Source organism: Mesocricetus auratus, unplaced genomic scaffold, assembly GCF_017639785.1.
Source record: "Mesocricetus auratus isolate SY011 unplaced genomic scaffold, BCM_Maur_2.0 Super-Scaffold_6731, whole genome shotgun sequence".
Classification (NCBI taxonomy): Eukaryota; Metazoa; Chordata; class Mammalia; order Rodentia; family Cricetidae; genus Mesocricetus; species Mesocricetus auratus.
Genome location: NW_024429185.1, coordinates 5418577 through 5995292, shown reverse-complemented (window position 1 = coordinate 5995292; position 576716 = coordinate 5418577). Strand labels below are relative to the sequence as shown.

General features: G+C 42.3%; 2 protein-coding genes, 2 long non-coding RNA genes and 2 pseudogenes across 11 annotated transcripts; 4 read left to right on the top strand and 2 right to left on the bottom strand.

Annotated features, from left to right (window-relative positions):
• Nucleotides 1-22470: 22470 nt before the first annotated feature.
• LOC121139141 lies at nt 22471-70136 on the bottom strand. The gene is made up of 4 exons (XR_005875994.1): nt 69637-70136; nt 69357-69526; nt 29760-29800; nt 22471-26469 (listed from the first exon to the last, which is right to left on the bottom strand). It is a non-coding gene; the product is annotated as an uncharacterized LOC121139141 (long non-coding RNA).
• Nucleotides 70137-126856: 56720 nt separating this feature from the next.
• On the top strand, nt 126857-186863 carry Sh2d4a (SH2 domain containing 4A). Its single transcript, XM_040742208.1, is given in 10 exon segments — nt 126857-126992; nt 131580-131958; nt 143465-143621; nt 145310-145481; nt 165543-165654; nt 168050-168198; nt 168200-168240; nt 171923-172053; nt 184465-184685; nt 185077-186863. Coding segments are annotated over 9 exon segments (1257 nt in total). The 5' UTR covers nt 126857-126992; nt 131580-131777; the 3' UTR covers nt 185170-186863.
• Nucleotides 186864-193913: 7050 nt separating this feature from the next.
• Nucleotides 193914-534217, bottom strand: Csgalnact1 (chondroitin sulfate N-acetylgalactosaminyltransferase 1). Of its 8 annotated transcripts, XM_021230186.2 has the most exons (13): nt 533733-534217; nt 454381-454515; nt 376281-376428; nt 375904-375981; nt 352293-352381; nt 318346-318419; nt 296559-297480; nt 240110-240326; nt 227193-227294; nt 209855-210033; nt 208951-209045; nt 198540-198621; nt 193914-195758 (listed from the first exon to the last, which is right to left on the bottom strand). In XM_021230186.2, the coding sequence occupies exons 7-13, from the start codon at nt 297190-297192 to the stop codon at nt 195469-195471; spliced, it is 1599 nt and encodes a 532-aa protein (XP_021085845.1). In that variant the 5' UTR covers nt 297193-297480; nt 318346-318419; nt 352293-352381; nt 375904-375981; nt 376281-376428; nt 454381-454515; nt 533733-534217; the 3' UTR covers nt 193914-195468. The 8 variants fall into 8 exon arrangements, with proteins under 8 accessions (XP_021085845.1, XP_012972649.1, XP_012972650.1 ...); XM_013117195.3 differs by lacking the exon at nt 318346-318419; XM_013117196.3 differs by lacking the exon at nt 352293-352381.
• On the top strand, nt 305048-309180 carry LOC121139140. The gene is made up of 2 exons (XR_005875993.1): nt 305048-305094; nt 308024-309180. It is a non-coding gene; the product is annotated as an uncharacterized LOC121139140 (long non-coding RNA).
• LOC101829261 lies at nt 418924-419873 on the top strand (annotated as a pseudogene).
• Nucleotides 478609-479127, top strand: LOC101841087 (annotated as a pseudogene).
• Nucleotides 534218-576716: the final 42499 nt, after the last annotated feature.

The following is a 576716-nucleotide window of genomic DNA, read 5'->3' as shown; positions in this document are numbered from 1 at the left end:
GGATTTCTCTGGGTTTTGTTTACTGACACGGTCCTGCTATAGATCTCAAGTTGGCCTTGCACTCATGAACCTCTTCTGTGCTCCCGCCTACTGGATTCAGCCACTTACCACCATGCTCAGTTTTCAGAACCTACAATATGCTACTACACTGCATGAATTTCCAAGAAGGGGATGCAGTCTGCCTTGTTTGATTACGGTCTTTGACCACAGGTGTTTTTCCTGAACCCTTCCTTCTCTCTTGCACTGCTCAGGGGGTTTTCGTTTCCTCCCTGACAGTGGGAAACGCTGCAGCCCCGAGGAGCCATTGTTCAGCTCACTATCTGTCCTTGCTTGTAAATTTCACTGTGGCTTTGTCAGCATTTCCTCATCCCTCCTAGGCGTGGCAAAGACTTTTCTCCGTGGGAGAAACTGCTTCTTCCCCTCTGCGGATGAACTTGACATCAACAACGCAGTCCAGGCTGGAGGCAGGCCCTCTCTTCCACTCTAGCATGCCTGGCCTTGCTAGTCTCAGGGATGCAGTCCCTCCGTGAACCAAATGTCATGGTGTTAGTTTAAGATGTTTAAAAGATGAAGTGAGTCTACCAGGCCAAGAGTGGAAAGTTTGTTAGGGCAGAGTACCAACCGTCCCAGGGCTCACCTAGGGGCCTCATTCCCAGGCCACACTGGTATGCAGTGCCTCCCAATCTACAGTCTCATTCCAGAAGCTGCCAAGGGGGGTTCGAGACAGGGTTTCTCTGTGGCTTTGGAGGCTGTCCAGGCTGGTCTCGAAGTCACAGAGATCCGCCTGCCTCTGCCTCCCGAGTGCTGCTATTAAAGGCGTGCGCCACCACCGCCCGGCTTCCTTAATGCATTTTTATAAGTGGCATATTATCCCACTGGGAAGTCTGTTGGCATCCATCTGTGAAGTTCCTTTACTAAAATTTACTTCCTCTCTTAATGTTAGATGTCAGCCTACCCAGGAATTAATAAAATGCTGTGTCCTAATAAATGAAATGGAAACAAACTTATTCAGCTGCCTTTCACAGTAGCTTGGTTTGTGCCTCTTCTATGGCCTCTGTATTTCTCTGTGTTCTTCTGTGCCCAAGCTGATCCGATAGGTGTAATTGAGGAGGCGGAACCCACAGAGTGTAGGAAGTGGGTTGCTGAGGTGGATGTTTTTAGCAGACAAGGGACCCAGCTTTCATCACAGGAACTCCTCGGGTGGGCATTACGCCCGGTCGTCCAGTGCTCACTTTGCTGAAAACTTTTGCGTTGTAAAACAGCTTCTGAACAAAGTGTCCATTTTAGAGTCTTCTAGACATGGACCTCCTGGCGTGAACTCGGTTCAAGCCTTTGAAGCCTTCCCTGCCCCCTCTATTGCCCATCTCTCCGGGTGTTCTGAGCAGAGCTGTTCCTGGGTTTTTTTTTTCCAGGTACCTTGGGTAGAATTAGTTTTTGTTTGTTATGAAGCAAGTCTTTAAAAGAATTTGGCTATTTTTGAAAATTTCAAGAGCCATAGTGACTTTAATCACTTTTTCCAGGCACGATTTCAGTCGGGATAGTTGGAAGGACTGGACCTCAGAAGCGCGGGGCTGGCACACACATGCCCGAGTAAGAGGACTTCTCTCCCAGTTTAGAGCAATCTGATTGGAAGGAGTGGGAGGACGTGAGTGTCTAAAATTAGCCGAGTGGATATGGGAATCTTTTTCCAATTAGTGTAGAAAGATTATTTCGGGCTGATTAGCCCCCAAATCACCAACTAGAAATGTGATGCAGCTTGTTGCTACAAATACATTCTGAAATAACCTAGGACATTCATTCATTCAAACATGGTAATCTGAACATGGCAAACCACAAGACTGAACTGTCGTTTCAAGTCAAATATTAAGTCTTAGTAAAGAAAGCAATCATTGTATATGGAATGGTCATTTAAATTGTTTTATATCGCCATCATTTTTGCTTACAATTTCTTTCTAATTCCACCCATTCTGAGTCCTGTAGTTAGGAATATTTGCCTATAAAATGGATTCAAATAATTTTGAGATTATTTCGGCTCAAATATTCTACATTTTCTATAAAGTCTGACAATAGCAGTAGGTGCTCCCTGTGTTCTGTTCTCAGTGTTCATGTATGGACTTCTAGTAACACCTGGCAAGGACCACTCACCTGCCTCCCTGCCTTGCAATTACAAACTCTTGGCAAATATTTGCTGAACATTCTGAATTGTGCTAACTGCAGAATCAATGTTGGTAGGCATCTTAGTTACTTTTCAGCTCCTGAGACAGAGCACCATTAGCAAGGCAACAGGTAGAAGAAAGCATTTATTTGGGGTTTACTGTTTCAGAGCATTAGTCCGTGACCAGGTCAGGGAGCATGGCAGCATACAGGCAGCCACGGCATCGGAGTCCTACTGAGTGCTCACATCTTACAGGTGGCAGAGAGAGAAAGAGGGTTAACTAGAAATGGCATGGGATTCTAAAGCCTCAAAGCTCACCTCCAGTTACACGTCTCCTCCAACAAGGCCGTACATACTCATCCTTCACAAATAATACCACCTACTAGGGACCAAGCATTCAAATATGTGAACCTATGGGGGCCATTCCCATTCAAACCACCAACGTAAGTGAGAGTTATATTCTCAGGTCTTGTAGAAACTCTAGTCCAGTGAATAAGGGAAACAATGGCATGATTAAAAAATAAACTGGCTCAAAGTTGTGAAATCTCACAAAAAGCAACAGGAACAGTGACCGAGAATAAAAGGCACCAGAAGTTTCCTCTCTAATGATAGTGATGTATAGCATCTCCAGGACCTCAAGGCAGAGGAACCAGCACCTCGAGGCAGAGAAACCAGCACATGTGAAGTGCCTAAAATGGACCTGTTTGTAAGTGGCCACAGAAGGTAACATGTTCTGTGGTTCAAAGAATATCGTGTAATGCCTGTGTGGGATTGTTACCTAGTGTGCCCTATTGTGCACCAGAATTGGAATTTGACTCCTTAGAGTACATGATGAAGAGCAACACATATTTGTCAAGAAAGACAAGTTTCAAGTTGGATGAGGAGTGAAACAGGTAACCTGTACAGACAAAGTTTTGGAGGAGGTCTGGATTGGTGTGGAGGGGCAGATCCTAGAGTAAAAGTGTGTGTCACAACTGGTCTGACAGAGAGATTGCGACTGGTCTTCCAGGAGAACTGAACATTGAAAAATAGAAGAGCAGGGATGAGCTGTTTAGAGCTTGCTTGAAGCCTGAAGTCAAGACTTTGGAATAAAAAAAAAAAAAGGCAACTCCTTGAAGATGTGCTCAGGTGTAGAAAGAAGAAGACGGTTGAAGACGGTTGAATCATTCATAGAGAAAGGTCGATAAAAGGAGTCATCGTATCTACAAAAAGTGATCAGAATGGTGGAAAATAGAAAAATGTGAGTAAGACATGATGCTCTCATGAGAATATTATGAATGGTGAGCTATTGGGAAGATCACTGAAGTGGAGTCCAGGGCGAGGCTGAAGGACCTTTTTTATAGCAGGGATCGTTGAACTCAGAAACCAGAATGACACAGGTTGGCTAAAAAGTTTGACATTGTCAGCTGAGATCTTAGAACTACTGTGTTGATCTAGGACAATGCAAATATTGAACTGAATAACCAGAGTAGATGAAAATAAAAAAATCATTTGAGGTAAGTGTTACTACAAGTGTGTGTGTGTGTGTGTGTGTGTGTGTGTGTGTGTGTGATGGTTCAGGTGGTCAGACTTGCCAGCAAGTGCCTTTATCAGCTGATCTGTCTTATTAACCTGATATACTGTCTCCCCTAGGATTACTGCAGTTACAGAGGGTTAACTAAAATTGGGATGAGATGAAGACTAAGAACAAGGAACTGAGGCCCTTTTTCTGTTTTGTTTAGTTGGTTTTTTAGAACAGGGTTTCTCTGTGGCTTTAATGGCTGTCCCGGAACTAACTCTTGTAGACCAGGCTGGTCTCGAACTCACAGAGATCCACCTGCCTCTGAGTGCTGGGATTTAAAGGTGTGTGCCACCACTGCCTGGCAGAACTCAGGTTCTTACTAAACGAAAAAGAATGATGGAGAGATAGCGGTCATGATGATGCCTACATGCCTGTGTACTCCAAGGGACAGTGCTTCTGAAGTAAAGGAGGAACAGCTGACTGAAGGCGAGAGAAGGACACAAAGGCACCTTCTCTCTGCGTCTCTGACTTTCAGAACTGTGGAGACAAAAAAATGTTCTGATGGTCTAAACTTTAGACTCTAAAGAGAAACATCTTCAGAAAGACACCATGTTGCAGAATGGATGCAAGGAGAATGTTACAAAGGAGCACTAGGACGTTCGGAAGTTTTGTAAGTCAGGTCAGGTATACACAGAACTATGACAATGAGTACTTGGGTGACAGTAGATAATGCAGATACTGGGGACAAAGGCAGGTGCATATGCTTGGTGAGGCCTGTTGGTGACTTGGAGAAGCATGGATTATGGCATTCAGAGCCGGTTCTTTCTCCCATCATCAGTGGTGGCAACTCTCTCTTGAAGTCTCTGATGTCTTTCAGCTTCTGTTACTTCTGATTTTGGTCTTCCCATGAAACGCTTTGACATCTTCAATTTAGTCTAATTTCATCTGTCTTCATCACCATTTGTCCTAAAGGATTTTCTGCAAGATCCCATCTGGTCCTTCTAATCAGAAATGACTATTTCTGCTTCTGAAATCACGTTTGGAGAATGCTATATGGCATTTGAGAATATTTTAAAACCTTCTCAGAAGAAAAGCTTCTTCTTGCGTTCTTGAGGAAAGGCAAGAAAGGCCGAATGGAGCCTCTTGTATTTGTCAGGTCCCCTCACTTACTGAGACTCCAAGTGGGTGATCAGTGGAAGAAGCAGATGAGGAGGTGTTGGTGAAGAGGAGTTTAAGATAGAAACAGTGGAACCAGGGAAGGAACTGAGATGGACAAGGAGGACCTGAGCTCAGAGAGTTCAGAGGCCTGATATCATCTGGGAACCACAGAACTCAGCTTCCCCAGAAGCCTGGTTTCAGTCCCTTTCTTAGACAGAGTATCAGTCCACCTGTACCAGAGTTTTCCTCTGTCTCTGGATGCTGTGTGAGATGTGCCTTCAGTAACCCGAAATGCTAGTTCTTCTGCTTCCCACTGTCCCCAGCAACACACACTTCATGTATAAAGTACGTTCTCAGAAGAGGTCACTGAGTTGCTAAAACACCCTATGGGATAATGTAGGACAGATGTTGTCCTCCATAATTTAATCCTAGAGATTCTCCAGGTGACCCCTGTACTCTCACCACCCTTCCTGGAGGTGGAACCCGAAGTCCAGCTTATACTACGTAACTAAGTACTCTACCCCTGAGCTACATCTCCAGTAAGGTGATTTCTTTGTTTACATAAATATTAATAGATGGAGGGGGCAACGACATCATTTATTTTAACTCAGCTATGTGTCTCCCTTGAATGAACAGTTAGAGCTTGTTCTAACTGTTCTAACATTCTTCATGTTAGAAGAATGCACGGTGAGATGTTCTGCTTCTGCAGCAGAAGCATCCATCTGCAGAGATTAGATGGATGACAAACCAAAGGTGCACAAAATACTTTCCTGATACGATCACTATAGCGACGTTGCAAAGGCTGGATCCATTGTGTAGACACCACCTGATGACTAGTATGTAAAACCTAAAGTACAGAATTTCTCTGGTGGGGTTGGGGCTATGAGTAATCCACCCTGATTTTCCAACTGTAATTAATTTACTATTTTTGAATTACCTTTACAATATGAGAGCTAAGTTCCAACTTTTTAATAACACAGAAAGTACTAGCACACGTATAATCTTTGTTAAAAGAGAAACATATGTCTTAAAAAACAGTTCCTAATCTCTCTCACTGGCAAGAAGGAAGGGCACTCTTTAGGACAGATGGCACAAGTGACCATCCTTCACTGTGCCCATTTTATTTGGAGGGCAAAATGTCCTGGGTAGAAGCTGGGGACTCCACAAGTTGAATGTCATAGATGAAGGCACATTTTTTGAGTTCTTTGTTAAATGTCATTGAGTAGGAAGCTGGGAGATGACTAAGGAGTTGAACTGGGAAAACTAGGATGGAGGTTACCTTCACATTATCCTAGTCCCATTGCCAGCCTCCTCCTGCTCAGCTCTCATCAGTTGCTGTTCTGATGCTCAACCTGTCATTCTTGAGTAAACTGTGATTACGGCAATGATACATAAGTGTACTTGGATAGATCCACTGTATGGACTTGAATGAGATTTGCTGTCATAGGCTGTCAAGTGTGGAGGATCTGAGGCACCCTCATGTCCTCCAAGTCAGAGCCTTCTCCCAAGCTCTGCATGTTGAGGAATCTTAATATATGTTAATATTGACTTAATTAATTTCTTCCCTGGAAAGTCAGGTTAGGATTTCCATTAGGATGGTGGGTTTTACCTTGAAGGTAGTAAGCATTTCTCTTAAGTTGAGTGTTACCTGGTTGTTTTGTTAGTGAACAGTCATAATCTTTACATTCAAGGAGCTTATATTTTTTCTGTATTATATGTGATAATTCAATAAAACAATCCAAAGGTAGGAAGAGCGGTGGCCGAGAAAGAGAAGAGAAGAAGGCCTGTCTATAAAGCTAGATTGAGAAGCTAGAGCTTGCTCCTGTAGGCAATTGCAGGCCACTCTGTGTTATGTACAGGGTGTGGCACTACCCTAAGCATGCTTAAAGGGGATCAGTTTGGCATTGGAGAACAGTTCTGATAGCTTAAGAAAAAACGGAAAAATTAGCTAAATGTTGGATGACAAGGGCTCAGATTATATTGGGCTGATGGTGGTGACATTTAAAAAGGTAACAGGAGCCATCCACTACATGAGATACCAGCTTTGGGATAAACATAGAATATTCAGCACACATTACAGATGGTTTGCATGTGCTAATGTTTAATATCTTGTTACACCATTGTTTGGCTTTTATTATAATGAATTTTCTCACTGTTGTCAGTTGGGAAAGAGGCAAGACAATCTACTTAGACTGGCGCAGCTTTTGGAGTGAGCACCAGCTTTGGTCTAATTCCTATTCTCAGAGATGTGCCAGTGTCTATTAGTGCATAATGTCTACTAATGTGTACACATATCAGAGAAACTAGCAGTGTAAGCCTTGCCCACTACTTTTGGTTTGGTTTTCAGCACGTGCTGTCAAAACTGATTATCTTGCCAGGTCAACACTACTAATTGTTTTAGGATCATTTTGAAGCATCAATTTGATGGCTGAGTATTTGATATTGAAGAAACTATTGCTTTTCCCTGACATATAATACAGAAGGATTAGATCGAACAGATTGATGCTTATACTTCTGACAAACAATATGAAAAATAGCTTGGCCTGGGGCCCTTAGTATAATTTAGATTCATGTATAACTTCCACAACCCAAATTAAACAAACTCAGAATGACATAAAATTGCTGAAATGTAATGCAAACTAAGCATGTCCGTACTTCCTTTTCTTGTTCAACAGAATGTTGATCTTTCAATTCTCATTAGGCACCTCATGTAATTTCTGCTTTATGATCCAATAAAGAGAAATAGATACTGACACACTGACTCTTTCCAGCCCCCAGGTGGAAAACAAAGGTTTGTGCTCTGAGATGAGGAAGGAGTTAATCCCATCCCATAGCTTGCATTAATCTACAATAATGTGCACAAGTAATTTGTGTGAACTTGGCTAATTGCAGCATCATTATGTAGCCTTGCTGTCATGTCAGCCACTGATGCGCTATCTAATTTTATTAAGATCCTCGAAGACCAGAAGAATCTTACCGAGAAGCCAGTTCTCTGCCCATTAGTAGTGACCTTATAGTTTGTTTACTTGGACTTTGCTTTGGCTTCTTGTGCTCAAGTTAACTTGCTTTTGTTTCATAATCTATACTGTCTCTTGACCTAGAAGAGAGTCAGATGAATGGAAGTATTGATGCCAACTTTATAGCATCTGCAATAGGCAGCATGCCTTAATTCCTAGCTCTTGGTTCTGGTTTCTTTGGGAATAAGGAAGAGAAGGCCAAGAGTAAAACAGTTATTACAGGGCTTCAAGGGGTCACCATGAAGCATTGTCATATATAATATAATCAAGTTTTTCATAACATAGAGTGAGTCCCATGTAGATAGTCATTATCTCCTGACGTATTTGAGGACCACCTCTGCAATCTTGTCCTGTTTCTAAAGGATTTGACTGAAACTCAATTCTAATTCCCTACCTCTATTTTCTACCCTATTCAAGAAGAACAGAATGAGAGAAGAGATACAGAGACAGAGAGAGACACACAGAGAAAGAAAATGACTAGCTAGGTGGGTATGAAATAGGATGAAAAAAGAGGAGGCTTCAGCCTGCAGAGAAACAGCACTTATGATCTATCAACTCCAAGATGAACAAGGGGACCAGCTATACTTAGACAGTCTGATTGGAAATAGACTCTGAAGTTCAATAACTAACAGGTCAAGAAATACATTTTCATTTTACACAGTAATAACACCATCAAACTCGCACCTGCACAATTTGTACAAGAATTGAAATATACACAGTTGAATTGTATTCATATGTAAAGGACAATGAAATAATTATATCTGCAGGAAAATGGATGACTCTACAAGTCATTTTGTTATGTGAAATATACTGGACTCAGGAAATGATATTATGTTCTGTGGATTCTCTCTCTCTATATATATGTCTATATTGATTATAAATAAACCTGTAGAATATAATATATATAATATACATATAATATTATGTATAAATATATACTATATATAAAGCAAATGACAGTAACTTTCTGATTAATTTAAGGAACATGTGTATGAATTCTGATGCATTGTCTCCTAACTTTGTGATCTTGGGCAAACTGCTCTGCTTTTTTTCTTCTCAATTTATTAAACTTGGAATAAAATAGAGTGATAGCACATGACCAGTTTTGAATAGTAAACAAATCAGTGGTGTCAGTGTATTCCCAAAATACATCCTATTATTAGCATGTACATCCTGCTATTATTCTCATTTTCTATTAATGAAAAGTCTACATGAAGTTGGTTTCTTAAACACTAGTATAAAAAATCTAAAGACTCTAGTTACAATGGAGAAGAAATATAGATTTCTAAATAAGCTTGAACTTCATTTTAGAGCCATTTCAATATTCGTTCACTGTCACCTATATTAATACACTGCACTTTTCTCAGATGAGTTTGAATCTCTACAGCAGAAATTCAGGGTTAATATTAACAGAATATTTTGAGCTACACAAATGTCTTTAGAGAAACATGGGGTTTATCTTTCTGACTGTGTTGTTTCCTCAATTTTCGAATCAAATAGTAACTTCCAGTAGCCAAGATACAGTGCCATCCTCTATGTGGACTGAGTAAGTATCTGTGACTGTATGTAGTAGAAGGAACTTACGTTCATCAGCTGATGGTCTTTGTTTTCTTAATTATAGGTATAATAGATAGCAGAGTCAATACAAAAGTGAAGCAGCAATAGGGACCACACTTTTCCCAGAAAAATAAACTCCTGAGAAATTGAGTCCCACCATACTTTCTATGTGTCTACATTTCCTATGCTGTTCAATCCAACAGTCAATACCTATGTATTCCACATAATCCTTAAAAATGCACCTACACATAGGATTCTGAAGACTTTGTATGAAAATATAGATGAAGGTAAGGTAAAAATATACATTTATTCATTTTCTTTATTATTTGTATATTAATTAAGGTGTTAATGTTTTGGATATACTGGTTTAAATAAAACACATCATTAGAATATCATCTTTCTTTTATGTTTCAAAATTGAAATGATAAATGTGGCTTACATATTTCTATTGAATACACTGGTATGACACAATCCTCAATCCTTCAGCTGAAAACCAGCCCTTTCGTTCCTTCATTGTGTGGAAATGGGAACCAAGAAATATAGTTCAAAGTAAACGCTGGTACAGAGCCAAGATACAGACCTTACTTCACTTTGACAACATTTGCTGTGTGTGCTAACAGGTGAGTTGTCTTCTTACTCTTCATATTTTTAATATTATTTAACTTGGAGTTGGGTGAGGGTGCTGGGGGTGTGGGAAGCAGAATGACAGAGAGTAGACATAGCCCACCCATTTTGGTTCTCTAGGGATCATCAGTATTGTTTACATCAGATTACCTAAGGTGTTGAGACAGGTGGTACATATAATTTAGGCAAAGGAAAATTACAAGGGGAATAATTATTTAAACATAATCACTTGGACACTCACATGTTCTCCATGAGTCACCAAAACCCGCCAGTAATTATAAAACACTCTTGGCAGTATTCCTAACAAAGATCTGTCTATTTGGATTTCAAGGCCACATCTTATAAGCCCGACTGTTGAGTGGTGGCCTCCTGTTTGGTTCTGATGTCTTTTGTTCAATTTCTATTGTGAAAGGCAAAAAGGAAGCATAGTGGAGGATCCACTGCAGAGGGGTTGCTACCAATAGCCCAGGATGGGATTTTCTTTTGTGCAAAAGTAAAAGAAGTAATGTTTTAAACTGTACAACTGAATTGCAAGCTGTAATCTCACTATCTATATATCCATCTATCATCCATCCTCCATCCATCCATCCATCCATCCCTCCATCTGTCTATCTAATCATCTTCATATATATACATATTCTAAAAGCTTCCAGAATCTAACTTGAGGGCAATGACTTGATATGTCCTGATAAGAGCCCATTTTTAGTCTTGTTCTCATTTAGTGTGATGTTCATAGAGTAAAACCACAGGCGAGTTTATGTGCTTATCTCGGAGCTGCTAGTTCTAATCCTAAAGATATCACACAGTATGCCAGTGTATAGGACACCGCTGAAATGGGTTACTTTCCTCAAACCCAAAACACTCAGTGTTTTGAAATACGTCTGACCCTGACCCTGTGATGTCAGACAAGGGATTGTGAGCCAGCCTGTGGGATACCACAGCTCAGAAACTAGGCAAGTAGCAACCAAGCTCTCTACCTCCTCAATCAATCCCCTGACTCAGCCACTTTCCCCAGACTATTCTTGTCTTGTTTTGGTACCCAACCACACAATTCCATGCTAACTTGAAGGTAACTGTGCAGGCTGGAATAGTTACTGTGTTTGAGACACAAACAGTACACACTGGAGGCAACACATGCTGTCTCTCTATGATGTTCCCAGGCTTCACAAGGCTGTACAAGCAGTAGCAGTCACCAGTGTCTGCTCTCAACTCATGAGAACAGATCAAGAGCACGCAGAATCGTTCTACAGAGAGAGGAAAAAAAAGTCTCCTGAGCTATGAGACAACGGTAATGGGATCTTCTCTTACTATAATTATAAATTATTTTGAGAAACTATGCTCTAGTCTCATGTTTCAAGACAACTTGAAGGCTCGTAAATTTCTTCTAAGAAAATTTCAATTCATTTCTATGAAAATGAGGATTTTTATAGAAATCGACAACAAAAAGTAAAATTGTATCTGAATTGCCTTACCCAAGAAATTTTTTAAAAAGTTTGACTCTGTCCCTTTAAAACTTACACTTAGCTAGCTTTGGTGAGAGAATTTCTCTTTTCTCCTGGAAGCTTCTCCTCAGTACTATTCCTACCTCTGTTCCAGATGGAGAACTCATATCCACTGCTGTTTCCTGCCCTTCAGACTGGGACTTAAATTTCCTTGGTGACAGAATAGGTAACAGCTAATCAAAGAGGTGTATGGTTTTCTTGCCCCTTCCATTTCTCCCTGCGGGCATGAGGTAAAATATGTAACTCTTTAGATCATATAGATTTATATAGATCACAAGATACTTTGACTTTGTTCAAATATCTGAGTACTACTCGTTTGCTCTTGAGTCTTCTGGCTGTAGTACTCATCTGGAACTCCAGCACAGGCACATGGCATCAAGTGTCTTTCAGACCTTGTATATCAACATAGCATTTCATTTACACTTATTGAGCTGACTGGAACTTTCTTTTTTCTTTTTCTCTTTTCTGTATAGAATTGTCAGAGCCATGAGTTGGAATTCCAGAAAAGTTTATGCTGCAACCAGTTCCATCTCAAATGCTTCCATTGAAGTGGACGCCTACCTATAACTACCAGTCCAGATACAGCCAGTGGGTATGCAGGGTCACCTTAATAGTCTTTGCTGAAAGTTCACTTGTGTCATGACAAGAGTTTTCTCATTTGCTTCTGGGCTACCACTGAGGCCTGACTTTCTCATTGCTGGGCTGTCTCTTTGGATTCCCTTCAGCAATGGATCTGTGAGTGACTCCAGGCAAAACTTCAACCAGACACTTCCTCCCAAGACTTAGGCCATTGCAGTGTGCTTCTCAGTAATGAGCTTACCATAGGGCCATTAAAAACAACAGCATAGCCTGTTTTACCATGAAACCACATTCCCTTTCTTGGTGCTTTTCTAGGGGTGAATGCAGATGAGTTCACTCCTAATTGGGTTGCCTACCTTAATTTACAGATTACCAAGGAAATGGCATTCTGTGCATTCATCCATGGTGTGTGCGTTTCATGAGCTTTTTGAATGAGGTGGTAGTTTTGGTTGAAATTTTGTTTGATTTTTTTTCTATCAGTTTCACTCTACCTAAATCTTTAAAAGGATAAACAAAAATCTCTTCCTTAACCCATGTGTGTCTCCAGCTGGCCCATATGCATGTGCCATGGGTTTTCAGATGCTCCAGAAGAATTCTGTTCACTCATCTTGAATGATTGTGTTTTCAAACTCGGAGCCACGCTGCACAGCAAGAGCAGTGACCCAAGAAAGCCCAGCTTTGCTTCTCTGGGAGGATGACTCAGAGTGGAAATAGGAATTCACCACACATTCCTTCTCGACAAAAATCTACAGTAAGATTTCTTTTACTCATTTGTTTGTTTTATGCACAACACAGCCTGTTGCTCTAAGTGATTATTTCTGGAGGATGAATTTCCCTTTTTGTTTTTGTAATGTTTCAGTGGAATTTAATTCATAGCACATAACATTGACCATTTTAAAGCACTTTAATATACTCACAGTGTTGTTACTATCACCATACTATGGAATTCCAGAACTTTTGCTCCTTATCACGCGTGGCATTCACCTTTCTCCTCTCTTGCTTCCTCTGGAAACCAAGGCCCTAATTTCTGTCTTTATGGATTTGCCTGGTCCAGGCATTTCACATGAATAAACCCATATAACACGTAGCCAATTGTGCTTACTTTTCTGTTTTCCCTCACCCCTCCCTCCCTCCCTCCCTCCCTCCCTCCCTCCCTCCCTCCCTCCCTCCCTCCTTGGGCTTGTTATTATCGTTTTCTAAAATTATGTATTCTCTAAAACTACCATAGATACCCTAATGAGTACATCATGACTAACAATCATGCAGAGGTTTTTATATAAAGTTCCTTAGTGACTAATGACATTATGCATCATGTTATGCCATTGTCATTTGCATCTCTTTTGAGAACTACCTAGTAAAATCTTTTCTATTTTTCAGCTGTGCTGTTCAGCCTTTTTAAGACTGAGTCTAACAGTTCTTTCTATATTTGGAGTATTAGACCTCTGTGGGTTATACGGCTTGAAGATAAGTTCTCTCCATTCTGAGCACTGTTATTTTTTTTTAAATTAGGTCCAAGTGCTTGGGGGACTGTTTTGTAAAATGAAACCTATTGTGAAATACAACTGTATGAAGTGGATGAATGATGAGATTCTGTACTGGAAATACCGTGGGATCTCATACTCGAGGTCATTGCAGCACGTCCTCTGCACACTAGGCCTACAGACACCTTCTGAATCTAAGGAGCTTTCAGGACTAATTTGTAATGGAAACATGACCTGCCAAAAATGTGAGTCAGTGAACGTGTAAAAGAGTCTGTAAGCTTAAATGGTTGGACGTTGGAGTCTGAGGTCGCAGAGAATCAGAGTTAGGACACTAAAGATTATCATCAGTGCCTGTGAACGGAGATAGAAAAGAACAGTTTCAAAGTGCTGTTTCCTGGCAATTACTATCAGTCCTTGAGACTCAGGGAAGTCTTTGAAGCCCAGACTGTCAGAATAATCTAGGATTTTGTATACTTTCTCACTCTCTACACCTTCCATGGTGTCACCATTTTAACAAATAAGGGTGTATGTGCTTTTATATGCTTATGTATTCATCAAATACCTCATCCTCCTTTAATAAACAAAAGTGGATATCTCCTAGTGACACTTGATTTTTGAGAATATAAAGATGTCCAGAGACCAAAATGTTTGAGTGTTCATTTCTAGAGATTAAATAACATAATTATCTCTATTTTCTAAAGCATGCTTTCTTTCCAGTACTTTGTAAAGAAAACAAAGCTTTCAAAAAATATGTAGTCCATAGCATATACATGTTTAAAACCTACTGACCTGCACAAGTAACAATTGGGCAAATTGATACTTTATTCATGTGATACTCAGTTTAAAAATAATTTTAAAATTTGGCTTAAAAACTGTACTGGGGCACGGAATAGAGCAGAAGTACCTCTTCAGAAATCCCAGATAATTTCCCAGGCCAATATTTTCATAAACTAATGAGTGCTTTTACAAAATCAGATTTTGTCTCTCTACTGAGTATTTCATTCCTAGAGAAATTTTACCTTAGAGATTTCTTCTTTCTCAAGAAATGAAAAGGAGAATATGTTTCAAGAATGATGAGAGCATTCCCAAAATATGAAATTCTCCATCAGTGCAGAGTCAAAATTAAACTAATTTCTATTTAAACAGATGGATGCAGGCACATGTGTAGAATGGAAAAGAGATCCCCACCGGGACTCAGATGCTTGTGGCAAAATATAGTTTTCGAATTTGCCAGTTTGTTCTATCCTTCCAAAACCCAGTCCTACATGGACTATGTGACACAGATGGAGAGACTTTGAAGCTTCATATGACTGTGGGTCTGGTACAAAGACGTGTGGACCATGAACTACAGGCCCTTTCTAAGCCTTTTGACTTGTTTAAAAGGTCTAAGATTCTCTCTCTCCCTGTGTGTGTGTGTGTGTGTGTGTGTGTGTGTGTGTGTATGGCGTGTATGAGAGAGACACAGACATAGAGACAGAGACAGAGATAGACAGAGACAGAGACAGAGAGCGAGAGCAAGTCAGAGACAGAGAAATTGAGAGGAATAAAAATGCTGGAAGCAATGTCAGGTCTCTTCATTCTGCTTCCATCTCTAGCTACCACATGACTTTGGGTGGAGTTCACTGGAAGCATTTACAGAAGACAAGACCTGAGTAACAGGCTAGGCAGGGTCAGAAAGAGTCAGCATGGAGAGCGTGCTTATTCCTCTTTCTGACTTCCTGGCACTGAAGGAAAAGTGGGGGCATAGCATCTGAGATCCAAGAAGCAATGTCTTTCATTCTCATAGCTTCAACTGCAGGTGACATAATACAGATTTTCACATGCTACATTCTATCTTCATACATGGCTTTCTCTTGTTAGTTTCAGACTGAGATCTCTACCTTGCATACTCAACAACTTCTTTCGGCTCTCTTAAACACTTCAAATTCAACATATTGAAAACCCAGTTTATAATTTTCCCCCATTTGAGATTGGTAAGACTGACGTTTCCAGCTGGAAGTTTAATAGGCATCTCAGACTTACACAAGGGCAATAGGAACTCACATTTTCATGGTTAGAAGCAGCCTTATACAACCAATGTCTACCATAATGCACCCAGCAAAGTGGAAATAAGCTAATAATGTCTCTTTGCAGTATGGGTTGCTTTCCTGAATGCTACTGAAATCTAAAACTCTTGATTTCTGAAAGTATCCCTTATTCCTTTCACATACAAATTATCATGCTGTTCAATAAATAAAGAGAAAAGTCCTTTGTGGAGGACAGACCCAGGAATATATGCAACTCACAGAAATCAGGCACTCACACACACACACACACACACACACACTCTCTCTCTCTCTCTCTCTCTCTCTCTCTCACACACAGATTACAGATAAACTAGTAACTGTTAAACTACAGACAGACAGAAGACAAAGGGAGAGAAATAGAGAATTCAACTTGAGCTCCCTTTTGGTTAAAATAATCTAAGGGGAAGCGACTATGTTTTCAATCTTTAATGCAACATGCATGCATTTTGGTGCCTTTGAGGTTAATGCATTAACTGATACAACTAATGACCTTGTAAACATCCTGTGTCTTCTGCTACAGGAATGATCTACTTGCAATGGTAAGCTGAAGAGAATTTTGAATTCAGATTGTCCCAGAAGCATCCCATGATACCCAGAATGAAATCAAAACTTCATCCTCTGGCTCACAGAACTCTCCATAATTTGGTCCTCTCTATGCCTGGAAGTATATCATATGACACTTCATTCTCCTACTTTGTACGGCCACAGGGACTTTGGGGCTGAATGGGATTACACTGTATATAGACACCAAATTTTCTTTACCTGTGGAGCTGTCTCAATAGCTGCTATGCTGCACATTTTCTGTATTTATTCAGCATTGATTGGTACCTAAGCTGATTCTATATCTTTACTATTACAAATAGTGTAATAAAACGGCATGCAGGTATCTCTATGATAATTTTATTTCCTTTGGTTGGATATATAATATAAAATAATAAAACTGCAAGTGGGATTTCTGGGTCAAGTATCTCTTTATAGTTTTACTGAAGAACTTTCATTCTGTTTTTCTTAAGAACCATGATTGAGGGCTGGAGAGATGGCTCAGCCGTTAAAGGCTAGGCTCACAACCAAAAATATAAGAACCATGATTGAGAGTACTCTTTCCTTCATTTCTTTGCTAACATTCGAGAAATTCTGTTATTTTTAGCAAATGGATAAGATAGGAGAATAACATGTTAAGTAAAATAAGCAAGGCACAGAAAGACATGAACCATATGTTCTTCTTCATATTTAGAAGATAAATAAGGCTGACCCAGATTTAGAATACTGATTCCTTGAGATTGTGGAGTATGGTGATGGAAAGTATGTAGAAGGTTAGATTTCATGATAGGTATGCTGTATACATTTGTTGAACTCTCACAGCAAAAGTTATTAATAACATAATTAATACATGTTAATGAAGTTAGAAAAATTACCCCAACTTTAATAGACTTATGATTAGAACATTTTTATAGAAAAATCTAGCAGAAAGTTTCAATATCCTGCCCACAATTTTTTCTATCATACATGTTCATATCATACATGTTAGGTTGATGAACCAATATTGCTATGTTGTTAACTAAAATCCAGAATTCACACTAGGTTCACTGTGCATGTTCATTCCTGAGTGTAGACAAGTGTATTATAGCATACTTATTGCTTGTTTGTTCTCTTTCTGTGGAGATAACAACACCATACAGAATAGTTCACCACCCTAAAAATCTCTTCTAGTCCCTTGATTCAATTTCATAACCCACAAACCTCTGAAAGCCACTGTTCATTTTATCATGCCTGTAATTTTGCCTTTTCAAGAATTTTATTCAGTTGAAATCAAAGTACGTATCTTTTCTGATTTTTTTCATTTGCCAAAAAGAAATATTAAGGCTCTCTAATTTCATTTGGTGGCCTGACTGACAGCTTATTTATTCTTGTCACTAAATATTATTCCACTGTATCCGTTCACCCATTGAAGGTCATCATTTTGCTTACACAGTTTGGTTGGTACAAATAAAGCTATTATGGATATAAATGTCAACTCATTTCAAAAAGTAACAAGGAACTTGTATCATATGCTGATTATTTTAGTTTTACAAGAGACTTTCAAAATGTCTTTCAAAGTGACGGTACTATTTTGCATTTTCACCAGCAATGAAAAAGTGCTTTTGTTGGCCTATGTCCTTAACAGCACTTGGAGTTTTCAGTGTTTTTGGGTTTTTAACTACCCTAATAGCTGTATAGTCTCTCTTACATTTGCAATTATCTGATTAAATCAATCGAGTATTTTCCCATATCTTATTTGTAACTTGTGCATTGCCTCTTATGATTATCTGTTCAGATCTTTTACCTGCTGTTTAATTTTTTTATTGAAGTTAGTTGTAAGAATTCTTTCTATAATTTGTTTATCAGTTTCATATTTTGCATGTGTGTGGCATGTCTTTTATTTATCTTAATGCTTTGACAGAACAGAAGTTTTTAATTTTTGTCAACTCATGCAAGGCCACTTGGTTTTTCTCATGTGCTAGACTTTTATACTTTTGTAGTTTATATTTGGGTTTGAATCCAACTGAAGTTAATTTTATGACATGTGTAAATCTATGTCAACATTTTTGCATGTGAATGTCTGATAATTTCAGCACCATCCACTGAAAAATTGTATTCTTCATTTTTTCACCTTTGTTGATGATCAGTTTACTCTATTTTTGTAAACTGATTTCTGTATCCTCTATTCCATTCTACTGATTCTTTTCCTAGTATTTTGTCAAAACTCCACAGCTATGAGGTTGACTACCATCAGTCCACAAACTTCATCCTCTTTTAGTATTGTAGGGTTATCCAGAGTCTATTGCCTCTCCATGTAAACTTTAAAGTTATTTTATTAATATTTACAAAATATTTTCCGGGATTTTGATCAAGGTGCATAGAACACCTTGGGAAGAAACGACATGATAACAATATTGAATCATCCTACCCAGGAGCCTGGTGTGTCTCTATTTTGAGCCTCTTTGATTCCCTTCATTAGAAAGACATTCCTCACTTGTTTTTGAGTGTAAGGGTAAGCATTTAGAATGCAGTTGGTAATTACACAGGGGGCTGGCAGTGGGAACTCCTCCTTTCTCCTTGTAAGGTATACCTTCCACCCCTAGTCACAGAAGTTACCTCCAGCAGCAGATTACACAACTGGTCAGAATGCAGAGAACAAGAAATGGCAGGGTTATCAAGCCCCACGTGATACATCTACAATGTGACCCTTACACCTAAGGTTCAGGGAATATTGCAGAAGATGGGGGGGGGAAGACCGTAAGAGGCAGAGACACAGACATCTATGGTGAGATGGTGTCATCTATCTGTGTCAGGAAAGCTTCACCCATGACATCTTAATGGAGACCCAGATATCTGTGGCGAGATGGTGTCGTCTATCTGTGACAGTAAAGCTGTACCATGAAATCTTAACAGAATGTCACTACAGAAAAACGGCATAATTACAACATCAGCTAACATGTCAATAAAAATGGGGACATTTCAGAAGACCTTACCTCTACATGAACTACAGCCAATTAATAATGACCACTGAGAGACAGATACTCCACAAGCATGCATTGAATACATGCACTATTCTGAGTGCTTTCATAGATTCGGGGGACACACAGAGCAGAAACCAAACAAACCCATTCTGGATCTCATGTTATGAGGATGGGTTATAGATATCAGATAACAGACCAAATTATATAGTAAAGATGTCATGTGTTTGACAGTGATGCACGAAATGAGAACAAGATGAGTAGGGTTAGGGTAGAAGAGGGGAGATCACTATTTGATGGCATAGGGTAAGGGAAAGGACAGGTGAATCGAAACTGAAGACTTGTGGGTGTGGGGGGTGGTGTTCCAGCATATATGACAGAGGCTGGAGGAGAAGCAAGCCAGACTGGGCAAAGAAGTAGTAGTGGGAAGTGGAAGGGAGTGGGCAGGGCCAGGATGAGGCAGCAGAAGTGCCAGGACATGTAAACATGTCGTCAGAGTGAAGTGGGGGCCCTTGGCAATTTCAGACTGGAGAACTACGCGATCTGCCTTGTAGTATAAATGGCCACGATCCGCTAAGTGGAGAACAGACTGAGAAGTGAAAGTGTACGAGGTCATGATGGGTTGGGCTAGGTGGAAGCCTAGATGCGACTGAGATGTGGAGCGTGTGCAGAGCTCTATTTAGCAGAGCCAGGAGTATTGGTGGATACTTTCAATATGGTATACAGACAAGTCTTAGTTCTAATCCCTGTTACAAGCTTAGTGAAAAACAAACTATTTAAATTAATACTTGTTGGCCCTTGTAGAATAATACGATACTCTTGTTTTCCAGACCAAAGATGGAGAAATGCTCTCCCTGGGACAACACAAAGAAACGTTTGTTCTATCATAAATATTAGTCCTAGGGGTTAGAGAGATGGTTCAGGGGTAAGTGCCTGCTCTGCAATCATGAAGATGCTGAGTTCAGATCACTGCAATCATGTAAAAAGTCAGCTGTGACCATGTGTGCCTGTGACCGAGCACTGGAGACAGATCATGGAAGGTAGGAGCAGAGTGGGCTGCTGTGCAACCAGTCTAGCCACCACACAGTTCCAGCTTTGGGAGAGGCCCTGGCTTAAAAGATTCAGTTAGAGAATGCTCTTCTCTAGACTCCTTACGTGTGCACAACGTGGAGTTTGAACTCACGCATACACATGTCCATACGTGATTATTACAGACACACACACACACCTTCTAGGCATTTGGCCTAAGGAAAGAAGGAAGACATAGTTACCTAGAATTAAAGAAGAAAATCAAGGAGCCCAGAGCCCATAGGGAAAAAAGTGGAGGAATAAGACACCCAGCCTGAAACATGGAGTGTAGTAAGCATTGATGTGTATTAGATTCCAAGATGAAGCTGTGCAATGGAACTGGCAATTTAAGCCTGCATCCTTCCAAACAAGACAGCAGCACGCGCGCCTATCCCTAACCTGACACCTTCCACAGGCACATGCTTTTTTGCACGTGCTTATTCCGAGGCCTCTTCCCTTCTTCTCCTCTTGGATAGAGTACAGTAATATACTACCACTTTGGGCACTGCTTTGCAATTATGATCCATTTACTCTTTTACCGTATTGTACTCTTGCTAATTCTCAACACGCCACCTAATACAAAATAAAAAGTAATCAAGAAGACTTTGCTGAGTTATTGAAACTCACAGGGACCCAACATCACCTACACACAGTTTTTGAGTTTCTGGATACTTATTGCCACTTCTCATCTTCCATAAAAGTGCTGCCTGGCACACGCTGTTTTAATCAATGTGAATTACATTCTATTTTTATGGATGTGCTTTTTCACATTCCCCTGGGTGTGCAATTTATCAAGCATGAGTAATATCTGGCACAGGGTGTCTCTAATGGCTTCCTTTATGATTAGATCAATGAGTGTCTGAATTAAGAAAGGAAGTATCTGTGAAGAGAATGCTTCCAAACCCCTTGAAAATGATGCTGAGGAGAAAACATGGACGTCTGAAAACATTAACAATGAAATTGCTTCAGGGCACTCGAATCCTTATTCATGGAAACTTGGAAGCATTTTAGAAGTTTTTCAGCAACCGATGATGTGGTGACTGACTTGCTCTCTGAATACTGAATGTATTTATGCATTTTCTTTAGTGTTTAACATATTTTTAAGGACACATTAACCAAAAAAAAGAGGTTAACTTTAAGAAACCAATTCTTTCTTTTGCCACTCCGTCTCCATGAGCCCATGAGTCCCTCTGCAATATCCAACATAACTACAGCTGTTTCCCCCAACTTTCCAAATTCTGTCTGGGTGTGGAGGTCAGAGGAAATCTTGTAGAAGTCTGCTCTATGTTTTTACCATGTTGTTCCTGTGTATTAAACTGTGATCATCATGCTTGGTGGCAGGTACCTTTACTCACTGAGTCACCCTTCAGCCCAAGTGTTCTTTTTCACGCAAAGTGTTTGCCTTAGTTTCTATTGCTGTGATAAAATACTATGACCAAGGCAATTTACAAAAGGAAGCACTTAATTTAGTTTAGTATTATAGAGGGTTAGAGTTCATTATGGTAGAGCAAAGAAATACAGGAGTGCTCATACCTTGATCCACAGCCATGAGAGAGACAGACAGAGAGACAAACAGAGAGAGAGACAGACAGAGAGAGAGAGAGAGGGAGGGAGGGAGAGAGAGAGAGAGAGAGAGAGAGAGAGAGAGAGAGAGAGAGAGAGAGAGAGAGAGAGAGAGAGAGGAGAGTGCTCTGGGATTGGCTTGAGCTTCTTGAAATCTCAAAGTGACACATCTTCACCAACAAGGCCACACCTTCCTATCCTTCCCAACTATTTTCACCAACATGGGAGTTAATTACAAATATATTAACCTATGAGGCCATTTTCCTTTAAAGCATCAAATCATCCAACTATATAGTTATTTGTAACACACTGCTTTCTTTCATTAATTGTATTCATTGTTTTTCACTCATTTTATACCTGTATAATATTCATTCTTATATATATATATATATTCATTTATATATTTATACCTTTTTACCTATTCGAAGTTCCATAACATCTCATTATGTAGTGTATAATCTAATTAAATAATACCCAACAACTGGTCACTACTGGTGGATGTTTACTATTTAAAAATACACCCTACTGGACAGTTTTGTATATTTAAACATATGTGGTGTATATGTATGTGTAGATATATTGTGACTAACTATAAGATGCTTTCTAAAAGGATATTTGCTGCTATAATTTTTAAATGGAATTGCTACCTTGGAGAATCCTCATAAGATATGCTGGTATCCACAAATACATGCTACACAAAATTTAATCCAACCGCCTTTCTATTATCAAAGCCTTATTACCAAAACCTCTCACACTCATTTTCAAGATTTCTGGCTGTCTAAAATGCAAGTAGCAGATATTAGCCTTGCTATGATTAATATAATAGAACTCAATTGAATGCAGATGTAACCACTACTTTTGCAGTCACTTGGTGGCCCCATAACAGGCTGTAGCGGTGACATCACAGTATGGGTCAATGCCCCAGCATGACTCACACCTGTGTTCTGAAAGATTCCTTTGTGGCTTCATTCCTGGGTGGAGTGGGGTGTGAGTCACTCTCTGAGTCAAGCCATCAACACCCTGGATCTGCTTATGAAACTACCACATGGGGACAATTTCCTTCCCCTAGTTAGCGAGCACATAAGGCACAGAGAACTCCAACCTATGAAGGTCTTTGTTCTCTAAGCCCCACCACAGAGTGCAGCTAGTTCTTGGGGTTTATCCATCCTCTCTCCATCTTCCCCTGCCAGCCTTAATATCATCATGGTAGCCATGCTTGTTGCTCTGGGCTCCTCAGTAGCACCTTAGACAGAAGACCACTGAGGAATAATTCAGCAGGCATGGTGGTGGGTGTAATATAGTGAGCGAATACTTCAGTTAAATTCCTGGGCTTAGTGATGGATATCTAGTTTATCAGTAAATAATATAAAAGTGAGCATTGAGACCCTCCCTCTTCAGTAAGAATGTGTTAGCTTCACAGCCCATTTTGGTTGGGCTCTTTTTATTTTATTTTTCCCAAGATGGGATATTGCTATATTGTTCATATTAGCCAGAAATCCCGAGTTTAGTTGACCCTCCCCTCTGCCTTAGTCTCTCTGGTGGCTGCGACACTGGTGTGTGGCAGCCAGCTCTGGGTCTGTTAATTATTCCTTTGCTTCTTCCTCTCAGAAGACACTACTGCTTCACCAAACCTTGCATATTTCCTTGTTCCCAGGGCAGTTCCAACACCTACTTTGAATCAATGCCTCTTTTATGTTTCGTCAGGTTTTTTAGTCTCACCAGAGATTTTTCTGTGGCTGGCTCCAATCATGATAGAAGAGATTGCTTCTATTCAATCCAAGAAATTTTATCAGTGGGTCAGGAAAGACCAGATCTCTGGTTCAGCCATTATTATGATCACCCTTCCTGTCAACACACACACACACACACACACACACACACACACACACACACACACACACACATTCTCTCTCTCTCAGGTGAGCTATCATGCTCATTACTATTTCCACATTAAAGTAAAACCCACCTCAGAAAGTCAAGGAAGGTCATCCTAGCATCTTCTTCAAAGCTCCATCCTGCCTGCTGCTGGTGTCCTGAGCTGAGGGTCAGGATGTGAGTAGATGGGGGGGATGAAGGAGACATACTTGAGCAGAAGTGGGAAGCAGAGAGTGGTATACGAATTCCTAAGCTGGGGCGAATGCTGCCACAGGCGAGGCTGCCTGAGAAGGGAGGCTCTGTTTCCTCCAGGTGGTGTTTATTCGTTCTGAAGCCACAGTGTTTTTGTTTCGACGATCTTTCCACAGTTCCTCGCACCCTGGCCATTTAAAAACACTATGCACCATTTACAGGAGTCATTTCTTACTCCATCCCATTCATTGACTGTTTGGAAATGTGCTGGCCAAGGAGAACCGACATGGAGTTGTCCTAACCCTGAACACACACTGGCTCTTGCTCTCACGCAAAGCTCTGTCTTGGAGAAAGTGAGGGTGATAGAAGATGGGTCAGGGTCTGGCTTCACTATGTATAACAGACAGCAGTTGTGTGGCCTAGAGCAGCCCCCTGAATCTCTCTTTCCATTAGGGTGTGATTGTCTGAATATCTGTGGATCACGCGGTTAGTTTAGGTAATTTGTTGTTGCCTTGGTTCTTCAGGAAAAGCAACGGATTCAAATGAGTTCCTGCATGATATGGCAGTGGGAAAGCTGGGCAAGCCAGATGACACAGAGCAGAGCACATGGCCCCTGACGCCCTTCAACTCCTCGGGGACATTACCAAACACACAAATAGGGCCAGAGCCGAGGGGAATGAGAACATGTAAAATGTGTTCTGCACTATGCCCAGAGCACAGAAAGGCACCAAAAAGTGAGTACTTCTAATAAAACAACCATGGTGTTAGCTTGTTATAGGAAATACTACATATGCTGGCCAGTCATGATCTACCTATAGTCAGCAACTATGTACATTGCTATGGAATTTTTCTTGCATCTCCTTGAAATATGCTTCATTTTAGCTCATAATTATGGATCAATTTTACTGCAATGAGTAAAATTGCACCCTTTACTTAGCAGACAGTGTGATCTGCGATGAAGCATATGGACTTTGGGACTACATAGAGGTGCTTTACTTGTAATCAAAATTAAAGACCATGCAATTAGACATGGCACTGCTGTTGGAGCATGGACACTTGATGCTGTTCTGGGGTGGCGTTGGCACAGAAACTTCAGTTCATCTTTTCTTAACCCAGGGCACACCAGCCTGTAGAATGCCCAATCGAGTTCTAGCTGCAGTGAACGTCCCTCTTTGTTCCTAGTCAGCACTCTGTTTACATTAACACTAAAGACTCAGTTTAAGCAGTACCCAGATCCAAAGGCACAGGGCACTGATTTGATCCTCAACCATCAAAGGCACGATTCTGTCCACCCAGGTTGCTACTCCTAATGTGTCCCAGCACAGTGTAGCTACCCCGTCCTCCAGAACGCTTGCCGACTTGGTCTCACACTGGTGAGGATTTGCCCATGGAACTAAGACTTGTATAAGGTTTGTATATGTGCGTTCTGGAGCTGGCTTGCTGTTCCAAGTCTGCACCATGGGATGCTGGGGGCATAACTGAGTACCGGGTACTCGGGTTTGTATTGAGCCACAGTAACCCTACTCAGTCTCCATCAGCAAGATCTGTCTGTTTCACTGTGCTGGAGAGTCTTCCTCCGGTCAACTGAGACCTTCACGGAATCAGTCACGCCTGCTTCTCTCTTCTCCCCGTTGGTCACTGTTTCTGTAATGGTTCCTTTCTCTTCATTTCTGCTACTCTCAAACAGTTGGTTCATGAACCAACCCACACAGACTTCTCAAATCTTATAGTTTCCTGATTCCAACAGCCATGGCTTTTCCGATGTCCCAAAAGCTCCTCAAATGGGCTCATTTCTGGACTAAGACCTTCCTCTAGTAATCTAGGCTCCTTGCCCTGCCTGCTGGAGGTGTGTGTGATCTGGCTCTAGCTACCTTGTATACTTCCCAGCTCTCTGTTCTTATTTATCACACTCCAGGTAACCTGCCCCTTTCCCGTGTCCACTGGGACCTGGTTTTGAGTCATTTTTGAGCCTTTGACTCGATTTTCTCTTGCTGCTTAGCTCATGCAGCTCGTTTCTCACTAAGATCTCAGCTTATGTCTGAGCTCATTTGGACTGCCGTGAGATAATGCCATATAAACCGGTAAACTGTAGGAACTTAGTCTTCACAGTTCTGAAGCTTGGAAACTCACAATCAGGGTATCTGACATCAGGTGAGGATCCAATTTGTCCTGGATGGTTTTGTATCACTGAACCAACACTCAGTGTGAGAGGCTAGACTGCTCTCTGCTGCTTCTCATAACTGGCGCCAATTCCATCCCTGAGGACTCTGCCCTCATGATCTAATGACCCCTCAAATATCTATCCACTAGTAGTCTCACATTGGGGATTGATATTTCAACATGGGAATTGGGAAAGAGACAGCTGATTGCTGTTACATGCTGTGTTGTCCAAAAGGACTTTAATGACTAACAATGGTTTACACGCCACTATCTTTAAAATATTTTCATGGCATTTACTACCACTGGGCACATTCCTATTTACTTACAATTATTGCGTGTCTCTTTGTTACTTGATCTGCACATCTTTTCAATCTTCCAGCATCTTAATTTAGACTCCATGAGAGCAGGACCTCACCTGTCTCAGACTCTGCCACAGTGCAGCAACTCGAGTATCCTGGCATGCACCAGCTGCATCTGCTCACGACAGAAATTAAAGTTAACTTCACCCTGCGTAGGATCAAGGAAGGATTCTGGAATCCATCTAATTCTTCCACCTTTCTCCCCTCAGCTCATTTCCTTTTTCCGCAGCTCCATTCCAATCAGCTACAGCTTTGGGTTGCAGAGTGAAAATTAACCACCAGGAAGCTGTTTTTAAAGTTAAACTTCACTTGTTCAAAGAAAATAATGAGTTCTGTAATCTTGCTAGAAGCATCCTTTCTTCAGGGTGTTATCAAAACTCTAATAAAGCTAAAGTCAAACCCTAGACCATCCTGAGACTTTCCTCCTCACACCCCTGTCTTATTCTTCTTGGCCAAGCCTGAGGATGGCCCCATGGCATGTGCAAAGCTGCTCTGGTGAAGTACCGATAGGCTGGGCTTGCAGGGGTCTCAGCCATGCAATCTTGCCCAAGTAATCGCATCAGCCTGAGGGTCAGACAGGATGCAGAGTTGGAGGAGATAAAGTTCCAGTGCTGACAGGGATGAACACAACCTGCGCTGTTCTGAACACTGACAGAAAGAAACTCTGAAGCACAACTTGAACTGATTCCTTCTCCCAAAACCCTTGGCCCTGGGCTGGAAAGCCAGCCTCCTGGTGTTGCCATGAGGAAGAGAACAACTCGAAATAGACACAAGTCTCAGAAAAGCCCTGACTCACATAACTGTGGTTGGGCACATGCTTGCTATTCTAACCACACCCACTCACATGTCTGTGTGTATGAGCACGCACACACACACACACACACACACACACACACACACACACACACACAGATGATAGTGATTGTGAAAGACCAGAGCTTGAAACAGAGGTAGGCTGACTATGTAAAAGGAACTGGAAACAATATTAAGTTAATTCTAGTCATATCTATATGTGCTTTTGAAATACTATTAGCATTTCTAATTCCTAGCAATGACATAAGCTTTGCATTTTCTAAAGGTACTTTGCTTAATCTTTAGAACAATCTCCACGTAGGCATCACAAATAATATCACACAGACAGCAGAGAACATTGAAACTCATTGATCAAGAGAATTCCCACAAGGTCATATCAATTCTGACTCTCCTGTAGCCACAATTGGGTCTAAGACGCAGATTCTTCTAAGTTTTAATTTTAAGGAATTTACATTTGCCTAAAGAACTTCCCATAGCCCCAGGAATTTTAGGAAGTCAATATAATATATATATCTATCTAATTTTTAATAAAATCAATGGGTGGGATTTCATATTTCAGTAAGAAATGACACAGAATAGGTGTTAATTATTTATAAAGGAAAACTGGATTTACAAAAATGTGATATTTAAATAAAACTCCCTTAGAATACTTTAAAGTAGCTTTATTTAGGCATCTACAATAACACACGTTAAGTTATCAAATTCATTGTATAAATATAAAATTCCAGAATATATATTTTGTTTCAGACAGCCAAGACTCTCACTAACCATTAATTCATCTTTATCAATCAACAGAAAAAAAAGCCAAACTGAAGAAAAGAAAATTATATGATCAGGTGTCAGGAGACGAAACCCCTACTTGTGAAAGAATGCTAGTGTCTGTCCTTTGTCCACCCTGCTCCCGGGACACAGAGTGCCCAGCCAATGGTGGTAAGTCCCAACTTAACCTCAGTGTTATGCCAACACATCCATGGGGAATGCTCTTGCCAATGGAATGCAAATGAAAGAGAGAGATGCAGTTTCTCCCTCATTTTTCTACAAGAAAATCACTTTCCCTGGCTTCTCCTTATTTTAATATAAAATATATCTAAAAAGTTAAATTCACATTTAAGAAAATAAAAATTGCAACTGTTACATAATGTTTAGTAACATGTATACATTGCATAGTATGTTATCAGAACACATATTTCTGTCTCCTCAAACTTCTAGCATTTCTTTCTGATGGACCATTTCAAAATTCTGTCTTCTCCTCTTTGGAACATATTCTATGCTATTATTGTTTGCAGTCACTCTCAGATGAGATAACACACTGGAGGTTTTGTAGACTAGTAGGCGTTCATTAGATTTCCACTGATCCCAAACCATTAATCCCAGCCTGCAATGGCCACTATCCAACTGTCAACTTTTACAAGACAAACTTTTTTAGGTTTTGCAAGCACATGGTTTCACACAGCACTTGTCTGTGTTTGACTCATTTCACGCCGTAGAGTGATTTCCATTTCCATATGTCTTTCTGAAAACGACAGGATTTCATTCCTTTTATGGCTGGTTAGTATTCTATTGTGTATATGCCCTGCATTTTCTACATCCATTCATCAGCTGACACACACGGGTTGTTTCCATTTCTTGGCCATTATGAATTGAGCAGACACAGGCATGGGAGTGCAGCTGTCTCTTTGACATATTGATTTCATTTCCTTTGTCTATCTATACATTGCTGTGGGACTGCTAAATCATGTGCTACTTCTCGTTTTTTACTGTGATGAGGAATCTCCATACTGTCTTCTATGACGGCTGAGCTAATTCACATGCTAGCCAATAGTGTTCCAGGGTTCCCTTTTGGCCACAAGCTGAAGAGTACTTTTGTTATCTTTTGGACAATAGTCATTATTATCTTAAATAAGATGGCATGTGATTGTAATTTTGATTTGTATCTCACCAATACTTTTTCATGTACCTCTCCACCCTTTGTACACTTTCTTTCAGGAATTATCTATTTGGACTGCTACTCATTTTCAAATTAAGCAGTTTGAATTTGTGCTATTGAATTTTTTAATATAAGATTTAAATTTTCCAGGAACTGGAGAGATGGTTCAGCAGTGAAAATTACTTTTTGCTCTTTCAGAGGAACTGAGTTTGGCTCTCAGTACCCACAGGGTCCCTCATAATCACCTATAACTTCAGTTCCAGAAGACTCAACGACCTCTTCAGGCCTCTGTGGGAAATGCATGTACATAGTACACACACACACACACACACACACACACACACACACACACACACACACATGAGCGCGCGCAGGCAAAGTACTCATACACATAAAAATAAATTTAAAAATTGAAAGAGTAATTACACATTGTATTAAACATATGTGCATGTGGGCAGTGGACGTGCTTGTCTTTAATCCCATCACTCAGGAGGCAGATGCAGGTGAATCTCTGTGAGTCTGAGACCTGCCTGGTCTACAATGTAAGTTTGAGGAGAGTCAGAGTTACACAGAGGGATCCTCTTTGGAAAAACAAAACAGTAACAGCACAACAAAACAATTACATGTGTGTAATGTTCAAAAACATAATTTGGAAGAATACATACCTGATTAGTAGTTTCTTAAGAAGCAAGATCAGGAAACATTGCTGTGGAGAAAAATAAAGAGCTCCAATGCAATCCATAAGGTTAAGTTTCCATAAATAAATGCACAATATCTGAAATTGCTAGTATACACACACACACACACACACACACACACATATGGGCACTAGGTACAAACAGAAGTATCCTAGACATGGTCATTCAGGGGAAAGTGATTGTATATCTCTTTTTCCAAACTCATCTTTAGTGATTTCAAGGTAGTAGTTTACAACCAGGCATAGTAGGAATCAGGACGATTGGTACAAATTCTCATTTTTCCTCTGGAGAGCTGTTTGTCAATGTGGACCAGCACATCACCAGACATATAGCAGCTATTAAGTTCATCCTGGCTTTTTAAAAATAACTTTCAAGATTCTAAAAACTTGAAAATGTAGTTGATAATTTGTATAATTTTTCAAGGATTGAATTTTTGTAGGAATCATCCTTTTAGCATGTCTTGCAGGAAGTAAAAACAAGTTGGGCATTTCTCTCTCTCTCTCTCTCTCTCTCTCTCTCTCTCTCTCTCTCTCTCTCTCTCTCTCTCTCTCTCTCTCTCTCTCTCGGGCTGGAAAGATGTCCCAGCTGCTAACACTATTGCTTTTGTGGAGGATCCTAGTTCAGTGGCTCACAGGCTTCAGTAACTCTAGTTCCAGGGGTCCAATGTCTTCTTCTGCATCCCAAGAACGCTGCATGCACACGATGCCTACACTAACACGCATTGGTCTTGACGGGTTTAAGGAAAAAAGGGACATCAGTTTGGGTGAGGAGGGAGAGGGGGTGTATCTGGGAATAGTTGGGGTGGGTGAATACGGTCAAAACACATTGTATAAACATCTTAAAGATCTAATACAATTTTTAAAAAGTTTCTGGGCTTTGGTTTGATTTATTTATTAAGCACAAGAGTGCTTTGCTAAATGAAATTATTGGTTTGATTGTTTTAAAGCAATTTTCTACTTTTGCTCTTAGGATATGATACACAGGCAGGGCGTGGCAACTTGTGTTTGAAGTCCCAGCATTTGGAAGTTCAAACCAACCGGGTCTATGATGTGAACTCCAAGCTATTCACAGCCACAAAAAAAGACCCTGTCCTTCATAATTAGAGCAACAACAAAAAAAGATAGTAAAATTTATTACATAATAATTGAAAAATACTCATTAGAAAAAGAAAAACAATTATTCATGACTTCATAGTCTACAGATAATTAACGTGTTAAAATATTTCAGCTCTTTTGTATCTATATTTTTCAAAAATAATATTTGTTTACCTAGTTCTTTCCATTTAATAATGTCCTTCCGTTTTTTCTAGAATCATTTTCTATGTGTGTGAATTTGTTTTATATCAAGCAACTGTAACTGAGTTTATTTCCTTATCCTCACCCTGTTATGTAGATTGTCTATAAGTCACTCATGTAGATAGGTAATATGATTACCATCCCAGCAAGTCTTTGCAAATATCACTTTCTTACTTTGGAATAAATTTCAATAAATGTAATTCCTGAGTCAAAATTTATGGAAACTCTTCAAGCATATTTTTCTGATTATCTTTATGGAAACTGGGTATTCATATGGAAAACTTGATGCTGTACATAAATACATTTCAATGATATTAAATGTTTCCATAGGAATAACAAAACTTTGGAACTTTATAATAAAGTTCATAAAAATATCTTTTTAAAACTTGGGGGGATTTGATTTATATGTGCATTTGGCTGAGTAGATGTCTGAGCAACATGTGCACATGCAGTGCCCACAGAGGCCAGAAGAGGGCGTCAGATCCCCTAGCAGTCATTAGTTTCCATGTGCGTGCTGGAATTGAATCCCCGTCCTAAGGAAGAAGAGCCAGTGCTTTTAACCTCTGAGTCTTGTCTCTAGCCCCCCAAATATCTTCATACCATCGTTGGGAAAGAAAGACACAGTCAAAAAGATAGCAATAGATGATCTGAATGTATTAAAATGTAAATAGACTATAGAATACAAATGCCACAAAGGAAGACAACACCTGACATGGTGGTGTGTACCTGTAATCCCACCACTCGGATTCTGAGGCAGGATGATCATGAGTGAGGCCAGTGGCCAGCATAGGCTACACAACAATACCCTGTCCTGTCAAACAAACAAGCAAGCCAGCAAACAAACAAAAAGATCAAAGCAGAAAATATCTACTACTATATAACACAGGAGAGGTGAACTAATAGATGCACTTCATAAATCAGTGATAAGACAGTAGAACAGAAAAATAGGTACAGTTTATGAAAACAAACCAACAAAAATGAAGCCTGACAGTTATTAAACGTACAATATGCCCAAATTTATTAGTAAGAAACGTGGTATAAGTCAATATACTGGTTCACATCCATCAGACTCACAAAAACTAAAGTCTGATGTCAAATTGAAGAAGATGACAGAATTGATACTCTCGGATGTTGATGATGAGAATGAAAATTGGTTCAAACACGTTGAGAAGCACTTTGGCAAGCAACTGCTTAAGTTAGCAATGTCCCCTCTTGAAGTCAGGACCCAGGTGAGTCAAGCAAGTGTCTAGAGGCGTGTCACTTAAAGGAGACCTTCACTCACAGGATCATAGAGGCATAGGCTTATTGCTGGAGAGTAGGTACCTCTTTAAATATTGTGCTTCAGATATTTCCTTTGCTTTTTAGTTCTGAATAACAGAGACTAAAGAGCAGCAATTCTGTGTGTGTGTGTGTGTGTGTGTGTGTGTGTGTACTCAAAAGTATTTCACCAAGGAGACAGCTTTCCAGGATGCTAACCTCCAGTCTCACACCTATTTCCTAGAGAAGCTGGATAATTTTAGCAGTGTGTGAGTAGTCACATGGAATCTTAGAGTTGATAGTTACAGGCGGGGCGCAAGTAAACTCATCAGTAGACTACCTCCAAAATTTTAACTGCTTCAAACTTCAGAATATTATCTTATTGGAAACAGGGTTGTTTCTGTCAGTGCTTGAGATAAAGCAGTCTGCATTTAAGTTGGGCTTGAAGTTTGATGACTGATGGCAGACAGGAAACAAACATAGGGAATAAGGCCCAGTGAAGATGGAGGGAGAGGACAGGGCTTTGTAGTCACAAAATAAGGGATGCATGGAGTCACCAAGTAGTCTCTTCTGCAGCCTGCAGGCAGAGCATAGCCTCCACCACAGCCCAATTTCAGATGCTTTTCTGGACTCAGAGCATAGACTTCTCATTGTCTAAGCCATTGCTGGGGTCATCTGTTGGGCATAGGCCAAGAAATTAATACATACCTAGTTGTTAAAACTTTCACCAATGGTGATACAACTGAGAACGGTATCCTAGCAGGAGGAAGGGTAGTTAGCTGGTATCCTAGCAGGAGGAAGGGTAGTTAGCTGGTATCTTAGCAGGAGGAAGGCTAGTTAGCTGGTACCTGGTGCTTTCAAAGTTTGTAGAAATTGATCCTCTAATGACAGTGGAACTGGATGGCGACTGCCTCAAGGGAGGTTGACATTTTGGAGAAGAAAATCAAGAGAGCAAGTCAGAATAAAATGTGGAAGTCAGAGGGTCTGCTCCCACCTTCGGGAAAAAGATAGGGAAAGCTGGTCAGGAGCCTCCAGGACTGGTTGTCAAAGGACAGGGCTCTAAAACAGTTAGGTAGGTCTGCTCTGCAAAACCCAGGACTCCACTTGAAAGACATGAGTTTGATCTCAGCACTCCCTAACACCAGTCTTGAACCACATAATTCCACAATAGCAGCTGCTAGAGGGGGTAGTTTAGACTCTTGGGGAAGTCTGCAGGCTGGAGGGGACACACTCTGCCTGTTGACTGCAGCAGAGTGACAGGAGGCAAAGGTGAGCTGTGGTGGGTGGAGTGGACAATGCAATTCTGAAGTTCCATTCTACAACCAAGGTACCCACTCCCTCAGCTTCCAGAGTGCTAGCTCCAAGCTAACACAACAGGCAGGCTTACTCTAGGAATTGCTTAGCTATTTGATGGGGGAGGTCCTTCTGTACACTATGAATATATGTTTCTCTTATTGGTTGATGAATAAAGATGTTTCAGTCAATGGAGAAGCAGGATTTAGCCAGGCAGGAAATTCAAACAGGGATAGAGAAAGGTAGTAGACACCATGTAGCTGCTGAAGAAGCAAGAGGCTTGGGCATCACCTGTAAGCCAAGACCCTGTGGAGATACACAGATTAATGGAAATGGGTTAATAATTAAGAGAGGGCTAGCCAACAAGAAGCCTGAATCACAGGCCAAACAGTTTATAATTAATATAAGCCTTTGTGTGTTTATATGGGACTAAATAGCTGTGGGACTAGGTGGGACAGAAAATTCCATCTACAGCTATTGGCTTGTGCCAGGCCAAGCCCCAACCCTAGGAATAGCCCATATGTTTGGTTGATCCATGTTGGGTACAAGCTAGTTTTCCTTATCTCTTTCAGGATAATGGTGAAAGGCCTTTCCAGCTCCATGTCCCCCCCCCCACCCCCGCCATGCGTGGCAAAAACTCAGTTTAATCTTCCATTATGCCTGTCCCTCTTATCCTAACAGGCATGGCTCCTGACGCACTAACAACCAACTTGCCTCAGCAGCTGTTCCCAGATACCTGCCTAAGAGTGAGCATTGCTACAAGCCCTTGGGGTCTGGCTATTGTGTGCACTCTCAAGAGCAGCTAAACAAGAGTTTGTAGTTCCCTCGTGCACAATGCACATCTGAGTGCCATTAACTGCCCCCGATTTCTCTGTTCTCTGAGTCAGTTTTAGTAACGAATTTAGGAACATTTGACCGTAACAGCTCCAGGAATACTTGCATTTGATACAGAGTCCTGAAACTAAACTCGGGCTTTTTACACCAAAGTCCCCTTAAATGTTGGGAACAAAGGGCTCTTAAAAGGATTTTAGGTTTACAAAGACACAATTATGCTTGGCGATTGGTAGCTTTAGCGTTTTCAGTCAGTTCACGTTTTATCTTTAGGTTTTAGATCCCAGGACTGAGAGCAGGCAGGTCATGGAACACTAGTTGGAAATAATGAGGCATTCTTGATTATCTCTGAAGCTGCTCCAAGGCAGACACAGACACTGATTTAAAGACCATGTAACATGCACGGTGCCTGCCAACCTCTTCTAATTAGATTATCTGGGAGTAAATGTACGAGTTAAATAATTCCTTCATAGTACACAAAGGAACTTGTCACAGTGGGTGACATGACCCAGAGGAGAACCAGCAGCCATGCTTCATCTTTTATCTGAAAGGCTTTGGCAAGGGAGAGTAGACACTGACCCACAGGCTGCCTCTCGGTCACAGTTGAATTGGCTCATGTTATGTGACTTGTCCTGTGTGAGTGGAGGTAGAGTCACAGCCAGGGTTCATTTAACTCATTTCATACTGACTGATAAGGCAAGATTTAGTGACAAATCTTGGGATGGGAGGTTAGCTTCTGATACTTCCGTGTTCCAGCACCTAAGTCCAGCTGAAGTCATAGATATAAGTAAGCTTAAGGGCCTACACAAAACAACTTCTATGACATCATCAAGAAAAAAATGTTAACCCACAGAAATAAAGTACTTACAAATAGCTTGTCTGATCACAGACTGGTGTCTATACAGAATAAGCAAGCCATTAGATAGAAACTTCTGCAAAGAAGCTATTCAAGTGGCAGTGAGTCTACAAAAGATGTCAACAGGGGCCTTTAGGGAACTTCAAATTAAGCCACCATGAGTTACCACCAGGAGGTCTGGATTCAAGCAGGCAGGGGATCATACATTCATGCCTTGGGTACAACACGTGTTGCTCATGAGGTTTTACAATGGAGCCACTGCTTTGGAAAATGATTTGGCTGTCCTTTAAAAGGGTTAAACATATGCCTAGCATGTAACCCAACAATCTACTACTACATGGAACTTAGAAGAAATGAAGATGTGTGTCCATATAAAATCTTAAGCACAATTTCTCATAATAGCATTATTTGGGAAAACACCCAAGGAGAAAACAACTCAAATATCTGTCAACTGATAAACAAATAAGATACACCATATGATACAATATTACTTAACTATAAAAATTTAAAGTGTTGATACATGCTAAAATATGTATGAGCCTTTTCAGTTGATGATGATGATGATGATGATGATGATTACTACTACTATTTGAGTTTTTGAGACAGGTTTCTCTGTGTAATATTGTGGACTATTAGTGAAGATGTGTAACATTTGTTTATGCTGTGGAACATTTGCTTTTATGATGCAAAGATGTATTTCATTCTTTTATGTTGTATTTGTTTGATTCTGTGAAGCTGTGTTACTTTGCCTGCCTCAAAACACCTGATTGATCTAATAAAGAGCTGAACAGCCAATAGAAGAGAGGCTAGGAGCTGTAGGCAGAAAAAATAAATTGGAGGGGAAATCTGGGAAGACAGGATAGGGGAGCAAAAGGAGTAAGAAAGGAGAATGCCAGGGACCAGGCACTCAGCCACACAGAAAGTCATGGAGTGAGAATTATAGAAAGGTAAAAGCCCAGAGGCAAAGATAGACAGGATACTTTAAGTTAAGTAAAAGTGGCTAGAAACAAGACAAGCTATGGCTGAGTGTTCATAAGAAATAATAAGCCACTATGTATTTACTTGGGAGCTGGGTGGTGGGCCCCTCAAAGAGCAACGAGTTAAAAAAAACAACAACAGTGTAAGAAAGAATTCTGGCTGTCCTGGAACTTGCTTTACAGACCAGGCTGCCCTTGAGCTCACAGAGATCTGTCTGCTTCTGCCTCCTGAGTGCTGGAATTAAAGATGTGTGCCATTATCACCCAGTTATTTTTATTAATTAAGATAACAGACAAAGTAATGATTTTGTGGCTGTGTGGGGATCGTTACACTTTGTTCTAACTTGTTCTTCTCCAATTATTCTCTTTTATTTTCACTGAGTCTTCAATGTATATACTAGATAAAAGGAAGAAGTGGTAAAAGGTCATAAGCTATATGTTTTTATTTCTATGCAGTGTCCAAAGTAGACTAATCTGCAGAGGTATAAAATCAGTCCAGAACTGGGGTACGATAAATGTTAGATGCAAAGAATGAGTATAACACTGATTTTTCAAGTTATGAAAATGTTCTAAAATTAGATCCACTGATGGTTGCACAATTCTGTGAAGAAGATATTCCATTCTCCAAATCACACCTTTAATGAGTAAATTTGACATGTAATTTACACTTTAATAATAGCGTTAATGTCTTTAAGAATTAACTTCCTTATGCTCCCTCTGCTTTTCTGATATGGAGAGGGGCTGTCCATTTTAAACCATCTGGAGGACAGCCTACACCTATACACATCCATATCTCACTCCACTGGCATGTTTTTCATGCAGCCTAGGGCTACATGTCTGACAACTCCTCAAGTAGAAAAATTCAAGGATGAAAAACAGCACAAACGTTCTTTGGTGGTGATGACTTAGCTCTACTGGGGCTTTTGTGTGGTTGCTATAGCACCAAAACTCCCCATATGTCTGCTTCTACCCATCCACAATTCTCAGCTTTCTTTCGCCATGCATTGTATTGTGTTTCACCAAGCACCCCCTATGATCCTGTCCTACCTCAGCCCATGAAGAATATAGTTCCCCTTGAAGTTGGGTGTGGCTGAATAACTGGTCTTGGTTCAAGAAAGGAAGGAAGAAGTAATAGGGTAACTGGAAACCTACAGAAGACCCACACTTTCCCGTCAACCTTCATATATGCATCCATGATGGAAGGGTGAGCTCTACACAGTAGTGTCTCCTTTAACTAAGTCCCAACAGCAGACTATGGGACACGGCCACCACAGGGTGTCCAGGGCCCCAGAAGGAATGCCAGCTTTGTGATATAGCCAATGAATTACTCTTTTAAGCAAAGCTAAATATAGCATAGTGAAACCTTTCTTACCAAGACATCATTATCTCAACCACTCAGAAACTAGATCCCAAGCATCCTTAGATGCTGTGGCTAATGTTGTAACTAAAACAAGGTTTAATGTCTTTTGTTTTCAGAATCCTCACTACCTATAAGGAAATAAAGAAAAGGACAGGAATGACCGAAGTATGAATTATGTGTTCTGTGATGTGAACTACAAGGCATCATAGGAGACTGAGAGCAGAAAGGTTATTTCTGCTTCAGATCTTACCAAACTTCTTAGAACGGTGTGTGTGTGTGTATGAATGTGACAGTTTTTTCCTGTTGGATAGTTATTGTAGGGGCTAAAAACTGAATTGCATGTACTTGGAAAGCAAAATAAACAAATCTCTACCTTTTAACAGAAAATAACCAATTATAAGTAGGTATGTGCAATAAAGTATAGGAAAAGATGATGATAATTTAACAAATTGATTTTTCACAAGTGCAACACTAAAGTAATTTAACACCACAGGTTTTCAGTTGTTTACAAGCCTATATTCTTTTTAATTTAATATTTGTTTGTATTATTGCACACACAAGTGTGTGTGTGTATGTGTGTGTGTGTGTGTGTGAGCACATGCTTGATAGCAGGGTCCAGAAGACAACATCAGGTCCCTGGAACTGAACCATCAAATGTGGGTGCTAGGACCCAAACTCAGATCCTCTGGAATATTGGCAAGCATTCTTCACAGTTGAGCCTTCTGCTCAGTCCTAACTTTTCTTCTTTGTTAAAAAGATGGGTAGGGTGGGGGTGTGGGCACTTCACCCAGAACACAGAGGTGCTTCATGACACGTGGACACATCAGATTCAGTTGCAAGGAGTTCTGAGGAGAGAAAACTGCCTCACCTGACTTCAGAATTGGAAGAGTTCTTCACATACCCCATTCCCATTCCACAATTGTATGAGTGAAGAAGAGACTGCAGATAAACTATAGAGCTTATTCCAAGTCACATAGCCTCTTAGTGTTCATCTGGGACTTGGAGACAGGCATTTTGATTTTCATAATGTTCTTAGTTTTATTTAGAATAACTAGAACCTTAACTACATTTCATCTTCCTTCTGACATTGATGAGTTCAGTTGAAAAACCTAAATGATTAACTCGGTAATTTGGGACCCCATTCTAAGTATCCACAGAGTTTAGTTGTTTAATAGGTCATGACTAGACAGCAGCTGGGCTATAGTTGGGTAGAATGCAGAAACACAGGCATTTGGAACACCGGCATGGGACACACAGTGGGTGGGTCTTGAATAGTTTTAGGATTAGATAGTGTTGAGGCAAGATTACTGGGATGGGTAAGACTTTTGCAAACAGATGGAAAGGAACATGTAGGTAAACAGAAACATAGAATGTGCACTTAAAGAAAAACCAGTAGTCTAGTTTTGGGACATAGAATGTTAAGTGTGGACCTCATGACAGTCCAACAGAGGATAAGGAAGAATTTTCCTAGTTGATGACAAATTGGCCCAAGCCTAAGACCCTCATGGGTCATTACTGGCTGTCTTATCAGCACAGAGGACAACTAGAGATCTCACACTTTTGCCAGGCAGGAGCCCCACCCTGACTTGAATGATAAACAGCTTCTGGAATTTATATCATCTTTCTGAAAGAGGATGATGAAGGGCAGAGACAATTATAAATGACTGGAAAACCTTTAAAGTAATAGGCAAACTTGAAAATGAATAGATTTTCCATCTTCAGGAAGGATGGAGATTTTGGGTAGGTTTGGGGCTTACTTATAGGAAAATGTGGGTAGTCGTATTTCTGTCTACCTAAGACCATGGCATTAACAGTCATACTACACACACAGGAGGCTATTCTCATGAAGCCTCATGTGTTAGAAATCCAGGACTATGGCTTTGGATATAGGACCATGGTTTTGCTTTCTTAGATAATTGCTATATTTAATTCCATTTGCTAAAATACAGTCCAGTGACTTTTCTGTCAATGATGGTTCAATAACTAAGAGCTAAGCAGAAAGATTCAGAGTCCAATGAAAAATTAGCACACTTGTTGTATTGTACATTGAAGATATGCCTGGGGAGTGTGAACTTCCTTACCAAATGCTTTTATGAACACATCTCTACCTACAAACTTCTCATTTTACAAGTACACAAATAATATTATTAATTATGGAAGCCTTACTTTTCATTAGAGTTGGGCTGATGTTACTCCTAAACTCTCAGTGAAGCTTGGTCAAATCCTCTTTAGCTGTTAGACCTCAACTCTTCATCACTAATATGCTAGAACTCCTTCATAATCTCCAAGCCTACAACTAATGCATTATTTGACTTTATCTTTCTTCCATTAATTAAAATTAGCATCCTCATAATGTGATAGTTAATATTGCCAACTTATCAGGACCTAGAATCATCAAGGAACTGTGCCTTTGAGAATGTCTGTGAGGGATTTTTGAGATTAGTTAATCAAAATGGAAGAACCAATCCTAATTGTGTCTAGTATGATAGGGTGTGCTGGGAGCTTGGATTGCATGAAAAGCAGAAGTGATGTTAGATACTTTATGCTCTGTGATGGTGAATACTCTGTTCTGTGGTGGTGGATACTCTATGTTCTGTGATGGTGGATACTCTATGTCCTGTGATGGTGGATACTCTGTGTTCTGTGATGGTGGATACTCTATGTTATCTGATGGTGGATACTCTATGTTCCGTGATGGTGGATACTTTTTGTTCTGTAATGGTGGGTACTCTGTGTTTTGTGATGGTGGATACTCTGTGTTCTGTGATGGTGGATACTCTATGTTCTGTGATGGTGGATACTCTATGTTATCTGATGGTGGATACTCTATGTTATCTGATGGTGGATACTTTTTGTTATCTGATGGTGGGTACTCTGTGTTTTGTGATGGTGGATAGAATGTAATTAGCTGTCTTGAGCTCCTGTCCCCATTACTTCCCTACCATGTTGCACCTCACCCTTAAACTGTGATCTAAAATAAACACTTGAGTAGATTTTGTCAGGGATTTTGTCAAAGCTTGAGAAAACAAACTAATATGATGATGAACTCTTTTCTCATTTTAGTTTTCCCTCTCATATTAGCATATACTCTGACAAAAATCTACCAGAGATGATTTACTTATCTTCCTGAAGGTCCAGTCATAATTTTGTCTTTATAAGAACAAAAGACAGGGACAATAATGATGCAGGACCTGCACCAGCTATTAGTTCAAATCCAGAAACTCAGCTTTGTTGACTGCAAGGAACTGTGGCTCACTCCATGAGCGAAAGAATTGTCCCAGGTAATGTGACTTTATCTTTCTTCCACATGAAAGAGGCTCTGGCATCCTCTAGCAGACACATCTCATTATAAAGCAATTCCTGGTCTCCTTATTCCAGCTTGACTGGCAGCGTCATGAAGGGAGCGAGGCATTGCTCTTCAGTTTGCAGTATTTGTAACTTGCTTTTGAGCATAAGTTTGCTAAATATAGAATTTAGTAAATAATGCAGCAAGTGATACTGTGTAAAAGGTGTAACATTCCAGGAAGGTGTGTAGAAGTACTATAGAGAAAGAGGATTGCTAAAAGAAAAACAAGACACTTTAAAATGATACCAGAAATGAAACCCAACTAACAATTGAATATGGCATTAAAAATAAATAGAGAATAACAAGGTGTGAATTTGGAAGATTGGAAGTAAATCACAGAAAATTCAAATTGCTGAGTTAAGAATTTATGTCTAGGTCCAGGGAAATGGCTCAAGAGATAAAGGTGCCTGCATGCAGGCTAGATGACCTAAGTCTGACCCTCAGGTCCCACAGAGGGCAGGAGAGAGTCAACTCTTAATAATTGTCCTCATAACTACATACATACATACATACTGCATACATACATACATCATACATACATGAATAGAATACATAATTTAAAATCATGCCCCCCAAAATAAGTCAGAAATTCATAAATGTTAATATCCTTACTATTAGCATAGTTTACTTTCATCTTAATTCTCAAGCTGGTGGTTTGTTTAATTTAGGGCTAAGTTGTTTCAAAAGTTAGATAATGAACTACATTTTTTCCTTTTTTATTTACATTAGAAACAAACTTGTTTTACATTTCAATTCCTGTTCCCTCTCACTCCTCTTCTCCCCTGCCCACTACCAACCCCCTATCCCATCTCTGCTCCCCAGGGAGGGTGAGGCCTTCCATGTGGGATCTTCAAAGTCTGTTATATCATTTGGAACAAGGCCTAGGCCCTCCCCCGTGTGTCCAGGCTGAGTATCCCTCTATGTGGAGTGGGCTCCTAAAGTCCATTCGTGTATTAGAGATAAATACTGATCCACTACCAGAGACCCCATAGATTAACCAGACCTCCAAACTGACATCCACGTTCAGGGGGTCCTATGCTGGTTTTCTAGCTACCACTCTGGGATTCATGAGCTTCCCCTTGTATATGTCAGCAGTTTCTGTGGGTTTCTCCAGCCTGGTCTTGACCTCTTTGCTCATCACTCTTCCATCTCTGCAACTGGATTCCAGACAAACTATATATTTGTTTTGTTTTCCAAGACAGGTTTTCTCTGTTTCAGCTCTGGTTGTCCTGGAGTTCACTTTGTAGACCAGACTGGCCTCGAGCTCACAGAGATCTGCCTGCCTCTGCATCCCATGTGCTGGGATTAAAGGTGAGCATCATCACCTGGTAATAATGGACTATTTTCTTAAGTAGCAGACAGTCATTATGAAACACATGCATATTATCTCAGTCTGTTTTCTGCTGCTATAATGTAATACTACAGGCTGGGTAATTTATCCTAAACAGAAGTATATTCACTTCAAGATTCTGGAAGCTGAAAGACCCAAGTGGGATATTCTTGCTGATGGAGACTGAGCAGAGCTTTAAGGCAATTCAGGGCATCATACAAGGGGCAGAGTGAGCTAGTGAGGGAGCCCTCACTATTGTAACAAGGTTCTTCTTAATAAATCCCAGGAGTCCACTAATTCATTGATCCAAAAATGAATTAATCCATTCATGAGAGCATAGTCCTCCAGACTAGACTATGTCACTTCTTAGTGATTCTACTTAGTGATGCCTTGCAGAGGGGGCTACATTTCAGCAAGCGTTTCAGTGGCGAAGTATCCTGTCTCCATTGTCATCATGGTGAGTAAATAAAAAAATGAGAAGTGAATTTAACATTTAGAGATTTGGTGTGGACTGGAGTCACATGGCTCTGAAGACAGAGGCAGGAGGGTTGCCACAAGTTCAGGACTAGCTTGGCCTACATGGTGAGACCTTGTCCAAAAAAATTGAGATGAAATAAAATGAGAAAAGAAAATGATTTGGTGGATACTAAGGGATGCTTAACCTTTTGATGCTACTGATTTATTTATACAGAATTTTATATTTAAATCTATCAGTGTCGTCCAATAAAACAGTGTATCACAAGAAGTTCTCCAACGTGGATGCACTGAGGTCTTTTTTCAGTACAGGCAGCCCATTACAAGCAAGACGCCTGGAGTCCTAGGTTCTAGGGTGGAAGCAACGCAGTGTTTCCATTCACAAGAGGGCTGTGGTGGGATGCTGACCCAAACTGAAGAGCCAGATCATCACGCAGCAGTGAAAATCTAGGTTGTAACGCTGCGCACTCTTTCTTTGTTATAAGGAATACGATTGCTTACGAGCTATGAGAGAATTACAGAGTGGCATGGCTCACACTGACCTAAGAAGCACATGAGGCAGATCTGCCTGCATGCCCATGTATTTCAATCCTTGACCCTTCACATTCCCATGGTGTTACTATTGCGATTTCTCTTTCTATATGAAAGTAGGTCTGAGATGTACCAAATATCGTAAGTGCGTAATATTAGGTAAAAGGAAGGCTCAACTTAATTCGCACACACACAAGGGTTTACAGATTGCTCTATCCCTCTTTTTAAGGATACGGTGAAATCAACACCACATTTCTTCACTGATAATCAGATATGCTGACCCACATCTTAAGTTTTATGGCTACCTCACTTTAATCCTTTATGTATTTATTTAGATTTTCAGGACAGGGTTTCTCTGTAGTTTGGGAACCTGCCTTGGAACTCACTCTAAAGACCAGGCTGGCCTTAATCTATAATTTCTTGAGCAAAGCAGTTTGGCTGATGTTGAGCTATCAGTCTTGGTTTCCATCTGCTAAACTCTAGGTACTATAGGAAGAACTTTCTGTGTATTAAGTAATTTAGTCCTTTAAATCCCACCCACCAACTAATAATTTTAAACATAAACAAACTGAACAGTGTAAGTGACCTGTCCAAGGTCACTGGGTAAGTGGGAGAGATAGGATTCAAAATGCAGGCAGAAGCCTACTACAAGGAATAGGACAGTCCTGCCACCACGAGCTCAAGGATTAATGAAAGGTAAATAACTGGGCACCTAATGTGTGTCTTCTGTGTGTGGGTGCTTAGGGGAGTTTTCTGTGTGAAACTTTCTTCCTTCAACTGCCTTGAGGGGTTGACATTGGTGTAGTCTGAGTGTGAAGACAAAGAAAACATTTGCGCTCAGAGTCTGCCATTCAAAATGGAATTTTTCAGTTACAAAATAGGCTTGCTTGGAAGACGGCCACAACAATGTTGTGAGGCGATGTGAAAGGAAGAAAGGCCTGGTAAGATTGAGATCGTGAGTAAGGAAGGCAGAGTGGCACGTGTTACATCCCATCACTCCAGAGGTCGAGGCAGGGGGACACCTACAAGTCTGAGGTCAGCCTGAAGTACTTCAGTAAAACCATGTTAAACAAACAAACAATCCAAAACACCAATACAAAACTTAAAGTCTGTCGCACCCGATCCGACCAGCAAGGAAGACGCAACGCCTAGACTCTTCTTTAAGCAATCTTGAAAAATCTTCTTCTCCCCGGGGGGCGCCAAGGAAGGCCAACCCACAGCTTAAAAGCCCTTGGGCAGCCGACCCCAGTATGCCATGTGGAACATGCAGATAGGTCCACGTACGTGGAAGCAAGCCTGATATCCAGCCTTAACCAAATACAGGTGTTGTTTATCATAGAGAGCACCTGCTCTCGGGCTAGCAGAAGGCGGAAGCCAGCACCATCTTAAGGGTGCGGCACTTCGCAGTTCTCTACAAAAGTCAAAATTCAGACCACAAAGTTAAGGAAAGTGACATAGCAACCAGGAAGAATTAAGAGTCTCCTTTCTACCCCAAGGGATTATGGGAACAAAATGGCCAATAGAAGTAGTATTTTTTCTGCTGGATATTGGAATATTGGGTACTGGAGAATTTAGGAGCCTGCCAGTCCTGTGCTGACTTGAGAACCCCAACATGAATCAAAGCAGGCTCAAGCAAAGGTTCAGAGTCTTTGCTATTGAGCCCCTCACATATCTGCCTGGTTGGAGGCTCTAAGTTGAAGACTAGCATCAAGGAAGAAGAGCTGGGGACTGACCGCCTGCACTAGGAGTCGAGACAGAGCTGTACAGCCATTCCAAGGAGCTCACTCATTGAAGCCAAATCTCCAGGATGCTTCAACTGGGAAAGCTGAGTGTGAGTTCAGATTGGGGCTTCCAGTGCAACGAAGAGGCAGTGCCTCCCAGCCAGAGGGCCAGAGGGTCAGAGAGCATGTGGCTCTGAGGACCTACCCTCTGGACAAACCATTTGCTCTCCCTCTGTAAGTCCTAGGTGGGACGTGGCAGTGACAGCAGGCACACTAACGCTACCCTAAATGCTTTCCAGTAGACATTTTTAAAAATTTTTTTAATTTTCATTTTAAATAGCCTGTTTTACATGTCAATCCCAGTTCCCTCTCCCTCCCCTCCTCCCGCAGCCCCCATGCCCCCCCAACCTCCCACCCTATTGCCAATTCCTTCCACATAGGGGATATCTAGAGTCTGTCATTTCACTCAGGGTAGGGTCCAGGCACTCCCCTAAGAGTCCAGGCTGAGAGAGCAACCCTCTTTGTGCTATGGACACACGATGTCTATTTGTATTCCAGGGATAAACACTGATCCACTGCTCAGGGCCCCATAGGTTGCCCAGGCCTCCTCATTGACACTCACATTCGGGGGGTCCAGATCAGTCCCATGCTAGCCTCCCCGCTGTCGGTCTGGGGTCCAAGAGCTCTCCCCCTGTTCAGATCAGCTGTCTCTGCTGGTTTTGCCAGCCCATTCTTTGCCAATTTGCTCATCTCTCCTCTCTCTCTGTCACTGGGTTCCATGGGTTCAGTTCAGTGTTTAACTGTGGGTGTTTGCCTCTGCTTCCATCAGTCACTGGATGAAGGCTCCTGAGTAGTTATAGACATCAAGTTCATTATCAGGAATGGGCATTTGAGGTGGTCTCTCCACTATCGCTTAGCTTGCCAATTGGTGTCATCCCTTTAGATCACTAGAGGTCACTTTATATTATTTGGTCACACCTGGCTTATGAAGCTAGAGTAAAACTACACAGCTGTATTTTTCCAGAGCGAGAGGGGTGGAGGTAGCAGTGGTCAGTTCACAAGGACAACCAGAGGAGGTTCAATCAAGTTGAAGAACAGATGCCACTTTTCCTGTTGTACCAAGTAATGCAATGACTCAATTTTTAATCCTGCTTTGCATCTAAACTCTTAACTACCAAGAAGTGTAGGGAATTTTACTCTGACCAAGATGCTGCAGCCGGTACTTTTCCATCATGGTCACACCCACTTTAAACTGTGATTCACTGAAGGCTCACTTAGCCCCATCTCCCGCAACGTTTAGATTTCTGCTATCCCCGAGGATGCAGATTCGGAGAGGTCAATGGACCAACTCAGAATCACATGGCAAGGTGACAGACAGCGCTAGGCTTGAGCACAGGACATCTCGTCATTTCAGTGCATCTCTCAGTCTTTGCACATCGGAAGTGATGGGGCCACCCTGCCCACCTGAGTAGGTGTCTCAGGAGAGCACTGTGGGGCTTGGCCCTGGAAGTGTAGAACAGAGTCAGAAAAGATGGGAGACAGAGGCAAAGGCACCGCAGCCGGAAGGAACATGCCAGCAAGGTGAGAGATACAGTGCCCTCTCTAGCATACAAGATGACTGCTTCACATGTAGTCTGAGGCCTGCTAGAATATTCTGTTTGAGGTACCACTGCTGTGCTGCAGAATGACACACATCGAAGGCTCCTGTTTTCTCACCAAGAGCCTAAACGTCCTAAGCATCTTCGTTTTGACGTACTATTCACCACCATGTCATTTTATTTACTTTGAGGTGACTTTCTCACTGCCATTCAGAGGTGGGGTGATGTGTGCAGAGACACCCTGGTTGGGGGAGTCAGAAGGGGACCCTGGTTTTCCTATTTTTAGAGCCTTTACACCAACGAACTCCTCTCCTAACCCTCACGAGCACAGTTGTTTTATTCTTTTCCTATATTTTAGAGTAAGTTTTCCTCACATTTCACTTTGGATGTTTGTATCTGAAGTCAACTCTGACAAAGCTGCCAGACTTGCCTTGTAGAAATGTTTTCTAACTTGATGTTTGAATCACCCCTTGGCTCTGGTGAGTGTCAGAGCCTCTAATGTTACTGAGGTCTTGGTTATCATATTAAGCCAGGTACAACACCAGACTTCACCGAATGCTGGGGTTTGGCACAGCATTCCTCTAGGGAGACAAAACTGATAGGGGCTGAGAAAACAGAGAGCATCTTAACAAGATTAAGGACACTTAGCTTGCTGGTCATCAGAAATGGAACGTGGACACTATTGAGGTAAGCGGATTCTAACACCACCACAACCCTGGGCAAGAACAGTGACTGCTGAATTCTGTTCAGAGCGAGATTTTAGTTTTCATTTAACTTGATTAGAAACAGCTGGACAGTCAGAAGGCTCAAGTAACTTTTCCAGTGACGCAGAAGGAAAGAATGTTTGGCCTGATCTAACCATCAGTCACTATCCAGACTGGTTTCATGGGGGAAATAATTTTGTAAGAAAGCCCCAAGCCGCTGATGTGCATGGTGATACCATCATTATGTATATTCAGATAGTGTTGCCCCTACCATTAACTATGACAACCTTGCTAGTTTAATTTCATCAGCATCCATTTTACATTTCCACCTCCATTTTACATTTCCATAGGTTTTTTAAATAACTACATACATTTTTGAATCTGGAAACTCAAAATACACCAAGATGTAAAGCTTGTTGAGCCACAAGTGGAAAATTCCATTTCTGATATCTGGTGACAGGTCACAGTTAAAATAAAGACATTCTAAAAATATTGTATAATGCTGCCTTGAGGTTACATGTATAAGGTTTGTATGAAACATCAGTGAATTTCATATTCGTACTTGGGTCCCATCAATAAGATATCTCACTAATTTACATGCAAATCTTCAAATTCCCTAAAACTGTGTAATTTGGAACACTGTGGTGAGTTCCAAGCATGTCAGAAAAGAGATGTTCAATCTATGGTCATGTTAGTATCAGATTTTTAACAGTCAAAAATGGTTCTTTCATTATATTATGGACATATGAAAAATTCTCTTTAAAGAGATGGAAAAGTTAGAGGTTGACTCAACTCTGCAATTACAAGAGATGTGTTTTCTTAGATAGGGACCACAGAGAGATTCTGTCTGTTCCTTCCCAGCCTTCAACGTGGCATTGGCAGTATCTATGCTTCTTCCCCACAGGGCCAGGTGTCACCCTAGCCAGGACGTCCTTCTCCATTCCTTGCCTGAGTGATTGTTTCCAGTCTGCCTTGGGACCTTGAATGTGTCTGATTTAACTTTACAGATAAATAAATAGAAATTGGATTCATTGGGAAAAGCCATGGAGTTCTCTTAGAGTGTGCAAGCAATAAATTAAACATGAACATCCATTGTTACATTCAGTCCTCTTAAAAAACCATATGTAGTGTATATTATTAAAGTCTTTAGATAAAACCCAAAGAGAACAGAGCCAAGCATGGTTAACGATGCTCAGGTTGACATGACTGCCTTGGAGTCAGGACTTTAAAGGCAATGTAAGTCCGCAGAGCAGGTACTTTTCCATAGCAGACACATGTGCCATCCTCAGCAGTTGACCAATGTGGTGACAGTATGTGGCATTTTCAGACTAAATCTCTTACTGATGTGTCACAGTATTTGAGTGGAATGTCACCTATGTCTGCTATTCCCTAGTATGTTATTTTGCCTCTCCTGTTTCCACAAGACAAATGTGGGGGAAGCACTAGACCTACCCACAGAGTACATGAGAGAATTACATGGGGCAATGTGAATTACACACAAGGCAGGGGCAACGACTATAACTTAGTAGCACTGTAGCAGGAAAGTTCTTCATCAGTGTCCTCTGTGGCTTCCATGCTGCCTGTGAACCTAATGTCTCTGCAGCTCAGGAGGAACTGGGCAGTGCTGTGTGGAGGTGAGGTGCCTCAGGGTCGAGACCCAAGTCAGTCTCTGCTTGTGCTATTAACTCATGAGAGGTCAGAGAAGCTCTCAGCAGCTCAGATAGTGATGTACCAGTCAACACTAGCTTAATGGCCACACTAATGCTTTCTGACTTTATTATTTAAATCAGATTAATGACATTAAATCTAGGGACGAGAGGGTTTGTTCATGAGTAATTTAAGAGTGTAGAATAAACAAGGGTAAAATGCATGTACTCTTTGTGGTCTACTGAGGAGAATCAACTGTGTTAGGATAATGAAGGCTGTGTGGGGAGTGGATAAGTATGTGAGTAATAAATAATTAATAGATAAAATGTTTAAAACATTCAAAATCTGGAAGTCAGGAGGAGACAGTCAACTTTTAGTTACGTGAAAGTTGCTCATTCCAATGTGTGGTGATGTTTTGTTTATGATCTAACAAGTAAAGCTTTCCTGATGATCAAGAGTGCAGAGTTAACCACACTAGTTAACCATAGAAGCCAGGCAGTGATGGTACACACCTTTAATCCCAGCACTTAGGAGACAGAGGCAGATAGATGTCTGTTAGTTCAAGGCCACCCCGAGCTACACAAAACTGATCCAGTCTAAAAGAGAAGCAGAGCTCACACAAAGGTGATCTCAGCACTGGGTATCCCACACCTGTAATCTCAGCCCTAGAGAGGAACATAAGGTGGAAGGAGACAGAACTCAGTGCAGTCTGAGGTAGTGGAGACAGATGCAGTCTGAGGACAAGATCACCCCTTCCATCTGAGCACTTGTAGAGGTGCCAACTCTCTAGTGGCTGACTGTATTGCTTCTATGATCTTCAGCTTTAACCAATATCTGTTCCTGGGTTTTTATTACTCGTGCTACACCAATGTGCTTCATTCCCCGTGGTTTTAATCTCCATTCCCTTAGGACGATACCTAAAGTCTAAATTCTACCCATTTAAACTCACACTTTTTATCCCTGGATCATAGAGTCAATGACTGTTTTTTAAGTTTCTTCCTCTGGAGCCAGCAGACTATACGTAGTATACTTACAGAATAAGCTACATCAAGATAGCCTGAGACCCATGAGAATGCTAAAATGCAACAAGTGTATACATTTGCACATAGGCAGAACCCTCTAGCATTGGAGTAGGCTTGTGTCTAGCGTCACACATGAGGTCTGACCATTCACCCCACCCATTCCTATCAACAAAGATGCTGTGAGGTGTTCCTATTACTTTAAACATGAGATTTGTGTTTTGTTTTAGTCTATTCTCTTTCCTGTGTCTTAGTGTATATGTATTTTGTGTCAGTGTGATAAATGTTTGTGTGGTGTATATGTACATATGTGTGTGTTCCTATATGCTTGCCTGCATGTGCGCGCTCAGACCCCAGAGCAGTCTCTGTATCCTCCTCTGTCACTCTCTTTTTTTGAGACCAGGTACCCCCTGAACCTCAAGTTTGTGTTTTGCAGCTAGGCTGACAACCAGCAAGTCTCCTAGCTATGCTCCCCTCAGTGCTGCATTGCAGGCATGTATGGGATGCTGGCTACGAGGGAGCTCTGGTCTTTATGCTTGTGCAGCAAGTTGGTCCATTTCTCTAGCCCCTCTTCAATCTATTCTCAGCAAAACTCTTCTCTTCACTCCTTTCTTGGGTGGGAATGTGTTGGTAGAGTGGTGGTGGTGCCAGTAATTAAACCCAGGGGCTGGTGTGCACTAGGCAAATGTTTTTCCACTGAATTACCTCCCTACCTCAACACTTCCATATTGGCCAGGTGAATTCATGTGGAGTTATCCATCAGTTTGTATGTTGGATAACAGCAAGGACTTCTCTCCAGGAGTTTCTGTCTCTACATGTTAAATCCTAGTTTATTCTGCGCCATCCAGCCATACAAGTACTGTGCTGTTAGGACCTGTCCTTATCATAGTGTGGCACTTTGGACTCTATACCTACGCATCACAGAAAGAAGAGCAGGTGACAGAAAAAGAAGAAGCTGGAATTTTGTCCCTATTGAGAGAACAATTACTTAGACCTACACACAAATATTGAATGTCTTCAATAACCCACTAAATCCAGTTATACTTGTAGGCATCCCGGCCAATACTCCAAATGTAGGCATTTTGGGTTGGATCAGGATGGGACAGGAATGGGTCAGGTGTTCTGGCACTTGGGAGTCACAGAATACTGAGTGTTACACAGCTCAGGTGAAAAGGTATCCTGGAGCTCGGGAGCCAAGGGCCATCACAGGTTGCAGTAAGCATAGCAGCTTACAGCCCAGCCTCAGGGAAAGGCTTCCCCAGTGTATGACTCTGCTCCGGCAGGACAGAGAGCAGAGAGCAGAGAGCAGAGAGTAGCGCATAGAGTGTAACAACTCCGCTCTGCCAAGGGAAGGTTTCCTGGGCAAGTGTTACAGCCCTGCAACTCTGTTCTGCTCTGCCCAGCGTCGCCTCTGCTCCATCGCTGCCACAAAAGAATATCTTCACCCAAAGCTCATTGAAGGTGTTTATTGGAAGGGAGGATCTAGGAGAGTGGCAGAGGACAGCCGGGTAGTGCGAACAGACACAAGCTGAACAGACACAGGGTTTATATAGGGCTTCCGGGATGGGTATTGGTCAGATTTAAGTGCTGAGCTCAGATTGGCTAGAGCTCTGCTCAGGGATTGGTTAATTTTCTGCACAGGATTAGGGTCAGATTTGGCTCTGGCTTCAGAGCCAAACTGTGTTTCTTTCTCTGGTCCTTTTTAGCCTTTTGGCTCTAATTTTAGGGCCAGGGTGCATTTCTTTCGCTGACTCTGATTCTAGGGACAAAGTGTGTTCCTTTGGCACTAGTTTTAGGGTCACAGTACATTTCTTTAGTTCTGGTTGCAGGGCCAATGTGTGTTTCTTTGGCTCTGCTCTAGGTGTGTTTCTTTGGCTGGCCCCTTTTCCCTACAATACTACCCCTAACTCTGCTTACTGAAGTAACAGAGCTTTCATTACAGTCTGAGCATGCTTGCACATGAGAGAAGAGGGATGGGGAAGGGAGGGACTAGAGACAGAGGCCTCAACCAAAAGTACTTAGAATTTTGTAAATATTTTTACAACATGTTTTACAAGAACATTTGACCATGTAAACACATTGCCAAGACTGTCCCCAGGGTCATGGAAGATCCCATCAGTGTTAAGCGCCAGTTTTATGAGCTCCACAGCCAGCCTTCTCCCTATGTTAACCCTTAAATGACATTCCAGGCTATGTCCCACATATCAGTTCCTCTTCTATGCCAAGGTGTTTCATGTATGGCGCTGGGTGTACCACGTGTGGGCATGTTTTGATTCCCCATATTCAGGAATGTCTTTATGTCTTTCAGAGTGGAGGAGGCATGTTGCCAAAACCTTCTAGTTTTGCTTTCTACCATGGGGGACTGCTGTATTATAATGGAAACTTGGATATTCCTGTCTTATTGTAATATCTCATATCTCAGTTGAATGCCTTTTCTGTGTATTGTTTGAACGTGAAATGTCTGTGACAGGCTCGCACATGTGGTTGAACATTTGGCCCCCAGTTGTTGGTGCTGGTGTTTTGGGGAGACCAACACCGTGGTGTGAACCTAGTGGAAGTGAGTTCAGGGGACAGACATTAAAGGTGGTATTTTCTTCTGGGTGCCACCTTGGTTATCTGCTTCCTGATCTGCTAAGAAAAAAAAAAGCCCACCATAGGTTACCACCACCATAAGTTACGTCAATCACAATGCCTTTCCTGCCATGTTGGACTAACTCACCTGACACTGAGAGCCAACGTAAATCTCTCCTTCCTCAATTTGCTTGTTCTGGCTATTTGACCACAGCAGTGAGAAAAGCAACTAATATTTCTCCAGATGCTTCACCTTCTCTGTTCCTCACTATCATTGATAAAGAGAACCATCTTTCAGTGAGAAGATGTGAAATATGAACTTTCCAAGTGTCAAAGAAAGGGAATCAAGAACCAACCCACATTCTGTATGATCATATCCACAGAAGAAAGCCAACCAGAACATACTGCTGTTGTGGATAGGCAGCACATTTGTCTCAGTGTAGATGACTTGGAAATGATTCCAGGAAGAGTATTAAAAATGAATGGGAGATGATGCAATGCAGTCCCAGAAGAATTTGTAACCCAGTTGGGATGTACACATTCAGAAGAATTCTTAGTCCCTGTCAGGAAGGGGTGTTACAGCTGTCTTTCCATATTTGTGGTGAGTATTTTCTAGGAAAAGGGTGAATACCTCAGATTGTTGCAAAGCAATGTAAATGAAAGACCATGAAGCAGACGAAGTCAAAGTTAATTAGTGCCAACTGATGGGGAACTTTGCTAGCCTGTGGAAATCTCGCCAAGCAGCATTACTCAGAACTGAGACAACAGTATTATCAAAGAGTCACCAGGAACTGCTTTCTGTGTGTTCCATGAACCAAAAAGAGGCCCAGTCACGTGCTGACTGTCTTCTCCAAGTAATGTGTTCATGTGGTAAACACAATACTATCTACCCGGTGCTAAATCAGGAGGACATATTTCTTCACTAATATAATAGTACAAACACCATCATCCAAATATTTCAATTATTTAAAGTCCTAATTGAAATATGGTTATCTCCTATAAGAGCTGAATTTCCCATTGAAAACCAGTTAATTTTCATGTTGAGTTGCAAAGAAAGATGAGGGCAGGGGTGACAGATTAAATCTAGCAAGCCTACTCTTATTCTTTAATTGGGTTTTCAAAACAGGGTTTCTCTGTGTAACTAGAGTAGGCTGGTCTCCAACTCACATCTGTTTCTCCAGCTTACAACTCTGCGTCTTGAGCGAGTGCTAGATTAAAGGCGTGTGCCACCAATGTTTGACTAAGTCTACTCTAATGCATTAGTTGTGTTGTGTCTCCTAGGAGCTCTAAGTTGAAAGGGGTTTTCAGAAAAAGAATATCCTGCTTTATGAGTGGTGCGTGCCATGGTATGAGGTAAGCCAGTAACTTCCTGCCTATCATGGGCTTGTCAGAGTCCCAGGTGCCCAGCCATGTGGACAATGCTCTGATGTCCTGGATGATGCTCCCTGCTCTATACTTGAAGGACACCAGCAGCATTCAAGACTTGGAACCCATAGTGGCACAGCATTAGGCTCTGGGAATGAAGGCTGTACTGTTGAGCCATACCCTCTGGTTTCAGGGAATGTTTAAGGAGGCCATTTTCACAAGTATATCATTTTAACAGTGAGAAAGCTGAAGCTATTTCATCTACAATGGCCATAAGGCAGTTTTAAGGCAGTCTGACCTAGGACACAGCCCCCTCCCTGAACCCAGGTCTCCCAGATGTGTAAACTGAAGTTCTTTGGGGATTAAAGATTCCTTACTTACTGCTAGTCCGCTGTACTGCTCCCTGGCAGCCATGGGAGATCAGTAACAAAGCTGGGCAGAGGTCTGCCCATTGCTGACCTGTTGGCCATTTACAATGTTAGGTTCTGTTTTCTGTCTCCTTTGGATGGTGGGAGATCCATCTCTAGTTCCTTGGGGTTCAATGCTTCATTGGGCACTTTAATTTGAGAGACACAAGAATGGTGGACCCTGAAGGACCTCATCAAAACTAAGATCGGAATATAGTACCCTTCATCACATAAATCATGAAAGTGCAAACTCTTCACTTTTGCCTAGAGACCCATAAACCAGCCCAGATATTCATTTCTGGCTAGCCAATGGCAAGAGCCAACCCAGGAGACGTTATAGAGCCAGATTCTTCTACAGTCCACTCCTCATGTTGACCTTAACTTATTTCCACTTAACACAGGCTCAGGGTGGGAGCTGCTTCCTGGCTTGCTGGGATCATTATCAGTTTTTCATTTTGTATCACTTGTGTTTTTGTCTCCTCCTCCCATGGCACCCCTGGATCTTTGACAACATGAAGACAGGCACCTTAACCCCCCCAAAATGCTCAGCAAGATACAGAGAGTAGAATTTCCTACCAGCAGAAAGCTGAGTGTCGCTGACTCCTTCCCGGGGCAGATTCATGTTTACTCTATGACCTTCCGAGTTTACCTCTGTGTTTAACTTCCTTCCTTGGTCTGGCCCGGGGTAAAGGGCAGTGGAAAATTAAAAGTAGGCTGTTGGGAGAACCTGATGGAACTGCGATTCTCTCTTTCTAAGAAGATGGAAGCAGCACTTACTGTGGGAGTTGGGAAGCTGTTTTCTTTGTACATGAGTGACTTTGGCTTGACCACAAGGCCAGTATAGCTCTAATAACAACTGGGATTGTGTGGAATGTGTGGAATTCATTGTTGCAGGCCAGGGTACTTAATCCATAGAGCTCCATTTGAGCAGCTGGTAGTCATTCTGACATCCACTGGATATGCATTTGGACTCCCTTATATGAAACAGTGCATATTACTGCATCCTTATCTAATGTTTATGAAGGAAATGTTCAGCGTAACATGCTTATCATAGTACCTAGCATGCAACTATTTCATAAGTTAACTATAATACAATTATTACAATTTTAGTGTGTAAGTAGGAAGTAGGATCATCATGCTGTGTGCCGTAAAATAGATCTTAATATAAATATAAGTTGATGCCATTATGAAAACTTGGTAGACATTAAATGACTTCCAGGCATATTTTCATTTGAACCTAAGAAAAATCAGTTGAAATCTGCCTTCTACACAGAAGCGTCTCCATCAGCCCTATTCTTTCCATACACTTAGCCTGCTTCTGTTTCCCCTTTCCTTGGCAGCCACAGCACTGAACTAATCCTCATCAGCACCACTCTGCACTGAGGATTTGGGTATCATCAGTAGCCTCTCAGCTGGTATTGGTGGAAGGCATCCGAGATCGGAGTGGGTGGAGTCAGGGTTCTCCAGAAAAACAGAACCAATAAAAAATACATATTGCAATTAGTTCAAGTCAGTACGAAGCTCAACAGGGTAAACTTGCCAGCTGGGAGACCTAGAACATCTGATGATGAGACAAGTGACAGACAGTTTCAAAGGAGGTGGATGGTGTTCCTGAGGATGACATCTCAGACTGTCCTGTGTCCTCTGCGTGTGTGTGTGTGTGTGTGTGTGTGTGCATGCACACACACACACACACACACACACACATACACAGTTCTGTTGATTAGGATGTGGCATATCTCTGGGGAGCCATCATTTAAACTACTACTCATACTAACTAAAGACAAGTTTCTATGTCCTAGTGGCGTTTTTGAAAGTATAGCATTTCTCTTACCTTTCCAAAGATTCCGTGAGCTGTTTATTCTTGACATAATTAAACTTTACATGTCTCCAGTACAAATTAAAAACCAGTGCTGTCTGGCTTCCCTGGCTTCTGCTCTGAGAGCTGGGCTTTCTATCACTCCTCAGAGATCACTTCTCTTTCCCCTATTAGTCTAACTCACTGAGAGAGTGCATTCGTGGAACCACAAAGCTAGCACACAAAGCTTAAAGGAGTCCTCCAAACTGTAGTTACTAAGATAAAAAGCAGTGATTTCAGAGGGTTTTCACCACCTTAAGTAAATATTACATTCATCAAAACAAGACCTTCCTTGCTTGGTGAAATTTTGCATTCCCTGAAGTTCACAGGCAAGAGCAAAGCCTCTCTTGTCTACATATTGTGACTTTGTGGTGAACACCTGGCCTCTCAGCTTCCACTCATGCATTCTCTAATAACAATACACTGAAACAAAATCTGCACATGCTCATGCGTTCTCTAATAACAATACACTGAAACAAAATCTGCACATGCGTTCTCTAAGAACAGTACACTGAAACAAAATCTGCACATGCGTTCTCTAAGAACAGTACACTGAAACAAAATCTGCACATGCGTTCTCTAAGAACAGTACATTGCAACAAAATCTGCACATGCGTTCTCTAAGAACAGTACACTGAAACAAAATCTGCACATGCGTTCTCTAAGAACAGTACATTGAAACAAAATCTGCGCTTTCCCTTCCCATCCTCTGTATTTCTACCACAATCTGCACCGTTGATAAGTTAAAGCAGTGTGCAAGTCTAAAGACTCCACATTCCTCAGAAAACCTAGCTCCCTTCTCTGAGCCCTCTCCACCAGGTGGTCTCCCTGTTTTTGCCTACCTCAAGCTCTGAAGGGAAAACAAAGGGTTATCTATGTCTATTCTTCTGAAGGAACCATCAAACCAATGATGAGCTTGTGGGTAAGAAGGTACATTTAAACCAATCAATATGTAGTTCAATGACTTTATGTGGTCTTCCTCCCAAACAGAAAAACAGGCTCAATTTGTCACACTCCTCTCATTTTTCTTTCTATTGGAAATCGTGGCTTGATGTATCACCGCCATTCTCTCTCATTCTGACACACTATACTTAAAGTCAGGAAGAGTGCAGTCATTATTGAAATAGGCTGGCACAACAGGTAGACCCCAAGCTAGGTCAGAAGGATGCCAGGGGCTGAACCCCAAAGACCCCAGTGCCTGGGTCCTCATCTGGCACGGCTTCTCTATAACAGCTCCTGTAAAGCCAGTGATGAGTTCTTCTAGGTCTCCTGTCACCATCCAGAATGCCCGGGTCTGTGGGATCTTTGCCACAGAACTCTGAAACTCTATGTGTAAATTAAAGTCCCTTTCCTGCAAGGGTGTGAGGGATGTCATATTCCATGAATCTAAGCTGCCCCAGGAGTGCATCATGGAGCATGCACCATGCAGGGTCTCTGCAGAAGTGGTTCATCCCGCAGTGCTCACTCAGATCATTTCCAGAACAGGACAGAACTGCATGCCTGTTCAGTCTCCTGAGACATCACATCTCAGAGTCACTGTTAGACATGATGTCAATCCAGGACAAGGCTATATAGTGTGTCAAGGCCAGCTGGATTCTTTAGGGGATATTTACAGGTCTCCAAATATGCAGTCTGAGGAAAGAAATATAGTTCTTTACCTTGCATTTTATACATCAAGCTTGTAATGTTACCTACTCACTAACAGCTTGTTAGTAATTTATATCTATCTTGTTTTCTATTTGTTTTGCTTCCCAGTATTCAGTCTACATACTTTCAAAGCATGTTGATATATCTATATCTAACTTTAAAAACCTTACCAGCTTATACAAAAAAATAATATACCCTTTTGTCAGGCACAAGAAACTCTGTTTTTATTAAATATATATGATAAGCCATTGGATTGAGGATGTGTGAAAATACATTGTCAGTTTTTACAATATCAAATTGGTAGGACAAGGGACCATTAATAATTATCTACTAAAAATATGAGATAAAATTCTATATCCTCTATTATTGTGGAGAGTCTTTATTCATAGTCCAAAAAATTAAAATAATGTTTAAAACCACATTTTCTTATTGACTTTTGCATGTAGCATTGATAGAACATTTATCTTTTGTGGTATTTCAGAGAGGGCAGTAGAAAAAGTTATATTATTTGAGCAGTCACAGTTGAGTAAACACTTCCCCCTTAAAAACAAACGGTAAAGAGATGGGGAAAGTTTTGTGTTTGTTGCGATGATAAAATACCCAGACAAAAGATCGACTTTTGGGAGGAAGGGGTTTATTTTACCCACAATTCCCAGGGATAGTCATCATTCTGGGAAAGTGAAGGCAGTAACTTCAAACAGCTGGCACATCAGGTCCATGAATACATGCTCTCAAGCGTGTGCTCAGCTTGACATGTTCATGCATACAGTTGAAGGTTATCTGCCTTGGGAATGACTGCCCACAATGGGCTGGGTCCTCTCACATAGATTCAATTAGTTAAGAAGACCCTGCCAACCAATGCAGACAATAACTCAATGAGACTCTCTAGGTGAGTCTAGGTTGAGTCAAGTGGGCATTTAAAGCTAACTGCCAGAGACAGGAAGAGGGATGGATGGAAGTGTAGAGGAAGGGAGGGAGAAAAGAAAGAATGGAGGAGAGGGTGGGAGGAAGGGAGGGGAGGGAGAGAGGAAGGGAGGAAGAGAGTGACAGAGTGAGAGAGGGAGAGAGGAAGGGAGGGAGGAAGGGAGGGTGGGAGGGAGGGAGGAAGGGAGGGAGGGAGGAAGGAGAGAAAGCAGAGAGACTGGATAACCTGGGAAACCTAATTGAGAACAGATCTATTCTAGTCAAGTTATGGAGGCAGCAAGGTTCCTCAGATGAAGTTTTATAGTCACTTTATATAGAAAAAGATGGTTTAAAAAATCAGATGAAAATGAAGAACGAAGCCAATGTAAACAACACTCCTCAGTGCTCCCTCCTTCCTTCCCAATGACAATATCTACCTTGTGCCCCATTTCCACTTGGAAATGCAAGAGAAAGAACCCAGACAATGCAGCCAAGAAAGAAAGCAATAGACAAACAGAACCATACAGAACATGGTTCATTTCTTTCACCAAGTTTTCATTTCCTGGCTTGTTTGCTGGGTTGTTTGTTCACCTAAAACCTGGGCTAAGCAACGGTGATTCTGCAACCTTTGGGTGTGTGCGTGTTGTGTACGTCATGCTGCATGACACTGGAGGTTTGGAAAGACAAAGATACTCTTTGGGCACTTCTGCTGCCGTGTGCTTAATACTCACTGATCCTCATCAGCTCTGCACGCAAGTGTCACAGACACAGCTTCTCAAGTTCCCCTTCCCTATACCCTATACTCCAAGTCTCCCTTGGACTGTCTCCCATAGCCACGCCCACTTGTCCAAGCACAGTGACTCTGCAGCCGTCTGTCTCCCTGTCTCGGTCTATCCTCGATGTGCACATGATGAGTGTATGTTTATATATGTACATACTTGCATGGGGTGTGAATGTGGGTGTGGTCATTGTCCTAGCCTTCTTCCTTGTTTGAGACAGGGTCTCCTGTTTGCCACTAGATACCTCAGTCTTGTTGGCCTTTGAGCTCCTGCGAGTCTCCTTCCTTCTCCTTCATTGTAGTAGAAATACTATGATTACAGATACAATGCTGTGTCTTGGCTTGTATGGGTTCTAGGGATCCAAACCCAGGTACTCACACTTGTATACCAATGCTGTACTCACGGAACCATCTCAGCCCTTCCTTGTTATTTATTTTTGTAGGGTTTGAACTTGTGCTTGTGACAGCTCGTTGATCATTTGTCTCTTTGTGTTCTTTACAGAAAAGTTAAAAGAAAAGGCAAACATCTTAAGGATGCTTCAAACCCGTAAATACCAAACAGATAAAGGGGAGAAAAGTAAAGCTAAGTTGTAAAAACATGTTCTAAACTATTTCAAAGAAAACATTCAGGAAATCCTGGTTGATTTTCAGCTCTAGAGGTAAAATTTTCAAAGAAAGATGCCCCCTGTTTTGTGCTTTAGCTGTGTGGATGACAGCTAATTAAATGCAGCTTGTTATGCAAGACCATTCCAATGGACCTTACAGCAGGCCTGCTGACTCAACAGGTTTTATATATAACATATCCAGCCTGAAGAACAGCCTAACTCACAACTGAATCTTGGTCCATCAGCTAAAGCAAAGCTAACCATGACCCCGAGCAGCCCAAGCTTGGCTGCTTTGCATTGTGTTACCCTTTGAAACTTAAGAACATAGGTATTAGGTTTCTTAAAAACAATATCTTCCTCAATATGTGTTCTTCATCAAAATTGCAAATTCCCAGAGTAATCTTTCTGCTTCTCACGTACGATGTGCAGTAAAATTAGAAGCTGATTTTGCATCGCAGTGTCGGGCTGTAATTAGAACAGTAGTTCCTCAAAGCACTGTCTGCACTCTCAGCAGCAGCACCTGGGTAAATGCAAATCCTGGGCTTTCCTAGATCAGGCTGTATGAGAAACTGGAAGGAAGGCCCGGCAATATGTATTTCAACACACCTTCCAGGCAATTCTGACAAAGGCAAACTTCCAGGAACATACTTGTTATTTACAACTAATTACAGTAAGAGCAAGATAAATTAAGTAAGAAGAAACCACTGTGGGTCATAGTCTTGGGTGTGTGCTCTCAGGTCTGCTATCCAACCACTTGAAATATATTGAGGCTACTATAGCCATCAGGACTGAAAACAATATATCTTTAGCTCAGTTCATTACTGTTTGCCTTTCAACTCCTGAAAAAAACAACCAGTAGATCCTGAGAAAAAGACACCACATCTACACCTTTGACATTATAGACTATTCCTAAGACTGCATGTGCCATTGTTGCAGATGCCAGAGTCGTCTGGTCAGCTGGGGCAATGTGGTTTTCACATTAACCAGTGAGTGCTTTAACTTAAAACAAATGAGAAACAAAACCAAACACAGAGGAACAAACAAGGGATTTTTGTTTGCATATAAGTGATAGAAATATTTGGGAGACTGAAAGAAAGAACAAACAATACACAGTATCCTGAACCCAGTCAACCCTTCCCAACCAAGGTACTTCCATTTTAAACCAGTTCAGGCCAGTGGTAACAACATTCTAGAAACACAGAGGTACAAAAGAAGTTGGAGTCCAGGAATAATACCCTTCTGGCAGTGCAGATGAAACAGCTACTAGGTTTGTCCCTGTTTCTTCACAAGTTGAATCTACTAAATAGAAAAGCAAGGGCCATTTGAGGCTGATGTAACCAGTATGTTTACTTCCTCTAAAAAAATGCATGGTTTGCTGGGCTTTTAAATGAGAAGTGGGAGTAAACTTTGTTTACCAAGGAATGTAATCAGTAAAAAATGAAAGAAGATTTAAAACATTAAACCCCTTAGTTGGGGTTTGAGATTTCTTTTCTTCTAGGCCTCAGAAGCTGTGGTGGTTTCTGGGGTCTCTGGAACTTTCTGGACTCCCCTTCAGGCCCTTGCCTTGTCTCTTATTTTATTTCATAAGTTTCCCCTTTTCCTGCTCAGTATTTGCATGAGTGTCTTTTTTAATTCGGAAGAAAGCAGAAAGTGCATTTTAAGGGGTTATGAACAGTTTCTAGGAAACCAGTTCCACGAACAGGAAGGAAAGGGAAGACAAGAGGAAGAAAGACTGCTGATATGAGAAGTGACTAGGACTGCAGTCTGCACACAGAAATCTGAGAATGAGTTGTCTAGCTTCAGGGACATTTGTGAGGGAAGACTCAGAAAAGCAGAAGTTTTCCCACAGTGACACCCTGGGCTTTTTCACCAAGATGTTTATAGGGTATCTTGTAATGAATATAAAATTTATACCTCAAAGAGTCTTCCTCCATGACTTCATTGGAGCAGAAAGTGCCACCCCTTCTCTGGGGAGAAACTGAGTCACAGAGGCTCACAGGCATTGTATAGTTCAGTGTGATCTAATGTTCAATATGAGTTCACTTAAAGGGCCAAGACATGGGAATTGCTCAAGATTTCACAGGCTTTCCTAAGAAGTCCTCTTGTGTCCTGACCCACTTAAAAAGAGTGATTAAGGACTTCATCACAAAAAGCCACTTTCTTCTTCTACTAAGATAACGCATGTGTGATTACAAGGAGGCTGGAAGGAGTACAGGAGAGTATAAAATTAATGAAACAAATATCAGACAAGGCAGGGCATCGGAAATATCAAAAAAATCAGAAAGCCAATGGAAAACAATTGGCGTTAGAAAGAAAAATATACCTAAGACAAGAAGCAGCAAAGAATGAATAAGCATATGGCAGAAAAGAAGGAAACTGAGGCAGAAAGAAAACATATAGTTTCCATACTAGTCACCTGTTATGACAGAATGTCTAGCAAGGAACAACTTACAGGAAGGAAGGTTTATTTGGGTTTAAAGTCCAAGCAGATACAGTCTGCATGGTGGGGAAGGAGTAGCTCCTTGGTGAGGACCATGTGAGGCACCTTGTCACATTGATTCCAAAGTCAGGAAGCCAATAGTGCCTAGGAAGTAGGATCAGCTTATACCTTACAGCCTGTCTGCTGAGATCCTCTACCTCCACTGAGACTCCACTTCCTAAAGGTTCCAACTTCCAAAACAGTACTGGCAGCTACAGACAAAGTGTTCAAACACAGGAGCCGAAAGGGGACATTTCACATGGAGACCACAACTGCTTCCTTCTGAGTACCCTGGGAAGCCACACTTCCTGAGGAGCTAGGAGAGAAGGGAATGGAAGACAATGGGTTTCCATGGGGTGCACAGGGATCAAAGCTTAGAGGAGAAATGCAAACCTCCATTGATTTAGTCAACTTCCCCTAATCACTACACCTCCAACCAAACGGAACTTTAAAATGAGAAGACACGAGATGCTCAGGCACGAGTTACATTTATTGGCATTATCAGTTATGTCTGAAAGAGAAACCACGGTGGATCAGGACCTTAGTTCTGAACATAAAATGTGGTTGTGTTAATTGCTCTCTTGGGGGACAAAAGTAGCCTCAGCCTGAGGGAAGGTAATGATTATCTTCAGTGTGGGACTCTTCTTGTCAGAGCTGTTGAGAAACCCTGTCATAACCCTACCTCAGGTGCCTCTGACCTGCCTGACTGCCACAAAGGTTGCAGAGACAACTCTGCTTTCTGCCAAGGCAAGAGGAGAACTACCCCAAACTCAATGGAGCGCTCAAGGAAACCAAGAAGTCTCTGGGGGACACCAGTTCATATATAGGCTGCTTTCTGTCTGCTGCCAGCACAGTCCAGCAACACACACAGCAGGTGCTAAGAAACTGGTTTCACTGGGAGTGAGGAAATAGCTTACAGGTCAACACTTGACCTAAGGCAACAATCCCTAAAAATGCATTTACTCTTTTAAAGGATTGGTTGTCAGAATAGTTGCAATCTACAAATGTGTAAGATTTTGACTTGGTTTCCAATAGCAAAGCTGCCACCAGGTCAAGGGCAATGCCTCAAGCTTGGATACACATTTAGTCACAGTTCAGCTTGTCATTAATTTCTAAATATGTGTGACAGGCATAGTACACATTAGCTCTTGTGTACAAAGAAAGACATGATAGAACTCAACTGCCCAGGTATATTTACTACTGGGTGAACTAGAGTTCACATGTATTGTTTTAATGCTTCTGAGATATTTAATATTATATACTGTGTAAGAGATATGTATTTTGTGTACAGAAGAGTTGAGCTTTGTCAGAAAGTTTATTGCTTTATCTATCGGGCCTTTTCTACCCTCTTACTCTGACGATTAGTCATTTATTGGTTAATTTAATACATTTTATTTGTGCTTTAATCTGGGTTTCTTATAGTCTGCTTTGATACAGTGAGATGTGAAGACTGAGTTGCCTAGCTAACATTTATTTAACTGGTGAGATTAAGTTTAAGGAACAATCAAGAGAGTATAAATGAAAGCATTTAGTAAGAATACAATGGCACAGCTATGATTTTAATGTGTTCTACCAAAGCTCAGGTGTTCTCAGACTCACTTACCAGTGTAGGGGATGCGGGCCTGTGGGAGGTCCATGTGGCTGGGTACTATGTTAGGGTCTTTGCTATAACGGCAAGCTCTCTCTGCCTTCTAGCTCACAGCTCTCCAATATTTCTTGACACCAGAAGCAGCCCTAAGAAGGCCCTTACTGGATGCCAACAACATGCTATTGAAAGTACAAGAAATAAATTAGCACTATTCATTAATTTCCAAATCAAAGGCATTATGTTACAGCAATGGAAAAAGAGCCAGGTATGGTGGCTTAAGAGTGTCTACAAATCTCACACTTGGAAAGCTGATTTCCAGGCTAGTCTGGACTACATATTGAGACCCTGTTTCCAAAAACTAACAAACAAACAATCAAATACAAGCATTCAAACAAGAAGGACAATGAAAGACAGTCAGGGAAAGATTAAGACAGTTGTCAAAAGTGAACAAGGTTTAAGTAGAAGATTGGAAACAGTGTCTCAGACCTTCATCAAGTTTTTAAGCCTTGTCTTGAAATGAAATGTCAGATAAATCAATGGATAGAAATTCCACACATCAAAATTAAATCTAATTCATTTAAAAAATGTTTTTCATTTTCCAAAATGTTTTAATTAAAATGAGGATATTATCTTATTTCTACTAACTACGTATGCAAAGGATTGGCAGGAACTCATTAACAGTTCATTTCTAAGTATTTAACAATTTTCCAATTTCATCTCTTTCTATGAAGTTCCCTCTAAGCTCAGTAAGCCAATCAAATTTATCTAAAGAAAACTGGGCTTCGAAGAAGTTTTAGAGACCTTGATTCTATTTGATCCTTGAAGGGTTAGAAACCATCACTGGATAAATTGTTCTTGAGCTTAGCCTATGATCTTAGCTTTGGGAAGACAGAGCCTGGAAGACCCTTGGACCTGTCTGGTCAGGGCAGTCTAGTCAAATCAGTGAGTTCCAGGCTCAGTGAGAAACCCTGTCTCAATAAACAAGGTGGAGTGTGATTAGGGAAAATACCTATTTTCAATGTCAGGCCCCAGTGCACACCCACACAGATCCATATTCCAGTAGGAATATGAATGCATGCTCACATACACTCAATATTGGATTCACCATTGAGATGATGGAGTTTTCCTGCGAAATCTTGTGGTATCTCAGCACATTTTATCGTATTTCATGGGCACGTCTTCTTTCTCTTTAGTAGGGTTTTGTTTTGTTTGTTTTTGTTTGTCTCTCTTTCTACTGGCTATTAGGATGTGGCTGCCTGGTTTCATTTTAAAAATAATAGATTCCAGATATTTACAAAGCTGAGGTTCCCTACTTCTCTCACCCTGCGGGGAAAGGAGATGCTTCACACCACCACAAGGCAAGTACGTATGAGAGGAGCTCTAGTAGGCCCAAGGAAGCACTCACCACATGGCAGTCTGTACTACCATGGGAGAAAGGGAAGGATGGTATCTGGAGCACATCACTTCTGTCAACAGCTGGGTACAGACGCAAACTCCTTGCTGGGTCAGTGAATAAGAGCAGAAAGGCTCATTTGCAAAACCTTTATAAATGTTTCCCTAAGTCTGATTCCGGTGGCCCTACTTCGTTTGGGCAGAAAGAATTCAGAACAGGTCTTAGTCAAAGGAGTGGAGGGGAAAGGAGACATTGAAGACGACCACAAGGAAAATCAGCACCTACCAGAAAGGAGGCCGCTGAGGTCCCTCAAAGGAATATGTTTGAGATCATAGTAAAGTCTTCTTGTTCCCACAGCAGAATCAGCTCAGGGAAACCCTGAAATAGACTGTAACCAGCCTGCCTGGAGGGAATGAGGACATTCTAAAGAGACTAGCTATGTGGACTATTGAAACAAGGTACCATAGTTGATTGGAATTTCTCCCCTGAATTTCACTCTGGGAGAAGGAAAAGACTCACACTTGGGTCAGCCTGAAACTTGTCTCCAAGAAAGGAATTTCACAGGATGGCAATGATTTATCAAACCACCCCACAGGAGAGTCAGGAGCCCAGGCAATGGTGGTCAGTGATGGGTGGCTTACTTATGCATGGATTGCCTTCTACTTTAACTTTGTCCCAATTTAGGGACCTGAAAGGTGGATGGCCAGGAGGACAGGGTGTGGGAAGGTGGAGGCTGTGCCGGTCTCTGAATGTTTTTGCCCCCTTTCCCTACACTTAATTAACCTCCTTCATTTGCTTTTCACTATTAATTTGGCTCTTTCAACTAACATATCAGGGATGGGCATGTGGCCAAGCCCAGCTTATTATAGCTGTTGGGGACACAGGTTCTGACCCTGACTCCGGTAACATGACAAACTTGGGGGTGAACATCTGGCAGCTTTGCTGTGACTCCCTTCCTCTTCTGGTGTGGGGTGTGGTTATTTGGCTTACATTTCCACATTATGGTGAATCATTGCAGAGAAATCATGGCAGGAATTCTAGCAACTACCACATCCATAGCCAAGACCACAGAGATCATCTATATAGCCTTACTTCTCTAAGGTACTTTTCTTCTCTCTTGCAGTTTGGGATTCCTTGCCTTGGGGAATGGGCTGGATCTCCATGTATCAATTAACAATCAAGACAATTCCACAGAGGACAAGCTGGTTTACATAACTCTACCTTAAGATTCTTACTAAGTGATTTTGGGCTGTGCTCAGTTGACATTTAAACCTATCAGTACAACAATGAATGGGTATCTATGTGTTCAGGTGGAAGCTTCACCCTAGTCCCTGGCATCCAGATAACCAAAGTGTCTGGAATGTTCTGGTGTAAGTTCCACCCCAATTCTGTCCCCCCGCCCCATTCCCCGGCTCTCTTTCCAAACCCTGCCTCATCTCAGAAAGCCCTCCATATGATGCTCAAGACCACTCCCACAGGGTGTTTAAACTGCCCCGCCCCCAGAAAATAGACATGTGGTTTTCCTATCTCTCTTTTCTGTGTCCTCTCTGGCGTGCTGGAAAAATCATCCAGGAGCGTTTTATCCCTTAATCCTGGCCTGTTTCTAACTCAGTTTGATTTGATCTGATTTGGATTGCTACATCAGCAGAGAGGCTTATTGGGGTGCAGATCAAGGCAAAGGACCCAACAGTTGGGAGATACGTATTAGAAGTTAGGTGGCACGCAGGGTAAATCCATTATTTCCAACCGTGTGTCTAATTGCTTGGCCATTCTGTTGTATTACCACTGGGGCACTGTAACCATGGCTTGTCCACCCAGAATACAGACAACACACAGTCTATCAGCAGAAGCAGTTGAGATCATCACAAGTCTTTCCTGTCAACCTGTTTCTGGCTCTCTTGGTGTTTCTTCACTTCCGCAGCCAACCTCCCCTTTTCTCTCATCTTCAGTTCTACATCACACACCTCTCTCTTCTTTCCGATAATCCATGGCACCTAGATGCTGGTTCCACATTTGTGTTTCCATTTTGCCAACTCACAGTCATCCCAATAAACCTTCATTCCTCTCATGGTCAAGATGCCTAGTCACCAAGACTAACCTGACTGTAGTCTTTTTGAGTTCCCTGGCTGACCCACATCTGTTTACAAAGAGGAGGAAGCCTCTGTCCGTTTCCATCTCCACACAGATACCTTCTGGAAAGCCACCGTAAACATCAGAGCTATGGGGTGCATGCTGGATAGAAGCCCTGGCTTTGGGGGCAGCTTTTGTGTGAAGGCGTCTCCCTTCCTCTTACACAAGTCCCTTTCCACTGATACTCAAAAGAAATTTAACACAAAATTGTGTGGAATCTCATGTTTCATTAGGCCCATTCAAGGATGGACCCTCTAGAATCCCAAAGACCTCCCCTTGGGTTGCTCTGGCTTCCTTAGGATCCCATACTGAGAGTTTTAGTTCCTTCTTTTGGGGGACAACGGGTTCCCTAAAGAGGCCAAGGAAGTTCCCTCCCTTCCCTATCTTAGGAAAATGAAAACTTCCAGATGGAGAATGGCAGAAATAATAGTCCTTGATGCTACCAGAATCTAGGACTATCACAGCTACAGAAGTATACCACTCAAGCCCGACCCTGCTAGCCTACACGTGACCCACTTTCCTGTCCTCTCCACTCACCTCTCTGTGGCTAAGGTATTAGGCTGGCATTGTGTCCACATTCCAAACAATTGCTAGCCTTTGCTATTCATTTTATGAATCACAGTATTTATTCTCCTTAGGAACAAACATGACATAATACAAGGTTTCACGGTTTCAAATTTTTTTCCTAATTATTTATAAACCTAGGTTATTTTGTGTGGTTGCCCATCTTTCACGAGAATAGTGACATTTAGTGTTGTTAGCAACTGATCCATGTGTAGACTGGATTCTTGATATGTCTAGTTAGCAAGTTTCTTTTTTGTATCTAGTTAAATTGCAGCAATTTCACATTTAGATATTTTTCAATTGATAGTATGAGGGCAAAGGGCAATTTAAAAAATGGTGGGTTTGACTATAAAACTTGAGAGAATTAAAGATAAGTAAAAGGAAAACATTTTTGTGGTTTGTTGTCATTTTATTTTGTTTTTGTTTACAATTCTACTTTTTTGAAGTTTAAATACCTACCCAGTTTAAAATATATATGGCCTAATATTTCTATTGTTTATAATTTTCTTCATAATTGATGTGTCATCAACTCAATATTTTTCAGATGATTTTTATCACTTTAACACTAACACTATTATTAAACAAAGGGTAAGAAAGCAAATTTTCTATTCTATCTAACTTATTAGTGTATCTAAATTTCTTAACAAAAAGATATAGTTAAATTTCTAATAAAAATATCATCCTTCAAGGCTGGAGAGATATCTCAACCAGTGAAGTGCTTGCTTTACAGGCTTGTGGACCTGAGTTTCATCCCTGGAACCCACACGCAACAGTCAAGTGTGGAGGCATACAGTAGTAGTTCCAGCCCTAGGGGTGTACGGACAGGTGGATCCCTGGGGTTTGCTGGCCAACCTACCTAGCCTACCGTGCAAGTTTCTGTCTCAAAAAAAAAATAAGATGGACATCTCCTGAGGAATGACACAAACACACATGAACACAATACAATGCCCTCAGCATATGTCCATGACAAGCCTAGGTACCAACAATCAACATTTAGGAATATACAGGAAGAAAGGCATAATTTGCATATCACCAACCTTCTTAACCTTGCCATGCCACTAACGATTTGATTTTTATGCCAGGGCAGGATGAGGTTGGCAAAATCAGTATTTTCCCGATTCTTTGAAGGAAAACATACACCAAGCGTCTTGTTAAGAATCCCCAAGCTCCTGTCCCAGTGTGTGAAGAGTCTTAGTTCTGCAGAACCCTAGACATGACAAAGACAGAAATTCTCAGGACTTGAACACTCCTGCTCCCCTAAATTACATCCTTGCCAGTGGTTTGCCACAGAGAGTGCCATTCTGAAGCAGGACTTACCAGACTGGAGTTCACTAGGTCTTCTGGGAAGATCCTCTTTGGATTTCAGGTTGTGCCTGGAATTTAAAATGTAAAATTCATGAATGGCCGTTTATCCCAGCAGACTCCAAAACACAGTGAAGCCCTGGTCCCTTCTCTCCTCAAAATCTTCAGGCTCTTTGCTTTGTCATCTTCCTCCTCTCCTGCACACCAAGTCATGGATGAAAAACACCGTCTTGGCTCACTTGTCACGCAAATTGTATGAAATGTGCATGTAATGAAGCAGAAACTGTCATCCACTAAAGGCTCCAGGAACTCCTTTGCTTTCTTTTTTTTCCAGATAGATGGAGCTGACTCTGCTTGCTGTCTAGCTTGTATAGATTTATCAACAGAGTAAGCTTTTCAATCCAGAAGTAACGAGTGCAGAAAGAGACATCTCTGCAGACAGAGAAAGAAGATTCCAAAGCTTGCCAGAGGGTAATTGGACCCTTTGGCTCCGACAGCCAGAGCACACTACAGGAAGTGCACGGGTTAGCTAAAGTTAGACAAACAGTGTCCTCTTATGGAGGTCCCGATGTCACTCTGATTACACACGGTGTGGTAAGCTGCAGTCGGTTTTGTCCGTCATTCTAGTTAAATTGCACTGTATGAGAGCTGGGATAGCAAACTTCGTTTTAAGTTTATTTCATTTCTATAAATAAGGCCAAATGTCCCCCCACCCCGCCCCAGCGTTGCTTCCCCTCCTCCTCTGATACTTTGAAGATGCAAACACAGCCTAAAGTTCATTTATTAAAACTTTACAACCAGCATATAAGTGAGGTTTTGTTTTCCAATGCTGCTCTCTTCCTGTGTGGAGAGATAAGCGGGCAAAAAGCAAAACAAAACAAAACAAAAAAAAAGCATAACAAAACAACAAAACCTGTGCTTGTTTTGACAGCCCCTCTGGGGAAAAGCAATCTCGTAACTGGGGGAAATCCTCTGCCTCTACACAGAGCAGTTCTGCTTACTCAGAGCCTGAGAGAGCGGGCAGGAATCATGGACACCGGCTAGCAAGGAGTTTGGACGCTTCCCCTGTGCTGGTTGTTTCCTTTCAAATGTGAAGGTGGCCAAGGTGACAGGCACGGATAGGCCCACGGAAAGTCTGCTAACAAGCAGTCCCCGAAAGAAACGCAGAGTCACACCTTGACTCCGCCTAGATTTGGCTGTTTTTTTTGGGGGGGCGTTCTTGAAGTTGTGCTACACCGAGAAGGAAGGCATCAAAAACAGAGAGTAAGGCTAATTTGTGTGTGTGGGGGCGTTCTTGAAGTTGTGCTACACCGAGAAGGAAGGCATCAAAAACAGAGAGTAAGGCTAATTTGTGTGTGTGTGGGGGCGTTCTTGAAGTTGTGCTACACCGAGAAGGAAGGCATCAAAAACAGAGAGTAAGGCTAATTTGTGTGCGGGGGGAGAGTGAAGAATAACTCGAGGAAAATTTCCTGAACTTAGAGCAGCACGAAAATGAGTGAAATCACATCTGCGCGGAAAGCAAGGCTTCACTAGCCGGAAACTCATCTGCCAGAGATAGTTGCCATGGTTTTCGCTTCAAGTGGCAGAGCGCAAGGCCGTGAGAGGTAACACACCTAGCAGGAATCCTGGAGTCTGGTGGTAGCTTTACAGCTCCACGTTCCCTCAAATGAGTGGTGGCTTTGTGCTCTCCTAGCGGCTCACCAGCCGGGAAAACAGGCGTTGTCCTAACTGAATATCAGTATTCTAAGACATTCATAATTTTGAATTTCAATCATTATTTTTCCCAAAGGCACCCATGTGAATTTATTTCTTAGGAATATTTTATTTCATTAAATATACATTCACCAATTTAATTCCACAGAGACATTTTTGTAGTGGGCCTGGATGGATGGTTTTGGTTTTGTTTAGGATGGCACATGCATTGGTGTTTCGCAGTCCCGATGGCAATGAGAGGAATTCTAGCAGGGCCCTCCCCAAAGGTTAGCAAAGCCCCTGAAGTATTTTTTTGTGAGGTATTGTTTGCAAGTGGGGCATAACTGTCTTTTTATCTGCTTCCGGAGTTGGTTCTGTGTTTATGTGAGATGTAAACAGCTCCCAAGGGTCAGCCCGCCTCTGATGAGGACGCTGGTCCCCGTCAGTTAAGGCTATATGTCTACTCTGTTATTGCTGCATTTGTCTTCTGTAGATGTGTTCTCTGTTTCCTACGGAGGTCAGCTCTCCTGCTTGCCATTTCTCGGAAGCTGTTCCATTCGACTCTGACTGTCTCAGACCAGTGTAGGAGGAATACACCCTCATGTTCATTATGTGATATTTCCTTTGAAAGAAGGCACATGTAAAGGCTTCGAATACTAACAGTTGTTCCTAAACATTTTATCATTATAACAGCTAAATAAAGGATCAATTGTGAAAAGTTCGGAAGTTTTAGAAATGTACAAAATAATATAAACTAGTCATGTAAGCACCAGGGTAAATAGTATAAACCAGTCATGTAAGCACCAGGGTAAATAATATAAACTAGTCATGTAAGCATCAGGATAACTCCTTGTAACCAGCCTTTTGCTTCATTCACATAGTTATTGTGAATACTTATTTATTTTATTAGTTGTTTAAGAATTTCATATGTTGTATTTTGATCAGATTCACCCCTTTCCTCGACTCCTCCCAGATTCATTCCATTTTCCTGCCAACCCAACTTTATGTCATTAGAAATAAACAAACAAACAAACAAATAAAAAGTCATGGAGTTCAGTTTGTGCTGCTCATACACTCTTGGATGTTTGGCTTACTTCTGGAGCATGGTAGACTTCCCAGAGGCCACACCCTTGAAGAAAACTGATCCTCCCTTTTCCTGTAGCTATCAGGTGCCAATAGTGCCTTAGCTGGGGTTGGGAGGGACTTCATGCCAGCCTTCCCTCTCCATGATATTTAGGTAGTGTTATACGAGTTGTTTCTTCCCATCCACCATTCTACTGTGAGCATTTACATCCTCACACTCTTCAGTCTTAATTTCAACATAATACTCCCTATTTAACACTTCCCCCATTGTACAGATATTCAGATATTTCCCAATTTTGGCAATTGTAAATAATTGTAAATAATGGTATTGAAAACATCATCTTTCTAGTCATTTAACATTGCTTTCACTCATTAAGAGTGATGCATTCATGTCATAGTGTCATGTCTGCACCAGGTGTCTATATCTTCTGCACAAGGGTGATGTCACCTTCACATTCTCCTTCCTGAGACACCCAGAGAGAGCACGCAATCTGCCTGCATCATCTAGTTATTAAAAACGTGGAATTCTGTCATTTTCCACTTCCTTCACCCCTCTTACTCGAACACTGTCCTACCAGCTTAACCATTGTTCTGTAAGCCCGTTTATTTCCATTCTGTACTAAGTTCTACCGCCACATTCCAGACTCCTCCTTGATATCACGCCCGACAGGCACCCAGTAGGCCTCCAGGACTTGCTTCCTAGTCTTCCCTGCTCACCACTATAGATCCACCTTTCACTAATCAGTTCATTCTCTGTTTCACAACACTGCTGATGCTCCTGTGAGGCTTCACATGGCATGTCATCACCTGTGCTGGCACTCAAAGTGCCACATCTTTGCTGGTTTTAATTTGTGTCCGTGATGTCCATCTGTCTGCAATCCCATCCCCAGATTCCTGCCTTCCTCTTACTCCCTTCATGTTCCAAACTGATCTTACCTCTTAAGTTTTGCTCAATCCTCTAGGGAAAAGGATTATATATTTTGTAAAACAGAATGAGGTTCTGTATCATTCAAAATTGCGCAACTTGAGTTCAAATCTCTACCATTCTTGCTAGGGGGTTAGGGGGTGAATAAGAAATTCCATCAAGCTTACTTCTGCATATGCAAATAATGTTCTCTATACACCCTCATAAGAGCCTGGGGAGAAATAAATATATCTTATGAAGTTTTGGTAAGTTTCTAAGTAGACAAAATATTGTCTACTGCATTCATTAATATCTGTAATTTTGAGTCATTTCAATATCTAGGTCTAATTCACATACTGTAGACTTAACAGCATTTGTGTTCTCATGATCTTCTAATTATGAATTTGAATTTTGTCTATTTCATCACATTCTTTCTTGTCTTTTTCTTGCTCAGCTTGGCTATGAGTTTCTAAGTGTAGTACCATGTATAACCTTATTTTATGCCTATAAACCCCAGAGACCAAGGGCACCCACCACCTTAATGATCACAAGTCTAATCTAGACACATTCTAGCTGACAAGATCTAGGTGGGGTCACATTTGGATTTAAATATAAATAGAAAAGCTTGTGACCCCAGCTTTCTGGAAGGCTCTAGGAATAGAAAGCCCTTGCTCTTTGGGGAGTTTAATTTTAAAGACAGAAATTAAGATTAGCCTGAACTCTGTGAAAGCAATATATGAAAGTATTTTCTCCACTTAAATCTTGCCTCTTAGAAATATTCCCTAAAATTTTATAGCAATTCTTCCTTGAATATGCCTACTGAATAATCGAATGTGTCCTGTAGACACTTAAGAATGAAACTATACCTTCAGTTGTCTCCACCGGAAACACCAGGGTAGCCAGTGATACCTTGTTAAAGACTGTGTGATGGAAACCTGTTTTGAAATTACTTATTGAATCTAAAAGTAAAATTTTAGTTTTATTTAGTTAGTGGATTCCATAATAACATTCCCACCTATTAGGTTAATAGCTAAAATGTCAGTTATAGGGTTAGAGTTAGAGTTCATGCTGCATTTAGGTTTAAAACTACAGCTATGGTTAGATTTGCCATTAATGTTGGGGGTCAGAATTCATTTTAACTGAGTTGTAATATTAAGTTTAAGGTTAGGATTCATGCCAGAGTTGGTGTTGATGTTATGGCTAGGTTTAGATGAAGCTGAGTTAGGTAGGCTATGTCTATATTCCCTAATACAAAGGATACTTTCACTAAGAGATAGTCTGGAAATTTTCATCTTATATGGTAAAAGACATACCTTACATTTTTGCCCATTTTCTTGGGCTTGTGTAAGTATTACTGAGGGAAAAGCTCCAATGCGTATTATTCTTCAGATTAGCTGTAGCTACCAGTTTCCCATAGATGACTAGTGTATTTTTAAGGCTCTCTCATAGAGAGACAAGTGATGCTTTCATGTAGGCATTAGCAGTCTAAAGGTCAACTGAAGGATCGTATTCAGTTTGTACTTCTCTCCAGCACCCAACATAGAAGCTGACACCGTCAAAGTGCTGTGGTCTGGAGTATACCAACATTGTAAAACACTTCCAAAATATGAAGTGTGTATATCTCCGACATTAATTACTCATGAGGTTCCATGGAGGGAAAGATGTTTCCAAGTTGGTCGATGTCGCTCTTTTGTGTATTTCTGGTCCACATTTCTTTCTGAAACTGCAAACCTCAATGCCCAGTGGCTGAATGATGTCACTACATGATCTAGCTGGCCCCAAGTAATGTACTCACAGTTCAGGTGACACATAAACATCAACAGTCCCCAAGGTGAGTCTATTGTCCCCACAGACATCACCTAACATACTTCAGTTCCTCCTTCACCTCCTCCTATAATGCCTTTTAGTGAAAATTCCTCAATTTTCTCATCCACTTATTTCCTTGTGCTCTCAAGTTGCCCTTTAGGGCCTCTTGCCCAAACCATTTGCAAGGAACTCTTAGAACAATTGTCAAGCTATTGACCTACCTTCTAGTTTTTTCCTTGTTTACTCTGTCCCCTCTACAGTCATGAAATGAGATGTGCTGTTATGCTACCCACTGGCTGAAAGTTTTCCTTCTAGAATCTTCTGTGGTACTCACCCTTCCATTTCTCTAGAATTTTATGGTTCTCTTGATTCCCAATGGACCTTTAATGTCAAGACTGTACTTACCACTTGGTAGGACCTTCATTTCTCTGGTGCAGATGGTTACTTTCTCGAAGCTGAAGAGAGTTCATTCATTCATCCACTACCACTTCACTGAGCAGTGGTTGGGTGTGCCAGTGAGTGCTCACAAAACTTTTTTGCTGCAAGAAAACCTCTTGCAGGACTCTGAAACTCTCACAGATCCTCTTTGTATATTAATGTGTCCGGTCCCAAAATAAAACTTGTGCTGTGTAAGGTTTCTTTAAAAAGCACACCCTGTATCTCAGCAGGAAGCTACAGATTAATAAACAGCTGACAGAACCAACTAAATAGCACTCAGTGAATCACCATGGTGCCATCACTTACTGTTCACCAGACTGGGGGAGATGGACGATGAGTAGAGAAGGCTTATTTCTCATTGGCCAATTTGAAAATGATGTTCAAAAGTTTGGGGTATCAGGATTTCACTTACTTCCCACATCATGGTGTGACAGAACCACAAAAAGGAAACAACCTTTAAAAAAGTGAACCTGGGAGGGTGTATGAATACAGAAATAGAATTTCTACCTATCTGTAGTTACAGAATGTCCACCTCATCCTTTGTCGCCCCCACGTATAGTGCAGAAACGTACATGTGGTACAAACTATGTTTCTAAATTACTCATGAGAATAAATAATGGCACGTAGACCCATATACAGTCACCTTCTTCCATTCCTTCCTAACTTCCTTTCCCCTTTCTCTCTTTTCCCCCCTGACCCATTTCTTTTAACAAGATCTCATGTATTTCAGGTTGTTTTAGAACTCCTAACATAGCTGAAGAATGCCTTGAACTTCTGAGCCTCTTGTCTCTCTCTACCTCTGGAGTGCTGAGATTATAGGCACAAATCCTCACATCAGTTTATGTGGTGTTGAGGATCAAAATTAGGGTTTTGTGTATGGAAGACAACACTCTACTAAATGAGCTACCTCCCCACCCTACCTGCTATGTAGTTTTTTTTATAGCCACATGTGGTAGAACTCAGGCTAAGGACAAGGAAGGCTTACAGGGGGGCTGTGGACTCACCATGTGAGAAACAAAGAGCTCAGCTATCCTCATTACAAACTGAAAGCCTTGGGCTCATGTTACCTGTAGCAAATGCCAGCTCCTTGGAGTGTTTCTCTCAAAATCACCTTCAATCCCAGCATCTGGAAGGTCAGAGCCACCATCAAGTTTTCTCCTGGAAAAAAATGATATAGCCTAGGGATATAGATGGGATGGATGATTGGGAAGATATGGTTTTCAAAGGGACAATTACTAGTCCATTCATAGAACGTAAGATTAAGTCTGAGACTTCTTCATCAATAGGACCAAAAAAAAAAGGGTCAAATTTGTGTATTTATGATAAGCTCCCCTCATGCTTGTCTTCCCCGTACTTCTTACTTGGGGTCGAAGGTGAGAAAGTAAATACAGGTTCATAGCCCTGGGTGACTCAGTTCAGGACTGGGATCCCTGGAGAAATAGGGAAGGAAACAAGGGATATGTGGTGACACAATGGTGTTGAATTTAGAGAACAAGAGACTATTATGCACCAACTGTTTGTTTCTGCCTGTTTAGCCTTGCCTCTCTATGGTGACTCCCTTATACTGCTGCAGTGACAGTAATATTGGTGGTGACCATGGGAGAAGCTGGTTACTTGGCAAGGAGTTCCACTTTTGACAGTAGCAGACCTAGAGCATCCCTGGAGACCTGCCCAATCCAGGGCTTCAGGGAGCCCTGCAGAAACCTGAGTACAGGGGCATACGGCAAGGACATAGCAGGACTTTCATGGTCCATGTATGCATGGGGACACACTGGTCCTCATGTCTTTGATGTGGCTGCCTCATGGCCCAGTTCTTTCTCCCATAACCCTGAGGATGCTAGTGAGCCTGATCTTCCAGCTGGCAGAAGAAGAACTGCTGCCCTAGTTGGAGATGTCATCCTTGTTGGGACCATGACACATGGGGTGTAGTAGGCAGCATCGAAGCCTGGAGCTCCGCGGTGCATCCGCAGGGAGGATAGGAGACAGAGCAGCAGGGCTGGCAGAGGAGAGCTGCTCCAGGCACCTCATGGCTGGCGGTCATTTGGAACAGATCAGTTTAATAATTTGCTGTCCGTGGAGAAGCTGATGATCCTTGGGTACCGTCTGCGAATGGACTGAGCATCCTCACTTGACAGTGGTGAAGCTTTAGGTTGTCAGTTTCTTGGCATCCAGGTAGCAGAGGAAGGAAAGCCCAGGGAGATGCTGATGACTTCTTTTAGCCTTAGCTCCTACGCAACCTCATTGTGCTGTTGCTCGTTGCTGGAACAGAGAGCAAAGAGAGTTTAGAGGAAACAGATTTTCAAAGGAATAACAGGGATAAAACAACCCATGCGGAGTATGCATAATGCCAAAAGCTGCCAGTACAAACAGCACCAACACCAGAGAGTCAGTTCATAAGAAAGCTTACTGTTATCTTGTTGGTTGGCAAGGCAAGTGCAGTTGGCTTGTGGCTATCCTCATTTTGTCTCTTTAATGTCAAACTCTGTAGTACGGATTTCCAGGAATAGGACCACAAATGAGCCATCGATTGCACTGCATTTTATGCAGGACATGTTCAGTTTCTCGCTACTGGCCTGAGTGTTGGTGTAGCTGTGCCAGAAAGCCTGAGGCTTGCAGTCAGTTTTCTCCCTCTGCTGATTGTAAGGAAAGAGCTGGAAGAAAACAATTCAGTGAGTGAAATTTGTGGAACCTGATGAAGTTTTGCTCAGTTAAAATAAGAACACTGGCTATTCCGATAGACCAGAACTGTTCTGATGAGATGTAATAGAACCACTCCTACATGTGAGTCTGTTCTCAACTCATTTTGAAATACCTTCCTGATAGGTGGTTTTGACCATCATTCTTATGATTCTGATGTGCTGAAGATCCACCACACAGACTGACAAAGAGCATGGTGTATCTGTTCTACTTAGCAATATCAGCTTGATAGAGCTCAGCATGCTCTGAGAGGAAGGCGTATTTTAAGGATTGGATTGGCCAGCGGGCATGTCTTTGGGGGGTTCTCTTCATTAGCAATTGATGCAGAGGAACCAACATACTGTGGGTAACAACATACCTGGGCAGGTGCTGCCGGGGTGTTTAAGAAAGTTGGCTAAGGTCTGGAGAAATGGCTCAGCGGCTAAGAGCTCTGACTGCTCTTCCAGAGGACCAGGGTCAATTCCCAGCACCCACATGGTAGCTCACAACTGTCTGTAACTCCAAGATCTGACACCCTCACACAGACATATATGCAGGCAAAACACTAACGCAAATAAAATAAAAAGAAGAAAACTAAGATAACGGTGCCTCAATGAGATTTCTTCTGCCATTACAAATACATTAGTGGGAGCTGCATCAGGAGTTTAGAGTACTTGCTTGCTCTTGTAGAGAACCTGGTTTGGGTTTCTAGCAACCATATGGTGGCCCACTGCCTGCAGCTTCAGTTTCAGGGGATCCAACACCTTTGTCTCCTCAGTCACTACACGTGTCATGCTCATACAGATGACCTGGCACACAAGGATACATAAAAGTAAAAAAAATATTATGGTTGGACATATTGTTTTATATCTGTAATTCCAGCACTTTGGGGGCAGAGGTAAGAGGACTGCTACAACTTGAGTCCAGTCTGATCTATATAGCAAGATCCAGGCCAGACACTCAAGAATTTAAGAATTTATATATATATATATATATATATATATATATATATATATTTGTGTGTTTGTGTGTGTATACATATATATATATAGTATTATGTACTTCTTGAGTGATATATATTTATTTAAGGAGATATATGTAGGTAAGATAGGTAGGTAAGTAGATAGATAGATAGATAGATAGAAAAAAGAAAGATAGGTAGATACATAGATAGATACTTAAAAAGAAAACAGGTAATCCTGGGCCTTGTCAAAGGAACATCTCAGGGCAACAGGCTTACAAGTGTGGTAATCTCAAGTAATCACACACACACTGAGTCTAACATGTTAGCATATGTAAATTGCATGCTCAGGTGTGTGTGTGTGTGTGTGTGTGTGTGTGTGTGTGTGTGTTGGAGACCTTGTCTGGACAATGAAGAGGCTATTATTGTAGACACTGACATTCAACTCACTGACAATCCCATGAGACATGATACACTAGATTCTTGGTACTTCTACAACAAAATACAGTTTCACATGCATCCTAAACTAATGGAAATTTATTCTCTCATCATTCTAGAGCCTAGAGGCCCAAGATGAAGGCATCAGCAGGCATGGTGATTCTGAAGGCTCCAGGTAATAGACTTGACTTGCTTCTTGTGAGTTTCTTGGTTTCTGTAGGTTGCTGACCTGGCATGTCTGGGTGTCCTTTGGCCTTAAGTCCCATAATTCTACTCTCTATCTCAACTATCTTCTGTATAATTGTTCAAAGTTGTCTCTTTTTTAAGGGGCAACAGCTCCTTGGATAAGGGCTATTTTAGTAAAACCTCATTTTGATGATATCCACCAAGATCTTATTCCCAAATAAGGTGACACTCAGATATTCTAAAAGTTAAGACTTAAATAGAACCATTATTTTGGAGACATAGCTCAGCCCACAAAATCCGAGGCACCAAATGTAATTTACGTATGCTAATATGTTAGATTCATCGTGTGTGATTACTTCAGATCACCTCAATGTTAAGTCTGTTGTCCTGAGACATTGCTTTGACCAGACCCAGGGAGATTATGTATGTCTCCTAAGTTCATAATTCTAGAAGCAACTACAAAATAATTAAAAATAAACCTAAAAATGACTCCTAAATGGAATTTGATCAGAACTGAAATGAGATGAGAGGTGACACAGTTTCTTTTTTTCTTTTTTTAGACAAGCTTATGAAACTCTGGCTGAACTCGTACTCACTCAAAAACTTCAAAAATTTTCATGTTTTTTTCCTCAGTCTTGGAATTTGTTTGTACTATGAATACTTTATTTGAATTATCTTTATGTCTACCTTTAAAGGGCGTTCTTAATCTAGGAGGAAGGCAGGCAGAGTTTTATTTTATACTGAAAGGTACTGTGATAATTATTTATAACTAAGTTATGGGCAAGATAGAGATTCTGTCAATAGCATTCTTTAGTATTTTTAAAGTAAAAGTCTGCAAATAAGATTATTAATTTAATGTTACTATATTAAATCATGCTATTATCAAAAGTCAATTATTCTGTTATATAAGTCAAAGCTGTGTTTCAAAGGCTATGTGCCTCTCTTTGAAGCTGCATCAATTTCTTGTTACATTCTGCAGCAAAATAATAATGCATGCTATTATAAAAATGCAGGCACAAAGAGTGTGTACTAAAAATATAGGCAGCTATGTTTCATGTTATGGCCTTGGAATCAATTTGTTCTTTAAGTGCAGTTACTCTGTGGTTCTTAAAAAGAAGAGGGAAGTTCAATGCCAACAGCGTCATTTCTGTTTGACATCTGGCTCACATTCTAGCTACTGTTGGATCTGCCCAGTACATTAAGAAAATGAAATAATGAGCCTGAAATGATGACTAGGAAAACGAAAGGTGAAAATGGGCTTTTGTCTTGTGTGGTGAGTGTAATTATTGAAATGAGTTTCACTTCTTATTCTAGATGTCTTTGCCAGAGATGGCTTCAAAATTAAGTTTCCAAATGTGGTTCTGCTTCATCACCACACCTCCTATACTCTTCTCAGTCTACTACTGAAAAGCAACGGAATCTCCCACTTCCTTTTGTGTGCTTTGGGAAACAAGGTCCTACGTAGCTTAAGCTGTCCTCAAACACACTATGTGGAATGGCCTTGAATTCCTGATCCTCCTGCCTCCACCTACCTCCAAAGTGCTGGGATGACAGTACATGTGCTACCTCTGGGCTCTATCTCATTTCTACTTGGTTTTCCAGCATGACAAGTTTGTGTTGATATCAACAGGTAGAACAGGCAGTAAGTATACAGGGAACCAAAGGCTTGGGATCAGTAGGACATAATAATAATCTTCATGATTATTCCAATTAATTAAGCACTTGCTGAAACATCAGTGTATACATACATCAGTGTTTTGGTTATCTTGGGGAGTTATCCTTATCCTTGAGACACTTTTTTAAAAGAAACTCACAAAGCAAGATTGTACTTACATGAGAGCTTAGTGTTCATGTAGAACATACTAATTTCTTCATCTGTGGTTGATTTCTTGGGTATCAAAGGACCTTGTCAGAGTCCATGTGGACTATGGGGAAGCAGCTTTGTATTTCCTTTTTAAATTGGTTTTATTTTGCGAGTTACAGTCATACTCTGAATTTTATTAACAGATATTCTGCAAAGTGGAGAATATTTTCTCATTGCAGTGGTTATAACTTATATATACAAGGGTAATGATGTCAAGAAGTCATCTAAGCAAATTTCATAATATGACAAGCTAAGACCATGTGTACCTCAGGAAATGTAAACCTTTGGAAGAATGGAAACACTTTCTTTGCAAATTTAAATGCCTCCAGATAGAGTAGTAGATTTTAAAAAATCATTTCCTGCTTTTCATGATAATTAATTATCTTAAATAGCCAGTTATTTTAAAATACCAAAAGTTGTATTAGAGCCTAAATGCTAGCACTTGGAGTTGTTAACCTCCCAGACACCATGGAATGGAATATATTTTATTATGCGGTGAAATGTGAAATGATTTCTGACACTGTTTACTAATTTTTAAAAGATTTTTTGGATGAAATAATTGACATGACAACTTTAGCGAGCTTTGAATGACTGAGTCTGCTGCTCTGGGTAGAAAATTGACATGTCACCTGGTAGCACAGTAGGGCTGCCCCTGTTGTCAGGGGTGTAAGTAAGCAAGCCCTGAGAGCGTGAGAGTGGGAGAGCTGGCCCTGCCTGTCACGGCTGCAGCACTGGGGGGAGCAGGTCCTGCACCCCACCTGGGCAATGCAGTGGAGCTGACCCTGTGATTTGGTTGGGGATGAGTGGGCGGAGGGCATGAGAGCAGGAGTAATAGCCCCACCCCATGCTGCCTGCAACACTGGGTGAGCTAGCCAAGGCAATGTGTGAGAGCTCACCCTGGGGGGTGAGGATGAGGGAAAGCTCTTGGGCTAACCATCCCACCTACCCAGGACCAGAACCAGGGCTATGAATTGACCCACAACAACACTCACTTCACCTATGAACTGCTGGGGCACCTGAAGGGGCCTGTCTTGCAGATTCAAAGCTGTAGGATCCCCACAGCACAGGGCAACGACAGAAGACCCAAGAGGAGACCCAGTGAGGTGGTATAGCAGAAGCCAGAGGCCTTGAGCCGGACCATTGACTCATTCAATGGAACCTTGCAAGTAAAGATGTATGGACCATCGGGTATACTGTGTGACTCACTGGGTCACACGACAGCTTCCCATGATGAGAGTTTTCTTCTTTTGAACTTTATTTTATTTTATTTGGGTGACTGTGGGAGTTACAAGGGCAGAGGGCAGACATGAAGGGACAATGAGATGAATGGGATCAGGAGGCATGATGTGAAATCCACAAAGACTCAATAAACAGTTTTTAAAAATAAAAGAAAATTGACACTGCTAATAATACTGCATTTTAATTTTCTTCCTTCTGTCCCTCACGTGGCTAACAGGACCTCTTGCCCTCCTCTTTGACGGTCAGACCATCTCTTCTTTCTCTGGAGAGTTGGAGATCTGTGGGGAGAACACTGTGGAGCTGAGATGTTGGCCTTTTGAGCCCATGGACCACTGGCTCATCTGTCTGCCATTTCATGATCTCTGATTAGCAAGATTCCTGCCCCCAGGCCTGGCAATAATGCACAAGGCAGAGCAGCTTGTGATGAAGGTAGATCAATTCACATCCATAGGACAGCAAACCCACAGTCACAATGAGCCAGGGTCTGTCTTCTTCTCTCAAAGGGTGGTTCGGTTCACATCCACACGACAACAAACTCGTGGATCTGCCTTCTCCCTACCTTCCAGGACTTCCTTTCTCTTTCGAGGTTTCACTAGATGAGAATCTTGACTCTAGTTTTTAGAAATACTTTTAGAAGTTAGTGTGGTGGTTTGAATGGGAATGACCCCCATAGGTTCACATGCTTGAGTGCTTGGTCCCTAGTTGGTGGAACTATTTGGGAAGGATTAAGTGTGTCCCTGTTGGAGGAGATGCATGCATTACTGGGACTGGGCTTTGAGGTTTCAAAGGTCCCTACCATTCCAATTCTTGTCTTCATTTCTGTCTCCATCTCTATCTTCATCTTTGCCTTGTGCTTGAGGATCAGATATAAGCTCTCAGCTATTGCTTAAGTACCATGCCTGCCTGCCTGTTTCCATGTTCCCTGCCATGATGGTCATGGACTCGAACCATCTGGACCTGTGACCTACCAAATTAAATATTTTTTTCTTACAAACTGACTTGGTCATGGTGTTTTATAAGAGAAATAGAATAACAACTAGGGCAGATAGGAAATTTATTTTAAGCCATTTGAATCCACAAGTAAAACAAGTTGTGTATTTTACTTTTCTGCATGTACATGTGTATGTGTGTATTTCCACGCAACAAATGACTCCAGTACTGAGTGGCCTAAAACAACATATGCTTATAATGATCTCATAGAGCAGGTGCCTGAGACTTATGGTCTCTTATGAGACATTATCAAAGTATTGAGAGCTATCTCTAGTCAGGTTCTCTTGGCTTTTGGAGGGACTCAAAAATCCTCTTCCATTCTCAATCACGAGTTTTGGGTTCTCAGTGACTGTTGGCCAGAGATATCTGTTCCTCGCCTCCAGGCCTCTTCCAATGGAGGCACAATGCTTCTGCCAGAAACAGGGCTGTGAAGGCATTAAGGGATGGATGAGAAACACCCAGACGGAAGCCATGGTCTCCCTGTAGTCTAATTCCAGAAGTGACATTCAATCCCTTCACCGTGCTTTATTTGAAAGAAATGAATTAAAAGATACAGCACACACCCAAGGGCAAGAAATTACATAAGGTGTGAACAACAGAGACAGAGAAGTGTGTGTGTGAAAGGAAGATGTAGAGGATTAGGCAGATGTTGGAAGCCAGCTTGTCTCCTGGGACCATAGCGATAGTTGGATCAGGTGGGCACTAAGGGTCATATGTAGGTCTCTGGTCCTACAGTAACCAGGATCTGTGTTGATATCCATGGCTCCTTTTGCCATTGAATGCCATGCTGACTCCCATGGGCAGGGCTGGTGCTATATTGATCTCGTTGGCTTTTGTTGTCACCTGGAGCCATGGTAACATCCAGGCCTAGACTGCTGCTGAGGACCATGACTGTGCTTGTGGTCTTACCCAACTCAAATGAAGTCTATATTGATTCCCACATCCCCATGGTGCCACCAAGTGCCAATGAAGCCTGAGGTCTGGGTGGAATCCTGTGACCTTGTTGGTGTCCAGTGGCCATGCTGCCCTCAGAGGCCTGATCTGAGTGCCCAGAGCTACCACTTGGAACAAGGATGTCAACCTGGCTAAGCTGCTGCCTGAAGTCAAATTGGGGTCCATGGCCCAACTGCAGCTGTTGTCTGCATTGAACTCAGGATACCATTAGGGACCATACAGAGGCCAGGGATATGGGCCAGAGACTGCAGCTTTGGTGGAGTCAGGGGACCATACCACAGCAGGGGCCATACAGATATGGGTGGCCTGTGCTACCACCCGGGGCTTTGTCTGAGTCTGTGGCCCTGTAGTGGCCAGCATCCAAATTGCCATACATGGCTCCATTGGCACAGAGTGCCATGAAGAAGCTTGGGGTCAAACCAGCTACCTGAGTCTGGGTTGGTGTCTGAAGACCAGGATGCATTCATATCTGAGTGGCCTGCACTGCTACTCAATCACATGGCGACATCTGAGCCCAAGCTACAGCTGAGGGCCATGCCAGGGTCTGTGGTCCCACTGCAGCCAGGGTCTGTGTTGATGTCTGATGCCCCTGCTACCATTGAAGGTTATATAGACACCCAAGAGCAAGGGCCAAGTTAGTATCTCAGGGCCATACTGCTGCGGGGACAGTGGTGACATCCAGACCCAGGTGCTGCTAAGAATCATGTTGGCATCTATGGTCCCACTGTGGCTAGGGGTCTGACCTGAAGTCTGGGTCTTGCACGGCCACTAATGATCACATAGAGGCCCAGGGTTCAGAGTTGGGGCTGCAACCTGAGGCGTTGGTGGTGTCAGGTAACCACACAGCTGCTGGAACCATTCCTATCTTCACCCAGATTCAGAATGTTGTCCAGACCCAAGCTGCTGCTGAGGACCATGTATGGGTCCATGGTCCAGCCGCAAATGGGGTCCATGTTGATGTCTGTGGCCAGTGGCACCTCAGGAAGCCTTAGAAATCATGTGAGATGAAATCAGAGGGCTATACTGAGCCTGTCCCGCCCTTCACTGTCATGGGAAAGCTGGCCTTGCCTCTCTCTAATTACTACAACAAGAGAGCTGGCCCCATCGTTCATTCAGGAGAGAGGGCCCCCACCCATCACCACAGGCGAGGATGAACCTAACCTGTGGGCATGCATGTAGGGGAGCTGATTCCACCACTGAAACTGAGATGGGTGGTCCCAGTGGATTGATCTGACCTAACTGGCTAACACCCAGGCCTTGGGTTGATCCACCCTAGCATCTAGCCCATTTAGATCCTGCTGGAGCACTGAAGGTACTAGTCCTGCAGAAGGACACCCACAAGATCTCCAAGACACAGGATACCCCAGAAGAGCTTGGGTGAAGACCCAGTGAGCATGGTGGGCCAAAAACCAGAGGCCTTGGACCAGACCAATGACTCATTGCAAGGGACAGTGACCAGTCACGCTGACAGGACGAAGGGGTATACTATATGACACACGGAAGCCTCCAACGCCATCAGGATGGATAAAGAGTTGGTGGAGAGGCAGGAGAGAAGAAGGAGAGATTTTTGTTTTGGGGTATGGCTCTCTGTTTTGATTTAATGTTTTTCTTCTTTTTTGTTGTTGTTGCTTTTGCTCGCTTGTTCACTTTGTTTTGTCTTATTTCACGAGGGGATGCAACAGGGATGAGGGGGGAATAGGAGAGTTCTGGGAGGTGAACAGAAATGGGGTGCATGATGTGAAACCCCCAAATGAAGAAGTTAGAAAAAATATACAGTTATTCAACAACTTAAAATCTACAATGTCATGTCTGTAGTTATTTTCCCTTCCAGTATAATCTAGTATAATCCAGTACACTGGCATCTCTTCTCTATTCTGGCTGTCTCTCCCTAACATTTACCTGAGCTAGTTGGTGACTGTATATCTTCCTTGGTGTTTTCCTCTCCTCTGCCTCATGGATTCTGTTTTTATTTCTTTCATGGGGTCTCTTTATATTTCTGCAGTTGCTATCTTGAACTGATGAGTTGAAAGGTAAAATTACATACATACAAACACACATACACACACACAGAGGGGGAGAGAGAGAGAGAGAGAGAGAGAGAGAGAGAGAGAGAGAGAGAGAGAGAGAGAGAGAGAGAGAGAGAGAGAGGAGGGAGAGTTTTGTGCTTTTTGTGCTCTTATCTTATTTGGCTTCATTTATAATTCCAAAATCAGGTAGCCGTTGAGCTTAAAAAGGAGGACATTCAGAATGTCCCCCACTTTCCCACATCCAGCCCGCCCATATGAGCAGATGATGACTCTATGCAGAGAAAAGGAAGAGATGTGTGCGAAGGAAGAGAGGCACAGGAAGCCAAGTGGCTACGGCACACATCTGTGTTAAACATGGCTGACTGCCGAGACTTAGCCTCTCACTCTGAGGGTCAGCCACGGTTTGTCCCCTCCCACAGTTAGCTATACTTGGTTCTCTATAGACTAGTCTTTAGGTGAAAATGAACAGCATACAACCTATACTATTTTAAGCTTTCTTGTTAGACACATTTAAGGGTGTTATATTTCCCATCATTTCTTCTTTAGCTATTCTACGTGTTTTGACAGGCAGTGCCTTCATTATTCCTTAATTATAAGCATTGATTGATTTACTCTGGTTCTTCCTAAAACCAAGACTACAGCAAGATTGTAAGTTCTAGAAATGACAGGGAAGGTGCAACTCATGAAATCTCAAAAATATGGCTGCCTGAGCAAGACCTGAACAATGACAACACCAAATAACAAGCCCATGTAGATGGGGGAATCACAGGAGGCCCCGGAATTGCATGAAGAGCTACAGGCAATTAAAAACTGCTGGGAGGGGCAGAACCAGTCTTCTCTAGAGAGGAGCATCCTAAATGGTTAGCAGTATAAGTCGTCATCCTAAAACAATATAACACACAAGCAACACTCATTCTCATTGGACTCAGCAGGCTGTATTCATAATTTATTTACTATGTGCATGTATGCAACAATTATAATTAAGAAAAGAGGGCCTTGAATTTGAAAGCAAGTGGGGGGACACGTGGAAAAGGTTAGAGGGAGAAGAGGGAGAGAGGAAATGATGTAATTATGTTTTAATCAAATAAAAAAGATGAGGAAAACATTTGACGTAGGGAACATTTCAGGTAATCTAGGGCTGCATGCTGATAGACAGAACATCCCAGCAATAAAGACATCCATAAAAAGAAACAATGTCTTCTCCATGGCAGCTCACTCGGTCCCTAGTGCCACTAGGTAGGTGGTAATCACCCTGAGTAGTCTGGGTTTTCCCCAGCCAGTGGTTTTCCCAAGTCCACACAGGCTGCATGCCAAGGGTTGACATGACAGATCTCTCAGCCTTATTACATACTTCATGCATAGCACTGATGAGTGCCATAGGTTCCTGTAAATCTTGTCTCTTCATCAAGCAATGAAGGAATCAAGGTGACACCGAGATATAGTACTAGTATGATTAGTTTTGTTATGACTTTTAAAATAGTTTCTGTGTTTGTTTGAGAAAATAGACACTGGTTACTTATGTACTGATGGGGGATGAATATACGTTTCTTTTGTTGGTTGAATAATAAAATTGTTTCAGTCAATAGACAGGCATGATGTAGCCAGGAAGGAAGTATAGGCAGGGCTACCATACTAAGAGAATTCTGGGAAGAGGAACACAGAAAGGAGCCTCCAGAGAGACTCCATATAGCTTCTGGAAAGGTAGGATGCCTGAACAGGTAAGATAAAGCCATGTAGAGATACATAGATTAATAGTTATGAGCTAATAATTAAGAGAGAGCTAGACAATAAGAAGCCTGAGCCATTGGCCAAACAGTTTATAATTAATATAAGCCTCTGTGTGTTTATTTTGTACTGAATGGCCACAGGACTGACTGAACAGAAACTTCTGTCCATAATGTACAACTTAACTGTAATTAAAAAGGATACATATAAAAGGATTATGATGAGCCTGATGTGTTTTCATGTGCGTCTGTATAAACAGTTCTAAGAACCCAGACAAGTAGCCTTAACCCATCTCTATACCAGTGTCGCCTACAAGCACTTATTAAATACACCTTTGGGGGAGCCAGGAAAATGGCTCAGCTGGTAAATGCCTCTGGTACAGCATGAGGACCTGAGTTGGGATTCTCACATAAAAAGTAGGCCTAGGGTGGGCACTTACCACCCCATGTTGTTGAGGCAGACACAGGAGAATCTATGGAGCTTGCTAGCCAGCCAGTCCAGCCAATTAGTGACCTCCAGGCTCAGTGAGAGATAGTCTAAAAAAATAAGGTGGAGAATGATCGAAAATAATAATGAATACCAATCCCTGGCTCCATAGGCATGTGGACTTAAATGTATACACAACCAAACATGTACACACATGTACATGCATGCACACACACAGAGGGCAGGTTCATGTAAAAACTACAGCGCATTGATTTTATGTAAAGAGTCATTGAGAATTTAGATAGTAGCCAGCTGGGTACTAGGCTAAACTCTGATACCAGAAAATGTGGCATCCAGGATGTGCATTATGTCATTGTCAACTACTTTCCATGGAGATCATGGGAGTTTTTTCTCTCTCTTAAAGGGTATGCCATGGAGTGGCAGCAGAGGGCAGAGGGGAAGAAGGACATCCCAAGAGCTAGAAGTTTTACAGTGTCATAGAGGACGGGCCACTGCGTTTTAATGCATGTCAACTAGGTGGTGTCTTGACAATGCTGTCACGTGCTGTTCAGAGAGTCCATGTCTTTCCAGGAAGTTGTTATTCTGGTCTCTTCCCTTAATATAAACAGGCTCAGTCACTAATACTCATATGCTACTTTCCTTCCACAGCAAACAGATTTAATTAATTATTCCTTTTTAGGGTCTTTGATACCCTAATGATTAAACAATGAATGACCTACGTAAGCACTATTTTTAGTACTTACTGTCTTAGTTAGGAGTTCTGTTGCTGTGAAGAGACACCATGGACACGCTTATAAAGAAAAACATTTAATTGGGACTGGCTTACAGTTTCAGAGGTTTAGTCCATCATCTTCATGGTGGCATGCAGGCAGACACGGTGCTGAAGAAGTTGCTGAGAGTTGTGCATCTTAATCCACAGACAGCAAAAGCAACTGTGTGCCACACAGGGTGTAGCTTGAGGGTGTAAGACCTCAAAGGCCGCCTCCACAGAGACGTATTTCCTCCAACAAGGCCACGCCTCCTAATAGTGCCACTCTTTATGGGCCAAGCATTCAAACACGTTGGTCTGTGGGTGCATACCTATTTAAAATACCACAAACTCAGTTACTACTTCTTAAAATATAAAATGAAAGAGGATCGATTTCCAAATGTAGACAGACTTTAAAGAAAGGACCAGGTCAGTCATGTTAAGGGCATCACTCTGTTATAACTGGTTAGTGAGGAAGGCGAGGTTCTCAATGATGGTGGTATCTTTCCATGTAACATAGCTACACTGCTTTTGTGGTGGGGAGATGCATGAATGTAGGAGCTATGGACAGCTAATAAGCAGAAATGTGGACTCTCCAGCTGGACCCATTGAACAGATGAGCAGAATGCTTCAGAAACATGAAAGGTCATATCAATAGAACCCATTCCTTCCATCAAATCTCAGAAACAAGAAGACAACTAGAAATTAGAAGACCCCAACAGCAAGGTGTCAGTTACTAGGAGCAGCCAATAGAATCCTGCATGGTAATTAAGAAGCCGACTGTCAGAGCCTACCCAGATTTACCCAATTGGAATGTTCCAGAATGGAATCAAGAGCTCATTCTCCTAATACAAGCCCTTAGGGCAATTATGAGCAATGCATTATACAGCAGAAGCAACTCGCCATGAGCCACTATGTTATCCTAAATTCTATTTGTATTTCAATTGTGTGGTTTACTCTCCAGCCCTAAACTAGCCCACGCTATTAACACAGCATGTCTCCACCAAGAGTGTGATTCTTGCACATACTTAGCTATTTCTCCCTACTCAACCAATATCCTGAATGACATGATTATCAGTTGATAATCTTGTCTGTAGAAAGGTTCATAGGGCCACTGTTGGATTCTGGGATAAAGTCTAGGTATCCAGCTCTGCCTGTGTGTGGTCAGACACAGCAGGGAAGTTACTTTCAGATCTGAGCAGTACAGTTAAGCAAGAACTTGGTCTTAAAGCCAGCGGCTGCAGAAGTCTACAGCGCCACCTGCTGGAAGAACATTTTGTTTCAGTCATCTTAGCAAATTGAATGTATTGAATGGGAATTCTGAATACTTGTAAACCCTCCATCAGCTTCTTGATTTACATACTGTAGATGAACCATTATAAAATGTGTTATTCAAAAATGGCATATGGGATACAAAGATGGAAATAAGGAAATAGAAATAAAGGGAAAAGATATCGGTTTCTGGTAATAACAGTTGTGTCCTGGATGGACTGTCTCTAAAGCCAGGCAGCTGTAAGAACTCCATGAAATAGGAAAATCAATAGTATATATAAAAGCGTATGCTGTTAAACAAAAACAGCAAAGGTAAAATTGCACAGCCTATGAGCTTGGTCCACAAGGAATAAATTCTGTATTATATATCAACACCTGGGCTGGAAACCAATTGAAACAGCTCTCAACTTAGTAATCCTTGCTTACAACAGTTATGAGAAAATCATTTATTCCTACAGACAACTCCATCTGCAGGCAAAATGGAAAGGCTATGGCAGTTTTGAGTGGGGCAAAGGCATGGTTTCAAGGGTACCCTAGACTGGGGGAAAAGCAACTGTTTTCCACCTGGGAAAATCTGGGAATCACACAACAATCTAGAAATCTTACATAAACCATAAATAGAGATCCTAAGAGTTTAGTCTTCAAACTTTAAGTTCCATGAAGGCAGAAAAATGCTAGTCTGAGACCTCAGGCCACTAGACACTATCATCAGCATTATCACCCGCAGCAATGAGGATTTTACTTGATGAACATACGTGTAGGTGTAGGCGTGGCAATGTGCAACCCGAACCACTCCAATCTTCCCAGTCCCTATCCCCTCCTTTTCACTTTTAAATGAAAAATAATTCAGCAAACAAACAAAATAACACAAAAAAGTGGTTACTTGGAGAACTATGAAATTGAAGGACTCACTATATTTTTATGTTTGCCATCTCTATGCAAGTTCTATTTCAAGTTACTTATTAACTTAATTTATAGATATTCTCACTAGGTGGTCCATGCTGACCTAAAATCCACTCATGAAACTCAAATCTTTGGTCCATGTAGAATTCCTTATGTAACAGACTGGCAAGGAATCATTCATTCTCCTGCCTCAGGCTACTTACTTAGGGTGACAGGTGTGTGCCATCTTGTCCAGGTCAAATCCATTGCTTAAGTCCAAATTCAAATGTTTATTACCACCAGTGTTGGGAACATTAAAAACCTCCAATATATGGAAAGCCACACTAAGTCATCATCACACATTTACTCCCTGAGCAGGGACTTAGAGCTGTGCCCTCAAACTTAAGTGTCAGGATTGTCAGTTGAAACCCAGACACTAGTTAACTTTGTTTAAACATGCTTTGAATAAGTGTGAGACATATTACACTAAAAAGGTATTCACATTTAACTGGGCATCCTGTACCCTCCCCTGTATTCTTATTTGGTAAACTTGACAATGGTAATTTGGAGGTATCTGAATTAACTTTTATGCAGAATTCAAGATTTACCAAAGAAAAATTTAAGTTATATATAGCTATATGCAAATAAATATCAATATGATAAAAACAAAAATATAAAAAGTTATATGAAAATATTTAAGTAAAATGTTGCGAAATTGAAACTTTCATATGGATTTTAAAGATTTGGCTATGTATTTATTTGGAATTCAGAGGTTAAAAAAAAGAACCTTTGGGGAAGAGTATTTTGTTACTTATATTACCTCGGATCTACTAAACGCCATGATAACTCAAACCAATCAGCCATTTAATGGCTTTTATTACTGTGTTTTAATTCTTTAGCGAGTGATGCACTCTTTTACTATCTGAGAGTGGAGGCGGCCCCACCCTCCAGCCTGTGATGGGCCTTAACAGAATTTTTTTATTATTAATTTTTTTATTTTTAAGTTTAAATTTAGATTAGAAACATGGTTGGTTCACAAGTCAGTTCCAGGTCCCTCTCCCTGTCCCTCCCCTCCTCCCGTGCCCTCCCCCCAACTCCTCCATTATCCCCTCATTTCCCCAGCGAGGGTGAGGCCCTCCATGGGGGTGTCCATAGGCTGTCATTTCATCCAGGGCAGGGCCTAGACCCTCCCCCCAAGAGTTCAGGGTGAGAGTGCATCTCACATTGTTGGATGGGAGTCCAAAGTCCATGTGTATACTCGGGATAAATACTGATCTACTGTCCAAGGCTCAATAGATTATCTAGGCCTTCTCACTGACACCCCCATTTAGGGGGTCTTGATCAGTCCCATGTTGGATTCCCAGGCATCAGCCTGGGATTCAAGAGTTAACCCTTGTCAAGTCAGCTGTTTCTGGGGTTAAACCAGCCCAGTCTTAACTCCTTTGGTCATCAATCCTCCCTCTCTGTTACTGGCTTTCTTGAGTTCAGCTCAGTACTTAGCCATGGGAGTCTGCCTCTTCTTCCATCAGCCACTGAATGAAGTTTCTGTTTCCCAGATTCTCTGGCCATGGGATTGTAGGCTGGCACTCCCCAGATCTACGTCTAAAATCCATATATGAGACAGTGCATGCCATGTTTCTCTTTTTGTGACTGTGTTACCTCACTCAGGATGGTTTCTTCTAGTGCCATCCATTTGCCTGCAAATCTCAGGATTCCATTGTTTTTTTCTGCTGAATAGTACTCCATTGTGTAAATGTACCACATTTTCTCTATCCACTCTTCGGTTGAGGGGCATCTGGGTTGCTTCCAAGTTCTGGCTATTACAAATAATGCTGCTATGAACATAGTGGAACAGACATCCTTGTTGTATGAATGGGCATCTTTTGGATATATGCCCAAGAGTGGAGTAGCTGGGTCTTGTGATAGGTTTATTCCCATTTTTCTGAGGAATCTCCATACTGATTTCCAAAGTGGCTGAACCAGTTGGCACTCCCACCAGCAATGGAGGAGTGTTCCCCTTTCACCACATCCTCTCCAGCATAAATTGTCCTTGGTGTTTTTGATTTTAGCCATTCTGACAGGAGTGAGATGGTATCTCAGAGTTGTTTTGATTTGCATTTCCTGGATGGCTAAGGATGTTGAGCACTTTCTCAAGTGCCTCTCAGCTATTTTAGACTCCTCTATTGAAAATTCTCTATTTAATTCTGCAGCCCACTTTTTAATTGGATCCTTTGGTGTTTTGGAGACTTGCTTCTTGAGTTCTTTGTAAATTTTGGAGATCAACCCCTCTGTCAGATGTGGGGTTAGTGAATAATTTTTCCCATTCTGTGGGCTGCCTTTTTATCTTGCTGACTGTGTCCTTTGCCTTACAGAAGCTTCTCAGTTTCAGGAGGTCCCATTTATTAATTGTTGATCTCACTGTCTGTGCTACTGGTGTTATGTTCAGGAAGCTGTCTTCTGTACCAATTCTTTCAAGGGTACCACCCACTTTCTCTTTTAAGAGGTTCAGTGTGGCTGGATTTATGTTGAAGTCTTTGATCCATTTGGATTTAAGTTTTGTGCATGGCGATAACCGAATTTTTATGTTAAAGTTGGTGTATTAACAGAACACACTGCAATTTCTAAAACACTCTCTCAGATCTGTCATTTAATGTGATCCTTGTGGCAGTTCTCTGAATAGATCAATGTAAATAAGTATCTGTAGTGGCATCTTGCTTTGCCAGTGAACTTGTGGTGGTGGTCACATCCCAAGGGTGTAGCTTCAGGTGTGCAGACATAAGCCCTTAATAAGAAGAGGAGGGGCTGGCTTACTCTCTTGGGTTATGGTGAGAGCATCAGAAGGGCAGAGACTGTGTCTTCAGGAGCAGGAAAGACCAAGGAGGTTATTTACTATTATTTATGTAAGTGCTTCTCTAATAAATACCTGTTTATCATTTATTTTGGGTATTGTGAACTCATTTAAACCCCGCCTTCACGTGTCCTTTGTGACTGGCTTACCCCCAGTCAAGTGTATCCAAAGGGCAGACCTAGGCCCAGCCACCTGTTTCTGAACCCCAGGCTCTTTTCCCCTGGATACCTTTGTTCCCATGATGGTTCTGCAGCAGTGTAACCTAGATCTCGTTACCGTGCTTTTCTTAACTATGGTGTCAAATCTATACAAAAGAATCGAATCATATGAATTTACCATGTTTAAGTCCTAGGTCCAGGTGTAGTCATTCATTCATTTATTCATTGATGCTGTGGCGCACACCTTTAACTCCTGATGCTTGGCTTGCTGAACCAGGAAGACTGAGGGTTTGAAATTGGCTTGAGCTACATAATGAGATTCTGTTTAAACATGTTTAAAAGATGCTCTGAGTGCGGGGGAGATGGTTCAGTGGGTAAGAACACTTACTGCTCTTTTAGAGGACTTGGGTTCAATTCTTAATGCCCACATGGCAGCTCACACTTGTCTGTAACAACAGTTCCTGGAGCTCCAACACCCTCTCTGACTTCTGTGGGCACCAGGCATGTACAGGGTACACAGAGATATATGCAGACAAAACACTTGTAAAAATAACACACAGATGAATAAAAGATGCCCTAAGTCTTCATCATGAACTATGGGACTAGGAATCTACAACATTGTCCATGTACTTCTAGAGTAGTGGTCTGGGAGAAAGTGAGTCAGGATTGGATGCAGAGAAATGGAAGGCAGGACAGGCACTGAAGCATCAGAAGTTCCTTCCTCATTTTGCCCTGAAGTAGCATAGTGTCATTCTCTAAACTTTCCACAGCTTACTTGCTCTTAGGAGCAGAGAATGTAGCTGAAGACCATGCCCTTGCAGATACCACATTTTTAGGCCATCAGTAACACCCTCAATCAAAAATGTTCCTCAAGTCAAGTGCAATGATACATTCCTGGGACTCCTGTTTCTTGGGATGCTGAGGCAGGAGGACTGAGTATTTGAGGCCAGCTTGAGCTACACAATGAGGTCCTAGTTTAAAAAGTTTAAAAGCAGGGTCACTATTGAAATAAGAGTCTGCTATATTCTTCTTCTTCTTCTTCTTCTTCTTCTTCTTCTTCTTCTTCTTCTTCTTCTTCTTCTTCTTCTGCTTTTTGTTTTTCGAGACAGGGTTTCTCTGTATAGCTTTGGAGTCCATCCTAGCACTCACTCTGTAGCTCAGGTTGGCTTCAAACTCACAGAGATTTGCCTGCCTCTGCCTCCCGAGTGCTGGGATTAAAGGTGTGCACCACCAATGCCCGGCTGTCCATCTACTTCTAGGGTGGCATGAGCCAATCGGCACACAGGTGACTCAAGTTACTAGCCTCTACCATAGAGCATTAACCTTGTTTCATGCACCTGTAAACCTCTGCCACTCAGTAAATGTGTTTGGGCTTATTGCCACTGTGAAGTGCCAAGAAGGGTGGGCTTGTGTGGGGTGTATAGGGTTTGGGGAGGACAGGAGGACAGATACAAGAGAACAGAAACACCCTCTTGCTGTCTACATCTGATGCATTATTTTTGTGTGTATTTCAGTGTCTGATACATATAACTCAAAATAGCTGCAACAATGATAAACAGAACAATGATATATTTCTTAACTGCAACTCTAAGTAAAAAATATATTTCTTGAAGGTGCGAGCCCTAAATACCAGCACATGGGAGTCAGAGAGAGGCACATTTCTGAGTTTAAGACCAGCCTGGTCCACAGGGCAATTTTCAGCACAGCCAGGGCTACATAGAGAAAATTTGTCTTTAAAAGCTTGTGTGTGTGTGTGTGTGTGTGTGTGTGTGTTATGTGTGTTTATCCATTTCCCATTGTTATTTTGCAGACTTTATACATCTAAGAGCTGCCAAGAATGCGAGGCAGCATGCTTGTTATTCAGTATGACTTTCTGGCAAGCAAGTTGTGAAATGCACAAAGAATCATAAAAATATTAAAGTCATTTGACCTGTAATTCTAGCTCTGGGAATTCATCCCAAAGAAATAATTGAAAATATAAGAAAAACTCTGTGCATATAGTTGCTCCCTGCAGTACACACTAAGATGAAAAACTGGATGGAAGCAATTTAAATGCTAACTAATAGAGAATGGTTATGGAAAATCATAGAAGAAATATTATACAGATATTAAAACTATCACACAGGAAATGATGTTAGAATAATGTTAGGGAATAAAGCACAAGGGCTCTATTGTTACAACTATTAAAATGCTTAGAAACAAATGTTTAAAAAATTCTGCTTCATGAACCAGGATAATGGTGACCCCCCCTGCCCGCTTCTTAATAGTCTGCAATTTGCATGTTATAAAACAAAAAAAGGAAAAGGCCATAATTGAGTTGGCAAAGTTTACTCTGCTTTTTATCTCAGTGAAATGGAAGCCATGTAGCCTGTTGGATTTCACTGGTGATCTGGTAGCTCTTTTTCATGGGAGAAAGAAAGGTTTTCTAGATTCGTTTTAAAAATCAAACTGGTTATATGACAGCAAGCACTGCGTCTCAAAGCAGTCACTGTGTTGATCAGGGCAGATCCCACTGCCCCATGTGTGAAGTCAAGCCACAGGTCTGCACTCCATCCCTTGGGTGGTGTCCGTGGAGAACAGGACTCTGAGTATCCATGACGTCACAGGACTGCGCTGCATGGGAAGGACCAGTGAAGAGGAATGAATGAGATGAACACTGGATCTTCAGTCATTCACTACAGCATCACCGATAGGATGTTGGGATGTGATGTGTCTTTCTAGAAGCTCTCTCAGCTCTCTTTTGGGATAAGAATTTGTCTACATAAAGAAAATACCCAGATTAAATCAACAGTAGGAAGCTACCCTATGTCCTGCACTGTCAAAGGCATTCTTGGACAGGGGCAGTTGGTTTGAACTCAAATATGGTGCCTTCTTGGAAACCAAACAAATATCAAGGGAGATTTGGAGGAGAATGGGGATAAGGGAGCAGTAATATGAAGGGCATCGGTGCTAAACTCACCGATAGAAAAAAATAGAGTTTATTCTGAGTCAAATTCCATTGACTATAATCTGGACATGAGTTCAAGTTGTCCCTAATGTACAAGTGACTACGTAAGGTTTTATTAGCTACAGAGCAAATAAAGTCATAAATCAAAGCATTTTCTGAGTACCCTATTGTGATCCCAGGTCAGAGGGTCACAGCAAACCCCAGAAATCAATGCTGTAGTTTTCAAATAAGAGCTGATACCATTCTATCTAGTAAGCATGCTGAAAATAGCCCAAGATAACTTATCAATATATGTGCAACAATCTGCCTCACTATAACCACTGAGTTTTAATCAGTCATCCAGCTTGTTTTCCTGGGAAATAAGAGATTTCAATCGAGAAATGAAGCAGACAAAGGAGGAAAAGTGACAAGGGGATAAAAAACCGCAGGACTGGGAAGGATACCAAACTACAAAATAGCAACTGGAAGAAGTCAGGCTGCCCCGACAACAGAAGAGCAACCTGAAGACCTTGGGCCGCCTCTACAACACAACAGGCAAGTCTGAATGGCAGCACTATAAAATGGAATTTTGGCTGGGAAGTGGTGGCGCACGCCTTTCATCCCAGCACTGGGGAGGCAGAGGCAGAGGCAGGTGGATCTCTGTGAGTTCAAGACCACCTGGTCTACAAGAGCGAGTTCCAGGACAGCCTCCAAAGCCACAGAGAAACCCTGTATTGAAAAACAAAACAAAACAAAAAGATGGAATTTTGATTTCCATACACAGTCCTGCTTTCGGGTACAGGAAACTCCATTTCAATGTGGGTATGCACCTGTGCTCTGCATTCTGATTTGTATGCGAAATTTCAATAAAGTCTCTTTGCATAGCCCGGTCCTAGGATTGTCACTTCTTTTGAAGAATGTGTGAGTGTGGCTGACTCAGTCAGGGTCTTCTGATGTTGAACTCTGCAGCTGCCCTACCTGCTATGAAACATAACTCTCTGCTCAGGCTGATGTGCTCAGCTCTGTTAGGAGGTCCCAATGGTGCAGGAGTCGCTAGACAGGGAAGTCACTGGATTGTTTGTGTGGAACTTATTAAAGAACAATAGGGAATTTCTGCATCAATGTATAGCCCACTATTCAGGGTCAAATGCCTGTAAGCCATTTGCTAGATAACACAAATTAAAGTGATGCATGATGGGATTCCTGCTGTCGAGATGCTGAAAGTGAGCGTCTCCAGGGCCAACCAGAACACTTTCATAAGAACCAGCCTCGAATAAGCAGCAGATGCTGTGAACTTCAGGCTGTGTAACCAAAGTCATCCATGGGGAACTATTCACAAGCCCTACCTGAGCCCACCCTGCTCCCTCAGTCTGCTCTCTGATCTTTGCTCCACCCACTCTGGTCTCCTCTATGGCCCTACTACACTGTAAGGCATATTTCCATCTATAGAGCTCTACAGTCTGAATTCCCCTTGGCTTACTCACTCATTTCCTTTAGGCAGCCCCCACTCCAAGTCGTGTCCTGGTGCATTGTGGGAGAGGAGAGACCTCCCCTACTCACCCTCTCTATTGTTTTGCCACTGTTGCATCCCTAAAGCCTAGGGCAGATATAATAGTCTGCTTTTCTCTTGCCATGACAAAACATTGAGCCAAATCAACTTCGAGGGGGAAGAATTGACTTACTGGCCACTGCTCATCACCCATGTTCCTGTAGCTGATCGGGTGAACTCAGGTTCACCAAGCTAGACTTGGGTGGAATGGTTTCTCTGGCCTGTCATTGATGACTTATCTCTAGTGAATTAATATTTGTTCACACCTCTTTAGGAACAGTCACACAACAAACAGTCACAAGCCCATGAGGCAGATGGGAATGAAAATGTTTGTTCCCAAGTCCATGACTAAGATTCAGAACCCTCATTAGGGTGAGACCAATTAGATGCATCCTAAGTCTTTCTTACAGTTGTGCTCCTGAATCTGGCAAATTGGCTTACATCAATGGGTATGGGTTCTAGTCTTGCAAGCTCAGAAATTCCTTCCGAAGTTGCCAATTTATCCATTTACAGTGAGAGAGCATACTGTTACATGAAGAAATAAGCACAGGGTAGACCTAGTGTGTTCTTTTTTGTGTAGGATGACACATCTGGGAAGTCAAACTCTGGATATGAGCCTTAGGCACCTATATTTACATTGTTTGTCCTACTCATGACATATGTAGTCAACATTCCCATGGCATATATACTCAACACTCACATAACATATATACTCAATGATCACATGATGTATATACCAAATGCTCACATGACATATATACTCAGTGCTCACAAGACACTTAGCCAGTCAGATCTTCCTCTGCGTGGGACACTGCTTGTAGAGACAAAGCTGTGGTCTTTCTTTGTTCGGCTTTCCCTTCTCCACTTTGGTCTTGCCTGCTCTATGCCCCAGAGCATGACTTTATAGCCAACATGCCAGTCCACCTCCAGCTGACAGATGTTCCAGAAGGAGATCTAGTGGATAGTGTGGTGTTTGAATGAGAATGACCCCATAGGTGCATATATTTGAATATTTAGTTCCCATTTTGTGGAACTGTTTAGGAAGGATTAGGAAATGTGGCCTTTTGGAGGAGGCATGTCACTGGGGAGGGTTTAGAAGTTTCAAAATACTCCTCTCTGGGTTGTGGCTGTGGATCAGGATGTGAGCTCTCTGGTTCTCCACTCCCCCATCATGAATTCTAGCACGTTGGGTTGGTCATGGTGTTTTATCCCAGCAAAGAAAAAGTAACTAAAACAGATAGGATGAGAAAGTCTGGTTGTTTTCCAGACTTCCTCCCTCAGGGCCATCAATTAAGTGGCTAGTTTCCTCTGTAGCCAAGCTCTTGCCAGGTCCCATGTGATTCCTTGCTCTATGGCTAGGCTTCCCAAGCATAAGATCCCCAGAAGCTTCATTATATCCTACCTGTTTCCTTAGCCCTGTAGCACCTTTGGAAACAGTCTCCCATCTGTTTTCTACTAGGACCCAAACTCATATAAACATCACAGTCCAAGCAAGACTCGAGGGCTCTCTACTCTGTGTATAAAGACTAGTCACACAGCCAGATCATCTACACATTGAGTATTAAACAGTGCCACCCAGTAGGTCTTCTGCAGTCATAGAAATGTTTTGTGTTTCCAATCCAGTAGTCACCAGCTCCATGGTTCTATTAAGCTGGTAAAATGTGATTAGAAAGAGTGTGAGGCTGCAAATGAAATTTTAGTTTCTTTCAGTTAACTTAAGTTTAAATAGTTACATGTAACCATCACATTGGATGGCACACAACTAACCACCTAATTATTTGGGTTTGGTAGTTATGTTTTTTTCAGGTCACATTTCTGGGTCTCACCTCTTATAAACAAAATTTTTGGTGGAAAATTTACTGTAGCTACTAGAGTGGTGAGGAAGGAAACTGTGGACTTCCCGGAGCTGTAGAAAAGCTTAAGAGGTTTTCCTGGTGTCCCCGTTCTGTTGGGATAGGGGAATAAAAATTCCCTCTTTATCCCTCTTCTTTCTGGCTGCCTCATAACTCTGTACACTTGTGACAAATATCTCACCTCTTGTCCAACTTACCTTACTTCTCTTTAATCTCCAAAATTCATTTACTGGACTAGACATGCAAAATAGTCATTCTTTCTTAGATAGGACTTTCTCATTTTGAGCTTTTTAACTATTTTTCTTTTTGCAAACAGTATATTTTGATCATGTAAATGGAGTTCTTAATTGGGCTAAATAATAAAAACCCAGAGTCAGATACAGAATAAAATGCTAAGAGATCTGAGAGAAGGAGAAGCCAAAGCCCAGTGGAAAAGAGAGCGAGTTCCTGTTTCTTCCCCCTTATATCCTCTCTCCATCCAGCTATCTCACTCCGTGTTATGCCTAGTCATCTCACTTTCTGTCTCTGCCTAGTCATCTCACTTCCTGTCTCTGCCTAGTCATCTCACTTCCTGTCTCTGCCTAGCCATCTCACTTCATGTTTCTGCCCAACTTCCTGTCTGTCTGTACAGACCTCCAGACCTCTATGGTTAGCTAGCAGCAAGCTCCATCCTCTGATCTTCAGACAGATTTATTTGTACAAGCAAGACATCACCACATTTCCCCCTCTCTCAATGCCTCCCAGGCCCTCCCATCTCCCTACCCATTTACCTTTGAACACATTCTTCCTACCATCTGGAACCAGTCATACTTTGTCACTCAAAGCCCTTTAACCCTCCATTCTTGCCTGCAGGAACCCATTCCTAGTCTAATTCATTCAGCTTTAATTGTAGCCTTAAACACACAGATTTCACCTACTTACATAAATAGTTTTATGAGTGGTACTATTTTAAGTAAAATCGAATTGAAATTTTCTGGCATGGCAGCCAGCTCTCTGCTGTTTGCCTTTCTTTGGAGCCCATCACATTTTAGTTCCACTTACACTCATAGCACAGGGTGAGTACAACTGTCTTATGCTTATACTCTAAGACGCAAGTTTTGTGGTCATGGTGACTGATGCAGGTGTGAGCCTTTGACATAACTTGGGTTAGTCAGAGTGCCTGTCCCCAATATTGGAGGGAAGAAAGGACCTTGGCAATTTGAGTCTTATAAATAGCCTCATCCTATAATGAAAACCTACACATTTAGCTGCCGGGCTCCCTGGTCTTTGGGACTTAACAAGTTCTGTTTTTTGTTTTGTTTTACTTTATTTTTGGAAGCTACAGCACTCTAGATTCCTTCTAGTGCATTCCTCCCTTTTTAATCACCAGCTAATGTTAGTCTCAGTGGCTGGCTTTCAAATGAAGACATACTCCAAGCTGTTCATTTGAAGCTAAGAGGTCTGCAGATGGTGTGCCCAGAGTAGTTTTCTTTAGGCAGTTGGCAGCATGTCTGTCTCCCCTCCCCCTCATCATCTGTTTCTTTTCTGTTTCTCTCCTTGCTTGTGTCCACATGTTCTCATGTTTACATGTTGTTTAGAATGCTATCCTTGTCAAGGGACCTGTGCTTGTGTACATATGTTCTCGTGTTTACATGTTGTTTAGAATGCGATCCTTGTCAAGAGACCTGGGTTCCTCTTAAGCTCTGTATGGCTCATCTCACTCTTTGTCTTCATTACTTTTGCATCACCGTGACCCAATTGCTTGACATGAAAAATTGAAGGTGAAAGAAATTATCTCGGCTCTGTGTTTCAGAAGGGTTGAGCCCACAGTTGCTTGGCTAGGTGCACTTGGGCAGAACACTGTGAAAGTGGGAGTGTGTGGTCGTCTCCCACTGTTTGGGAAACGGGAAAAGATGAATGTTTGTCCACAACCAGCTTTCTCTGTAACCCACTTTTACTCTATCTGGGCCCCAGCCCATAGGATGCTGTCACCAACATTTAGGATGAGTGTTCCTCCCATAATTAACCCTCTCTGGAAATGCCTGATCCTTGATCTGCTCTGCTTCAACAATGGAAGGTGATCCGTGGATCTTTCAACTATAGGATTTAGATTTTATTTATAGCTCCCTCCCTCCTTCACTCCCTCCCTCCCTTCCTTCATTCCTTCCTCCCTCACTACCTTCCTCCTTCTCTCGCTCTCTTTCTTAAGTTTTGAGACATTACTTTTTTATTGAACAGATATAAGGTCCAGGTTTACATTATTACAAACATTTTACAAACAAAGTTTTATTTTGTTAAAAAATCACCTGGATCTATCACTGTAGAGTTGAATGAAAGGATTACACTGTAAACTAAAAAGACCATTCTCTGAGTATTTGAACAGAATCCTGACAGAATTGCTTCATTTGCTTTTTTCAAAGCTGAGGACCAATCCCAGGGTCTTGCACATGCCAGAAAGTGCTCTACCACTGAGCTTTCCTCGGCTACCAGTAACATTTTCATTAATACTGAACTAACTTCTAAATGATTTAGTAATGCAGAGTAAGGTAATCCCTAAGACATAGTTCTGTGCCAAAATTAACCAAATTCTTATTATAGTCTGTCTTTCTTTGCAACAAATTTGGTCGTGAATATCAGCAAAAGAGTTATAAGTAAAATAAGCACATATATATACTTGAAAATACAGAACACATTGTAAATCAAAATTTTTATCAGCTTTGTTATGGGAAGACCACCCATATTGCCATTTAAAATATTTTGTGTTACATTTTATTATGAAAATAACTTGTAGAGGGAAGTAAGCCCTTATATCCAGAATAGTCTTAAATTGGGTTTAATATATGAGTGTTTCACCCTTACAGCTCAACTGTTAACATTATGCACAGAACCTAACACGTGCATAGTGGTCTAACAGTCTCAGCTACCCTACTGGATGATAGTCATATGATGTACCATCTAAGAGAACTGAATGTCTGAGATGCTCACATGAAAACTTTTGAAGAAAACAATGCAATCCCATCGTATGAGCTCACTGTGTCTCTTGTGTCTCTTGTGAATTTGTTGTAAATATGGAAGACTAACTGTTCAGAAATGCTTCAGCAAAATAGGAAACATTTAATAGTATTGTCGGCTTATGCTTCAGTGGTGGATTATTTAGTATGGAAATCTGAGAGTTTAAAATTTCTTCTGGACCTGCTGATTTATGCAAACTCAGTGCTGCTTGGTTTTTAAAAGATTTGTATTCTTGAGTCAGGGTCTTATACTGCTGGGCTGGAGCCTTGAAATCCAGTAGATCACGTAGCCCAGGTTATCCTTAAATCTACATAGATCCTCTGACTTCAGCTTCTCAAGTGCCAGGCTTAAGGGTGAGTGTAGTTACATTTCTTTACAAAACTGTGGACAGGAACCAGGCTGTATTTAAATCCCCAACTCAACCCTGAAGGGCAGTCTCAGAACCCCCAGCTCCATTAAGGTTAGGGAGCAAGAGTACAAGATAGAGGGGTAGAAACTGCCTTCTCTGTGGGAATAATAAAATGCATTTTTAAAAAGTACTGTGAGAGCTGGGTGGTGGTGGTGCACACCTTTATTCCCAGCACTTGGGAGGCAGAGGCAGGCGGATCTCTGTGAGTTCGAGGCCAGGCTGGACTGACAGCCTCCAAAACAATACAGAGAATCCCTGTCTCGTAAAACAAAACAAAACAAAACAAAAAAACAAAAAAAGTTATGTGAGGATTAGCTTTAATTGTTGACTTTAAACAACCTAGAGTCAGCTGGAGTGAAAATATCAATGAAAAATTGTCTTCATTGGGTTGGCCTATGAGCACATCTGTGGGGAATTGTCTTGACAATTGATGTAAGAAAACCCAGCCTACTATGGGTGGCACCGTTTCATGGACTGAGTCTTGAACCATATAAATGCAGAAAAAGCTGGCTGAATAACAAGGCAAAGAAGAAGAAGAAGAAGAAGAAGAAGAAGAAGAAGAAGAAGAAGAAGAAGAAGAAGAAGATCATGCATCTCATGCATTGACTGTGCTTATGAGACTAAGTTCCTGCCTCAATTTCCCCATAATGATGTGTTATAATCTGGAATTTTCCCCCCCTAAGTTGCTTTTGATAGCGTATTTTATCACAGCAATATAAATGAAACTAGGAAAAATATAATTCTTGAGTTTTTGTTTTAATTCCTACTGTGATAAAAGTTAAAACATTGGTTTACAGGTGTTGTACCTTTTGGAAACCATTCTACTTATGGTTTGATGCAGTTTTCAGACAACTCTGAAAAGTAAGAACTCCATTGTAATCACAAAGATTTAATTTTATATAAATTTAACTTGCAAACAGACGTTTTCCTTTCCTTGGAGAATAGGATTTTTTTCACTCAAAATAAAGTTAAAATGGTTTAGCGCCCAGGAAGAATTTACTATCTGTATAGTTTTAATTCACTTTAGCAAGGATATTTATTAGGCTTTAGAGATATTGTGCATATATCTTTAACTTAAAATATTGACGTCAACACAAGATTTATGCATGCAAAGTATATGATTTACCTGTCTGTTGCTGTGATAAGACACGATGACCAAGGCAACCATAGAAGGAACAGTCTATTTTGGTTGTGGTTGGTATACAGAATCCATGCATGAGATTTTACCATGGAAGGGAGGTATGACAGCAAGTGACAAGCAGAAGCTGGATCACATCTTCAGCTAACACCATGAAGCAGAGCAAACTGGTAAAGGGGCAAGGCTGTGAACTCTCAAAGCCAGCTCCCAGCAAGCCTATATCATCTCTCTGAACAGCACCACCAACTGGGAAACAAATGTTCGAATAGCTGAGCCTATGAGGGACATTCTCATTCAAATTAACCCTTGAAGCAAGCAAACAGCAGATCAAAGCACAATAGACTTCCATCAGCAATATCAAGAAGTGGGAGATGATCATAGAAGTATGTTTATGATTTTCTGAGAATGATTTTCCTCTTGTAAGCTCTACGCTAATTACAAAGTACATTTAATGTAAGTAATACTGCATCCAATGCTTTTAAAAATCAATATGCTTCATCAATTAGATACCTAAGTATTTAAAAGGATATTTGTCAGGAAGCATTTCATAAGCTCTTGAATAGCATCATTGGTAAAGCAGGTACAAAAACATAAGGGCGCCTTAAGAACTTTATTCCTGCTTGATGTAAGTTGAAAAGCTGGTTTGGCAACTTGGCTTCCAGACCTGTACTCTGGCTGAGAAGGAGTCAGCTCCAGCCAGATTCTCAAGCCAGGAGTGATTCGTGGGCAGGCTCATTGCTCAGTGACAGACGAGCCAGAAGTGCAGATGGAAGATTCTGTGGATGCCAAGCATAGCTCAGCCCTGCTACTAGCTCGATACAAATTCCAGACGGACATGGCCTCCAATCAATTTTCACTCCAACAAGGCAGACTGTGAAAGGTACAAACTTGTGGATCCAACAACCTGTGTCGGTGGTGTCCAAGACTCAAATCTGTGTGATCTTAGGCCCTCCCAGGTCTCTTTTCTCCTCCAAAAGGTAAAGATGACAAAAGGTTTATCTGACGGCTAAGTCAGTGTAAGTTCCTAAGACCCTAGGTTCTGGTACATAGAAAAGAATCACAGTAAGTTGATTCTGCAAGCAACTCTTAGAAGTATTTACCTTTTTTTTCTTTTTTGTTAGAGCTGAGAACCAAACTTAGGGCTTATGTTTGCTAGACATGTGCTCTACCACTGAGCTACCACAAGTCTACCACAAACCCTAAAGCCCTTGGATTATTTCTTAAAGGACATATTGGTCCACCCAAAGCAGTGACCTTCATATGAACATACCCAGTTTTATAAAGCAGCCAGAGAAAAGAACGAACAAGGAACGATACAGTGCCTGATGCCCACTCTGCGCATTATTTCTGTCCCCAGGTAAACCTGCATTCTTCTGCCCATCTGTGCTCGGCTATCCAGAGTCATGCAAGTGTCAAAGTAAACAACCTCAAGAGAAGTAATCAGCTGTGGTCAACAGTCCTAGTTTGCCATTTTAAAGTTTATAGTAGCCAGAGAGAAAGAAATAGAGACAAGCTTCCCAGAGATAAGGCCTTGAATCAGTCTCGTGGCTCATGGATCCTATGACCTGTGAATTCCCGAGCAGTGATAGAACTTTTGAACTTTGACTTTTTCCTAAGTCACCCTGTCTTCTGTGCTAGAACCCAATGCAAAACTACTAAAAATCGATGTGAGGTCACATAGGGAAGCTACTTCCTGGGTAAAAACCAAAGAGTACAAACATTACAAATCTTAGCTTTTCCTACCACTGTCCTACTGAGCACTGAGTTTACAACATAATAGCATCTAGCATTTGTTTTAAACTGCCGAATAGGTTCTGAGAACTTGTCACTAGAATATTACCCATAGCTCAGCTCCACACGGGTACCCATGCATGTCTACCACCTACTTTGGATGTGGTGGAGGACAAGTTGCAAATGTTCAGGAATTTGGGAAGGCTACCCAGATGTTGGAATCCCATCTGCATAGCCTCCTATATCCCTGAACCCTCACTAGTCATCACTGTGTAATGGGAAGTGTGGCTGACCTCACTTGATTTGGCCTTCAGCAGATGGCAGGGTAGTTCCACATTTCACCAAGAGAAATATCAAGGGGTTTGCACATTCCTACTGGCCCCTTAGGCTTCAGTGAGGTGTAAAGCATGTCACCATTGGGTCTTAGTCTGTTTCATGTTACTTTACCAAAACAACTTGAGAGCAGAGGAGATGGTGCAATTGGTAAACTGCTTACCACACAAGCGTGCGGAACTGGGTCCAATTCCCAGAACCCAGGGAAACAAGCCAGATGTCGTGGTACGCACTTGTAATCCCAGCACTTGGGAGTGAAGAAGGCAGATCCCTGGAGCTCGCTGGTCAGCCAGCCTAACCTAATCAGGGAGCACCAGGTCAATGCAAAAAAAACAAGGTCATGGAACCCAAAGAGCAAAATCTGAGGCCAGGCTGGCGCAATGGTTCTGTGGGTGCAGGCACTTGCTGCCAAGGCTGAGGGCCTGAATTTGATTCCAGGAACCACATGGTGGAAAGAAAGAATGGATTCCACAAAGTTGTCCTCTGACTTCAACACATGCCTCATAGTGTGTACACATAAACACACATACACAGCACACATGCAGAATAAATAGATAAATAAATAACACCAGAGGATGACCTCTTGCCTCCGTGAACACATGCACGTATGTGCACACAACACACACTCACACATGTGCTCTGACAGGCTGGGTACCCTTATAAAGTTAAAAATGTTTATTTGGCTCACTCCTCTTGTAGCTGGAAGATCCTTGAAGTTTGGCATTGGTACCCGGTGAAATGATGGCTGTTATCCTTGGCTGTGTGTCAACATAGTAGAGAAACAGAAAGGGAAGCGGGCACATTCAGACAGGGCTAAGTGTATAGAGTGGCTTCACTTGGGAACAAGGGCTTTGAAGAGAGCTCCTCCAGAGAGGCCTGATCCACCCCTCTGAGGCTTGCGTTCGTCATGGGGGCGGGGCGCTTGTGACCTAGTTCACCTTTTGTTATGCTCTTCTCAAAACTGCATGTAAACACTAATCGCACTGGGGACCAAGCTTCCATCACACAAACTTTTAGGGCAACAAAGCACATCGAAATCATAACAAAGACCGGCCTGATTTCGGATTTCAGGTTGACTTTAAGGAAGGAAAGGCAAAAAGTCAAATGCTTATGGAAACACGCCTCTAGACCTACTGATAAAACCAGAATTTCAAGTCTTAGCTCTTTCTGTACTGAAATATTAAGCTGCAAGGTGCCTGATTGTGAAAGGGGAAAATCTTGTTGCAGACTAGGAAAACTAGGTTGTTGACATTTCAAGATCTTTTCTGTTTCTTATAAGTATAAATAGGTTGTTGGAATTTGGGAAATTATTTGCATAATTTTCAAGCTTCAGGGAACTGTAGAATTTTTGAATCTTTCCTCATAAGTCTTTCACTGTATAAATAAGCAAACTGGACTAGAAATGGGTTGCTGTGCTATTTTGAAATCTAGGAGTTTGTGTAGCAAGATGACCTGATGTCTCTCAGTACAGCCGTGGCCACATCCATCAGCTTTATAACGGAGGGGATCCCTGGTTCTCTTTCTAGTGTACCGACATGGTCTGCATGTGGATTGTATCCCATAAGGCTCCCATCTTTGAAACACTTGGTTCCCAGCAGGGGTTGCTGTTCTGGAAGGCTGTGAAGACTTTGGGAGGTGTGGCCTCACAGGAGGAAATGGGTTCCTGTCTGTAATGATCTGAAAAGTCTCTAGGTAGCCTCACTCTTCTGTCTAAATGGGTATATAATGTAGCCTGGCAGTAAATTCATTTTGGCTTACTACTGCATATTATTTTCCCTAATGATATATGACTCAAATGATCAGTTCTGGGGGAAATCTCTAATCTACTCGAAGAGGTTTTGAAGTGGAGCCAACATTAACTCTTCCCATTAACTCCACCAAACATGGATCCTCTTCCCAGATGGAGGAGTCGTTTCTCATGCCCCACTCCCTCAAGAATCTAAAACAATATAGAAAAGGACAAGATGCTCAAAATACATTATGTGTGAAAATTTAATGATTATAAAAATTGACTAACAAAATGTGCTCTTTTTAAAAAATATCCAGAGTCCACTCACTGTGCCTGTATGTGCCTGGGCATGGGACCAGCGCCACACACCTAAAGAAATTCATTCTCTCTCCCCTGGGCAGTTGCCAATCGACTCAGCGGGTAGTGGGACCTCTTACTTCCTCTGCTCCTATCACTGCTGAGGTTTTTGCAACTGAGTTGATTTTGTGTAGGTCTTGTGCCTGCAGTCCCAGCCTCTGTCTTCATTTGACCTTTATTCTGCCCCCAGCTCTTATCATATCCTTCAGTCTTTCAACTGTGAGTCAGCTCTCAAAAACTCTGCTTACAGGGTCCCGTTTCTGAAACCACAGGTGTGCGGTAGCTAATGATTTGCTTGCTTCTCCCGAAAGTGGAACTGGGAAATTTTTCATGTGCCCTGGTGAGAAAGAAATACCAGTCCAGATGCCGGAAGTCTGTCTCGGGGATGCCTATCATCACACAGAGACTCACTTGGGCTCCCCAGCTGAAATGGGCACCACTTTGCAGAACCTGGCAATAGAAAAGCACATGCGGGCCCGCAGTGTAGGCAGGAGAGAGAGCCTAGTGCTCAAACAGCAGCAGGCTTGTGTCAGGCCAGGAAGGAGCAAAGTTCCCCAAGGTTCTAATCAGCTTAACAAAAGAGTGGGGACTGGAGTCACCTTGCGACGTGGGGTGTTTGCATTTGTTACTTTTCTTATTGCTAAGATATGAAATGTGACAGAGACACATTAAGTGGGAAGGATTTGCTTTGGCACACACTTTAAGGAAATACAATCCGTCACTGCAGGAAAGGCATGGCAGTAAGAACAGCTCGTGGCAGAACAAGAGATAGCAGGTTACACCTCAGCAACATTCGGGAAGCAGAGAGTGAACCCGGGCCATTACCAGTGTCCACAAAACCTATCTCGCCCCCCACCCAGTGAGCCACTTCCTCCAATGAGGCTCCACCTCCTAAAGGTCCCACCCCCTCCGCAATACAGCAGCACCTACTGGGAACTAAGTGTTTTAAACACATGAGCCCATGGGGGACATTTCACATCCAAAGCATGGCAATGCAATAGGGGAGAAGCAGCGATTCAGTTACAGGACCGACAGATAGAGTCGTGGCTCTGGCGAGTGGTCCATTATTAGCCGCACAACTTGCAGACTGAAAAAGAACCCGACATCCCTTCCTGTCTCAATAAAGTCCACTTTCATCCTTGCAATACATAGTTAGCATCTGCATCCAAAAGCTTTCTATGTCTACACTGCATCACATTCTTTTACCTTTATTATACAGCCGCTTGTTAAAGGGGGCAGTACATTCACAAGATCAGTGTTTAGACTATTTAAAAAGTCACCCGGACGGTATTAACTAGCTCTTCCTAGCCAGGAAGCCATTTTTGTGTCTGTAGAACATCCTTGACGTATTGTGATATTTTCTTTTGATTTCACCGTTAAAAAAAACAACCATTTTTGCTACACAAAGAAACCCTATCTTGAAAAACAAACAAACAAAACCATTTAAAACAACACAAACAAAGCAAACAAGAAATTCTTTGCACCTGGTGACATTTGCTCTGAGACTTCAGAACCCGTGAATGAAAGGGTCTGCCACTGGGACCCACATGAGGACAAACAAAGAGTTAAACATTCAATATTAATTCGTCAAACAAATAGCGTTTTGTAACTTTTGGCCTGGTTGTTCAGGAATCCTGCTGGCATTTTGTTTAGGGGCAGAGAGAGAGAGGGATGGAGCACGGTTGTCCTTGTAACTTGTACTTTGTCAACTGGCTTCTGGTGACTTAGTTGGTAGCCGTTAGCTCTGCTTGGTGATTGTTTAGAAGAATATTACCAAATAGTCCCTTAACTAAGCATTAGACCATGCAAAGACGGAACATTCAGGACTCTGCTTCCGGTTTCTTTAAGTTGCCCGTCATTGGTTGCAGCAGTGGAGACTCTTTTATCGCCTTTTACACCTAAGGAAAATACCTTTTCCACAGTACACTGTCAATCCCATCCCCCCTTCCCAATGATTCGTAGATCCTTCAGTTGAACAACCGACGCTTTCACCACCCAGCAGCTCTAATTTCAAAGATTGCAACACATTAGATGTTTGTCTTCCCCTTGGCAGCCCTTCCTTCCTTTGCTTTCCAACCTTGGACATGCTCCGGTTACCCAGTGAGGACCCTGGCCGTTGTTACAGTTTCTTTCTAATTGTAGTTAAAGGGTAGTCTTTCTTTTTGCTGCTCGATTCCCATACTGACAGGAAAACTCCACAAACAGCATTGAGCCCCAGAAGAAATGGATTCGGGTGGCCTTACATGTCTTGGCGTCGGGGCAGTGAGAGAGGACAATGAGGTCCGATCTGACCTGATTCCAGGCTGCTGCTTCATTGGCCAGTCAGATATTACAATGTGTCTTCTGTCAGATATGTCACCAGATCGCAACCTTCAAGGAGTGTACAAGAACTAAACTGCTTTATAGGGAGGAGAAAATGGCAGGGAATTGTTTTCTTTTTAACCCAAGCCTGAGTTAAATGTCAAAGGAGGTATTAGCTAGTGTTATTTTATTTTTATTTTGTTAAGTGGGGGGGCAAGGAAATACAAAACTAAAGAGGGAGAAGGCAAACAGTCACAGATGTGCAAAATGCAAATTATTCAGTGCTTTTGAGCCAAAAATGTGAAGTTGTGTAAGAGATGGGGCAAGAAAGGAGGCCAGAAGCATCTCTTAGGAATAGGGACTTTATTCACCTTGTTAGTGATGGGCTTGGGATATATACATACATACATACATACATACATACATCTGCTCAGACAGAATCTCATTACTTACCCCAGGCTGGTCTCCAACTTAGAATCTTCTTGCCTTAATTTCCTGAATGCTGGGATTACGGGTGTGTGCCTGGCTATGACTGGTTTTGGGATGCCATGGCACTGTTGGCTTGACATTGCTTACGCACCTTTTTGTGTGAACGAAGGAGGTGAAATTGAAGAAGCGAAGACGAAGGTAGGGAGACTGCTGAGTAGACTAAGCAGCAAGAATTCAAAATGAGGTGCTGAGATCCTGAAACAAAGCATCAAAAGCCGAAGGAAGAATTCAAAAAATACTGAAGCTAACAGCTCAAAGGGCACAGGCTGAGCGGACAAAGACTCCTAAGCGTGGCATGGCTGAGAGGCGTTACAGGAGAGGGAGAAGGGAAAATAACAACTGCTATAAACAACCACAGGGCTAGAAGAAACCAAGAGCGCAGACAGTGTTGCACTGATTCTCAGGTGGAATGTTCACCTGGAAGGTCCTTCAGACATTTCTATATGCAAGCCTCAAAATTGCAACGAGTGGGTTTCCTGTGAGTGAATTAGTAAGAAACACAAGAGGGTTGGAGTCTTTCTTCAGAAGCTATGGTGTTGAACTATTAGACTACAAAGGTAGAGAATATCCAGGCTCCAGAGACATCTTAGCTCCTACGGAACAGCTCTAGAGTGAAAGAGACCTGGGAGTCTGTAAGGCATGCTGTTTGGTATGTTCTTTGCCTGCATGGGTGGTAGAATTTCCTAGGAAAGGAGTAAAAAGTGCAACTTTTTATTAGATCTTGAGGTTTGTGGATGAGGAGCAGAGGTTGGAAGAGAGTAGATGACAGCGGTGAGGGACATGAATGGTTGATCCCCATCCTCTCCAATACATGTGGAATGAACCTGAAGATGTTAAGGGTGACAAAGCAGAAGCAATGGCCATAGCGGGAGCCTGTGCTAAGATGATGAGACACAGAGAGAATCCTTGCTGGTCTTTTTTTGGTGAACTGTAATTGCAACAACAGACTTCATCTTGCATCTCTGATGCCCTTACTTTGTTTGTCTAGGGCATTTCTAGAACTAAACGTATGCCTGTGTGAGACTCCTTCAGATTGCAAACCTTCATTTGTTCAACTCACTTCACTTATTAAGCTTCTTCAGTAAAGGACTACACCTGGCTGTGCCCAATCTCCTCTTAAATCATGTCCTCACTATCAAATGCAAGCGCTAATGGCCAACATAGCTGAGGAAAATAAGGCTGAATACCTATCTTGTCTTATTATATTTTGAATTGCTTCCACTGAGATCTTGAACTTTCTCTCTTTATAGCTCTCCTCCCTCCTCTGCATTCCCTTCCTATGTACTTATGCACAAATAAAAATGTGGGTTTTAATGACAAGGAGGATGGTATAGACAATGATGATGACAGCGATTGCGTTGGTTTGAATGAAAATGCCCCCCATAGACCCAAGGTGAGTAGCACTATTAATAGATGTGGTCTTGTAGGAGGAAATATGTCACTGGGGATGGGCTTTGAGGTTTCAGATGCTCAAGCAAGGCCCAGTGTCACCTCTCTTCCTGCTGCCTGATGATGCAAATGTCAAACTCTCAGCTACCTCACCAGCACCATGTCTGCTTGTACTCACCATGCTTCCTGCCATGATGATAAGGGACCAAACCTCTGAAAGTGTACTCTAGCTCCAATGAAATATTTTCCTTTATAGGAGTTGTCGTGGTCATGGTGTCTCTTCACAGTAATAGAAACCCTAACTAAGACTCTAGCATTCAAGAGCTACAAAATGAATAGGTAAGGAATTTACTTGAGTTTTATTTCAATGGTTAACCTAACCTGAACCTTATAAACAGGACAGAGAATAAATGATTGACTTAGTGACCTATTATCCTAATGCCCAAACTATTTCCTGGTTTAGGTCAGATGGCCCAAGCTAAGAATGTTAATGTGGATTTCAGAGATGCCTAAGTTATTTGCAAATAAGGCTTAGCATGCCAGGAGATTCTGAATAGTTGAAAATAGAAACATTCAGTATCCTGAAATTCTGCATTCTCTTATTTATTAAATTATGCCATTAGGTATAATGAGAATTAAAAATCTGTTTAAAATAAACATGTTTTACGGAGGCTGGGGGGATGGATCAGTTTGTAAAATGCTTGCCATGAAAACACAAGGAACTAAGTATATCCACGTATAGCCAGACATGGTTGTGTGTGTCTATAACCCCAATCACCATGAAGATCCATGGAGCTTATTGGTCAGATTCTAGCCAATTAGTGAGTTCCAGGTTCAATGAGAGATCTTGTGTCAAAAATAAGGTGGAGAGTGATAGAGGAAGATGTTCAGCATCAACCTCTGGTTTCAACACATATGAAAACAATGACATGATTGCACAAGCACAAACACGCACGCGCACACACACGTACACTACAGCATACATACACAAGCACAATAATAGCACATTTGATTTTTAATGTAGATGTTGGTGATCCAAACTCAGGTCTCCATGATTGCATGGCAAAGCTCTTTACCCATTGAGCCATCCCCTGAGCCCTGGAAAATAGAAATTTGTAACAAAGAGAGTGCTTCTAAAAACCCTAGAGGCTTAAATGTAATGTCTTCAGCATCACAGACAACACTAGACACCTCTGTGACTCTACCTCATAAGTTTTAACCATTCTCTTATGTTGAGGCCCCGCATAATATTTTGGAAATATATTTTACCCAGCCACAAGTTTTGAAAGTTGAGAACAGTCTATTGTCTTTCAGATGAAGGCTGATTACAGCAAATTGCCTGGCCTTGGGTGGGGAATGACTCCTACTCTAAATAACAAAAGACTTGGATCAGGGCAAGTCTACACCCACCCTAAGATATGGTGGTGTGGGGTATCTGAGGGCTTTGAGTACTACAAAGAAGTATCTTTAGGATTAAGGGAAATATTTGTTATTAGTCCTTTATACAGGATAATAGATGTCTTCTGCCATTACCCCCACTTTTGGATGGTTACTTAAGATGATGCTTCAATAAACCATGGCCTTCAGCATTAACTGATAGCCCTCCTGTTAGGGCCAGATGGCTCTGTCTCATCTTTAATGGCGTTGGGTTAGCTATCCCTGGGTGGTTAGCTTTCCCATGTCCACACCCCCCAAACAGGGTTGAACCCGGGGTTGTTCAGCTGGTTCTGATTACAGCCCCGAAGACATCTGTCAGGAATAAATGGCCCCTCAAACGTGGGGCTAATACAGACTGGAACCGACATAAATGGCACCCAATGTGGGACTAATATAGACTGGACTCAGCACTCTTGCCAATAAGATGTAGGACAAAGGAAATTTAAATAAATTAAAATTTGTGAAGTAATTGTATTAACCACTGAGATTTACCAATTATGTGACAAATATTTATTGGTGTTCAAGGTAGATTTCCTTCCAGAACATACTCCATTGGGAGGTTAGTGTGGAGGGTTATTCACAGACTCTAAGGTAAATTCAGACAGGCATATCACATAGCCAGACTGAAAGTCAAGAATTACTGAGTAAGGAACATTCTCCATTGGTCTCCCAGCATAACAGCCCCTGAGAGGTTGAGTAATTTGAATCATTTGAGCCTGGGATTTTCTGGGTTTCTCCATGCTTGGGTTATTGGGGTGACTGAGCTAGATGACACAGAGTCAATATTGCTTCACAAACTCAGCAGTAGATTTGAGCCAGATCATCTAGTTTGGTGCGAAGCTGTCGAAGGAAATGATCTTACAAACCAACATAGAAGTTAGAACTTCATGCAGAGGAAAGGAGAAATAATTACAGATGGCCACTGGCCACTTCCTGCATTGCACCTTCAAAGGCTCCCTTGAAACCATATGATAGGAAAATAAGGTGGCTGTAGAATGCTATTTAAGAGTTCTCTACTGTGTTAACTTAAGTACATGAGCTAAAACCACGTCTGCTTTCTTTATCCTGCCCGCCCTCCTTTCCCACTCCTAACTATTATTGAAGCACACATTTTTACCCATCCGCGTCTTCCATATATGCTCTTGCCCCTCCATTGCTACTGACTTTGCAAGCTTACCCTGCTGTTGCTGGAGGTTTCTTGTCCTACCAGGTCCCACCGCCCTTGAGCCCCCAAAGAAATACACAAATGCTATATTAATTATAAAACTGTTGGCCAATGTCTAGGGCTTCTTATTGGCTAGCTCTGTCTTAATTATCAACTCATTTCTATCAATCTAAGTATTTCCACATGGTCTTGGCTTACCAGAGAATGTCTGGACCTGTTACTTCTTTGTGATCTACATGGCATCCTCTTCTGCCTACCCTTCCCAGAATTCTTCTTGTCTCCTATTCCCACCTATCTTCCTGCTTCTATTGGCCAAACAGTGTTTTATTCATCAACCAATAATAGAAACATACATACAGAAGGATATCCCCCATCACCCTGCCTTCTGTTTCACTCCATGTCCTTACACTGCCATATTAACCATGTCAAAACTCAGCACTCTCTACTAAAACATCATCAATAGCTGATGAAAAAAACCTTACCTTGGATCTTATACTCCTGGCTCATCTCAGTCTAGTCCCACAGTTCCTACATCTGCCCTAATGCCATTGCATTTGGACATCAGTTCTCTATAGAGAGCTGTCTTTCTTACTTCAAGCCTTTGAATTTAGAATCTTTTTGCCTTCCTTCTTATTTCTGGGCCAATCAGTCACATTCCTCCTTGAGAGCAATCTGAAAGATTTCGTGCCACACCCATAGCTTTGACTCTGTAGCCTATAGAGCCTTCACATGTCCCACTCCTTATTAAAAATCATTGTGATGACTTTTATTCCTGACACTTCCTCCTTTTGAGTCCTCTAGGCATGGCCATCATGGACTGACTCATTATTCTCACCCAGAGATAACAGGCAGGCACTACACTCACTTCCCTTTTACTTTATCAATGGAAGCTACACACCCATAGGTTGTATATTAAGTAGGAGGAGACAACTGGAAATACTGATCTTAATTTTGTCTACTTTTTTTGGTCCTACTAGGAAATATATGTAAGTTAAAAAGAAAGAAATGTGTCTCTTAAGAAATAGCAGGAGGCATTAAGTAAAACAGACTTGCAATCAATACTGCTAAGTTGGATTACAAGAGAGTAAGGGCAAGTTCTCTCTCAGCATTTAGAATCACACCAAGAGCAACACGAAGGACAGCTACCTTCTTTGCCTAGTCTCCTAAAAATGAGAACTCATCTCTGTTCCATATGTCCTTCAATTGTCATAAGACAGATATAAGACAAATACAATTCACAAAGGATGTAATTTACAATTGACTTGGGATTCAAGAACAATGAAACTGTTGAATAACAACTTATGATGATATATAATTAAAACCACAACACTAATCAAAGGAATGATAATTGTTCTGTGTTAGTGTTCTAAAAAGGCTGTATTTCAAAACAGTGTTTTTACTTAAAATTGTGTCACTCGCATCATGAAGATAAAAGATTTTTAGTGTACATGGAATTAATGGCAATTTTAAAAGCTGTGAAACATTAAACACACTACCCCAAAATTAACCAGGCTCAGAGACTACACAGCTCAAAGAATTTAGATGTAGTTAGAATTGATATTTAATAAACAAATTAATTTTACCTATTCATAATTTTAAAATAAAGTATATTTAAAAAACCAGTAGAAAGTAAAATTGGATGTATAAAACTGTGATGGCTGCTGTTTATTCTCCAGGAGATCCCCCACTATTCATACACAATGCATATGGTTTCAGAGTATTCAAGCTGCAGAAACATTCCTTGGTTTAAGATAATTCCACAAAGAATATCAATAATCTTTACAGGTACAAGGGTTTAATTTTTAAATATTGAGCCTGTCTAGACCATTCCAAGAGGCAATGTTTCTCTAGGGCCAGGCCAAGTTTAGATTAATTAACTAATTCAACAAACACGACTAAGAGCTTTCCATATCACTTGCTCTAAGTTAGACTCTGGCAATACAAACCTAATGCAGGGCCTTGAATACACTAGGCAAGCCCTCCACTACTGAGCTACTTCCCTAGCCCTCATTATTTTGAGACAGGCACTTACTATGTAGCCCAGACTAGTCTCCAACTTGCTGTCATCTTGCTCCACCACCACAGCACTTAAGTTACAGGTGCATATATCATGTCTCATATCTACCCTTCTTGATAGAGTTTAACAGAAAGGAATGAAGGCGTTCTACAGACAGTGTTGAGCATTGGAATGAGCCTGAACCGGGTGTTACAAGTCTTGAGACCTAATCTTGGTCCTTCCATGGTTCAAACTATTGTGTTAACACAGACAAATTCTTGAATCCCTTTGTACCCACATGTTCTCTTATCGAGTAAAAGCAAAAGTCCAAACTTCAAAGTACTGTACCAAGTTCATATGTGTACCAGCTTATGGTGTCGGCTATACAGATCACTCCAATAGCTACAAAACACATGTGATCTTTACATGTGTTGGGTTTTAGTGGCAAGTTTGTTTTCCTTACAGTTCAACTAAGAAGCACTACTTTTAAAAAATGAGTTCCTAGGCTTTTTACTTGGTTGATCTAGATGCGCTGCTCATGAAACAGCCATGCCATTGTTTTCCATCTAGTATCAGACACAACCTCTGTTCTCCTGCTGAGAACTCTCAAGATAATCTCTGGACATAAGATGGACTTTCCCTTTGTGTGTGAACCTCTCCCCTGAAAGAAAGAATTCTGTCTCTGAGACACTCCAGGAGTACCTTGAGAATAAAGTAAAGCTTGCTTACAAAAACTTCCCTGAACATTTGTTTTTTAATCTCCCCCACTGTTGTGGAATATTAATTTAAGGCCTGTTACATTTGTTTAATTAAATAAAACCAACCAGGGATCAGGAGGCTGAGTCGACAACTAACTGACAGAACGTGATAGGGAGGAACCATGCATAGCTAGGGTTCCTAAATTGGGGTAGGGCAGAAGGATGCCTCTGCTTTGGGAAGACATGAGCTAGGAGAGGAGGTTAGCTACTTGCTATTCAGCCTCTGAGGGAGGGGACCTTCACCTCAACCTTTGAATCCTGAGTTCTATAGAAAGATAGAGATCTAGGTAAAGTTCCTTTAGTGAGGTGATAGAGCCATTGCCTGAGGAAACAGAACAGCACACTACTGTTAGCTGCAGAGTTGCAATTGCTGATTCGGACATCAGTTGCTTAAGGGACAGTTACTGAATTTAAGGAAAAACAACACTCCACCTTCTTTAACCTTCTGATGTCAACTCTTCTGACCCTCACTGTTTTCTCCTCCCTTCTTTTTTTTTTTGTTTGTTTGTTTTTATAGTTCTTCTCTTGTTTAGAGTTGACCCAGGGAAACACTTGGAATTGATCTGGTGGTTAATCTCTCTCTGTTTATCAGACTGGGAATTTATGGCCTGAGCTTTGCCTCTTCCATAAAGAGCTCCAAAGCTTGCTGTCTGACCTGCAGGTCTGCAACTGGGGGCCTCGACAAGAGTTCAGCCTATACACCTTCAGCCAACCTTGAAGCCTTGCATATGGTCCCAAATGGCCTCATCAAGAGATGGAGATAGGTGGTCCATGGTAGAGCACTTTGAGAATGAGGCAAGATGATGGTGAGTTTGAGTCTAGCCTGGGCTACACTGTGGTGGAAGAAGGAGAAGGGGAGACAGCATGTTCAGGGGAACTCTGTGTGGAAGTGAGATGAGATGGTAGTCATCTTCAGTCTGCCGCCTGATGTTAATGAGGGAATGAACAGCATAAAGAGTGACAATTTTGTCAAAGCTGTGTGATAGGAACTCCCAATTTGTCCACTTATATATAAGCCACCAACTAACTTTATGACATTTAATCTTTTTTCCTTTGTATTTCTTCCCATCTGTAAAAGAAGTCTAGTTAATGTTTAGGTTCTTCCTAGCCCCAAAGTTTGTAAATGTCTCCTCTTTAAATGATAACTTGGAAAGGTATGGGCAGGTGCTTTTCCTTATTTAGGGTTCGGAAGTGTGCGCATAAATTCTATATGGAGGTAGATTCCTTTCTCCAAAGGGATCGAGGGTCTAAATTTCTCCATTTCTACAGTATAATCTGTCATTTATTGTCTGGGCCCTCTTACCAGAAGCCTATGTATAAAGTGTGATCATCCCCTTGCCTTCTAAATACCGACATGGCAGTAAAACTCAACTCTGTCTCAGACTGAATTAAACAATGGCTCTTATCACAGAGGCCATAAGATGGCTCTCTCTACTCAAGCACACATTTGAAGTCAGGGACAACTTGTCTTTGCTCCCAGGCAGAATTTGCAGCTAGAAATAAGTGCTCAGGCAAATGAGTGTCTCTGAGAGAAACCGTTTGTTGGGAATCACTGATGTCCCAGAAGACAGAATTTCAGATACCTTCAGGAAGGACAGGAAGTAAATGAGGACATGGGTCTGTGGCCTCAGGAAATGCTTTCCTCAGTTAACAGAGTCAGAGGGAACATTGGAGTCTTATCACCAGATAGCAGTAAAAGAAGATCACTGTATATATAGGTGGGTGTCTGTGAAGAGCCAGACACTGAATTCAGGTAGCATGCTATTCCCACCTTAGTGTATGGAAGATCGGGTGGAGGGGCATCTATCTCAGATGGCCTGGGGAAATGTGCCTGAAGACCAGAACCAAGAAGATGACCATGGTAGTGAAGGTTGTTATGACCTCTTCAAAATTCTGTTTCTATAGCTTTCATTTAGAATATTTAAAAATCTTTATTGTCACTGTGTTTGTGTGCACATGTGCACATGTGATTGGGGGTGCACTTGAGCCGTAGTGTGCCTGTGGAGCTCAGAAGACAATATTGTAGAGTCATTTTTCTCCATGCATTTTTTACATGGGTTTGAGGGACCAGTCTCAGGCCTCTATGCATGTGTGGCAGTGCCTTTACCCACTGAGCCGTCTTGCTGGTTCTGAATTTTACTGGTTCTCAGCCTTGGCCAGACTGGGGTTTTCATGGACAATAGGAGAAAATGTTGATGTCTGTGCTCCTCTCAACCAAGTAAGTGGGGTGCAGGGAGAAGGCATGCAAAGAGAGAAGGTTTAAGAAAGATGTCCCTGAGTTGTTTTAAGCATCGTTTTTCCGTATCGTTCCCATTTTAGTATATGTGCTGTCGAAGCGAGCACTTTAAGCATCACTTTTAAGTATTCCCTTGCATTAATCCTAGCATAAAACTAATAGAAATTTGTGTGCTTTTTTTTTGCCAAGATTACATGTTAGTTATATTATTGCAAATCAGTTCTGAATCTGGCAGAAGACTGATTTCCAACTCAGCTGAATCTGGGAAGACCCAGGGGTGTGCCACCAGACTTAGGACAACTTTCTTATGCTTGTCCACCACAGCGTTGGGTTGTAACAAAGCAGTGGTTACCAGAGGCTATTGGAATATGTTTCTTACCATTTGGATTGTTGTTTAATTCCAAGAGTAAGCCTCAGCTCAGCCGACTGGGTCCATGGCATTATGGAAGCATAAGACACCATATGTGGGCCCTGACGTATGAGACTGGATGTTTGAGAAGATGCATGTGAAGGTAGCTCCTGGAAAAGAAATAGACAACAGACTTCGTGAGTGAGTGAGTGAAAGGCCAACACTTTATCTTGCCCTTTATGATGATGAGGCAAAGCCCTATCCCCAATCATGAAGGAACTAAACTAAATCAGCATGACATCTAACTGCAGACAGAAAGCTAGGAACAGTCAGTTCTTGATATTGTTATTCAGACTGATGAACTAATTGAGATTTATTTTAAGATTTGATCAGTTTTCAGCAAACTTTAAATGTTTAGCATTTCTCTTTCCTGTCTACATCACATTCACTGTGGGACAAATATAACTCACTTCTTAAAGAGGTCCCAGAAGTCCTCTAGGTTTCTAATGCTGATAATATGCTATGACAGGAAAATATTATTGGTATTTATTATATCGTGTTTTATAAAGAAAGAGTAACTTCCATTTTCTGGAGAACTTAAGCATAAGTTGTTTAATTTAGAAAAATGACAAAGTGACTTTTCTTATCTTCCTGGAGACAAGAGGGCTTCTACTTGGCACAACTCCAGGGGTCGCCTTTCTTACATATCATAATCTCTGACCTCCATACAATTTCACCCTGGCTGTGCTGTGTGCTGTTCTTGGCAGTACTGAGCAGCAGTGGGGTTCCTCGACCAAATGCAAATGCCAGAGAGAAGAGATTATAGCAAGTCCAGGAAAGAACTCATGGCATAAAGAGGGTCAGCGAGAGTCTTGGTTCCATAGTGAGTAAATTGTTACTATCACGGGTTCACACAGGAGGCTTGCAGCACTCAGGTTGGGGTTGGCTAAAAAGTTCTCATCTGAGGGCCAATGAATCAGTTCACACATATGTCATTCTTCTTTTCACTCTTTATTCTTCAATGAAGGCATTCTACCCAAAAGTTCTCTCTCAAAAACCTCTCTTTAAGATTTCTCAGTAAGTTCGAGACCAGCCTGAACTACCAAGCGAGTTCCAGGACAGCCTCCAAAGCCACAGAGAAACCCTGTCTCGAAAAAACCAAAAAATAAAAAATAAAAATAAAAAAAAGATTTCTCCGTAAAAGTTCTCTCTAATAATTCTCCCTCTATAAGTTCTTTCTTAGAGTTCTCTTTCAAAAATACTTTAAAAACTCTAAAAAAATTTTAGAAAATTTTCTAAAAATTCTCTAAGAAGTTCCTTCTAAAAATTATCTTGGGGTTCCTCTTCTTCCCACAAGGCTTCTGGTTTTTATATCCACAGGTACATTTAACAGTCCTCTGACAATAAGGCATGCATATCTCTCAGAGCCAGGAAAGCAGATAAAGTTTTGAGAAAAGCAGGTGCCTCACGTCCCAGGGGGAAGACATGACTTGCAAAAAAAGTGCTGTTTACTGATTAAAGGGAACTTCTCAGTGCTATATCAAAGGGAATAAGCTAAGGCCATGTAGTGTGTGATCTGGAGCCTTCTGCTTCCAGCCTCAGTAAGCAGTAGGGCGCTCTTACCACTGACATTCCGGTGAGGAGGAGTTCCATTCTCTGGGGCCTATCTGAGAATACAAAGCACCCGGTATATATTCTATATACAGTCAAATTCACAGTAACAAATACTCTGCAGTTGATATATAGAATATTAACTGCTACTTCTGTAATAAATGATAAAGGCTCGAAGCATGTTACCATGCCTTTGTTCAGTGCGTATTCATTTAGACTGGCATTCTTTCAACTGCCAATTTATGGATGCTAACACTTACCCTAGGTGTTGGTCCTTGCCATCAAGGCATTGATGACATTCATGATTTCAAAGGAGATCTGAAGTCTGCATGTAGACACTGTATGTGGCAGTGCCATGGTATCAGGGACCCAAACCATGAATTCTGCTGTCCCTCAGTTGTCAACATGGCGCAGCCCCTGCCAGGTGTCCAGGAAATCTTTCCCAGGTGTGTTAGTCACTAATTTGATATTAGTGGGTGCAATCAGGACTGTTTCTGAGTGGGCGCAAGAGAGGCAAGCAAAGAAATGTCCTCAAGGCTGACACTTCAGGTGAGGTGAAATTTTCCTAAGGTAAGCTAGACAGTAAGGCGTTTAAGACAGTGGACCCCGTGTGAAGCTGTAGAGGCTGTGGGTTAAGGCTGTAACAAACCAGATTACATGAAGGTGGGGTATCTGGTAGCAAGAACTCGGGGTTGGCTCGCAGTTAGGTTTTCACTCTTTGGGCAGGAGGGAGGGTAGGCATTGACAATGTTTCAGCAACTGAATGAGGGATCCATTACTTATTGACAGCTTCACTCTTAGCCTGCCCAGGCTGGGGCACAGACTCTGAGGCCTTTCCTTTGCCCAGATCACCTGAAGTACTTGTTTGACATGCTGGTGCCAGGGCCCTGCAATCTTCTATTTCTGAGCTCTGGGCTGAGGTATGGGCTCAGCATTTAAACAAGCTGTCCAGGCCATTTTATGTACACGAATGGTAATTAAATTTGGGTTACACACAAGACCAGTGAGAGGGTGCATCAGTTATTCACTTCTGTGTAACAAACTACCTCCAAATTACATATAGATCACGAGTTTTGGAGTGGCTTAACTGATCAGTAGCATGAATTATCAGTGAAGCTACAGGCCAGTAATGTAGTTACACTACCTCCAAATTACATATAGATCATGAGTTTTGAAGTGGCTTAACTGATCAGTAGAATGAATTATCAGTGAAGCTACAGGCCAGTGATGTAGTTACAGAAAAGCTTGAGGGCAGTTGAGGATCCTCCGAGCTAATTTGTGTGCCTTTGGCCTTAGTGTCCCTCTGGGTGGATTCCTCCAATGGATCACTTGATATGGAAATTCTTATCTCTCAGCATGAATGTTTTAAGGGTAAGGGAGACACACGGGGAAGGAGAAGGGAGGGTGGAGAAACAGACAGACATACAGACGAAGATGAGCTGCAGACTTCTTTTTCATCGTTATTTTAGATGTGCTTTCACAATGAATCCAGGCTGCCTTGCAACTAAGTAGCTCACATTGGCCTTAAGCTGCTATCTTTCTGTTTCAGCATCCGGAGTGATGGGATAGCAAATCTTTGCTATTACCACAAATTAACCTAGGAATTGGGAGGCCATCACTTCTACTATGTTCTACTGGGCACACAAACCAGTGCTGGTACATCAACGGCTTGTATGCTTCGACTAAAATGACTGGGGATAGCCTAGAGTCGAGATGAGGTGGAAGACGAAATTCATAGCCTTGGCACGAGATGGTAGGAACTTGAAATTATAGTATGTGGTGTGGAATAATATGGATCAATGTGCTTGAATACTTACTGCATGCCAGAAATTCATCTGAATACTTTGCACAAAAGCCTCTATCCGTTCAACAAGTACTCTGGCATGCAGCGAGTACTTGAACATGTTAGTACTTTGCATGCATTATCTCACTTAACTCTCATGACATCTGCCTGGGCCAGGCACTGCTGCTGTCCTGAGTTGGAAGCCACAAGGCTGACAGTACAGGGGGAGAGCAGCTGTTAAGATGGCCTTGTGAGGACATGGAGACAGAATGTGTGTGGGGGAGGAGAGCTGACGGATGGGTCACTCGTGCAGTTCCTTAACTTCCATCCAGGGAGTGCCAGGCACTGGCTGAGCAGATGCAGCCGTAAGCAGAGAGGGACAGGCCAGCCCAAAGCACCTCACCAACCATGCAATTCAAAGCAGTGGAGACTAAGCCCTGGGCCAGGAGCCCTTGCCTGAATGGATCCCAAACACCACTCCTAAAGGCCTGAGGCTGTCTGTTGAGGATGTCCGGTATAACCACCACTTTAAGGTTTTCCAACTCACGAGGTTTGTGCGGTGGGTAAAGCCTCAGATAAACAGCATCTTCTCGATCGACTGAACAGGCTGTATAGAGTCACACCAAGCTTCTTGTATAGCATTTCTCTCCACACTCACAGTCTGGGGTCCTGTGCCGTCCCCTCCACACCCCGAGCGAGCCAGCACTGTTTCCCTGCACACATCCCTGACATTCCTCTCCTAAGGAAAGGCCTGTCCACCTTTCCACGCTGCTAAGCTTTGGGAGATGTGCTCAGGCTGTGCCCTGCACTATCCTGGTTCTCTTCTGTTAGTCACAGGGCTCTTCCATCTTTTTTTCCTTTCAGGCTTCCCTCCCTGGCTGTCCCTGTCTCTAGTGCCTTGAGTCTCCCACATTCCTGCCATTCTATTCCCTGGTCATGCCTTAACCCCACACCTGGAGCAACAAATGCTTCAGAGTTTGATAATTTACTTAATGTCAACAAAAGAGAAAGGGGGAAAGTAAGCTGTGGAAATGCAGGCGCAGAACTGGAGAGAGCGCCAAGTTGGCCTGCAGGACCCAGGTTCCCAGAAGGGCCTACCCGCCTCCACAGGCTCCACCTCGCAAGTTGAGTGTGGAAAGGGCCAGGCTGTTGTAATAAGTTCCTGGGACAAACCATCCCAGACTGCAGACAGCGCTCTAGGTTAACCAAGGATTGCCTTACTGTTGCTGGACCAAGGCAGCCAAGCCTAGCCTAGTGGCTCTGGAGTGTCTCCAGAACCCGGGTGGAGCCCGAGGGAGCGCCCAGTCAGTCAACCCGGCATGTGGGCGCGGCGGGGCGGGCCAGGGCTCAGAGCTGGACGCCGAGAGTATCTTGGGCCGAGTGTTTGTCCAGCCTGCCCGCCTGGCTGGGTCTCAGCCCGTCCTCCCTTCTCTTTCTGGAGAGCTGCTGGAGGCAATCGGAAGGTGGCAGGTGCTTGGGACACTTGCTTGGGGTCCTGAGCAGGTAGGTGACCCGGGTGAGAGAGAGGGCAGTGGACCCGGGAAGTGGGTCTCCAGCATAAGGGGACCAGCACAGGGGCCAGGGCTAGGAGGGTGGTGAGACCCTGGTTCCCGAGCATCTGTCCCTCCGGTCCCTCCTCCCCCGCGCTCAGGGCGGGCTCAGGTGCCCAGCGGAACCGGCGATCACGGCGGCGGCCGGTGTCCGGTGTCCAGTATAGGGTGTCCAGTGTCTGCAGCTGCAGCCGGTTGAGTGACGGCCGAAGGACAGGGTGCTTGTGATCTTTGTGATCCATATACCGAGTGCTTCCAGTGCGAGGAGGATCGGGGGTGACTTGGCGTCTGTCTGGGAAGTTGTGGGGTCCGGACAGTGTGTGTGCTCACGCGGGGTTTACACCGGTCTGGGGCAGGGGCAGCCGGCAGAAGCCACGTGTGAGGGGCTTCGCCAAGCTGCAATTGCGGGGTGCCGGCGGTAGTACCGGCAAATCAGCCAGGGTTCTCTCCTGGCCCGGAGACCTTCCAGAGAGCCCCACAAACCGGTTTCAGCCCACGCAGAGCTCCCCGACAGGGACATCCTTGCGCGGGCGCCCCCACGTGGTACAGGGAAGGGCGGTGTCGCCTCCCTGTGGTTCTGGGTCAAGGCTGAACTCAGAACCAGGCTCCAGGCACCCGGACCAGGACTTTCCTCAACAAAAGAGACCCAATCCTGGCCGCTCCTATCCTAGGGGTTCATGCGTCTTTAGTGGAGCATTGCTGTTTGAAGGCTTTCTCAATGGTGTCTCCCTCCGATATGGTCCCAGAGAAACTGACTGCCTCCTCCTCAGCCCTTTGCTTCTGTAACAAAAACAACGTATTTATAACTTTTTAATTTAGTAGATAAGTGGAAGGAATACTAGAACAAAGATTTGGCAAAACAGACTTTTCTAGGTACTTGAGAGCATTTATAAATCATCCAACTGCTCTCACCACTTGCAATTTTTTTATTCTCAAAATCGTCATATAAATGAAAAAGAAAAAATGGAATAAAACAACCCAGAGCCTGAAGACAGAGGTAATGTTTAAAAGATAGATAAAACTTAAACTAGGTTTTTAACCTTAGGGATATACTTCCTATATGTACCACATTATTTTTATGATTCATTTGCTGTGGCTAGGGTGCTATTATTTACTGGGTTCCATATTAATTAAAACCACAACTATGTGGTAGAAAAATGGAAAGTGTGAAAGTCAGGCCAGATCTTCAGACATCCTGGGAACTTAACCAAATTTAGGACTTCTGACATTTTTAGAGTGAGCAACAGGTGTGGGCTTGTTGCTTCTTATTTGTCCTTTGCAAGAAAAGTCCCACAGGAGAAGAAAAACAAGTTAGTTGAGCTGCACTTTATGCTGGATCTCAAACAACTGCACTCAGTATGACACCCAAACATGACTGGGTGAATCAGTGACAGCAATGTGTGTCTCGTCGCAGTGAAAGTAGGAAAATCCCTGGCTGGTTCATTTCCTCATGTTTGTTTCCTGTACTTGACTCAAGAACTTCAAGCCAGATTTTATCTCACAATCCATGAGTTACAGAGATCCCAAGTTTAATGTTACAGATTGGGAAGCTGAGTCCAAAGATGTGAAGTGACCTTCCAAAGTCACAGCTCACTGGAGACAAAACTGGGACTCTGGGTTGGGGTGGTGGAGGTATCAGATGAACAGTCTGCTATGGGGAAACCTTGAAGAGGGTGGCAGGAGAGTCATCCAGAGTGAATCTGCAGCCCAGTTTGGTGCCTACAGCCAACAGCCACAGACACTTGTATTCTCTGAGGACCCCAGGAGACACTTGTCTCCCCCCCCCCAAGAATGATGAAGCTGGCTCTGGTGGTCAGGGTCTATAATCCCTGTTAGGTGAGAGACAGAGGCAGTCAATATAGAAAGTCGAAAGCCTGCCTAGCCTAGAGTATATTCAAAAGTGGCCTGGGCAATTTAGATTCTGTTCCAAAGTATAAAGTAAAAAGAGGCCCGAGGGTGTAGCTCAGCAACAGAGAAATTGCCTAGCATTGCAAGGGACAGGGGTTAAGCCTCAGGAGTACAAAACCAAACAGCCTGACTAATTAACCTTAATGCTTGAAATCCATGTTGCCTCACAAGGAAAAACAAAAAGGGTTTTCACACTTCCTTACAGATGTGCCACGGAAGGGAATATTGGGGAGACAAAGTATCTGGCAAGTAGAGACCAAGAGGAAGACAAACTCAACACTGGGCCAGGGTGGCGGCCGGCTCTGTGCTCCTTCCTGGGTGGGGAGTTTTCTTCTCTGGCCTCCTCCAAGCTTATCTACAGCTGATTGGGGTTGGGCTTCTTTCTGCACTTGCGGAACCTCCAGGTCTGCAGGTCTCTTCCTAGGGAGGTCTTCCTGGTCTTTGTTCTGAAAATTTAAAATTGGTGTCACACAGTGATAGGGCTCCTGAGTAAACTGGTAGCCGCCAGTCACTGCAGAGGACATGGTCACTGCCATGCTTTAGCCTCACAGTACTCGGAATGGGACTGGCCTCTTGGAGTTAGAGAGTGGCGGAAGTGACTTGACTTATGCCAAGTATTTACTTTAGTGCCTGCAATAGTTAAGTGTTGGTTCTGTTATCAGAATATTTATGGTCAGGCAGGGGGGAGAATAGGCCCTTGGCTCTTTGAGGGAGTTAATTTTCAGCTCTCTCTGACCCTCTTAAGCTTGATTAAAGACTGGGTATAGAGTAGAAGCTGTAGCCCTGATCCGTTGCTAGTTTTCTATCCTGTTCTCTGGGCATCAACCACCGAGGCCAGGGAATGTAGCCATTTATTGGAAGCGTCCTGGAATTTCAAGGAGTCATTTGCTTTATTTACTTACTACTTTACCTCAGCACCTTGGAGTCACATGTGCCAAAGAACCAGATTCTTTCCATTGGAGAAGAATATCTTCCATAAACCTCCCTTTAGTAGGGACTTGGCTTGCTCTATTCGGGGAGGATGTGCTAGAACCAAAATATCACAAGACATTGACTCTGCACTGTATAATACTTTGAAGACAATCTCAAAGCATATTGATATGCAAGCTTAACTAGGATCCCTGACAGGTTATGCCTGGCCAAGTTACAGTCATGGCATTCATTTTAATGCTGTTTAACCTTCCTCTAAATATAGTGTTCCATTTGAATTCCAGTAGTTTGGTGCCATGGGAAAAAACAGGCTGCGGGTAGAAACAGGGCATGTAGCTTCAAGGCCCCACTGTACCGTCAATAATTAGAGAGCCTAATGCTGCCGATGTCCTGTGACACCTGACTGCTGAGTGAGCTTGTCTCAAAGGACTGTGTCCAAGAAGCAACTTTAGAAGGAAGCAGACAATACAAAGGGAAAGAAAAAGGATTAAAACTCACAAGGATGGGGGTATCCAGACTTCTGTGGTCACAAGGCGGCCCGCTCCTAGCTATTCTCAATTTAAGTGTGTTTTGCTTTCTCTGGAGAAACAAGATGTTTAAACAGGCATGGAAAAAGCAAGATAACTGAAGCACTGTAGGCATGGAAGTTGTAGTTGATCTTTGGCAACATAGATGGTTCTGGAAAGTCATAGTGAGACTTTTGTCCTTCCCATGACATTTGGAACAAATTAAATGTCTTTTCTCCAATATATATAGAGTCTGAGATTGTTCCCTGTGGCACACGTGTGTACACACATGCATTCATAATACATGCCGTACGTCATATACACAGAGTGTGAAGGTTTGATATCTAAAAGCATCAATCCACACTAAACTGTAAAATAAACAGGCATAGAAGAGGAAGTGCCTCCCTTAGTGCTACCTTGGTGACACCATGCTTGCCCATGCCCACAGCCTCTTTCTGAGGAGCCTCCTGATAAACTTATAAATCAAAGACAGAAGCTGGTGACCTGTTTTCCCCCAGGCATCTGGCCTAAAACTTCTGTTTTACTAAATCGGGTTCCTGGAAAGGAGACGGCTAAGGGTTGGTAACCTTCCAGAATGTTCCAGCATGCTCTCTTCTGTACTCACACCGCTCTCATGGCTCTGCTGGGTTGTCCGGAAATGCCCTTTGTGAAGGAGAAAGCACACAGTTGTGTTCATGCAGTGCTTAGTGACGGGAACACAAAGACACCATGCTCTCAATTTTATCCCTTCTTTTTACCTCTTTGAGAATGGTTTTGTTCCTCTAAAAATATCCAAATGTGGTATTTTTCCTTTTGGAATTTGGGGAGGGTATTTTAATTTCCTCTTGTGACCTTTTGCTATTGTTATTGTTGTTGGTTCTTCTCGACCATGCTGTTGTCAGTTGGGAGGCTCTGAGGTAATAATGTGTTTATTTAGTCGGGAGGAGGCCAGACAAGCTTCTGTTAAATTTGTTTCCCTGAGATCAGCCTGTACAAAGTTAGGGTTTTCTTGATAAAGTATCTATTATGGAATAGAGGTTATACAAACTCTTAGCACATCATCCTTTGGCTTTTTCTCCTCTTTCTCTTTGAAACAGGAAACTGCATTGGATTTTCCCCCTGGCTTTCTTTACTAGCCTGCTCCTGTCCAGAATCTATACATTTTATTGCCTGATTTGGGCTGTCGCTCTTTGCAGGTTTGTCTACTGAAGGGCCTGTACAGAAGAAACCACTCTGCTGAGTTTCTGTCCCAGCGGGTCACTGTTGCTGGGACATTCCAGCCTCTGGGACGGTCTGGGGAGGTGTCCCAGCACCACGCGGCTGCTGGGAGCGTACTTGCAAGACGTTTTCTGAAGCTTTTGCTACAGGTGGAGAAGTTCTTGTGATCAGCAAACATGCTGAGACAGATACTGTCAGATATGTTCATAGACCCCGACCTGCTGGCAGAGCTCAGCGAAGAGCAGAAACAGATCTTGTTCTACAAGATGAGGGAGGAACAGATCCGACGGTGGAAAGAAAGAGAAGCAGCCATGGAAAGAAAGGAGTCCTTGCCAGTGAAACCCAGACCAAAGAAAGGTAAATCTAGCTGCCTCCGTGCTGCGCTTGTGGTAGCAGAAGCCTGCTACCTTGTAGTAAGGGACATACAGTAGCTGGCCAGGTGTGAGCTGCGACTTTGTGGCTAGGTCCTATGTGGCTCAGCTTCTTAAGTCAGGTTTTCAACTGGAAGCCTGTATCTGCTCACACATGAACACACAGAATACTCACCATGCAGTATATATGTTTAAGTCTTTTGTCTAAAATCAGATTATCTTTAGGGTATGGGGAAGTCAGTGCTAAGGAATGGGATGTAACTCAGTGGCAGATCACTTGCCTAAAGTACAGGAGGCTCTCATTTCTAACCCACTACCTCCAAAAAACCAAAAAGCCATCCTAGACTTTGACTTGCAGGGCATTAAAGAATGTCTTTATCCCCCTTAGCATTTGGCTTGGCATTTTACCCTCACAATACATAGTACTTGGACAGCAGCTATAAAGCAGGTGTGATTATGAGTCATCAACTTCGGGTACTTCTTAAAGTCACTGCCTTAAAGGAATGACTTAAAACATAAGGACTTGCTTAAAGAAAGCGATTGGCTATAGCCCATATGTTTTATGTGGAATGATTCTCCAATGTACTTCTTCATGGCTGAATGAATCCCTAGGAGTTTGAAAGAGTTCTTTTGAGACTATCAGGGAAGGAATTCTTTGTTCATTATGACCTAAATGTATACATGCACAAATATGGAAAGTTCATGTTAACCCCCCAACACACACATAAGCTCTGTTATGAATCAGTACTTAATTAAACACATACACGTGTACACACACACACACACACACACACACACACACACACAGAGCACACAGTTTTCAAGGTCACTTGCTGAAGGATTCATACTCAATTTCCCTTCATTTTATTTAAATCAATAGCCAGGAAAAGCAAAATTTTGTAGAACCATTCAGGATTTCAATAGTTGAGAAAATCCCACTGGTATGCTTGCCAGATACCCAGATGCAAAGTGGAAATCAGTTTAGTGGCCTTTGCCTCACACATAACTAAAATTCTTTTTATGAGGTCTATATACTGATAAGAAAAACAAATATGAGTGGTTTGGTTATTATTATCTTTTGCACAATTTCAGGGCTAGGAGGAAGACCAGGGTGAGGATACCTGCATGGTTGTGCAGGAAGCACTAGGGTCAATCTCAAATACCACTACCACAACAGCACCAAACCAATAACCAAAAAGTCCTGGATATAATATTTTTTTAAAAGGTATTTTAGATGTTCTGTGAAATACATAGTGTCTTATCCTCCCAAAATTTGTGCAATGCTGGTATTAACTGTCCAATATTATAGTCTAAAACAAACAAAACCAACCCTTAGAAAGTTACACCCTGTACAGATTATCAGATCTGTAGGAGTTCATGTTGCACTATCCAGATTACAACTTTTCCTTCAAATAAGCAATCGTGAATTGAAGCATTGGGAGCTGATTTACCTGTTCACACCCTTGCATCCCCAGGCACAGTTTATCAAACAGCTGGGCTCCCCCAGGGCACCCTACTCATTGAAAACCAGATATGTTGCTATAGTGGGATGGCTTTGGGGACTGTTGAGACCAGAAGTGTGCTTGACCCTGGTCCTTTCCTAAGGTGTGGCTTCTCAAATTTGCTAAATTGCTTTCCTTGTGATGATTACTTAAGGCAATTGCTTCAATTACTTTGCTTAGCTGTTTCCTTGTAGAGTTTTCAATATACCTTTTTAAAAATCTACATTACCTTTTTGTTTAACTGATTGTAGAAGTCTGCTAATATGCTGATATGAAACAGTGAAAATTCTATCAATCTTGCTTATCAGACGTTTATTACCCCCTTAAATCCTTTAGCACTTGGAGAAAGACTGCTGACCTTAAACCAGTTCCTCTCATGATCAGAGAGCTGGGAAAACTTTTCCATTTCCTCTAGAAAACAAATACTTCTCATATTTAACCTTGCCCAGCCTCTGGAGCGGCAACCACAGGTTGTCCAAGGCAGCATCGTGCTGCCTACTGGCAGCTCAAGGGCACGGCCAGTGCTACCGACCTACTAAGCTCCCCAGGGAGGGCAAGGGCTTCCATGAGGGATTTTCAGAGTCTGTCACATCATCCCAGGAGGGAGCCTCAGTCCTCCCCCATGTGTCCAGGCTAAGAGAGCATCCCTCCACATGGTATGGTTTCCCAGAGTCCCTCTGTATGCCAGGAATAAATACTGCTCTACTCTCCAAGGACCCACAGATTGCCAAGGCCTCCTCTCTGTCACCCAGGTTTGGTGGGAGGGATGTCTGGATCAGTCCCATGCTGGCCCCTCAGTCATCAGTCTGGGGTCCATGTGTTCCCCCTTGTTTAGGTCAGCTGCCTCTGTGGGTTTAGCAGCCTGATCTTGATTCCTTTGGTCATCACTCCTCTTTGCAACTGGGTTCCAGGAGTTCAATTCAGTTCACAGCTGTGGGTGTCTGCCTCTGCCTCCATCAGCCACTGGATGAGAGTTCTAGGATGGCATATAAGGTAGTCATCATTCTTATTATCATGGGAGGGCATTTAAGGTAGCCATAATGCCAGTTGGTGTCATTCTTGTAAATCTATAAAGATCTCACTAGTGCCAGATCTCTCCTCCAACTTATACTGGCTCCCTCTTTTATGGTATCTCCCATCTGTTTCTCCTCCATTCTTACCCTGGCTCAACCTTCCTGCTCTCCCACATCCTCCTCTCCCCTCTTCTTTTCTCCCTCTCCTTCTCCCATCTCCTTCTGCCCTCCCCTTCTCACCCCCCCAATCCAATTAGGAGATCTCATCCCATAACCCTTCTCCAGGTTACCATGCATATCTATCTTAGGGTCCTCCCTGTACCCCAAACTCTCTGGAGGTGGGATTGTGGGCTGGCAATGCCCTGCTCCATGTCTGAAATCCATATATGAATGAGTAGACACCATGCTTGTCTTTTTGTGAATGGGTTACCTCACTCAGGATGGTTCTTCTAGTGCCATCCATTTACCTGCAGATTTCAAGATTCCATTTTTTTTCTGCTGGGGAGTACTCCATTGTGTAAATGTACCACATATTCTCTACCCACTCTTCAGTTGAGGGGCATCTAGGTTCTTTCCAGTTTCTGGCTATTACAAATAATGTTGCTATGAACATAGTGGAACAGACATCCTTGTTGTATGAATGTGCATCTTTTGGGTATATGCCTAAGAGTAGAATTGCTGGATCTTGTGGTAGACTGATTTCCATTTTCCTGAGGAATCTCCATGCCAATCTCCAAAGTGGCTGCACAAATTGGCATTCCCATCAGCAGTGGAGGAGTGCACCCCTTTCTCCACATCCTCTCCAGCATAAACTGTCATTAGTGTTTTTGATTTTAGCCATTCTGATGGGAGTGAGATGGTATCTCAGAGTTGTTTTGATTTGCATTTCCCTAATGGCTAAGGAGTACTTTCTCAAGTGTCTCTTGGCCATTTTGGACTCCTCTATTAAGAATTCTCTATTTAGTTCTGTACCCCACTTTTTTATTTTTTATTATTTTTGTATTCCACTTTTTAATTGGATCCTTTGGTGTTCTGAAGACTTGCTTCTTGAGTTCTTTGTAAATTTTGGAGATCAGCCCTCTGTCAGATGTGGGGTTTGTGAATATCTTTTCCCATTCTGTGGACTGTTGTTTTGTATTGTTGACTGCGTCCTTTGCCCTGCAGAAGCTCCTCAATTTCAGGAGGTCCCATTTTTTATTAATTGTCGATCTCAGTGTCTGTACTACTGGTGTTATGTTCAGGAAGCTGTCTCCTGTACCAATTCATCCAAGGGTACTTCCCACTTTCTCCTCTAAGAGAATCAGTGTGGCTGGGTTGATGTTGAGGTCTTTGATCCATTTGGACTTAAGTTTTGTGCATGGTGACAGATGTGGATCTATCGGTTGTCTTTTACATGCCGGCGTCCAGTTACTCCAGCACATTTGTTGAAAATGCTTTCTTTTTCCATTGTATAGTTTTAGCTTCTTTGTCAAAGGTCAGGTGTTCCAAGGTGTGTGGGTTGACATCAGGGTCTACCTGTCTGTTTATAAAATTAACTCAAAAAAACTGTAGCCCTACTATATATACACAAAAAAGGGGATGAGAAAGAAATCAGAGAAACATCACCCTTTACAATAGCCACAAACACCATAAAATATCTTGGAGTAACTCTAACCAAACAGTTGAAAGACCTGGATAACAACAACTTTGAGTCTTTAAAGAAAGAAATTAAAGAAGATACCAGAAAATGGAAAGATCTCCCATGCTCTTGGATAGGTAGGATCAACGTAGTAAAAATGGCAATCTTACCAAAAGCAATCTACAGATTCAATGCAATCCCTATCAAAATACCAACACAATTTTTCACCGACCTCGAAAGGACAATCCTCAACTTTATATGGAAAAACAAAAGACCCAGGATAGCAAGGCAACCCTGTATAATAAAGGAACTTCTGGAGGCATCACCATCCCTGACTTCAAGCTCTATTGTAGAGCTATAGTCCTGAAAACAGCCTTTCTAGAATCTTAAGGTTGATGCAGGAATGGCCGAGAAAATAATTTAGCCAGCAATAGACCAGATACTTTCTGAATTCTCATGAGACATTGTCTTTCATAAAGCAGGAGATAATTACGGACTGACAGCATTTGCTAAGTGATAGCTAAGAAGTCTGAGGACTGTAGCAAGGTACCACATATGGATTCACCACTGCTCTGAATTGAGATTTGATGAATGTGTAATGAAGATCCTGGTGGCATAAATGTGTAATTGAAGCTTCTTGGGAACCTGAGAATGTAGACTGCCTAGGCTACAGTGTGAGTTCAAGTCCAGCCTAGAGACCTTTGTAAGACTCTGCCACAAATAAAAGTAAAATGTGGGCTGGGAGATGGGTTAGTGACTAGAGTGTTTACTGTATTCATGTGAGGACTTGAGTGCTGATCTCCAGAATCTGTAAATTCTGAGTGGTCTCGTCAACCTATCTGTAGTTTTAGCCTTAAAAGGCAAAGGCAGAGACCAACCTCCCCCCCTCCACCAGAGTAAGTTTGTTAGCTAGACAAACCACATTGGTTATCTCTGGATTTCATTGAGTCCCTGTCTTACTGAATAAGAAAGAAGAGTCATTCAAGATGATTCCAGACCTCAACCTTGAATCATGGACATGCATATATGTTTAAGAAAACCTGCATGTATGTATACATACACGCAAATATTCATACATGTACACCACACACACACACACACACACACACTTGGAAATGGAAAATGCTTTAAAATGTAAGGGACTGGGGATGGAGACACAGCTCAGAGCAGTCAGCAGTCACCTAACAAAAAAAAACTGGGTTTAATTTCCAGTGCTTAGGGGGGAAAGGCTATAAACTACCAGATTTCACAGATGGGTAGTAGGAAAATATAAAAAAAAGTAGATGTGGAAATTCATTATTGGTGTCTTGGATTGGATGTATTATTTGAGTTAATTTCATCAGTTTTTAGGTGTACAGAATATTTGAAAAGTTGTCCTTATGGATGTGGTCTCCATTTGGACAGGACTGCTCTCTGCCCTAGAAGCCCCTTAGGAAGCCCAGCCAGTGTGTTTCATGCTGGCTATCTTATTCAGACTCTAAGGTGAGTGCTTCTGGAGGTCATCACTAAATAACAGCAACCAAGCCTGCAGCATGAAGTAGTTTATATTTCATGGAGGAGGAAAGTGAAGCTTGGTCATTAGCTAACTTGCCTTGGGCAAATAGCTGGTCATTGACAGTTGGAACAGACTGATTTTGATCCTCCCTAAACTGGTACTAAGAACAAATGTGGTCCATGTCGAGTTTAACTGGGGTTTAGGAGCAGTCCTAAAGATGCCTTGCCCATATCTAAGACAGAAGTTGACACTCTTCCTGTATGCTTTGTCACATTAACACAAACGGAAGACATGGTTCTCCTCTGCCTTTTTGTATTGGCTCTTAATGAATCCGAGGATAGGAGCACAAAGTCCAGGCAAGGATCTGGTGGTTGGGGTGGTGTGTCCTCATCTGCCTTTGAGATACGTGTGCTTGAGCTGCACGTGGTGGTTGGAATGAGATGGATGCTATAGGCTCATATATTTGGAGGTTCAGTCACCAGGGAATGTAACTGAAAGGATTACTGTGCTGAGTACAGAGCCTGACTTCTGAGGTTATATAGTAAAAGACCTGTGGTCCCTCCTCACTCTTTCAAACCTCTCCCCATTTCCTTCACCCTCTCCTTCTCTCCCCTGTCCTCTCCCCGCATTCCTTGCCGGAGGAGATGTATAACTTATCATGGGCTTTGAGGCTTCAAGGGCCCAAGCCAGTCCCAGCATCGGCCCCACCCTGCCCTACCTTATGTCTGTGGGTCCACAATGCAGCTCTCAGCTACTGCTGCAGCACCATGCGGGCTGTCATTCTGCCCACCATGCTGAAAATAGACTACCCTCGGAAACTGAAAGCAAGGGCCAACTACATAGCTTCTCATGTAAGAGTTGCCTTGGTCATGGTGTCTCTTCACAGCAAGAGAACAATGACTAAGGCTTGGATTCATCTCTGTTTGCTGGACTTTTACTGTTACCATAGGCACGTTCCTCTAGCTAGTCTCCTGTTTCCAGGAAGCATGGTTCCACAGAGTAGAGCAGGAATGCAGCGGCGACTCTGGAAGTGTTAGCTAGTCAAACAGTTGAATCCCTTTTTCTCTATTCAGAAGTGACTCAAACCCATGTCGCCAGGAGACTTTTCACCAAGCTTGGGTCTGGTTGTCATTACCCCATGAGAACTTCTGTTCAGATGGCTCATGAGCCCTGCAAGTTTGTCAGAAAGAAAATTTTTCCAAGGTTTTCCTCTGGTTCCTCATCGACCCCTGGTCCTGCTTGTCACTATGTCATGATGGTGGCTCTGCTCTCTTCCTAGTCACTAAAGCCAAATAGCCGGGAGACTTTGTGACTCCTCTCTGACCCTTACCTTTTTACTTTGCCTTTTCTGTCCTATGGAGATTCCCCTACCAGGGTATTGGTCTGTTATAATGTGTCAGGCTTAAGTTTTACGTTGAAACTGTTGCATTTAATTCTTATGATGTCAATGTTGTCCCCTTTACTTTGCAAAGAAAGGAATAAATGGAAAGATGCAATTTGTGTAAATCAGAGCTGGAACCAGTGTTTGAATTGGAGTCCAGTTAAGTACCTGGTCTTGTCTGACCGGTTGACCAGACCTCTCGCCTTAACATCTTGTCTGTCTAACTCTGAGCTGGCACTGCGTGTCTGCAGGCAATGACTGCATTCCCACCCCACTTGCTGCCCTCAAATCCCGCACTCTCCCTTCTTCATTTCTTGCCTCTGTCTACTCCTTTGATTGGAAGTCTTACTCATCTGTCCACCAGTCACTGCCTGGGACTGTGGTGTCAGGCATGTCACCCAACTTTCTCTCTGTTCTTGGTCCTCTAAAATATGTATATGATTTTATTAAATTGAAATGACATTGGTGTTAGTAACTCCAGCTTATCTAGCAAAATTGGAAATTATAGGGGGAAAATACAAGTAATTTGAGGAAGACTTGATAGAAATGGGCCTTGGCCTTCATTAAAATGAACATGAAGACAGATCTGACCTGTTCATACCCCCATCTCACCCTACGAGACGAGAAAGAATACTGTGTTCATTTGATGTGGGTGAGCCCAGCTTATCCAGTATCCTATTGGTGCTCTTTTCACTCCCGATGTTTCTATTTGGATCACATCAGAATTATTCTTTAAATCCAGGCTTTGCTGTCACAGATCAGTTTTGGATCCCCCTGTCAGAGTGCAGTGGGTCCTTTTCTAGGCTGTGATGGCCTTACAATAAAGTATGCTTAGGAATGGCCTAGCATAGTGTATAAAGATGAGGATGGTGCAGGCATCCACCAGTCAGAAGGGACAGTGGCCATAGATGAGGACTCAGAGGTCTCTGGCAGATGATGCTCATCATTTTGTTTTACTTGAGGAGCGGGTTCTTAGAGGAGAGGGCAGAGTGGTGAAAGATAGTGCAGGGGCCTCTGGGGTGATAGTGTGTACAATCTCAGGATTGTTGGCTATCTTAGTACTGTCATAGGAGCCTGACTTCAGGCAGGCACACAGACTAGTACTGAATTCTACCAATGTGCCGTAGTATTTATCTTGGGGAAATGCTTTTGTTAGAGCTCAATGGAACTCAATGGAGCTCAATGGACTCACAATAAAGTAGGGTTAGGAATAGCCTATTTAATGATTAATATGAGCATCCACCAATGTCCCAGGAAGGAGTTACTGCAAGCATCCCTGACATATCATGGGAAGCTTTTAATCCTGCTGGACCCATCGTATAGCAAACACAACAGTGTTACATAGTAACATGTAAGAATGTAAGACTGGAGTAAGAATGTAAGAGTGGAGATATGCCACTCAATTTTTCTGGGATCTTTTACGGCTCTGCCCCATTAGAGGGTCTGCCTGTAGGGGAAAATCTCTTGGTTCACAGAAAACACTTCTCTGAAGAACCGGGTATGACTGTAGGTCTCTGCCTGGCAGTTCTTTATGAAGTTGTCCCCGAGCAAGATGGACCCACTTATCTAGAAAAGCTGGTTTTACAATAATTTGGTAGGAGCCCCCGAGATACCAATCACAAAGAGACCTGTGGTTGTTCAGCCACACTTAAAAGACTAGAGAAGCAAAAGACCTTGTAATTATGGGGAAGTACTAATCAAATTCCCTGCCTCCCCGTGTTCACCTTTAGGAGTGCATACAATTTCAAGGTGAGGTAGACGGGAAATCCAGAGGGACCAGGTTGTGTTAGACTGTAAAAGAGATATTCTGCGTGTCACATGCAGAATTTCTAAGCACGCCTTTCCTTTATGGAGGTGTGTTAGGGGCTGGCTACACGGCTCCGTGGGTGCCTGTTCTCTGCTTTTCTTTTTTCTTCCCCCTTCCCCTCTCCCTCCTCCCCTCCTCCCCCTCCTCCTCCTCCTCCTCTTTTAGTTACCAGGCCCCACATATCCCAGGCTGAGCTTCAACTCCCTAAATAGCCAAGGGTGTCATTGAATTGATCTTCCTTCCATGCCTGATTTTATGGTTGAACCCAGCCCAGGTATAAGCCCTGTCCTGTTTCCTCAATTTGAGGATTTCTCTCTGTCTCTGTCTCTCTCATGCAGCTGTGCTCTGACATTGTTCTCTCTGTTCCCGACGCCCTTAGAGCAGTGTTAGAATGTGCAGACCTTGTGGAAATGTGCCCTGGACAAACAGCTGAGCCCTCTTTTCTCTTCGCTGGTGGGCTCTAGGACGCATATCTGCTGCCTAAGCCGGCTCTCACCATTCTGTATCCCAACATTTGCTGTCCCCTGGGCATCATCTAATGCCATCCTTCCCTTCCTTCTTCTCTGCATGGCTGTGCACGTTCCCACTCATCTTCTACCCCCCTTAGCTCTCTGGGGACTCGGAATTCTCCACTTGCCTACTACTTATGAATAATTTGGATTCTTTTCGTCTGCCTTCAATGAAGCCCATGTTTCTCCAAGGTTCTCTTCTTGGCTTCCTTCTCCCTGGGAGCCCAGCTATCCCGGTGATTTCAGTGATGTGTGTAAGGTAATTTCCAAGGCCACCTGGCCAGTTTCGATCTCATTTGCTTTCTGTACTCAAGGGGTTCTGGAGCTGTGGAGGCAGAACAGAGGCTCCTCACTGGAGAGGACTCTGAGCACCTGCTTCGTGTGACAGCTTGAGTCGAATCCTTTTATTACTTGCCGGTGTTTGTGGCCACAGCGCTCCCAACCCTCTTCAGCTTTCTCCTCTCTTTTGGTTTCTCTTCTACTTCCAGTTCCTGCGTGCTCTCCACTGCTCACCTGCACTCCTAGGCTCTGTCTGTCCCCCCCAAGGCAAGACCTTCTCCAGAGTCATCCCTGCCACTGCAGCCTGCAGACTCTACGAAAATTGTTTTGGGATATTCATATGGTGTCACAGCTGAACAATAACTCTCTGGGCTCCGAGTCTGCCTCTCTTGGCCTCCAACTATCATCTGTTCTATGTTTCAGTCTCCTGTTGTAAAAAATATTAGCAGAGAGTTACTTAAGTGAGGGTTAAGAGATGAGATGAAAATATTATAGTTGGTCTCAGGGGTATGTAATAGAGGCCGTTTTATGTGGTATGACAGAGAGTTAATGAAACATTTCACATGTCCTGAAACTGCAAGACCAGTAAAGGCTGACCCCAGGGTCGACCCCCAGAAGAGCGCTCCGGATGTCTTCTCTCCTTCTACCTGGGTTCCACCTTCACTCTGTCTCTCGCCGTGATGACAGGGTCAGAGCAGTTCCTTCTGACTTTGAGGTCCGTGGTGAAGATTGCACAAATCTGTCCCACTCTGCTCAGAGATTTTTAGGACTCTCTAAAAATGTGGGGTGAGATCATTTATCTAGAAAAGAGAAGAAAATGGAGCTCAAGTTTGGCAGCCTATTTTGTAATGCAACCTGAGACAGCACTCTGAAATGGGCCAATAGTGCACGAACGCTTGCATTGCTTAGCCTAAGACCAGAGGCAGCCCCAGTGTGGATTTCTAAGGAACACAACCTGGATCCACATAGTCTGCATTCCATTCACACACTCTGCACCCTTGGCTGGTTTGAGGGTATTGGCTATCTTAACTTTGAGCTACAATGACCTGAGCAGACCCCAGATCTGTCCCTTTACTTCAGGGACTGTATGTCTTGGTCTCTCCTAATCACACATTACAGTTTCCTGGTCTCAGGGACCAAGCTCTCATCTGGTTTCATTTCTGGAGCTTAGAAACTAGATGTAATACAAACCCCAGGACCAACTGTAAACAGGGTTATTTAAGTAGCTTCACCAAGTGTCATACTACCCAGGCAGTAGTATCTTCTCACATGCTGGTGTGAATCTCCAAGCAGCCCCATAAGTAAATAATAGGCTGGCTGGTGACAGCAGTTAACCTCTGTTGAACTCCTATTATGTGGCAGATACAAGGGCATCCTTAACATGCCTGTTCTTCACAGCCGTCATTGTAATGGATGTTAGTATTCCCATCTGGCAGATGAGGATACTGAGTTTTAAAGATATGAGTTTTTCTACGTCACATAGCTGGTAGGTGGCAAGGCTAATATTTGAATGAAACCAGTCTTACTCTAAAATACATCCTTTTAAGACCCTTTAGTGGTAGTGGAAACAACAAATGTTTGAACAGCTATTCAATTCTGGGTAATGGGAAAATCCTTAGTCTTAAGAGGTTGTACCTGAATGGTAGCTCACTCTCTTACCCTAAAAGATAAGAAACACTGTGAACATCCTCTCTCAGCATCCGGCAGGTGCAAGCACCAGGCCCATTATATTTGTAAAGAAACCTTCACAGCCCCGAGCATTACTGTTTGCAGGTTGGAAGTGTTTTGTTTGACCAAACCCCCTCCCCAGACTGAAAATACTAAAGTTATTGGGACGCATAATATCCTGTAGATAATTTGTTCAACCGAAATTTTGTTTCATTTTCAGAGAATGGCAAATCTGTGCATTGGAAGCTGGGTGCTGATAAGCAGGTGTGGGTTTGGGTGATGGGCGAACACCATCTAGACAAACCCTACGACGTGCTGTGTGATGAGATCCTTGCTGAGAGGGCGCATCTGAGAGCACTGCAGGACTCAGAGCTCAGGTAGGGAAGCCACACCCCAGCCAGAGACCGGCTGCATTTCAAAAAGGCTGTGTGCACTAATTCCTTCTTTTCATCGCTGTGACAGAATACTTGACAAAAGCAACTCAAGGAAGTTGAGTCTTGAGACAAGGTTTCTTTGTGTCAAATTCAAAAAGGAATAGAGCCCATCATGGCCAGGAGGGCATGGTGTCAGGAATCTGGTCACCTTAAACCTCTAGTCAGACATCAGGGTGAGCAGAAAGTGGGGCTGGAGTATAAAACATCAAGGCCAGCCCCCAATGACTCCCTGCCTCCAGTGAAACTGAAGGTTCTACAACATTCCCAGATAGCACCATCAGCTGGTGATTGAGTATGCAGACACATGAGTTTGTGTGTGTGTTGGGGGGGGTATTTCAATTCAACAGCATACTGCAGAGACACCTCTTGCTCATGGCTTCTGGTAGGAGAGCAAGCAGACATTTGAGGGTCGGAAGACTCATGTTAGATCTTCCTAAGAAGGTCACTAGAGCTCTCAGTGGTTCCCTTCTTGCCTGCCTGCAAGGCTGCCAAACAACTGCTTCATGGCTCTGACAGCCATCCCAGTCCCATTGCTGATTTGCATGAGCACACTGACTCCCCCTCTGCCACCACTGCTCTAATAGCGTCTTCCTGGAGCAGCACCACAGGATGCAGCCAGGTGTCCCATGCATTTGTGAGAACTGAACCAGCTGTGGGCAGTGGCATGGCAGGTTCTGCAGGTGCCAGCCCTATGCCAGGCACCAGGAATGCAATGGGAATCAGAAGAACTCATTCCAGCCTAGGATAGAAACAAGCAGCTGCTGTAACACAGGCTGTGCTCAGAGGGAGACTTGGTTAAGGTGTAAACAGAATCCCCCCATTCTGATGCATAGATCAGCGGAAATCTGAGTTGAGTCTTGAAGGAAGAGTTGGGTACCCAGCTATGGAAGGTTAGGAGAGAGATTCAAATAGAGGGCACGATCGTGATTCCTCAGCTTGGTTTTGAACAGCTCTGTGAGGAGTGGTGAAACCTTCTGAGTGCTTGGGGTACACCAGGTGAACCCCAGGAGATGGGGATGATGGTCTAAGGTGCTTTGTAGGCTAGGCTTAGGAGTCTGAACTTTCTAGGGGCACTGAGATTTTCATGGGAAATTTACATAATCAACTGCACACCTAAGTGACTTGGAACAGAGGCAGGTATGATCACCTCTTCTAGTTCTGGGCAGCCCCGCTGTGAGCTGGTGAGCTGAAGTTGGAACAGATGTGTGGACTTAAAACTTGAGTGCCCAAAAGCTAAGAGTGTCTCACTCCAATTCTCCTGATGTTAAAACCATAAATGAGTACACTGTGATGCAGGGGATATTCTTTGAATGGCCACATGAAGGCAGCATGAACTCCTGGCAGCCTAGCTGAGTCAGGAGCTGGGTAACCCTGGGTTCAAGTCCTGACAAAACCATTATGTGATCTTGGGTAAATTATAGTATTTCTTTGAGCCTTTTGTTGTGATGCAAGGATAGGATGGTTATTTTTATGATTTAGTTAATGTTTTTAAAGTTCCAAAGACCTACCAGATGATAAGCACAATAGCACGCAAGCTGCTGCTTTCACATGGTTTGGTTGTAGACATCGGCTTTGGAAGGCCTGTTCCTGCTAAAGAGTGTTTTGATCATTTCCCTGTTGTTTCTCTGCAGGAAAGCTCAGGCTGCAGAATCCGCCAATAGCTTGGGAACTAAGTCACAGAGCTGTGGTCAGCAAGCACTAACAAAGCTGGGGCCTCAGAATGTCACCCGGAAGGCAGCTGCAGAGGAGGGGCCAGGGCAAGGACCCAGAGCAACACCAACCAAGAATGAAGACAGAGCCCATGTGAGTCATACCTACACATCAATGTGTAGAACCCCATAGCCCGGGAGGGGAAGGGAGGCGGCCATTGACACAAATGGACCACACACTGGAAGCTCAAACACCTCCAACCTTTTTTTCTTTTTGGTTTTTCGAGACAGGGTTTCTCTGTATTGTTTTGGACCCTGTCCTGGAACTTGCTCGGTAGACCAGGCTGGTCTTGAACTCACAGAGATCCGCCTGCCTCTGCCTCCCGAGTGCTGGGATTAAAGGCGTGCGTCACCAAGGCCCACCTCACTTCCAACCTTGAAGGTCCTATCATTCACCTTATATTGGTGGGTAGGGGCTTTTTTAAACCTTATATTTCATGAGTATGGTTAAAGGTAGGCTTTGAGGGCCAAACCGTCCTTGTCATGATTGCACACAAATGATCGAGTATGGATGTGGTCTAGTAAAACTTTATTGACAGATTAATGAAGGACCATTCCCAAGTTAGATTAGATTATGTTGAGTCTTCCTTTGTTTAATACAAGGACTCTAAACAAAAGTGTCCTTTTGGCTTCATGGATTCTGCATATGATGTAGGGACAGTTGCTTTCTCCATGGAATAGAATTTTTTGCTAAGAACTGGTATGGATTCTTTTATGGACCAGGTACTTTAGGACGTTCTAATAGAATTTGCTTCTTGGATTATAGTTTGGAAGAACAATAAACTGTATTACAAATTACGGTATTCTGCCAGAAATTTAATTAACGCTGCGAATTAACAGAGGATTTGCTGTTGTTTGACTTGCATTCAAGTCCATGTGTTTTATAGGTGACTAGTGCGTCTGTCTGAAGCTACCTTTGAGGTTGGCCCTTGAGGATATGGTTATCTCTGTCCCGCCTACATTCTGAGTCTGATAATATTCTAATCATTAACATGGCTCAAGGGTTGCTATGTGGCAAGGCAGATCAGGCTGCAGAATGCCTCCTTCAGTGCCCACAATACTGTGGATTAGCTGCTGCTTTTCTTTGTCCAGTTTATTGATTTTTTTGTACCTCTGTGCACATATGAGTACAGGTATGTGTTCATGTATGTGGAGGCTAGAAGACAGTATTTAGTGTCATTGTGAAGAAATCCATCTACATCATTTAAATGGGGTCTCTCATTAGCCTGAAGCTCGCTAGTCAGACCAGACTGGGGGCCAGTAGACAAGATATTCTCTTGTTTCTGCTTCTGTGGTGCTGGCATTGCAAGCATGCATCACCCAATATCTCTACATGGGCTCTGAGGATTGAACTTCAGTCCTCAAACTTGTAGAGCAAGCGCTTGACTGACTGAGGCTTCCTGAAATCTCTGTCTTCGTTTGTCTTATAAATGAGGAACCTGAGGGTAGGGTTGGTTAAGCAACATGCTGAAGGTCTTGTTCATACCTAGGTCTTTATGATTCCTAAGTTACCCCTCAACTGTTAGTTCTTTTTTAGAGATTTACTTGTTTGTTTTTCTTTTATGTGTATGAGTGTCTGTGTGTAGGTATGTGCATCATGTATATGCATTGACTAAAGAGTCCGGAAGAGGGTGTCAGAATCCCTGGAGTTACAGACAGTTGTGAGCAGCCATGAGGGTAATGGAGCCAAGCCTAGTTCCTCTGAAGAACAGCCAGTGCTCTTCACTGCTGAGCTGTCTCTCTGGCCCACTGAACTGTTGACTTTTACTAGTCAGTGTCTATGTCCTTACTGTGAAGACTATGAAGAAGCGCCACACATGTTAGCCTTGTAGTCTTTAGTCTAAATTTCTAAATTTTGGGTTGGATCCTCGCATCATCTTCTCAATGAGGCTCCCAAGCTTTCTCATACTTAGTGTGGACTCAGCATATTTTACACTAAACTCTCTCCAAGCCACTCTCTTTGCAACACCTCTAAACTGAAGAGCGTTAGCAACAACAACCTCAAGGAACACCAGGTGTGCGTGCTTATCCGTGTGCTTGAATTACATTGTCAGAGTAATTACGTTCTTTTCAAAACTAAGATAAAAGATGAAAATAGAAACTAAACATCTCCATAAGCAAACATATCATAAGCATGGAGTGACATTGCCTGCTAAAGTTTCAAATGGAAAGTGATGGTATGGGGGGGGCAGTAAACATTTAGGTTCAAGAAATACAGATGCCAGTGAAAATTTTATTTTTTTTCTATTTCTGCTTTCCCCATGTTGGGGGTGGGGGCCCTGTCAAATTCTGCTATGATGCTGGCAATGGGATGCTCAGGGAGTCTGTGATATTTGCATTTGAATGGCAGACTCCTGTAGAATCTACTTAATGGCATATTTATATTTTGCTTGTAAACCCTGCCTATGTTATTACAGTGTAAACTAGTGACTCCATCATGGTTTGGCATATCAGGCAAGGGAAACCAATACTATCTAGTAGAATTTGTGGATGAGTAAAAGAGATAATAAATGCAAATGCAACAAGTTGATCCCTGGCACCTGCCAGGGGTTTGGCTGATTCCCTCTCCTCCTCTTTCAATAATAGTTTTAACTTATAGAAAGCAAGACCAGTATTCCAAGCCTGAGTTAATTACTAATTTCTTTAAAAACCAAAGCCTCAAGATAACAAGTTGGAGTCAAAATAATCATGGCCGTCAGGAACTTTACTGATGGGGAGGTGCAGAGGGATTTAACTAATGCTTAATTTTGCACAATTATAAGTGTTCTGAAGGCAAGTATGGGTTTCCCTGCCACAGGACTTGGGCCAGCGCTTCCTGAGTGACCATTATAAGGACTTGAACAAGGGACTTTTGGGGCTACAGTTTCAGGCGATGGCAGCATGGGAAAAGACTTTGAGGGAATCAGGCAGAAAGGGACACGTGAATGTCTTGTTACAATGGGAATGAGCAAGGGCAGATAGGAAGGGGAGTGTCAGTGTTTTACTCTATTTTCAGAAATAATTGGAAATCATCCATGAGTTTTGCACAGCTTTACATTCTGGAAAGAACTGGTCAGTCTTACATTACTGGGAGTGCAGGGACAGATAGAGGAGCCAAGCCTCTACACTTCCTGTCTAGGGAATGGGAAGCCACCGGGGTCACCAGGGGCTCCTGGAAGAGGAGCTGTGGTTTGGACACAGGGAGGGTTTCCCATGCTGCCCACAGCAGTAGATGGTGTAGAAGGCCATCTTACCTGTGAGCACGTGCGGTTTGCCTTAGAGATTTTTCTAATGCTGTCATGTCATTTCCCACTCATTTCATAATTTCTTCTGACATATAAACCAAGCAACTACAAGGATTTCTTTTTATAAAATAAATTGATGGTCAAGAGATGGCAAGATGTGCCTCCAAATCAAAGATTGGAATAGCCTTGTTTCGTGAATCTTCCTCAGTCCCCATTCTCATAATTCTGGTATGTTTTTTGACATGACAGAAATATGTGTCACCATATCCTAGACCTTTTCATTCAGATGAGAACTCCTGTAGGAAGAGACTAGAATCAGGGGAGTCATCTTTTTATTTTTAATGATTTTTATTTATATTAAAAACAATCTTATTTTACATACCAATCCTAGTTCCCTCTCCCTCCTGTTCTCCCATTTCCCCCACCATTTTCCCATCCCACCCCCATCCGCACCTCAGAGAGGGATCCTCGAAGCCTGTCACATCATTGGGACAGTACCTAGGCCCTCCCCCGTGTATCTAGGCTGAGAGAGTATCACTCCATAGGGAGTGGGCTCCAAAAGTCCATTTGTGCACTAGAGATAAATAATGGTTCCACTGCCAGAGGTCCCATGGGCTGCCCAGGACTCCCAACTGAAAATTACATCTTGGGGGAGACGGGGACAACTGTTTCTGTCTTATGCTTGCTCCCTAGTTGTGAGACTAGGGTCCATGAGTTCCCACTTGCTCAGGTCAGCTGCTTCTATGGGTTTCCCCAGCATGGTCTTGACCCCTTTGCTCATCACTCCTCCCTCTCTACAACTGGATTCCAGGAGTTCAGATCAGCATTTAGCTGTGAATCTCTGCTTCGTTTCCATCAGCTACTGGATGAAGGCTCTAGGATGGCATTTAAGGTAGTCATCAATCTCATTATAGGGGAAGGGCATTTAAGGTACCTCTCCACTATTGCCTAGATTCTTAGTTGGTGTCATGTTTGTGTTTTCTTGGAGATTTCCACAGTGCCAGATTTCTCTTTAAACCTATAATGGCTCCCTCTATTAAGGTATCTCTTTCCTTGCTCTTCTTCTCAGTTCTTCCCGCAACTTGACCTTCCTGATCCCCCGTACTCAAGGAGAGTCATCTTATATGTTTCTAAAATGAAATCCAATTCCCAGCAAAGGTTTTCAAGTTTTAGCTGCAGTTTATTCTAACTCTGGGACGATTGGATATTGTCTTTAAAATTCCATTGTCTTACCAGGCCTAAACTCTAGTATGAAGAAAAAATATCTCTAGATACACTGTGTGTGTGTGTGTGTGTGTATGTGTGTGTGAGAGAGAGAGAGAGAGAGAGAGAGAGAGAGAACGCATGTGTGCGTGTGTGCATGTGTATGTGTGTGTGTGGGGGGGTTGTCATGGTATATGCACATGTGTGTGTGCAGATGTGTGTGTCCATGCTCCACTGAAGGCAGAGGAGGATTCAGTCGTTCTCTACCCTATTTCTTTGAGACTCACACAGGTGTTGTTTGTCCATGCCCTGGCTCTAGCCTTTGGCTTCTCACTCTCTGTGTGCTATGATGGATCATCAGAGCTGTCTGGTTGTTCCACATGATGGGGAGAAGCTGAGGATGTGTGGTAGAGTTTGTTTCTGGGACTGTCTTGGAAAATCCCATAAATGTGGGGACCTCTGGTTTTTCATCTATAAAAGTGGGGAAGTAATGGGATATGTGTGTCATGAAAACAGAAAGAGAAAGGGGATAGCAAGAGGGGACAGAAGACAGTAGTAAAGTGGAGAATAAGTAAAAGGTGCCATATGAAAGTGTCAAGGTCAACCCCATGTCTTTATATGAGAATTCAGACACTTGATTCAAATACCTGCTCCGTTTACCTAATGGGTTTTGGGTACAAATCATAAGAGGTAATGTATTTAGAAGAGCTTTGAGAACTGCAAGTCCCAGTGACTAGGAGGGGTTATTTTCAGTAGAAACACTGGAAGCCTGGCCTGTGCTGGCTGCTCTGTCCTCCCTGACTCCACGCTTCACTGCCTTGCACTCTTGGGCTGGTTTGAGTGACTCACTCCTTCCCCAAGCGACTAGTCTTCCATGGTTCAGCACGAGTAATGGCCTTAGAGAGCCTATGGGGTGACATAAAACAAGATCTTACCCCTTTTGGAGTTTTAATTCTCCTGGGGAGAAGGGAAGCAGCTTGAAGCCAAGGTTTAATCAGGTCTCAGGAGGGAAGTGGTCACTGGTTTGGGTCAGGGTAGGAAGGCAGGGTTTAATCAGGTTTCAGGAGGGGAGTGGTCACTGGTTTGGGTCGGGGTAGGGGAGGATGGCATGCTGGGGGTAGCAGAGTATCAATGACACGAAAGCACAGAACATGTGTAGAGGAGCCAGGGAAGAGAACAGCCTGACTGGGATCAGGCACACAGGCTAGGACCCAGGAGGGGAGTGATGCCAAGAGGCTACATTCTGCAAGTGGAAACAGCCTTGTCTTGGGGGTTGGTTTTGTTACTGTAAAAATAAATAGCAATAAACGCAGTGCACTAAAATAGTACCAATTAAAATAGACTGGAAGCCTAGTGTGTCATGTTTAAGGTCTTACAAGGCTGAAATCATGCCACATGGGCAGCTGTCTGGTGGTTCTCAAGAAGAATCTACACTTGTTAGGGCTCATAGCCAAATGAGCCACCTAAAGCTATGTTCTCTCTGCCAACCAGGGCACAGTCAGCTGATGCTATCAATTAGGGGACAGTTGGCTCCTGGAGGAGGCTTGCAGGCCTTCTCTTTCTATGTGGCCTTTCCAGGGTGATGAAGGCTGTTTCCTGCTTAGAATCTCCTGCTTCCCTTCTGCTGTGTCTTTCTGACCCCCCACTGGAGAATGTCCTCTGCTTTTAACAGCTCATGCGTCCTAAGGGACAATCCAGGATAATCTCTCCACTTAGACCCATCATTTGTAATTAATGCCTATGAAGTTCCTTTTGCCATCTAGCCCAGGTTCTGTGGAATACAGTGTGGCTGCCTTTAGAGGCCATTCTGTCCACCATGCCTGAAAAGACTGGGCCCGACAGTGTATGCCTTCTACTCATCAAAACATCTAGGCCATGATATGTTTCCGAATTCAGACTATCTCAGACTCTAGACAAGAAATGTGAATACATGACCCCATGTTGGGTCACACAAATTTTGGCAATAGATTTCTGAACTTACAGTGAACAAAGATTAATTCAAACTCCAATGTCTAATGAATCCAAGAAGCTTCTGGTAGACTGTAGTGGGCACTGCTTTGATGCTGCTTGGAATACCTTAGCTCAGGTTTGAGAGGGGTGTGTTGTGAATTTCAGTTTTTACTGTACATACAAGGTTTTTTCTTCTTATAGAAACATAGTTATGTAACTGTGGCAAACAAAGGCTTTCAGTGTTTTCCTACAGTCATTCTTCAATATCTATAAATTAGCATGTCTTTTCGATTCCATTATTAGAATGTTTGATTTTAAAAATTGCTATTTGAGTTGCTGGCTTCCATTTTATATAAAAAAATTGGCTTGGGATTTGAACAGAATTTTGTGTAATTTCTGAAATAGCCCTAAAAGTGCCCCTGCTTCTCCTACTGTATACTTATGTGAAGTAGTGCTCTCATTATTGATGATCATAAAATAAAAATAGTGCTTAACCCAGAAAAACATTGAAGATGCTCTCGAACCTGAAGAAGCAGATATTCAGCCTATATTGAATTACTTATGCACAAAATAAATCTCATTAGTGTGAATTTTTACTTTCATCTTTAATCATTGGTAAAATCATATGTGTACCAGAGAATTGTTTTAAAATAAGTCCTTCATGACTTATCATCTGCAAATGTTTGATTTGTATTCCTACTTTACATATTTATAAATATGGGGTCACAGAGCAGTTTTTCAGTTGAGATGGGTCACAAGTGGAAAAGCTTATAAACTCCTATACTATACAATGGGCAATGCCCCCAGAAAGCTTTGGGGCCGCACCCTATAGTCAAACATTATACATGTTAGTCCAAGTCAGGTTTTCCTTTGCATAGCAGTTGTATATTTTCAGAGCCTTTTAGATTTCAGAATTGTCAAGAAAGGATTGTTTTTGAGTTGCGGTAACATAACTAAGATCAAGTGTGGTAAAGCAGAATGAGAAGCACTGGGTTTTCTGTCTGACTCTGTGGCAGCAGACATCACTTTCTCTGTATGAAATGAATGATATTTAAGCAATGCTCTAAGTAAGTACAGAGCATGCCTGCACACCTAACATCTGCACCTAGGACAGATGTGACTGATGGATTGCACCACCTTTCATAGTGAGTAAGTCAACAGAGTACTCCAGGCAGCCACATGATGTCCCCTGGTTTGACTGTAGTGAGGGAATTTGATGACTGAGATTTCTACTCATGGTCCTTTCCAGCGATAAACACTTGTACTTCAAACCAACACCCCAGCTGCATGGCCTGAAGAGTGTTTTCTCAAATCACTTCTGGCTGTTGAGTAGGGTTTCCATGCAGTTTCAATGGCTGTAGTCCTTGACGTTATGAGTTTGATTCTTCCACACTGAAGCAAAAGGTAGAACTGTGATGTACAAGGTCAAAGCTAACTCAGTTTTCACGAACAGAGAGTACGTTATTCTTCAGGCAAGAGGCAAACCTGTTCAGATCTCCTTTTTAACACACCCCTTTATCCCTGACTCAAAAACTCACCTCTTGGTCACCTGAGACACAGATTTCTATCCATGGAAGATTTTGTGCAGTTTTAACCAGAACAGTAAACAGCCAGCCCAGTAGATTTGATTTTGGATTATTTTATACCAAAGTGACTTTGGGCTATGATGCCTTCATTAGCAAATGACTTCATCCAAAGGCATCCTTGACAGAACAGGGGAAGATCTGTTCTCCAGTTCTAGGAATGGAGCATTTCTGCCTCACCCTTCTAACCACGAGAAATAAACCGGAGGTCTCCCAGTTGAGTATTTTGAGCCCTGTTGTGAGGGTAAGAAAATATGAGGTCCAGTCTTGGGGCATCATCTTTCTATATATACAATATGATGTTTACAAAAGATTCCTTTAAATAATGTATCTACTTTGGTTTAAATTTTTCATTTTATCGAGCAATGTCCCAAGTTGGCTGCCCAATAGTACTAGATACCCATAAGACTTGTTGCAAGTGCAGCAGGAATGGTATATTCTGGAAAAAGACATTTTCAGTGCTTACAGGCTGTGACTTGGGGAAAGAGCTTGCAAAGGATCTGTTTCCCTCCATAACACAGAGATGAAATGGAGTGATGCCATTCCTTTACACCAGGAATGACGTGAATGTTTGTGAATATGAAGCTTGCCTCATAAACGTGGATGGGAAAAGTGAAATTCATTCACTGAAGTCCCTCAGATGTGAGATCCTCTCAGCAGCACAGATGTGGTCCTTCTCACTCCCCTGGTAACCAGTCACAGGCAAGGGAGTCTCACTGGTTTGTTCATGTTGAGGGGAGGCTGTGCTCTAAAATTTCTTCCTAGGGGAACATAGATGTAAGCAATGTCTACCCCTTCTCCTAAGGTCTCAATGACAAACTGAGGCACAATTCCACCCAAATTTATTCTGGGGGAAACCAATGAGTCTATTGGGCTTCCTTACAGAGCATAGATAAAGGTTACTTACCAGGGTGTGGGTGTGTTTTCCCAATAGGCCACACCTGAAAATTCTTTACCTGGAAAAGGTAAGGGCTTCCATAGTTGGACTTTCTTTGGATCAGCTTGGGAACCAGATGCCATTTACAGGCAAATATAAGTATGATGAGGCATTACTAGACAGAGAGGATGGTAGATGTGGCACTGTGTGAAGCCAAGGAGTTGGGTGTGAAATATTTGGATCCTGCAGTTGCATAGAGCTCTTTGGGGACACTCAGTGAGGACAGCTGTCTGAAGTTTCTCCATGTTTCTTCCCATTTCCTGCAAGAGAACAGCAGACTATGCTAATTTTTAAGATAAGACCTTTGTCTTTGCTTCCATACAAAGTGTAGTTTGGGGGCTTGTTAATATCAGGAAACTGACTGCCCTTGTCCCTTAAGGGAGCCTTGAATAAGACTATATTTTCTCACTTTTAGATTTTTATCTCTAGGGAATTACCCCACTAGTTCTGCACAAATGACCTTCAGAGCCAACCACACAGCAAATCAGCTAGGGCTATCTGTATAAGATCTACACAAGATTAGTCCTCTCAACACTCCATCGTGTGACTTTAGACAGTCAATGGTGGCTGGGGGAATGGGTGTCATTCTCTTCCTTGGTGTACCCACTGATCCGCTGGCTGCTCCTGCTCTAGTTAACCTCCCACCAACATTTATGCAAGCAACTAGATAAACTCGGTGAGCCTCTCCCTCTCTCTCCCTCTCTCTCTCTCTCTCTCTCTCTCTCTCTCTCTCTCTCTGTCTCTGTCTCTCTCTGTCTCTCTCTCTCCCTCTCTGTCTCTGTCTCTGTCTCTCTCTCTTTCTCTCTCTCTCTGTCTCTCTCTCTCAGAAACATCTGGGCTCAAAGAAGCACAACAAAGTAAAAGTAAAATATAAGACCTCTTAGACAGCAGTTTACAAAGCCAACGAGAGTCTTCTGTGTCTTATTTTCTTTAACCAAAAAGAGTTAAAGCTGAAAGCTCTTGGCTCTCAACAGCACGTGGCCCCACAAGATACTATGCACTTTGCATACACACAATATGAGTACTACCTGCAGGTACAGAGCAGTTACCTGTAAAGGTATAATGAAAACCTTTCAGCCAGCAGGTACAGAGCAGTTACCTGTAAAGGTATAATGAAAACCTTCCAGCCAGCTCTTCCTTCTGTACTGTCTGTCCAAACTGAAGTTAAGCCTGCTGTCTACTCTGTAACCAGCAATTAGCCAAGCTGGATTTTAACCATTTGCTTCAGGAGTGAAAGGCTAAGGGCTAGGGAGATAGCTCCCCTGCTAAGTGCATGGCTTGCTAGCACGGGAACCTGAATTTGATTTCTATAACCACTCTTTTATTATTGTTAAATCTGGGTGTGGTGGTGCTCATTTGAATCCTAACTCCAGGGTGGAAGACATGTAAGTATCCCTGGGGCTTGCAGGCTATCACTTATAGCCTACTTCCTGAGTTTTGGACCAGTGAGAGACCCTGTCTTAAAAAGGCAAGGTACAGACTGTCAATCCCCCTGGGAAAGAGTAAGAACACAATTTTGAACCAAATTTGAAGCAGGTGTTATTAAATACTGTCCAGGATGATGGACTCTGGCCAGGTCCATTCATGGGGTTCCCAGAGAATGGTGACAAGTCACATTTTGCAGAGGCTTACATAGGGAAACATATAGGCCTACATGTTCCCTAATTAGGGGCAAGCACATATCCAGATATACCTCCTGTCTATGTATCTCTCTTCTACATGTGTTCAAGCACGTCCAGTGCCATTGGGTGAAACCAACTTGTTAAGGGGAATTGAAATGTGTGACTTGTTATCTTTTTCGACAACGGCCTCCAGTATTTCAGAAAGTATCTGTCTTTGGGAAGTGGCTTACAGGTCACAGACATTTTTTATTGATCTCTCAGTCACAGCAATTAAAACATAAAACATAGCTTTGGCTCTCACGAGAAATGAGGCGCAGCAGTGAGGTTGTCCTCTGACTTCTACATGTGTGTGCCTGCAGGTGCAGGTGCACACACACACACACACACACACACACACACACACTCGTACAAAGTGAGAGTCTCATATGGACTACTTCTTTGAAGGAGCATAAAAAGTATGTGCTGAACTGTTTTTTGTTTGTTTGTATGCTTGTTTGTTGTTTTCTTTTAAAAACATAGATGACTTAAAATGTTGTAGGTGAGCAACCAAAGTTTTAGATTTTCTGTAACTTTGGGCCTTCTGAAAAAGTGTGGAGAAGGTAGTGAGTAAATAAATATGCACTGATGTGTGTGTGTGTGTGTGTGTGTGTGTGTGTGTGTGTGTGTGTGTAAGGCTGAGACACATGCACCTATCCTAAAATAGTCATCTGAGTCTGGGGTCTCTGGAAACATGGTGTTGACCAGCTTCCGAGTGCAGTTGGCATTATCCTGAGTCATTTCACAAGTCTTGGGAGACCAGGGAGTTGAGGACACACTTCCAGTGAGGAGCCAGTGTAAACAGCACATGGATATCTATTTGAAGGACAGAAATATGAATAGAGAAGAGAGATAATTCTACCCCCAAACTAGTGTAACTCTTTCTTTTGATGCATAGTCCTTCCTAGAATATATGAAGGATGCATTTCAGTGTTGCTTTTTATGAAAGATAAAATACTGGGTGTGTCAGATAAAGACAAAGAAAGAACAAGTGTGTTTATCTTTCTAATTTTAGAACCAAGAGAGGCGCTATAATCGGAGCCTAATGCAGTTACCCCAATACTTTTGATGTAGCTAATGGAATTTGGGATGCTTTACAGAATATGATTTTGTATAAGACACACACACAATGCCAGCACTTTATAAATCATTGAAACTGTTCTTAAAAAGAGAAAAATACAAACAGAAAGCACCTGGCACAAGACACTCATATAAAATAAATTAGAAAATAGGAAAGATATGCTTCCGGCACAACAGAAGAATTTAGTCTTGAGGTTTGGATGTTATGAAGTTTGTGACAAACCCTTACACAGCTTTGCTTTGCACTCAGTTTCATGTTACAAGTGGCATTTGCCATGACTCACCCACCCGACTCATTGGTATAATTGGGGTGGGGGGGAAGAAAGAAGAAATTTTGAATCAGTGAACCAAAGTTCAAGTTGAGCACTTGGAGTCAGTCATTAACTCTCTGGGACTGGGTTTCCAGATCTCTGAGATGGGGGTTACAGTAGCTGTGTGTCACTAGACTAATGTGTGAATCAAATATAACTGAAAAGCATCATGCATGATATGAATAGCCATATTCTACCATTGTTTGTAGTTTCCTCCGCCCCATTGACCAAGACTTCTTGAATCAGTTATGTTTATGAGCCTGATTATCCTCTCAACCACAGTTCATTGTGTTATAATTGTATTTGAGCAACATTTTTTGTCTTTCTTTCCTTCTTTTGAAGCTGACTCATAGATATGAATGCAAGAGCAGCCTTTGAACCTTTGCATCTGAAATGCTTTGCCTTGACAGCCCTGTCTGGCTGATTGCATTTTCTGTGGTGTCCACACTGTGCACGTTGCTATGTGTGTAGTGGTCAGTGACTGAAGCTCTCCTGACATAATCATTCAGGACTCCAATGTGCAGAATAAACAACTAGAGACTAGCCATGATATTTTATTTAAAGGTGTGTCCTTAAATACAATGGCGTGTTAGAGCAGTGATTCTCAGCCTGTGGGTCATGACCTCTCTGGGGATCGAATTGCCCTTTCACTTGGGTCCCCTAAGACCATCAGAAAACACAGATAATTACATAACAATGCATAAAGGTAACAAAAATACAGTTATGAAGTAGCAGTGAAAATAACTTTATGGTTGGGGTCACCACACGTGAGGAACTGCATTAAAGGGTACAGCATTAGGAAGGTTGAGAACCTCCTTGTTAGAGCCTGTTGTACTTTTCATTTAGAGCATTCAGGAGTCCAAAGTGATTTGCTAGAAAACAAACTAGAAAAGTGGGGAAATATTCCTTGGTTTCCACTGTCCTGAAGAATATTTTGGTGACGGTCTCTTTTTAAAGAACACGTAGCTATTTTGAGCGATAAGATTGATCACCCACTTTTCACCTTGCTAGTCTGCTCGCCCTGGGAAATCCCTCTCTCTCCTGGTAGTTCATAAGCAAAAGGCAGAATCCCAGTGTACTCGCAAGCAAATATTATAGGTATCTATTTAAAGTGACAGGGATGAGGGTTGTCTGGTTACTTCACTGACTGGTTAGGGAAACGAAAGACTACAGGTATTCACTACACTTGATGTCACTCTGTGTTGAGTAATAGCAAAACTGGATTGTATAACTTTTAGTGATTGAGCAATCACTCTGTGAATTCCTTGTGTATTTGTTCATTCACCCAATATTTATGATATTTTATTAAGTGTGGGTCAATGTTCTATTTTCTGTAGAAGACTCTTGGATGATGCTGAACCAAGCTGGCATTGTATTTGCCCTTATAGAAGCTATTACTCTAAATATCCTTCTATTATAGGATATCAAAGTTAAGATGTAGAGGAGAATAGGATAGTTAAAAGTGCAGCCATTTGCTTTCAAAAATAATATCTCAATTTTATATTAACTCATTTTTACCTTTGTTCCCAAAATATGAATGCAAAAACATTTCGTTTATTGGAGTCTTCTGATTTAGTTGAAATGAAGGATCCCTGGCATTTGTCTGATCATATAACCCTATTTTTAAATAAAGTGAATGTTAAATGAATGGTTTTGCAAATCAATTTTACAAGTGAATATAATTAGAATAATCCTTCTTCTGTGACACCTATTATCCTGGGGGATTGCAGTTTGCTGGCTTATAATAACTATGGCATCAGCAGCATCAATCTATAACCCAGTTGTTTATGTAGATGAAATCGCCATACTCCCAGGTCTAATAGCATTTAAAGTATACTATCATCTGTCCAACGGGATGAGCTACACTCCCAGGTTTAATTGAGACTTTCATTCTGACTTGGTCTGCAGGAAGCTTTGTTGCTTCTGTCCTTATTAGGTTTCTTTGGGGGAATTTTTGTGTAGCTACTATTGGAAGAATTTATTTATTTATTTTACAGGGCAAACACAAAGCCTATGTGATTGCTTTAACTCTGGGCATAAATTTTCAATATCTTCCACATTTCTTTAGAGTAACAGGTAGAAGATGGCTATGGGGCTGATGAGTGTGGTAAAAAAGACCCTCTTGTGCCCTCTGGGAGAATGAATTGAACAAGCCTTAGATACAGAAAGGACATGGGCTTTAGTCTCTGCCCTCATACCTGCTAACAGGTTACCTCACCTCTTTGGCAAAGGAACACACCTACTCTGACATTTGATATAAAGGTCAAATGATACATTGACCTGTAAAGCATCTTATAATCTGAAGTTATACTGGTAGAGGGCACTTTCCCTCCATTTCTTTTGTATAGGAATAAGTGAAGACCATACCAATCATCTTCAGAGAGGGCTAGAACCATCTCTAAGCAGCTCATTCTTCCTTCAAGTGCTTAAGTGGCAGGCACATTTCTGAGATCATCTCCCTCTTGTATGGGCATCATTAGACATACTGTTGGAGCCTGTTAAGCTGGGTGGTTTTTAATAAAGACATCTCTTGGATGCATTGCTTTCTCCCTATTACATCACACATGGAGGATTTCCTTGGTTAGTAAAATACATGTCAGTGTATTTGAGTGGACATGCTTTATACGAGTCTTAAGTTTTTCATTTTACTTTCTCTGACTCTGAGAACTGTCAAATGTTGGATCGCTTTGAAAAACAGAACAATTATAAATATGGCTGTTAGTATGTATGAAGAGTTTTAGAATTTATGACATGGTCTCAACATAGAAAAGTATTTAAGTAGAATTATTCACCTCTGGGGTGGTTAATAAAATTCAGTTCCATATCAAAATAAGTCTACTTAAGAACCAATGTGTTCATCTTTGTTTTGAAAACAGAACCTAGAATTTCAAAGACAAAGAATCTATGGCACTCTGAGCACATCCTTCGGGGTATTCATGGCCATAGGGCTGGCTCTCTTTAGTCTCTGACATACTTGCCTCAGTTGACCCTGGCATATTGTATGTGCTTAGCCCTCAGCTATTTCAAGAATGTTAACAAGCCTGTCATATCTGACAAATTCAAAACCAGTGAGCTGGTTAAAAATGCTAGTGAATGAAGAAACAGAGGATGTTGAAGGTAAAGTGTTATACCCATGCAGGTAACATCATTGTGCAAGAGAGAAAATGAGGGTTGGTAGTTTTGATACGATACACAACACTTCCGAATGAGTGGTCACTCTTAGATATCTGCTAGCTTCATGCTAGTTCAGGAAACACTTAAGGGACTGGAAGTCAATCGCTTGGAGGAGTGGTCGTGTCTCTGAAAAAATGTTGGTTCAAAAATCTCTTGTTTCATAGATATATCAGTCACCTTAAAAGCCAAGCCTTCATGGCATGTGTCTTTGGAGAGTATAAATGGGTCAAGTCCTGATTCTAAGATAACAGCTAAGCACATCTGAAGTATCATCTATATCCCTCGAGGAGGGATGAAGGTGGGATGTCTATCTGCCTCCTCGCTTTCAACACCAGAAACTGACCTTGTTTGGAATGTAGTGCTCCATGGATCTTAGATCATCGAGGAAACGGAGCATGAGCCTGTCCTCAAAGTCCACATCTCTGAGGACGGAAAAAAAAGTCAGTGATTTTCAGAGTCATCTGAGGGAGCTGATGAAACAGTTCTAACTTGTTTGTGATCAGGGAGCTGGTCTCTCGACTTTGTTTTTAATGCTGAGCACCTGAGTGCTCCTTGATAACACTAAAATGAGAAAGAACAGGATAAGTGGAGATTGGAAATCCTATAGAATTCATTTGTTTTCAAGTCATAAGCATAAATGATCTTGTGGCCTGTATCTGGTTTTCCTATGGCTACAATGTCAGTTGCATAGAAAGCATATACATTACCAAAGTCATTGTGTGTTCCCACACAACTCTGAGACAGTTTTTTCACCTGAAAATGAGTTCTGCCATTAAAGATCTCGCCTAGAGCTGAAACAATACTAAATCACTAATACAACTCTGTACCATTATAGGTCTTCAAGTGGCTAGCATGAACTGGTAAAGTTAGCATAAATTAAACTACACACCATGACTTAAACGATTCTCAGTAGAAAGCCTGAAATGTGCTGTCAGTACATAATGGCCCATTTGATCAACTAAGGCAGTGAAACCTCTGAAAAACTAGACCCATAATGTAATAAACACACACTAACTAACAGGATTACCTGTCTCTTTTAATATTGTAGGATGGTTGTTTGTTCTCAGTAGGGCTGGGCTCCACAGGGTCACTCCTTAAATTAAGGAATTCTGTTGAGGTCTAGAAGACATCCAAGTTCCCCCCAGGGCATCACTGGAATAAGACATACCAAACCATCAGCTTCTGGCTTTTAGTCATTCATTCATCTTTTGATCTACTGAATGGAAATATAGTGCTTTCCTGTGCCGGAGGCAGCTTGGCTCAGGAACTTGGGTGCCAGTGGGAAGGGAGACTTGGTGGTTCCAGATCTGTGGGAAACATTGATAGATCAGCTTCTGAAATTACTTCATAGTTCTAAACACTATAAGAATGTATGTGTTTTATAAGTTTTGATCATAATATAGTTTTTTTCCAAGATATATTCAACAAAAGTTGGCAGATTCCATCAATCATATGTAGGCATATGGATTCCACCAGGTAAAATAGATTTGCATTCTGTCTTCAGGGGGCTAGATGCATAGGCATTTCCACTAATGTTCCACAAATTAGTTAATTAGGATCATGCAGACATGAAATTAGGCAGCAGAATGTGAAATCTGTCCTGAGAGCCACAAGCACAGCTATTCATCGTTCCCCATTTATCTTGACTTGGGAACGACTTGGATATCATGCAATTTAACAGATGCCAGGAGGTTTCTGCTGAACTTCTCGCTGAAGAGCAAAAACAGAGACGACATCCCCAGCGGCTGTGAACATCCAGGGAAGACTAATTTTAGAGAGTGACAAATGGCCTATCAAGTTCTGCATCAACTGTGATTCCTGCTCAAGTGGCTCCTGTGGTTGCTGCCTCTGTGAGCCTCTCTGCTACGATGAGCAACTGCTTCTGCTGCCAATGTGCATTGAGCTGAGAGCATCTTTGGGTCTGGGATTGCTTTTCCATTCATCCAGACATGACCTTGTCCCTAAAGAACATGCCCTACGGTTGTTTTTCCATCACCACAGAGGCTGTGCTTTGATCTACTGCGGTTTCAGCCAACAATTGTGGCTCCCCGGTTACTGGCCTGCTTCTCTGGCAGCAGCCAGACTGCTCAAGCCCTAGCCTGGCGGGAATTCTGTTTCCACAGGCACCAGCTATATCGCTACCACCAAATACAGCTTTTTAATTAAATCTTTATCATTCTATTTATCAATAAGACTTGGAAATCAAAGGCTGGGGTGAAAACCTGCTAGCTCAGAGAGGTTGAGTAGCGACTAGCTGACCCTTTCTCTTATCTGCAATCTCTGAAAGAGAGCATCCTTCTGCTATGCCAAAACAACAGCAACATAACACATACCACAAAGTCCATCCCTAATACTTCCTGTGTGTCTGCCTATTGTCTTACAGACACCCTTTGACTCTCTATGATTCCTTTCTGTCAACTGGTTGCTATGTTCGTTTCCTGACCCAAGGTTGACTTTGTTTAATGAATGCAAATGCAAACCTGGGGTTCACAGTGTAGTCGAATATCCCACAACACTCTACTTTTGCCACTATATTAGATAGCTATCAGATCACAGGCTGTTCACAATAAACTAGGGATAGATTGTGGTAGGATTTGATGCACAATAAGTCTGAAACTTTGTGGCAAAACATAAGTCCAAGAAAGCAAGTGTTCAAATGGATCCAGGCCCAAGAACAGACTTTCAAAGAGGCTACCTACAAGTTCCTGTGGGCCTCGGGGTCTATTCCCCAACTCTTCTTCGTGACACCTTAAAGTACTGGAACATCAAGAAATCGTGCTGAATTCAGGGCTGGAAGGATGGCGCAATAATTAAGAGGGCTTGTCTGCTGTGCAATCATGAGGCCCAGAGTTTGGATCTCAATATCCACATAAGGAGTCACAGATACACACACACACACACACACACACACACACACACACACACACACACACACACACACACCTGTAGCCCTCTCCAAGAGAGGTGGAAGCAGAAGAACCATTTGGATGCTTCTGGCTTCTAGCTCAGCCAACAAAACAAACCAAAACAAAACAAAAAATCCCACAAGCCCCAGGTTCACAGAAGATCCCATCAAAGGAACAGGCGGAGAGTAATAGAGGTGTTTTCTTCTGGTCTCTACATGTGTACCTGAACACTCACATACACACACACACACACACACACACACACACACACACACACACGAATGAATGAATCAAGTCTTTAAAAGAAATAATGTATTTTTGGAACATGAGTTCTCATGTGCATATTGACAATGGAAGGCATTCTCTACCTCATGTCTATGGATTTAACCAACCATGCACCACAGGTATTTGGAAAACACTGCATTTGTATTGGCCATGTATAATAAGTATTTAGAAAGTATTTACCTTGCATTATGAATTAGAAGATTTGATGTAAACACAAGGAAGCATATAGGTTAACTGCAAACATTGTAACTTTCAGTGCTATCCTAGACACTGGGGAATGACTACATGCAGGAAATTGGTAGAAAAATTTTCCATACCTCTGTCCCTAATTACATCATATCAGCTTAAATGATGAAAGCTGAGAAAGTCAAGCCATATATTCATTCAATAAATATTGCTGAATGCCTGATATGCACCAGGTATGGATGTGGAAATTGAATACATATTTTGTGATAAAATTTTATAAAATTTCTTCCCTTCAGGAAGCTTATACTCTGGATGTGGGGGTGGTGGTGAGAAAAGATAAATTTATCTGTTAAGTCTTGTGATCATAAGAAATCTGGAGAAAATAGAGCAGAATGTAGAGGCTGGGGGGATACTGGAAGGCGGGTGGTGTTTGGAGAAGGTCGTTTTGAGGAGATGGTGTTGGAGCAGAGCCCTGGAGAGGCAATGCGGATGGATGAGAGGAAGTGTGGTTCAGGCAGGAACCCCAGGCACACAGACACGGAGGAGAAGGCTTGTTAGATGTGGTCAAAGCCTGATGACAGGTAGTGGGAGAGAGTGGATGAGAAGGTGATCCCCAGGTTCCATAGAACAAAGGTGATGAAGCAAGACTTGCCCTTTTAGACATTAGCTCAGAAAGAGTTCTTTACATTTCCAGCTTCTTTGAATAAACAGAAAGGTCAGGACCAGATCTCACCTGCTATTAACTTGTGAGGCTCATTCATTTTATCTCCATCCCCACTGTGCCCATATAATTACACTGTGGAGAAGAAAGGGTTGGGTTTACTAAATATAGCACTGCCAGACATCAGATTATCACCTATCAACTAAGCACTCTGTGGTATTTTCTTAATAGGTTCCCTTTAGTGGATTAGCTTTTGAAACTTCTTTATAAAAAACAACCTAGGCAGGTGGCACTAGGTGGGGGTGGGGTGGGGTGGGGTGAACCCTATGCTCTAGAGGAGGACCTCAGTTTGATTTCCACTAACTACCAACATCATGCAGCTCACAGATTCCCCAGACTCCAAGGAATTCAATACCCTCTTCTGCTCAACAGGGGAACCTGCACACATGTGTGCACCTACATGCACATAAACAAAGGAAAATACTTTTGTCCGGCTTCTTGCTCATTCCTTGTTTGAGCACCGCAAATCACTTATCATGTTCTCCTATTTGGATGCAAGGTGGAGAACATTTAAGCCACACCCAGTTAAGAATGCTCTTGGGAGCCTGTTAGCTACCTCAGGTCAGTATCTATGATGGCCCCATGACTCCGCATGTTTACGCTAGAGAAGCATATTCGGAATAGCTAAGTACCCTGTCTGGGGAAGGACTGCTTAGAAAGGTCTTACGTGCTGTGCATTGCGCCAGGCACTCCTCAAAGCATGGATGCTCACAGTAACTCCATGTGACGCTCTTTCTCACTTCCGGGGGAGCAGCCTGCGGGGGCAGCAGGAACAGAGTCTAGAGTCCCACACTGAGGTATCCAGAGCTCTTGCTTCAGGCATTGCTGACACCAAGTACCTCCCTAGCGGGCCAGAGACTTCCAAACGGAACCCAGGGTGCCTTGTGCCCTCTTACAGAAACTGTCGCATCCGTTCACTATTTCTCTTTTCAAACAGACTAAAGAACCCGTGAAGAAAAAAGAAGACGAAGAGGTGAAACAAACAGAGGATGAGAAAACCAAGCAGATATACAAGAACTGGAAGGAGGATTCCGAATGGCAGGCGTCCCGTGAGTACCCAGGGGCCTCGGCGGCGCCACCCAGGCTCTTGACTGGACCTTCCGCTTCAGCGGTCCATCCGGAGGCGCACAGAGTGCTTCCTTGAGAAGCACCTTCCACTGAGTTGTCACTCAGTTGGCACCAGGAAGTGATAACTACTCAGGTGCCTGAGTGGCAGAATGGTTTTGCATTCATGTTTCTACCATTAAATTAAAATGGGATTGTATATAGCTATGGAAAAAATCCCGTGGAAGAATGTTCAATGACATTAAAATATGTCCCTTTGTTGGAGAAGAAAACATTGTAAACAGCATAAAATATCACTATTTTAAAATTCTAAATTATGAAGGAAAGATCAGGGAGATTTTCTTGGAGAAGCTGCACTTTAAATTATTCATTTGAATTTTGCTTCTTGTTATTCTGTTTTGGGTTTCTCCCCAAGTTCTCAATAGGGCTTATACTTTTAAACAGTTTTTTTAACTGATATATCTCAGTCGCCCTTAATGGATGCACCATAAAATGCTCGCCATGTAACTTTGTTGTTGGTTGTTTTGCTCTTTACTTCTGGGGTCCCGCCACCCAGCTCCCAAATAAATACACATGGAGACTTATCTGCCTTACAAATGCTGGCCTTAGCTTGGCTTGTTTCTAGCCAGCTTTTCTTAAGTTATCCATGTACCTTCTGCCTCTGGGCTTTTACCTTTCTCTATTCTACATACCTTTCTTTCCTTCTTACTCTTTGGCTTGCTAGGTGGCTGGCTCTTGGTGTCTTCTCCTTCTTCTCTTGCTCTTTTGCTCCCCCTCTTATGTTCTCCTCCTTCTATCCATTCTCTCTGCCTGCCAGCCCTGCCTATCCCTTCTCCTGCCTGCCTTGCTATTGTCTGTTCAGCTCTTTATTAGACCAATCAGGTGTTTTAGGCAGGCAAAGTAACACAGCCTCACAGAGGGAAACAAATACAATATAAAAGAACACAACACATCTCAGCATCATTAAACAGATATTCCACAGCATAAACGAATGTTAACATATCTGAAAATAATATTCCACAATGTAACTTTGCAATACAAAGCACTCGGAATTGACAGGTGGGATATATTTGCAACACTCTCACGACTCCGTGCCTCTGACCCAACACTGGCCTGTACTGCCAGGGCCAAACCAGAAAGGCAGGACAGGCAGGGAATTGGAAACCCAGGCTGAAGAATGGATTAGAGTCTTTGCTTGGTACCAACAGAGAAGACTTGATTGCCTGATAGTCACTTGAGGGACACAGAAAGAACCTAAATAGCAAGATTTTCAGGATGCTAAGGTCCTGAATTGGTCTGCAGTTCCATTACAATCCATTATGCTAAAAGTTTTGTGAAACAAAAAATATTTGCAAGATCCAGTCTGTGGCCTTCTTGTGCTAAGCACTGAAACTCTCGTATGATGAAAGATTTTTAGTGAGTCTTCAGTGACAAACATGACGCTATCTAACCCACAATGCCTGAGTTATTGAAAAAAAACCTTAATGAAAATGGTTATTGCAAAAAAGCAAAGCAAATGAAACAACCCCCCCCCTGAAACTTTGAAATCAGGGTTAGTGATGAATTCCTTTAGCCCCAGGCAGAAGTAAGCAGATCTCTGTGAGTTCAAGGTCAGCCTGGTCTACAGAGCAGGGATAAACAAGGCTATACAGAGAAACCATGTCTCCAAACTCCCTGCCCCCAAAGTAAATAGTTACTACATCCTGTGTTAATCTTTAACACAATACGGCTAAAAGATGATAACCCCTCTACTTTAGAAAGTAATTAATGTTACAGGGCTTCCTGTGAAGTGTTTGTACATTTACTAAGGTGTTATGAAATTCTCCACAGCATGTTTATGGATTGAAAAAAATCCTTTATTTCCTGTCTCTTTGGCCAATTCATATTCAATTAAGCCTGTGGTGGTCCCCAGATGTGTCAAGCCTTGCTGTTCTTTTCCTGGCTCACCTGCTACAGAGAAATCCTTCCTTCCTAGTCTTTGATCATGGCTTGGGATGCCCTGCACCCTGACCTTTCGTGTATCAGGGACGTAGTTCTGGCCTCTAGTCTAGTCTCTCCAACTAGGCCTCACAGCTTAGTCCTGCTAGTGCAGAAACAACCTTGTTATGCAGTTCCCACTTCCCTCCTTCTCCTTTGTCTTTCTTTCCTCAGAAAGTCCTCAGCTCCTAAATGCAGACAGGAATGCTGCACAGTCACCGAAGTGCCCTTAAAGTGTGGTAGTAGTTACAGGGAGTGATTACTAACGTGAGCACAAGGCCAGCTCTGCCAGGAGCCTTCCCAGGGCCCCATTGTGCAGCCTTGAGTCTCCCGCGACTGTGGGCTCTGAATGTGACCTGTGGCAAGCCAGATGGGCTTCCTCAGACTCTGTTGTCTTTCTAGTGCGAAAATCCAAGGCAGCTGATGAGAAGCGACGCTCCTTAGCTAAGCAAGCACGGGAAGACTACAAGAGGCTATCCCAAAGAGGCAGGAGCGGAGACGGGCTGCTGAACCCTCTGGCTGGTCCACAGAAGCCCAGAAGACCTCCTCTTCCCCCCGAAGCCCCAGTTCCTGCACCCTCCGAAGTCCTTAGGGTAAGAAACCACACGGACGGACGGCTTCATGGCACTGGGATGGGCTGATTAAAGTTGTGTGTCTTGGGACATGGGGGGCTGGCTTGCTGTTTAGATCAACACAGGCTCTCCTCTGACCCTGCTTTCTCTCCTGTAAGATATCCAAAGTGGCTATAATTAGAACCCAACCACAGGTTGAAGATGTCTAGTTTGAGGACTTCCTGTCCCCCATCCCCGTCCCCGCCCTCCCCTGCCCTCTAGTGCAGCAAGCTAACACTAAAAGGAAACGTGGATGGTGGGATGATGTAAGATGCTCAACACTGCCTCTAGTGTCAAAAAAGTAACAAAGGAGGATCCTGAAGGCAGGAGGACTCCAGCCACATCCCTGGGACTGCTTTTCTATTGCTGAAGAGTCAGGGGTCGATGGCAGTTCTCTTTCTTAGACGCAGAGCCAATTCATATTTTTAGAATTTAGAAATGCTCCACCTTGGAACCAAGTCTCTATTTGGTGATGAAGGAACCTTTGCCTTCTAGGCACAGCACATGCTGGCAGGCAAGAAAAGAATATAGTGATACCTAGAGTAAAACCCCGTCACTCATGCTTGCTACCAAATTCATTTTTCAGTGACTACTGGCTTATAGAATTGTTAATATTCTAGTATTTATTTGTTTGCTTGTAGGAACGATCAAACCCAGAGCCTCTTGCATGTTAGGCAAGCACTATACCGCTGAGCTACATATTCAATCTTAATGTTCTAATATTTAGAAAGAAATGTTTAAGATAAACTACCAATTGCATGATACAGTCTGCATCTAGAATTGCCTTCTGAAAGAAAAACTAAAAATACTTCTCTATTAAAAGAGTTTGGAAAATGCAGCAATCTCTGATTTTTTAAAGTTTTTTTAAATTATTTTTTTCTAAATGGGGATTATGACCTCAGAGGAAACACAAGGGTGTATCATTTCTCCTACTATAATTCTCCTTATTCCACTGAAAGTTCCACATGGAGATGTAGTGACCAACACTAAATGACCCTGTACACAGTTTGGGAAATGAGGTTTTATTTTTTTCCCTTATAGCTAAAAATAAAAAAGTCAGGAAATAAGTACCTCCTTAGGTTTGTAAGAGGTCACAAGTAAACTCCTGCTCAGGGCTCTGCCTAGTGTAACTGGACACAGAGTTTTATGAACAGCTTTTTCTTGTTTGAGCACCGTCACGGGATATGGTTCACACAATGTCCCTTTCCTATAGTTTTAATGTATCTGATAATTGATAATGAAGGTGGCCCTTTAAAGGGTAGGAGACAGTTCTCGTCAGTTGTGTCCAGCTCATTTTTTTCCAACTTAAGACACTCTATGATGAACTTGTGTCAGAGTGGATGGGGGGGCGAGGCTTGGGACTCTGGGCAGCTATGACACAGGTCAGCCAGGAGCCAGCCCAGAGACAGACAGACACTAGCCTGTCGCATGTGTGGGAAATTCTACTCCACCTCTGAGGACTAAAGGAAACTAATGTGGAAACTGGTATGATAACTGGTCATATAATCTCATATGTATGCCAGGTGTGCTTCCTGGGAAAAGTTAAATATTATAGGACATTTTCTCTCAAATCCTCTGGATGTCATAAGTGACAATACACACCCATATTTGCATATATGCACGAATGTTTGCAGGGCTGACATGCCACGTGGAACTCATGGCATGGTACATTGCCAGCAGAATCACAAAGGTGGTGTGTGTGTGTGTGTGTGTGTGTGTGTGTGTGTGTGTGTGTGTGTGTGTGATCAGGAACCGAGAAAGCAGAGGACAAGCAAGTAATGAGCAAGTTAGGGAGGCAGCCACCTCATTACAGGTGCTTGCCTTTGTGTGTGCGTCCTTTCTGTCCAGGAAAATAGCTTTGACTTCTGAATGCTGCTTTTCTCAAATGTTAATTGGAAGTTAGAGGATCTTCTAACCCATAGTAAAGTGAGTTTGAATTTAACACAGTAGTGGTTATTGCTATGACTGGTCCTTTAGGTCCCTCTCCCTGGTCCTACAGCACCATACAATGCTGGCATGTAGGGGCCCAACCTACCATTAACTCTGCCTTGTGATTACAGGTTGGAAATGGAAATGCTTATCATTCTCTTCTCCCACCTCTTCATCCCTTCTCTCCTTCCCCTCGCTCTCCCATTCCTGCCCCCTCCTCCTTCTCCCCTCTACCTCTCTGTATAAAGGTGTATGGGGACAATTCTCAAGACTCCTTAAAGAGACCACATGTGAAGGATGCTAAAGCCCCTTGCATAAAATGGTCCAGCATTTGCATGTAATTGCATAGTCTCCCTATATTTTAAACAATCCATAAATCACTTATAATGACTTATAATGTAAGTGCTGTATAAATAAGTAAACATTTATACAGCGTTGTTTGGGAAGTAATGACAAGCACAAATGTCTGTATATGCTTGATATAGTAGAAATTTTTTCTTGGGATATTTCCAGCCCTCCGTTGTTTGAATTGATGCAAACAAATTTGTGTGTGTGTAGATATGTACACACACACATATGTACACACACACATATACATACACACAAATACGTGTGTGTGAGGCTATACACATATATGCATACATATGATGGATCATTATGTCTTTTTCCCTTAAACCACAGTTAAAACTTTAATTCTTCTTTAGCACAGATAAAAATATCACATCTATAATCAGATTATCATAAATTACCATAAGCTTTTTATTGAAAATGTATACAATATGTTCTGGTCACAGTTTCCTCACATTCATTTCCTTCCGGGTCCCTCCACACCTCCACCCATCCAATTCTATACCTTCTTTCTCTTTAGAAAAAAAAGCCAGCAAAGAGAAAAGCTAACAAACCAGAATAAAAACCTGCATAAACTGGGAAAAAGTATGACAAACTTTAAAAACACAAAATTGGAAATCATAATGTATAACCAAAAGACCAATGAGACAAAAAAAAAGCCCAAACAAAGCATTATAAGACAAAAAAAATTCCTAAAATACCATCAAGTTCATTTTGTGTAGGCGTTTACTGCTAGGCACGGGGCCTGCCTACTTTAAGTGTGGCTTGTATACCTGTGAAAAAACTGAGATTTTTTTTCCCTTTGTACGTGGTTGTCAGTTGGTCTGGGTTAGGAATGGGAGCTCATGTCCATTTCCTCCTCTGAGCACTGGATCCCAAAGACTCAGACCTGTGCCGGCCCTGGCATGCTGCCACAGTCTGTGAGTTCTTGTGTGTGTCAGCCCTATTACGTCTTGGTGTCATCCATACCCCCTACTACACTCTTCCTGTGTCCTTTTGCATATAGCTTCCTGACCCGAGGGGAGGGATGTGATGAAGACATTTCCGGCTGAACAACGTCTGGCTGTGGGTCTCTGAATATGCTCCCATCTGCTATAGGAGGAAGATTCTTCCATGGAGGCTGAGCAACACACTGGTCTATGAGTATACCAGAGTGGAGGACATTATTTCAAATTCATTATTTCTTTCTTTTTTTTTTTTTTTTTTTTTGGTTTTTATGAGACAGGGTTTCTCTGTATTGTTTCGGAGGCTATCGGTCCAGCCCAGCCTCGAACTCACAGAGATACGACTGCCTCTGCCTCCCGAGTGCTGGGATTAAAGGCGTGCGCCACCACCGCCCGGCTCAAATTAGTTATTTCTAACTGGAGACTCATCTTACCCATGGCAGGAATCAGGGAGTGGTAAGCACAGAGTCCAGCTCCACCCAGGAGGACATCATCCAATGGTTCAGAGAGGAGCAGCTGCCATTTCGTGCCGGTTACCAGAAAAACACCGACACCATTGCTCCCTGGTTCCATGGTGAGTACTGAGACCATCTCTGTTGGCAGATCAAACAGTGCTTGCTCAGAGAAAGACAAACAATAAGGGCTTTCTCCCACTTCCTTTATTTGTACTGAACTCACAGTCTTCCGAATTATGTTCACAAAGCATTTTCTCAGTTCTTTTCAGAGAGCTGCCTTCTTGCGTGTACTTGGAAAGCAGTTGGCATTCATGGCCACTGTGCACTGAGGGTGAATTCTTCACCACAAATACAACACACCAGGGTAGATGTGGAAAGCAGGGCTTCCTGGGGACTCAGAAGAGAGAGTGTAGCTTCAGCAAATGCCACAGTCTTCCTCGCCTGGAAGTCAGTGGGGGCCGTTTAATGTAGTGAGACAGGGTTAGCAGGCAGGCCAGCTATAAGCCTCTCTAGATGAGTCACCATGAAGAAACAGTGGTCTCTTTCTATAGCTGTCCAACCCACTTGAGCCCCAGTTTCCTCGTCTTTTAAATGAGAATCTGTCTGGAGCCTTTACATATATATATATATGTATATATATATATATTTAACTTTTTCCTCATGCCACTTTCAGTTCCCTCTCCCTCTCCTCCTCCCCCACCCCTCAATCCTCCCAACCCCTCACTCCCACTCCATCCCCCTCCGCTTCCCAGGGAGGGCAAAGGCTTCCATGAGGGATTTTCAGAGTCTGTCACATCATCCTGGGAAGGGCCCAGGTTCTTCCGCATGTGTCCAGGCTGAGAGAGCATCCCTCCACATGGCATGGGTTCCCAGAGTCCTTCTATATGCCAGGAATAAATACTGCTCTACTCTCCAAGGTCCCACAGATTGCCAAGGCCTCCTCTCTGTCACCCAGGTTTGGTGGGAGGGATGTCTGGATCAGTCCCATGCTGGCCCCTCAGTCATCAGTCTGGGGTCCATGTATTCCCCCTTGTTTAGGTCAGCTGCCTCTGTGGGTTTCGCCAGCCAGATCTTGATTCCTTTGCAACTGGGTTCCAGGAGTTCAATTCAGTTCACAGCTGTGGGTGTCTGCCTCTGCCTCCATCAGCCACTGGATGAGAGTTCTAGGATGGCATATAAGGTAGTCATCATTCTTATTATCATGGGAGGGCATTTAAGGTAGCCATAATGCCAGTTGGTGTCATTCTTGTAAATCTATAAAGATCTCACTAGTGCCAGATCTCTCCTCCAACTTATACTGGCTCCCTCTTTTATGGTATCTCCCATCTGTTTCTCCTCCATTCTTACCCTGGCTCAACCTTCCTGCTCTCCCACATCCTCCTCTCCCCTCTTCTTTTCTCCCTCTCCTTCTCCCATCTCCTTCTGCCCTCCCCTTCTCACCCCCCCAATCCAATTAGGAGATCTCATCCCATAACCCTTCTCCAGGTTACCATGCATATCTATCTTAGGGTCCTCCCTGTACCCCAAACTCTCTGGAGGTGGGATTGTGGGCTGGCAATGCCCTGCTCCATGTCTGAAATCCATATATGAATGAGTAGACACCATGCTTGTCTTTTTGTAAATGGGTTACCTCACTCAGGATGGTTTCTTCCAGTGCCATCCATTTGCCTGCAAATTTCATGATTCCATTTTTTTCTGCTGAGTAGTACTCCATTGTGTAAATGTACCACATATTCTCTACCCACTCTTCAGTTGAGGGGCATATAGGTTCTTTCTAGATTCTGGTTATTATAAATAATGCTACTATGAACATAGTGGAACAGACATCCTTGTTGTACGAATGTGCATCTTTTGGGTATGTGCCTAAGAGTGGAATTGCTGGGTCTTGTGGTAGATTGATTTCCATTTTCCTGAGGAATCTCCATACCGATCTCCAAAGTGGCTGCACAAGTTGGCATTCCCACCAGCAGTGGAGGAATGTACCCCTTTCTCCACATCCTCTCCAGCATAAACTGGCATTAGTGTTTTGATTTTAGCCATTCTGATGGGAGTGAGATGGTGTCTCAGAGTTGTTTTAATTTGCATTTCCCTAATGGCTAAAGATGTTGAGCACTTTCTCAAGTGTCTCTTGGCCATTTTTGGACTCCTCTATTGAGAATTCTCTATTTAGTCCTGTACCTCATTTTTAAAAATTGGATCCTTTGGTCTTCTGGAGACTTGCTTCTTCAGTTCTTTGTAAATTTTGGAGATCAGCCCTCTGTCAGATGTGGGGTTTGTGAATATCTTTTCCCATTCTGTGGATTGTCGTTTGGTCTTGTTGACTGTGTCCTTTGCCCTGCAAAAGCTCCTCAGTTTCAGGAGGTCCCATTTGTTAATTGTTGATATCAGAGTCTGTGCTACTGGTGTTATGTTCAGGGAGCAGTCTCCTGTACCAATTCCTTCAAGGGTACTTCCCACTTTCTCCTCTAAGAGATTCAGTGTGGCTGGATTGATGTTGAGGTCTTTGATCCATTTGGACTTAAGTTTTGTGCATTGTGATAGATATGGATCTATCTGTTGTCTTTTACATGCCAGCATCCAGTTACTCCAGCACCATTTGTCGAAGATGCTTTCTTTTTCCATTGTATAGTTTTAGCTTCTTTGTCAAAGATTAGATGTTCAAAGGTGTATGGGTTGATATCATGGTCCTTGATTCAATTCCATTTATTTACCTGTCTGCTTTTGTACCAATACCAAACTGTTTTCAGTACTACAGCTCTATAGCAGAGCTTGAAGTCAAGGATGGTGATACCTCCGGAAGTTCTGTTTTTGTACAAGGTTGCCTTCGCTATCCTGGGTCTTTTGTTTTTCCACATAAAGTCGAGGATTGTCCTTTCCAGGTTGGTGAAAAATTGTGCTGGTATTTCGATCTGGATTGCATTGAATCTGTAGATTGCTTTTGGTAAGATTGCCATTTTTACTACGTTGATCCTACCTATTCAAGGACATGGGAGATCTTTTCATTTTCTGGTATCTTCTTTAATTTCTTTCTTTAAAGACTCAAAGTTGTTGTTATCCAGGTCTTTCAACTGTTTGGTTAGAGTTACTCCAAGATATTCTATGGTGTTTGTGGCTATTGTAAAGGGTGATGTTTCTCTGATTTCTTTCTCATCCCCTTTATTGTCTATATATAGTAGGGCTACTGATTTTTTTTAGTTTATTTTGCCACTTTGCTGAAAGTGTTTATCAGCTGTATGTGTTTCCTGGTAGAATTCTTTGGGTCACTTACGTACACTATCATATCGTCTGCAAGTAGTAAAAGTTTGACTTCTTCTTTTCCAATTTGTATCCCCTTGATCTCCTTTTGTTGTCGTATGGCTCTAGATAGAACTTCAAGTACAATATTGAAGCGATGTGGAGAGAGTGGACATTCTTGCCTTGTTCCTCATTTTAGAGGAATCGCCTTTAGTTTCTCTCAAGTTAATTTGATGTTGGCTGTTGGTTTGCTGTATATAACTTTTATTATTTTTGTGTATGTTCCTGTTATCCCTGATCTCTCTAAGACCTTTATCATGAAGGGGTGTTGAATTTTGTCAAAGGCTTTTTCAGCATCTAGTGAGATGATCATGTGGTTTTTGTTTTTCAGATTGTTTATATGGTGGATTACATTGATGGATTTTCATATGTTGAATCATCCCTGCATCCCTGGGATGAAGCCTACTTGTTCATGGTGTATGATTTTTCTGATGTGTTCTTGGATTTGATTTGCCAGTATTTTATTGGGTATTTTTGCATCAATGTTCATGAGGGAGATTGGTCTGTAATTCCCTATCTTGGTTGTGTCTTTGTGTGGTTTGGCTACTAATATAATTGTAGCCTCGTAAAAAGAGTTTGGTGGTGATCCTTCTGCTTCTATTGTGTGGAACAATTTGAAGAGTATTGGTATCAGCTCTTCTTGAATTTTTGTTAGAATTCCACACTGAATCCACCTGGCCATGGACTTTTCTTGGTTGGAAGACTTTGTATGGCTGCTTCTGTTTCTTTAGGGGATATAGATCTGTTTAAATTGTTAATCTGTTCTTGATTTAATTTTGGTAAGTGATATCTATCCAGAAAATCATCCATTTCCTTTAGATTTTCCAATTTAGTGGAGTACAGACTTTCTAAGTATAACCTGATGATTCTTTGGATTTCCCTAGTGTCTGTTGTTATGTCCCCTTTTTCATTTCTGATTTTAATTGGCATGTTCTCTCTGTCTTTTAGTTAGGTTTGATAAAGGTTTGTCTATCATGTTGATTTTCTCAAAGAACCAACTCTTTGTTTCATTGATTCTTTGTATTGTTTTCTTTGTTTCTATTTTATGGATTTCAGCTCTCAATTTGATTATTTCCCAGGTGTACTCCTCCTGGGTTTGGAGCCTTTTGATCTTAAAGGATCCTGGGATTTTATCTGTTCTTTCTGATGCTCTGTAAGGTGGAGTGTTTTGAGCTGACCATTTCAACATTTGGCTTAAGAGACTTCACCAACTGAGGCTCCTCTGTCAACCCAGGTCATACTCACTGACTGCTTCACTTCAAGGAGAGTCAGCAGTTTCTTTAAGACCTGTGCTTAGGTGCGTGGGGGATAGTTCTACAGAGCTATTTGCTGATAATGTACAAAGTGCCCAGTTCTAACTCCAACACAGAAAAGAAAAGAAGAAAGGAAGGAATTACCTGTGACTGAACTGGACATCCTACCTAAGTATATATCCAAGGCATCCTCTCCCACTTAGCACACTGAGTGTCTTGGTTTGAACTACGGTTGAGGCAGCTCACTTCCCAGTAGTGTCATTACACACATAAATAGACCACAGAAAATGAGTTCCCAAACACACAGCATGAGCAACCACTTCTGAAGCCCCCAGCTCTTGCGTGACAGCTTTTCAGTAACAGCTACTTTTGTAGACTGTGTCCCAGCAGACCTGCCAGCTGTCCTTGAATGTGTCGGAGGGTCAGACTTTGGTTTCAATCATTCCTGGAGGACTCCTGCCTCCTCCAGGGGCAGGGTTGTACGTGTCCCTCCCCTCTGTGTTGTCCTGGGAGACTACAGAGTATGAGGTTGATTCTGTATGCCTTCACCAGGGCCACCCACACTGTCTGCTGCCCTCAATTTTCCTTTCTAAGATAAGCACAGGAAATCAACCTTTGTAGTTTCTGTGTCCTTGGACAGTTGCTGTATGCTGTCATCCCTGATTATGACAGCAGTCATATTTTCATTTCTGTGTTGTTGTCTTTTTATCAGCAGGGCATGGAAGTGTTATTGGAAGTGTTAGCCAATGTTATTAAGAATGCTGATATATGAACTGGCAGTTCTGTCTGAAGGAGTCCTAGAAAGCTAGAAGACACAGCAGGACTAACAATCCACTTTGCCTGGAAAACACAACTCTGGAGTGCTCATATAATACTTTATAAGGATGACGTTGTTAAATTGTTCCTACACAAGTATTTGTCATAGTTATAAGCAAAACAAATAACACGATAAATAAATAATGTGATAATAAATATACAGTCAATATATATCCTCATCTTCCATTTTAGAAAGACTGAATTTCACATTTCCATGATGGAGAAAGGGTGTTTACTAGTTAATACTACAGAAATTGCCTGACATCACTCTTGAACACATCCTGTCATACCCACATAGCATAATTTCTTCGGGGACTTTACCCAGATATAGAATTTCTAGAAAGGAGAGACATATGTATCTTTAAATATGCATGTTGAACATTCTTAATCCAAATGGCCAAAAACAGAAACGCTCCAGAACTTGCACTAACATGTTGTTCAAATATTTTAGATTTTAGAATGTTTCATGTCCTACATTTTTTGATCCTCAATGCTCAATTTATAGGTCTGCTGAAATACGTTTGAAAGCTCCCAAGCCTGAAACAGTTGTGGATAAGTGTGTTGAATGAGGCACACCCAGTCCATACTGAGGGCTGACTGGTGAATGCCGTGGTGTGAGTACTCCAGTGTATACTCCTGTCTCCGTGCCCGACTTTCTGCTTTTCTCTCTACTTGCCAGTGCTTGATGTCGCCTGATCTCATTTCCTTCTGTCTTGCGGCTCCACCGTGGAATTGTAATGATTGTGTTTCCCCTTATGTGCAGTGATCGCAGCCCCCCGTGTATTTGTTGGGTGAGTGTTTGCTCTAAACAATTCTTCGGAAGTTTCGATCATTTTCCCAGGGCATTTATTGAATTTTTGTTCAGGGCTATGTTTAGCACGTAAACTTATGCTGGTGGCATCAAAGCACTTTTCATAATTATTGTTACATTTCTCCATTGCTATATACCTTGGATTCATTCAGATTTTTAAAAAAAATTGGAGAAGATGAAACAGGAAGGGGCCAAAGCTACACAGGTTCATTCTGGGATGTTTTAGTTCTTCTGCAGAGAATGCCGTGCGCTGCTGTTCTTTTCTGGAATACTCTGATCTTTCTTACCAATGTCTCAGTGCCAGGAACTTTCTGCAAAGGTGTCACTGTGATTTCTATTAATGTTGAGAACAGAGAAGACCCTGGACTTAAAAATTCTCCATTACTAATGTTTTGTAAATGATGTACTTGAGTTAAAAAATGTTCAGGATGCCAGGTGTGTGTGTGTGTGTGCATGCGCACACATGTGCCTGCATAGAGATGGAACCCAGCATGTTAGGCAAGCACTGTATGTATGATACAGGATGTCATTTTAGAGTTTTCCATCATGCTTTTGGAGATGTGAGGTTACCCAGAAGCCAGTAGCCAGTGGAGTGGGTGAGCAAGAGTGAGTGCCACTGCTTTGTGGGCTCTTACTTAGGATCTGTGCAGAAGGGAGAGGCTAAAGCATTGAAGAAATAATGACTTTTGTCCTTACCAATGTCTTCTGTCACAACTATATGACATTGGACACCACTTTTTTATGCCAGGGAAAGAAAACCAAAGAAACAAGTGGTGGTTAAATGTCCACATACGGAGTTGGCTGTGAGGCTTCACACCTGAAGACATGTGTCCTTGGCCAGGTGGCCTGACTTCTGTGCTTCTGTCATTTTTCTGTATGGTGCAGGATAACTAAGGACCAAATCTTTTAACAGATGTAGAGTACTCAGAACTGTGTGAGGTGCACAGACAGTAGGCACCAGGTGATAAGTGCCACTATCAAGAGGGCAAATGAGAATGGGCAATGTTAATAATACTAGTCCTGTAACTATGAGGGGAACATTTGAATACCAGCAGAGGCATGTCCCTTTACAAATATTGTTTTCCAGTAGCCTCTCTTTGTCCATATTTTTTGGGAAGCCCAAATGCAGGACTGTAGCACAGATGGCAAAGAAAGAAAGTAAACATGGGAGGACAGATCAGGAAACTGGTAACCTGCAGTCTGGCTCTGGGAAGCTCTGCAATGGCTTCAATGTCCTGTAGCATTGTGACAGCCCCAAGTGTAGCCTGAAATATGTAGAACACAAGTCCTAAGCTGAAACGGCAACCTAGTAGAGTCTGCACATCTAGCTTGACGAAACTAATGTTTCAAGAGAAATGCATCTTCTGGAGGTTGCTCATGGTAGCTATGAGCACTTCCTTGTGAAATAACACATTTGTAAAATTTCATGAGCATAATTCTTTAAAAGCAAAACACAGAGCTGAGGACCCAGAACAGACTCTGATCTTGCAATCTTGGCATTGACATCCTCCCCTTAGCTTGCTTGTTTACAAAATGGAATGATTATAGTACCAGCTCCCCTTACTTAGAACACTTTGAAGTTTAAACAGAAGATAAGCACATTGTACTATCACGGGAAGAGGTATCCTGGTTGAGTGGGTAGGAGCTTGACAATGGGCTCAATGCCTAGAGCCAGTGTCACACTTATGGTCTTCTTAAGGACCCTAAAGTGCTATGTTAATTCTCTGTGAACACAGTTGGAGACGTTTTAAAAATAATTTGCTCATTTTTATTTTACCTATGTGAATGTTTGCCTGCATGTATGCATTTGTATAATACACATGCCTAGTGCCTATGAAGACCAGGAAAAAGTATTAATTAGATGATCTCAGACTGGAATTATAGGGTACTGTGAATTGTTAAATGGGTGCTTGGAGTTACAGATGGTTGCAAGCCATGCCTGTACTGGGAATGGAACTTTGGGTCCTTTGCAACTGCTCTTAATTACTGAGCTATCTCTCCATCCCCTTAAGGCTTCTTTCAGAGTAGTAATATTGCCCTTTTGGAGTATTGCTTTAAGGGCTCAACGAAGCAATACATTGTATCTGTATTTGGTAATCTTTCATTTAACCCAAACATATATTTTCCAGATAGGGGAAGTAGGTTGTATAGCTGCACAGCTGGTGGCATTTTATACAGAAAGACTCATATCCCTTAACTCTATCTATCAATTCTTAAACTACAGGCTTCACAAAGGGGTTGGGGTTAGATGAAGTTGGTTGGCTAGGTCTTTTCCAGGGGTGGGTGCTGGAGATGATGGGTGATGTCCTTCTGTATGCTGTGAATATATGTTTCAGCTCCATCTGTGTCTTGACTCTTTAGGGACAGTTGCTACCCATGAGACCTCACGCAGTGACATCTCACATTTGCCTGCTACTTTCTAGCTAGATTCCACTCTTAAAATACACGGGTAATTTTTTCTGGTAGAAAGCTATCCCATCAAACTCACTGAATAAAAGAAATCTAGCCAAGCATGGTAGCCTATGCTTTAATGCCTGCAAAGGCAGACAGATCTCGGTGAGTTCCAGGCCAGCCTAGGCTGTGTAGAGAGATGCTGTCTCAATAATCAAACCAACAAATGAGAGAATTAAAAGAAATACACCATTTACTTCTTCTGACGTCACAGAGCCCCCTCCTAGGACCTCAGATTGGTTTGGTTTTTTTTTTACAGTGTGTGAAGATTGCTGATTCCCAGAGGCAGCCCTGAAGTGTCATGCCTCTCAAAATTCTTAGAATCTATGAGGACATTGCTCTCACTGCACTGATCAGTATACCTGACTTTGGAACTTGACTTTATACTCAAAACTCTTATCTTCCATGGCCATGGCTCCTCAAAGGTACCCACAGCCCTTGACTCCTGAGGGCTTCTGTGAAGAAACACCTACATTAACCTATGTAGGTTAAAAGATGTAATGCAAGAGCGTGTGCTAAGGAAAGAGAACTGCGTGAGTAAGCAAGTAGAAAAACACCTTCTTGCGCTTGGTCCTCACCTTTGAGCTTGTCCTCACTCCTGTGATATACATGGAGATTGCGTTATGGTCTGGGATTTACTGCAATATCGTTTTATTGTGTTTGGTGTTTTAGGAGATTACATAGTGCTAAGATAGTGTGTAATGGGTGATGATTGCAGAGGTCAGGAGACTTGTAGATACTTTGATTTATTTTTATTAAATCACCTGATTTTAGAAAAAGAATAGCTCAGGTTTCCATGCAAGTTTCCAGAAGAATTTCTTTTAAGGTGATCCATATATTTCTGGACACCACCCATTTGTTATTGACTGTACATATCTCCCCATTCTGTTGAGGGCACTTAGAACTAAAGACTTGGTCTGTCAGTAGGTTTTGGTATAATAAGAAATTGTTTTCCTTAATGCTGCTTTCCCTCCAGACAGGAGTTTAATAAGTCCTTGGTACTAAAGGGAGATTTGCAGTGTCAGTGAAAAATAGCCCTGCCTCCTTAGGAAATCTAATAGGGCGTCTTCAAACTTCTGTCATGGGGTAGTCCTGATAAAGAGAGGTTGCTCGTGGCCTTCTTGAAACTATGGCTTTTATACAATTTGTCCATGGAACAAGAGATGCATAGGAAGGCAAAAGAGACAGTGTAAGCAAGCAGCCTGTGTCTGCTGGGCCATCATTTGAGCTTCTGAACCAAGAAGCTCACTTAGTAACTGTGGGGCCACTGTCGCCCATGTGCCACAAGACCAAGTGCAGAAAAATGACTGACAGGTTGAATGTTCATACTTTGTGTTGCTGTGACCAAAGACACCTGAATGAACACCTGAGAGGAGGTAATATTTACTTCTCATCTTAGAGGGTTCAAGTCTGTTGCTGTTTGGCACCGTGAACATAGGCAGACCATCCTGGTAACAGCAGCATGTGGGGGAAGATCTAGTCTCATGGTAGACAGGAAAGAGAGGAAGAGAAGAAGCAAATGGGCAGCGTGAGACATAGACCCTAGTGACATCCCTCCAGTTACTTCCTCCAGCTGGGCTCTACCTCCCAAAGTTTTACAATCCCCCCAAAGGGCGCCAGCATCCAGGAATTTGAGACATGAACTGGGGTGTGTGGGTGGGGCGGAAGAGGCTATTTCATATTTCAACTATGGTGGGTGTTTATGGTAGACACGTATCAGCAACCTTTCTGAGAGGCATAGCCATAGATCTGGGGTCTCTGGGAGAGATGCCTTGGGTTGCTCTCCTTTTACATGCCATGTCCTATCAGCACTTTCCAGAGCCAGTGATTGACACATGCGCTCATGCTGGGCTTTGGTATAGGATCAGGGTCTTCATCTTCCTCAACAGTGTTGGTGGGTTGACCTTGTCTTGGGGGAGGGATGGGGCTTTTCAGTTTCCTCCCCTTATTAAAGATCTACTTATAGATTTTTTTTAACCTTGTGCTCTGGGTGACTGAGGCTTACTTAATGAGCTAAAAATTTACTAGCAATAAGAAAGGTGATGAAAACCCATTTGCTTTTAACCAGGAAGGCTTCTGTTTGTTTCCTTAATAATCAGAACGTGAATATCAGCAGCAAAGTAAGGGTGGAACACGAGGAGCCAGGAGCTCTGTCTGGTGCAAAGCAGAGTGAAATGGAAAAGAGCATTGCTCCTTCCTCCCAAATCAGAGCCCACGGGGTGATTCAGCAAGCCGTGTTGTTGATTAGTTTCTGTGTGTTTACAATGCTGTCTATTCATTTCAAGAATTACAATAGAACTAAGCGGGGGACTTTGGAACATTAGTCAAACCCTATGAACTGAGAAATGAGAGTGGGAATTCAGGAGATATCTTAATTATACCTCTCATAAAGCCACACACATACATACATACATACATACATACATACATGCATACATACATGACATAAGTAGGTTAAGCTCCATCCTCTCAATGACCAGTGAATACATACAAAGAAGATTAGTTTTATTAGAATTCAGAAGACCTGGGACTGGTACCCAGCACTCAGTAGACCAGAGTATCTCCTGGTTCCATCACTAACTTGCAGGGCCTCCTAGACCAGGCTGTTTCAACTTTAGCACCCACCATTGGTGCCTTGTGCTGGATACTTTTTACAGTACCTGACTGTTTTGTGCACATTAAATAGCAGCCCTGGCCTCTACCCTGTGAAAAGAAGTACCACCCACACCCACAACAACTGTACCAGTTACTTCTTACATCACTGTGAACACGCCTGACAGTAAGAACATAAGAGGGAGATTTATTTGGCCCCATGGCAGAGAAACACTGGCGGTCGGCTCTTCACATCATTTCGGACCAGGAAACACTGGCATGGGAACTATGTGGGGGAAACCAGTCACATCATATTGGATCAGGAAGTGGAGAAAAGAGAATTCTAGCCCTCACTTAGCTAGAGTTTTTCCTCTTTTCCTTCTCATCTACTAGCCAATGGGATGGCGTTACCCAAGTTCAGGGTGGGTCTCTACCCTTCAGTTCCTCCTCTGTGCAAACCACATTAACTTCACGACAGGTGTGGTTTTTCTCCTGTGTGATTCTGTTTGAGAGATACTGTTTAAGAGCAAGTCAGGTCACTTTCCAGACCAGAGTCCTCACTGATAGACAGTGGTGGCCCTAAAAGAGCATCTGAAGTTCACTTCGGAACTGACCAGTTCCAGCACCACCCTCAAGACAATATCCCAGACTGTCGTAAGGGGTAGACAGCTTGTGTCAATCCAAATGGGTCTCTAAGTGAAGCTAATTGTAAATACAGTTCTTTTACTATCTGTCCTAGTTTGCTTCTTTGTTGCTATGATTAAAACCCTGACCAAAAGCAACTTAGGGAAGAAGGCTTATTCCAGCTTGGCACTCCCAAATTGTAATACATCATTGAGGGAAGGCAAGGCAGGAACTTATGGCAGGAATCTAGAAGCAGAAACTGAAGCAGGGACCAACGAGCAATGCTGCTTACCGGCTTCCTCAGTTTGGCACCAGGGAGCAATGCTGCTTACTGGCTTGCTCAGTTTGCTTTCGTATATAACTGAGGACTACTTGCAAGGGCTGGACCCTCCCACATCAGTCGTTACTCATGAAAATGTCCCCACAGACCAACTTGATGATAGAAATTCTTCAACTGAGGGGTCCTTCTTCCAATGTGACCCTATCTTGTGTTAACTTGACAAGACTCTCTGTTTGTTTTGTGTTTGTTCAGTTACCAGATCCCAAGGGTTTTGTTTGTTTGTTTTACTGATTCCCAAGGACCTCAAAATACACATGGAATAGCTCTGCCTGCCACCAGACTCTTCTCATACAGTGAGGGGCAACACAGGACTTTGCTAAAGTGCCTTTTTTGTTTTCCCTTCCCACAGGGATTCTCACACTAAAGAAAGCAAATGAACTTCTGAGCACAGGTGTGCCGGGAAGTTTTCTGATCCGAGTCAGTGAAAAGATCAAGGGCTATGCCCTGTCCTACCTGTCTGAGGAGGGCTGCAAACACTTCCTCATAGACGCCTCTGCCAACTCTTACAGCTTCCTGGGTGTGGACCAGCTGCAGCACGCCACCCTGGCAGATTTGGTGGAATATCACAAGGTGAAGGCACTCATATGCTTGCGTTTTCTTGGGAATTATTGCCCGATAGATGTAGGCATGGCTAGGGTAATGGGACGGTGGCACATAATCCCCCAATAATGAAGACTTTTAGTTCTATGTCCTTTATCATAGTCCCCTGACATATTCAGAGATATCCCACTGGATCTGAGAATACTGGAGATGCACACATACTGGACACGTCTGTGCTTGGTCCTATGCTAGAACCTGGCCTCTAGCAGGAAAGGGAAGCTGCCGGGAGGAAAATCGCTTTTGAGATTGTCATAAGTCAATATAGGTTTGCACAAGCCTAGAGTAGAGGAATGCTATCCCGAGGAGGTACTAAGGGCATCTACCACACAGCTGCCACATGACCCTGTGCTTTGATTGACAGGAAGAGCCCATAACTTCCCTGGGGAAGGAACTCCTGATGTACCCCTGTGGTCAGCAAGACAAGCTACCTGACTACCTGGAGCTCTTTGAGTGACAGCTCTCGTCAAGATCAGCCTTCAGCCAGGTTTTCCTCTGGACAGACACCTTTGAGGTGGACAGCTGCCCGTGATGCCAAAATCACTCTGTGAGAAGCCAACAGTGAACAATGCCTGTGAGGTCTGAACTGAAACCTCGAGTCTGCATGAACGCTGAAGTTCAAGTCAAGGGGATGTGACCTCTCCCCATCCTCATTCTGAAAGGAAAAGGGAGAAGCGTACCCATTTCAACAACATCCTACTATGAAGCATAGGACCTTGAAGGATATGACCATCATGTTGTATATAAGATAAAATAACAAGGGTAAATTGAAGTGTTTTTAGCAGTTAATATGTTACTCTTTAAAAAAACAAAAGAGTGAACTGTTTATGATCTACATGCTCCCTCTTTTGTATTCCATCAAAGGTCTCAGTTACCTACTTATATGAACTTCCATCCTGGCTTTAGAGTGCTGGAAAAAACATCTTCTCTCTCTGGGCTGAGAGTACACTCAAAAGACAACCATTTCTGTATGTGCTGGAGCCAGGATTTAGGAGACAGAAAAGCAAGTCCCAATTGGGAATTAAAAGAGAAGTTTTAACACCTGGGATGAGAGACTTACCATGTACAAAACAACAACAATGGAAAACAACACACATGGTAACAGTAGGGAACCACATTTTATAGCTTGTTCCTCATTTTTCTTTGCCTCCCTTACCTTTATCTGTGAGTAAAAGATGCTGTGATGGCTATGTAAGGAGTCATGTATTCATGCTGCAAAGAGAAGAACAGGGTGAGTGGTTTGGATACCACCTAATGAGAGTTGCATTGTGTCCCAAGCCAGAGATACATGAAGTACTGACCTCCCTGTACATGGGTGTGATCTGATATAAAAGTCATGTCTTTGTGGTTAAGATAAGTAGGGTAGCCCTGACTCTAAAGACTGGCATCTGTACAAGGAAGAGGGATTTAGAAATAGACACACAGAAAGATGAAGGCTGAGAGACCACAGAAACAGAATGAGTGATGATGTAGCTGTGATCAAGTGATGCCAAGAACTGTGGAAGACAAGAGTACTCAGGGTAGATTCTCCCTGAAACTCTAGAAGAAAAACACGTGGCCTTGCTTCTCTTGCTTGCGCCATTATTTCAGCCTTCTGGCCTTTAGAACTGTGAGATAATACATGTCAAAGTCCCTGACTATCTGGTAACTTTTTACAGCACTCTCAGAAAGCTAGTGTAAGAGTTTGTGTAATCACGGATGCCACACACGTTTCATGGACTTGTTTCTTGTTACAGTCTGCACCCTCACAATGAAATAAAACTTGGAGATGCGAAGAACATTCCAAGTAATGCTGTCTAGGTTGGGGACACAGATTTATTCAGTCAGGAATCTCTGGCCCTGCGTCATCCTTAACTCAAATGTCCAGCCATCCTTAGCTCAGATCAATGAGGTGGGGCCAACCTTGGGATGATGGGTGACCAAGGAGTCTGTGAGTTATGTACTGTCATTTTTCCTGGGAGGGAGGAACTTTACCCACAGCTAAGCCTATCTGTGCTAGCTTTCTTTTAACTTGTCTTTTAACCAAAATAGAATGGTTCTATAGTTGTTGTTGTGTGCATCAGTCAAATGCACAATATGCCAATGTAGAGGCTGATGTGCACTCCAATGAGAAACTTTGAAATTCAGATTATAGTCAACTGTTTCTTGAAACATTCCATGTGGTTTGTACTGTTTAATCTTTATAAGATCCACCTTTTAGCTTTGTGTCTATGACTCAACAGTCATGAGATTACTCAGAATCTTCGCTGTGTTATCATCTCTTCCCACTATTTTCCTGGTCCTCTTGAATGGGCCCTTTACCTATCTGCATTAGTCACGTTTCTTATTTCAGCCACAAAAGTACCTGACAACGGCAACTTAAGGAAAGAAGGGTTTATTTTGGTTCATACTGTGAGAGTGCAGTTCATCTGATGGGAAACCCACGGTGGCAGGAGCCTGCCACAGCTGGTCACACAGAACCCACATTTAGGAAGTAGATAGAGATGAATGGTGTTCTGCACACTCTCTCTTATTTTATTCCGTCTGGGATCCCAGCCCATGGGATGGTGCTGAGATACTTATGGAGGCAGTAAGAATGGCTGAATCTAAATACATCTATTTGTGTTAAGTGATCGGAAGAAGATTAAGAAAGAAGTCAACCCAGTTAACCTAGTATAATTGCAGGAGGAGTCGATTTGAGCTCTGTACTGTTTTATCTGTGTTTAACACACAGAGGAGTAAATGTTCTAGTGTTTGGTGAGACAGTGGCCAGGAGGAATAATGAAATTCTGAGGGCAGGAAAATGATTTGCAGAATTGGGAATTTCAACTAAATGGGCTGAGGGAGCCTGTGCGCTCATCCTCACTGTTATGGACGTGTCTGATACTACGTATGGTCCGAGGTGAAGTCCAACCCTGGCCCTGGCCTCCTCTTCTGTATGTCAAAAAGCCTAGATACCTGACCATTCTGCTCAAGGTTTCTTGGTCTGTTGTAGAGGTTTCTAATCTCAGGGGTTCATGTCCATGGACACTAGTGTCTTGGGCTAGAGCCAAGTGCCAGCCCTTGTCCACTTTGGTTCTTCTTTCCATCATTACGATTCAGGAAACTACCTGCGGCAGTCATCTCTGATTTTCTGGCCTTTATATTACTATGGCAAGCTAGATCAAACATTACGTAGGCTAAGGAAGCACACAGGAACAATTAAGACAAAACAAAACAAAGAGGCACGCCATGAACATGTCCCCCAAAATATCTCAGGGCATCTATACCCAGAATTACCTACTTGAGCCAAGGTTTTGCTTTAGATGTTCTTTGATGGACTAGCATTGTTCTAGTCTGTTTTCATGATATACACCATGGCCGAAAGCAACCTGGGGGAGAAAAGGATTCACTTGGCTTACACATCCCAATCATAGTCAGTTACTGAAGGAAGTCAGTGCAGGAACTGAAGCAGTTGGCAGTGAGCAACGCTACTTACTGGCTTCTTCTCAGGCTTCCATTCATCTACCTTCTTTTTCTTTTTCTTTCTTTCTTTCTTTTTTTTTTTTTTTTTGGTTTTACAAGACAGGGTTTCTCTGTATTATTTTGGAGGCTGTCGGTCCAGCCTAGCCTCGAACTCACAGAGATCCGCCTGCCTCTGCCTCCCGAGTGCTGGGATTAAAGGCGTGCGCCACCACTGCCCGGCTTCAGCTACCTTTTTTATACCTCCCAGGATCCTTTTCCCAGACCTGGCCAGAATCACAGTGATTTGGGCCCCCCCACTTCAATCACCAATCAAGAAAATACCCGATAGACTTTACCTACAGACCTATAAATGGAAGCTTCTTCTTAATTAAGACATATGTGTGACCCTGCCTGTATTGTAATTTGGGGCTTCCACTGTTTTAAGTACAGAATATTGCAGCCACTCCACAGTAACACTGCCATGTTAATTCTATGTTCTACTGTGACTACTCCACAGTAACACTGCCATGTTAATTCTATGTTCTACTGTGACTATTCCAAAGTAACACTGCCATGTTAATTCTATGCTCTACTGCAATTGGCCCCACAGTTAAATTTCGAGTTTGTCTGGGGGGTGGCGAGTAACTTGTCTCTCTATGCAAAGGCTTACTTATGTTTCTCAAGATTGAAAACTATCAAGGGACTTAGGTGATGAAAAATTTCTCCCTTTAATGTATGATAAAATATATTATTGGATAATGAAGCAGCTTGACATAGCAGAAAGAAAAGTCCAGCAGGCTTGGGTTTGTGTCCTGCCTGTATCATCAATTATCTTTGTGGAATCATAGAAAGGAAATAAATTGCTGAATCTGCATGAACTTCAACTTCTAAAATGAGTTAGTGAAGTCACCTGGGTTCTGGAGATTAGAAAAGAGTTATGTTAATTGTCCAGAATTGCAAGAGCTCTTGCAAGTGCAAGCACTCCCCGTGAGTTTTCCTTTATTAACCCAGCTTATATAACCAATGGGTCCTGCATCCCAGTGGCCACTTTCCTGGATTTTGGGGAAATATTTGAAGGGGACAAGGGAAACTTTTAAAATGTTGAGGATATAATGATCCATACAGAGCACTAGGTAGTTGACCTAAAGTGAGATGGAACAGTTAGCTTGGGATTTCAAGTGGCAAGGGAAGGGAGGAATATTTCCTAGTGATTTTGACAACCCAAAGGTGGGCAGTAGCCATCTTTTTTCCCTAAATTGGCAGTTGCCAAATAGACTCAGTGGCCTAGACATTCCTGATCATAACCTCCAAGTTACCACCTCCTTTGTGAAGAGACTTATGAATTTGCAACGGACTCTGCCTATCTCCTTGTTAGGCCAGGTCATGCCAAGACTGCACACTGTGCTACTGGTGCAGATTAGATCCAGTGCACGAGTCTCCCTGAGTCAGTTGTATGGTTTCCTCAGTGCAAAAGTTGTTTCATTTTCAAGTCTTCCCAGGAAGTCAAAATCCTAGTAAGATCCCTGCCCCAACACTGTGCCACAACCAAAGTGGCAACACAATCTTCTCCTTGGGGGTCTTTCTCAATGGTGTGAAAGACTGTTACACAAGTTTCTCACCCAGGCCACTCTGGATATTCCTGACAGCCCGCCCCAAACACACACACAGTGGGTGTCATCTTTATATGGCTCAATGTTATATGAGAGTAGTTACAGGGGATAAAAGAAGAGAAATTGAAAAAAATCCTTCAGGTTTGGTTTAAATATAATTTGGGCAATATTCTATTTTTTGTTCGTTTTCTCTTTGTTTCAAACATTTGAATGCATTTAAAATGGCTTCTTTAAGACCTCGATGGACAAGGATGCTTATTGTAGGTTTTCAGCATGGATAGGCTGAGATTGGTGGTAGATTTGGAAGTTGAAAGGACTAAGATCTGAGGTAGAGGCAGCCACCAGAAGCTTATGAATATCTCATTCCTACCTAATGTGTGGTTGCAGAAGAAGAATGAATTCAGTTCTCCTAACCACCCATGTCAGATTCACAGACATTTGCTTATTTCTGGCAGAGCATCGTCTTTCCTGCCACCCAACACACACAGACACACACAGACACACACACACACACACACACACACACAAACACAAACACAAACACAAACACAAACACACACACACATATATCCTGGCCCTTGATAAATGTGGAGGAAACAGTGGAGGCAGGAGTAGAGCCTGACTTCTCTCTCTAATAGTGTCTTGCCCTCACAGGCTGAGACACCACGGTCTCCCTTCCTATTACCTCTCCCATGGTCTCTTTCCCCTTCTAGCATTGCCAACGGATAAGTCCCAGGGGATGCTGGGATTGACTTCTGCAGAGGGCACCTTCAAAGGCTGAGTAAAGCAGAACCATTTAAAAAGATATTTCTATGGACAGGAAATAACATATTCTGTGTGCTGGGAAAAAATCCCCCAAACAACTGGCAGAGACCCCATCACTTTTTGGCAGCAACAACAAAGCCTGAGTCTTGCCAAGAGAAACAGCTTTGAATGATAACACACAGCCAGTCAGAATGTAACCACAGGGAGCTCAGGCATCAATGCGCAGGGGAGCAAAGCCCAAGGTCATTGTCTCATCAGCAGCTCCCAGGAACACAAGGAGCCCCCATTTGACCTTCCACATGAGCATCTTTAAACCCCAACATTCGGGGTCCTGCTTAAGAGCCTGGTCCTAAGGCTCCACACTCAAACACAGTGCCAGCCCAGCTCATCTGTCAGCAGCCGGAGAGATGCAGGTGGCTCGATTGGGTAGCTCTTCCTGGTCTGCTGTGCCAACAAGGTGCACTCCTCTGGGTCTCTTCTGTGGGAACAGCACCAAAGGGGGCTGAGGTCTAGACTCGTCTGACTCAAATGTCTTCCCCTGGGGCCTCATACCACATGGAGCTTGCCTCAGGGTGGAATGTTGACATGAAGGCTTGGAGTCAGTTTATGAGCCAATCTCTCCACAGTTCTTGGCCTCAACTGTCTGCACCTGGAAAATGGAGTTCCTACACTAATCGCCTTAGAAGTTATTCTGAATGTAAAAGTTTTTGCCCAACTGTCTCATTAGCCCTAGATTACTAAGCACTGAATTGGAATTGAAGTTGGTAGCTATGTATTGTACTTTATATTCCTATTGAAACTTTTCTTTCACAGACTTTTCTGAACAGCAAAACAGGACAAAGGTTCACAGTGGCTTCATAATCTCAAATGGATGGCCCACAGTGGCCCCCTGATTTTATGTCCAAGATGTGTGGGACATACTGGGAAGCTCAACACTGTCCAGAGACAGTGTAAACAAATCCTATGTGCTGCTCAGGTCATAAGTATCTGCATTAACTCATCTAACCACAAAGCAACTGTAGGCTGTAGAAGTGATTGTATTCATCGCCCTAAAGTAAGAAACTGGGGCACACAGAGACATGGAATGACTCATCTTAAACCATGTGTGTTCTGAGTGTAAGGATGAGAACTTAGGTCCCAGTGGTCTCAGTGCAGAAGTTGTAACACTACCACACGGGCCCAAGCCCTGGGATGATTGGATGAAATAATAGAGGGATTTTCCTGAAACAAAGAGTTAAAATTCTGGAAGCTACTTTTAGTGTGGAAGAAGGAAAGATATCCATACTTATAAACCCAGGGTCTCTCTCTCTTTCTCTCTCTTTCTCTCTCTTCTCTCTCTCTCTCTCTCTCTCTCTCTCTCTCTCTGTCTCTGTCTCTGTCTCTGTCTCTCTGTCTCTGTCTCTCTATCTCTCTCTCTGTCTCTCTGTCTGTGTGTGTGTGTGTGTGTGTTTGTTTGTTTGTTTATGTCCCGTGTGCTAGAAAGCACAAGACTGGACAGATCCAGCACAAGGACATTAGTATGTCACTTGGAATCACTATCTGTTGACAAATATTTAACAAAAGGCTAGATTGGTGTGGTGGTTAGAGGTTGAGGGCCTGATCTGTAGCGTTAAGTGCCAGTTCCCTTTCAAGATCAAATCTGTCATCATCAGAGAAAGACTTGGGAAGAGCTGGTCAGAGCTGTTACACAGCAGCTCCAGTCATAGTACTTGGTTGGGACCCCACACATATTAGAAGGTAACTGACTGCTTACTAAGCCACTTAGTAAGGACAAGGAATAGAGTAAGTATCATGAAACTACAAGGGACCTTTGATAAGCCAGGCATCTGGTAGTGCCCTTTCTTTGCAAGAGGTAATGTGCCTGAGTCCTTCCGTGCGGGTTCATTTCTGCTTTCCTTTGCTGTGTAAGGTTGAATTTCAGCCCCTTGTTTAGGTTTAGAGAAGCCTCCCCATCCTTCATTCACATAAGTCTGGGTTTAGAGCTCCCTGTAGGTGGACAGGAAGCAAAGAGAGCTAGGAAGATTCCAGAAGACCAGTCTTCCTCATCTTCCTCCACCAAAGTCCTCACTTCCTGACTTTCTACCACCACCAAATGTCATACAAATGAATGCCTGGAGGAATAAATCCGTTAAGGAAGTCAGAGACCCCGGGATCCAATCACTCCCCAAGACCCCATCCACTGGCAGCCACATCTTCAACAGATGAGCCTTCAGGAGACATTTCAAACAGAAACTGCAGCTAAGCTAAGCTTCAAGAGGAAGAAACTGTTTTCCTGTCCTCTTCAGTTGCTCTCAGTGACTTTTTTTTTTTTTTTTTTTTGGTTTTTACGAGACAGGGTTTCTCTGTATTGTTCTGGAGGCTATCGGTCCAGCCCGGCCTCGAACTCACAGAGATATGTCTGCCTCTGCCTCCTGAGTGCTGGGATTAAAGGCGTGCGCCACCACCGTCCGGCCGCTCTCAGTGAATTTTTAAAGTAGGTTTTTTTTTTCAAGTTATCATACAAAATAATGGGCTTCATTATGAGCCCTCAACATGTGTGCACACACTGGGTAACTTCTTCTATTGCTTTCCACTTTATTTCCACTGAACCTGGAACTTGCTGATTCAGCCCGGCTGGCTTGACACAGACCTCCAGAACACTCCCAGCTCTGTTTCCTTTGACACAGTATTGGGCTAGAGGGGACCTGAGCTCACTTTACCCACTGAAGCTTTTTTCTAGTCCTCTCAGCAACCGTAAAAATAAATTTTTAGCTAGGTATGCTTGTGCGCAACTGTAACCTAGGCACGGGAGAGTCTGAGGGTGAGTTTCAGGCCATTCTGGTTGACAAAATGAGACTTTGTCTCAAGAAACAAAAGTCTTCTTCAGTGTCATGGGCATCTGTAATGGATACATTGTGAACAAGTTCAAATTCTGACCATCCTGGAGTCATCCAGGGGCTGCAACAGCAAGAGACAGGGGAATGTTTGAGAGCTGCCTCCACCCTGTGAGAATATCAGCAACAGTCAGTCCCACATCCATAAGGAACAGTAGCCACGTGCCCTGAAGGCTCTGCGATCACAGAGTATGTGCAAACTGCAAAGGCAGCATGGAGAGGGATTTCAGAAATCATTTTTCAGTTTCATCTAACTAAAAATTAGCATGAAATGTCAAAACCTTCCTTCTATCGCAGTGGTTCTCAGTCAGGGGGGCATGCTCCCATTCCTTGAGTATTTGACTGGAGACATCCTGGTCATCAAAAACGGACTGGGAGATGCCCCAGGCATTCACTGTGTACAGGGACTGTAGGGATGTTCTACAGGACAGTCCTCTACCCCAGGGAGTGACCAAGCCTCAAATGTCATTAGGGCTAACACTGGGAAGCCCTGGTATATGCACAAAAGAATTTTCTCAAACTCAAGTGCATTCTTATTTCAGGAAGAAGTGAAATTCTCAAATTTTATTAGCTGTGCAATGCCACCTTTCATTCTTGTCACATGTTTTAATTAAACTTTATAAACTACCAGTACAAATCAATATGATGCTTTTTTTTAAACACACAGCTTGAGTGTTCTTGAAGCGTTTAGACAATGAATTCACTGTGGGCAAACAAGGCACGGAGACAGAGGAGGTAATTAGCTCATGCATCTGGTGCTGGCTAATAAATAAATAATTTGCACATGGATGTAGAAACCACTCAATGTTACCCATATTTTTTTTAAAGAGTTTGAAGTTGTAAGAAAATGTAAGCTTCAGAAGCCTCTTGGCAACCAGGTAACATTGCTTATTTGAAAAATGAGTTGATTCCACATAGCCAGGAGTAAGTGAAAAATGTAGCAAAATCTTCCATCTCACTGGACTGATGGACTGGTCTTTCACAAAATAGATGTATATTTTTCCTGCATTTTCTTCTTATGGAAGCCAGAGACCAGAAAAAGCACCCTGCTTTGAAAAGCGATTGTTTGGTTCATAACTTTGGTTTATTCAAACAGGTAAGAAAGTGGTCCCCATTTCTCCAGAGGAGAAAGTATATTCTCCAGTAATGATACTAAATCTTAGTGTCCTTTTTTGTGAAGACAAAAGTTTCTTTTCCTTTCTCCAGTGTTTGGTCATTCCTCTTCTAACAGTCCTAATAGTTTCCATATACCTTTTGCTCTGCAGCCCCACACAGCCTTATCTTTATCTGAGTTTGGCAAGTCCTCAGGTTTGCTGTCAGAAGCTTGCAGCTGAAGGTTCTGGTCACATACCTCTATAGGTACCTTCTTGCCAGCAGTGGTGGTGCATTTCTGTAAGTTTAGCACCCAGGCTGTTGAGGCAGAAGGACACGATTTCAAAGTTAGTTTGGACTCCGTGTTTTTTCTTCAAATAAACAAACCAACACAAGATAAAAATAAATCTTAAAAATCATAAAAGTGTATATACTACAATGTGCTCCTACTAAGGCTTGCAAATAGGTAATTAAATAAACATAATACAAGAAAAAGTACATTTTTAGAATATTCTGTAAAAGATAACAGAAAAGAGGGGTTTTTTGGTTAATATTGGGGGATGACAGTACTGACAGTTTGTTTCCAGGTCCTTTTATTTTGCTCACTGTCCCCTGGAGGGTGTTCATGTCTGATCCACATTTCTCACAGTCCTCTGCTCCTTCTGAAGCTTTGATAGTCCTGAATACCAAAGCTCTCTGATGGAACCATTCCCAAGAAGAGAAGTTCTCTTCTAGGGAACTTTTTGCAAAGCTGGTCTGAGGTTGTGAATATTTCAGTGAGCAGGGACAGAGAGATCATTTTCCTGTAAATACAGTCACTGTCACCATCCACAGAGTCAACAGAAACCGGAGACTCTCTGCTTTCATCTCTTTTATTCATCCGTCAGATTCTTTGTTGCCCTTTGTGGAAGTCTATACTTTGCTGCATCTACTTTTTCAGTAAGTGCCTAAGGCAAACAGCTTCAATGTTTCCACTAATCTGCACCTGGGAGATCAGGTCTTTTTACTGACTGCCTTCTGCTTCTGTTTGCGAAGGTGAGCCTCTATTTCATGCCGGAAGACAAGCATCCCCAGCTGCCCATGGGATGCCTCATTCATGGCCTTGGATTGCATGCACATCTTGTACTGCTCAGGGGTCAGTTCATCCATGCAGTGCTTCTCATGCCAGAGGTGGAATAGTCCCCGTACAGGCGTGCGGACCACTATGAGGTTGCTATGTAGATACTTCCGATACAGGTGCACATCTTCACCACCCCAGCCTTTGATGTCTAGGTCGAATCCACCTGTGGGAACAGAACATGCTATTGAATTGTGTGGCACACACTCAGCTCCCATTGACTTTTCATCAAGAGGCATATAGGAGTACTTGCTTTGTAAGAATGAGAAACTGGGTTCATCCCCACTGAACATAGCATGAAAAAATTTAAACCCCGAGAGTAGATACCTGAAATGGTGGCATGCATTTGCAATTGCAGCTCCAGGGTGGCAGAGACAGGTGGATAACTGAGGCTCGCTGGTCAACCAACCTAGCTGGTTTGACAAGTTCCAGGCCAATGGGAAACTCTGTCTCCAAATCAAAAACATGGATGACATCCGAGGAATGATATTTGAGGTTATACTCTGTCTTCCATGTCCCCATACACACAATAAGTGTTCAGGGGAGGTGACATTTGAAGCACCATCCATCAAGTTCCCAGTTGTCCATCTGGGTAAGAGACTTTGATGGGTGTGGCCAACAGGAATAATCTTCATGGCGCACCATGAAAACTTCTTTAGTAACAGGATGCTGAACCGGATTCTAAGATTGGACTGTTTGAAAGAGCCATCAGAAGTACTAATGAGTAGCTTTGGGCCAGGGTTAAGAGCTTCAACAGCATCCCTCCTGTTGGGCTTGACACGTTGCAACAGAAACCCTGTATTTCTGTCTTGGTGTGACTCCTTCTGTCCCTGCACCCTGTCCCAAACATTCTCATGTGACCTCTGTATCCCTGCCCCCAGGCCCCAGATACACTGCTCTGATCAATGCCAACTAACCAATCCTCAGTGGTGTTGGTTTGATCACAGGCCAGGCAGGCAGAGTTTGGATCCATTTTTCCTAGCAAAGTTGTTACTGAACTTGTCAAGTTGTTTTCCTGAGACAGCATCTTGCTGTATTGCCCAGGCTGGCCGTGAATTTTCATTTCTACTGTCATTACCTCTTAAATATAAGGACTACAGGAATGAGCCTACGTGATGGTACCTGCCAAAAGTTTTTTTTTAATCCTTCAATGAAGCAGATGTTATAACCAAACAAGCTAGAATTTACTAAGAGTTTGACTTGATCAACTAAAGTTTATTATTGGCCCCAGCATCTCTTATTAATTACCAAGGCCACAAGAAACTTGCAAATAAGGACACGGTTTCAAAAAAATGGCATCCAAGAGGACTGAGAAGCTCTGAGGTCATGGCAGTGGCCCCTGAGGAGTAACACTCCCCACATCTCATTGTACTCCACTTATTGAAAGTATAGTGACAACTCTACCCCACTTATGGAAAGTATAGTGACATCTCTATCCCACTTATTGAAAGTATAGTGACATCTCTACCTCACTCATTGAAAGTATAGTGACAACTCTACCTCACTCATTGAAAGTATAGTGACATCTCTCTTCAGAGAACCCAATGCAATATGAATCCAAAAGTGAAAAATATGAGAGTCCTCACACCATAATACCATCTCCCTCTGCACACAAAGCAAGAAACGAACAGTTTCTTGGAATGGGGATTATTTTTAAAAATTGAATATTATTTTTGGGAATCTGATATGCAGAGTCCCCTTGAGATATGAAAGAACACCTGTTTGATCTTCAGAGTAGCTGCCACTCAAGACCCAGCACTCTGGCATTCTGATGCCTCCCTAGGGACACAAATCCAAGCTCTGTGACATTAGTTTCATTTTAATCTGGTGATTTCTATGGAACAAAACATACCTGAGCCTGCTTCTGCTACCTGCTTTCAAAATGGGAAGCTTTAGGCTCAGACCTGGGAGAGGGGCATGGAAGAGAGAAGGATGGGAGGGGCATGGAGGAGAGAAGGGCAAGGCACCTGAGAGGCCTGGAGAGGAGAGTCTCTCCATTATTTGCCAGAGATAGGGACTTCTTCAGAGCCCAAGCCAAGGTTAGGTTTGGCCCTGTTCCTTCTTGCCCTAGCCGTGTATAATCTTCCACTTACTGTGAGGCTTCAGGAGGCTCCTTGGCCTCTGAGCGCTTTGGTCTGTTCTGCTGAAACCCATTGACCTTTCAGTTCTGAATTCTGGAACCCTGCAGGCAGACTTGTAGGTATTTGTAAATATATTCATTTAACCTTCTATGTGTATATACATGTCTATACATGCCTGTGTACATTTTCATGTGTGCCTCAGTATATGAATATGTAAATGTATGCATGCCTGTGTTCAAGCATGCCATTCTGTATCTATGTGGCTATGCATCCTTGTAGGTCTGTGTATGTACATGTGTGCCTGTGTTCAAACATGTGCCATTCTGTATCTATGTGGATATGTGTGCATGTGTGTCTCTGTGTGTGCATGTGTGTCTGTGTTCAAACATCTGTCATTGAGCGCTTGTGTATACGCATGTCTGCATCTCCATGTCCACGCATATCTGTGCGTCCAGATGTGTAGAGATGTGTTCATGTTGACACAACTGCTTACTCAGAGATTAAAGTGACATATGGGACTTTAAATAAAGGTCACCAGAATGAAACATGGGTCTTCTTTGCATATGCACTTCCCAGATTCCCCTCTTTCTCCTCATGCCTGGAGGCTCACAACGTCCCTATGAGTGGGCTCCACAGCAAGAACGCACAGAGGAGGAGGCACCACAGATCGTGCTTGAACGCTGCCGTTGCAAATCCCTGAGTGTTACTGGGTACACCTGAGGGGGGATAGTGTGTATGACAGGGTCCCAAGAGCTGCCTCCTGCCACCTGAGGGGCAGCACTGTTTGGTGACATGGCAGGGGAACTTGCTCAAGGCCTGCAGGACAGTGGCCTCCAGGTGGCAGTAGACTCGAAGTTTTATCTTACCTATGTTGATGAAATCCGAACGGTACTGACAAGTCATCCCAAATCCAAAGTCCCGCCAAAATCCAGTTTCCTTCTTTATGACCTGCAAGGAAAAAGCTGTCAGAGGGAGTATACAAAGCTGATGTTCACACACTTAGGTGCTCAATATTGAGCCCCCCCCACCAACAAACAGGCAAGATGCAAGTGTGTGTGTGTGTGTGTGTGTGTGTGTGTGTGTGTGTGTGTGTGTTTACCAAAAAGAATTACAATAAGCTAAGCCCAAATTGGGGCCTTGTGATTTTTGGCACCTCTGGACAGGATGTTTTTAGGGTGTAGGCATGAAAACATGCACACACTCTCTCACACACAACCAAAAACAACCCCAGAGAGCTCTGAGTGGTGCCATGGAAAAGCCTGCTACATGTCTGGCGCCTGCTCCTGTTCGGTGCTAAGGAGAAGTGAGGTGGGTCCCTTACACAGGCCTGGGCACGGAGCCAGCAGAGGGCTCAGGAAGTTGAGACAAGGCCTTGGAACCACTTAGAATTCATAGTCCAACTACAGGGGAAGAGAAGCTCACTGGCCCCACTGCCTCTGGCTGGCTGAGGACAGGGGTAGCTCTAAAGGATGAAGCTGCTCCAGAAAGTTCCTGCTCGGAGTGCTGCAGGGTGGCCAAGAGGCTGTCCAAGCAGTGACTGAAAAAAATCAGAGCAACACATTTCTGTTCGGTTTCTTCCTTGGGAGAAAATGTCCAGCAAATTTGCTGAATCAACAAAACTTAAGAAAAAAATAGAAGATGGGTGGTGGTGGCACACGCCTTTAATCCCAGCACTCTGGAGGCAGAGGCAGGTGGATCTCTGTGAGTTCCAGGCCAGCCTGGTCTACGGAGGGAGTTCCAGGACAGCCTCCAAAGCCACAGAGAAACCCTGTCTCAAAAAAACAACAAAAAAAGAGCTGGCCATGTGCACACACAAGCATGCACACATGCGCACACAGGTGCACACACATGTACTCACAGACACATATACATAGACTCACACAGACACACATGCATACAGGCATGTACACACAGATTTGTCAGAAGCAATTCTGGAAACAGGTTTGAAAGCCTTATAGCTATTTTTCCCCATGAACTTTGTAGTTCCCATAGAACATAGGAATTCCCTTCCCTTGGGAGAGGGAGAGAGAGGGACCAGGAGAGTCCCTGTGACGAAAGCCTGGATCCGTCTGCTGCTCACTTGTAACAGCTCATGAGAAACTAAGGGCGGGCCTGTCACAGCTCCACTACGGGCTGACCACTCTTCACTTTGATTTCAAGCCCCTGTTTTCCTTCCTATGCAATTAAGCCAAATCACAGCTGAAGAGTCTACCAGCTCATTGATTGCATCACTGTTAGTCTATGTTCTAGAGCCTTTTCACAGCCTAAATTATATTTGATAAATGTTTCGCAAAGCAGTGAATGAATCTTAAAGCATTCTTTTATCCCAGAAGGCAATATAGTGTGCAAAGGCTATGTCGTGCTATGGGCACCAGACCTTGTTCGTGGTGAGGCTCCTTAACAACCTGTCAAGGAGTGGGAGAGACTCAGGAAGTCCCACAGACCCTTCTCCAAGGATTTACATGTAGCTCATGGTTGCTGGGAGAGGAAAAGAGATCTTTACCATTGGTGTAGACACTGGTAAGTTGCCCACACTCCTGTAAACAGTGCCCACCTGTGCCCCTCCAAGCAACCCTGGTGAAACTCATCAGGCCACCAAACAATGATGTGTGCGAAAGTAGGAGGCAAACACTTTGGAAAGGACTGCGTAAAGCAGGCAAGTCTGGAGACTCCACTCAATAAGTTTTCAATGGACTCTGCTCCTTCTCCATCAATGAGGTAAACTTTTTCTGTTGCAGCTAATGGCTTAGTATCTATTGTCCAGGGTTCTAGGTATCTCACAGACGTGGAGTTGCAACACGAATAATATAAACCTAGAGACAGATATTGGGACTCAAGCTGAGGGTCAGGCAAGCAAAGCAGTCAGCCACTAGCTCTTACCTCTACCTCGGACTGAAAGGACCAATTGCCTCATGAGACCCTTGACTTCTTCCTTGTATACCTCTCAAATCCTGGAAGTAAAGGTGTGGGATCCCAAGTGCTGAGATCTTTGTGTGAGCTGGTTTTCATTTAGACTGGATCAATTTTGTGTAGCTCAGTGTGGTCTTGAACTAAGAGAGATCCGTCTACCTTTGTCTCCTGAGTCCTGGGATTAAAGCTGTGTACAACCACCACCTAGCTTCTATAGCTAAGTAGTGTGGTTGCTGGGATTAAAGATATCTATCACCGCTAGGTGGTGGTGGCCCATGCCTTTGATCCCAGCACTCAGGAGGCAGAGGTGGGCAATCTCTGTGAATTCGAGACCAGCCTGATCTACAGAGTGAGTTCCAGAAACGCTGTCTCGAAAAACAAGCAAACACAAAAGGTGTGTATCACCATTGCCCACCTCTATGGTTTGTGGCTAGCTTTGCACTCTGAGCAGTTTCCAGACAGGGAGAACAATTGTCTCTGAGGATTTGTGGAGCTAGCCGGATCACCTTTTAGTCTGAAGTAGATGAAAGAGCTAGTGGGAGGCTGCTTTGCTTCTCTCATCTTTCAGATTGAACCCCAATATCTGTTTCTGGGTTTTTAGTATTCGTGTTACATGGAGAGGAAGAGAAGCGCCAGCATCCAAACTTCAAATATTTGACAGTACTCTACACAGGATTTAAAAGAGACAGCTCCCTCCTGAAAGAGCTATCAGGAGACCTGAGGAGGAAGCATGCATGTGCTCCCAAGAAGCCATTGTATCAAGATTCTGGGCTAAAATCAATGTTGTGTTGAAGGACATAAGGAATGGTGATCCTGACCTGGAGAAGTGTGACAGCAACACATGGATTTATGGCCATAGGTTGAGGTATAGAAACAGTTATTAAGTTGGCTTTAAAGCCAGTAAGCCACAGAAAGCCACTCTGGGAAGAAGTCGTTGAAATATAGTCTTTTGTGGAAACTGACATGGTTGTGTCACAGCATGTAATTTCAGGGGAAGATGGATTTCACTTTATTAGAGGTTCCACCACCATAGCTGGGCCAAGTTACTAACTGTTGCTCTCCAGTGTTGCCTTTGGAGAGCAGCCTGGCAGAAATGAATGCTTTTATTCTCTCCTCATGGGATGGCATCAGGTTACTTCTGAAGACCTTACAAGAGCCACAGAGGGGTTTGAATCTACCAGCCAGGCCTGCTTGCCTCCTCTCTTATCCCCTTGGAGCCTCTACAACACTGGTTCTCAATCTTCCTAATGCTGCGACCCTTTAATTCAGTCCCTCATGCTGTGGTGACCCTAACAATAAAATTATTTTCATACCACTGTAATTTGGCTACTGTTATGAATCACAATGTAAATATCTATATTTTCTGATAGCTTTAGGCAACCCTCATGAAAGGGTCACTTGATCCCTAAAGGGGTCATGACCCACAGGCCCATTTCCTGACCTCTAAAGTCCCCAGGCTCACAGGCATCTAAGGTGCTCCTACATTCTCTAGTTGGACACCTTTCCCTTACTCGTCATTGCTCAGAGTGATCACCCTGACTCTCCTGGCCAAGGCCATACAACTGCCAGTCCCTGTTTCCCCTCTACACTGTGAGCCCAGCTTAGCTTCCTTCTAACACCAGCAGTGAGACAATCCCACGGGGGCATTTCTTCCTCAGTTAGCTGTCTTCACTCACCACCCTTGGGGAATATCAGCCAGAGTCAGTCTCTTGTGTCATCAGCACCCAGAACACTGCTAACCACACAGTTGTGCAACTAATAGATACATAAGGAGATACTCTTTAGTGGACGGAGGAGGAACAGTTCTAAGGCAATCGTGGCTCCTAGCCTGGGGAAACAAACATGCTTCAAGTGAGAGACACTTGTTAGCAAGAAAGCAAAAGCAATGGTGACAACTGTCAGGATTGTATGGATCCAGACTGGTGGGCAAAAATGTCCTCATGTTCTTGAGGCATAAGGCACCAAGTCTGACTTATACACACTGAGTCAGGCTCAAGGAATCCCACCATTCTGTCCAGTTTAAAACATAAACTGCTGTGGTTCTACCACAGGATAAAGAGTAAGCCTTCAGAGTTACTCATCTCGTCCTCTTGTTGTAAAGCTCATTGATCTACCCACAGGTGCCACAGTCAATTTAAAGATGTTGTCCGGTGCTAGTCTCTTGTTCACTCTTTCTATGGCACCTTTCTACTCCAATAAAGTTTGCAAAAGACTGTGGGTCCACGTAGGCCACAAAGGCAAGGGTTTCAGGCTTGGTGTCCTACAGGAAGTTTCTAGAATCACAGCTTTGTGAGCAAGTCATGTGACAGGGGCATTTTTTTTTATTAGGACCAAAACAGAAATCAGCAACCCCCTCTAGAGTTGAGGGGAACACGGTCACCACACAGCTACACAGGCATTCTGGAGCATAGCCAGTTGCCTGTCTGATTTAATGGTGTTGGGCTGGGCAGCTGCCTATGAAGCAATCTGAATTTTAAAATTAAGTAAACTTCGGGGAGAGAATTCTCTCTGAAGCAAAGCGTGTCTCCCTAGAACTGAAGCTAGACCTGAGCAGCCTTCTTTGTCCTAGGAATGCCCAGGAGCTGGGTGTGTTTGCAGGCATGTGGCCCAAAACTTGCACAGGGCCCCATGCTTGTTGCAGCTGCCTTTAAGTCTGGACAGTTTTGGAACAGGGTCTGCATTTTGGTTGTGTTCTGTGATATTCTACTGATAGAGCAGGCCCTGCCCACGAGTATTGAACTGCAGCAATTTCTAGGTCTGACTATGCCTCGTGTGCTCTTCTTTATCTGGGAACAGAAGGGTCAGTTCTGAGGGTGAAGGCTCTGGACCCTTTTCTTGAGACCTCTTCAAATGGAGGCAGAATCGTTCTGTTGAAACAGAGCTCGGAGCTAGGATTCCCATGAAGATCCCGGTATAATTTCTTGAGAAATAATGCATCATGGAGCCCCAGAAGCCCCAGAATTTATTTAGTAACAGGCATAAATCTCATCCCCTCTCAAATCTTTACAGAGTCTCATTTTCACACAAGTCTTGCTGGTTTCTGAATAAAGGATGATAGTGTCTTCTAAGGCGTTCGGGCTGGACACAGGCCCACGAGGTGTCTCATTTCTGGGATCTAGACTCTTGGGCCTCCTTGAAGTACACAGAAGCCAAAGGATACAGTTCCTTCATCTCTTCATCCTCAGTCAAGCTTAGCCTCACAACGTGGCACTCACATCTGTCCCTCTCCCATTCAGCAACTGCAGGAATTTGAGCTGGTGTACTTATGTCACTTACCCTTGTTGAGAACTATGGGAAATTATATGGTCATGGTGAGGAATTCTCAAATTACTTTTGCTATTTAGTAAGTGTATGCTTTCTGAATAAAGAAAACTAGTCTGCAAGGGTATACTGCATATACTACACTCAGCAGACAATGCTCAAAACTGAAGCACAGGTCAGTGGTTAAATGGTCACGTATTTCAAGCCCCCAAATAAAAAAGATCAACTAATTGAGAAGCTGAGAAATGGCTTCTTACTAAAGTGACTGCTTCACAAGTCTGAAGTCCAGAGTTCGGATCCCTCGAACTCACACACAAACCTAGGTGTAGTTAAGCATGTCCCTAATCCTCTGTTCACTGTCCAGACAGATTAGATAGATAAACGAGCTACATATTTGGGGCAAGGTGGAAAAGAGGAACAAGGAAGAGAAGGAGAAAATGAGGAGGAAGGAGGGAGAAAGTGAGTGTGTGTGTGTGTGAGAGAGAGAGACAGAGAGAGACAGAGAGAGACAGAGACAGAGAGACAAAGAGACACAGAGAGAGAGGGGGGAGGGAGAGAGAGAGATCCTGTCTCAAAAAACAAAGTAGAAGGAAAAAGAAGGGACTAATAGGAGTATCATAAGAGAGGATAAATAAAGAGAAAATAATTAAGGAGGCCAGGGATTAAGGGAGACTTGATATCAACATCTGGGCTCACACAGAAACTATTTGAGGCAGATAAAGCAATGCAGGTGTAATCAAGAGAGGATGAGGACACGTGAGAAGGGCACTCCACAAACACTCAACAGTGTCCCACAGTGAGCAGGCTTCAGTGGCAGGTGCTACTGCACAGCAGCCGTCACCGTGGATATCAAACACCGAGAGACTAAAGTTGGTAAGGCCGTGGACGTCAAACATCGAGAGCCTAAAGTTGGCAAGGCCGTGGACATCAAACACCGAGAGACTAAAGTTGGTAAGGCCGTGGCCTGGAGAAACAAAGACAGCACTCAGAGACTGTGAGCAGGCCATCCTGCACGATGGCAGGCTGACTTGGATGTCATTGGACTTGGTGTCATCTGCCAGGTGGTGGGATTAGCTTGTATCTTCTTTGCAATCAGGTTGAGTTGGTTTATGGAGGACAATTAGTCCCAGCAAGAAATCAGAGTTTGTAGCCCCATGCTCGAGACAGCGCACACCTGCGCACCAGAGTTATGCTCCTCTCTTCCCTGCTGCTGCATACCCTGTGGTAATACACTGGTAAGCCCAAAATAAGCCACAGCGGGATTATTTACACCATGGAAATTGGCAAAGACCATCAGCAGGCTTTTTTTTTCTTCTTCTTCTTTCCAAGAGTGGGTTGCTAAACATTTGCAAGCATACCACTGGCTTTACGCCATAAACACTTTTTTTTATATAAAAAGTGGAATTAATTTGTTTATTCAAAACCAGTCTCTGGCAGAGGACGAGGAAAGATTGGAGTGTGGGGAGGGTCGGAATCTAAAGATAGGAGAAGTAGGAGGCTTCTGCAGGGATCTAAGCAGGAACTGACAGGCTGAGCCAGCAAGGTGGAATGTTTAAAGTGAACACTGATTTAAATTACAGCCATTCCCTTCTCGGTATGCTGTTTCTGCATTAAGGCACTGGCAAGTTTCATCTCGAGTTTAACTCAAAAGCTAAATATTAGCATGAAATCCCACAGTGTCGCTTGTTACTAATGATTTGTATGCAGAGGTTAAAGAAATAAGAAGTCATCTGGACATACACAAAAATCCTTGCTTTCATCTCCAGGCAAAAGGGAAACTCCAGGACTGATGACCGTGAAAACTCATCCTTGGACCATTGAGCAGGAGGCTGTATTTGCGGGGCTGCTGGGAAATGGCGTCCTTGTTTCATAGGTGACCTTTATTACAGTCCCGTTCTGAACCCGATTCCCCACCCCATTGAGGAACTGGTGTGTCCCAGGCAAGGCTACAAGGGATTTGTTAATATACACACACAGTCTAGACTGAGCCAAACTGCAATCGCAGGAGGAAATCTCTTCTAACTTACCCATCTCCAGCCATTACTTTTTATTTTATGGTGTCTTGACACCTGCACGTTCTGTCCCCATTGTATTAGTTTCTATAGTTTGATGTTTGCCTCTAGAATTCTTGTCGGGCCATTTTCTGCATGCCTCGGCTTCCTTGGCGATGCTAGGCAGATCTAGTCCCACTGCTCAAGAGGAAGGACACCTTGGCATGAGCTAAGCTCTGTCATTCAGACACCCTGTGATCTTAACTTTGGGGTCAGATGTGTGTGCGTGTGTGCGTGCGTGCGTGCGTGCGTGCATACGTGTGTGTGTTTCTCTGTGTGTGTGTGTCTGTCTGTGTGTGTGTCTGGGCTGTTGTGCCCCATGCTTGCACACTTGTGTGTGGATGCTCACCTGTACATGTGTAGAGGCCAGAGGTTAACTTTGGGTGTCTTCCTTTGTCACTCCTCACATTATTTTTTGAGAGAAGGTCTCCAATGAACCCGGAGCTAGCAGTTTGGCTAGACTTTCTGGCTAATGACTGCCCCACCTCTCCTGTGGGCATCTCCCTGTCTCCATCACTCTCCCAGTGCTGCGGTTTCATGTGTGTGCCCCCCATCTGTCTAGGGTGGGGTGGGGACCTGAATTCAGGTTCTCATGCTTTCATAGAAGGCACCTTATCTCTCTAGCTCCAACTCTGCAGCCATGGACCATTAATTCAGCCTTTCTGGAGGGTGGTTGGTAGAGAGGTCTCTGATCAATCACACCTAAGTGTAGGAAACAACTACAGTTCTTTTGACTCTGTCACCAGGATGCAGAACAGACCTGTGTGGGTAGCAAGTGAACAAGATACAAATTGTGTTGGGATTCTACAGATGTCTCCATGGCTAAAAGGACTTGTTGCCCTTGGGGAGGACCTGAGCCTGGTTCCCAGCACCTGCATCAGATGTGGCTCCAGCTCCAAGAGATCTTATACCTTCACCTGACCTTACACACATAAGTAAAAATAAAATAAAATAAAATAAATGACTTTTCTAATGAAGAACACAATCACATATTTCTCTGGGGTCTGGGGAACTTTGAAATTGTTGTATCTCACTGAACTAACTAATTGTAAGGACTGAGCTCTTAACAGCTGCTTTGTGTACCGCAGGAGAGGTCAATGACATCTAAAGAAGTAAATGTCCAACACTGTAGGGTGATTGAGGCTTCTAGCTGTGGCCACGGGGAACTGAACGACCTAAGCCATTTCCACCGGGACTGTTTATTCTGTGGGTCTGCTTCCACACTGTCGGTCTCTCTGCCTCCCATCCTACCTGCTCTCAGCAGAATGAACTAGAAAGGACAAAAACCTTTAGATTATGAAATGAAAAGAAGCCCTTGCAAGCAAATTGGGCTTTTATGGATTTTAACTAGAAACATTAATCATTTCCAATGTCGAATGTAAAACAGAGCTTTATTTAAAACCAAGGGAATTTTTACTCTCACTGGTTGAAAGACAACAAACACTTCCTCCCACTTTCCTTTAGCCCCACCCCCATGAGAAGCTTACAGCTCCTGGGATGGGAAGCCAGAAGCCCCTGTCCTCACAGGAGACTTATCTCTCATGAGTAGAAAAATGGCTTCTTTGCCTGTGAAACTATTGTTTTCATCTTTAAAGCCCAGATAGAGATGTAGACCATACACAGTCTGTTTATGCACTTTCTGGCTTGAGCCCCCAATCACACTAGGGCAAGCATGAGACATGACCCTCCTCCATTCTGAAAACACCAAAGCTTCAGTGTTCTTAGAGGATCACCCTGGGGAGGGGGTAGGGCATGGGTCAGGCTTGGAGGGAACAGATTTTATTACTTCTGAAAACTAATTACAGACTCAGCTACCCAGAAGAACTTTGCAGAACATTGTTCTCCCATGACATGGGGCACAAGGCAGCTTAGTCCCATCACATCTACGTGTCTATGTCTCATTTCCTTCCTGCCCACAAGAGCGCTACTAAGTGGGAAAAAGATGGCATGCCCAGGCTTGTTAACAGGAGGCAGAGGTATCCAAAATAATTGCCCTGTTGGAAAGATTACCCTGAGTGGGGGTGAGAGGAGGGTCTGGTCTGTGCCCAGGTAGCCAACAGTACAGTACCTCCCATACGCTCCATGGTTTTAGTTATATCTGCTGAAGTCTGAAAATATTAAATGGATAATTCTAGAAATGAGCAAGTTACATTTCAAATGATGCTTATTTTAGGATACTGTTATATTATCATTAGTTCTTGTTGTTACTTTCCCACTGCTAATTTATAATTTAAATGTTACCATGGGTATAAGTATAGAGAACGTCACTCTATTGGTATTATTTATGGCTTGGAACTATTCATTATCTCAGGCATCTAGTGAGGGTCTTGGAGCATGCCCCATATGGGCACAGGGTACTATTACAATGGCCTTGGAGAGGCGTGGGAATGCTCTCCTGGTTTGTCTTAGTTCCCATTTCTGCTGTCTGAGATTGAACAGGCCCTGGGGGCTCTGTGGTTCCATGACCCATCACTAGTGCAGCAAAGATCTTGGCAGAGAAGTCCCTCTATCATTTCTTTGAAAGCTACCTCTCTGGTAACACGATTGATGCCATCATCTGCCCCAATACAGGATGTGTAGCCATGGAGACAGAATGGGTTGCAATGGGATGGGTGAAGGGCCAGGGGAGAGGATTGCGTCCTTGTTCCCCACTGGCTCACTGTAACCTTGGGGGAAGCCAATGGTCTTCCACCATTTTAGGTGTTCCCATTGGGAATATCAGCCTCACTTTTCTTGCTAGATTTTGTAATGATAAAGAGAAAGCATGCTGTGGCCATAATCCAATAATAGTCATTCCTAAAACCATAGAAGAAAACTATGAAGGTGTGAAATTACTCTCTTATACGGTATGGTTCCTACTTATTTTCCACTTTTAAATATTGCAAGCATTTTTAATCAATATGGCACTTGCAGCAAAGGCCAGAACATCTGCCATACTTCAAAATCACTAAGGGGATTGGCCTGTGGATTCCACTCACCTTTCCTACGGTCAGGTGCCCCTGTAATAGGAGACGTGAAACAGTCACACACAGACATTTGCAGCTTAATTACTCACCAGCTGCTGATCTAGGGGTGGGACTGCATCATGATGGCCGTAGATTATGCCAGGGTTATACTGGCTGAAAAGAACCGGATAAAACACTTTCTTCCCTGCAAATCAGAAAGCAAACATCTGCTTAGGAGGGACTCACTCGGCTGCTGGATTGTACGCAGGCGGTCAGCCACTGGAAACAGCCCATGCATTTTCACCCACTCTTTCGTCTCCCTTCACTCAGCTCTAGACTGGATCACAGAAACACTGCACCAGCCAGGCCAGTCGGTCTGATTCTCAAACCTTTCTGTCCTCCCAGGGATGAGAACAACGGGCAAGTTGCTGACAGTCAGCGGCTGCCATTGCCTTCCCCAAAGCGATAAGTGCGGACGAGGTTCCTGGTGCCCCTGTCCTGCATACACAAAGCCCTTAAACACGGGTTTCCCGCACAACCTTAAAGACTGGCAGAGGAGGTCAGGAGGACCCTGGGCAGCAGAGGGCTCAGAACAGCTGATATACATGGAAGAATTGCCACATTTAACAGCAAATGAACATGCTTGGACTGTTAGCTGTCTGTCACATCTGCATGTTTTTTTTTTTTGCCATAGCCTTTGATAGGCTTTTACAGGTCCGTGTCTTCTGGCCCACTGTTTCCTGTGAATGTCCCACTCATTTGATCTCCCAGTTTGAGACAGAAAGAGGTTGTGAACAGAGACACAAGACAGTCCCAGAACTGGTGTGCCTGACAGGCCTATTGCACAACCCCTGAGGGTGAATTGAACAAGGTCACCCTCCCTGTCTTTGTGACTGGAAGAAAGTGAGCCTGACCCTCAGCAGGGCGCCAGAGTAGATGGTACACACAGCAGTGCCTGAGGGAAAGAGAGCCAGCCGAACGCCTGAAGGAGGAAAGGACTGACCGCGTGCTAACCTGGCTGTGTGTTCAGCCTACACGTGTTGAGGAACTCGGAGGTGAAGTAGATGTCCACATCACAGAAAAAGAGCAGGACATTGCTTCCCTTCCATGAGCGGGCTCCGACATCCAGTCCCTTTCCACGGGAAAATTCTCCATTCAGCTGGATGAAGGTGAAGTTCCGGAAGTTGGCAGCTCTAGAAGATGCGGGGAAGCAGATGGTCAGCATCGCGACTCACTGCCACACTGCTCGGGAGGACATAATCCCCTGGAAAACGCTCAGCTGGGGACAGCCCCGCTGCTCCATTGCATTCTGTAACCCTGAGGGTGGTGCCCCTCCACCCCACCCCACCTCTGCCCCAGGCAAGGGTAGAATAGCCACACTGAATAGACATCACTGGGGCCCAAGGGACAGAGAACATCTAACAAACTTTTGTTCTTGCTGGTTATGTGATAGGGCCTTGCTGCCTAGCTGACAGGTATATGCTACCATGCTCAGTTTCTACTGAATTTAATTTAAAAAAGTAATTATGTGTATTTGTTGTAGTGACCAGACCCCCATTTCAGCAGCCATGACAGGCTAACATGTGCTTGCATGGCCTTGCCGCTCCTGTCCTGGTCACTAAGGTCAGATGCCCCTTGTGGCAAGGAACCAATCAGAAGTTAGCTGGTGGGGCTGTGCTTTACGGCTCTGGGTGTGCTTTACAGACAAGTACACAACAGTGATGTGCAGAGCATAGCACCTGCCCTGGGAGGGCCTATGGGCCATAACAACCAGTTGACCAATCAACACAGGGCAGGTCACCCAAACCTGGAAGCGCACCAATCCTGAGACTGATTCATACCCCTAGACACTCCCCTTACACTGCCCTTTAAGATCCCTGCCTCGAGGTTGAGGTTGCTCGGGGTTTTTCTCCAGCCATCTGCCATGGTGGCGGGTTGAAGGGACCAAGCTAATGGGGTTAGCTCGTTAAACATCTACAATAAAAGACTCTTTGCTTTGGCATCAAAATGGGCCCCATGGTGATTTTGGGGTTCAGAATTTGGGCACAACATTGTGTGTGTAGTTGCCCATGGAAGCCAGAAGAGGGTATCTGATCCCCTGGAACTGGAGTTATAGGTGGTTGTAAGTCACTCAATATGTGTGCCGGGCAAAAAACAAAACAAAACAGGGTCGTCTACAAGAACAGTGTGTGCTCTTTACCACTGAGCTATCTCTCCTAATGAACTTGCAATATGAATTTATTTCTTCTATTTCTGCTAATTCTTCTATATTGAGATAGCTATTGTTATTGCTAATGCACATTCTTTGTGATGGAATTTGGAATTAGTTAAATAGAAACACAACTCAAAGATATTGCCATGTTTTTTGGGCCACTCAGATAAACCTAGTGCATAAAACTGGGTCATTGTAGAATGCGGCTTCCTAGCATCTTTTCCTTTTCAAGCACAGAAGCCAGGCAACATGTTCTTTGATGTGTGCTGACCCACACAGACTGAATCCTCCCTCTCTTCCTTCCTTCCTTCCTTCCTTCCTTCCTTCCTTCCTTCCTTCCTTCCTTCCTCCCTCCTTCCCTCCTTCCTTTTTCCCTCCCTCCCTCCGTCCCTCCCTCCCTCCCTCTCTCCATCCTTCCCTTCCACTCTTCCCAGTGTAGGGACAGCAGCATTGCATGGTAAGAAAAAGGACTGGCCACCTTGCAGCTGGAAGGCAATGATGCATCAGACCAGGCCGCACTTGCATTTACTAGCTTTGTGAGGAGGACAAGCTCATTCTTTATTTGCTTCATTTGCATAAAGGGAATAGTAACAGCCTTGTTAGCCTTTTAAAGTGACCATGTAAGTGGTGGGAAGGGGATCTGGCACCATCAGCACCAGCTCCGGTCATCACCAGCACAGGTAAGGATTCCCTAGTTGAGGCTGCTAAAGTCAAGAAGATTCTTTAGCTTGCTGAACTTTCCCCAGAAATAGCAGAACCTTCTGAAATGGGACTCGCCTGGGCAAAACATAACTCATTTGGTGCAAATGGGTCTTGGACAGCCTTCCATCAGGTAGAATGAAAGGCCTCATTCAGTCCTGTTTCAGCGTCTGTGTGCCCAGGGGCTGGCATCTGGCAGGTCTCCTTCTTGTTGACTCCATCTGTCTTTGATCATAGCTTGTGATACCCTCACTCCCTGCCCTTCCTGCCTTGGCCCAGCCCCACCACTCCCCAACTTCTCCCTGTGTTGATATAATCAACAGATACAGGGGGACAACTATTTTTATTATTAGTTTATATTCCTTGTACCTCTCTTGGCTGAAGGTCAGCACAAATTGCCCAAGTCCTAAGCTTTTCGCAGGCTAAGTGCTGCTACTATCTGGGGATTTAATCACAGAAACCAGTTTGACTACTCTTCTGTGACTTATTGTCTTCTTCCAGATCTTGGAGGAAGCTTGGTGTGTTATCTCAGGAATCTAAGGGTGCCGCCTAGCCTCAGCCTGACACCAGACAGGATCTACAGCCTGAGATCTGGGGGCGGGGAAAGACATCAGCACATGAAAAGCCCTGCTCTATGAGTCAGTAAACCCGGATCCAGGGCCAACACCGTGCCTGGTTCCTACCAGGTACACACTGGATGTCTCTGAATATGTGTGAGTATAGATTTCTGAATAGAAGTTAGAGTGGTTCTAGGCCTCGGTGTGCTTCTGGTTTATTTGGAGTCAATTCTCTTGCCTCTGTCGTCTCTCTCTAAGACCCTGTTCACTGAGTTCGAGGTCCCTTCAGCTCTGACACCCCCTGGACTGAGATTCTTCATTTACTCCAGGACTGTGACACCTTCACAGCGTTATCTTTGATCCTCTGCGCATGGGCCCTGGCTGCAGCCCTCGGTTTCTTCAATTAGCACTGAGGCTGTGTTTCCGCCCTTTTCAGAGCCACACATGGCCCTGGTCAAGGGCAGCACAACTCTGTCTGCACAGACACACAAGCACTGTGAGGACCTGGAAGGCAGCCTCCAGGTTCTAGAGATTTCTGCAGCCCCAGCTGTTCTAAACTGGCACAGCCCATGCCCTATTGCCCAGGGGAAACCTTAACCTGAGGGGGAGGCCTGGATTTCACCTGTTCATCTAGGGGGCTTTCCAGCCAGTTTTTCCAGATGCTTCCAGGATTCTTGTTCAATTTTTCTAGGTATTACACCTTCTGAGCCCATCTCCTAGACCACAGGTGTGTTTGTTATCTGGTTTGCAGAGTATCTGACTCATAATTTACAAGGTAATTCTCCTATGAGGAGTTCCAAAATCTATCATGAAAGATCTAAAGGCTTTATTTATTTATTTATTTATATTGTCTGTTTATTAGGTTTAATGAGATAGGATCTTGTTATATAGACCAGGCTAGTCTCAAACTGACAATCCACCTGCCTTCTTAGTTTTGGGGTTACAGGAATGCATCACCATATTTGGCTTAAACATAATTTCCATACGCATGACAGCAAGCAGCATTTCCTAAGGCAAGGGGTACACTTTCTTTAATGGTACATTGGGAGAGCGGAGACACCGCTACCTCTGCCTGGGGTAGCCTGCTGTCCACCTGCAGAGGTCCTTAAAAAAGTCAGTTCCCCTTGTGTAGAAGAATAGAAGGCCAGGGGCAGCAGCTCCTAAGCTACTCGTGTGAAAGATAAAGAAACCTACAGGAAATACAATGCAGCAAAGATATAACAAAAGACTGGATGCTGCTGCATATAAAAGGGGACCAAAAGTCTGACACATCTGCCTGCCCAACACTAATAAATCTACCTTGAGAATATCTGGCTCAAGCTGGCTGCTCTAATAAACACCATCATCTGCTCCACAGAAGCAGGAGAAAGGGGAGGGGCCCGGGCTTGCATAGCAGTCTTTGGAAAAAGAGAGGGACATTCATGATAGTGGTGCTTGATATGACCTCAATTTGAAAGACCTTCAGAAAAAGCATTTGAACATCAAACTGTGTGCACAAATGTGCTGCTCCTAAAGAAAGATTATTTGAGGAACTACTCCCGAGAAACCCTTCATCTGCCCTCCCACAGTGGCAATTTGCTTTTCCCTTTCCATCCGGGCTACTGCCAGGGTGCTACCCTCTCCCAGTATGCTTCACAACCAGTGTCCAGTGTGCATTTTCCCCAAAGACTACAGCATTCAAGCTGTGAAAAGTGACAGCTCCAGGAGGGCATCTCCTCTGGGCACGTGTTGGCACAGTAGGGCACTACTGGGGAAGAACACGTGAAGCCCCAGCAGCCTGTGGCCCAGCCTCCCAACACTGTGTCCTGGACAGTCCTTCCTGTCTCCTTCATTTACCTTGGGCATGGCAGCCAGGGGACAAGTTTCCTCTGGCACCCTCAAAAGTCCTAACAACTCACCAGGCTCTGATTAGCGGGACATTTATGCACAAAGAGAGCAGGGTCTGATCAGAGTCATCAGTGGCCTGGGAAGAACCTGTCAACGATCTAGGGCTTCCAGGATAGCAAAGCCTCAAATACAATTGTGGTGTGATAGTGTACTTTCTCCACCTAAGTTCTGGAAAAATCCTATGGCCTTGAATACAGACCACTAGGCAACATGCAGGCGCCTTGTTTGTTCTGCTGTCTACTGGTCCAACTCTGGTGACAAGCCATAGATAGTCATGATAGATGATCCAAAAAGGCGTGCCTATGACTGGGACCTCCTCTCCTCGGTGATCCTTTTCCATTACACACTGTCTTCATTCATTTCTGTGAAAAGGGCTATCATTCTTCAAGCTTCACGCTGTGAATATCACCTTTGGACTGCCACCCGGCAAACTAAGAAACTGAGCATCTTATTGAGTCCTGCCCCGTCCCTCTTGTGTCTTGACACCCTATTGTATCAAATGTACCAGTGCACAAGAGGCTTTCAAAGCAGCCCCACACACCCCACTTCAGAAATTATCCAGTTCTGGGTTGGTAGTAAGAGGCACACGTGGGGACAAAGGGGTGACTAAAAACACTTGACACAGCTAGAGATGAGTAAGTAGAAATGACCGAGGTTCTTCAGGTACTTCCTGAAGGAATTGCTGTCTGAAGAGAGCTTCTCCCACAAGGAGAGTGCAGCCCCCTGCAGTGATAACCAGGAAGTCCTCCTTACCCCTTACTGTTTGTATAAGCCCACTTCCCACATCTGAAAGAGGCTGGGACCAGTGGGTTTGGAAGGACAAATAAAAGCCTTAGTGTTTATAAGGTACATGCAAAATCACTGAAAACAGAGCTTAGAAAAATAGCATGCAAGTTATTTTGAAATGTTTAATTTACTCTTACAGTGAAATGCCATATTTGGTGACATGCCTATCGCTGTGGCATAGCAAGAAACAGGCCCTGATGATGGTAGAATGGGGGATTTCCATCTCACTATTATTCAATTCCTATTATAGACACACAAAAGGATACATGATTTAGTCCTAATTACTTCTTGAATTATATTAGTAATTAACCAAAGTCTTGAATTTCCCACTCAATTCCTTTCTTTGCTATGATAACTCTGCTGTGTAGGGACTTCTCAGTTACAAGTAGTCATTTTGTAGAGGTTATGATGACCTGAGAAAGCTATTGCTTCTGCTGTGTTTAATTCCCCTAATTGCCTTGCGTTCTCCAAATGAGAGGATTAAACATGATAAAAGATCTTGCTTTCTAGTATGGTTGGTTGTAATATAGACATTTTTTTAAGAACTGCAAAAAATTTGTCTTAATGTGACACTTCCCACGATAGCTCTTCATTTAAAAATATACTTTAGCCACAAACACTGACAGAATTCCATTGCTCAGGTACAAGCCACAGCAGTCAGAGGAACAGGTGAGTGACCTGCCTGTCAACTGGACTGACTCACTTCCTGGATTCTCTTTCCCTAAAACCCATTCCACTTCCTAAGCCCTCCCACTTCCTTGTCTTCTCTGTGGCCGGCTCTTACCCCCAACTACTGCAGACTTCATTATCTCAGGTACAGTCCACACCAGGAGTAAGAACAGGTGAGTGGCCTGCCTGCTAGTCAGCCTGGCCACTCCCCAGATTCTGATCCCCAGGAACCAACCCCTCCCACTTCATCACCAGGATCTCTGCTGGGCCCCGCCCCTCAACCCTTCTGCAGGATCCCACTGCTCAGGTACAGACCACACCAGTGAGAAGAACAGGTGCAGATCCCAATGGCCATTCTGGTCAGAAGGACAGAGACCTACTGCTGCACCAAGGACCAAGCTAGCCACCAGAACATCAGCTCAAACTTTGACAGAGGCTTGCTACTAGAAATTCAGGCTACAAAGACTGGAAGACCAAAATGGAAACAGAATCTAAGGAGCAAAACACCCACCCAACAAAGACAAACTCAGAAATCAGTACCTAGACCTATAATTATCCCGAAGGCAGACACCTAAACGCCACTGTAAGAATCCAGTCAACAACATCCAGGGCAATATTGCACCAACAGACCCCAGCAATTCTACAACAGCAAGACCTGAATATTCCAAGGCAGCCGAAACAGAAGAAAACAACCTTAAAAACAGCTTCATGGAGATGATAGAGGTCCCTAAAAAGGAAATGAAAACTTCCCTTAAAGAAATTGAGGAAAAGACAATCAAAAATTGGAGGAAGTCAATAAGTCCCTTAAAGAATGCCAAGAAAACCAAGAAATAAACAAATAGGGAGAGGAAGCTATTCAAGACCTGAAAACTGAAACAGAATCAATAAAGAAAACACATACTGAGGGATTATGAAAATGGAAAATCTGGATAAATGAACAGGAACTAAAGACACAAGCATCACCAACAGAATACAAGAGAGAAGAAAATATAGGGGCTTGAAGATATCATAGAAGAAATATATTAATCAGTCAAAGAAAATGTCAAATCTAAAAAACTCCTAACACAAAATATCCAGGAAATATGGGACACTATGAAAAAGATCAAACCTAAGAATGATAGAAATAAAAGGAGAAGAATCCAAGCTCAAAAAAATCAGAGAATATATTTAACAAAATCATAGAAGAAAATTTTCCAACATAAAACAGACATATCTATAGATGTACAAGAAACTTATAGAATACCAAATAGATTGGATTGGAAAAGAAAATCTCCATGCCACATAATAATCAAAACAGTAAACATATATAATAAAAAAATTTAAAAGCTGCAAGGTAAAAAGGCCATGTAACATATAAAGGCAGACATATTAGAATCACAACCTATTTCTCAATGGAGACTATAAGCCAGGAGGACCTGGATTGATGTCTTGCAGAGTCTAAGAGACCACAGATGCCAGCCCAGACTACTATTGCCAGAAAAACTTTCAATCACCATAGATGGAGAAAACAAGAGTTTTCATGACAGATTCAAATTTAAACAATATCTATTCACAAATACAGCCCTACAGAAGGTACAACCCAAGGAAGTTAACTACACCACATAAACACAGCAATAGTTAATCTCACATCAGAAAAACCCGATGAAGGGAAACAGACTCTCTCTCTCTCTCTCTCTCTCTCTCTCTCTCTCTCTCTCTCTCAATATCAATGGACTCGATTCACCAAGAAAAAGACACAGGCTAACAGAATGGATATGAAACAGGATCCAGCCTTCTGCTGCATATAAGAATCATACCTCAACGTCAAAGATAGACATTACCACAGAGTAAAGTGTTGGAAAAAGATTTTCCAAAAACATCAAACTAGTCTAAGCTATTCTAATGGCTAACAAGACAGACTTTCATTTAAAATTGATCAAAACAGATAGAGAAGGACATTTCATACTCATTAAAGGAAAAATCCACCAAGATGATGTCTCAATCCTGAACATACATGCCCCAGTTGCAAGTGCAACTACATTATTAAGAGAAATATTATTAAAGCTTAAATCACACATAAAAACTTACACATTAGTAGTGGGAAACTTCAACACCCTACTCTCACCATTGAACAGATCATCCAGACAGAAACTAAACAGAGAAGTAACAGGACTTCTCAATAACCTAACAGATTTTACAGAACATTTAACACAAAGACAAAAGAATACACCTTCTTCTCAGCATCTACCAGCACATTCTCCAAAACTGACCACATACTCAGTGACAAAGCAAGTCTGAATAGATACAAGAAAACTGAAATAATCCCCATGTATTAACAAACCACCATGGATTAAAGCTGGATTTCAACAACAGCAAAAACAACAGAAAGTCCATAAACTCCTAGAAACTGAACAACTCTCTACTGAATTTCTAGGGTCAAGGAAGAAATAAAGAAAGAAATTAAAGACTTCCTAAAATTCAATGAAAAAGAATGCAAAACATACTCAGATTTTATAGGACACAATGAAAATAATGCTAAGAAGAAATTTGAAGTGCATAAACAATTTGGAGACTGTTGGGGAAGTCCTGTGTATATGTCAATAAAGCACTGGAGTCACGCTTACGCCCGCCATCTTGGAAAAACAGCAGTTTAAACAGCCATGCTTTTAACAGATTAGACATGTGGCCAGAAAAACATGAATATTTACAGTAAAGTCAGACTTGGATGAAGAAAAACCTCTAAAGGTTTACAGTGTGTTTAAAAATATACGTAAGACTGAGAGAGAAAAAGAAACAGCATAGTGGTAAATAGAGAAGCTGGCTGTGGTGGCACAAGCCGGTAGGATTTGCTGCAGAGGCAAAGGCAGGCAGATTTCCAAAGAGAAACCCTGTCTCAGAGAAAAATTAAAAAAGTAAAAGAAATAGAATAATAATAATAATAAATAAGGCACATAAAGATGAAAAATACACAGGAAGTCTGGATACTGTACGTTATTGTGTTTTTCAGGTTTTTTTTTTTTTGATTGCTAAGGAAGGAACAACTGCTAAAGTACACTTGATTATAAATGTTGCTGAATTAATTCAACTTATATCTTTTGAAAATGCCTTGACTTTAATATTTAAGTATAAGGGTACATTACTTGGGAAAAGAGTTTTTGTTTATGTTTCTACAGAAAATGAAAAGCTGAGGATTCTTTCCAGGCTTCTGTGGTTTGATGAACCAAGACCCCCGGAAACAATGGGCCAGGTGTTCCAACAATTGAAACAGCTAAGATGATGCAGTCTTACAGACCCTGAAACTAAGGACTTATACAGGTTTCTGAGTTTTGTCATCATCCCCATGGTATGAACAGCGCCCCCTTCCAGCACGAAGCAGTTTGGAATGAGCGAGAGCAACGTCCTAATTCCCATCTTGTTTATAAATCTTTGTTTTCATTTAAATGGGGTTGGTTATAATTGGTTAATGATCACAACCAATCTCTTTTTAATGGTAAAAAGGGGAATTATGGTATGGGTATGGGTTTTCATTTATTGACAAATTCAAGGTCAATTTGATATGTATATTTCTCCTCTTGATTAAGTATTGTGCTTATACTGATCTTTTAAAACATAATGCATAATTAAATACAGATTATAGATAATTACTTACAATGGTCAGAACTTATAGTTAGGTAAGTTAGGTTTTCTAGATATACAGAAATATATTTGAGATACATAGACAGTCTTCAAACCTTTCAAAGACCTTCAGAAAATGGCATTTAAAATGGTTTAGGGTTTTTCTTGACAACAAGAAATGTCTGCTCCTGGCAGCACAATTACATCTGAGAGGAAGATGGGCATTGAAGAAACTCATCATGGAGTTTGCTTTCAACATGGCAAGATTAGCCATTTGGGTAAGAAACTGCTTTGCCTGGACTGCTTGACTGTTGCTGTATAAATTAGATATACAGGACCCACAGGAAAGTGACTGTTGAACTCAAATAGTCATTCAGGGTTCCTGCTTCATGGAAGAGTCTACGAGACTTTCTGCAGGACACAGAAAAATGACTGACAGACTTGATGCAGATGGAGAGTTTGAAATTTCCTGCTTTGCTGAAAAGTCTTCCAGACACACTGTGGCTTATGGACTGAAGATGGATGCCCCAACATTACAGAGGAACTTCAGGTGACTGTCCAGGCAGCAAGATGTCTCTGTCAATCCTAGTGTTTATGTATTATCCTTCTGTGATCTTTGATGGAGTTGAAGACAGATAGTTATAATTATAGTTTTCCTTAGTTATGATAAAAGATTAGCTACATATAGACCTTTGGACTCACAAAGATGGGATGGATGATATTTTCTTTAAATCTTGCTAAATGTTGATAGACAAAATATTGTAACTGTGTTCTTACTTGATAACTGTTCTTTTATATATAATTTGACTATGTTAAAGTTAAGACCTTTCTTTTTGTTTAAACAGAAAAGAGGAGATGTTGGGGAAGTCCTGTGCATATGTCAATAAAGCACTGTTGGCCAATAGGGAAGCAAGATAGGTAGGACTAGGAGTCGAGGAGGACTCTGGGTAGGAGAAACACAGGGAGTCGAGATGTAACCGCCATGGGTAGGAAGCCCGGAAACCTCTCCGGTAAGAGAAATACTTAGATTAACAATTATGGGGTAAATACTTAAGTCAGAGCTAGCCAGTAAGAAACAAGCAAGGCCAACGGCTTCATAATTAATATAGCCTCCTGTGTGTTCATTTGGGACTGATGCAGCTCTGGAACAGGCTGGCAGGAAGGCTTTCCCATTACAGGAGACATCTCTTATTAGTAGATTAACAGGACACTTGAAAGCTATAGATTAAAAAGAAGCAAAACTCACCCAGGAGAAGTAGAATGTAGAAGCTAATCAAACTGAGATCTGAAATCAATAAACTAGAGACAAAGAGAACAATACAAAGAATCAATGAAACAAAGAGTTGGTTCTTTGAGAAAATCAACAAGATAGACAAACCCTTATCAAAACTAACTAAAAGGCAGAAAGAAAATATCCAAATTAACAAAATCATAAATGAAAGGGGGGTCAGAGCAACAGACACTGAGGAAATTCAGAGAATCATTAGGTCATACTTTGAAAACATGTATACCACAAAATTGGACAATCTAAAATAAATGAACAATTTTCTTGATAGATACCACTTACCAAAGTTAGGTTCAGATTGGCCAAACAATTGAAATAGACCTATAACTGTTAAGGAAATACAAGCAATCATTAACAGTCCCTCAACAACAACAAGCCCAGGGCTAGATGGTTTTCATGCAGAATTCTACCAGACTTTCAAAGAAAGCTAATACGAATACTCCTCAAAATATTTCACAAAATAGAAAGAGAAGGAACACTGCCTAACTCTTTTTATGAGGCCACAGTCACCCTGATACCCAAAGACTCAACAAAGAAGGAAAATTATAGACCAATTTTCTTCATGAACATTGATGCAAAAATAATAAAATACTTATAAACTGAATCCAAGAACACATCAAAAAGATCATCCACCATGATCAAGTAGGATTCATCCCAGAAACACAGGGATGGTTGTTCAACATATGAAAATCTGTCAATGTAACCTGCAATATAAAGACATTGAAACAAAAAACATATGATCATGCCATTAGATGCTGAAAAAGCTTTTGACAAAATCCAACACCACTTCAAGATAAAAGTGTTGGACAGATCACAGATACAAGAGACATACCTAAATACAGCAAACTGATAGGCAATACTAAATTAAATGGAGAAAAAGTTATGCCACTAAGATCAGGAATAAGACAAGACTGTCCACTTTCTACATATCTATTCAACATAGTACTTGAAGTTCTAATTAGAGAAGTTAGACAACTAAAAGAGGTGAAGGGGATACAAATCGGAAAGGAAGAAGTCAAACTTTTGCTATTTGCAGGTGATACAATAGTATATATAAGTGACCCCCAAAATTCTACCTCTAACCTCTACCTTTAGTGAAGTGGCTGGATAAAAGATTAACTAAAAATGGACATTTGGGTTGTCTTCATTTTGCAAATTGATCATAATATCACTGAATGTTTGTGCACAGTTGTTAAAATGTTAATTTTCAATTATTTTGGAATTTACCTGGGAATGAAATTTCTAGTTTAGATGATAATTCTATTCTAAGCAATTTGAAGAGTCATTGAACTCTTATCTAGTAACACCATTTTCCATTTCTGCCATCAGTGGACAAGAGTTTCAAAATTTTCACATTCCTATTTCTGACTTTGGGATGCTAGCCTCTGTAAGGGCAGAAATTTACTTGTGGTCCTCCTTATCTGACACAATTCTTCCCAGTTATCTGGAAGAAATTGTCATGAAATTACTTCAAAGAGGAATGATATGCTAACACACAGTGTAAAGGTAGGTCCATGACAACACCACTACCCCTACAAGCCTCTCTTTTCCTCACCTGCATGGGGTAGAGCAGTGTGTGTGTGTGTGTGTGTGTGTGTGTGTGTGTGTGTGTGTGTGTGTGTGTCTCCATGAATTATATTATGTATATGCATGCTTGTGTGTATACAGATGCATTCACTTGCATGTACATTTGTCTGAGTGTGTTTATGGAAGCCAGAAATAAACATCAGGTATCTTTCACAATTGGTGTCCATTTTATACTTTGAAACAGAATCTTTCATTAAGGCTCACTGATTGACTAGATAAGCTGTCAGACAAACTGTGAAGATCTTCCTGTCTCCACTCCCACTTCCAGTTCTAGGATTATTGACACATGACCACACCCAGAGTTTACATGAGTGCTGGAGATCCAAACTCAGGTACCTTACCCCAGGAGCTAACTCCCCATCCTCCGTGTCTTGTTGTTAATGCTCAGTGTTCAGAGATGATTCCTCTGAAGGATGCCCCCACGTCCTCATGATCATACATGAACTTGTTAATGCATGACAATCCAACCACAAGTTACGCTTTTTAAAATATCTTCTTCCAGCTCCAAACAAATGGCCCCTTAGACTGGTGCTGCTCAGAGTGAGTCATGACCAGACACAGCAGTGCACAAGAAAACTACGAAACACTGGTTCTCAGGCTGCATCTCAAGCCTGCTGACTCAGCATCTGGGGCTGGGCCAAGCATTCTGCATGTTAAAAAGCATCCAAGGTTACACCAAAGCTTATGTGTATTTGAGCGCTCCAGAGTTAAGCTTTTATTTGAGAACAGACGAATCCTGGGAAAATCTGTAGCTTAAAGGTCAGGTACTGGGAAGTAATTCATGCTGTTTTCTGTTGCGGTGGCTTGTAAACATTTTAACCGCAATCTTTACAAAGGAACATACTGTCTTCATATTGCAGGACAAGTACATGTGCATGCACATAGGATGTGCAATGAAATTAGTGTTTCATGAAACAATATGCATCCTTATTAACTGTGATTCATTCTGCAAATATGCACCCTACTCCATTCCGTTTTCAAAAACATTGGGCTAAGCCAACTGAATTGATTTTGAAATCCTCTAATGAATCACAACCAGACTTTGCAAAACACCAATCTGTAGCAATCAGCTGAAATACAAAGCTCAACTGAAGCATAAACTCAGAGGAAGAGAACATAAAACATTGCAAACTAGTCATTAAACAAGACTGTATTTTTAGATATTCTTAAAATGTTTGCATTTAGCTGGATTTAGAACACTTTAATTACAATACTGATCTTGAAATGAAGTGAATGCCATTTAGTCTGATTACAAATCTCATTACCTTCAACTAACAATTATGGATCTTAGGAGGGCACAAGGGGCACTTGGCTCTTTCATGTGACTGGAGTGAAGGCCTAAGGGACAGTCTCCCTAAGCCCCAGTTTCTTCATCTATGAAACGAGGCTGATAACAAAACCTACCTCAAAAAGCTAGACACAAGGGTCAAAGGGCCTGGAGAGATGACTTAGCAGGTTAAACACTTGCTGTACAAGCATGTGGACCCAAGTGCAGACTCCTAAAAGCTATGTGGTACCCATCTGTAGTCTTTGCAAGTGGGAGGCAGAGACAGGAATCCTAGAAATGAACCGTTAACCTAACTTTTGGAAACTTCAGGGAGCTATCTGCATCTATGTATAAGGTGAAAGCAAAAAAGGTTCCCAGTATCAACCTCAAGTGTCCACATACATGCACATATATGTGTGTATATACCGATACATACACATACGAAAATGCTTACACATACACATATCACACATACATGAATGCAACAAAAGTTGCTATGAATATTCAATGGGATTGTTCACTAAAATAATAGTAATTTAAAATAAAGTGCTGGAGGTGTCTGCCTCTGCTTCAGCTAAACACTGAACTAATTCCTGGAATCCGGTGACAGAGAGGGAGGATTGATAAGCAAAGGGGTTAAGACTGGGCTGGTTTAACCCACAGAAACAGCTGACCTGGACAAGGGGGAGCTCTTGGACCCCAGACTGATGACTGGGAATCCAGCATGGGACTGATCCAGACCCCCTGAATGTGAGTGTCAATGAGGAGGTCTAGGAAATCTATGGGGCCTTGGGTAGTAGATCAGTATTTATCCCTGGCATACAAAGGAACTTTGGGTGCCCATCTCACAATGAGGGATGCTCTTTCAGTCTGGACTCTTGTGGGAGGGCCTGGGCCCTGCCCTGAATGCAATGACAGACTCCAGATATTCCCCATGGAGAACCTCACCGTCCCTGGGGAATAGAGTGGGGATTAGGTGGGGGCCTGGGGACCTGATAGAGGGGCCGGGGGAGGAGGGGAAGGAGAGAACGCTGGGATTGACATGTGGAGCAAGCTTGTTTCTAATTTAAATAAAAAAAAAGACAAGAAAAAACTAGCAAAAAAAAAAATAAAGTGCCACTGAACAAATATTATTACCACCTTAAAAGAACAGTGGAGATATTTAAGTAAAGCCTCTCTCTCTGTGTGTGTGTGTGTGTGTGTGTGTGTGTTATTGTACATCCAAATCTAATACTTACTTGGTTCTATGTTTCCTTCGATGAACATCTTGTGTTCCCAAGTCTTTGTTAGGGCTCTAGCTACTTGACTGCCTATCTACCCACTTCCTTCCCGTCTGCACTTGAATCTGACATTTCTTGCTCAGACCAGTTTCTGCCTTATTGTCTCCACACTGACTACATCTTCACTCCCAAACCCAACTCTCCCACAGCTTGACCCCCACAACATGGGCGTCTTTACAGAACTGTGCTCTTGTGTCTTGTGAACACAGATTCTACTCAACACTTTTCTCAGCCCACTTCTATAACCTCTTAATGTCTGCTTTAGCCTCTAATTCATTCTGTAACCACTATATATTCACATAAACGGATTTACTATGTGCTATGAGCTTTGTGATGGTTCATATTAGAAATTGGGATTAAAATGAGAGAACATGTATTTGCTTCAGTCAGATTATCAGGATAGACAATATTATCTGACTAAATGATACCATGGGGTGGAGAGATGGCTCCGAATGGTCACAAGCACTTTCTGTACCCAGGATCGGCTTCTAGCACCCATGTGGCTCCTTACACCTGTTGCAACTCATGTTCTAGGGATTCTGATACCGTCCTCTGACCTCTGAGAGCACCAGAAGTGCACAAAATGCACATAAATAATGCAGATAAAGCATGCACACATAGATTATAAAAATAAATCTTGTAATCATTATATCTTATGGATTTATTGCTATCAATACATTTGAACATCATGGAGAGCAAAAATGTGTTAGTCAATGTCTGTGGCATCACTTGCTTACAACATTCAGTAACCTCAGAAACCTGACATGGGGAAAACTTATTTGATAAAAATACTTAAGCCTTCTAGTCCTTAGAAATAATACTTCCTGTAGCATGTTTAAACTAGCCTGCCATTTGTGCATAAGGTTTCTATAAATCTGAGTCTGTATAAACATCAGCAAATGTCCCAACATCCTTTGAGATATGAAAAAAAGTGTCAATCCAAATAGGATAGGAATTGCCAATTCTGTTGGCATACTGGATTCAACTGCCTGGACAGATACTTAAAATACGTTGGAATGATGCGGTTGCCTGCAGTTAGGATGTAGTCTGTAGAAGTGGCCATCACTTTTTTTTTACACTTTTCTAACCTGATTGCAGGCTTGAGGCACCTGGAGAACTTTAAAAACAATTTTCTCCAGGAAGGGATATTGGCAAAGATGCTTACACATACCCACTGGGCAGAGAACACGAATGCTAACCACCTGTGTTCTCCACTGCTGAGCAAGAGGGAAGGATACGGCACTGCATTAGACTTGAGAGGTTTCTATTTCAATTACATTTAGGATAAGCACCTATTTTCTCCCATTTGATGGTTCTCACGCACAGGCCTTTACTACTTTCAACTCCTATTCCTCTAGGATAAGGGTGAGCAATTTTCTTTTTCTATAAAGAACCAGATAGTAAGTTGGTCAGGCTTTTGTGAGTCTGACTGCCATAAATAGCACACAAATCATCAGACCTCTCCCATCCAATTAAACTTTATTTACAAAAGCAGATATGGTGGGGTATTTGGCCAGAGAACCACAGCTGATGCCCTCTATTTTCAGGGAGTTTGAAATTTTAATCGTGCCCATTAACACAAATCTGGTAACAGCATGGAGTAACATGGGAAGTGTTCTCATTCTTAGAAGCTTATCCTTCAACTGCCATCCAATTACCACAAACCAGAAACTCAGAACAGACAGTCCTGTTTATATCTAAACCATATGGACCTGTTCAGACTAGATCTGCCACTGCGTACTATTAAAGCCTGAAGCTTCACACAGATCAGAGTGATCCACCTGCCTTCTGAGCTGAGTCTGCACACCTCTGTGGCAAGCTAAAATGGTGCATGGCAGTCCTGTGTGGGCCTCCTCGTCTGCACAGGATGCCATGGGCTATTTATCTTGGAAGAAAAAAGGAAGAGTCTTTCTTTGCTGCTTCTGCATACCCCTTTACACTCTGCAGTTGACCAATGAGTTATAACCATGGAACCCCAGGCCTAAAGTTCTTGATTAAATAGTTTCTGTTCAACTGGGTGGGTTTAATCAAGGATCCTGCCTCAGCCACCCCTTCTGGGTGTCCCCTGATGTCTTGAAATGAATAATGGATGAAAGGCAAAGACGAGAGGGTGAGAGCATTTGCCCCATGGGTATTACTCTTAGACTGTCAAGCAGTGGCTCAGTGTGAGCTCGTTGCACAGTTGTGTCCTCCCTAAATCTGACTCTGCAAACATGAAAGTCCTGAACCTGTGTTGTGCTGAGAGAGATTGCCTTCAGTTATGCATGAGCTCCCGGAAGCCCATTTTCTACACCTTTGCCAAACAGGGCAGTTTATGTCTACTGTCAAACTCCTCACCCTGAGACAACCAGTGGAAGACAGGGTGGTCTCCTGGGGACGGAGGGTTCTGAGTTTTCCTGTGCATAGCCAACAATTAACCTCCCTGGTTATCCCTGTTAAGGAAAGGAAAACTAAGCAGAACTATTGGTCTGGGTTTGCATATCTATCCTGGTTGCCCTGACTCTGGCTATGGTACCAGACAGTACTTACTTGGAAGTGTTTTCAAGTATTCCCTTGACTTCATTCATTTCTTCTTTCCCAAAGTAAACAACGGTGAGATGAACTCTCCCATCCTGTTGGATACACATCTCCCTGAAAAACAAAACACATGTATGTCTGGTCCTGTCTGCACATTTATCGGAAAACAAAAACCAACTCCCTCTCCCTCCTCCTTCTGCTTTTTCCTTATTTTTTATGTGAAGGGTAAAGAGGCTTAAAGTAAAATCAAGACAGAAGAGAAGGCACTTTGATTGGCCATTCAATTTTTGTTTATTTTATCAGGAAAACCAATATATTTGAATATGTAGATGTGGTAAACCAAACATTAGATTTAAGACACCTTAGAGTGAACTTGCCACTGGAACAGCCTCCTTGGAGACCTCAGGTTGTCCTGGAAAGGGTTCTGGGAAGTCTCTGGCGTATAAGACATTAGTTCTGCGTTACAGATGAGCAATCTAATGTCCTGAGAGGGTGAAACATGAAGCGTTGTCTGTGGATGTTTCCCTGATGTGGGACAAATGACCCAGTCTTCATTCCCAAATGACCCACAGTAAACCATCACCGTTTGGTTTAGGACTGTGAGATGCCTTGGAAACATCACTGCTAACAGAACTGTGGCGGAATCCAGGCCTGTGTGTACATCTTAACCTTGTAAGCAGGTGGGATAAACCTCACTCCTCATGAACTAATGGAGTACATATGTACAACCCTAGGCCCCAAAATTTCCATCAAAATATTTGTGTACAGCCGGAAGGAGCAAAGGCCTAGGAAGAGGAGCCTGGGGTGTAACAGTATGACTTAAAACTGAGCATTCTCTCATAGCCATAGTCCCTGCAGAGAGTCTTTACCTTCTGACAGCAAGTCTCCATACACAAAAGCCACCACTGCCCCATTACTCAGCTGCAACCGATTATCCCAGCACCTGGTGACTCAGAGTCCTGACTAAGTAGCCATTTGGCTCAGCTCTCCCAGGGCCAGATCTTTGAGTCTTGACTGATCTAGAATTAATCCTCATCAAGGCATATGTGTTGCTTGCTATGTCCTATTCTTTCAAACATAGTATCTAGCTGAGCTGCTAAGTTCTTCTGAGTGTTTGTTCATCAAATGTATGCATGTATAACTGTATGTGTACATACATGCAAATGTAAATATATATACACATAAATATTTATGTGTACAGGCATGTATTTATACATATGCATATAAGTATGTAGCTAATGTGAACTGGTGTTTCCTGGGAGCCAACAGGAGAGAGATTCTACTGGTGGGATGGTATTTTGAGATACTGGGGTATTTCCTGTGCCCTCCTTCCATTGTTGACATTCGAACAGTAATCCAAGTCATAGATTCCAGAAATACCTTGGCCCTACTTACAGAGGTCAAAGTACTAGATGTTTTTTGTTATAACATCAAAAAGGGGAGAACCACATTCCTGGGGTTATTGGAAAGCATCAGAAACAACAGAAGGCATGGTTCCTGCCCTAGAAAAATGGACTCAGCAGATAAAATGAGCTCAAATGAAGTCATCAGAGAAGTAGAACTCTGAAAGCCTGGCAAGCTCTCAAGGTGGACTGAGACTTGGAGGATTCGAGAGTTCAGGAAGGTGGGAAGAGACTGGAGGGAAGGTCACCCTGACACCGCTGAGTGATGGGCACGTGAGGTTCAGCCTGGCTGCGAGTGTGCTTCTGACAAATCCTCTACACTCACGGGCTCCCTTGCCAAACCTGCTGGAAAAGTGGAAGGAAATAAAGCATGCAGACCAAACACTGGAGAAACTGTGCTTTAAAATTGTGTGAGAGTGTGAGTATGTAAGAGTGTGTGTGTGAGAGTGTGTGTGAGTGTGTGTGAGTGTGTGTGAGTGTGTGTGTGTGTATGCAGGGGATCTATCCTAGAATCAGGAATGAATCACCTGCTAGGTCTGAATTAATGCCTCCTGTGTTTTCCAGTGATACCTTTGCTGCCCCCTCTCTTTGGTGTTTCAATCAAGGGAGATGGGTCAGACCCAACCCTTAAATGGCCAGATTAGGGATCTCAGGCAGGCAAACTCAAGCTTGCTCTGGCGTTTGTCTCTGACTCTCCTCTTTAGGTGTTTGTGAGTTCTTCTATTCATTCTCTCAACAAGCATTTGTTGACAATATACAACATGCTAGACTCTACCAGGGGATCTTAAGCAAGCAGGACTGACATGTCAGCGCTTGAAGGAGTTTCCCACCTCCTAGGCAGGACTCGACCTACTCACAAAGAAACCACTCAGCGCTCCTTGAGAATTGGAATTGTACAGATTCCACTATTGCAGTCTGAATGGTCTTTGTTTTTCCAAACCTTTCCCATTTGACTACCCCACCCTTGAGGGTGTATGGGAATGGGAACGAGTGTGGTTAGATGACCAGATGCAGACATGTCTTTGTTTCAGAGACAGAAGTTGAAAAGAAGTCTTAAATGACTGACTCATGCTACATACAGACTTCTGGCTTTATATTAATTACTTGTATTTGGACAATGCCGTCTATATTACTAAGGTGATATGCCTACTTCCATTAGCATTGTCCCCAGTGACACTGTGATAGGGTGGTAAATGAAACTATAAAATGATTACGGGGAAGTCAGGCCTCATCAGCCCCTCTCAGGGAGCATGCTATGTTCACAAATGCATCCTGTCACTTCAACAGACCCAATTCCTTGACCTCAAACTAGAAACTGAAAATTCTGTTTCTATTTCACAAATACCATATCTTTTAGAGTGATTTTTAGGCAAAAAACGTGGGTTACAGTCTTTCATGCATATCTATATTTTTATTTCCTGTATGGTCAAAGTCACGATGTCATAGTCTTTGAGTTCTGTTATTAGTCTGTAGTACTTAACCATTTATAGAAGTGTGGAGACCATTGCTCAATGTCTTAGCTTAGAGGTGAGAAAACACATTCCAATAACCTCTGAGAGATGTGCAGAGAGAAACACACACATCTGATTCCATAAGGATTGATAGCATCTGTCTCCCAAGCTACCTTAGCAACAGGGGTGTGTCTATCAGATCCGACAGCTTGGGTTTACTGTATAAGATTCACTGCTAAGCACAGTGCTGTGTTTAGGAAAATGTGGGGTAGAGAAAACCTCAACAAAACTCCACATGGAAATCGTTGTGGGGAAAGATAGGTCATCTTAGCTTCCTGATATGGAAGCCTGTCAGACACGGTCCAGACACACAGCCTAGGGAAGCCTTCTCCAGACACTCCTCCATCCTGTGACTTGGAGATGGCTTCCCTAGGCCTGTCTGCAGGAGGTGTTGTATTCCTAGGCAGAGAACTCATGTTGGGCATGGCTTCTCAAATTCACCACAGAACTGAGCTTGGATCTATGAAGGAAGAGCATCCTGTGTGCCGAAGGGTGATCAGCAGCATCCCAGGCCTCCACCAACTGCATGCTAACGGCATCCCCCTTATCCAGTCTTCATAACCAAGAGTATCTCCATACCTTGCCAAATGTACTCAGGGCTGGGAGGAGTGGGATACAAACTGTGCTCAGTTCTGAAGCCCTGTCTGAAGAATCCAGTATGGTAATGATACCTGATCTGTGAGAGTTCAACACTGGCTGCAAGAAGAAAGCACCCCTGGGTGCCTTGGGAATCCCATGGCAAGCCCAGGGAGACAGCTGAAGCATCACCAAAAGCTTTCTTTGCAGAATAGGAAGCCTTGGAGGGGCATTGGCAGTCTATGCCGGGACTTGAAGGGAATTAATGCAGCAGTGCAAACACAGACAGGGTTGGGCACCGATGGTGAGTACAGTGACGGCAGCAGCCTCTCAGGCATCAGTGAGCGGCAGCCACCTTCAGTTATCATCAGAAGCAGGGGGATGTCTTCTTCTGTGACACTTGGGCTGGCAGTGCACGCTAAACGGGTATCCTTGCACATTAAGAACTCCAGGGCAGACTGGAAGAGCCGTGGAGATGAGTGATCTTGTGTTGCATGCGAGAGGAAGCAGGAAACTGTGTCCTGATGTTGGGTCTTCCGGTTCATATGCCCCATGCTGAGTGGCCTGGGGAATCACTCTACTGTGGTTCTCATGAAGAAAGAATTGATGTGGTGGTAGCCTGGCTTTCAGAGTGGCGATATCAGGAGGTAGGGTTTAGCGTAAGGTGATTAAGTCACCCACAGGGGCACTGTCATAGGAAGGAGTTACTTTAGGCTTTGTGAGAGCTTGGTGCTCCTACGTAGTTATCTGGACATGGTCACACATGTCTATTGTTCTAGCATTTGAGAAATAGAATAAGTTCCATGCCAGATCCTGCGAGAGAGAGAGAAGGGGAGAAAACAGATGGCAAGGACAAGGGGAAGGTGGGGAAGGAAGGCAGAGGAGAGGAAGGCAGGAAAAGTGCAGAGAAAGGAAGAAAGACGAGAGATGAGATAAACAGAGAGCAGAGGAGAGGAGGGGAGGGGAGACAAAAGAAGGGGAAGGGAAAGCAGAGCAGGGAAGGGAGAAGGGAAATGAGGGGAGGGGTGAAGGGAAGGAAGGGTGAAGAGAGAAAAGGAGGTGGGGGAGGCCAGAGCTGGGAAAGCAAGGCATTGTCTGGCTCCTGAAGGCTTCTCTCCTTCACGCTGTTGTTTCTCCTTGTCTGATGTGTTCTCGCCCTGTTTCCAGTCCCAATAACACCCTCTCCAGGAACAAGTCCATGTTAGGACTATGCCTTAAATCTCTACTGTGACCTAAGTAAACTACTTTTTTGTTCTTTGGGGTTTTTAAATTTTATTTTATTTTCTGAGTTCGGTCTCTCATTCTATAGCCCAGGCTAGCCTGGAACTTCTTATGTGGCCTAGGCTGGCTTCAAAAGTGCATTAATCCTCCCTTATCAAGGGTGTCTCCCAAGGGCTGAGACTATAATCATAAGCCACCATGCCCGCCTTAATCACCTTTATCATATTATCTGTAACTACCATATTGTAGCAACATAGATAAAATCAACACACAGACTCAAGAATCCACATTCAGTGAGCACCTGGGTTATGCAATGCTCGTCTTGCCTTGGAGAGGGATTAACACAGGGCCATAATGTATGATTCCCTCCAGGACGATAACAGCCCATTTTTCTTCAGACTCTCCATGTTCTCCCAAGGAAATCTCCACATGCAAGGAGATGCTCAAGTTCCAGCAAAACCTGGGATGACTGAAGAGCTACAATGTAGTGTGGTGTTGAATAACCATGGTTACGGAGGCTGGTGAGTCGAAAGGGCAGCAAGTTAACCTCAGGAGGCTGATGGACTCGGCGGAGGAGAGAGCATCTCAGGGCAGCAGCATAGCTGAGTGAGCTCGGACCTTTCACAGCTAAGAAAGGAATCTCACTGCTGCTCTTTGCCAAGGCAGTTTCTACTCAAATATACCAGGGATGGGAAAATGGGTCAGGAATTTGCATGCAACAACAACCCACCAGGTCCCAGTTTACCAATGTCAACAGGAGAAAAATTGCTCTGCATGAAGGAACTATGGATACTGTAAGGGACAGGTTCCATCGTGGAGAGGAAGCACAGGGTGACTGGGGGGACTCTGCATCTGCTTATATAACCGCATTCTGTTTTGGGTTTGGTGCACCCTTTCCCTTTCCCTCTGCCAAAGAGAATTAACACGCAATCCCACTATTCCATTATTTGGGTGTTCTGATCATCGTTAAGAAGTGATGGTGGATTATGACCTCAATCAAGCAACTCTCCTGACTCTCATTGCAATATAGAAAACACTCTTCCAGTGAACCATTTTTCACTCTCATGAATAGGCATCTCTCTATGGCCTGTAGCTCAAACCTAATGCTGTCTTCTATTAGGTCACTAAGGAACATAAGCAACATAACTGATGAAGTTTTATCATTTCCAAGCTCATCAGCTGTGATGGCTACTCATCAGCTGTGCCAGCTTCTCCATGTAGCTCTGGTTTGAGTAGTGCAATGGCCCACAGGACTGGTGTTGGGACATAAATTAGAAAGAGCACTGTACTAGGTAAAACAGCATACTTTCCTTAAGGAATACAGAGGACACAGGAGTCTATATCTATGTCACAATCCTGGTGGCTAGAGGGCTTTGAGTCACCTGTATTAGCTTAGCCAAATGTTTAAGGAGTGTTTCCATTTGAAATATACAATCTGTATGCAGAGGTTTCTGTCTTGCCTAGTCCCACAGCTGCTTTGCCCCAAATAAACACACAGAAACTTTTATTAATTAGAAATTGGCCAATGGCTCAGGCTTCTTATTGGCTAGCTCTCTCTTAATTATTAACCCATAACTACTAATCTACGTATTTCTACATGGTCTTATCTTACTGGAGAACCTCTAGTGTCCTATCTTCCCAACCACTACATGGCATCTCCTAGTGGCCTCTCTCTGTTTCCTCTCCCCAGCATTCTCCTTGACTGGTAGCCCCTCCCATAATAGCTTCCTGCCTGACTACTGGCCAATCAGTGTTTTATTTATCAACCAATAACAGAAACACATATACAGAAGAACATCCCCCATCAATAACCCCTGCTTTAAATTCCCCTCACCCAGAGATTGCCAAAGCCTTCTTAAAGGTTCTAGGCCAAAATGGGATGAAAGAGAGAATTTCTAAAAAGCCAAGTAGAAGATGACCTTGATAGTGCATTGGTGCATCAAAAATGCCTTGAGATGGATGAGAAAACCAGAAGGGAAAAACAAAGAACATTCAAGCAAATATAACCCACCCAGTCTGACACGAAAAAGGGTTTAGTTCAGCTGGAAGCAGTCAAAATAAAAAGCAAGCAAACTTGGAAGAAACAAAAAAAAAGCTTTAAAAAAAATCATGAAGAATACCTCCCATTAACCCCCCTACCCTGCTGGGAGAGGCGGAGATAAGGATCTGAAGACTTATAGCTTTGTTATTTATCGTGAGAGAGCTCCTGATATCCAACAAAGCACATGATGAACTCACAGATGAGCCCAAAATCCCTAACCCAGACGGGAGAAACTGAGCAGTCCCAGCCAAACGTGAGACAGCTTCAAAGGCAAAATGAGGTAGTTATCCAAGGCAAAGTAGAGGAGCAGTTTAGGGTGATAGCACCTGGGCCAAGGGTGCACGTGCAAACATGACCCGCCTTCAGCAGAGTTCCCCTGGGAGCCCCAGACACCCTGGGATCCCAAGGCATGGGAGGCTATTCCTGGGTGATGAAATGGCACATGTGGACTCTGGGTTTCACTCGCGGGCCAACCTGACAGCACCTCCAAGGAAGTCTTCTTAAGTGCCAGCCATATGACCTCCAGGATCCGAGAAGAGCTCACACCTGGAGGCCCTGCACCACCAAGATGAGAGCCGTCTGTGTTGGTTCCTAAGGGCAAAGTGGGGTTTTGATTCTTTGTCAGGAGATGGAAATACCCAATTCTTGCCGTTGTAACTGTTGTGCATGCTGGGAATATCACCACCTGGCATCCATTACCTCTTAAGTGGAGCCCCGAGGGTCTACTGCTGGAAATAAGCTTGCCTCACCCAACAATGGTTTTCTCTCATTAAATGTGAAAGTAATATAAACTGTCCCTTTTCTCCTTGGCTGCCGGGGATATCAGAAAACAAGCTCACAGCTCACAATACAAGAGTTTGTATTGATTCTCAGCCAAAGGCCTGCCGAGGCTTTGCCTTTGCTTCAATCCCTAGAGTTTCTCAGCACTTTCTGTCAAGCCCCCAAGAAAACGCTTAGTTAAAACAACACGGGCTCGGCATTTTTCAAGCTCATCAGCTGTGCGTAGCTCGGGTTTGTGAGCGGTGAGATGGCTCACGGGAGTGATGCTGAGGCTTGAATTGGAAGGTGGCCGGGTGAAGCTCCACGTCATCCTACGGCTGAGAAGGGCCACATCAACCAGGACATCCAACAGAGGCTGCACACAGCTGCCTAAGCTCTTCTCACCCACCTGCTCCTTCCCATCACAGACGTCAATAGAGCAATACTCAGTCTTCAGAGTACAGCTGGAGTGGGCACAGTGGCTTTTAGATGAGGTAGAAGCCCAGGCAGGCCTTTGATTGTAAAACACCACAGCAAGCATACCCCGGGGCAAGAAGAGAAAGAAAGAGGGTGTGGGAAGACAGGCGAAGAGGGGGGCAGAAACAGATCTTTTTTTAATGACATTCAAAGTAAAAAGAAGATACAGTCTCAAAGGAAACAGGTATCAACCGAAAGAAACTTTCTTATGATTGTTCCACTTTCATGAAATATGAATCCAATTTTTAAAAGTTCATTTTAAAACAAAACAAAATAAGAGTGTCAGGCACACTGTATGCTCAGGAAATAAATCAACGTCAAGACAAACATAGATATCTTAGAAAGATACAAGATACATTTGTAAAAGATCAAAAGAGAAGACGCACAGGCATGCAGGTATTAAAAACAGAGAGATGGGCTGGGTTGGTGACCCAGTGAGTGAGGGCTCTTGCTCTGAAAGCATGAGAATCGGAGTTTGAATCCCAGCATCTCCATAAAAACATGGTATGGCTTTACATGGCAATGAGGGCAGCATTGTGGCCAGGCAGGCATATCATGCTAGCTGCCATTCCAGTCAGAAGGGAAGATACTGGTTCTATGACAGACACTGTCTCAAGGAAATAAGGTGGAGTACAATAGAGGAGAACATCTACTCTGGTCTCTGCATGTACACATAAGGGTCTGTGTTCACATGAATGCACCACACACACTACAAATAACCACAGACACACAATATAACCTACACACCATGTACACACACGCCATACAATGCAACACACAAACATACCTCATACACACATATTCATACATACACATACCATATACACAAATGCCACATATACACAACACATACATATGAGAAAAATGGAGATGTTAGAAAATGGAAACAATTCATGAAATAGACAATTGTGCACACGTGTGGCTCAGAACTGAACAAGTCATGCGGACATCATAAAATCCTATAATAATTACTTCTCTAGTGCTGTAAAGAGACACTATGATCAAGGTCTAGAAAGTTACAGTCCTTGATCATCATGGTGAGCAACATGGCACTGGGCATGCAGGCATGGAGGCGTAGTTGAGAGCTTACATCCTGATCCACAGAGATGAGGCAGAGAGGTGGGGAAGGAGAGGAGGGACAGAAAGGAGAGAGGGAGAGAGAGCAGAAAGCAGAGAGGGAGAGGGGGAGGGAGAGGGAGAGGGAGAGGGGGGAGGGGGAGGGAGAGGGAGAGGGAGAGGGAGAGCCAGAACCTATATTAGGTTTCTGAAACCTCAAAATCCACTTCTATCTTACCTCCTCCAACAAGGCCACACCACCCAATCCTTCCCAAACTGTTCTACCAACTAGGGACCAAACATTCAAATATATGAGCATATGGGGGGGCCATCCTCATTCAAACCATCCTCACCCCTTAACACAAAAAGAGTCCATAAAACAACATAGCAACTACATCCTAGGCAAATTAATCAATATCAAGAGAAGACATATCCTGATTAAGTTGCTACATACAATTCAAGACTAAAGAGGAATTCTTCTGGCCTTGAGGCATAAGTTACTTTTTAAACAGATAAATTAACTATTCCTAATACATTTCCATGGCATCATTCAATGTTAAAAGAAAATCTATATAGTTCTGAGTAAGTCCCAAGCTCTTAAGCCCAGCCAACCTGTCCTGTTAACACTACAAAGGTAGCTGTAGACAGTCCATGTTAAAGCATTTGTGGCTGTCCTTGTATCTCTTACTCATTAAACACAACCAGGAACTGAGGGATGGGGATGCTATTTTAAGAAATGCAATAAATCTGAATACAGAATTTGCCTTTTGCAAAACAGAAACTAAGGGTTGCATTCCCCCAACTAGGTAACAACACAAGTGACTAAACTTGGAACGTGGATGAATCAGAGGAAGGAAAGCGAATGGAACGTGTGGATTTTCTCTTTCTACTGCAACTCCTTAGTCGGTTCAGTGGGACACTAAAATACGCTTGAAGGACATTATAATTCCAATCATAGCTTCTTCTGTGAGTAGCTTTTCAACATGAGAAAGATCTTTTATGAATTAATCTTTTCAGAGTGAAGACACATTTGCTAGAAACCCAGCAGTTCCTTCTAGCATACTTAGATTCTTTTTTACTACGAATTTATGGAGGTAAAATTTAATGCATTAAAATGGGATATGTAAGATATCTCATGCAGTATTAAATTATTCATAGCCAGTAAACTGTCCTTTCTCTCACATGCATGTTAAGAAAGGTCATGTGAAAAAATGGTATTGAATTAATGTAAATAGTGTTTAGCTGTGGGTTGCTTTTAAAATAATCTACTCCTTGTTTTGATCTACATTGCACAAACATCTTGTAGCAGCCAACAATAACTTCTATAAGTTAAGTGTCCATCTTAAGTTAGAAACTCCAAGATGATCTTTCATCGAATTTACCAACAATTCTATTCTATGTAGACATAATGTATGTGGTTGTGCTTGCCACAGGACAGTGTATAGGGCAGAGGACTTCTCCGTGAACTTGGTTCACTCCCTCCACCATTATGAGGGCTCCAGGAGTAAACTCAGCCATTAACACAATGTTATGAGACAAGGAACCTCCGAAGCTGTCAGTTGAGTTTATTGTCTATTGGCCATCTACTTCTGGGCATGCAGCCTACCCTTAAGAGTAGTTTGTTTCTACAATGAGACTCCCTTTGTAGAAACCTAAATTTTCATGTACAAGTGGTTTTCAGTTGGAGATTGCTCCTGGGTCAGGGCTGAAAGCATGTGACCACTTCTCCTTTTACCTCTAGGACCCCAACTAGTACAGACCCCTGCAAGCTCTGTATATACTGCCTCAGTCTCCATGGGTTCCTGTTGATTTAGAGGGCCTTGTTTTCCTTCTTTCTTTCTTTTTTATTTTTGCCTTGTTTCATAGTGTCCTCCATATCCTCTGACAGCTCTTACAGTCTTCCTCCCTCTTCTTCCACAGAGATCCCTGAATCCTGAGAGGAGGGATTTACTATCTACTTTAGGGCTGAGTGTTCCAAGATCTCTCACTCTTTGCATAGTTCCTGGCTGTGACTTCTGTATTTGTTTCCATCTGTTGCAGAAGGACGTGTCTCCGATGATGGCTGAGCAAGCCACTGATCTAAGAGTACAGCAGGGTGTCATTAGGAGACATTTTATTGCTACTTTTTTGTTGTTGCTGTTGTTGTTTTGGAAAAATAGTATTTGGTTTTACCTTATGCCTCTGTGTATCTAGTCTCAGATTATGGCTCACCCAAGCAGTATATGGGTTTCATCTCTTAGAGCAGGCATTCAATTATTAGTTGATTACTCCCACAAACTTTGTGACACCATTACACTATCATATCTTGCTGGCAGAACACTGTTGTAGATCCAAGAGTTTATAGCTGGTTGGTGTTTAAGCTTCTCCGTTGGTAGTGTGCAAGTACTATCCCATACCAAAGATGTTGGGGTGAAGGCTCCAGGTAGGAACCAGCTCGACTTCTTCATGTTTAGTGAGTTCTGTAGGCCTTGTCTTCAGCAGTGGGGCCTTGCCATCAGATTGTGGAAAGCAACCTATTGTCTTGGCAGCAGCCTGGATTGTTTGACGGTTCCCATGGAACCCCTTTGGCTTAATGGATATTCGTTAAATTTAGGTGTGGAAAAAAAGAATTAGCTTTTCCAGCTATGTTTGGTCATTTGTTCTAGCGCTATGTTTTACACAATTTGTTTTTGATTGGGATTTGAAAGCAATCATTTTACTATGTTCTACATAGAATTAAATGCCCTAGGTTCTTATGATTTTACAGTCCACTTCTTCAGAGCCCAGCACACACTCAGAAACTCCTTGGCTGCACAGAAGAGACATCACTCAGTCTCTGCCACAGTGTGCATCTGCTCTGGGAATCTGTCTTTGTATGTACTATCCTTTGCAGCCCCTGGCTCTCACCTGTGGCTTCCATCTTACATTCCCAGATGACTTCAATGGTCTCTTCAAAGACAATTTGATTCTGATAAAAATAACTCAATTACAAAAGGATGCCTCTTGTGTCTTGAGCTAGAATGCTGAGAGTTACCAACCAGATTCTTCTACTGAACATCACTGACATCTTAATAATCTGAACCTAATGATAATAGATTTAAAAAATTAGCTAAGTCTTTCAGGATTCATAATTTGATAAAATAAACTGACTTCCTTAAACAAGGTAACTAAATCATTTGACTGGTTCACCTCAGCCTATATGTCGATTACATACTTAAACATAATGAGACCCGCTGTTGCTCAGTGGAGAGTTTCCAGTCACGTACACACAAACTCCACCAATGCACCCTGGAATAAAGGTCTACTTACTGAATGTCTATAAAGATGAGTCCCTAAAGCCTTCCTGCAACAGTTTTAAATTCCATCTCTTGGGGTATGTAGCTTAGAATAAGAAATAAACTGTGATTCAATCTCCTCTAGATGCAGTTAGAACTGGACAGCAAATGAGGCTAGTCTTCTGCTGAGCCAGGGTATCTTTCTTGTCCAGAGTCATCAATGACATGTGTTTTGTCACTACAAGCCAGTTCCTACCTGTTCCTGATGATTTTGAACTTCATTTGCTTGCCTTTGAGAATTTCATTTTTGGCTTTGGAGCCCAGGCTCAAGTCAGAACATGCAGCACTGGTTTACCCAATCAGAACTCAAGGTAACAAATGCAGCACTGGTTTATCAAGTCAGAATGAAGGTGACACCCGCAGCGCTGTTGATAGCCCATCCTTCCTAGACGTTACTTCGAGGGAAAATACATTCAAAACAAGGCTTTTCTAATTGCTTTAGGGAAAGGCAGATACAACTGGCAACCTTCGTATGAAGAAAACTGAGTGGAGTACAAAGGAGCCTTTGTACACGCAGTGGAAATGAAGACATTGCCAACAAATGAGCAGGGCTCCTTGCAAACAAACGCACCTGAAGTTCTGCATGAAGTGCCGGAACTTGTCCACCCTCCTCGCTAGGGGCACGATAACGTTGATAAGCGTGTTGGCCATGTTGAGTTTTTCCTTTTTTACTTTCATGATGGGGCCAAAGGGTCGAAATAGGACAAGCCGTTGGAATTCATGTTTATGGTCCCCTTTGAAGGTGAGCTCATACAAAGTGCCTTTGTCCCTTTCTGTTCGGTAGATCCCTACAAAGCAAAACAGGGAAACACGGTTTCAGAAAAATGAGCTTTGGCTATTCAGTATCCCTCTATAACCAAGATCTACCACAAATGCCTTTAAAGTTAAAATTAGATCTCCACATTCCATGATTAGAAAACTCAAAATATAATTAATATTCAAAGAACCCCATCAGTTTAAAAATCAGTTATGAAACCCTCATAAAGCAACAAGGAATGCTTGCAATATTAGATACAAAATTATTCACATATTTAGAATAATTTAAAAAGTCTATTAGGGATCTGATACAATCTTGATTAGGATTTGTTCTTTGCTGCTATTGTATCCATTTTACAATAACATTAAAATATGAACATTACTGTTTATTTAACTTAAAACTACATTAAAATTATCTCTTTGCAATTACATTCATTTCTGATGAAACAACCATCATGATTTATAGGGACATCTTTGAAGAAAACAGGGCTAAAAACACGTGCTCTTCCCATCCCAAAGCTTCCAGAAGCATTAAGAAAATACTCAACTATCCAGTGTGACGGAAGACACACATCATGCTTAGTTTCACGTCTTCCTGCCTCTAAGGACTGTGATTAGTAACCTCAGACTATATGTGTTTAAGATTAAAAGCCTGTGTTAAAGCTCTGGCCCCATGGTTGTACTGGGAAAAACGATTTCATCTTGGATGAGAAACATATTGTTTGACAAATATAACACCAATCAGCTAGTAACCAGGCAGGAAGTATAGGTGGGGCTACCAGACAAGGAGAATGCTGGGTAGAGGAAAGAGAGAAGTGGCTAGAGGGGACACCATGTAGATACCAGGAAAATAGGACGTGCTGGGTGTTTTCTGGTAAGACAAGGTCAGATGGAAATACATAGATTAGTAGTTATGGGTTAATTAATAAGAGCCATTGACCAACAGGTTATAATTAATAGACACCTCTGTGTCATTTGGGGCTAAATGGCTGCAGGACCAGGTGGGAAAGAAACTCCCTCTACAAAATGGCACCCACATGTTTCCATACCTCATTTATCTCACAGAGCAAACAATATCTTAGTGGCATAATCCACAGACTGATGCAGGAAAATGACAGGCTAAAGGCTTGCCTGGCCTTCAGAGTGAGTTCAAGGCCAGCCTTCTTTACTGAGTGAATCACTCATGGGCTTAGTGATGGAGTGTTTGTTTAGCATTGCCAGGCCCTGTGCTCAACCACAGCACCAGAAAGCTGGAGTGTTTACCGACAGGTCCCCACAGCGCTTGGCGCATGGTAAAGCATGCGTGCACGTCCCCTCGTCTTTAACCTCCCTGCTCCTGTCACTTCTGGTGAAACATGGCACCTTAGGAAGGAAGCGAAACAGAGAGACGTTTATTTATACTGCCTTCAGTCTGTGTTGAGTCCCACGCCACTGAGCGCCACCTGTCAGGTTGAAGGTGCTGCTTTGCCATCTCACTTAGCTCTTAGGAGGATGCTAGTTAAAGTGTACCCAACAGAACAGTCACATCTAAAAACCGAACAACTCCCTAAGTCCACTTTCTTCCCTGGGATCATGGGCAGTGTGGGTGTTTTTTTCTTAGATAAAAGTTAGTAACATCCACCAAATTAGGAGAGAAGCCTTTATCTTTGATTTATGCCATAATTCCCATTCCACATCTTTATCTTATTCTTAAGCCCCACATTAGCTGAAAATGTACCTCCTCGTCTCTGATTAGCTACAGAAATAATTCTCTGAGGGAACGTTCCGGCTGATGGTGAGTTACAGCTCTTGAGGGCATCTCACAAGTCATTTATTTCTCTTTTCTTCCTCGTTCTGCTGCCTGGTTACTTTTGTGGGAAGCATGCATCTTCTCTACACACAACTCTACTGAGTTCTCTTCTCTGTGTTTTGACTTTCAGGAGCTTTTTCATCCTAGAGCTCTGGTCTTGTAGCCTCTTTGATTTCATCCAAAGTTTAGATCTCTCTGAGGTGTAGGAAGGAGTCTGGTACTGTGAACTTTCAATGTGGCCTCATTTCTCACAGTCATCCAATGGGCCCGATTAAAATTCAAAAGGCACATTGCACTGGCAGTGAGCAAGGGTGACTGAAGGAATCAGTTTTCTTCTGAAACCTTGGCTGCTTACTGGGGTATGACAATGGGACATCCTGCTCTGCTACCCGCAATGTCAGGGATGCCAGGAGAATGGCCAACCTGCCATAGGAAAAAAAAAACATAGTATCCTTCTGCAACCAAAGAAGGAAAGAATAGGTTTATTCCTTTCCAGGCACTAAGGACGTCTTTGGAAATATCAAATAGTGCCTTCAAAGTCTGTTAATCCCTTTAGACAATCAGTTCCAACTGAGGAAACAGCCTCCAATGATGTCCACAGCAGTTAGTTAGATACAAGCTCTTCATAGAGACTAAACGAGGCCCAGTTGAATCACACAGGAGTCCAGTTGTCACAGAATGGCCCTTGAGGTTGGTGGCTGAGCCTTGACAAATGCTTTTGTTACTGGTGTCAGCAGTATAGATTCATCGCCCAGTTGTAAACCTGGAGAAAGCTGTTTTCACTTTAACTTGCAGATAAAAACATAACAGGGAGTAGGGGTTGTGGAAGCTCATATATTACTTGAAAGAGAAACTGAATTTGATCACCAAAACTCATACAAAAAGGTTTACATATGATAAACCTGACGTTAGACCCCTTAACTATATTCATCTTAAAAAGAAATTCTTCAATGGAATCGAATTGAACACCCGACATTAACCCATACACGTATGAACCCCTGGCCTTTGACAAAGAAGCTAAAATTATACAATGGAAAAAAGAAAGCATCTTCAACAAATGGTGCTGGCATAACTGGAGGCTGACATGTAGAAGACTGCAGATAGATCCATGTCTATCGCCATGCACAAAACTTAAATCCAAATGGATCAAGACCTCAACATAAATCCAGCCACACTGAACCTGTTAGAAGAGAAAGTGGGAGGCACCCTTGGAGGAATTGGTACAGGAGACCCCTTCCTGAATACAACTCCAGTAACACAGACACTGAGACCGATAATTAATAAATGGGACCTCCTGAAACTAAGTAGCTTCTGTAAGGCAAAGGACACAGTTGGCAAGACAAAAGGGCAGTCCACAGAATGGGAAAAGATATTCACTAACCCTACATCTGACAGAGGGCTGATCTCCAAAATTTACAAAGAACTCAAGGAGCAAGTCTCTAAAACATCAAAGGACCCAATTAAAAAGTGGGGTACAGAACTAAATAGAGAATTCCAGCAGAGGAATTCTAAAATGGCAAGAGACACTTGAGAAAGTGCTCAACAACCCTAGCCATCAGGGAAATGCAAATCAAAACAGCTCTGAGGTACCATCTCACTCCTGTCAGAATGGCTAAAATCAAAAACACCAACCACAGTTTATGCTGGAGAAGTTGTGGAGAAAGGGATACACTCCTTCACTGCTGGTGGGAGTTCTGACTCATACAGCCACTTTGGAAATCAGTATAAAGATTCCTCAATAATGAAAATCAGTCTACCACAAAATCCAGCAATTCCACTCTTAGGCATATACCCCAAATATGCACATTCATATAGCAAGGATGTCTGTTCCACTATGTTCATAGCAGCATTATTTGTAATAGCCAGAACCTGGAAGCAAACTAGATGCCCCTCAACTGAAGAGTGGATAGAGAAAATGTGGTACATTTACATGATGGAGTACTATTCAGCGGGAAAAAAAACCCAATGGGATCTCTATATTTGCAGGCAAATGGATGTCACTAGAGGAAACCATCCTGAGTGAGGTAACCCAGTCACAAAAAGAGAAACATGGCATGTACTCACTCATTTATAGATTTTAGACATGAATCAGGGGAGTGCCAGCATACAATCCCACTGTCAGAGAGTCTGGGAAACAGAACCTTCATCCAGCGACTGATGAAAGCAGAGGCAGATACCCACAGACAAACACTGAACTGAACTCCTGGAATCCAGTGTCAGAAAGGGAGAACTGATGGACAAAGAAATTAAGACTGGGCTGGTTTAACCCACAGAAACAGTTGACCTGAACAAGGGGGGAGCTCTTGGACCCCAGATTGATGGCTGTGTGGAAAGCATGGGACTGACCCAGACCCCCTGAATGTGGGTGTCAGTGAGGAGGCCTAGGTAATCTATGGGGCCTTGGGTAGTATTTATCCCAGGAGTACAAATAGACTTTGCGTGCCCATGCCACAATATGGGAGGCTCTCTCAGCTGGGACTCTTGGGGGAGGGCCTAGGCCCTGCCCTGGATGAATTGACAGTCACTGGAGATCCACCATGGAGGGCCTCACCCTCTCTGTGGATTGGAGTGGAGATTGGGTGGGGGACTGGGGAACCTGCTGGGGAAGGTGGGGGAGGAGGGGAGGGAGCTGGAACATGTGAAACAAGCTTGTTTCTAACCTAAATTTAAAAAATTAAAAAAAAATAAAGAAACAGTAAAAAGAAAAAAAACCTCCTCAAATTGAGATCCACCACAGCTGCTGGAGAAGGTACTTTAGCCTGCCTTGTGTCAACTTGCAGCACAGCAGCTAAGGAGTACTTTCCTCTGTGGAACCTTCAGTAACTTCAGAGACTTGGAGAGAAAGGGAACGGGAACACCCAGAGGCATGGGTGTTTTCGGCATGTCACATGGCCACCACAGAACAAAGGGCCACACAAACACCTTTCTTACACAGGCTGGGTATTCATAATTGGAAAACTCAAAATGTACTAACAGTGCTCATAAGCTTTGCATTTTAAACAATTTTAGATTTCATATTTTCTGATTAATTTGGTAAAATGTCAGCAAATATTCCAAGATCTAAAATTCTCCAAAGGGGGTAGATGGTAGGTGGGGGGAGGGAACAGGAGGAGGGGAGTGAGGAAAAACTGTAGTCCCTATGTAAAATATTTTTAAAATGTTAATTAAATAAAAAATTAACAAGGAAAAAAATCCCCCACCAAATCTGAACCATGTCTGATGCTAATGTTCTTAGACAAAAGATATATCATTTATGGACTGTCATAATATAGTCATGTTATTATTATGCAAAATAAGCATAAAACATAAAACAAGATCTTGTAGCTCTAGCTTGCATCTTGTGTAGACACACCTCTGGTCCCTGCAGTCCATTCCTTACTTTGGGTTTGGTGTTTCAGCTCTCTGTGCAAACACTCTAAGGGACTCTTTTCTTATTTGGGGCCCAGCTCTGCAACCCTCAGCTAATAGAGTGCTCCCATGAAAGAAACAGCTCTATAGCTGCTGTGTGTGCTCTCCCTCTCCTCCATCTGCTGCTTCCTGCATCGTGGGAATGAAACCCATGACCCGCCTGATGCAGAGTAAGCAGCATTCTCTCATCCACCCATACTCCCAGCCCTGCTGCACAGCCATTCCTTACTAGGCCAGGAACCACCCGGCTAACTGGCTTTCTCCCATCTCTATGTGCTATAGCCAGCTTGGAAATCAAAAGGATAAGGGATGCACTTCTTGCTATCACTCCACATGAGTATACTTAAAGTAGCCAATCCTGAATGGCTGGCTGAGCCCACGCAAAATTCCTCCCACCTCTCACCAGGAAAACACCTTCGTTATTCTCAAGAATCCCACTCAGTCTCCCCTCATTCATCCCCACCTTTCCAGCCTTCCTAACTGGAACCCAGGTTTCTTACCTAGAGCCCAGGACTCTCACCTAGAGCCAGATCTCTAGCCTAGACAGCTAGCTGCAGTCAAATGCTGACCAATGTCCTTGTCTCCAGGTCTCAATTCATGTTGAATGCATCATTTGGTTCTTAAGCTGCCTATAACACCATGTAATTTTGTCCTTGCCTCTCAGCTTCCGTAGCCTACAGAAAAAGCACCAGTGCATATCCTGGCTTCAAGACCCTCCATACTCTGTCACTGATCTGCTGCCATAATTGAACATTTTGTCACTGCCTAGGGTACAGTTTGGGCCACAGTCAAGCTGATTTAGGTTGAAGACATGTAGCCACTTGTCCCCATGGAGAATCTAGAAGGAACCCGGGTACATTCTCAGTGGGAATGTAAAGTGGTGCAGCTGCTGTGGGAAAAAGTTTGGAAATCCCTCAAAGGAGTTAAATACATGTTTACGGGTCACACATACAGCAGGTAAGAGAGACAACACAAGCGTCCACTGAGAGATGGATAAACAATATGCATACAATGGAATATCATTCATATGAAAAAGGAACATAATTTGACATGTCTGACACAGGTAGATTTTTGAGAACACTGTGCTAAATGAAGTATGCTAGCCACACAGTAAGAAATACTGGATAAAGTCACTTTTATAAGATACTCAAACAGTCAGAATAAGAAACAGAAAGAAAATGAGCATGGCCAGGAGACAGGAGGGAGAGAAATGAGGGGTTACTGGTTCGCAGATGTGGTTGTGGGTTTTCCTTGTTTTGTCTTTTATACTGCTAGGGATTGAATTCTGGCCCTTGTATACATCAGGAAAGCAATCTAACATTGAGATACACCCATAACCCCACGGTTTTCATTTGGGAAGATAAACTTATTCTGGAGACAGGTGGCGGTGACGGCTGTCAAATTAAGTGAACACTCTACATTACTAAGTGATTAACTTAATGGTAAGTGAGTTTTTCAGCAGACTGCTCTCCTCTGAAAAGGTCTTATGCTTTCTCCCAGGCTTCCCATCTACCTCCTCACCTTTCTAACCTCAACTTCCTCCCTGTGGGAAAGCGGCTGCCACATTCTCAACCCAAAGCAATCTCTCATCCTCCATGCAGCTTTTTCCTCACAGCCCTTGAACTTTCCTTACTAAACCACTTTCTTGATACCCCAGAATGAAAAAGGGTGTGGAAACTGTCTGGCCCAGACATTTGAGCCACCTGAGACCCAAGGAAGCTATTGTTTGTCTCAAGGCCCACTTGTTACTGGCTGCCTGGCTTATAGGCCTGACTCCCCGGAGACACTGCTCACACATACGCTGACAACTGGAGTAGGGAAGCCAGGAGCTGGGAGATTGCTGCCTGGCAGTCAGAAGCAACAGACCGGAGGGGAGGAACCTGCTGTACTGGGCTTCCATACTCATAGGTGGTCCCTATACACTCACAGGGGGCCTTAGCACACACATGGGTGGTCCTTGCACACTCACAGGCGATTGTGCACACTCACAGGTGGTCCCTGTACACTCATGGGTGTTCTTGCACACTCACAGGTGGCCTTAGCACACCCATGGGTGATTCCTGCACACTCACAGGTGGTCCCTGTACACTCACAGGTGGTCCTTACACACTCACAGGTGGTCCCTGTACACTCACGGGTGGTCCTTGTACACTCACGGGTGGTCCTGGTACACTCACAGGTGGATTTAGCACACCCATGGATGATTCCTGCAGACTCACAGGTGGTCCCTGTACACTCACGGGTGGTCCTTGTACACTCGTGGGTGGTCCTTGCACACTCACGGGTGGACTTAGCACACCCATGGGTGATTCCTGCACACTCACAGGTGGTCCCTGTACACTCACGGGTGGTCCTTGTACACTCATGGGTGGTCCTTACACACTCACAGGCGGTTCCTGCACACTCAGTTTTCTCTCCCTTTATAGGTAATTTTGACAGTTACTAAGTAAGGTGAACTCCAGTCCGTGAAACAGTGAAGAAGCGAACGGTGAGAAGCGTGACTTTTGTGGGGAAAAGATTTCCAATAAGAAAAAAAGACTATAGGCATTCTAGGACCCCATTAGGATACCAAAATATGAGGAGAAAGCTCAAATCCCTTATACTAAATAGCATAAAATTTACATATAACTTGCATGCTTTAAATAATTTTGGTTGCTCATAAATAATTTTGGTCACACACACACACACCCAAAGAGCAAAATTTACATAATTGTTTCCCTCTATTGTTAGGGATTAATGACATAAAAAGGTCTGCACATGCTCAGTACTGCTGTGATCATTTTTGAGTAGTTTCAGTCCAAGGTTGGTTCAATGCACAGATGCTACAGAGGGCTCTCGTCAGGAGGAAACAGAGACTGGTGAACTGCCAACAGAGGATGAGACAGAACATTACATTTTAAAGATTATATGAGCATAGCAACTTCCCATTTTACAAAACCCCCTGGTGTAAACTGCCTCTAAAGACTACACACCTGCTTCTCTCCAATTCTAGAGGAACACAGGCTATGCATTCTGCACACAGAGAAGATAAGCAAGTGCAGAGAAAGAATTTACTCTACAATGATAGTATTCCCTGTTGCTACTTGCTACTTCAGCTATCTAAACAATTCCACTTAGATGGCATGTCATCCCTAGACCTCATAAAAATCATCTTTTAAAATTTCTCCATAGTACATCTGGTGAAGTCACAGATTGAAATAGGCAAGTCTGATGCCTAATTTTTACTCTACCCAGACTTTCTGGAAACTTCACTTAGCTAAAGTTGCTTCTTGCTTCCTCAGAAGTACTAGCAACTGTCTTCTATCACAATAAGCCTGATGGGATTAGACAATAAGGAGACAATGAAGATACATGTGAGATTCCAGTGTTTTCCATGTGAGGCATCATGTTTCCCTTCTGATTGGCAGTCTGAGTGAAAGCTGGGGCTCACTGACAGTGCCTCACATTGCAAGAGATGGCAGCTAACCAAAGACAGGGTCAAAATTCAAAGGATGGTCTTCCAAAGATCTGAGTTCAGTTTGCAGTATCCAAATCAGATAGTCACAACTATCTGTAACACCAGCTCCAGTGGCTCAGATACCCTCTTCTGGACTCCAGAGGCACCTGCACACATGTAGCAATACACACACACACACACACACACACACACACACACACACACACACACGCACACACACAGAGAGAGAGAGAGAGAGAGAGAGAGAGAGAGAGAGAGAGAGAATAAACCTTTTCTGATAAAGGAATCATGATTCTGAATTTATATACTAGAGAAGAAAGCACTCAGGTAAGCAAAGTATATAAACTATATGACGGGCACATCACAGAATCAGCCTGAGCAGTCAGAGAGTAGAAAGAAATGCATCTCCACCTGATGAAAGTCATGGGCAGTTTGATAGGCGTTTTAGCAGAACTCAAGGCGGAGTCAGTGTTTCCTGAAACTCCAATCAGAGGGAATGCTGAAGAATGATAGCAGCACACAGGAAGACACTGAAAACAGCAAAGCAAATACATACCAGGTCCTCAGGGTAGGCAGGCTTGCCGGAGCTAGGCAAGGAAGGAGCACAGAAGTATACACGTGTGTGAGAGACGTGAGAAACAAGGACTCACTGAAAGCCGTGCCACACGTACCCCCTTGCTCATCCTCACAGGCAAGGATTTATCTTGGGCCACAGAGAAGCCCGTTTATTGTTTGAACAGGGGAGAGATAACGGTCTTAGGACAATCACCTCCCAACAGTGTAACACACGGGCGGAACACAGGAAATGAGGTCAGGAATCATCAGGAAGGAACTATCGGGAACAACAGGAAGTGGTGAAGGTCCTAGTCAAATTGGTGACCACAGATAAGATAAGAGAAGGAAGAGGCTGGAATGAATTTGGCTGGTGACTGGGGTACTGGGGGAGAGTGGGGGAGACATACAGCATAATTGTAGCTACAGGGGAGAACACAGTTAAGCACTGGACATACCGACTTTAGCAGCAGAGTAAGAAGGGCTGAAGGCACTAGGGTGACTTTTGTAGAGATAGTGATTTCCACATGCCCACCTTATAAATTAAAGCTTTGGGAATGGGTGGGAGAATCTAGAAAGAGCCATTAGACAATGAGTAGGAGTTTAGTATGGGCAGAGAACTGCTCCTAATATAGCCAGGACATGGAAGGGGCCTCAGCATCCTTTGGTCTTAAAAAGAAAGGTACCATGCAATCTGTGACAATGTGGATGGAGTCAGGAAAATTTTGCTGAGGAAAATCAGTTTAACACTGGAAAACAAATACTGAATTCTCACATATATGTGGAATCTAAACCAAAAAAGAAAGCAAAAAGGAAGCAGAGAGAGTGGGGGTTTTCGTGGTGTGGAGGGGCGGGGAGGGATGAGAAAAGGGAAGATGCAGGTTTAAAAGTACCAAGTCTCAGGCTGGAGAAGTTTTTAGTGACCAATTGTTTTGTCTGGTGATCATGATTAACAATACTGTATATTTCAAATTAGTTAACATAGGTTCTATTTTTAATTCTTATAACACACGCTAATGAGGTATTTGGAAGTCAATCATCTTTATATAATGTATACAAAGATCAAATTATTACATTCTATACCATAAATATACACAGTTATTGTTAGTTACTTGTAATAGACACATGAATAGGTAGACTGAGAACCCAGGATGCAGACATGGGGTGTACACACCTTCAGACACAGTGGGCATGGGTCTGCACAAAAGGACTGAGAAGTTTCAGTGACAGAAGACAGTAATGTCAGATAACCAGTGTCAAATACAAACTACTGCTTCAAGGTCTGGTAAAAGGAGGTATCTCGTTAGTGGTCACACCAGTTAGTGGTCAGAGAGGTGGTAGGGATGAGAGCCAGACTGCGGGCCATCTGAAAGCTCATGGGCAATTATGAAGCAGCAGAGAGATGAAGGCTTTTCTTTCATTTTGCAACTGTCAAGTTTATTCTTTCCTCCAGACCTTTGCCCTCTCTCTTCAGTACCTGAGATCTTCCCAGGTTCCAACCTGGCTAGATTCCTCCAGTAACACAGGCCTCGACTCAGTGGTTGCTAACCCAGATGGTCCTCTATCCACCCTCTGCATCCTCCCTCCAGGTCCCCACCCCAGCCACAGCACCACCTCACCCCTCCACTGTTAGCCATCTTAGTGCCCTCTCCACCCGCCTGCTCATCACCACGCCCCTACTAGAAGGCCAGCACTTTAAAAAGCAGAGCCGTGCTTCCAATACAATGAAGATTTATTGCACAGATGGGACAGAGAAGACAGGGAGTGTCCTTGACTAGAAAGGGAATGCATACAATTGGGCAGAAGGTAGCACTTGCAGAAAGACAGATGGAGAAACAATTTCTCACGCTGAAGGGAAGGAATGAAGAGCAGGTAATGAGAACACATGGGTGGAATGAGGAGCTGAGACATGGATGGATCCACAGCCCAGAAAAGGACTTGGTAAAAGCATGGAATGTGTAGATCCTCAGACAGGACAGAAATGGGAGAACAGGGGTTCAGCTTTTGAAGCAACAGAGTAAGGAATTAAAGGTGGATCAATGAGCTTAAGGGGAGTCCTGTGAGTGGGTTGCGATGGTAACAGTGAGGATGGGAGATGAAGCTGAGGAAGCAGGCAGGGAAGGCATTCCAATACATCATATTGGTACACCAGGCTGGAGATCAGGAGACTCCAATGATGTCTCCTCCTCCTCTCCCTCCTCTTCCTTTTTCTTCTTTTAATGCACACATGTGACATTCAGACACATGTACCCATGCAAAGGCCAGATCAGGATGCCAGGTGTGTCTGCCTTGTTTCCTGGAGACCGCATCTCTTACTGCACCACAAACTCCCAATTTTGCATGTTCTGGCTATATGTCAAGCTCCCAAGATCCACCTGCTTCTGCCCCTAAATGCTGGGGGCTACATGCATACGAAGCCTTGCCCAGCTTTTTGTGGGGGAGCTTGGCATTCAAACTCTGGTCTTTTTGCTTGCAGTACATATGCTCTTATCCACTGAGCCATCTCCCCAGCTCCTTCAGGGACGGTTTCCCAGTAGCAGGAAAGCAGCTGGCACAGAAAGCACAAAGACAGTGCCTCCTTGTTTAGGGTTGAGCTCCATAAGGCAGAGATGGAGGGCACAGAGTCATACACGACTCAGCAAGTGGTTGGGGAGCAGGGTGGGGTCCGGGCTGCAGAAGCAGCAGTAAAGCCCAAGAAAGGGCAGGGTTAAAGAACAAGAAAGCTGTAGTGTACGTGCAGCAAGGACAGACAGTAAGAAAGTGACCAAAGCCAGGCATACTAGCAGCAATGGAGGAAAAGCCAGTTTGAGAATGTTAAGATTGCTGAGATTTTAAATTTAACCTGCTCCAGGAGAGACAAGGGCTGCGGATGTAGCCACACTGGGAACTGGACATTTCTACCTCAACGCTTACGTTTTCCAGACCCAGACAACAAAACAAGCTGCTCAAAGCACTAAGAACACTTTTGGTTTTTTGTTTGTTTCTGCCTTCATTTCTCCTTATTTGAGAATTACAGTGTCTTAGGAAGAAATGGCAGTTCTTTCTCTGACATCATTTCAAGAAAGAAGTGACTAGAAATTATGGGTGTGCACCTAGACAACTGAAGTTGGAGAAGTCAGGTGGCGAGGGGCGAGTGATTCCAGTGGAGAGCTCTTCGGAGATTCCAGACCAAACCTTCATGGAGCGGAAGTCAGAGCCGCTGTTAGCAAAGTTTGCTTCCAAACGGCTGCCAAGACTTTCTCCCAAAACAGGGAGCACAACCATCTACTCAGATGGCTCTGGAAAAGCAGAAAGCCTCGGACGGGAGCAGGCAGAAGCAGGAGTTAAAGGATCAGAGGCCAAGGGACATGTGGCCAAGCTGCTGTCTGTGGCCCACCACTGACATTGTCTATACGCTTCTGTCCAGTTTGTTGCCAAATAACAGGTGCATGTTGTCGGTGTTTCCGCATTGTAAGCTACCTTTGGAGTTCTGACAGGATATGCCACTAAGAGCACCACCTGTGCCTATTCAGTATGCTCCCTTCTAAAAGGTCTTGTCCACCTCCCATCCTTCTCCCTCTCACCTCTGTCTGTCTTGTTCCTCTCTCTGTCTCTCTCTGTCTCTCTCTCTCTGCCTCCATTTCCTCTCTCCTGCTGCTCCTGTCCCTAGAGGCTGGTCTCCACCCCCTTTCCCCTTTTTATGATCCTTTCCCCCTAAATAAAAAAAACCCCTCTGCTTGAATTCTGTTGCATGGTGTCTTTCTCCAGCTGCTTTATAAAAATTACAACACATGTCTTAACTGAGATTTACATTCTCTCTGATTTGTGTCTGCCTTTCCAACCATGCTCACAAGTACTTCCTTGAGTCTTAGAGTATTTTTTCAAGTAGAAAAGCTTTTCCTTGTTACAGGTGGCTAAATAGAGGCCTTTGAAGCAAAGTTATCCACGATGTATTCACAGATAGATGGACATACCATTGTGTCATGGCTCAGATCTTCCAAGTAGATCAACTTTCCCATAAGAATGATGATTTTTAATACCTTTCTGCTCTTTCTCATTGAAACAGAAAATTACGATGCTTCAAAAGCTAACCAAATCTCTAAGATGCATCACAAAGCCAGTCCTAAGATTGATTCTTGAGAAGGAAGATAATGTATTATTGACTCCTTGACGTCAGTATTGTCTTTCATTTATGGTTAGTAGTACTGCTTCATTTTTCTAAGAGGTATTGTGAGGATCAAATCAATACATTACAATGTGCGTATCTGATGGGTAAGCGGCACTCGGCAGTGTTAGTAGGGGGAGGATACTTGTCATTGCTATTACTATTGTGTTACTCCACTTTGGGCCACTAGTCATTGAACATTTGATTGCTTTTAGTCACATAGGCCGAAACTTCAGAGTAACATGTCTGCTTGCTGCACTGGCATGAAAAGTTCTTGAAGGCAGAACCCAGTTACTGATATTTTTAAACATTGCCATTGTAGACCTACTTGTCTTTCCTATTATTTGTTGGTCTTTCCTTTTACTTTTATTGATTCCCTGTGGATTTCACATCATGCTTTCTGATCCCACTTATCTCCCCGTCCTCTCAACATCTGCCCTCTGCCCTTGCCGACCATGCCCCCCCACAAACAACCCCAAGTTTAAAAGAAAAACAAAACACCAAGCAAAACCAAGAGACAAAACAAAAACAAAACGAAGACCAAACCAAACAGAATACAACCTCCCAACCCCAAACAAAACAAAACAAAATTGACAACAACAAAAAGGGAAGAATCTTATTGTGGAAGCTGTAGTATGGCCCCATGGAGACTACCAAGTTCACCGTTTAGTCTGTTGTCTTTACTTGCAAGTGCTCACTGCTGGGAGTCACTGGTCTGACTGGAGGGCTCTGGCTTCTGCTACACCACTGATAGTGAGCTCTCACTGGGGCTCCTTTTAGATACCCTGCTGTTGTCCTGTGTCACGGAGGGGTCCCACTGTTTTGGATCCACAGGCTTGTCTCTTTCATATGCTCAAACTTCATAGATTTGGTGAATATTGGGGTGGGCCCACTCACAGCACTGGTTATGGGGCTGGGTGTTAGCTGGGTTGGTCAGCTTCCCAGCTTTCCCAAATCTTCACTACCAAGATGAGCTCTCTATCACTGTTGGCTAGCTCACTCAGTGCAAGGACGAGGGCCAGCTCTACTCTCTGCCCAGGCAAGGTGCAGGCCCCCCTCTCCCGATTGCTGCAGGAGGCATAGGGCAGGGGGCAAGGACAGTTCTCCTGTTCTCAAACGTCCAGGGTTGGCTCCCCTGCATCCCTAACAAACAACAGGGTCAGCTCTATCGTGCTATCCAGGCAGGGTGCAGGGCCTTCTCTCCCGTGTGCTGTAGCTGGTGCAAGACAGGGCTAGTTCTCTCACTGTTGTGGCCCCAGGGCCAGCTCTCTAGCCTGCCCCAGGTATCATGGGGCAAAGTGGGGAGGGCATCTTTCCCTCACCCATGCCACCACATGGCAGGCCAGGGACACTGGGCTAGCCCTGTTGCTCTGACCTGCTTCCCTGACAACAGGGTCAGCTCTAGTGTAATGCCCAGAGGGGAAGTGCTTTAGCCAGTGAGGGTCAGGGTTAGCTCTCCCACCCCTGTGATTCCCTGGACAATTCCCATCTGACACAGGTGGTATTGGATGAGGGTGGGGCATCTCATTTTTCCTGTTACTACAGCTAAGATGTTTTCTGTTATTTTACGGAGTTTTGTAACATATATTCATTGGTGTAATATTTGAGTCAATATAAAATTTCAACATTAGTACAGCAATATTTTAAAGTGTTTATGAATTCCATAACATTAATTGATAATATTAGCTGAAGATGTTGAATCATTGGTTCCAATGCCTTTCTTCTTACCACTGTCTTCTTTAATCATCCATACTGGTTAGTAAAATCCCATATCATATGATGCCTGAATGTTTGCTCACAATCACTAATACAGTTAGAATAGATCACTTCCGAGTCTTCCAGCGCTTCCAAACAGACTTCTGAGATAGGCCAACATTCATGCCAGAGACAATCAGTTCAGTCCTGGCTTTTATACTTTGTACCTTAACCAAACTATTTAATAGGCTAGGACTTCTACTTCCTGGTTTTAAGAACTGAGTTCCTTTGAACCCTCAAGTATCAGTATTTCAAGGAATGTCACAAGTTACACCTCTTGTGTTTGACTGAGTGATTTAATTAGTGAGTGGTAGGAAGCTCTAAGATTGAATCCACTAGTCATCTAAGGGAAACATGACTAAGGCAACTTTTCAAAGAAAGCTTTTAATTGGGGGCTTGTAAAGAGAAGCTTTTTCCTTGAGAGAAGCCTTCCTGCCAGCCTGGTTCCAGAGCTTCATGACTCCCAAATAAACACACAGGAGGCTATATTGATTATGAAGCTATTGGCCTTGCTTGTTTCTTACTGGCTAGCTCTGACTTAAGTAATTACCCCATAATTGTTAATCTAAGTATTTCTCTTACCGGAGAACAGTTCCGGGCTTCCCTACCCCATGGCGGTTACATCTAGACTCTCTTATGTTTCTCCTTCCCAGAATCCTCCTGTACTCCTAGTCCCACTTTAATGGTTGTCAGGAGCAGGATTGAATTTCCACGTAAAATGACAAAAGCTTTAAAGGAATTTTAGAAACAGAAGAAGGGAGAGAAGCACAGATTTTTGGTAGCAGCATTTTTCTCAGGTGGGCTCTGTTTTGTTATCGACAAGCCGAGATTCACGTGGCTCGCTTACCAGAGTCTTCCTGACTCCGCATTAAAAAAAAAAAACAAAAAAACAGCAAGGTTGTTTTAAGAGACTCTGCTAACGATTAAAAGGTGTGTACGTACAGCTGGAAGTGGCAGCTTTTGCTGGATGTCAGCATGGACTGAGACTGTAAGCTGGAGTCACGCTTATGCCTGCCATCTTGAAAACTGCAGTTTAAAACAGCCGCGGTTTTACAGAAAAGACACATGGCCAGAAAACCGTAAAGATTTACAGTAAAGTCAGACTTGGATGAACAAAACCTCTAAAGGTTTACAGTGTGTTTAAAAATATAGGTGAGATTGAGAGAGAAAATGAAATGGCAAAGTGGTAAATAAATACAAAAGCCAGCGTTGTGGTGGCGCACGCCGGTAGGATTTACTCCAGAGGCAGAGGCAGAGGCAGGCGGATTTCCAAAGAGAAACCCTGTCTCAGAGAAAAATGAATAAAAGTAAAATAAATAAAGTAATAATAGATAAATAAATAAGCCACACAAAGATGGAAAATACACAGAGTCTGGATACTGTATGCTATTGTGTTTTTCAGTTTTTTCATTGCTAAGGAAGGAACAACTACTAAAGTACACTTGATTATAAATGCTGCTGAATTAATTCAACTTATATCTTTTAAAAATGCCTTGACTTCAAAATTTAAGTATAAGGATATGTTACTTGGAAAAGGAGTTTTTATTTATGTTTCTACAGAAAATGAAAAGCTGAGGATTCCTTCCAGGCTTCTGTGGTTTGACGAACCAAGACCCCTGGAAGCAGTGGACCAGGTGTACCAACAATTGAAACAGCTAAGATGATGCAGTCTTACAGACCCTGAAAATACGGACTTATACAGGTTTCTGAGTTTTGTCATGATCCCCATGGTATAAATAGCGCCCCCTTCCAGCACGAAGCAGTTTGGAATGAGCGACGTCCTAATTCCCAACTTGTTTATAAATCTTTGTTTTCATTTAAATGGGGTTGTTTATAATTGGCTAATGATCACAGCCGATCTCTTGTTAATGGTAAAAAGGGGAATTATGTTATGGGTATTGTTTTTCATTTATTGATACAAATTCAAGGTCAATTTTGTGATGTGTATATTTCTCCTCTTGATTAAGTATTGTGCTTATACTGATCTTTTAAAATGTAATGCATAATTGAATACAGACTATAGATAGTTACTTATAATAGAATTTATAGTTAGGTAAGTTAGGTTTTCTAGATATACAGAAATATATTTGACATAAACAGTCTTCAAACCTCTCAAAGACCTTCAGAAAATGGCATTTAAAGTGGTTTAGGGTTTTTCTTGACAATGAGAAATGTCTGCTCCTGGCAGCACCAATTACGTCTGAGAGGAAGATGGGCATCGAAGAAACTTGTTATGGAGTTTGCTTTCAACATGGCAAGACTAGCCATTTGGGCAAGAAACTGCTCTTGCCTGTACTGCTTGACTGTTGTTGTATAAACTGGACATGCAGGACCCACAGAAAAGTGACTGCTGAACTCAGTCTTACAGGGTTCCTGCTTCATGGAAGAGTCTACCAGACTTTCTGCAGGACACAGAAAAATGACTGACAGACTGCCAATGCAGATGGACAGTTTGAAATTTCCTGCTTTGCTGAGAAGTGTTCCAGACACATTGTGGCCTATGGGCTGAAGATGGATGCCCCAATGTTACAGAGGAACTTCGGGTGACTGTCCAGGCAGTAAGATAGCTCTGTCAATCCTAGTGTTTATATATTATCCTTCTGTGGTCTTTGATAGAGTTGAAGACAGATAGCTATAGTTATAGATTTCCTTAGTTATGATAAGAGATAAGCTACATATAGGACTTTGGACTCACAAGAATGAGATAGATCATATTTTCTTTAAATCTTGGTAAAATATTGTAACTATGTTCTTATTTGATAACTGTTCTGTTATATACAATTTGACTGTGTTAAAGTTAAGACCTTTCTTTTTATTTAAACAGAAAAGAGGAGATGTTGGGGAAGCCTTATGTCAATAAAGCACTGTTGAGCCAATAGGAATCTAGATAGGTGGGACTAGGAGTCCAGGAGGACTCTGGGAGAGAGAAACATAAGAGAGTCGAGATGTAACTGCCATGGGGTAGGAAGCCCGGAACTGTTCTCAGGTAAGAGAAATACTTCGATTAACAATTATGGGGTAATTACTTAAGTCAGAGCTAGCCAGTAAGAAACAAGCAAAGGCCAATAGCTTCATAATTAATATAGCCTCCTGTGTGTTTATTTGGGACTGATGCGGCTCTAGAACCAAGCTGGCGGGAAGGTTTCTCTCAAAGGGAAAAGCTTCTCTTTACAGAATGGTGTCAGAAGTGGGATTGTAAGGTATACCAGTTACATGTTTTATATTATAATATTTGAAAAATTGTTCCAATTTACTGGAGACATATGCTGGAGCATTGTCAGTTTTTATTCTTTTAGGTATACCCATAACAGCCATCACCTCTAAGAGGTGTGTAATAACAGAATCAGCTTTTTCAGAGCTGAGGGCAGTAGCCCATTGGAAGCCTGAGAACGTGTCTATGGTATGGTGTACATATTTCAAACTGCCAAATTCTGGGAAGTGAAATACATCCATTTGCAAAAGTTCATTTCTGTGAATACCTTTAGGATTACAACCTGCTGGTAATGGAGTTTGATTGTAGAATGAGCAACTGGGACAATTTCTTACTATTTCTTTGTCTTGTTGCCTACCCCATGGTGGTTACTTCTTGACTCTCTTGTGTTTCTCCTTCCCAGAGTCCTCCTGGACTCCTAGTCCCACCTATCTAGATTCCTATTGGCTCAACAGTGCTTTATTGACAAATGTACAGGACTTCCCCCATCAGGGGCTTGCTTACAGTTTCAGAGGGTTAGTTCATGATCATCATGGCAGGAAGCTTGGTGGCAGGTAGACATATTGCTGATGCCATAGCTGAGAATTATATATTATGATCCATAGGAAGCAAGCACGCGCACACACACACACATACACTCTGCCTTGGCTTGGACTTCTGAAACCTTAAAGCCCACTCCTAGAGACACACTTCCTTCTACAAGGCCAAACCACTCCAACAAGGAAACACCTCCTAATCCTTCCCAAACAGTTGCACTGACTGAGGATTGAGCATTCAAACATATGAGCCTATGTGGACCATTTTCATTCAAACCATCATGGGAGTGGGGGCATCTTTTGGGAACCACCATTTTAATTCCAAACTGATAGCATTTGAGTGTTTTGGACTAAGAAATAAAAATGAACAACTAGTCATTATTATATACAACAATAATGGTCCAATGCTGTAGAATTTATGAGCAAGTAGAAGGAGGAGTTGCCTCTATTGGTTTCCGTCTGTCACAAATAAACAGAGAAATTGATATCCACACCAATTTAGAAAACTGCTGGGCAAAACTTACTTGTAGAATCAGTTGCCCCTATCCTTCCCCAAATACCTACTTCCTAACATAGAAAAAATTGTAAGATGGGGCTCAAACACTGGTGACATTTAAATACATTCAGGTTAATGCATCATTTCTTGCAAATATTCTAGGTTCACAAGGCCTCTAAGTGACAATAAGAAGGTGATGAATAAAATTGCTCTGTTAATCCACTAACTCCTTCTCACAGTCCCTCAGTTATGGCGCTGCAGTGGGGGCTGAGGACTCTGAGATAACACCACAACCCCGATGGAAAGTATTCTGCAAGGTCATCCAGACAGGGAAATGTTTGAACTGAATGAAGAAAGTTGAGCTGTACAGCACAAAACCTTGACACAGGATGACCGGAAAACATACGAGTACAGAAGAAGCATATGGAACATTCAGGAGAGCATAGAAGTCCAGTAATAAGCCAAGGAATGGAATGAGGTGTATCTCCTACATAGTCAGATATGCAATTGAAAGACCTGGGAGGTTCCAGATCACAGAAAACCTTGTGAAGATTACAGAGGAGGCTTCATCATTTGCTACCACAGGAGTTTTCGGCTTTATTTGATGTTGCTTTAGGTGTTTTGTTTATTTGTTTTTGATAACTACTATAACCGAAATATAACCAGTAACAATGTAAATGTTAAATTGCTAAAAGTACTGTGGTGTTTGAATAAGCATGGCATCCATGGGCTCATATATCTGGATGTTTAGTCAGCACGGAGTGGCATAAGTTGAAAAGGATTAGGAGGTGTGGCCTCATTGCAGGAAGTGTGTCACTGGGGATGGGCTTTGACGTTTCAGATGCTCAAGCCAGGTCCGGTATCACCCTCTCTTCCTGCTTCCTGCTGATTCAGATGCAAACTCTCAGCTACTTCCCCAGCACCATGTCTGCCTGCATGCTGTCATGGTTCCTACCATGATGATAATAGACTAAACCTCTGAAATTGTAAGGCATCCCCAGTTAAATGCTTTCATTGTAAGAGTTGGCATGGTCATGGTGTCTCTTCACAGCAAAGGAACAATGACTAAGATAAATATGTTCTAATCAACATGAAGGCCTTAAGTAGCTTCCCTGGAGGTTAATGTTCTGTCAGAAGTCTGAGTCCTGAGCCACACTTTCCTCCAGGTCCTTACAGACTCAAAAATGCTTACATTCTCATCCCTTCCCTCATTCTCTATGCCCCACATGCTACACACACACACACACACACACACACACACACACACACACACACACACACATTGGTTCAATGAGAAAATTTCCTTTGGAGTAAAATGCATAGCCAGAAAAAATTTAAAATACTAAATACTGGCAAACGGAAGTTTTGTCACCCAAAAGGGGTTATTCTTATTGAACATAAAAAAGTCCACTCAGGATGCCAAGCTATGCTTTACATGTTAATCTATGTGGTGGCAAGTCAGATGGTGACAAAGCCAGGGAAAGTTCTACAGAACCATGCTGTCATGGGGCAAAGATTTGCCTGACTTTTAAATTTCATTTTATCATTTACTTATTCTATGACTTTGGGCAAAATTTATACCAATAGCCTCAGTTTCCCCATCTGTGCAGCACGGGGATTAAACAACAATTTTTGGTACTCATGACATGGCCAGAATAGTATTGCAAGCTTGGGGAATGACTGTCATTACCTCTACAAAATCTCTATAGCCACTTTACTAGCATGACATGAGTACACAGTGCACTGAAGAATCAAAACAATTTCATAAGATGCCAGTATAACACAGCTTCAGTTTTCAGATGCTAATTTAGTAAAATGATTTTTTTCCTCAAAGTTAAGTGAACCCATAAGCTTAGATGATAGTTGGGCAGTAAGTATATTTCCTAGTTTTTTCCCTTAAATGAGTCATGACCTCCAGATCCTCAGACAGTGTGCTCATTAGAAAAGATTCTGTCTTCTGTCTTCCTGGAGAACTGACCATGCTTTGGTCAGGGAGGAAAGTGAAGTAATGCCGTGTTCACCTTCCTTGCTGGGCAGTTTTGTCTTGGGTCCCAGAATGCTGTGAAGCAGGTTTCAATAGCCCAAAGATAGCTTAAAGCATAAAGGCATAAGACATGGACAAGCTCTATGTGGACACTCCTGACCCTTGTGTCCCCACAGCCCAGGTGCCAGATTTGGGAGTAAACAATGGTTCATGTGATTTTAGCCCCTAAATGTCAAGTCCTATTTCCTGCCTGGTTTCTAAGCTTTCTAGACAGGCTGGGGCAGGGGCATGTCACCTTCAGAATTCCTTGTCCCACAGAATTGTAATACTAAGCTATTAAATTCTGGCACAGTGTGCAATGTAGCCATTATTGCTGGATCATGAGTGCCTGGTGATTGCTGGTGGATAGAGGTTTTGCTTTTTATGACATTCTCTGACAAACTTACGGCAGGTAAACATGGTTTGCTCAGAACTACCCTATCACATTACTCCTGAAAATGGAAGCACTAATGTTATGCCAACATCATAAGGCACCATTGACTGTCACTCCTTTTTATTGACACTCTTATGATACACTACACAGAACATGAGACCACTAGACCTCTACATGGAGCTGGACAGTGGAGTACCCTGGTAGGACATTCCCTTTCCTCAGAATAAAAAGTTCTACATCCACAAACACAGCAAGACTTTTTGAACTGAGACACCAAAATTCCATGCAGTTGTGCATGGTCACAATTAATTTAGCCTAGAAAAGTTTTCAAGTAGATGATGGTAAACTTGTATTTTGGCTACACTGTCAACAACAAAAATAACCCCTTGGTCAATTTCTCATTGATTTGAATCCCTTGGTTTGTGAATGAAATTATGTTACGATGTTGACATAACATTAGAGCTTCTGTCTTCAGGTGTTGTAATATGATAGTTCTGAGCATAACATGCTTACATGCCATACGTTTGTAGGAGAATATAGCTTGTCCATGAAAATGTACATCCATTCTATAGCTAGAAAACTAATTATAATATATTAGTAATCAACTCAAGGTATACTCATGTGTACCAATGAAAAGGAAACGGGCTAGGGAGAGAGCTGAGTCTATTAACTGCTTGCCATGCAACCAGGAGAAGCAGAATCAAATCTCCAGAACCCATATGTAAAAGCTGGTGTCAGAAGAACTCATAATCCCAACACTGGTAAAATAGAGATGGAGACTTTCAGGGTCTGACCAGACAGCCTAGACATACTTGGCAAGCTCCAGGCTAGTAAGAGACCCTGTCTCAAAAAATAAGGTGGACGGTGCTTAAAGCAAGTACAAGCAAGGTTAAGCTGTGGCTTCCAGAGTCACTGTACACATGTCATGTAAATCTGTTCAAACACATGTGCCTACACATGCACAGGCACACACATACACAAAAATGGCATAGTGGATAAAAAATGAAACATTGTGGTAACAGGATGTTTATGAGGAATTTATTTTAAATTTAGTGATATAAGGTATTTTAGTGGGGAAAAGTGATGAAGAAAGAAATACCAGAAAACAATATTTTATAGAGCAAGTTTAGAACAAAGAATATTAATATAGAGATAAAGCCAAAGCAAATGTTATAAAGTGGTGAAAATATCAATTCAGTAAGGCACAATGTTAAGCATGTATGCATTCAACAATCAAGCCTCAAAATACATAAAACTAATAGCTGAAAGAATGTACAGACCTACAGTTATATCTGAGGATTTCAGTCACCCTTTCCGCATCTGACAGACACGCTAAACATGTTAGGAAGAGCACTGAGAATGTGAACACCCCAATCAACAAACAAGATCTAGTCAACAGTTGGAGAACATGTCACCCCAACAGCACAAAACACATCTTCGAGCTCTCTTAGAAACATAACTGGGGCCACAGAACAAACCAGTTTTAAAAGAATAAAAATATGAACAAATGTATTTTGAGACTGTAATAAAATCACAACAGAAACCTGAAATAGAAAGACAAGACAAACGGGAGAGATGGCTCAGTGGTTAAGAACACTTCTGCTCTTGCAAAGGACCTGGGTTCCATTCCCAGCACCTATGTGACCACCCACAACTCTCTGCAACTCCAGCCCCAGTGGAATTTGATGCCCTCTTCTGGCCTCCTCAGGCATCTCATGCATGCCGTGCAGACATACATGCAGCACAATATCCATATGCATAAAATAAAAACAGAACTTTTAAAAAATAAAAGAAATATAAAGAAATTTTTACAAACATGTAAATAAGATATTTTAGTCCCCAGGCCAAAGAATTGCTCTTAAAATGTTAATACACAAAACTAAAAATTAAAGTTGCTACACAACTAACATGAGAGAGTCAGTATCACAGGCCATCTGCCAAGAATTACTATTTTGAAGCAATTGGTTGTAAGTCACTTTTCTGATGGTCCATATGTAGACCTGTTACCTACTGAGGTACCCTTCACTCATGACAGTACTTACATGAGAAGGTATGCCTGAACACCATAGAGCACTGTCCAATTCAATCCAGTGTCCAGAAAATATCTGTCATATGAAAAGGTTTTGACTGTGTCTCTCTACATGGGAAAGTCATGAAACAGGAGTTCTCAGAGAGCACGGGGCTTTGTATTCAAGTTCCAGCTGAGTAATCCTGGGAAAGACTTAGCATTTCTTTGTCTCTGTGATCTTACTCCTAGCACAGACCTTCTCCTACTATAACAGTTTTTCGATAGGGACAGTGTGAGGCCTGAGATACATATGAAGCACTTCCAGGCACACTCGAACTATCTCAAGCGCTCGATAAGTGTCAGAATATCTTATTAGGCCGTGGGAGGAAAGAATCAGTTCTCCCCAAAATGGTCTGAAGCCTTGTGCTTGTTAAACAGAGATGACGACCACATTTCATGAAATCCAACAAAGAACGCCTGAATCCCACACTTGCAGGCTTGGGTACGATTAGCCGCAAGGTCCAGCCAGCTTTCGACATGGTTATTTCTTTTAAGTGTCAGTTCACATCCGTGACTGGCTAGTACGATCACCTGGGAGCTTTAAAAACATCCACACCCTGACCCTTCTCGCTCAGATTCTAATTTAGTTACACTGTAGTATGGCTTATGCTCCCCAGGAGACTGGAATGTGCAGTCAGGTTTGGAAGGCACCACTTGGGGGAATATGATTTCAACACTTCCATAAGCTAGTGACTTCCACATGAAGCCAAAGGCATTCCTAGGCAGTCTCGGGGTACTTATACTTGGCTAATAAACATATTGTTACTTTCCAATTCAAATCTAGGCGTTAACTGATGACAAAAATAATGCCTCCCTTTCTCTACCATTGAGTTGCTCTATTACCATAAATTGCTTTGGTAAAGTAGTGTTAATGTTTCCAGGACCTAATGTGACAGAAGCATTTGTCCTTTGAAAGCTAATATTCAGACCAAACAGGCATGAACAGCAGTAAAATCTAGAAGCACTTCCAGACTTCTGCCTTCATTGTTCTCCTTAAAAGGCTCCCTGGTGCCTTCTGTAGCTACTACTCCTGTGTAGTCACAGATCTGGTTTCCCTTGTACGTGAAGTTCTCTTCATTTTACATTATTAATGCTTGGTGGTGGAAATTTCTATGAGAAAAACATTTATAGGAAATAGTGAGCACTATTAGGTGTCAGGTGAATGAATGATTGGGTGGCAGAATGCAAAGTTAAAAGTTAGATGGTCTTATTAAGGACAGCAATTACAGGACGTGGGTTGTTAAGGCGTGAGGGACGGAAGTGGGAGAATTATAAGCAAGGTGTGGGGTAGGGATTTGTGATTAAAATCCTTACAGCTGTCTACAACACAAAGACATCTCAAAAGTCACAGAAACAAACGAAAAGACAAAATACTTCACTATCTATTCCTTCCTTGCTTAAACTGACAGTCTAGCTGAATTGGTAAAAAATAAGATGAGAACAATTGCACACATAAGATATTGATCTCTGGTCTACACACACACACACACACACACACACACACACAGAGAGAGAGAGAGAGAGAGAGAGAGAGAGAGAGAGCAACAGCAAACAAACAAAAAACAAAGCAAACACACAAAAAACAAACACATATACACAGACCAACAACAACAAACAAACAAAAACAAAACAAACACACACATACACATGTGCACACATGGACATGAATGTTGAGCTGTATCAAATTATTGACACTTTCTTGTTTTTAATTTTATTTTCCTTTTTTTGTTTAAGTTAGAAACAAGCTTGTTTCAAATGTCAATCCCAGCTCCCTCTCCCTCCCCTCCTTCCCCGCCCTCCCCACCAGCTCCCCCCCCCATCCTCCACCCAATCTCCACTCTGATCCCAAGAGAGGGTGAGGCCCTCCATGGTGGATCTCCATATTGACACTTTCAAAGAAAAGGCCAGCATTCAGGAGGTCATGGGATAAGTCTTTCAAGAATAAATATTTAATTAGTGATTAAAGCCATAGTTCTCAATGTGTCACTTTGCAGGGAGGAGTTTATTACCAATCTCAAGATCCTGAACACTGGCCTTTGAAAGTGTCAATACTCTGATATAGCTCAGTGTGTGTGTGTGTGTGTGTGTGTGTGTGTGTGTGTGTGTGTGTGTGTGTGTGGTTCAGAGATCAACATCTGGTGTCTTCCTCAATTGCTCTTATCTTTCTTTTTTGTTTTTAGATAGAATCTCCCACTGACATTGGAGTTCACCAATTCAGCTAGACTGTCAGTCACCAAGTCCCAGGGATCCTCTTCATCTGCCTGCCCAGAGTGGGATTACAGGCTCACATCATAGCGCTGGTTTCTTATGTAGGTACTGTAGACTCAGGTTCTCACACACATGGTAAAGACCTTACTGACAAGCCATCTCCTCAGCTTTCCAAGGTAACCTTTTCCTCTCATTATTATACCGTAAACTAAGGAAAGCACTTCATAGTTCTCATTAATTCTATTAGTCTCTTTCATGGATTTATTATGTCTTGATGATAGTATTGGAGGTTCATAAAAAAAAGTTACAGTGCTACCAAAAAATGTGTAGAAACTATTGTTCTATCTTGGCAACTATCCAGAATTAAGGGATGCCCAGGCAGCTGTCAGTGTCAAAGTCTTGGGCTGTTAGTATTTCTTATTAAGTACCTTCAGAAGATGGGAGACTTAGCAAGGACACACACACACACACACAGAGAGAGAGAGAGAGAGAGAGAGAGAGAGAGAGAGAGAGAGAGAGAGAGACAGAGACAGAGACAGAGAGAGAGACAGAGAGAGACAGAGAGAGACAGAGAGAGAGAGATAGAGAGAGAGAGAGAGAGAGAGAGAGAGAGAGAGAGAGAGAGAGAGAGAGAGAGAGAGAGAGAGATTCTTGTCAGGTAAAGACCTCCCTCTGTGAAGAACATGATTGATTGCCTGTCTTTAGAAAGGAACCTCGCCCCTCACTGTGAAACACCAGGCAATAAAAAGTGTGATAAGGATGCTGAAGTGTAATCTCCACAATTGATGGCTTCTAGAGGGGGAGCAGAAGGGGAAGGACTCAGTTCTATTTAAAGGGCAAGCCACTGAGAACTTGAGCATGCTCCGGTGAGTATATACACGGAACACAATTGGTCTTTTTTGAGAGGGGGGGTCACAGAGGGAGGTCACAAGTGTAGGTGGAGGACCTGGAAGGACTGAGAAGCCAGTGTGACCAGGGTGCATGATATGAAATTCCCAAAGAATTAAGAAAAATATTATGCTGAAAAAAAAAAAAGAACCAGGCAAGTCATAAACAGCGGGAAGACAGAAACTCTTTTGTAGAGCCACAGTTCTGAAAGAACACCTCTAACAACACAGCATGCTTATTTTCTTAGATTCGGATTATAAATGAATACAGTCATATGTATTTCATATGAATCCAGTCATATGAATTTCTATACCTAAATTCAGACTATGAATATGTTAGGGTGCATTACAAAATCAGAGCCCAGTGCCCAGATGCTGGGGCATCTTGGAAAACTCAGATTCCCTAAGGTTTGAAGATCAGGAATGCTTTGCACTGAAGCTGTAAATTGTGTCCTTAAACACAGGAGTGCCTTTCTCTTCCTGTCTGACACCCCCACCAAGCTTACCCCAGGAATGAATTCTTTGCAATTAGGACTGACAGGGGCACTATGGGTGAAAACACAAGGGATCTATCTGTATTCCTAATGAAAGATCACTCTAAAATTTCCACGCAGCGACTTTTCATGCAGCCCACCCTCACACTCTTGTACTTGGTCTCCCACACAAAAGAAGGGTTCTAGACCTTGTCCTTAGGACATTTGTGTCAGGACATTATCTGCACAAATTGCTAAAATGTTCTCACTGCTGCAATGCCACACTAACATTCTTATTCTAGTGGGTCAAGCATTAGCTTCATAAGGACATTGGTTCCTCTGTGTGTCTAATGAGAGCACACTCTTTCCAATCACAGTTTACTCTTGCCTAACTTTACTGGCTAGTGTTTCCAACCCAGTGAGCTTCTTCTGTCTCCTGAATACCTGGAGCCCATTTGGCCCCCTGCCCCGGTATCTGTCATCACCACCAACAATTTGTTCACATCTATCCTGTTTTCATCTTCATGTATCTGATGTTTTGTTTTGTCAACTACAGTAAAGACTGAATCTTATTTTCAAATCTTTTCTACACCTTACATCTTGACAAATGAATAGAAACATAGCAGGATCACAAAAGCATGCTTATGGACAATTTTGATGTTATGACTGGTATGTAATTGTGTACGTGGGGGGGGGTGGTCACTGGGCTGTAGTTAACTATACTTGCCAATGTCTCTATCGAAGACTCAAAAGCGCATCACAGGACACACATGTGGAAGCCTCAGAACAGCAAAGAGGAAAGAGATTCCAAGATGGGAGACAGGCAAGTACTATGGGAGCTAAAATTTCATAGCTAATATTATTATTTCTGTATATTGAATGGCCAGCACAGTAGTTAAGAGTATGGGGGGAAAGTGCTGGTGTAAGTATACAATGTGTTGCATCCCTAAACACTGCCATCCCAAAAGCAATTCAGAAAAGAACAAGTCTGTGTCTTCACCATTTTAGGCAGGAAGCTAAAAATTGTGGAGGTGTTGTAATATAATACACTATAGTAACTTTTGGAAATGCATTTTAAGGCTTCAAAATGATCAAAGATGATGGATCTTTCATCTATATTCCACAGTAGCTTGATAGCTTGATATATAGCCCCAAGCATACATCAATACATGAGCTGCTTGCAGGCTCTAACCATGTGCATCTCCCTATGCAGTGTACACACACACACACACACACACACACACACACACACACACACACATACACACACACACCACGTATCTCTCAATTTCTGTCAATCAGCATCCTCATCTGGACACATCTTGACCCCAAGCTCAGAGCTCCTATGAAAACGTGTGCCCCTTCCCAATCCACTTCTCTCTCTGCTCTGTCAGTTCCCATCCACTCTTTATAGCTCAGCTCGGAATCTCTCTCCCTGGGTATCATTTCATCCTATACCCTGCAAGGGCAGGTCTGATCATCTTCATGAAATGGGTTCAAATCCAGTCCCAGTTAGTGTTCCTGGAAGAAAAGATAGTGAACACAGAAGAGATATCCAAAAGTGCACACGTTCAGCCAAAGAACTCAGCAAGAAGGTGGCCACCCTCATGGCAAAGAGAAACATTTCAAAGCAGAGCAAGCCTCACGGAACCATGATCTTGGACTTGTGCAGTATCCCAAAATGTGAGGAAGTAGATTTCTGTTTATGCCAGTTGGTCCATGATGCTTTCCTACAGTAGCCCAGACAGACTAATACAATCAGAAATGACCACCTCAGTCTCACAGGGTTTACAATTCTAGAACATAGTTTAGGTACATATGCACATATTTTCATATAGACACATGCATGAACCCAATCTTCCTACCTCTGTCAACAGCAACTCACTCATGTCATGATGCAGGTTGGCATAACCATTGTCTTCATCATTTCATCTTTTTCTTCTGTCAACCTATTAGCAATCCACATTATTTCCCAGTGCAGAATGGAACCAGAAACTGATGACTTCTAACCACATCCTCTGCTGTCAGCATGATTGATTTGAGCACTCTCTTGCTGCCCGGCAACTGACCAAGTCCTTACTGCTGCCTCACTCCTGCACAATCTATTCTCAATACAGCAGTCAATAATGTGTTAAAAACTGAAGTCAGGTCATGCTACCTGTGATGGCTATTCCTGCTTGTCAACTGGATTACATCTTGAGTTAACCAAAATTCAAATAGATGGGCACTCCTGTAGGGGTTGTTTCCTTAGTTCAATCACATGAAGTGAGAAGACAAACTTCCAATCTGGATCTTTGAGGTGGGAACATCCACCTTTAATCCGGGCTGTACCTTCTGCTGGCAGTCTATATAAAGGACGTGGAAGAAAGAAGCTTGCCATTGTTGCCTGCTTGCTCTCAGTTTCACTAGCAAGTCCATTCTTTCACTGGCATTAGAGACTACTTCTTTGCAATTCCAGCATACCCTGAAGATCAGCTGAGACAGCCAGCCTCATTGACGGAACAACGACTGGATTCTTGGACCTTGCCTTGGTAGACAGCTGTTGTTGCTGCTGCATTATCTGGACCTTACACAGCCTCTAAGACATTCCAATATCACACACACACACGAATGATATATATATATATGTATGTATATATATGAATGAGTAAGAATACGTATATGTATTTCACTCTGTAAGTTCTGTTTGTAGAGAACCCTTACTAATATACTGTACTTTCCCTAACACCAGCTGGTGCCTTTCTTTTTTTGTTTTGTTTTGTTTTGTTTTGTTTTACGAGACAGGGTTTCTCTGTATTGTTTTGGAGGCTGTCGGTCTAGCCTGGCCTCGAACTCACAGAGATCCGCCTGCCTCTGCCTCCCGAGTGCTGGGATTAAAGGCGTGTGCCACCACCGCCCGGTTAGCTGGTGCCTTTCTATCTCACTGAGGGTAAAAGTTGTAGTTCCTTCTCTGATCTTATGGACCTATGACATGGTTCTGCTTCCCTGATTCATTTTCTCTTTTTCCCTCCATCAGACCCTCCTTGCCCACACCGTAATCTTACACCTTCATCCATTATAGCAGGTATCACCTTGCCTAGGGCTTGTGCAGTCATCATTCCTCCCATCTAGAAATCTCTTCCTGCTGATACATGAATGACTCCCTCCCTCTTCAATTTCATGCTCAGATGTTATCTTCTCAATAACACTAGGCCTCTCAGTCTCATTAAAGACTTAATACCCTTCCCAGTAACCCATGTCCCTCTAAATGACTTTATGTTTCTCCTACAAAAGGAATCACCTCTTCTAGCTATGTGAACAGTCTTCTTCATTTATATTTATTTCCACTATCTACTTTATGATTGGAATCTGGAACATTACCCACAAGGCATTAAGAATTGGCTCCCAGCTGGTGTTAACTGTATCTGAGGTTAACTGTGTCTGTGCCTTTGGCATGGGGGTTCTAACTGATGGATGGAGGCCATTAAAGGTACAACTTCAGAGGCTATACCTGCCTCTGATTCTGGTCCCACTTTTTGCTTCTGTGTTGGGTGACAGGAAATGGAACTGCCAGGGAGCCATTCGGTCCTACAGTTTCTGTGTGACCAGCTGCCTCTTGCCCCTAAGGATATCTAACTACTTCTGCCATTATGCTTTCTCTGGCATAGTGGACTGGAAAATTCCTGAGTCCATGAGGCAAAATCAAGTCTCTCATACCTTTCGGTCTTTCTTCCAAATATTTTGTAATGGTAATGACAGAAGTTAATTAAGACAGGTTTATAGGAGTCCACAAATACCCATATAAGTGATTAACAAGTATTTATTAGGGAAACACTCACACAATGATGGTTAATAACCACCTCCGTCTTCTGTTCCTGAGATATAGCCTCTGCCCTCCCGGATGCTATAACAACCCAAAAGAGCTCAGGCCAGCCCCTCCTCTTCCTTATAAGGGGTAATGTCTGCACACAGTGAAGTCACAGCCTAAAGTGTGGCCATTACCCAAAGTCCATTGGAGGACCAAGATGCCACTACAATACTTCATAAGCCTGGATTTGTGGGGGTTCACTGCGGGATTCCTCAATGCTAGGAGCAGCAGCTGACATGGACCGGATACAACACCTGAAGGAGTGGTAACTAAAATGCTATCCATTACTTAAAGGCCCCATGGAAGGAAAGCAGGATTTAACTACCACTCCTCTTAGGAGGCACAGGTGAAGAGAAATCATTTACCCATTAGTTTTGGGGAAGAGAGTCAAACAGCATTCAGGTGCCAACCTGTACTTTAATATACAGCTTCCTTTTTGAAGAATTACCTCAAGTTTTTTCTCCTACTGACAACTCTAAAGAGCTTAAATCTTATTCCTAAAAGCTTTTGCTTTAACATTTGCTCAGACTCTACAACAGGGACTCATCTATCATGTTAATACTCTGCTATACAGCAGTGCTTTGAAAAGTCAAACTATTTCACTCTAACCAGCATCCCCTACGAGAACATTTCCCTGCCTACCCATAACTGTGGTGTCTGGAAGTCAAAGGACAAATGTCTTCTATTGCTTCTCTTGCTTAGATCTGAAGTTTCTGGACAGCCAGTCCATGACAGACAGGCTCCTAGACATAAGCAGGGGAAAGCCATGGACGAGCCTCCACTTAGAAGGACAAAGCAACAGAGCTCTGGGCCAGAGAAACTGGAATCTAATAGCAATTAGCAGGATGAGTGGAAAGTCAATATGAATAATGAGTCAAGTTCCAGGGAAGAAAAATGATCAGGCTTCGAAAGACCACCTGTTGATAAACTCCAACAGGTAAGATGCTATGGCCTAAATACATCTCCTGTGTCACAACTTAGGGACATTGGGCATCTCTGGCTTTCAAAGTAGTTCTCAGCATAGAAGCATCTTTCACAAGCAGTGGAGTATTCCTTGTAAGTCACCCATCCCCACAGTGTGAATTTTAATTAGAAAATAACACTCTCGCAATCATGGAAACACTGAGCTCTTTATTGGAGGAAACTTTAGACTTCTAGAATGGCATCCACAGCTCAGTTAATGAGAGGAGAAAGCAGAGGATATATTTTGAGAAATGCTCAAATAAATGTTAGTGAATATTGACATGTATCCTAAATTCAAAATGTTCCTTACCATAACCTTCCCAAGAGACAGCCTTCCATGTACACTCATATACTCTATATAAAAAATGTGATTCTTTTCTATTTAATTTAGAAGCCTCACCTGGGACATGAGATGGCCAGTTAGAACTCCACATCCCACATTACTAGGAGTCCTCACTAGGATCACCTTCATACATTCCAGGAAGTTTCCAGTACACTAGGTTCCCATACAACCTCCAAGTGTCCCCAGTTCCAGCCATCTCTCCCCTCATTTTCTCCCTCCACCCCATCTTCCCCCACCTGCTCCTGCTCCCCATACTCACAGTCTATCCATAAATCTATTCTGTTTCCCCCTCCACGGAGATCTTTCCAATCCCCAGCTCCTTTCGCTTTATCTAACCCCTCTGTGTCTGTGGATGATAGCTTGATTATCATTTGCGTAACCACTGGTATCCACTTATAAGTGAATACATATGATATTTTTTAAAGATTTATTTATTTATTTATTATGAATACAACATCCTGCCTCCATGTATGTCTGCACCCCAGAAGAGGGCACCAGATCTCATTATGGATGGTTGTGAGCCACCATGTGGTTGCTGGGAATTGAACTCAGGACTCTGGAAGAGCAGTCGGTGCTCTTAACCTCTGAGCCATCTCTCCAGCCCCGAATACATATGATATTTATCATTATGGGTTCAGGTTACCTCACTCAGGATAATATTTTTCTAGTTCCATTTCATTTGTCTACAACTTTTATGATGTAATTTTTTAAACATCTGAGTAATACTCCATTGTGTAAATGTTATTTCCAGTTTCTGGCTATTATGAATAAAGCCACAATGAACATGGTTTAGAAAAAACTTGTGATTTATATACTATACTTTTCTTTCTTTTTTTTATGAGACAGGGTTTCTCTGTATTGTTTTGGAGGCTGTCGGTCCAGCCCGGCCACAAACTCACAGAGATCTGCCTGCCTCTGCCTCCCGAGTGCTGGGATTAAAGGCATGCGCCACCACCGCCCGGCTATACTATACTTTTCAATACAACTGTTGGTAACCTTAATATTAACATTGGATTAAAGAAGAATTCTAACTTCTTCCCTGAAAATGCTTAGTTTTATTTGTATTAAATGATATTTTTGGATAATAGTCTAGAAAGGAAAATGAACTGACTGCTAATCAATGGTATCTTAGAGAAGATCAACAATAATTCAGTATTAGTGTGTGAATACTATTTCTTCAAAGGGTGAATTTTCCCTAGAGACCCGGGAAAGAGTATCAAGAATTTCTGATACTATAAAAATGATTTCCCCCAAAGTCAATAAGTTACAAAACAGTAACAATAATTGATAAAGTAGTATATAGAATAGATTATATATTTCTTACAATAATCTCATGAGTTTGATATTAATGATTTTAATTTTGCAGGTAAACTGAGAAGGACAGGTTAAACAACTAAGAGATAAAGTAAACCAACTGCCCTGAATATGTGACAGTTAAAGTATTCAACTGGAGTTTAAATCCAAGCAGCTTGACTCTAATCAAAATCAAGGGAGAGGCAGAAGTGGGTGTCATCTAATAAACTTTCCAGTTCACGAGTGACGGCTGGAGATTTTTAGAGATGGCTTCTATGCAGTTATGGCGATGTGAAAAGAAGTCCAAGAAGAAAAAAGAGCCTCCACTGCAAGAGTCGAGGGTGTATTCCCTCCGAGAAGAAAGTAGGGGTAGAGATGGGGAGACCAAGCTACCTCAGAAGGGTTCATAACAAAGAGCTCTGTGAGTGCACAGTGGGAAGTATTGCCAGGCATCCATAGAAGAGAGGAAAATTAGTGAACCAAGTGAGACAATTGGGATGGTCGTAAAAATAGAAACATTAGCCTCCAATCAAATCTATTTCCCTCTAAGTAGTCGAATCAAGACTCATGGAGATACAGAAGAAAAAAGTTGGGCAGAACCAGCATGATTGAACGGTCTTACCAACCTGTGAGTTCATGCATTCACTCAGTATTAACTGATGTGTGTGTGTCACTTTGCTTCACCTTAGACTAAGTAGTGTGAGAAATGGTTCTCTGTCTTGGCCCTGCAAAGGACCCAGAAAACTTAACCCACAAAGACAGGACACAAACACAGTGGACACAGAGTGTGTCAATTTACATCATTGCACTGTTAAGTTTTTTTTTTCTCTTCTTCTGGTCATAATAACATATTTTCAAGTATCATTAATGATAGGCGACTGTTTTCAAATTTCAGTTTCAGTTATCTCTAAGTTAAATTTCAAATTTAAAATTTGCAAAATCTTTTGCAAAGAAATCTTCAGTAAATTGTTATTCAGCTGATCTAGCAACCATCGTGTCATTTTTGCACACATAATCCAGCCCTGTCCATTCTAACCAGAGTGTCTTTGTCAGAGTGGCACAAACAAGAAAATTTCTGCTCCAAGTTCATAAAATGACCAGTTTGCCTGTTTAGAGTAATTACCACATGGGCCTGCTGCCTTCACTGACCGTCTGTTCACTTGATGTCCCCCAAATACCTCTAACTTCTGGGAGCTGCAGCCAGGCACATTCAGCGAGCCGTTCTGACCAATGGTTCTGCCCTCCCATCTGACTTCCTAGCCCCTCTTGACACAGCATGGGAAAGGCTATGAATTGAGGCATTCTAAATACATTGCAGAGTCAGAACAGACCCCAGATGGGAGGCCGCACAGGACAGGCACTACAGCTCACTCTGGTTTTCACACATCGACTGTGGCACATTTTTCTGAGAAGGAAGGAAAAAAGAGACAGTCTACAAAAGTAAAGTTCAGACAAGGCTAAAATGGTGCTGCTGACAGAGGGTCTTTTTACTCATTTAGTTTTTGCTTTTGAAGGGCGGGAAGGAGAGGCGTTTTGGTGGGCCTTTGGTTTGTTTGCTTTCCTCTTACCAGTTAAAGTTCATTCATCTCACAAGAATCTCCGGAAGTCTTGAAACAGTGAGAAAGCACAGTAAAACACAGGAGGAAAAGGAGTCTGCAAGGGAACCAGCGCTGCTACTTCAGTTAACCCACAATACTTGTAGGAACATCTGGTAGACCTGACTGGTCTAACTTGCACTTGGGAGGCTTGCAGGAGTGAAGTTCGGGGCACCAGGACAAAGGAGGTGGTCATCTTCTGGTAAGAGCTTCATTTCTTCAGACTGTATCCCTGTGAAAGCTAGTGAGGATTGAGTAGTGACCTGTAATTTTGTTTTCTGTTCTTCTGGGCTCTGTCCAGATGGAATGGACGATGGGGAACCCCAGCACAGAACCTCTTGTGATATTTTCGGTCCAAACTACACCATTTGGGCCTGTTTAGGAAGTCAGACATTCTTTTTAGCCTAGAGAGAAGGCTCAGCAGTTAAGGTCACTTCCTGGTCTTGTAGAGGTCCTAGGTTTGGTTTCCAGTACCCACATAGTGACTCATAACCACTTGTAACCCTAGTTCCAATATATCTGATGCACTCCTCTGGCCTCCTTTGGCACCACACACACATGGTATCCACACATACGTGCAGACAGTAACATATACACACAAAATTAAAATAATTGAATATGAAATAAGTACTTTACTTTGAGCCAACTATTACAATTTGAACATTTTCATAGCCTATCAGTATCAGAGAGACAGCAGTTGCTCAAAGTGGAATGTCTGGCAAACACAGTATTGGCATTCTAACACACATAAAATTTAAAAAACCTGTTTAAATATAGTATTTTCATCCTCTTAATTTTCTCCTTAATAGTTATGTTTTCTACTTTTAATAATTCAAATGATAGTTTTTCCTCATAATAAGGCTTTCCTCTATGTTACTTAAACCTACACTATGCCTCTGTTCACTACCGCATAACTTCACCAGTCTAATATTGCTAGATATCAGGATTGTTTCTAATTATGATGAACACTCTACATGCATGCACATGCACTTGTGTGCATGTGTAGGTGTGTGCGTGTGTGTATGTGTGTGTATGTGTGTATGTGTGTGTGTGTGTGTGTGTGTAGGTATATATGTGTGTGGGGTGTACAGGTGCAGGTGCCTATGGAGGTCGATGACATCAGATAGCTCTGGAACTAGAGATACAGGGTAGCTGGTAACTGCCCAGCATGAGTACTGGGACCTGAATTCTGCTTCTTTCTAAGAGTGTTTGCTCTTAACCATTGAACAATCTCTCCAGCCTCATGATGAAAAGTCTTGATATAAATATTCATGAATATTCTTCAGAATACATTTTTAGAGAAGAAACACTAGTAAAATGTTTGAACATTTTAAATATTCTTAATTTTAAAAATCACCTCAATGTTTGTGACTGGGTTACCTCACTCAGGATGGTTTCTTCTAGTGCCATCCATTTGCCTGCAAATTTCAAGATTCCATTGTTTTTTTTCTGCTGAGTAGTACTCCATTGTGTAAATATACCACATTTTCTCTATCTACTCTTCAGTTGAGGGGCATTTAGGTTGCTTCCAGGTTCTGGTTATGAAAATAATGCTGCTGTGAACATAGTGGAACAGACATCCTTGTTGTATGAATGTGCATCTTCTGGGTATATGCGTAAGAGTGCAATTGCTGGGTCTTGTGGTAGACTGATTCCCATTTTCCTGAGGAATCTCCATACTGATTTCCAAAGTGGCTGTACAAGTTGGTACTTCCACCATCAGTGAAGGAGTGTTCCCCTTTCTCCACATCCTCTCCAGCATAAACTGTCATTGGAGTTTTTGATTTTAGTCTTTTTGACAGGAGTAAGATAGTATCTCAGAGTTGTTTTGATTTCCATTTCCCTGATGGCTAGGGATGTTGAGCACTTTCTCAAGTGTCTCTCAGCCATTTTAGACTTCTCTACTAAGAATTCTCTATTTAGTTCTGTACCCCATCTTTTAATTGAATCCTTTGGTGTTTTGGAGACTTGCTTCTTGAGTTCTTTGTAAATTTTGGAGATCAGCCCTCTGTCAGATGTGGGGTTAGTGAATATCTTTTCCCAATCTGTGGGTTGCCTTTTTGTCTTGCTGACTGTGTCCTTTGCCTTACAGAAGCTTCTCAGTTTCAGGATGTCCCATTTATTAATTGCTGATCTTAGTGTCTGTGCTTCTGGAGTTATATTCAGGAAGCAGTCTCCTGTACCAATTTGTTCAAGGGTACCTCTCACTTTCTCTTCTAACAGGTTCAGTGTGGCTGGATTTATGCTGAGGTCTTTGATCCATTTGGATTTAAGTTTTGTGCATGGCGATAGACATGGATCTATCTTCAGTATTCTACATGTCAGCCTCCAGTTATGCCAGCGTCATTTGTTGAAGATGCTTTCTTTTTTCCATTGTATACTTTTAGCTTCTTTGTCAAAGACCAGGTGTTCATATGTATATGGGTTAATGTCAGGGTGTTCAATTTGATTCCATTGGTCTATCTGTCTATTTTTGTGTCAGTAAAAAGCTGTTTTCAGGACTATAGCTCTGTAATAGAGCTTGAAGTCAGGGATGGTGATGCCTTTGGATGTTGCTTTGTTGAACAGGGTTGTTTTTATCTATCCTGGGTCTTTTTGCACCCACTCATTTATGGATTTTAGACATGAATCAGGGGAGTGTCAGCATACATCCCACTGCCAGAGTCTGGGAAATAGAACCTTTATCCAGGGACTGATGAAAGCAGAGGCAGATAACCACAGACAAACACTGAACTGAACTCCTGCAATCCAGTGTCAGAAAGGGAGAACTGATGGGCAAGGGAATTAAGACTGGGCTGGTTTAACCCACAGAAACAGCTGACCTGAACAAGGGGGAGCTCTTGGACCCCAGATTGATGGCTGTGTGGAAAGCATGGGAGTGATCCAGACCCTCTGAATATGGGTGTCAGTGAGGAGGTCTAGGTAATCTATGGGGCCTTGGGTAGTATTCATCCCAGGAGTACAAATGGACTTTGAGTGCCCATCCAGCAATGAGGGATGCTCTCTCAGCCTGTACTCTTGAAGGAGGGCCTAGACCCTACCCTGGATGAAGTGACAGACTCTGGATATACACCACGGAGGGCCTTACCCTCCCTGGGGATCAGAGTGGAGATTGGGTGGGGGACTGGGGACCTTGTGGGGAGGGTAGGAGAGGAGGGGAGGGAGAGGTAGCTGGGATTGACATGTGAAACAAGCGTGTTTCTAACTTAAATAAAAAAGGAAGAAAAAACTCACTCCACATAAAGGTTGTACCAATTTATACTATCATTATTAAATATACATTTTCATTCATCCACCCTTACCAACATCATGTATTTATATTTTTTCACTTTGTATATTGTGACTGTTTGTTGCCCAATTTGTATTTGTATATTTTCTCTTCTTATCTGTTAGGAAAAATTAAAGTCTCTCATGCATAAACCAGTGGCGGTGGATCTATCAGTCCCTAGTTTTAACTCATTTATCTTTAATGATGTTTGTCTGAGCTTAAGTAATAACTCATATTTATGCGCATATTTAACAAAATTGAAGTCTTTTTCCATTCTATTCTCAGCCATTCTGTGTTGTCCAACTGTTTGAAAAGGACATGACTGCTTCTAAATATTTTTGGCTCGTGGTTAAAGGGCACTAAAGCTTACTTTTATGTTCCACATATTTTATACTAGGCCAAGTGATCATGAATTCCATACAACATAGTTTGTGGGTGGAGGTTACAGAGATTAATGGTTCCATCACCCATGGAAGGGAAGCCAAAGTACACTCTGCATTGCTCATAAACTCTACTCATTGATCATGAATGTTCATAATTTAAGGAGACTCAAACTTTGAACTTGAATAGAGTCCTTACACTAGTCTTAAAGGACCATTGATAGCTGCTGGGACTCTACATGAGAACCATGAAGACTCCTTATCCAGGGTCAAGGGCATACAGCCCTCATATTGAGGTCTTTGGGCTATTCCAGGTATGTTGCGGGATTCAGTAGATATTTGCTGAATAAATAATCATCCTGGAGTAGTGAATTCCTTTTTTGTCTTTAGGTATCAGCGCACTGTTTTTTTTTTTTTTTTTTTTTTTTTTGTAGATCACATCAGCTATCTGTACTTTCAACTTCCAGCCTCTTTCCCTGTTTCATTATTAAAATCTGTACCATCTACCCTGCTGGGCTACCCTGCCAACTGTCTGCAAGCCTTGCCTACATGAGGCATAGTACTTCCATCTCACACGAATTTTTTTCTAATGGCGTTCATGATGACAGCACTGTTCACTTCAACATCGCTGCATCTTCTAGCAGGCACATCCTGCCAGCCCAGCACTTGAGCCTCAATGCCAGCAGACAGCAGTCAACTAATGGTGGAAGTGATTTTGGTTATTATGCCAAACTAGCCTCCAACTAGTGATAGCATATTGGGAAAATTATTTCCAAGTTGGAAATTTATCTTTATGGTAGTCAGTTAACACAACAATGTAGGCAGTGGTATTTCATAATTTTTCTACTGATTTTTTCCTTATATATAGTAAAAATAATATTTATTTTCCCTTCTTTTAGCCAATGCCCCACATCCCATGATCACATTAATGTCTTATGAAAGGAAATGGGTTAGCAAATCTATAAATGACAAAGAAACCTAGCATCAACAGATAATATAGTTGCCTTAAATTCTCTTTTTAAAAAACCTCTCACATAAGTATGTTTACTAGATTCTACATTAAATCATATTGAAAATGTTCTGTGGAAAAATCCCAGAGCTTCATGTAAGCTAAAGAAAACCATGTCCAGAACATACTTAGCATGCTTCCTAATGTATCCACTCAGGAGCCCTTTAGTCACCTCACTCTTTTAGAAACTTTTAAGTTAATCTTTCAGCTTCAGTCTTTTTGCTTTTTGAGGACTGAGATTATATCTTATTTTAATTTTAATCAGCTCACTGAGATATAATGCCAAGAAATTTAGCATTTTAAGCATATAAGTCAGTCATTTCAGTGCATTCATAGTTCTGTAACCATCACAACCTAAATTTAGAGAACGTCATCTCCTCCAAAGGGAACTCTACCCATTAGCATCATCCCATCCAGTCTACTCTCAGCTCCAATAGAATGGCCAATTCTGGGCATTTCCCATAAGTGGAACTATGTAGCATACGCCATGTTGCTTAGTTTCTTCCACTCAATAAACTTTCAAGTAGCAAGCACCAGCATGTCATTACTTCTTTCTCTCTTCTAGATTTATCTAATCGTGTATGTGTTGAATACTTTGCCTGATTATATACACTATATAGTGACTGGTACCCATGGAGGTCAGAAGAAGGCACTTGATCCCTTGAAACTAGAGTTACAGATGGTTGTGACCCACCATGTAGGTGCTGGGAATCGAACCTGGGTCCTCTACAAGAGAAACATGTTTTCTTAATTGCTGAGATATCTCTCCAGCCTTACTTCATTTCTTTCTAAGGCTCAATTATTTTCTATTGTGTCTATGTCTCATATTTTATTATTCAATCATCCATTGATGGATATTTGAGCTATTTTAATCTTCTGCTTGTAATGAACAGTATTAGCATGTCCATTTGCACACAAATTTGGAATGAATGTGTATTTTGTATTTTCATTTGTAGACACCTAGGAGTATAACAGTAGGATCATATGATTATGATATAATTAACATTTTGAAAAACTTCCAGATTACTTTCTAGTACTGTCTTTGTCGAATTCTAACAAATAGATGTTAGAATCTTGCTATCTGCATGACCCAGCTAGAAAGTAAATCCATCATGGCATGTTGAATGATGTAGCTCCAGAGTCTTGCAGAATAAATAAAATTATTTATATATCTTATCAATATGATGATTTTAATTTATTTTTGTTTTTAAAATTGTTTAACATGATCTTATTGATTGGCCTAAAACTTCAGGGCTGTTACCTTGCCTGTCCCCTCCTCCCACTCTACTTTGTATTCAAGTTTTATCCTATCACTCATAGTTGTCTACATACAGGAAGCTGGCATACATACATGGTTTATATAAATTACTCTGACTGCCTAAATTTTCTGTCTCTTTGTCTGTGTGTGTGTCTCTGTCTTTTCCCTCTCTCTACCCAACACACACACACACATACACACAAACACACACACACACACACACACACACACACACACACACACACACACTTGGCCTGAGTCAATTAATACTTATCTTTAAAAGTCATGTTCCTGGGTACTCTTCCCTGATATGTCCTTCCTGTATATTTCAACCTGGACAGGACAAATTCTCTGTCTCTTCCATGTCATTTGCTCATTGCCTGGCCCTCTGATGTCACTATCCATGTAGTTGGTGTCTGTCTACTAGAGAGGGAATTATATTGTCTAACTTGTCTATCACTAGCACTGACAGTGCCTAAGGCACATTCAATCAATAGGGATGTATGAACAAGTCTTTGAAGCTATCAAAGCATAAATTTCACTATTCTCAACTACACGTCTATTGATACATTTAACTAGCTGGGAAGTTTCAAGTAACATTTAACCTAGTTGCTTCTTCATGCAATTTAATTTCCTCTGGCCCCACTCATCACAGTCAGTGTCCTTCCCCCAAAAGCTGTCAGATGAACTCACCTCATAAAATACTGTCTTTTTCCCATAGGAATTGATAAATCATATGGAACTCTCCATAGTTGGAAAGTCCTATTTATTCCCTTCATCTATGTCCACAATATAAAGCAGAACCTCGGGACGGAAAGAGTTAAACATGAGACTTAGGAAAACCTTTATGATGGGGCCTCTTCCTTCATTGAGCCTTCACAACTCAGCTCCTACTAATAGAAATAAGCTTAGTCAGGTACCGTACCCTTTCACGCTAGAGTAGAACAAGGCCAGAGTCTTCTATTATAGTTGAGATCAGGCCTGTCCCTCAATGAATCACATGTTGAAAACTTAGTCCTCCATCGGTGGTGTCACTATTGAGAGGAGGTGGATACTTTAGGAGACTAGGTCTAGTGGGAAGAACTAGTCCATAAGGTTTGCCCTTCATGAACACGATAGTATCCCAGTTGTCCAGTCTCTCCTGCACGACTTTGCAGCTAAGCAGTTCTGTCCTTTTATGCACCCTCCAACCATGAGTCTCTGCTTCCCAACAGACCCAGCAGCAAAGAGCCAGGGGACATGGTTCAAAACCTCTGAGACCATGGGTCAAATTAAACCTTTTCTCTATGACGATATTTTGTTTATGGTACAACAAATAAAGCTTGCCTGAATATCAGAGTGCAGAGCTAAGTCATTAGTTACCCATAGAGGCCATGTAGTTGTGGCACACACCTTTAAGCCCAGCACTCGGGAGACACAGGCAGATGGACCTCTGTGAGTTCAAGGCCACCCTGGGCTACACTAGAGTGAATCTGTCTAAAAGAGAAACAGAGCTCACACAAAGGTGATCCTGGCATTTGGGATCACAAGTCTTTAATCCCAGCAGTAGGGAGATAGAGACAGGAATGATATGGCTGTGCAGAGAGAGAGGAATATAAGGCAGAAAGCACCAGGAGCTCAGGGTAGTCTGGCCAGTCAGTCTGAAGCAGTCAGTCTGAAGCAGTCAGTCTGAAGATGCAGTCAGAGGCCAGGATCATCCCTTTCACCTGAGCATCGGTAGAGGTAAGAACTCTAGCAGCTGACTGCTCTGCTTCTCTGATCCTTCAGCTTTCACACCCTCATAGCTGACTCCAAGTTTTTATTATTAAGACCAATTAGAATTTGTGCTACATTTCTGTTTTTAATCAGATGTGTCTCAGTGACATGAAGCTGACTACCATGCTTTCTGTGGATGTCTACTCTGATGAACAACCTGGAAACATACAGACAGGGGAATGTGCCACACAGACTCAGTCTCTTGTTAATGGTCAAAATTATCACAATATTACTAGCAATAAGCTCCTCTTCTCTAGGGAAATAATACATGTAACATGAATTAATAAAAGACCCAGAAACTGATATTGGAGTTCAAGCTTCAAGTTAATATCAGAGAAGCAAAGTAGGTGGCCACTAGCACCTCACATCTACCTCAGGCTGAATGGGCTGGTCCTGTCTACAGGAGACCTCACCAAGTCTCAGACTGTAACCTCTCCTCAGTGTGGCTGGAGAACTCAGTGTGCCTGGAGAACTCATACTGACTACTTGCTCTAATCTTTCATACCCCTCTAGTGCTAAGATTTAAGGTGTAAGCTATAGTTCTCTTTTAGACTGATTCAATCTTGTGTAGACCTGAGTGACTCACAGAGATCTGTCAACCTCTTGATACTGTGTCCTAGGATTAAAGATGTGTATCACCTTATCTCTGCTTCTGGCTACTGGGATTAAAGTTGGTATCACCACTGCCTGATCTCTATAGCTTGAGGCTGACTTTGCTTTTTTTGAATCCTCAGGCAAGTTTTAATAAATTGTAAATAATCCATCACTACAAATACACATTCTGACAATGACATGGATAAAGATAGGAAAAACAGGGACATGGGTTCTTGTCACAACTATACTCACAAGTCACTTGAAATATAGAAGAAAGATCATTGGCTATGGTGAGATACCCAGACTATCCCATAGACAAGTCTTATGGTGTGTGTAAGAGAAAAGGTTCATATGTCTGCATGTGTGATCCTAGGTCAACCTTTTTCTCATACACATATATACCTCGTTTTAGAGACTTAGTCTCTCTCTGACTTGGAATTACCGACTTGTCTAGGCTGCTTGGCCAGCAAGCCATAGATATCTCTTTTGCCACCTCCCCAGCACTGAAATTACAAGTGTACACTGCCACACCTTGGCTTTTTATTTGGGTTCTGAGATCAAATTCAGATCCTTACAGTACCAACTTAGCTCTGTCCCTCTGTCCCATCTCTTTAATCCACTATGCATCTGTGACATGGCATTTATAACTCTTCATAAACCCACCCACAAAATGACTGTGAAATCTATTCACAGTTATAACTAGGAAACTCAGAATGACATATCACCAGAGGTACCAAAAGAGGAAGTACCTCTTTTACAATCTGCCAGTGGGATGGGGACTCAGGACTTAGTTATGAGTTGCCGACAATGGCTCTAGGGCCCAATGGCATGGGCACAGGAAAAGGAAAGAAACAGAGGCAATTCCTTGTGACAGGATTCTAGAGGAGGAAACACGAAGGGATTTGGAAAGTTGGCTTTAAAGTCTTGGCTTCCTTTCCCAATGAAGTGTTATATGGGACGATGGACAGCAGAAGTAACACTTTAGTCATTCATGTGTCTTCAGGCCTGTATTACGGAGTTGTGGAAGATGTGCTCAGAAAGGGTACATGGTGGCAGTGGGAACAAGACAGTACCTGTTCCTCTTTTCCCATTATCCTTGGACTCCCTAGTCCAGCTAATAGAAGACTTAAGCATCAGAATGCAGTGAAAGGCTTCTAGGTAGAATTATGTGTAAGGACGGACAGAAAATAATGACCGTAAGTTCCTGAAATGAGGAAGACAGATTGACCTCTCCTCCCCTCTTTCTTTCTTTCCTTCCTTCATTCCTTCCTTCCTTCCTTCCTTCTTTCCTGTCTGTCTGTCTGTCTTTCTTTATTAAATAGTAAAAGGAGATGAAGCTGGGTGAGAAAGGAGAGGGGAAGACACAGGCGGACTTGGAGGATGAGAAAGAATATGATAAAAATACTATATGCAATTTTCAAAGAATGATTGTTTTTAAATAGTGTAGTTGTTCTTATGAGAATACAACATTTGAGGGAAGAAATCCAAGTGCCAGAATTTAAACCATTAAAACTCAAAGATAGGGTTATAAAAAAGGAAAAAAAATGCTAAGAAAAATGTGATGGCTTACATTGATTGATATTTGACTAGATTAAGAAGCATGGGGGAGATTATTAGAAAGCACTTTCCGTGTGTGTGTGGTGGAGGGCTTTCACCAACTCTGGATTTGGGTGGCACTATCCCATTGGATTGGGGGGGTCCAGGTGCTATAAAGGAGAAAATGGAGAAAGCCCTCATTAGCACAGGCACTTCCTTTCTTTGCTTCTCAGCTTCTGCCATGTGATTTTCTTCACTATACCTTCATACCATGATGGACGGAGCCTCTGAAAGGCTGAGTAAAATAAATCCCTCCTCTTCTTAAGTTGTCACTGAAACCCCAAAGTCCAACTACACTGAAAATGGCATTCCTTTGACCCATAGCCGTGGATTATAGGAATTGAGGTTTCCCTCAAAGTAAATCTTCTGTTAATAGTCTTCCAGATTTCTAGTTAATGATCTTTACAACAAAACTCATGAGTGAAATCAATGAGAGGTATTTCTTATAATCTGGTGAACTGTGTATAATGGTGGAGACCAGGGTATGAGGTGTGAGAGCAGATGATTGATTTGTAGCACAATGCAGGCCAATAAAGGAAGTGATAGGCTTTAAATTGTTATTTAAAGAGGGAGTTTCACACTTCTGTTCCCATGCAAACTGTAATAAAATAGAAGTATTTCTTATAGTAAAAAGAGCCAGAATAGCTTTAAACACAAGAATTAAAAAAGAAATATTTGATGGAAAGTTAACCCCAAAGAACAAAGAGCTGGCTCTCAGTTTGCCCTTGGAACATGAGAACTTGTTTTGTGGCGTGATAAACAACCCTGAAGGGAAAGTCAAAATGATGGTGGTCCAGTGCAATGGAGCAGTGACGTCTCTTGTGGGCTTGAATCTAATAAATAGCATTGCCCAGTAGCTCTCCACTGTCCGTAAATTCTAACAGCCCCTAGGAAGACTACAGAACTCTGCACACACTGATTTTGCCCTACATGTATGTTTATTTGTGATAAATATTAATATTTAAATTAGGCATGAAAGAGATACTAAAACAGACAATTATAATAGCATACTGTAATGAAATGAATTTAAAGATGAATTTTGTTTTCCTGGAATTTTCCATCTACTATTTTCAGCTTGTGGTTGGTTGGAAGTCCTTGAAAGTACAGAGATGAAACTCTACGGTAAGTAAGGCTACTTTTCCAGTCTGGGTGGCTATGCCATGGTTGGCATCTTGTACTGTGTTTGCAATTCCCCCACAGTTCTAAAATTATTTCAAACTTAAGTCTTTAAAAAGTGCCTCAATTATTAGATTCTATATCAAGAAAGAACTAGCAAAGCTTAATACAGAAAAATGAATCCAGTTACTAAGAAAGCTACTTTTCCACACCCAAGTATCCTGAGCTCTCAGTATTTGAGTCTGTATTTTCAGATTTGTGGTTCAAGCTGGAAACCTATTCGTAGTGGCCTCTACGGTGGAAAGCATCCTCCCATCCAAATTGCCAACTTACAGTAAAACTGTAAGGGCAGAGCAAATTGCCAAATGTGAGTACTGTGCATAACCTCAGATTTTATGTAAGCACGCCTTCCAAAGCGTTTCAAGCAATTTCTTTTTTAAGGGCTGTGTAGTGTGTTCAATGGAATATGAGAGGTCAAAGCTGACTGAGACATAGATCACACCCTGTAAAGGCTGCTGCATAGAAGGAAGACGAAGAGGACCAGGAGGCAAGGCTCTTCCACTCCCGGCAGCAGGATCTTGGGAAGTTATACTTCTCAAAGCCTCACTTAGCAGAGTTCCAAAAAGGATAATAATGCAGAATAAAAACACTGTTGTGACAGTTTGCAATCTGTGAACAGAGAAATCTAGCTTTTCAATTACTGTTTCTAAAAGCGGTCAGTAAGTGTCAGCAGTTGGCTGAATTGAACAAAGGACTGGTAAACTAGCTGGAGAAATTTGGGGAATGACCTCCTACCTGAGATGCTCCTTTGGAACAAATAAGGGAAGACTTCCAGCTAGACGGCTCGGAAACTATTTCAGAGAGGAGACAGCATCATTTGTTGGATACACACAGAACCCTGGTATGTGGTTCTACTGATGGGGGATGTCCTTCTGTAAATATGTTTCTCTTATTGGTTGATGAATAAAACACTGATTGGTCAATAGAAGCAGGAAGATAGGTGGGACTAGGAGACAGAGACGAGGTAAATTCTGGGGAAGGAGGCAGAGAGAGGCTTTGAGTAGGAAACACAACGTAGAGACTGGGAAGATAGGATGTGCCAGGTGTTCTCTGGTAAGATATGGCCATGTAGAAATACATAGATTAGTAATTATAGGCTAATAATTAAGAGAGAGCTAGCCAGTAAGAAGCCCTAGCTGTTGGCCAATAGTTTAATAATTAATATAGCATCTTTGGGGCTGAAGCGGCTGAGGGACCTGGCGGGACAGTAACCTCCACCGTCAGTTCTACTGTCTGGGCCTGGTTCTGACTGATGGTGAGGTGATCTGCAGGAGGAGGAGGAGGGTCAAGATGTGCTCATCACGATGAGCATCACCAGACAGAGAAAGAAGGAAGGGGCCACAGGATGCAAACTGCAAAGGGGGGGGCGGTGAGAGAGATTCCCCAGAGTTGTCTACATTGGAAATCACCTCAAACGCCAAGTAGGTGTAAAGTAGGCTTTGGAGACTGACAGCAATGTAAACCTCGACTATGTCCTTGAGCAACTGATAGCAAGGTACATAGCTCTTGAGGAGACACCTGTGAGGTGTTCTGACTTGGCGTCTTCTCGGCTTCCTTTCCCCATTGCTCTGCAATCATTCTGAGAGAGAGTCCAAGCAGTTCAAAAAGGTTCTTAATGTTATCGGCTCCTGTGAATCGACTGCGGTTTCATTGTCCCCTCTAAAATGTGCTGAGATCTCCTACTGTAACAGTATTAGGGGGTGGCATCTTCAAGAGACAATCAGGCCGAGAATGGATTCATAGCCCTGCCTTCCAAGTGCACTTCTGATACAATGAGTTTGGCTAGATTTTCTTTTGTTTTGGACTTCCTGGCCTCCAGTCATGTTACAGATTTCTATCATTTTTACTACCATTTTCCTACTGTTTTCACAATTGCCCAGTCTGTGGTATTCTGTTATAGCCATGGAAAATAGACTATGCTGGCACTGCATCTTCCTTTGGTTAAATTAATGAGTGTGGGAAGTAGAGGCTGTAAAATGAGGAGTTTAAGGTCATTCTCATCTGTATAGTGAGTTTGAGGCTAGCCTGGCCACATGAAGGGAACCCAGATCAAGCAAAACAAAACAGCACACAGTTAAAGACTTTGTCTTCTGCATAATTTTTTCTGTGCTTCTTTCTGTTTGTCTTCCCAATATATTTTCCCTCTGATGTTGAACAATACGGGATCCCAAGGATGCTTTTACAAGTTACAGATATGAGGCCGCTCCTCAGTTTGTTTTTAAGTCCTACACCCGTTTTCAAGAAAGATTGCCTGACATCATTCCAAGGCTGTTTAGTGTATTCAGCCAGCCACTTTCCTAGCAGAGGCAGCAGAATTCTCAGGCTGTGTAGTGGCGGTGCTGTTGCTCACCAGCTGGGCAACCTTCGAGTTCTCAACCACTTCCAATTTCAGATTCCACCTGGGCTTAAATGAAGATAATGAGAGCCTCGAATCACAGGGAAAGATGAATTTGCATGAGATTATGCTTACGAAATGTCAGAATGTGCTCAAACGTGCAACCAGCTGGAATAAGCCACAGTCATCACCATCGGAGGTTAGAGGGATCCTTGGGATGCTGCAGTTGGTGGAACACTAGAAAATGGCAGAAACTGTGAGGAGGAGAAGGAGGAGGAGGAGGAGGCTATGCGGGGCTCGAAAGCCTCTTCCAGATCCAAAGCATCCCTGTGCCCATCCTCAGGCTCATGGAACTACCATCCAGTGACTTTGGGCCTACTAGCTGGTGGTGATGTCATCTCTTCTAATCACTGACTTAACCCCATGTTCAAGTCCGTCTGTCTTCCAGAGCTTTGCCATTCCGTTCTCAGTTACCTTCAGGTTCTAATTCATCTTCCCTCCCCAGGTGCCATCCTAGTCCTTGAGGCCCCACCACCTCCAACCTCTCCCTTGACCTCTCAGCTACTCCCTGCTCCTGGTTCTAAAGCTCTTGGCACTAAGGGTTCCCTCCACTCAAGTCTTCCTCCCTCAGCGTTTTGTCTCTCTGCATAAGCAGCTCACCAGGGCTGGGTTTATTCCTTGATTAGTTCTCAAATAGCTGGGACCCTCTGCGCACAGAGGGGGCATTCCACACATGCATGCTGAAGCCTGGGGGTGGGGCCCATCTATTCCCTAACTGAAGAAGCCAGAGCCAGGTTGCAAATGACTCCTTTTCCAGGAGCAACACTTTACCTCCAGCGTGGCTTAGAAGGTTGAGGTGAGTTGTGAGCAGCAGGCCTGGCACATCCCCAGGTACACGTGTGTATAAAGGTGCCCTTGCCCTGTTCCCTAACCCTCATAGCTCACATGGCCTTCCAACCGGTGCCATGCCCCAGGCCCCTTATCCTCCATGGAGTTCTATCAAAGCCTACTTCTTCCATCCTGGTTCTCCCACAGTATCACGAATTCCCTTTATTCAACTATCCATTCTTCCCCTCCCTCCCTCTCTCCCTCCCTCCCTTCTTCTTCCCTTCCTTACCCTTCTCCTGTCTTCCCTTATGTTCCTACCTCTCTTCTCTTTGCCCTTATTCCCTTCCCCCTCTCTTCTCTTTCTCCTCCTTTCCTTTCTTCCCCCTTCCTCCCCCTCCCTCAGTCTCTTCTTCCTTCTTCATGGCCTCTCTCTCTTCTCTTCCTATTCTCTTGTTTTCTCTTTAATGGGGATAGAACCCGATACTAAGAAAGTGCCCCTGCACTGAGCTACACCCCAGAGTCTCTCACAACACATTGTTAAGGTAGAAGGTAAGTCAAGAACAGTGGAAGCTAACTTTTAAAGTCTCAGCAGGAACTAACTTACCTCAAATACGGCTAATAAAACTGCCAATCACAAAATCGCATTCTCAACAGTTTCTCAATCTTATAACAAATTGCACATCTTATACAGGTTCCATACTTTCCACTTCCACGAAGCAGATGGAACTGACCCTCTGCCAAGATGTCAGAACTGTGGAGTTGATTGTCTGATACCAATGCCCTTCCTTCTTTACTATGCCTTCCTGCTTTTACTATCCCTCCCTACTTTCCCACTGGGAGAGGTAGGATCAGCCACATAGTCGCAAATCTCAAAACAAAATAAAGATGGAGGACAGCAAACACTTGTGCAACAGCAGTGTATTCTTCTAGCAGGCACCCTTGCATATGGAGGGTCTGGATGGAGGGCCTAGAAGTTGGATTCCTGCCCACTGGAAAGAAACCAAAGCTACTTTCCTTTTTGACATCAGCACAGGAGGAATTTATCCCACCACATGCAGTTCTGAGCTATTTACCTGCACTTAAGCCTCTTATCTCTAATTCCAGAGTGTGTGTCATTTATCCCTTGTATAGGAAATTAAAAAATCAGCAAACAAATGAGATTGAAGAGCAGTAGAGGTTAGATAAGTGAGAGAGAGAGTCAGAGAGAGACAGACAGAGAGAGAGAGAGAGAGACAGACAGACAGATAGACAGACAGAGAGGAGGTTGATCCCTCACAGGCCGGCTTATGACTTAAGAGCAGACTAGTGCTGTTCTTCCAGCAGAACCAATGTCAGAAGGTCTATGCCTTCAATTTCCTGTAGACACTAGCTTAGGACTCTGAGGTGTACCCGAAGACCCTACACACTTCGCTTTCATGTTCGCCACAGTCCCCCCATGTACCACTACACCGTAAAACACAAGTCAAGGTCACCCGGGGTACAGAAACCCTGCTATTCCCTATTTCTGCAGCTGGATCCCCAGATGCACAGCAATTCATTCCAATGCATCATATCATTTCTGCCTCATCGCCAAGTGGCTAACAGGAGTCATTTCCCTGACACCATTGCTGAGGGAAGAGCTCCTTTCCTGCCCAGTGTCATCCCTGGCATGTAGCTCACCGGTAGGTTGCTAAAATCCACACCTAGAGTTGCATTTGATGTGACAAGGCAAGCTTGAGCAAAGTGTCACAGTGTCCCCTGGAAGTCACATGGTGACAAGCAATGAATGGATCTCCAGAACTCAAAAGCTCCCTGAAGTCTTGGTTGTAATGGACAGGAGGTCAGGACTGACTGAGAAACCTGCTACAAAGTTATATGGTACCCTCCAAATTGCTGGTTTTAATATATATCTCATGGTACCTCTCTCATAGTCAATTTCATTGCTACAAGAAAATCCCTGAAGCAGGATAACTTGTGAAGGATGGAAATGTACTGTTTCACAGTGTTGGACTCCTGGAAGCTCAAGGTGATCCTGCTGCAGGTTCATGGTCTGTGGATCCTGCATCCTCTGGGGAGGGATGCAGGCCCCCCCCTGTGGTGAAAGTGGAAGGCAGCTGCTGAATGTTGCCAGAAGCCTCTCTGTAAAGACAGCAGTCATAGGCGTGAGGCTTTAATCCCTCAGTGCCCAAGCCTTCAAGACTGACACACTGTCAACATCTGAATTTTTGGAGGGGTAAATTCAAACCTTAGCACCTTGAGAATCTTTCTGATAGATCAGAGTTTGAATCCATCGCACCCCCAATTTGAGTCATTTGAACTCTCTTGTCATGCCACTAAGCCTGCAGTAGTGGCAGGAAGGAAAGCTTCACAGGCTAGGGACAGAATAACCCTGCTGGGATAACAGACACTAAAAACTCATGTAGAGGTCACACTGTCATGTACCTGGATTGCGGAAGATTTATTTTAGTTTAGTTTTGGTTTTTCAGAACAGGGTTTCTCGGTGTAATAGCTATGACTGTCCTGGAACTCACTCTGTAGACCAGGTTGGCCTTGAACACACAGAGATCCTCCTGCCTCTACCTTCTGATTGCTAAGTGCTGGATTAAATGCATGTGCCACCACCGCCCAGCTAGGATTGCAGAAGATTTAGCAAGGTAAATTGTTTTGTGAAATGATGCCAACATCCTCTACTCTTTTAACGAAACACAAAATCAAAGACAAATGACAATAGCATGCCACCGTATGTGTCCTCCTCTGAAGGGATAAGTAATAAAATGCAAAGAAACGAGGAGATGAACACTTAGACATTCCAAGGCAGGGGCCTGTTACAGCCTGATGTCCACTTCTCTTCCCTAACAGCTCCCAAAAAATTAATGCTATTGAATGAGAATCCAACACAAAACTCAGTCCCTGTAAGATACCCTGAACACAGATAACCATTGCTCTCCTTGGATTTTAGGGACAAATAGCAAATCCTAAGAAAATAAATTATGCAGGCAGAAGTGTGCTATTCCCCTTCTGCAAGCTCTACAGAAGGACAGAGATGTCACAGCAACACCAGATGCTGTAAGTGTTTGCTCTCAATTTCTCCTTTTGTAGGGTAGGTGACTTGCCGTTGGTCACCCAGCGAGTGGCTGGCAGAGCACTCTTCCACCTGAGTCTAGTAAGAGCCTTGGCAGACATGCACAGCAAGTTTCTCACTGACAGGGGCCAGGACATTTCTCAAGGCATCTAAGGGTCTCGTTGGAAGTCACATAGAACCCCATGCTCATGTCACCTGCCTCGCCTAATTTTTATACCACCGTTACCTGGAAGCTTCCACCCCATAGGGTTTTATTATTTCTTTAAGGAGTGTTTTGATTTGAACATGAAATGTTCCCAGGGCCTCGTATGTCTGAACACTTAGTCCCCACTGAGTGGTGCTGTCTCTGGAAGGTTGTGGAACCTTTAGGAGGTGGAGTCTGGCTGGAAGAAGTGAGTAACTTGAGGAGAGTCTTGAGGCGTTACAGCTCCAGCCCACTTCCTGTATGTTCCTTGCTTCTTGTTCCACTGACATGTTGGTGAGGGGTATCCACCTGCATCTTGGATCTGCCTCCCACCATGCTTTTTCCTCCATGCTTGACTATATTCCCTAAAACTTGTTAGCCCAAATAAACCCCTGAGCTGTAAAGGATCTGGTCATGGTGATAGGAGAAGAAACCAATGCACCCACCCACAAGCAGCCCATCCTTGGCTTGCTAGCCCACCGGCAGGCAGATTTGATGACTTCATTTAGAATCCCCTGAGCACACAGAACACTCCTGTTTAACTTAATTTCCCATGGATTTTCACAAAATGACTCCAACTTGGGACCACCAAAGTCTCATACATCAGACAAAATCGCTTTCTCTCCAGTTATGTTTAGAAATGCAAATAAGTTGTTTAAAATATATTACTCCTAGCAAAGTCCTTATTACTGCTCAAGCGCATTATATAAAACAGATCTCAAGTGGACTTTTTCCATTTGCTTCTTTCACTTTGAGTAGATGAGAGGAAAGTGAGCCAAGACTGAGAAGCATAATCCAGTCCAACCACCTCTCTGCATTAAGAAATCACAATTGACAACCCCAGTGAACAGTCTTCCAGCTAGTTCTGTAGTGACAGGAACCACACTCAGTTCTGAGGCAACACTGTTTCCAGTTTCTTCCTGATGTTGAACTTAAATTCTGCTTCCTGCATCTTCTTCTGACTTTTGGATTCTTCCCAAATGCCTCACTTCCTGTGACCATAAAAGATGGCCCCCATGTTGCTTTGCTATGGACAACAATTTAAAAATTAAATAACTTGAGCTTTTATAACTATTAGTCACACACAAATATATTTAGAGTTTTGTCTTCATTTATTCAGCACATGAGCATAATTATCTAGAGTTATACTAAACTCAGAAGCCCCATGTGACTTGGTCTCCCTAGGAGTGTCAGCTGTGTATTATACATGGACCCAACACCAGGCAGTTTGGGTGAGAGCGTTTCTACCAGATAGCTAGATCTCAGAGCAAACAAAGCCAGGTTGGTGTCCCTGCTGACTAAGAAAGACTGGCCTTACATATCAAGACCAGATAAAGAAAAGCAGACAGAGATTTCAAAAATGAAGGCAGATTGAAAATCAACAGGGTAAACTTTCCAAGCTGCAGGCATTGATTTGTAATCAAGTTCTTTTCAAATTGCTATGTATGTGGGCAGCAATCTGTAGCATTCTCAGGGGAGCGTGGCAGAGCAGTGGTTCCTATAAAATAATGTTTCATGATATCCCCCGAGGGTCAGCTAGTAAGGTAATATATGTAGTAGCACCTCATAAACTCTAAATGTGATGCTGCTGCATCCTAACCTGAACTCTTACTGAATGCTCATCCTGTGCTCATTATTACACTAGTGAGTGGCTAGAGATGCGTTGTCGTTTTATATCTCAAACACATGAATTACAAAAGTCCTCTCACCAAAAGATTGATCATGTAAGTGATTTCTTTACCTGCCTCTAAGTATGTGAAAAAATGATTCCATATTAAAAGTTCATGAATTTATGGCTCAGATATAAACTTTAAAAATTGTAAGATAGCCAAGTGTATGAAGAGAGCAAAAGAAATAACAGAGGACTGTGTGTGTATGTGTGTGTGTGTGTGTATGTGTATGTGCAGGTATGCTCACGTGCACACGGGCACACACATGCATACATGTATGTTTTCATAGGCACACATGCATAGATAGGCTTGTATGTGTAGGTGCCCGTGTGGCTCATATGTGTAGGTGCCCGTGTGGTTCATATGTGTAGATACATGCATGTAGAAACCAGGGTCTCACACTGGCCTGGAACTTGCCAGGTAGACTAGGCTGGCTGGCTAGTGAGCACCAGTGATGTGCCTGTCTCCACCTCCCTAGAACTGGGATTGCCAGTGTACACCACCACACCTGGCTTTGTGTGGGGTGGTGGTGGGGAGTCCTGGGGGATTGAACTCAGGTCCTTACACTTCCAATGCAAACACTTGACCACTTGACTGTCTTAGCTGTCTCCGCTGCTTGGAAGAATTTTTGACTGAAGAAAAACTGTCTCTCCTGGGGGCGATGGCATGGTTTCCTGACAGAAAAGGTAACAGCTAAAAAGACACAGCTATAATTCTGGCCATGTTGAAGAAGATTTTATCCAGATGTTGAGTAATGGAACTAGATGCTCTCAAAGGCTTGTTCCAGATTAGTAGATGTTTCTGAACTAGTAATAACGTGTCAATTAAGAAGATGGCAATGAGTCTTCTAAGAAAGTAGACAGGGAGAGTGTCTCCTAAAGAATCAGACACAAACACACTCAGTCCCAGACTGACTTGCCCCCATGAAAGAAGTCAGCCACTCCTCTCATTTCCATCAGCTGTGACAATCTACATGTGACCCTGTAGTTAAGGATGCACACTCGGGGCTCAGGCTTCTCTGGTTCACATCCTGGCTCTGTCACTTGTGATCTGTAGCTCCAGTTCTTCCCTTAATTAATAAGCACTCCCTTTTCCTTGTCCCCTAAATGGGGTCCTGCTGAACATAAAGGGTGCATGCAGCATGCTTCCAACAGGGTCTGACATGTAAATGCCTCGCTCTCTGCTGGCCTCTGGGTCTCACAGCCCAACCCAGTTCCTAGAAGTGTCTAGAATAAAGGACACAATGAAATGGCTTGCATAGTCTACTTGGGTCTCAGAGTTTTACGTCTATATTTTAACTCTTTCCTTTTGTGGGTGTGGGTGGGTGTGTATGATAATATGCACACATGAACTTGTATGTGGAAATCAGAGTATGACAACAGGTGTCTTCTCAATTGTTCTCCAACTGATTTTGTCCTACAAGGTCTTTTATCAAAACTATGAGCTGCCTATCCTGGTGTGGAGAATCTGAACTTCAAGTTTTCACACCGTCCAGGCAAGTGCTTTACCGTCCAAAGCATGAAGTTGCACCTTCTTCTAAGACAGAGCAACTGAACTGTAATTAGGGTAGTTTCCAAGAGAAAGAGAGAAATTAAGTGTTTTTATAAAAAACTCAACAACACACCTACAATATCTCCCTCATAAAACCCTTCAGAAGTGTCTTCTTAATCCCGGTTCCGACTCCCCAAAATCTGAAAGTATGTCAAACCTTCTATGAAGTCGGCAGCCGTGTAAGGACGCTGGTGTGGGCTGCTCTCCCCAGGGCTGTTCAGACTCTCCAGGGCAGATTCGATGGCTTCCACCAGCTCGTCTCGCTTGTCCTTCCTCACCGGCTTCTCCTCAGGGTGGCGGGTCAGGCCGGTCTCCAGCTGGTACACTTTCTGCAGGGTGAAACTGTCAAAAGGCACGGCAGCGTACTCGGTGGCCAGTTTGACACCTGCATGGACCTCGGCCTTGTCCACCTGCCCGCGCAGGAAGGCCAGCAGATCGGCCTGGGCTTTGGGGGCAGGGTCCCAGCCTGAACGCAGGCCAGTGGCATCGCTGGCCTGGTCCAGCCCGCTGCGGAGCTGCTCACTGCGTGTCTGCAGTTCGTCCTTGAGCTGTGCGATCTGTCGCTTAAGGCTGTTCACATAGTTGCGATGCTGTTCCTCGCGCTCTTGGAGCACTGCTTGGTAGCCGTCTTTGCCTGTGGGGCCATTGGCCCGGGGCAGTCCCAGCTGCTCCTGGTCGCCTTTTGGGGTGCAGGCTAACATGTAGAGGACAGAGATGGCACAGCAGAGAAGTACCAGCAGAATCACTACCCGAGAGATCCACCCCAGCAGCCCACGACGGACCATCCTCATTCAGGCGCAGGCCATACGTCCAGCGTGTGCAGCATCCCAGGGTGCCGGAAAGGCCCCACACAAGGGCTTTCCTGGTTAGAGCCCAGTGCCTCTGAAGCCCCCGGGACCAGTTTCATCCATTTCCTTCTAGAACGTGGCCTGCCTTCGGGAGTCAATCATGACACAAAGACGGCTCTCCTGTTTCCAAAGGAAGATCTTCTAGGCAGAAGCAACCAGTTAAATGGGACCTCCAAGTTCTTTCATTTGTTCCCATCATAGTCTTCCTGATGTGCCGAAGGTGAGGGGGACCTGAGAAGACACAAAGACAGGGCCCCTTAGTGTTTCCATTCAGACTTTAACTGTTTACATTCAGGGTCCCTTTTCACCTGACCCGAAATATATAGATTCATAAAATAAGAACACAAGTCAAATATTTAGTCACCATGAGTCATATGTTTATTTCAATACATATAATGTCAACATTTATCGAAGATTAAGCAGGTGTGTGTGGTGGTAGATTGTCTAGGATCTAATAAAGCCACTGAAGATCAGAGAAGCCCAACAGCCAAGCCACCGGAGCTCTTTCCTCTACCAAGGTTGGAAGGGGGATTCTGTCCTCAATGTGTCTGGAGACTAATTGCCCCGTGAATTCTGAATGTCCTGCTCCTGACTTACATACCTCTTTAGTGCTGGGATTGAAGGTGTGAACTCTGTTTCTCTTCTAGATTGATTCACTCTCATGTAGCCCTGGGTGGCCTTGGACTCATAGAGATCCATCTGCCTCTGTCTCCTGAGTCCTAGGATTAAAGGCATGTGCCATCATTGCCTACTTCTACGCCTATGGCTAGCTTTGCATTCTGATCTTCAGGCAAGCTTTGTTAGATCACACACATAATTATGCACAACATAATCTGCATATTAATTAGGTGGATGTGGTTACTGGACGTAATACGATTTTGGCTGAATATTTGGTACTGCAGGTTGGAAAACTCATGTTCATCATTTTGTAGAACAATTGATCAATATTTTGGTTCTATATTCACTGATGCTAAGTAAAGCACTTTGCTTAAATGTGTAATAAAAACCAGCACAAGTCTGTTTAAAGCTTTTCAGAAATTTGTCGAAAATGTTGTCCTGATCCCAAGGCAACATTTTGTTTAGTCATTATTTATGAAACCCTATTGGAAAACTCATATAGAGATTATTTAAACCAAGCATTTCAACACAATCAAATCCAAGATACACTAATTTGATACTTACATTCTGAGGAACAGCAGAGGGAAAATACTAAAAGTCTTTGTTTACTACAATCAAGCCAACATGTATTGACAAGAGGGGAAGATTTTGCATGTGCAATAAATACACTGAAATTCATAACATAATTCTGAGCTGAGGTGTTTCGGGCATTCACTGTTGTTTTGTGGCGTAACAGTATGTGCAGTGCAATGTACATGTGTTTTATCTTGAGAATCAAGACTTCCATGAAGTCTCCCAGCACAGCTTGGATGAATACAGCTAGAAGCATATAGATTCATTGGGCATCAGATTTCAAAGTAATTTTGCTCAGTGCATGTCTAGAAACCTTACAGTTGCTGAATTTCTCATTAACCCCGCATTCAGTTACATGAAGTTGCAACCCACTGCATAAGATACTGACGCCTCATTCACTATGGCAATCAATAGTCAATTGGCTGCCCCCCACAAGATTTATGGAAATTGTTTATGGCAGATAATTAAGTATAAGTGTATCTGTAAATCAGAGCACAACAAGACCGCTCGACCCCATGAGCACCTGAGAAGATGGGTGGGAACCATTGCTAAATGCAAACCGTACTTCTGTTGAGAATTGAGACTGATGTTTTGACTCGTCTCTTCTTTACAGTATATTGTGATTCTTCATGGTGACACATATTTGAATGCTCCAAAGCAAAACTTCAGTGACACTGAAATCACTAGCAGCAGACTTCTCCATTGGAGCTGTCTAGCAGGGAGAGAGAGGGCTGCAGACACGTGTGGATACCTGTGTGCTGTCTTCTGGGACAGGCCTAATTGCCATCAGAATAGACACTGAGCTTTCTGAACACGTAAGGAAGTACCAGGATTCAAATATGAAGGCACAATGTGTTGATGGTAACACAGTCAGAGGGATCTGTGTCCAGTCATTCCTGTAAGTGGCAAAGAGGACTTCACCACAGAAAGGGATGGGTTTAGGAGAGCAGAGATGAGACGCTGCCCCTTCTAGCCTGTATGAGGATTCTGTGTCTTGCTTAGTCATTAGTAGTTCTTAGAATGACTGCACCCCAACAGCCAATCCTTGTAATAAAGGAGGAGCAAGCCAGACTCAACATCTCCATGTCCTCAAGGCCACCCTCTCTCCCTCCTCTACCACAGACAACATCTCTTGACACGCTAGTTTTGAAGTGTTCTCCCTTTTAGATCATCCTAGTCATCATAGCGATAAACTAATCAATAAACCAATTAAAAGATCAAATAAATGTTTTTGTTTAAGGATATTTTTATAGAACCTTCCTGTGTGTATCTTTACATACAAGGTCTCTTAAAGTCAAGGAAGGCCTGCACTTTGCCATTATATGAAAATGGTATTTTAAATAATCCCTGCATGATGAAATTATTTTTACAGTGTCCTTTCTCAACCTCAGTAGTCCAGATTATGGTCCAATAATTACTTGTTTTCTTAATATTGTGCCCCAGGATTTATGGGAAGAAATTGCAACTCCAGATGCCATCCATGGTGGAGAGAGGTTCTGCAGTCATTCTCTGGCTTGAGATATGGTGATGGTCCAGGCTCGCTGGCCAGTCTTGAATGTATCATGCACCTGCTGCCTTTGATGCTCACACATAGGAGGTTCTCTTGCACTGCCCAGGAGACACGCCTCTGACTAATGTCCCCACACCAACAAAATTATTAATGGCTCCACTTTCTGTAAAAGTTTAATATATATTGTTTTCTCTCTGATAATTCTCTAGAATTTCTCTGGCCCCAAGGAGTCTCTCAACTATAATTTAGAACAATACATAGTTATTAGTACACGGTTTAAAGTGCATGCTTGCCCTCGGAAGCCTTTTAAGTCTGATGAAAATCTCAGGATTTGTATAATTACTATAATTCTGTGATTAAAACCATCTTGGTTTTGATGCTCAGGCACCTTGCTGTTTTTAATGAAATTTCTCAGACAAGCTCATTATAGCCAAGTATTAAATTATCAGTGAGGACATGTTATCACATTATTCTGCCATTTTAAAGACTTTTATTTTAAATACATTGTCATTACAGACAAAATAAGAAAATCAAAAAACAAAGAAATGGAACATTCAACACAATTTATTGTGCTGTGGAAACTTAAGAAATGCAATCTCACTAACAAATTTTAATGGAATAAATGTTACATTTGCATAATGGATTGAAGTCGTGTTGGTTTAACTGGAGCAATGCATTACGACTATGGTTAAGAAAACTAAAACTAGGGCAGTGGTGGCATGTGCCTTTAATTCTAGCACTCTGGAGGCAGAAACAGGCAGACCTCTGACTTTGAGTTCATCCTGGTATACAGTGAGTTCCAGGACAGTCAGAGCTATGGAGAGAGACCCTGTCTCAAGCAATAACAACAACAAAGATGAGAAGAAAATTAAAACTATAGGCTATCAGTTATACCCATGAGTCCTTTGCTTACAAGGATTGGGGGTTGCAGTGTGGTGACTCAGCAGGTAAATGTTCCTTCTGTCAAGCCTGGACCTGGTTTTGATCCCCTGGACCCATGTGGTAGAATGAGCAAACCAACTTTCTTGTATATATACACACACGTGTGCACACAAATTAAATACATTTTGAGGTTTAGTTAGTGTGGTGTTGGAAATTCATTAGGTTACTTGCACTCCACTCATCAGAGAAAAAGAGGAGAAGGAGCCAAGGGCACCGAGATATTGTGTGAGCCAACAGGCCTTTTCCATTTTAATCAGCACGCAAAGTAACAGGTGGCACTGTAGCATTTTCCTGCATACTTTGGGTTCATTTCCCCCAATCACTCAACTCCCCAACTTCCTCCTCCTCTCCCCACTTTTGTTCCAGCATTCCCCTTTCCAGCACATTAATTTTGGCTACACTACCAAAATTAATGTACAGATTCAATTTCTATCAAAATTCAAATGATATTCCTCATATAATTAGTGGGGGGAGGTCCTAAACTTCATACAGGAACACAGAGATCACAGGTGGCCATGCAATCCTATGCAAAAAGAATGGCACCAGAGTTATTGCAGCATGGGACTTCGATCTATTGCGCAGACCCAGAGTGACAAAGACAACGTGATGCTGGCATAAGCATGGGCATGCAGGCCATGGAACATAAAACAAACCCAGAAATAGCCCCACGCAGCTATGAACACCAAATGTTTGACAAAATTGTCACAAGCATCACTGGAAACACCCATCTTACCTAATATATGATTCTGGCAAAACAGATATTGACATGAAGAAGAAAAAAATCATAACAATACCTCTCACCCTGTACAAATCAGTTCAAAGTGGGCGTTAAGTGAAATTAAAGTGAACAAACATTAAATTAAAACCAGAAATGCTGAAATCACTAGAAATAAACACAGAAAACAAAAAGCAGGTATAGGCAAAAACTATCTAGATAGACTCCCAAAAGCACAAAAAAAAATAGCCTCAGGAATTGACAACCATTGTTATATGAAATTAGAAACTTCTTCACAGCAAAGGAAATTCTCAGCAGAGTGAACAGACTACAGAATGGAAGAACAATTAGGCAGAAAAAATAGGATGCCAAAGAGTCGGCAATTTTTTTCTTTATAAAATATTGGGAACAGACAATGCATCAGAAGCAACATTCTGCATCCTTTAATGGACATAATGTTTCTAGGAATCTAACCTGTAACCAAACATGGTAACTGGTGATGGTCAGAGGCTGATAGACAGGCATTTGCTTGCTACTGTCAGGAAACACTAATCCTTTGCGTCTACCTTCTGTGGAAAACTCAGACATTTTACTTAGCCCTGCAGTATGCCATTCTTAGAGCGGGTGTCACTTTCCCAGCTTTGTCGCCTTCAGAAAAGACACTTCAGCAAGACAAGGGTGAGCCAGTGGGTCTGTGAAGACACAACACAATCTCTGGTCTTGGCAGAGGAGTTGGAGAATTCGATTTAATGTGTATAAAGTGTTTACTGTCTTGCAGATGGGAAGTACCATGCAATTACCAAGGACTACTACACATTCGAGATGACAGTAAAAATACAGCTTTATGAAATCACAGTCGCACTGCGCTATTGTTTAAAACACTTAGACAAAGAACTGAGATTTCCAGCTCCACTAAGTTTCTCATGAAATCCAGGAGACAGGGAGGGATGTGGGGGAAGAAGACAAGCCTGCCATTAACTGATTTGGGATGCTTGGCTGAAAATAAGTGGGCCCTTGGGTTTTATAATAGTCAGAAATCCTTGTGTTCACCAGGCTGCTTGCCACTTACATTTTACACACTCATCCTCACTGATGGTTTTACCCGGTCCCGGCTAGCCCCTATGGACGAGTCTGAGATGTGCCACATCTTGCCTCTGTACTTATCAATTGGACTGATGGATACATAAAGCACAATGCCATTCTTATGAGCTCTGAGAGTGGCCCCATTTGGGGGAGGAGCTTCTCCATAGTCTCCTGGGAAGTGTCTGTGCCTGTTGAGTAGGGCCAGGACTCTCACACGCTGAATATTCTCAGTGAGGGTGAGGCTCTATCCCCTCCCATTAGAATAACCCTAAGGGCTTTATAATACATAGGAATTGGCAGCATTTCCTGAGTTTTGAAGACTGGCTTTCTGAAGGACATAATGAGCCTATGAAAAGGAATCTATCGATGGATTCAATCTCTTCAGACTCCAAGTAGAAAGTGGATAACAGCCCTGACAACTCACCGGTACCAAGGAACATCTGGGGACTTCCCCAGACCTCTGGTGAGCACAACAGTGACCCAGCAACATTGGCTTCAGCTAGGATTGTCTTTGTATATGAACAGACAGCCCACCCCCAATAAAACAACAGGTTACAGGATGGTTCAGTTGGGAAAAGCCTCCTGTACAGGCATGAGGACCTGCGTCTGATTCCCAGCCCTCAAGTAAAAAAGTTTGCAGGTAGCACAGGGGAGGCACAGACAGGCAGATCTCTGGAACTTGCTGATCACCAGTCTAAGCTAATTTGTGAGTCTCGGGTCCCAGTGAGGGACCTCGTATCAAAACGGTGGATGGACGGCTCCCCACATTCAAGGTTGCTGGCTTCTCTGACTAAACAGATGCTGACACAGGCGCAGACTCAGATGCAGATGCACTCACACAGGTGTACATGTGTGCACATGAGTGTGTGTGTGCGCGCGCAGGACAGAGAGACAGGAAGGAAGAGAGAACACGATGAGTTCAGTACAAATTCCATCTTCATCCAATTTATAAGCATTTGTAGGAAATGGTGTCTGTTTAAAAATCTGTGATTTGAGCCCCAAATGAATGCCATTAAAACAGATGTAAAATATCAGTGCCCTGTTCCCAGCTACTATGATATCAGGATGAGAACAAGGCCTAAGGAAATAAGTAAAAATGAATAAACCTGGGGTCAATGACAGGAATCAGCAGTATCTCAGTATCTGTTCAGACATGGAGGTGGCCCTGGGTACTGTTCCCATTCAGCTCCCAGGAGATGTAACTGACCAGAGCCTACAAGCTGCCCCGGAGACACAGTGGATACCGGAACTCCTGTACTCAGGACTGGCACTGACATCAGGAAGGGTGCTGACATTTCCCTCTCACTAGGCTTTTTGGTCACAAAAGCTGTGTGTTATGATAGGACACCCGCAAAAGTCTATTTGAGTCTACAAGAAGCTCATACATCATGAAGGACTGCAGAACAAGCCCTGTGGATAAAATGCTGTCAGATTCCACAGCACACAGAAAAAAAACGGTGGCGTCATGGAAAGACCAGGTCAGGCAGTGTGGTGTGGCATTACGACAGGCCTTGTGAGTGATAAAGGGACCTATTCAAGGATGCAGTAAATTCAACATGACCTCTCCACCCCCGTGTGCAGGGAAGCCAAGGGGTGGTGGAAAGAAACGGGCAGTGTCTGCTGAATCAGGAAGCAGTGGGTGGATACCCCAACACCACCATGCCAGTCACCCTACTCTGGAACATACAGGAATCTCCTTGACTGCAAGGAAGCAAATGAGGCTCCAGGCAAAGGACTGACTGTACCACTTAGACCATACACCAAATCACATCTCGGGGATAAACACAACACCGCGGGGAAGCATGGAAAGGATAATATGTAAGGGTTCTTGTCCTTACACGGAGTTGCAAATGCTCTCCAAAATGGATATAATCTAACACCGTCAGCTGTGCTTAGATGCAAGGTCCCCTTCACCTCAGAGCCTCTCTTCCATTCCTGTGTGTGGACGGTGGCAGCCATATTCCAAGATGGCCTTTCTAGAATGCTGCACCCTGGCATTCCTACCGCCATCTGTTTTGTCCCAGTTGTACCTGGAGTTTGATGTGAGTAACCAGCAAAATGGGGCAGAAAAGACGGTGTGGCATTTGTCCCATCATGAGACTGTGGCTTCTACTCTGGGTAATCACTCTCTCATATTCTCTCTCTATGTATATTTCTCTCTCTCTTTCTGTCTCTCTCCTTCTCTCCCTCTTCTTCCCATCTATTTATGACAGAGTATGAAGTAATAAACTGAAACCGCAGGCAATACCCAGTGGGGAACTGAGACAGGCCAGCCAATGGGGATAGAGAAGGGTTCTGAAGTCATAGTCAAATGTGGAAATGACAGCAACTTCATGGCAACCTCATGAAAGACTGAACCAGACCATCAAGCTAAGCAACTACTCCCAAGCTCTTGTGAGATGTGGTAAGTATCTGTATTTTAAACTTCCAGGTTTGGGGATAATTTGTTATGTATAAGTAGAGAGTTAATGCATAGAATTACAGGCTTAAAAACTCACACAAAATGCAAACTCTCAAGTAGCATGATTATTTTTTTCTTTACTTTGCAGTATGTTTTAACACTCTTTGTTTCCTAGGAAATATTAATCTTATGTGGTCAGAAAGATGCTATCATCACAGCTCCATTTGGGCAACAGAGGCTCAAATAAGCTGTCAGCCTTGTTTTCCAACCTAAAAACCAAAGGTCTGGCATCAAAACCCTGTGAATCTCAATGTCCTTCCTGCCTCGGCACCTGTTTCCAAAGCCCAAGATTGCACTTGTGTTTCTGACTAACCAATTCTCTTTTATTTTTAGCATCAAGAACTGTGGGCAACTAATACACTCAGAGTAGAATTGAATAATGTTCTAGAGTAACCCTGTCCAAAACCCTGGAGTCTACTTCTTAGAAGTAGGTGACTATCATAAATGATGCAGGTCACATGACTCAAGGATGGTGGAGCACTCTGTGCCTGGTATGAAGTGACATGAAAGTCCACTGTGGTGCTCACATGAGACATGCAGACACCGTTCCTGGGCCATCTGTTCTGTCTTCTTTCGCTTCTGATGTACTGCTGAGGACACATGGCTCTACTTTATCGTGCATGGTAGAGCAGTTCCCACAGCAGTTTCTCTACTCATCAACATGCTAGTCCACTCCCCACACCTCCTGCTGGACACTGCATTAACTACTCAGACTAAGACACTGCGTTAACTACTCAGACTAAGAGCAGGAAGGGAGAGCCTGAAACACAGGAAAAGAAGCCAGTACAGCTCAGCAAAGGGTGACAAACGTCTCTACAAAAGAAAGCAATGGGAGCTTCAATTAACGTCAGACAAAGCCAAATCATTATTAGGGTTGAAAGACACTAGAGTTTCCAGGTCCTACTCTCATGCACATGTACACACAAAGATGCTAGTTTGCACGCAGGGCGGTGGTGGTGTACACATTTAATCCCAGTACACAGGAGACAGAGGCAGATGGATCTTTGTGAGTGAGTTTGAAGCCAGCCTGATCTCCAGAGCAAGTTCCAGGACATCCAGGGCTACATAGAGAAACCCTGTCTCAAAAAATCTTTAAAAAGCATTAATAAGCCGGGTGTTGGTGGCGCACGCCTTTAATCCCAGCACTTGGGAGGCAGAGGCAGGCGGATCTCTGTGAGTTCGAGGCCAGCCTGGTCTACAAGAGCTAGTTCCAGGACAGCCTTCAAAGCCACAGAGAAACCCTGTCTCGAAAAACCAAAAAAACAAAACAAAACAAAACAAAAAAACAAAACAAAAAACAAAAACAAAAAAAGGAAAAGAAATGCATGTTTGCATCTGTTTTTTCTTGAAATGAGGGTCATCAACCACCTTAGAAACTGTTATATTGTGCTCATAATAATCTGTGTGGTATGCATGCTTTATTAGTTCAAGGTCGAGAGTACTTCCACAGTAGGTAAAACAATCTGAAAACAGACAGATGCCTTATAAGCTCCCCTGTCCACGTCAAACTGAAAGATTCCTCGAGGGCTTCTCAGTTCCCACACCTCCTTCTGGATTACAGGTTTCTGTGCTCCATGGAGTCATTAGTCAGCATATAGATGTGTGCCAAGCCCACTAGTCTCAGTGGGGCCCTTAAAGAGGCTGCAGGAGTGGATGCAGGGAGCGATGCACATCAGCTATCGCTGACTAAATTAAGAGATGCTCAAGCCAAATCTCAGTGAGACATGGGCTTTTCAGAGGGAATCGACAATCAACCACCAAGCATTTCACCCTGGCTGTGAGAGTCTAACACATTTTGACTCTCTGTAGCGAGGACACCAGGCTGCTTAACACAGAGCAACAGCTCAGACCTCACATCGAGAAGGGCCTATGTAGTCTGTTATCTCCTCCTTAGAACCAGCAGGGAACACATGCCACAAAACTTACAAAAAAATAACAGCACATTTCGGGTATCCAGTGTGTGTGTGTGTGTGTGTGTGTATGTGTGTGTTTGTGTGTGTACATACATGCACATGCACACATACACATACACGTGGGTGCATTACATGCATGTGCTCATGTGTGGGAACCAGGGGTTGACATCAGACACCTTCCTCCACTTCTCCCAACCTTGCTTTTGAGCCAGGGTTTGTCCGAACCCAGCACTCACCAGCCAGCTAGCCAGCCACAGGGGCTGCACATCCCCCCCCTGCAGAACTGTGGTTAGAGACACTTAGACCCATGCCTCACTCGTCCTCATGCTTGCATCTCCCTGGCTCAGGAAGTGACTTTCTAACCAGTAATAGATGTGTAAATATATTCACTTGTAAGTTACAATCAAGTTTTACAACATTGCATTGTGTATTTACAAAACAGCATCTCTAAAATATTGATGCATAAAATAGTTTACAATATTTCCTCACGGGTAGATCAACCAAATACAGGAGTACTATTTGAGGTCCCTAGTTACTCACAGGACGGAGTTCTTGCCAGGATTGAGTCTGGAGGTGGAGCAGGCTCTGCTTTGCCCCCTCCCTCTACAGGGGACCTTGGGTTCAGGGGGGATGTTCCTGCCATAGACTCTGCTGTGTCCTTCCAGGAGTCCCCACATCTGTGGCTTGGCCACACACCCAGACCATCACCGGGGGCTCACTCGTCTTCCCTCCTAACTGACAGGATCAGGACTCAGCTTTAAGATGTCTCAGGAATCTGCCCTGTAAGGTTTCCCTGTACCCAGTCCCTGATAGCTGTTCTCAGCACACACAAAACCCAATGGGACTGCCTTACTGCTTACTCCTCAGTCGAGGACTCCCAAGCTCCCTGGTGCCCCCAGCCCCTCTTCTATAAGCCCGTTTGTTTAAATAATCTTCTTATACCACTTCTTCTTATATAGGTGCAGGACAAGAGAAGCGTGGAAAAATAATTGAGGTTGGCTAATCAGAAAATGAAGGCACAGAGATTAATCACGATGATGGCATACAGGGCATCCTTGCAAAGTACTTCCAACCCTTCTCCCTCCCTGCTTTTGGTTTTCATTTACTGGTAGAACTTGGTAGAGAAAACTTGCTAGAAGGGGTCCTCTCTATGCAAGTGTCTTCCATTCCCGCCCCTTACCACCTTCACTCTGGCTTCAGGGAGCTTTGATGAAGTCAGTTGGCACAGGCAGCAGATGTGGAGTCAATGGGGTGCAAAGACAGAATAGTAGGACCCTACTCATGGGACCTGGATAGAATAGAGAACCGTTTCCCAGAGGTACAATGTCTCAGGCAGAGACGCAAGCTGAGTCCACTGTGGACCCGTGCAGAGGGATCTGCCTAGTTTGCTCCTTCCTCCTTGCTGTGAAGAGCCACCCTAGCACTGCAGAGCAAGAAACCTTAAAGCAAGACTTCCTACACCCTCCTGTTTCTCATAATTATGACCACTTAGTGAGCACTTACTTTGGGCCAGACATCAGACTAAGCACTTTGCAAACATTATCTCATTTAATCCCATGAGGTAAGTCTTATTATCCCAATTAAAGATAAGAGAATTGAGGCTTAGAGCGGTGAAGTGACTCGTCCAAGGTGCACAGCCTGGGCCAGTGGCCAAGCACAGCTCCAGCTGACTCTCCGCCTCAGCTTGTACCCACTAGACTATACTGTCCAACAGCCTTGATCATCCAAACTGCTTGCTGGCGCACTTTCTTCATTGTCGACCTAATGCAGCCCATTTCTCTAGTTTCTGAACTTGAGGTGAAACTTTCCATTAACGAGCATTTCCAACATCTCAAACGAAAGAAGAATTGTTTCTCTAGCTTGAACTCTTTGCTTCCCAGTTAGTTGTGACTCACATCCGCATTTTTGTCACTGGCTATCAAAATCACACTCTCCTAATATGGTATATCGAAGTACAACAGTGTGAGTCTTTTTTGTTATTGTTGTCCCACAACTGGACCCAGGACACAATGTCTGCAGCATTCAAGTGTTCCTGAGTAAAAGCCAGAAGATTATACATGCATATCAAGTTCAAGACATCTTAATTAAAAGGCGCCTTGGCAAGTGGGATTTTCAATCGATTGAGAAACATTCTTCTTTTCAAAGTAAAAGAAAACATCTCTAGGTCAATGAGCATGGTGACTGGCTGCAATAGGAGTGCTCATATGCCAAGCACTGTGTTCTATGTTTCTTCTTAAGATTCAAGTCACCGCCATAGCCATGCACCATAATGTCACTTTAGCAGCCAAAGCCTGCTTGCTGCTGGGGGAGACACAGAGACGCGATTGCCTGGAGGGATCCAGTCCTGAGACCATGCAGCACAGCTTCCAGAGAAATTCATGTTGGTAATTACCAAGGAGGGGACTAATTAAAAGTGAACAATGCTTACAAGCTAAGCAATGCTCGAAGCTACACAATAAGTACAATGTCATACACAAATTGTGGGTGGAGCTGTTGAGTGCTAAGTATCAGCTACAAGGTGAGATCAGTGTGAGTCACGCCATGCTGTGCTGCGCGGAGTCTGGAGTTCTGGGCAAATGTTGTCAATTTCATTCAGAGAAAAACCACACAGAAAGAAGCAAAATGGAGCTGTTGTTTTCCACATAAAATGTGCTACAGGTCATGTCAGCAGAGAAAAGGGAAGGCAGAGTGTTGACCAAGGGCCTCAGATATCCCAGAGCAAAGCAAACTATAGAAAACACTGCTCCAAAGGTAAAGAGAAACAAGCTGACTCAGAGACAAAGAAAGTTACACAAAACCCTCTTTGGGAGTCTCAGAAAAGGCTTTGCATAGGTTAGTTGGTAAAAGGTTGAGCCTCCTGCTTTACCTGCAGCTTCACTGATCTCCATTCTCAAGGCCAAGAGACAGGTTTAGGTAGGGGATTTGACTTGCTTCCCAAAGCCCATGTTCTCAGTTTCCTTCCCAAAGCTAGTGTGCTGATATCTCAGTTCTTGGCTTGGCACTATTGGCAGGTATTACAACCTTTAAGATGAAGAGCCTAGTGGAGGACTTCAGAGTGGCGGGAGGTCACATCTGCAAGGGGATAGAGAAACCCTGACCCTTTCTTTGATCTTTCTGCATCTTAGCCATGAGATTAGTGGTTTTATTCTACCGTGTGGTCTTGGCATGCTATGCTGCCTTAGCTCAGCCCCAAAGCAAAGGGACAATCACACGAACAAGATGTGCAAAACTGTTGACTAAAATCAACCTGTCCAAAGAGGTGATGATCTTGGGCATCTATTAAATGACAAAAAACTGGCTGCCACATCCTTCACAAGGATGGAAGGCCTTCTGAGTTTAAAATATTACAAGGACTTTCTGCAGTCAGCTTTACATTGTAGAGAGCAGAGAGGGCAACTTAGCACATACAGAATTTAAAAAAAAAAACGAAAGGATAATGTGGGAACATTTTGTGTGTGTGTGTGTGTGTGTGTGTGTGTGTGTGTGTGTGTGTGTGCATTTCAAAGCAGGGAAAGAAGGAAGAGCATAGAAGCCAGAACATCTAGAGAAAGGACATGGTCTCCCAAGAGAACAGACAACCTGCTGATATCAGACTTGGGTAGGGCTCATGCTTTGACTTAAAGGTGAGTATGGAAAAATTTCCCACCTCCATCTTGAGGGCCCCTAAGAAGGATACTCTGCTTGGTGTAAGCAGTGACACCTAAGAAAGACAGTCTCGTCTCAGGAGTTTCTTCACTAGGAGAAGTGTCTGGCATCCCATTCCCCATTAGCCAACTTGTTTGTCCCTAGTTCCATGTCCCAGAGAAAACGGACAGGAAACATCTCAAGACCCTCATGGGGTCTTGGGAGAATGTCGTTAGCTGAGTGAAATGATAGAGGTCAAAAATGAAACTGTTTTTGCTAGTCAAGACAAAGTAAACAGCCTAATTTCCCCTTTCCCATTTACAGGGCAGGCATCAGCACACAAATGGGGGGGGGGCTTTCTTTTGGAAGGTAGTGATTATGTAAGAGGATTAGAGAAATTATACATCATGCAGAATTATTTTTAGAAACTCTATAAAATGGTTTCAACAAAGCCACCTCTCTTTGTACCATATCTCTAGGAATGGAAACAGAGTCAAAATGTAGAAAACTAATGCTGGGTGGTGGTGGCACATGCTTTTAATCCCAGCACCCAGAAGGAAGAAATTGGTGTATCCCTGAGTTTGAGGTCAGCCTGATTTTCAGAGCAGTTCCAGGACAGCAAGGGCAAAGCAGATTAAACCCTGCTTTGAAAAAAAAAGTAAATAAGAAGTAGAAAAATATAGGAAGCCCACCAACAAATAAATGCATTTTATATTCCTTTCTGACAAAATAAAATTCAATATTGTAGACAATATTTATTAATGTCATGGTTCCATCCCATCCAACCTGAGTGTCTTTCCTGGTTATTGCCTATGCTTCCTTCAGTATTTCACACCCAGCACCTGTTGGCAAACCCTGGGCCAACTATCACTTCTCAGAGAGAGATGATTATGATGTTAGCTAAAAAAAATTCATAGTATTGTGGTTATAAACAGTTTTCCGAAATAGAAGTTATTGTTTGCATGCCCAAAGAGATAGCATAAAGCATGTATTTAATATGTATTTGTTTTCTAATACTACTCAGCATTTCCCAAATGTGTTCTCTTTGCATCAACCTTAGGACACTGCATGCACTTCCTGTCAACTTCACCTTCCTGGCTATGCAGGATGACCTAGAAGGCCAATCAAGGAAGAGATGGATTATAAGCGGTAACAGGGATGCTGTGGGAATGGTTTACAACAGAGGACTCTTACACCTATGGTGGGAATCTAACCTCACAGGAGGTAACTGCTAGCATCTTAATTTTTAACCTCAAAGTCCACATGATTAGAATTGACTTTTAGCACATGGACCGTATGAGAATAAATCAGAGACCGGCATTAGGAATAGCAGATCTGTGATCATTGCACCATTACAGATAAGGAAAGATTTGAATCAAGGCAATAGGACTAAAGAAGAGAGGAGATGGGGGGGTGGGGGTTCAGAATCATTCCTTGAATACTGTACTAGTTACTTTTCTACTTGTGTCATGAATACATAGATAGAAGAAAGAGTTCATATAGGATTATGGTCCCAGAGGGTAAGAGTCGATCATTGCAGGAAGACAGGCAACAAACACAGAGCAGCCATGATGGGCTGACACAGGAGCTGAGGGCCCACATCCTTTGCTGTAAGCACGGAGCAGAGAGAACAAAGTGGGACTAGGGCGGGGTCTTAAACTCCTCAGGCCTGCCCCGGAAGCAGCGTTCTTCCTTCAGTGAGGCTATGCCTCCTGTGTCTCCCCAAACAGCGCCACCAACAGGGGACCAACTGTCAAAATGCTCAAGCTTGTGGGGAACACACTCATTCAAGCCACTGTAGACACCATCCCCAAGACTAGGAGACGTGCTACATGAGGAGACAGAGGGAGTAACCCCAAGAACGGCGTCTGGGGTCTGCTTTGTGCGATTTAGGAGATGGAACTCTATTTAAAACAGCAACACGTACATCCAAAGACTCAGAAGAAAGACTAGGCTTGTTTTAGAAGTGCTGGTCCTGAACTGGACACAGGCTGGGGCTTTCGCAAGAGATTTCTGCTTACATTCTTCAAACTACCTGCCTAGGCAAGCACTTGCTTTTCAAATTCCTGACACTAAATAAAACTTCCTAGGTCAATTTGTGGTTTTCTAAGTACTTGCATATCTCTTATACCCTTTATCTTTGGGATACAGTTCAATGGTTGAGAGCAGGGTTCCTGGGGTCAGGCCATGTAAGACCTACCTTATTTGGTTTCTTTCAGTCTTTGTCTCCCAACATGACAGGGCTTTCCCAGAAGAGGTTTTGTGCTGAAAAGCGAAATAGTTCATGCAAAGCACTTGCCATAGTTATTACAGCAAATTCGATTTTCCATCAATGGCAGCCAAACTCCGTCAAACAGTAGGAGAGAGATCAGAATGGCGGTGTCATCAGAGACAAGAAATGGAAGGAAGATTGTGCACAGTGACAGAGTTGAGCAAAAGCACGATGGCCACCAGAACCCCAAGCCCAAGACCTGACCCATGACCTCTAAATTGCATCTTAGAATTCAAATCAAACATTAGGCCTTCTATACTCACTGGGTTCAAACAACAGACTTAAAATATTCTTTAAAAACTGTGCTTGTATTGAACATGTACAGATGATTTTTACTTATTCTTGTTCCCTAATCCAAGAAAACCATTTAAATAACACATTCAACTAGGTATTATGAATGATCTAGAAATTGTTTAAAATATAAGGGAAGATATTTATTACATGTAAAATACGATGATATTTTATAAAAGAGACATAAGCATCTCCTAAGTTTGTCATCATCTGGGGCCCTGAAGCTAACAGCCTGCAGATACTGATGGAGAACGGTAAGTCATATCCTTAGTGTCCTCAACCTAGTTTATTTTTAAAAAGGAATGGAAGTGAAGGAGAGCAGGAATGGGAGGAGGAAAGGAGAGGGTAGACGGTACATCACACTTGGGTAAGATCTCAAAATCTCCAGCGTGCTTCTGCATTGCAATTTGTCAGCAGGTCAAAATGACATGATTGATACACCAGTGTTCTGATTTCAGCTGCTGCTGCCACACATGTTCCCAGGGTTCAGAACGACCTTAAGCATTCCCAACCAAGCATCTGGATGCGTACAGGAAAGGAGGGGATGCTTTGACCCCTTCTTTTGACACCAGATCACCCCCTCGTAATGGGCCTTACTGAAAAGCTTCTTCTCAGGGTGGGCATAAAATGCTTCCACATGAAAAATAAAATTGGAATACGGTCCTTTGATTAGACACAGGAAACTGCAATGATTGCCGAAATTAGAACTGCACTGGGATAATCTCCAAAGAACAAAATAATGAAACATTCTATCCCATGTTAGAGTGACTAACCACATAGCAGGAAGCTGTGGAAAGCAAGAGATGGACGGACGGGTCTCTGAAGCCACCACAAGTTCACTAATCCCCCGCCACTCCACTTACTAGAAAGACGCTATGCAGGATTGCATGTGTGTGTGAGTGTATGTGCACGCACTCACTCTCGTGTACATGCATGTGTGTTTGTACAGTTGTATATGTGTAGAGACAATCATGATCATCATTCCTCGGGTATTTTTTTGAGTCTCTCGTTGGCCTAGAATCCAACCAAAAGTCCAGCAAGACCTAGAGATCCACCTCTCTCTGACTCCTCCGTGCTTGGATTGCAAGTGCTTGTTGCTTTACATGGCCATTTTTTTTAAAAAACAAAGGTTCTGGGATCAAACTTACATCCTTTTCTTGTGAGGCAAGAGCTATCCAACCCCTCCCCCACCCCGGCTCCCACAGCCCAGCATGTGGGATTCCTACACAGAGCATATGTGAGGTAGCACTGCTGTGTCACTATGAAGCATCTTTTCTCAACTCCAGTTCATGTGGTACGACACGGCTGCATCCAACTGACTACCAAAAACGTGTGAAATGCTTACTGTGTAAAAAGGGCCATGTTGAACTAAAGATCAGAGGAGTTCCCACGGGTTCTATTAAAGTGTGCGTTTTTATTAGATAGAGATGGGGACACCTGATCTAAATGGCCATGGACCTAAGGTGTGCTGTACATCTGACTAGCCTCCATTCCCATCCAATTCTTAGTAAAAAGCAGGGAAATCTAAAAATTCATCACTTTATTGACCATATCACTTTTTCTCTATTTTTTCCTGGCTTGACTAGTCTCTTAGCTATCAAACCTTTTTTATATACCCTCAGGGAAAGATGAAAATACACTGGGCTTGTTGCAGTCCCTTCTACTTTATTATTTTTCAATATGAGCTCTTCCTCTGTAGAAAGGTGAGACATTTTCTCCCTAGAAGCAACTTAATGGGTCTCAAGATGATATGAGTGCAGTTATCCTGTGGAGTAGTGAATCTGAGAGGGGTTCCACTTTTAATGAACATCATTTAATCTCCATTAAGAGCTTTACAGTGAGATGAAGGGTTTTTAGCAGTTTCCTCAGGCAGAGAGGGCTAACCAGGGTGTCACTGAAGTCCCTCGCACGTTTATTTCCTATGTTCTGACTCAGTGACACGACTGACATAAGCAACAACACCAGACAGGAGTGTGGCTTTGTCAGACAGGACCCCACGTCAGGAACCAGATAGAGGGTGCTGTAGAAGCATACAAGGAGACTGCCCCCATGACACACAGCCTGTGCCCTGAGAAGGCCTCGTCCAGCTAGAAACAGCACCAGACACAGAGGATCACATCCCCAGGCCTCCGTGTTGCACACCATTTACAGACTTCTGTATCTTCCCGCTAGTGGTTCAATAAAGCAGGGCTACGCCTTCAGCACGGAAACTGTTCTTTGTCCAACTTATTTGCCAGGCTGAGGTCTCCTCCCGAGCACCTAATCTTAGTGATAAAGCAGATAAAAAGACTTCCAGAGTTAAAGTGCCGCCCCAGCTGCTATCTTCACTGTGACCAACACCAGGAACCTGCAGACATTTCAAAGGACCCAAGCCTGAGAAACCATGAAAGGCGATAATCAGCCAGGCTGCGGGAGTCCTTATTTACATAGGAACCGTGCAAACAATGATCTGTTCTCAGTTCAATACTCTCCCTTCCTCTCCCAGCTGCCTAGTCATGACAATCTCCCTTATATACTCCCTGCCAATGCCTTGTTTCCCCTCTAGACTGGCTGTTCCCCTGCCCAGACATCCACAGTGACTCTACCTGCCTCCTCTTAGGCCTGCTGAGGAACACTATCAGTGCCCATTAAAACAGTTCTGGTGTTTGCACCTAACAGAGCTACCTACAAGGTCAAATTTAGGAAGGTGGCAGGGGGCACTTAGTGTGTGTGTCTTTTGTCATTCTATTTCATTTATTATATTCGTAGAAACAGGAAGTTAAATGAGGCATAAAAAGGACCTTTGCAATGTCCAATTAATGCAGAATTATTTTTAAATAAAGGTCTTTTGAAAGTAAAAAAAAGCTGAGCATGGTGATGCATGCCTTTAAACCCAGCACTTGGGAGGCAGAGGCAGGTGGATCTATTGTGTTAGAGGCCAGCCTGGTCTACACAGTGAGTTCCTGGACAGTCAGAGCTATGCAGAGCAATCCTCTCTTGGAAAACAAAAGCAAAGAAGAGGAGGAGGAAGGGGACAGAAAAATCTGCTGACTCTGCAAGCCAAGCAGGGCCAGATCTCACCTTGTCCTACATGTCACTCAATCTCATCTCCCTCACAGAATCCAGCTGGGTCTAGGGAAATTAACACTCAATTGGAAAGCAAGAATCCTGGTTCCCATCTCAGAGCCTGACATTTCCTTAAGCGCGGGGGTAGAAGAGCCATGATTTGTAGGTGAAAATTATAGGTAAAATGGAAAATGTGTATTTCACTGAGAAAGATATTGCTGAAATTACTAGGAGTCATAGCCAAAATAAAAACCAACTTTCCGAAAATACGTAATTTAAAAGGGAAAGCACGACTCAGGTCACCTAACATCAGTCTCAACACTTTTGAAAAATGTATTTTCTCAGTAAAACAAAATACAAACACATAACTCACTTGGCTTAATATGCTTATTGAAAGATCAAACGCCTGGTTATTTTAGGACTAGAAAAATTCTAACAGAAATCCTTGGATAAGGCCAGCAAGATGACTTGGCAGGTAAAGGTGCTTGCTCGTCATTCATGTCTGACAACCCGGGTTAGATCCTAGGACCCATGTGATAAAAGGAGACAGCCAACTCCCAAAAGTTGTCCTCTGGCTCTGTACACACATGTTATAAAGCATGTGCAAACATACACACACACACACACACACACACACACAGACAGAGAGACAGAGACAGACAGACAGACAGATACTTAGCAGTAAGATGTTTAACAAGCACTGATTAGTGAAATGTGCACATATATATACACATGCGTGTGTGTGTGCACACGCACGTGTTGGATACACAGGTCTCTGTACATAAGGAATTAAGATAGTCTTCCTGAACTGGAAGAGTTTAATGTTTGGTGCTGGAAGTAAGGGGTAAGTGAACAAACGAGGCAGCTGTGGTAACAGAGGAACAAACGGGCTAATGGGGTCAGTCAGGTGGGACAGTCCATGTCCTCCAGAGGGGTCGGAGAAGGCTCTGGGCAAGATTTTAAACAGAAGCAGAAAGGGAAAAGGGACGTCTCTGACAGACAGAATAACTGGATGGTGAATGGTAGTTCCGAGGAGGCAGGAAGCAACACCGTGTCTAAGTGAAGGTGTGGTGTTGATCCAGCACAGTACCATCAAGGTTTTGATACCAGAAACGTTAAATTCGGGATATGGATAAGTTGATGAGTCAAGCCAAAGTACCTAGAGATATCTAGGCAGAGAAGCAGGAGCATGCCAGGAAAATCAAGACAAATCAAGGCTAGAGAGGGACCAAGGGTCAGCGGCATGTTCAAACTAGCAAAGAGATGATGTTAGAAGGATCCGTGGGCTGCTAGAAAGCTATGGGTAAGTGAGATTTTTCACCTGTGGAACTTCAATGCCATGGGCAAGAAAAGGAGATAAGTAGCAAAGGAAATCAAGAGGAATTTCCAGAGTGGTTCTGTGTTGCCTAAACTTGCAGTGCTTTCACTGGAGCACTGGTAGTAATGCTACCCATGACTGAATGGGGAACCCTGACAATTTTGGGTTCAGTACTTGTGTTCTTGTAATATGGTTTGAATACGCCACCCACAGACTCACGGGCTAATTGGGGCTCCTGTGCTATGCTTCTGTGGGGGGGGGGCTTCTATATAAGGTCACAGGGGCACGCCATAGAAAGAAATTAACATCATTCACTCAGAATTGAGTTATTCCCTCAGAGAGAGACGATGGAGCGAGAGATAGAGACACAAAGAAATGCATACATATTGTGTGTGTGTGTGTGTGTGTGTGTGTGTCTTGGGGAAGGGTACCATGAAACATGAGTCTGGACCCTCTTTGGCTTCTTGCTTCTTCTTTCACTGTAGGATCTCTCTTTCCTTTCTCATTTCCCTGTCTTTTGCCTCTTCCCTTTCTGTTTCTTGCATGCAGACCTGCAGTGTGAAGCTGTCTGCTATGTGACCGAGCAACGGGAGCCCTCAAGGCACTATGCTCATTGGATTTTCAAATATGAATAGCAAGCCAAATGAGCCAGCTTTCTTTGTGCAGTGCGTCCTGTCAGGCGTTTTGTTACAGCAACACCAAACAAGCTAGGAAGCCACTTGGCCACTTACCTGAGTCATGTTCTCTGTATTAGCTGGTATTTCAACTCCCTGTGCCTAAATACACCCTCTCAGCTTGTTCAAATCTAAAAGGAAAGAGGAAAAACCCACCATTGTCATTTATAAGCTACCCTGACATTCACAACAGGGACACACTATTCTGCTATTTGATATAAACCATCACCATAAATATAAACCTTAAGCAAAGTTGCTATGAGGACGTGATTAAAAGAGGTAAAATAATGTCATCTTATAATTTTGTTTACATGTAGAAAAAAACCACTATCTATAAATTACCAAATATCTCTCAGCCAAAACTATTTGTCTGCTAGTTTTTAATTTAGCTATGTCACAGGTAAGATTTATTGAAAGAAATAATCCCACATTCAACCTAGAGAAAAATCTCTCCTTCAGGCCTTTCCCCCAACAAAGCCCAAATCCAAGCAATAGGTTTCTTAACCACTCTTAGTGAACATGAACTTTGGGAACCTCCATCATGTGTGTTAGCCTAACCTTTGCTACAGTTAATAATCCCATATTCAGTGTGGTATACTCCTAATGGTGTGTGTCTGGAAGGAACTGATGGAGCATACATGTGGAAGACAAACTGAGTCTGTGTTCACATAGACCTTCCTAGCTCAGGACAGTACTTGTCCTGTGGGAGAGAAGCAGAATGCTGGGGAAGCTAATGGAGTCTTTGGGAACACTTGTTATTATGATTTTATTTCTTAAGCCTCAGGTGAATCTATGGGGATGTCATTCTTCATAAAAATATTAAGGATGAAAATTTTAAGAATACACTTACAGAAAGGATGCGATAGAACTTCCCAATGTGGCTGAGAAGGAATGTGGAAGATGTTGGAGTTAGTTGAAGAGTGTGTGTGTGTGTGTGTGTGTGTGTGTGTGTGTGAAGGAAATGGAGACAATGAATATAAGAAGTACTTTAAAGTAGTTTAGCTCTAAGGAGGGGAGACTGTGTGTAAAGTGGGAGGTGTGGGCAATGGAGAGGCAGAAAACAATGTAACAGTGCGTGTCTGCTCCACTGGTGTAGGTGGGAAGTCTATGGGATGTGGTTCTTACTGGACAACAACATTCCCTACAGCTCCCCAAGTCCTGCTCAAAACTGGTGGCTGGAGCATAGGGGCTAAATCCAGAAAGTGATCTGTCACCTTCTGTTTCTTTTCACTTTAAGACTCCTAGGCAAGGAACAAGACTCTGTAGACAAATACTTGCTGTGCAACTCTTAAAGACCTGAGTTCAGATCCCAGAGTCTACATAAAACAGGATGCAGTAGTGGGTTTCTGTGATCCCAATACTCCTAAGGTAAGAAGAAATGGAAGGAAAGTGGGGAGTCCCCAGAAGCTAGCTATCTAGCTAGGCTGGTATACACAGCGGTATAGAACATGAGACCATACCTCCAATAAAGCAAAAGGCAAGGACCATTCTCAACATTCACGTTCATACAGAAAAATACACATGCGAACACAGACTGCATACACACAGAGAGACAAATTGTAAAAGATTTGCTCTCTTAACATCTAATCAATCATTTCTATGACCCTTTTATCATTTACTGGTATCAAGAATAAGAATAGATAGAAAAAGATCTCAAGGGAAATGATGGCTATTCACTAACCCTCCCCTAACGATAGATTCATATAATTTCACAGTATCTATAAGCCTTTACATTCATTACTGTAGATAAGCCGCAGCATTTGTACTTAGGATTTGCTCTCTGCATTTATAAATTATAAATGAGGATAAATAAATGCTGCTATAACTGAGGTGCTAAATTCTTGCTTCCAAAAAGCAAAGTTGGAAAAAAAATCAATTACCCACAAGGCTGGCAAGACTTCACATCACACTTCAAAGATATTCTAATGAGAAAAGGATTGGTGACAAGAAAGCAGTCACATGCGATGATGAGCGATGGGGACAGTTCTGTTCGACACCATTTCACTGCAGCCTGAAAGGTGTAGAGATACTGCTTGCAGAACAATGCTGGGGGACCTCGGCCATGTTTTCTGCCATCCCCCAGAGGAACAACACATAACACACAACAAATACCAGCCATTTTCTAAGCCCCCAACGGGAGCCTGAATGCCCGCGAACCCAAATCATTGGTAATGATAAAGCTGTCATATCCAATTGCAGGACACTGTAATGACAAATTAAAGGAATAAAGACCTAGATTGTTTTCAGATAGCTGAAGCGCTTACAGACTATTCTCTAGTTCGCTGTGACATTGCAGTGCAGGAGGCAATCCTTATTTTAGAGCTGGAAAAACTTAAACCCCAAAGCACATGCCTTCTAGAGTATTGTAAAACAATTAGCTAATTAATCCATCTGCTAGAATTTTCACTCCTTCTGTACCTAATTTAGAAAGCAAATCTGGGCCAAACGGAAAGGACATGCATTTTTCTATGCTAATCAGCTGTCTCTTGGATAGGTAAAGAAGCTTCCAGGCAGGGGTGGAAAGCTCAGTTCAGCATTAGCTGGAACAGCTTTGAGCAGAGGTACTTATATTCAGTCATTTGGAAAGATAATGTCAAAACCTATAATCCAATCGGCTCTTGTGTCATGTTCCTGCCACTCATCACTTACGAAGTAAGTGACATGGGCCAGTACCACCCTTTTCTCTTAGCTTCTCAATACAAAGGAAATGAAGAGAGGGTCTTATGCACCCTAAGAACGCAGCTTCATCTGCCCCCCCCCACAGTCTAGCCAAGGTGAACTGTATGTCAACTATGACTTCTTTGGAAAAGGAAGAACTTCATTCTACACCTGTGAATTCAGCGTGGTCCTCATGCCCAGAGGGCAGGGAGCAGATCACAGTTCCTGTCCTGTTCTGTGTGTTCAGTGAGATCTACTTCTGCCTTCCCTCCAGTGCGCCCCTCCCACTGATGTACCAGTCAGAGTCCTGTTACAAGCTCCATGACTTTTCAACAGACGACAGATCAAGGTTCCTTCTGCCCACTCTTGCCTTCCTTCTGAATGCACAGCCTCCTGGATAAATGCAGAAGACAGCATCCCTCTGAATCCCCCACCTTCCCAATCCAGCTGGAGTTTTTCTTTTCCATTTTGGGGAAGATGGAGCTGACATTCACACTGTATGGAGACTTTTGTATGCTGGGAATTCTATTCTAGCTCATTGTCTTAGGTTTCATTGCTTCCTTCTTTTTTCCCAACTTTTGGAAGTACAGAATGTTCACAGTCAGAATACTGTTTCACACTCTTGTTGAACCAGCCATGGCTGATGTATGCTGTCTGAATCCACCCTACTTGAGAAGCAATAAAAACAAAGGAAGATTGCTGGGAATGAGAACATATAAGGTTGCTATACACATCTTTCCCACATTACAAAAGCTTGCTATCTGCCTTGCCTTCTCTCTCATCTCCTTAAACACCTCTCTGCCTTATGTTTCAAGGACTGCAAAAGAGCTCCGTGCCTGGCCTTTCACTCCAGATGCTCCTCCACAGCTGCCTTAGTTTTACTATGATACAACTTCAATTATTCACAAAATAAGTCACATGCTGACCTCAATATCCTTCCAACTTGGCTTTTACCTCACCCCCCAATGCTATTTCCTACCATATCCCAGCCATCAGCAGGAACCTGAGGGAATGTGCTCCATCTTAGATCCCAGGAAAGATGGCCTAGGTAGTAAGGCGTCACCTAGTTAAAAGCATGTGCTGCTCTTGCAGAGAGCCTGAGGTTAGTCTCAGCACATGGACTCACCATGTCCAGTGGCTCAGAATCATCTGTATCTCCAGATCCAGGGTGGACACCTCTGGATCTACTCCCATCTGCATACATGTGCTCATAGGCCCCCACCCACTGCATGCTCATAGACTTAATTAAAAATAAAATACATGTTTTAAAGACTAACACTGAGAAGGTATCTTATCCAGTGATTTATGAAAAAATTACTGTGTATTAGAGAGCAGACAGTTGGAAATAATGCTAAGCTGCCTAGGAGTATAATGAAGAAGGAAATTCCTGGGGAATCGAGCACCTGCATTCTCATAGCTGTGGAAGGTGATGTAAAGGCAAGAATGAGCGACACACACGATGACCTCTCAGAAGTCATTAAGCCAAGGTCTGAGGGAGATTAAATGAAATCCACCAAAAACTATTTCTTGGAAGGTCTGAAAGTAGAAGAAATAGAAAATTGAATCTGAGATGAAAAAGCCCCAAGTGACCTAAACTCTTCCGACAATGACAAAAATGCTCAGGGAATGACAATTAAAGGAGGCATAAAAATGCCCAAGAGATTCAGATAATAACCACAGCAGTTTCTGAGAAAGTCTCCTGCACTGGACTCCATGTTCTTATGTGCAGACCCAACAGGGAGATTTCATAATAATAGCAGTCCCAGTAAGGAGGGTGATACGTTTAGTGTGTGTTTGTTGATGTCACACTATTGCCTCCAGAAGTAGGGACCTCTGAAATCCACAGGCAAGCCCTGCTGCTTTGTTTCAAGTCAGTGGGGATATAGAATTAGCAGTTAGGACTAGTGGCACAATCACATGGAACACAGCAAAAGCTCAAACAATCGGTGGCATAGGAAGGAATGGGCAAAAAGATATGTTTCTCATACATTTTAACATACATTTAACATACTTCCAAATTATAGTGCCTAATTATAGCCACTATCTTTCTGATTACACCAAAAATAAGAATTATTGTCTCTTGTGTTTAATTTTATGGGCTATGTTTTCCAGCTCTTTAAGAGCTTTCAAGAGAAGAGGAGGAGGAAGAGGAGAAAAAGGAGGGAGAAGATGAAGAATGTTTTCTGACCACCTTAGGGAAGGATTCACTCATTTACCAAGTCACCAGTTAAACTACATTCGAGCCAATGGTCTGAGATAATGTAATAACCTGCAACTTCTGCCCCAGTAACATCAATAAGCCACAGAATAAGAGTTGATACCTGCTTAGGCTTGACTTCCTTGAATGGATGATTCATCAGCTGTAGCCTCCTGACTAAAAACAATGCTTAATAAAAATGTGCATTATATACTCACTCTTAAAACTACTCACTCAGTTAAATGACCACTAATGCTAACAATACAATATAACACCTTTGAAACATCTTAAGCAATAGTTGATAGATGCATTAACAGTTGAAAAGTAGAACTTTTGGCTGTAATAGGTAAAAACAATGTTCTGCTTAGTTTTTTTTTTTTTGGAAACGAGAGTGGAACAAACAAACTAAACATAAATAGAATTTTAAACAGTGAACTCATACATCTAAGCTTTCAATGCAGCTTACAGTGCTAACGAGCTGCAGATGAGATGTCACATGGTCTCATGGAAAAATAGAGCAAAACTCATAAATCTCCTGAAACTCACTTGTATTTAAAAGCCTCAAATGACAAGAATACAGTTTGAACGAGAACACCTACAAAACCGCTATAAGTAATATTACTTATGTTAATGCCTAAATACTGAATGCCCTTTTTGTGATATTAGGAACAGAGCAAAGGGTTACATTCTTCTAACTCCTATTAGCTGTAGTAGAAGAAGTTTTGGCTGCTTAAAAAATAGAAAAGAAAGGAAATAAAAAGTATATGGAATAGAAGTGAAGAAATTAAAATGTCTACATTCACAGATGGTGTAATTATTTAGACAGATAGTTCAAACTGACCGCCACTACCTCTGAGAACAAGAGCAAACAGATAAGGTCAGTGGAGTCAAAAGATACAAAAACCAATTACATTATAGATTTGAGTGATTATGATGTATCTGTGTAGGTTTATTAATTGTGACAGGTTTTCCACTCTGGCCTGTAGTGTTGCAGTGTGGAGACTATATATTAGGGAGCAGGTGGAAGCATGTGAGATACCTTTCCAACTTCTTATGTTTCTCTGAACCTAGAAGATGAAAATCACCCAATTATATTTCCATGTGCTATTGATTAACATGTGGTATATTAAAATGAGGTAACACGGCTACCTAAAATTAAAATACATAGCTACAAGTCTGTAAAACAGAAGATGTGTCTGCTAAAAACACTGATTAAAAACACTGATGAAATAATTCAAAGACGTAAATAAGTGGACTCATAGAAAATACTTTCATTAATAAAAAGTGTTAATATAGGAAATATAAAAATTCTCCCCAACTGGGTGTAAGATTTAATAGAACTCCTATAAAAGCAAGATTGTTGTACAAATATAAATAAGATTATCATGAATTTTGTATGAGACAGCAAATGAATGAAAACAGTCAAGACAATTTGATAAAGAAGAAGGAAATGGAAGGGGTCAGTCTGTCCACTTCAGGGATTATGGTATAGCAGTGGCAGGCAGTCATTTTATACTGATAGAAAAAATGGCACATGGACCAGTGGTTCAGAACAGAGAATCAAGAAAGAGACCCAACTGGGATGCACCGATGACTTTTCACCAAGGTCATCACACAGGTCCTGTTCCAAACAACTGAGAAAACAAAAGGAAAGCATGCTACATCTCACAGCGTACACAAAGATTAACTCAAAATGGATAGAAGATTTAAATGCACAAGATTAAACCTATAAAATATTTAGAAAACAGGAAATTTAGGGGTGATGAGACTAGACAGAGATTTTTTTTACCCTTGTCACCAAAAGCATGATCAGTGGCAAGAAATGTTGAGAAAATAAACACCACTGAAATTAAAACTTCTCTGTTCATTTAAATAAAACATATGTGTCTATATAAATAGACGTATGCAAATCTAGATTCTGTGTCTCAGAGAAAACTTGGCCTTTATCTTTTTAAGTCTGGCTTATTTCACTTAACATAATGATCTTCAATTCCATCTTCTTTCCTGCCATTGATATTATTTCATTCCTCTTTATAGTCAAATAAAATTTTCATTGAATAAAACTCTACTCCACAATCTTTTATCCACTCAACATGCATTGATGTTCTTCTAGACTGGATCCATCTTGGCTATTATGAATATTGAGGCACTAAATGTAGATGTACAAGCAACTCTGCAATATACCAACTTAGATTCCTTTTAGTAAATACCCAGGCAATACCTACCTGCTACTGTCAGACCACACTGGGAGTCAGTAGTGATGTCCAACCCAGAGGAAGAAGAAGAAAGAACTGACCATAGAGGCATCACCCTGATCCGATCTTTTGATCCCTTGCAGGATGGAAGGGATGTGAGGACGGGCCTGGAATGCTAAGCATACAAGTTCAGACAGATGGCTTAGGAGGAAGAAGAGACTGCAACACCAGCCTGGAGAGAGTTCTAAGAGGAGAGCTGGTGAGCAGCCGGCTCAGTGTACTCTGCCCTGTCAAGTAAACGAGTTTTCTGAGGACTCATCAACCCCCTGAGGAAGGCTGACAGACAGACAGACAGACACACATGCCAGATTAAACAGCACAAGGTCTTAGTGCCAAACCACATTACTAGAATTGTCCATGAAGAATGATGGCTCCCATTTCCCACGAGAGTCCTGCATTCTGCATGTTTCTCACAATATTCCAACTCACCATGCTATGTGGGAATGTATTCTTCCCCACTAAAAGTCTTAAACCTAAATTTGTAAACAGAATTTCATGACTTGTCCAGTTTCTATGCTCCTTTTGTTTGCTGGATTTTATGGAGACATTCATGACATTTTAGCCCCAACATTACCTAGGGGAATTATAACACAAATATTCTGCCTTATTCTCTAGATGCCTGCTACATGGATGGGTTCACTGTGTAGACACAAAAATGACTACCTACAGCTCGTGGCTTCCAGCACCTACTACATGACTAAGAGGAGACCATTAAGCATGGCTGGGAGATTGGAGGGAAAACACCAAGAAGAGAAGAAATTTCAACCTTGTTAACATAGTAGCCAGGTTCTTTGTGATCAGATTTCCTCTTCTGTCTGGTGCCTCAATTCTAGCCCTCGGTTCCTGGACTCTGCTTCAGCTATGCTGACCTGACCTATGCTCAGGCTGCTGGGGGTCTTGGATAAGTCCTTGATTCTGTCTTCCTGTCCAGAATTATTTGTCAAGTCCCCTTTCCTGTCCTCCAAGCTGAAGGATCTTTTTCCCTTTGCCTGGGCTATCCCTGAACATCTTCAGCATCAGCATGTCAGTGTGCCACCTTGCAGGGCAGCTTGCCTGTTCCAGACTCATTGCATACCAGCCCTGTGCACTGATTTCGCCTGCCCACTCATCCTCACTATCTATACTCTTGTCTCTTTCCATAGTGAGGGTTAATTAATAAGAAACCATGCACTGTTCATTATTAACTCCCTGTAAATTATGCCTGGGGCACAAGTGACACAATTATGCTTCTCTCTATATATACGTATATATATGTATACACACACACATATATATATACACACACACATATATATATATATTCTCTGACTGACAGATACCTTATTTAATGATTTTTACCTTCATTAGTTCTGATCTTATACATTCCCATTGTTTATTTCAATAAATGCATCTTGTATAATACAAGATTCCATCTTTGAATGTTTCCATCATCCCTGTCTGTATCTGCCATGGAGAAACAGGAGACCACCTTTAAGCCAGTTCCTCTATGCTCCTGTCAAACACTGCTTCTGGCAGTTTCTTCTTGACTACTACAGCATTTGACAGAAGATGCCTTTAGTTATCAACAAACCCTGGAATGCCAACAAGATGCATTTACGTGACAGAAGAGGGGTGCTGGGGTGTGTAGATCTCATTATGGAAACTTCTCTACCTAAGGAGAGAGCCTAGTTTTGGATGAAAGGGAGCGGGTGACAGGAATGCTTTTCTAAACTCCATCTTCCGTGAGCTGCTCAGTGTTGACAGAAGTTCACTCCAGGAATGAAAAAGAGCAAGAGCAAGAAAAACACAAGGCACACACATGCACGAGCATGCACGTGCCCTCTCACACATGCGCGTGTACACACACGCACACGCACACGCACACACACACACACACACACACTGTGTGTGTGGTACACTGGTGCCTATTAGCTAAGCCCTACAGAAATGCATTTTAAATTCCCTGTGTAGAAAACACTGACAGTCAAACCAGAGCTGTAACACTTGAGCCCCAACAACAAGGGTAGAATGTTCATGTCACATAAGATCAAACCCCTGTTAGTGGCAAAGGAACCATCCAGTACTTCAGATAACGGGCCCAGAGGTGCAGCTCCTTGTGACAGTCTCCCGAGTCGACTCCCAGACTCTTAGCTTCCTTTCCTCTTTCCCTCCATTAGAGAAGCTGCCCTCTCCAGATTTTGTGTGACATTCTCTTAGAATAGAGACAGGAAATGATGGCTACTTTGTACTGAGGCAGCTTCGAACTTTTACACAGAAGGAAACCACACTTAGCCCTCTCAGTGGCTTCTGGTCAATTCTCCACCATCCTACCATCTTTGTTCATTCTCCTACTTGACACCTTTTAATTCATTTGACTTTCTAAAAGAGCAGTTACCATTCAAAACAGGGAGTTGCTGTAATTTCTAAATTATTTTACTTGACTAAATGGTTCTAAAATAGTTGAATTATTTTATAAAAGAAACATTGTAGCCTGTCACTAAGTTCTAATTCCATTTCTGGTTAAATCCAATTTGGTATTCATACCTCCAATAATGTAAGAGAAAGGTCCCAGCTATTCCAGAAATATCCACCCACAGATATAATTGTTCAATAAGCAGATAGCATGGGTTTAATTTATGTTGTTGGCAACAAGATCCAATTTCAACTGTACAGTAACTAAGTCTGCAAATTCTGGAAGCAGTCTTCTTGCATGCACAAAATATAGCACAAATTATGATAAACTATTTTAAAAAATCATACTCAAATTTTTTTACAGAGAATCCTCCTAACTTATCTTTGGTTCTAAATGTCTTCATCAAGTGTAACATCTGACCTCTGACAGTCCCTCATCCCAGTCAGTCAGGGTTCTGTGCATTTTTACAGACTGTTTACAAAAGCGAAAATGCGTGCAACCCTGTAGAGGAAGTGCTAGCAGCACAGCCTGCACCCGGGCTATCTTCTGAAGGGCTTGCTGAGGAGGCTGGCCTGACTGGTTCTGGGAATGCGGTCTGTGAAGTTTCCTAGGCAGATAAGAAGGACTGTCTAACTGATAACACTGGATTGCTATGCCTTGGTTGTTTGCCTAACAATGTGACTCATGGTGGGCACCTGCTTTCTTTCTGAGAGCCTGGTATTAAACAATGGCTTCTAGGCAGAGAATACTTATGTATTCTCCTGCACCCCAAGACTCAAATGGGTCTGCCTGGGAAGGAACCCGGGTTTTTCATGGCAGAGGTGGGTATGTGCCTTTGTCACATAGCAAGTGGTGTGCACATGCTCCACACGCTACTGGTGTCTCTTCTGCCTGCCATCTGGTTGTGTGTCCTTGCTGTCACACCACAACTGATCTCATCTGTTCATCTATGCACTGATCCTGAGACCTTTTAGCAAATCACCGAAGATGTGCAAATGCTCCCACTCCATCCTCTCAACAAGACCCAAAGCACAACAATACCTCTTCTGCAGGATGGTTGGTTTCCCAAAGGGGAAGAAGAGTGTTAGCAGCTACCGAGTCTGCCCAATCAGCTCAGATTCCTTAGGAAAGCAGTAGAAAGGTGTTCATTCTCTCGTCAAGAAACACGGGACAGTCAGGCAGGGCTGATGAGATGGGGTTTCTGTTACAGAGACACAACTGTAACCTTTATAGGCTGCTTTGCTGCCGTTTGATGAATGGAAAAAGAACAGTTTGGTGACTACAAGGACATGGCTGTCAAACTGTGAATTTAGAGACAGTCCCAAATAATAAAACTGCTCTCTGCCAGAGGCAACCAAATAAAGCAGAGAAAACAGCTGCACTGTGTGCTACCACCACGGAGACTAGGATCTCATTTCCCAAATTCAGTTTTAACAAAATATAATTGAATACACCTACCCTCCACTTTATAAATTTATACGGTTTAAAAACTATTGGGAATAAATTATCACCAAATAACATTTATTACTGAAGTGTTGAGCACATTAGATACAAAAACACAGATGTTTAATCAAAATACAAAAATTCAGATTTTGTTTTCCAGCAGAGAAGAAAAACTGATCAGCTTTTGGTTACTCAGAGTGAAGAAAGCCTGTTTTATTTCTTAACTACTTTATAAATATATAAACGGAAACCAAAGCAACCCCAAATAGATATGCATCAGGTTGAACAACTCTCTTGCTTTGGTAACCTCTCAGATGTAAAAAATGCCAGACAGGATCTGAAACAGCCCTACCCAAATATTTTGTTACATTTCTTAGGCAAATATGGGCTATGGCCCCAGAGCTATTCTGGGAAAATGTCAGGAGTAAATTCATAAATCTTCAGCAGAAAATTTCAAATATCTCTTGTGTAGATTTTGTTTTTAACTCAACAGTGGGTCTCATCATCTCTTGCTGTTCCAAGAAAACCGTTCACAGTACAAACAGGAGCCACATGAGCTAGGAAGAGAAAAGATAAAGTGTGTAGAAAGGAAGACAAGGGATACTGCAGGGCTCACAGAAGGAATTCCTGGAGCAGGGGTATGGGATTCGATGACACAAACCCATACTCCCGATACCCAGGAGAGAGAATTCACAACCAGCATGTGCGACCCTGTCAAAGCAAACAAGCAAGATACCCAGGAGAGAGAATTCACAACCAGCATGTCAAGGCAAAAGAGCACACAAAACTGTGGGAATCAGTCTACTCTTTTACACTTTACTCTCAGTAACTCAGCAAGGATGAAGGTCAGCTGTGACTTCACAGGAACTCAAGAGCTCGAGGGAATAGCTCTAGACAGGTAGATCATTCATACATTCTTCTCCAATGGAACTGAAATAGTCATGTTTCTAGACTGTTCCAAATTTCATCAGAACCCAGAGATGGGCTCTCTCACATAGGTTACCAGTTGTCATATTGCTGTCCCCTCTGCTGTAGCTGTGTCTAGAAAGTCTTCTTGGGTTAACAGACACACTAGAAAACCACTTTTCGGCAGGGCAACTAATATTTAAATGAAACTTTACATTACTAGGAATTTTTTGCTGGGAGGAGGGGCAGATCTCCCTATACAAGCCTAGACTCGCCTGGAATTCTCTCTGTAACCCATTCTCGTCTAGAACTCACCCTGCAGTCCAGGTAAGACTCAAAGTGCACAGTAATCCTCTTGCCTCAACTCCTCTCCCAACTCCACGCTCAGTAGTTAGACCAGTGTTTAATAGAAGATAAGACTGTGAGGATTTTCACAAAGACTTAGCCCTGAGTATTGGTTTTATTGTCCAATACAATGCAAGGGCAGATGGAATGAAAGCAGAAGGAGGAGCCAGAAAGCATGCATAAGCACAGTTCCTGGCCAAGTGTCTATTGCTGCTGCCATCCCCCAGGGACACCAGACTCTAGACTCTCCTGCCTTCCGACATCATTGCACACTAATGACCTTCCAGTGAGCTGCTAAGCCTATGGCCTCGGATTCAGGTTGCAGCACGGGTCCTTCTTCTTTTGGGGCTTCTGGATCCTTAGACTGAGCATCTATTGAGTTCTATGTCTCTGCAGTATGTAGACAGTCATTGCTATACTATCAAGTCTCCCACTGTGTAACTCTACTACAATCTCCTTTTAAATTATGTATGTGTGCTTCAGACATAGTCTCTTGGCTCCACTCCCCTAGAGAACTTGGACTGCTACAAACAGTGAATTTTATGTTGCGATATTAAAGCGATTTGGAACATATATTTTATAGCAATATGTTTAAAATGAATAATTCACTATGTTAAAACCATTGAGTTAAACACCTTAAATAGGTGATCTGTATGGTATGTGAATGCACCTTTTTAATAAATTGCTTTTTTGAAAAATAAGTGCAAGCCTTCCAGTGTGCTAAATTCCCAACTTAATTCAATCAACTTGCAATGGAAGTCTCCGCAGAGATAGTGTTATTAACCTTATATCCACGGCATGGGTGGACTATTACCAAATCAGCCTGTTTAAAGGACTGGACAAATTTCCATTGTTCCTTCTGATTTGACTCACCATCTGTCCTTGTTCATGTGATTGTTTAAGGAGTTCCACCAAATTGCTAACAAAATGCCTTAAGTTTCCTTGAATCTCTATCCACATTTGGATGAAAACTAAAAAGCCACACACAAGTAGCTCAGGATGCTGTTGTCTGCAAAGCTCTTGGATTCTCCAGCAAGCGGAGACTTGCTCTTTTAGTTGATGTCCTGAGTTGGTGTTAGCTAAAAGATATTAGGAGTTTCTTTAGTCTTGCTACCAATCAAGACAATACTCTTCTCAGAGAGAGCTGGCAGTATTCCCATCAGCAGAAGTCTTCTCTCTAGAAATACTCACAGGAATTTTCTAGAAATACCAGAGAGCTTGCCAGTGCCCCAGAGTACTGTCTTGAGGTGTTTCTACACCAAGGAGTATTGTGGACAGAAAATGACATCCCCATTCCTACCAGCGGGAAAAGGCAGCCAGGACAGGACGTGTTCTGCCGAGTATGGCAAATGATGATGCAACAAGGAAGTCTGCTTGATGCTTGCAGGTCATTTTTGAGGAGTAACTTAACACATTCTCTAATATGCAAAATCTGTAACTCCTAATGGTCTATGCCATTACCCATTTGGAATCATGAACACATTGAGTACTTAAACAATGTGTTCTATGAATTACTCTTGCATCAAGAACAGTATCCAAAAACATACTGGAAAGAGGAAGAGGGAATCACTAGTTTGTGAAATAGATCTCTTCCTAGTAAGAAATACTGAATAGGAAGGAAGACAGAAACTTACACAAAGGGAGAAGGAGGGTGTCTGGTGAGGAAGAGGAGGGTGGCGGTGGTGAGGAAGGAAGAAGAAAATTGACTGCTACTATTTTGCTGTCTCTAAAATACTCCAAGCTCTTTATCAATAAACTCCATAAACAGTTAATACAGCTGTTTATTCACAATAATCCTGTGCTGATGAGAGTATTCTGGCACACAAAGTCGGGAGCTGATTACTATAATCAAATGCTTCAAATAAACGTTGTTTTAGGTTTCAGCCCAACAGCAGTCAACACTACAATCTAACATAAGAAGGCAGTGCAGGCCCATTTCATCACTGCTGCAGATCCCCACAAGGACAAGAAATTGGTTTCCAACTATTGTAGCACCTTTCCCATATACTTGTTAAATATCAAAGAAAAGCTAGATATTACATGTGGGAATAAAATAATACATTCTCACAAAGTCCTGTGTCAAACATCCAGCTAAACATGCATCTAAACTCACAATTTATAAAACCAAAACATATGTCATTTTTTCAATAACCTTGGAAATGTAATTCTGTCAGGTTCTTTTTTTGCATATAAATATGACCTTAAATAATACTTCTGAAAATGTATTAAAATTTTGTAAGTGAAAAAAGTATTGTTATATAAATGTATTTGTGTTCTTTTCTTTTTTTTGTTTTTTTTTGAGACAGGGTTTCTCTATATTGTTTTGTTGTGTTATTTTCAAAACAGTTATTGCACATAATTTTAAAATCAAAAATCAAATTGTACCTAAAAATCAGCATTTCTCACTCTCCCGACCCCACTTTAAGTCCCAGAGTCCAGTGGTAATAATCCGCAACTCTTTGAGATATTTAGTATTAACATTCACAGTTCAAATAATATTCAATGACTTTTAGCCCTCTCTAATATCTCTGGGAGTCTCTTGTAGAAGATGAGTGCCCAGACCCCAACTTTCTACAGACACTCACACAGTCCAGCTAAAATCCACTCAATTTAATCACACTGTAACTTTTGGTTATGACAAAATTTAGTATTTGTACTATATTATAGTGGTTTAATGTTGTTCATACTTGAATCAAAGAGTATACTATGTCTTGTATAATCTTTTGCATTTATTTCTCATGCTAACAGTCACATTTTTATTTGGTTGGTGTTTTTTAAACGTATTTACTTTATACTCCCCATACTTCAGCATACCTAGAAAACCAATCTCATGATAGATGAATACACAGGGTGAACTTTCCAGTGAATTGCAGTTTTGTTTTGTTTTCTTTTGATTTCCTTGGGCAATCCTCCTAACCTCCTGGTCTGATATAATTGATGCCCACATGTTCCTGAAACTTTTCTTTCTGTCCCAGGATAGTGGATTTTAGCCGTGGAGTTGACTGGATGGAAGGATACTCAGATGACTGACAAAGCACTATTTGAGGTTTGTCCATGATTCTGGTTACAGAAAATTGACATTTGAACGTGTGCATGCTGGATAGAAGAACAGGTCTTACACAGTGTGGGTGAGCAGTGTCAGTCTGGATAGAACAAAGAAGCAAGGCAAACTGATGTCTCCCTTTGTCTTCTGGAGCAGACACCATCTGTATACATGCTTGGACTTCAGAACTCCATCTTCTTAGGGTTCCCAGACTAGGACGGTGAGATATCCCCATCAGCTTTCCAGACTCTCAAACCTCTGCCCGGCTCCCAGCAGAAAGATTTGACCTGTATCCCAAACTTTTTTTTTTTTTTGTATTGTCTTAATTGGAGTGAGCAGATTTTCCCCAGAGTCTCAGGAAAAAGAAGGCAACTTTTGAGACATCCAGTCGCTCTGCAGATACCATGGTTCTACCCCTGAATTTGACTGCATATGATCAGGGACAGGTCTCCAGCTAAGCACCAATTTCCCTCGGATTTATTGTGCATTTATTGCCATTTTTCTCTTATTGAAAATGCATTTTCTCATTTTCAAACTTACACTTACTAAATGATACTCTAAATGAAGTAAAAGGGGCATGTCTTAGTTCATTTTCTGTTACTATAATTAAATACCCGAACCTGCATGATTTGTAAAGGATAAAGGTTAATTTTCACTTATGGTGCCAGACCCTCAAATGCACAGTGCCAGCCTCTGCTCAGCTCCTAGAGAAGGTTTCATGGAACTTCAAAAAAGACTAAAAGCAAAAGGGGGAAAGGAGGACCAAGTTCCTTGGACAGTTATTTCCCCTCAAAGGGCACCTATTCACTCATAAGGACTCCACTTCATGCCCCCCAAACCTCAAACACAGAATTTGGAGGGAGGACATTCTTACCCCTAACAGAATGCAAGGGTGATAAAGGATGTACCCCTTCCCTTAGAAGTCAATCAAAAGTGTATAGAGAATAGAAAGCTCAGAGAAGAACCTCTACACTCTATCAATGAGTGGCCCTGGCTTTTAGAGTGATGGGATGAAAGGTTTTCCACTTCATCCCATCACTCTAAAGCAAAACCTACCAGTGGGAAGGCCGAACACCCAGCTTTCCTAGGGCTTTCTTATGAAAGAAGAAACACCAAGGCATGACAAGGCAGGAACCAGTCCAGGGTTTCCAAGGTCAACAAAATAGAGATGACACCATGAGCAAAAGAAGCTCCAAACACAAAGTTTTCAGAAAATTTAGCTATAGGATTTTAAAGATGTAATTAAAATCCTTAGTGGACTAAAAAAATACTGCATCTTTAAAGTAATTATAAGATGCCATGGAAAAATAATTATATAACAAGGAAAAGCTAGTTGAATTTCCCTCTCCACATGCAATTTGATAAATAAACAAAATGCATAAACAAATAAATGGTTTGAAGATACAGCCTAAGAAATGTTACAGAATATAGAAGAGAAAAATATAATCATTTTGCAGCTAATATTGTCACCTTGACATAACATGAAAACACCTAGAAAGAGTCTCAGAAGCGACTGTCTAGATGAAGTTGGTCTGTGGGCCTCTCTGTGAGGTGGTATCTGATTATGTTAAGTAATATGCCCACTCGGGACAGCAGCATTCTGTTAGTTTGGTTCTTGGCCTGTATAAAAGGGGAGGAAGTGAGTTGAGAGAAATCATTCATGCATGTATTATCTGCTCTTGACTACAGCTGTGATTAGCGGCTTCAGGTTCCTGCCTTGACTTCCCGGAAAGGGTAGAACACAGCCCGGAACTGTCAGTTGAGCAAACTTTCTCGCTTAAAGTTGCTCTTGTCAGGGTATTTATGACAGCAATGGAAATGAAACTTGGATAATCACCTAAACTATAACTTCCAGTTTATGCATTGTTCGCCAAGTTATAGAAACCCCCAGAAAGTGAAGAATCAAGAAAGCATTAGAAGAAAATGCATACGTCTGAACGGAAGACAGGAATGTCTCAGGAGCTCAGATTAAAAGAGAACAACTCAGTGGTTTCCAAAAAGAAAGCAGAGATCAGCAAAGAGGGAAAGAGAATTAGATGTGGGTCAGATTTATCATCACCCACAATGGATGTCAAGGACCATGGAGTGATGTCTTCAAGGCTTTGAGGGAAAACAAGTGAGAAATCTATCAAATAAGTGTCAATTTTGGTAAACAGAATGTCAATGCTTTTCACAGAAGATGATAAAGAAAGTAGGGAGAAGCTGAAGGTAGGCATGCTAATATTCTCCTCCTATGGGTCAGGAGCCAAGGGATGCTGTTTGTGTTTGGGTAACAAAGCAAGCCATAAAATAGTTCTAAACGATGTAAGTTAACTAAGCAGAGGGACTGATGACTTATGAGTCAATGATGATTAAAGGTGGGAGAAGGAGAGGGGTGAAGCAGAAGCCTGGGGTGTCCCAAACTGTTAATCGTGAAATAATAGTGAAGCACCAAACTCATGCGATAACTACAAGGAGAAGGAGTTGCAGGGGTTAAAGAAGGGGCTTGGGAGGGGTGAGACAAGGAAATCTCCCTGACAGCTTTCAGCATAAACCATTGTGTACTGGTTGCCTCTCTAATCATAGGTGTGAGCTCCTGTGATAAACATTTGCAAGAAGACAGAGTATAAAATACATCCAGAAGGAAAAGTAGGATTTTGTTACCGTTGTGTTGTGGAGATTGAGTGGACAGATGGAAAAGAGGAGCTACCAACCACATCAGTGCTCAAGGCAGGGGAAGCAGCTGAGGGGTAAGATGGAGAAGGCTACGCAGGCCCTCCAGAGTCTGCAGTGTCCACGCCATACAGATCAAAGCTTACAGCACTGACTTGGCCGAGAGGTCACACTTTGATGGTCCATAGGTTAAAACCAGTGGGTGGGGTTGTTTAGAGATCAGAGGAAGGATTAAAAAGTGATCCAAGGATGAAACCCTAGAAAAAAGTCTGTCTTGAAGGGAGGAAGGGGCTTACAAAGGAGGCCCGGATAGGGCTGAGGAGATGGCTTAGTCAGTAAGGTAGTCACCTTGAAAGCGCAAGGATCTGAATTCAGTGCCCAGAACCCATGTTAAAAAATATTTTTTTAAATGTTGACCATGGTGTCACATTCTTGTGATCCCATCAGCCAGGCTGATACCTAGGACTCACTAGTAAGCCAACCAAAATTACTTGGCAAGTCCCGCACCAGTGAGAGACAAATAACCTCCCAGGTTATCCTCTGGCCTCCACACGGACATGCACATGTGTGCACATGGAACACACACACACATACACACACACACACACACACACACACACACACACACACACGCAAACATAAACACAGAAAGAAAAGAAGTAGCACAGTTAGTTTCCTGGAAGCCAAGTGGGTAGAGGTTGAAGAAAGAGAAACTCAGATGCATGAGAGTTCCACTCCAAAGGGCCAGAACTCAGGAAGGGTACAGGCTGAGCCCTCAGACTATGTATTCAAAGTCCACTCAGTTAGATGTAGCACAATTCCTAACAAATTCAATACAGAAATCAGGGAATACCTTGACACTGGCCACAGCAAATATCTGTGGCATTCAAACATATCTGTGCTGTGTGACGCTGTGTAGCCATTTTAGACTTCACTGAGCATGTGCCAGACAGTCAAATACCAGAGAAACTGAGATGTAGCTTTTCTGTTTGCAGGCAAAATTACATCTACAGTCACCGGTATCACCTTTGCCTAAAGTAGTGTGCATCTGTTTGCAGAATACACTCAAGCTGATATGGAAACTACTAGAAATGCAATATTCTAGAAACACATTTGCTTAATCATTTATCCTCTTGGTGACATGGTCACAAGGGGGAGTCACAGAAACTATTTAAGAAAAGCACTCAATATCACTTGCCCCTTTTAAAAACTTGTCACTTGGAATGGTCTGTCCTGTATGTCCCCACTTGCTTTGGAATATGAGAATGACAGTAACATTTAAAGCTGTGATGAGAAGCATGAACAGTGTGCTGCTTTAACAATTTACATGAAAACACATATCTAATTACTAAATAAGATCCTATTTCAACATGTGCCTTTGTTTCAGCAGGAAAAAAAAGAGAATGACCATCAGTGCTATTGACATCCAATAGATTTGCTTTTGGTATCAATACAGACTCAGTATTTGGTGTCAGCGCACCACAGCAACGGGGACTGCTGACAAACAGTGCTGTTCTCTTGGCAACTTAATGAGTTGGCACAAGGAGAACTCAGCATTATTGGATCTGTTCTGTATGCAAGCTTCTATCTGCTGTACCCAGGGACTAGCTAATAGATTCTCTCTACCGTCTTCTTCCTTGTTTATTTCTTACAGGATTATTTCCTAAGTATCCTCATTCAGAGTTACCTCATGATCATAGCAATACCTATTCAAACTTAAACAAGTCTAACTCAAGACTTAGCCTGGAATGCAGCACTGTTCATCCAGGGCATTTACATAAATTCAGCCACACAGGAGTCTGCCTGCTATCTTACATCTGAGTCTTCTGTAGAGATTGGCTGCTTTCACTGTTAAGATGTGCTAAGGAGTCCATGATAAGATCCATCACTCTGAATTCTGACTTAAGAATTAATTTTCAAAGGGCAGAAACAAGCTGCCTCCAATTTTCCTTGCATTTCCTGTATTCCCTCATCCTTGGTCCCTCTCTAGAAAACTGCAGGGGACACATCACCTCTGTGCCTCTTCCTTTATGTCTTTCCTCAGGTTATTCTACACAGAAGATCCATCCTGACTTAACAGTCCAACCTTGCCAATGCCTTCCTGTCACAGTTAGAATGAACTTAGAAGTCCTGCCCTTGATCTACAAGCCCCTGGATGATTTGACAACTGGTGTCAGATCCTGCCTTGTAGTTTGAGATCTGCCCTTACTAATTTTGCTTTAGCAAATAGACCCACACACACATTGCTCAAGGAGAAGTGCAAATGCTTGGAGAATGCTATGCGCTTTCTGCTCTTTTTTTCTGAAAGCGTTTTTCCTAAAATATCCATAGGGCTTTCTCCTCCTTTCATTCAGATTTGCTCAAAGGCAACTCTCCTGTCTTCTCTGTTTTCTTCCGTGAGTCCACCTTCTTCTCGTGATTAGCTGTGGTTTGTTACAGTGTGGTCTCCAAAATTCCACATGCTCAAGGCTTCCTCACCCATGCGCTGGTACTGAAGTGGTGCAATCATGAGAAACAAGGCCTTGATGATGCACTGTCTTCCTGAGGAATTACCACAGAGCCTTCAACATGGGTTAGTTCCCATAAGAATGGGCAATTAAAGGCATAGTTTGATGTCCTCATTTCAGCCTCTTTCTCTCTCTCTTCCTTTCCATTATCTGCCCCTTTCACGCACCCTGCCCACCACCTTACCATCCAGAAGGATCCCACCAGAGATGAGTGGATGGCAGTACTGTACTTTGAGACTGCTAAAGACTGTGAGACAAGTAAGCTCCTGTCTGTGTTACGCACTGAGACTTGGGTGTTTTGTTTTTGTAAAATACAGGGTCTCACAGCATCACCCTGCTGGTCTACAATTCTTGATGTAGACCATGCTAGCCTTGAACTCATAGAGATCCACCTGCCTCTGCCTCCCAAGAGCAGGATTTGAAAGCACACTCCACTCATGCCCAGGAGAAACAATGTTCTAAAAACACTTGTCTACGTTATGTCCTAGGCTCAGTTCTTACAAAAACAAATGGTTTTCTATTTCTATCTGTCATATATATGTATAGATTTGTATCATACATGTATAGATAAACACACCCATATATGGATACCAAAGCTACTTAACACTAGTCAAAATTTTATATTTTACACCATGTGGCTTTAACCTAGATTTTTTTTATTTTAGCTTAAAATACTGTCTTTCACTTCCTAAAGTGAAAACTCAGTCTAGACAAGACTCTGATCAAGCAATGACTCAACATTTAAACTATTAGTGTCATGGGTTCTTCATGACAAGAAACACTCTTTCCACATTGACATTTAACTTAGAAACTGGAATAGACTATTGAGCAACTTGTTAGTCCAGTTATCTTTAAAAAAATATTTCATCCAAAATGAGGCCATCACAGCCAGGTCACTGGCATTCCTTTGAAGAGGTTTTGAAAGAACATACTGGGTTTCCTCCCGATGACAGAACTGAAATTTGTCAAACTTAAAACATTCTGAACATGATTTCAACTTTCCCAAAGGAAGACAACTGCTAAGCATCTAGTATTCCTTGAGTCATGTACATGGCAAATAGCTCTATGGAAAGGCAACGGTTTTGTTTTTAAAAATTGCTCAAGTACTTTTTATAAAACTAGTTTTTTATTCTTTTGGAAACTTCAGAATGAGGTGAAAGCATTCCAGTGCCCCATTTTAGCAACAGAAATGATATGAAGAGGTAAATTACAGGCTAATTCCTCTCATGAGTGTAGATACAAAGACCCCATTCAATGTCTTATCTGAATCTGGTAATACATGAAATATCACTTTGAGCTAGTTGATTTCCCAAATACTAAGTTGTTAACACTCCAAAAGCATGGATTTATTGTCTCACATTAAGAATTGAAAACAGAAAAACCATATAACCATTTCAACAAACATAGAAAATATACTTGATAAAACACAACCTGCATGATTGAAGCTCTTAGAAAAGTCCGCACAGGAGGCTGCTCCCGTCCCACATCATTAAATTAGGCATGCTAAATCACTATGTGCACATCAGAGTTAATGGTTAGACGTTGAGGACTTCCCTTCATTATCAAGAGCAAGAGGAAGCCAGCCATCAGCCTTCAGAATCCCCTGGGCCCAGGCGGGATGTGAAGACACACGTAGGCAAATGGTACAAATATTGGAAAGCAAGAAACAAGCCAGCGTTGTTCACAAATGTAAGACTGTGCTCATGGAGCACACAGAGACGGTCACGGGAGCTGCACTCAGAGACGGTCGCAGGAGCTGCCGCAACAGGGGAAAGCAAAAAGGCCAATGAAATCCAACAGCCTCAAACAAAAAGTCAAATCCTGAGGGAGATAGAAATTGCAACAGCATCCAGACATACTGAGTGCCTGGTGTTGATTCTAACAAAAGGCACACAAGGTCTGTGAAGAAAACAAGAAAACAAAAACACACAAACAAAATGTGCAGCTTTGTAAGACATTTAAATGGACTTACATAAGGACCCTGTCTTATAAAAATGTCAGTTCTCTCCAGATTAATTTATATTCTCAACATAATCCCACAAGTTTTATATTTGGGCTATAGGCCTTAACTAAGTTGAACCTACAAGTTTGTATGAAAATGCACACAGGTGAGAACAGTCAAAAACAGGAAACAGAGCACACTGGAGGACAAAGGCAAGCAGCTCCCCAAAGATGCACAGTTCAAACGCAAATCCAATTATCTGTTTAGAGGGTAACTGCATTATTGTGAGCAGCAAGAAGATTACCTTAAACATTAGGGAAGTGCGTGTCTGTGAAGGAGGAAGGTATGTGGGCCAGAAGGAACCTACTGGAGGGGGGGCCTTGTTAGGCTGACAACATCCTAAGTTAATGGGGCGTTGACAGTGTTATTGTTTATTAGCTTATAATTCATGGTCTATGGAGTTTGGGGTATGTGTGTTTGTAATTGATAATAAAAACAAGTAAAGCAAATATGTAAATTTAATAACTGGATTTAGAAGACATTGAATAAATGTTTCATTATCATAAACAAACTCAGTAGGATTGGAAAGTACTAAGAAACACAAAAATAACATGGTGACTTTTCTCTATTTGTCAGTTCTTCTTGTGACCCCACCCGGCTCTTTGCTTGGGACAGTTCCACTCTACTCTGTCCCAGAGCCATGCTTGTAAGTGGAGCTCTGAGCATTGCTTTGATATGTTGCTGAAATCAGTTGCATTGTTGCACCGAAGGTCCAGTGATGGGACAGAATTGAGACCCTTGCCTTCCTTTTCAGGATAAATAGGTAACTAAGCAAAGGGTAAGAATCATGAAAGTCAGGACCCTCTAAACCAATTTGCTTTGTCACCAGGCTGATCAGAAGGCCAAGAGCAAAACGAACACGCTGTGAGTCTGTTTCTCCATGCAGTGAGCCAAGCGGAAGGAAAGCCTTGGCAGCAACAGATTGTTGCAGGGAGAAGAGAAGGCAGCGTCCAGGGGCAGACAGATGAGGAGCATCGGAGCTGGAACGGGGCTCAGATGGGCTGGGGGAGGGTCGCCTCTCCCCACAAGTTCTCTCAGTTGCCACTTTTCTTCTTTATGATCTCCTGGAAAGTCCAGCGCCTCCCACATTCTCTGTCCCAGGTCCCTGTGCCCCGAGCCCTTTTGGCTGGTACTCCTACAGGGAACAGCATACTCGGCTCACATGGGAGAACAGCTGTGGGCTGCTCGGAGCTCTACACTACCGCAAACGTTAGTCTTCCCACAGCTGCATCAGAGGCTGGGAGCCTGATGGGCTAGATCCTACAGTCAGGGCTTTAACATGTCCGTGAATAGGCCGTTTGAGGTCACCGAAACTATTATCAAGTTAACTTATATCATAAAGATTCTTTAAACACATGAACATGATTTTAAAGCTGCTTATACAGAACATGGGTAGTAAAAAAGATATTTAGAATGCAGAAGCCCCCAGCTGCTCATACAGCTGTTCCTATCCTGGCAATACCAGCTCCCACATCTGTGTCAAGAGTGAGAGCCTGGCCCATTGTGCCATTATCAGGACTTCCAGATCGGCCTATTCCTCTTGCTACTGCCACTGCCCTACTTCAGATCCTGCTCCATGATCCCCTCTGCGACCTAGCACAACAGCTCCGCACGGTCTCCCTATCCTTCTCATGCCTTTAATCTACTCATCAAAGCCGTGGGTCCTGTCTTCTGCCCACAAGTCTGCTCAGATCTCCCAACCTTCAGAAGGCTACAGAAACTCCCAGGAGTTTGTATCAGGCTAAGCCTTCTTGGATAACAGTACAACGCATCAACCTACCCTCAGCTCTCTCCAATCGCATTTTCCCCAAACCCTGGGCTGCTACTATGCTCCTCTGTCTGCTCTGCCAGGTTCATCTCATCAATACTCGTGGCTTCATGTGGGAGCCGTTTCTGAGCCAGGAAGTCTGTCTCTACTGCTCCAGGCACGTGACACTAGCACCATCAAACAACATCTGATCCTCCGGTTTCCAGAGCTCCCACAGGACTTCCGCTTAAACTTCAGATACAGCACTCTTTTCAGTTAGTATATCTATAAGCAACCTCTTAGTTATTTTCCCAAGACTTCTCTTCCCTCAGTCTGTCCCACCTCAGAGAAGGAAGATATTATCCACAGCCCTACTCAGAGCAAGAGCTAGGACTCTTCCCTGATTCTCCTCTTGTTATTTCTACTTCCCATCCACTAGAATCCTGTCAGCATGGCTTCTAAACATTTGTCAAGCTGATGCTGTCTCTCAAGTCCTACTACTGTGCTGTCTCTGGGATCATGGCTGCAGACTGCTACCATCTTCATGCGTTCCTTCTGCATCCCATCACCCTCTCTCTGAGGCATTGGGACCCTTCAAATCAGAACAGGTCACTCCTTTAGTAGAAGGACTCTACAGTCATTCTATTGATTTGAATTTCCATATTAAGTACTATTTATCTGTAAGATATAAAAGCACTTTAAATGTTTCAGTTGTATTATGAGCATAAAGAAGAATCCGTTGGGAAAAATAATCTTAACTGATAAACCTATAAAATGAAGGCATCTGAAACTTCCTTCAGTCAATCCACTCAGAATTAAATGGCCAAAGGCAACACATGCATGCTCATGTCAGTTCCTCCTTGCATTGGACTGATAGAGAGTTTTGCCTTATTTTATGCACATTCTCCAATTAGCTCTGCCCTGGCATGTAGACACAACATCATTTATGGTCATATGTACAAGGAAATCTGAGAACATTGTGGAGGAAGGGTGAGAAAGAATGCTAGAGCTTCAGGATGTGGAGGGATGTTGTGAAATGCTGGCCTCTGAACATGACACGGTTGTTGTACACATGAACTCATCCCTGCATGTGACCTGCACAGGATGAATCAAGTTAAAAATCCACCATGGAGCAGGGAAGGTCTCCCAATGTCCTGACCCTAGCTGAAGAGCTATTGACAGTCAGACACCGAGGGAGGGAGAGTTGCATTTTTGGGCTAGGGAATGGACATTAGCAGGTTGCCCCTGCTCCAATAGATGACTCCCACATTCATGAACATATGAGCAGCTCTAATTGGACTTAATGGGTTATAGAGTAAAAGGAGGACATGGAGTTGGGAAGGAGGTGCATTGAGGGGAAGAGGGGAGTTGGAAGGGGTGTGTGTGACCAAGGTACGTTGCATACTTGCAACAAGTTTTCAAACAAAAATATATAAATAAATGTAAAAAATTTTACAAATTTTCAATTTTTTGCATTAGTCTGAAACACATCAAAAATGTATCCATTAATCTCCTGGGGCTGAGTGAGATACTGTCTCCTACAATCCACTATTAAAATGAAACTACTTCTGGGAAGAGATAAACAAATAAGCCATTATCCTGCTTTAATACTACAACTTAATTTACTTCATTCACAAACAAGGTTTTGGGGGATACATCCTGATGGGTAGGGGAGACTGTCAGAGTGCTTTTAGGGAGACAGATCTGTAACATATCATTATGCACATCACCATTAGCCAGACGAGTTAACACAGGGATGTACGTTGGAAGTACAGTGTCAGTGACCTCCTAGAGCTGTGGGAAAATTGAAAAGATGCTGGGAACATGCAGGACACACTTGACAGGGTGGTGGGGACATGACTTGTTTGGCTGGTGGGTTGTTCTCTATGGCACCCCATGCCTGACATACAGAAATCTTGAAAGAGGTTATGTTTGATTCTCTAGAGGCCTCATGCCACAGGAAAGTCAGAAGGCATGTTGAACCCAGAAGGCATGCAATAATAATGACACTTGTGATTCAAACTTTTATTTAAATAAATGTTAAATAAAATGTCACTGAACTGATGTGAATTTTGCATTTCAGACTTAGAGATAGCATTTTTAAGTGTTTAAAATTGACCCTTAACAACACCAAGTGTTGGCAAGTTTGTCAATCAACCAACTACAATGAACATACCTGGCTGATGGAGTCTAATTGGACATAATCAATTTGGAAATCTGTCTATCAATGTGTCCTAAAAAGTAAGTGTCAGTCTACTCTATAACTCAATAACAGACATGACCACCAGAAAACATGTACGTGATGTTCAGAGATGCTTTATTTAAAGTAATAAAAACTTGAAGGACTGGTGATATGGTTTATCAGATAAGATACTTCTTACCCCCTACAATGTAAACCTGATGACCTGAATTCAACCCTCAGAATCCATATAAAGGTACAAAGAGAGAAAATGTCTATACAAAAGATATCCTGTGACCTCCACATGTGCAAGCCCCATAATATACATATACTAATAAAATATTGTTAAAACTAGAAGACTGTCCATAGGTAACGTTATGGACAGTTAAATGGTAGTGTATTCACTCAATGGAGTCTTAGAGCAATAGCAAGGATATTTACTCCAGAAAAATATGTTTCATGGTACCATTTGTATGAAGTTTCGGAATAGACAAGATGTACTCAAGATGCTGGTTGAGACTGGAAGTCAGAATAGTGGTTTTCTTTGGGTAAGGGCCTATGAAATATGAGGGAGAGGTAAGAAGTCATTGCTGGGCCAGAGAGATGACTCAATGATTAAGAACACTTGCTGCAGAGAGCAAAAGAACAGTTCCCGGCACCTATGCCAGGTGGTTCCCAACTGCCTATAACTCTAATTCTAGGGAATATGATGGCCTCTTGTGACCTCCATGGAGATATGAACTCAAGTGATATACATACATAGTAAGATGCACATAATCACATAAAATAACAAACAAATCTGGAGTCGTTGTGTGTGTGTGTGTGTGTGTGTGTGTGTGTGTGTGTGTGTGTGTGTGTATGTGAGTGTTAGAAACTCTTTCTGTATTTATTTAGATAGGACTTTGTTATGCAATCCATACTATCTTCGCACACACATACAGTCCTCACTGGCCTCCCAAGTGCTATGACTTAGACATGCCCCATCATATTTGGCACTTGTATATTGATCTTTATGGAAAGCAACAGCGCATCATGCGTGAAATTTCACTGGGTTGTAGGTTTAAGATTTCTGTGTTTTGTTTACTTGTACTCCATTCAAAAGATAAATTTTTAAAAATCACTGACTATTTCTCAGTGGCTTATAATTTGTATTAATCACTTTAATAAGTGGGAGTGAATGATCACTAAACATTTTTGTTTTTAGTTATAATTTGAACATTGGGTCTACTAAAAGAATTCTTCAGCCAATCAAATAGGGATCTTACTCTACCCTACACAGGTAGATGACCTTTCTGTATCAACTGTTTGCTCCCCAATAACATCTAAAAATAGCCCATAGATGCAGGAGAACAGCAAGAAGGAATAGGACAGACACAGAGATGGGTATTATATACCAGTGATGCTGTGGTACAATCAAGTATGTACAAGACCCTGGGTTCAATCTTTAGCCAGCTTTTAAAAAGAATAGCACCCCCACGGCTGTGAATCAAAGTCCTCAGTCTGTTCCAAGCAACAGCTATCACTGAGTGGTGCGCAAGTTTAGTAAGGCACATAAAAGAGATGTATCTAATTCATGGAACTCCGTAGCTGATACATTTTATGCATCCATCTGCTAAACCCTCTATCTCATCTGTGCCAGCCCCTGGCTAAAGAGCTATGAAGTCACCACTTAAATGTTGCAGAGCCAACAGTGGGAGATACGTGAGCAACATTACATCGAAGTCTAAAAATAATGGGAGCATCTAAAATTAAGGACCACTGAACCAACCATCTCCTGCTGCCACCTCTTCCAATGGAGAATAATGTCGCTAATATGTCATTTGCATTCAAAGAGATACTGAACATACTATTAATGTCTACAGCAGAAATGAAGTTATAATTTTTAAGTATCTCTAGATGAAATCGCCAGCACTTGAAGAATTCTGGAAAGTCATGCTAAACAGCATTAACTCAGTTTTCACAGCCAAACCTCTTGAAAAGTAGCTACACTAGCCAAGAGCCTTTCAGAGAGCTATAAAGAAAACTGCAGTCCCTCAGAAAAATGGAGCAGAAACCTCTGCCCTCCGCACTTGTTTCCATGAGGACCAGCGCCACAGAGGACCACCATCAATCTCTTAGAAGATGTCACACACTCCCAAAGAAGTAAGATTCATTCAAAATGTAAACTAAAACTTCCTGCCCCATTTCTGCCAAGCACTCACTACTGTATTTTTTATGGCCTTCAGTATAGCTCTCCAAACAAATGGAAACGCACCTATCCTACCTTATGCTATCATTCTGTCTTTTATCTGACAAGATCAAAGTATCCACCCTCAAGTGTTTTCCATGAGTTTGAAATTGCAAAATTGGCCCAGAAACTAGGGAAAAAAATCAGCAACAAGAAGTTAAACACTCACTATCTCTCAAAAATAATGTTTTCATAAACTTTTTTTTTCATTTTCAGAGAATGATTTCCCTACAGCTCAGCATCACAGAATTTCAGCTTCCTAAATCAAATGCATGAAAACCTTAAAATCTGTGCAATCGGTTTTCTCTTTCCCTTGTCGTTCTCTATGAATAGTCAGTGAAAGAATAGGATAGTGGGCTGGGAACGAGACAAACAGAAAAATCACAGTAGTTTTCAGAATTGGTTGGGCCAGGATATCAAAAAAGCACCAAGATTCACGAGTTTCTCTGGGAAACCTGGTCTGTAGAACAATTAAGTCTCAAACACCAATAAACCAGCTGATGCTGCTTTGACTAGCAGAGGAATCGCTGATACAGATGCCCTAGCCATGATGAGCAAGCTCTCACTGAGTACATACAGTGCAGTATTCCTGCAGTGCTAACTATATTTACCCGACTGTAAATAAAATCATTGATTATTGTGCCCATTGCTTAGATAACACTGAAAGGTGTACTTCCTGAACAAAAAGCTGGAAATTGGTTTTAAGACAAAGCAAATGAACCAAGAGAACTGGGATTATTAAACACGTATGAACTGTGTGGCTTGATCTGAAATTTCCCCTGCCCAGGTTTGTATTATGAATGCTTGCTCCTCTATTCCTCAGGAACTGGTACTAATTTGGGGTCTGTAGGATCTTAAGGGTTGGACCTAACTTGTGGAAGGTAGGAATGGGCCTTTCAAGGCCTTAGGCTAGCTGCTGCTTCTGACATACTGTAGAGCCTCGACTCCATGTTCCAGACACCACAGACCAAGTCACTCTGTTGTGTGCTTTTGCCTTTATAATGGACAAAAACCTCTAAAATCATAAGGCAGGATAAAATCTTCCCTTTTTGTTCCTGTCATGTATTTTGGGTACAACAATGAAAAAGTTTGTTATTTGTAGCCATCTTTCATCATAATTATCATTTTCATAGAAGCCAAGAAAGCAGTGGCTCACTCTCCCTCAGGAAAGATAAACACTTTCTAAAGATATGCTGGAGTACTTTTCTCTACAAAATTTCTGTGACCCTAAAAAATCACATTGAAAGAATCAGACAATAACATGAGGTGTTTTGAGTCAAAAGTGCACTTGTTCAGCCTGCTGGAGTTACACAAGATGATAGCAAGGCTGAAATGGATGGAAAGCCAGTTTTCCACTCGGCACTGACAGGCTGTCTGAAGGATGTGTGCCTCTGGCTGCGGAGCTCTGAGGTTGCACTTTGATCTGAAGGCATGAAAGGCATGATGTCAGCTTGGTTCACCCTCTCCTCACCCAGCAAGTTAGCCTTTACCCATTTTTTTCATTCAGGCACTAACCAGCTAAGTGACCAGAAAGCTAAGCAAACAGGCGGCAAGGATGTGGTAGAAACATCTTATGCTCCCTGTGCTCTGGAGAGTCCATTGCGGGGGTTGGAAGGTAAGCTTTCTTTTGTTCTGGATGGAAACTGCAGCAGGTGCCAGGACCTTCCCACTCACCCGAAGGTCATCAGGAATCACTTAAATGTATTAAACCCCCCAACCATTTTTATAGTAATATTTCGAATTCCAACTCTTCCTTACATAGTCTTCACACCAAGACTTAAAGTAGGGTGCACATCAGGATTGTCTTCAACAGCAACTAATCCCCATAGCTTCTGACTGTAAGGAAAGAGAGAGCTCTTACGGGTACTGATGCCACCAAAAGCTGGCAACCAGTTCTATGGGCCCAGACTGTTGGAAGTTTGCTCTACCCTGTGTTAGCTGATGGGTGGCAGCCTTGAAAGAATGTCTCCATACTGGAGATGAGGCTGGGGTGTAGCTCTGTTGTTTAGCTCTTGTCTAGCCTGTGCAAGGACCTGGATTTCATCCTTATCACTACAAAACAAGGCAATCCTCCCCTTCCCCCAATCCGGGAGGTGTCTCTCTTGCCAGTCCCCAGGCCTTTGGTGAATGCATTCTGAAAACAACCTCTGTGGAATATAGCATCTATTTAGGGCTCCTGGGGGCTTTGTGGAATATTAGTTTAAGCTGTATTAACTCATCTATGCCACGTAATGTTTGTTTAATGATGCAAAGATGTGTTGCATTCTTTTATGTTACATTTGTTTAACTCTGTGAAGCTGTGTTACTCTTCCTGTTTAAAACACCTGGTTGGTCTATTAAAGAGCTGAACGGTCAATAGCTAACCTGGAGAGGGATAGGCATGGCTGTCAGGCAGACAGGATAAACAGAAGGAGAAAAAGAGAAGAGGGAAGAGTGAGAAAAGGAGGAGAGGAGGATGCCAGGGGCCAGCCACCCAGCCACATAACCAGCCATGGAGTAAGAAGGAAAGAAAGGAACATAGAATAGAGAAAGGTAAAAGCCCCGAAGCAAAAGGTAGATGGGATAATTTAAGTTAAGAAAAGCTGGCTAGAAACAAGCCCATCTAAGGTCGGACATTCATAAGTAAGACTAACTCTCCATGTATTTATTTAGGAGCTGGGTGGTGGGCCCCCAAAGATCAAAGAGTTAAAAAGAAGCCAGAGGGACCTTCCATGGAGGTCAATTTACTAGACAGAACAATGAGGACTAGCCAGTTGCTCTCGTGGGCAGCTCGTCTCTGGCACACAAACAGAAATCAATTCCTTTCATTTTGCTCACAAACACAGGCAGGGCCAGCAGACTCTGACAGGAAAGCCTTGTTTGTGGTGCCAGAATCTGCACAGCAGCCATGCACATCTCTCTACCTGAACTATAGGATGGCAGCCTCTGCCTGGCACCCTGCAACCGAAGGAGCCCAGCCATTCCATCCCCAGGAAGTCCCAGAAAGATCAGAGGACAGGCTGCATCCAGAATCTGCTCTTTACAGCCCTGCTCCTTGTCCATAGTCTGATCACTCAGAACTCGAGACTTGTTTTCAAAACCATCCTGTCTGCCAACTCACACATGTATTGAATTTGGACTCCTGGTGAGAAATTCCATTACACCACAGCCAGAGCAGCCCAAGACACTCGGCTGACTGTTAGAAGTTCTGCTTTTTCCAGCAACTGTTACCCCTGGCTACACTCTGGATATCCTTTCCCCTTGGAAAGTGAAGGACCTCTATTCCAAGTTCATCCAAAATTATTAATCCATATTGATAATTCTAATAGCCTTCTATGCACACACACACACACACACACACACACACACACACACGCACGCACGCACCACTGCTACTTAGGAAGCACTCTCATCTAAAACTCATTGCGCTGAATTTAATCAAGTTGCTGAGACAATGTGCCAACTCACAGATTCCACCCGAGAAAGAGAAATGAGTTATATGACTCAGATGTCATCCATCAGAAGGGCGAACTGCTGTAGGAAAAAGGAGACTACGTCTCCATCAAAGCAATGCCATGAGAAAGGAAGAGGAATAAGTGACTGAATGCATAACAAAATAAAGTTGCAAGACATAGTAATAAATTATGGAGTGGGGGTTGTGCTCACATATGAGTTTGAAAAAAAAACAATAAGAAGATAGCTTTGAAGCCACTGGGGAAATTTGAATGTGGATTAGGTATTGCACGGTATGACGATCCAATACACTTGGGAACAATAATGCTATAATGGTTGTGAAAATAAAAGTCTTTTTCAATTAGAAGTGTATATGGCAGATTTTATATGTAAAATGGCATAATGCCTGATAATTGCCTTAACATATTTCTACAGATGTTTTTAAATAGCCAGGGATGGTGGCACAGCCCTGTGCCTCGGTACTTGGGAATACGAGGTAGGTGAAAATTGCTATGAGTTCAAGGCCCTCTAGGCTATGGAGTAAGACCCCAAACAAATGGTTTTAATAAATGGGAGCTCAAGAGGGACACACGGAGATCAGCAAAGTGTTAGCATTCGTTGGGGCTGGGTGACAGGTTCAGGGAAGTTCATTATACTTTATTTGTGTGATGTGAAGAATTTAAGGATAAAACATCTTTATAAGTACCATTGACCGTATTCTGAAAATGACAGGGAATCTTCAGTCATAAAACCTTATCAATCTGGCTGCCTAAAATAGACCCAAATAGACAAAAAACTACAGGAAACCCAGGAATGCTGGGAATGGGAAAAACTATGTCTCCCAGGGATGAAGACCCAGTTGATTATCCAATACCATTCATTATCCCTGAAGTCATAGGTAGCACTAAACAGATTGAGCAGATAGTATTTTATATATTTAGGTACATGTATGTATGTATGTATGTATATATATGTATATATATATATATAATTAAAGAAAGAGAGTCCATTAATTCAAAAGGGAGGGGTTATTTGGGAAGAGTTAATGAGGAATAGGAATGGAGAAATGAGGTCTTATATTTTAATTTTTAAAAAGTATTTTTTTAAAGTAACTGAAAAAGGAGAAAAAAAGGCCCTGGTTCTGGGGAGATGGATGAGGGACAAAGAGTGCTTCCTACCCTGTCAGAGAACTTAAGTTTAATCCGAATGATCATGTCAAGTGACTTACAACCCCCTACAATCCCATCTACAGGGGATCTGATGCCTTTTCTGGCTTCATAGGCACCAGCAGACAGATGGCATATGCCCATATAGACACATAGACATAAATAAAAATAATTTTTTCTTTTAGAAAGGACCACATATCACACCCATGACTGCTCACCCATGGGTGTGCATACCCACGATCTCAGACCAGTGAGCTAAGGGCTCAGGTGGGGAAAGGGAGGTGGGCAGAGGGAATGGAAGGACACTTCTCTTTCCACTGATGATGGACAGGAGCCATGCCTGGGGCATTGCAACCTCAGCTGTCAGCAGTCACTCCTCCTGGTCCATTCTTTGACCACATTACTTTGCATGGTAAGACTGTCACTGATTATCCATTGGTCACCACAACTGACACTAAAGGACCAATGAGCATTGCTGCCATGAATCTTAGTCCTGAGCAGCCATTCTGAGTACTGGTGATCTCCTGCCCCATCTGGTACATCTTCCAGCGCGTTCCCAATGGGCAGCAAGGAGCACCTCCACTTTGCAGGAGGAATGTTCCTATCTTACCTGGTAAGAGCGCAAGCTGATCTTGCCAGACAAGGGCAATATGGGAGTATGCCCATGAGTGGCATGCCATCCATGGCTCCCTCATAGGCCATGCTTTTGGGTTTTGTCCCCTACAGTTGGCAATAAGCATAACTTCTCTTGTCAGTCCTCCTTTCTATGCTCTATCCACAAAGGGGCAGGCCGGAATGCACAACCTCTGAGTTGACATCCAATTGAAGAACAAAGAACAGATTCCCTCCTTACCCGTGGGTTAGATGAGCATCCAGTTGTCCTCCATCTTTACTTAGGTCAGAAGCTTGGGACCATCCAAACTCTACTAACCTCTATAATTTCTGGTAGAAAAAAGAGAGGGGTAAAATTTACTCACAAAGATAGTTCTAGTAAGAAAAAGCCCATCACCTCCTCTGTCTTGGGCTTCGATTTATTTTTCACTAGAATAAATTTGGCCAAGCTATGCCTCTTTTTTTTCACCTAGCAATAGTTTGGGAATTGTCTCCAGCCTTGCTGAAGTGTACACCAGTTCTACTCTCGGGGCTGGGGGTGTGGAATAAAGTCAGTGTGTGATGTTTCATCTTGACTGAAAACCTGACTAGATGAAGAATCACCTAGAAGACACACCTCTGGGCATGTGTGTGAAGGTGTTTCTGGAGAGGCTTAACAGATGAGTAAGACTCACCCTGAATGTAGGCAGGCCCTTGTGGGCTAGGGTCCAGAATTGAAACAAAGAAGGTACTTGAATTGCAAAGACGGCTCAGTTAAGTGTTTGCCTCACAAGCATAATCTGACTCTCAGTGCAGGGTGCTTACAATCCCAGCTCAGGGAAGGAGGATCCCTAGGGCTCACTAGCCTGCCAACTTACAGCTCCAGCCAAGACAGGCCCTATCTCAAAGGATACAGGATGATACCAAAGCTTGCCCTTTGGATGTGCACAAACACCTTCACACACACAGGCACACATTCGAGCACGTGCGCATACACACACACACACATAAGCGTGTGCACACTTGCAGAGCATGTACAGACACACACACAAGCACACACATACACATGAATGTGTGCACACTTGCAGAGCATTACACACACACACACACACACACACACACACACACACACACACACACAGCAACCTGAACACCAGCATTCATCTCTCTGCTTTCTGACTTCAGATACAGGGTGATAAGCTAGTTGCCTCACACTCCTGCTGAGATGCTCTGCCCACCATGATCGACAGGTACCCTCCAACTGTTAGACAAAATAAACCCCTCCTCTAAATTGCTTCTTGTCACTCCTCTGGTTATAGCAATGAGAAGTCAGCAGCAATCTAGTTGAAGCAGGCAGTTAGCAACACAGGTCATTCTGTTGCATCTGTGAGATCAGGTTTCCACCATAGGCAGTGAAAATACTAAATCAAGTAGAACACACCCACACTGGATTTGAAATGACATGGAATGGGGATGGGGCCAGGATCTGTCACTTCCCAGACATCTGACTGAGAAACAGGAACAGTGTGTGTTGTCTATTGCGACTTTAATGGTAAAATGAGAGAGGTGACTGTGTGATTCTCAGCTCCTCCCTTAGCCAAGGACTAAATGAAGCTGTCAGGGCCACCTCACAGCAGCTATGCAGACCCTTGCCACAGTTCAAATGCGGAGTAAAGGGCTTGGTGGGGCGCAACATAGACGGCTGCTGTAGGTGTGGTTGCACTGAATAGAGCAGTGGAAAAACCATTGCAGCGTGCAAGCTTGCTTCCTCTCTGCAGAGAACTGGTGCAGCTGCCCGATCAGATACGGCCTTCAAGTTCAGGTGCGGGCAGCATGCGGAGGCCACCCTTGAAGTGGAGTGCAACCAACAGGCCCAAGATGCCACTGTTAAATTGGATTTGTCTATAGATAGACAGTTTGTCACTGGCATGTAGAGTAAGAATTTGTCATTTATATTGTTCTATGTCTCTCAAAGTCCCAGGCATGCCACAGGAACTGGGTCAGCACATGGTCAGCAGCAAGGGCTATGGTAATCCAGGGAAGCAAGTGCATATCACACTCAGGAGCTTTCTGAGACCCTTCCTGTATTTATAATCCAGCCATTTCATACAAGAGAAAGGTGCCTCTTACCTCCTACGGTTTTTATGTTACTGGCTATGCCTCTGTCTTTCAGTTAAGATCAAGTCTGTTCTTCCCAGAGTCAAGTGTTTTTTTCTATTAAAGATTCCTAAATGAACCTTCTCTTCTAGTCTTGCGATGCTCACATAGTTTCTGGGGGTGATTAAGGTATAGCAAAAATCATCTGAATCCCTAAGCTTTGATTGCATTTAGGAGAAATTATGAAGGCCCAAATTCACCTCCTATTCCTTTTTTCTATCCCTACTGCCCACACACACCTCTTCTTCACTCTAGAAATGACAGGTGCGTAGCGATATGCAATCAGTTATTGAATAAGCTACGCTATTTGTTCTTGAGCCTGTACATGGACTACTTCTTCTAAAAAGCCCCCACTGCTTGGGTAATTCCTTGCGATCCTCAGCTAAGAGGACACAGTCTCTGAAAACTTTTCTTCTGCTTGCATTGCTTTCTCGCCCTTTTTCATAGCATTCTTTACTTCCTGCTGAAGAACAGCTGACAACCTGCAATTACACAGAGAGGGGGTGTACGTTTTGATGGAGGTAAACGATAAATAGGCATGTGTCTCTACTACAAGACAGGGATGTCCTCATTGGTGGGGATTCTGCCATTATCTTCAGCCTCCATCACATACAGTTCCAAAAAACGAAAAGGCCAGCAACTAAATAAAAGTGTCACGCTTTCAACTTGAATCTATTTAGAATATCTTACACATCCCCCCTTCCTAAAGTAAACCTTTGTTCCAAGTGCATAATGCTACCACATACCCTGCAGTCGCGGAGAACCTGAGATTGCATGATTTCAAACTTTAGTGGGAAAACTCCACTGGTTATCCACTGAGAGCAAATGTTGGATGAAAGAGAAACAAAAGAAGTAAGTGCTGGCTCAGACTCTCATCTTCAATCAGGACAAACGGATTTGAGGGAACCAAGAAAACACACAGGGCAGAGCTGTCCCTTTGCTTTTTGCTTCTTTCATCAGTCAATTCCTAGGTAGCCCGGAGCTTGGGAGCCTCGCCAAGCTAAGGAGCCCTAAGTGAAATTGAGGACAGCCAGTACAAAAAGGGCTTGGGGTGATAAGGACCCCGAGAAAAAGAACCCTTAGAAACAACCCTGCCTTCTGCTCCACCTTGGAGATAAATGGAAAGCTGTGAGTTGTCAGGGGTGGGGGATGACGAGAAGAAAGCTGCTGTCAACGGTCTAAAATCCCAAGCAGAAGTTTTGGCTATCATCGCCTTCTTGGGAATTGAACTTTAGGGTCTACCACAGACAAAGAGCCCTTGTAAGCATCCCGTGATTTCAGGCAAGGTCTCAATGGGGTGTGCCTTGGGAGAGAAGAAAACAAGACCAGACCCAACTCACGTTCTGATCTTTGAAGTAACTGAATGGCACTAATTGAACAGTTTTATTCTGCTGTTTCCAATGGGGGGAAAAATCCAATCCTTTCCCAAGGACACCAGCACATAGGCACTCAGCATTTATTTCTTTTTCTTTTCTTGTTTTTAATGTGTGTGGATGGGTGCTTTGCCTGAAAGTATGTCTGTGTACCATGTGGATGAAACACCTGTGGAGGGGCAAGGGGAAGACCTCAGGTGTCCGGGGACCAGAGTTACAGATGGATGGTTGTGAGCCACCATGTGGGAATTGGGAATGGAATTCAGGACACCAGTGCTCTTATCAGCTATGCCTCTCTAGTACTCTATAATTTTTACATAAAATATAGAATATCTGACTTTAAAAAATACAAATCACAACAAGAAATGAGAGCAAATGGCAAGATCCAAGAGGAGGGAAGACAGGTAACAGAGGCTCACAGCTGACCTATGTGACACAATGGTCAAAATCAAATGCTATAATTGCTATGCTTGAAAAATAAAGATGGAAATTTTTATTGGATAATAGTCATCTGTCTTTTGAAAAATCAAAAGGAACTATAATAATTACAAGAAGAATAGATGCCTTTGTAAGGGGGGGCACTCTAGGAAAATAGATGGCAATATAAAATTATCAGAAGCACGGATAGGAAAAGAGAAAAACTATAGAAATAAGCTTAAGTGACATGTGAGACACATGACTAGAGTCCCAGAAAGAGAAGAGAAAGTCAAGAAGGCACAAGAGATTCAGAGACAGCCACTGAGAATTTTCTAAATCTCGGGAAAGACACCAAGCTTTGGGTTAAGCACCTCAAACTCCATTTAGGAGGAATTTTACTTAAAGAAAACAAGTGAGTATTTTACCTAAAGAAAGCCAATCCAAGAACAGCTAGGACTAGAGGAGAACAAATACACAGACTCACAGCAAGACACGGTTTGCAGAGATAGAGACATTACAGCACACAGCTCTCAATGGGATGTCTCCATCGAATCCCTCCACCTCTAGGAGCCTGCAGCAGAGAAGATGGAGTGTAAGTGCCAGAGAGGAAGGGACTCAGAGACTGAAGAGTCAAGCACAGGGCCTATACAACTCTGTGCCAGGTCCTCTGCATATATACCACAGCTTTTAGTTTAGTGCTTTTATGGGGCTGCCGAGTGTGCACACAAGGGGGTCTCTGCGTCATGTGCCTTCTCAAGGGGCTCTTTTATTTTTCTGTTGGTTTTGCTAGTCCACCTTGAATATGGGTTTGTTGTTGTTGTTTTATCTTAGTCCGTTTTATTTTGTTCTTTTCTAACAAGAGACAGAAAGGGAGTGGATCTGAATGGGAGAGAGATGTGCAGCAACTGGGAGAAGCACAGGGAGGGGAAACTGAATTCAGATTAAAAAATTAAAAACTATTAAAGAGAAACAGGACTTTAATGTTAAAAATAAAGTCATATACCCCCCACCAGAAAAAGAACAGCTAGGATGGAGGAGGAGGCAGTAGGGATGGGGAAACAGCATACTCAGGCATGATTGCTCCATTAGGGACTCATGAAGCCTTTCTTATCCATGTTGCTAAAATTCAAATAAGGACAAATGTGCAGGTGATGCTCTCCCATAGGCCTCAAATAAAAATGTTGTCAATTCAGGAAGAAATTCTACTAGACATCCATTTTAACATATGAAATCTATTTTTACTGTTTTAGGAATCTGTGATTCATTGTATAAGAAGGAAATATTTTACTGAAATCTAATGAGTCCTCAACTCTGAGAATGACCCTGGAAAATTCATCCGTTATTAAGGACCAACTACATAGTGATCCACACTCATCATTTCACTTTCTAGAGCTCCAGGCCTGTAAGGTGGGAAATAAAAGTCAACCATTACTTTGTATGGTGAGACTGACTTCTTATCATGTAGACAGCAGGCATTTAGCTTATAACTTCAAAAGACTCTGACGTCTGTTATGCTTCTCTCAAGCTAGAACATTATTCATCTTTATTGACAGGAAAAGAATCTAAGTGGAAAAACATTGATGTAATTATGTTTAGCGGTAACTGTTTACTGCTCCAAGTTCTGTTCCAGGTCTCTTTTTTACCCAAATGAGTCTTGGAAATGACAGAACTAAAAGATACAACTGTGCTAGAACCTTGCCCTTTTCAAGACCTTGGCTGTTACCAGGCACTACATATGCCTTCATTTGAGGATTGGGTACATTTTAGACAGTGTCCTCGTGAATAAGGGCTCTCTTGCTTTGAGTTTGGGAGAACATGGGCTGAATGTCTCTGTCATTAAAAGCGAGGCTCACATTAAAAAAGGTAAGTTTGCAAGGACCCAGGCCAGTGATCTGCCCCACCACCACTCTGTAGCCTGCAGTGTATGCCTGTATTTCTTGGTTGTGATTAGCTGACACATTAGAAGCACAAACTGGGCCAAACATACCCACACACAATACTCAAATGTAATCAACACTATCTACATATACTCACATGCATAAGTACACAGACACACAGAGTGGTCCAGTGTAACACACTATCTACATGTACTCACAGACATTCACAACCATACCAACACACACACATATCCGCACACAATGGTCCAGTGTAAGACAACACTATATAAAATGAGGAGTCCATGTCTCTCATCCACTAGCTGTGAAAGATTTGAAGATCATCCACCCAACAGAGTCAAACAAAATGCTTACCTCTTGGTGTTAACATTTGAGAAGTCTTGGAATCTCTAAACTCATATATTTAGACTCATGTGCCTCCTAAATATTGTTGTCTGGTATTTTGTAATTAGACTTTCAAGATTCTTAATATTATTCATACCTTTCTTATTCAAGTCTATGTTGATTTCGACATTAGAGCACAAGCCAGGTTAAAACAAAAACCTTCTGACAGATTAAGAATTACCTGGATATTTGACTTGGGAAAAAGATTAGACTAATGTAATAGCTAACCTTATTAAGTTAATATTTATTATACTGATATTAGTTTTATGTCACACAGTGTTTATCTCCTCCAAGAAATTGTTTGCAACATTATAAAATTCTAGTTAATGCCACTAAATTCTAGGCTTCAGACACAGAGCCAATGAGCACCATTAACTGCCTATTCAAAGGTCAGAGGAAGTGTAACCTAAATATAATAAACTAACCAGGTCTTCTGACATGATATTATATTTTTGTCTTTCAGATGGATCGTCCTGATTGCAAACATAACACAGTCTCCATTCATGGCTGGTCACTATATATAATCAGGGGTTGAGTATTATAATAAGATAGCTCTTTCTTTCTTCATATCAGAATTATGAGTTTACCTCTTGGTTCTATTGCAAAGATCTGAAGCAAGACTAGTGGCTATGAAGATAGGTGAGAACTGTAGACTGTAGGATAGGGCGGCAGACATCAAAGTGGACTTTGAAACTAAGTAAATTAAATTTTAATTCTATTCCCATCATTCTCTAGCTATGTACTCTTGGACAAGTTATTCTATCTTGCGTTTGCATATCTAATCTTCATTTAAAGAGCTAATAAGAACTTCCCCTTAGGGCTGTAGAAGAGAATAAAGAGGGAGTTATATGTAAAATAGGTCACAAAGCACTTGGAACACTCTACAGTAACTGACTCTCTTCCTTCCTCCAGGCCTACTGTGAGGCAAATCACTCCATAACTCCACTAAGAGAATGCAGACCAGCAAAGGGTCTCTCTTCCAGCCTCAAGTTTAAAAGGTTAGTGTCTCAGTCCATTTTCTATTGCTATAACAAAATATCTAAGACTCAATAACGTATAACCTGCAAAAATATCCTTAACATACGATTTTGGGGGGCCTATGTTTCCAACACGTGAACTTTTAGGGACACATGGGAACAGTGGCAGCTAGTGACCACATATGACTGCAGGGGAAACAGAAATGGCCCTCATCAGAGCACATTATTGGCCACATGAATTTAAAATTCATTCTCCTTCCTCCAACAAAATATGTAGCTGCTTGTGCATTTTCCAGGTGTGTTAACAAATGTCTTGCAACAAAAGTCAATGCCTGTAACCTGCTGAGAGTATGTGTTCCCACCTGTGAGCCTTCTTGGAAAAGATCAACATTTTTCCAGCTTTGTATCAGTGCCCTGATAGGTGAGCATGAAAACCTGCTAATTAGTAACACTGTCTCCTACCTGGTTTCTCATGGCAACATGCCAATTGGAGAGAGTCTAGAGAACAGGAAAGCACAAAGTCCAAGATGAAAAGAACCACAACAAAGCCCATCTCTCTAAAAGCACATCCAACCTGCCTATGCCTTACCCAATCACCCAGTGGTATTGACAAAGCAGAGCCTCGGGCCTCAGCATCCCTGGCTTTGGAAAGCCCCTTGGCATTGTTCTCACTCTTAACTACTTCTTTACACCCTTCTGCTGGCCTTCAAGTCCAGACTTGCAATGGCAGAGCCCCAGCTAGAGGAGAGGCATGTGGAGGCACAGGACCTCTACACCACCAACTGGTCAATTCCTTTTAGTAAATATACTTGGTATCTAAAAGATTTTACAAGATGGCACTAGGAAAATAGTTCCATCAGTAAAATGCTTGCCATCTGAACATGAGGATGAACGTGAGGTCAATCCCCAGGCCTACGTTAGGAGGGAGGGAGGGAAGTAGAGAGGAAGGGAGGGAGGGAGGGAAGGAGAGAGGGAGGGAAGGAGGGAGAGGGAGAAGGGGAGGTAGAGAGGGAAGGGAGGGAAAGAAGGAAGGAAGGTAGGAAAGAAAGAAGAAAGGAAGGAAGGCAGGAAGGAAGGAAAGTTGATTTGTGGTGGTATGTGTTTGTAATTTTAATGTTGGGGAAGGAGAAACAGGCAGGTTCCCGTGGCACACTGGCCAGCCAGCCCATCCTGCCAGGTGGGTACCAGACCAATGAAACACCAGGCTTTAGAAAACAATGTGGAAGGGACCTAAAGAGCACCCCCGGAAATTGACCTCTGATCCACCTACAAGTGCGTACTTGTTAGAGTACACATTTGAACCCTCCCCACACACAGAGGGGGTGAGCTTACAACATGAAGATGCCTACCTCAGTCTTACAGGAAGGAAGTAGTCCCTAGAAACCTCTTCCAAATGCAGCAGTTATCAGCTCTAGATCATAAAATACTGCCTGCTGCATTTACCAAAACTGCAGGTATCACGGGCCCTAGACACACTTCCTTTATATCCCTGTCTTCTCAAAGCACCTAGTGAGGTACCGCTCAGCCTCAGGCACACTGGTTTCCCCCATTCCCCCAGGCACACTGCTCGAAGGCTGCTGGGGTGGGGGTGGGGGTGGGGGTGGGGGCGGTTCACTAATAGTGTAAAGAAACAAGCATCATTCTAGAAGGGTGCAGAGGAAATCTGGTAAACCTGGGGTTAAACAACGTGTCTACCTCTCCTTTAGAATTCTCCAAACCTTTATGGGCCAAAGGTATGCCACGGAAGTTATTGCCAAGTTTGTCTGCTCATAAAAGCTTCTGGAAAGCCCCCCACAGCACTGGCAATCCCTGGAGGACACCTTTGGGAATATAATGTAATGACTCCTCATTAGTTACAGCTACAGATTTCCTGGAAGGACAGCACAGTGAAAATACTCGTTTAAAACCATGCTCACATTCTTGCCCTTTGGATTTCACTATGCTCTGTGGGATTCCCAAGAGCAATTGGCTAAAAACTACCTCCATTGGCAGACTAGTTCAGAACCAAGTGCAAGGATCCAACTTCTCATATTGCCTACCTGTGAAGGTCCTCCAAACAGTATAACACTCTAATTTATTCCCCATAGAAATAAACACAAGAAATAAAATGAAACTGAACACATTACTGATGGGGCAAAGTTGCCAAATAATCCATATTCTCAGCAGTCTCTCAGTCTTGAAAGTTCCTCCTGACATAGAGAAGATATAGAGGCCCTGCATGCTGTACATCCTAATTAATAGCAAGGCTTTCTTGTCCATTTATCACAACAGAATTCCAGAAAGATAGCTCCTTCAACCCCAAGGCTATTTGATGCCCTAATTATTAAGGACAGACTATTCTCTCATTTTTTCCTCTTGGAGGAGTCAGAATTTTTAAATGTTCAACACAAGTAAAAGATGTATCTACACTCCATTTTATATCTGCATTCCATTTGTGACCAGTATGAAAAACAGAGAGTCAGCTCTCTTAGGGGTGCAGTACCTAGTAAGCTGACCCTGCTCCAGGGGACAGCACCATACCTACTCCTATATGAGCAGCACTAATTGGTCTCCAATGGGTTATTTTTAAAAATGGGGGCATGAAGTGTGGGAGGTTTTGAAGGAGGAAAGTAAAATTCATTGTATGCATATACCACATTTTCAAAGAATAAATGAAAATATTATATTGAAATGTAAACACACATATGTCCACAAACTCCTATAGACAAGGTGTTATTGACAACAAGATTATTGGGGCCTGGAGAGATGGAGCAGCAGTTGACATCACAGACTCTTCCTTGCAGAGGACTGGGTTCAGTTCCCAGCACCCAAATCAGGCATCTCACAATCATCTGTAACTGTTCTGGTGGGCCCAGTGCCTGTGGTTTCTTGCATACCCATGAAGCACATGAACTCATACAGCCTCACACACATACAAATAATAACTAAATCTCCAAAAAGATTAATAATAATGATTACATTCTCAGTATAACTTTATTGCTGATGGGGATTGTTGCAGACATTAATGTTTTGTTTTGTTATTGAATTTTAGTAAATTATTAAATAAAGTTCATCTACAAAAACTTAGAAGGAGTTTAGTACTTATTCCAAAAAGACATGTTGATTATCTAAGTGTATGCAATTTTCAAAAAAAATACATTATGGTCCACTGTGTGCTCTGTTGACAAATTTACTGAGTTCCCTAAATACCAGGCTGTGTCCTAGGCATTGAAAATACAGCAGCAAATGGTAGAATAAACTGCTTTGCTCCTATGAAGTTTTCATTACAGATCTATGATAAATCCCAATATCTAACCACTGCCGTTCAACTTTCTTGCAGGTTCACTGTCATAACCCATCTGCCTCTTTGATCATAAAAATCCTTCAACTGTTGAGGGCTGAAAGGAAGTGCCTTGGCAGCTCGGCGTATGTCATGGACGGTGTCCCTGTGCCATGTCCCTATACATAGAACCTGGGATAACACACTCTTTCAGGGCTCTGAGCCTCACTATCCTCGTCATTAAAAAAGAACCGAGTTAAACTCAGAATCTCGCACAGATATAAGTGGACCCAGAGATTCAGGGGAGTGAAAGGGCATTCTGCGACCTTTCTGGAATGGATCATGTCACAGGGACAAACCTGACCTGGAGTCTAGGAGCTTGAGAGAGCCAAGATCTGCTGATATCCAATCCTTTCTCTGAACACTAAGCCACCTCACTCTTTATAGAATTGCCAGGCACCCTGATTTCCTGTTCCCTTATTCATTTACCCTGGTGCTATCCCAGTGCTCAGATGGGGAAAACATCTGTCAAAACCCTTGCCTCTGAAAGCCACAGGCTAGGTAAAGCAGCCCCTCCTAGGTAGTATTCTAAAGTTGTTAAAAGGTTCAAAAATCTTCGATCAGTAGTCTTTCCATGGCTGATGTTCAAATCCATAAAATCAGAATTATAGCATCAACATATCAGGTTTCTACTAGAATCCAGCTAACTTACAGCAATTGCATCTTGTAATAGAAAAGGCATAAATCTTACCACAATCCTAGTTTCTCAAAACTGTATGGCATTCTTCCAAATATCTGAAGGGGATAATGCTGAAGTGTTTTACAAACAAACCATTAATCTGAGGAAAATAAATACCTTTGGGAAGGGCCAATTATAATATGAACCAAGAAAAAAATGTTAAGTACAAATATCTCAGTCCATCAACAACAGAGCAGAGCAGTTAAACAGTGGAGGATCACCCAAGAGGTCTCAGTCAAGTCTCTTTACGTGAGATCTAAGTGACATCTATCATATACTGAAGAAGGGATTGCTACTTTCTGCCCAAGCCTGGAGGCCTTCCCCCTTCTCCAGTCTTCTTACTCCTAACCTGTACCACACGTTTGACTAGCTGAAAGCTATGGAAGGATGATAGAAAAGCTCCTTTACTGAAACAGTAGTTCCCAAAGTGTGTCCTAAGTCACCTGAGACATCAGTGGAGTGCCATGATGGCACTTCAGGATATTTTAAATCTTCAGCTAAGTTAAGTGATGTTGGCCATCCATTGGATACCCTGACAATTACTAGCTTAGGACAGTTCACACCCGTGAAAGTACAGCAAACTACATTCCCTTTGATGGCATCAGAACCTTGAAAAACTGCTTCCTGGCTGTAGTGTAACAGTTTCTTCAGAGATTAGAACATTCCATCCTGCAGGAAGCTCCCAAGCAGGAAGGTAAACAACTCAAAGTAGCTTCAGGAAGTCCCTGAATCTGACCAGATTCATTAGTCTCCTCCCTGGAGACTAAGCAATAGAAACTGAAAGACCTTCCCTTAGGCACAGTAAAGCCAAACTGCAAAGAAGACTCTCAAGGAGAAACTCTGCAAAGAGGACTCTTGAGACTACATCAGTTTCATGGAAGAACGAGAAGCCCATTGAGCTGCCTGGAGGAGGTTTCTAGCAACTGAGGCACCTGAAAAGGACACTCTCCAACCTGCTGAGCTGCCTGCAGGCTATTCAGTGTGCTCTACATTCCCCAGCTGTGTGAGCTGTCACCCATGCTAGGGTAGGCCTTGGAGATACAGCTGTCTCTGAATCATTTCTGCTCCTATAAATAACCTTCACCCGAATTCCTGTAAGTTGCCCCAATAAAACTTACTGGTTCAGCAAGATGAACTTTGGTGGTATCTGTACTTTGGTCTGTCATGGGTTCACTATCTGGGATGAGTAGACAGGAAAAGTTTTGTCACACAATTCTGGGAAGTTTCGGTATTAAAAAGAAACCACCACACACAATGAGGTGGTTGGGGCCAATTCCATTCCATGGATGAGCCCATTATTAGGAATTGTTACGGAAGAGTGAACTCATACTGATAATTTTCCTTTGTTTTTTTTCCAAACAGCCACTAAGTTATTAGGATATAAAGCCTTACACCTGACAGACTTGATTATACAATTTTAAAAACAGATCATTCTTTTTGTTGAGAGGTATTGTTAAAGCCGCTGAGATGAGAGTGGCAGCATGAACCAAGACATTTAAGAACTTCCAACCCATGACAACTCTTGATTCATCCTCAAAACAGGGCAAAGAACAAGAGAGTCTTATTTTCAAACATCAGACATTTGCCAAAGATACGTGCTCCTGGACTGCTCCTCATGAAGTCACAGCAGCCCTTGTAATTTCGAGTCTGCCCTGTGTCTGCACATGTGGCTGCTGAAGACGCCAAGGATTGAAGGAGGAGAAACTGAAATATCCACTCACTACAACCTGCAAGCTAAAGCATGTTTTTGTAGTTGCCCAACTGCAAATTTGCATTCCGAACTCCCAAGTGCGGGCTATTGAGAGTAAATCACTATGATAGCAAACAAGTGTTCAGTGCAGCTCGGTGATAGCGACATTAGCTTCCTTTCAGCCGTTTATATCCATTCATCTTCCGTTTCCCCACCTGCGCTCTTGCCATATAATAAGATTAGGCAGAGCTTTGCTCTGAGCCAGACATCATAATTGTAAAGAGGAGGCTTTAATAACGCTGATCTCACTGTGGGGCAATAACTGACTGATAGGTATCAAAACAGATGGGGTATAAAAACAACCTGTCTCTCGGGAGCTTAAGGGAGGAAAATGGCGACTACATCGGGAAGGAATCCGGTATGGATTAAGAAAATTAATATCACAACAAAAGACAAATGGACATCATGTGACTTCAAGTATGGCACTTGCTTAATAGCTATTACCCCAGATTTCCACTCAGAATGCAGAATCTTAATGGAATAATGTGTCTTGCATGTCTAATCAAAAGTAAGGAATGTTCTTTCTTTAACTTTGTTTTCTCACTTGTAAATTTTGACATGTATGTGTGCAATACTTTTTGACAATATTCACCCCCCATTATTCTTTCTCATTCCTTTCTTTCTCCCTCCAACCCCCTTCCTCCTCCCAGCCAGTTTCCCTCTGATGTTCATGTTTTGTTTTGGTTTTTGTAGGTCTTGTGCAGGTAGCCCTATGATATAAAAGGAACAAAAGTTTGTGTTCTTCAAAACCATCTTCACAAGATGAAGGAAGGCTCTGAAAATGTCCCAGAGTAAAGGAGCACAGAGACATGATGATAAACATTAGCACTGATCCTGGTGCTTGAAGAGAAACATGCTTTCAAAAAGGGTCGTTATTACACTAATTTACAACTGGAACACAGACAATAAGTCAGGCAAGTTTAAACAAATGTTAGGTTTGTTGATATTAAAACTGTGCTGTTGTTATGTGAGATACCTGCTTTGAAATTAGGAAGTACACACTGGATATTTATGGTAAAGGTCTATGATGTATGCACTTATTCTCATGTGGTGTAAAATATTATCTATGTTTTATGTATGTGTTCTATACACAGGACACAGGGGAAAGAACACAATGAAAGACCAAATGACACAAAATGCTAACAGTGGGTTAACCTGGTAAAGGGTATGTGAAAATTCTTGGCATTATTCCTAACTTGCAACTTTCCTATAATTTGAAACTATATCCAAAGAAAATATTTTCATTCAAAAATCAAAGTGCTGTTTGTGCTACATTTGAGCACAACAAGCCAACAGCTCAACTAAACAGGATCAGAACTACACGACCATGACAGGAAGTCCTCTGTGGTAGTAGTGAGTCATACAGAGCAGACTGTCAGTCCTCAGCCTGGTGCACATGCTGTGATTCATAGCCCACAGAGCTAGTGAAGAGGACTAAGGATGTCAAGCCTGAAAAGAGCCATCCTCCGAACCATGCTCACAGGGGCCATGATGGCTGGGGCTTGCCACATGGAAGTGAAGTCAGAATCATCCTGGTATCCTTGTGGGCAGGACCCCATGACCTCCCAGTGACTGTGTAATGTGACAGTGAGTGCAGCTAAGGGTGGGCTCCTAATGTTCTCTCACACCTTTGAAGACAGCTGTCTGTTGGCCACAGGGCCATACTAAGACTTTCTGTTTCCAGCTGGCCCTTTCCACTCTGGGAAAGGGCAGCCTCAAAGTCATACTTAGAGGGCAATGGCTTTGTTCTGTAAAGTGCTCGACGTTTGTTTGTGACTTATGACCAGGAGAGTTAAGACCCAACACAGAGAAAAGACACCTGGAGTTCAATGCTCCCTGAAGTCCTTCTGGCCTGCTTAGCTCATTACTACACACTCCCAAGGAATTTGACTTTAAACATCCTGGGGAACAGAGCTTGTTTTTTCCTTCCAGGTTTCTCAATCTTGGGCTAAAACTAAACACCTCCTCTGTCTCTCCCTCTTGGATGCTCCTTGAAGACAAGTATGTCGTATTCCTCCTGGATCTCCAGCAACATACAATTGACATCCAGGTTCTTTCAGCTTAAAGTTACGAATGAAAATATTATTACGAGTATGTTAGCTTGGGAAGTGTAAGGAAGAAATCAGGCATCTATTCATCTTTATAGAGTGAGAAAATTCACATCAAGTGAACTGATACTGATGACAACCTACGGCATGCCTACTGTGTGCCAGGTATTTTCCAACTGGGAATCTCAGCTGTAAAACTGCAAAGGTACCATTCAGTGCTGTTTGCAGATATAGACACTGCAGAGTGGAGGGTTTAAACAATATACACTGGCTTACATGGCTAAGAATGGCTAGCAGAGAGGTTTCTAGAACTCTGATGAAGTTCAATTGTCTCTCACTTAGAACAACCCAACAATGGTCACAGCATCAAACTACCATAGTGCTTAAGTGCAAAGGGGCCAGGGACAGGCTCCCTACTTAAAGAAGCAAACATTTAATGGGATAGTACCTTTTGGGGGGTCCTAAAGGGAAAAACTTCTCAAATGCATCTTATAACCAGGATATACAACCTTAGTGCTCATTATTTCTGAATATATTACTCAACATGAAACAATCGGATAATGCAATTCGAAACACAGTACATGGAAGAACCAAAAATTACTTCCCTGATGCAATCTTTATTTTGTCAACATGAAGTATTTTCTTTCATTCAAGTAACATTCTTTTATCTCCAGTTTTTCCCATGATCTTACTCAAGGGAAAAAAAAGAGGGCTGAAGAAAGAGATTATCAAAAGAAGCATGAGAAGACAGACACCGCTTAAAACTGACTGAAGGTGCCAATCCTTGGCTGTGTATTTTACCGCAGTCCCTATTAGAAGAGCAGAAGGCCCTATTATTACGCATCCCTAGTTAGCATTACACACCAGGACTTGATAAACACCCCCTATATTCCAGGCATCATACTAGGTTCGAATGATGTAGCATTGGACCATCAGGGTCTATCACTCTCAAGACCTCACACCCAATAAAAAAGAAAAAACAAAACAACAAAACCAAATGGTGTTAACAGCATCACTTAGCAATTGGTTTAACAGGGCAAGTTAGCCTAGACATCTGTTGTCACGTACCTCCTGTCTTCTTTTTCTTTTCTGGACCACGCCAGTCCTTACTCACTGCTCTGGGCTGCATGCAGCAAGGCTCTCTTCAGCTCCTCTTTCCTGTAGCAATGTGTGTCCACTCTCTTGTCCCCCTCCTCTGCCCTGCTGTCACGGTGACCTTGGTTCATACAGCTCTTGGTCAGATATCTAGTGGTACCCTCAACCCCAGAGTTACCTCTGAGACCTTTTTTCTACACTATCCCTGTTCTCCTGTGTGACCATCACATCAGATCTCACACAAAGCCCTGACATTGCCCTTCACTCCCAGCCAATGCCTGCATTCCTTCTTTTGTATGGGCAATTCCTTCAGCTGATTTGACAATTTCTTACAATTTCTCAAAGATGAAACCTAAGCAGTCCTGTCTCCCTGGGATGATGGCACACAAGTAACCAGCTAATATTCACCCAGGTACAGCCCTCAATCCAGCATCAGGCCATGGCTCAAATTAGGACAGAAACAAATTTTCAAAGGCTATAAGGAAGGGTCTTATTCAGGTCATTGCAAGGAAATTATCATGAAAGTTAAATATTATAAAACAAGTGATAGTGCTTAAGTCAGACCCCACAGTCATGAGAACATTGCCTCACAGACCTGGGACAAGGTTGGCTGTTCACATGCTTTCCAAAGTTAGAGACACATCTGATGGGACAAGTCACTCCTGCTGTAAGTTTTGATAATGCATGACACTGATTTCTTAAACTTCTCACCACTTTTGTGGGATATTTCCCTAATACATTCCTTTTCTCCTGAGATGGCATAGCCTAACAACCTGACTTTGATTCCCTAGGCCCCACACGGAGGATTATAACCAACTCTGACAAGTTGTCCTCTGACCTCTACACATGTGTGACACACACATGTACACAGTAAATAAATGTAACAAAATTGAAAAAGAAATAAAAATGTAAATTCACTGTCTGCTTCTTGCAAACAAAATTGCTAAATGATATTTTACATTGCTAAAGCATAAACAATGAAAACTGACCATCGTGATGCAACTGATGGGTGACTCTAAAAGAAATTTCTAATTCTGAGTAAGAAAGAGGAAAGGGCAGAGCTTCAGGGTAGAAGGCTCCTCGAAAACAGCACACAATTTTCTCATTCTCCTCAATGACTGAGAACTTCGCCACAGACCAGCTTCCAGCCCAGGAGCCAGCACTGGGTGACCTGCTCTGAAAGGCAAACGCGCGGTAGCCCTCTCTCTGTACTGGCTGAGTGGATGGTGTACAACTCTTCCTGAAACACTGACGTAGAAACAGGAAGGCATATTTCTGCTTGCAGTATATTTTTAAGGAACTTTAAAAACGGTTTAAATCCCATCTTGGATTAGATGCTTTGCAAAGTAGGAGAGATGGATTTATCTATTGTTTGTTTGTTTGTTTGTTTCTGGGAAGGAGGACTTGATTTCACAATCATATGTGTAGTATGAAAAAGCCTAAACATTCACGAAGAAAGCCATAATCTTCCTCGCCCACCCCACCCTCTCAGATTTTCACCCCCGCCCCTGCCCTGTCTGCACGCCTCCATATACTCTGGCCCACCTTCCCTTCCCAGCTGGCTTGTTCCTTGGCTGATAGGATTCTGGTTTTGCTGCAATTCTGCAGGAAAGAGAGTAGATCAGAAAATCTGAGTAAAAAGAACACCTTCCTGAAGGTTGCTGGGCATCCTGATTGGGAGTTACACTTTCAAGGCATGGTTTTCCGCAAGAGTGGGGCGTTATTGTGATTAGAGGGGGAAACTGGAAAAAAGAAAAGGACCAAAATAGCTGGCTTATTGTGAGATATTAAATCACATCCTGAAATTTATTTGCCACGCCCTTTACTAGTGACAGAGCAAATACTTCTCTTGGTTGTCAAAGTATGCTTATTAACCTTTGGTTGGCTTGAAAAGTGATGAGCTTCACAGAATGATGCTTTAATACAGACATGCCTAAGTGTATAGACTTGCTCTGATGCAGCCCCCATCCTCCCTGCCCTTCTTCCTTCAAATGGGCCCCTCTTCTGCTTTCATGCCACATGCTTCCCTCACTCCCCCCACACGCTGAAGATCTCCTCCTTGCCTTTTCTGGCCCTCATTCTGTTTCTGCCACATACACAGGCATACATGTGTGTAAGTTTAAATCTAGAGTCTGTAGATGAGAGGGTATGGGGTATTTACCTTTCTAAGTCTTCTCTCTCTCTGTCTCTCTCTCTCTCTCTCTGCCCCTCTCTCTCTCTTTTTCTCTCCCCCACTTGGTTTTTTTTTTGAGACAGGGTTTCTCTGTGTGTAACCCTGGCTGCCCCAGAACTCACTCTATAGACCAGGCTGATGTCAAACTTACACAGATCCACCTGCCTCTGCCTCCCAAGTGCTGCGATTAAAGATGTGCACCACCACCACCCAGCTATGTCTCTCTTGAAAGTAATGTGAAAATGTCATACAAGTGTGTCTAGATGAGCACTAAGGCCCTATCATCTTTGATGAAGAAAAGGAGGGAGGGAATCACAATCACACCTTTTCTCAAATAATAATAACAAGAAGAAGAAGAAGGAGAAGGAGAAGAAGAAGAAGAAGAAGAAGAAGAAGAAGAAGAAGAAGAAGAAGAAGAAGAAGAAGAAGAAGAGAAGGAGGAGGAGGAGGAGGAGGAGGAGGAGGAGGAGGAGGAACAGGGTCTAAAATAAAATTCAAAGGTCTTACCAACAAAACTATGGGTTTGAAAACTATGTGATATATTTAAATTCAGAGATCGATTTATTTTCTTAAATATAAAGAAATAAGTTAAAATAAAACAAGAGCTACACCAAAGAAACCTCTTTTACTTTTCCTTTTTAAATGACATCACTGTGGAAGTAGGTTCTTTGGACTTTTAATTGTGACGAACCACATGCAACTTAAAAACCGACCGTTCTAGCCATCTGTAAGTTGAAGAGTGTAAACCACACCCACAGTTTAAGGTACCAAGCATGCTCACTTAACCAGTCTCCTGAGTCATTCAACTAAGCAACTCCCCATTCTTCCCTGTCTCTGGCAATTGCATCCTGCTCTCTGTCAGGGGGACTATTCTGGGTAACTCATAGCTGTGAGGCATCATATAGAAGCTGTTGGCTTCTTACTGGTTTATCTCACTTAGCATCATGTCTGTAAGGCTCGTCCATAGTTTAACTAGTGTCTATTCCTTTTAAAGCTGAATAATACCCAATGTGAGGACAGACCATATTGTATTCAGCTGAAAATAGATCTGGGGTTGCCTCCACTTTCTTTGCTTCCCTTTAGACATGTTTAACTCAGAAGCTCTGGGGTTTGGTTGCCTGGTTCAAATACCTAGTCTCCCACAAAGGGCTTTTTTCTTTTTTTTTAAGGAATGGAAGAGAACAGGTGGGCACAGTACCAAACTGAGCAAATTAAAATGCTGACAGAGCTAGGATCTAAAGAGAATTTTCAGATACTATAAATCATTCTAAGACAGATCGCAACAGATATTTACTAGATCCTAAAAACAAAGAGCATGTCTTTTCTGAGGTCAATGATGCCCAGACTATCATATACAATGAGTAGACAAATATCATTGAGAACAACAACAACAAAAAAAAAAGAGAGGCACAACAGCCCTAGCCACAGGGAATCAAGAAAAGACTCCTGACACAACCTTTATCACTCTATGTCAGTTGAGTCCCAAGAAAGACTAAAGAGTGAGAAGCTTAAAGAGAGAGTGAAACACAATCTTGAAGCAAAACAATTAGCCTCATGGGAAGGGGCCTTCAAGAAGCAGTCCCCAGACAGAACGGGAAAGATGAGAAGCAAGAGACAGGGAAGGGTCAGCTGGAATAAAGGGAAGTCTAGTAGAAGATGCGTACCATCTCTACAAACCCACCCTGATGAACTTTCCCCCTTGTTCTCTCCCTTAATTTTTGAGACAGGGCACCTCATTAAACCTAGAACTTGCTCTTTTAGCTAGGCTTACTAGACAGAATGTTCTGGGGTTAGCGCTACAGTTTCGTGCTGTGGGTGCTGAGGATCTAAACTGGGATACGTGTGCTACAAGCCCTTTACCCCCTGAGCCATCTTCCCAGGCCCCAGGTGAAGTAATCTCCCAGGTCCACCTTTGTCACTAGTGGCAGTCATCTTGAACCGTGTAGTTATGCTTATGTCTAATGCCCACTCTGTTTTTCACTTCATGCTAATTGGTAGCTGTGATTTTTTTAACTCGTAGAAGAACCCCAAAGACTTTCAAGGTTAGATGTCTACATACATAATCCCTGTTCCCAACGTGCTCCCGGAAGAGCTGAACTGCTGACATGAGAAAGGAGAGTGTGGACTCAAGAGCACACTGGGTAAGCAGTGAGATGCCATGCCCGTGAGCAGAATGTAAAAGGATGTTACATGGATGTTTCCTCCGAACTGAAACACTCTCTCCTCGAGGAATGAGGAGGCCTCTTAAGACTCAGAAAACTAAGGAAACTTACCAGCCTTGGGAAATTCCGAAATATGTAAAATCCACAAGTCCTCCTCCATAAGGCTGTGTAAACAGTAAGCCATCGCTGAGGAAGAAGAGACTTATGGAGATGACGGCCACTTGTGCAACACACCCCCAGGATGTGGTGTCTGTGAGGTGACTCATCACTCTTACCGGGATGGTCTTTTTGGTGACAAAGCTCCATATGAGTCACCCATGGTCCTATATGTGACCTCTCATCCTTATTCCTGTAAGTGACCAGTAAACTCATTGGTTCACCAAGCAAGACTTAGGTAGAATCAGGTATGTGTTGGCATTGTTGCTTTACCTGGGGTGAATAGATGTTCATTAATGCCTCCCCAGGAAAAGATGCAACAAAGGTGTCTAGGGAATGCAAGGAGAGGAGACATGTCCAGGTGTGAGATATTCCTTTGCTAGCTTTTCCATTCACTCATTCGCCCCTTCACTTGGCACCACACAGGAGCTGTAGCCTGGCTGTCAGAGCCAAGCAATGTTCATGTAGGGTGATGTCTGGGCTCTGTAGACTGCTGTGGAAGTGAGCTTTAAAGGGTGAGTAAGAGTTCCCTGAGGGGTCGCAAGATGACAGCCAATTCTGGCAGGAAGAATAGTGTGGAGGTCCGCAGCTTCAGTCAAAGTGAGTAGGGGAGGAATGGACAAGAGAAGGGGTCAGAAGGTGAGAAGACAAGGCCAGTGTGACCAAGGGCATGACGGTGTAAATAGGGGCAGAGGCTGCACTCAGGGAGGAGAGCTTCCTTAACAAGAAGAAAGGAACTGTGGGTATGGAAATGCAGATGCCGGAAATACATCAGTGCACGCTGCAGCAAGCACCAGGAGAATGAAACTGGCAAGGGTCAATTCCCTGAGAAGGGACCACATTGGGGCAGGCTCCAGGCTGAAGGCACGTAGGACTTAATTATGGTTTGACTGTACAGTGGCCCCCATCAGTTCATGTGTTTGAATACTTGGTCTCCAACTAGTCTGATCCTTCTAGCAATGTCGCATGTTCTCATCCCTGCTTTGGTCCATTCCTCCCCTACTCACTATGGCTGTAGCTGTTTCCGGTACACTATTATTCCAACTGGGATGCTGTGGGGTATTTTGGCTCCAGAATCTTGATTTAGATCTCTAGGGGTGGGGTTTATGAGTTACCAACCTCTCAAGTTCCTTCTGGCCCCCACTCCAATCCCTACTTCCTGGCTGTGTCTATGATATAGCCACCTACTTCACAGTCCTACCGCTGAAGCTGCAGCAGCTTCTGCCACCATGCTTCACCACCACAGCAAACTATGTGTCCAGAACTGTGTTCCAGAACCAGTCCTTCCTCCCTTGAGACGTTTGGACAGCTGCCCCATCACCACTACAAGAAAAGCAACACGGGGCACAAGGATATTCGCACTGTAAAACATGGAGAGCCTACCACTATTAAATGTCAGAAACAAGGACCAGGGCCTCCCTCCCCATGCAATTCCACGTTGAGCAGCCCTGTGCTAGGTGAGCACCTGCCCATCACTGCTGCCAGATGTCCAAGCCTGAGTCCTTACAGTGAAGTACAGAGTAGCTGGCAACTTTCCCAAGCCAGCACTCACCTAGCAGGCCTCCTGGCTGCTGCCAATGTCCCCTGGTGCTGCGTTATATTTCAACAGAATTATATTGTTATTCCTATCCAATGTCTGCCCCACAGCCTGCCCTGCACTGCTGAGGTACTGCCCCATCCTGTTACCCCAACAGCTTTAGAAAACAAACATCCCCCCAGCTCTGTGTTTTCCCAAGTAGACTTTGATTAGCTTTTGATTGCCTCTCCTGCTAATTTTCACTCTGGCTCATTTCTACTATCATCTCATGGCATTAACAGTTATGGCTCCTGTGATTTCTAAATGACAGCATTCCCTTTTGCACCATCCAAGTCATTCTTTTTTTTTTTTTTTTTGGTTTTACGAGACAGGGTTTCTCTGTATTGTTTTGGAGGCTATTGGTCCAGCCTGGCCTCGAACTCACAGAGATCCGCCTGCCTCTGCCTCCCGAGTGCTGGGATTAAAGGCGTGCGCCACCACCGCCGGCCCAAGTCATTCTTGAAAGCATTAAGCATCCTAAGACTCAAGGTGAGAACCACTCTCTGTGCCCTGAAGTTGGCCCCAACCAGTCTTCATAGCCCCCCTTGACTGGCTTCTCAGAGAAGAGTTTGTGAAGATGTAATCTCTTTTTGCTGGGGTTGTTTATATGTTTTCTGGAAACAACTCAAATGTGCTCCCTTTTAAAACTCCATACTTCCTATCATCTTCATACAAAGCAGTTCACTAATGCAAAATCAAGTAATATAACTTAGCTTCTACTTTTATCTTAATCGGGATAACAAGGCTAGAACCACCTCCCATTCTCAATAATGCAAAATCATGAACAAAACCTCTATGAAAATGAGTCCGGAGGAAGCAGCAGTTTTCAAACACAAAGGTGTCTGCTGGGCACAGCCCACCTGTCTTCATTTCTGTTACTTTTCATTTGTATTTCTAGAGAAAACTGAGAAAAGGTTTCAGTGCTGAAAGCAGGAAGGATGTGCATAATTTCCCATTCATGCTCCAGTGTTAATGATGTCACAGAGGATCTTGTTTATATTGAGGCAGGATTGCTTGTAGCCCAGGCTGGCCTGGATGACCCTAAACTCCTAATTCTCCTGCCTTATAAGGTTTTTGAAGTTCTGGAATTACAGTTTTTAAACATTGACCTTGCCAGTTGTAATTAAATATTTTATAGCAAAGAAGCCTAAAAGTATTGGTTATAAGAGCAGAACAGGCTATCAGAATTTTACATTTATTCCAAGGTCTACACCAACAGTATATATTCATAAGGAAGCTATTCTCAAATAGTTCCTATGAACAGCCTTAGGGATGTCACAAGAGGGCATTCATCTTCCCAAACCATTTTACTTGAACAATTATTTTGTAGCTTGATCAAAATCACTGTACCCATATTTCAGAAAGGTTAGTATTCTGTCTCAACTGCATTCCTGAATACGTGGATAGATTTTTTTCTTTCATAAAGAATTACAAAGCCCTTCCAGCTATGCTGTTGATTGACACTCTAAGACAACAGAAATACTAAAAGAGTTTCAAAATTGAAATAAGTATTATAGCCAGTGGATGAGAAGATTCCAAGAAAAGTAATTGAGCTACTTAAAAAAAATTGATACCTTGAACTAACTTTTCATTAATATAACTATTAAAAGCAAGATGAATTGAACACCTGCCGTACATAGTTTGGAGGCCCCAATGGTGCAGACCATATAAGGTATGTTTTCTAAGTCACCTGTGTTAAACAGACCACTTACCTGCAAGAGTAAGTGCTATGCAAGTCCTTCAGTGGCTAATAAACAATCTTGGCTTCTCTCCTTGTAATGGGAAAGAGTCTAAAATGGTAAGAAGAAAACAAACAGGAGGTAACCCCTGTAAATTTCCATGCTTTAAATATAGGTGAGATTTACTGACGGTAAAATGCATGTTAGTATATAGTTCACAATTCATCTGAACGTATTGCCCCACCTTAGAGCAGCAAAGTACCCCCTCCTCTTTTAATAAGTAAATGAAAAATACTTGTTTTTAAAACGAAACCATCAACATTAAAGCGCGCGAGAAGCCCCGCGGAGGAAGGAGGAAGGGCCAAATACAGCACTTCCACGTGGAGAAGAGCAACCCCAAACAAGCTAACCTCGGGAGAAAGAAAGGCACACAGCTGCTTGCTCGCACATCTGCTTCTGGTGGTGACTGCCCTGGAGTCGCACTTGGCTTCCAAGTCAGGGTCCAGACAGAAAGTACCGCCCCCTTCTGCAAGCGCCGTGTTCAGCTCAATGCCACCGCTGGAAGGGGGGAAAAATCCGTGCAATGAAGTGTTAACCGTAAAAGAGAAAAATCTCCATCTGAGTTTTCGTGGAGAGGAGAGAATCCACACGCTGCCAGGGCTCCCTCTCCGAGTCGTGCTGCGACTGCCCACCGCAGCCCGGAACAGCACCAACCCAGCCTGCTGCAGAGAGCCCACTGGGAGATGCTACGCTGGCTGGCGGGATGGGCTCCTGCCAAGGAGCCCAGTCCACTGCAGAGGATGGACTGGGTGCTGTCGATAATCCCCAGGCTCCCCACCCCCGACCCGAGGGATCTCCACTCCCATCTTGCCCTCACTAAGGTGGTTGTGGGGTGAGTTACAGATGGACCCCACACTGTCCCGGCCAGTGAGGAAACAGATGTTGTCAGCTGAGATACAAGCCGAATGTGAAAGATGTACAGGTCAAAGACTCCCTGTGAGAAAGCCAGGGAGAAAGGTTCTGGTAAGGAATTAAAGCCCTCTTGCCGAGCCTGAATACAGTTTTCATCGGACTAACTTATTTTTATCCCATCTGTCGCATAATTCAAGTAATGGGCATAATATATCCATGTGAGTGTATATATACGACCATCTCCATTTCACATGCAGGAATAATAAAAAGTCCAACATGGTTTATACAAGGCAGAAGGAAAGATTGATAAGCCACTCAGGTCTACAGATTGTTAGCTGGTCCCCCTGTCTCCATGGGGACAGCCTGCCAGCAACTAAGTTTGAAAGTCGTTTTCTGACTCACTGGCATTAAGAAAGTCAGCAGACAAGTACAGCGTATTACTACAGAAGTTGCGTGTTTCCTATCCACACTCTCCCACCAGGTTTGCTGTGGGTTTAGCAATGAAAGTGAGTTGTCATCTTCCTGGGGGGGGGCAAATCTCCAGACCTCCAAAGTGGAGGCTCAGCACAGCAACCTGCTTCCGCCCCCCTCTCACAGCACACTTCCCCCTCTGCCAGCCTAATTAATCTATGTCTAAACGAAGCTTCAGTTGGCAGACAGGCAGCAGTGTCAACGTGGAATAATCGCTTGGACCCGAATCTGAGTTGTTTTCCATCCCTGACAACAAATAATGTTACTTCCCAGCCTGCAGGCCAAGAACTGAAATGGGTTTATAATTTGCCTTCCAATCAATCTCTCATTCTCTCAACCCCTTAAGTTTTCTGTCTTTCAGCATGCAGGGGACCGCTTTGGAGACTCAATCACCGGCTTGGTCTTCATTGATATCCTTAATGAATATTCTTTGCCTTCCAAGTAAAAAGGTGGAAATCTGCATAATCCCAAACCACGCTGGTTTACATAATGAAAACAAATAGACTGTCAGCTCATAGCTCTGCAAGATCATTAATAAACTCAGTCATTCTTCTCTCATGCCAGCGGCTGGAACAGAAACCTCCAGTCATTTTGTATGCACACACTCATCCACATTCAGCCAGCTCGGAGACCCCCGGACTAGTCAGGTTGGAGTCGGAGGACAGCTCAGCTCCTTCCTCTGTTTCTAGTAAAAGAACTCATTAAAACTCTGCCCCTAGGCTCTGGGAAGTGCACAGTCTCCTTAGTAATTCCAAGCTGCTTGCTCGCTCCTCCAAAGGAGCATCCTCTCAAGCTGGGAAAGCAAGCTCAACACAAAAAACGCAGAATCGCCGGCAAAACCAAGAGTGTGACCAGGATGGAAACAAAACAGCATAGCAAAAGTTTTCACAAGGTGAGCAGCGGATGTGCTGAAGAGAAGGGGTGGGGGGCCACTCAACAGCCACAACACCACCAAGGACACATGCATTAATGCTTCCCATTTTTACAGAGGGGTGGGCAACCGAAGGCGCTTAAGACATCCACGTGGTCAATATATAGTAAAGCCGTTCTTTTTCAATTTCAAAGCCAAACCGCTGAAGAGAAAAACAAACCTCCGTCTTTTCAATACCTGACACTGCCCTGACTGTGATCCAAACAGGAAATGCCCCTATTGGCGGCTAATATGTCCAAATACTTGATCCCAGCTATCACCTCTATTTCAGAAGATGGTGGGACTTTTAGGAAGAAGGGCCTCACCAGAGGAAATGGATCACTGTGTGTGGGACTTGAGGTTTTTTGGCCCAGCCCCATTCCCTGTTCTCTCTGCTTTTGTAGAGTGGATGAAATGTGACCAGTTTTCCCTTGGCTGTCGCCATGATGTCCCCACCATGATGGGCTATATACCTAGGAACTATAAACCAAAATAAACTCTACTCCCTTAAATTGCTTTTGGTGAGGTATTTTGTCCCAGGAACAAGTAAAGAATCAAGACACTAGTTTCTGGCGTGGGTCTTTAGTAACAGAGATAGGGGTCACAGGCTAGTAGTTGCAGAAGAGCAGTGACCAAGTAGCTGTGCCACCAACATCCAAAGACTGTCACTGAGGCCTGTAGAACACAGTCTTCCCTGGATCTACCCGATCTTTCTTCATAAGAAATAACAATGGCATAGCACTTGACATAGAGGCAGGAGAATCAGGGGTTCAAGGCCAGCTATGTCTTCGTAGTAAGTTTGACACCTGCCTATGATGCATGAGATCTAGTCCATGCTCCCAAATAAAAACAAATAAATACATAAATGGAAATCTCAATGACAAAAACAAATCTTTGGATGAGTCTTCCTGACTACCAAAGAATAAGACAGTATGAGAATGCTAAAAGCAAAAGTGGAATCCAGTAACCCAAGAAGTGCAGATTCAGAGCCCCGCTGTGCCATTCTGAAAGTGGCAGGAGATGCTGCTGAGTCTGAACACTTATGTCTGCATTCAGATTCCCTTCCTTATTAACTGTAGCTGCCCCCCTTCCATGTTTTTGACAGCTCAGCACAGAGAGTGGGGATTAAGGAGGACCTGATGTAGTGTAGTCATTTTAAGTGAGGGTAAGAAGAGGGCAGAAGAAAGATGGTGCACCCAACAGTGACAGGGAGAAATCACAAAAAACCTGCACGTGGGGATTTTAGAAGTTTCCATCTGGGACTCTACAGATCAGGATATCTGCCTTCTCAACCAAAGGGATCGAATTTGGTGTCCATTCATTACACATCTCCTCAAAGCTTTAGGTCCTGTTACAAGAAGACTACTACCTAAGAACTCTAACACTGAATACATTGAGAGCAATGGTGTCCTGATAACCTCAGAGCCAGGCTATTCAATACATCATTTCCAAGACAATGTTCATCCTCCTAATTGCTTCCAAAGAGAAAAGGCATAGCTTGCCCAAGAATGGAGGAGATACCTGATGCTATAAGGCTTCCTCACTTTCCTCAAATTAAATATTCACATCTTCCGTTCATCTAAATCATCATGTGTGTGAGACCCACTGACTGGTACAATAAGGATGAAGGACTTCAAAGGCCCTTTCCCTAAACATGGTCAATATGGCAGAGAAAACACAGCAATGGCCCGTCCAAGCATTCCACTGAGCTCTCCATTGTACACATGTAGATAAAAGCATCTACTTTGAGCCCTGAATGACAACTTTTAAAATATGAGTCAGTTGGCTGTTGGTACTGGGAGCCAGGGCTGGAAGCAGAATCAGTACTGTGTGTCCAGCTTCTAAAATTATCATCTTTGTCAAAACTATGTTTCAGACAAGAAAGCACGCCGGGACGCTAAGCACTGTAAGAAGTATGCTACCATATTCTTAACTGCATTCCTTCCACATTGAATAATTTGTCTGGAAAAAGTATATTAGGGCACAACTGATTTCCAAAGCCATGATCCCCACCCAAGAGGTTACCCTTTTGTCCTTCTGTGAAATAATAAAAAAAGGATGAATTCTGTGTCCCCAGTCCAAAACACACAGACACCCATTGTAAAAATACCTTCTTCATAATCCTTCCAGTGAAGCATGCCATACTTACTTTCTTCACTGCAAGTGCTCACTTTGATCAGTGGAGATGTCTTGTGTAACCCAGTTGTTCTGTTTCGTCATCTGCTGTTCCTTTAATACACACTGGGTTAGGAGCCAGATAAATGGCAGTTAAGAGCACGTGTTACTCTTACAGAGGACCTGCATTCAGTACCTACCACCTATCTGGTGACTCACAACCATTCACAACTCCAGTTTAGAGAATTTGATACCCTCTCCTGGCCTCTGCAGGCACCAGGCATACGCATGGCACACATAGGTATACACAAGCAAAACACCCGTTCACATGAACACATGAAATAAAATAAGCAAAGCTAATAATAACAACAACAGCAGCAGCAATAATAATAATAATAATAATAATATGTACGGGATTCTTTGCATGGGAACCCCATAATCCCACAGTGTGAACTATCTTTGTATTTTGAACAATGTATGAACAAACCACTAAATGTGTAGAAAATGAAATTGTTTCAGATCACATGGCAACTAGAAACACAAGTAGTGGGGCCTTGGGGAGGTGCATAAAGAAAGAGATACTAGTGAAAACCAGAGATAGAGTTATAGCTAGTTTTCTGAAGAAACTAAGTTTTTCCATTTGCTTTAGTTAAGACCAACAACTTAGTCTTTCTCCCAGATAAGTTAAGATACAGGTGGGTAAGTACAGACTGTTCTTCCTTCTGAGGAGATCCCTTCCCCAGCAGGCAGTCTGTAACCCCATAGCTATATTCACCTGTATTCTTTGTACTAGACACTCTTCCAGGGAACCCTTCTGGGCTGGCACTGCTCAGCTCAGTGGCATCCAAGATGCTAACAAGGCATGAACAATGCCTCAGGGGAATCGGGAACATTTAATCCCATCCAGAACCACAGATCTCACTGGTCCTCTTCTGTAGGTGACTGAGGCTTTATGCAAGTGCTAAACACCTGTGTATGCGTGCATATCCACTTCAAGACCTGTGAAATGAAGGGGTGGGACAACATCAGTGATTCTCAGTGAGGGAGCCTGAGCCCTGAGTGTTGATTCCCAGCCCAGCTGAGAATTCTGGTTCAAGATTAGTTGCAGAGATGAGCAGGCTGAAAGACTCAGAGAGATGTACGGGAGTATGGCTCCGTTGTGAAGACTAGGAGAGAGGGGCTTGAAGAGAGCACTTACGGTTATAGGCTTTCTGAGTATAACGTTTTATTCAGATTCACCGATGCAGAGTAGGCAATCCTAACGCAGTTTCCCATTGATCAGATACAACTCTCAGGATGGGCTTTCCCCATTTCACAAAGACAAGGCGTCCCACAGAAGACACGATGATCGACAACGGCTCATCCGGCATGCAATGGCCCAGGCAACAGAGACAACCCGAAGAAATCCAAATACACAGTGCACATAGATAGAGCACCAATACAGCCGGGGGGAGGACGGGGAGCACAATGGGGAGAGAGCACGGGACTGTGGCCTAGGCTTCAGAGACTGTTCAGTTGACAAAGTCACACGAGCATAAGAACTACTTCAGATCCTGGCACTGGAGAGAGAAAGACAGGAGGGTCCCTGCAGCTTGCTGGCTCCAGGTTCCATGAGAAACCTTACTTTAAAAAGTAAGATAGAGAGGTATTGAGGAAGACACACGGCGCTGACCCCTGCCTTCCACAGACAGCCATACATCCACATCAGACGTATAGGATTATGAAACATACACTAAGAGTCAAAGCAGTTTCAGGATTGCCATTAGGTCACCATATGACATTGAGTAAATCACTTGCAAAATACAACCTGGATCAGGCAGATCATCCCCAACTTCCCTTACAGGACAGAAATACACTTGCTTTTTATGACTCCACATAAAATGCATCTGATACCAGAATCCTTGCCGCATCTCTCAGATTGGCACAGGCATCGCCACCCCTGCTAGGCTTTCCAGATGCTGTAATTCAGCTTTCTCAGGTGTGAGCACTCGGGAAAGGTGCCCAGAACATGAGTTTGAGATAGGATGGATAAAGTCTGTTTTCCTTGGCTTCTATATGATTCTGTCTGGCTACACACTGCCAACACTCTATGGCTGGCACGGAAGCTTGATCCATTGTATTCAGAGGACTGGTGACATTGATAGATGGAGAAATTCAACCTTTCATCACAGCGGAACAGATTTTTTTAAATTTTGTGTGGCAATTTTGTCATCTTTCCATATGTGGGCATGTCCGTTTGAGGGATAACATGATAATAGTACAAAGAAAAAATCACTGCAGAAATAAACTTGCATCCTGATGAACCCTCATTATCCTGAAAATTCATTAGGTTTGCTCTATCCATTTCCCAAGACGATTGAGAACACATCATCCATAGTTTTGGATATGGACTGTGACATTACAAAACAAATATTCCACCAGGAAAATATAAACCTTGTGCAAATGTTTGTATAATAGACTTTATTCAATTAATCCACTCAATTGGGCTGGTAGAAGGATTTATAGAGGGGTGGAGTTTAAACCAGAGACGCAGGAACAAAAATATTTATCTCAAGTTTCAAATAAATAGTAATATTGCTTGTATACACACATCATTTAACAAAACTGAATATTGCCATAGGGAATCTACAATTTCTGTTTACTGCTTACTATGTGTAGAAGATAGCAATAAAATTACACACAAGCACAGGGATCATGGCTGTTTAATCAATACATTTTTAAATCATTAAAATATGTTTTTAGTCCTTGCTATGTCCTGTTAAAAAATGAGGGAAGATGAAAGGAACCCCAGGAAAATCTTTTAAAGCACCAAAACAATACTCCGCCTAAACAATACTCTGACCTGGAGAAGTGTGCAGAGTTGTGGGTTGTTGAGATGGCTCCGTGGGTGAAAGCTCTTGATGCCAAGCTTAAAGACCTAAGTTTAAGCCATTTGGTAGAAGGAAAGAACCGTCTCCCATGCACTATAATATGGTATCCTATCCTCTTCAAAAATATATGGATGTAATACTTTTTAAAAATATAGTCCTTCCTTTCTTAAGGTTTGGGCCTAAGATGTTCTAACCGCCCTCTTGAGTAAAACATCAGCTAGCATTTATATTGAGTGCTTTTGACAAGGCAGGACCCCATCTAAAAGACTATTTCAAATAATTTCAGCTAACAGATACAGAATGAAGAGACAGATGCAAAGCTCCAGAGTGCAGGTGAGGACTCTATAGTTCAGAGAGTTCAAATAACTTGCCTAGGGTCACATGCCATCCCAGGTAGTATGATGCCACAGCTGGATGCAGGATATTACACCTCTGCCTTCTGGTAGACAAAGAGCGCAAACACAAGGCCCTGGAGTGGCACTGTGTTTTATGACCTGCTGACTCATGCCTCTCACGACTTCAAGAGGCTCTTTGTGCACTGAACAGCCACTAACTATACTTCAATGGTGGGCATTAGTCATTTGTGTGGTTATAGAAGGGGCCAGTAGTGAAGCCATCATGGAAGAGTGGCGGCAACAGAATGGGCAGAAATTCTCAGAAGTGCTTTTGGACACGTCCCATCTAGTGGCTGTAAATGTGGGCAAGCCATTTTTCATCCTTGGATCTATTTTCTCTTTACGAAAACTAAGGTTTTTAGACTAACAGCTCAAGACTCACTCGAGTCCTGCTTCAGGGAATCCTTCCTACCTCTGTTGCTTGAGTCAACAAGTACTGGGGCCTCCAGGGTAACAATGCATGCCAAGTACAAAGACCCTGGAGCCCTCCCACACTTAACAAAATTCTTCACTGTTTTCAAACATAGTCTGTTCACATGAACACCGCAAAAGGAAGAGGATTGCCCCCCTCCACCCAGGGACAGACATGTTATCCTGGTTCCCTAACAATAATTTTCAGATCAAAGTCACTCGAGTGTTGATTTGAGCCTTCCGGGAATAAAAAAAGAGGAACGCAAGGCCTCAACCCACCCCCCCATCCAACCCCACTGTACACCTGTCACCACCCCTGTCACCACCCCAGCCAACTCATCCCATGATTCCTGCATCTGGTAGAAGCCCTGGTGCTTGGGAGATTGTGGCTATGGTTTCCCAGTGGGACTCTGACATGTGTGTTTGCTTTTTGCTCCAAAAAACTAATCATTTTCTCTTTTTAAGTGGATGGATTTTGTGGCCCTTTGGAGAAGGAGAGAGAGAGAGACAGAGAAAAAGAGAGAGAGAGGGAGAGAGAGAGAGAGACAGACAGACAGACAGACAGACAGACAGACAGACAGACAGAGGAAACTGTAAAACATCTCAACCTTCAGAGAGCCTTCCCTTTCCTCATAGAAAGAAAGAAAGAAAGAAAGGAAGGAAGGAAGGAAGGAAGGAAGGAAAGAAGGAAGAAGGAAGGAAGGAAGAAGGAAGGAAGGAAGCAATTAAGCTTGAGAACTTGCTGTCTCTGGAACAACTTCTCTCATGAATTTTCATTTTGCTATTTGCTATTTGGGGAATTTAGCCAAATTGAAAATTATTCTTGGAAAAAGCATTTCTTCTGTGTGGTAACTACTTTTACAACACATGGTTTTCTCAGACTCTAAAACCACAAAGAACATAATCTCTGTCCTACCCTCTACCTACACAGATGTCTTATTCTGTGTTTTACATACCATTTTCATAAACACTGTTTTGTCTATGAACATATGATTTATGTGCTTGAATTCCTTGCAGGACTTGTATAGCAATCATGATACTATTACGAACCAAACCTCAAAAGGTTCCTATATCACAGCCGTGATTTACAGTTCACTGCCAATCTTTATCATGGTGTAAACATATTTTATGTTTTCGGTACTCACCATGGGCACACTAGTTCCTAATTTTTTGCTTGACTTCTCTACATATCAACTTATCCCATATATCTGTCACTTTCAGCGGAGCATTATCCCACTATGTTGCTAAAAGACTGTTTAATTAACCATCTTTCAGCTAGTTGTTTCCACTCTTTATTATAACCCAGTCAAGCATTTTTAAGTAAATAAATCTTGCAGGTTTCATTGAGCTATTTCCTTAGGTTACAATCTGAAGTAGGGAATTAACAACTTAAAAACCATAATCAGCTCTGTGGCTTATTACAAATTGCCAGATGACTCTCAAAATAAAATGATACTAGGATTTTGCAATGTCATCAATAGAGTATGTCTGCCTGTTCCTTCATAGCCTCTTGAACACAGCTTTATCGACTGTGGGGTGATTTTAAAAGTGATGGGAGTCCGAGTTCCTTGAAACTGACTCATCTGTGTGATATTCTTTGTGTTTCTTTTAGAAAGTGAATCTCAACCACCTAGTACCGGGTGCTCACTGCACCCTGTCACCCAGGCAGTAGAAGTTCGTCTTTTACCAACTGAGACTCATCAGGAAAGATAGTGAGCCTGGGGCGGCAAGGATAGCAGGGGCTGCTGCCTCACTTGTCTCCTGTGGGATTCCCATTGGGCCATCCAGCCTCAAAACACAGCCTCGAACATCTTGCAATTTATATTTTACACACATCTATAAAGCACAGATCCTTAGTTCAGGGGCATTTTACACATTGCTATAAAATGTGCATAGCCACCATTGGGATCAAGACTCAGAAGCTTGGGCTAGCTCACGATCTTTTATCCCTTTCTTTTAAAACCTTAGAGTGGCTATGGGGATGGTTCAGTGTTTAATAGACGTACTCTTCTTGTCTAGGACCCAGGTTTCAAATTCAGCACTGTGTCAGGTCCACACTCCTGTAACTATAATTTCAGGGGGATCTGATGTGTCTGGACTCTAAGCGCACCTGCACTCACCCCCCCACACACACACACATTCACTCACTTTAAAATAAAATGTCTACAGTATATTGCTTTTGTGCTTCTTGTTGTATAGGAGGCTTGATCCCAAAGCTATATATATATATATATATATATATATATATATATATATAATGTATATATAATGTATAGATATAGATATATTGTAGAATAATCCTTCTATACACTGGGAATATGTATTGGTTAATAAAGACCTGATGAGTTAAGAAAGAGCTGTTTGACCGGTAGGCAGGCAAGATGTTATAGAGGGACAACCAGAAACAGAGAATGTTGGGAAGAAGGAGGTCAGAGTCAGAGGGTCACCAGCCAGATGGAAAGCAAGTTGGATATACAAAATAGGACAGATGTAAAAGACACGAGCCTTGGAGCAGCACATAGATTAATAGAAATGGGTTAAGTTGTAAGAGCTAGTTAGTGACAAGCCTGAGCTATCGACCAAGCATTTATAATTAATATAAGCTTCTGTGTGGTAATCTGGAAATGGCTCCTGGGACAGAAAACTCCAAATGTAATATGCTTAATAATGTTTTGATCACAGATTAAAACCTCTGTGACATAATAAGTGACACATGTGTCCCACACTCTTAAACTTTGAAATGAGAAGCTGAATCCGAGAAGTAAAAAGAATCGTGAAAGTTCTAACAAGCCAGTGAATGTCCTTGCTGGCCTTTCATTGGTTTCTGTCCATCTCTGTGATCGAGTGATCGGTGATAAAGGCTTCTGGGTGCATAGCAGAGACAGAGGCCTGGACCAATAATCATTATTTTTATTTTAGAGTCTGGAAGTAAACAAAGGGTCAAATTGATGGAGCAATATGTTTTTAAGATGACTTTAATATACATAGCTTTTTAAATTGTGCATTGTGACCCCCCCCCCCATGAGGCCATGGCACTGAACATAAGAGTCACAAAATTTGGCAACTGTAAAAGCTTTCTGAATATAGAATAACCAAAAATTATTTCTAAATCAACCCCAAAGTGAATCTGAAGTGTCCCTGGGCTCACTCGCCGGTGTAGTATCACATGACTTCCCTGGAGCCTTGGTTCTGAGCACAGGACAGGGGCACTTTGTATGGTGAATTCTTTCAAGCCAAACTTGCCAACAACCTTTGCCTGAATTACCTCAGTTAGATTTAAGATTATGGGGTGTTGTGACTTGCAGTGCTTTTATTGTACTTGTCAAGCTTTTTTTTTTTTTTTTTTTTTTTTTGCTCATGTAGAAACGGAATGGTTTAATTTTGGGAAACAAGACTTAATATTTCTCTACTGTCATTTCTCTGCACATAGCATCAAGTTAATATATCACCAGACCATATGTATTACAAGTCTGATTTTTAAATCTGTTGCTTGAGGAGCCGAATTAAGGTTCATGAAAAAAAAATGCTAAAGTAATTTTGGGTTGAGACTAGAAAAGGATTTCCTACTACTGTATTTATGCAAAACATTGTCCCCAGCATAGCCAATTATAAAGGTATCAATCAACTGGAAAAATGTTCATGACTTCCCATGGCCCACAGTACCAAATATCCATCTAAGATTTAATTTGTCACATAAATATAAACAAACACAGACATCCATCTCATTTTGGAAAATCATATATGGTCTACCAAAAAATTGCTTTCAGTCACATTTCTTTGCGATTAATCACCAATAACCTTTGGCTTGCATACCTACGCTATACATCTGTTTGCCTGAAGTCATGTAAAAATTTATTGGCTGAAAAGAAGACCAAAGTAGGAAATTTTTAAGAAGTTTGATCTATAGTTCTGTTGTTTTTTTTTATTAACGTAAAAATGTCAACAGTTTTAAATCAAATGAACTTTGCCCTTTAGAGCAGACTTCTTTTTTATTTAAATTAGAAACAAGGTTGCTTCACATGTCAATCCCAACTCCCTCTCCCTCCCCTCCTCCCAAGCCCTCCCACCAAACACTCCAGCCACCCTAATCCCCACTCAGTTCCCCAGGGAGGGTGAGGCCTTCCATTGAGGATATCCAGAGTCTGTCATTTCTTTCAGGCCAAGGCCTAGGCCCTCCCCCAAGAGTCCAGGCTGAGAGAGCATCTCTCATTGTGGGATAGGCACCCAAAGTCCATTTGTATGCCAGGGATAAATACTGATCTACTACCTAAGGCCTCATAGATTGCCGAGGCCTCCTCACTGACACCCACATTCAAGAGGTCTGGATCAGTCCCATGCTGGACACCCAGCCATCAGTCTGGGGTTCAAGAGCTCCCCCTTGCTCAGTTCAGCTGTTTCTGTGGGTTAAACAAGCTCAATCTTGACCTCTATGCTCATCAGTCCTCCCTCTCTGTCACTGGGTTCTAGGAGTTCAGCTCAGTGTTTAGCTGTGGGTGTTAGAGCATACTTCTAGTGACAGCTTGTACTTAGTTCAGCAATGCTCCATTGCTCATGGTTTCTTTCCACCCCTTTCTGAGATTAACCTTCAGAGCTAATATGAGTCAATTCAATTTTTATTTATCTTATGATGCAAGACGGGGTCTCATGCATCCCTGCTGACTTCAAACTCACTGTGTAGCCAAGACTAGCCATGAAATTTTAATCTCCCTGTCACCATTCCCAAATACTAGGATTATAAGCAGGGACTACCACATTCAACTCCATTTTAATTTTTAAAACAATAAAATTAACACCATTACATTGAAGATCAGATGTGTAACTTTCACAATACCAAAAAGAAAAACAAATATAATTTGATAATAAGCAATAGGCACTATAAGAAACATATAATGTTAACAGGTTTGAAAAACCAAAGCATCAGAGGAATGTGACTAGGTTAACACCTCTGTCAAACTTCTGGATGTCTAGCTCTATGCTGTTTCTAAGAGAGGCTTGAAAACATAAGAAAAAAGGAGAAGACAATATATCTTTACAAAAAACAGGAACAACAAGAACATTTGGTTGACAATGTTTATATTAAATAGTGCAAAATTTGAAACCAAAGAATAGGATGAAGAATACATGAAAAATGTCAACTTTGCTCAAAGTAAAAATTCTATTTTTTAATAAAATAGTTTATCTTAAATTGGCCAAATGTATTTTTATGTGGAAGCTAAAAATATTAGCATATTTATAATTTATTTGTGAATTAGCATATATAGACAATACATTTTGTAAGTTTTGTGTATTTGTTGATTTATGTTGACCCTTGGTACTGGATATTAAACTCAGCCTTGCAAATGCTAAGGAATCCACTGCCACTGAGGAACAACCCAGCACTGTGCAATATCTTTTGTTTTTTCCTATTTTATAATATTTTTATTAATTCTTTATGAATTTTGTACATTGTTTGTAAGGATATTCACCACCCTTCCCCAACTCCACCTAGATACAAACCTCATTCCATACCAACCCAATTGGACACTTTATTTTCCTGATGATTTTAGTGTTAAGGATGCAGTCATACTGTCTTCTGTGAAGCTAATAGAAGAACCATACATACAGTGTGTATATACATGATGGAATGGAATGCAACTACTGAAAACCAAATAGACATAGCATTAAACCGACTCCTAATGAGTCATCATCATACCCATAAATTAAGGCATCTCTCAAGCTTCATCAAAGAAGCTTAGCAGTAGACAGTGGTTAATACAAACACCCAAAAGTAGTCAAAGTTCAGAGAATAAAAGATGGTAGAATGTTCAGCCCTAATGGAACATACACAGCACACCCTCCTCCCAAGGCTCAAGGATTATTGTGGGAAACCCCCAAAACTGGGATGACTACAAGGAAACAGTATCTTCTGCACATATATGAACAGCTGCATATATGAACTCAGTGGTTTCAACATCATTACCTTATCTGTACCAGTTTAAGCTAGACCAAATCCCAACATGGAAAGGGAAACTGGGCAAGGAGGTTTTGGAAGTTCTTAGCTTCTGGGAGAAGAAGGTCAGTTTTCACTAGGAGGGAAGCCCTAATAAGTCAAGCACACTCCAATAGAAGGTCACATGCCCCCACAATATCTGGGCAGCACAAATTGCCCTTGATGGGATGGGAACATAAAACTGGGTGAGGAGGGAAGGGGGTTGGATCGTGAGAGAGTTGTTGGGGGGGAGATGAACATAATTAAAAAACATTACATGAAATTCTCAATAAAATATTCAAACATAATAAAATATTTAATGAAATGGCAATGCATTCATGACAAGATATTGAGTATAAACAGGTAAGGCAAAAGACACATAAAATAAGACTTCAACTTAGTGCAATGTACCCATGCTTTGACTGCTGAGGGAGGTCCCATGTTTCATGTGGTTCTTTTTTTGACATAAGGTGTTTTATACTCTGTATTCATGATACTGGGTTTTCTCTGTAATCTTTTCACTAATATAGAAGATAGGAAATATATATATAACATATTATAAGGGCTGATAAGTATAATATAGTATATATATAATATAGTATATATATAAGTATAATATATTTGTTTATTTTGATTTGTTTTCAACTCAAGAAGTTGTTCTATAGTTTTCTTCACATTAGAAAAATGGCATTTCAAAGTAATATTCTACTTAAATTAAGGGATAGCTTTTGGTTATCCTTTTGTTTCTTTTCTCTACTAAGAAGGTGATTAGAAATCTAAAATAAATCTAAATAACCTTAGAAGCCACAGCTTCCCCAGAGTGATTACAAGATCCAGAAATGGGAATGGGAAGTTTCCACCCCGAGAACTGACATGAGAATCACAGAATAGGTACTGGGTGAGAATTCTTGCATTTTCCCCAGGTTCCCAACCCATGGGATTTATTGTTTGTTTCTTTCTTTCCAAGAATATTTAATGTTAACCTAAAAGACAGACCATGCCAATATTCTTTTTTCCAGAAGCTTCTCCTTTTATTGGATGGAGATCATTACAGAAAGCTACATCTGATCAAAATGTAGAGAGCAAGGGTTCATGGGGAGTCCAGACCCACTTGATAAGTTGCAACACATCTCTTACACCCAAGGCTTTGGAACATCTCACAAAGAGAAAGGAGAAAGACCGTAAGAGCCAGACGCCCAGGGAAATCTACTGTGACATTTGTCTGAGAGCTTTTCACAAATATAGATGATAGTATATATTTTCTAGATGCTTTCCCCATGATGTTTCAACAACATGGCAACCTAAATAAGATATGAACAATGAAAATACCAGTTGACACACCAACATGTAAGGGGGAAATCTCACTAGGCCTTCTCCTAAATGAAGACTACAGGCAACTAACAACTATTGAGAGAGGGAGGATTTGTCTTTCCAAAGATGAAGCCCTAATTGATTACCAAATATGCAAAGAAGCAACACTTAAGGGACTCAGCAAGTTAATATCATATGTATTGTTATGCTATATGAAACAACGTGTGTGTGTATGTGTTTGTGTGTGTGTGTGTGTGTGTGTGTGTGTGTGTGTGTGTGTGTGTGTGTGTGTGGTGTTGGGCCCTAGCTGTGAGTTGCTGGTCAGCCTGCAAGTGCAACTTATTTTCCAGTTCAAATGCTTCCTGTTTTCCAGTCTAAGTGCATCCTGTTTTCTGGTCCTGGCTTCCAGCCCTGGCCTTGACCCTCTGACATCAACATCTAGCAGGAGGAAAACAGGCTCTCTACCTCCTGGGGTTTTTCCACTGTGCCGTAAGCCTGTATATAAAGCTGCTCCCTCCTACAAGAGAGAGACCTCTTAGCACTTGCAATAAAGACACACACACACACACATTCTCTCTCCTGGCAATAAAGGCAGCACATGCATTCTCTTAATACAAGCAGCTGGACAACTTGTCTTTCTTTTCCTGATACCTTGGACTTGCTTCTGGCAGGGGTGCCGCAGTGTGTGTGTGTGATACATGAACTCATGAATTTGATGCTAGACTCAGAGGAGGTTGGAGAAATGAAAAGAAGAGGGCAAAAGAGGTAAATATGGCATATATATGTGAAATTTTAAAAACTCTTTTCTGTTCTCCAAAGAAACTTAAATTCCTATCATAAATGATTACACTAAATAAATAAAAAGGGTAAAAATATAATTCAGATACAGTTCACATTGTTCACAGACCTCTGCTACAGACAGCAATTTGCCAAAGCGAGTAAAAAGACCACATCACATGCTGCAAGATAATTCTGATTAAGAAGTCCCAAGACATTTCAAACAAAGGAAGCCTCCTGAGAACAGCTTCCTGAAATATGTTCGCTGAGTTACTTTGCATTCATTTTGACTTGTATAATTTTACATGTTAAGGTATCTTCAAATAAAGTTGCATTACCTTATGTTAGGATGTCATTTATTTAATTCCTGGTAGGAAGAATAATGATATGCCTCCAAAGAGAACCCCAAAATAATTTTACACCTATAGTCTTAAAATAAGATTTACACATATTATTATGATCAGGAAATAATCACATCTTTTGGGAGCCTCTATATCTCATAAATACATGAAAATATATTAGGAATGATAATACAGATGAATATGTGAACTCGGTGGTAGTACACACACCTAAAAGAACTTTGATGATCCTGACATCTAATTTCCCATTTTCTTGGAAGGCATGGTTCAAAGGACTGGAATGTCCAAGTTCTCAGCAGGTGCTTTTTCCTGGCACCGTTGCATCTGTAATTACTCTCAACATTTCTCCCTCCTGCTGCATTTCATAATGTAATTATCACCACCATCCATTTTATTCTACCCACTGAACTCTTAACCTCTAAGGAAGAACAGACAATTTTCAGAGTTGATGTGGGTGACTGGAGAGGCAAATGCACAGAAATGTACTGAGTACCAATATGCCACCTTCTCTAATAGAGTTGTGTTCAGTCACTCTCCCCTTCCAGAGATCATGGATTATCTCCCACTATTAAAAATAAAGAAAAAGAAAACACCACTATCCCTGTGATGTTCAATGTAGAAGACCACAGACCTTGAAAAGACATAGTCATGGGAAAGGTATCGAACTTGACTGCCTGACCCAGCTCAAAAGCATCCAGGGCAGACAGGTAAAGGTACAGATGAGAGAAGAAAGGAGAGATGGGGAATGAGGGCTCTAGACAGGGAGCTTATGGGAAAGAGCAGAAACCTGAGAAATCATGATGGGTGGTGCCTGGGACCTGTAAGGCACTGAGTGTGACTGGAGTTTTGGGGACATAGAAGTCGCTAAACCTATCTGCAAAGAAGGAACCACATCTTAAAGGTGACAGAGCTACTTGGTATGGAACCAACAAAGACGGGAGAGTCTGACCTGAGGAGCACAAGTCTTAGGTGAGGGATAAGATGAAGAGACTAGAGTCAGGGTTTGGTGGCCATGGTCATGTGGGCTGAGAAAAGCCCAAGGATCTTTTAAATACTGTTCATTTTTAGAAACACTTAACCACATCAGTGCCATAGTAATTAAATGGCCCTTGCTTCAATTTGATGGAAAACCATCAAAATATTGATACTAAAAACAGAAGCAGATGAGTTTATACAAGGTACAAGATAAACACACAAGGTCTTGACATGTGGCAGTCATGGAGGCAGATGAACTTGCTCTCAAGTCTGAGTTTGGCCACTTGAGAGTTTGTCCTGTCCTTTCCTTCTCAGTTGTGTCACTGGTAAACCTCAGAGAACAGTGCTGCTACTGCTTAGGCAGTAGACACCTCTTCCTCTGAGGAGGCTACGGAGCCTTTATGACAGGAAGCCAAGCGGCTACTCTTCCGTTCACCGATGCCATGGCACTAATAACGGGACTCGTGGGCCCTCGCCACCTCCTTGTTCTCGTTTGCTTCCTGGCCATGGAGAAAGTCATGGTGCTCTTCCAGGGTGCCCCTGACATGATGTGAAGCTTCAGGACAAGCCCAAAACAAGGGCCAACCAATCCTGGACTGAAGGCTCCCAAACCAAGAACCAATGCAAATATCTTCCCTTAAAGTTCGTTGTCTCAGACAGCTGTTACAGTGATGAAGAGAGACAAACACAGATGGGAGGTATCAGGAAATAATGCAAATATGTGTGACCCAACCATTAAGCACTCACTAAATAAATTCTTTTTTCATAGAGTAAGATTACTCCAAGAACTGAAAAGGAAGAAAGCCTTGATTTAAAATGTAAAATATTAATTTTTGTTTTGAAAAATATACTGATATGAGTACTGGGCAAGAAGAAAGCAGCAATGCCCAGGGAGGTGAGAAGTGTCTCCAGGTATTTCCTTTCGATTCCCACCACCATCATCAGGAGGAGCTAACGTACCTTAGATGAAGAGTACAAGACATTCTTATACCCAAAGCAGCCAGAAGAAGGCTATGGAGAACTTCAAGGAGCGGGGCGGGGGGGGGGTCACATTAATATGAAAAGCTTTCTGGCAAAAGGCAGAGAACAGTGTATGTGCTATTATACGGAGACAGAGAGGCTCTTAAAGAGATAAAAATTCTGTGAAAGGATGGAAGCCTTGTCGCTTTTATAGGAATAACAAGTAGAAAAATTCAAGTTTCAAGAAAACCTTCATAAAGAAATTAATAAAGAACTTACTGTCATATTTAAGTCAGGAGTAATTGTTAAGTTTCAACTTAAGATTCTCAGGAATTCCATAGATAAAATAACAAGTCATCTACCTATAGTTTCAGGGGAGTGATTCAGTAGGATCCTGATGGATGTGTGTCCTCCAGCCCATCAATAAAGGAAACATGTGTATCTATCAACATGACATAGGCTTTCTGTAAACTTTAGTGATATAACAAATGTGTGGCATACAACTTATGAATAACAAAACTTGTAATATATTTATACTAAATTTGAATAGCCTTTTGATTCTTTAGCTTCAGCCACAAGCAACAGAAAACCCAAGGCTGAAATTAATGTGTGAGTTCAAACATGGATGCTTCTTGATATTTTCCTTCACGTTGACACTAAAACATGTCATTCACTCAAGGTTGCAAAAGTGACCCTTCTAAACCCCATTGCTTTCGAGTATCAGAAAACTGTTCAAGGAAGTGTTTGCATTGTTCATGATACAGTGTTGCAGACAGAAAACACTACTCACTTTAACCTTCAATCTTCATCATCCTCTTAAGTCTAGATAACAAAACAATAAATCAAGCCCTGATATATAGTCAATACTATGGTGAGGGAAGTAGTCCGTTGTGGCCAGCTCTGAGCTATAGCACAATCACTGTTCATCACCGAGCTTGAGGGAAATGTACAGTAGCACACCTTTAAGCAGAATTCCCCCCCAAGCACCTCACATTACTGACAACCCCTCTCAGGTCCCGTTCACAGCTCTAGGACTGATGTACTCCTGTGTGCTAAAGTGGATGAAATATGATCTTTTGTTATGTAGAGATCTTAGATATCCATGTATAAATGCTGGGAAGTCATTCCAAAGATTTTATTATTAATATTATTATTATTAAACTTGGGTGCATTTCTACGAAATTCCGTCATTTGGTACCACACATAAACTAGGTCTTTAAAATTTTATTTTTACTTCATGATTATGAATTTTTTCTGTGTGTATGTATGTGTGCTGTGTGTGTATGCTTGTTGTGTCTGGTAAGCCAGAAGAAGGTATTAGATTCTCCTGGAACTGGGCTTGTAGGCAATTTTGAACCACCAGTAAGGTGCTGGAAACAAAACCTGGTCCTCTATAGATGACTGCTGAGTCATCTCCCCAGCTTCTGAAATAGCTCTTAATGCTAACCACTGCTTAAAATAAATTTCAAGCAGGTGCTAACAGATGTAACAGGTACACCGTATTATGTCATGTTCAAGGATGCATAGAAGGCTTCCAGCAACTGACAGTCTGTAGCATCAGAGTGATTTCTATGAACCTCTAATAACTGAACTTTACACAAAGGGAGTTCACAGCAAATGCAGTAGAATTAAGCCAATAATCAATTGATGAAAAGATAAATGGATATCCCCAGGTGTTGGATATTAACCAATTAATGTTTAAATAATTCATGAGGCTAAAAGTGTTTATTTAGTACTTGGAGACAATAAAAACAGAAGCCCTTTCAAAAGGGAACATTCGAGCAAACATGAGTCTTATGGATGAATACTGCTCGGGGATGGCCTGAAATACATTCTCTGTCATTAAAGGACAGTTAACTTGCACTTGAAGGGAATTTGAGGACAGGTGAGAGGACTTGGTGGGTAAAAGCATTTGACATGCAAACCTGGAAACCTGAATTTGAACCCTAGAGCCCACATAAAGGTGGAAAGAGGGAACCAACTTCCCAAACTTGTTCTCTGACTTTCACCTGCACACCCCACACAAGAAATTTTGAAAAAAAATTAAAAATTAAAATTAAAAAATAAGAATAAAATTTTCAAAGTAAAGAAAATATTTCTACCTGATCTTTGGTCCGAGAGATCATTTGAAGCAAATGATGATATATTTTAAATCTGGGACCTGGAAAACTACCTCATTGGACACAAGAATATTTATTCTATTTCAGACTGAGAAACGGAGTCAGAAGTTGTATGCTGCAGACCGTTTGCCTTCCCCTCCAGTGTCTAGCTCTAGCCGCCTAATAGGTAGGAAGCTTACCCATCTTACACCACTGGGACAAGCCCCTCAATAGTCCAGACCCTCTGAGATTCTCTGTTTATGTCTTTTGCCACACCTGTTTCTGACAATCCTTCTCATAACTGAGTTGGGTGAAGAGATGCTCTTCACTATTTGAGATTATGCATGTAATACCCACATTTTATTTTATTTTTATTGCCCACCAAAAGTGATTCAACCCTCAAGCTCTTGCTTTTTTTTTAGTGGCTTGCATGCTTCCTACAGACTGCAAATCAAGGGATTAGATTGTCAGAAATGCAACCTTCTACTTCTTGGAATAATCACTACTAAATGCTGTAACATACGTCCCCCAACCCCAGTGCTTTAAAACAAGAAAGGTTTAGCTCTCTGAATTACAACCCAACATTAATAGAGTTTGAAATTTCCTCAAATGATGGCTCAGGGTATTAGCCTGCTTTCATCCGGTGTTATTACTATCCCTTTGCTTCATAATTGATGTGTTTCATTTAGGCAGCAGAAACAGGGAAGCACTGTGAGAAATTTAGAAATGACATGTCAGCTCCAATTAACTCTAATTGGCCAGAACCAATCATATATACTATATAAGCACAGTGGATCTGGGAAGTACAGTTCACCTCCAGATCTAATGGTTCTCCATCTTTACATGCAGCAAGGAGTGAGTGACTCCGAAATACTTGAGCTGGGGATACCGCATTATTGCGGACTGTGCTACATCTTTGGTCTATGATGGTTGTGTCCAAACTGAGTATGTGCTGAAATATTTTGTTTGTAATTACTCTCTTAACACTACAATGTAACAACTCTTTATAGAGTTCTTCTGCCACATCAGGTATAATATATCATCTAGATATGATGTAATACAGTATCCAATTTTTTATGTGTGACACAACATTGTCATCTTCAAAGTTCACAATCAGGTTACAAAAATATTCAGAAAAATTCTCATAGTATTTTAAGTAAGTTTACGATTGTGTGATGAACTGCATTCTTGGCTATCCTGGGGTATGTGTGGGTTGGTATTTTTAGTTTCTTCAGAGTCTAAAATAATTTCAAAATAAAAAGAGTTTTAAATAGCTAATATTTGCCTTGTACTCCTTGTTCTGAGTGTCCATACTACAGAGAACTTTGTATGTAGCAACACATTAAATCCCCAGGTCTTTAGAGATGACTCTGTTCAACACATTTAACAATTGAAGAAAGTAAATTTCAGGAAAAAAAATGAAGAAATGTGGGCTAGGACACTATTGTTAAGTGAATGGCTTAGGAGTCAAACCCTGAAGGCCTAATTTTAGAGACCTTCATCTTAACCAAGAAGTATTTATTTGTTTGTTTATAGACAGAATAGAATCTCCCTATGGGCTGAGAGAGGACTCAAACTCTTATTGATCCTCCTGTCTCAGCCTCTTGAGTGTTGGAATCTCATTTGTATACTATCATGCCTGAATAAAGCAATGCTTTGGTTTGTTTGTTTGTTTTAGGAAAAATAAAGAAAGGGTAGAACTAAGAAGCAATCAAATAGAGAGAAATAGAGACATTATAAAATGTTGAAGTGAACTAACGAGTGCATGCAAAGGGATGAGAAGCAATCATTCTAGAATATTCTGCATCTGTCAGTCCCACAGTAAAGCCACAGAGTGTATTTGGATCAGAAACCGGCAGTTCTAAAAGGCAGAAGAGTGCTGACAGAGGTAAGGGCTATTTCAAAAGGATGTTGGAAGCTTCTCTTTGAATAGGTCAGAGTAATTGGGGCTATTTAATCTAGTCAGGAAGGGGTTTAATTGCCACCTTTTGTAACAGCTTTTGAGAGCATATCCAGAGGATATAGGACAAGTGGCAGAAACTGAATTGAAAAAAGAGAGTTTAGTTTGACATTAAAAAGTGTTTTTATGACCTTCTAAGCAAGGATAAAACTGGGACACATTACACTTCCTTCTTCTTCTTCTTCTTCTTCTTCTTCTTCTTCTTCTTCTTCTTCTTCTTCTTCTTCTTCTTCTTCTTCTTCTTCTCCTCCTCCTCCTCCTCCTCTTCCTCCTCCTCCCCCTCCCCCTCCTTCTAGTTTTTCAAGACAAGGTTTCTCTGTGTATCCCTGCGTGTTCTGGAACTTTCTCTGTAGACCAGGCTAGCCTCGAACTTAGGAATCTGCTGGCCTCTGCCTCCTGAGTACTGGGATTAAAGGGATGTGCCATCACCTCCCAGCTTACACTCTTCCTTTTGAGATATTAGAAAGGAAAAACAGAGTCAGTGTGTGAACTGGGAATGAAGCCTGGCATGGGCAAGGTCCTTGGTTTAATTCCCAACACTAAAAGCAGAAAGCAAAGAATGCAATTAAACCATCAGGGAAGGCACAGCACATGCTAGCACTTGGCTAAGCCCCACATAAGAAGCTTCATGTGTGTTAGCTGTTCTATCCCTGTAGCTAAATGTAAAGCAGATGTGGTCATTCTCATCGTATACCTGAGGAGCTTGACTTGAGACCTGCTCAAGGCAACCCAGTCACCCACCACAAAACAGGTTCACACCTCTGTTGTCTGCCTTTGCCTCCCAGATCTTTTCCCTCTGTAGACACTATAGAAATTGGAGAGCAAAGGCTTTGCAGAGGCCTCTGCCCACTAACATCAGACCAGGTCAAATCATCAAATATTCTCCCTTCAACTTGCAGACATATCTGTACCTTCCAATGCCACTTACAGATTTTTACATCAGCACCTGCCCTCATCTCTATTAAGCTGTTCTAAATGGAACTCAGTTTGGTCCAGCAAGTTAACCTTTGCTTCTGCTGTATCATCTTCCCTAGAACATCTCTGAAGGGGATGGCTAATGGAATTAAGAAACAAAAGGAAAGAGAAGTTCATGGCTCCCTTCTTACAGAGTTGCCCAGTAATCCAGGTATGAAGCAGACACTGAGTATGAGTGAAGGGAGACTCTGGCTACTGAGGAGCCCAGCCTCTGGAGATTCAAAAAAACAAAAAAACAAAAAAAAACAAACAACAACAACAACAACAAAAAAAAAAAAACGGTGCAGAGAAAGCGAAGGAGCAATAAATGTACCAATGGGAAGGGTTCTTCCCACCCAAGCTAACAGGATCCAAAAGCGGACATTGGCTCTCAGAGTCACCTTATGCAGACAGTTATAGATAATGATGGTTAAGGGGCCAGAAAAGGTGTACCAACAAAGTTCTCCATGTGGGGTGAATGTGTACTCTAATGAAATTGTGTCTGTGGAAACTGAAATTGGATCATATCATTTTGCTGAATTTCTAAGTGAAAAATAGACTTTTCTTGGCATAATGTAGGTTTATGAAACATTGAGCTGGAACAACGAAGCTTTCCCACATTCCCAAGCATCTGCTTTGGGTTTCATTGTTTTTAATATTTCCCACTGGCTTGGGACATTCATTACAATTGACGGACCGATACCAATTCATACGCAGTAACAAAGCCCATACTCTAGTCTGGGCCTCTCTGTAGCAGACCCATGGGTTCTGCAAGGGAAGGTGCCCACGATAGCTGCTAGTGTCTCTGCCCTACGACTGCTTCCCACAGCCATCTCTCTTACCGCCAAATGTTTTAGCTCAAATAGTTTTAGTTTTCTATTTTTTCATTCAGTCCGAATCGCACAGCAGGTAGCCTTTCAGGCTGACTTCCTTCCTCCTTTTAGCAAATGTGTATTTTTTTAAGTTTCTTCTTTAACTTCTTATGACTTCATAGTTCTTTCTTTCGTAGTCATTCTTTTCCAAAGAGCAGTTGCAAATTGTTAGATAAATTGAGCATAAAGCATAGAATATTCACCTGCCCCTTCTCATCACACATATTTACCCGTTAGTTATATCTTTCATTGGTGTGGTGTATTTGTTTTTACAATAGAAATAGCAATATGGATGTGTTGGTATTTTAAATGTATATAGTTTATTTCAGGGCTCGATGAGATTTGACAAACATAGAGTTACAGGTTTAATTCTTTTTATCACTAAGAGACAGAGACAGACAGAGAGAGGGGGGAGGACTAATTATATTTGGAAGTAGCTATACTATTTCCCATCACCCCCAGCTGTGAATAAGATCATATGCTGCCCCACACCCATGAAGAACTTGGCATTGTAAACACTTTAAATTCCTGCCATTCTAATAGGGTTATAGTGGCATCTTGTTTTAAATAAGTGTATCTTTTCTGAAGCACACTAGTACAGCTGCCCAAGGAAAATATTTTAAAACCATCTCATAATTATCATTCTTAGAAACTGCATCTCTGCCAAAAGAGCAGATTATTTAAACCCATTAGCTGCTATTGCTAAAGGCATGGTTGGTATTACATGGTACCTGAAATATGGGGCGCTTCAGAGAGCCAGATCACATGTGTCCTTCCACACCTGACAGGCTAAATGTGTTCGGTGTCAGCAGACTCGTGAAGCACAGAGATGAAGACCAGCTTCCCAAAGACACTTGCATTGATTGGCCTTTGTTTTACAAGCTCTGCTCAGCTTTAAACAAGCATCCAGGGCATCCTAAATGACTGCATGCTGGCCTAGGACACACGGAGATGTGGAGTGGGGCAGTGTGCACGGTGGGGGAGGGGCTGGGTTTTCCTTCCCCACTGCCACATCCAGATTCTCTCTAACACTTTTTTCTTTTGAAACCGGAGCAACAAAATAATGGGAAGAACATTTTTGCCATGTATTATCGCACCTGCTGTGGCTTAATTTTTCAAAGAGTGATGTTTTCTTAGTGGTTTTCAGAGAGACATTTCACACCTGCGTGTTTACATGGTGGTTTTGGTGTTCATTAACTCCAGAAAGATTCAGGCAATAAATTGCAAAAAAAAAAAGTGTTCTTGAAAAGCAGCCATTCCGTTTGACATTTTTCACAAATGTGAACTTTCCATCGTTATGACTTCATGTCTGTGAGACTTAACATAATCAAAAGTCACATAACACATCTACCCTGAAAAAAAAAGCTGGCAAAGTTCTTGCCATTGTAAATGGTCTGTTTTATGTGCCCGTTCTTAACAGGCAAAATCAAACCCTATAAAACAAATCTTTCTCCTCAACTGCATATCTGCTGTTTATGACAGCTCCCCAAAAGGCTTTGGAAATGGTCCATAATTAGGTGGCAAAGATGCCTGAAAGCTTTTCCAAACCAAATGGCAAAGCATTTAAAGCAAGCCCAAAAGAGCACCAGGCAGAAATAAGCATAGCATTTGGAATAGCTTCTCTTTGTTTCTGATGGCTGCATTTTGTGCGGTACCTTCCAGTATTTCCGTTTTTAACTAAGAATGCACCTAGACATGCCTGTATGTCACATTGCAACTTCCTTCAGTGTAAGAAGCTTCCAGCAAAACAAAGCACTCCAGCCTCCACAGCACTAAGGAAATTCTCGCCACCGTTATTCATAGATCTAGGCAGAGTGATGTTGTTCTGCTGGGACCTCCTTTAAAAGAAGTTGGAGGCTGAGAACAGTAAAAAAGAAAATAGCTCCAATCTTCACCAAAGATATAAAATTGTGTAATGTTCTGTCAGGTGCTTCTGAATAGTGTCCAAAAAACAAAAAACCCAGAAACACTTGTGCACTAATGTCGATTTCAGCATGACCCACAGCAGTTAACATATGGAACCAAGCTAGATGTCCATCAACACGGGAACAGATAAAGGACAAAGCATAAATAATAATGAGAATTATTATTTGTGGGAAAATGGATGCAACTGCAGATAACCACACAAAATAACTAAGTCAGTCTCATAAAGATTATCTGTGGATCCCAGAGTTTATAGATACAAACAGACAAGACTGCCTAGGGGAGCAAAAAGGAGCAGAAGTTTCCAGAAAGGGAGGGGAGACAGATTTGGGGGTATATTGTTTAAAATACACACACACACACACACACACACACACATATATATATGTATATATATGTATATATATGAGAAAATGTCCTTATGTAACTCTGTATAATAAATCACAATCTTTTTTATAAAGGGACATATGTTGAAATCCCAATCTCTGGTATCCCAGAAGACCTTATAGGAAATAAAGATGGTTACAGACATAATGAGCCAATATGAAGCCACACTGGAAAAGGGCACCTTAATCTTTTATAGTTGGAGTTCTTATAAGTTATTAGTAAGCTTTCCATTACATACAACTTATAAAAAGGAAAGTCACTTCCTAAGTTTGGAGGCTTCAGCAGCCCTACAGTCTCTGTCCCAGTCAAAGGAAAGCCAAGAACACATGACCACCACCAGGAGCTAGAAAGACAGGAAATGGTTTGCCTTGTAGTTTACAAATGGCCTTTTGCACCTTTCAGACTTTCTCAGATCTCAGATTCTAATGTCCACATCTATGAAACAGTACAATTTACATTTATTTATTGTTTGTGTGCTTATAATATGTGTGATTAAACATGTGCCCAAGCACGTGGGTCAAGGTCAGAGGGCAATCTGGGGAGTTGTTTCTCTCCTTCTGCTTGGAGGACCTAGGAGCTGAACTCGGGTTGTTGGTTTTGGAGGATGGTTTTATATTTTGCTTTGTTTTATTCTTTTAAGTTTCATTTTACATTCCAAACACAGTTCTCCCTCCCACCCCTCATCCTGCCCCCCTTGCCTCCCCCAGATCACCCCCAGTCCACTCCTCCTCAAGGGTAAGTGCTCTCATGAGGAATCAACAAAGGCTGGCACCAGAGGTTTGGGTAGGGCCCAGCCCCTCTCCCATGCATGAAGACTATGCATGACATCCCACCATAGAGAATGGGTTCCAACAGGCTAGTTCATGGACCAGGCTTGCATCATGGAGGGTCTAGTTCAGTCCCCCTGGAGTCTCCACAGCTGTCAGTCTAGAGGTCATGAGTTTCCACATGTTTGGTTCAACTGTCTCTGTAGATTTCTCCATCATGATCTTGACCTCCCTTGCTCATATATTCCCTCTTCCCTCTCTTCTACTGAATTCCTGGAGCTCAGCCTGGTGCTTGGTTGTGGATCTCTGTGCCTGGTTCCATCAATTACTAGATTAAGGCTCTGGTGATTAAGGCTCTGGTGATGAGTATTCACCAATCTGATTACAGGAGTAGGCCAGTTTGGACAGACTCCTAGCAATAGTGGAGAGGATGTCTGAACTGGAAGGAGATTTCTTAACCCACTGAGCAATCTCATTGGCTGAAAACAACACACTTTTATTAATCCATTCAGGTTGTGGCAACTTGCTGTGGCAGTCTTGTAAAATAGGCATTGAGAGTCACGCTTTGGCATTCTGTTGTCTGAACAAACTTTAAGGGGGGGGGCTAACCCTTTCCTAGGATGGGGATCCAGGTGTGCTGTAGTAAGTCCTACTCAGGGGAAAAGCAGCATGGGAAAGGGAAGGCATCCTTGTGCTCCTTTCTGCACTTTGCTGGGCAGGCTCTATGGCTACTGCCCAAAGCTGCACAGGAAAATGACCCATGGGAGCCCCTCAGGAATAGAAGTGCTTATGTTTACTTCATGTTTAACGACTACAAAAAAGATTCAGGACATTTATGATTTCATCTAAAAATAAAATATACTCGCGACGCTTTATGTCATATTTGTTTATTATTCCTAAGACTACTTTGTTATTTATGTCTTTTGAGACAGCTTTGAGTTGACACGGGTTGCTATGGACTGAATAAGTCATATTCTCCAAGTTCACACTTGGAGCCTTTACTCCAAGTAAGATAGAATTAGGAGCCCAGAGATGCAGGAAGCTTAAATGAGGTCATGAGGGTGGAGTTTGTGCTTTGTCCCAGCCATGTGAAGATACAAAAAGAAAACCTTTAAGTGTCACCATGAAGGGAGCCCTCACCCAGACCTCGGTCACGCCACACTTTTTTCTAGAGCAGTGTTTCTCAACCTTCCTAATGCCACACCCCTTAATACAGTTCCTCATGTTGTGGTAACCCCCCAACCATAACGTTATTTTTGGTGCTACTTTATAACTGTAATTTTCCCTTGTTATGAATTATAAAGTAAATATTTTCAGAGATGGATGTTTGCGAACAGGGTTGCCACCCACAGGTTGAGAACTACTGATCCAGATTCTCCCAAGCTATGAAGAAATGAATGCTCATTGTTTAAGTCTCCTAATGTATAGTATTTTGTTTGGGCTGACTAGGACAACTATCATATGTAAATGAGTGAATTTACATATGCAACTTAATGACAGGGCTATCAGTCAACATCTGTGCAAGGATATTACTCTCTGGAAGCAAACTGTTTCAAGTTCCACAAATGTTTACACGATTACCTCTGAGTGAAGTAGCTATGCTCTTTTGCATTCAATAATAAAGTCGGTTTACTTCACATTTCATGGCAATATTATTCCTCCTGTGGCTAGCTGACTGAAAACTGGGAAAAGGAAAGGAGGGAAAAATTCTCCTGTCCTCACCAAAGTCCAAATTTCTGGGAAAGACAACGGGCTATGTCTGAGCTCCTGTCTGAACCCTAAGGTTATTCATGCCCTTGTAAGGCAGTAGCCTGCTGGAGTCAAGGGTGGACGGCCTCAGGATACTTCCCTGCCCATCTTCCCCACAAAGCTTCCCCAGTGCCTATTTTCACCTCTTCTATCTCCAGATGTTACTACTGCTGCCAGTTCTGATGGCAAGCTCTACCTGCCAGCTGCCCCAGGAACATCAGTACATCTAATCCAACATGCTCTATCCACGTGTGCAAGTTGCCTGCTGGTGTGTGGAGCTGGGGATATTGGGGAGGATGGGTCCAGCTTCTCTATATTGTCCTCTGATCTTTGGTGTCACCAGGTGGACAAAACTCCTACCCCCACAGCTTCAAGGATCTCTGGAACCACCTAGACCCCTTGATATTTTGAGGTTGCTACATTGGAGCTACTTAAAAGAGAAGGGCTGATCTCTGAGTTCTGTGTTCCTCTATGTCTGAAAGTATTGACAGGTCCCACATGACCCAACTGGTGTGTGTGCATGCATATGAATGTGTGTACATATGCACAAAAAGGACAAAGGTCGACGCTGAGTGTCTTCCTCAGTCACTCTCGCCCTTACGTTTTGAGACCTAATGTCTCATTAGCCTGGAGTCCACCAAGTCATCAAGCCAGCCCCAGGGATCCTCCTGTCTGACTCCCCAGCATTGTGACTATGGGTACCTGCTGCCCACATGGCTTTTCTCCTGGGTTCTGGAAATCGATCTTGTTCCAGATGCTTATGTAGTGAGAACTTTACTGGCTGAACCATCCCCCAGCCCTGTGGTTTACACGTTTTATACACTTGTTTTTGTTCTCCCAAAAGCCACCACCACAGCATCCGAAGTTTGCTCATGTTACATCCACACAGACAATAAAGACACCCTCCCCTTGAGAGCTTGGCAGAATTCTTCTAGAATTCTCTACTGAATATATGCAACTAGAGTCTCTCTTTTCAGTTTTCTGTGGCCCTTCCTTGATGATGACATGTTTTGTGTCTGTGCTGTTATAAGCTAATCAGAATCCTGGGGATGACATTCCCAGTGTGTCACTCTTTAGGGAGAGCAATGACTTAGCTCATGCTGCTGACTGCTCTCATACCACTCAGGGAAATGCTCTTCCCCAAAGACCCCTTTTCCAGGTCAACAGATAGAAGAAATCTCAAAATCTTCCTTCTATCCATTTAGAGTTACCGATCTTAGTATTTTACTAATAGCAGCAATTGTTCTTTTTTATTTACCATATGAAGTTGGTAGGACTCATATTTTATGGCTTTTCCTTCTAGTTTATGATAATGTACCTTTTTTGCATGATAATGTCATAAGCCTCATTTTCCCTTCTGTTAAGTCTTGATTATTCCCCTACAGGCTGATATTTAAAATAAAAGCATTTAAAACTTTATGTTAGCATAACACTTTATGTGATTGCATGCATAGATGGAAAAAGAAGCCTACAGACATAATTAATATTATCACACACACATTAAGTCTAATGCAGCTCATCTAGCTAGCAGCAACCCCTTCAGGGCTGATCTTCATTTTCAAAAGGTAAAATAAATAAGAGGATGGACAATTCAGCTTATCACTGTTAGGACAGGACTAAGTTCTAAGTGTCATTTGTATTTGACAGAAAATATAACAACCTAACAATTAGACTTACTGTGTAAGAGTCAACTCTAAGTTGGCGAAGTGGCGCACACCTTTAATCCCAGCACTCAGAAGGCAGAGGCAGATGGATTTCTGTGAATCAGAGGCCAGCCTGGTCTGCATCGTGAGTTACAGGACAGCCAGGGCTGTTACACAGAGAAACCCTGTCTTGGGGAGGAAAAAAAAGAGTCAACTCCAAACTAATGCTGTCAATTTTCTTGATATTTTTGTCTTCATTGCTTTGTCAATGACCATAAGTACATATTTATGGGGTACAAAATGATGTTTTGATTCATGTGTATATTATGTACAATTTAAAAAATATTTTTAGATTAATATAGTTACATCATTTAATCCTACCCTTTCCCCCTTCTAAACCCTCCCATATCCCATATACCCCCTGTCCCTTGCTGTCTTTCAAATTCATGGCCTCTTTATTCTTTAATTTTTCTTACACACACACAAACACCTTAATATGTAAATACAACTTGCTCAGACTGTATAACGACACTTGCGTGCACATGTTTTCAGAGCTGGCCATTTGGTGTTGGGTGATCAAGTGATATGCTCTTCCCCAAGGAAGACGATGTCTCTGGCCCTCAGCATCCCTCAGTTGCCTGTAGCTCTGTGTAGAATTAAGACCTCATGACCTTTCCCCTTTCACATTAGTGTGTCTACTGGTGTCACCCTTGCTCAGGTCACATTTACACAGCCATGCTGATGAGACTTCAGAGGCGCAGCTTCCGACATTACTAGGAGACACAATCTCACAGCAAACTCCCTGGTTCTTTTTTCACGCCTTTGCCCACAGCGATCTGGGAGCCTACATTGTAGGAGTTATGATGCAAACGTGAAAAGCAAGTCAGTCAAAACTGCACAAACTCCGGAAGAAACACATCTCAAAAAGACGCCATTCTCATGTTTACTGCATCACTGTTTATAGTTAGGAGATGAAATCACCCTAAGTACCCACTAATGGTGAATGGATAAAAATGTGGTATGTGAATTCACAATGGAAAGCTACTTGGCTATTAGAAAAAAAAAAAGAGACGACATCCTGTCATTTGTGACAATGTGTACAGACTGGAAGACATCATACTGTTATTGTTGTATAACACGCCGGAAACCAGGTGCCTGCCGCAGACATAAGCTGAAGTACCAAGAGGATACTTATATAACCCCCTCTAGGCTATCCATTTAAAACAGAAGGCAGACACTGGAGAGGGTCGGTCACAGGGAGCGGTGGTGGATGGGGTTCAGTGGCTTTTGTCAGCTTCTAGGAGGAAGGCACAGGAAAGGCTTGGCTGCCAGCTAAGCCCTTAGCTACATCAGGATTCAGTCCTAGCTACTAAGCTTTGGCATGTGCTGAGTCACCTGCAGGCCCCTTCCCTGCCTCTCTGCATCACTGTGTTCTCCTCATACTTCAGGCTTCAGCTAAGAAAGGTACCTTCTGCCGAAACCGTACCCAGGATGCCCAAGGGCTGGGCAGAAAATGGCAGCAGTAAGGACATCGGGAGTGAAGGAGAGGACAGGGCCCCTACCCCGACCATCAGTCCCACTAAAGCCTCTTAACTTGTCTCTGGATTCAACCACATCGTTGACCCACCCTTCTGTTTTCTGCCCTGTACAAGTTTTCATTTGGCTCATTGTCCTGATTAAATATGGTTTTCAGTAGCGCAAGGAAAGCCATCATACCGTAAAGTAAATCATTGTCCAGAGGAACAGAAACAATAGAGGAAAGAACAATGAAGCAGAAAGGAGTTCTACAGCCACAGTTACCACGGAAATCCAAATGCACAAAAGACCTGGAGCTTAAGAGGCCTTAGGAGACCTGTGCAGAGAGTGATTGTTAAGTCAAAGGACAGAAAAGAGATGCCACCCAGGGGGCAGTACCCATGCGAGCCAAGAGGGACACACAGGGTGAATTCGTCAATCCCCTTACAAAGGGGTCCAAGCAGGCCTCTGGGAAGACATTTTGTAAATCCAATAGACCTTTAACACTTCTTTAGATGACAGGCTGGCTTGAAAGCACTAAAAAGACTTAGGTAACTTCCAAGCTCAGTCAAAGCCGCCACTTCTAATTAGACAAAAGCTTTTAACACAAATGCCCACCTTTTCTTTCCGCTTTTTATGGTTCAAAAGTAAAGATGGCTGTGGTGGTAGTCCATTCCCTAATGGGTTCTCTCTGACTCATTATGACTCTGAGAAGGAAAAATAAATGGGAGCCAATGGAATTGTTTCCTAGCCTCTCTAAAAGACTAAAATTAAAGAGCGCCACTATCCAGTAAGGAAAATGTCCTACTTAAATGAAATCTCATTTTTAGGAGCAGCAGCTACAGAACAATTAATAATAACAGGCTTTATGTCCAAATGGGAAAGCAGGAGAAAGGTGTGGCATGCTCGCCCTTGGTTAGCAGGGGCTGTATTGAGATGACAGGGGTAGACACACCCAAAAGACAGGATCTGAGGAAAACATGCTGCCTTCTCGCTTGTTTGTTTAATGGGAGCTCACAAATTGCCACAGAAACACTTTTCCTTTCTGATCCCATTAATTTATTGCACAGAAACCCTTGCCAGGAAGGAAGAGGTCAAAGGGCTAGTAAATCTATGACATCACATCTGAAGCAATGAGGAGGCAGGACTGTCTGAGTGAGAGTCATTCTGCAGGAGGAAAAATGCAGCTGAGCTGTGGAGCTTGGGAGATTCTCAAGTCAGGAGACAAAGACTGGGAACTACAGCCTCGAGAGTCCCTTGGCAGGCAGAAAGGTGAGGCTGCTGATGGCAGATCTCTCAAAGGTGTTTTCGTTGCTTCCATCTCCAGGGAAGGGCTGCTTGACCCACACAAATGATACGAAGTGTTCCCTGAATTTGTGGTGGCATACTCACACGTGTCAGGGAGAATACTCAAAGCAACACTTGCTATCAAGAATAAACTTTCAAAATGTGATCTCCAGGGGCCTGGAGACACGGCACAATGGTTAAGAGCACCAGGTGCTCTCACAGAGGACCCAGGTTCCTCTCTCAAGGCCCACATGGAATTCACAACCTTCTGTAATTCTAATTTTAGGGTACCCATTGCCCTCTTCAAACCTCCGTGGGCACCAGGCAAGCATGTGATGCACATATATGCATGCACGCAGGCAAGGCATGCACACACAAAATAAATTCTCAAGTAAAGTGTGATTTCAAGAACAGTGCAAGGGAAACAGATGATGAAAGCTAATCAATCCTGTCAAGATTCCACGCTGCTGCCTAATGAAGAGCTCGTGTCATGCCAGTGAAGTGAAAGTCTCTGCTGTGCTCTATATAGCACAGAGTTTTGCAAGGGAAATAAATAAATGAGCCAGGATAATTTTACAGGGTCTGTTTTTCACAGGAGAAGAAACTTTCTTGTAGGCAGCATGAATAGTGTTGCTTTGGGAGTCCGCACAGGGCCAGTTCAGAAAGCAGGTGTCACTCAGTCCTGACAGCATCATGTCTATACAAACGTCACACCTCTCAAGGTTCCAAAAGATACACCACTTCATATCACCATCATTGCTGCTGTTCGTGCGGGGTTATGCTCACAGAGAAGTGGCTCTAATACCTGGACCAGTAAGTGAAGGACAGAAAATGCTTTTATAAAACCGGCTTCTCCAAGCCCAAATCCAGTGCTGCTATTATTCTTGCCCTCACTAGAGTCAGGCTATTCTAAGGAAAAAAAATAATTTCCTTTTGAAAAGGAGTGTTCCATGGTTTATTAACGTCCTGGAATTTGAGAACTCAGAACTCACTTTGCTTTATGTGTAGTCTAACACTGAACAAGTAGCATATACTTCCTGGGCTGTGTGTGTGTGTGTGTGTGTGTGTGTGTGTGTGTGTGTGTGTGTGTGTGTGTGTACCCATGTGGATACCAAAGCCAATATCCAGTTCTTTGGCTGTTGTCCACCTTATGTTTTGAGATGGGGTCTCCCCGATTGATTAGGCTGGCTGGCTAGATAGCCCCATAAGTCATCCTGCCTCTAGCTTCCCATCACTGAGGCTACAATCATGATACCACACCAGTATTTCATTTTGGTGCTTGGTATCTGAATGCAAATCATCATTCATGATGAACTCAGATCCTTATGTTTGTGCTATTATCACTTTATCAGCTGAGTAATCTTCTCAGCCCTGGACCTCAGTTTCATTATGTATAAAGTGGGAGTCATTGCATAATGGCATTGTGTAACTCACAATAGTCAATGTCACCAATTCTAGTCTCCCTCGCCTTTCCAGTACATGGAAGACCACCTCATACCCCCTGCTGATGACTGTACCATTGGTCTGGTTCTGAACACTGAAATAGGAACTGGTATTTGGTGGGCTACTACTAGGTCTAGACAATGAGAAGTCCACATATGATTCTCTGTCCTCCTTATGATCTTGCCTAGGGCTGAGAAACAGACTCATGATGAGTTTGAAGCAGTCTCCAATCATCTTGTCTAGCCTGTGAAGTACAGACATGGGAACAGTAAGACACAGCCTGGCATATCCTGACTAACGTAATTCAAACATTTGGGTGAAATTATATACAATTATGTAAGATGTCATTGACATGAAACTCTGTCAGGAAAAACAAACAAATAAATAGACAAAGTTCTTGTGCAGCCACCAAATCATAAATGTTATCACCTTTGTTATCATAGTACAGTATCCAAATGTGGGAATTAAGGTCATAACACCAAGGTGCCAACTTTATTTTCTGTTAGTCTCAACAAGCATGGATTGAGTATCTACCATGGGCAGGACACAGTATAAGGAGATGATGACTTAGTGATAAAGTAACTCATACTGCACCAAGATCCAGGTGATGCCTTTCAAAGGGTTAAGGTACACTGTCCAGAAGGGTCTAGGTACAATTCCTCATAAGTACATAGGCCTATGTTCCAGAGACTTGTAAAGGAATGAAATACCATGTAGCATGGAAGTAAAGTAGCACAGAAGCTACCAAGATTTCTGCTCTGTCCACAGGACTCACTTGACAATGATAATGAGAGCACCATCATCACCTTCATCATCATCATCAACAGCAGCAGCTGTTAATGAGAGCATCCAGATTCAGTGCACTGAATAAAGATGCACAATGATGCTAGATACCTCCAAGGGCATTTTAGCAAACTGATGGTTACCTAGCATCAATGCCTTACCTCACATCCCGTGGCACTTTCTAGCTGTGAAATAATAGAGTCTAACCTACTTTATGAAATATATATATACTTAAATGTATTAATTATATGTTAAATCTTTTATGTTAATGTGCTATTCAGTCATTATTATTTATGTTCAATAAACTAAGATTTACTTAGCTAAAAGAAAATGTTAAGTATATTTTGTAGAGAAAAGAAAGAAAGGAATCCCACACATGTAGATCTCCCAATTTTTAATGTTCATTTTGCCTCCTTCATCCCTGAAACTAACTCTTTCTAAATAGGAAATTCCTAAAAATTCTTCAGAATTGAGTAACTAGAATGTTCTTGACTGAATATCAAACTGCCCCCAGACACATCACTGATGTGCAAGTTTGATTCTTGGTTGGAATGATTACATCTGGAAAATGTACATATTTGGACTCCAAATTCAAAATCAGTCCCCGACTGCATCAGAAAATCTTTATTAACTTTCAGCCGAGTCCAACAGAACTGAACTGTGAGGCACCGTCATGCTTCTCAATACTTGACCTTTGGATCTAATTCAATCCCAGTGTCCTTGCTTTAAAACTTTTGCTGAGAAGTTTCAAGTCTTTGCATGGCTTGCAGGCTGTCAGTTCTACTAGCCAGACTCTTATACCCAACTCAAATAATTCTACATTTAAGAAAGAAAAAAAAGATAGGAACTGTAAAATTCCTAGAGAATCTTTCCAATATTTCAGAAAGTAAACTTGCAGGTTGAAGACATAAGCGGTGGATGTTTTCCTCCCATGTTATCCAAAATGCTGTGCAATGCTTGAACAACCGTAGTCTCTGAGACAGACGCAGGAGAGAAATCCTCATGGAACTGCTTCCTGTGAAATTTAAATCAGAGTGAAGGAAGCAAATTTCCCTGCTTGTCTCTTACATCTCCCCTCAGGTCTGGGAGGTCCTTCCAAAGGTCTCGCCGATGCCTACCTGATAACCTATGTTTTTTCTAACCTTTATCTTGACTCTCCCTCCAACAAGATCTTGGAAAAGTCTTCAAGATCCTTCAGCATACTCACAGTGAAAACACTGTGTTTGCCTCCCTAACTCCCCCTGCCCTCCTCCACAAACACACACACACACACACACACACACACACACACACATACATTATCCTGATGGGGGACGTCCTTCTGTATAATTATTTTTCTTATTGTTTGATGAATAAAATTCTGTTTAGCCAATAGAGGCAGGAAGATATGCGGGACTAGGAGACGAGGAGAATTCTGGGAAATGTGGGCAGAGGGAGAGACCACGAAGAGACACCATGTAGAGACTGGGAAGATAGGACATACCGGGAGTTCTCCAGTAAGATAAGGCCATGTAGAAATACATAGATTAGTAGTTATAGGCTAATAATTAAGAGAGCTAGTCAGTAAGAAGTGCTAGCCTTGGGTCAACAGTTTAATGATTGCTATAAATCTTGGTGTGTTTGTTTGGGGCTAAAGCAGCAGCGGGACCAGGCTGGAAAAGAAACCCCAGCAACATTACCCTATTCCTGGGAGCCTGGGTTTTGTCTCATGATAACAGATGGAAGTTAACTGATAATAGGCCAGATCACATCAAGTTTTTAAATGCCTTAGTGTAGTTAAGAAGATGTCTATGACACGGCTCTGCTCTGGACAGGGTGCAGCAGGCAGTCCTGGGGAAGCTATGTGAAGAACCCTTCCTGTAGAGAGGTCTTCCATCTGCACAGATGCTGACTAACAGCACTGGGCAGGTGATGAAAATGAGATTTTCACATAAGTCAGCAGGCCCCGTCCAAACAGAAAACATTTTAAAGAATTTTACAATGTGTACTCAAGGTGTTTTTTTTAATATATGAAAAGATCATTTAAAATATTGACAGGAAAGCATAGGTAGGAAGAAACATAACCTGCAGGCATTTGGTCACCCATATCTTATAAAGCATTGCCTTAAATGCACTACACACACAATGAACACCTTCCTAGATAAGATGATGGAGGGGCAGGAAAGTGAATAGAAGTGATGATTGTAGCCCATTTATGACCTCCAAATGCCCTCTGCACCTACAACACTGCTCTGTGGACCCCATGCCTTGAACAAAATTCTTTTGAAAAATGCTTAAGAAAACTGCACAAGTAGCATAAACCTGTAATCCCAACACTCAGGGAGCAAAGACAAGAGAACTGTAAGTTCAAAGCTAGCCTGGGCTGTATAGCAAAGCCCTGTATCAAGGAACACAGCATCCAAGGCAGAAGCACCCGAGAGTCAAGTATTTCAGGCACTGTGTGCTATGTAAGGTCCTATGTATTCTTTTTCTGGTGAACCATGAAGCCCTTTAAGAGTGGGAAATCCATTCTTTGTGTGAGGGACATTTGCTGGCAGCATCTGTCCCCCAGGTTGCCTCTGCCACATCCCTACCTGAGTCAAGCACACTGACCATGCAACCAGACAAAATTACTACAATAGAGAAAACCAAGGGCCTTCTGTTGAGGACAATACCTTGGTAGACAGACAGTAGGCAGAGTTTAAGTATGGCCCACATCAATGGGCTAGTTTTACACAATTTTAATAAAATTCCAGAGCTATTGGTGTTTCTCTTTTTGTTTTTACTCTTTGATTTATAGTAAGAAAAAAGATGTAAGGGGTGATAAGGTATAAAGAATTTGACAACTTATTCTAATCCATATAAAGATGGTGTTTAAGGTCGAAATAGTTCTGGAAAAAAATTGAGAAGGGCAAATAACCCTCTCATAAATTTGGTAAAGTGAAGCTGTAATAATTAAGAGTATAAATGGCTTGAAGGATGACTCTCAGGTAAAGAGTTTCCAATAAAACATGAAGACCAGCAGTGATCCTAGGACTCCACATAGAAGGGGAGGGGGAGGAGGAGGAGGTGGGGTAGGAGGAGGAGGGGAGGGGGAAGAGAAGAGGAAGAAGATAAGGGAAGGGAAGGAGGAAGGAAGGAAGCAAGGAAGAAGGAAGGAAGGAGGAAAGAAGGAAGAAGGAAGGAAGGGTTCAGTGGTAGCTAGGCAGTTGTTATGAAGACCAGAGTTTGGATTCCAGAAACAATGTAACAAATCAGAAATCCTGAAAACTCCAGCAACTCTGAGGAATTTGATGTGCTCTTCTGTATTTGAACATACCCACACTTTTACATACACACCTGCACATATACTTAGACAATACTTGCTTACATACTAATTAAAATTTACTTAACAGCAACAACAACAGGTATATGGGGCACATTTCTAATCTCCACAGCACTGGGGAGAAATAGGCAGGGCCTTGGGGCTTGCTGGTCAGCAAGCTGGGATACCTCAGTGAGCTCCAGGCCATGAGATACTCTGTCTCCAAAAACAAGGTCGATGGAAATTGAGGACTAACACATACACAAGGTTGTTAACTTTACAGACAGACAGACAGACAGACACACACACACACACACACACACACACACACGAGAGAGAGAGAGAGAGAGAGAGAGAGAAGAGAGAGACAGAGACAGAGACAGTAACATAGAGAGAGAGAGTGAGAGAGAGAATAAACCCAAGCCAGTTCAATAACACAAAATAGCATAAAACAGAAAGCAGATCTTAATACACATAAGAAATTACCACATGACAAAATGAGTGTTTGGGGAAGGAGTACATAAAGGCTCAATTAACAAGAAATGCTAGGCTGACTAATTATTTGTGAGGAAAATTAAGTTTAGGGTTCTTTAATATTTAGAATAAATTATATCCTAAAGTGAATTCTAAATCATAAAGTGTAAAAATTCTATTAGAGAAGCTTAACGAAAACATAATTAAATATTTCTCTATCTTCCATTATGGGGAACGACATTCTAAAATTATAGCATTCACACATGTACCCACACACGATACATGTGAATTCTTGAAAATAAAATTAGTAAATTCAATTAATAAATACATTGCTAGAGATGTAGCGCAGCAGTAGAGCACTTGCCCTGCGTGGCTCAAGGCCCAGGGCTCAATCTTCTAAACTTACAGCCATACGTTACCTGTAATGTCAATGTAGTAAATATATTCTTATGTATTAAAAATATATTCTTACGTATTATATAGTCATTCTAAATAACCACTTGCATACCAACATTACTGTTTTGAGATTTAAGAAACACTTTTTGAATCCGGAAAAAAGTAAAATCCAGGCAGTAGTGGCACATGCCTTTAATCCCAATACTCAGGAGGCAGAGGCAGGAGGATTTCTGTGAGTTTGAGGCCAACCTGGTCTACAAAGCTACACAGAGAAACCCTGTCTCAAAAAAAATCCAAGGATGAGAAAGAAAGAGAGAGACAGAGAGACAGACAGACAGAGAGAGAGAGAGAGAGAGAGAGAGAGAGAGAGAGAGAGAGAGAGATTTTGGGTTTGCCAATTAAAACGTGTTTAGGTGATCAAATTAGCTCTGTGAGTATACAATGCCTATCAGTGGTGTTAATTACAGGCTACACCTCATCTATGAACGAGACAGAAAGAGATTCATTCCCTTCTGTAAATAATATCAAGCATACTTCCAGTAGCCTTGATTTTTGATCTAGCAATTTTCCTTTAGAAAATCAATGCAGGGGCTGAAGACATGACTTGGCGGGTAAACACTTAATAACCTGAGTGTGATTTCCAAAACCCACAAAACAGTGGATGTGGCGGAATATTATCTTAACTAAGCAAAGACACCCTGCATTTGTTGACACTCTGGAATGTTACTTGCAGGATGTGAAGGTGTGTGACATTTGTTTCTGCGGCCTGTGTTACTGATGTAAAGATGTCATGCTTGTTTGTGCTGCCTTTGTTTGATGGTGAAAGGATGTGTTGCGTTTGTTTCACCTTGCCTGCCTAAAGTACCTGATTGGTCTAATAGAGAGCTGAATGGCCAGTAACTAGGCAGTAGAGAGATAGGCAGGGCTGGCAGGCAGAGTGAATAAACAGGAGGAGAAATCTTTTTTTTTGTTGTTGTTTTTTGTTTTTTGTTTTTACGAGACAGGGTTTCTCTGTATTGTTTTGGAGGCTATCGGTCCAGCCTGGCCTCTAATTCACAGAGATCTGCCTACCTCTGCCTCCTGAGTGCTGGGATTAAAGGCGTGCACCACCACTGCCCGGCCAGGAGGAGAAATCTTAAATTCAAGTAAGAAAAAGGAAAAGAGAATGAGGGGAAAAGAGAGGGACACACCCAATGCCAGACGCTAAGCAGTCACAAGTCAGCAGGACACTAGGGGCAGTGAAATTAGGACATACAGAAAGAAAGAAAGGTATGAAGCCCCGAGGCAAAATGTAGATAGAGAGAAGCAGATTAAAACAACAGCCAAGCTAAGGCTGAGCATTTATAACTAGCAATATGACTCCATGTCATAATTTGGGAGCTGGTTGGTGGCCCAAAAGTGGAAGGAATGAACCAACCTCACGAAGTTGGCCTTAGACCTCCACACACGTCACGACACACACAGAGACATGTCACACACACACACACACACACAATAATAAATACAACTTCTGAAAGAGTAAGTCAAAATAAAATAGTCATGAATGTATGTAAAGTAATGAATGCATTAGGATATACATTGGGCCATGATACAAAAAGTAGGATTTGAATACCTAACTCTAAGGAATGGAATGGCCAATTATGACAAATCCATATCACAGCATTCTACATTACTGTTTCAATTATGCCTAGGAGAAGTGTTTTTTTTTACTTGTTTTCTATTATTATCATGGTGGGTAGTTGTATCTGTACATTATGAGTAGGAGTACAGGTATCACATGCCATGAGTATGTATAGACATCAGAGGAAAATTTGTGGTCTCCCTCCTCCCACTGCAGGTGCCTGGGATCAAACAAGATCATAAGTGTCAATCAGGCTTGTATTGCAAGTGCCCTTGACTCATGAAGCCATCTTCCCAGCTCAGGAAATACGTGTGCCTATCTGTGAGTGCGTGTGTGTGTGTGTGTGTGTGTGTGTGTGTGAGTGTGTGTGTTCATATATAAGACTTAAAATAAATGCACCAAATGGTCAACAGTGAACATCACTATAATTTCCCTAGAAGTAGGTTATAGGTAACTAGTATTTTATTATTTAAAAGCATACTATTAAAAGTTATGCTTTTCTGTGCTTCCCACAGAATACCTAATTTCTTAGTCAGAAAAAAACAAGCCTGGAAGACAACCTTTAACCTCTCTTAAAAAGACAATAGAAAGAATAATGTTGCGGCTCACTAAGCCAAAACTCACCCTCAAACAGAAAACACAATGGGTAATAACCTCTGATGTATAATAGAAGACTTCACGTTGCAGATTAAAAATCACATAAGACATTATAAAAATGACTCAGTGAGTAAGGTGTTTGCTGGGCAAGTATGAGGACCTCACATGAAAGCCAGGTGTGGCAGCTCACGCCTATAATCCCAGTTCTGAAAAGGCAGACTGGAAGATCCTAGGACTTTCTGGCCAGGAAAACCTGGGAAAACTGGTGAGCTCCAGGTTTAATGAGAGATGCTATCCAAAAAATAACATAAAGAATGATTGAGGTAGACACCCATTGACCTCTGACCTCCAATAGGCACCTATACACACAGGGGCACATGCAAGACACACATGATGGTGTCTTATGAAGCTAAGACATAGCCTAAAATTATCACACTCTTATCCCAACATGAGCCATCGATGTCTTTCAAATATGCTGGCATAGACATGAACACAAAGCTCATCCAGGTTTGGGGTTAAATATGAAGTCTGCACACAAATGACGGGGCCCAATAAATGTTCTGTAACAGCATAGCCAGATTCATTAAGATGAACATGATCAGTAACCTTGATTTGAACATTATTAGATTGTCAGAGCAAAACACTGTAATTAACAGAGGCCTGCCTTTATTAGGGCAGGAAGTTGGGAAACAGGGCTTGCCAGTCACTTGATTTCTATACAATGAACAAAGGAAACAATGTCCTGGGATTATTAACAAATCCACTGGGAAAAGTAAATAACTCTAGGGATCGTGATGCAAGAGTATTAAGATCCAACAGCAGGGAAAAGCTCAGAAACCTTCTCATTAAGACATGAAGGAGGGAAAATGTCGGCTTTGGGAGAGAGCAGGATTTTGGGCTGCAGAGGCAGCACAGAGGAGGCATTTGTGACCTTCTACAACGAGATGAAACAAACAGAAGAGAGATTCACCTTCTATGTCCAAAAATCAGATTGAAAGATTGACTCGTCCTGGTTCCTCTTACTTTAATCTGAACCCATTTGAGGCTCTTCAGATAGATCCTGAGTGACAGATGAAGAAATAAAAAAGAGGTTTGCATTCTGACCAAAATCAAGACGGTGCTGACAGAGCACAGAAGGCTTTAGAAGCTGTGGGCAAAGTCTACAAGTTTCCACTGGATCAGGAACAAAAGGAGAGGGCCCTGGGTGCAGTTCAGGCAGGAAAAGAATACGTGGAACACACTGTTAAAGAGAAAAAAAACAGCTAAAGAAGGAAGGGTAGCCTACAAATGCAGAGGAAGATGATCCCGAACTGTTCAAACAGGAAGTCTGCAAACAGACCAGGAAACTGTTTGCTGAGCTGGAAATTAAAAGGTAAGGGAAAGAAGCCAAAGAAATGCATGGAAGGAAACGACAAAGAGAAGAGATCGAAGCTCAAGAAAAAGCCAAGTGAGAAAGGCAATGGCAGAAAAACTTCGAGGATGGGCAAGTGGACAGTTGGCGAAACTTCCAGGCAAATACAAAGGGGAAGAGGGAGAAAAATAGGATCTTCCTTTGGCCACCAAGAGTGACCGTTAGAGCCACAGCCACAGCCCTGCCTCCTTCTGCTTCAAGGACTCACTCTTTCTCCACCTCCACCCAACACAGAGTAGGGTTAGCTTTTAGTCTATTTTGTTTTCAATACAATTCAATATCAATCAAAGTAATTTGTACATGAGAGGAGGGGCTTGGTCTAACCGTCCCCTCTCCTCACCCACGGAACCACTGGGATCGGAAGGTGCCACTGACTCATGCTGCCCATTTTTGCCACAGCTGTAACTTAGTGCTTTGTATTTCACTGAGTTGTGGTGGCTTGAAGGTCATGCATAGTTTGTGGAAATCCTCCAATTAAACGTCTTGCTTACAGTGGTGTTGCCGTGACTCCAGACCAGCCTTGGCCACCATGGGAAGCCCTTTGCTTGCTTTTGGGCGTGCTGTCCTTGAAGCCCTAGATCCAGTAGGAGAGGCATTGTGGACTCACAGGGCGGCCACTTGATGCCCTGATGGAAGTCCTGTGGTGTCTGGCACAAGTCCTCCGACCGACCAATAAGCCAGAGCGGTATGAGGCTACCAGTCACTTAAACCTGTTCACTTTCCAAAGGGTGAGCCATCTTCCAGCCAATCCCACTGTGTCCTCACTTGTCTGCATTCATTACTGGTAATATTTTTTCACTCATGTATAATAAATTTTTATACCCACCCCCAAAAAAAAGACATGAAGGGGATGGGTCAACTGAAGACCAAAGAGATAAACATACTTAAGTACCAAATAGCTTGGCACAGACTAATTTAGACTGTCACAGAGACTAGGAGTGGAACCCACCCAGTACGAATGCTTACAAACTGAGGTCATTAACCTCCATGGAATCCAACTCCTTCTCCTATCAAGCTCAGAGCAGTTAATCTTGAAGGGGGAGTGTAGAGTGAGACACTAGGTATAGGACACCTAGTTCACAGCCCAGCACTGAAAGTTACAGGTCTCTTTTCTGTGGCTGTTCCCTATGGATTGGAACATTACCTTCTAGAGTGAGTGGGGAGAATCAAGAGGCTCATAAAACTCACAAATCCCCCTCCTGAGGCTATATAAGGATTAAATCATTACTGTGGGAGAGGAGACTCTTCAGTGATGAGGTACCCCACAGTTGCACAAAAGACTCCAGGGCACAGATTTTTGGTGCTGTCACTGCTGCTGTGAGCTTTTTAGTGATCCAGGCACCTTTGAGTCACATACCCTCTTGTAAGTAAATGAAGATCCAAGCTCCTATAAGCAACCCAAATGACTAGTTGGTTCACCATGCTGGACTTGGGGGAATCCTTTCTTTAATCTTTTGTTGACATCTTTACCTAGAGTCAAGGGAAATAATCTCATGGAAAGCAATGGAAATCTTGTTGAACTACCATAACTCTATGAAGAAAGGCCAGTCACCAGAGTCCTTGGTGCCATAGGAAACACTGTCCCTTTTCTGACCCAATGGAAAGTATGGGAAAATGCCTTGCTTGATGCTTGAGGGAAGCTGGCAGAGGTGAAAAGAAATGCTGTGTCAGCAACCTGAATGATGATGTGGGTGTTGCCTAGGGATAGTGAGTGTCTGCACTGCGTGCAAGAGTTGGCTTACACTGAGCCTACTATGTGCCAAGCCCTGAGTCTGCACAAAACTGAGGATGAAAGAATGAGTAAATAAAAAAATCCCGTCAGAGCAGGATTCGAGCAACCATAGAAGGGGTGTGGGGGAGAGTGTGTCGGAGAAAATTCAATAAACCTCTAAGTAAAAGGAAAATAAATTCAGTGAGAACTCAACAAATCTAGAATAAGCCTATTGAACATGACTTTAAAAGAGATGTCAAAGACAAAGAGGGAAGAAAATTGGCAGCGCTGGGAAGAATTAATGAAGACAAAAATCAATATTACTCAGTAACAAGATAAGAGAAAAATGCTAGAAATACAAGGTAAGTGTGTGTAATAAGTGAGTGTCACAGGGCATGCATTATGATGCTGAGGGAATTAGACAATGGCCTTCCAGGGAGAAGCAGGCTTGCAGACAATGGACTTGCAGGGAGAAGCAGGCTTGCCGACAATGGCCTTCCAGGGAGAAGCAGGTTTGCAGACAATGGACTTGCAGGGAGAAGCAGGCTTGCAGACAATGGACTTGCAGGGAGAAGCAGGCTTGCAGACAGTGGACTTGCAAGGAGAAGCAGGTTTTCAGACAATGGCCTTCCAGGGAGAAGCAGGCATGCAGACAATGACCTTGCAGGGAGAAGCAGGCTTGCAGCCAATGGACTTGCAGGGAGAAGCAGGCAGGCTAAGTTCTGGCCATCACCAGATGCTGATGGCTGACTGTGTGGTACCAGTGATCATTAGAGAGAGAAAGAGCAGTTCTGACAACTTGCCAGGGAGTCTGCAGAGAAGTAATAAAGTCTCAGTCTGCAGAAAGTAATAAAGACAATTTATAGAGCCACTGAGAATCAATAGCAACATTAAAATTGATCATGATTAACATTAAGGGTCGTTGAACTTGGAGTAATAATGAGTTCTTATTTTGAGAAAAATTGCATATAACAGGCATGGTGGATATTTATGTGAGTAGAGGCACCTTTGTGACTGGGTGGGAATGAGAAAGACAGGGTGTGAGTTTCAGTTGTCCCTGACATGCCACTTAAATTCTCTCGTGCTATTCTATCAGAATCATCTATGTATGGAAAAGATAAGTGAATATATAAATATCTGTATTCTTGATGCAGGTGACTATTCGTAGTCAATGGACAAAAGGTCTCGCAAACAAATGATGCTGACAAATACCATTTGGTGCTCAGGTCCTCAGAGAATACAGGAAAGGGTTCCTTTGGTCCTTCAAATGGTAAGTGGGGGAAGGCAGTTAAGTGACTTAGCTCACCCCAATCACCTGTGGGCCCGTCTGTCTACTGGTGTGGTCTAGGAACAACCCCCACTGAATACCTCACAAGCCCAAGACAGCCAAGCTCAGACTCCCAGGCCAGGTGTTCTGCAGCAGCAGAGACTTTCCTACTAGGTTCGGAGCGGTCAGCCACCACACGTCTTACACCCTTGACAGTGTATCACGATCAACACATTTAATAAATAGCCAACAAGCATTGGACCAAAACGTCCAAGTGTTTATTTCCTCTTAGAATGCTAATTTTTTGTTTTTCATTTGTCAGTTCTTCAGCTCATTTGTATATGCCTTAAGCACTTGCCAAATGGGCCAAATTGTATATTTCATTATAAATTCTATTTCTCACCAAACCAGAATTAGTTGTCAGGAGGACAGTGCATCATGAACTATATAAAACACAGTTGGCTAAATTTGTTATAACCTGTAAAATATGGATGTAGGGATTGAAAATATTTTAGACTGTCCAAAGAGTACTTGTGAAGGTCATATAATATAAGATACTGGATGCTGAAATCAAGACTACAGCTTACTTGAGGGATTTTATGGATATCTGAGAATATAGAAAGCTGCCCACCTAGCTCCAAACAAAAGCTGTTTGGGAAGCAATAAGAACTGCACAATGGGACATTTGTGTGTAAGAATGAGAAAGGCTCTCTGAGAAACTGAACCAAAAAACAGCTCTGCTCAGCCAAGACAAGTTCCAGGGGCACAGAGAGGCCAGGCTCTGATGCAAACCAAATGAAATGCACTGTTGTTAATGTTCCCTTCCCAAGCCCTTTGCTTTGTCTCCATAACGCAAGAATACTTAGCAGTTGGTGACTACAGAAACAATGTGCTGTGAATTTCACAGGAATTCCCATAGAAATCTGTTGTCCCTTCTAACATTATTTCCAGAGTAAGTACCATCTCCCTGGCTCTAACCCCTAACTGTTCCAGAGAACCTAGAAACCAATTATATTTCCAAATAGGTATTCGTATTATATCCAAAAACAAACCCAATTTTTGAAAAATTTAAGTTGAAAGGTGATCATCAAAAGTGAACATTTTCATACTTTGTAGATGAAGTATGTCATCCTGTGGAGAGCAACTCATAAACATTCATCAAAACTGGAACCTATACTGTGACCATTTTCAGATTTGATTCCATTTCTAGAAACTTACTGACAGACACTGAACTGCATGGGCTCACAGCTTACCTCCAGGACTTCATTATATCACAAGAATAAAAGCAGCCCAACCAACCACCAGTTGAAATGGATATGTGAATTATATAAATTAAATAAATTCATACCAAAATTCTATATAAAGTATTTTTAATTATATTAATTTGTAATTATATAAATAATCAAATATATAAAATTTATATATCAAAATTAATGTGTTGATCCACAAATCTGAATGCTCTGGAGCCAAAATTGGGACAGGTGAAAAAATCTCATGGTACTGGGTTTCTAAAAACAAATACTACTTATATATTTAAACAAATACTACTTACTGTTGTGTTTGAAAATGATAAGAATGTAAAGAAATACCCCACACACCGTTTAAATTACTATTTGTTAACTGTTGCATGCTAAGAATTGACCTTCAACATGTCACATGGATCATCTCATATGTTCCTCTCAGCAACTCTGGCTCTCAGCAACTCCTACTTTTCAGGTGACAAAACCAAGACACAATGAAGTATCCACAGAGCAACAGGCTGAAGTTCAAAGTCTTACCTGGTCTCAGAGCCCACTGTCTCAGCCCTGACTACACAGAACTATCTAGCACAGGGACTGGGATGTAGCTTGGTCATAGTTTGCCATGTATGAGGTCCTGATATAGATCATTAGCAATGGAAAAAGGAAGAGAGAGGAAGACTGTAGGAGGAAGTCTGATGCCGCCATTAAACATGTGACTTATTAGAGGCACATACAGATGAGGTAATAAAAGGGCGGTTTACCACACCGCTAACCACACCCACTTTAGGCAGGACTAAAGACGTATACGGCTGGACGTAAAGACGTATACGTACGTAGGCAGAACTACGTCACTAGCCAGGCCCACTTTTGGGCATGGCTGGGGCGTTACGGGGGAAGGCATAAAAGACAGCACACAGGAAGTCTCGCTCTCTTTTCCTGGAGTTCGGCTTCCGGTCCGGCAGCTAGCTGAGAACTGCTTGGCTCCTCTGGGTTTGGTATCTTGTGAGTAATTTTCTACATTAAATACTTAGCTTTACTGTCAGTAATTGTGTGTCGCGTATCGTTACAGCGTCCGTTGAAGCCTACAGAAGACAGAAAGAGAAAGCCACATCCTAGCCCACAATTCCAACAGAAGACCCTTGCTCTACCAGAGACTACACCAGTACTAGGAACACCAGGTATGACACCACCCACTACCTCTAACACTCCTTAGAACCCACACAGCTGTCCCCAACAGTACCCCCTCCCATCGCCATATCCCGGCCCACAACTCTGCCAAAAGACCCATGCTCTACCAGAGGCCAAGCTGGTACCCAGAACCCCAGAGACTACAAAGGCACCTGAAATCCCAGAGCCTATTCCAGAATCTAGAACCTAAGAGACCAGGCCAGTTTCCCAAACCCAAGAACCACAGAGGAAACAAGGGTACTCAAGACCTCAGAGGTCATGCAGGCTACCAAAACCCCAGTGGAGACACCCTACTGGGCCTGAAGACTCGCTGGTAACCAGAACCACAGGCCACTCAGGCCAGAAGACAAGAGAGGAAACAGAAACCAAGGGAAAAAACATTAAAAAAATAATCCACCCAACAAAGATAAACTCAGAAAACAGCAACTAAATCTACAATAATCCCAAACACAGATAACTACAGACCAGTTAAGAACACAGTAAACAACAGCCAGGCAATATGAGATTACTAGAACCCATCTATCCTACTACAGCAAGCCCTGGATATCCCAACACAGTTGAAGCACAAGAAAATTGCCTTAAAACCAATCTTATGAAGATGATAGAAACACTTAAAACATAAATGAATAAATCCCTTAAAGAAATTCAGGAAAACACAAACAGGTAAAGGAATGAATAAAACTGTTCAAGACCTAAAATTTGAAATAGAAGCAAATAAAGAAAATACAAACTGAGGGAATCCTGGAGATGAAAAATCTAGGTAAGAAACCAGGAACTACGTCACCAACAGAATACAAAAGATGGAAGAAAGAATCCTTGTCATTGAGGATATGATGGAAGAAATTGATACATTGGTCAAAGAAAATATTAAATCTAAAAAGTTCCTAACACAAATCATCCAGGAAATCTGGGACACCATGAAAAGACCAAACCTAAGAATAATAAGAATAGAATGAAAGAGTCCCAGCTGAAAAACCCAGAAAATATCTTCAACAAAAATCATAGAAGACAATGTTACTAACCTAAAGGAGGAGATTCTATAAAGACACAAGGAGCTCACAGAACACCATAGATTGAACCAGAAAAGGAAGTCCCCCTGCCACATAATAATCAAAACACTAAATGTATAGAACAAAGAAAGAATATTAAAGCTGCAAGGGGAAAAGGACCAAGTAACATAAAAAGGCAGACCTATTATATTTACACTGGACTACTCAACATAAATCCTAAGAGCCAGAAGAGCCTAGCAGATGCGCTACAGACTCTCAGAAACTACAGGTGCCAGCCCAGACTACTATACCCAGTAAACTTTCAATCACTATAAAGGGAGAAAGCAAGATATTTCATGTAACACAAATAATATAAACCCAGAGACAGATATTGAGGTTCAAGCTGAAGATCAGAAAAGCAAGTCAGGCAAGCCAATAGCTCATACCTCTACCTCAGACTGAATTGGGTGATCCTGTCTCCACAAATCCTCAGAGTGCAATCCTCAGAGGCAATATGCAATGTACACTGCTCTCCACCAACTCTCAGACTGCAATCCCCTGAGTTCCTGTCTCCCTCCACTTTATATTCCTCTCTTTGCCCAACCACATCACCCCTGTCTCCACCTCCCTAGCGCAGAGATTAAAGACCTGTGATCTCAAGTGCTGAGATCTCCTTTGTGTGAGCTGTTTCTCTTTTAGACTGGATCAATTTTGTGTAGCTCGGTGTGGCCTTGAACTAACAGAGATCCTTCTGCCTCTGTCCCAGGAGTCCTGGGATTAAAGGTGTGTACCACCAGCACCTGTTCTCTATGGCTAGTTAGTATGGCTGCTGGGATTAAAGGCATGTATCACCACTGCATGGCTCTATGGCTGTGGCTAGCTTTGAATTTTGATCTTCAGTGGATTTATTAAATCATAAATAATATATCACCATAATTACATGACAAAGTCAAATTAAAACAATATCTATCTACAATGAAGCCCCGTGGAGAGTCCTGGAAAGAAAACTCCAACCTGAGGAGATTAACTACACCTGTGAAAACACAGGGAATAAATAATTTCACACCAGCAAAACTAAAAGAAGCACACACACATACATACACACACACACACACACACACACACACACACACAAAACCACCACCACCAGCAGCAACAATAACAACAAAATAACAGTAATTAAGAATTACTGGTCATTAATATTGCTCAATATCAACAGACTCATTTCCTCCAATAAAAAGACACAAAATAGCAGAATGGATGAGAAAACAGGATCTAGCCTTCTGCTGTCTCCAAAAAGCACACTTTAACAACAAAGACAGACATTACCTCAGAGTAAAGAGTTAGAAAAAGATTTTCCAATTTTAAGTTCTACTAAAGAGCTATAGCAATAAAACCCACATGGCATTGGTATAAAAACAGACAGGTGGATCAATGGAATCAAATCGAAGACTTAGATATAAATCAACACTCCTATGGACACCTAGTTTTTTAACAAAGAAGCCAAAATTATACAATGGAAAAAAGAAAGCATCTTCAGCAAATGGTGCTGTCATAACTGGATGTTTACATGTAGAAGAATGCAAATAGATCCATGTCTATCACCCTGCACAAAACTCAATTCCAAATGGATCAAAGACCTCAACATAAAACCATATACACTGAACCTGGTAGAAGAGTAGGGAGGAATAGCCTTGAATGCATCAGCACAGGAGACAACTTCCTGAATTGAACACCAATAGCACAAACACTAAGGTTGACAATTTATAAATGGGACCTCATCAAATTGAAAAGCTTCTGTAAAGCAAAGGACACTGTCAACAGGACAAAACCGTAGTCTATAGAATGGGAAAAGATCTTCACCAACCCCACATCTGACAGAGGGCTGATCTCCAAAATTTATAAAGAAGTCAAGAAATTAGACATCAACATACCAAATAATCCAATTAAAAGATGGAGTAGAGATCTAAATAGAGAATCTTAAACAGAGGAATCTCAAATGACTAAAAAGCACATAAAGAAATTTTGGGGGGAACTAGAATTGGAATGTAAAAACTAAATTAATTAATTAAAAAGAAATGTTCAACATGCTCAGGTGTCAGGGAAATGCAAATGAAAATGACTCTGAGATTCTGTCTTATACCTGTCAGAATGGCTAAGATCAAAACACAAGTAACAGCTCATGTTGGAGAGGATGTGGAGTTAGGGGGACACTCCTCCACTGTTGGTGGGAGTGCAAACTTGTACAGCCTTTCTGGAAATCAATATGCAGTTTCTTAGAAAACTGGGATTCAATCTAACTGAAGACCCAGTTATACCATGCCTGGGCATATACCCAAAGGCCAGTCCATCATACCACAAAGACACTTGCTCAACTATGCTCATAGTAGTTTTATTTGTAATTGCTAGAACCTAGAAACAACCTAATTTCCCTCAAACAAAGAATGGATAAAGAAAATGTGATAAGTTTTCACAATGGAGTATTACTCAACCTTAAAAAAATATCATGAAATTTGCAGACAAATGGATGGAACTAGAAAAAAAAACCATCCTGAGTGAGGTACGTACTCACTTATAAATAGATATTAGCTGCAAAGTAAAGGAGAATCAAGCTAAAATCCACATACCCAAAGAAGCTTAATAACAAGGAGCACTCAAGAGGGCAGGCACATGAAACTCCATGGGATGGATACATAGAATGGATAAAAAGGTAGAAGGGGCAGGAGGGATCAGGTGGGGGAAAGATGGAGGGAGAGAGTACTGGGAGAGACAAGGGTATCTCTGGGGTGAGCTAGAAATCTAGTGCAGTGGAAACTCCTAGGACTCCTAGCAATGGGGGATATGAGGCCTGAACTAGACATATTACCTGGTTACAGGAGATGGCCAATTCTGGCTTCGTATCCCCCATTGTCTCTCCCAGCCACAAAACTTTCAACCTACAATTTGTACTGCTTACAATTGTGCCGGGGTAAAGATAGAACAGAAATTGTGAGAGTAGCCAACCAATGACTGGTCTAGCTTGAGATTCATTTCATGAAAATGTCCACTGCTGACACTGCATGGAGGGCCAGAACACAGAGGCCAGATAGCAGAGACTTAGAATAGAACCAAACACAACTGGCGAAAAAGAAGACAGTGAAATGATTTCTAATGATATTCTGCTCTACTCATAGATTGGTACCTAGCCCAATTGTCATCAGAGAGGCTGCACTCAGAAACTACTGGAAACAGATGCAGAGACCCACAGCCAAACATTAGACAGAGCTTGGGGAATCCTGTGGAAGAGGTGAAGGAAGGATTGTGGGAGCGAGAAGGGTCAAAGACACCACAAAATAAATATCAGAATCAACTAACCTAGGCTCGTAGGGGCTCAAGGAGACTAAACCAACAACCAAGGAACCTGCACGAGACTGACCTAGGCACTCCGCATATATGTTGTAGCTGAGTAGCTTGATGTTTTTGTGGGTCTCTTAACAATGGGAGTAGGGCTGTCTCTAACTCAATTGTCTGATTTTTGGACTGTTTTTCCTATTGGGTTGCCTTGGGTAGCTTTAATATGAGGGGAGGTGTCTAGTCTCACTGCAGCTGGATATACTATGGCTGATTGATATCCACGGGAGACCTGCCCTTTTCTGAAGAGAAACAATGGAGGAGTGGATGGTGGTGGTGGGACGTGGAGGAGAGGAGGGAGGGGAAATTTTGGTTAGGATCTAATATATGAGAATAGAATAAATTCAATTTTTTAAGAAAGGGAAGGCCACCTTAAAGCAGGACAGTCAGTACAGCATGGATAGATGGAGGCAGAGGACTTGCTTTTACCCAGATCTCTGGAATTCTGTCACAAGTGTAAGCTGTCTAGAAATAAAAACTCACTCATTGTTTGCTTGGATAAATTGGCAAGAAAGACCCTGCCAACATCACTAGATATGAATTATGCATTTCTAAGAAATGTAGTTTTATTCTCATATTTACTTGTATAATTAAGCCCCTGTTTTTCAGGGACTTGAAAATGAAAAACATAATTCTTTGTATACAAAATTCACAGATAGGAGCATGGAAATGTTCAAAGCAGTCACAGAGAAATGATAAAATATGCACACTCATGTAAACACGCATGCATGTGCACATATATACCCATATACGTATGCATATGTACATGTACATATGCACACATATATGCATATATACACATGTTGCACACGCATGCACATGTGTGCACACACGCATTATATTTATTTCTATGAGTGAGGGCTGAGTGTTAACCCATTACAGAGTAACATACAGTAGAAACTTTTGACTTTACTTCTACATAAAGGAAGAAATTAAATGTATTCCAGGTAGTGAAAATAAAAGCATATTGCCCATCTATTACCAACAGTAACAGAGAGATACAGTATTTTTATAGAAATATTTACCCTAAGATATGAAGTTACACCATCATCAGAAGGGTACCATAGAGTTGTGATGCATATGTACTCTTCTGAAACACAAGACCCACAGCACAGAAGCTGCTTGTGAAGCCTGAACATGAGCCATCTCTGGGGACACAGTTCAAATGCTCAGGCTCAGCGGGCCCGAGCAGGACACCAATACTCTGCTCTTCTCACAAGCTCCCTAGTGACTACCACACCAAAGCTGATAGGCAACAATGTGAACCGAAACATGCTAAATGATGTTTAACTAAACACAGCACTCACTTGAGACATCAAGATGAGGAACTACGTTGCAACTATTAGGGTCCTTCAAATGCAGGAAAGGAAAGGGATTTTCTCTTAGAAACTGTGAGCACTGTGAACTTCAGGGAGAATAGTCGCCTGTGAGTCCTTTGCTTTCAAATCTGGACACTAGCTAAAAGTGACTCAACACAGTTTTCAAAGATTCAGGAGGGTTATAATTAATGAATAGTTAAGAAGGGCTAGGAAGCAGCCTATCGTTGTATGTTTAAGAGCACAGGTTTGAAGCACTTACATTTATAACTTAAAATTCATCTGATGAGCATAGATGATGTGCTAGGAATTACAGAACTCAAGAAGTCGAGGACAGGGTCAGCGTGGTTGTCCCGTGTCCTCTGGTGGCCTTAGTGAAATATGCACCATGATGTACAGAGACAGGCTCTACTAGAAAGAGTGTCTAAAACTGGAAACGATATACTAAAACGATGACATTCACATCTAAGCAACTGGCGCACAGGACATGGAGCAAGGAACATACATGCATTGGGGTGGGGGCTGGAGGTAGTGATTTCAGCAGAAGTGAATGCTGCCTTCTTAGAAAAGGCAAAGAACACATGTATACATATACCACAGAACTATAGCTGGTGTGGTGGTACACACCTGTAATTCCAACAGTCAGGAGTCAGAGGCAGGAGAATCATGAGTTGGAGGCCAGTCTGGGGTAAGTTCCAGGCAAGCTTAGGGAGAGTGATGAGACCCCAATTTAAAATAAAGACAAGGAGAGGAAGAAAGACGGTAGAATGGAGTGGCAAGCCGGCAGCAGGAATGTGAGCGTGCTGCTCAGCCTACAGGCCAGGCCTGAAGCGCAGAGCCACCGTTGCAAGCAGAACTAGAGATGCCACAACAGCAACAGGTATGGCAGGAGGGGTGGCAGCTCAGGACAAAGGAGCATGTCCCTATTGAGTAGAGACAGATCTTGGCTTCTGGGAGGCTTAGGCCACCATGAGGCCCTCCTGGTGCTGGCTCTGCTGCTGATGCTTGTGACACTTGTCCTGCTTGGGGTTGGATAGCATGGGGTGAAGCACCACCCACAGGCTGCAAACACAATGGTCAAGCCTGGGGTACTGACAGAGTGACTGGTGCCAAGGACCAGGTTTCCAGAGCAGCCTGGAGCTCTCCCAGGTCCGACCCCTGGGCATGCTGCCCAAGCACGTGATCACCCTAACTCCCAGCAACAACAAGGTATCTGAGATGAAGAATGGTTCGTTTCCTGCGTTAAGCCTCCCCGAAACACGTCTGTGATCCATACTGCCGCCAGAAACCGTGAATATGGAAACAGTGTTGATGCTCATGATCTGTGGTGCTGCCGTAGGTCATGCTGCTGTCTACGGTCATCGGAGCTTCTTTTGCAGTGGTGTTGATGAACTGCAGACTCATAACTGAGAGTCAGAGAGACTGAAGGCTTCCGTGCCAACCTCTCCCCCACTCCCACTCTCCAAAACAAACAGTTCAGACATGAAACTACTGAAGAGAGTCCTTAAAAACTGTAATAAGGATGCTAACGTGCAGCTCTTCACAGTTGGCTTCTGGGGGATGAGGTGAGATACAGGACACTCAGTTTTCTTTAAGAGGGTGGCCACCAAAAGTTTGACCATGATCCAGTGAGTATCTGTACAACACAAATTGGAGTTCGGAGTGTTTTGGGAGGGTTGTCTTGGGGGGGGGATACATTGGAGGAATGGGAGGCAAGTGTGACTGGGGTGCGTTACATGAAGTTCTCAATTAATAAAAAACATTATGTTGGGGGGGGCAGATAAAGAAACTCAGTACGAGGAAAGCAGCATAAACCTGTGCCCTCTGGGACATGGGCAGCATAAGACCCATGAAAACCGCAACACGCATCCGGGCGTTGGTGGCGCACGCCTTTAATCCCAGCACTCGGGAGGCAGAGGCAGGCGGATCTCTGTGAGTTCGAGGCCAGCCTGGTCTACAAAGTGAGTTCCAGAACAGCCTCCAAAGCTACAGAGAAATCCTGTCTCGAAAACCCAAAAAAAAAAAAAGAAAGAAAGAAAGAAAAGAAAACCGCAACACGCATCCCTGTGCCTAGCTTGTGTGTATTCTGTGAGCACCAAAGCAAGGTTGTGTAGCAAGTGGTATGAACTCATGTAAATGTACAGTTGTGTGTTAAAACTGAGCTGCTGGAAGTCCTTGAGAAAAGGAGTTATCAAGTGATTCTAAAGGAAGTAACAGCTCCAGAATACCAAGGAATACAGAGGGAAAAGTAGTCCCAGGGCTGGATGGGGCACAGGAGTGGAGAGCTCTGAAGTTGACATTCCCTGTCTCAGGTTTATTAACTGGTCTAGGGTCCATCCACCCAGTGAATAGTTTAGGCTTATTCTTGTCAACCAAAACACTCAAAGATAATGTTCTAATAAAAATTAGAACAAACTCTTGGTTGTGGATCAAGGTATGAGCTCATTTCTGTTCCTTCCTCAACAATCGTGAACTAACCCTCTGAATCCACAAGTCAAATGAAATATGTTGTTTTATGAGTCTCCTTGGTCATGGTGTTTCATCACAGCAAGAGAATAGTAGCTAAGGCAGTTTCTATCAACCATCTCTCTGCATTGAACTTCCTCTCTCTAGACATGGTAATCTATGTAATAGTTCAGAGACTGCCTAAGCTCACCCTTCTTATTACAGCCATGGAAATGAATTATGAACTGATGACAACTGAACCCTTCCAGTCCTTCTAACATGCTCCACCCCCAGATCTGCTGTTGCACATGATGAAACCATGAGCCCTCCTACACAGCCAAATCAAAACACTTCTGTTCTCCAGTTTGCTTCTCCTTTACCTACAATTCTAGTCAGTGGTCGTCTTCTCTCGGTTTCCATATTATCAGATCTTTATAAATGAATCTAAGAAATACTTTGTTCCTTACTAGGGCCTGAGGATCTTGCTTCATGAGCATATAGAGTGTTCCTTCAACTGTAACTTTCTCATCTCTGAATTTTAGGGGCCTGTTCTTTGCCTTGCAGGCTCCATTTTTATGAGCCCTGTGTGCCTTGGGGCTCTGCTCTTGGCCTTCATCCAGCCCTATTTCTTTACATCCCATCTAAACCATTTTAAAATCAAATGAGGTCTTTGGTCACACATTTCTCTAGAGCTTCTATGTTTCCATCCAGTCACTCACCCGTATCTCCATGTGGTTACTAAGAACATAATAAAGGCTTTACTAGTCAGGGTTCTCTAGAGAAACAAAATGTATAGACTAAATATATATTGAGCACACACACACACACACACACACACACACACACACACACTAGACTTGCTTACATTCTGTGGTACTGCTACTCCAACAACGGCTGTCTACCAATTAAAGAATCCAATAGTTGTTCAGAACACAAAGCTGGATGTCTTAGCTGGTCTTCAGTATAGCTCAGAATCACAAAGAAGTAGGCTCTAATACTAGTGAATGAATGGATTTGCCAGGAAGAGTGTAAGCAAGCAGGCAAAGAGCTAACGACTTCTTCCATGTCCTTTATATAAGCTGCCAGCAGAAGGTATGGCCTGGATTCAAGGGGATCTTCCCTCCTCAAAAGATCCAAATTAAAAGTGGGTCTTCCACTTCAAATGACTTAATTGAGAAGAAAACCCCTCACATGCATACCCAGATACTTTGGTTTTAGTTAATTTCAGATGTGCCACCAAGAATAGCCATTGCAATGGCTGTAGTTGTAACTGTCTAACTTGCACCCATGATTCCTCCTTCTTCCTCCCTAGGGGAATTTTTGCTTCCTTTCGAGAAACCAGTTCAGATGATTCACATACAATGAGGCCTAGTTCCTCCCTCAGGGATATAAGCTTTTATCCTGAGCTGTGAGTTCTGACATTTCCAGTGTGCTCCTCTCACAAAACCCTGCCTTGTTCAGAGTCTCCAAAAGCACTCCTCCTGATGGCTTGGAGAGGGTGTGAGAAGCCCCATACCATGACATAAAGCTGAGTCATTAAGTCAGAAGCAGTCACCGGACATAATGTTTTCCAGCTGTTCTCCAAATAAAAAAATGAATAGCAGAAACCACACGTGCTCATCACTTCCTACAAGGACATGTTCTGTTAGTTCGGTAATGAGCTTTGAATTGAAGACAAAAGGAGGAAACATGTAAGTACACTCAATGTTTAACACTGAAAACCGGGTCAGTTTATACTGTAAATTCATACTGGTCAATGTGAGGCTCACTGGAAAGAGAAAAAACATTCTACCACACATATGTAAGTCCAGTCACAATGGCCCCACCCATTCAGGGTTAAGCAAGCAGTGTGCCTCAGTGTCTCCATTTCTAAAATGGAAAATGTAAATGATCTTCAAAGTTTTAAATCAAGTCATTTATTTTTAAAAGTGCCAAGAATGGAGGCTGGAAAGATGATGGTTCAGCAGTTAAGAACACTGGCTGCTCTTCCGAAGGACACAGCTTCAAATTCCCAGCATCTACATGCTAGCTCCCATTTGTCTATAACTCCAGTGTCAGGCAATACAATGCCCTCTTCTGGCCTCCACAGACACCAGGCAGGCAAGGGATACAGGCATCCATTCAGGCAAAACACTCACAAATGTAAAATAAAAATAAGTTTTGAATGTAAAATAAAAAGTGCCAAGTACAAAACTTGTTTTCTCTAGCCTTTTTTTTTTTTGGTTTTTCGAGACAGGGTTTCTCTGTATTGTTTTGGAGGCTGTCCTGGAACTCACTCTGTAGACCAGGCTGGCCTCGAACTCACAGAGATCCGCCTGCCTCTGCCTCCCGAGTGCTGGGATTAAAGGCGTGCGCCACCAATGCCCAGTGACTTCTCTAGCCTTTTTAATGTGAGCAAATGTTTGCATGGTAGAGAATTTTTACTTGTATACCTTTGTATACAACTGCCTGTAGCTCCAGTTGGAGGGGATCTGTTGTGAACAGCCTTGATGGGGGACGTCCTTCTGTATATATGTTTCTCTTATTGATTAATGAATGAAACACTGTTTGGCCAATAGCCAGGCAAAAAAGCATAGGCGGGGCCACCAGACTAGGAGAAGACTGGGGAGAGGAAGGCAGGGAGGAGACTCCATGTAGCAGAGAAGTAACATGTCTGGACCCTTCTCTGGTAAGACAAGACCATGTGGAAATATTAGATTAATAGAAATGGGTTAATAGTTAAGACAGAACTAGACAGTAAGAAGCCCTAGCCATTGGCCAACAATTTTATAATTAATATAGTGTCTGTGTGTTTATTTGGGGTTGAAGCAGTTGTAGGACCAGGTAGGACAAAACCCGCCATCTTCAAGCCTTGTGTGGGTGTTGGGAACTGGGTTCAGGTTCTCTGCAAGAGCAGTACACTCTCTCAACTGCTGGGCCATCTCTTCAGTCCCAAGGCAGAGACTTTTTAAGGAAGCTATTTCTGTAGTTCCTCTGGAAAAACATCTAAAAATCAGCTGAGTGTGAGGAATTGGAAAGAAAGAAAAAAAAATGTGACATGTCTTCATCCAGCTAACAAACTGAATAAAATATACTGAATAAAATGAATTTTAGGGTAATAAGTTTTATAGAATGGTATGGTTCAATCTCTATGAAAAGCAGTGATTGCTAGAAATCATTTTCCTGGAATGACAGAAAGAGTCTCCTATACAGCAATCATATCTGTAGTTATCAGGAGAGGGCAGATGTTTTGGCAAACCATCTCCTCTGTAAGCACTAACAAGACTCATCTTGCCCCCCACTCCCCCCACATAATCCACCACCTCCATCAGCAGCTTCAGCTTGCTCTCGTGGCCTTTCTGAACCCTTAAGACATAAAGAACCCCCATTCATATACCATCCCAATTGTTATTCTCTTTTCATTCTTAGCCCACTCACATACTATTACTCAATTAAATCCTTCCATTTAATTATTGCTCAAAAATATGCGAGCTATCTCTTGAAAGTAATGGGATAAAGAAATATAGATTAAACATGCAATGCTGAGACTGGAGATCAAATAAAGAAATAATAGCTAACATAAAAGTAATGAATTTGTGGAACGTGAATGTTGATAATATGCTGACTCAGAGAGGAGTGCCGCATTGGATTTAGAGTTGAAAAGTTGATCATACTCAGAAGATAGAGAGTATTTGAGATGGTATAACACCCCCTCTACTCTGCCCTGAGGATTTGGCAGGGCAGAGTAGAGGGGGTGTTATATATTTTAATCCATCCAGCTTCCAAGGTATGTTCACTTTATAATCACCTAGGATTTTAATGCAGTTATGGGAAATTTCTTACTATTATCATTCATATATTAAATGTGGGAGTGAATTTTTCAAATTTGGCCATTATCAACTAGCAGGACAGCTGTGCCCCAGAGGCTGAAGAAAATTTGACTATATCAAACCTGGTGAAGAAGTACCGGGCAGTGGGGAAACATCTTAAAAATCTGTAATCAAAATTTAACTCTCAGGTGAGGCCTCTAGTACAATTCACAGCAAGTCCCTCTGTGGCCTGAAACCTCAAGGCAGAATTTGTTGTTTGTTCTCTCCCTTACACCCCTTTCTTCTGCTCTACCCTTCCATTCCAATCCCCACTTAAGCCTCCCACTCCATCCTCCCCGTTTCCCTTCACTGTGTCCTCTCTTGCCTTGCTGTAAACCCTTCCATCCTCCTGTGGCTCTTTTCTAGCGTTCTGGATTCTACTGGCTCTCCGAACTTAACACAGATCTAAGATTTCAAGCCAGGGGCCACCTACGAGACAGAGCATATGGCTTTTGTCTTTCCAGCTCTGGGTTACTTTGTTCATTATAAAGTGTTAAAGTATTGTTTGTTTTTCTGTCTGGTTGTTGGTCATGGAGGGTCAAACCCAGTCTCTAGTGTGCTGGTCAAGCACTGAGCTGCATCCCCAGGCCCTCAAAATCTGCTTTAAAGTGTCCTGATGATGTTACTGTCCCAAGAGTTCAGAAGTAGCAAACACCAATTCTCTACAGAAGATGCTACTTCAAGCTAGAGGCCACAAAGGCCAAAGACAAATATTCCAGAAATACAGTTCTTACTTACAATGTGTGCAAGAGCAAAATCCATCAGAAATCACATGGGAAAGAAATCCCAGATCAGCTACAACTTTCGACTATTGAAATTGTCAGATTCAAAATGAAATAAGTTTTCATTAATCTTTTGGTTAATGTAGAAAGAGTCTAAGTGTGATGTTTTCACACCTATGTAGCATAATGCTTTGCTCTTATTTGCCTCTTTCAGTCCTGCCTCCATCCCCCACCTCTCTTGATGGCGACTCTCTTTCCTCAAGTACTCTGTCCTCTGTGTTTCTGTCACATGCCCTCTAATACCCTCTCTTGTCTCCCCTTTACCTCTTCTTCCTCTCTCATGGACACCTATCCACTTTCACGTCATATATGCTCCACGTAGGAGAGAAAACATGCAATATTAGTCTTTCTGAGTCTTACTTTAACATGGTGGTCTCCACTTTCTCTCATCCACTAAAAATGGCATGACTCCATTCTTGACAAAGCTGAATAGAAGACTACTGTATGCATAGGGATCATATGCATTTTCTTTTTCCAGTCACCTGATGGTGGATACCTGAACTTGGCCCATGTATCAGCTACTGTGAGTAGCACAGCAACAAGCATGGATGTACAAGTATCTCTGTGGCGTGCTGACTTAGACTGCTTTTGCTATATGCTCCAAAAATGGTATGCCTGGATCGTACAGTAAGTCTAGTTCTAGGGATTTTTTCCAGAAACCTCCATACTGATTTCTATGGTGAAGTTTGCATTTGTTTAAAGAAATGAAATTAGAAACCTTAAATTGAATATGGAATACAAAACCATTAAAAGTTAAGTTTTCAAAATTAAACAAATATTTTAAATAACTGCAAGATTTAAAATAAAGGCATGGAAATTTATTGAAAGATATGATGGATGTATTTATTAATAGATTAGTCACAGATGAACAGATGATTTGGGCAATTTAAGACAGAATTATAGAAATATTCTGAAACAAAGAACAGAACAACACAGGTGGGAAATTGAATGAGAAAGGCTGGAAGCCATGGGGTGTTGAAATTAAGTAGAACCAAGTGGACTTCAATGAAAAAACTAAAACAATAGATCTCAGGTAACACATGAAGAAAAATTAACTGGATTTTATGTACAACTGATGAAAGACGCCAACATTAAATATTAAATTGAAGCACAAAATGATGACCACACCTAACATATCATAGAGATACCACAGAATACCAAAGACACATAAACCTTTTAAGAAACCCAAGTGAAAAAAATGAGTCTCTTTTAAAGATAACAGTAGCTGATTTCTGAAGTCAATGTCCAATGGGAATGTATCCATCGCAGTGAAAACAAAGCATATCAGTCTGCATTAGAACTACATCTTCAGAATAGGGCAAAATACTATCTGATGAAGAAAAGTGTGTCCATTGCGCTGGACCTTGGGTGGTAAGGAAAAGGGGCCCTATTAGGAGATGAAGGGCATGCGCCAGCAAGGAAGAGAAATACGAATCAACCTTCTGGATCCATGGGTTTTGTATCTGTGGTTAAACGAACAACAAACTAAAAATGCATAAAACAAAACTAACTGTACTGAAATTGTCCACACACGGTCTTTTTGGTCATTGTTCTCTAAATATTATAGCCTGTCAACTATTTATACAGCATTTACATCACATTTGGTCACTAGAAGGTGACCAAAATCTACAGGTGGCTGAAAGAAGATGGTGGATATGCTTAGATTATATATATTAAACCATTTTACATGAGGGATTTGGGCATACTCACGGATTTGATCATCTGTGACAGTCTTGGGGCTAATCTGTCAAAAATACTCAGAGATTGCTATATATAGTCATTTATAAACAGGTTCAAGAACCCCACATTGAAGATGATATCTAGGTACTGCTTAGATAGCCTACTCCACAGCTGTGTGGTATACCTAACTGGCCTTTAAATAATATTTCAACCTCAATCCTTAATTAGTCATAAAGGTGACAAAATTGTAATTAATTCTTGTTCTGGACTGAGTTCTTAACACTTTTTCTAAATTCATATCACCTTAGGTATGTTCTTCTCAACCTCCAAATTGTGTTTAAGTCTTTCCATTTTCAGCACAGCAGGGGTGATTAATAAAATTATTGTTAATACTTTGCTTGTTGTTTTGGCTTGGTTGGATTCGTTTGTCTCAGGGTTTCATACAGCCCAGGCTGGAATTTTCTATGTTGCCAAGGTTGACATGATTTTCTTATCATCCTGCCATAATTACAGGTATGCACCAGCATACCAAGCTCACAACACTTTTTAATAATATGTGTTTCAAGGTAGTAGTTGCCAAGAAAGGTCAAGAAGAGGAAAGTCTGAAAACAAACTCTGCCAGACCCTTCTCAGGCTCTCCCCTCTGTTCTGGGTACCCTCATACCCTGCTTGTGCCGGCAGGGGCCACTCATTCTCATTGCAAGCTCAACCTCCTACAAAGCCTTCTCCAACAAATTGGACTTCTAATAAATTGAATGTTTGCTAGGAATAAACAATTTGTCATATGAATTCCCTGAACTTGTATCACTGTACTAGTAATGCCTCTAAAAATATTTGAACAAAATCTTCCTGGATGTTATAAATTACTGTAAAAAGCCTTTTCAACAAAATTGTACATTGGTTTTAAGGATAATTTTCCCTTTTCATATTAAGAGTATCTATCACACACAGAGATACAGAAACACACACACACACACATAGACACACACACACACACACACACACACACACATCCCAAGCTAGTCTTCGCCTTAGTTCTGGGCTGAAAACTCCTGTTGTGGGTGGATTGAGGGCACCAGGGTGCCCACTTAACATGCTGCTTGGAGAATTGTCTTCCTGACTGACACCAGAAGCACATGACCTTCAAACACTGCATGTCCAGGAGGGGACATAGTTGTGTTTCTTGTCATTCACAAAATACCTACCTATTCTCTTGCCTGAGATGACAATAAACTATGGTTAAAATTATAATAATAACGATGGCTCACATTTACTGAATGTTAATCAAATGCTTGATTCATTTGAACTACCTTCTATGTAGAACTTCATTGAGTGTTTTAAGATCAAACTCTAGGGTAGGCACTGTTACTCTTCCTCTGCTATGGGTGGAGAAATTGAGTCACAAGACATCTTACAGCTGGGATAGCCTGGTGATGGCTTAGGAACTGGTTAATCCTTTGCTCTAATTCCATGCACACATCTTTAAAGGACCTACTGTGTTATCCAACATGTTCATGGGGTCAAAGTGAAACAAAATATAAATATGAGAAGGCTCAGCAGATCTATGAGTCTAGTCTGGGCACCCGATAAGCTGGAGCTTCATCCCTAGTTATTAACTGTGCAACCTGCAGGCAAATTACTCAATCTCCCTAAGCCTCGATTTCTTCATCTGTAAATTGGGATAATTATAGCCTTCTATTACCACTGATGAGAGGCAGAAGGAGGGTTCAACGGCACAATCTTTCTGTAACACCATGGTGCCACATCCTCCTGAAGATTACAATCTTTCAAAATTGTGGGAAAAGCCAACACTTTCCAGTTGCCAACTGGATGTGGATGGGTAACCATACCCCAAACCAGAATCTCCTGGTCTCTCTATACCTAAAATGCCTAACATTCTAAATTAACTGATATGGCAGCATACAGTGAATATAGGTATTGAAGGAATGCCCTCCTCTTGTCCATGATGAGCTCTATGTAGCTAAAGCCGTTTGCATCCCCCATTATACTCAATGTCAAAAGGCATGGCACTGAACATAGGAATTAGGAGTCCAGAGCCATCATTGTGTTATTTTCCCAAAAGAAAATCCTCCCTTCTGCATGCAGGAAAATAGCAGGGTATTTCCCCACAACGTGGCTCAATGCCTTCATCCCTTGGGGAGGGCACATGCACACGGGTTACTCGGTTAATCAAAAGCTGGAGATCACCGAGTCTCATTCCAATGGCCATGTGGTGCCTTAGAGAGCAGGTAGAGGCTCTGTTCCTAGACTATGAAGATGTGTCACTGAATGGAGGGTCCCTCCTGATATCTACCATCCAGCCCAGAACCTCAATCAAACGCTACAGAAGTCTGTATGATGCCATGAAACACACACACACACACACACACACACACTGTCGTTTATAAAGAGAAAATAAAAAAATTTAAAGCCAAAAAACTGCGTAGCATCTAAGGAATGCAGCAGCCCAATAGTATTTGTGGGAGGGCCAGGACCATGGCTTATGCTTCAGTTAGGACTTTCCACACAACCTTTCAGATAGCTCCTAGGGCTGTTACAGCATGAGCTGTATGGGATCTAGGGGTTTTTACATGCTCTGTTCTCATGCTACATTCTCTATAAAAATAATGTGATAAACACATGGAATGTTCTGTTAGCAAGAGAAACTCCGTCTGGCAACCACTTGCCCTGAAACTGAGAGGTGCATTTTCCAGAAGTCATGCATCTGGCAGTCACTGTGACTGTCTTGACTCTCTACAGCACTCAGGGAGACCAGCCGTGGTCCTGTTTGTGGATGTGTCTCTTCTTAGTAACCTAAAGGTCCACACTTCATCCTGATGTTTCAAGGTCTAGTAACCAAGCCTTCACTCCCCTTCCTAATTTTCACCCTTGTAGGAGAAGAGCGTAGGTGTTTTGAGGTTGCCTCTGTAATATGAAACCGCATTTCTACCGTTACTTAAAAATGACCTTTCCCCATTCTCCCCAACCCCAGTTCTTTACGAGATTCATTAACCAAAACAACTGTAGCATCACCTCATGACCTTGGTGTTCTTGTTGATATAGAGCTCAAAGCTGCATGTCAGGTGTGACCCTGAGGTTAAAAAGCTTTACACATCCCTAAACAGTTGGCAGCTAAGACAACTGGACAGTGCTGCCCTTGGTGGGAAAGCCCTACTAGCGAGCTCTGAGCTCCTCCTTCCTGATAGGAAACCATAAGTGAAAAAAACAAGCAGCTGCATTTGCAGGTGGCTGCTGAGGTACGTGCAATAAACGTATCTGGAGACCTCTATTTGGTTTTCACCCTTCAGTGACAATGGTGAGCACCAGCAATGGTCTCCTTTGGCTCCATTACCATCCAGTGCAAGCAAACAGGAACTGAGGAGGCCATCTATGTAGAGCAAGGGAGTTGCTATGCCACTCCCACCCATTTGATGTCATTGTGTCGTTGTCCTTCCCTGCACAATGTGACCACTCCCAAAAGAGAATTTGGTGATCTCAGAGGCAGAAACTCTAGTGTTGAGCACATTTATTGTGGTGAAAGGAAAAACATCCCAGTCCTACAGATGCCTGGAAAGGGAAGCACAGAACAAAAGGAGATGCCTTCTGAGTTTATTAAGGTCCCCATGACTCACTGCTGCTTCTGCACGCAGCCACATCAGCACCATAGAAAGAGAAGGGCATCCTGAAGACAGAGCTTTTTGTCCTCCATGTCTTAAGATCAGGCCTGTACTCACTATATCATAAGTTTATCTCCTAGTAAATGTCAACCAGCACTGGCAAAGCTGATAGAAAAGAAAAACCCTTACCCATTGCTAGTCAGGGTATAAACTGGTAAATTTCCACCAGGTGTGGAAATTAGTATGGAAGTTTCTTTTAAAAACTAAAACTGGAACTACCACATGCCCCAGCTTACCACTAGATGTAAAAACCCAAAAGTTTTTAGACCTACCATAGAGTACTTGCACATCAGGTTTACTACAGAACTATTCACAATAGGTAAGAAATGGAACCCGCCAGGGTGTCTATCAACACATAAATAGATAAAGAAAATGTGGTACTCATGCATAGTGGAATTTTGTTAAACTGAAGAAAATGGCATTGGTAGAAAAGTGAATGAACCTGGAAATCATTATATTAACTAAGCCAGACTCTAGGGAACAGTTTCACGCACTTCCTCTGGTGCAGATTCTAGAGTGTGTGTGTGTGTGTGTGTGTGTGTGTGTGTGTGTGTGTGTGTGTGTGTGTCTGGCTGGCTGGCTGGCTGGCTGGCTGGCTGTCTCTGTGTGTGGTGTCATGAAACATGAAAGCAGAGAGAGGGAGTTATAAAGGTGATGGAGTATAATACATGTAACATCCAAGCAGAGGAGGAGGGGACCAGCAGGAGCAGGGTGGAGAACATGGGATAAGAGTAGGGATAATCTACAAAGAATATATGCTGAGAGCCTTAATCATTTATTTAAGAAGTAGCAATTAATATTCTACATATAAACCCACCAGAATTAACTTCTGATGGAGAAAATGTGCCTTGTAAAGTCTGTAAGAAATATAGACTCCAGAATATCTGCTGTTCAGAATTTGGCTGTAAAAACTTGATATATAGAATATACACTGGGTGCTTTGTATTCTCAAATAGACCCCAGAGAAGGGAATTTCTCATCACCAAGGCATCAGCGGTGAGGATATCCCACTGCTTACCCTGAGGCTGGAAGCAGCAGCCTCCAGATCTCATACAACATAGCCTTAGTTTTTTCCTTTGATATAGCACTGGGAAACCGCCTTTACTCGGTTAACAGCACGTTTTACAATTCCTGTCTCCTCTGAGAGCCTAGCTTTTTTCAAGACCTTATCTGCCTTCCTGGCCTTGAGAGACACATATGCCTGGTATACTTGCTATTGCCAGAGAATTGCTAACTGTGTCTTTTAGGATATAAACTGGAACTCTGTGGGATCTCTGAGATTTTTTAAGAAGAAATTTTAGAGAATGTTTTAAGGAGGAGAATTTTTAAGGAGAACTTTTAAAGAGAACTTTAAGGAAGAGAAGGTTAAGTTTGGGGAAGAATAGAGGAGATTAGAATGAGAAATACCATAATAGAGGGAGTCATTATAGGTTTGAGGAGAAATGTGGCACTAGTGAGATTTCCAGAGAACTACAAGGGTGACAGCAACTGGCAGTCTAAGCAATAGTGGAGAGACTACCTTAAATGCCCATCCCTGATAATGAGTTTGACGACTACCTTATATGCCATCCTAGAACCGTCATCCAGTGACTGATGGAAGCAGAGGCAGATACCCACAGCTAAACATTTAACTGAACTCCTGGAACCCAGTGACAAAGAGGTAGGAGTGATTAGCAAAGGGGTCAAGACCAGGCTGGTGAAACCCACAGAAACAGCTGACCTGAAAAAGGGGGGAGCTCTTGGACCCCAGACTGATGGCTGGGAGGCCAACATGGGACTGATCCTGAATGTGGATGTCAGTAAGGAGGCGTAGGCAATCTATGGGGCCCTGGGCAGTAGAGTATTTATCCCTGGTGTACAAATGGACTTTGTGTGTCCATACCACAATGAGGGATGCTCTCTCAGCCTGAACTCTTGGAGGAGGGCCTAGGCCTTGCCCTGAATGCAATGACAGAGTCTGGATATTCTCTATGCAGAAGGGAGTGGGGATAGGGTGGGAGATTGGGGGGGCTGGGGGTGTGTGGGAGGAGGGGAAGGAGAGGGAGCTGGGATTGACATGTGAAGTAACCTTGTTTCTATTTTTTAAATAATAAAATAAAAAGAAAAAGCTTTTAGAGGGAAAAATTTCAGAGAGAACTTGTGAGGAGAAATTACTTAAAGGGAGCTTTTTGAGAGATAACTTTTAGAAACTTTTGAAGAGAACGTAAAGGGAAGAATATTTTGAAAGAATAAAGGGCCATGAGAAACATGACATGTGTATGAATTGATTTGTTTTCACCCTCAGATCTTATTAGTCGACCCAATCTTCCTGTTGTAAGCCTTCTGTCTGAACCTTCACTAAAAATATGTAAATGTTGTAATGAAATCCATTACTTTGTGTGCTGATTTTAAAAACTATTAATAACAAAGCTTGTTTTCTCCTGTAGTGTAAGGATAAGGTGCCACAAAAACTGTTTCCTTTGAGTGGATTTTTTTCTTTAATTCTCCCATCTTTAAAAATCTAAAAACAAAAATTACTGAAAATCACTTACTACCAGTAAATATATTCAGAGCAAATCTTAAATTTCAAAACAATTGATGACTAAACGTCCTAATTTTCCTTTATCCTTCAAGTAAGGGGTTCCTAGGTTGAGCTCCCTTCCAAATGGTATAGCATGTGCTTCCAAACGCTGGGAAGAAAGAGTCCTAGAGAATGCAAAATCTTTCTTCTCATGACAGGCATGTGTGACCGAGGATGGTCACACCCCTTGTAGCTCTTCTGCAGCTCTAACCTTGGATCAAAGGACAAAGCCTGGTTCCCAGTTGGGGGACAGAGGAAGGTAGGGAGCCTATGTAACCTGTGTGTTACCTGAAGCTTTGGGGGGAAGTATTTGTGTGAGTGTGTGTGTGTGTGTGTGTGTGTAAGAGAGAGGGGGGAGAAGGAGGGAGGGAGGAGAGAGAGAGAGAGAGAGAGAGAGAGAGAGAGAGAGAGAGAGAGAGAGAGAGAGAGAGAGAGATGGTTCTTCTTCAGGAAGGAATCTGAGATATGAGACCAGATTGAGCATCAGACACAAAGCTCCTCCTCTCCCTTCCTTCCCTTCTCCTTCACCTTCAGCATCCTCTCCTCCTACTCTTTGTCCTCCTCCTCTTCCTATCATGTATCACTTCTCTCTTCCTGATTCTGATAATAGTCCTAACATAATTTTCAGACTCAGATTTGAGCAGATACTGGCAATTGTAAAACGATGGGTAAATGTCACTTTGTGTACAAGACAAGAAATGATAGTACTTACTCTTAATACTTGCAATTATCATCTCAGGGACTTCCCCTGGCTGGCCAAGGAAGTCCATTGCCAGGTCACACACTGTACCCTGACAGGTGTCTGCACAATGGCTCAGGCTAGGTTCTCGGAAACGAAGCTATTTCTTTGCAGTAGTTCTTGAAACTGATCTGCTTGCCCCCCAAAATAACTCACACTGGCATTTTACATTGAAAACACTTTTCGAAGCTGTAAATCTAAGAGCAGGATGTAGATATTACTGGTTTTATGGAATTGCTAGATAAAGAAATGGCATTTTTACTCAGCTTCAAATCACCTGGATGGATAAATTTGGGGATTTGTGGAAATAAAAGGCAAATTTATTTGTAAAATAATCACTGCTGAATTGAGCTTTTGAAAACAAAATGGTTCTTTCATGCTTTTAATATAGTGTTTTAAGTACTTACAAGATGTGTATTTATAAACAGTTTGCTTCCTAAAGCAACAGATAGAAGAAAAAACTCAAATGAGAGGCAAATGTCTCCAAGATGCTCAGACTGTGAGTAGACATTTGCTCTTTTCTCATGGATAATGTTGGAATCCCCCTGCCTGAGTTTGACTTCTTCCAGACTTCACACTGAATGACAACATAGGGATAGAACCACAATCTAGCACAAAATTCCATATGCCACCAAAACTAAGAGTCACCCAGTAACCTAAGAAGACACAGCCCATAGAAGACAGAGATGGTCCCCAATGATTTGATTCAATGCATCACATAACCTAAGAAGACACAGCCCTGGTTCTCCCCACAGAAGACAGAGATGGTCCCCAATGTTCTGATTCATTGCATCACATAGAGCAGTGGCTTTGTTGGATTGGTGGCAATGAACAATTTCCAGATGGAAAGAGCATACCCACTGTCCAATCAAACATGTGGGGGAGACTTCAACTTCCCCACATCTAACCCCTCCCTAGGACAAGGTCAACAGCATCCATACTCATAAACACATTCTACATATTTCCAGGACTTCATATTTCTTCACATTTCACCATACTACTTGTAAATTATCTTTCAGATATTTTGTCATGACAACTCTTGTGTGACAATCCACACTTAAGTTATTTTAACTCCTTTTGGAGTCAGTTCAAGTTGTTTAACAAGCATAACTCTGTGACCTTTAAAAGTCTTCCCTTTGGCCCTGCAAATACCAGGAAGAGCTTGCTGCCCTCTGAGACCAGTGCAATCAGGTCTCAAAGCTGGAGGCAGAGAAGGTACCTAGGACCCTCCACAGCTCCAAAGCCATCCTCACCAGATGTCAGCAGCCACAGAATGGTAGGTCTGGGGATCAGGTGGGATGAGAAGTATCCCATCTATCTCCTTTACCTCACAACAAAGAAACAGAACCCCAGAAAAGTTAGATAATATACCCCAGTTCCAATGAAAAACTTTTTTCTTCTATTTCTCCCTAGTCTACTCAACCTTTCACTTAATTTGTTAAAATGTGCTTTCCAAAGTGCACTAATTTCGAATCTACTTCAGAATATTACGAATGTGGTGATTTAACTTTTGATTGACATAATGAGTGAGCAATAATGAATGACAATGGCACCTCCCTTGAGCCATGTATGACTGATACAGCAAGGGGTCAAGACCCTTCATGTAGCACTGCCACTAAATGGTGGTAAGGGAAAGGTATTTGAAACTCAAAACCCAATTTCTGCCCCTCGAGTGAGGAGCTCTTTCAAAAAGATGAAAAGATCATTTGCTGCTTCATCAGACAGAATGTGAAAATCGTGCGCCATAAATCACAATAACTCACAGAACAGAGCATGGAATGGAAGAGTGTTCCTTCCATATATTTTCATTACAGGAGCATTAAGCATGGGCATGAATTCAAACATCCAACAAAACACGTGAAAAAAGTATTAAACTCTATGAGTGATCATGGGACTTTTTACCAACTAAATATTTAAAACAAACGTAATTAAGGTTGTAGATCAGAGCTAAAATCTCTGAAAATGGAACTAAGTTGAACTAAGATTTTTAAAATTTCAAATATTAGAAATGGGAGTTGGAAGCACTGTAAGAGAGGAAAGACCAGTGTGTGAACATGCCAATCTACACAGGAAAAGTAGTTTCAGCAAGTACATCTTTCTACTTTTCTTTAAAACTGCAAACACGGAATGGTTAAAAGTCACCATTGATTTCTTATTACATTTATTTATTTGTGTGTACCAAAGTTCTCATGTGAGGGTCAGAGGACAACTGTGGGAATTGGTTCTCTCCTTCCACCGCGTGGGTTCTGGGGATGGAACTCAGCTTTTCAGGCTTGGAAGCAATAACCTCTTACCAACTGGCCATTGCTGACTCACATCTCTTTTTAAGGTTTGTGAAGTAATAGGAAACCACCCTTCCTCTATTCCTTCAATGTAACCCCTTCTCAAGAACCACCCTAAGATGCAATTTAGGGTTAGTCACATCTCAGCTTGTTTCTCTACTCACTCACTCCCCATCTCAGGTACACACACACACACACACACACACACACGCACACGCACACGCACATACACACACGCACATACACACAATACATACATTTCTAGAAAAACAATCAAACATTGGACAAGTATCCCTTAATTATTTTTCTAAATATACTGCAGAATTAAGAGGGGGGGAAGAAGGCAGAGAGTAAGGTCAAAATTTAAATAGTACAATAGAATTTTAACTAACACATGACTTCATGAACAAACCCAACTTCAAAGACTTAGTTCTACACATCTAATTGTTAATCTACTTAAAATAATAAAAGTATTATAAGTATCCTTTGAAAGGTATACCCTACAGAAATACGATGAAAACTCTAATAAATAATAATAATATAAACATAACTTGTAAACTTGCAGTAACCATGTTTAGACTTTCTTCAAAATGTTTTTAAAATGGTATGAGTGGCTATTTGCTGCTTATAAAACAACTCTTGCACAAAGAAATGAAGTAGCTTTTGAATCAGAACACTGGCTGAACATCTATTATTAATGATCCTATTGACAAAATTCTGAGAATCGCCACATAGTCCCAGCTACAGTGGCCTTCTTAGAGTCCGATTCACTGACTCTTGTCAAAAGCATTTGACTTCTTGCTACATAGGCTTGATAAAACAGTCATTTAAGATTAACTCCTATTTTCTCAATAGTCATTTGAGTGAATTTGCAGATCCTGGCTCTAGTCCAGCTGTGTTGTTAGAATCAGAGAGGACAAGGAGAGGCCTTATAATGCTAAGGTAAACAGCTTTTCCCCTCAGGTTTTGGGCCCTCATGTAATAATTGAATTATGAGGTAAAAGACACTATCACAAATACCAAAAAATGTTGAGAGCCTCTAGTTGTTTTTGTCAACACAAGGAAAGCTAGAAACCTTTTGTTTTCAAACTCCATTCCTGATGTTGAGCCTCAGAAGGTCTCTTATGAGGCAGAACACAGAGATGCCTCCTCCAGCCTGAAAGCCTTCCCTCCATATGCTTCCTAACCCTGCTAAAATGGGCAGTGTTTTGACTTGACACAACTTAGAACTCTTGGGAAGAAAGTCTTGATGAAGGGTTATCCAGATCACTTAGCCTGTGGGAATATCTGTGAGGGATTGTCTTGATTTCCAAAACTTATGTGGAGAGACCCAGCCACCTGTGAGCAGTGCTATCCCCTGACTTGAGACACTGTATTGTATAAGAATAGAGAAAACTCGGAGTACTAGGTTTGTGTGCATGTATTCTCTCTGCTGGTGACATTAGATATGATATGACCAGCTATTTTCCAGCATCTGCTGCTGCGACTCCCCTAAAGTGGTAGCATATAGCCTGGAATTGTGAGATAAAATAAGCTCTTTCTTCCCAAAGCTGCTTTTGATCAAGGTGTTTATTTCATCACAGCAACAGAAATGAAACTAGGACACCCATCTTTTCATCTCATCTCCCACCACCTCCCCTGCCTGCTCCCTGAAGCCCTGCCCATGAGCATCAGGCTGCCTCCCATGAATGCCCCTTTTCCATTCTTTCCTGATTTCCTCACCCACATGTGGAATCCTCTGGTTCCTCAAGTCTACAGTCTACACCTACTTGCTTGCCTGTGCTTGAGTAATCTCTTCCTCTTTGAAATACTCAACAATAGATTTTTCTTGCTTGCACTGTTCCTGGACCATTTTTAGCTGATCTCTACAATTTCCTTCACTGCCTGCTGCAGTAATAAACAGCAGAATCTCAATAGGCCCTTATTGAATTGAGAAATCTGTTATGCAATATCCTTCCTCAAAATCAATCTATACCTCTGAACAAAATGATACAATTTTAACAGGAGGTTATAGTAACTAAGTTTGATCTTGAATATTTCACTTTAGTTTATTAGTGTTTAAAATATTCATAAGAATATGATATTAAATATATATGTGCATGCATATATAATGTCTCCAAAGGCACTAAAGTCACCCTAAACTACTATAATACCATCTGTGAAAGGTAAGAAACACCAAATATTTTCTATGTGGGACTCCAAGTATACACTAACTAAAGCACACGGAATTAATTTTGAGACCAGAAGGGCTTTTACACTACTGAAGACAAGAAAAGTAAAAAATAGAAAACTTTTTCTTAAACAGCTTGTCATGTGCTCATGGTCGGGAAGGATAAAAAGTAACACATGAGACAAGAAAAGCATATGTGCTCTGTTTCTATGGTTGGTTTCTGGCTTAAAATAGATGGAGCCAGATTCCACCGGGCTCCATCGGTGATAGATTTTTGGCATCTTTAGATAATGCAGTGTTAAACATTGTTGCTTTACAGCTGGAGGCATCACACTGAGGGCCTGGCACACTCTACAGCTCAGATGCCAGTGAAATTCAAAAGTTGATGAAGCCAGCCAGTAACAGAGAGGGAGGACTGATGATCAAAGGGATTAAGACTGGGCTGGTTTAACCCCCAGAAACAGCTGACCAGACAAAGGTTAACTCTTGAATCCCAGGCATCAGCCTGGGAAGCCAGCATGGGACTGATCAAGACCCCCTGAATCTGGGTGTCAGTGAAGAGGCCTAGGGAATCTATTGAGCCTTGGGCAGCAGATCAGTACCCATCCCAAGTATACACACGGACTTTGGACTCCAATAGAACAATGTGAGGTGCACTCTCACCCAGAACTCTTGGGAAAGGGTCTAGGCCCTGCCCTATATGAAATGACACACTATGGACACCCCCATGGAGGGCCTCACCCTCCCTGGAGAAATGAGAGGATAACGGGGGGGGAGGGCACGGGAGGAAGGGAGGGAATGGGAGAGGGACCTGGAACTGACTTGTGAAGCAACCTTGATTCTTATCTAAATTTAAACTGGAAAATAAAATTTAAAAAAAAAGTTGATGAAGCCAGAATCAACACAGAAAGGAATAAGAAAAAGAGCAGGATGCAAACTGCCATTCAAAGAAAATACAGAAACTGAAATGATAACCAGTTAAGAAAGTACCTAGGAAGGAGAAGGCACAGATAATGGGTTAGGGGCAGACCTTAGCATGATCATCGTAGAGTCCAAGGACCAGCATGTGGGCAAGGAGAGGGAGATGACAGGGAGGGTGGATAGGAAAGGCAAAGGTAGACTTAAGACCCAGTGGTTATACAAGCTCTGAACTTGGACCTGACATGATAGGTACTAAGATTTCTCTATATTCAACCAGAAGCATTTGACTATGCATGCCACCTTCAGCCATGCATTCAGACATTTCCCAAAGACAACCTAGTTAGGTCTATATGAGGAATTTCTGTGTATCATCTCTCCCCTCTAATTACAGAAAAAAAGTTTATCATAGGAAAATATAAAATTCAGAAAAGTAGAAGTATAGCCAATCTTACTCTAATTTAACCATATTTCCTTCATTAATTTGTTCATCAATTCTAAAGCTGCTATGTATAAGACATTGATTTTTAGCTTTTAGGGAGTCACTATAAACAAAATATATAAACTTCTGCCTCTAATACCATATTCTATCAGGAGATAAAGATGGCGAAAATTGGTAGAAACAAGTGAACTTGGCAGCTTGTTAGAAGGTGATAGTGCAGGAAGATCAAGGGTCAGGCAGGACAGGTGCACTGTGGGTGCAGGAGAAGGGGGAGGGACAGGCACAGACTATCACAGTATTCACAGTGAGTCAAACTGAGAGTACAACATCAGCAAACTGGTATCATATTAACATCAGACTTTTTACTTTTGTATTTAAAATATGATGAGCACATCCCCATGCCATTAACTATTCTTTTGCAATATGATTTTTAATGACTATGAAGAAATCCAGTTCCTCAGCACACAGTATTTTTTAACTGTTTTACTCTATGAGGCAATTAGATCTTTCTTATTTTTGAGTCTCTCTGTCTCTGTCTCTGTCTCTCTTTCTCTTTGTCTCTGTCTCTCTGTCTCTGTCTGTGTGTGTTTGTGTGTGTGTGTGTGAGAGAGAGAGAGAGAGAGAGAGAGAGAGAGAGAGAGAGAGAGAGATGAGATGAGAAAAGTAAAGTTGTGAGCTAGCACAGATTCAGGAGCATGGTGTTAAGTATACCAATACCTTAATACACAAGCCAGAAGTTTCTCACATCATCTCCAGTTCAGACTCTTTTTTTCTCTCTTCCTTCTGTGAAGTTCTCAGCCACCCACACAAGGTAATCTTTTCATCAGCCTCACAGAAAGAAGTGCTCTGGCTTCCCCATTGCTCTACCATTCGCTTCTTTCCATAGCAGAAATACCCATTATAGTAGAGAAGTCTACCCTAAATGCCTGCATAGCACAGAGACTGGGACAAAGAGGAACAAACCATGACTACCCACTGGATTAATAAATAACGAAAAATTACAGGGTGTCCATGAGGAATGCTGCCTTCCATCCAGCTTTAGAGATGCCTGGAAATGTTTCCTCCCACTGAAGCTTCCTTCTATGAAGAGGAGTGAGTCAGCTCTCAGACATATTTAGCACCTTCTTTACAAGGTGGCAATGCATCTCAATGCCTTTGAGATACTGGAAACCACCATGCAATCTGGGCAGCTAAAGAATACTATTAACATCTGAGTGAATGCTAAGCAGCCTGGAGAGACAATGCAGAAGTCACTTTCATTATCATCCCTCTTTCTAGGCATGTGAAGGTGACGATTACATAATTGTATTGAAGTCTAAAAAAGAATAGATTTTAATAGTTTATAAACTACTCATCTTAAATTCCAATCATAGCATTATTAAACTTGTGCTCTTATTTTTAAAAAGAAACATGTTATACTGCCAAAAAAGAGGAAGAAGCCCAAATAAGACTCATACAAAACTTGGCAAGTAAGAAAATGCTGCATTCCAAAAGAAAAAGAAAAATATCAACAGAATACAGCATTTGTTTGTCATGTAAGATGGTTCATCATGGGCACGTTTATGAATGATAACAGTTTCTCTGTTGAGACATAGGAGATGCTGAGCTGTGAGTACTCTTTTGTGCTTCTAACGTTATCAGAACCCTCTACCCCAGTGCTAACTGGAAGCAAAAGCCATCCGAAACTCCTTCTTCCTCTACAATGAAGACTTAGGAGAAGCAGGAAGCAAACATCTTCTTGTCTCTTCAAGTGTGAGGATGCAGACCTTGCAAGGACAACTGTCCTTTCTATGGATGGTTCAGTTGGTTAGTTCATACACTCACTGCAAATGAACTTAGCAACAAGGTGATGTGGGTTTGACAGTCCACACTGGCTATCTGGGTTTAAGTCTTTTAGTTGTGTAAATACTATATCTGTGATGGATAGGATTAGAATCACTATGGAAACAAACTCTTCAATGTGTCTGGTAGGCAGTTTCTAGATTGCATTAACTGAAGTGGGAAGGTCCAGCATCAGCATGAGTTGCACCATTCCGCAGGCTGGGGGGCTGGCTGGAATAAAAAGAAGAAAGCGAGCCAAATCCCAGGATTCATTTCACATTGTTTCCTGATTGTTGATGCATTGTAACTTACTGCCGTTACTTCCCTGACCTGACAGACTGTGCCTTCAAACTAGGAGTCAAAATAAATGCTTCCTTCTTTAAATTGTCAGGCATTTTGACATATCAGTGAGAAAAATAATGAAGATGAAAATCTTCGCAACCAACCTGGTTATGCTCCAGAGGCAATGAAGTAGAAGATTTGAGGATTCCAACCACAGAAATGATTATTTAAAGCTTCTCACACTGAGAACTGTAGACCCCCATGGCAACTCTTCAGCCTGTCATTCATGGTCAGGGGACCTGTTCACAATAAAACAGATAGCAGTTAAGAAGAATCCCTGGTAGAAGGGGGCAGGTAGGAACAATTCCAGCTCTGTGAATAAGAGAAAAGACAGCATATCAAATTATATATATACATGATTTGCCAATGGATTGGAAATACAATGTAAGATAAGGAGAACAACATGGATGATTCCTAGTTTCCAGTCCTGAGCAATGGAGAAATGACAGGGACCATTACTAAGATGGGAAAAGACCATGAGTGATAGATAAAATTGATTGTCGACTTGGTAGGATCTTGAGTCACCTAGGAGACTGAGTTTACTGGCGTGGGAAGACACACTGTAAAAGTAGGTGCTTCTATTCCATGGCCTGGTGTCCCAGACTAAACACAAAGGAAACAGCTATGCAGGGAATTCATCTTTATCTGTTTCTGGGAATAGATGCAATGTGACATGATCCCTCAGTCTCCTGTCACCATAGCTTCTTACCATGATGGACTGTTTTCTCAAGCTGTAAGCCCAAATAAACTTTCCTCCTCTAAATTTATTTTGTCAGATATTTGACAGCAATGAGAAAAAAAACATACCATAGGAGGGAGAAAAAGTCAAGAAAAAAGCATTTATCCTTGAATGTCAGGCATGTTGGTGCACACCTATAATCTTAGCTTTTGGTAGACAGGGGAAACTGGGATTGGCATGTAAAATTTTTAAAAAAAGATTGTTTTAATAAATAAAAAATGACAAAAAGCAAACAAACAAATAGGTTTCTAAGTGGCCAATAATGAATTAAAATAAGATAAAACAAAAAACTAACATATTAGAATTGAAACAAGTAATCCAAAGGGGGAAAGCAAAGAAAAAGCATAAGAATCAGAGCACTTGTTCACACACTCAGGAATCCCATAAAAGCAGTTAACTGGAAACCATAATGTATACATAGATTATCTGGTGTAGACCTATGCAGACCCTGTGTATTCTGCTTCAGTCTCTGTGAGATCGTGTGAGCTTTAAGCATGTTAATTTAGAGAACCTTGTTCTCCCAACATCCTCCATCCCTTCTGGGTCTTACACTCTTCCTACCTCCTCTTCCATTGGTTTCCCTGAGCATTGAGAGGAAGGTTTTGATGGAGACATCCTGTTTAGTGCTATGTGTTCTAAGGTCTCTGATTCTCTGCATGTTGTCTGGCTCTACGCCTCTATATTTGTTTCCATCTGCTGTGGGAGGAAGCTTCTGTGATGATGGCTGGATAAGACACTGGTCTCTGAGGATAGCAGAATATCACTTGGAGTCATTTTATTACTACATTTTTCTTATTTTTGTTTAGATTAGTTTGTTTGTTTGACCAGGAGTATTTGGTTTTACCTTCAGTTCCTGGGCTATCTAGTCTCGGGTTCCTGGTCAACCAAGCAGAGTTAGGTATGGGTTCCATCTCATGGAGTGGTCCTTAAGTAAGATCAGATATTAGTTGGTTATTCTCACAAGTTTTATGCCACCATTGCCCTAGCATGTCTTGTTGATCAAAAGGTTTGTAGCTGGTTTGGTGCTTACATTTCTCTTTCGGTAGCATGTGGAATACCTTCCTGTACCAAAAAACAAGGGGATGAAGGCTCTACATAGGCACCAGTTAGACGTCTCAATATAAATGAGTTTTGCAGCTGGTTTGTTCAACAATAGGGCCTTGCCAACTAAAGGGATTAGGTAGGATTCCTTTATGTGAAATGTGGAAGCTTACAGATGACCAAAGTATTCAAATTAACCAAAAAAGCATTTCATTTCAGTAAATATTTTTTATTATTTTTTGATTCCAATTACTTCATTTATGTATATGTGTGCTTTGACTGCATGTATGTCTATGTATCACATACACATACATACACATACATACTGCTGCCCACTGAAGCCGGAAGAGGACATTGGATACCCTGGAACTGGAGCTACAGATAGTTGTAAGTTGTCGTGTGGGTACTAGAAACTGAACCCAGGTTTTCTGCAAGAGCAGCAAGTTCTACTAACCATCTCTGGCCCTCATTCAACAAATGGTTGAGGAGGGCAGCCCACTCTGTAAAGCTTGAACTCATCTCATGCTCATGACTGAGCAGTCGTTGGTTATGTCTAGAGGAAATTGATGCCAATAAGTCACTCAATAGAAAAGGTAAGTGAGGTCAAGGAAGATCCTTCTACTTCAGTTTATTAGAGAAAGAGGGTCCAGGACAAATACTACAAAAGGATATATTAAGATAAAAGCTCTACGATAGGATTCCATGGCACCAGGGAAGTATCACAGTGGTGTCTTACACAGCAACAAATCAAAATCTTTAAAAATTGAGAAAAGAAAAATTTCTATACTTCTTGCACCATGAAGGAAAGCACTTCAGAACATGACGCACATTCCTTTGGAGCAGCAGCAAACACCTCCAAATGACTGAGGAGGTTCCAGATGGGCAAGGAAGCCTGTGTGGAAGCAGAGGGAGACTCCTGGCAGTGAGCAGGAAGTCCTAGTTACAATAATAGCTTCAACAATGATAGAAGTCACAGAGCTTAGTGATGCCTACTAGGGGCCAATCTAGAGATGGAGTCTTTCATTTCCGGTGTCATGTGGTCCCGAGAAAGGGATTAGCAAGGCCTTCTCATCATCCCTACTTTACAGAGAAGGAAACAACCACATAGATTCTACACAATTGGAACCATGGAAAAACCAAACTCCACAAAATTCACGAATGGATGCCATCATTCCTGGTAAAGATACATATGCAAAAGTGCTGCAAAGCTACAAAAAATGCTGCAATTTCACTCCATAGACAGATGAATCTCATTTTAATATACTGACAGGAATGGCAGGACTCTCAAATGACCCGTGGGCCACATTTAAGCTCAAGAAACTCTGTTTCTGATGGCATTCCACCACCCGTCACCCTTCATCCTCCCGTGCAGATGAGAGGGGCCATGATAGGACTGGCAAGCTGGTTCCCAAGATGTTTCTGTTTGATTTTCTGTGGTTTTCAATCTTTGTAGACTTTGATGATCCCCCATGGGAGGCCTCACCCTCCCTGGGGAGTGGACAGGAGGTGGGATGCAGGGATTGGTGGGGGGCATGGGAGGATGGGAGAGGGAACTGGGATTGATATGTAAAAAAAGATTGTTTTTAATTAAATAAACGTTCATAAAAAATTAGAGAGGTGAATTAAAATGTCAGGTATCTGGTGCTGGATGAGGTTTCAACAACTCAAAGCAGATTCAGCGCAGCCATGAGACCAGAGTATGCCAGGCACATTTGTAGAAACTAAATACTCTTTTAAAAAAAAGCAAAACAAACAGCACAATGGCGAGTATGTTTTGTTCCAGAGTTCACTCGTAAATCGGGTATTTGAAGCCAGACCCGCAGCTTCTCCAAGGATAGAGTTGTTAGAGACAGTTTCCATGTGAACCAACAGGGTTCTTCTACCATCAGAGGATCTAAACACTAATGACCTAGCAAGGCCTCCCTGTAGAGACCCCTCTCTGCCCATGCCGGGGCAGCTGAAGAAAGAAACTTTCAGGCAAGGAAAGTCCAGAGAGTAAGAGTGGAAACTGAGTGAAAAAGATGGGATTGCCTGTGGCAGAAATAGAAGCAGAGAACAACAGATGTGCAGAGAGGAGGATGAGCAGATATGTGCAGAGAGGAGGATGAGCAGAGATGTGCAGAGAGAGAGGAGGGATGAGCAGAGAGGAAGGGAGGGCCCTGCCCTTGGTACCCGCGCCCAGTCCTTTAACCACAGCAGCACTCTGTCACCACCAGCACTGGGCCAGCATTACAGGAGGCCCGAAGGGCCCAGGAGACAGACGAGAGGGGAGAATGACTGGTATAGGATGCATCCTCTGGAGCTACATGAGGTAAGTAATACATTTGTAGATTTATAGCCCAAATTCAGAACCATGAGAGGTTGTTTCCAAAATCAGTCTGGTGCATTCCACCATTCTCAAGTCTGGGGTGATGGAACTCAGTACATTTAGCATCTCATCTCCCCAGACATAGCTCCAATCTCCCATCTGCTTTCTCCATTCACACAGAGACACTCATCTCTATATCTTAGGTCAGCCAAGAGGCTATGTCCATGCTCTAGGCAGCATGCATCATGGGTCCCATTGATACCATATCCACCCATCCCATATCCATGTACAGAGCTTCCAAGATAAGCCCCAGCAGTCTCCACTCCATATTCTAGACCACATTACCCTCCCTGATATTTGTTAGACCACCTGCCAGTTCTTTTATGCCTAAACCACATCATCAATTTGGTTTGGAGCCAGATGTACATGAACTTGGGACCTAGATCACAGATATGTATACATACCCCCTGCGCACGCACGCACACACACACAGATTTTGAATTAACAAATAAAGGAGGCTAGTGAATCTAAATTCGAACCTAAATTCCCAGGTCATTGGGAAGATGTTTATAAAGATAGATGTATAAAACCTAATTTTTACATTGCTTGATGTAACTTGAGAATGGTTACATAGACATACAGCATAGTTCCAGGGCCAGTAGTGTCAGAGATGGGTCTATCTCTAAGAAGTATGCCAAGAAGGGAATCGGAAAGTTGGTAATGGATTCTCAAATTAACTTTCTTCCCTCCCGAAGGACTCTTCTTGGCTAAAAATAAACTGTCAACCAGTACCAAGCAGAATCAAACCCAAGAAATAATTTCAAATTAATGGAGAAAGCTGGGGGAGTTAACAAATGGCATTGGATCAGCTAGTTAAAGCAAAATACAATCTTACAGTAAAAATCAGTATTCTAAATTATGTGCAAAATTTTACTATAGTTAACTATAGCTCTAACAAACCCAGAGCAAGAAATGATATCATGAAAAGAAAATGCCAGCCAATACTTAATACCGTCTGTTTCATACCAGTCAGGAAGTGGTTCTCCGCGATCCCAGGGCCTCTCACTCAACCCTAGACCCCAGGTCTGAGCTCTGAAGCTTATGGCCAGACCACCCACTGGGAATGTTCCTTCTGAATGTTTAGGTTTTTGAAAAGAGAAGGAAAGCCAGGTTCTTGTCTGAATACCTGTTACGTTAGTTCTCCTGGTCAACTTCCTAAGGAAAAGTAAGGCCCCAAATCTCCAAGAATTTCTTCACACCCTGGAGATGGCTTTTATTTCTCATCATTTAACATCTAGCTTCATATTTGTGTCTTTAATGTGGTGTGTGTGTGTGTGTGTGTCTGCGTGCAAGTGATTATGGGTATGCATGTGTCATGGGCACATGCGTGGAGGCCAGAGAACTTTCCAGAGTGAGGTCTCTCCTCTACTATGGTTCTGCAGATGGAGATCAAACTTGATCATATGGCTCACATGGTCAGTGCTTTTACTCACTAAGAACCCTTGCCAACCTCTCGTATTTGTGGGGAGGGTTGGTTTCGTTTGAAAAGTCAATTTGCCTACACTTCATACCCCACAAACTGGTTCCATTCCTGCCCCTACATGTTTTACTATAACACTACATGTTTAACTATAACACTTCATATTTTACTATAACACTACATGTTTTACTATAACACTACATGTTTTATATACAATTTATCCGACTGGAAGGAACACAGTCTGAAGGAGGCCTCAGTAAGTGCTCATTAAATAATTGTGCATGTAATAACATATAATCCCACACTATATAATAAATAATAGCATGCACTTAGTGTGACAGCTCAGAGCACAAGCTTTGAATTCAAGTTCTAGTCATTGCGATGTAAGCCTATAATCCTAGCACTCTTGTTGCTTAGGCAGGAGGATTGTAAGTTTAAAACTAGCCTGGGAAATACAATGAGACTCTCAAAATGGGAATGAAAGAAAGAATGGCAGGGTAGGTGGGGTGAGGTAGGGTAAGGCAGAGCAGGGCAGGGCAGGGGTGGGTAGGCTTGAAGTTAGGATAACGTGTGATAATATATGTAAACATGCTAAGAAGAGCATCTACTGCCCAGCATCAGAAGAAATAACATATATTACTAGTCAGAGAAAAGACCAAAATCTACCCAGTTGGAGCACATTTCCTAGCAGATGTGTGCTGCTCTTACATCATTGTTAAGTCAAGAAACTATAATCAAGCCATCATAAGTTGGGGATTATCATTATTGCTGAGCTCGGTGTGATCTCGGATGTAGATGAGAGACAAGGATCTTCGAGCCATGGAACTGGGAATGAGTCGCATGTGCCCCAGTAGCTCAGAACCATCTGCAGTGGCACACAACACCACTGGTCCTCTGCAGCCCTTCTCTGCTGAGGGTCACTGGATCTGGTGGGTGTGGTACTTCTTGGGGTGGGCAGGGTATGTCACTGTGAGGCTGACTTTGAGCATGATCGGCAAGAAAGGAAGGAGGTTTTAGAGGCAAGAGGCACAGGATTTAAAGCTCTAAATTCCCCAGTTAGTAGCCAAGTAACCTGGAGCAAGTATTTGGGGACCTATAATACTTGGTAATAAGGTCATTCATCAAAGTCATCATGGATACTCACCCTGTGTGAAGGGTGCCACAGGCCTAAAACCTGCAGTGATGCAGACCTTCCAGGAATGCCGCACAACAAAGGCAAGAGCACAACTCATTCTTTATCACCAGGGAACCAACCCTGCTTGGTGGGGAGTGGGAAGTCAGCACTTAGCTTTGTACCCACCCAGAAGGCTGACAAAGATGGCCAGACAAAAAGGACCCAAGAGGAAGCTGGAGATAAGTGGCAACCTAGAGGCAGGCATGAAGTGGTCTATCTTGGTCAGGACTCCTTTGAGAAGAAGGGATGAAACTAACCTTTGCCAACTCTGGCACCATTTTGAATAGGCAAAGACGACCATTACTTTGTCCCCTGAGGTAGCACTCGAGAGGATCATGGGGGGATCACCAGTCTCAGAAGTAGCAGGGAAGCTGCTGTTGCTGGTGGTGGTGATGGTGGTAACTTCTAATCATCTTTTCTATTTGTGTTGCTTGCCCAGTGTACTCCAGGGAGGTACGCTGAACTGACTGTCCAAGGAAGTGTATGTGACTCATCAGAGAAAATGGCTGACAAGCCTACGAAAACAGTCCACTATATTCTGCATGCTGCACTCAGTTCAGGTGGGCACACTTGTCACACAGAGCTTAGGTGGAACTTTAATCCCCTCTCCCTAAGGGAGGACAAGGTGGTCACAGCAAGAACATTCATAGAAGTAACAACTCCACACCCCTGTTAGTATCAATCCAATAACTACCCTGGAAAAGTAACAGAGAATATCCCAGAAGTTGTCATGATGATCAGAATAGACAAGATAACATCTCTTTCCCTTTCCTGACTCTGCAGCCAACTAGTTAGCTTAACTCTTACCTCTTCGATTTGGCACAAGATTTCCACGTAAGACAAAATCATGTAGAATGCATAAGCCAGCATACTAATATTATTGTTTAAATCTGAAATTTTGTCCATAGTCTCTAATGCTTATTTTAACACTATTAAGTCTATTAAGTAGAATAACTTGGGAAATTCACACACAACTGAGGTCTCGCCTTTTGTGCCAATTAAAAGTTTTGCTTTAGAAATGCAAGTTGCAAGTTCCTCTCAAAGAATGCCTGCTTTGATAATGGCAACAATCTTCCTGCACAGTGCTACCTGGACAAACTAGACGCCATTACTCGCTCTGTGTTATATGTTTTGGATCATTACCATGCTAATACGAACAATTTTCCTGAAAGACTATCCACCATTTCTCATGTGTCAGAAAAAGGAAGTGCATTTCCTTAGTATTTAATCAAACCAATGGTTTTCACTTCTTAGAAAGGAAGAAAACAGTGACATAGAGAAAGAGTACTGTTATTCTATTACAACTGCAGATCGTGAAGAGAAAAATGTATTTCCAGTTACTGATTGTTCCAGTTTCTTGTTTAACTAAAAATCATGAGGAAATGACTATAGGAAATACTTGTGACCCTCAAGGGGAAGCTCGAACTTATGATACAGCCTTAACTGCCAAGAAAGACAACAGACAATCACCTCCTTCATTTCTACCATGCACTGTTGTTGACAACTTTGGCAGTTTAGAACATGTTGGAGGAATTCAAGAGAGACCTGATAATACTCAGGTCACAACATCCCCCCAAGCCAAGAGTTTATGCTTCAGTTTGTAGGTAGCCAGTTGATGCTTTGTGAGAAGAGAGTTCTAACTAGGGACAGGATGGTAGGGAGAAACTGTTCCCATATGGATGCCACTGGGGATAGTCATATCATCTACTAAGTTTATACTAAGTTTATTTAACCTTCTCAGTTTATTGGGAAACAAGATGGCATCCTAAAGCAGAGAGGCCAGGCAGAGGGTAGGCAATCCCTTAGGTCACTAACATTCCCTGGCTGTACAGAAAATGATTATTCAAGTGTCTTGTATATGGCATTATAATAACTTGTACTTTGGAATATGTAGAAAAGAAATTAGGTCACATATGTGAATAGGAAAACCACCATGTTCTACTTCATACTGTCTTCATTCTCACTCTTTTTACAAAAGGAAAGAAGAAAAAGAAAAGAATATAATATGCTTTTACCCACTTCCTTCCTTCCTGTACCTGCTCTCTTATCTCTTTGCCTCAGCTAAACTCTTCCTATTTTTTAAATCTCTGTTTGTGAGATGTATGTGTTTATGTGTGTTCATGTGTGTGTCCATGTGTGGACCCATAGAAAACACAGAAATGACATTAGATAATTTCTAAGACCAAGTCCAAAGAGCTGCAGTTTATCTCTGCAGCTGGTTCTTTCAGGATAGACCCTCTGTAAGCCTAGCATGGTAGGCAGCCCACAGTGTGTCCCAAGGTAGGGTTGGGGTATCTACTTGGTCCTCTGGTATCAGTCCTTTCTGGGCTTCTAGTTTGAATATTGTGCCGATCAGAGGGTCACGTGAGTGGCCTTCTTAGAAAGGTTGTCTCTAGCACCCCCGCTGAATTTTCCAACCTACTATACAAAGAACCCAAGCCTTCCAAGTCAAGCTGTGCCCCAATCACCTGCCCAGATCTCAGTACCTGACTCAGTGTCAAGATACTGTTTGGGGACTGGAAAGATGGCTCAGTAGTTAAGAACATTGGCTGTTCTTCCAGAGGACCAGGGTTCAGTTTCCAGCACCCACGTGGCAGCTCACAACTGTCTATTACTCCAACTCAAAAGGGTCTGACATTCTCACGCAGACATACAGGTAGGCAAAAACACTAATCAATGCTTGTAAAATAAAAATAAATGATAAAAAGAAAGACACTGCTTGGGAGAGGTTAGCTATGCTGCAGAGGAAACTGCAGATTGCTACAGTCTACTTACCTCTGTGTTATAATTGAGAAAGGAAGGGCATGCCAAGAGTTTTCCACATGCTAAACTGTTGGATAAGACTTATGGAAGGACACTGGTTCAGACAGACCTCTTTTGGAAGGTCCCAACAGACCAAACGAAACCCGAGACACTGAAGCTGCTCCAGTTCCATGTCACCAGATACTGACTCCTTTCTCTGGCCTTCCCAGAACCCAGGAGAGATGGCAGATCAACCCCTGATCAGGTCCCTTTTATCATGGAGGGAAGGCTGGGATGACGTGGTATCAACTATCCAGTTCTTGAATCTTTGTGTTGGTTTGTTTCCTTATTTCTGCTCAGGCCACTTTATAAAAAAAATCTAATGCCACTGTGCCCTGTGCAGGAGAGACTGCCTTTCCTTCCTCTATAGATGAAATGCTTCCAACTCATGGCTCACTCAAAATTGTCAAAGCAAAGTACACTGTTGTACTGACAAAATGTGTGGGTTCAGGTTTTTCAGTGGGGAGTAGGTTCTGGAATTGGTGTGTGTGTGTGCGTGTGTGTGCGCGCGCGTGTGTGTGTATGTGTGTGAGTATGTGTGTGTATGTGTGTGAGTGTGTGTATGTGTGTGTGAGTGTGTGTGTGTGTGTGTGTGTGTGTGTGTGTGTGTGTGCATGTGGTGGGAATGTGGAAGTGAGAAGACAACTTGCAGGAGTAAGCCTCTCCTTTATTCGATTACATGGATCCCAAGGACGAAACTCAATTTCCCAACTAACTTGACAGCAAGGGCCACTGCTTCAGAATCATCTTGCTGTACCTGTTTCAGTTTTTTTTTTAAGAAAGGACCTCACTATATAACTCAAGCTGGCCTTAAACTCAGGATCCTCCTGCCTCAGCCTCTGCCATCCCCCTCCCCCACCCAACTCCCCAATCCTCCCCACCCCCATGTTCCACCACAGTCCCAGAATTATAATATATACCACAATCTCTTTCTGAAAATTTGTTTTTTAACAGATAATATATTAAATATAATACTATGTATCACATTTGGTTGAAAAAATGCAGTTACAAACTTAACAGAATCTTCAAAATGGTACTTTGTAGCAAATGTTGGAAGTAGCTATTTCCAAGAGAGTTCCTAATATTTGTTAGACAATTAGTACATGAAGACTTTGGAAACTTGTTTCCAGAACATGTAAGCTTATAATTTTGTTTTATCAGAATGCAATGCTAATTGAATTTATAACAATGTAAAGCGGCCTTTAAATGTTATTATCCAGGAAGACAGGGGTGATGGCTCTGTGAGTAAAATTCTTGATGATTACACATGAGCGCCTGGGCTCAGATCCCTAGCGCCCACATAAAAACCATTAATGGAGGTGTGTAACTGGCCTGGCTGGGGTGACAGAGTCAGGTGGACTCCCAGGCTTTGATGGCCAGCCAGGCTAGCAAATGGCAAGCTTCAGGTACGTGAGAGACTTTGCCTTGAAAAATTAAGGAGGATTGAAGAAACGGCTCAGCAAGTAAAGGCATTTAACACCATGCTGGAAGGCTTGAGTTCCATCCCCAGCATCCACATAGTGGAAGGGAAGGACAGACTCCTGCAAGCTGTCCACTGCCCTCCACATCACACCCATACACAAATGTAAAGAATTTAAACAGAAGGTAGAAAGTGATGGACAAAGACACCTGAAGTCAACATCTGGCCTCCACATACACACACAAGCAAGCACATCTGCACACATAACGCAGATACACAAACATCATTATCCAGGTGAAATCATCTATTATTTATCTGTATTATTATAAATATGTTGATTCCTATCATTTATTCCAGGTCTCAGGACATAGATTTGTTTTCTACTTTCCATCTTAATTCTCTGTTTCTACAAAGCAAACACAATAGAAGCTTCTGGTAATATGATATATGGAACTATTCAATAGTAAAACAGCTCATGTTTCTCCTAACTCACAATTTGGCTACAGTTAACAAAATTGAAAATCTAGAAACCGTATATTAAGCAGACTTTTTCCTCTGTAAACAAAGCTCACTTGTAATAAACTACATGTGATACTCAAATTTGCTTGATCATAATAGAGGTGTTTAAAAATACATGGCTGGAAATCACATGTGCATTTTGCAGATGGGACAATAAAGACACTCTGGATCAATAATTAATATGCGACTGAAATTCATGGAGAAGAAGGTGGCAGGCTGTGCCGAGCTACCCTTTTAATCTGCCAAGTCTTAGATTGCCCTTGTTCAATGGGTAATGTGGGAAATTTGGTAGAGTTTATAACCTCTGAGATGGAAGATGAAGAGAGGTTCCCTCCTCTGTCAAGCTCATTGGTTCAGGCTACAGCAGCTTGCAAAGTAAACAAATAACTTACTAATCATCCCATTGGTTTATTATGGGCCATATGCAACAGGTACACTCTGAGCAGTAATCTACAGGGTTAATTGTGAAGGCAAATGTCCTACACTGCATGCATGAGGTAGTCCCAGGTGTCCAGTCCAGCCTTGGGAAGGCCCCAAACAGCTCAGCCAGCCATGCATAAATTCTCTCCCTGACTACAGGTCACTGGAACCTTCCCATCTTACAGTCTCTATCAGCTCAACCAGCATCAGCCAGCAAGGGCATTTGCATACACACACACACACGCACACACACACACACACACACACACACACACACACACACACAAACCAGCACCCACTACACGAATGAGGCCAAATTCCTTAAAGTATGCAGCTTAGTCTAATTTCTTAGAAGGTAATGACTAAGGGCTACACTACAAATTCCAGAGAAGGCCCAGAGAGTGGTGGCTACCCAGTCCTGCATCACAGTGGTCCAGATGGTGGGCCTGACAACAAAGCACACATGACCGAGGGTAAGACCAGCACCCAACAACAGCCTTCCACCACTGCTCCCTAGCCATGTAGCTGTGAACTGGAGACTTGGCTGCTGGAAGCCTCAGCTGTAGTCGATGGAAATAAGAATACTTGCGGGGAGCACAGTGACGAGCCAGGGTACTAGTGAAATGACTCTCTAAGTACAGCCCTGAGTAGCAGTGACATCTGGGAACCAGTGGGAAATGCAAAGTCTAGTCCCACTGAGACACCCTTAATCACAAATGAGTGCAAGGAGTTGAGGATCTCATCTGCATCTTAACAGGCCCTCTGGGTGAATCACACAGCAGTGAGAGAGAGCTGCTGAATCCCTGAAAGCATTGTTACAGACAGCTTACCTCATTTCCTCTCCACAATGCAGACAACACCTTGTTCTCCCTATGTGTGTGGTACCCACAATACAGTGGTGAGGACAGCCATCACAATAATGGGTGCAATTCAAGTAGAAATTTTTCTATCTAGACCATCTGGAAGAGGGACAAGAACCAGAAGATGCCCTAACTCAAGGTTTAGAGTCTATATGACTAACTCAGAAAAAGTGTCACTTTTGTAGCCACTCAAGGCACTGGAACATTAAAATGAGTTTGTTTTCAGAGAGAAAGCTTTCTTTTAAATTTATCCTACTAGAATTTTCTATTACTCATCTAGAAAAGTTCAGTCAACTAAAAATGGATTGAGGGATCAGCTCAGACAAGGGGATGCTAAGAAGAATACCTGGATTCCAAAAAGAAGACACCAGAACCCTAAAATCTGGCTCACCTTCTGAGAATAAGATGAATAATAAAACTGGCCTGAGAATAAGCAGTCACCTAAATACTCGCAGGCCTATGTATGGCTAGGACCCAAGCTTTGCCTTGGAAACCCAATGGATACCACATACAAGGTCTTAACACCAGGAGGCTCTATAATGCTACTGCCCCCCATCACTGCTCTTGCCAAGAGTCTGTTCAGTCCTACCCCTTCCCCATGCTTACGTACTGGTCATGTGCCTATTCACGCTTTGATCCATCCCTGCCCTTGATGTTGAAACTACCTTTTCAAGACTCAGTTGTCAACTAACTCCAGCAATATTCAATGGAAGACGAGAAGATAAGAGCTGGGAAGAAGCCAGGGTACCCTCCTTCCTCTCTCCACTGTAGATGATCTCACCAGAGGTGGTGCTAAGGTTTGAATGTGAAGTCTGGGCATGAGAAACTTCCTCCACGGTGGGCTTACTAGAGGCAGGATATCTCTAAGAGGTGGCTCTTTCGGTGCCCTCATGAGTAAATCAATGCCATTGCCACAGGAGTCTGGTTCAGTTCCTTCCCTCCCTCTCCCACCCTCTGGTTTTTCATCATGGGATGCTAGTTCCCCAACTTTGGGTTTCCTGGACACGGGAGCCATCAACTAAATCATGTCCCTTGTAAGTAACCCCAGCACAAGAGAGACTAAGACACATTGCTTTGTGCTTTCTGTGGCTCCATTTTTATCAGCCATCTTCTGTCTGTGGTCCCAGGTACTTCTGGGGGCTGCCCCACAGATCAGACTCTTACTTTCCAGTTACATCTGCATCCCTCCCTGCTCCACCAGCCTTTGAGGTGTTAGAAGTTCCAGTTGTTAATCTCTGAATGACCTCATCATCTCTTATCTGGCCTTCATAGCTTACAAAGATCTTCATATCTAAGTCCTTGTCTGAAAGTGTTTGTTTGATTCATCAGGCCATGACCCATGAACCTCCTTTCACATCTTCAATATTGACCACGCCCTATCTGATGCCTATCCAGCTGACTCACTCTCCACTGAAGACTGTTCCTTAATGTCTTTTCCTCCAGATATTCACAACTAGATGCTCAGTTAACACATCTGTGAGCAACTGAACCAAGGACCATGTAACTATGCTCCAACACCAGCTTAAACCAGACCATCCACACTACCCATTCTTCTGGAACTCTCTGGTCCCTGAGGTATGTGCCATTCATTTCGCCATGAACTTGGTATATGCCATTACATGAGTTTATAAGCTAATCAGGCAAAAACACAATTTAAAATCCCTAAGTAACTGACTTCAAACTCACCTGATACTTTCACAACTTTCTATTTCCTTTTGGCTACAGAGACACAGCCGATGCACAAGCGAGAGTCAGAACACAGTGTTCCAGAAAATGACTATGTTTTGGGTGACTGCCCACGTGAGTGCAGGGAGGACAGTATAATGACAGTCCTTCCTTGATGCTTCTTGTTTTGTAGGCAGATTGACCCCATGCCATGATGTGCATTTCAAAAGAAATCACTGAAGTACCCTTAACAACCAATCTTAGACAATTTGACTCTTAATTAATGCTTTAAAAGTTAGAGAAAAATAAAGGAACAGCATATAATGAAGACTCTGGTGCTGCAGTCTTGGGCAAAGACACAGCAATACATTCATACATGTCCCACTCTGCACTGAGGCTCCTAGTGCTCATGAGATCTTACAGACTAGTGAACAATGTGGGTTTCTGTGAATGTTAAGTAGTTGAAGCAGGTGATTAACTATCTTAATGTGGGCTTTGAACCCTTCCATTCTTGCTCAGCTATTCTCAGTCTTTCCTTACAGAAACTCACAGGCAGCTGCCTTAAGGAAAAGCCCCATAATAATAACAATAATAATAATAATAATAGTTAATAAAAGAAAGAAAAATCTAGTTACAGATTTGCAGGTCCCTTTCCAAGGTACCCACCGTACAAATACTTAAGGGTTCCAAGAGTTTGTGCTAGGATGCCTGAGTAGTAAGGATGGTACACAAAGTCACGGGATCTACAAAATAATTACAAAGGGTCCCAAGATGACACAAAGGTGCCCTGGGATCAATAGGCTGTTTACCTAAAGCCTGCTGTTCTTTTGGCCACTTGCATTTGCATGCTGAGAAATCCTGCTATTCTAACATTTCTATGGTGATGTAGAACCCGAAACCTCCCATCTACACAAACATCAGCGTGAAGTACAGCACATTTTAAAGAGATGGTTAGTTTCTTAAAACCGTCCGTTTAATTTCAAGCTTCCACACAACTAGCAATAATTTGCATCACTGTGCTTTGGATTTGACTTCTGTGATTTCTTCCATCCATGGGTCTGAAATGGGAAGTCAGCAGTGGTGCTGTTACATGCAGTGTCTTTGTTTTCCTTTAACTGACAACATACAAAGGGGAAAACAGGTCCAAAGCCATCCTGGATCCTTCCTCCTCTTTGCCACTAACTCCTCCCTCTTGGTCTCAGTTTCTTCTTATAAAGTGAGGATGTTAGATGGAATAAAGTTGTCTGGATTTGCTGGCCAGTCACCTTAGCCTACCTGGAGAGTTACAGACCAATGAGAGACTCTGTCTCAAAAAACAAAAAAAAAATATGGAAGGCTCCCAAGGAAGGGCAGTCAACATTACCTGTGACCACCACATGCACCGGTATACACACACACTAGCACACACAAGAGCATCAACACAATGAATAAACAAGCAAGTAAATAACATATGAATCCCCACAATAACCTGAGAAACACATATTTAACTCAGGGTATGACTGAAGCATGATACAGTAAAACCAGCTAGCTTTTAGAATCCGAGTATTTTAAAGGCTGTGTTGTAGTTGGGGGTAGAGATTCTGAATTACAATGTCAAGACAGAAATGTAGGAGATGTGGGATTGCCTCCAAAAGAATTACTGAGATTTTGCACAATATAATGCACCATATTTTGTATTTTAAAAATATGTGGAGTCAAAAGCTTTTTCTTTTGCTAGAGAAAATTCAGCAATATTTCTAAATGATTTTTCTGCCAATATATGAGGCACAAAAAAGGATTATACTGTATAAGACTTCACCCTGTCATAAAGCTATTAGTAATAATGAAAAATGATGGCATTGCTATGCTTCATTTATAGTTTCTTCTTAGTAAAATGAAAAATGAACAGGAAAACACTCTGAAAATAAAATTTTAAAGATCTTAAAGATACAAGGCCAGTAGAAAAAATATGTGTGTAGACCCTGGCTTTGTTTTTAATGTGCTCAAAGCACTGCCAAAGGCAAATGTTGAGTTTTCTTTTCTCTAGGACATGACAAAATTAGTCAGCTTGTGGCCCAAGTCACTGTCATATGGAATCCAGTAACTTTACAATATGAAAGAAGTTTTTCCCCAAACCAAATTACAGCTCATACAATTTGTCTTGCGTGTATAACCTAGTAAAGTAAGACACTGGATAGTCCTTTTTTAAGCCAGTACCCTTACTTAGTCCAACACAACTATGAAATTCAGTTTAGGAAGAAAATATTTAGGTTTAAGAGAGGACAATTGCACCATTGATGGGGACTTACCATGAGCAGAGTGTGTGGGCCAAGGGGCATGATCTAGACTATTATACAGGTACTTTCAGACAAAGGAAGAACAAGCCATTTCATAAAATATGTTATTGATGAGATGCAAGAAATGGTAACCACAACTGAGAGTGAAATATTTTATAGTATAGGACAAACGAAGACTTTTCTTTGGGAGTGGACAACGTCTCACTTAATGGGTTCAAAGTGACTCACTGTTTATTATGAAAGAGTAATATTTAGCATGCAGATAGAACATAGTATATGAAACACCATGAGTCCAGCCATTCCACTCACATGTGTTGAAAGCAGGCTCTTGAGGAAAATATTTAACACCCATGTTCACGGTAGTGCTACTCATAATGCCAAAAGTTGGAAACAAATGAGGCATCTATCAATATAATATAAAAACTATAGTAGACACACAGCAAAATATTATTCAGCCTTAACCAGTCTGGAAACATTATGCTGAATGAAATAACCCAGTCAACAAAAGACAGATGCATGGATATCCCACTTACATAAGTTACCATGAACAGTTCTCAGAGAAACCAAAAGTAGAATGGTGGTTGCCAAGAACTGGGGGTGGGGAAGAGGGAAGTATTGTTGAATGGGGGCAGAGTTTTGGTTTTGCAGGATGGAGCCTTCTAGATATTGATTGATAATGATCACTCGACAGCATGAATATATAGTATGCCATAGAACTCTCTACTAACCTGATAAATGTTAAGGGCATTTATCACAAGTTTTTAAAAGCCTTGGTAGATATAATTTATTTTAAAATAGTAAATGAGGCATAAGAAGATTAAGTCCTCTTTCCCCTTCTATAAATCACTGATATCACATCTGAGCTTAGAAATGAAGCTTTCTATTTCTGAATTGTAATATTAGACATCAGATCATTGTGGTTTTCATTCTACTCAAATGAACTCAAGGCTAGCAAGTCATGATGCTCGCTCTGTTGCCATGATGTTCTTTGTGAATATAAACTTAGTGCAGCACTCTTCCTTGTCCACAAATCCATCACCCTCCTCTTCTGCATGTCAAGATGGCTCATCAGATACAGGTGCCTGCTTCTGTGCCCGATGACCTGCATTTGATCCCCAAGCCCCACACAGTAGAAAGAGACAGCCTACTCCCAAAAGCTGGCATGCACAAATCCTTCCATGTGTGGCTACATGTTTACAAATATGCAAACTAAATAAATAAACATTGAAAAAAACACAGATAAAGTTTCTGTAGTTTGGCGACAGTAAGGTCTCATTGTGGCCAAAACCAGTAGTTGCTGTTATGATTATATCTATTTTCCCTTTGAGTGGCAGAACATTTATATTTTTGAAAGAAGAAAAGTTACTGGAGAAAAATTACGTTTCCCAAGATCCATTGAAAATGGAGCCAGGCATGGTGGCACATGCCTTTAATCCCAGCACTCTGGAAGGCAGAGGCAGGTGGATCTCTGAGTTCAAGGCCAGCCTGGTCTACAAAGTGAGTTTTAGGACAGCAAGGACTACACAGAAAAAGCTCTTATCAAAGAAAGGAAAAACGAGAAGAAGGAGGAGGGGGAGGAGGAGGAGGGGAAGGGGAAGAAAGGCTAGTGAGATGTCAATAGAAGTCTTTCAATTGGTTTTACTAAAAGTTTATTTGGTTTGCAAGAACCCTTGTGACCTTCCACCTGCCTCCTTTTTCCACCATTGAAATGAGGCACTGGAGTCAGCCCAGCTAACCAGAGCCCACACACAAAGGAGCCCAAGAGATTTCAATTATCCTGGTATCTTTAAGTCACTAAAGCAGTGCCTCCAAACTACCTCCTGCCACTTATTGTATTGAAAACACAATTCCTTGAGAGTATAAGAACACATAGTAGTAAAGGAAGAAAGAAAGCAAGAAGGATGAGGAAGAGGAGGAGAAGATATTGATATCCCAGTTGTTATGCATGGAAGGAGGTTGGAAAACTTAAGAAATTTGTCCAAGGCACTGTAATCATCAGTTAATGAAGCTGGACTTTCAGTATGGGGACATGGGGCCAGAGTCCTTATTTTAGGCTCTATGAGTCAATAATATCAAACACAAAAGACTAATATATACTACACAAGCTACTATTACTATTATGACTACTACTATTACTACTTCTACTACTACTACTACTACTACATATACACACACACACACACACACACACACACACACACCTAATCTTGATGCCATTTTGTTGACACTTCCCTGATGGGGAAATCCTTCTGTGTATATGTCAGTAAAACACTGTTGACCAATATGGAAGCAAGATAGGTGGGGCTAGGAGTCTAGAAGGATTCTGGGAAATATAGTGAAGAGGCTCATCACTATGTTATCTCCTGGGAGGAACGGACACATCAGGAGTGTGTATTCAAAAAGATAAGTCCTTATAAAATATATACTAGCAATTATGTGTCAATAATCAAGTCAGAGCTAGCAGATAAAAACCAAGCAAATGACCAACAGCTTCATAATTAATATAGTGTCTTATGCGTTATCTGGGGGCTGAAAGTGACAACAGGACACAGGCAGCAGGCAGGAAGACCAAACGTTACACTTCCCAATACTGAATGAGAATTTAATTTCATTTTCTATCATATCCTAAGTGATTGACTACTTTGAACTAAGCCCCAGCATCTCCCCTCAACATGAGAATGGAAACATAAGTTTGAGAGCACAGTGGTTGCAAATAAACTGAGACATGGGAAGTATGGGGTTTTTATTTATCAAATAAAAATGGTTTATTCTACACTAATCATATAGGACACTCACAAATAAATAAAATCATGCAGGAATGACAACTGGGAATTATTTGTAGCTTTTGTTCTTCATCTGTGAACTCATCAATGCTTCTTCATTTAATAATTAGCTCATTGAAATTAGAGAAAATGCTGTTTCATGCTCGATTCTGCCAGAGGGCTAAGAACTGTCACTACTGCAGTACAGGACAAAAGCTTGGCACTGCGCATAGCCCTGTTGTCAAAGCAGAAATTCCTCTGTATCTGCCAAGGAAGTGTTACTTCCTAAGAGGAAAGTGGCAGTGTTGACAAATGAATCCTGGGGGAGCACTTGGACCACTGCAGTGCAGGCAACCATGGAGCTGAGAGAAGCAGGTGCTAAAATCAGGAGCTGGAAGAAACTGAATCAGCTTTACAGTGGTGTCTTTTCCCAGTCCAGGGCCTGCAAAACAACTAGAAGCACCTTAGTTTAGCCTTGGAGGAATCATTTTAACAGAGAAGGGTAAACAGCAGTCACCAGTGTCTTCAGTGGGCATCAGGCCATACTAAGGTTGAGGTCTTCCCCAGTGTGGAAAGCCCTAACAAAAGCATTGTGTGGCTAAGATCCCCTTCCTCTCAATACAAGAACAGTTTATAGGCTAAAAATACCCCACAAAAGGGAAACTTGCAGCCATAAAGATGTATGAAAAACAGGAAGGAGGAGAAAGGAGAAATCTTACCAGTTACCAAGGGGACCATTCAATATGAGGTCACTGATGTTTTCACCTATGACCCAAAATAACCCATTAGGAAACCATAAGGCATCTCAGGAGAAAGTATCAAAAGGTTAAATGGGATTTAAGAACAACAGTGTCAATGAAAATATTGGTGCTACTAGAAGAAACCATCCTGAGTGAGGCAACCCAGTCACAAAAAGACAAACATGGTATGTACTCACTCATACATGGATTTTAGACATGGATCAGGGGAGTTCCAGCCTACAGTCCCAGGGCCAGTGAGTCTGGGAAACAGGGAGATTCCCAAGAGAGATATGCATGATACCCCAGAGAAGGGGAATGAACCAAAATCTCCTGAGCAGATTGGGAACATAGGGGGAGTGGAGAGGGAACTGGGGGTAAAAGAGAGGGGGGAAAGGGGAGGGGAGAAGAAGACATGGGGGAGCAGGAAGGTTGATTCTGGAGAAGAATAGAGAACAGCATAAGAGATACCATAATAGATGGAGACATTATAGGTTTGAGGAGAGAGCTGACACTAGTGAGATTTCCAGAGATCTACAAGGATAACACCAACTGGCAAACTAAGTAATAGTGTAGAGACCACCTTAAAAGCCCCTCCCTGATAACGGGATTGAGGACTACCTTATATGCCATCCTAGAACCTTCATTCAGTGACTGATGAAAGCAGAGACAGATACCCACAGCTAAACACTGAACTGAACTCTTGGAACCCAGTGACAGAGAGGGAGGAGTGATGAGTAAAAGGATCAATACCACGCTGGTGAAACCCACAAAGACAGCTGACCGGACAAGGGGGGCTCTTGGACCCCAGACTTATGGCTCAGAGGCCAGCACAGGACTGATCCAGACCCCTGAATATAATGTCAGTGAGGAGGCCTCAGGAATCTCTGGGGCCTTGGGTTGTAGATCAGTGTTTACCATGGCATACAAATGAACTTTGGGAGCCCACTCCACACAGATGAATGCTCTCTTAGCCTGGACACATGGGGAAGGCCTAGGTCCTGCCCTGGATGAAATGACAGACTCTAGAGATCCCCACAAGGAGGGCCTCACCCTCCCTGGGGAATGGTGTGGGGATTACATGGGGCATTGGGGAGCTGGTGGAGGGACAAGAGAGGAGTGGTGGGAGAGGGAGTTGGGATTGACATATGAAGCAAGCATGTTTCTAATTTAAATGAAAAATATTGAAAAAATAAAGCATACAAGAAGAAAAGAAAATATCGGTGCTAAATCCAGGAAATTTGTGGCTGGTTGACAGATCAAGTGGTTCTGTGTCTAAAAACACTGTATAATTAAGAATAGCAAATTAAAATATTTAATCCAAATGAATAACTCTGTGAACTCAGGGACCCAATAAAACCTCAACAGACACACCTACACCCATTATGCCCTTTAACATTGTCCAATGTAAAATAATAGCATGCATGCTCAATAGGTTAGAAGCAGGAGGAAACATGTTTCTAATGCATGTGGTGGGAGCCATTTTGACTTTAGGTGATGATCAAAGGCAGCTAAGTGAATAGGGAGATGGCTCAGTAGGTTAAGAGCCTGCCAAACAAGCATGAGTTCAAATCCCTAGCACTCTCCTACAACCCAGGTGCAGCATCACATGTTACCCCAGCAGCGCTGGGAGGAGAGGATCCCTAGAGTCCTATCAACCAGCCCCATCTAACTAATTAGCTCAAGGTTCAGTGACAACCTAGTTTCAAATATAACATGGAGAGCAATAAGCTGAGATACATGTTCAAAGTCTGACCTCTACACATGTCTACATACCCACATGAACACATGTATATTACACACACACCCTCCACACACATCCACATACCCACTTGAACACATGTATATTACACACATACCCTCCACACATGTCCACATCCCACATGAACATATATGTAACACACACACATATATACACACTCACAGAATAGTGCTCATTCTTGTGTTTACTGGGTGGTGTCTTCTGCAATCATCATAAAACAATTAGACTTCTAAAAGAAGTACCTGTTAATAATTGCACTATTAGTACAAATGAGACTGTCACAGACAATTTGTAAAGGTACCATCTCAAGTGCCACCCACAAACAAAACCAACAGTGGAGAACTAAACAAACTTAACTAATATAATTTTATAGATCTCAAAATTATCTTAAAGATGGGAGATGGTACATGCCTTTAATCCCAGCACTCACAAGGCAAAGGCAGGTGGATCTCTGGGAGTTCGAGGCCAGCCTGATCTACAGAGAGTTCCAGAACAGCTTCCAAAACAATACAGAGAAATCCTGTCTCGAAAAACAAAAAAAAAATTATCTTAAAACCATATGAGATGTAAATGATAAAAATTTTCACAGATCTTTTGGTGGTTAAATTTGATTCGATCTGGAATCAAATAAAGGCAAGCAGTTGGGCACTCATGTAAGGGGTTTTCTTGATAAAATTATTTGGAGTGGGCCCCACCTTAAATGTGGGGGGCATCTCAGGTAAAGGAGACAGAAGGAAAATGTGCCTTTGGCCAACTTGCCTTCATTCTTGAAGGCACTTTCTTCTACATTCTTTTGCTGATTCCAGATTGCAGTTTCTTCAGGCTTCTAGTGTAGATTAAAGACCAACACCTCTCAAGGAATTGTCCAGGCCATTGGCACTTGATCTAGATTACTAAGGTAGCCTTGTAGAGTAAGGGACTACTGAATTCTTAGCCTTTCTGGTGTGAAACAGCTATTGGTGGACTTATCATGGAAGCCAATCTAATTTAATGTCTACTAATCCTATCAGTTCTATTCCTCTAAGAACCCTAATACAAGAATACTGTGACTCCCATGATAAACTAAAGTTTTGGAACTATTTTTTTTGTTAAAGGAATAGGGAAGTGTTTGATTCATTGAGCTAGAAAGACTTTTAAATGCAGGAAGATGGGTTTAATGGGATAGTCCAATGGGGCTTGCAGAGAGTCATGCTGACGGAAAGGACAGTGGAGGCCTGACTCACGATGTTTCAAAGAACAAGGATTCTATCAGGAACTTGGATAGGAGCCATCTGTGTGATATTTGAGCCAAGAACATGGCTTCATTCTGTCCATATCCTGAAATACTATGTGAAGATGAATTTAAAGACAGTGAACTGATTTGTTTGGCAGATGATATTTCAAGGCAAAATGCTATTCAAACTGTTGCTGAAGAAACCATTATAATTCATGGACAGCTCAACGCCATTGTAAAGAGGCCTTTAACAGTACACTTTGACAATTAGCCTGATATGCCAGGGGTGGGGGGCAGTTGCATCTCAATCAGGCAGCTCAACTTGGGAGCATCTTAAGAGTCGGCCATGTAGTACTGGCTTTGAAGGCATGAAAGAGCCAAGATTGAGGGGGTCATGAAGAGCAGCTGAGGCCAGGCACTGAGTGACAGAGCTGAGTGACACAGAGACCCTGAGAGGTTATGTATGGAGCTGTGAAGGTGAGGCTAAGCTACAGAAGAGACCCCAGAATATTAGAGATGCCAGAACCACAGTAATCTGTCAAAGAGAACTTCAGCTGTGGAACAGAGCCAACCTAGCCTTGAGAGAGAAACTGTGGATGCAGTAGGTGGCCCAGCTGGAGGAACATGGCTACCCCTGCTATGTGCCGCACAGATTGCAACCCAAAATGCTCTGCCTGGAGATACAGGATTTGGTGTTTACCCTGCCAGAGTTTGGTTTTGCACTGGTATGGTTGTTTTATCCCAAATTTTGCCTCTAAAAATAAGAATATAAAACATGCGTTATTGCATATCATAATTTTATAGCTTCTTATTTTATAGGAGTTCATTGTGAAGACTTTTCCTCGGTGAACTGTGGGATAAACTGAGCCATGCCTCCACTAAGCTGCTTTTCTTAGGTATTTTAACCGCAGCAACAAAAAACTAATACAGCTCCATAGGGAGAAAAGACAAGCTAAGCAGAGAAAGGGGCTGAGGAGGAGGAAAGCAGGGAACTTTGGCTCTAAAGTCAAGCTAAGTAGCCACAGCCCTCTCTTACTGTTATGGTCTTTTGTTTGGTTTGGTTTGGTACTGGAGATGGAACCTAGGGGTTCACCCATGCTAGGCAAGTGTTTTATCACAGAGGTATTATTACCCCAAACTTCTTTTTAGATTTTAATAGTTGAATTATACAAGATACATGCATATGAACTATGATGCTGCTATAGTTTGTCACCCATAAAACTGCTACCAGAGTGTTCCATACTTGCGAGGAAGCTAAGGCTGCATTGGAGTGAGGCCCTCCCTTCATCCGGGCAACTAGCGCTATGCCAGCAGTCATCAACATGGCATCCGTCTCTGAGTTCACCTGCATCCACATCCGCATCCTGCACGAGGGCAACAAGGTGGAGGTCTCGGAGGGTAAGATCAACGCCCTCATGAAAGCAGCTGGTATCAGTGTTGAACCTTTCTGGCCTGGCTTGTTAGCAAATGCCCTGGCCAGTGTGGACATTGGGAGCATCGTCTGCAGCGTAAGGGATGGTGGACCCACCCTAGCAGCTGAGCCACAAGGGCTGGCGGTCCTCCCCGCTCAGCCACGGCTGCCCCAGCAAAGAAGGAAGAATCTGAGGGGTCAGGTGACGACATGGGCTTGGGTCTTTTCGACTAAACCTTTTGTTAACATGTCCAATAAAAAGCTGAACTTGTAATTTAAAAACAACAAAACAAAAATCCTTCATTTTGAAATTTGGTCCTCAGTGCTATCGTGGGGAGAGGTGCCCAGGCTACACAGCTTCACTGGCATGGAAAGAACAATGTTTTCTCATGAAAGAGAGCTAGTTCTCTTGGGAAGGGTTCTGCTACCTAAAAAGCAGCTTGAGGGATGGCCAGACAGCTCAGCAGGCGAAGGTGCTTGCCCCCAAGTCCATCAACCATTCCCTGTGACCCATGAGGGGGAAGGTGAGGACGGACTCCCAAAAGTTACCCTCTGACCTCCACCCAAGTATGGCGGCACTTGCCATTTATACACAGTCAATCAATCAGTCAGTCAGTCAGTCAATAAATCAGTGTTTAAAAATCAAAGAGCATGTTCTTATAAGTATGAGTTCAGCCTCCTCTGCTCCTTTGTGGCCCCTTGCCCTTCACAATACTATAATCCAGTTTGTGGCCCTCATCAGGAGCCAGGCACATGCCAGCACCATGCCCTTTAACCTCCTGGAATCACGGCGCAAACTAAAATCCATCCCCGGGGAGAATGGACACAGCAATAGCACTGAATGGAGGAACAGGCAAGACCCCCTCCTATCTCATGACGTCCCAAACAAAGGTATAATTCCTAATCCCATCATCTACCACATAAGCAGACGAAGACGTGCTATTTATCTGCTCTGAGCTTGTTTCTTCATCTATGCCTGGTCATCTCCATCCCACAGGAAAGAGCAAATGGAAACAGGAGAATAAATTTAAAGCTAACCATGCATGCTGTCTGCATGCCTGTAATTCCAACACTTAGCAGACTCAGGCAGGGGGATTAAAAATTCAAGAAAAGCCGGGCGTTGGTGGCGCACACCTTTAATCCCAGCACTTGGGAGGCAGAGGCAGGCAGATCTCTGTGAGTTCGAGGCCAGCCTGGTCTACAAGAGCTAGTTCCAGGACAGCCTCCAAAGCCACAGAGAAACCCTGTCTCGAAAAACAAAAAAACAAAAAAAAATTCAAGAAAAACCCTGTCTGGGTCAGGGGAAATGTGACTCTTGGTTACATTTATGTTCTTTTCCCTAAGGTGTATGTTGGCATGCATATATGTGTATGCATATGATGTGTGTGTACTTGCAGGTGAAGACCATAGGTCAATGTAGAATGCTTTCTTCAATCACTCCATACGTTATGTTTTTGTGATAGGATCTCTCACTGAAGCTGGAACTCACCAATTTGGATAGACTATCTGGCCAGTAATTCCATGGATCTTCATGTATTTACATTTCCAGTCCTCGGACTATGGGCACATGCCACCATGTCCAGAATTTTCACATGGGTTCCAGGAATCCAAACCCCAATCCTCACTCCTGCACATCAAACACTGACTAAGCCATCTGAATTCAAGGCTAGCCTGATCTGTAGATTGAATTCTAGGATAGCCAAGGCTACACAGAGAAACCCTGTCTCAATATATATATATATATATATATATATATATATATATATATATATATATTCCCCACCCTGCACTATAGTGAGCATGGCCTTGACTCTTGTTTACTCCCTTCCAAGTACTAGAGTTATTCAGTATTTCCTGTTAAGTTCTTTGCAGGTGTGTGTGTGTGTGTGTGTGTGTGTGTGTGTGTGTGTGTGGGTGTGTGTGTGGTGTGGTGTGCACATGCATGTGTGTCCTGTATCAAGGGAAGTTCAAGTGCCCTTGCAGCTGGGAAACACCTGCTGAACTTACGGAGCAGGAAGAAGGCCAGGGTGGGGATGCCAGTTTCTCAAAGCACAGCTTCCGAATCACTCTCACTAAGAGAGAATTGCACCTCCAAAGTGCAGTCTGCCTTGGAATGTTCTGAAGTGACGATCTGCAGGGCTTGGGTATGGGGGACTCTTCAGGTTCCCTATGTATTTGGAATGTTTAGCTCAGGTGTCAGTTAACAGAAGCTGGGGGATACCCTGGGGTAGTTCATAGTGAAACCTTTCCATTTTCCAAAGACTCCTGGAGAATATCCACTCAGACCAACAACCAGGCCAAACATGTGCTCATAGTTTGGTTAGGTCCATGGTTGACTCAAACACCAGCTCCTTCAATTCTCACACCACAGCCTGCAAGGAGACAAGCTATATATTATTCCCCACAGCTTTGATTCCTGCTCCATAAGGAATACTTCTAGGAAGATATCCCAATTAACTAGTTTAATCTATGTCCCTGGAAATGAACTGTGACTTCTGATTTGAAATATTAAAAACCTCAAGAAAACTATAAATTAATATAATTGTCTCTGCCATTCCATAAAATGCATAATTAAAATTTAACACAGCTTGACGATATACGGAGGGTAGGCAGGGTTTATAATCCATGTATCAGGAAATAATTACCCACTGAGAGTCCATTCAGCAAGGCTGCTTCAGCCTGACATGTGGCTTATTTTATGGCACATATCATCAGGCAGTAATATCATCTCTAAGAAGGATGGTTCCCATAAAAGACATAGGTCAGCTTAATGATAGTATACTTGGGGACAGGAAGCAGGTCAAGCTTACTGCCGAGGCCTCTTCAGAGGCAAGAGTGGGAGCGAGGGATCCGGTTTTCTGGGATATTTCATTCCTTTCATTTTTAAAACAATCTGGAGCAGAAAGGGCACAGCGCATTAGTACTTAACAAGTACTAATACTTGTTAAGTCCAGGGAGGGGGAAATGAACACCTGTTGTCTTTCTCTGTGCTTTTCTATGGGAACACGTTTGGAGGGTGGAAGATGCTTCATTGAACATGTCTTCCAGAATGTGTTAAATTGGGTAGGAGGCCTATAATTACTTCTTCACAGTGCTGTTTGCCAGTTTGAGAAGCAATTCTCCTGTGCTCGTCATCAGAATCTGGTCTGTTTCATTAATCCTGGGGAACTAACTGGGGTGCTGTCAAATGCTTTCTGGGCTGTCTGTTGCTTAGTGTCCTCCCTTATTCGATTTCTACTCTTCCAGGTAGAAGCTGGGCCCCAGAAATAGTTCCAGAAAAAAAATAGAGGACTAAGACACTGTGCTCATCTTCACGGAATACTGGCTATGTGGCTCTGCTTCCTTCAGTCCTCTGCTAATATCCAAGAAGGTTGGGGTCAGCGTTTGTATAGCCCTTGTCCTTCTTAATGTATGTTTTCAGCATAAACAGGTAGCAGAACATCTGGTCCTTACGTGTCTATGAAGGAAAGGTGACAGTCCTTTTACGAAGTCTAACCCAAGACAAGGTAAATTGCCACCCAGTAACGCAGCTGAGCTGTGCTCTAGGAAATGAGAAAGAGATGGAATCTGTAAGTTTGAAAAGTCATATTTTTACCCAATAATGTTTATCCATCATTTTTCATAGCAGCCGTGGATATGTCTCTCCTTCAAGGTGGGGAAGGGAAGAAGCAGGAAAAGAGGCATTTTAAACAACTCCGTTATAAATTGCCAGAGAGGTAGCTGTTGCGATGGGATCCAGTGGATTGAATCCTGTGTGCTGACAGACAAGAAATAGTGTACACCATGGCTTCTATTTAAAGAAACGAACACTGCCAAATAAAGATTAACCTTATCTGGAAGCATTTCCAGCATAAACCCCAAATCAGCAATACTAGCACACTTAAAAATTCATATTTTGTCAGAAGCTTAATTGCCAAATGTGTCATAAGCTATAAAAAGCATGAACATGGAGGAGAAAGTGCTGCCTAGCACCCAGCAGATGAAATGGCTGACGTGCAGGGCCCTGACAGACCTCACTGATTGCTTGTGGCCCGGGAACAAAGCAGATGCCCACAGGACTGCTTTCCTGGTCTTGGGCGTGAGGAACCATATTGTCCAATCCAGAAAGTGATAAATTAACCATGTGTAGTGCCACTGACCTGCCAGACACTGTTGTGATGCTCACTTTCCCAAAATTTCATCTCTTAACCCTGTTAGGGTCAAAAGTAACAAGACCAAGAGCAAAATTCACATTTCTTCCTGTTATGCTTTACCCTCTTACTGGGGGTTACTGAGTGTGGGTATGTCTAGAGTTTGTACCTGCTGTAGTAAGATACTTGATACACCCATGCAATTTGTATGATCAAAGCAGGTTAATCTGCTCATCCATCTTTTGTACATTTATTGTTTCTTTATGGAGAGAACATTCAAAATTCTGTCACAGCCCTTTGTGGTTGGTGGCGGGCAGGGCCTGCTCAGCTAAGGTAATACTGAGGCCTGTCTTTTGTTATACTGGAGCCTAAATCTCAGCACTCCTATGGCTGTCCCACAAATAGTCAGTTCTTTGTCCAGCTTTTAATTCACTGTAAAGTTGGGAAGAGGCCCTTCCCAGCTCTTTCTGTCCACATCTCCAGAGTGAAAAGTTTGTTTTCATTGTCATCCTGGTTTCCCTACCACTAACGACCTTCGTGCTTAGCTGGAAATATCAAAATTCATCTTAAAAATGACTAGGAAAGCCAGAGGCATCTGGGGGTATTTGTAATCCCATGGGGGGGGGGGGGAGCAAGCAGAGATAGAAGAAACATCCTGGCTCACTGGCCAGACTGTCTAACCAAATTTGGGAACTCCAGATTTAGTGAGAGATGCTATTTCAGAAAGTAAGGTAAACAGCCATTGAGGAAGACACTTGATGTTCACCTCTGGCTTATACACAGGCAAACATACATGTGGACAAGGAATATATATGTATGTATGTGTGTGTGTGTTCTCTCACACTCACCTATATGTGTCTGATGTGTGAGATACACATATATGTGTGTGTATATATGTATTTATATATATATGATGTGTGATATATATTTATGTCACAGAGGAAGAGTGCATATCACATTCCTCATTCCTCGCCTATAGGTCAACCCTCTTTCTTATATGGCCAAAGTATCGCCTGACTACTCATTCTTTGCACATGGTCTGTCCTGTCTGGTAGCTGGTCTGTTTTTAAATATGTTTCACCTAAGAGAATTCAGGGTCCTCCTACTATGTCATTCATGGCTTATTATTATGTAACTGCTATGCATTGTTACCTCGTGTCTTAGGCAAAGTAATTTATTCTGCAGTAATAGCAGACTTTCCTCTTAAGGGATTAGTATTTCACATTTACAGTTTCCTATATTCTCATCCCACACCAAATACCCAAACAGCACTGAAAATAAAGATTAGCTGGACCCTCTTACAGCGCTCATCATCAGAACACAATCATAATTATATGGCATTAAGGGTCAGCAGCCCTGCATCAGATCTTTGATTCTCCTCTTGGCAGCTTTGTGTCCTCGGGCACATGACTGACACGTTCAAGCCTCAGTGGCAAAGACTGAGGGAAAAATAATAACTCGCAGAATTGTTGGGAAGATTAATTGAGATAGGTGCATGCTCGGCACTGTCCAGAGGTCGGCTTTCTTGTACAAGCACCACTTGAAAATAATTGCTTTGGGCAGAGAGAAGGAAAGGGATTTGTGTTCACTGAGTCCTACATATCAGGCCCTGAGTTCCCACAATGTCTACCTTTGTTGGACTCATAACTGAGAGAGATGGGAGCCCGGGGACATTCCAAGGCTGTAAACACCTGCCAGGCCTCCACACCCCGCTCTGGGAGGGCATGTGCACGTGCGCTTTTAATTTAAATTCGGGGGTTTGGGTTTGTTTTTGTTGAAGCTGCTTTTGTTTGAGGCAGAGTCACACATATCCCAATGTGACCTCAAAACACAGCAGGTAGCTGCGAGTGACCTTGAATTGGACATATCACCACCCAGTTTCTGTGGTGTTAGGGACTAAACCAGGGCTTTGTGCCAACCTACACTCGGCCAACTAAGCTACGTCCCGAGGCCTGAGTGTGTACAACTGCACTGAACTACCACACCAGAACACCAAGAGCAGCTCACTGCTCCGAACTTCCCCTGCCTTCCTGCAGTGTGTGGTTTAGGAATGAGGCTCAGAAAAGACAGCAGACACACTTAATGCAGACCTTTAGTCTCCAGGACGCGAGACCCTGAGTCGTCAGTTCAGCAAGAGCCCCAGTAACTTATTTAGTGACCACACTGTTGCAATCTGTTTTTCAGCCTGTCATTCGCAGCCTGATATGAGACAGGCACCAAGTATGGGACCAAGAAGCCTGGCCAGGGCCCCATTCACACAGCTGCCAGCACCACACTCTGGCCTCAAGTCTTGCACTTGATAGATGGGTGTCTGCACACCTTCCCCTTGGAATGCTGGAGCTCTCTCCTGAGAGCACTAATCTGTCGTGTCTAAAGGTCTGAAGCAATGCACTCCCTATCTTATATCCATTTCCCTATTTAGAGAGTGCTCCCTATCTTATATCCATTTCCCTATTTAAAGAGCGGACGCCTAAGACTGACGTCAAAGGCAGTGTGTGCAGCACCCACCCTGTGCCAATGTGACTTAAGAACCAGACAGTGAGCACACTTTCCTTTCTCTTATCCTTGCAATCCATTGTGCTGTTTCTATCCCATACGAAGCAGTCATTACTATATGGAATGTTTAGTAATACCCAAAAATAACTGTTGTGCTTTTGTCACCTCGTTCACCTGATAGCATCCAGACCAGTCAGCCATCTCTAAACTTACCCGGTTCCTCCTATGGCTTGCCATCCCACGTCACCCCACCTCAGCCCTCCTTTGTGGCCGTACAGTACCCGTTTCGGTTAAGCTCCCATTGCTGTGATGAATACCAGGACCAAAAGCAACTTGGAGAAGAAAGGGTTTATTTCATGTCGTTGGTTATAGTTCATCATGGAGGGGATTCAGGGTGGGCATTCAAGGCAGGGACCTGGAGGCCGGACTGAAGCAGAGGCCAGAGGGGAACACTGCTTATTGACTTACTCCTCATGGCTTGCTCACTTGGCTTCTTTATACATCCCAGGACCACCAGCCCAGGAGTGGTACCACACAGAATTACCTGGGCCCTCCCATATCAATCATTAATCAAGGAAATGCCTGACACATTTGCCTACAGGCAAATTTTTCAATTGAGATTCTTCTTCTCAAATAACTTTAGCTCATGTCAAGGTGATAAAAACCACCAAACAAGCAAAACTAACAACATCAGAACCTATTTAAGTCAGGTCATCTCTGCCCCCTCCTCTAAGTGTCCTGGGCCCCCATGAGCTCCTTCAGACCACCATGAATTTTTCTGTCTCTTGGATTTCTAGAACCCAAAACCTTTCTCATATCAGAAGCTGTCCTCACATAGTCTGGCTGTGAGAGCAGGCTTTCTCTCCACCCTACAAAGTCTCCAAGGTTTGAGGAGAGTGTAGTGTCTCCTGAGTGACCTGGCTTTGGACAAGTGCACATTAAGCTGCTACCCGATAACTGCTAAAAAGCAGAGAACTTCACTCGAATCTTACTCCCAGGAGGTGTAAAGGACTGGACAGGACACACTGGTGAATGAACCTCAGCTTCAGTCCTGGCTCATATCAGCTTTCCACATTATTTCTTTTTGACTCACATGTCTTTCTGACTCAATATATTTTATCTGGCTATGTTGCTTGCATTTTTATTTGGATGGAGGGAGGCAGGAGGAGAAAGATCCATTCATTCCTAACTGTTCCTGGCACAGACAGTCTTTTACTCCTTGGATGTGAAGCTGGCAAGAAAGACCTTCACATGTTGGTGTTTGTTGTTACAGAAAGAGATGCCTAGAATTGTGCACAAGTTCTTCCGGCCTTTGCTATCATGACTAACCAAGACTCACAGGGCCCGCAACACTGAGTGTGTACAACAACAGTGAAGCCTGTTGTTCAAACTGCATGTGCTTATTTGAGTCATTTCTGTGTGGGAGCGTGCTACACAATGCTAGAAGCCCACACAGTGTTTTCATTCCTTTTTACCAAGAAACAGGCATCTTTGCTCCAGGTAGCAATATATTCTTCTTAAAAGAAAATATGCAAAACAGTTAGGGAGATGGTTGCGTGTGTAAAGCACTTGCTACAAGTGTGAGGACCAGAGTTCAGATCCCCAGCACCCGTGTAACTACAAGGTGAGTGTGACAGCACACCTGGAACCCAGTGTTTGGGAGGTTGAGACTGGATCCCTGGAAAAGATGACTAGCTAGTTTAAACAAATAAGCCAGCTCTGGGTACAAAAGAGAGACCATGACTCAATATATAAAGCAGAAAACAGTCAAGGAGCACACCATACATCACCCTCTGGTATCCACACATATGCATATGTAAATGTACCCATAGATACATGGGCCCACAAATAGGCAGACTTGCTTACACACACACACACACACACACACACACACAGTTGGCAAATGCAAATACAATGGTATTGCTTAAATTATCAAAATATATACAGCTATTCCAAAATCTAAAACAAAGTAAATCTGAAATACTTCTGGCCTTAAACATTTTGGATAAAGGACACATGTCCTATGATAAAAACACAGGCACTGGCCTGTATCTCCACCTGTCATGGTTTCCCCTTCTCACTTCCTGGGAGGTGGATATAATGACAGAAGGACAAGAGTCATTTTGTAAACCTGGGGATGGCAAAGAATGCAGAGCAAACAGATCCTGGGACCTGATGGAGCTGAAAAACTGGTGTTAGGCTTTCTTCACCCAGAATCCCCCACAGTCATGGGGAAAGGAGCCCTACATTTCCACCCAGCATTTTAGATTCAGCGTTGTCCACAACCCACTTCCATCCATAGCAGTGACGGAGGTCTGTGCTTAGTAATGAGAGAGATAGATAAGATATGATCCGTGCCTCTAACAGTTGTCATTTATGAAGGGAGAGAAGAAGCTCAAGAGTGATTTTCATAATTCTAAATGTAATGTGACAGTGTGTGAGCCATCGCTGGAGTGATCAGGGGAGACGAGAAGAGAGAGAAATGATGTGGAGTTAAAAGCATTTAAATTGGACCACATGGCACTAAAGTACCACATTTGTCCCACCTGGGGAGACACTGTGCAGCTAGGATAACCCTCTATGGATAGAACTGTAAAAAATGCACATTTGGGGGAGTACTGTCAAGCAGCAGCCACCAATCCAGACATGGTGCTGGAGAGAGGAACTGGGCCAGATGTGGGCATGGGACTATTTCATTTTGATTCCCTCTCCCTGATGTTCCTCTCCCTCCCCTTCATGTCATAAACATGTGTTCTTGGTGTCCTAAGAGGTCAGATTTTCCTCCATCTCACCCTAGGGGAGACTGGTGCTTACGCCTTAAGGTACCATGGGCAGAGCAGCATCGTATAGCAGGATTTGAATAACAAGTTTAAACCATTCAATCAAAGCTATGGTAAGGAGTCTGGGCCTGGGGCCTGTCCTAAATGGGCTTGTTCCAATGAGAACAGCAGCTGTGAGCTGAGACCTCCATCCAGACCTCAGACTTCAAACCTCCTGTCCTAGAATGGCTACACAGAGGGCCGGCATCACCAAGAAAACACGCAGCACTTTCAGGCGTTTTTTCTGGCCCACAATAGGCAGTGTATGAAATATGGGTCATCAGATATATCAATCAAACAGTGCAGCCAGCCTCTCCCCACCCTGTTGGTAATCCTGCCACCCTATAAAAGTCCCCAATGGGTGTCCATAGAAGGCTGGCACCCAAGAGCTATGTGGGGGATACTTGTCGTGTCTTCCTCTCGTAAGAAATAGATCATTATGTTCCATTTTCATTATGAGGTACATACAGAGAGCTCATTACAGAACCACAAATAAGCAGGAACACTAGGCCCCTGTCTATCCTAGCTGGTAGCTGGTGCCTGCCTGTCGACGAGCTCTCTGTTCACCCTGGGGTTGAGATGTAAAGGCAGTCTGAGTGCCTGAGTGCAAGTATCAGAAAAGGAGGGAATCTTGAGCCCTGGGATATTCATTAAATAACCCTTTGTGTCATGAACCAAAAGATGGGAAAGTTAGGGAGAGTTTACTAGATACAGTTACCTCCCTGAGCAACTCAGCCAATGAGGATTTCAGGGGACAGGGAAATGCAATCAGAAACATAAAATCCATTGCTTCATACAAAATCAGCACGGTAGCCATTTTTGCCTTTTGTCCAGACTGACCCCCGGCTTCTTCACACCTTTAAGTCTGTCTTTCCTGAGTTTCAGTGCTATGGCTATGAAGTGAGGGTTATTGACTCTCACACTCCCCATCTTAGACTTTGATTGCTCCCAAACTTTCAAACCCTGCTGCTGGTGGCATGCTGACCTCTTTCCCTCTTACACTCTAAGTCCCCAACTTAACAATCACTTCAACTGAAGAAGATGAACGCATGTTCTGCTGAAACCACACATGCTTCAAAGCAGATTGTCCATGCCATCAGAACCCCACAAGTTTCCATGGGAGTCCACATCATGGCTCGCAGGGAGGGGTGCTTGGGTTGCTTTCACCAGGCCAGGCCCCCAGAGTGTTAGGGTGTCACCTCTTCCTTCCTCTTCAGATACGAGCATCTATGATAGGCCCAGGGTCACATATCCTGGTTTGCAGTCTTTCTTCAGAGGCTACTTGAACTTCCCTGTAAACAATGTTCCAAGATGATGTCCTAAAGACATGCTGACCACACCTGATTTCCCTCCAGAATCTGAAATCCTCTGCCTAGCCTGGTCCATAGACTTCAGTCAACATGTATGGAAGTCACTGTTCTCACTGTAAAATTGCTAACTACAAAAGAATTCTTTAACCCTAAAGGAATGGACTGCAGGAAGCCAACTGAATTCAATGTCTGCATTTTAAAAGGCAAAATTTGAAAAGATAAGCACATCTTTTCATCATAACACATAGTCAAGAAGCATCCAACAATCCATGGGAAACACATTTCTGTCTAATGAGATGGGCTTCACACATAAATTAATATATGCAAGTTAGTCTTGCCTATTTCTTTTGCATAAAGTCAATATTTCCATGGCGCATTAAATGTATCCCTTGGCGTATTAATTTCAAAAGAAAACATAATGACTATAGAAGCAAATTTCCGGCACATATAAGTTGAAGAAATGCATATGTAAAATGTTGTAGTTAATGATCTGTAGACACTTACTACCAGTACAGAGTAACTCTTGAATGAAAACAAAGATAGAAACTCCATATTGATTTTTTTACCCATAATTTAAAGTTGATTAATTGACTCTGCCTCAAGTTCAGTTCAATGAAAGCAATTTGCTTACATTTCAAATGGGTTTAAAATGAGTATTTATTTATCTGCTTGTTTCATAATTAGATGTGGAAAGAACATAAAAACCAAGAAGGCAGCAAAAATTACCCAGCCGTAGGCATCTCTGCCTGCCCTGTTAGCTTTTCTTTTCCCAGAAAGTCATAGCACAGTGCCTGGGACACAGAAGGCCTTAATCAATATTTTATATGGTAAATAAATCAATTACTGAATTAACTGCTCGAAATCTCTCATGATACCTTTAGCTAATTAAAATAATAACAGCAGCTGAGAGCATTTGGACATTCATTGTTTAGAAATGCTGTTTACTGGTCAGGAAACAGGGCCTGACAAAGTTCGCCTCACAAGACCAACATATAGTGAGTGTCTAAGTCGGGTTTTCTATTGCTGTGATATCATAACCAAATCAAGTTGAAGAGTATTTCATCTTACCTTTCTGTATCACAGTTCGTCACTGGGGGAAATCGGAGCTAGAACTCAAGGCAGAAGCCATCGAGAAACTCTGATAGTGGCTCTCTCCTCATGGATTGTTCAGCCTGCTTTCCTATAGAGCTCAGAAGCACCTTCCCAGAGAGGGAACCCCCATGCTGAACTGGGCCCTCCCATGTCAATCATTAATGAAGAAAACACTCCATGGGACAGTCTGATGGGGGCATTTTGTCAATTAAGGTTCCCACTTCCCAAATATCCCTAACTTGTGTCAAGTCTACAAAAAAAAAAAAAGACAATAAGGACATGAGATAGCAGAACCAAAATACAAATACTGGTGTAGCCACAGAGCTGCCCAACCCTACTGGGCAGCACTTCTCCATCTAGTACCCAAGACTGATTACTGGAACATGTGCAGATAGGCATCTATAGCCACCTGATATAATCTGGTTTCCTGCCCAGCATCAGGCCCTGTGGTCCTGAGGGATTTCTCACAGTCAAGAGACAAGGTAGAATACTGTCCCTGTGCTCCTAACAATTCAAAATTGTCACTCAGCGACTCAAGTCTGGCTTCTACAAGAATACCAGTTCTTCTACGTGGTAAACAACATCACAGGGGCATATTCTCCCGCTTGCAGGATCTAAAACATGGGAAACCAAAGAAATATCAAAACATTGCTTGAGAAACAAGAATGAGGGTAGGTGCAGCCATTTCTTAGATCTCCCTAGGCAACTAGAATATTTGGGTTTATTGGCTTTCACTATCTACCACCAAATTCTACTCTGGGAAATTCCAACCTCTGAAAACTGAATGATTTTCATTATCTTTATTTTAGAGACAGCCTCTTCTATGTGCATGTCTTTCTCTGTGCATGCCTGTCTGTGTGCATGTGCATCTACATGCATGTCCAACTATGTGTATATCCATTTAACATCCAATTAATTGAGTTACTTTCAAGCCCATGTTCTGGAACCCTCCATCTTTAAAGACATAGGTGTTCTGGTTTCTGATTCAAAGGCTGAATGAATTAAGATTAAAATTTAAGATGAAGGACTGGGAGATAGCTCAGTTGGTAAAGCGCATACCACACTGAGGACCTGAGTTCAAGCCCCAGCACTCACATTAAAAGCCCAGCACAACAGTGTTCACCTGCAATCCCTCCACTGGAAAGGCAGAGGAAAGAGATTACATGCAGGTCACTGGCCAACCAGCCTTGACAAATGTGAGAGCCCTAAACAAACTATATCAAAAACAAAAACAAAAATTGGGTAGAGAGCTCTTCAGGAACAACACCAGATGTTGACCGCTAGCTTCCATATACACACATATACACATGTACCCAGAAACACATATGCACCACACACACAAACATGCACCAATGTACACACACACAGTTCAAGGTCAATCCTATTTCCCTTATTTTCAAGCCCTGATAATTGGGAGGGACGCTTTTGATACAACACTAAAGAGCTGAAGGAAACATCATATGTGGTTAATATCTTTGACACGCTAATGATAGAGGAGTGATCCAAAACAGGAAAATTGTTGATGTGATGACCATTAGAAAGGTGTCATTATTGCCTGGTTCACTGAGAAGTGTACTGTTTTTATGCTCTCTGAATGTAATCATAATATTTTAAAGGATGTGAATAATGTTTATCTATAAACCACAAGACTAAGTGACTATTATTCCTCGGGTCATCGAGAGTAGACAATGGAGCAGGACATAGAGAGCTGTCACCACTGAATGAGTGCCACCAGGGTAAAAAAAAATCTAGGAAAGCTGGGAAGGTGAGCCAACAGCCTGGTCTTCCAGGAAGCAGTGCAGAGGTCACAGCTAGCTCCTCACATACTGCAACATTCTTTCAGGACAAAGTCCTCCTCTAAAGAGTTTATAATTATTTTAATGATACAGTTGCATCATTGAATGGTACCTTACATGAGAAAATTCTAAAGACACTTTGGAAAGTCCAAGTGGCTATATTAGGAGCTGTAAACAGCCCTGGCTCCAAATTTAAGTGAAAATACAAATATTTAGTTTGAAGTAAACCTCTATCCTATATTTTCCCCTGTAACCAGAGCCTATCTTTAACAAATAAAAGGCAATTTTTCAAGAAGTATGACTTAGAAACACATTGTTGTCTCTTTGCTTGGGAGAAGGGCTTAAATCCCCATTTAAAAAACTACAATTTTCTATTTGTACCTAATGCAGGATTTCACTGTGCAGTATTCAAGGATCTCCTTGAACTCACAAAGCTCCTGTCTGGGCTTCCTGAGTGCTAGAATTGTAAGCTTACATCACCACCAAATCTGATCAAAAGTGGGGTTTCTGCATGCACCTCCCTGCTAGCATGACATTGCCCAGTCACAATGCCAACATCACATCAGTATTAATTCCCATAAACTTGGCAGCTTAAAAACAAATGTGGACTGTTTTCTAATTCTGGAGGTTGGAAGCCCAAGGTGGGTTTCACTGACTGAGCTAGAGTTCCCTCCCGAGGGCTGGAAGAGGAACCCATCCATTCCTTAACTTCCCCCAGATCCTAGAGGCTGCCTATGCCTCTTGACCAATGACTCATCTCCTCTTTCCCACAATGAGTAGCAATGAGCCAAATTTTCCTCATCCTGCAGCACTACAGTTCTCTGATTTCATCATCTCCTGTCTCCTTTTGGCTCTATAGAAGTCTTGTGATGATCCCATTCCCACCCAGTCACAGACTGAAAGATTTCTTTTGATACCTAAAGTAATATTACAGATTGTGAGAATTAGGATGTGGCCACTGCTGGGAGGTCAGGATCATGCCATTCACAAAATTGACATCTAGTAAGTGCCCATAAAATACACTAAAGGAGCTATGGGTTCAAAACAAGAGACAGTGCTGATATTCTACGCACTGCAGTCTTGTGGGCTGTCTACAGAAATACACTGGCCCCATGCGGCAGGTCTGTGTGCCATACTCTTTCAGGAGGGGTACAGGGCTTCTCCAGGGGCTCAGGTAGGAGGTGGAAAGGGCCATGTGTCTGTGGCACCCCACACTATATTCTTTATCTAGCAATGGCCAGCTTTCTGGACCCAGTCTGCATGAGCAGGAAGCTGGACTCTCCCGGTCTCCTTGTCTGCACTTGCGTAACACTGGGTACTCTCTTGAAATGCTAACCTTGCTCGTGACCTTGCCTCCATCTATGCATCTCTCTTGCTTCTGTGTATTCTGACCCTGATTCCATCTTAATCCAGGTGACTACTTCAGATCAAAAATGAGTTCATCAGACAGGGTGGAGAACTTCCCATTTCTCACTGGTACAGAAACCCGGGAACTAAGCTACAGGAATTTCTTTGTCAGTGAAATCTATCTTCCATGCCAGTTAGAGACAGGTGACTTCCAGAATGCACAGCTATCCAAATCATTGCCCACTGCCCTCCAAGGCACAGAGGTATCCTGGAAGGCAGCTTGGTACAAACCTAAGATGATATACCATAATCTCTGAATTTATTAAGGCTTGGGGGGTCAGTTTTGGGTTCATAGGGAATTTGAGACGAAAGAATGGAGATTTCCAATGTATCATTTACCCTAGTCACCATATGCCCAGTCTGTTCTTTATCATCCTCCCCCATCAGAGTGCTGTGCTTTTGACAACTGATGAACACACTCTGACACATTTTAATCAACCAAACTGCCTACGTTGTATGAAGATTTAGTCTCGTATTGTACACCCTATTGGTGCTATAGTTTGGATTGTCACTCATAGATCTGTGAATTAGAGGCATTGGTCCCCAGAGTGGCATCATTAGGAGATGCTGTGTATCTGTAGGAGGTAGGCCCCATGGATATTCTTGGATTCTGGGGGACAATGAAGACAGTTGTACCCCGGTACCTTCCTGGATGCTAGGATGAATGGTTTTGTTCTGTCTTTCTCTACTGCAGGCTGAAAGGGGAAATCCATACATTCCTTTGCCTTTCCCAGATCCTAGAGGCTGCCTATGCTTCACACTCCTGTCATGATACACTGTTTCATCAGAGGACTCCAGTGTTTTATTATAACAACAGAAGGATGACTAATGCAATGGATTGTGATGTGTGTGTGTGTGTGTGTGTGTGTGTGTGTGTGTGTGTGTGCGCGTGCGCGCGTATGTGTATGAATTTTGCCTCATGGTTTCAGAGGTGTCAGTTTATCACAGAAAAGAATGGACGCAGAGCAGCTCAGTTCCTGGCAGCATTTGTGGTGGACCAGGAGGCAGGGAGTGACTGGAACCAGAGGCCATAGCCTGCAAAGTCATAGCCTCCAGGGACTCACTTCCTCTAGCTAGGCTTCATTCCCTAAAGATTCTACAGCCACAATAGTAGCCACCAGCCAGGAAACAAGTACCCAAGGCATGAGCTTTGTGGAACCCCTAAAATTCAAGCCAGAGCACCTAGGAAAATTTGTTCCTAACAAAATATTGGTCATTCTGTCCAAGACACCGGGAAGTCAGAAAGCAGAGAAGGGACATGGATTTTAAATGCATTGTAAATTATTGAAATCTGAAGGTAAATGAACTTTTCTCTTTCAATGAAATATAAAATCTTTAGAGACTGGAGAGATGACTCAGCAGTTAAGAGCTCTTGCCACTCCCACAGAAGGCTCGAATTCAGTTGCCAGAACCCACAGCAGGCAGCGCACAACCACCTGTCCCTCCAGTTCCAGAAGGTTCTGATGCCCTCTTCTGACTTCCACAGGCACCTGCATACTCATGCACATATTACATAATCACATACAGAGAGAGAGAGAGAGAGAGAGAGAGAGAGAGACAGACAGACAGAGAGAGAGAGACAGAGACAGAGAGAGAGAGACAGAGAGAGAGACAGAGACAGAGGGAGGTAGGGAGGGAGAGAAATATACAGAGATGGTTTTTTCAAATATTCCTGTTGTCCTAAAATGATATACAAGAAAGAAAATGACTAGCTTTGCTGAACCAGGACTTTTCCATCGGATCCTGCAATCAACAAGCACCACTCCACTCCCAGCCCCCCCCAGGCCACAGCAGCTCCCTGAGTCACACACTATGACTGCACAGAGAGGACCAAGAGGTGAGTGACCGATCCCCCTAGCTGGACAACCCATTCTCTAGGCCCTAGGCCCTGGAGGAAAACCCTGGCCCCTCCATTACCAGCCTCAGCCACTCTAGCAGGTCAGCAAGCAAGCTTCTTGCAGACGGGCTGCTCCAGGACCACCCCATCTAACCCTGTAATCGACAAGTCCCACTCTGCCCCCAAACCTACCCATCCCCAGAGACCTCAGTGCCTCTCCGGGCACAGAGAGGTAAAGGGCAAACCAAAAGACAACAATTGTAACAATGGATTCAAGAGAGGATCCCTGAGGCACATAAACAGACTGCAAGGATTGGACCAAGAGCTTGCACCAATTGGAGGAAGAGATGGGTAGGCGCCAATGCAAGAATACATTCAACAACCTAAAGAGCAATATGGCAACACCAGAAACTAGTGGTCCTACATCAGGAAGACCTGAACATCCTAACCCAGAAGAAGCAGATGAAAACGACCTTAAATTTAATTCTATGGAGATGACAGGGACCTTTAAAGAGGAAATGAAAAATTCCCTTAAAGAAATGGAGGAAAATACAAACAAAAATTTGAAAGAAATCAATAAATATCTTAAAGAAAGTCAAGAAAAAACAAGCAAACAGGTGAAGCAAACAGTTCAAGACTTGAAAATTGAAATAGAGACAATTCTGGAAATGGACAAAAAGATAACTAATTAATAAATATGAAATAGTCATTTAATCTAATATTACTGAGCCACGTCCATGATATTGATAAAATACTTTCTTTTCAGGAAAGGAGGCTTTTCCCTTTGCGTATGTTTAGAATGTACAGCATGAGTTTTTGATATATGTATATATTATTGGATGGTTAAATCAAGTTACCATCTTTTCTGGGCCAGTAAAATGTTTCCGAGTGTAAAAGCACTTTCTGTGCAAGCCAGGTGACCAGGTTTGATTCTCCTAATCTCATGTAAATGTGGGAGAAGGGAGCAAATGCCACAAAGTTGTCCCCTGACCTCCATGAGCATGCACCCTCATGAACACATACAATTTTTAAGAGATAACCAACATTTTATCACTGCATGAACTTAACGTATTTTTGCCTTTAAGAACATTTGCCCCAACAGCCTCCAAAATAATACAGAGAAATGCTGTCTCATAAAACCAAAAAAAAAAATGAACATTTGCCACCTATTCTCTTGGGAATTCTCAAATATATTATTGTTATTAGTTAGAGCCACTGTGTAAAAACAGTTTGGAATGGTATGAAACTGTATGAACCAAATAACAACCTGTGAAAATAATAGAATAAAAGATAGGGAAATATACATCATTCATTGGCAGAGACTGCCTTGGGACTGCAAGCATCACAGGTCCCTGAACTGCAAACCATGGGAGCCACGGCTGGCCTCCTTCAACAGAAGCAGTCCCATTGGGACACTGGGGACTCAGGAGAGTGGGAGCTAAGAAGCCAAACTTCAAAATAAGTTAGAACTTTGGGAGTTCTAAAGTCTCCTAGACAGCAACTTTAAGAACTGCTTCACACAGGTGGACATAGTGGCCAAGTGCCACCACAAGTAAGAAATAACTGTCAGCATTGTTAATTGCGGGAAATAGGTCCGCTAAAGGTCCAGCCTGGGCCATGCCCCTGCTTCCCAAACCTGTTACACCCCACCTGACAATGGAGAGACATAGTTCCCCTAGCAGAAACTGAGCATTTTAGGGGAAGGAGGTGATTCACAGTTTAAAAACAAAACCAAACAAACTGTCCGAATTAGTAGAATTGTGTGAGTTTTACTTCTGCTTTATAAGTTCCTATTTTCTTCCAGGTTTCTTTTAGTGACAATAGGTTGCTTTTACCAAGATAACCATATTCTCCTTTCCTCATACATGGCAGAGACTGCTGGTTACCCGCTACGTCCCCTTGCCCTAACACCAAGGCTGCATGTTTTCCAAGCTTCCTTGCAGGTACATTGTGGCACTGCAACCAAGGTGGGCAGAACTAAGTTCTCTTTAGTTGAAGGTGGTCAGATTGCTGTGTGGTAAGTCCAGAAAGCCTGAGAGCTAAAGAGCCAACTCTACTTCCCCCTGCTCACGGGTGAAATCTGCTCATAGCTGCCTCATGCCTCCCTGAAGATGCACAACACAGTGCCCCGCTCACCTCTGGACTCCTAGAACACCTCATTCACTTTGCCAGCTCCTACAACGCCAAATAGAAGAGAAACGAATGTGTGCTTCCTTAAGACTCTGAAATTGCCTATAGTCACTGTGTTGCAACAGCCTGCTCTGTCCTAATAGAGAAGAGGCAAGAGACCATTCAGGGTTCCTGTTGGCCTGCTAGACATACTCTGAGAGGCGGTGTCACGTGTTGATTAAGAGCCTGGTACTCATCGCTTGGGGGAGTGATTTAGCCATTCACTGCCTATTTTCTCCTTGGTAAAACCGAGCTAATGGCAGCAGCACCTATTTCACAGGGTGGTCATGAGGATTAAAAGATGTGTCTAAGAAAAACATTCATTATAACTCTCAGGCAGGAAGCCCTGTTGCTATTTCGACATTATTTCAAAAGAAATCTCACTTTTTACAGTCATAGCTCAGCAACTGGGAAAAAATGAATACACACTCAGATCAACCCCCAAAAGAAGTGGCGAATAAAGATCAAGGCTCCAGAGTTGAGTGCAGCCAGCACAATTGACACAATCGCCAGAATGATGTGTTTGACAAACCCAAAGACGTCTTCACACTCCCACACTGGTGGGAGCTAAAATCAGAGTTCCATCATGTCTCAGGTGCTGTGGGTTTAGGTATGACTCAATCTTACTTGCACAGGCTCCTTCTAATCTGAGCACACACACACACACACACACACACTTACACACACACATACACTCACACACATACACTCACACATACATACACACTCATACACTCACATACACACACTCACACACACTCACACACACACTCATTGATTTAGGTGCCACTTGCTCATTCCACAGGTCAGCCCATGATTTGTGCCTTGGTAGAATAAAGTACTATTCATTCACTAAAGAGGCACGACACAGGCTGCATAAAAAGGTGGCTTGTTAATTCATTTCTTGAGCCTTAATACTTCTTAGAATTTTTACCAGAAGTTCTGAAATGCTTTTAGGTGCTTGTTACTGCACTATGGGGGGAAGAAACCTAACCCTTTCCTCACTCCTAAAAGACTTAACTCACCAGCGAGAAGCCTGGGCCATTCAAGGTGAGAGAAAGGGAATGGAAGTAAAAATACAGTCAACTCCAAGCAAGCAAGCTGGTTGCTAAAGAGCCTTAAGGCACAGAATACATTCCTTAAAAAAATAAAATAAGTAAATAAATAAATAAATAAATAAACAATGACCAAAGAAAATGATAATTTCCTTTTAGCTGCTTTTCTTTTGTTTTTTGTTTGTTTTTGTTGTTTTGTCTTGTTTTTAGCTGACAAACTTCCCAAAGATAATGAATACAATGTCCTCTCGTTTCCTCTCACAAGACATCTGATGGATATTTCCACAACAGTATGAGCCAGTTAAGTCTGACTCACTGTGTCCTTTGAAAATGGCCACTGTGGCAAACACAGCCAATGATATTTTTTGAAGAGCAAGGCCTTCAGGAATGATAAGCCAAGGAAGCTAAATGACAGAGAGCTCAGGCAGCCTCCGGGCTCGCTCTATGTATTTATTCATTTGCTTGCTTACTTCTTATATGATTGCAGGAATATTTGTTGACAATACTTTTGTGGGAACTGTTGCCTTCTCCTTATTCATTTAAATGTTGCTCAGTTCTCTTAGGGATAGAATTTAAGATCAACAGGAGAAGCAGTAGAAATCACAGAGAATGCTTCTGCATTGAGCCATCCAGATTCAGAAAAGCCCGACTCCTGGAATGTTCACGCACAGATGGGGCAACCAGGAATGCTGTGGTGTCTTCAAGTACCAGATGGCCAGCTAGACTAGAAACAGATGCCATCCAGTTGGAGATCCTCAGACCTTGTCATCACACACCATAGACTTTCACTCGCTTTTTTCTCCCATAGTGTCTGGTTACAGGAGTCAAATCATAGGATGAAGACAGTGAGAAGAACAGTGAGTTGTCCCCTTCCTTGTCCTCTGTCCTAACCACGCAGAGAAGAGTGCCAAAGGGATCCCTGGTTCCATAAACTTTGCATTACTTAGAAGAAAGAGCTGACTGGAGTCCCGGGAAGAACCTCACATGCTCCTTACCAACGGAGCACCAGCTCCAGGTGAGGAAGTATCTTTCTTCATCTCCTCACCACCTGTCCCCATCAGCAGAAGACAGGACAAAGAAGGCAAAGTAAGTGGTCCTGGGAAGGAAAGACGCCTCAAGATCTAGTTTGTATTTCTCTTTGACTGTTAGTCAAGAACTTCAGCACAACTAACAAAATCAGAGATTACTCCCTTTTCTGAGCAATACATCCAACAAGAATGTTAAAACAAATAGGTCATACTTGCTTAAAGCCAAAACATGTGTGACCTTTGAGTTTAGCCTTGCCAACCCCTTTCTCCCGTACATGTTCCTCATAATCTACTGCATAGCTCCATCTACATTGGAGCTTCTTTAGACAAAGAGAACAAGCAAACCAGCCTGCTTAATGTGTAAACTCTGCTTAACCTCTTTTTTTAATTTAGAAATGATCTTATTTTACATATCAATTTCAGTTCCCTCTCCCTCCCATCCTTCCATGCCCCCCCCCCCACTAACCCCTCCATCCTATCCCCCATCCTTTCCCCAGGGAGAGTGAGGCCTTCCATGGGGAATCATCAATGAATGTCTGTCTTTGAACCTGGAAGTAAAATATGTTGAGTGAACAATTGGACCTCAAAAGTCACAAAACACTACAGTTATTGTTAAGACACTTGAGTACATCCCTGTGTCTCAATACATAAATCCGAAGCATGTACTATCTCCTTGTCTTATCTTTACTTATCCCTACTGATTCTCAGGGAAATTCCTTTGTGTGGCATTGTCAAAATCCTCAGTCAGGCCTACCAACTCATATCTGTAATCCCAACACTTGAGAGGCTACAACAGAATTATAACTATGAGTCTAAGACAAACCCAGGCTTAAAGAATGAGACCTTACCATGGCAAAAAAAAAATAACTGAAATAGAAATAGATAATCTCACCAGACCAAAAGGCTTGAAAGGGAGGCAGGGCACTTCTCAGATTACTGTGAGTGCATTGGCCTGCAGGAGACATCAGGGTGCAGGAGGGAGGAGAGGGGTGATGTCACCTGCTGTTCCTTCTGTGTACAGAGGATGTAATGTCCAAAAGAATGTCCGTGGGGCTCATCAAACTTATCAGCCTTTGAAGTCTGCAAAATCCTGCTGAGTCAAACTAAACGGCGAGACCTCTAACCTCATCATGACTCTTCCTGACACAGAGGACGGAAAAGGGACAGTACCTACACAAACAGTGCCCATGCTCACTGTTTCAAAATCTCACCATCACTCCTGAACCCTAACTCCCTGAACCAACAACCAAAGGACTATGGTGGTAAGCACAGAAGAAATCCTGGGTGTCAGGTCACATGACTCATATTTCATCCCAGCCTAAGAATGGGCTTAAGGAATACAAGAGAGAGAGACAGAGAGAGAGAGAGACAGAGACAGAGACACAGAGACAGAGACACAGAGAGACAGAAAGAGAGAGAGAGACAGACAGACAGAGACAGAGACACACACAGAGAGAGAGAGAGAGAGAGAGAGAGAGAGAGAGAGAGAGAGAGAAAGAAAGAAAGGAAAAATGTAGCTGCTACCAGAATTTGCACACCTGCATGCCCCCAACCAAGCTACCAATAAGGGAATGGCCTACACTGAGTGCCCGAAAGCATTCTGCTGGGTTAAACCTATGTGTGCTAACATCAGAGTCAGAATATCTAAGCAGGCTGCTATTCTGATGGACTTCTAAAAAAATTCAACTCAAAGGTGAGTAAAACAAGTAAGACTTCTAAGGTGAGCTCATGGGAATGAATAAGTAGGTCATCGTGCTCACCAGAGTGCTATCTGTTCACACATGCAAAGCCATGGATGTTCTCCCAGAGAACCAAACAGTCCAGACCCCAAAACTTGAGCAAGACGATCCTGAATGGTCCGTGACTGTTTCCCTAGAGCCAAGTGTTCTTCAACAGTGGCCTGATGTTTAACTGGCCAGTAACACTGACATAACTCTCCTGTGTTCCATCACATAGAAATCCTGCAAACCAGAATGCAACCAGCAGGCCAAGCTTCTCCACTGACACCAAGCCATTGCTCCCCAGGAAGGCTGACTCTAGTTTTCACCAGCCTGCATTCTCTGTGCCACCCAGATAGCCGGTAAATGTCCAGGGAGGAGAGGCAAGGATGACTTGACACATAGGGAAACAGAGAGCTAATCTTGGCAGAAAGCCCCCAGGATTACATAGGCCTTCTCCACAGGGATGTGGAGGGTGGTTCAGAGCCCTTAAAAAATGGATGAGGAGTTAAGAGGTGCCTCCACAGTCATCTGAGCATAGCTGCTCTTCCAGAGGACCTAGGTTCAATTCCAAGTACACACTGGGTATCTCATAAGCGTCTGTAATTCCAGGTCCAGGTGACCCAATGGCCTCGTCTGACCTCTGAAGGAATTGTTTGCCCATGCTGCATAGACATACACTAAGGCAAAACACTGGTATGCATAAAATAAAAAATAAATTAAAAGCCAGGCGGTGGTGGCTCACACCTTTAATCCCAGCACTCGGGAGGCAGAGGCAAGCGGATCTCTGTGAGTTCGAAGCCAGCCTGGTCTACAGAGCGAGTTCCAGGACAGCCTCCAAAACAATACAGAGAAACCCTGTCTCGAAAAACCAAAATAAATAAATAAATAAATAAATAAATAAACTAAAAACCTTTTCTTTTGAAAAAATGGGTGAGGCTGTTTTGTTTAGCAGGAATTTGTTTTGTTTTATTTTAGTTTTTAGAAACATGCTCTATATGTTTTACTAAAGTAAAAATGAGTTGTGATATTTTGTTTGTGTTCTGAAATAAAGCTTTTCTGAAGATCACTGGGTAGAGTTAGACACTAGTTAACCATAGAGATCTGGAGGTCTGTACAGACAGGGGACAGAAAGTGATATGGCTGGGTGAAGAGAGGAAGTGGTAAGGCGGGAGTTTGTCATAGAGCTCCGCTCTTTCCAGTCGGAGGAGTCAGAAAGGTAAAAGGTGACTATGGCTGGTCCTTCTCTGATAGTTCAGCTTTTACCCCATATCTGACTCTGGGTTTTTATTATTAAGAGTAATTAGGATCGCAAACATTTTTAAAGTTTCTGCTTAAGATTTACTTCTTAGTGAAGCAATTATCGCTCTTCTCCTATTCATATTTGCAATTTTATATTAAGAGCTCAGCCAGCCAGGGCTACATCTTTGATAAAGACTTTGCCTAGATACACAAGGCCTTGGGATGAATCCCCAGTACCACAAAATAATACATTCGGAAAGTAAATTAAAATTCTGTATCAAGGAGTAACTGAATGGTCAGGCTATGCTCAAACTCCATCCTGGCATCTTAGTTATGTCTGATTCGGGCTTTGATTGCCATAATGTGCAAACAGTGCTTAGAAAACAAGACTTTCTCCAGAAATGTGTCACATTTGCCAGATACTTCCTCACAGCCAATTGTATGTTTTCTGAGTTAAAAGCATCAGGCACTGTAAGTGAACATTGCAATCTTAATCTACTATCTTGACTCAGTTCTCTTCTTTTTCTAGAAATTAATGTGCTGAGGCTTGTATGGCTTCAGATGGACTAGTGTAATTCTAATTGTATTCCTCAAGCTGTCTTTCATGGATGTTTACTAACAAAGAAACATCTGCACTTAAACACTGTTTTTAATTTCCTGATATCTGCAGGGGTGAAGAGTTCTTCACCGGATTCCTGCAACAAAATGCATCCATTTAAAATCAATAAATGTCAGCTATGGTAAACTTCATTTATCAGCTGCCATAAAGCACATCCCAGAACCAATAGCTGGATGCAGAAACCATCTCTTGAAGACTAGAACACACAAACAAACCCTGACTCACCAGTAATTGACCTTTCACTTGATATTAAGTCTTCTCCAGTGACTGAAATGTAAATGAAAAGCAGCAGTGCCTTCATGAGACTTCTTCCCAGCACCAGCAAGGGCTTGTCCCACAGTAGCAGCTCGATGTGTGTGTGTGTGTGTGTGTGTGTGTGTGTGTCTCTGTGTGTGTGTGTGTGTCTGTGTGTGTGTGTGTGTGTGTGTGTGTGTTATATTAAGAGAATAACCAGGTAAAATAGTATTAAGGTTCATGACTTTATAATAAACCTGTAATGAAGGAACAAAAGATGTGCAAACTTTATTTCTGGCAACTATGGCCATATGGCAGCATAATTTAATGGTTCTATAAATTATGTCACAGGTTTCACTAGCTAGCAAACCCCAGGTTAATGAGAGATGCTGTCTCAAATAGCAAGGTTGTCCTCTGATCTTCACACAAACATACACATACATGCACATAATGAAATGATGTGCTATCTTATATAGCTTTGATACAAATTTGTTACTGTCAAGTTGTCCAATTTTAAAGTAAAACAAGTTGCCATCACAAATACATTTTGGAAAACAGGCAGATAAAATGTAAACTAGGAAATGTGATGCTTTTACTTTCCAATGGCTATATTACCACAGTACCCCAGTCTTCTGTTGGAGACCATTCCAACAGTGTTGAAAGGGAAGGGTGTGGGAGGAGAGGATCAACAGCTAAACAGCTAATTGGATAAAGACTAGAAATTTGGGGTGGACAAGTGAATTTTCAACTATCCACCTAACTCAAGAATTTTGTACTTTGGCTCTGAAAGTACATACCAGCGAGTGTGAGCTAAATACACATTAAATCATTTCTGTATATTTTAACCAAGCACCTTGGCCATTTGGCACAACTCCTTGAGTATGCTTCCACTCTGTGATGGCATCTATGGCCCACACATCACCCATTGTCCATGTGAAATTCTATTTCAGTGTAAAAGAGTTTTCATTATTCCCCACTTCAAAATCCTGTACTTCCCATTAGAAAGAGTAAATCAATTCTCTCTCTAGGATAACTACCAAATCAAACCCCATTGTCTCAAATTCTCAGTTCCAAGGCAACAGCTGTTTGACACGTGAAGGTGGGTGCCAATACTAACCTCCTCCCACAGTCCCTAAGACAGAATTTTAATCAAAGGGTAACAATGGTGCTGCACGATGTACTGTGTGTGCTGAAGAGCCTACATCCTTCTGCTGGCAGAGAAGCATCCTGTGCTAAATTATGCATGCCATTTTTATGCACCTGCATGCACACTGACCTTCAGCAACAATACAGATGATGCGAGAATTCTACACAGTGCTTCCCTCCAGTGGGCGAGGACTAAGCTTTATTTGTTGTCACTAATGACCATCAGTTTTCAATTTATTTCAATGCACCTGGAAGTAACTGGGGAGGAACCTCAGCCATAGCTCTAGATATCCCTTGCATCAGTATAACAGTATGCATGTCCCAAATCCGAAGGGCATGTCCAAGCCATGCAGGAGGCCTGAATGTCTCTAAAAAGTACCTACAGTCAATTCCACTGGAACACCAGGGATCCAGGTCCACCTCTGCAATTGCTCCAGGGACCTCGAATTCATAATCTAGCCTGGGACCAAGCTGATGCCAGGACTTCAGAAATATAACCACCTGAAATTCGGCTTTCAGTGTCCTTTCTAATTCAGTATCAGTATTTCTGTATCAGAAAGTTTCCCCTATCAAAAAGAGATGTAAATTATCAGAAGTCATAGTCCTGCCCCACACAAGAAAGCCACACCTTGGTACCAACTGTTAATCTAAATGGAATTTGGCCTAAAGCCTCCATAGTGTGAGTCACTATGTTTCCATGGCAACTTCCTATTGAAACCACCTGCAACCCAACTTAAGGGTGATTCTAGCAGCACATAGCTAAGTCCCAGGAAATCATAGCACCTGAGCTTCAGCCATTTACGGACAGCCAAACAATCAGATCATGCCTAAATAAGGAGTGAGCTATAACCACTCAATCGCTTCCTGCGTATCTCCTCCTTTCTCTAGCTTTGAGCACTACTGGCCACCATCACTGGGTGGGACTCTCTGAATCTCCACTGATGTTGATGGACTCTGAATAATTCTTTGCTCAAGTAATCTCTGCTAAATTTAACCTGTCCACACTTTGCCTTTTAACACAGAGGAGAGAAATAGAAAACAACCCTCTCTTAATGAGTGTTACTTTTGACTCAGTGTCTGAGGGGTCACAAGAATATCTGAGGAAGAAGAAATCACAGAATCCCATTGTCAATAATACACAGATAGCCAGAAATAATCTGTACAAAATGCTTAATTACTGAAGTTTAAAAAAACACATGTGTGTGGATATATATGCATGTATGCGTGCGTGTGTGTGTGTGTGTGTGTGTGTGTATGTAGTATTATAGTGAATATCTGAATTGTGGTATCATTACAGGACAAACAGACAGGTTTTCAGAGCCCCAAAACAGTAGGAAAACAAGGATGAAAAGAGATAAGAAAATTGTGTTTTGTGTTGGGGCATGTGCCATTCCTACAGCTTAGACGTCTATTTTAATGTGCCATGTAGATGGGACAGGAGAAGATACATTCCTTTGTCATACATTGGTTCTGCATGTTGTCAGAGGGATCCCACACATAGAACCCTCCCCCAAAGATGCCGCGTTAAGAATGGAACTAGAAAATATATGGATTAACTGAAGAAAGAGACTATTGCAGAGCTATGACTCTGGGTATAAAAGTAGATGACACCCTCCCTCAGTGCCCAGCTAGAGCATTACTTCAAACAGTGATGGACTGGCCTAGTGTCACTCCAAATAGCAAACACTTTGCTCTGAAGGATGTTTGAAAGTCATAATGGAGTTTTGTGTTGCTATAATAAAGAATCTGAGACTGGCTACTTACAGAGAAAAATGTTCATCTAGCTTACAGTTTTCTGTTGCTACAATAAAGAATCTGAGGCTGTCTACTTATAAAGAGAAAAGGCCCGTCTACTTTACAGTTTTCAAGATCAGATAGCCTCAAGTGCTCTGCTTCTGGTGAGTTAGTATGGTGGAGGAACAGAAAGGGAAAGGACCACATTTAGAAGAATTCAAATATATTATGGCATGACCTTGCTTTTAAAAAACACACTCCTAAAAGAACATACCCATTCAGTGAGAATAGTATTTATGTTTTCTGAGTGCATGCCCCAATGAGCTAATGACCTCCCTACAGGCCCTACCTTTCAAACCAATATCACCAGTTTAAAGATAGATTTCCAATCCTGAAACTTTGAGGACATCTTCAGACCACACCAACATCAAAGCACAGTGAGAGAAGGCTCACATTCCCCCAAGAAACCATTTTAAGTTCTCTCTGAAAAGACAGTTTCCATGCAGGCCTCAGAAACATTTCAGGGTAGTAAAGATGGCTCAGTCAGGTAATGACTTATTTCAAAAGCTTGAGGACCTGAGTTCAGATCCTAAAAACCCACATAAAAGCTTGGAAGGCAGAGCCAGTCTAGCCAATCTAGCCAGCAAGAGACTGTGTCTCAGAAAATACGATAGAGAAGCAACTGAGGAAGACATTTGACCTTGGCCTCTAGCCTACAGATGCACACACAAACACACATGCACATAGCACATAAGTGCACCTATCCACTCCCACACACAAACACATACATACATACATATATATGTAAGCACATACATACACACACAGAACACATTTGCACAAAAATCTCAAAGACAATATTTGTGGGACCAAACACTCAAATTAAGATACTACAAAACACTTAAGGACAAAAGTTGCAATGAGCAAGAAACAGAAAAGTTTTGCAAAATCATATTCATAAAAGTTACAGGTATCAGAATCACAAAAAAGAATATAAACATGTTTAGTTTAGAGATAAAAGAATGTAACAAAAAAGTGTCCAAAATTGACTGAGGCTTTCATCCCAGTGGCAGGAGCCAATGCACCTCAGCAGTTTAGTCTCCTACTCCACCCTCAGGACTAGGTCAACTGCCTATGCTGGGGGTCTGCCACTGGGGCTTCCATCCCCGCAGCAGGAGCCAAGGCACCCCTGCACCCTAGTCTCCTGCTCCACTCACAGGACTAGGTAAACCAGGACCCATTTCTGGGCAGCTTGCCTGTGCTTGGGGACTGCCACAGTGGCTTCCTTCACTGCAGCAGGAGCCAATGCACCCCAGAATCCTAGTCTCCTGCTCCACCCATGTGACTAAGACTATCAGGGCCTGTCTCCAGGCCACACTCTTGTGCCTGGGATCTATCACTCAGATTCCCATCCATCCCAGCAGGATCCAAAGCACCCCAGCATCCTAGTCCATGTCTCCACCCACGAGACCAGGAAGTGGAGAGCTACCAGAGCATTGGACTTGTCTACACCCACCAGAAGGGAACCCTGGTCCCACAACCACTAGGAGAGGAAAAAGCACCTTCTGGAACCCACTGCAAGAACAGTTGGGAAGGAGACAATATAAAAACACAAAGAGCAACAGAAAAACCAATGACACCACGAGAGTCCAGAGACCCTACACCAGCAAGACTTGAACACCCCAACACAAATGAACCAGAAGAAAATGACATTAAAAACAACTTCATGAAAATGATAGCGGCCCTCAAATAGGATATGAAAAAATCCCTTAAAGGGATGGAAGAAAAAACAATCCAAAAATGCAGGAAATGGAAGAAAAGATGAAGCAAAAATTGCAAGAAACAACTCAAACAGTGCAAGGGCTAAAATCTGAAATGATGCAAGCATAACCAACAGAATACAAGAGATGGAGGAGAGAATCTCAGGCGTTGAAGATACACTAGGAGAATTAGATTCATCGGCCAAAGAAAATTTTAAGTCCAACAAATCACTAACACAAAATATCCAGGAAATATGGAACACCATGAAAACACCAAACTTAAGAATAATAGGTATAGAAGGTGAAGAAATCCACCTCAAAGGGGCAGAAAACATATTCAACGAAATCATAGAAGAAAACTTTCCCAACCTAAAGAAAGACATGCCAATTAAGGTGAAAGAAGCTTACAGCACACCAAATAGAGTGGACCAAAAAAAGAAATCCCCTCGCCACATAACAATCAAGGCCCCAAACATACAGAAGAAAGAAAGAATACTAAGAGAAGCTAGGGGAAAAGGCCAAGTAACAAATAAAGTCAAACATATCAAAATTACACCTGACTTCTCCATGGAAACTCTGAAAGCCAGAAGGTCATGGATAGATATTCTACCAACATTAAGAGACCACGGATGCCAGCAAAGACAAAGCAAAGCTTTCAATGACTATAAATGGATATTCCATGATAAAACCAGATTTAAACAATACATATCCACTCACCCAGCCCTACAGAAAATTCTGGAAGGAAAACTCCAACCCAAGGAAGTTAACTGAAACCAGAAAAACATAGGCAATAGATAATCCCACTTTACCAACAACCAAAAGAAAAAGTGGTGGCACACATACAATTCCACCAACAACAACCATTCCAAAACAAACTAGAATGAGCAATCAATGGTGATTAATATCCCTCAATATTAATGGTCTTAACTCTCCCATAAAAAGACACAGGCTAACATAATGGATATGAAGACAGAATCCATCCTTCTGCTGCATACAAGAAACACACCTCAGCTTCAAAGGCAGATGTTACTTCAGAGTTGAAGTTTGGGAAAAGATTTTCCAATCAAATAGACCCAAGAAACATGCAGGGGTAGCAATCCTAATATCTAACAAATTAGACTTTAAACTAAAATCAATCAAAAGAGATGAAGGAGGTCACTTCATACTCATCACAGAAGAAATCCACCAAGACGAAGTCTCAATTCTGAACATCTATGTCCCAAATACAAAGGCATCCATGTTCCTAAAATAAACATTACTAAAACTCAAAGCACATATAAAACCTCACACACTTATAGTGGGCGATTTCAACACCCCACTATCACCACTAGACAGGACTAGCAGACAGAAACTTAACAAGGATACAAAGGAACTAATAGAAGTTATGAACCAATTAGGTTTAACAGACATCTATAGAACACTCCATCCAAACACAAAAGAATATACCTTCTTCTCAGTGTGACACTGAACCTTCTCAAAACTCGACCACATACTTGGCAACACAGCAAACCTCAACAGGTACAAAAAATTGGAATAACTCCATGTATCTTATCAGACCACCATGCTTTAAAGTTAGAATTCAACAACACAAATCGCAGAAACCCTGCAAACTCATGGAAATTGAATAATGCACAATTGCACCACTCCTGGATCAAAGAAGAAATAGAAAAAGAATTTAAAGACTTCCTAGATTTCAATGAGAATGAAGACACAACATACCCAAACTTATGGGACACTTTGAAAGCAGTGCTAAGAGGAAAGTTCATAGCACTAAGTGCCCACATGAAGAAACAGGAGAACAGTCACACTAGAGAATTAGCAGAACAACTGAAAGCTCTAGAACAAAAGGAAGCAAACTCACTCCAGAAGAGCAGACGCCAGGAAATAATTATATTGAGGGCTGAAATCAATAAAGTAGAAACTAGGAAAACAATACAAAGAATCAATGTAACAAAGAGTTGGTCCTTTGAGAAAATCAACAAGATAGACAAACCTTTATCCAAACTTACCAAATGGCAGAGTGCGAACATGCAAATAAACAAAATCAGAATGAAAAGGGAGACATAACAATGGAAAGTGAGGAAATCCAGTGAATCATCAGGTCGTATTTTGAAAAGCTATACTCCACAAAATTTGTAGCCCTACTATATACAGATGATAAAAGGGCTGAGAAAGAAATCAGAGAAACATCACCCTTTAAAATTGCCACAAACAACATAAAATACCTTGGGGTAACACTAACCAAACAAGTGAAAGATCTGTATAGCAAGAACTTTGAGTCTTTAAAGAAAGAAATTAAAGAAGCCGTCAGAAAATGGAAAGATCTCCCATGCTCTTGGATAGGTAGGATCAATGGAGTAAAAATGGCAATCCTGCCAAAAGCAACCTACAGACTCAATGCAATCCCCATCAAAAATCCCAGCACAATTCTTCACAGACCTTGAAAGAACAATTCTCAACTTTATATGGAAAAAAAAAACCAGGATGGCCAATACAACCCTGCTCAACAAAGCAACGTCTGGAGGCATTACCATCCCTGACTTCAAGCTCTATTACGGAGCTATGGTCCTGAAAACAGCTTGGTATTGGCACAAAAATAGACAGGTAGACAAACGGAATAGAATTGAACACCCTGAGATTAATCCACAAACCTTTGAACACCTGATTTTCAACAAAGAAGCTAAAATTATACAATGGAAAAAAGATAGCATCTTCAACAAATGGTACTGGCATAGCTGGATATTGGCATGTAGAAGACTGCAGATATGTCTATTGCTATGCACAAAACTTAAGTTCAATTGGATCAAAGACCTCAAGCCACACTGAACCTGTTAGAAGAGAAAGTGGGAGGTACCTTTGAACAAATTGGTACAGGAGACCGCTTCCTGAACATAATGCCAGTAGCACAAACACTGAGATCAACAATTAATAAATGGGACCTTCTGAAACTGAGAAGCTTCTTTAAGGCAAAGGACACAGTCAGCAAGACAAAAAGGCAACCCACAGAATGGGAAAATATATTCACCAACCCCACATCTGACAGAGGGCTGATTTCTAAAATATAGAAAGAACTCAAGAATGTAGTCACCAAAACACCAAATAATCTAATTAAAAAGTGGGGGACTGAACTAAATAGAGAATTCTCTATAGAGGAATCCAAAATAGCTGAAAGACACCTAAGAAAGTGTTCAACATCCTTAGCCATTAGGGAAATGCAAATCAAAATAACTCTGAGATATCATCTTACTCCTGTCAGAATGGCTAAAATCAAAAACAACAATGACAGTTTATGCTGGAGAGGATGTGGTGAAAGGGGAACACTCGTCCATTGCTGGTGGGAGTGCAAGCTTTTACAGTGACTTTGGAAATCAGTATGGAGATTCCTCAGGAAAATGGGACTCAGTCTACCACAAGACCATGCAATTCCACTCTCGGGTATATACCTAAAAGATGCATATTCATACAACAAAGATGTCTGTTCCACTATGTTCATAGCAGCATTATTTGTAATATCCAGGACCTGGAAGCAACCTAGATGCCCCTCAACTGAAGGGAGAATAGAGAAAATGTGATACATTTGCACAATGGAGTACTATTCAGCAGGGGGAAAAAAGGAATCTTGAAATTTGCAGGCAAATGGATGGCACTAGAAGAAACCATCCTAAGTGAGGTAACCCAGTCACAAAAAGACAAACATGGTATGTACTCGCTCATTTATGGATTTTAGACATGAATCAAGGGAGTGTCAGCCTACAATCACAGTGCCAGTGAGTCTGGGAAACAGGGAGGTTCCCAAGAGATATGCATGGTATCCCAGAGAAATGGAATGAGGCAAGATCTCCTGAGCACATTGGGAACATTGGGGGAGGGGAGAGGGAACCAGGAAAAAAGAGAGGGGGATAAGAGGAGGGGAGAAGAAGGCATGGGGAACAGGAAGGTTGAGTCGAGGTAAGAATAGAAGAGAGCAGGATGAGAGATACCATAATAGATGGAGTTGTTATAGGTTTGAGGAAAGAGCTGACACTAGTGAGATTTCCAGAGATCTACAAGGATAACACCAACTGGCAAACTAAGCAATAGTGGAGAGACTTCATTAACAGCCCTTCCCTGATGATAAGGTTGATGACTACCTTATATGCCATCCTAGAACCTTCATCCAGTGACTGATGGAAGCAGAGACAGATACCCACAGCTAAACACTGAACTGAACTCCTGGAACTCAGTGACAGAGATGGAGGAGTGATGAGCAAAGAGGACAAGACTGTGTTGGTGAAACCCACAAAGACAGCTGACTGTACAAGGGGGGAGCTCTTGAACCCCAGACTGATGACTGAGAGGCCAATAGGGGACTGATCCAGACTCCCTGAATGTAGTTTCAGTGAGGAGGCCTCAGCAATCTCTGGGGCCTTGGGTAATAGATCAGTGTTTGCCATGGTGTATGAATGAACTTTGGGAGCCCATTCCACATGGAGGGAAGCTCTCTCAGCCTGGACTGATGAAATGACAGACCCTGGAGATCACCCCAAGGAGGGCCTCACCCACCATGGGGAATCATGTGGGGATTGAGTGGGAGGCTGGGGGGGGGACGACTGGTAGAGGGACAAGGGAGGAGGGGTGGGAGAGGGAGCTAGTATTGACATGTAAAGCATGAATTCTTCTAATTTAAATAAAAATATATATTGAGGGGAAAAAGTGTCCAAAATTATGAAAAATTTTTAAAACAACAAAAAATGAAGATATTAGAAAGAAAAAAAGATTCCAGTTAGTAACTTCACATGAAACATCATTAGTCACAGAAAAAACAATAGACAGGTTCATAATTACAAATATAAAGATGTGTGTGTGTGTGTGTGTGAAATGAACAAAAAAAGAAGTCTGACATTTAGAATAAATTTGACAACAAATAAATATGTAGCACAGAAATCGTGTTAAGTAAATAAAATGCAGTGTAACTATTTCTTTTTTATAATATCCTGTTTCAACTTTTAATGCTGAGTATTTTCTACTTCATCTTCATTTAAAAAATGGCATTGGAAGGCAGTCATTTCCCCCTACATCACAATCAAATGTTTTTAAGACAAAATAATAGTGGTTGAGATTTATAGAAATCGTATAGTTTAATCAATTTCTCTTGATTAAAATAATTATAGTGTAAAATATTTTGATTCATCTACACACGGAGAAGAATTCCATACCAGGATTAAAAAACTGGATCCCACTTACTCTTATAAGTAAAGCTTTATTAGAATGTAGCTAGGCTCAATCCTTACATATTATCTGCAATTGACTTTTACCATATAAAGTACAGTTAAACAATGACAACACACACCGGTTGGCCACAATGTCTAATGTACTCAATATATAGTCCTTTACAGAAAAGGTTACTGCAGGATAGACTTGCTAGAAATTGTTATATTGATTAAACTAGTGATTGTGCCTTTTCCTCCAATTCCGGTTTGTATATATCACTTCCTATGGAGCTCATTGTGTGTGCTTGGAGCAGAATAAGAATCACTAGAGGTCCAAAACAAAGACCAAAACAAAAATCTTCTAAAAAGTGAGGCTACTTTACCAAAATCTGTTAGCTGGACCACTCTTATGCATAACCTATCAGTGCCTAACTAGAAACCTAATAGATGATCTAGACATTGTGCCATATAGCTTCCATTGTGGCACTGTGACTAAAACAGTCAATAACAACTTAAAAGGAGGGATAGTTTTGTTTTTACACACAGTTTCCATGGTTGCTGGTCTCCATGAGCCTGGCAGAACATAGGTGGTGTGGCCCAGCTGGAGAAAGTTGGATACTGTGAGCAAGACTTTGGGGTCTCCAGTCCTCCCTCCGCCATCTCTTTCTGCTTCCTGGCTTGAGGTTCAGAATCTTCTCTCCCGCATACTCACACAGCAGCTAACAAAATTAATGTCACTAGCCTGAGACCAGATGCTCAAAACAGGAGCCTATGGGGGTATAGTCCATGCTCAAATCATAATATTAAATATGATTAAGAAGGGAGCTATTAAATAGGAGACAGAACTACGAAATTACTGTACTTTTTCATGCTTAGGACTTTCCCTAGCTCATTAGTTCCCTTGTATTCTCACGAGAACTTTTCTTTTATTTCTTTTTTTGTTTAAACAGGGTCTCACTATGTAGGTCTGACTGTCTTGTAAGCTCACTATGTAAACCAGGCTGCCTCTAACTCACAGACATCCACCTGCATCTGCTGGAGAAAGCTGGGATTAAAGGGGTGGACCATCACACCCAGCTACTTTCTCTTTCTCTTTCTCTTTCTATTTATAGTTTAAAAGGAAAAGATTCTGAGGACAGTCCAGAGAGGCAGAAATAGACTAAGGAATAAAGAGGGAAATCAATAGTGTTTCTTGCTGGAATTGCAGAAGAGAGCCAGTAATATTAAAGGAGCTTTGCTTCAAAGTAATAATAGCTGAGAATTTTAATAAGAAACAATTTACCATGAGTTTAGAAAACAGCAAAACCCTAAACAAGATCTACACAAGGAAGCTTCCCTCACCATCAAAAACACCCAAGAGGAGGGAGAGGTGACTGGGAAAGAAAAACATTTAAAGTACCCAGAGGAAAGGGTATATTTCTACAAGGAAAGTAGTTTACAATTGCCTTCTGAAAAGTCAGTGAACACAGTGTCTTGAGAGCCCATAACCTCCAGGCTAGAACTCTGTCCCTAATGGAGTGATCCTTCAGAAATAAAAATAAAATCACACCCCTGGCAAAAGAAATCCAGGAGAACATGCTATTCACTGCTCACCACTCTAATCCTTACAGAAGTAACTTAAGAGGAGGGTTGTTTGTTTGTTTGTTGTTTGTTTTTGGTGCATAGTTCCAGGGAACATAGTCTGCCATAGAGATAAGGCACAGAGGAGAACCTGGCTCCAGGGAAGCAGGAGTTTAGAACTGCCTCTTCCCATGCACTGGTGGCTTAGGAAGCTGACAATGTGGGTCAGAGGTAGGAGCTGATTATAACTCTCAACACCCACCCCCCACAATAACCCACTGCTGCCAACCAGGCCAATGTCATAGAACAGCGGGGATGCAAATCAGAAGCCTGTGATGGACAGTTCACATTCAAATCAAATTATTGCTGCTATCCTGAAGATAACGCAGCAGAAGTGTAAGCATCCCAGAATGTCTGAAATGCAAGACGTACACACAAACACACGCAGATTTAGCAAATATGCATGAATGTCCACTATAAAATGCAACAGCACCTAATTTGTTAATTTTGTAAATCAAAAACCACTGCCAAGTGATAAACAGTCAGGGATCATATTTTTTTAATATTCTGTTTTGTCTCTTTCAGGAATAGGTACCAGGATGAGGTCACATGTGATAACATTTGTAGTGCCTGAAGTTGGTAAACGGGAGAACTATTGCCGGTTCAAGACGAGCCTGGTTCTCATAACAAGTCCCAGGCTAATCAGACTATGTGGCAAAATTCTCTTACAAAGAAAAGAAAAGGAGGCTGGGGATTGGAGGTGATACTAGTTAACAATTAATTTTGTTAACATCAAAACGTGTGGAAGAGATTCTATAAGATAAACTAAAGAGAGGGAGAGTAAAACATTAAACTTCTGAAAATGGCACCAGGACAGGAGGGAACGAGAGAAGAGGAAAAGAAAGGGGAGGACATAAAGGGAGAAAGGAGACGAGAAATGGAGCCTGACTAGCCCTCCTAGTGTCAGTAACTACCCTTAAGAGCCCTGATTTTCAGCAGACACACCTTGAGATCCTAACAAAACTGTACACATGTCCTGGTTATCATCAGACTGTCTTTAAAGGACAGTTACTAAAATGACCTGTTAAAACTGCACGGTTCGTAATTAAACCCCCTTCACTACTGGCAGTGCGTGTCCACCTTGATAAGCAAGGAAAGATTTAGAAACTAGATTCTCCAACTGCCCGGAAGAACCAGAAAGTCCCTAAGGTTGCTGTGCCACAAAATGCAGCAAGCAGAAAGCTGGTGTGCAGACTGACCTTGGGAGATGACCACAGCCAGAAAGTTTCCAGCCTCAGCTCCTGGCCCTGCCAGGTCCGCACAGGCAAGCCATTGCGTCCTCCTTCCCACTCACTTCCGTCTCCACTGCACAGTTGCTGCACTGGTTCCCTGGGTGTGGGGAAAGACCTCTTGACAGTGTCACAGAAACGGAGTGGCAGGTTACCGGCTGCCTCTGGCATTTTACTCAGGAATCTCGGTGTTCAGCTGCGCTGACCACTATCCAGGCTGGGGCTTGTTACTTTTCCTAGCCAATCTTGCAGCTGTGTGACTGTGTGACTGTGTGACTAAACTCTGGTGAATGAGGTACAAGCAAAAACGTTGCATAGAATATCCTAAAGGCCTCCTTGAAAGGGAGGAGGCGTACCCTTTCCTCTTGTGATGTGACTGCTGGAGCAGCGGCAGCTTCCTCCAAGAGTTGCACACATAGGATATGGGCGAAGTGAAGTAAGTGGTTTGTTCCTGGAACCTGCTTGAAAAAACTCCATCCCTGACCTACTCGGTTACGACCTCTATATAAGAGAGAAGTAAGTTTCTATTTCACATTATTCCTGTGTTGATATGAAGGCAGACTTAATCCTCACTCCTACAAAAGCCTTCACATTCTCTAGACCAATACACACACACACACACACACACACACACATATATACATATATATATGTGTGTATATATATATATACATATATATATATATATATATATATATATATATATATATAAACCAAGAAGGTCTCTTTCTCATGGGTACTTTTTCTCATGGGTACTTTTGTAAGTTTCTGGTGGATCCCTCACCATGGACCTCTGACCCACATCCCTGAAGTGATACAGTCAAACTTTCTGTTTGCACCATCCCACCTCCTTCTTTCCCGAAATATACTCCTTTGCTCTCTGTACATGGAGCCCCTGGGCAGAGAAGCCAGGTCTGGTTCCTGTGCACACAGACACACACACACACACACACACACACACACACACGTGCGCGCGCGCGCGCGCACACACACAAAGAGAGAGAGAGATAGAGGGAGGAAGGGAAGGAGGGAGGAAGAGAGAGAGAGAGAGAGAGAGAGAGAGAGAGAGAGAGAGAGAGAGAGAGAGCGCATACACAAGCCAATGTACTTCCCAGACGCTCTCCCACTCCAGCAGCAGAACACCTCTGGCTCCTAGCCTGAGGGACACAGAGCCTGCCTGCTGTGTCCGTGCAGCACTGAATGTCCAGACAGCTTCCCTGGGGACAGATTGGCAGAGCCTCTCAGCCCAGGCTTCTTCACACAAATTCTGGTACAAATCCCACATTGATGTTTTTTATGCCTTCAGAATGTACAGGATTTCCATGGGCCATGAGCCTGGGGTTCACTATTTTCTCTGAAAAGTCTCCATTTTTGTTTTCCTCCCAATTTACTTTAGGAACTTCTCACTAGTGTCTATGAAGGTGTCAGTCAAATTTCCCATTTTGGTGGGCTGTCTCAGAAACAGTGAGTTCCTCTGAGGTGTACATCTGTGGTAGAGCCCTGGAGAAAATACAGCACGCAGTTTGCAGTACGGAGAGACCTGTTGCCCTTGCAGGAGAGGAAGAGGAAGGAAGGACGTGTGACCAGAAATACATGCCTCGGGCTTGAGAGGGAATGTCTGGATGCTCAGAAACACTGACTTCATTATTGTAACCCAGCATGTATAACGAGTGTGTTCATGATTTATTAATTTAACAGTAAACAAAATAGCAGGCACAAGACAATGCCTCAATTCCATAGCAAAATCACCTGGAAACAGGACTGGGTTCTGTGAAACGGGCTGCGAACTCAACAGAATGGAAGAAAAATAACTGTTCCAGAGGGTCAAAAGCTTTCCTGAAGACCACAGGGAGTTGCTCTTGGGGTTTTCTGAGTGTTTTAGGCTCAGGAAATGATGTTAACATGGCTAATAAACTTAATTGTCTGAGAGAGAAGGGAGAAGCAAGCCTTAGACTCGGTCCTTCCAATCTCTGCCAGTAAAAGCATGGAGAGAGCAGACCTCCTGAGAGCAGACCAGGAGCTTTGACTGACAGACTCAACTGTGCCTGTCCTGGGGCAGGTTCCACTGCCTCCATCTGCTCCAGGGACATGCAGCAATTGGCTAGCTTCTTTCTACGGTGATTTTAAAGTTGCCAAAGCAACCTTCAGATTCTGATCCAGTTCCTTGCAGAGCTTGGATATGAGAAAAGAAAATGCTTCTGGCTTTGTTACGAAAGCAACATTGGCATTGTGTCAGCAAACAAGGACAGCTAGTATTTTTTTGGTTCATCTATCCCATCTGATCCTCACAGTCACTTTAATCCGATTTGCAGATGAAGAGAAGCAGGTGCCAAGATTTAAATGCAGGCTCAAGCTTAAACAATGCATTACACCTCTTTGGGCCTCAGTTTCCCCCACTGGAAGGAGATGATGAAGAACATGGTACTATAAAGACGGAATGAATTATGCCTGGATAGCACTGAGTTAGCTCCTGGCACGCAGCAAACTAAACAAGGCTTGCTATTGCTCCTGCTTTGCAGACAATAGAGTGCGAGCATGGTGGCAAGGCAGAGTGGAAAAGTAATAGTTTTATGGTCTGTAAGTGGCAGCTGGTATAGCCCAGATACGTTGCACCTCGGGTGCTTGTGCGTCATTATATACTATATAAACCAAGAGGAGATTGTTGAGGGAAGTTGGCCCATGCATCTTCTGGATCCTCTTCAATCTCAGGTTAGAGATGCAGAACTAGGACGAATGCTTGCAGGCTGCAAAAATCAAGCAAGTCCCTGAGATTTTTGTCATGGAAGTCTGGTTCTCCAGCTGAGCCCTGACACTGGCCAGATGTAGCCAGCTCTCCCGGGATCACTGCCTGACAGCTGCTGCTGTCCATTTAACTGACTACGGAACAGTAAGACGCTCCAAGGCTGCACTTGGATTTTGAGTCATTGAGTTCCGGTTCCCAGCAATCTGCCAATTAGCAAATACAAAATGCAAATTCTTCTGTAAACCCAGATAAATTCAAATGATATGGACCCTGTCTTTGGCTGGTTGTAGACAACAATTGTGCCCTCAAAAGCATTCCAAGTCCCCAGGCCACTAATACACCATGTGTAAAGGGCTTGGGAAGCAGAAAACAACCCTCCCCATCACAATCTGCCAGGGAGCTCCCCGTTGAAAGTGTGCAGGGCTCCAGGTGTGCTCCTACCTCCAGCACCCATGAGGACCTCACGCGTCCTCCAAGCTCCTGCACCTCCATTAGTGATGGAGAAAATTTGGAGTCACTGCTCCACTCTTCGAATTCCATGTCCATTTTCATTTTTTAATCTGACCGCATTCGAAATCAACTGCAAGCAAATTTTCACTTTAAAGAGAGATGCACACTGATTCCCATAATTCATAAGCGGAACACAATATTGCCACTGCTTGTAATTGTGACAGGATCCAGGCACTTCCCAAAACCGCAGCACACACCTGGACTACTGAGAGGGAACCTATTAGCCTGATAACCAGACATCATGGGAAACTTGTGACTTAGAAGCTTTTCTCTCGGAGAATAACAAGGCATAAGCTGGGCCTGATCTGCTTCAGAGGCATCAGCCTCATATCACACACGGGTGTGTGCACCTGTATTCATGCACAGACTTGCAGAGGGCTGCAGCTACTTTCCTAAATTTTAAATAAGACATGAGAGACAGGGGTGCTGGCACAAATCTACAAGCCCAGCAGTCAAAAGGAAAATAGGAGTTCAGCATCATCCTAGCTACACAGCAGTTTCAAGGCCAGCCTGGACTACATAAGGCCCTGTCACTCATTCGTTTGTTTGTTTGTTTGTTTGTTTGTTTGTTTACTGGAAGATGACCCAGTAAATTAGAGGAAGAGAACTGGAGCTAGGACCCTCCAGAAACCATGTAAAAATCCAGGTGGATATGGTAACTGCCTGTAGTCCTGGCTAGAGGGAGGCAGAAATAGGAAATTCTGTTGACTGGCCAAACTAGCCAAAAATGGTGAGTTCCAGGTTCATCCAGAGACTCTGTCTTGGCATATTATAAGGTGAAGAGTAACTTAAAAAGACATATGACATCAACCTTAGGTTTCCACAGGCACATGCCTGTGCACATGCAAATAGTATAAATATGTATATACCCAACACACATACATGCACACAACTGCCTATACATGTGCAAATAATACACATATACACGTGCATGTACCCAACTCACACATACATGCACGCAAAACTATTCCTAACAAATGTTAAAATAAAAAGGTAAATAAACAGTTAAAAGGTGATTGGGGATATAGTTCAGTGTCAGTGCTTGCGTGGCACACACAAAGCCCAGGTTCAGTCTTAAGGACTGAAAAGAGAGAGATTGAGAGAGCAAGGGAGACAGCAACAGATCAGTACACTGGTGTTCTCATTAGGGCGTGAATAAAGGGTCCGCAATCCAGCAGACTGAGGTATGTGTCACAGGTAATGACTGAGCTATTATGCTGAATGATAATTCCAGGCTTGCACTGAACACTTTGCCTAATTAGACTTCACACGGGGAAAATGCTTTAATATTTAACAAGTATAATGGTGCAATCAATGTACACAAATCAGGCCTGATAAGGAGTATTGCTTATTAAAGAGAAAGACAGATGGCCATGGGAAAGGTATAATCATTAAATGTAAAATCTCACAGGCTCCAACTGTGAACATCAGCTACATACTTTAAAATTACTTTACCCACAGACACTCGATGCATTATTTAGTCCAGTCCACATGCTCTGTCAACTACAGATACACCCACGCCATAGATTTAATAAAATAACTTGGTTCAAAGAGGTATGTCCTTCCTGTTTCTCAGAACTGCCTTTTGTAAGCCACTTTTGCTGATGTCACAATTCCAGAGAGTCAAGATGTCCAACATCTCTCTTATAATCACTTCAGTTAGGTAATTAACCCTCCTTTTTTATTACCTTCAAGAGCACTTAATGTGTTGGAAACCTTCCTGGCTGTATTATATCCAGCCTGCCACAAGATGATGAGTACATAATTTGCTTATAGGTAATTCTTAAGAAAACACACAGTAAGCAGAGAAAATAGGCATAGTTACACGATTTGCACAATAGTGAAAGACTTATAAGCATGGGTTTCTGCTTTGTTTTACCCAATTTAACTTTAGATCACATATAGGGATCCCAGAGAGTCATTCGACCATTCATGAACACGATTTCTTACTAACCTATTGATGATGGCATTGCTGCATTTGTTGACCTATACATATTTGTTGAGAGCCTCATATGTGTCCATTCTGTGCTAACCTTACCTAAGGCACTGGAATATATCAAAACTGGGGTGGTGGGGTCCCTATACTCACCAACCTGCAGGCTGATCTAATGATGCCATAAAAGCAACTAAAACACTACAATCCTATAACACAGTTAATTGTTTGGTTTGGTTTGGTTTTTCATGAGGTCTCATCAACCTATGTTAACCTTGAATTTACTGTAGCCCACAATAACCTTGAACTCCTGATCCTCTTGTCTGTACCTCCCTACTGCTGGAATTACTAACATGCACCAGCATCTCCAGTTTTATACAAGGACAAACCTCTGGGCTTTGTGTACACTAGGCAAGTGCTGGGCTCACTAAGCTACATCCCCAGCCAAGAACATTTTTGTTTTCGCTTGTTAAGTATAGGGAACTTGGGATCAAAAGCTCTCTAGGTAAATGTGTTCAAATCTAGGTTCTGCCTACACAGTGATCAAACCCAACCAAAGAAAAAGTCTACCCAATAGTAAAAGAATTCTATTTAAAAAGTGTTTCAATAGTATTTCAGTTATAGGAAATGCCCCTGATCCTTCTGCACTCTGTATTTCAGGAGAAAATGAAACTTGTTTTTAATTGCAAACTTAACTCGCAACAAGTCCCAGTGACACACATCCTATGTCTTTCCATGTGTGCAACCCATTTTTGCCCCCCAACAACTCCTCAGAACTATTCTTTTTTTTAAACAAACATGATTTATTTTACTGGATTCTAAGATAACAACTAACATCTGATTGTGAAGGTGATGGGTTAGAAGCTGTAATTTTGGCTACAACCCTACTTTCCTTTTATAATATGGGACAATATTTTCCAGATTTCAAGGACTACAATCTAGACAATTTTTGGAAATAATTATTGAGAAAAACATGTCTATGGAGTGATTTTAAAGGATTTAAGCATTTCATATTTAAAATATTTCTAAACTAGAAAAAAACTGATAAATATATAAACCATAAATGCATATCATTAACAATAACAGTGAGTTAAATATCTACTCTCCCAATAATATGGAAGTATTTCAAAGTAACTAAGATGAATAAATATTGTAAGATGAACACATTTCAAATATTATTCTATAATGTGAGATATTAGAAAACCCAATCTACAGGGTATTAACTGTTAGCAAGATGGATTGCAGTGAATTAGTCAGTTTCTCATCACTGCAATGAAGTAACTGATTAAGTATGTTTATAGAAGTAAAATTTATTTAACTTAGATTTTAGGAAGCTCATATCTAAGACAAAGAAACTACATTGTTTTCGTATTTAGTAAGTTATATCTTAGAGTAGGAACATGTAGAAGACAAGTGACAATATCTTGAAAAATAGCAGAGAGAAATATGGCAAGCAAAGTCACAGAGTCATTGGAATACCAGGCTCCCAATGCTCTGAATATCTTTTCTTGGTTGGACTCCTTAAAATACCTTAGAATTGCTTGCCCATCTCCAGATGATCCACTCTGAATATAACAAATGTGTTGAGGATACTTACTCAAACTGTAGTTGGAGGTTTTCTCAGTATCTCCATGACCCACTGGACTGGTTTGTCTCTTGTTGGCAGTCCCTACAGTCACTAATGAAATAATCACTCAAAGGCTTATATTAAATCAAATTGCTTGGCCAAAGGCTTAGACTTCTTGCTGGTTAGCTCTACATATAATTTAACCCATTCTCAGAACTATTCTTAGAAATCAAATTTCTTTATTTTCAGAAAGACCATGGATTGACAATGCAGAGAACAAAGGGTTTCACACTTAAACCAACTAGCTAAAGTTGTACAAGGGAAACCGAGATCATTTTAGAGAGATAGACTGAAAGATAGATTAGATAGATAGATTGTGTGTGTGTGTTAATTTTAAAGCATTTAAAGCTCATACATACACATATATGTGAAGCCAAAAAGATTACATTGATTTTCTTCCTCTATGTCTTCTCAACTTATTTTGTTTGAGACAGATTCTTTAATCGAAACTGGAAGCCATCAATTTCTAAATCTAGAGCTTACCAGTTTGTCTAAACTGACTGAATTACAATGATCTTCCTGCCTCCTCAGTCCATCACCCAGTGCTAAGTTACAAATAGCCATGCTTGGGCTTTACATAAATGCTGGGAGCCAAACTCAGATCTTCATGGGTGCCAAGCAAGCACTTTACTAACTGAGCTATTACCCCAGCCTCCCCTTTCCATTTCTGGTGTTGTAAAATTGGCAAGAAATAAAAAGAGATCCCTGTTGGCCAGGCATTGGTGGCCCATGCCTTTTATCCCAGCACGGTTAACCTGGTCTACAGAGAGAATTACAGGACAACCTCCAAAGCTACAGAGAAACTCTGTCTCAAAAATAAAAAAAAAATAGAGATCCCTGTGCCCTTGACACTGAGTGCTTGCTCCATCCAAGAGGAAACACCGTATGCGACACTAAGTTCCTCCTTTGTAGGATTTTCCTCCCCTCATCTCCGGAGGCCAGATTCCTCATTTGTTCATCTGTGTCAGCACCAAAACACTAAGCACACAGTATGAGTCTGTAACTAGATTCTGAGAAACTTGAGGGCAGACGTTAGCTTGGTCCATTGTGTTACTGAAGGGACACCTAGAATTACCTTTAACCAGACACCATGCTTAATAATGCTGCATTCTCATCATTAACACCATGATGGAAGCAAACCACCTTGCCATTTGGTAGCTGAGTCACCTAAGATTAGTCCTCCCTGACTTTCTGTATATCCACAGTGATAGTCTGCAGACTATTTCCAATGAGCTGGGACTTCTGGAACATCCTGACATGAAACCAATGATCTCAAAAATACTGTTGTTTCCAGGGATATAGTTTTGCTAACCAATGGTCTTCTCAATACTTCTAGCTTCAAGAATACTGTTTTGTGAACTCAGCCAGTACAACTCTTTCACATGCAGTGTGACCATTCCAAATATTTCTAATCCACATGAATTTATTGACTGAACAAAGCCAACTTCATTTAAGCTTACTCTACTCATGCCCTAACTTTCATTCTTTGGAGATGAAGAGTAGGTGCAATCCCTGGCCATTTGCACTGTCATCTAACCCGAGAACAGCCAGCAACACCTCTCCGTGCCCTCTTCAGGCCAAGCCCAGCCAACACCACATCAAACATGCACTTTCTCATGCTTTCGGGCAATCAGATTTACAAATCACTCATACCTACATCCCTACTGTACCTCTCTAGTTCAGAATACAAACACTGTCTTGTTACCCTGAACCACCAGTAAAATTTACCATTTTGAAATGATGAGCAGGGGTTAAAGAGGTGCAGTCCTGGTTCTCAAAGAGCATATTTGGTTCATGAGGTTACTGAATGCCAACCAATGTACACAGGTTATCAAAAGACACTTTGAGTAATCTGAGTTAACTATGTCTATGGACTGATAGGAGACATTAGAAATCTACTGTTGAATAGAAAGCTCTGGTCCCACTGCCCTCAATCAAAAACTAAAACTGTGTAAAGATACTTTGATAGTCAGTCTTGACTGTCAACTTGACAGGACTTAGAATCAATAACATTCCTCTAGGTATATCTGTGAGGATGTTCCAGAATGGTTTCATTTAGTAGGAAAGATGCCTGAATGTTGCTAGTAACATTCTAGGTATTTTGGCCCCAAAGTGAATGAAAAGGAGAAATAAACTGAGCATCAGCACCCATGGCTCTTTGCTCCCTGACTGTCAGTGGAAATCCAAAGGCATTGGGTTATAGTAATCGCAGAGCTGAAGACAATAAGAAAACTATCCAAGAGTAGAATCTAAAAAGACTCAAGGACCAGGGCAAACACGGCAGTCTCCTTCTAGTTTCCCAAATGTCCTCCAAAATGAAACTAGAGAATAGTTCCTTTCTCTTCTGTGTCTGAGGCATCTGCCATGCAGAACAGAGGTCAAATACATCTCAGTTAATGAGCAAACACCCCAATGTGAAAACCATGATAAGATGAGAAACTAGAATCTAAAGAATTGACTTGCCTAAAATCACACAAAGAAACAGTAAAGATTTGAGTTTTGGCCAACACATTCCACCTTCCAAAACCACATTGTTAGGGACACTGCTTCTTCATTCCAGACATTGGTTCCCACATTTGCTGACTATCATGGGTCTCCCTGTGTCTTCATCATAATAGTCTTCCCCAAATTCATGTGAACTATCTTGAATTTCACTTTAAGGACTATTTGACTTTTTTTTCAAAGCTCTTTCTCTGTTGTGTTTTTAAAGCTGGCTTGTTGTTTTCATTTTAATATACTCTATGAATCCCATAAAATGGGATTTTGAAAATTACAGTAAATTGCTCTAGATAAATGGTTCTCCAACCCTATGCTGCATTTCTTTCCTCCCCACTTTTCTAAAAGCCCTGACTCAAGCTTCACTCACACCTGGGCAGGTCCTGTTTGCTTATTCCCAGAAGGGTCGGTTTATGTCTGTGTGCCATCACACAATAAATAACTCAAGGCCTCCTGCTCCATGGCTGAATGAGCTGGTCCTGAACTGTAAGGATCCTGTAAAAGCCACATTCCTACCCCACCACACACAGCATCTACTCTGCACACCAAACAAAGCTGCTCATTATCATAAAACCACCAGGCACATCTTGGTAAAACCCACCCTGATCTCTAACACAGCCCACTATACAGGCTGTGCCAAGAAGACACACCCAGAGGCCCCTGTGGTTCTGGCTCCCTGCCACACAGTAAAACAGACATGGGTGTCTCTAACCAAATGCCGAAATGGAAAAGAAGCAAAAACAGGAGGCTCATTTTTTTCTGCCATATCAACTAACCCTTGAAATCTCAAGTTGGAATTAGCAGAGAGCTAACAATTTTGATTTAGCTCCTTGCTGGCAGAGGATGGACCACCTTCAGAAAAGCCCTGCAGTCAGAGCCTAGGGAGCTAGACATGTCAACAAGTCAATACACCGAGCTGGGTGTTCAGAAGAGCTTCTGTTTTCTTGTGAGCTTCTGGGAAGAGCTGTCTGTAAGCTCTGTAACTCAGAACCATCAAGTCAGACCCAGGGTCCCCAGGAACAAGCTGCTAAGAGTCAGCCTTGCTCATTCCCAAATACTAAACATTTTCTGCTTAGCCTACCACAAACTACATTTCTAACTTTCTCCAATTTCCCTAAGTACCCTTTCCTTTACCCTCAAGCCTCAGCCTTATTCTACATCATGGACATCTACACTAGGCATTAAGCTGCCATGGGCTGCTAGAAATCAACCTCTTCTGGTCAACTCAGAAAATGACAACGTGGACTAGGGACCCTAGGGTAATGCCAATTCACAGATCATCTAATGCCATTGCCAAGTCTGTCCCAGCTTCAAGAGGGCGAACCAGAAAGGAGCATTTCTTTCAAGAGTTGATCACGTTCTACCTTGGATTTCAGATAGTGTTATTTTCATGCTTCCCTGACCAGTCAGGACCAGATGGAAGAAAGAAGGGATGGGAGACCATGAGAGGAGATAGCTAAGGAGGGAAAATAGGGAGGTACTGTCATTGGTACCAGCTACTTACAGTGGCATGGCATTTTATCTGAGATTTCAATTAATTCTTGCAGTAAGTGCAAAATTCATTGTCCCCACTATGCATGCAAAATCCATACAAGGAAGCTAAGAGATGGGGGTCCACGCACCCTAGTCAAGAAGAGATACAGCTGGGCTAACAAACCCAGCACTGCTCAGCTTCCAGGTATAAAACACACCCCCTTCCTGCATTGTCACCCCTTCTTTATAGTCCTTTAACTATCTCATAGGAAGCCTTTACATAATGTGAACATAAGCACTTTGCCCAAGGGATGCATGAATGGCTGGTTCTAGCCTTCACACCTTTACATTTCGCAATACAGGTACTTGATTTTACCCACATATTCTTCTTACAACTTGCCTGCAAAGTGCCTTGGTAAGAAGTTAACCATCAGCCAAATGGAGATGGTGCGCGCCTTTAATGGACCTCAGAGTTTGGGGCCAGCCTGGCCGACAGAACAAGTTCCAGAACAGACAGAGCTACACGGAGAAACTGTCTTGAAAAGCAAAACAAAACAAAAAAGAAAAGAAAAGAAGTTCGCCATCACACAGGAAAGTTATCTACAATATATGTTGAGGTCCTAGGGAAAAAATCCTGGATGTGCAAACATAAACAAAAAAATGCTATAGCAGTCTCACTGAAAATAAACTGTATTAGTTATCTTGCTCTATCCTGCCCAGAAATAGATACCAATACAATAACCTAATGAAAATCAATGACCTCAGAACCTTAAGACATTTTTCTAATTGCCAATTCAAGGAGTTTATGCTGAAAAAAAAAACAGCAGAGGCTGGGAGAATAGCTCAGTCAATAAAAAGCTTGCCTACAATGCAAGCATGAGAATCTTATGTTGACTCCCAGCATCCACAGAGCATGCCAGGTGTAGTGGTATGAACTTGTAACTCCCAGGCTAGGGAGAACCCTAGAGCTGGAGAGACAGAAACAACTGAATCCCTAGGACTCACTAGACAGACACCCCAGTCTAACCAGTGGTAGTTGGCTCTTAAGAAACAACACCCTGGCTTGTCCTCGTCCTACACAGGGGTGTGTGCATGCATTTGCACACACACACACACACACACACACACACACACACACACGAGAGGGGTGCTGGGATGAGCAGAGGTTCTGGGCTGGAACCAGGCAGATGTAGATTAAGGTCCAGCTTTACCACCAACCTTACCAATGTATCATCTCCAAAACCTTTGTTCCCTCGCAGATAATAACGGTGCATATACCCCAAGTGACTGTGCAAACTGAAATGAGAATCTCACATCCCATACTTAGCCCAGCATTAGCCAATTCTGTGGAGGAAAGAATTATGTTGTACTGAAGTATGATGAGAAACTTCAATGAAGTACCTGGCTTTGCAAGCATTACAAGAGGTACTGCATTCACTGAATCTTCATCAGAGTGTTTCAGTGGCTGGAGTAATCTTAATCTACACCAAAAGCAATGCAGGCAATAATTATAAACAGCAGAGAGCTATACATATGAACGTATACAACTTACTGTGGTAGACATTCTTCTCAATGCCTCTACAGACTACACTTCATACATGTAGAATGTGCCACAGAAGAGCCCAACAGGGAAGTGGCTCTGAACTCTAATGAGCTTTGTGTTTACCAGGCTTAACTGCCTAGCCTAGCATGGTCACTCACACATGAAAGGAGTATGCAGTACTAAACTGCACAAGGAAAACTCATGGGCTAACAGTAGCACCATTGAATCATATTGGCCAGGTTAGTAGCAAGTACCTACGCTAGGTGTGATGGAGCTTGCCTGAAATTCCAGGATTCTGGAGGCTTAGGCAGGAAAAAGCTCACAAATTCAAGGTCAGCCTTGTATGCACTAGAGACTTTTCTAAGAATGCTTTCTCACTTATCTAACAAAGGAGAGACAAGAAAAGGTCCCTTTTGAGGGTACCCAGGGCTTCAGTTTCAGAAACAGAATAGACGATGGTCGCAAAGCCATCGGTGAAGATTGTTAAATTAAACTACGCCTTGGGAATACAAAAATCAAGGCTGTCCCCGGGTTCAGTATAAACAGACAGCTCACATCTAATGACTCTGCTTTCTGTTTCCATCTTCATCAACTCACATGTTCTTGGTGTGTGGAAATAACACAAAGGAGCAGATGTGGCCCCAGGATAGCCAAATGTTTGATTTTTCATTGCCTAAGAACAACAGAAATCATTACGCAGCATGCATTAAGTTATAGGTTCAAAACATCCTAGCTCACAGTTGTCATTTCCATACAGGTGGCGCCTCCCAAATGCAGTTCCCTATAAATGACTCCCAGGTATAAAGAACCATTCATTTCCTGTACCTCCGGCAGGCATCCATAATCTTTGTCAGCTCAGGGCTTTTGCCCAAACTAAATCACAATTCTGCAGAAAGCTGCATGTCTGTCATTCTGACTGAGACTCAACTTCCTCTTTGGAAAGAGAAGGAGAGGTTGAGAGGTGCCAAGCCCTTTCCTAGCTAGAGGTTAAAAATCTCTTCCGGTTCTAGAAAAGAATGCCTTTGTACAAACAGGATCTGCACAACTCTCTGATATGCCAGAACCCTGAAAGAAATCCAAAGAACTCAGCCTAAGCAGTGGAAATTATAATAAAAGTTATCTATGGCTTTCACAATAAAAGTTAGTCCTCTTATTTTGTTCCCCAGCCATGAACTGGCCTAACCTTCATAGAAAAATAACAACAATAAGATTTCCTTGTTTTCAAATCATACCACATGGAAATCAGAATGGGAGGTCTGAAATTTTTCTGAATTCAGAAAGGTTCTGATAAATAAGAAAAGAAACTCCTTTGCAAGGTTTGGGGTCTCAGTGTATTGGATTCTCTTACCTTAGTTGCCTTTGCTGTGCAGAATAAAGGTATTTAGTTTCCCAAGATAAATTAAATCTCACTGGAAACCTGCAAATATTCTCTTATTTATGTGCAAACAATATGGCTATATTGGGGATAATAATGCCTGTTTAAACACAGTCAGTATTTCTTCTAAGAAATAACAAGTTATATCTAGGAAGTAAAAACACCTTCAAGGCATTCAAAAAACATTCTCAGGCCTGACTAACTTCATTAAAATCAGAATGTACAAGTAAAAGAGATTTCAAAACACGTAAATGGGTGTGGCAGCTCATGAAGGATCACTGAAGGTTTGAGGCCAGCCTGCTACATGACGAGGCCCTAGCTTAAACAAAACTTTTCACCCAGAAGAAAGATACAGCAGAATGCAACAAAACCTTTTAAAGGTTAAATTTAATGTAGCTTCAAAAAGAAAAAGAGGCAGAGAAATGGGGGGCTTCAACTGGCTACATGAAATCCCTTGAGAAGCAGTTCATATTCCTACAATACATCACAATGTATATGTAGCACATATACATATGCTTGTAGCTGCAGATATCCATTTAAGAGAAAAGGCTATTAAAAGATTAATAAAAAGTTCCATCAAAAACAGATGGACACACACACACACACACACACACACACACACAAAGAAAAACATTAAAATTCTACATCCAAATCATGCATTTAATTTCTAAATTTAAGAAATTCCATATTTGAGTATTAGGATATATACAGTAAAAAGTCCAGTTTTCAAGTATCTAAAGTTATTTTTGAAACCCCACTGAGTCAATCAAAGAGGGCTTTCATTTATTTTCAGGCCATTGTTAATGCTTTTTACATATGTATTCTTCCCTGGTGTTGGAAGCTCAATTTCTCTGCTATCTGAATAGACAGACAAATGACAAACCAGAGTGATCCAGTGTGCAGAGGAGGCCCCTAGTGGTGGAGCCACTACTAGGCCTCGGCTTTTACAAGTTTTATAAGACCACTTTATCATGAGGCCAAAATCAATAGGTAATAAAGTCTACCTGAGCCCAGCCTCCTTAGGACCTGTTAGTCTTAATATATGGTAGGGCTATAATTTACAGCCCCAAGGTCCTTTCATCAGGAATACCAAAAGAAGGATGTGACCTGAAGAATAACTTCATTACACTGGGAATTTCAAACCAGCATACATCTAAGTCCTTACTGCCTGTCAGTATGGAGCTGGATGGCACGAGGGAAGCAGGGGAAACAGCAGCCATGCACAGCCTACTGTTTTCCTCTTTTCAGTGTGGCATCATCTTATTAAGCATAGGACCAGGGATACAGGAAGACTGGAAAGTCCAGTTCATCATCCCACATCCTAATGATGGATTTTCAGCCAAAAGAACCCTGTGAAACATTGCCTACCACCATCCTCCACAGTGCCAGCCTCCAGGTTCAAACAGCCAGGCACGGCAACATCCAATGATCTTCAGTGAGCAATAGCCTCATAGATGGGTGGATAGATGGGTGGATGGATGGATGGGTGGATGGATGGGTGGATGGGTGGATGGATGGATGGATGGGTGGATGGATGGATGGATGGATGGATGGATGGATGGATGGATGGATGAGCAAAAGACCACATAAAAGAAGAATCACAAATTTTAAAGGTTTTAAGTGTCAAACCATATCTAAAAGAGCTAGTATTCAAGAAAAGCCTACTGTGTTCTAAGAACTTAGGAAAAATGCTATTTAATTCTCCAAATATCTCTGTCAAGTGAGGAGTGTCACAACCATTTTAAACATTAGAATTCTGGTATTGGAAAGAACAAGTGACTTGCCCGGGGTCATACAGTTAAAAAGTGGGACAAGTCTCTTGGATAACAGTTTTCTGGAATTGCAAAGCACAGTATCACAGTAATATAAATTGGTGAATCCAAATGTTGGATATTTTCTTTGAAGCTTACAACTAAACATATGAAATCTGAGACCAAAAGATGGAGAGAATTAAAGTAATATTGTGTGATCATGACTTGGCTGTTGCATGCCTTTAATCCCAACGCTTGGAAGTCAGAGGCAGACATATCTCTGATTTCTAGGTCAGCCTGGTCTACCAAGTCAGTAGCAGGACAGCCAAGGCTACAAAAAGAAACATTGTCCTCAGGAGGAAAATTCCTTGATTTGAAGTGGCAGCAGGTGTGTCCTAATCTGCAAAGTTCAAGCTTGACAAATTGCACCAAATTGAGGACATTAATTACAAAAAAACCTTTGGTGTTTTAAGTAAATTCCTGATTTTGTCTTGGGCTGCACTAATAGGCTGCAGGTTGGACACACCCGATAGGTAGCTCAATGCAGAGAAAATTATTATACATGTATTAAGTTCCTACAGTGGTTATGGCCCATCTCATATTTTCCCAGAATTAGCAGTTTCTGAAAGCTCCATGCACGACCCCTCTATGGGAGTAATGATTCTTTGGTGTGTTCCGATGACCTTTCATGCCTAGGGCACCAGTCACTCTCTGCCTTGGGCTTTCATTTCCACGTTTGAAAGACTTCTCTCCACGTGGCCAAAACCCCACAGTCTATAAATGCTCACAGTTCACAATAATTGGGACTCTCTTGCGTGAAAAGTGTTAACCCAATCCAAGAAACCCTGTAGAATTACTAAGATTTACTAGACATTTATATTCCTTTAAACATGGAACTGTAGTTAGTTATCTTTAATGGCATTTGAGTGAAAATTGTGCCAAGCGTTGAAATCAGAATAAAAATGGAGTTTGCAAAATACAGCCGCCCTATTATTCATTACTATTTCAATTTTAGCATCCACCGAGGCTCAGTGTTTGGGCATGTACAGTACTGTTAATATCTTTTCCTCTATAACTTCGAAATCACTGACGACAAGGGTACAGGTGCAGGAAGTGAAGCGGAAACAAACAACTTCGCCTTTGCTCAGCACAGCTTTCCTTTTCCTCTAGCCCTCGGAATGCGTCACTGTACCCCAAGAACATGCTCCAAGAGAGCTTCTCTCCACCACTGGCGCACACTCTTGCTCCAGATCACTCTCAGATAGTGGAGACCCTCGGGATCCAGAGAATCACCATTACCCTGGTACAACGCAGGAGAGCGTCCTGCCCACGGGTCACCCTCTCCATCATAGCAATAAATAAATAAGGAACAGCAAACTAGGGGTGCCCGCACGTGCCAAAGCTACTTTGAAAAGGGTGGGGGGAGTATGGTTAGTAAGCCAGAAGCTCCGGCCTCGAAAAGCGCTGGGGAAGCCGGGCTGACCACGGGCGTGCGGCACTAGGGACCCCCGCACGGAGCTATACTCGAGCGTCCATCTAGAGGCACTGAGCCCCCCACGCGCTTAGCACCAGCTACAGCGGGTAGTGATCGCGGAGCCTCGGCCCTTGAATAACAGTAATCACAGGAGACCAGCCTTGGGGTTGTCCTCCAGGGCTGACAGACAGCCAACTCCGAGGTCGCATGGGCAGTGGCACTGGGCTGAGCAGACAGGCGAGCGGCAGCAACACACCCACAAGCAGCCAACCACGCCCGGCCCGCACTCGGGGTAAGGGACCCCTTACTTACCCCAGGCAGCCCTACGGACAGCCGGGCGGGGCTCCCTCTGTTACGCTGCTCCCGCCGCTGCTGAACTTTCCCTCCTGCCCAGTCGGCCGAGGGCTGGGCTCCACCTCCAGCTCCGGCAGCCACAGAGCCTCCAGGGACTGGGAGGGAGAGGGGGGAGCTCAGACTGAACAGCAGCCAAGCCAAGCACCGAGCCGGCCTCAGGGTGGGAGCCCCCAGCCCGTGTAGTGGAGGCAGCGGTGGCCTTAGGGCTGGGGTCGCGCCTCGGTGCAGTCACCAGATTCCACCAGGGCCCTTCTGCAGTGCATCCTGCTCCTGAACAGAGCAGGGCACCCTGGCTGAGAGACTGTCACTGCAGACACCATGCATGGAGAGCAGGGTCTTCTACACCACGGAGTCTTCAATCTCTGGATCACCGACATCCAGAGAAGTTGGTGAAAAGGACTATGACATTGCTGGAAGCTGTGCCCCAAGGGAGAGGTGGCTCAGAGTCTATCCTACAAGTTTGCCCCATTGCCCCCACCCATTCCCCCATTGATCCTCCTGTGTCGTTTGTTCTGCTAGAACTATCCTAATTCCAGAGACGGCGTGCATCCAAAACTTTGTAAATTGTACTTCAGTGACTTAATAAGCTAGTGGCTGTTTTTGCTGCCCTGGATAGTGGTGATAATGCCTTCATTAAGAAGCTTGTATTTGCTAAGGACCAGAAACCCCTTTAACCCTTCAGCTTCACTGGAGCTAAGTGATGTCTACAAGGACCTCTGGTGGCCACATCACCACAGCAACTCAGCTGAGATTTGTAGAGAATAGAAGAATCTGTGCTTACCAAATAAACAAAGCAAACAGTGTGATTTCTCTGACTGAGTCAAAGTACTGCCTGATAGAGGAGGATAAATAGTTAACATTTCATAGATATGTGCACACCTGTGTGGACAGAGTCATTGCCCACAGGTTATCTCCCAGCAGCCTCAAAAGGCAATTTCCATTTGCAGATAGAAGTCACTATGTGGAGGTCGGGTTAGTTACAGACTGTGTTATGATTTTTTCCATTTCACACACAGTCGTTCTGTGGGTAGCCAAACAACTTCTTCAGAGTCTTAGTGATAGGTTGTTATAGTTTTGGTTGCTTTTGCCTACTGAAGTAGCCCTCTTCTCTCTACTCAATGATGTCTCCAGAACCATGCAGTAAAGCATAAACTTTAGTTTGGAGAATGGGCTAGAAAACTGAGTATGGGTCGTCATGACCCACAACAGACATGCCTTGGAGGCCTCGGAGTCCAGGCTATGGGGACAAACCCGCATGGGAAGATGCAGAAGATACACTATAGCTATAACAATCTCTATTACTCGATATGATGCAGAAGATACTGCATCTATATCTATAGCTATAGCTATCTCTATTACTCGATATAAAAGAGAGATCAGTTACTTTATGGGTGTTCAGCATATGGAGGCACCTCGAGCTACCACTTCAAACTTCACCCGTTTGGATATTGACTCTGGAGCATAGCAATGGAAACCAATTGATTTGATGTCAGAGCATAGCTGCATGCCAGTTCCAAAGCCAGTTTTAAAAGATTGGTGTCCCTCAGTTTTTACATGAATACTATAATACCATATCCATACAACAGCAATATATGAAAACTAAGTGAATGGAGAAGGTGATAAAACTACAAAACCAAGTACCAACCTCTCTGAGAAAAAGATGAACAAGAGGGGAAGTAGATTTACAATGGATTGTCTCCTCGGGATCATGTCTTACAGAGTTATGTCACAGTCACGCGTTGTCTCCATCATCAGGAGAGGCTGCTCCTGCAAAAATGAGCAGTGAAAGAAGCAGAAGATGGATTCCCATACACTAGGACAGAGGACCAGAAAGCCTGGGCAGAACACTAAGCCTAGATGTAGTTTTGTTTTCTTATTTAGAGACAAGGTCTCATGAGCCCAGAATGACCTCAACCTCGTGGTAGCCAAGAATGGCTTTCAACCTATGACCCTCCTGCCTTAGGCTCCTGAGTGCTGGGAGTGCAGACATTCACCACTGAGTTCAGTACTGGATGAACAAGTAAAAACATCCATGCAGTGGTAGTGCACACTTTTAAGCCCATCATCACTCAGGAGGCAGAGGCAAGCAAAACTCTGTGAGTTTGAGGCCAGTCTGATCTATAGAGCTAGTTTTCCAGGACAGCCAGGGCTATACAAAGAAACCTCTCAAAATAAAAAGGAGTAAAAACAAAAACTTTTTTTCTTTGATAGACAGTTCTGATATGCGGCCCAGGCTGGCCTTGAAGTCACAATCCTCCAGCCTTGGCCTCCTATGTATTGGGATTATCGGCATAGGCTTTCCCTGCCTGAAACCTGACTTACTAAGAAAAGGAAATTTTTACTACTTAGCTTGTCCCTGGATGCTTTAGTATCAAGCATTTTTCTCAAGCATGATTAAGAAAATAAATTATGTTGTTTGAATGTCCAAGGACATAATAAAGATATATTAATGTCATGTTGCCAACATAGGAACACCAAGGAAATACATAGACTGTTTTAGAAATAAATGAAGACACACTAGCAGAGTGACTTAAAGTAGAAAGCCTTCATATTTATAAAAGGCAGGTGTGCATATTACACACGTGTGTGTCCAGGTTGGCTTGGACCTCAGTAGGTAGCACAGAGCGGCCTCAAACTTGTGGTAACCCTCCCGCCTTAGCACCCCAAGTGTGAGAGTGTAAGTGTGATGGCCACATCTCGCTTCATTTTGCTAATCGCCTGTCTTACATCGGCACTGCACAGCTGCCAAGTGTCAAGTATGGGACTATTTCACATAATCTAGATCAGGTGTCTCAGCTTCACCAGCATCCTGGAGAAACCTGACCCAGGCTACACAGGAGCTGAAGCTTCAGCTGGGAATCACTGAAGCTCAATTGAGCTACTCTCTAAGAGATACACTGAAGTCGGGTTGACTACCCCTTTACATTCAGTCCTACTGACCAGGGTATTCTGATTCTCAGATCACAGAGATGGGCTGTGTAGTCAGAGGCGGGTCATGAGGTGCAAGGGGTTCTCCATGCAGAGATTGGACGTCAGCCAGAGAGGGTTGCGGGTGGTAGTCATTAAGATAGGCTTGAATTGTATGCTGTACAGTCCACTTTTAATGACCTTGGAAATTTGAAATAGAATTTTAAATAATTTTTCATGTAAAATGAACAAAGTAAACAATTTATGGGCCAGATAAGTAGATTTTATTAGGGAAAGTTCCACAACCCAAATACTGTAGAGGCTCAGCTAATATCTGTTGACTGAATGAGGTATACTTTGAACTTCTTTTAGCTGTCTCCACACTTACGTCTTTGAATCATCAAAATGATTATTTTGGCTGGGCATGGATGAGGTGGAGGCAGAGGAACTTGACTTTAAGGCCAGCCTGTACTACCTAACCAGTTCAGAATCAGCCTGGGTTACACAGTAAGACCCTAGCCTCAAAAAATTAAATAAACAAGGGCTGGAAGGCAGTTTAAAGGGATTGTACTTACTCAGCATGTGCAAGACCCTGGGTTTGATCCCCAGCACCCCCCAAAAAATTAACTAATTGGTTGTTTTACAATATTTTCAAATTTACATTATTCATGCTTTCTGTCTAGAGCAATTCAGGAGGTCTGAAAGGAGGAGATATCCCTCCCTTTCATTCTTTTCTCCACATGACAGGCAGGAGCCACTCTCCGGAGTGACACTTCCAATAGCTAACACCTCAAATAAAAGCTGTGTGATTCACCCCCATGCTTCCGGGGTGGCTTTTCCACCCTGTCTCTGAGCACTCCAAGGCCTCTCACTCGGGAGAACGTTAACAAGTTGCAGAAGGTCATTCAGAAAAGCAAGCTGAGCACCAGGAAGCAGTTCAAGCGGCCCCGATCCCCGAGACACTGTGACGTAAACCCACTTAAGCGAGCACAGGGATGCTCAAGGTGTGGTTCCTTGCCAAGCTATTTGCATTAGTTCACCAGTGTTTGGAGATCTAGCTCACCCAAGGCAACTAGAAACTCTCATTTTCTTCCTTCTTCTCCTTCAAATTTCATATTGCATCCTGAGTTATTTTGTGAGCATGTTTCCCCTTTAATTTGTATTACCTTCATTTTTTTGTGTACAATTGTGTGCATGTGAGCCACCGCATTTGTATGGAGATCAGAGGACAGCCTAATAGAATTACTTATCTCATTCTGCTCTGTGGGTCCTGGGGATCAAACTCAGGTCAGCAAGCTTAGTGTCAGGTGCCCCCACCTGCTGACCCATGTCACTACCCCTCATATCTTCCTTTTAGTAACTCCAGTCTCTAAAGATCACAGAAAGATTCCCCTAACTTTCACCTCAGCACTGATTTGTTTTAAACTGGTGCATGGGTTTATTTGAAATTATTATTACCTTTCCAACCATTATCATCATCTTAGATCATGTATTATTTAGGTCAATATCTATAAAACCACTGTCCCGCTTTCAAGACCTTACTCTGTACCCTTCTACTGCCCTAAAGATGTACTGTAGCAAACTCCCCGCTAATAAAATACGCTTCAATGACACTCATTATTGTTAGACTCTTTATTAGTGTCAGTAAAGAGTAGGATGCATGGAAGAGTGCTGGAGGCTATTAGGAGAGCTGCTGTAGGATATGCCAGCCCTAAGCGGAGGAAACAGCTTGGAGCCAGGAAGAGCAAGGACATTCAGAATCAATAATCCCTTGGAGAAGAATTACCTAAGGAAAGCAACAAGTGGCATACTGCGCCAAATGAAAAAACGACAAAGAGAAAAAACTATGCTTTACCAATGACAGCAGAGAGCATCCACTCCTGGTTTTCTTGTTTATCTCAGCTCCAGATACAGCTGCAGTTCACCAAGTCTACACATACACAGAGGGATCCCAGCAGGGAGTTTGCCTTCAAGCATGAAGGCTTCATAGTGCCTCCCTGGCTTCAAGAGACATACTTAGCAGGAAATGCATTCGTCAAATCATTACTCGGTTACCCCCAGCAAGTGAGACAGTTACTGTGTTCCATACACTGTGGTAATAACACAAGTGACTAGCACAGTCCTTACTGAGGAACCTAACATCTGGTGGAAGTCCGAACCTAGCATTTAAAAGTTCAGAGGAGAGAAAAGCCTGCAGGTGGATAGCTTCCCGTGAGGAGCAGCTATTGGGAAAGACCTTGCAAGGTACGTAGGGCTGTGGTAGGCAGAAAAAAAGAGGAAGAAGGCCTCCAAGACACACTTGACCCATGAAGAAGAGTAAGGAAATGACTGAGCAAGTCCTGAAAGTAATTAATATTCCAAATGACCAGGACATACGGGACATTTAAGGAGAAATATCTCGGTGGGATGAATCTAGATTATATGGAACTCTGACTGCCAAATAAAGTCTTTATTATATGAATTTTTGTTGAGTGCCAAATTGTACTTAGAAGTGGACACTGTTGACTGCTTAATCGCTTTCTTTGTTGATGAGAGAGTCCTGCTTTTGCTCAGAGTGCATCTCCATGAAGCCTTAAAGGGAAGGTCAAAGCTGCCACCAGCTGGAGCTACACAGATGATGCAGCAGTTAACAGCAGCATGCACGTCTCTTGCAAAGGACCCTGCTTGGTTCTCAACTCCCATGGCAATGAGCTCACAATAGCTAATATCTCCAGCTCCAGGAAAATCCAGTGTCTCTGGCCTCCACGGGCATTTCTGCTCACATGCACACCCACTGAGGCACACAGAAATTACATAATTCTAAAAAGAAATCATTACAAATACCACTAGCTATAGAAGGGGATAGAAAAGCAAGTCACGATTGGCTTAAGTCAAAGACAAATTCGGTGTGAAAGAATGACTAAACCTTAGAACATCCGTGAGACACCTCAGAGGAGAGGTCTGGGTACCAGTTGCAAATAAGTTCAAGAAAGGCCAGGGTTAGAGATAGGACAGTAAGAGTGGGAAATCCTCCGTGGAAAAATGTCATCTAAACAATAAGTGGAACGATGAGCTGAGAGTCCTATAACACAAGGAAGATGAGAGCAAATCTATGGGCATCGCAGAAAAAGAGGAGTCCATGGAGGAAAGTGGGGGGAGGGGGCAGGGGGAAACTAAAAAGTGAGATGCCTAGCAGTCATGAAGTCATGGGGTTTCAGAAGGTGGGGTGATGGTCGCAGCATAAAGTTCTACAGCTAGGTGGGTCTGGAGAGATGGCTCAGGGCACATACTGCTATCTTGTAGAGGACCCCGTTGTGGTCCCAGCACCCATACCCTGTGGTTTACAACTGCCTGTGAGTCCCAATCCAGATGATCTGACATCCTTTTCTGACCTCTGAGAAGCCACATCAGAAACACAGTATGGCTGCGCAAGTTAACTATAAAAAAAAGTTGATCTGATTTTCACTGATAAACATCTGTGTGGCTACACTGACATGTCACAATGAACCCAACCCGATCTGCTGTTAATGACATCACAGGACTTCTGGATTGAGTGGTGACCCCATCACTGCATACAGATTTCCAGGCATGATTCCATCTTGACCTAGAAAACCAATAGCAACCAGAATTGTACAATGAGAATCAGGGAATAATCCATTAGAAACTAAATCTTTATTGAATTATTCTGATCGCATTTGGCACAATAACTCTTTCAGCAATGCACTAATATGTTATATATCTTTCATGTTACTAAACCTTTGACTAAAGTCTACACACCTCAGAAATTAAATAGAAAAATAATGGCACTGAGGAAAAATAACTTTGGTTGGTCCCTTCCTTAGTCACCCATCTCAGTTTTGATAAAAGAAACTTGAAGGGTTTATTTGGCTCCCAGTTCAAGGTTACAGTCCATGATGGCAGGGAAGTCTTGACAAGAGCTTGAGGCAGCGGGTTACATTGCCTCTGCAGTCATGAAGCATAGTGACTAAGGCTGGGCTTGCTTCACTTTTTGCTTTTCTCTGAGTTTAGGACCATAGCTTATGAGGTAGCACCACCCATATGTAAGGTAGGTCGTCACATTTCAGTTAATCAAATCTTGAAAATCCCTCACAAGCACATTCAGAGGCTTGCCTGGTAAGTGACTCTAGGCCCTGTCAAGTTGACAATGGGTATAAACGATGACACAGATTCTCACCTGGTGACACAAGTCCCGAATTTATCCTAAACACATCTAGTCATATGTTCAGAACCACAGTACCACCTAGGAGCAGGGTAAGCACTCCCCGTCTGACCCTGCACTGAGTCTCCACAGCTGTACCACACTGATGCTGCAATGATAAACAGCACACTTGCTGAGGGTATAGGTAACTGTTTATTGTAGAAATTACTCACAAGAGAAAAACAAGCAACCCAGATGACTCGAGTATTTTTCCATCACCAAACTGGAAGTCGAAAAGGGGCGAGTGCTCTGCTGTTCAGTCTTTTATTCCTTGCTCTGTACACGCCCCTAGCCACGCCCAAAAGTGGGCCTGGCTAGTGGTGGCATAGTTCCCTTGCTCTGTGTCTAGTCATGACTAAAGTGGGTGTGGTTAGTGGCGCGGTTCTGCCCTTTTGTTACCACATCCATAATGGCAGAGTCCTAGGTTTCCCCCTACACCCACCACCCATTTTCCTTTCTGCCCCAGGAAGCTCTAACACCACTTGGCCTTCTGCAAGTGGATTCTTCATCCAGAAACAGTCTCTGCTTTGAATTTTGGACTCTCCAACCTGGCCCTAGCGTCGTTTTCAACCTCTCCTTTCATCCTCCTTGTCACTATTTCCCACCAGAATCCTGCTCTCACCTGGACAAACAAAATGAACATAGAGGTCTTCTCCGAAGACCCTGAACCTTCTCTGACCCCAAAAATTTGTCACTCACTCCTATATCCCCACAATACTACAGCAACACTGCCCTCACCAAAATCTGCTGAATCCCTTTGGAGATGAGTTTGTTAGACAAGTCCAGAAAGGCCAATGTTTCCACACTGTTAGCTCAACCCACCAACAGCAGAAGCACTGTTTAATTGATGCCATTGTTATAGACCAAAGTCCACTTTGGTTTTTACCATGTTTCTGCTCTAGTCACATATTCATTAACACATTTGTCACAACTCTGTAAAACTTGAGCTTTAAGGCCAGCAAAGCCTACAGAGACCTAATAAGACCCTGTCTGGAAAACACACATGGGAGCAAAGGACAGAGAGACAGAGACAGACAGAGAAAGAGGGACAGAGACAAGGAGAGAGAAAGCAAGGCCTCAAGAGGTCATGAAGCTTCCACAGTTTAGCATAGATAGTAATCCCAGGGCCAAGATTTACACTCAGATGCCCTTGGACATTCCATATCTGATAGCTAAAGGTAAAGGGATGGAAAGAACTCCCAAAATCTTTCAACATATTAAATGTATACATTCAAAATAACAAAACAGATTCCTCAATTTTCAAAGTTTATGTACTTTTACATTGTTTATTTACAGGGTTTTTATGTGTGTGCATGCACGCACGCACACATACACACACACACACACACACACACACACACACACACACACACACACACTGGGGTAAGGCTATGAAGGCCAGAAGAGAACCTTTGATTCCCCTAGAGCTAGAGATACAGGTGCCTGTGAGTCACCTGACATGGGTACTGGGAATGGATCTCCAGTCCTCTGAAATAGCAAGGAGTGCTGTTAACTCTCAACTCTTTCCAGCTTGGCTTCAAACTTTACTATGTAACTAAGGCTGGCCTTGAACTCCTGATCTTCTTGCCTCAGTCTCCCAAGTACTAGGCTCACAGGTCAAGTCACCAAGTCTGGTCTTTTGTGTTTGGTTGTACTGTTTTGTTTTCTTGAGACAAGGTTTCACTCTACAGCCTAAGCTGACCTTGAACTCTCTACCTCAACTCCCTGAATGCTGGGGCTAGAGGCATACATCACCACACAAGGTTCAAAATGGGTTAATGATGAAAAATCGGGGATCATTTGTCTCTCCAATTCTGTCGTCCTAAAACAAGATAAATCCATAACAGAGACACAGCCCACATGGCTCCCAGTCCAGTGCTCTGCTGCATACCTCACAAGCTCTTCCAATGATCTGAGAACACTCTCCACCTTGTCCCATCCTGTCACGTAAGACAAAGGACATCTGGCTGTCCACAGCTGTGACTTCTACATACTCAGGTTCAACTAACCTCAAATACAAAATACCTTAAGTGTATCCATACTGAACATATGCAGACAGATGTCATTCCATTGTTTTCTAAGCAATCCAATAGCACAACAAATGATGTCAAATAGGTACCAATAAATAATGTGTTTGGTACAGAAAGTCACTTAGAAGTTGTTGAAAGCTCACAGAGGAACATTTATAAGTCTATGCAAATTCTCTGCCAGCTTTATACAAGGGATATGAGCTACTCAGACTCTGTAGCTGCAGGTAGTGGCAAGTTAACTGCTCTAGTGAGGAGACCAGGTGTGCTAAGTCTACTTACAGATAGAGGCCTTCCTAGTCTTACCTCAGGTCCTCCTTTCAGGGCATTACAGCAGATCAATTCACAGGCCCACTAAGCAGCTTCTAGCTCATAACAAGGATCTAACATACCATTGAAATAAACTGGCAATGCAGCCACAGTTAACCAGAGTAAAATGTGACAGGTCTCATAATTTTTTAAACAGACATTCTGGAAATGGATGCTTTGGAACTGGTAACCAAGTACCACAAACACATAAACAGTTGTGCTGCACATTTGGCAATGCATACGTATGTACTAAATAATAATTATCGTATCTGTTTGACTCAGGAATCAGATAGTATATGGCATAATGCTTACTGAAATGAGTGCCTTTTTATTACATAAATTAAAAACCTTTAATATACTTCCTGAGAGGTTGTCTAAATTAAAAGAATATCAAGAAAAATTAGAACTGCAAATAAGAACTGCAGGAAAACTGAACAAATTCATTTTCAGCCAATAAGGTAAGTAAAGAGATTCAAACTCTGGAAAACCTTTGGTATAAACTAGTTTCTCCCCCATTCCCACTAAATAAAGTCCAACCTACAGTATTTGCCTATTTAATCCAGCCATCCAACATCTACATATTCACTTAGGTAAAAAGGAAATAAATATATGTACAAAATGTTCAAAGGAGCACAGATACACAAGTGTCCACAGCAGCTAAATGAATAAAGGACTTATGATGCTAATAGTGACTGGTGAGGCCCCACATGTGCCTGAGAATCCATAGGCAGTTTAGACTTGCTTGGAAGAGTAAGAAACATTTTCTTCAGTGGTATAGCCACTGGTAAATGGCTCCTTTTCATTTACTTATCTTAACTAGACTCATTAGTTCAGCAAAATTTAAAAAGTCATGAACAAGCTAAGCACGTTATATTTAGGAATATATTTTATGTGCATATAAATATATGCATGCAATAACGATTATTGAAAAAGAGGACATGAATATGAAAGAGTAAGAATGATTATGTGGGAGAGTCTGGGAGAAGAAAAAGAGAAATATGAATATAACCTCAAAAATAAATAGTACAAAAAGTCATGAAACAGTCTGGAGAGATGGCTCAGTGGTTAAGAATAGTCATTGCTCAGGCAGAGAACCCAGGTTCAGTTCCCAGCACTCACATGGAGGTTCACAACATCTGTAACTCTAGTTTCAGGGAATCTGGCCCTGGTGTTTAGGATCCAAAGTCCCCTCTGACCTCTGAGGGCACTGGGAATGTATGTAGTACATCTATATACAAGTAGGCAAAACATTCATAAACATAAAATAAGCCTTAAATAATCATGAAAGAAAAAGGGAACATTTGGGTTAGGGAAAAGAATTAGCAAGAGTGAGAAAGAGATAGGAGAGGATAATTGGAGGTGAATATGATAAAAAAAAACAATGAATGCATGTATAAAACTTAAATTAGTTATTACATATAATTAATATATGCTAACAACTACAATAAATAAAAATCATGAAACAAAATAATCCAGATATTGAGCAACAAGAATGAATCTCAGAATAGTGCTGAATGAAAGAAAAAGCACGTGCTAATTTTCCTCATGCAAAACTCCAGGAAGCAGATCAGTGGCTGCTTTGGTGTAGGATGGATAGAGAAGAGGAAGGAAGGTTTACAGCAGGCATGAGAGGCGCTTGGCATGATGGGTATACTCACATCTTGATGGGGTGATGGCTTCCCAAGTGTGTACAAATCAAAGCTTAGCAAGTTGATGGCCAGCAGGATGGCTCAGCAGACAAGCCACCTGATAACCTGAGTTGAATCTCAAGGACCTCCACATACTCACAGTCCAGTCCCCTCCCCAGCTTCCTAATGAATAGAACCTGGGATCGCAGGAATAGCTAATAATAATCTACAGTTAGGTTACTTAACTCTCCTTTCCTGCAATTAGGTTACTTAACACCTATCTCCATTCCTGCTGCTCAGCCTGGTCTGCAACTATCAACACCCCTGGGTATGTGACCAAGAACACTCCTAGGCTAGATTACTAGGCAATGACCCCTCCCTTATTGTCCTGCATCCCCCACCTCAGTTCCCCTATTTAAGCCTGTACAGAACTTTCATTAAACGCAGCTCCATCAAACATGTTGTCCTGCTGTCCATCTCTCTCATATTTCTTGTCTCATTCATTCTAGGTTCCCTTGGACTCGACCCCCGTTGTGCCTTGCAACTCAGGGCAATAGAGAAGTTCAGTGAGAGTCACACACAAAACAAATAAGCTACTTAGGGTATTTTCAACAGATGTATGTATGTAACAGACTGACCTCAACAGCATAGAGAGCACGGAGGAGCAGAAAAGTTTCACTTTGAACGTTGGCCTCCTCTGCTTTTCTGTTAATTTTATAACTGTAAGTTTATACAGTTTAATTTTTAATGATTTGAGGTAATTAGTTAATAAAATTATTTGAAATATAATAGTTGGTTCCCAAGAAGAGATATATACTGCCGGTTTCAATCTAGCCCTAAGGAATAAAACCCTCTAGATTTTAAACCCGGAAGTTTACATTTTAAAAATCTCCCTAGATGGTTCTGATTTAAGATACTGATAGAGGTTCCAGTTACATTACTTTTGTTGTTGTTTGCCCTGGCCAGCAGGGCACAATGGGTTCGAGCCTATGGGAACCTGGGATGAATGAGACAAGAGACAAGAGAAGATGGACAGCAAGACAGACCTTCTGATCAAGCTGCTGTTTATTGAAAATTCTGTACAGGCTTAAATAGGGGAATGTGTCATTTGCTATGGAGTGGAGGTTGTTAGACCAGAGATGCTGGGAAGTGAGGCAGGGGGCTGTTAGGGGCTGGGAGCAAGAGATCTCACCAGGGAGTGTAGGTGTTAGGGAAGCATTGTTAAGTGATGGGCTATCTCTATGGCGCTAGGCCTTCTGTGGGAAGATGCCTATGTTTTGGGAAGTGCCTTTACAGTGACCTGGTCCTCAACATCTCCTCCCTTACTTTTTATTAATGAAGGAGAGGGGTCTGGACTATGGGTCTGAGAGTTGATAAAGGAATAGGTAGTAGGTGTTAGTTATTAGGATCTTAGTAGGAGTATTAAGATGGCTTTTTGTGATGTCACCCTTATGTTAGGGCCCTTACAGGTAGGAAATAAAAAGGCCATGGGTGGAGATATCCATGAGGGGGCTGTGCCTCTTAGGTCAGGGGGTCTCATGGACCAGGGGTGTTTAAAAACCTCTCCCTGTTATTGGAGATGGCATTGTATGATAAATATTACCATCTATCAGCTATTCCTGTGAGCCCAGGTTTTACTCATAGGGGGCTGGGGAGGGGATGGATTATTCTTTAAAAAGACTGAAAATATTTACAAGAGGTTCTAAATAACAATTGCTCCCAACAATTCCTCCCTTTTTTTTTCCAAGTAAGAAGGTGAGCTATTGACATTATCTCACCACAAGTAGGAGCAGGGCTCCTGATCCTCCTGTATGGTATTATGACATATATCCTGGAGCACACCTACCCAGCCTTTGCAGACAAGGTTGCTTAGGCCTGTCACGATGCCCTTTTGTGGAGGGAAGGGGTTTTTTGACATTGACCTTCATGCAACCAGGAATATATCTTTTGGCAGCCTCTTCACTGCACTCGCAGGGTGCACCTCAGTGGGAGACATTTTAATTTTGTCAATAGCAGAAGGAAGTCTCCCAGGGAAGTGACCCCTTGATTGTGGGTTGTCACCTTCTAAAGGCTGACCATGATCCTCAAGCTCAAGCCTGTGATAGTGAGTTTGGGTAGGTTTTGTTGTCAGGGAGTCGATCTGTTGGCTGATAAAGTTAGTTAACCTCTTGATGGCCCAAGGGCCAAATGTGAGCAACATTAAAAAGCCAGCAAGGCATCCTAAAATGGAAGGGAGCAGGCTGGTAAGCAAGGGTGAGGCTGAGAGCCAATTTTGGAGCTGTTGTGCCCAAATCTGAACCCCAAAATCACCAAGAGGCCCGTCTCGATGTAAAAGCAAAGAGTCTTTTATTGTAGATGTTTAATGAGCTAATCCCATTAGCTCGGGCCCTTCACCCTGCCACCATGGCAGATGGCTGGAGAAAGACCTCAAGCAACCTTGAGGCAGGGATCTTAAAGGTCAGCATAAGGGGAGTGTCTAGGGATATGAAACAGTCCCAGGATTGGTGCACTTCCAGGTCTGGGTGACCTGCCCTGTGTTGATTGGTCAACTAGTTGTTATGGCCCAAAAGCCCTCCCAGGGCGGTTGCTATGTTTTGCACATCACTGTTGTGCACTGTCCGTAAAGCACATCCCAGAGTCATAAAGCACAGTCCCGGCAGCTAACTTCTGATTGGTTCCTTGCCATGAGGAGGGCATCTGACCTTAGTGACCAGGACAGGAGCAGCAAGGTCATAAAAGCACATGTTAGCCTATAATGGCTGCTAAAATGGGGGACTGGTCACTACAGAGCCAGCCTAATTCCTGTTTCTAAGCCATAAAACATAGGGACAGAATTTAGGTGGGGTGAGTAAATGCAGGTGGAAGGCCATCTTGACAGGCCCACTGTTCTCAGGGATCAGATAAGTAGAGTTAGTATCCGGGAAGACAGTGAGGTTGCGGAGATGAGGATGGGCTGAGGGAATTTGGAAACTGGGCTGGGAAGGGGGCTGTGCAGAGTCAGGGACACTGGTTCAGCATGTTTCACTAGAACTGGTTTGGATGGCTTTTCATGGCTTCAGGTCTGGTTTTTTTCTCAGCTCCATGCATCCCACCAAGTGTTTGGCAGCCACAAAGCTTTGTTCTTTTCCTGTAAGAGAACACAAACATTCCCTCCACCCCAAATTGGGTATTTTTCACTGCCTAATGCCTGGATGCCTCCATCTGATCTGAGCAAAAGTCACTAAGTTCCATCATGCCAGAATCTGTCTGTAGCAGATTGTTTATTGGCATTCACATTTTAAAAAATTAAATGAAAAGTGCATGATTTAATGCATTATGTGGAGACGAAGGTGATTTTATAGCCATTTTTGCAGTCAGCATGTGACTAAGCTTCATTGTGGAGTATGTCTGAATAGCTACTCCCATGCCTGCAGAGCCAGTAGCTAAGGCCTGTTACTCCAAGTCCCACTAACAGGGGGATGAATTAGATGGCTCTCTTATGTCTAGGAATAAGATAATCTATGGGCTCACTTCCTGGAATAAACTCTACATCTGGGAGAAGGGTGGCTAATACACATAACCCTGTCCAATTTGTAGGCAACATGAAATAAGTCATTTCATTTTCACCTGTAAAAACCTACCAGGTGGAGATTAGTGACATTACTTTTACTCCCCCTTTTTAGTTTTTAGAAATTGTATTTTTAAGGAGCTATGAGCATGTTTTACAATTCCTTGAGGATTATAAAGAATACTTGTTGTGATCAATTTTTTTTTTGGTTTTATGAGACAGGGTTTCTCTGTATTGTTTTGGAGGCTGTTGGTCCAGCCCGGCCTCAAACTCACAGAGATCCACCTGCCTCTGCCCAGCGTTGTGATCAAATTTTTATTGAGCACACAATAGCTGAATGCCTTATTAGAATATCCAGACCTATTGTCTGTTCTTTATCACTTTTGGAACTCCCATGTAAGCAAAACATTTTAAACAGTGATTTATCACATGCATGGTGACTTTTTTAGTTTGTGTAGTGGCCATCAAAAAAACTGAATACCTATTAATTGCCATGTGTACATATTTTAACGTTAAATTCTATAACATGAGTAATCATCCATTTGTCATAAATGATTAGGGTTTACTTCTAAATTAGTTACAGATAAATATTGTGGGCACACCTTATTATTTGACAATTTTGACAAGCAGCCTCTCTAGTTAAACCAAATTGCTTTCCTAGACATTTGCTATTTTGATGAAGAAAATTGACAAGACTGTAGAGCTCTCTCCACCAGAGTCAAAGCAACCAACTTTGTTGATTTACCTGTTGACTCATTTCCCCTAGCCAGTGGGGTGGGAAGGTTTGAATGGGCTCTTATGTTACCCACAAAACATGGCAGTTGCATTTTGAATTTGTTTGAATAGTATTTTAACCTGAGCATTGCTAGCTTTAATGTACTGAACTATCTTTATTATTTGAAGAGTTTTAAAAACATAATGATTGTCAGTATACAATTAAATGAATCAGTTACTAGAAGTTGAAAACCCATTGCAGCAGATCATAACTTGACTCTCTGAGCTGAAGCTAGAGTTATTTGCTCCACACATTTTTACCATCTATACCATAAGCTGTTTTTTTAATTAGCATAAACATTAGTAAAAACTAGCACAACATTTTTTACAGGACTGGTTTTTACTATTTTGGAGAATATAAAAGGATGTATTAGTTCAAACTGTAACTGCCTATGAGCTGTAAACTGCTTATCAACTCTCCCTGAAAATTGAGTAAATGCAATTTTTTTATGAATCACTCTTTTGAAACAATCAATCAAGTTGTTGTTTGGTATATATAACATGTATTGAGGGACAAAGAAATAAAATTAATAAAAATTTAAAAACTTGAGCCCTAAATCTATACAGAGAGAGGGAACTTCTAATGGTAAAGGAAGATTTAACTCCTTAAATCAGGAGGGTTAGAGCCCCAACTGTTTACCATTCCTGTTACCATTTCCTTGTTAAGTGTTGTTCATAAAGGTCCTCTGTCAGTTGTAAAGATTCTCTGGCCCAGGGGATAACTGATAGACCTTTAAAGAAAGGACGTAACCATTGAATATTTCCCAACAACTTCTGAAAATCACTTTAAAATTTGTAAATTATCCTTTATAATTTTTGAAATTGAGGTTTAATTTTTATTAGAATATAACATGTTGCAAATAACTTTTGAAAATTACTCAAAGTCTGTGAGCAGTCTTCTCCAATCTAACAGGTAGAGCTCTCATTAGCTGATAAGGCCTCATTTGCATCTACACAGACACATTTGTGGGTGGGGCCCGACTAATGGAAGTTCCCTGAAAAAAAACTTTTTTAAATCATGTATTACCTTCTATTTTCTAGATTTTTTCTAACCATAAAAAAATTAGGAGGCTCTCTGTATCATCTCCTTTTTAACTTCATAGAATCATCCATACATATTCTCTTGGTTCCTAGGCCATGCATGCTGTAGCTTGTGTTATTTTCTATTGACTGGCTCTGAAGGCTTAAATTTTTCATCTTTCCTACTTAGACATTAACTGACTGGCGGGATGCTCCTTTTGGCTATATCTAAAGTAATTTGGGTAGCTTTTTAAACTATATTCAAAGTGATTTAAGTATCCTTTTAACCATATCGAAGGCAATTAGAACAGTTGCTTTCGCCAACATTCATGCATTTACACTTTACATTCCAAACATACTGTTATGGCCACACCTATACACACAGACCATGCACACATCTCTCTCATCTCTCCTCTTGCCTAGGTTATGATTAGTTAGTTGAAATGAAACATCCGTAATTGAAGTCTCTTGTAACACAGCAGCTAAAGTAAATCCTTGAGCATCCAAAATCTGGACAAATCCAAATTTATCTATGTTGTCTTTTTTTTCTATAAGGTCTTAAAACAGTTTCTGACTGGCTGTATTAATAGCATTTTTTGAGGTTGTTAGACAGGAGATGCTGAGAAGTGAGGTAGGGGGCTGTTAGAGGCAGGGAGCATTTGATATGCCAGAGAGCAGGGGATCTCACCAGGAATTGTAGGTGTTAGGGAAGCATTGTTAAGTGATGGGTTATCTCTATGGCACTAGGCCATCTGTGGGAAGGCACCTGTGTTTCGGGAAGTGCCTTTACAGTGACAGTTGAGGAACAGTCATTGTTTTGTTTATTTCAAGACAGCCTTTCTCTGTATACCCCTGGCTGTCCTGGAACTCTCACTATGTAGACCAGGTTGGCCTCAAACTCACAGAGATCTACCACCCTTTGCTTCCCAAGTGCTGGGATTAAAGGTGTACAAACACTACACCCAGTGTTTCTAATTACATTAATTTTAAGTTATTGTTATTTGTCCCCCCAAAAACCATACATTGAAAAATAGTCTTAGTGCTGAGATATTAAGTGGCCACTAGGTCAAGAATGAGGTGGTGCCCTTAAGAGGCAATGGGGAGCCTGTCTGTACCTTTAAAGGTGCCATCTGTTAATTAAAAAGCAAGCCCTCACCAGATATCAAATCTGATGGCCCCTTGGTCTTGGATATCCCAGCCTCAGAACTGCCAGAAACTATTTTTTATAAGCTGTCCAGTCTTTTATTATAGCAGCCTGACTAGACTGAGCAGGCTAAAAAAAAATACAATTTTTAAGGCAACATGATACGAGGAAAGAACACATTAAATATTAGGAGCATTGGAATTCTCATTTCATTTCTACCACTCAATCACATGGCCTTAGACAGATCATTAACTTCTTACCTAATCATATGGGGAGGGAGTAGAACTAAGAAAGGATTAGAGATTCACTTAAATACTAAAGTACTTATAGGTTTAATGACCTGATGTCCCTAATCTTTTCTATATGATTGAGAGAATGAAAGAGGATAAAAGTTAGGTTCAGAGGTGAGCAAAACAACATTGATCAAATGCTTTGGGTAATGAGAACACAGGCCTTCATTGTAACATCTCTTTGATTTTTCAGTACACTTGAAATTTCCCATAATATAAATATTTAAAAAGTCATTAACGATGGGGCTAGAAAGACAGCTCAGTGGTTCAGAGCATGTAGTGTTCTCAGAAAGGAGTCAAGTCTCCTGCACCCACATGTGCTGTTATTCGCGACCACCTGTAACTCCAACTCCATGGCACCTGATTCCCTCTTCTAGCCTCCATGGGCACCAGCATACAGGTGTACACACACACACATAAAAAAATAATTTGTTGGGAGCAATCATTGTTATTTAGAACCTCTTGTAAATATTGCCAGCCTCTTTTAGAATAGTCCATCCCCTTCCCAGCTTCCTAATGAATAGAACTTGGGCTCACAGGAGTAGCGGATGGCAAAAAAGGGAAACATTCCACAATTAGATCACTTAGCCCCTCCTTCTGTGATCCTTTCACCTTGCCAATACCTGCTATCTGCTCACCTTTAGTGGCCTGGTTACTAGGCAACGACCCCTCTCCTTTCATTACTCCACCCTATCTAGTTTTCCCGCTCAAAACCACTACATAACACGCCTAAGGAAAATAAAATCTCACAGCTTGATCAGCTATGTCGTCTTACTGTCTGTTTCTCTTGTCTTCCCTGCCCTCATTCCAGGTTCTGATGGGCTAGACCTTCACTGTGCCCTCACTCCAGGTTCTGATGGGCTAGACCTTCACTGTGCCCTCACTCCAGGTTCTGATGGGCTAGACCTTCACTGTGCCCTGCTGGAAGGGCAACAATTCTTAAAAGGAAGTCATTAGTAACCTAGGATTTTTGTGACCTTGAACGTATTTTTACGTTATCTTTGAATCTTAAAATTTTTAACAGAGCAAAGGGTTAGAAATTGGGATCTACTGTGCATTGCTCGCATAGGAATCTGAATCTACTTCTGTTTATTTCCTTGAACATTGTACTTAGCTCCGTTCCACTTTCTGGTGCTCCTTTCCTCCTCAACTTGTACATTTTTTATTTTTCCTTGCTCAGCTCATTATAAATATTCATTAGCATTAACACTAATAACCACACAACAGAGTTAATACTAGGTTCTTTTGAGACTTCCTCTGCCAGTGGAATTAATCCAAAACTCTTCATTTCAGTCTCAGGCAAACTTTTTGGGATGGCAGGCACATTCTTCACCAAAATATTACAAGACTGGTCACTAGGTCACATACTAACATTCTTTTCCTCTGAAACCTCTTGAGCGAGGCCCCCACAGTTCAAATTACCTTCAGCACCAGTGTCTTCCATGCTCCTACTAGGATGACCCATTAAGTCCCATTTAAAGCATTCAACCGTTTTTCTAATACATTGTCTCAAAGTTCATATTCCTCCAAACAAAAACATGGTCTGGCCCATCACAACAATTCCCCACTCCCAGTACCAATTTGTGTTTTACTTTGGGTTTGTATTGCTGTGAAGACACCATGATCACAGCAACTCTTATACAGGAAAACATTTAACTGTGGCTTCAGAGGCCTGGTCCATCATCTTCATGGCTGTGTGCACACAGACATGGCGCTGAAAAAGAATTTGGGAGTTCCGCGTCTTGATCTGCAGGCAGCAGAAGAAGCAGTGTGCTACATCTACCCCCACAAAGCCACACCTCCTGCTAGCGCCACTCCCTTTGGGGGCCACTTTCTGTCAAAACTCCCCAGAGCCATTGTTTCCAACTCTGTCACTTCAGAACAAAGAAAGGGTGAAATAACACAAATTAACAGCATTCTCTCTTTATTTTATATTACATAGAGTTTAGAAAATAGAAAACATTCAACAAACACATTTTTCTGAATCTATCAGGTAACCCTAAACACATCTCTATCATGTGCAAGACAACAATGATTTCAAATAAAGTAGTTCAATAATTTCAAAATAATTTACTCCATTATTAAACTCCATTACTAATGTATTAATAAGGATAACAAAATACTCAACTTAGAATCAGCTCGGGACCCTCTTGTTTAACTTTCAACTATTAACTTCTATTAAAAGGCAGTTGCTAGATTAGAATAAGTTTAAAAAGCAAGAAATAATCATTTTTTCTATAAGAAGCCAACATTAAAGACATAGGTAAGAGCCAGGCATGCAGTAGATATGTAGTTTTATTCTCTGATCAAAGCATGGTTATATTGATCTATTGCTCTTAACTCTCCTTGTGTACATACACTAGCAGTTGTGAGAGGGGAAGCATACTGATGGCTTTCTTTAGAACTGGCTTCTCTGCTAATAATGACAGTACTGAACTAGGGGCACTAGGTTAGCAGGCTGTCTCTCTCCTCTTGACCACTAGATGTCAGTAACACACCCCCACTTACTACTCCCCCCAGTCAGGACAATCAAAACCATCCTCAGACACAGCCATTAATAACAGCCCTTTGGTCAGGACCCCCAAACCGAACAGCACTGTTCTGTGGCATTCCTAATGCAAGTGGCACCTACATACTCCAGGCAAATTATTTTTCATACTTCATTCCTATCTTGCTAAATGAAGGTTCATTGTACTATAGAAAAGGCTTTTTTTTCCCATAAAAAATTTCTTTACGCATTTATGATTATTTCCCCTACTGTATTTATCAATGATTATTAGCTCAAAGTTATGGATGTATTGGCAATTTACTGAAATGTACCAATTCACACCACCATAATCTTTCATTTGAAACACTGTCTTGCCTCTTCACTGAAACAGCAAAATCTGTCCATCTTGAGGCGTATGGCTTCTCCGTGCTTTGCAATGCTTTCTAATTTCTAGAAGCTATTCTTGCTTTTTAAAAGTGGAAATGCTGTTGTATGCTATTTTTTAACTTACACCTTGCACGGAGTTGAATCATGTCTGCACACAGAGTGACCTCCAACGTAGCAACGATGGTCAATGGGGCAGATAAGAAGCATGAAAGAGAGATGCTGCCCTCTCAGCCGGTTGTCTGCAGCACCGAGACATCCCGGGATGCTCGACACCTGATGTCACTGAAGCATCAGGGCTGGTTGCAACAGCCTCATTCAGTCTTACTGCGCTGGGAGTTCCATGTTCCCAAACCACTGAAATATGTGAAGAAAGGTCTGTAGCCGTCAACTCCAACTCAAAGCAGACTCGAGAGTTTTAATATAAATCTTTGGTTTTGAGATTGCCCTCGTGACACACAAGCGCCACAGATTGAGAGGCCTGGACATGGGGGTGTCAGCACACACCTGCAGTTTCATAACTTGGAAGCAGGAGAATGGGGATTGCAAGGTCATCCTGGGCTATGTAACGTGTTCAAGGCCAGTGGGGGCTACATGAAACCTCATCTCAAAAGGGCAAAAAAAATTTAAATTCAATAGTCTCCCTCTTAAAACTTACTCATATTTTCATATTATTTGTAGAAATCTAAGAGGGAAAGTAGACAGACATTGTTGCTGTTGTTAGGGAAATAAAAGGGGTTATAAGAGAATACTTTAAAATTATATGCCAACAAATTAGACCAAATGGACAGATTTCTCTAAACAAGTAAAACTGAGTGAAAGTGAAATTTAAAAAAAAAAAAAGGACGGACTTATACTTGTAAGATTGACTTAGAAATCAAAGAAAAGCCTGAAGACCAAATGGGTCTTACTGGGAAATTCTACCAAAGAATTTAAAAAATTAACTCAATAATTTTTCAAACTCTTTCCAAAACCAAAGATGAAAGAGTATATTTCCTAACTGTAGAGTCCATGGTCAACCCAACAGCAAAGGCAGATTAGAGTCTCAGGCTATACTGGCCTGGAAATTTGCAAGAATCTTCCTGCCTCAGTCTCCCCAAAGTTTCTACTTCCTTCTACTTAACTTGTATAAATGAATTGCCTGTGTATTTATTCTTTGAAAATAATTTTAAAGAACATTTAAAGAATTCTTGAAAAAGGCTTTGTTCTTGAGCCATAATGAGGATAGATAGTTTCTTGCTAAAAAATAAAATTACCTTGCCAGCAATTGTCAGCTAGTAATCTCTAACACATGCTTAGCATTTAGAAGGGTAGTTCAGAAAAAAAGAAAGGCATTCAAGTAGCCACCTACTTCATCGCTTTGTTGTCTTGGTAACTAAGGCAGCTGTGGGAACTGCTTTCTATTATTTTCCAATCCTGCCACAGAAGGGGAAAAAATGTAAAATGAGAAAGCAGATGTGCCAAGGGTATAATTAATCTCTCTGAAAATGAGTCATTAAAATAACACCAATGGACATAACAAAAGATAGAATCCCAAACAAAAGAACTAGAAAACTATAAGCCAGCGAGTGTTACATTACAGGCTTGGTTCCCTTAACGCAGTCATACGGAAGACCCTGCAGCAGGCCCCGGTGTCCAAAGCCACAGTCTTGGGTGGCTTAGTTTCAAATCAGCATGAGCGGGGAAAATGTCCTTAGTGCCAAAGCCACTAGCACAAAAGAATAAAACTTCACCGACAAAAGCTACAAAAAGGAAAGAGTCTGACTTCATGGAACAGACCCTTCCACACAGAGTCTATTTCCAACAGCAGCATCTAAAACGAGAAACTGGGGCTAGGGAGACAGGTAAAGTGTTAGCTGGGTGTCCTAATTTGTATTCTCCTGCTGTGATCAAACACCTAACCAAAGGCAACAAAGGGGAGAAAGGGGGCCTATTTCTGCTTACACTCCCAGGTCACAGCTGCCATTGAAGGAAGTCAGGGCAGGAACTCAAGCAGGAACTGGAAAAAACAAACAACAACAAAAGCATTGGCTGGCCCGACTATCTTCTATTCATTTAGTTGCTTAAACAGTTCAGGACGAGTGGTGGCGCCACCCACAGTGGGCTGCACCCTCCCACTGCAATCCTCAGTGAGACACAATGCCACCACAGACGTGCCCACCGGCCAACCTGATGAAGGCGATTCTTCAGCTGAGGTCCCCTCGTCCCAGGTCTCTAGGTTGAGTCAAGTTGACCATAAGGACTAACCAGGACATGGGTTAGCCAGCATGAGGACCCAACTTCGCTCCCCAGTACCAGAGTGAAAAAGCCAGGCGCAGTGCTGGTGTCTGTCGTTTCAGGAAGATAGCGTGTCTCAAAAACAAGGTCTCCCCCTAAGAAAGATACCAATGCTGGCCTCTGGTCTCCACACACATACGAAAATAAATACGTAATTCTAAAAATGGAAAACTAATCCTCTATAACCCAGTCAAGAAAACAAAGGTTTGGTGGAGCTGTTTGCCCGGAACCTTCAAGATATTACGAGGCTATAGTGGAGCAGGGTACCACAAGCGTTTACAGACGATGCAGTGCTTTTCAGAAACAAGTGCCTGCAGCCAATCACGCGCACTCTGCTGACACAAAGGAAATCGAAATGGGACTAGATGGGCATGGCCTCGGCTGGGTTAGAAGGCTGGCTGATGAGCTGCCACACCTGGAAAGGTAGCTTTAAAAACAGTAAACCTTGAGAGTGTGAAGGAGTCCATACATTTTTTTTCTGCCTTTTTCTTTTTTTTAAGTGAACACATAACCCAGCTAAGCAGTGTCAGCATCAGTACCTGAAACAGTGAGGCCCTCAGTCTCAAACAAGCATCAGGTAAAATAAGTAGCATCCTTTCTAGGGTAGACTGGCTTCAGAAAAGTTGTGTTTGTTTGTTTCTGTTGAAATTGGGCCATTTGTCAAGAGAAAAAAAAAAACGCATTCAAGGAAAATACTCTGAGGCCAGGCTTGGAGGTGCATACCTGAGATCTGAAGACTTGGGAAGCTTAGGGGTTATTAGAACTTGCGAAAAGGCAAAAGAAAATAGAGGAAGTGTTGTAATTTTAAAAGGCAGTGCACGACAACAAACCCTTGCCCCAGTTAACCACAAGAAAGAATGAGGACACCTGAATTAATAGAATCAGAGATGAACACAAATCATTACAACAGACATCAAAGAAATTCAGAATATCACAAGTGAATGAAATTAAAAACAAACCAACGGACAAAAAAAAAACTTATGCTCCATTTTGTTAGAAAACCTTTGAAAATGGGCAACTTCAGGGCTGGAGAGATGGCTCAGAGGTTAAGAGCACTGACTGCTCTTCCACGGGTCCTGAGTTCAATTCCCAGCAACCACATGGAGGCTCATAACCATCAGTAATGAATCTGATGTCCTCTTCTGGCATCAGGCAAACATGAAGACAGAACACTGTACACATAATTGCCCTTGCCAGCAGGGCACAACGAAGGTCTAGCTCACGGGAACCTGGAATGACGGGACAAGAGAAGTGAACAGGAAGACAACATGTCTGATCAATTTCGTACAGGCTTCAATAGGGGAATGGATGAGAGAAGGAGAAAGAGAGAGAGAGAGAGGGAGGGAGGGAGGGAGGGAGGGAGGGAGGGAGGGAGGGAGGGAGGGAGGGAGAGAGAGAGAGAGAGAGAGAGAGAGAGAGAGAGAGAGAGAGAGAGAGAGAGAGAGAGAGAGAGAGAGAGAGAGAGAGAGAGAGAGGACATGGGCAGGGCCCCTTTAAAAGGGAACCTAGTGAATGCGCACAGGTGTTGCTCTTAGTGGCAGCAGCTGAGAGTGTATCCTGTCGGAACTCCAAGGGCAGGTCAGTACAGATGCCTGAATATGAACATAAAGAAAACCCAGCTTCTCCCCAGGATTTCTTTCTATACTGGAAAGATAAAACCTGAGTTCAACTTTAGACCTTAGTTTGATAGTTTCTGCTGTGTTCTTTCCAACCCCCATGCCCCCACCCTCTTTTTCTCTTTGTTTTCTTTCTTCCTTCCTTTCTTTCCTTCTTTTTTCTTGAGTCATTGTCTCACTCTGTAGCCCAGGTTGCCTCTAACATACTTAGCTGTCCTGCCTCAGCCTCTCTAATGTTAGAATTACAGGTACAAGGCGCCAAGCCCAATTCCAGTGGTTTCTCTTGTTATCAAATCCAGTTCTGCTTGCTCCCCGAGGGAAGTGAGGCCTGGTTGGAAGGCAGCCTGGGTAGCAGAGGCTGGCAACTCCTGCCCTGGGACAGCGAGACTCCTCGAATCTGACACCTCCCTTGCATACACTCTTGATGGCCATCCCTGCTTGATTCCCCGATTCCGTAGTTCCCAGTGGGAGCAGCACAAATTTTAACCCTGTCTGGGAGTTGGCTGTGTGTCTTCCACAGTCAGTCATTGAAGATGGAGCTCTTAGGAAGAGACTTGGAAAACTGACAGGAAAAATTTAAGCAGCTTTACTTGGAATACAAGAGACAACCCGATAGGAAAAACACACCCTTTCCCTAAATGGAAAAACTCCCGTGTTTTAAAAATAAAGCTTCTTGACAACTCTCCAGTCAAAATACCTATGGGACTGATGAAATGTGTTCAAATATTAAGAAGAGTGGAAAGAAATAATTAAGAAAATGTCAAGGGCGATAACTGAAAGGACAATTCTTAGTGCGTACAGAAGATTATACTTTTTAGGGGGCAGAAAGTGGAATGCAGCGGCATGCGTGTGGAAGTCAGATGAAAAGGTGACAAAGTCAGTTCTCTTCTACCATGGAGTAGGAACATAGGTCAACCAGGCTCAATGACCGTCGCCTTTATCTACTGAGGCATCTCACCAATAAAGTTGACTATTCAAACAGTGCAAGGCAAACACCAAAGTAGACACAGTCACATGATTGGTTACAAAAACTCATATGAAACTTACCTACAGTGAACATTTATTCCATTGGATGGTTTGAAGGTCTCCTATTGGCTCAGGCACTTGATCCCCAGTTGGTGGTGATCAGCTAGGCTGGAGGAAGTATGTCGTTGGGGAATGGGCTTTAAGAGTTTAAAGTCATGACTACTCCCAGTGTGGCCTGCGTGTCCACTTGAGATTAAAGACGTTAAAGACGTGACTCCTCGACTTCCTGCACCCGCTGCCAAGCCTGCCCTTTGTTGCCATGCTTCCCCGTCAGGGTAGACCCATCATTCTGGAACCACAACCCAAAATAAACTCTACTTTTTAAAATTATCTTTTGGACATGGTGTTTTATCACAGTAACAAAACATCTAATACATTCCATGATAAATGAGGTCTCTTGAATCAGTTCCTAGGTGATTGGATGAAAGGCTTTAGAAATAGTTATCTGAAAACACAGATGTAGGACCTTAAATTTCACTGAACTCCAAAATAAATTACAAGTGTATTGTTTATGTTTTTCTTTTCTCTTCTTTTCTTTATTTTTTTAATAGTTAAGACAATGTCTCATTCTTTAGCCCAGCTGACCTTGAACTTATGGCCTATGAAGCATTGGAATTCTACACATGAGCCACCATGTCTGACTGATTTTTAACATATGAAAGATAAAATCAAATAAAGATTTAAAAATAGCCGGGCGGTGGTGGCGCAAGCCTTTAATCCCAGCACTCGGGAGGCAGAGGCAAGTGAATCTCTGTGAGTTTGAGACCAGCCTGGTCTACAAGAGCTAGTTCCAGGACAGCCTCCAAAGCCACAGAGAAACCCTGTCTCGAAAACCCCCCAAAAAATAAAATGAGAGATTACTTCTCTGATTTTAGAATAGATGAAGGCCCTTATAAGGATGAAGCCTATATAAAATTATAACATTAAATATTAATAAATTTGTCAGCATTAAAACTTAAGACTTCTGTAGATCAAAATAGGGAAGCAATATGGGAAAGAGCCAATGAAAGTAATGAGTTTAAAAAGTGATAAGGAGGCATTTAAGTGTCTTGGAACACTGACAAATAGACACTGATTGAGTGTTTGCTTGTCCTCCCAGGTGTAAACCATATCCTATATGAACTGAGATAATAATGTAGTTGGATCCTTCTTTGGGCCAACAGCTCACAAACAATGACACAGAGACTTATTAATTTTGGGGTTTTTTTGTTTCTTTCTTTCTTTCTTTTTCTTTTTTTTACAAGACTGGGTTTCTCTGTATTGTTTTGGAGGCTGTCAGTCCAGCCCAGCCTCGAACTCACAGAGATCCGCCTGCCTCTGCCTCCCGAGTGCTGGGATTAAAGGCATGCGCCAACGCCCGGCTGAGACTTATTAATTTTGAAAGCTTGGCCTTAGCTTAGGCTTGTGTGTTAACTAGCTCTTATAACTTAAATTAACCCATTTCTATCGATCCACATCTTGTCACACACCACCCATCCTACCTCCTCTGTGACTCTTTGCATCTCTTGTATGCCTAGATTTTTCCTATTTCCTCTCTAGAAATGCCTGGAAATCCCTCCTATATCTCCTGCCTCTCTATTGGAACTTCATCATTTTATTATACCAGTCAGCAATGCACCTTCACACAGTGTGCAAATATCCCCCAACATTATAGATGCCAAACTATTCTAGCCAACAAGTGAAAACAGGTATTAGACTTAGAATATTGTCATTTTGGGATCCCGAGTGGACCAATGAACTTAGATAGGAAGAATCAATGGCTGTTGATGTCCGAAGTCACTTCGAATCATATGACACCATGAAAGCCAGGCATGGCGGTACACTCCTATACTCCCAACACTTTGGAGGAAGAGGCAGGAGGACACTGCAGATCAGAGGCTGAGGCAGACGAGCACAAGGAATAGTTTAGAATGCTGGGCCTCTACGTAGCTTTGGCTGCACACACACTCCTCATCTAACAACGTTCTTGGCAGCCTGAGATCCTTCACCTGCATAAACAATGCATGTAACAACCTGTTAGGAGCCCCACCTGAACAGAGCTGCATGGACTCCTGCTGTAAGCAATGGAAACAGGTTACTACCCTTTATACCACCCTGTTTCTACTCAGGCACAACCTAGAAGACAGTTTTGGATCTATGGGCAGTCCTGCCTAAGATAATTTGGTGTACACTCGCTGATAAGGCAAATCATATCCTCAAAGTTAATTTTTTTTAAATCTCAATTTACAGAATTAAGCTTATGAGTAACTGGGTATGGACATAGTTAAAATCAGATGAATTGCAGGAAAGCACACACTTACATAATCCAAGCCTCTTGGTCAAAGCAGAGAACCACCTAAATTTCACCCCTTGTAACCAAACTCCTCTTCCCTTACACCCCATAAAATAAAGCCCCAAATGGCAATCGGGCCCTGGAATGCTTTGTCACTCGTGTGACCTGTTACTCTCCCGCAGTGTGTGCTTTTGGACCAAGACCGTAACTTTGTTTTGAACAAAGTTTCCTGGATATTTTGCTCTCTGTGTGGGCTTTATCTCATTCAGGAACCTGAGAAAACCCAGTTTCGACCCCAATTACAGTGACAGGTGTACTTTTTAAGTTACAGACCTGCTTCCATTACAAAATCAGTGCCAAAAACCAAAATGACAACAAGGACAGCCACTAGAAAATAAGAAATGATGTGCCCCTTTGCTTTAAAAATTACACCTATTTATTTATTTATTGCATGCATGCACATGTTCATATGCTGTTCGCAAGCTGGAGGTCAGAGGACAGCTGGTAAGAGTGAGTTCCCTCCTACCACCATGTGGGTACTGAGAAACTTGACCTCCTGTCGTGAGGCCGGGCAGCAAGCACCTTTACCCACTGTATTATCTCCCTGGACTGACTCTCTCATTCTCCCACCCGCCCCATCCCCCACCTTTGAGACAGGGGTCTCACGGTATACCCCAGGCCTGCTTTGAACTTTTGGAACTCTTCCTCACAACCTCCGAAATTCTGGAATTACAGGCATGAATCCCCACAACTATATTTCCACTTTCTAATCTTCTGCTTGCCAGATGAACCCAATCTAGAGTGAGCCAGTTTTTAGACACAGTCACCAATTTGCATAAATGAGATGATGTTTCCATGTTCACTGTGCACACACTCAGCAAAATCCACATGTGGAGGGATATACAGGTCAAACAGCCCAGTTCTATTAATAGCTACATTGTCAGGAAAAGAGAGAAATGGGGTAGAAGCACCCCAGAATAATGAGGGTGACAAGGAAATTGGAACACTTTGGTCCTCAAATTGGAAAATCTCAATTTGTGGAATTAAGTCTGTGAGTATTAAGCCTGTGCTAGCAAGGATATGAAATGGTGCAGCCGCTTGGGTAAATCATTTGGCAGCTCATCAGAAAGTTAACTAGAGAGTGACTCTATGGTCCAGCAATCAGCTCTCATGAATGTACCCAAGAGAGCAGAGACACACGCTCATGCAAACACATGCCCAAAATGTTTGTAATAAAATCATTTATACTGCCCGGACACAGAAACAACACAAGAGACCAGCCATTGAGACTGCATAAACGAAATGGGATTATACACATTTGGTATATTATTATTTGTCCATAATAAATGGAATGAAATACTAAAAACATATGCTATATAATACAGATAAAATTATACACGGGGCAAAAGGCCAGACACATAGCCACATTTTGAGTCAAAGTATGTGAAATGCGGAGGACAGGAAGATCCATAGCAACAGAAAGATTGGCGGTTGCCAGGGCTTCTGGGAAAGGATCAGGCAGTGAGTGCTAACGGTTACAGGATCTCATCAGGGTGAAGGAGATCTGGAGTTGGGTATAAATCCTATACACTCACCCAAGAGAAAGTACCAAAACCACCAAATTGCACACTTCACACGCGGAGGGGAGATATGTCAGATGAAGCATACCCCAATTTCAAAATAACAATGAATGGGATATTACTTTTAACAAACCATACAATGTGTACAAGCACACAATTGCATGTATGTATGTAACTCTGTACCAATACACAAGGAAGCTGCCTTTAAAAGTAGGACAGGGAGTACACATGGGGCAAGGAATAGGAATGGAGAAGGGTCAGTGAAGGGGCTTTTTTTATTTTTTAAAAAGTGTGTATGCACGCCGGGCGGTGGTGGCGCACGCCTTTAATCCCAGCACTCGGGAGGCAGAGGCAGGCGGATCTCTGTGAGTTCGAGGCTGGGCTGGACCGATAGCCTCCAAAACAATACAGAGAAACCCTGTCTCGTAAAAACCAAAAAAAAAAAAAAAAAAAAAAAGTGTGTATGCATTTACTTGTGTGTGCCAGAAGAGGGCATTGAGCCTCCTCTTCTGTCGCTCTCCACCTTTTCCTCTAAGGCAGAACCTGAGGTTGTTGTGTCCAGCCAGGGTGGAAGCCAGAAAGTTCCAGAGGTCCTCCTGTCTGGCTCTCCTTGTATCTGGGATTCCAGGTATTTGCAAGAAACACCTACAACTTGTTGTATTGGTGTTGGGATCAGAACTACAGGCCTCATGCTTCCACAGCAAGCCCTCTGGACTGTCAAGCCATCTCTCCAGCCCATGAACTGGCTTCTAGGAGATAGTGGTTCTAGTTCCCCATCCAGAGTGTAGTTACAAGGCTTTAGAACAAAATCCCAAAACTTAATTTTGTTTTTATGTGATTTTCTTTTCTAAAAAAAAAAAAAAAACAAAATCAAGGCGTTGGTGGCGCACACCTTTAATCCCAGTACTCGGGAGGCAGAGACAAGTGGATCTCTGTGAGTTTGAGGCCAGCCTGGTCTACAAGAGTTAGTTCCAGGACAGCCTCCAAAGCCACAGAGAAACCCTGTCTCGAAAAAAGCCAAAACAAAACAAAAAAACAAAATCAAATATAGTAAGATAAAACAAAAACTGTCCCATTGGAGTTGCACAAGGCAAGCAACAGAAGGAAAAGAGCTCCAAGAGAAGACACAAGAATCAGAGACCCACTTGTTCACCCACCCTTGAGTCTCTTAGAAATGACCACACGGAAAGCTGTAACACACACACAGAGGACCCGGTGCAGACCCATGCGGGCCCTGTGTGTGCTGCTGCCTCGTCTCTGTGAGTTCCTATGAGCTTTGCTCGTTTGATTCGGAGGACGTTGTTCTGGCTCTTTCCCTCTTTCCACCTCCTCTTCCCAGGGTTCCCTGAGCTCTGAGGGGAGGGCTTTGATGTAGACAGCCCGTTTGGAGCTGTGTGTTCCCAGGTCTCTATCTCTGTAAAATGACTGGCAAAGGGAACTTCTCTGATGAAGGCTGTATATGACACTTATCTATGAGTGTAACAGAATGTCATTAGGGGTCAATTTATTGCTACTTTTTTTTTTTAAAGACCGGCAGTATTTGGTTTAACCCTAGGTCTCTAGGCTAACTAGTCATTGGTTCTTGGTTACCCAAGAATTGTTGAGTATTGGTTTCATCTTGTGGACTGGGCCTTAAGTGAAGTCAGACATTGGTTGATTGCTCCCACAAGCTTTGGGCCACCATTGCCCTAGAATATTTTGCAAGCAGGACAGATTGTAGATCAAAGGTTTTGTGGCTGGTTTGATGTTTATGTTTCACTTTTGGCAGCCTGCAGAATACCTTTCCATACAAAGAATACTAGCTGAGAGTGGGGCATTTAAGCTCCCATTGTCAGTGTGTGAGGGTCTATATGTGATTTAAGGTGTAGAAGTGTTTCTTTTACAAACTTGGGTACATAATGTTTGGGCCATAGATGTTAAGAATTGAAATGTCATCTAGGTGGGTTTTTCATTTGATGAGTATGCAGAATCCTTCCCTACCTCTTTTGATTAGTTTTGAATTGAAGTCTATGTTGTCAGATATCAAAATGGTTATATCCACTTGCTTCTTAGGTCTATTTGCTTCGAACATCTTTGTCCAACCCTTTACACTGAGGTAAATAAAATAAAATAAAATCCCTGATATTGAGGTGTGTTTCTTGGATGCAGCAGAAGGCTAGATTCTGTTTTTGCATCCATTCTGATAGCCTGTGTCTTTTTATTAGGGAATTACTATCCTTGATATTGAGATCATTGACCAGTGATTGCTGGTTCTGGTTACTTTGTTGTTGTTGTTGTTGGAGGTGGTGAGGTGATGGTGTGTATCTGTGTGTATGTAGCACATCTGTCCAGGCCCTTTTGGTTTATAGAGTCTCTATTGAGAAGTCTGCTGTAATTCTTATACAGTGGTTTTCAACCTGTGGGTTGTGATACCTTTCAGGGGGGTCAAATGACCCTTTCAAAGGGGTTGCATATCTGCTATCTTGCATATCAGATATTTGCACTACAATTCATAAAAGTAGCAAATTACGGTTATGAAGTAGCAATGAAAATAATTCTATGGTTGGGGGTCACCACAACATGAGGAACTGTGTTAAAGGGTCACAATATTGGGAAGATTGAGGATCACTGTTCTAATAGGTCTGCCTTTCTATGGTACTTGGTCTTTTCCTTTGCAAGTTTTAATATTCTTTCTTTGTTCTGTTCATTTAGTGTTTTAATAGTTATGTACAAAGGGAATTTCTCTTCTGACCTTTATAGGCATCTCCTTTGGGTTAGGGAAATTTTCTTCTATGATTTTGTTGGAAATATTTTCTTTGAGCTGAGAGCCTTCTTCTTCTATTCCTATTATTCTTATATTTGGTCTTTTTATTGTGTCCCAGATTTTCTGGATGTTTTGTGTCGGGAGTTTTTTAGGTTTAACACATTCTTTGACAGAGGTAACCCTTTCTTTTACTATATCTTCAACACCTCAGGTTGTCTCTTCCATCTCTTGTATTCTGTTGGTGAAGCTTGCCTCATAATTCCTATTCAAATTCCTATATTTTTTTAATTTCCAGAATTGCTTCAGTTTGAGTTTTCTTTATTGATTCTATTTCCATTTTCAGGTCTTGAACAGTTTTATTCACACACACACATCCATTTTGTGTTCTTGTTTGCTGGGTTTCTTTAAGGAATTTATTCATTTCCTCTTTAATCTCTTCATATAGGCTTTTAAAGGTCTTTTTCTTGTGCTTCAGCTATGTTGGAATATTCAGGGTGGGGCACTGTGGTAGGATAGCTGGGGTCTAGTGAAGACATGTCGTCCTGAGTGTTAATGGATTGTGTTTTTACACTGGCATCTAGGCATCTGGGATTGGGATGATTCCAGGTCTAGGTGCTGATTCCTGGATTTGTCTTTGTTGGATGTGATGGAGGAAGTTGGCAAGAAGGCTTTTCTCAAGGAAAAGGCTTCCCTTTACATGGATAAGTGTTTTGTTCCTTTGTGTCTGTTTTAAGAGAGTATGGTGGCTGTGTGTTGCGTGGTAGGAAATTTTCTGTAGACCTGATAGGTGTGGCCATTGAGGCTTCCAGGTAAAATATGTTTTTGGGTATTGTGAGCTGATACTTAGGAATGGGGATAGGCTAGGGGTCTGAAAGAATTCGCAGGGAGGAGAACAGTGTTCCACAGGATCTAATTATTTTAGTCTCTTGGAATGGGTTTGGACTGTGAAGAGAATCACCCCAGTTCTGCTCTAGAGCTGGGGATGAGAGGAGCAGAGATACAGGTGAAGATCTGCAGTCAGCATACCTGGTTCTCTGGCAGGAGTGGCCAGTCTTCTTTTTATTTTATGTATACGGATGTTTTACATTCATGGCTGTCTGTGCACCATGTGCATCCAGTGCTGGCAGACCAGAGGAGTACATAAGATACCCCGAGACTGGAGTCACAGATGACTTTTTTAAATTATTTTTTTATTTATGTTAGAAACAATCTTGTTTCACATGTCAATCCCAGATCCCTCTCTCTCCCCTTTCTCCCTCCCTCCCCACTAGATCCCCTCCAACCCCCCACCCAATCTCCACTCTGATCACCAAGGAGGGTGAGGCCTCCATGGTGGATCTCCAGTAACTGTCATTTCATCCAGGGTAGGGCCTAGCCCCTCCCACAAGAGTCCAAGCTGATAGAGCCTCCCATATTGTGGCATGGGCACGCAAAGTCTATTTGTACACCAGGGATAAATACTACCCAAGGCCCCATAGATTACCTAGGCCTCCTCACTGACACGCACATTCAGGGAGTCTGGGTCAGTCCCATGCTTTCCACACAGACATCAATCTGGAGTCCAAGAGCTCCTCCTGGTTCAGGTCAACTATTTCTGTGGGTTAAACCAGCCCACACTTAACTCCTTTGCCTATCAGTTCTCTCTTTCTGACATTGGATTCGAGGAGTTCAGTTCAGTGATTGTCTGTGGGTATCTGCCTCTGCTTTAATCAGTCGCTGGATGAAGGTTCTGTTTCCTAGACTCTCTGGCCATGGGGTTGTAGGCTGCCACTCCCCAGATCTATGTCTAAAATCCATATATGAGAGAGTAAATGAAATGATTCTCTTTTTGTGACTGGGTTACCTCACTCAGGATGGCTTCTTCTAGTGCCATCCAATTTGCCTGCAAATTTCAAGATTCCATTGTTTTTTTTCTGCTGAGTAGTACTCCATTGTGTAAATATACCACATTTTCTCTATCCACTCTTCAGTTGAGTGGCATCTTGGTTGCTTCCAGGTTCTGGTTATTACAAATAATGCTGCTATGAACTTAGTGGAATAGACATCCTTGTTGTACGAATGTGCATCTTTTGGGTATATGACTAAGAATGGAATTGCTGGGTTTTGTGGTAGACTGATTGCCATTTTCCTGAAGAATCTCCATACTGATTTCCAAAGTGGCTGTACAAGTTGACACTCCCACCAGCAGTGTAGGAGAGTTCCCCTTTCTCCACATCCTCTCCAGCATAAACTGTCCTTGGAGTTTTTTATTTTAGCCATTCTGACAGGAGTGAGATGGTATCTCAGAGTTGTTTTGATTTGTATTTTCCAGATGGCTAGGGATGTTGAGCACTTTTTCAAGTGTCTCTCAGCCATTTTCGTCTCCTCTATTGAGAATTCTCTATTTAGTTCTGTATCCCCTTTTTTGATTGGATCCTTTGGTGTTTTGGAGACTTGCTTCTTGAGTTCTTTGTAAATTTTGGAGATCAGCCCTCTGTCAGATGTGGGGTTCGTGAATATCTTTTCCCAATCTGTGAGGTGTCTTTTTGTCTTTCTGACTGTGTCCTTTGCCTTACAGAAGCTTTTAAGTTTCAGGAGGTTCCATTTATTAATTGTCAATCTTAGTATTTGTGCTACTGGTGTTATGTTCAGGAAGCAGTCTCCTGTACCAATTCATGCAAGGGTGCCTTCCACTTTCTCTTCTAACAGGTTCAGTGTAGCTGGATTTATGTTGAGGTCTTTGATCCATTTGGACTTAAGTTTTGTGCATGGCAATAGACATGGATTTATGTGCATTCTTCTACATGCCAGACTCCAGTTATGCCAGCACCATTTGTTGAAGCTGCTTTCTTTTTTCCATAGTATATTTTTAGCTTCTTTGTCAAAAATCAGATGTTCATACATGTATGGGTTAATATCAGGGTGTTCAATTCAATTCCATTGGTCTACCTGTCTATTTTTGTGCCAATACCAAACTGTTTTCAGGACTACAGCTCTGTAATAGAACTTGAAGTCAGGGATGGCGATGCTTCCAGATGTTGCTTTGTTGAATAAGGTTGTTTTGGCTATCCTGAGTCTTTTGCTTTTCCATACAAAGTTGATTATTGTTATTTCAAGGTCAGTGAAGAATTGTGCTGGGATTTTAATGGGGGGTTGAGTTAAATATGTATATTGCTTTCGGTAAGATTGCCATTTTTACTATGTTGCTCCTACTTATCCAAGAGTATGGGAGATCTTTCCACCTTCTGGTGTCTTCTTTAATTTCTTTTTAATGACTCAAAGTTCTTGCTATACAGGTCTTTCACTTGTTTGGTTAGCATTACCCCAAGGTATTTTATGTTGTTTGTGCTATTATAAAGGGCGATGTTTCTCTGATTTCTTTCTCAGACCTTTTATCATCTATATATAGTAGGGCTACTGATTTTCTTGAGTTGATCTTGTAGCCTGCCACTTTGCTGAAAGTATTTATCAGCCGTAGGAGTTCCTTGGTGGAATTCTTTGGGTCACTTATGTAAACTATCATATCATCTGCAAATAGTGAAAGTTTTACCTCTTCCTTGCCAATTTGTATCCTCTTGATCTCCTTTTGTTGTCGTATTGCTCTAGTTAGAACTTCAAGTACAATATTGAAGAGGTATGGAGAGAGTGTACAGCCTTGTCTTGTTCCTGATTTTAGAGGAATTCTGTTGAGTATCTGTCCATTTAGTTTGATGTTGGCTGTCGGTTTACTGTATATTGTAAAGAGAAGCTTTTTCCTTGAGAGAAGCCTTCCTGCCAGCCTGGTTCTAGAGCTGCATCAGTCCCAAATAAACACACAGGAGGCTATATTAATTATGAAGCTGTTGGCCTTGCTTGTTTCTTACTGGCTAGCCCTGACTTAAGTAATTACCCCATAATTGTTAATCTAAGTATGTTTCTTACCGGAGAATAGTTCCGGGCTTCCTACCCCATGGCGTTACATGTTGACTCTCTTGTGTTTCTCCTTCCCAGAGTCCTTCTGGTCTCCTAGTCCCTCCTATCTTGATTCCCTATTGGCCAGATAGTGCTTTATTGACAAATGCACAGGACTTCCCCCAACATCTCCTCTTTTCTATTTAAACAAAAGAAAGTTCTTAACTTTAGCATAGTTAAATTATATATAACAGAACAGTTATCAAGTAAGAACACAGTTACAACATTTTGTCTATCAACATTCAGCAAGATTTAAAGAAAATATCATCTATCCCATCCTTGTGAGTCCAAAGTTCTATAGGTAATTTATCTTTTATCATAACTAAGGAAAACTATAATTATAACTATCTATCTTCAACTCCATCAACGACCACAGAAGGATAATATATAAACACTAGGATTGACAGATATCTTACTGCCTGGACAGTCACCCGAAGTTCCTCTGTAACATTGGGGCATCCATCTTCAGCCCATAGGCCACAATGTGTCAGGAACACTTCTTAGCAAAGCAGGAAATTTCAAACTGTCCATCTGCATTGGCTGTCTGTCAGTCATTTTTCTTTGTCCTGCAGAAAGTCTCGTAGACTCTTTCATGAAACAGGAACCCTGAAGGACTATTTGAGTTCAGCAGTCACTTTCCTGTGGGTCCTGCATATCCAGATTATACAACAACAGTCAAGCAGTACCAGGCAAGAGCAGTTTCTTGCCCAAATGGCTAATCTTGCCATGTTGAAAGCAATCTCCATAACAAGTTTCTTCGATGCCCATCTTCCTCTCAGACGTAATTGGTGCTGCCAGGAGCAGACATTTCTCATTGTTAAGAAAAACCCTAAACCATTTTAAATGCCATTTTCTGAAGGTCTTTGAAAGTTTTGAAGACTATCTATCTGCCTCAAATACATCTCTATATATCTAGAAAACCTAACTTACCTAACTATAAATTCTGGCTATTATAAGTAACTATCTATAGTCTGTATTCAATTATGCATTTTATGCAATTATACATTTTAAATGATCAGTATAAGCACAATACTTAATCAAGAGGAGAAATATACACATCACAAAATTGACCTTGACTTTGTATCAATAAATGAAAAACAATACCCATAACATAATTCCCCTTTTTACCATTAACAAGACATCGGCTGTGATCATTAGCCAATTATAAACAACCCTATTTAAATGAAAACAAAGATTTATAAACAAGATGGGAATTAGGACGTTGCTCATTCCAAACTGCTTCATGCTGGAAGGGGGCGCAGTTTATACCATGGGGATCATGACAAAACTCAGAAACCTGTATAAGTCCTTATTTTTGTGGTCTGTAAAGCTGCATCATCTTAGCTGTTTCAGTTGTTGGAACACCTGGTCCACTGCTTCTGGGGGGTCTTGGTTCGTCAAACCACAGAAGCCTGGAAGGAATCCTCAGCTTTTCATTTTCTGTAGAAACATAAGTAAAATCTCCTTTCCCAAGTAACATATTCTTATACTTAAATTTTGAAGTCAAGGCATTTTCAAAAGATAGAAGTTGGATTAATTCAGCAACATTTATAATCAAGTGTACTTTAGTAGCTGTTCCTTCCTGAGCAATTATAAAACTGAAAAACACAATAGCATACAGTATCCAGACTCTCTGTGTAGTTTCCATCTTTATGTGGCTTATTTATTTATCTATTATTATTATTACTCTATTTCTTTCACTTTTATTTATTTTTCTCTGAGACAGGGTTTCTCTTTGGAAATCCGCCTGCCTCTGCCTCTGGAGCAATTCCTACTGGCGTGTGCCACCACAGCCGGCTTCTTTATTTTCTCTCTCAATCTCACATATATTTTTAAACACACTGTAAACCTTTAGAGGTTTTGTTCATCCAAGTCTGACTTTACTGTAAATCTTTATGTTTTTCTGGCCACATGTCTTATCTGTAAAACCGCGGCTGTTTTAAACTGCTGTTTCCAAAATGGCGGGCATAAGCGTGATTCCAGCTTACTGTCTCAGTCTGACATCCAGCAAAAGCTGCCACTTCCAGCTGTACATACACACCTTTCAATCGTTAGCAGAGTCTCTTAAAACAACCTTGCTGGTTTTTTTTTTCTTTTTATGCCGAGTCAGGAAGACTCCATTAAGCTAGCCGCGTGAATCTCGGCCTGTGGCTAGCAAAACAGAGCACATCTGAGAAAAATGCTGCTACCAAAATCTGTGCTTCTCTCTGTTCTTCTGTTTCTAAAATTCCTTTAAAGCTTTTGTTGTTTTGCGTGGAAATTCAATCCCACTTCTGAGACCATTCTGTTACTAGGGCAAGTGTGCCTACCATGGTGACCACGGGTGACGGGGAATCAGGGTTTGATTCCGGAGAGGGAGCCTGAGAAACGGCTACTACATCCAAGGAAGGCAGCAGGCGCGCAAATTACCCACTCCCAACCCGGGGAGGTAGTGACGAAAAATAACAATACAAGACTCTTTTGAGGCCCTGTAATTGGAATGAGTCCACTTTAAATCCTTTAACGAGGATCCATTGGAGGGCAAGTGTGCCTACTGTATATAGCTTTTATTATGTTGAAGTAAGTTCCTGTTATCCCAGATCTCTCCAAGACCTTTACCATGAAGGGATGTTGGATTTTGTCAAAGGCTTTTTCAGCATCCAGTGAGATGATCATGTGATTTTTGTTTCTCAGCTTGTTTATGTGGTGGATTACATTGATGGATTTTCATATGTCAAACCAACCCTGCATGCCTGGGATGAAGCCTACTTGATCATGGTGGATGAGTTTTCTGATGTGTTCTTGGATTCGATTTGCCAGTATTTTATTGAGTACTTTCGCATCAATGTTCATGAGGGATATTGGTCTGAAGATCTGTTTCTTAGTTATGTCTTTGTGTGGCTTGGGTATCAAGGTTATTGAAGCCTCGTAGAAAGAGTTTGGCAAAGACCCTTCTGCTTCTATTGCATGGAATACTTTGAGAAGAATTGGTATGAGCTGTTCTTTGAATTTCTGGTAAAATTCTGCACTGAGGCCATGTGGCCCTGGGCTTTTTTTTTTTTTTTTTAGTTGGGAGACTTTTGATGACTGCTTCTATTTCCTTAGGGGCTATAGGCCTATTTAAATTGCTTATCTCTTCTTGATCGAATTTTGGCAAGTGATATCTACCCAGAAAATTGACAATTTCCTTTGGATTTTCAAATTGTGTGGAGTACAGGTTTTCAAAGTATGGCCTGATGATTCTCTGGATTTCCTCAGTGTCCATTGCTATGTCCCCCTTTTCATTTCAGATTTTGTTAACTGCATGGTCACACTGTCGTTTGGTAAGTTTGGATAACAGTTTGTCTATCTTGTTGATTTTCTCAAAGAACCAATTCTTTGTTGCATTGATTCTTTTTATTGTTTTCCTAGTCTCTGCTTTATTGATTTCAGCCCTCAATTTTATTATTTCCTGGTGTCTACTCCTCCTGGGTGAATTTGTTTCTTTGTGTTCTAGAGCTTTAATTTGTGCTGTTAATTCTCTAGTGTAACTATCCTCCAGTTTCTTCATGTGGGCACTTAGTGCTATGAACTTCCCTTGTAGCACTGCTTTCCAAGTGTCCCATAAGTCTGGGTATGTTGTGTCTTCATTCTCATCGAATTCTAGGAAGTATTTAATTTCTCTTTTTATTTATTCATTGACCCAGGAATGGTGCAATTGCGCATTATTCAACTTCCATGATTTTGTAGAGTTCCTGCAATTTGTGTTGTTGAATTCTAATTTTAATGCATGGTGGTCTGATAAGGTGCAGGGAGTTATTCCAATTTTTTGTACCTGTTGAGATTTGGTATGTTGCCCAGTATGTGGTCGATTTTTGAAAAAGTTCCATGTGGTGCTGAGAAGAAGGTATATTCTTTTTTATTTGGTTGGAATGTTCTATAGATGTCTGTTAATCCCAATTGGGTCATAACTTCTATTAGACCCTTTGCTTCTTTGTTGAATTTCTGTCTGGTATTCCTGTCTAGTGGTGAAAGTGGGGTGTTGAAGTCTCCCACTATAAGTGTATGGGGCTTTATATGTGATTTGAGGTTTAGTAGTGTTTCTTTTATGAATGTGGGTGCCTTTGTATTTGGGGCATAGATGTTCAAAATTGAAACTTCATCTTGGTGTATTTCTCCTGTGATGAGTATGAAATGGCCTCCTTCATCTCTTTTGATTGATTTTATTTTGAAATCTAATTTGTTAGATATTAGGATTGCTACCCCTGCTTGTTTCTTGGGTCCATTTGATTGGAAAATCTTTTCGCAACCCTTAACTCTGAGGTGATGCCTGTCTTTGAGGCTGAAGTGTGTTTCTTGTATGCAGCAGAAGGATGGGTTCTGTCTTCAAATCCATTCTGTTAGCCAGTGTCTCCTTATGGGCAAATTAAGACCATTAATATTTAGGGATATTAATGACTATTGATTGCTCATTCTTGTTTGTTTTGGAATAGTTGATGGTGGTGGAATTATATGTGGATTTCCACCTCTTTTCTTTTGGCTGTTGGTAAGGTGGGATTACCTATTGCTTATGTTTTTCTGGTTGGAGTTAACTCCCTTGAGTTGGGGTTTTCCTTCCAGAACTTTCCGTAGGGTTGGGTTGGTGGATATGTGTTGTTTAAATCTGGTTTTGTCATGGAATATCTTGTTTTCTTCATCTATAGTGATTGAAAGCTTTGCTGGATATAGCAGTCTGGGCTGGCATCCGTGATCTCTTAGTATTGGGAGAATATCTATCCAGGACCTTCGGGCTTTCAGAGTTTCCATGGAGAAGTCAGGTGTGATTCTGACTTCTGTGATTCTTGGCCTTTTTCCTTTGCTGCTCTTAATATTCTTTCTTTATTCTGTATGTTCTGGGTTTTTACTCTTATGCGGCAAGGGGATTTCCTTTTGTGGTCCACTCTATTTGGTGTTCTGTAAGCTTCTTGTACTTTCATTGTCATGTCTTTCTTTAAGTTGGGAAAGTTTTCTTCTATGATTTTGTTAAATATATTTTCTGCCCCTTTGAGGTGGATTTCTTCACCTTCTTCTATACCTATTATTCATAGGTTTGGTCTTTTCATGGTGTCCCATATTTCCTGGATATTTTGTGTTAGGGATTTGTTAGACTTAAGATTTTCTTTGGTCGATGAATCTGTTTCCCCTAGTGTATCTTCAACACCTGAGATTCTGTCTTTCATATCTTATATTCTGTTGTTTATGCTTGTATCTGTAGTACCTGACCATTTGCCCAGCTTTTCTAATTCCAGCCTTCCTTCAGACTGTGTTTTTTGTTGTTGTTGTCTCTATTTCAGCTTTCAACCCTTGTACTTTTTTAATTGTTTCTTGTAATTTTTGCTTTGTCTTTTCCTCTCTTTCTTGCATTTGTTGAAGTTTTTGATTTGTCTTCTCTTCCATTTCTTGCATTTTTTTCATTTTTGGATTATTTTTTCCTCCATTTTTTGCAGTTCTTGTAATTTTTGTTTGTTTTTTCTTCCATGTCTTTAAGGCACTTTCTAATATCTTCTTTGAGGGCCTCTATCATTTTCATGAAGTTGCTTTTAAGGTCTTTCTCATCTGTTTCTTCCACAATGGACTGTTCAGGTCTTGCGGGTGTAGAGTCTCTAGTTTCTGGTGGTGTAATACTGTTGTTTCTGTCGGTGGGTGTGTTTTTGTATTGTCTCATTACCATCATTTCTTCCTGTGGGTGCAGAAGGAGTCTCTTCCTCTCCTGGTGGGTATGTGACCACGGTTCCTGTCCAGTTGGTTTGAGCAGGTCCAATATCCTAGTGGCTTTCCTCTTGTGTGGATGGAGGCTGTCCTAGTATCAGGACCTTACCAAAAGCTGGGTAGGCTGGACCCTCACCTCACCTGTCCCGTGGGTAGAGACTGGGACTTGGAAGCTGGCAGTCTCTGGGCGGGCTGAGTCCCTTCGGGCTGGGATCTGGGTCTGCTGTGTGCAGTTCTCAGGTCTCCCACAGATGAGTTTTTAACCATTTGGGTGTTGGGAATCAAACTTGGGTCCTTTGGAAGCACAGCCAGTGCTCTTAACCACTGTGTCATCTCTCTAGTCCTTTTGTGATATTCTATATTCACAATTTCTTTTACGACAGTTATTTTTAAAAATATCAGAAACAAAAATAAGAAGTACTCTAGAGAAAGTTTTATTTATATATGAATACGATATTTATTTTTTTTTCTAATTATCCTTCCGAAGTCAATACGAAATACTTAATTGTAACGTTAAGTCGCAAATTTGAGAGCAATGTAAGGTGGTGGTGTATCCCTGACATCCAGGTACATATAGAGTTCATCATCATCCTCTGCAATGCTGCGGTTTCAAAGCCAACTTGAACTGCATGGAGCTCTGTTTAAGTAAACAAGGGAAGAGGCCTTGTGAAATAGTTCTGTGTGTGAAGTTGTTGCTTTACAAACATGAAGACTCAAGTCTGGAAACCAAGCACATGTTTTAAATGTTTGTCATGATGGCACGAGGTTATCACTGCAGAGCAGAAAAGTAGAAGCAGACAGATCCCTGTGGCAGGTTTAGTAAGAGACTATGTCTCAAAACCTAAGATGATACCTGAAGATATGAGACATCAACCTCTGACCTTCACACATGCCAGCATACAATCACATCACACCACACACACACACACACATACACATACACCCACACACTCTGAACAGTGCTCTACAATAGTAAAATGATTATTTCTAAATGACTAAGCTATGATTTATATTTTCTTTCATGTGCTTTTCAGCACTTTTCTAATTTACCATAATGATTATTGTTTTTGGAAAGT

Coding starts and splice junctions, on each gene's coding strand:
- Csgalnact1 (XM_021230186.2), bottom strand. CDS start 297,192: ATGAGGATGGTCCGTCGTGGGCTGCTGGGGTGGATCTCTCGGGTAGTG. Junction 240,327..296,558: donor GGCTGCCGACTTCATAGAAG/GTTTGACATACT, acceptor TTTGCTTTGTAG/GGATCTACCGAACAGAAAGG. Junction 210,034..227,192: donor ATACTTGAAAACACTTCCAA/GTAAGTACTGTC, acceptor CGCATCTTCTAG/AGCTGCCAACTTCCGGAACT.